The sequence below is a fragment of the Phyllostomus discolor genome, chromosome 4 (genome assembly GCF_004126475.2).
Source record: "Phyllostomus discolor isolate MPI-MPIP mPhyDis1 chromosome 4, mPhyDis1.pri.v3, whole genome shotgun sequence".
In the NCBI taxonomy this organism is placed as follows: Eukaryota; Metazoa; Chordata; class Mammalia; order Chiroptera; family Phyllostomidae; genus Phyllostomus; species Phyllostomus discolor.
The window spans coordinates 130727575-131304290 of record NC_040906.2 but is presented as its reverse complement, the minus strand read 5'-3'; the positions used below and the strand labels follow the sequence as shown (position 1 = coordinate 131304290).

The 576716-nt window shown below is 36.7% G+C and overlaps 3 protein-coding genes, 3 long non-coding RNA genes and 3 pseudogenes across 17 annotated transcripts; 3 read left to right on the top strand and 6 right to left on the bottom strand.

The window, feature by feature from the left end:
• Nucleotides 1-143916: 143916 nt before the first annotated feature.
• LOC118500231 (protein eyes shut homolog) lies at nt 143917-415767 on the top strand. Its single transcript, XM_036024309.1, has 12 exons — nt 143917-144077; nt 154826-154979; nt 207746-207854; nt 215077-215297; nt 302583-302755; nt 346961-347143; nt 362590-362756; nt 363586-363730; nt 372394-372568; nt 387895-388067; nt 408623-408784; nt 414270-415767. Exons 3-12 carry the CDS (start codon nt 207753-207755, stop codon nt 415454-415456), a joined length of 2688 nt encoding a protein of 895 aa, XP_035880202.1. The 5' UTR covers nt 143917-144077; nt 154826-154979; nt 207746-207752; the 3' UTR covers nt 415457-415767.
• Nucleotides 248163-249797, bottom strand: LOC114494483 (annotated as a pseudogene).
• On the bottom strand, nt 340705-342762 carry LOC118500234. Its single transcript, XR_004902787.1, has 2 exons — nt 342294-342762; nt 340705-340925 (listed from the first exon to the last, which is right to left on the bottom strand). It is a non-coding gene; the product is annotated as an uncharacterized LOC118500234 (long non-coding RNA).
• Nucleotides 415768-420641: 4874 nt separating the features above from the next.
• PHF3 (PHD finger protein 3) lies at nt 420642-496679 on the bottom strand. Of its 8 annotated transcripts, none has more exons than XM_036024303.1 (16): nt 496322-496679; nt 487183-487451; nt 461400-461561; nt 456187-457963; nt 450484-450793; nt 447072-447255; nt 443443-443590; nt 443204-443360; nt 441925-442041; nt 439705-439836; nt 438793-438928; nt 432209-432404; nt 431509-431656; nt 427434-427523; nt 424949-425144; nt 420642-424127 (listed from the first exon to the last, which is right to left on the bottom strand). In XM_036024303.1, the coding sequence occupies exons 2-16, from the start codon at nt 487424-487426 to the stop codon at nt 422002-422004; spliced, it is 6123 nt and encodes a 2040-aa protein (XP_035880196.1). In that variant the 5' UTR covers nt 487427-487451; nt 496322-496679; the 3' UTR covers nt 420642-422001. The 8 variants fall into 8 exon arrangements, with proteins under 8 accessions (XP_035880196.1, XP_035880195.1, XP_028364841.1 ...); XM_036024302.1 differs by lacking the exon at nt 496322-496679 and adding an exon at nt 495391-495909; XM_028509040.2 differs by lacking the exon at nt 487183-487451.
• An 18110-nt stretch (nt 496680-514789) lies between these two features.
• LOC114495011 lies at nt 514790-515499 on the top strand (annotated as a pseudogene).
• A 22406-nt stretch (nt 515500-537905) lies between these two features.
• LOC114495010 lies at nt 537906-538448 on the bottom strand (annotated as a pseudogene).
• Nucleotides 538449-543856: 5408 nt separating this feature from the next.
• Nucleotides 543857-549929, bottom strand: LOC118500229. The gene is made up of 3 exons (XR_004902786.1): nt 548940-549929; nt 545423-545431; nt 543857-543868 (listed from the first exon to the last, which is right to left on the bottom strand). It is a non-coding gene; the product is annotated as an uncharacterized LOC118500229 (long non-coding RNA).
• Nucleotides 549930-550289: 360 nt separating this feature from the next.
• On the bottom strand, nt 550290-560169 carry PTP4A1 (protein tyrosine phosphatase 4A1). 5 transcript variants are annotated; one of them, XM_028508759.2, is made up of 6 exons: nt 559748-560169; nt 555744-556291; nt 554230-554322; nt 553771-553901; nt 552553-552627; nt 550290-552242 (listed from the first exon to the last, which is right to left on the bottom strand). In XM_028508759.2, the coding sequence occupies exons 2-6, from the start codon at nt 555846-555848 to the stop codon at nt 552125-552127; spliced, it is 522 nt and encodes a 173-aa protein (XP_028364560.1). In that variant the 5' UTR covers nt 555849-556291; nt 559748-560169; the 3' UTR covers nt 550290-552124. The 5 variants fall into 5 exon arrangements, with proteins under 5 accessions (XP_028364560.1, XP_028364561.1, XP_028364562.1 ...); XM_028508760.2 differs by having other exon boundaries at nt 555744-556288; nt 559748-559997; XM_028508761.2 differs by lacking the exon at nt 559748-560169 and adding an exon at nt 558547-559236.
• On the top strand, nt 556226-572155 carry LOC118500228. The gene is made up of 3 exons (XR_004902785.1): nt 556226-556353; nt 556453-557607; nt 572145-572155. It is a non-coding gene; the product is annotated as an uncharacterized LOC118500228 (long non-coding RNA).
• The last annotated feature ends 4561 nt before the right edge of the window (nt 572156-576716 follow it).

The window sequence follows — 576716 nt, the reverse complement described above, 5'->3', positions numbered from 1 at the left end:
AGTTGGTTTTTCTCTCCATTCTTTCTTAGCTGAATGTAAGGTTGTGGTGGTTACATTCCCCTCTCTAAGACTACAGGTATTCTTTCTTTTGTACCTACATCCTTGCCCACAGTGCAGAAACTATTTAATTTGCTTTCTCATCCAGGTCCAATGCTAGTAACAGGTTCTGTTCCTTCTCTTGTTGATTCTCTTAAACTTTCTCAACTTGAAATAGTCTCTCCATTAAATTCACTTCAGTTACTTCTTCTGAATGTGCTTGTTTCCTCACAGCCCTGACTGATATATACATTATATATGAAATTAATTACAAAGTCCTTTTGAAAACTAAATGTTGAAAAACTAAACGTTAAAATAGTATTTTAGGTAGAGACCCAGATGTTGGAGGATGAACCATGATTCAACAAAAGACCACAAAGCAATTGTGCAGTTTTACAGTGAAATTGAAATAGAAAAGTTTATTACTCACAGGTCCTATAAGAAGTACAAGAGAAGCCTTGAGTGGCTGTGTGGGGAGGTCAAGGCAGGTGCAAGCTGAGAGAGAGGCATGATCTGGGGCACACGCTTATATTTGGCAAAGGCCAAATTGGTTAATTCAGACCTAAAAGAGTGGAGTTTTGGTAAACTTCCTGGAGATTCTTTTCTAAGGGACATACAGGGGAAAGGCACTGAGTGGTAGGAGAGACTGCTTACCACAAAGGCAGTTGGGGAGTCATATCAGGAACTTAAAACATTTACTTGTGACTTTGTGGACTGCTATCTAGATCATGTGCTGATGGCAGGGGCCAGCATCAATCAGTGCAAGGACCCTGCAGGCCACTCAGCAACACAAAATGAATGTTGAGCTACTAATATGACAGAGTAGTTTAGCTAAACTCTCAACACCAGATTCCTTCCAAATCTCTTCACTTCTCTACTCTCTCAATATGTTCTTACTTCTAGTCCCAATCTGGTTCTTTTTACTTCTATGATGCTTCAACTACTTCCAGCTACTTCTCCTTTTACAAACCATTCTCCACACTAAAACAAGAATGGTATTTAAAAACAGACATGATTTATTAATTTCCTGCTTGAGTCTTCAATGACTTCACATCACCTTAACATGTATCCAACGAGTCTTCCCATTAGCCCCACCCTGCCTGTATCCCAAGACTCAACTATTGGCACGCGCACGCACACACACACACACACACACACACACACAGTAGCCTCCTCCATGCCAGGCCACTTGCTGTTCCCCATGCATGTATATTGTCTTTAAACATGCAACATCCACTGATGACCTCCTGAGTGCCCTCCTGGACACCACAGACTTTTTTTGTCCTCTCTTCTTCTATAGGTATATCCTATTTTGTCCCCTGTCAGGAGTGTAAAAATGTTGATGAGTTTTAGTCAAGGTTCCAACAATATGGGTTCAAATCCACTTCCACCAATATATTTGTCTTATGACCTTGAGTAAGCTTATGAAATGTATATCTCTGTTTTCTTGTCTGTAAATCTAGGAAAATAAAAATAGTCATGTTCTTATATTCTTTAATTCTGATAATTAAATTAGTTTAGCACCCTTGAAACATTTAGAGCAGTTTTAGGTTTACAGTTAGCACTTGATGTGTTTTGCAGTTTTGCAATTGCCTTTTTTATTTTCTTAACTTCACAAGACTGAAAGCATATTAAAAGGAAGGCCTAGGTTCCACTGATCACCACATGGTTTATATTAGTGGGTTTCTGGCACATACAGAGAACTCCATAAATTCTTTTAGAATGAATGAATTAATAAATGCTTAAGTAAATTAAATAAATAAATAAATATAGTGAAGTGAGTTCTAAGTTAATTGACATGCCTTCTCTTTTGACCCACCTTTATTTATCAAATTTAGGCTGGGAATCTATAGATCTAGGTTCCATAAAATGGTTTTTTAGGTGAAATAACTATTCTGGGGTACCTTCAAAAGTGAGGGTTTTTCTCCCCTTGTAAGACCACAAGACAAATTTGCATTTGCTTTTGTCAGCCTGCATATTCTTACAGCTGGGGTTAAGTACATGACTAATCATGACACCTTGATGGTTGACTTGTTTTTCTCTAATTTGTATGCACTTTCCAATTAAGAAGTATTCACATATTTTTAATACTGACTGATATTTTATAATATTCTTTTTCCTATAAGTTTTATGTTAATTTAGAAGTATTCTAGAGTAGTATCTTTCCATAATGGAGGGAATAAATTGAATTTAACTAATATAATTAATGTTCCCATTTGACATCAGTCACTTACTAAAAATGTGCATATTTATAAATTTCTTAGTCTCCATAGCGGAAAAGTATTCAAACTTCATTGATTTCTAAATCTGAATGTAGCCATTAAGTAAAAATATGCTTTTAGTCAAAAATACTGTTTTTATAAATATGTCATATTAAATTTAATTTGCTCTAAAATAAATCTATGTAATAGTAGCATTGAAATGTGAACTTGTAGCTTTCTGTAAGGACTTGTGGTATAGAATTCAGTTTCCATAATAACCCATTACATTTTATATTTTAAAAATGATTTTTTTATTTTTATGCTGTGTCTCAGACTACATGTATGGATTTGAAAATTTATAGAATAAAAAATACAACTTTAGCAATGACTATTGTCAGAACTATATGAAGTACTGTGAACTTCATATAGTAAGTATTTAAGTAAGTAAGGATTTAAATAAGTAAATAAATGCAGTTGCTTTAAGGCTCTATGTCCTAAAAAGTGAGATAATCATAAAAACAAAGACAATTAAGTGTTCTGTGATACAGATATACAAAATAATACTGGCATATTCTAAGGACTATAAACTGTAAACACATATCTAATTCTACTACCATCTTGAATTACAGAAAATACAAAATCATAAACATGCACACATGCCACATGCATACACATATACACATTTACATGCTAAATTTATATATATCAGTGTTGAAAAACAATAAAAGATTTCTTTAACAAACATGCATTTTGAGAAATTCCTGGAAGATTTTGAAGAAAAATCATGGTGACTTTTGTTTTGGATACTGTGGCTGCTGAAAAAACATTACAGTCTAAAACAGACATAAATACATTCTAGAGCAAAAGTTTTAAATACACTAATAAAATGCCAAAATAGTGAGAGAAATTTTTACAGCCAAATAAAAAAATGGAAGAAAATAAGTAAAGAAAAATGATCTAGGAAGTTTTTTGACTACGCCTCACTTTTAGATGAGAGGCAAAAATCTTCCCCAGTTACATATAATACCATAACCACAAACTTGCCCAATATGGAGGTTTGTGGCCCAGACCCATATGTATGTCATTCACTTATTCAAAATACTTATTGAGCAGTGACTTGGTACCAGGAACTATAATATAAATGTGCCCATTCTTATTTATGTAAAAGCTTAAAGAAAAATAATATCATAATGTCCCCAGGCTGAAATTGCCTCGTGAGATGGATGAAGCAAGCACAAGTCCTCCTTGTGGGAACACCTTACACTCAGCCTCACAGTGTCCTCACAGACACAGTTCCCAAAGTTATCTTGGAAACCTTTACCATATAAAGTCTGTGGTAAAAAATGACAAAACACTTGAGGGGGATAAAAAACACCATGAAAGAGGGGTCCACAAAAAGAAGAGAGGATGACTTAGTTCTGCAAAGACCAGATCTTGTTATTGTCACATAAAAATAAGAACTTTGTGCTTATAATTTTAAGAAATAAAAGAGGGAATTTGAACTATGTATAAGAAAAAAAATATCATGAAAACTTACTAGAGTGCTTTACAACATAAGCAAATGTAACTAAAAAAGTAAAAATGTAACATTTAAATTTTTACAAATTGACAAGTTAAACAGAAATCAGACAAGGAGAATTAATCAAAAAGGTAATATAGCTGAAGAAGTTACTATGAATCAAGAGACAGACATAATGCAAAGGGAACTGAGAATATGAAGAATAAAATGAAAACTTGTTTCATGTAATATATGTTTTAACTTGAGAATACAGAGTGAATGTGAGAAAGCGAGCTTTTCTTAAATATTTTATAATCCTCACCCAAGGATGTGATTACCGATTTGAGAGAGAGGGAGAGAGAGAGATGTGAGAGAGACACAGTGGTCCATTGCCTCCCATAAGCACCCTGACCAGGGATCAAAACAGCAACCTAAGTATGTGCTCTGACCAGGGATGGAACCCGCAACCATTTGGTGTGTGGGACAATGCTCCAACCAACTGAGCTACCTGACGAGGGCTGTGACTTTTCCAGATAAATGAGAAACATAAATCCTTTAAATAGAAAACCTACCAGGAAAAAAAAATCCTAAGCTAAATGAATAAAAATGATTCTAAACTTTTAACACATCACAGTGAAAAACTACTGACCAACAAAAATAAAGGAAGCTTCTTAAAATTATCCAGAGAAAAAAAACAAGTTTCCTACAAAAGAAGGATAATTGGACTTAATGGAACAACATGAGTGAAAACATTACAAAATGCTCAGAAAGACCAAGAAATCTTATTTGCAAAGACATAAAATAGATCAATATCCATCACATAAACTAATTTCCTGTAAATTGATAAATAAAAACAAACAGCCCCAAAAGTGAGGAATGTATATATTCTAATGATTAAAAAAATAAAAATTAAATAAAAAATAAAGAAATAAATTAGATAAAATGTAAATGACAAACGATATAATAAAAAGTGTAATAGAAGAAACAGGAATGAGATTACCAATTCTCATTCATGAGACATGTAACCAATTAAATAAAGATGATATTGAATTTTGGTGAGGAACTGAGGAATTTGGTAATCAGAAACTATTTGGGAAGTTTAATTTTGTATAGGCTTTTACTACATACACATTAAAATACAAATCTAGCATATTTACTTGACCTAATAATTTCACCCCTAGATATTTATAATTCAAACATATTCATAAGATTTTCATAGGTATTCATAAACATTCATAAGGGTCATGATTAAATATACTATGGTTTATTTACACTAAGAACTTCTCTCATTAAAATTACATTCATCTTTTTTTAGTTTTCTTTTAAAAAACAATATTTATATCATTATTTTCATGGCAGAATCTGGTTGTATTCACCAAACTAGTCTCTGTGCCTTCCTAAGCACATGGCTAAATCGCTTTCCCCATGCTCTCTTTCAGCATGTCTGGCCATGTGCTGACCAAGTCCTGGCCAATGGGTTGAGATACAGTAAAATTTTCTGCGTTCCCTCTTTCCCCCCTTGTTTATCTTGCTTGGTATTTGGGAATTTGCCTATGACACTGACTATGAAGGCAACCTCAGAAACCATGTGCTGAAGATGATAATGCCTGTGTGACTAGAGTCCCTGAGCATCACTGAGTGACTACAGGGAAAATTCTTCCCTTCCACTTATGCTGCTTGAACTTTATATGAACAAGAAATATGCTTCTGTGTTGCTAAGTTATTGAGATCTCAAGGTGTATCTACTACAAGGACTAGCATTATTGTTACTATTACAACTTTACTTTTATAAAAACTGATAAATAAGGAAAACTAAATTATATGCCCATATAATCTGGATATACATTTGTACAAAAAGGAACGTAGAATAATTGCCTGTAGGAAATGGAGTGGTATTGGGTTTGGAGGAGGATATGAATAAGGACTCTCACTTTATGCACTTCTATAACATTAGAGTTATTTGGTATTATTTCTTTAGTTAGATCTATATATAATGTCGATGCTATTAATTATGTCTAAGTGAAAATCAGTCCAAAAGACTGAATATCAGGGCAAAAGAAATTTGGAGTGATAGCTTGGAAACTGTGTCATAAAGGAAGAAAGGGATATGTTAAGGTAAAAGTGCACTTCAGGGGAATCCTAGCATATGAAAGACATGGAGCATGAAATATTGAAGAAATTACAAAAGATGTGGTTGAACATATATTGGACATATATTAAGGCATTAGAGGCAGATAAACCTGAAAAATAAGATGAAACCAAGTCATAGAAGAATGTACATTTTCATTTGGAATGATTTTTGGCATGGGAATAATAAGAACAAGAGCTGGGTGAAGGATGAATTAGGAATAAAACAAGAACTGAAGTCAGAGATATTAACAAGGAAATGTGAACATAGAACTGACAAAAGGTAGAGAAGCCATTTTATTACTTTAAGGAAAAAAGAAAACTAAAATTTGAAACACAGAAGGCAAGAAAAGTAAAGAAATCCAGGGTTTCTGGTAGTTCCCAATTTGGCATAGAGACAGAAAGCATTCATCTAATTCTCATCCAGCTTTTGGCTCTGGAAGCAAGATGGGGAGATCTTGCATGTTCTGTGATCAAGAATAGCTCTCCATCTGGCTAGCATGAGAAGGGAGAATCAGAGTCTCTCTCAAAGGGAGTACCACTTTTCAAAAATATTTTTCTTTATACTGAGAAAAATGGATTGGAATTCCCTGGGGGGCTTGTCCTACCTAACACACAGTGATGCTGCAAACATCAACTATGTGAGAACACTTGTGGTTTAAGGAACCCTACCTATAAATACACAATAGCTAAAGAATTGAAGATTGTGAGAATGAAAATGTATTTATTCAATGAGAAAAACTTGGAAAATGTGAAAACAAGATCTATTGAAAATCACACTGTTATGGTAATAGTGAATTATTTTGTTGGCCAAAAATTTCATTCAGTTTTTTTCCGTAAGTTGGCTCAGCTCTAGTAGGTAGCACTACTTGTCTTTAACTTCATTCCGAACAATTTTGTTAGATTGTATTGTGATAGCTGTCATATCAGAGTACATTTAAAAAAAACTTACCAAACATAAATTTTAGAGCTAGTAGAGAATGATGTGGTAAAATTGGAACCCTCGTATTTTGCTGGTAGAAATCTAAAATGGCACAGCCTCTTTGAAAAACAGTTTGGCTGTTGCTCAAAATGTTAAGCATAGGGCCCTGGCTGATGTAGCTCACTGGATTGAGGACCAGCCTGCAAACCAATGGATCACAGGTTTGATTCCAAGTCAGGACACATGCCTGGGTTGCAGACCAGATCCCCAGTGCGGGACTTGCAAGAGATAACCACACATTGATGTTTCTCTCCCTCTCTCCTTCCCTATCCCTCTCTCTAAAAATAAATAAATAAATTTTTTTTTAAATGCTAAACATGGGGTGTATGATCTAGCAATTATTTTCTAAGTATATACCCAAAAGAATTAAAAACTTTACATCCATACAAAAACTTGGATATGAATATTTATAGTAGCATTGTTTATTATAGACAAATATAAAAATAGCTCTAACTGACCATGCACTAATGAACAGATATATAAAATGTAGTATATACATATCAATAATAAAAGGGTAAAAAGCTCTTTTACATGCAAAAACATGAATGAACCTTGAAAGCATTATGCTAAGTCACAAAAGACCACATATTGTATGATTCCTTTCATATGAAATGTCCTAAATTAACAAATCTGTAGAGATAGAAAGTAGGCTGAAAGTGGGAGGTGCAGAGTGACTGCTAATGAACACAGGTTTCTTTTTGGAATGAAAAATATAAAATTAGATTGTGGTGATGGTTGCACACTCTGGATCTACTAAAAGTTATTGAATCTTGCTCTTTAAATAGGTGTCCTCTATGTCAGTGAATTATATCTCAATATAGCTATTTAAGTGAATTTATGATCCAGATAATAGGGAAAAAACTGAAACAGCTTAAATATATTAATTTCAAACTGGTAGAATCAATGATGTATATCAAACCATATAACATTCTGCAGCCTTTAAAAGGAAAATGAAGACTACACTTACTTATAGGGCAGCCTGCTAAGAATTATTTTTATGTGAAAAAAATAGCAGAATAGCATATTCTAGTAGTGAAGATATGAAGTGGAATAGAGTATGTGTATTTGTACTATTATTTTCATTTTTATAAAAAGGTATATATGTATATATTATTTGTATATCAAGTATGTGTCTTTTGTTGCCTAGATTATAATACACTTATTTATGTGCTTTTAAATCTAATTAACAATGATTTTGGAAACTTTGCTTCCCCCTTCACTATTCATAGCCACAAATTCAAGATTCCTCTTGCTCAGTTTGTTTCTTTTTAATACTTCATCATAATTCTGAAGAAGGGCTTCCAGCATTCACACTTGCGAGTGAGCCAATTCCTCCTTCAAAGACATTGGGGCCAGACAAACGTTGGCTGACAATAGCAAAATCCCTGGGGCTGAAGCAATGTGAACTGCTTGCCTGCTACCCAGGGATTCTATAAAACCCCCTGAAGAGCGTGAGTGGCAGGAATGAGACAATGAGTGGAGTGTCCGCCTCTCTTCTTCCACCTAGAGCTCCCCAAAGGTGATTAGAAATCACTGTTATTTTAAAAATCTCTCTCTAAAGATCAGACTTGATTTTGAATAAAATTAGCATATTTTGTTCAATCATTAATTCACTCAGAAAGAGTTCTTGAGAGCCTATTACTTGTTACAACAGTGACTAGTTCATCACTATATTCTTATCCAAAGTTACCCAAGAGGCAATCAAGCAGATTGTTCACACATTGTTTTGGATTGATAGCAATTCAAGTATTTAGATTAGAAAAACAAAGAAGTTCTATTTTTGTAATATTGTTTATTTAAAAAATTTTTGAAAACTGTGAGTCTTGCTTTGTTTCTAAACATTCATACAGTCAAGATTTTAGAATTCAAAGGAATTACAGCTTTGATGCTCCTTTTACATTGCCAATGATGTTAATATGACCATCATCTTGTTGTAGTTAATAAACATCCTTATTCACTTGATATTTTAAATTTTTTATGTAAATTTCAGTTAAAATTTTAACAACCATAATTTTTTGTTTTTAAAATATATAATAAATTGAATCAGTTATATTTAATTCTAAATTCTAAAATTAGTAAACTTATGACATAATTTGTAAATATGAAAGTAAAAAATTAGAACTCAAAGGCTATAAATAATATATCAGATATAAAATTTGATCCTAATGATATAGAAAGTTTTCAAAACTGATTAATGATTTCAATATCTTGGTTGATGGCTCAATTGATAGTAATTATTTTTGTGTAATCCATTGGCAACTAAAATGTGCAACATACTGATTTTTTTTTCAGGTGAGACATAGGCTCCCTGAGCAGCTGCAGTAGGAGCAAGAAGTAGTGACATTTACTTCAGCCTAATTTATTTCTGATGAAAAGATGATTGACTGCATTTATGATGAAGTCCATGGCAAGAGTTACAGGAAAGGGTGAAATCATTCAGAAACACTAAAACTAAAAATTAAAGTAGCATATGGAATACTGTAATAAATCCCATGTAATTCATATTAGCATTGCCATTTAACTTGACAGAAGTTACCTTAAATGACAAACTTATGAATACAAATGGGGAGAACTATGCTAATCTAATAGAAGGAAATCAGAGATAGTTGATTGTAAGATTGTATCAAAAGTATTAGAATTTATATTATTTACAAAACTCTTTAGTAAATAAAGAGCTTTTGTAACTCTTTAGTAACTAAAGAGTTTACAAAACTCTTTAGTTTTGTAAATATAGCAGAGTTGTAAAATTGACCCCAAATGGAACCAATTATTTTTACTTGTTATTTTTCTTGTTAGTAGCATGTCTTGTTGCACATTTACAAAAATGATTCAAATTTATTTATAAAATGTTTGTTGGAGAGCCTCCTTGAGTTCCAGCATTGTTAGGGATAAGCTGAAGAAAAAAGCAGAGGTGATCCATCCATCCTTCATGGAAACCGCAGTCCAGAGAGAAGAGACGTGAGTGAGGCTTAAACAATTATAAAAATGAAAACATGGTTATTCCCTCTGATAAACACCATAAAGATGAATTTCATGTTGTAAAAAAATTGTGAGCAAAAAGAATGACTAGCACATTGATGCTATTTTTAGTTGATATGTTTTATAAAATCTATTTTACTTTCTTCAGTTTTTTAAAATTCCAATGAATTGGCATACGTATACATAGTAAACAAGAATAACTCACTAAAGCAGTCAGAAAATATCTTTGAACTGACATTTTTGCCAGTTTCATCTTGTTGACAGTGTTTTGTTTTGGGGGACAAAATTATGCTTGCACACTGACTTTGTTTTTCCCAATATTTTATTTAACACAGGTTCAGTGTGGGAATTATAATGATTTCACAAGCCAATAGCATACAGAATAATGTCTCCTAAGCAACCAAATGAAATAACATACTGGCAAACCTCATTTTATTCCCTTTATTGTACTTCACAGATGTTGAGTTTTTTACAAATTGAGGGCAAGACCCTCCACCAGCCAAAATATGATGACTCACTTTATCATGATACTCAGTGTATTGCGGTGGTCCAAAACTGAACCCACAACGTCTGTGACTTGTGCCTGCACTCCAAAGCAGCAACAGATTAACTATGCTATTGTTCCAGGCAAGGAGAGATAAAAAGAATAGAGTTCATATTTAGTTGAGGTATATCTTTGTGCAAGTCGGTACTCAGGAGACATGGCCTGGCCAACCAGAGCTAATGGTCACATGCCCATGCAAAAGGAAAAGTCCTTAAGTTCACATGCCCTCGCTGTTACAGCACTTTGCTGGGGAATAATAGTGATATTGACAGGCAAGGTGTTCTTTGCAGGGCCACTGCATGGTTTTCACCACTGCCAGTGAAACAGTCACCTTTGTTTACTGCAGTGGGAGCTAAAGCCTGACAGATCTTCACAGAGCTGTTCGGATCAGCAAAGCGTAGCCCTGCCCAGGACAAACACCTGGAGTAGTTTCACAGACTCTAGGTACTTGTAGTTCAAATCTACTCTTGCCATTGTTGCTTCTCCACATATTTTATTCAATAAGTCCCCACTGATGCCCCTCAGCAGCTGAGCTACTGAGTGCTCATCAGTGATAACAGACGAGATGATAACATCCTGACACAGCTTATTTTACCCTTCCATCAGAAAAACTTTACTCTTGAAAACAGCTTCATTCTTTGGTCAAAACAACTTCACCATTAAAAGCAACTTCACTTTCTTGTCTAAAAAGTAGATTCAAAATCCTATCAAATGGATACATAACAGACAACATACAAAATAAAAATATACTCAGTTAACTTTTGATTATTTGTTTGCAGGCAGATTTTTCACATTAACAAGGTAATTCTCTTCATGATTACATTAAATGGAAACTACTAATGCACTGCTTCCCAAACAGCATGTAACACTTAGGGGTACACTGAAGACATTAACGTAACAAATGTTATAAAGTGTTCACTCTGAATAAGAAATTCTGCCAAAATGAGGCATCTGTGTGTAGAAGGCGGGAGGAGAGCAATGGCCGGAGCACAGCCAAGCAGCAGCGTCAGTGCATAAAGTAATGACTGTACTACGAGCAGCTGGGAAATGTTCCATCAGTGTTACAATGACAACCTGTAGAATTTTAGAGATGACAGAAACAACAATTTCATCTTGGTGGGCCAGGAGCAACCAAGAAGTCTATGTGAAGGAATTAATATAGTTTGTGACTTGGTACTTTAGGTGAAGAGAGGAGCAATGATGCATAGAAAGTGGCATGGACAAATTTATAAATTTGATAAGCTCAGAGTCTTTTAATAGAAATCTCATTTGGTTAGAGAAAAGTTAAGGTACTTATGAGGAATCACGATAAAACAGGCTGGAAAGTAACAGAGGAATTCGATTGTCAAGAGGCTTTGAATGTAAAACTAAAGAATTTTAATTTTAATTCAAAGGGAATTGTTTTTTTGGTCATTATATATTGGGGAAGAAAAATTAGACTGGGAGTATAATTTGTGAAAAAACATGAAGGAATCATTTGTAGGCATTTCTAAAATATTTCTTGGATACCTCCTATAAATGAATGCAAGTCACTTTGAGGAATACATATTTCTAAAAATCAACCTAGAAATAATCAAGTTCAAGCAGTTTTACCACAAAAATGTAACATAGACTGACTTGTTTTTTAAACTATTGTATTATTGTTCAATAACAGTTGTCTTCATACAAGCCCCACCCCCGCACCCTCCCCATCCCCACCTCCCTCCCTTGTTTCCATCCCCCCTTGGTTTTGTCCATGTGTCCTTTACAGTTGTTCTTGTAAACCCTCCTCCCTCTTCCCCCCATTATCCCCTCCATTCCCCTCTGGTTACTGTCAGATTGTTCTTAGTTTCAATGTCTCTGGTTACATTTTGCTTGCTTGTTTGCTTTGTTGATTAGGTTCCAGTTAAAGATGAGATCATATGGTGTGGACTAACTTCTTGATCTGATGCTCATGAAGTTCAGATTAGACAAAGTAGAACTATGTTTAACCAAAATTTTAATTTCTTTACATGAAACTGACTCTTAGGCTTATGGAGGCTAATATATATTCAGGTTTCTTACTACTTTTAAGAAATTAATTTGGCTTCTCAGAACCACATAAACTGACTACAGCAACATGGTTCACCCAGGATCACATACTGTGCCTCAGACATTTTCAACATTTATAAACCCCACAATGTGGTAATCATATTTGACCTCTATTAAACCTTAGATGACTGTTTTGTTTTATTTTCCCCTCTTATTTTAAACCAAATTCCTGTTATTTCTATTTACGTGTTGGGTACTTTAACTTATATTGTGTTTTCTGACCTGTTTATAATCTAGATCCCAGGATTCTACTCTGCCAGCAGCGCCCTCCTTTGTTGCCCCTCCTGGTGGGACAGAAGGGGTGGGCCCCACATGGACGCCCCACCGCCCCGCCCCTGCAGCGCCATCCGTGTGCCAGGAGGGTGTGTGCCACAATGGAGGCACTTGCCATCCCATCTTCCTCTCAGGGGGAGTGTTCTCATTCCAGTGTGACTGTCCACTGCATTTCACTGGCCGTTTCTGTGAACAAGGTAATCAGTCTTCACTATCCCTCTACATTTCTTGTGTGTGTGTGTGTGTGATTATTACAAAATGGTTCATAGTATCATACAGAACACACCAAATTACTTTTATCTCTGGTTATATATCTTTGTCCTCATTCTATTTTTTAATTAAATTTATTGGTGTCACATTGGTTAATAGAGTCATGTGGGTTTCAAGTATACATTACTATGATACATGATCTTTGTATTGCATTGTGTGCCCACTCCCAAAGTAAAATAATCTTTTGTCACCATATATTTGCCCCCTTTACCCACTACTGCCCCCTTCCCTCTGGTGACCACTATGTTGCTGTCTGTGTCCATATGTTTCCTTTTTATATCTCACATGTGAGGGAAATACAATTCTTGGCTTTTTCTGACTGACTTATTTGCTCAGTCTCGTATATTTCTTTTTAAAAACTCTAGAGGGACGAACAGAATTGAAACCTGTTATAAACACATTGGTGGATATTAATACAAACAAGAAACATCTGTATAATTTTACTTAAAAATGAATTATGATAGAACATTTTCAACTGAATGATGTAGAAGCAAACCTAAGATTTTTAAATTAGGATGGCCATTCAAAATGTATTTTCAATTGCCACACAAATAAGAATTAAAATTCAAATGCAGTGTTATTTATATAATTTCTTCTAAAAGTGGGGTGTATCTGTCCTCTGTCACCATAGAAATAATTAGGTTCTAACAAATACTATTTTTATTGCTTAATTATTAATCAAATTACTGTTTTTATCTTTTATAAGTAGATCCCCATATTTAAATTATTTCAGTGTGTAACAAAATACATTATTTTTGATGCTTAAGAACAAAATTTCAGCTTTAATGGAGCGGTTTATGAATGAAAAGAAAAGTTTCCTTTTTTCAATGTCTAGTGGTCTCCTAAGAGTCTGTCAGTTAATTAAAGACATGCTGGGCACCTACAGCAAGAAACGCCCTAGGCAGATTACAAAGACATTAAGTTATGAGGCAGCTGACGGCATGTCCCTATACTAATAGCTGAAAAGTGTCATTGTTTCCCATGTAAAATTAATCACTGGTTTTAAACTGGGGAAGTGGAGATGAGGATTACTATTGGATAATGATTCAGATGGCAGAGAATTTCATTACTTATTCAAGATTGTGTTAAATACCTCCTTTTTTTAGTGCAGAACATGGGGCCTCCAAAATCTGATTCAAAAGTACGTGTATATGTTGTTCAACTCCTCTTCCTAAATGACCCTGTGTGACTGCCATGGATGTTTTAATGTTCAGCCAAGTAAGCAAGTAAACACAATAAGAAGCACAGAAATGAAAATACAGATTGTTTATATGTTTATTGTAAAACATTGTGTCCTTAAGTCTATTATTTAACCATAAAATACTTTTGAAGACACATCAATATTGCTTAATTTGTGAGTGAATATTTTATATGTCTGTAAATATACCATAAGGCTTTTCTTCTGCTACTGTCAGAGAACATTTATATTACATTCTGTTACTAGAGTTCTAGGGACAAAAGTTGGGTTATAAAAGTCTTTTAAATCCAGTTTACCCATTTAAAATTCTGGAAGGTCAAAAGGCAGATCCATTTTTAATTTTGTAAGTATCTCCATACTGCTTTCCACAATGGCCGCACCAATCTGCATTCCCATCAACAGCGCAAAAGGGTTCCCTTTTCTCCATATCCTCACCAGCACTTGTTTGTTGATTTATTGACGATAGCCATTCTGACAGGTGTGAGATGGTGTCTAATTGTGGTTTTAATTTTCATTTCTCTAATGATTAGTGGTGTTGAGCATCTTTTTATATGTCTATTCTGGGAATATATCTGATGGAGCCCAAAACATTAATTTGAATGAACAGAAGCACCCCTATGTTCTTTGCAGTGTTATTTACAATCACCAAGATATGGAAGCAGCCCAAGTGTCCATCAGTAGATGAGCAGATAAAACAACTATGAGATATTTACTCAATGGGATACTACTAAGCTGTAAAAAAGAAAATTTTACCCTTTGCCACAGTATGGATACACATGGAGAACATTATGCTAAGTGAAACAGGCCAGTCAGAGAAAGACAAACACCATATGATTTCACTCATATGTGAAATCTAATGAACAAACTGAACTAACAAGGAGAATGCGGACAGACTTATAGATAGAAAGCAGGATGACAGATAAGGAGTGGAGAAGGTTAATGAGTGGAGGGATGGAACAAAAAGGAAAAAGGACTCATGGACATGGACAACAGTGTGGTGATTGATTGTAGGTGGGCAGGCAGTATAAAAAAACTGAATGGTAATTAAAAAAATGCAATAAAAATTTTAAATATTAAATTCTGAGTTTTTTTCTTTCTTTAATTTCTTACTAGGTAGAGTGTTAGAAAAATATCCTCTTTACCTCACTTCAAATATATTTTGATATTTTAATGTTATTTTTAATTCAAATTTACTGACAGTGGTGAAAATGATGTTTCAAAAGGAAGAGTCTTTAGTTATTGTTTACATGTCCTACAAATAACCCTTTAGCCATAATTCTTATCTTTCCTATTAAATCCCCAGTTTTTCCTCCTAACTCTTTACTCAGTAGCTTTAATAACCAGACAGTGACCTATACTTTTCTTCAGAAAAGAAGCAATTCAAGTTTGTTTGTAGTTAAATCTAAGTATTGACTGAGGTTTAATTACTTTTGGTGTTTGGAATCACAGAATGTAGGAAATTTACCTCAGATAAAGAATCTCTGGTCTATATTCATCGTTGGATTTTATTTTTTTCAACATTATTATCCATTTTCTCTCTCTTATATTTTTAACTTTCTCCTGTTGAACATACAATATTTTTAAAAAGAATAAATTGGATCATAGCGTGTTGCTAAAATTAGGTAATCCAGTACAAATTATTTCTTTCTTTGTGAAAAGTAATCAGAAACTGTGAGTACATAATTATCACCAAGAGGAGAATTGTTTTCTTTTTTATTGTTATTCAAGTACAGTTGTCCCTATTTTCACCCCACCATGCCACCCCATCCCACCCATCCCTGCCTCCCACCCTCAAATCTACCCTCTTTGTGTTTGCCCATGTGTCCTTTATACATGCTCCTTGATGGGCCTACCCCTTTTATTCCCTATTATCACTCTCCCCTCTGGTTACTGGCAGTTTGTTCTTTATTTCAATGTTTCTGGTTGTATTTTGCTTGTTTGTTTGTTTTGTTGATTAAAAATTTTGTTTTTCTTTAAAAAACTTTGCCAAGTGACATCTAAGATGTATGATGCACTAAATGAAATGTATGCAGTAAGACTCACTGATTATCAGCCATGATAGTATTACCTGTAACTTTGTTGTTCTTGTCTCCTTTGGGTGGAAATATTTCAATATAATATTTAGAATGTGATGTGATATGCATTTTTAGAATTGAAAATATTATTTCTAAATTTAAAAATCTTCAATATTTACTTTTAACCATTTACTTCCTAAATTAGAATTAACTGCCTTTCTTCTTTCAGTTATAAAGAAAGCTGATAACTAGTTTAGATTCTCAATCTGATGCTCTAAATATAATTCATACTGGTATGCACCTTAGAATCCAGATTGACAGATAATGACTACTGCCTAAGGCCATGATTCAGGAATCAGCCACCATAATGAGACTTTTTATAGCATTATCCAGGTTGGTCAGATGCCACAATTTCTAAGAGTAGATTTTAATAAACAGTATTGTATGCCAGTTCCAACATGTTTCAACTACCCAGTAAAAATCTCTCAGTGAAAAAAATCTTGCAGTGAGTAAATAGTCCCTAAATCAATCAAAATTCCTCTCTTTCTCTCTCTCTGTCTTTCTCTGTCTCTCTCCCCTCCCTCTCTCCCTCCCTCTTTTTCTCTCTCTCTTTCTCTCTCAATGTTCTCAGCATTAAATTGCTTAGAATTTACTGATAGATTGCTATGAAAATTATTTCTTACCTGAGTCCGTATTGAGTACATTTAACATCTAAATTATATGAACTTGTGCTTCAGGAATGAAATTTGCATAATATCACTGTGAAGAGTTCTGATTTACCAGACACTGAACTGAGTGCTTCATGAATCTTATTTCAGTTAACCCTCAGAATAACCCAGCTGAAGTAAGCACTCTAAATTATCCCTTTTACAAATGAGAAATCTGAGGCACAGAGTTGTTAATGTACTCGTTCAAGGTCACACAGCTTGAACACGGTAGAGATGGGATTAAAAGCAACCTTGCTTGACTTCACACTTCACGTATAACATCCACGTTCTGTTGCTGCACTAGACAAACAAATTTAACAGGGTGATATGACATGGAATTTTAAATGTTCTTCCCCTTTCATCTGCTTATAAAAGGTATCTTTACTGAAGAAAGAAAAGAGCATTTAAAAAAACTGAAGTTTTCAAAATCAGAAAACCAAAGAAGTTAATGTTGATCTAATAAATTTTTTGTGAAGAAGGCATTATTATGATCCACCAGAAATCAAACTGAAAAGCTTATTAGGTGCCTTTAAGAGAACCCTATCTCAGTGGATAGTTTAGTAAAACTAAAATAGAGGAAGTAGATTAAGATTTGAATTTCAGAAAAATGTAGACATAGATGAAAGAACCTGACTCTCTAAAAATACATAGATGGATACATCTAAATGTAAAGACATGGTGAAAATTGATTTTTCTTCTTTATAGCCTTGCTCCTTTTATATTTAAAGTTAATTTTCTCAAGCTTGAAAGACTGTTAAAATATTTTATTTTACAACTTTGATTTTTTTCACAGTGAAATGGGAGTATAAATTAAGTATAAGTCTTAACTGAAATAGCACTACATTCAGTAACAGAGAGAAAGGGTTGCCCGGGTAATGGGAGTAAGTAATGGGTCATCCTTACACATATTTCCTGTCAACTTAGCATTACATCATGTGCTCTACTTTATCAAATCATCCATATCCAATCACCTAATAACACTGACTTATAGAATCAGTTTGATTTAATATGCTCTGTTTTTTTCTCAACACATGTTATCTTAATTCATATGAGCTAAACCTTGTTACCTACTTTGTCATAATGATCCTGCATCTCACCAGGGGAAACTTAAGAGCATATATAGCCTTGCTTTGTTTTGGAGGGCTGCATGCAGGCAGATGGCTGTCTCCTACTGTAAAGTTCAGAGCGACAGATTTAGAATATCAGTGCCTGTGCTGGGGGAAGTGTATGCCTCTGACTATTAATTATAGGATTAACATTTTTTAAACAGCCCCATACTTTTTAGTGTTCTATAAAACAGTTTTATAAATAATATCATAAAGGAGTATTTAAATGCCATGCATTACAACCAAGAAATCTTTTGTTTTATTTGAAAACCTGTCTGTATATATTCCATATATGCTTAAAAGTCAATTGTACTGGGTAAACTGCAAACCTAGAAGTACAAATGAGAGGTTTTACTAGGTGTTTTGTCCTGTTATATGTATATTTTTAACAGACTACCTTAATAGATGCCTTTGATTTTACCATAACTAGAATATATTTTAAAGGCATGTTAAAGCAATTTGAATTTATTTATTAACTTTAGATCAGATGGCTAAATGTCAGACATTCTAGAGCCCGGAAGGCAGAGAAACTGAGCATTCATCAACTTATTACAATGATTTATCCCCTCCCCAGAGAACTGATAGTCTACATCCTCAGAAAAGGACCAAAGAATAGGAGTCAGCCTTTCTAAACACAGTACCAAGTCTGAAAATCTGTCTTTCAAGCCAGAGGGCAATGCGGCATATTTACCAGTTAATGACAACTGCTGTAATATTAAGATGCTAAGTTGCAAATAAATGGGGATTGAAGTCAAGGAAAAGGGCTGAAGGCAGACAAGAATACCTATCTATCAACAAAGACAGAGGATTTCTTTTTTGAAGGCAGGCATGGCTGACGTTTTCAAACTTCTGAGCTCTTCTCTGCTGTCAGTTGCTGCATTCTCCAGCAGGGAGCACTGTCTTCGGTTAATAGGAAAAGAGCTCCCTCCCCATCCTCATGCTTGTAACTATGTAAAAACTAGATATACATCAATCTCTCTATTTACATTGGTAATAATCCAGAAATTTCCATGTGGGAAGAGGAGGGAATCTATATATTCCTCCATCTATCAAAAAAAGGATGACATGTATTTTGTCTTCTTTATTGCCTTTATTAACATTGATTTATCTCCCTATAATTCAACACATCCATTAAATAAATATTAGTTGAATGCCTGGCATGTAAAACACATGGAATTAGTCATTGGCAGTGGTATAAAAATGAGCTTTGCCTTTAAGTTTGCAAGTAGTTGTTAACATAGGGTGTGCAGTGGGGAATGCAAGGAGAGGAAGACAAGTATGACTCAAAGGTCAGATAGCATTCCTAACAGTGTCTGACTTAGGACCTATGTGAGCTTCTATTGCTTCCATAATTAGTCGTCACACTACTTAGCGACTTCAGCAACACACGGTTTTATCTTAAAGATCTGTAATGAAAAGTCTGACACAGTTCTCAGTGGGTTAAAATCAAGGTTTTGGCAGGGCTGTGTTTTTGTTTTAGTTTTTGTTGTTGTTTTGTTGTCTCCTGGAGGTTCTAGGGGAGAATCAATTTCCTTGACTTTTCTGGCTTTTAGAGACCTTCTGCTCATGGCCCCCATTATTCATCTTCTAACCAAATAACGGCGATTCTAACCTTTTTCATGTCATGGCATTCGATCTTCGTTTTCACCTCCCTTTTCTCCATTTAAGGACCATTGTGATTACATGGAGCTCACTGGAATAAATCAGGATAATCTTAATAACTCAGTATCAGCTGATCAGCTACTTTAATTTCAGCTGCAACTGTAATGCTCCTTTGTCACGTAAAGTTACAAATGCATAGATCCTAGGTATTAGGACTTCTTTGGAGAGCCATTATTCTGTCTACCTCAGACCTGTAATTGTTCCTCAGGGGATTTACATGATAATAGAATAGAAAAGGAAGTTTATTAGATGGATATCTGATGTTCATAGAACTGAGGGAAAGTAGTGGAAGCAGCTTGGAAAACGCAACTGAAAGACACTCTGGAAGGCCAGTCAACACGAAGCAGAGTGAGGCTCATCCAAAAACAGTCTGAACCCCCACAGAACAGGGGCTTATGCTGTCACTTGCTCAAGATTCAGAGTGCCAAGATATATTCTGAAATTGTCTAATTGGAAAACCTCAATGATATGCTAACCCAATGCCTTAGCAGGAGAAGAAAATGAGGGACAAAGTCAATCTTTTACCTTGTGCTTCTAACATAGTAACTTGACTGTGCAATCCACCAAGATCCAAAGCAATGGGCCTCTTCTTCATTTCCATCCAAAAATATAGTCATTCACACAAGGCTTTTTTAACTTTGTTTTTATTGTTTATACTATTACAGATATCCCTATCTCCCCTCTTTTCCCACCTCCACCTAGCCCTCATCCTGGCTTCCCCCTGACCATCACCACATTGTTGTCTGTGTTTATGGGTTATGCATGTATGTTCTTTTGCTAATCCCTCTCCCTCCTGCTATTTGTCTGTTCCATATATCCATGCCTCTGTTTCTATTTTATCAGCTTATTTTGTTCATTAGATTCTACATATAATATCATATGGTGTTTATCTTTTACTGACTGGCTTATTTCAATTAGCATAACATTCTCTATTGCACACATGTGCATGCAGGCACACACACACACACACATGCACACACCCATTAAAATTGAACATCAGTGCTTCTCCTTAAAGTTCTTCAGATAGTTTCCTTCTCTCTTCCATCACTCTCCTATTTTGTTTTCTCCTTGAATTCATGACTTTCTTATTAACTTATATTGCAAAATATTTTAGCAAAAATTTTCATTGCCCTTCCTCCTGCATACACACCATAAACAGTATATCTGAAATAATACTTGGATGACTTGAGGGACTGGATGAGTGAATTACATGAAGGGGGAGAAAGTTGCGTAGGTCATGTTGAGAACAGATCATGTGTGGGATCAGCAGAGAAATAAAGCTGGAAATTCAGATGGGACTCATGTTGTAGAGAACCCTAAATGACAAAATAAAAATATTAAATTCATTAGCAATAGCCTTCAATGGGAAAAAGTTATAATGATCAGAGCTGGCTGCAGAGTGATAAAACTGAGAGTAGAATTTAGGAAGGATTACAGTGGGTAGGAGAATAAGGTACAAAGAAAAATTGGAACATAAATTTAACAAGCTAGGAAATAGGATGAAAAGTCTTTTAACCCTGATGTTTGCTAATAATTTGAGAGTATAAGAGATCTCTGTGTTCTCTATACAGAATGTAGTTTAGATTTTTTTATCAAAAAATTATAAACCTGAATAAGTCTTGTAATACTTTTAATATATTACTGTGTGCAAAAGAAAAAGTGCTTTATAAAATTTGATTACATCCTGGCTAGTGTGGCTCAGTGGACTGAGGGCCACAAAGAGTCATCAGTTCAACTCCCAGTCAGGGCATATGCCTGGGTTGCAGGCCAGGTCCCCAGCAGAGGTCACTCAAGGGGCAACCACACACTGATGTTTCTCTCCTTCTTTTTCTCCCTTCCCTTCTCTCTAAAAATAAATAAAATTTTAAAGAGAAAGAGAAATGTGATTTTAAATGACAAGTCACACCAAAGGTCCCTCTTCTTTCCTCCCTTGTACCATCTCCTGTCCCACCTTTCCACAGCATGCTGAATTACATGCAGTAAAACTTTATCATGGCACAACATTATAGATAATAAAGCAGATGATCTGGGCTTATTCAGCAAGGGGTTGATGACCAGTTAGCTAAACATTTACAACTACATGTACATGAGCACACTGGGAAGTATGATGTATCTTACCTTTCTCACTTCAATGCTAAATTCCTCAAGAACCCTGGCTTTATTATATGCAACATATTTGTAATATGAAAGACTATTAAAACATATGTTTCAGATCTTTGGGGGGCTATCAAAATAATTTATTATTGGAAAACACCTCAAAACGATAGTTGAAACTAACATTTTATAAGTGTGGAAACAAAGTCAAAGAGAAGTAACTCAAGGAGACTACTAGTTAAGAAAAAGTCCAGGACTAGAACTCAATGTCCATATTCAAAACCTAATATTTTAACTGCCACAACAAGTGTCCTCCTGAGTTTTTCAGTGATAGATTCCAAGTTGAATATCAAAAATATATTAAATTGTATATATTTGAGATAAACAATTGCATAAACTTACATAAAAACAGTAATGATCTTAATTGTACACACTTATAGCTCTTTCTGTATATGATAGATACAGGTATATTTGATTCTGGACATGTCAACATAACATTTGATGAATTTACTAATGGCATTTTTAAAAGTATTTTTCCTAATGTAAATTTATTTATAAAAATAAGGAGCAGAAAAAGTTAATTAAAATTCTTTTGACTACTACCTTTGAAATTAAGGTGATAATCTTTAATAATTATTAAAAAGTTATTTTACAGTGATCACAAAATACTTTATTTTTAATAGTTCTATGCAAGCACAGTCTAATAATAATATATGCAAGACACATATGAGATTTTAAAACTTTTTGTTGCCACATTAAAAATGAAAAAGAGAGAGAAGTTCATTTTAACAATATATTTTATTTAGCCTGGTATATCCTAGTATACTATCATCTTAACACCATAAAAATATTAATGGGCTATTTTAAATGAGTTTTCATGCTAAGTCTTTGCAATCTGGTGTGCACTTTATACTTAATTTGAACTAGCTATATATCGAGTGCTCAATAATTGTATGTGGCTGGTGGCCATTATATTGGACTACACAATTCCTAAGACCAAAGGAAAATAGCTTAACAGCTTAACAGCTGTGATGATGTTGTGTACATAAAAGTGTTGAGATGGAGAGAAGATGAAGAGACTTTTCTACCTCAAGCTTTAATCACAGTAAAATGTGAGAAGATGGAAGCAACTGAAGTCCTATAGTCTCTATCCAGAGCCTGAATTACACTGTTAACAGTACACAGAGAGTCATTTATCTAATTTTGATCCCTCCTCTCTTCACTATCTATACTTCTATTCTCTGTCTGCTACTAGATGAGGTGATCCAACAGAATCCTGAAGGCTTAAATGCCATCTATACATTTACAGTTCCCAGATTTATATATTCAGCCCTGACCTTTCACTATATGACAGACCTGCATATTACACTTAGATATTAAACAAGGTCTCTCACACAAAAATGGGCCATGAATTTGCTACAGAAATTCTTTCTCATTCTTACACTAATATATAAATTTACTTATCCATTAAGTTAGATGAACTCATTCATCCACATTTCTGCCGCAAGTTCTTTGCATATGTACTATGCACTAAGCACTGCCTCAAACACTGGCCATTCACTGATGAATAAGATGCTCTCCAGTTCTGTCCATATAATTGAACAACAATAAAATAATTTTAAAAAAGAAAAGAATCAGGGTTTTCCCTGGAAATAAAATAAAATAAAGAAATAAGATATATGCCATTAAAAAAATTATGCACCTACTCCCTGCCCTGCGTCATTTATAAGTATAAGCCAGTAAAGAAGTAAATACTCAAATATATAATCTAAACTGGTATATAAACTCTGAAACAGAATGCTATTAATAAAGAAGACCAAGCTTGGGCTGTGGTGGGAATAGAAAAAGACCAACTTAAAAATATTCTAACAGGAAATACCATTTAGTTCAAAACTAAAAAATGAGGTTCTGTTTGTTGAAAAGCAGAGAGAAGAATGTTCTAGACATAGAGAAAATTATCTTGTCATTAAAATGAATAAGTAAGAAAGACTTTTTTACCAGTTCCTTTTTAAAACTGTGAGTTTCAGTAATTTTCTTAAACTAAAGATGTGGTTACAGCAAAGAGAAAAATACTTCCATTAATTTTATTTAGCTGTTTATTCAAATTTGTAATGGGCCCATTGTTCCTGTTCACAAGAAATTTAGTAAAGTTTTATGGTCAAATACTAAATGTTATGGTTACTTTTCTCAGTTCCTTCAGTCCCTAGTCTTTTATTTTTCCCCCCAATGGCTCCATCTCTTTTATTTATCATTTTTAAGCTTTTATTTTTATTGTATTTTTTCCATTACCATTTCATCCCGTCATACTCCCTTCCCACCCACAACCACCACACTATTGTCCGTGTCCATTTTTCCTTTTTGCTCAGTCCCTCCACCTTGTAACCCATTAACCCTTTATCAGATGTATCGGCAAATATGTTCTCCCATTCTGTGGGTTGTCTTTTTATTTTGGTGATGTTTTTCTTTGCTGTGAAAAAACTTTTTAGTTTCGTGTAGTCACATTTGACCAAAAGAAGAAATAAAAAGCCATCCAATGGGAAAGTAAGAAGTAACTTTATTTGCAGATGACATGATACTATACATAGAGAACCACAAAGATTCCACCAAGAAACTACTAAAACTGATAAATGAATTCAGCAAAATAGAAAGATATAAAATTCATATCCATAAATCATATGCATTTTTATATACCAATAATGAACTAACACAAAATGGAAAATTAAGAAAGCAATCACATTCATAATTGCTTCAAAAAGAACAAAATACTAGGAATAAACCTAACTAAGGATGTAAAAGCTCTGCATTTGGAAGATTATAAGACACTGAAGAAAGAAACTGAAGAAGATACAAATAAGCAGAAGTACGTACTGTGTTCATGGATAGGAAGAATTAACATCATTAAAATGTTCATACTACCCAAAGCAATCTATAGATTCAATGCAGTTCCTATCAAGATTCCAATGACATATTTCACAGAAGTAGAACAAATATTTCAAAAATTTATATGGAATCACAAAAGGCCACACATAGCAACAGAGATCCTGAAAAAGAGGAAAGTTGAAGGAATCATGCTACCTAATATCAAACTATACTGTAAGGCCATGGTAATAAAACAGCATGGTACTGGCATAAAAATAGAAGCATAGATCAATAGAACAGAATAGAGAGCCCAGAAATAAACCACCATCTTCATAGTCAATAATATTTGACAGAGGAAGCAAGCACATACAATGAACCAATGATAGTTTATCCAATAAATGGTGTTGGGGAAATTGGACAAATATGTGCAGAAAAATGAACACCACACACAATAATAAATTCAAAATGGATTAGACTTAAATGTTAGACTTGAAACCATAAAAATCCTAGAAGAAAACATAGGCAGCAAAATATCAGACATTGCTCATAGCTATATTTTAAGGAATATATCTCCCCAGGCAAAGGAAACAAAAGTTCAGTCTTTTAAAGAAAACATTAAGCTTTCCCACATGACAATATATTATCATATAATTATATTAAATAGTATTAGCTGAATTCTATCTTGTCATTTTAACATTTTAAATGATAATAAGAAAACTACATGAATAATTTTGTGTTATACTGTTTACAGTGAAATAGTATTTGAAAGAAAATTCTGTTTACAAATTAACTAGAAAATGTCATTGCAAAGAATTAAAGAATATAAACTGGAATGATATAAGAATAGATTAACAGTAAAAACAAGACTAATGTTAACCTGCCCTAAAATATTATGATTCAGATGGGATATAAATAGGTGTATAATTATAGTACAAATAACTAATACAATAATGAATAAATAGCAATACAAGAATAAACTCTGTGTTTCACATACTCACAACTGCAAATCTACTTTTTCCCGCCCTCTAAAATGACAATTCAAAAGGACTATGATAACTAGAGCTAATTAAGAATAAATTATGGGAAATTGATTTTCAGCAAGTATTTTCTTTAACATGTGATGTGCCTTTGGCAGGAAAAAATTAATAGAACTGTTATTTAAGAGGCAACATTATGTCCTTACTCATAAATATAATTTCACTAATAAAATAAGAGTACCACCTAAGCAAAAGAATTTATTCTTTAAACTGTCCATCCTTGAAATACTCATATTTCAATTGATTTAATCAACTTTGTCAAGATGTCTCTGTGGATATCTTTTTATTCTCTGTCCTAGAATCATATATATGAATGTGAATAAATATAAACAGATAGGAAAGGGATGGAAATTGAAACCAGTGCTCACATATATGTATATAACCTTTGCCTGTGGTTTTCTTTGCCGTTTGTGGATTAAAAATGATGATCGGATGTTTTGTGTAAGCTTATTGTTTCTGTACATTAACATCAGGTATAGTAAGTAGGAAATGAGAAATCAACAGCTAATAATTACCACTCTATACATCTTACCATCTTAAGCTCTTTTTTCTATCAGTCACCACACCAACCATGTGAGTCAGTAATACTTTATTAATAAAGTTATTTTCATTTCCAAGTTATAGAAATCAATTCAATAAATAATAGCTAACATTTATTGGATGCTAAATATGCGTTAGGCATTGCTCTTAATCTTAGCCTGTAGTGACTCATTTATTTCTCATGAATGAGTATTATTTTGAGGTAAATGCTATTCTACCCTCATAATTCAGAGGGAAAAAATGTACACAGAGTTTTAAGTAACTTGCCCATGTAAATTTTGGGATTGAGATTTGAATCCAGGTTATTAAAACTATCTTTCTTATCTGATCCAGTTAATATAACCAAAGACAAAACATTTTTTTCTTTTTTAAAATCTATTTTATTGATTATGCTATTACAGTTGTCTCATTCCCCCCCTTTATTCCCCTCTGCCCTACATACCCCCTCCCACATACATTCCCCAGCCCACACCCCTTTAGTTCATGTCCATGGGTCATACATATAAGTTCTTTGACTTCTATTTTTTCCTATACTATTCTTAGCCTCCCCCTGCCTGTTTTCTATTTACCATTATGCTACTTATTCTCTGCACCTTTTCCTCCTTTCTCCCCCTCCAACTCCCTTGTTGATAACCCTCCATGTGATCTCCATTTCTGTGGTTCTATTCCTGTTCTAGTTGTTTGTTTGGTTTGGTTTTGTTTTTGTTTTAGGTGTGGTAGTTAATAACTGTGAGTTTACTGTCATTTTATTGTTCATATGTTTTATCTTCTTTATCTTAGATAAGGCAGCAGTGACAGAAAATTTTCTATAAATTATAAAGACAGCATCTCACAGAACCACAGAACAGGAATTAAAAGATACTCAACTAGGAACAAAAGCACTCTGGATACTTTCTCTGTTAGAGTCATGTTTTACTCTTCTCACCATTCCTAGCTGACAATGGCTTCTGATGCACCACTGTAGAGTTCTTTCCCATAAAGAGGCTGAATTCTTCTTGGATTGACCCTGGGAAAGAGATGTGTGGCTAAGGTGACCACCTGTAACCCCATCAGTCCAGTCAAAAGTATTTTGAAGGAGATCAGAGAGCAGCTACCTGAGAAGGAATAATTATGGTTGGCTGGGAATATACCACAAAATGTATAAACTTTGTTACTATAACCATCCTACTAATGAAGAATGAGGAACTGAGAAAGTAATTTGCCTAGGTTACGCAGATGATTGGCAAAGTCAGAACTCAAGCTGCTTGATGCCAAAAATTGTTCTTTTAACTACTATACATTTCTACAATACTTTCAAATCTCCCTTAAAATATAGGGTATAGTCACTGAGACAATGCCATCTATATTGGCATAGTAATGAATTCAGCTTATTAAAGGACTTGACTTACACTCAAGAACATATTTTAATTTCTCCCATCACTAACTTAAGGTATTTTTACCAGATTTCTCTTCACCTTATTTTGAGACAACCTGGATGTATTTCATAGCTTTTAGGTCATCTGCAGGTATGAAATAGTCTAACTCAATTTAATGAACTAATGCAGTTTTATTGCACACCTAATTTGAAGTTGCCCACACCCTCCTAGGTCTTCCATTGCTATACCTCCTCTCTAAATTTTGAGCCTCCAGGGTCATATCAGGGGTAGAAGGAATCAGAAAAGGTGTCAAAGTCTTACTCCTTATCACAAGGTAATTGTAATTTGTGTAGGTAGAAAATACATTCTGTCATTATAGGTACATCAGTGGTCTATTGCTGATTCCTTATAACATATTTCTCTGCCGTGGGTTGGGTACACTCAGATCTCTTGAAAATTTCCTTTAGTAGCAACCTAGGAAGTACACTGTTACTCTTTTTTAGCTGGTGCCCCTGATGCAGTAGACATTGTGAAACAGGTCATCTCTACATGACTTGAACCTAGTTACCTAACACTTTCCTTACTGTCAACTGGATCTGAGAAAATTGCCAACTGTCCTGCCAACTGATAGAAGTGCAAGTAATGCTATAGATGAACCATTCTCCTCACTACTTGCAGGCTGTTCTAGCCTGCTGACTGCTTTCTGGATTCTCCCAGAAAAAAGCATGGCCCAGTCTCCATTCCTTGCCTCCTAACTCTAGGAACCACGTCAAGTTTTCCCAAGAGCTCTCTGCATGGATAATAGAGGGGGTCTTACAAAATGCCTTAGTCTGTTAGCATGCATCCATCTCTCTGCAGTTTCCAAGCAATACATTTTTGGACTTTGTCATTGGTTAGGAGTGGAGACAAGATATGTCACAATGCTCACACCTGTTTTTAATCCTTCTGAGGAATCTGTATGTAATAAATCTCTAGCTTTCTCTCATGTAGATTTTGGGGTAATGGAAGCTGGACCTATTGGCCTCCTCTCAGCATGTAGTACTTGGATATGGTTAATAATTATCTCTAGAAATGGAGGTAACTATCACCATTTGTTTGTATTGTCTGTACTTTTGTAGACTGTAATAAGAATTTTGAGGAAACAAAAAAAGTCCTTTTATAGGCACTGTTATATTAACATAAACCTAGAATGCATTTTAATGAAAATGGAAAAGAATCCAATATCTTGGAATAATAGTATATTTTCCTGCCACTCTTTTTAAACATTTACACAAATTTACCCCTAGTAACAGAGGAGATTCAACTGTATCCAACAGATCTTGAGAATCTCTTGTTTCTTTATCTTAAAAGTCACATGCTCCTTATGTTATACAACATATGCACTGTGATATAAAGAACAAATGAAATCATTCTCCAGGAACTTTTATGTTTTTCCTGTGGCTGCAGTCAGGTCTACAAGCTGATGCAAATCCCTGGGAACACCTCTATTTGAGAAGCATAGATTTACTGAAAAAGGCAGTAGACTAGGAGGGAAGATGTGGAATTCACCTTAGCCTTTAAGTAGCTCTGTAGATTGGGGAAATCATGACTCTTTTGACCTTCATTTTGTCTATCTTCAAACTGGCAGAATTAGAATCAATTTGAGAGGCTGTGTTAGCTCTACAATGTGTTGCCCCCAGATAGATATCTAACATGAATCTCTTGGATTTTATTTAGCAATTGCTCTGGACTTTGGACTGAAGGCAGCCTATGAAACTCTGCTTCAACATCAGGGATGACTCTTCACCTTGCCAGGAGAGCTTGCGAGTCAGGCTGTTTTCTTACTTTGCTACCCCATTGTTAAAGGATGAGTTCTCTGAGAAGCAGAATCTTAGAGATTATAAAGCAGGAATTTTATTAAGGGAGTGCTTTTAAGATGAACACATGAAAAGAGGCAGCAGGATTTGACAGCAAGTGCCTCACAGCATGTGCCACACAATATATCTCCCTTTATGTCCTTTTAGATTCAATAATGGAATATCCTGGTCTTTTCTAGCCTGGGAATACTAAATTTGTCTTCTCTTATGTGCTTCCCCTGACATTACTCACAAACAGAACAGCTTCTGAAAAACAAAGGGTTTTGGGAGAAAGGAAGTTGTTTGAAGTTGTAAAGAATATCTTGAAGTTCATATTCTCACTTAAGTTTTCATTTTTAATACAGAGATTTATTTTTCCCTCACTGAGTGTTTCACTTATCTGGATCCATTGGAGATTTATTTTCCAAAAGATCTGTGCTTTATTCTCTTTCCAAATACTTTTTTTTAACCTGGCACCTTCATGATCTGACTGATGCCTGTTTTCTGGTCTGGCTTTGTTTTCCTCCAACATTCTGTCATCCAGACCATAATCGCATTATACCAAGGGACTTAAAATTCCCCACATTCCATGTGCTCTTGTGTGTCAGGTCTCATGCCCTCCAGTATCCCTCTGTGTACAATACTCTTTTTAATCTGGCTAGCTAATTTTCTTCCTTAAAGACCTAGGTGGATTATCACTTTCTCCGAGAAGCCATCTTGCTGTCATTCACATCCCAACCTGCTTTTGGCTTCCCGGTCTGCATTCCCCTAATACCTTGGACCTTTCTTTATTGTCGCAGTCACTTTGTATTTTCGTAGTACTTTTACTTCCACCTCCCTCCTAGATAAAATATCTAGGAGGAAAGTGACTAAAATATTAGGGAAAGTGACTATTTTCCTTTTATGTAGCAGAGATATAGAAGGAAATCAATTTTTTGTTAAATTTAAAGAGAACTATTTTTAATAACTAAATAACCACTTAGCTATTTAAATATATTAGCTAAATACTGTGGTGTTTAGGAAAAAGAACTATATATAAAAATTGATTTCCTCTATAACAAATTAAAGGCTCAATCCCTGACTTTTTCAACATCCAAACTAGTTGTGAATTTTAAAAGTTTTCAAATTTTATATTCATTTCAATCTGTGCTCTGACTATGCAGGCAGCCCTTCTAACTTTGGTTTGTTGAAGAACTCCTCATAACACTTACATTTTACTCTTCTCTTATAGATAAAGTCTAAAATATTTAGACTATGGTATTTACAAATGTACTTGAAATAAAACTAACAAAAATTTCCTAGGATGCTTCCCTATGGCTATCATTGGATTTAAAACATGTCAATAAGAGAGCCAGGGAAAATATTTTTGTTATATCTCTGAACCTTTGCTGGGATTTCTTGTCCTAAGTGAACTGAAAATAATCCTTAACCTTCATAAACATTTATTGCTCTCAAAAAATTTAAGCAACTCAACTAAATTTTGAGTTTTGTTAGAAAATCATGAACAACTGAGGATTATCCTCTAAATCTTTTTATAACAACATTTAGGAGAAAATGAAATGACTTGCAATCCTTTAAGGTGGAAAGGATGTCTGAAATCAACGTAAATTTTCTAAAACCTTTTGAGAAATTGTACTTATTATTTCTACCTATTGGCATAATTATCCATGTGTATCACATGAACATCAAATAGAGTCAAGGTCTTAACACTTAAACTTTGTTGCTTATACTCCTCCCTTATTCAAATACTGAACTCTTTTACATGAATGTGAATCCCATAAATATGCTATGAACACATACACCTCATTCTGCAATACTGATGACAATTATGTTTTGGTCTTTATTATTATATCAGATGACACCTTTTCATGATATTCCCTCATGTATGATTTTCTAAATTGTATCATATTTACTTAACCACATCTTTAACTTATATAAATATTAGTTTGTATTTAATGTATATATATTTAAGAATATGTAGAAGTATACAAGGTCTGTCCAGAAACAGATCAGCCCCTTAATCATTATTAAGATAAAAAGAATGCATGACATTGATATAACCTGGCAGCCAAGGAGAGTGGACTGGAATGTGCATGTGTGAACAATGACAACTTCACTGTACTAGTCAGTGGTGGTGGTAGATGCCAGTGAGTGAGCATAGGTGCTGTGTTTCCCTCACATTCAAAATGACTGAGTGAGTAGAGCAACAAATCAGCATCAAATTTTGCATGAAGCTTAAACATCCCTCCACAGAAACTATTCTGATGATTCAGAAGCCGAAGCTATGGGCAACTGGTGATTGGTAGCTTCATCATGACAACACTCCCACTCATGTATCACATCTCCTATAGTTTTTTGGCAGAACATCATATCACCCAGGTCACTCAGCCCCACTACAGCTCAGATTTGGTGGCCTGTGACTTCTGGCTTTTCCCAAAACTAAAGTCACCTTTGAAAGGGAAAGGATTTCAGACCGTCAGTGAGAACCAGAAAAATATATCAGGGCAGCTGATGGCAATTGGGAGAACTGTGTGAAGTCCCAAAGTGTCTACTTTGAAAGGGACTGAGGCATCATTGTCCTATGTACAATGTTTCTTGTATCTTCTTCAATAAATGTCTCTACTTTTCATAGTACATGGTTGGATTCCTTCTGGACAGACCTTGCATATATAATTAATCTATCTATTTATCCTTAAAATTGGATGGATTGCCACTTAATGTAGTACTAAGAGATCACTAGGAAGACATGATCCTTTGTTTTGATTCTAATTCTTCTTCAGGGAGAATATTTTTAGAACGGAAGAAGTAAAAAAAGTACTGTAAATAAAAAAATTAATTAATTTTGATTGATAATACAGCAAGAATTACTTATGAGTTTAGAACAGTTTATACTTATAAGCTTAGACAGGAAGGAAAAATTAACAGCAAAATCAACAATAACTATAATAATAATATTATAAAAGTTATTAAATAGGTATTGATATCTGCCTTCAGTTATCAAACATAGTGATACTTAACATAGTGATACTTATCAAACAAACTGAACTTGAAATGCCTATGTAGCTCTTTATGCCTAAATCACATTTCCTGGGAAGACACTGAAGGAAGAAAAATAGTTACCTAAAGAAGAATACCTGAATGCACACCTGAAACTAATATAAAAGTGTAATTTGAGTATACTTTAATTAAAAAGACAAATAACAGCATCAAGTGTAAATCCAAATTATGTCAATTTAAAAAATTTAAAGCAAAGCAGTATCTGACATATGATAAGCACTCAGTAAATGCTTTAAATATATATATGTGTATGTATATATGTTTATATATTTATGTATATGATATGTATATGATACATATGTATACAATAACTGCTATTGAGAGTAACTAAAAGAAATTGGTACAGTTGTGAAGTCAGCCTAAGATAGGTATCTGAGTTTGAGCACAGATCTAAGAATTCAGAGGCTAAGAGATCAGAGTAAGAACAAACTAGTACAGACCAAATGGGAATGGTGAAAAGAAAGGGATCCTGAATAGTTGGACAATATTTTATTTTTAAATTCATAAACTCATGTGTTGATATGTGGAGAACATCTAATAAATGTTTGTAAAAATAAACAATGAATGCTTATTTCACATTTGGGAAAGTTATTAATGAATGATTCACCCAAGTTACACATGTGGAGGAGAATCCAGGGCTTGTTCAATTACCTTAAGAACTTTTACAAGTCTGTTCAGAATTAAGTAAGGGGGAACAGAAGACAAAATAAGCATACCTTGCACCAATAGGGATGATGCATTAATTTCAGAAAGCATGTATGGGTAAGACTGATTTTCATATTTGAACAAATACCAGAAAACATTTTCAGCTAGAGGATTAGAATATAGAATTTGGAAGCCAGCATTTTCCTTAACAACTTACATTGATTGAAAGTTGTAAGGCAGATCAAGGAAAGATCATGCAAATGCCGATTCTGAATTTTAACGAAACATTTTAGGCTCATATGTAAAATTAGAGTGGATGACCTGAAGCAAGAGTTGGGAAAACATGGCTCTAGGTTAAATCCATTCCACAGCCTGCTTGTATACAGCTTCTGAGCTATGGGTGACTGTTCACATTTTCAAAAAGTTGCTTAAAAACAAAACAATGGAAAAATACGGGAAGAGACCTATGTGGCCCACTAAACCTAAAATATTTACTATCTGGCCGTTTGTAGAAAAAGTTGTCTGATCCCTGACCTAAACCATTTGTAAAGTTCCTTCCAGCTCCAATAAGCCGAGATATTAGGCAAAGTCTTCTTGAAATTATTGCGTGTGGCCAGACTTATCAAATATAATGCAGGTTATCCATGTATATGGATATTGTATTTCAAATAAACAATATATTTTTTGGAAAGCATGCCCCATGCTATATTTGGGATATACTTACCCCAAAACTTTATTCATCATTTTTCTGAAAATTACTCTTTACAAAAAATCTTATATTTTACCTGGAAACCCTGTGACTGCAAATATATGTGAATATATGAATGATCTGGTAATATTTTGTATTTAGAGTATGTTGAGCAATTTGCCCAAATGCATTTATAGAAAACTCCCCTAATTTAGGTCTAAAGGGAGTATTTATTTTTAATTGAAAAAATTCAATTATAGTTGACATTTAATATTATATTAGTTTCAGGTGTATGGTATAGTGGTTAGACATTTATATGACTTATGGAGTGATCCCCCTGGTAAGTCTAGTCCCCATCTGACAGCATGCACAGTGATTACAGTGTTATTGACTATGTTCCCTGTGCTGTACTTCCTATTCATGTGACTATTTTGTAACTATCAGTTTCTACTTCTTAATCTCTTCACCTTTTTAACCCAGCTCCCCAAACACCCTCTTCCCCTGGAAACCATCAATTTGTTCTCTGTGTCTAAGAGTTTGCTTCTGTTTTGTTGTTCATTTTTTTTTTTCAGATTCCACACATAAGTCAAATTACATGGCATTTGTCTTTCTCTGTCTGATGGAGGGAGTATTTATTGAAAGGTCATATGCCTTTGCCTTTGAACCCGTTTAATCTATTCTTATACTAAAGCAATAGATAAAGATTAGTTCATAGTTATATAAAGTACAAGAGAGGAGACATAAATGTCTAGAGCCAACAAAAGATCATTTTAAACTTCAGATGATCTAATTTAGAGTAAAAATTGATAGTAATAGATAAGAAATGATCATACACAGAAGAACTTAACAATTAATGAAGTGTATCTGGGCCTGGAGAACATCATTTTCTTCCTTATATTAAGGGTGACAAGTTATTTCCATCAGAACTGTATGAGGAGAACCACAAAAAAAAACTGGAATTCATTTACTCAAAAAATGGGTATTTATTTTTACATGTTTAAAACTTCAGTCATTTTCAAAGTACTCTCCATTTAATGCAATACACCTACAGAGACATTTTCTCCACTGCTCAAAACAGTTTCTGAACTCATCAAGTTTAATGCCTTTTAGTGCTTCTGCCGTTTTTTGTTTCATCTCTTCCACATTGGCAAAAACATCCCTTAGAGGACTTTTTTCACCTAGGGAAACAAAAACAAGTGACTCAGGGCAAGATCTAGTGAATAGGGAGGGTGGGGCACAGGGGTCAAGCTGAACACTCAGTGTTGTGTGGGCAGGTGTACTTATAAATCACCCATCATGAAATGGGCAAGTGCATTGAAAGAGTCTTCAAAAAAAATCGTCAAGGCCAAACACAGCCTCACTACACCAGGGGGTACTCTGATACAGATGGCTTCATAGAACACTCACCTACTGAGGGAAGCCTGCACTACAAGGGGCCCACCCTTCAGAAGATAATTCCAGTTTTGAGGGATCACCCCTCTTATAGAGAACTATTTTTGTGAAGTGTGTTTTGCAGAGTATGCATGCATTCGAGAGGTGTCCCTTCTAAAGTTTGAGAGAAAAAAAACAGTTTTTGGAAGGGTGAATAAGAGCAAAATTAGCTAAGTCTACTTTAAAGGTAGATGAAAATATGTTCACTAGCAGAAGTTTTGAGAAGGCCCTGAAAATATGTAATTTCAAAACAATGATATGTGAACAGTGATGTGGAACAGGATGCATTATAATATAAAATAGATCAGCATGATATGTGCAAGACCAAACAAGCATATAACACTTGTAAACTAATATAAATGATTATATTTACTGAATCTGATGAAAACTTGTGTAAGAGTGGAGAGAACAGAGTTTATAAGAGGGTCACAATTACCATGGACGTTTCTGGGTTTGAGTTAAAAATCGGAAGCATAACACTCTAATGCAGAGATTTATGAAGCGTTAATATGGGATGTTAATGCCTTCAAATGTATAAACAGTGCAACAGTAGCAGATATTTTAAAAGAGAGCATTTCAAAAGATCTAAATGTGAATTAACCTGATATATGTGGATTACCTCTTTTTTTTTAATAATACAAATGAGTTTAAAATGAAGGGAACACATTGCTCTACAATAGGAAACAATTCTTCACAGATATGCTTTGGGCTTCCAAACATATGTTCAAACATCTGAACAATGGTATGGTTGATTTCACAAACTCTAATTGTGTCCAGAGTCACACATTCATCATTTTTAGCAATTCTCAGTGTTGCCTATTTTCAAGTGATTGCACAGCAATCTTTTCAGATATTCATACATAATGACTTTTTATCACCTCTACAAAAAGTGAATTATAATTCAATTTAACATGAAAATGTGTATAGTTCTCAATTTTCTACCTAGTAAAGAAACAGAAAAATATATAAACTCAATGTGTAAGAAAGAAAACTCCCCTCGAATGTTTCTGCCTTCTTTTCTTATTGTTTTCATTCCTTGCATTTTTCAAAATGTTAACTGTGTACAGGTTCTTTCCAGAGCATATTTTGGCACTGCACATGCTAACTTGAATGGAGGAAGTAATTTTAAGTGGCTCTTTTATATTTTACACAAAGAAAATGTCAACTGTGCTGCACACAGGAATCCACAACAGAGAGGGCTTTTATATCCTCCTTAAACCAGAAATTTGGGAAAAGGCAAAAAAACATTGTTATTGAAATGCTCAAATAATAGAAAACTTCAGTAGTGTTTTGTGGTGCCGTTAAGTGCATCACATTGCAGTCAACATTTTCAGTCCTTTTTTTTTTTACATCAGTAGAAAGATAACTATGTAACTGCATGAAAGCACACATTTCATAGGAAACGAGGTCTGTCCAGAAGGTATCCAGCCATATAATATGAAAAATAGAGACATTTATTGAAGAAGATACAAGATACAAGAAACATAGTACAATGATGCCTCAGTCCCCTTCAAAGTAGGCACCTTGGGGCCTCACACAGTCTCCCAATCACCATCAGCTATCCCGACATGTTTCCCCGATTCTCATCAACAATCTGAAATCACTTCCCTTTCAAAAGTGATTTTAGTTTTTGGAAAAGCCAGAAGTCACAGGCCATCAAATCCAGGTTGTAGGGGGGCTGAGTAACCTGGGTGATATGATGTTTTGCCAAAAAACTGCAGGAAATGTGACGCATGAGTGGGAGTGTTGTCATGATGAAGCTACCAATCACCGGTAGCCCATAGCTGTGGCCTTCTGAATCATCCCAGTAGTTTCTTTGGAGGGGTGTTCAAGCTTCATGCAAAATTTGATGCAGATTCATTGTTCTACTCCTTCAGTCATTTTGAATGTGACAGTCACACAGTACACATGCTCACTCAATGGTGTCTACTGCCCCCACTGATTACTACAATGAAGTCATCATTGTTCACACATGCACATTCCAGTCCACTCTTCTTGGCTGCCCCATTATATACATGATGCTGCACAAGCCATTCTCATTATATCAACAATGGCTCAACTTCTTTCAGACAGAGCTTCATGTATTTATATTTTTATATACATATATAAATCTCACATTTTCTTTAGTTCATTTGTTAACAGACACTTGGGTTGTTTCCATTTTCTGGCTATTATGAATGAGGATGCAATAAACATTATTCCTTGCAGGAAAATGCAATAAGATAAAGATTTTATATCCTTTGGGTATACACTCAAAAGTGAGGTTGTAGGTTCATATGGTATTTAATTTTTTGAAGAACCACTATACTCTTTTCCATAGTGGCTGTGCAAGTTTACATTTGCACCAACAGTACAAAGCATTCCACATCCTCACTAATATTTATCTTGGACTTTATAATAATATTCATCCTAACAGGTATGAGGTGATACCTCATTGTGTTTTTTGACTTGTATTTCCATGATAATTAGTGATCTCAGACATCTTTTCATATACCTGCTGGCCATTTGTATGTGTTCTTTGTATAGTATGGTGACCGACATAATAATGTATTGTCAACTTGAAATTTGTTAAGAGAGTGGATTTCGAGTTTTCTTACCACCAAAAAAAAATAGTAAATGTTTAAAATTACGGATATATTAGCTTGGTTGCAGTAATCATTTCACAATGTAAATATGTCAAAGCATCATATCATATATCTTAAATACATACAATGTTTGTCAATTATACCTCAATAAAGCTCAAAAAATTTTGATTAAAGAAAAGGAGATGATTAAGTTAAAATTAGGCCAGTAATCCAGGTACTAATCCAATTTAACTAGTATCCTTCTCTGTTACAAAAAATCATATAGGAGAAATGAGATCTTGAAGAAATATGGAAGAGAGAACAGAATTGAAAATAGCATAGAAAGCCTCATGGTGGAAAATGAAACGGAGGAAGTACAGGAATGATATTTAAGACTGCATGGTCATTGATTACAAATATATAAATATCCACTAGCTGAAGAATTGAGAATTGTATATATAGTTATAATATGGGATAGTGAGTTCATCCTCAAATGTAACTATGGCAAATATTTAAACTCAACCACTTCTCAGGATAAGAGAGGAAAGATTTAGAAAGATGAAAGAGAGGGAGAGAGGAATTCAAGATGGGGGAGGAGTAAGTGGAAGCTACACTAACCTCCTCCCAGGACCAATCTGGAATTAAAACTAAATTGCAGAGAAATCATCCTGAATAACCAACTAACACTAGATGGAGAGAAGTCTTATAACCACAAACAGAAGAAACCAGTTCACCACAGGCTGGTAAGGAGTGCCAAGGCAGCATTACAGGGATGGCTGTGCTCCAATGGGAAGCAGTTGAAGTTCTGGAGGGATATTTCAGTGGCCATGGGTCCCACTGAGAAGCATAGTATATAAATCCCAAGCTGGACTCCCCAGCGGACAGCACCAGAGCCAGAAAGGAACCCAGATAACCTTCAGCTGTGAATACAAACAGGGTTTCTGTCTGCCAGGGAGAGATGGCTGGAGACTCAGATAGCCTCTTAAAGGTCCAGTGCATGAAATTTCATTTGCAGTCACCCTGGCCTCTGGAAGAGGGAGGGCAGAGTGGACTAGAGACACTTGAGGAGAGTCTAGTGTTGGTGGCTCTGGGGAGAGAACTGAAGGAACAGCCACCAAGATCCCTGCACTCATCCCCCATACTGTAGAGACCCTCTTTCTCAGGCACAGCACTCCCCTCCAAATGGCATCAGCCTGAGGGGAAGCAATAGCCCCACCCACAGGAATTACTCTGCCCCATCCTGTGGAGGTTAAGTCAGGCTGCTGATTACAGCTTGAGGCTATATTAATGATTAGTTTAACAACTAAGGTGGATTTCTGGGAGCTCTATGAGACTTTAGCTCACCTTCCCCAGGGCCCAGTGCTGATAAAACCCAGCCTTAATAATCAACATGGTTCTTTCTGCACATGAACAGGCCCAGCAGAGGGAGCCCCCTGCTGCGTATTGCTGATAGCTTCAAAAGGCCTACCTGTGGCAGTCACAAACAGCATCTGTGAAAGGCCTACACCAGAGTCTTTGCAGACCTACCTAAAATATAGAAACAAATACAAAGAGGCAGACAAAAAAGGAAGACAAAGAAAGAGACCCCAAATGAAACAACAGGGAGGAATTCTCTAGGAGAGGAACTCTCTAGAAGAGGAACTAGATGAAATGGAGGCAAGCAATTTATCAGATAGAGAGTTTAGAGTAATGATTATAAAGATACTCAAAAGAATGACAAAAGACATAGAAACCATAAAAAGGACTAATCAGAAATAAAGAATTCCCAGAAACATACAATCTTCCAAAACTAAATCAGAAAGAAACAGAGAATCAGAATACACAGATTACACCAGTGAAATTGAAACAGTAATCAAAAAAAACTTCCAACAGATGAAATCCCTGGACAGGAGGGCTTCCCTGGTGAGTTTTACCAAACATTCTGAGAACTAACACCTCTCCTCAGACTACTTCATAAAATTCAAAAGGAGGGAACACTCCCACACTCATTTTATGAGCCCAGCATTATCCTTAATCCAAAACCAAATAAACACACTACAAAGAAAGAAAATTGTAGGCCAATATCCCTGGTGAACATACATGCTAAAATCCTCAACAAAATATTAGCAAACTGAATACACCATAATCAAGTGGGATTTATCCCAGAAATGCAAGGTTGGTACAATATTCTCAAATCACTAAATGTGATTCACCACATAAACAAAATGAAGTTAAAAAATCATATCAATAGATGCAGAAAAAGCATTTGATAAAATCTAGTACCCATTTATGATAAAAACTCTCAACAAAGAGGGATTAGAGAGAACATACCTAGATTAATAAAGACCACATATGACAAACTTACTGCCAGTGTCATACTCAATGGGCAAATACTACAAGTATCTTCCTTAAGATCGGGAGGACAGGAAGGTCTGCTTTCACCTCTCTTATTCCACACAGTACTGGGAGTCCTGGCCATAGCAATCAGACAAGAAGAAATAAAAGGCATCCAAATTTGAAAGGAAGAAGTAAAGTTGTCATTATTTGCTGATGACCTGATACTGTACATATAAAACCCCAAAGATTTCACCAAGAAACTACCAGAACTGATAAATTAATTCAGGAAAGCAGCAAGGTGCAAAATTAATACCCAGAAATCATTTGCATTTTATATCCCACAAGAAACTAACAGAAAGGGAAATTAAGAAAACATTCACATTCACATTTGCTTCAAAAAGAATAAAATACCAAAAAAAAGAGAATAAAATACCAAAGAATAAACCTAACTAAAGAAGTAAAAGACTTGTACTCAGAAAATTATAGCACATTGAAGAAGATACAAATAAGTGTAAGCACAAACTGTGTTCATGGATAGGAAGAATTAATATCGTTAAAATATCCATACTACCCAAAGCAATCTATATATTCAATACAATTCCTGTCAAGATTCCAATGACATATTTCACAGAATTAGAACAAATATTCAAAAATGTATATGGAACCACAAAAGGCCCCACATAGCAGTAGTGATCCTCAGAAAGAAAAACAAAGTTGGAGGAATCACACTACCTAATATCAAACTATACTATAAGGACATAGTAATCAAAACAGCATGGTACTGGCATAAAAACAGAAACATAGATCAATGGAACAGAATAGAGAGTCCAGAAATAAACACATACCTGTACAGTCAATTAATATTTGACAGAGGAAGCAAGCACGAACAATGGGCTAAAGATAGTCATTCAATCAATGGTATTGGGAAAATTGGACAGACACATGAAAAGAAAAACTGTATCACCTTCTTACACCATACCAAGACTAAATTCAAAATGGATCAAACTTAAATGTTAGGACCCAAACCATAAAAATCCTAAAAGAAAACACAGGCAGCAAAATCAGACATTGCTAATAGCGATATTTTATGGGATATATCTCCCCAGGCAAGGAGAAAAAATAAATAAAAATAAGTAAATAAGACTACATCAAACTAAAGAGCCTTTGCACACAAAGGAAGTCATCAACAAAATAAACAGGCTTCCCACAGAATGGGAGAAAATATTTACCAATATATCTGATAAAGGGTTAGTAGCCAAAACTTATAAAAACTTACAAAACTCAACAGCAAAAAAACAAACAACCCAATTAAAATTTGACAAAGGGCCTGAATAGACACTTCTCCAAAGAGGACATACAGATGGTCAATAGACATATGAAAAGATGCTCAACATCATTAGTCATCAGAGAAATGCAAATTAAAACCACAGTGAGATATCATATCACACTTATCAGAATGGCTCTCATCAATTAATTAACAAACGTGCTGGTGATGATGTGGAGAATGGGAAACTCTTTTGCACCAGTGGTGGGAATGCAGATTGGTGCAGCCACTGTGGAAAGCAGTATGGAGATACCTCAAAAAATTAAAAATGAACATGTATAAAGGACCCATGGGCAAAGCCAAAGGGGAGTAGGATTGAGGGTGGGAGGGGTGTGGGTAGGACAGGGGAAAGTGGTGGTGGGAAAATGGAGACAATTGTATTTGAACATTAATAATAAAATAAATAAAATTTTAAAAAAATAAACAAAATTTTGAGACATAAAAAAACAAACAAAAACAAATTCAAAATGGATCTGCCTTTAGACCCAGCTATCCCATTTCTGGAAATATATCTGGAGGAACCCAAAACACTGATTTGAAAGAACAGAAGCAGCCTTATGTTCATTGTAATGTTATTTACAATCACCAAGAGATGGAAGCAGCCCAAATGCCTATCAGTAAATGAGTTGGTAGAACAACTATGGGACATTTACACAATGGAATACTACTCAGCTATTAAAAAGAAGGAAATTTTACCCTTTATCACAGTACGGATGCACCTGGAGAACATGCTAATTGAATTAAGCCAGTCAGAGAAAGACAAATACCATATGACTTCACTAATATGTGGAATCTAATGAACAAACTGAACTAACAAGGAAAATGGGGACAGACTCAGAGTGGAGAGCAGATGATAGCTAGGGTGGGGTTGGGGAGTTTAGGGGTGGAGGGATTGAGCAAAAAGGAGAAAGGACAACAGTGTAGTGATTGCTGGGTGGAGGGAATAACAGGGGACTAAATGGTAGTGGGAGAAAAACACAATAAAGATTAAAGTTTTTAAAAGAGAGGGAAAGAGAATTTCAAAAAGTGACCACTAAAATATCTCATTTTTCTTCTGCTTACAGTGTAAACCTTGTGCTATTTATATAGCATATATGTTACTAGAAAACTATGTAATTATAGATTGATAGAATTAGTCCCTAATTGCCAAATCTGTCAATTTTATTTATAACTTTAGAATTTTAAGAAATATGACCTTAAAGAGTAGCTTCTCACATGACAATTGATATGGTAATTATTAAGCAGAATTTGATTCTCTTAGTATTTGCATGATTTGTTAATTATTTTTAGATAGTAAAAACATTTCCTCAATGCTGAAATGTCAATGGAAAATAGATATAATACAATAAAGGAGCAGTAAGATAGAAGGACATGAAGTGAACTAGGCATTTCCTTGCCAATGGATTTAATGTGCATTTATCAATGTAACCACACATTCACCTATTCAAAAACATTTACTTAATGCTTAATGTGAGCAATTTCTAGTGGAATGGGCACCTAAGAAGATTAATACTCTTTTTTCTGATTGTGATGTAACTTTTACACATTTATTCCTACTTTCCTTCCCCTTCTATCTATAGTGACGGTTGCAAATATAACATCTCAATTAAATTAACAATATCATCACTTTCAAAAATTCATAAAATCATATTAAAATACCTCATTGAGAGAAATTAAATATAACTACAAATATAACCCAAAATGCTATCACACACTGATATGGCTGATTTTATATTTCTTTTACTTTATACTACTATTTCAAACCTTGTTTTCTATAATTTAGCCTTAAAATTTACCCCAGGCTATCTAAAATTCGGATCTTTATTTGAAAAGTCATTTAGTTACCATAATATGCCACCTCTTTTGCTTCACTTCTGTGCCTAATTCTCTCAAAGAATAACCAGGGAAAGTCAGACATTTTAATGAATAAGTGAAGAGATTCTAGAGAGAGTTTAATTTCACGAACTAATATTTACTACTTCTAAAGTATAATGTGCTCTTTTAGCTGTGTAATAATGTAATAAAATACATGTTTAATATTCCACAAAATGGCTTTAAGATAATCCAAAATACATAAATGGCTTTTTTAAAAGACTGCATAATATTATAACCAATAGTGGAAGAAATCAGACAGAAAAGTTCTACTATAAATGCTGATTACATAATATTCACACACAAAAATGACAGAAGATTCTTAAAGAGAGATGACTGGGTGGAACACATGAACAAAAAATGCTGATGCAAAGTTAGTGTCCTTCTATAACAGGTTTTCACCCCATAGTGCACCATTTGGAGAATGACAGAGAAATCTCAACATCTCTACATGCTTTCTTAATGTGTAAAAACAGTATTTGAAATATGGCATAAATCTGACATTTGAAAAAAAATTGATGAATTCTGCCTGTTTTCTAGACCTAGTCCATTTTCTTCCCTGTATTTTCTCACATCTCCCTAAACTTCATATAGTCTTCTTCAGATAGTCAGGTTTAAAGTGATTTAGTAGCTATTGTGTAAATTCTTCCTGGTCTAATCAGCCATTATCAGTTACATTAATTATATTTAACAGTGAAATATATCAACAGACACCTCCTTTTGTAACGATATATTATTTAAGTGGACATGATCTGGGTTTCTCACGTTCGATATAGCATATAAGACAGTTGAGATTGCCATGGTGTAAACATATTCACTAATTAACAGGATCACCCACTCATCCTTCCTTGCTGAACATTTGTCCATTATGACCAATCAAGATCACATCTTTGGGTGTTGCAGTCTTTCCCTCTGATTGTCATATAAGTTAAAGATAAGGAAATCTATTTTAAAGTGAAGTTGCAATTAGGACAAAAGTCACAGAATCCCATAAAGTCAATTATTACATTAAATATCATTGTCCAATGGCAATCTGGCAAATATCAACCACATAACAATCCATTAGAATTAGGTAATCAAAAATAAGTTTTGCCCTGGCTGGCATAGCTCAGTGGAATGAGCACGGGCTGCGAACCAAAGTATCGCAGGTTCGATTCCCAGTCAGGGCACATGCCTGGGTTGCAGGCCATGACCCCCAGCAACCGCACATTGATGTTTCTCTCTCTCTCTCTCTCTCTCTCTCTCTCTCTCTCTCTCTCTCTCTCTCTCTCTCTCTCTCTCCCCCCCTCCCTCCCTTCTCTCTCTAAAAATAAAATAAATAAAATCTTAAAAAAAATAAGTTTTATGACAGGAGATGTTCTTCAAACAAAAATTATTTGAACAGTTCTGTATTAAGAAAGGACTTTGGGGAAAAATTATGAAGTCCAAAAATATTTTTACAAAGATAAATGAAATACAATGTGAAAAATAAAGTGTCTCATGAATATTGTTATATTGTAGTATTATGCAAATTTTAAGAATTACACCAAATTTTAGTGTATGGTCATAATCTATAAATTCCATTTAAGTACAAAATTAAATTAAATTTTTAAAATAAATTTTGTTTTCTTTAAAAAAGATAAAATTTTTAATGTTTTCTTTAGTTTTTTATTAAATGTATTAGGGTGATATTGGTTAATATGATCATATAGGTTCCAAGTATACATTTTTATAATACATCACCTGTGTATTGCATTGTATGCCCAACACCCAAAGTCAAATCATCCTCCATCACCATGTATTTGGCCCTCTTTACCCTTTACTACCCACTTCCCACTGGTGACCACCATACTGTTGTCTGTGCCCATAAGCTTCAATTTGATATCTCACATTTGAGGGATATCATATGATTCTTAGGTTTTTCTGATGGACTTATTTCACTTAGCATAATATTCTCAATGTCCATCCATGTTGTCTCAAATAATAGTATTTCATCTTTTCTTGTGGTACATTAGTGTGTGTGTGTACATATATAAGTACACACAAATAATGTACATATACATAATGTGGTATACACACACACACACACCACATCTTTAAAGAAGACAATAAAATACTTTGAGTTTTTATTCTTAAAAATAAGTCTTATTGAGTGAATTTTTATTTAGTGGGGGTTAATATACCAAACAATCCTTCAAAATAATAGCCTAGGTTTATGCAGATCACACTCTGCAAGTAACAAGTCCTTCAAATACCTGTTCGTGAGGCTTTCTCTCTGAAAAGCACAGTATAACTTGAATAACCAACTGAAAGGCCATTTGTAAGTTCTTGTTGACTAATAATGAAAAGGAGAGAGAAGGAGAGAGTGGGAGAGAGAGAGAACTTTCTAAACCAGTTCCCTCTCAAAACCTGTGTTTTCTCTGAAAACACACCATCAAACGTTAGTGATAACATCAGATTGTGAGAAGTTGATCTGCAGTGTTTCAGCATCACATGGTATCTTCAAATCATTCTAGGGAATATCAGGATCTCCAGTGCCTGTATGATTTAATGACTGGGTTGACTCTAATTAGTTCATAAAATGCACTGAAAGGAACTTTATAGATATTTCTGCATTACATATCATTACGTAAAGGGGAATTAACATTTAAATCTAGATCATTATAAGTATGTTCTGGTTAGTGGAATTGCAAGAGAGAGAATGTTGACTCCCTGCAGATTTACCATTTCATCCTGGTTTCACATAAATTGCTTCCAGTGGCTTCATGAAAGGGCTCAAATTGAAATCTATCAGATCATCATCATCTGGCTAATGATTCAACTATTTAGCCAAGAAATTTTGTAATGTAGTATATATTTCTAAAATTAACTGTGATTATGAAGATCAAAACATATTGCCTAATTATAATTTAAAAACTAGAAAACACAAAGGAATAGCAAAAATATGGCCAATCTTAATAAACAAACGAAATTGAATAAAAGTTTGTAGTGAAATAGAATTATGCAAAATTTTGTTTTTATGGAAATAAAATATTTTAAATTATTTCTAAGCAGTCCTACTGTGAATGTTAATTAGAAAATGCAGTGTGAGCTTGAAAAGTGCTTTAAATTTTTTTCTACATTTTATTATGAAAATTTTCAAGCCACAGGAGAACTGAAGAATTTTAATACCTGTAGATTGTATCATTAACATTTATCATGTATGTTTTGTTACATATTTATCCATCCTCAATCAGTCCTTCAGTCTATTTTTTTATATATTTCAAATTGTACATATCAGTACCCTATACTCCTAAACACTGTAACATGCATATTATTAAAATTCAACATTTGCTTGCCCATTTTTTCTTTCTTTTAAGATAAAAAAATAAAATACTCAAATCTTAGTTGTAACATTATCTGAATTTTGACAATTGCATACTCCTGTAAAATGCAAACCACTATGAAACAGAATACTATCTCAAAAATTCTCCATGTATTCATTCACAAAGAAATCTTTCTCCCCACTGACCCTCTGGAAACAACAACTGTTGTGACTTTTTTTCAGCATAAATTAGGTTCACTTGTTCTTGAACTTTATCTACTCAGAGTCATATGGTATGTATGTACTATTAATGTTTTGTAAAGCTTTTTTCTCTCAGCATGTGTTTGAGATTAGTGTATGATTTTTAATATCTCAAGTAATTTATAATTTTTTTTATGCTAGAGTAGTATTTTATTGTATGCCCTCTCCCTACCATTGATGGACACCTGGACTGTTTCTGTTGTTTTGCTGACACAGAGAAAGATACTATGATATTTTTATAAAAGTCTTTTTAGAAACATGTATTTTTACTTCTTTGTATAAATTCCCAAGAGTCAAGTTGCTAAGTAATGGGGTAGGCTTAACTGCCAGATCTTCTACCAAAGTGTTTGCAAGTGCTTTTGTTTTTAAAATAAAATCGAATACTCAAAGAACATTGGTTTGAAGCAACCACCTTCAATATAAATAACATGAAATCTTATAAAAAATTATTAATACACTAATGCATATATTTCTATAAGAGACTAATAAATTATTTTTCGTTGTGTCTTTTGATTATATATTGTAGATTATTTAAATGTCTTAAATATTCAATGACAGATATTTTACCCTCAAATTATTTATTTTAGTGTATAGTTAAATGTTATTTAATTTTTGATTTAGAAAGAAAATAGTCTTGGAATTTACACAACATGTTGGGAATACTAATGCATTTTAAGAAAAATGGTTAGCAATAATCATGTCATCATAGCTTTAACGTGAGCTATGTGAGCTTTAATTTGTTGGATAAAGAACTGAGTATAAACTTTTCTCCCCCAAAGCACTTGTTCATCATTCACAAACTTATCCATTCAATAATAATTTATGGAGTGCTTACTGTGGTAATAAAACTATACCAACAACTACTATAAATAGGTTTGCCCTGAGATCTATAACAAGGCAAATATATTTATAGTAGTTATTGGTATAGTTTTTTAATTGTTTCATCTTATTACTCAGTATTTTCTAGAGTACACTGTTTTTGCTGCCCCTCCACTGCTTTTTCAGCTTCCATTAACTGTAATTATAATGTTTTCAACCTGAAGACTTTCAGATAAACTTGGTAAATTTGCAGTAGTCATGTATGCATGAGCTATCAATACATTGCTTTCCAATGAGTAAAATGGATGCGGGGCTTCAGAGGCCCTGAATCATTCTAAACATAAGGCTGCCCCGTGACTCAGCGGTTCGGCACTTTCATAATAGAAGTTCTAGCACTCTAGCACTCACATTCTAGCACTCACTTCTGGCTTTATCAACATTCTTTCAAATTACCTGGGATTATTGGACATATTACTCTTTCAGATTTCAGGGGTGCCTAAACCTAAAGCACATTCTAGGGGTGCCCCTCATGTCTTTCAGGTCTTTGACTTCAATAGTATACAAGTACTAGGGCAGTCGTAACAAATTACAACAGGGTGGCTTAAAAAACAATAGAAATATATTCTCTCATGGTTTTGGAGGCCAGAAATCTAAAACTAATGCATGGGCAGGACCACCGTCCCTCTGAAGACTGTATGGGAAGAGCATGGCCAGCTTCTGGTGGCTTCAGGTGTTCCTTGACTTAGGGCTAAATAACTCCAGTCTTTGCCTTCATCTTCTCATTGCTGACCCCTTTTCTTCTCCTACAAGGAAGTTTACTATTGGATTTAAGGCTGACTCTCATCAGGATGATCTCCTCTCAAGATTCTACCTTGATTACATCTGCTGAGGCTCTTTTTCAAAATATTACATTTTCAAGTTACAGGTAGATATATCTTCTGGTGGGCCAGAATTCAACTCACTGCAAGCTCTGTCAGTAATCTGTTATTATGTCTGCTGCTTCCTACAAGCCTAATGCATTTTCACATTTGAATATTGCCAAGTTGTGGATACTAATTTTTAAAACAAGTTTTAGTTGTTCTTGAAATAGGAAATTGTTGTTTCTTACTTTATTTGTTTGTTTCCTAATAAATAATGTATTTCATGTGACATTCTATACTCCCTTCACCTTCCAAGAGCATGTTTTAAAGAGACCCTTCTCAGAAACCAGTCCAGGCATGGAATTTTGAAAGCCACCTTCAGTTCTAGGACTGAACTGAGCACTTCACCCTGTGGAAGAAACACAGCAAAGGAAAGCACCCAAAGGGGATCCAGTCCTTACACTGACAGTGGCCTGCAAGGACTTTTGAGGTTATATGGAACTTGAATGAATAAGTAGAGAATCCAAAACCATTGGATCTTCTTGATACACCCTGATATTTACTTGCAGAAGTTTATCTCTCCCAGGACTTTTCAACCTTGGCACTGTTGACATTCCTTGTTGGGGCTCTCCTGTTCATTGTGGGATGTTTAACATCTTGTACTTACTGGATACCACTAGCTTTGCCCCCTAGTTTTGACCACCAAAAATGTATCCAGACATTACTGAATGTCCCCTAGGGGCACTCCCAGTTGAGAACCACTGGTCTAGCTGAACACTATTCATATTAACTAGCAAAATGAGATCCTTAAAATGACATGTCTACTACTTTAAAGTTCCTGTGTGCTGTCCTTAAAGATTCAGATGTTTTTGAATTAAAAATAGTTTAAAAACATTTTAGATTCTATGTAACTTGGCACTTTTTTCTGTCCCATTAAGTGTACCTTTTTTAGATAAGTGCAACATCTACTTCACTCTTTTTGAGAGTTGATAGAATTTTTTTCAGCATTTTAATAGGGCTATTTAAGCCTCTTCTATTCCAGGTCATTAATTTTAATGGTTAAGACATTGTTATATGGCACTCTCAGGAAGTGAAGGTGCATACTGATAATTCCATTCCTGTGCAGGAAAATATTATTTTCCTTGGTAAAGACAAACCATTCCTTGAATTTAGAAACATTTAGTTTCTAAGGCTATGTTACCATTTTATTTAAAGCCCCATTAGCCCCAGCATATTGACTAATAGCTCACCATTTGCCCCACGTATGATTCATTTAGAGAAGCAGAGAAGCTCATAAAAATATCTGACTGGTATTTATAGACCTTCTGTTTCTCTCAAATACTAGAGTAAGTGCTTCTAATTACTCTCTCATGGAATGAAAGGGAAACAAGCAAACAAAAGGTGGTATGAGACAACCGCTTATCTTTTGTTTCAGATAATATTCTGTCCTGGCTGGAATGTATAGTACTGCAAAGTTACCTGTTAATATGTCAGCTCTCTGTCATGTGGCAAAAGCTATACTAACATGTTGTGAATTATTATTCAAGAAGCTCATGATCTGCTTTAATCAGAATCATATTGGCTTTCATCTTTCAGATCCCAGGGAATTCCAGAATTTGGTGAATTCCTAGGGAGATAGATCAATCTGAACAGTTTCCACCTGGCAGAACATTAAAAAATATGATTAGCAGACAAAAAAAAAGACCCATATGAACCAAGTGTAAATTAAGTGTTTCCTGCGCCTCCTTACTTTTCTTATCTAAGGCCAGGATATTTATTTATTACTTTCTTTTATCTGTCCTTTCTAGGATTTCTGGGGACTAAAGCTTAGATAATTTCGAGAGAAGGGATGCCTTAAAAAATAATAGAAAATTATAAATTCTGATTTAGGAGCACAATAATGAAAGAGGCACTTACAAATGAGGAGCCTTGAAGTTTCATTTTCCGGGCCACAAAGGTCTATTCCCCAGCAACATGACCCACCATTCAGAGTGCCTACACAATGCAGCACCACCATAAATTCTGAACTGTGATTAACTCAAAGTCTGACACTCATCTCAACCCATCTCAGGAAAAGATAGGACAGGATTGCACACTATCCCCTCTTTCTTTTTGGTGTTTTTTTCCTTTAGTTGCCATAGACTAGTATATATTACATATATTTTTTATTTTCTCTGGGCCATTTTTACTTTTATTAGGTGAAGAGTGCAGAGTTCCCATATACACCCTAACTCCCATACACAGTTTCTGTTTTTATTAGCACCTTGCATTATCACAGTACACTTATTTTATTGATGAGCCAATGTTGATATGCTATTATTAACTAGCATAGATAGTATACATTGGTGTTCACTCTGTGTTGCACAGTTCTGCATTTTGCCAAATTCATGATGTCATGTATCCACCATTAAAGTATCATATAGAATAAATTTACCATTCTAAAATTCTGCTGTGCTAAACCTATTTATATCTCCACCCATCTCCATAAACTCATAGCAACCAGTTTTTTTTTACTTTCTATACAATTTTTTTTCTTTTTCATGTCACATAGTGTGAATCATATAGCATGTACCTTTTCAGACTGACTTCTCTCAGTTAGCAATATGCATTTAGGGTCCTTTTATATCTTGTTGCTTAATGGCTCATTTTTTAAAATTGTTGAATAACTTCCCATTGTATGGGTATACATAGTTTGTTTAGCCACTCAACTATTAAGAGACATTCTTGGTTGTTTGGAGCAGTTATACAAAAAAAAACCCTGCAATAACCATTCATGTAGAGGATTTTGCATGGACATAAATTTCTAACTCACATGGGTAAATACTTAGAAGCACAATTGCTGAATTATATGATAAGACTGTTTTGCTTTGTAAAAATCTACAGAATTGTTTCCCAATGTGACAATACCATTTCTTATTCCTACCAGCAATGAATTAGAGTTCCACACCCATACCAGCATTTGAAATTATGAAGGCTTTTGGGGGGTATAGACAGGTATGTGTGGTATCTCGTTTTAATTTGCAAATCCCTAATGGCAAATGATGTTGAGTTTCTTTTCATATGCCTATTCGTCACTTATATATATTCTGTGGTGAGCTGTCTATTTGGATCTTTTGCCCATTTTATAATTGGGTCGTTTGTTTTCTTATTGTTAAGTTTTAAGAATCTTTTGCTTATTGTGGATATGAGTCCTTTATCACATATGTGTTGTACAAATATTTTCTTCAAATATGCGGCTTGTCTTTTCTTCTTTTAATGGTATATTTACAGAACAGTTTCTAGTTTTAATGTAGTTCAACTTATCAACTTTTTATTTCACGGACTATGCTTTTTTGATGTATCTAAAGACTTACAACCAAATTCAAGGTCACCTGAATTTTTCATGTCATCTTCTAGAAGTTCTAAAGTTTTGTGTTTACATTTATGTTTATAAGCCATTTTGAGTTAACTTCCATGCAATTCTCAGGTCTGTGTATTAGTCCACTTGGAGTGCCATAACAAAATACCATAGACTGGATGGTCTAAACAACAGAAATTTGTTTATTTTCTTATGGTTTTGGGGGGTGGAAAGTCCTAACCCTAACCCTAATTTAGAAGAGGTAAGGTGATCTTCAGGCAGTGATAATCCACATGCTGGCCATAGAATTAGAGTGGAAAACGATAAATTAAAAATGGTTTTAATAAAACAAAGAATGGGAGAAGAGGGTAGAATTAGACTGGGAAACTATAAATTACAAATGCTTTTAATAAAACAAAGAATGGGAGAAGAGGGTGGGAAGTGAAAGTATTTTAGCAGTTTCATTTTATGGGTTTAAGATATGCAAGCATTTGAAAGCAGTATTTTTATTAGAGGGGATGAAATTTTTGTTAGGAAGAGAGCAAAATAGAAATGTGTGCTTGATTTAAAAACTCATGGGAAGTGAAAAAAACTGAAATGTAAACTTAAAACAGAATTTACAAATTATCAAGGGAAAAATGTAAATGCCTAGCAACCTAATAAAATTAGCAAAAAAGTGAGATTATTAGTAAAGAAATATTATAAAATAAACAATGGAGCACAATAAAGGAAATGAAATTAAACATTTTAATTCAGTAGGGTAAATGTATATGAACTTAATCCTCTCATGAGGAGTCAAAGCCCAGCTATAAAACTTTTTTGATATTTATAAGAAAGTAAAAGTTAAAGTATTAAAGTAGGGGCAAAGAAATATATGGCTGATGTGGAAAATTGAAAGTTGAAAGGGTAAAATCAATACTAAACAAGGTGGAATTTAAAGTTAAAACCCCTAAGTAAATTAAAGAGTGATTCTATGTCATGATAAGTGATGCAGTGTATATTTTTAATGTGACCATCATAAACCTTTAGGCACTAATATATAAAAAGTAAAACAGCTAGCTATACACATGTATATCACTAGATATTAAAGGAAGTGTCAATTCTGATGATATGATAAACTAAACTACTAACAATGGAGAAAACTATAGAAAAATCATTTCTTATTATTTTGATGAATAAAAAATACACTGAAACCAGAAGCTAAATTAACTTGAAAATCCAGAGAGGTAAACAACTAAAATGCCTTTCACCTTGCAAAATTTACTCAACTAATAAACTTGAGTTTCTCAAACTGGCAGGAAGTACACATGGAAACAGGAAACAAAGCTCAGGACATATTTTCAGTGTAGAATCAAATAGCAGATTGCTCCACCTACAAATAAAGCTGGAATCCTAAGGGTACACCCTCAGCCTAAGGGTGAACTAGAAATCCCAGCTCACACGAAAACACACAAAAATATGTGTGTGATAACAAGGAAAATTGTCTCTTTCAAAACTTAGCACTGGGTGGATGGGAAAACAAAACATTTCATCAAAATTTGTAACTATCTGCAGTCTTGAGACAGACTTTCTCTCCTCCAGGAAACCTCAGTGTTGTTCTAAAGTCTTTCAATTGGTGTGATGAGACCCACCCACATTATGGAAGTTGATTTTCTTTAAAGTCAATTGATTCTAGATGCTAACCTGATCTACAAAATGCCTAGATTAATGTTCGGTTAAATAACTGAATACCTAGCAAAGTGAACACATGAAACTAACCATCACATAATGCTACAACAGCCACAAACAATGTGTCAACCAATGGATGTGTACACATTGCTGTGTTCCAATAAAACTTTATTTAGTTTGGATTTCATATATTTTTTACATCTCACAAATTAAAATTCTTCTTTAGATTTTTTCCCCTCAAACACTTCAAAAGGTAAAAATTATTGTTTGCTCATGGGTGGGCCATACAAAACCAGGTTGTAGGACAAATTTGGTTTTCTGAACCCCTTCCCTAGTACCATGCTTTTCATGTGTTATCTGTATTCATTATAATATATTCAATGTATTTAAATATATACTTTATGTAACTTCCATAAACATGCACAAAGCATGTTAAAACTGGTGTTAAGATAGCTACTCTCAAAACAGAACACAAATGTACCATATTTTTTGGACTATAGGACACACTTCCCCCCAGATTTGGGAGGAAAATGGGGTTGCATCTTATAGTCTGAATGTAGCTTCACATTTACATTGGTGAAATATTATGTTAATTATGTTATTAAATACTTTACCACATTTTTTGGCTTCAAAATTTTTTTTCCTATTTTCCTCCTCTAAAACCTAGATGCATCTTATGGCCCAAAAAATACAGTCACTCAAGTTATTTTAGTCCTGAAAGTGAGAAAACACTAAGGAAAATTAAAATTTAATTACTGGAATCTTTGACATTGTTGAAGATTATTGTCATCCCAATACTGTTCATGTGTAATATTCTCTACAGAAAGAAGAATGAACAAGAATATCTACTAAGGTCTTTATAGGTCTCTAATTATGCAAAATAATGCTCAAATGATGATTAAATATCTAGATAAAAGGGAATGGAATATAAGTTTTCCCTGTTGTATTAATTTCCCCTTTTTATACTAACTAATCCTCCATTACAGTCCCCAAACATAGGTGTACACACACACACACACACACACACACTATTCTGCATTTCACACCTACTAATGTACATAAAATATATCAGGCTCTTCATCAGATACAGTATACAAAGAATTGATCTAATTGAAGTCATGTTTCTTCTTTATGTCTTTTTTTAAAGATTTTATTTATTTATTTTTAGAGAGGGAAGGGAGGGAGCTAGAGAAAGAGAAACATTAATGTGAGGTTGTTGGGGGTCATGGCCTGCAACCCAGGCATGTACCCTGACTGGGAATTGAACCTGCGACACTGTGGTTCGCAGCCTGCACTCAATCCACTGAGCTACGCCAGCCAGGGCCTGAAGTCATGTTTCTTTAATAGTTCACAGGATTAGGAATGAAAAAGTATTAAGTATTTATCATTTGTCAGCCATTTTAGATAAGTCATCTGATTTGACTCCCAAAACAGCTCCATCTAGGAGTGCTCAGAATTCAGGCAGAGCCAATTAAACTTGGATTTCTCATGAAAAGCTAATCATTTTTTAGCAAAATATGCTCCTGCAATGTTTGGGACATACTTATACTAAAAACTGATTGGGACACATTTAGGCTAAAAATTATTTGAAATTCACACTGACTTATATTTTTATTTGCTAAATTTTGTAACTCTAACCCATTGAGATAGAGGAATGATTGCATCCAGTTTATATCAAAGTACAATGATGCTCAGGAAAATTAATTTGGCCCTGGCTTGTGTGCCTCAGTGGATTGAGCACTGGCCTGTAAACCAAAGGGTATCTGATTCAATTCCCATTCAAGGCACACACCTAGGTTACGGGCCAGGTCCCCAGTAGAGGGTGTGCAAGAGGCAACCACACATTGATGTTTCTCTCCCTCATTCCCTCCCTTCACCTCTGTCTATAAATAAATAAATTATTTTTAAACATGAAATTAACTTAGTTGTTCAAGTTCATACTGCTGAAATTCTCTGTAAATTTTCTTCAAGCTAAAACCAAATATGGAGACAAATTATAAAGAAATGGATGTAACCTGTAGGTTATTGAGGAGGCAAAAAAGGTGACATTAATTTTATTTGTATAGCTTCATATGGTCAGATATTTGGGTGAAGCCTTAAAAACAGGTAAAATGTAAATAAAAATCAATCAATCAAAAGAAATATGAGCTATTTAAGTAGAAAATAATGTCCATTGTTCTAAGATTCTCTTTGCACTTAATATTACCATCTTAATTCATTACTCTGTATGTTATAGGAACATTTCCAATATTACATTGTTTTGTTTTTCAAAATTAGCAAGTATTTAAGATTCTAATTCCAGTTATTATCAGTATAAGAAAGTCAAAAAGTTCAAATATTCTATATTATTTATGAAGAAATAAATTCTATTTTAAACACAAAGATTAAGTGAAATTTAAGAAAACAATTTGTCTAGTTACTTTGCCTTATAAGAGTTCATAGTAAATCAAAGGAAGAAAGCCAGATGTCTGTACTAAGGAGCAAAAAGGCTATTTCCCACATGGGATTGTTGATGAAACAAGAATATCCATTGAACCATTTACTAAATGTTTAAATACAAACCAAGTCTGTTTGTATTTCAAATGTTTTCCAACAAACAGACATGAAATCTTACCAGTACTACAAAGATTTCTCTAGAGTAGTTTCAATACAGTTTAATTTTAGCACAGTAGCTTAAGAATTAAGTTGTTTTATTTTTTTTATTGCTTTAGACACCATTAGCAGATTTTAGAAGGATAAGATTTGAGAAAAGTGGTTCCTCACTGTGGGATTCCTAGATACCACAGATGAGTCAGAAACAAAGTACAAAGTAATAATTTTAGAGATAGTAATGGAGAGAAATGCACCACCTACAAATGCACACGTTGATCCAATGAAGTGGAAGAGGAAGCTCACAATAGATGGGGAAAATTATCTCCATATTTAGACAAACTGTGGTCACTTGGTTCATCCCCAGACCAGATTTCTTTTAATGGTCACAGAAAGTTTTCTGGGGCATTTCAGAGGAATGCCAGGAGTGCTTTCTGCGGCCTGATTGGTAAGTCCTTCCCCAACATGCCCTTGCAGGAAGTGTGCCTGCTACCTAAGAGGGTCGGGGGCGATAGCCCGGCCCTCAGAGGGAAAACAGTCACTTCTCCAGAGGAATCCACCTTCTTCAGAAAATTTACCCAATTTACTATTCAAGTTTTCAAATATATCCTACTTTCCAAGTGCTCGTATTTTTTAAATATTCAAAGCTGAGCTAAGAAAGTCTCTTTTTGCTCCTTTCCTGTCTCCCTCTGAGAGAAGCAGGCCTGCCAAGACAGAGGGGAGGCTGCCCTACTCCTGTCTGTGGGCTTTCTTCTCTGGTCGCTTGTGTGCTGGACAGGAGAGTGTCAAATCTGTTCCTCTGTACAGGTGTCACAGAACAAACAAAGGGGGGCCTGGGACGATAATCTATTACTGAAAGAAGCCCCCAGGTCCGTTATGTCTGCTGCCAGAGGAAAGAAGTCTCTCAATGCCAGACATTCATGAAAAGGAAAGGAAATATTTATTTAATGCTATACAAACTTCAAGTAGTGACCTAATGTCTTCATCAAAAATCCTAAAGTCCCTTAAAACACCCACAAACACATACAGTCCTTCCTTCCCCCTTTGCCCAGTCCAGAGTACCATATCTCAGGAAAGAAAATAGAAGTCCATGGCTCAGGCTATCCTATGGTTATTCCCGGTCAGTACTTCGTCTTGACTGGGAGGCCTCCCTGGGTTCCTGGCACCCTCAGCTGTGTCGCCGGGATCTCTGCTAAAACCGGGTGGTGGTTCCCCCTTCTAAAGCTGCAGGGGTCTCCACTCTGGCAAAGGCACATGGTCCTCTCTCCACCATTCCAGCTGTGTGGTTCTCTCTTCTCAATGGCTGCAGTCCTCCCTGCACTGCCACAGCCCCATGGTTCTCTCTCACAGGGCCTCGGGAGTCTCCACTCTGCCAAAGCCGCGTGGTTCTCCCTCCAATGGCTACCACGTCTGGGTTTAAATCCCCGTGCCAATCTTCCTCTGCAGCCCCATTTCCGACTCCTCCCACACTCAGCCTCACATGCCAGAACTCATATCCTTCCAGCTTTACTGGACTGCCATCATGAGTCTGGGCAGGTGTGGCCCCATGTCATGGAGCCAATCATCTCCAAGCTCCCACACAGGTGCTGTAACTCAGGGGGGATCTGCCCCCCAGTTATGTCTTGATGGGGAAGTTCCTTTCCTCCTGGCCCAGAGCTTGGCCACAGCTATTTAACATATCTATACAACCAGTCAAACGTTCTAGATATGTTAAATGACCATGCCAGAGGTTAGCTGCAAGGCCATTGTTATGCAAAACAGCTCTCAATGGCCCTGCACCATTTTTCCCTTCCCCCAAACCACAAGGGTGGGGTGTGGACATCCTAAAATCTCCTGGACACCTTGAGTTCTGGACCCCATTTCAAATGCCCATTTGGGGTCCCCCCTCTTGGCTGCACCTTGTAACACAGGCTCCCAGTGATTATCTAGTTAGTTCTTTGTTCTCTGGTGGTGTTCTTTTAAGGGTTCCACAAAATACAAACCAAAGAGAAGGAAAGCTACCTGGAAACACTCTTCCAAAATTACAAGTTAGGTGGTAGAAGCTGAGTTATTCCTACTCTACACAAAAGTTTTCAGCATCTGCTCTGGTAACCAGTTCGTATATATGTATTCAGATTTACTCAGAATTTTTTAAGCACAGAGGTTGCAAGTACCTCTGGATATTGCATTTGGCCCCCACAATATTGTGTTAAACATGTATTAATTAGATTGTCTTCAGAAACCAGGAGATTGTGCATTTGTGTGCTTGCAAACAGGAATGTCCAGGTTTCCAGCCTCTTATGAAAGGTCAGAAAATCTGTACATTTGGTTACATATTCCCACATAGCAGCTCTTGGGAGCTGAATAGCTTCTGCTTCTGTACCAGGGACTTGTGTGCTGTGCTTCACCATAATCTCACACTCACCTTGCCTCAGTCATCTAAGTGACCTGCCTAGGCCCAGGAAGCATGTGAATTTGCTACTCCTGATGGACACTGTGGATACTACCTAAAAACACAATAGTGCTTATTAGACTGGTGTAATGAGAAGACCATGAAGTGAGTCTAGGTCTTGCCAACTCTACAAATTTTTTACCCTTGTCACCAAAACAAGGATACTCTATTGACTTTTCAGATAAAATAGGGATTAGATGAAATGTGTCATTACATGAATAACACATCTGCCACATAGTAGGTTTACAACAGGTAGTTGTTAGGACAAAGCTGATGCCAATGATTATTGTGATGGTGAGGATGCAATGCTGACAACAACATTGCTCAAGCTATGAACCGTAGTTTTCCCCATGAAGAGCATTTGAACTTGATCACTTTAGCGCTTAATGCCTCTAACATGGGCTATTAAACTCTGATCCTCCTGATTTTAGATTCCTATAAAGTAAACCTCCCTGTCTCTGCATTTTTTAAAAAAGCGTATTCATAAGGAGACAGTGGCTTTTTAGTGCCAATGATAAAGCTCAGCTAAAATTAAATGTAATCAATTTGTCATTCTCTGGTTGTGAAATAGAAAGACAAATTAAGAGTCTGCTGTGAAATCCTGAGATTTTTCAGGAGTTTGGCTTGTGACTTGGAGGAGAATTATATGTTTAAATAAAAAACAGGATGGGAAACTAATATGATTAAGTGGATAAGGTATTTTTTTTTCCAGGTAGAGCTTACATTGGTTGGATAATAATGACAGTCAACATGTAGCTGACTTTGTTGTTAGATGTGGAATTATTTTCAGACCATTAAACAATGCCTTAATGTGTTGGTGAGCGATGATTTCAAACTATATTTTGGAGTTACAGACATTTACAAATAGCCTGAACGTGAATGAAGGCTTGCTGGGTGGAAATAAAAGTGTTGTAGATTTTTAAAATGGAATTAATCTTTTCAATCCTGGAATTGTTAAATCTGTATAAGGAGAAAGAGGCATATTTTCTATTTTCTAGGTATTTTCAGTGTCTTTTGATAGTTTAGCTACTTCTCTTGAAGTGGTTGCAAAAGCAGCCTCCCCCACACACCCCAAAGAAGTATAAGATGCCAGTAGTTCAAAGGCCTTTTTTATGCATAATAGGCACTTTATATTGAAATAGAGTTCAAAGAAGCAGTAGTGCTAAGTGGCTTTCTGAAAGAGTTAGGATTTTTTTTTACCACTTAGAGAAGTGAAGTGGGAAGTAATGTGCTAGCTTTCTGCCAAACCCAATGGAAGTATGTTCACTTTCTTTTTCATATATTTTATCCTATTTGAAAACAACAGTTTCCCCACAAAGTGAGAAAGAGTTTTACATTTGAATTTTATGACTAAATAGCCTCAGCCAGTTTGGCTCAGTTAGTAGCTGGGCCTCCTCCCAGGAACCTAAAGGTTGCTATTGTGATTCTTGGTCAGGGCGTATGCCTGGGCTGCAGGCATGGTCCCCAGGGGCATGTATGGAAGGCTATGGATCGCTGTTTCTCTCTCACGTCGATGTTTCTTGACCTCTCTTTCTCCCTCCTTTTCCCTTTCTCTAAAATAAAAAATAAATAAAATATTTTTAAATTATATCAATAAAGGAAATCTTCCATAAAAAAGAAACTTTTAGGAAATCAGACCTTTGTTTTGAAGCCTGTGAAATTTTGTTACAAACACTGACGACCTGTCATTATTTCAGTCAACTCGGGTTATGACCCAATTTTATAAAATGAGGTATAAATGGAACATTGTATTTCCATCTAGTTAAGAAGGAAATTTTTATAGTAGAATTTTACATTTTAACAAAGAGAATGTTAGAAATTATTCTGGCCTGTAAAATCTAAGAATCTGTAAGTCATGCTTCACAACCAAATTGCTATATTTTTATTGCAAACTCTTCATTTAGATGGATAGACCGCTGATATTATCGAGCAGTACTGTGTGTCCTCAATTCTTTCTTCATTTATTCATTCAAATGCAAATATTTCTGAACTGACTACCCAGGGTCATGCCCTGTGTTGTGTGCCACAGATATAGCAGTAACAAAACAGGAAAAATCAGGCTCATGCAGAATGCTTGATTTACTTGGAACGTGTTCTGATGCAGAAGTGTACACCCCCTGAACAGGGCACGACCTAGCCACAGTATCAGGTCCCTGCCGAAATGAGGTTCAAGCCAAAGCTGGAGGATGCCTGAGAGAGATGGTCAGGCAGTGGGGAAGAGGACGCTGATGTGCAGAGTGGAAGGCCATACAGGGAAGTGGCCTGGTGGGTGGTACAAATGGTAGGAAACCTTGGGAGCAGAGAATGTGGAAACAAGCCAATTCACAATGCAGGAACTTAGAATGGGAGAGCTAAAGCTGGAGAGATCAGTAAGGATAAGAGGAAGCTGCTGAGGCATTAAGGGAGGCACGGGTGGGATCACTGGTGGTGGGCACTGGTAGTAGGCACTGGTAGTGGGCAGAGGAAAGAGAAGGGGTTTTTCTTCTTTTGTTTATTTTAAGATGAACACAGTAACAGCATGTTTGTATGCTGGTGCGAATGGTACATACATCAGAAATAGAAAAATATTTTAAAAATGGAGAATGGTGGAGTGATATTAATGAATGTGCTGATGCGATGGACTCTAATGGCCTCGCAGGGTGTTGGCCTTAGGGAGGAATGCAGGTCTTCATCCACAGCAGCTCGTGGCTGACTGGCTCATGGGAATTCTCTTCATAGCTACTGTCTCTCAATGAAAGAGCAGATAGTCTAATTTTGAGGAAAGACAAGGCATGAACAAGTCCTCTGGGATAGTGGATGTGAAAGGACTAGGAAAACATAGTGTGAATACAAGATTTATTCCATTCAATTTCACATAGAAATAAAAATTTTAAAAGTAGTTTCCACAAAATCAGAAAAAGGCTACATACCTAAAGTATAACAGATACAATTAGAACCATTTTCAAGACAATCAAATTTATTACTTTATACTGTACTTCTTCCTGATTTTCCATATTAAAATTAAATTAATATACCTATAAGAACAAATATTTAATATTCAAGGAGACCTTGAGTCTTTTTTCAATCAGTTACAGAAAGAATGGATGAATGGCACCTATAAATGAATTATTGGGTTTGCCAAAAAGTTTGTTTGTTTTCCATATCATGACTCTAGTAGCACCTAGTTGTCTTTAACTCCATTAAAAACAATGTTGTGAGATTGTATAGTGACATCTGTCATATCAGAGTGCATTTAAAAAATCAAAATTGGTGAATTTTGTGTCACCATTTTAATATCAAAGATGGAAGAAAATACATAACATTTTTGTCATATTGTTCTTTATTGTTTCCAGAAAGTTAAAGACACAACCAAAAAGCAAAAAAAGATTTGTGCAGCATATGGAGAAGGTGTTGTGACTGATCTAACATTTCAAAAGTGGTTGGTGAAGTTTTGTGCTGAAGGTTCTCACTGAATGGTGCTCCATGGTTGGGTAGACCAGTTGAAGATGATAGCAATCAAGAGGAGACATTAGTTAAGAACAATCAATGTCCCAGCACATAGGAGATAGCCGACATACTCAAAATACCCTAATCAAAAAAGTTATTGGTGAAAATGAAAAATGTGTCTTTTATTTTATGGAAAAAAGTAAAGAGACTTTTTGGCCCACCAAATAGAACTAATCAGACAAAAATTAAATTCTGACATATCAGAGTTAACATCATAGAAGTTTGACTTTTTGAACTAATGGAGAATATTGCTAACAAAAACGAATTGTTTGCAAAAGCTGTGACCTATTTAGAAGCTAATTTTCTAATCCTTGAAAAAATCTGTCATTTAAAGTAAGTTGAATATTATAAATTTTGCAAAAGTGACAAGTAATTGCTTTTTTTTTACCCCATCTATGGCATTTTAGAGATAAAAGACATCTTTTTTAGTAGGTCTGAAATGCTACCATTTATTCTGTTGGTGGTAATTTTCTGATAATTAAGTAATCTAGGGAAATGTTATGTGTCTCCTCGGGCTCTGAAAATGCAACATGGATCCTGTTTTCAAAGGTGATTCATTTTCACTTCTCCACCAGAAATATACCAAAAGTAAGCAAAGTTAATAAATATTTATTCTGTTTACACATAAAAATTGAGATTGTTGTAGTTTCCAAACACAAAATAAGAATAAATTTTTATCTTTATTTTCTTATAGGAAATTTATTTTGGTTTTAGGGAATACCTCCAGGCTAAAACCTTTTGAGAAATGAATCATTGCATAGTGCATCATTTGCTTTTATAATATATTAAACAGTAGATTGGGAGAACCTTTACTGAAGGGATTCTTTATTGCAACCTAATGGTTTAACAATAAAATTTATACAACCAGACCAGTGCTTTTAACCTAAAATCTTTAATATACAATGAAGGATGTGGTGTGTCCCATAGACCATACTCACTGACTGTAGTCAATGCAGTATTTTATAATGCATTATTCTGTCTTTTAGCAGCATTTTCTTTTTTCCTCTCTACTTACTTCTACCTCTGTCTTTCAAAAGATTACATGTTCCATCAGGGCCAGTATCAATCTTGCCATTATTTATGATATTTGCAATACTCATCTCAATGATACACTTCCAGTAAATTCTTGTTGAGATCTGTTATTATTAACAAGAGGTTTAAAATTCAGTTTATTGAATCCTTTTCCTTGGTAATATAATGCTTGATATTAGAAAATTTGAAGAAAAAACAATTTTTATTCTTAGATAATTTTAGTACATAGGAGGATTAAGCATGTAAGAAATGTAAGCATTCTTGACAAATTGCCCACAAAGTATAAAATTCTCTGTTATGCCCTGGCTGGCATAGCTCAGTGGATTGAGCGCGGGCTGGAAACCAAAGTGTCCCAGGTTCGATTCCCAGCCAGGGTACATTCCTGGGTTGCAGGCCATAACCCCCAGCAACCACACATTGATGTTTCTCTCTCTCTATATATATATATCTTCCTCCCTTCCCTCTCTAAAAATAAATAAATAAATAAAAAATTCTCTGTTATGTTGTCATAAAAAGGGGGGGAGAATCCTTTAATGTGCTAATTTGAAAGTGTTGAAAAGATATTAATCCAGTTATTTTTCAAGCTTATTTTATGCTATTTTAATAAAGCAAGAGTGATATAATAGCAAAGTCTTTAACCAATTTAGATCTATCCAAGCCCATGGAATTCCTCCCCAGTACTTTATTACCTTTATAGATCCAAGATTTTGCCTCATTCATTTTGTTTTATCTCAAACTCCAGATTTGTAATGTCTTCCTAATACATTGAGTCACCTAAACACAATTTGGAAAATGTTTTCATTATGCCCACTTCCTACTTGATTCATATGTTTATCAGCTATATAATGAGCCTGCTTTGTACATGCTCAGTTCATTGTCTGAAATTGGCTAAGTGGGCAAAAATTCCTTCTTTCACAGAGCCTTCATTCACCTAATCTGTCCCAGGTATTTCATAAACCAGATTACAACCTCCAGTGTGCAATTTTGCACAAAACATGGGCCCAAGTGTAGGTCAAGGAAAGCAATGAAGGACAGTTTATATGTAAGGATCAGTGTCCTTGAAGCATATGATTCCAAATTTTATAATTATATTTTGCACCAAGAAGACTTTGTGAACTCTGAAATATGCCTTTCCTTTCATTCATATAATCAATAAATGAACATTTTTAAAACACCTACTAAGTCCCAGGCCCTTTACTGGCAGACATGACATGTGTCATATACTGGAGTTGTGTAAATGACAATCTAAGGTATCATGAAAAATAACAAATTCATGGTTTTATATCATAAGTTTCATCACAGTTGATATTTTGGTTATTTCTAAAACTCCAGTATTATTTTGCTGATTTATACTATGATTTAGAATTGGCATTTTAGGTCTTTTAAAAATGTAATTTTTTGAGTTTCATGCTCTGACAGTTTTAGTGTGGAATTAGCCCGAGGTAGTTTTATAGTAATAAGGGATGTCTTATTGAAGAAGCCTGCTAGTACTTTACCTTTTATTCTTTTATTTCCTACTCCAAAACAATTGAAAAACTAAAAACTATACCCAAGGGAACTAATTCTCAAGTATGATCCGAAACTATTGGAACATAAATTCTTTAGTTTTTAAGTAAAATAATATTCATTCCATTCTCTCACTGAAATTATTGGGTTGGTTTTAAAATGAACCAATATATACCTGAGGCTTTGGGTTGATATTTAATGCCAAGGAAATGTCTAGTAATTCTAAAAGCTGACTATAACAAGGTTATTGCCACACTATGAGTATAATTTTAAATTACAAGGCAAGCAGAAAAGTAAGGGGAAAAAGCCAACATTCTTGCCTAGGAAGGCAAATGTGAACTTGCTTGGAGGCCAAACTTGGTTTATAAATTTAGGTCTCCTGATAATAATGATTTAATATTATTGTAGGAGCATGAGCAAAGAACTACTGTGTCAGGAATAAAGGGTTATATATTATTTATTTGACTTTTTTATTATTGGTGCTTTTCTTCCATGGCGTGTAAAGTACTTTTTAAATATCCTCCTGGCAGTGCTGAAAATTCCTTTGTTATGTCAGTTCCTTCCTTCAGATGGGGAAAGTGAATGAACAGAGTATCATTCGTCAAAGGTCATGTTTCTCTGATTCTTACTAAGTGTAAGGGTATGACGCTGAGGCAAAATGCAGCAGTATATCATCCCAGCTCAGTTTCAACTACAGAGTCAACACTTGAACTCTAGCCTTGATGTGTGTACACCCATAACGTGATTAACTATATCAGGAAGGGTTGCAAGAATTTAAGGACCCTAAACAAATTCCAACCACACAGAAAATTACTGAGTCAGGAGTATTTAGATAAGTAACTTGCTATCTTATGTAACTAAACCAATTAAAAATCCTGGTTTTAGAAGACTAGAACCAGAGCTGGAAACACCATTTAAAAATGCCTTTTTATGGAACATCTCCAATTCTGTTGTTATCTGCTGGTCAATTCCTTTAGCTGGGTAGAGAACAGTGCAACCAGCAAATTAAATAAGATGCCTTCTTAGTTAAAATGTATGGCATCCACGTTCACTTCAAAATAACAAATGCTAAGTGAAATAAGCCAGGTGGCAAAAGACAAATATCATATGATCTCACCTATAAGTGGAACCTAATCAACAAAACAAACAAGCAAGCAAAATATAACCAGAGACATTGAAATTAAGAACAAATTGACAGTAACCAGAGGTGAGGTGGGAGGGGACAATGGAGAGAAAAGAGGGAAAGGTTTTCGGGAGCATGTGTAAAGGACACATGGACAAAAACAAAGAGGGATGGGGACCTATGGTGGGAGGTAGGAATGGCTGGGTAGGGGGGAGCCCTGGGGGGGAAATGGAGACAATTGTATTTGAACAACAATAAAAAAAAAGATTAAAAAAGTAGCAAATTCAGAAACACTTACTGGCTGGAAAATTGGTAGCGTTTAACTCTTCTTTCATAGCATTGTTTCTGGGTTTTTTTCCAACAAAGGGAAAACAAAACTAGAGCATAATGTTGATTAGCCAAGTTTGGGTGACATGCTCACCCCATTGGCCATTAAATCTCCTGCTAAAATAAACAGGTTGAAAATAATATGGATTTGAGAGTTGTAGTAGCGGGAGTATGATAGCAGAGGGGCCAAGCAGTACCCTAAGCTTAGGGGAGTTTGCATCCCAAAGGAAAAGAAAGTTTTCTAAAAAAATAAATCATAGATAACCACTCAAACTATGAAGTGAAACTTCTGACTGGTAAAAGCCCTTTCACTGAAACTAAAGTATCTGGTTATGGACAAAGACATTATAGTGTGGAAAATTAAATAGACTTAGAAAGTGTGAGTCATAGTAGATGAAGGCATGGAAAGTTCTTACAGCACCTGTCACAGCACTGTTTCATAAATACCAGCCTCAATAGACATTATTTGATGAGGATAACCAAAAATTATCCAGGTGATTAGCAGTGCAATCAGCAAACTAAATTAGATGGACTTCCTAGAAAAATACATCATGCATATTCATATAAAAATAATTAATTCAAGGGATTAATGACATTTCAAAAGAGATAACTAATTAGAAGGATAGTTTAAAATATAATCTCATTAATGTTGATTAGTTTACAATTATTTAAAGAACAGGAGTAGAGAAAGGAAATGAGAAATAGTAAGTAAAAGCTATGGGAAAATCAGCTAACAAAATACAGAAAAATATAGTATGTGACATTTTCTCATTTCAAAATATCAGCCTTTTCTGCAAGAAACTAGAAATGTTAAAAATGCAGAAAAAGAATAGGAATAAAAATTTTACGTTTCAAGGATGTCAGTAATGTGTGTTCAGTTGTTAAAAAAATTACCTCAGTAATTATGAACAAAGTATAATTTTTTGTTTTCCTCTCAAATAGGTGAAATTACCATAATGCAAATTGTGGATGATTTAAACTATTAAAAATATTAATCATTTATAACTATGTTTTCAATAAGATGCCATCAGTGATTTGTGCAGCAACAATAAAAAGGGACATTTTTCAAAATCTACATTATGTTCTATTTTATATCAGATTACAAATAATTTACATTTTTAACTCACTTTTGTCTTCAAACTAAATGGAAAACACACCACAAACCTCAGTTTACTTCTTGAGTTTCCTTAATAATGGTCCTTGATGCTAAAATATCTTTCAATGGGAATATGCACAAAAGACTCAAACTGAATTTCAAAGAAATTTAAACAACCAATTAGTTATCAGAAACAAATTGTTTTTCATTGAGAGATTTTTTAAAGAAAAATTAACATCATATTTAAAATATCCACATTCTCTGAGAATTCAATCATTTATTTTCCATGGTAACATCCATATTTGAAAATTTGATTAATTTCTTTCATGTTTATCAATAATCAAATCACATTCCAAATTTCAAAACAAAATAAAACTCACATATTTATGATGATGTGGTATGTTAATTTATTCCTCCTCTATACAAATAGTATTTAAATATCAAAAAGTTCATCATCAGTTGTTTTCATTTTAACAAACCATGCAATTCTATAAAGTTAGTTGGAATGCTCCAAGTAAGTGCCTATTGTCTAGTACTGCTGCTTCCACTTCTTACTCCTATTGCCTGTTCTCCACACAGAAGACAAAAGCTAAAATACACAATTCATATAATGCTTTTTGGGTCAAAGCCTTATTAGGGTTCTCCTTTTCACTGAAATCTTCGCAATGTCTTCTAAGATCCCTCCTGATCTGCTTTACATCTTGGACTTTACCCCTCCTCCTCCTGATCTGTCACACCCCTCCTGGCACACTAGCTTCCATAATTCTCTAATATCCAGGCACTGCATGTTGGCTGCCTTTACTCAGATGTCACCTTCTAATGAGGCCAGCCCTTGTCATCATATTTAAAATTGAAATCTACCTGCCCAAAATTCCTTACTACTCCTTTACCTGCACAAATTTTTCCATGACACTTATCTTTTAACATTCAATATCTGTCCAGAAAAAGTTCAGCCATTGTTAATATAACAGTTTGCACGACATCAACGTAACCTGGCAGCCTAGGAGAGTGGACTGGAATGTGCAGGCCTGAACAATGACAACTTCACTGTACTAGTCAGTGGGAAAGTAGATGCCATTGACTGAACATGTGTACTGTGTGGCCATCACATTCAAAATGACTGAGTGAGTAGAGCAATGAATCTGCACCAAATTTTGCATTAAGCTTGAAGATTCCTCCACAGAAACTATTCAGATGATTTAGAATGCGAGAGCTATGGGCAACTGGTGACTGGCAGCTTCATCATGACAAGGCACCAGCTCATGCATCATGTCTCGTGCAGAGCATTTTGGTGGGACATCAAATCACCCAAGTGATTCAGCCCTCCTACAACCCAGACTTGGTGCCCTGTCACTTCTGGCTTTTCCTAAAAGTGAAATCACCTTTGAAATGGAATAGATATCAGGCTGTCGATGAGATTCAGGAAAATACGTTAGGGCAGCTGATGGCAATTGGGAGAACTGTGAGAAGCCCCAAGGTACTTACTTTGAAGGTGACTGAGGCTTCATTGTCCTATGTACAATGTTTCTGGTATCTTGTATCTTCTTCAATAAATGTCTCTATTTTTCATAGTATATGGCTGGATACCTTCTTGACAGACCTTGTACAATAGGTTATTTAATTATTACATTTTTATTGCTTATTCCTGCATGTCAGAATATAACATACAAGAGAGCAACATTTTCTGTTTTATTCTTGCTATATCACCAGTTTCTTGAGTACATAGTATATATATCACAATATGGTACACAACTCTTTAATATGTGTACCATATTAAATCCTCTTAGTTTTAGATCCTCTGGGAATCTAGTCTTGGGGCTTGGTCCTTATTCTATCCACAGTTTCCACTACAGTGACCAGGTTTGCATGGCAGATTTGTAGGGCACAGCCTGACGACTTCTTGCTTCATGCCCATCCTGTGCCCCCTCATCTCCTGTTGAAACCAAACCATGACATGCCTCAGCACCCTTCATGCCCATGCATGTGCAACCCAGGAATGTGAGGGAAATGGACAACCTCACCACAAAGAGACAGAAGCCAGAGAACACATTTTCCCTTATTTAGACTGCCTGGAGAAGTAATCATTTATATGGCCTCTCAGATAGTCATGTGAAATTAAGCAATACCTTGTCTGTGACACTGAGAAGTGGCTGGGTTGGTTGTGCACTTCTGCACGGGTTTGCTCTGCTGTCCAGCCTCCCTACTCCTCTCACTTCTGCTCCCTGAGATCGCACTGTCTGAAGAAACAGCAGCATGCTAGCTTTTGTCTCAGTCTCTGCTTTCTGAAAAACCCAGGTGGGGACAGTTTATTGACTAAATGAGTATAAATTTATAATGTCAAATAGAGGCATAGAAATATTGAGTGAATTATATTTATGCTAGCATATCCAAAAAATCAGATGTATTGTCAAGCCTAAAGAATGGGAAAATACTTACTCATGAGTCAACCTATACAAGATATCTGATATAAGTGTGCTATAGCTTCTGCATTTGTTGCTTCAATGTGAAATCAAAGCAAGAAATCTTTAATATTCATTGTAAGACATCTGGAAACCCTCAGTATACCATAAGCAATATTTTTACTTTGAGCTTCTAGCAACCTTGCATATACAACCATCTTTAGTCCACTAGTTTCAGAAAAAGACTTTTAAAACTCAACAGGATTTTGGTTATACGACTTACCTATTCACTAGATATGTTTTCTCTTTCTTAAGTGGTTTTATTTTCCTCAAAAAATACATACAGTCAAAACCAGCTTTGAGACTTTAGAATAAATTATTGCAAGTATTCTAAAGAGATATCTTTATATTAACGATAAATATCTCTCACACTAAATAATTGATATTTGTTAAATATATGTCCTATGAGAAAAAAAATAAGTTCATTGTCTTCAATATTTTGTACTCTTCACAATAACCTAAATTGTTGCACAGAATAAGTGCCCTTGTCATAAATGTAGTTATAATATTTATGTCTAGGGTAAGGCTTTATACATGAATGAAATGATTTTCCTGCCAATGTAATTAAATTTTTTATTTTAAGGCTTTGGATTAAAAATGCTTAATAAAGATCTTTAGTAATGCTAAAATTATAATATTACTACATTTTGCAAATTGAGTCACCATAATAAGTTAGATTTCCCAAAGTAATGCAACTTTGACATTTAAAAAATACATATTCAACAAAGCCATACATAAATGGGAAGAAATATATTCCTCTAAATTATATTTTCCTTCTATCATAAGCTTAGGAATTTAGCAAAAATGGAGAGAAGAAATGCATCTGCATCTTTAAGAAATTATGGATTATCAGGGAGAAAAAACTTTTCATTTCAGTTGGAGGAATGAGAGTCTTGCCTTCATTGGCCAGAGATTTTATCTAAGATGCACACAATTGTTTTAAAATGTAAGTAAAAATGGATATGTTTGATTCTTTTAGGTACTCCATATAGGTGGAATCATAAAATGTATGTTCTTCTATGACTGACTTACCTCATTGAGCCCAAGATCCTCCAGGGTCGTCCATGTTGTTGCATGTGACAGAATTTCCGTTTCTAAGGCTGAATAACACACTACATTTTCTTTATCCACCCATCCCTCAAAGGACATTTAAGTTGTCTCCATGTATGGGATATTGTGAATAATACTGTAATGAACATGGGAATGCAGATCTCTCTTTGAGATCCTAATTTTAATTTTCAGAATATATACCCCAAAGTGAGATTGCTGAATCATTTTTAATTGCCTGAGACAATGAATTCCTGCTCTTTTTTTAGTTTTTTGAGGCACATCAATACTTCCTTTTATAGTTGCTGTATCAGTTTACATTTCCACCAGCAGTGTTTGTTCTACTTACATGAGGTATCTAAAATAGTCACACTCATAGAAACAAAGAGTTGATGAGTGGTTACTGGACCCTGGAGGGTAGGGGAGATGAGGAGTTGTTGGTGAATGAGTATAAAGTTTCAATTAAGATGAATAGATTCTAGAGTTCTGCTGAACAATATTGTGCCTGCCTTTAACAATACCGTGTTGTGCACTTATATTTTTATTAAGAGGGTAGATCTAAAGTTAGGTGTTCTTACCATAATGATGAAAAACAAAAATAGGTGAAAAGAAAACATGGTATAGAAATTTGGTCATGTGCATTTTTCTGGGGAGATATTCACACCAAAAAGAGATCAAGAAACACTACTGAAAAGGAAGGTGAATGTTTATTGTGGACATTATTGATTTTTCTGCCATCTTCTTTCTTAAGACTTATTCTAATTTATACTCAAGTTTCAACCTCTCACCAATGATTGGGGTAGGTTCTGGTTCACCTAAAGCAATCAGCACGTTTTATTCCCCTGTCAGAAGGAATAGCTCACAGTGAGCATGTGAGCACCCTGACCCTAATCAGCGTGAGCCTCAGACGCATTGGTGAGAGCTGGGGAAAGGTGGTATCCTGGCCCTCTGGACCCACAGGATGAAGTGTGTAGGCAGGAGTGGTCACAGCCTTCATACATCAAGCAGGTAAGCCAGCCCGAGGGAAAAGGCAATTCACAGAGAAGAAAGTGCTCAAAAATCATCAAGAAATAAACCCAAGAACCTGGTGAAATCTATCTGAAACTTTTTCTGTCTATGAAGATTTTTAGCTACAGGAGACAATAAATTCCTATTATAACTATGGCCAGTTTGAGTTAGGAATACTGTTATTTGCAGTGAAGAACCCTGACTGATACCAGTGATCATTAATCAAAATTCTATATTCAGAGGACTTCTTTGCTTTTGAAACCTTGCTACATTTACTTACTTCTTGAAGGTACTTCAAAAGTAAATGCCTTCTAGTTTTAAGTCAGTAAAAGGCTTGATTGTTTAGGGATAAAACATAGATATAACTATAAATTGAAATGCATCAATACAGTCATTTCACAAACACTTTTAGAGTACACAGGTAGCCTAAAGAATCTGAACACCATGCCATAAATGACATTACTAAATACAACGTTACATGTTGACTGCCCCCGGCATTGTTCAAAACTGAAAACGTTTTAAGAGGCTACAGATCCATACAATATTTAAGATATTTACTGTTATCACATTTTATTTACTTACTTACCATATGTATAACTAATATAAATTCAGAGGAGTGATCAAGAGTATGAATTGATATTATTAAGATGATTATTTGAATGATTTTAACCAACTCAATAACTAAACTAGTAGTATCATAAAATGTTTATTTTTAAACCAGTAATTAAAACTGGAATTTCTTTCATGTCACAGAGTAGCTAATATGTTATTCAGTCACTTTAAACCATGAAGGAATAACTTTAGTCAGAGGCTACATATTAAACAGAAGAGATAGGTTCAAGGCCGATGGCATTAGAGGGTCAAATGACAACGAGAGCATAGAAAGCACACTGTGTTTATGCCCATCCATGTTTTAGTATGTCATGCCTGCCCTGCCTGCCTTTCAGTATAGAGATTTGAAAAACATGAGACAAAGTTAATATAGATAAAGGATCTAGTGAGTGTGAAATTAGTATATTATTGCCCTTAATTAAGTCCTAATTCCTGGTTCCTGTGGCTCCGATCTTCCTTAGAAATAGTCTGCAGGTATAACCATGTGAAGATGAAGCGTGCTCCATCAGGGGGGGTTCTGAATCCAATAACCTGTACCTTCCTTACAACAAGAGTGAGGTTTGGGTACGGGTAGACACATGGAGAGGGAAGGCAGCCACATGAAGATGTGGCAGAACTTGGAGTAATGTGGTTCCAACCCAGTGAACCCCAAGGATTGCTAGCAACCACTAGAAGCTAAGAAGCAGAGAGGAAAGATTCTTCCCTGGAGCCTTCAGAGGGAGCATGGCCTCGCCAATGACTTGATTTTTAAATTTCTAGCCCCCAGAACTGTAAGAGAATAAATTTCTGTTGTTTTAAGCCACCCATTTGTGGTAATTTTTAACAGAAGCCCTAAGAAATGAATACATTAATCCTAAAAGAAGCTGATTGCCTAGGAGACACATCATGCCTTAAGCCCCAGCTTCCTGTTTACCCTAAACCTCCTAAATCAAGATCTATTATTTTCTCTTAGTGCCTATTTATTGTCCCTCGGGGGGGGGGGGGGGGGGGGGGGGGGGGGGGCGGAGTAAATGGCTGTGCTTCTTTAGAGAGCGGCATAATTTAGAAATGCAAACTCAGTGAGGTTCAGTGCAGTCAAGATCAACACCTGCTTCCTTTTCACCCCTCCTATTTCCCGTGGTAACTAGTTGCTTATGTGAAAGCTCAGTGCCGCCACACTGCAAGCACACCCAGAACTAAGGCAGGCATTTAGATAGCCAGTGTTCATCCTCAGCTTCTGCATTATACCTCAATTCCTTCTTCCTTCCAGTCAAACCCAGACTCCAGTGGAACAAGGCTTGCTGGTTATCTTCCGTTTGCATCCAACATCCACTTTCCACCTCTCTCCTCCATGTTTCTATAGAAGATTGAGTTACATGAACACTTCAGCAGACTCTCCCGGTCACCCCAGACCTTAGTTTGGGTTGGACAATGAAGAGAATGAGATCAGGGTGTTTGTTTTCTTGGCTTTCTCCATGAGACATCATTGCCCCCTAAGACCTTGACCAGAAGTTACAGGACCTTTAAAGGTAGCCTTCTCTGTACAACTCTCTCCTTCTGCTGCTCTATCCTTCCAATTCTTTTATATCTCCCGCATGGTTTTCAATAATCCTTTTGTTAAAAATCCTACTTAAATTGTCCTAGTATGCCATCTGTTTACAATTAGAATTGTTTGCTATCCCCAACCTCTCCCAGTTTAGCCTTCCCCATCCTTACGTGTCTCCATGTACAGAATGGGTCCTCTGCAGCCCCCTGCTTTATTCTTATCAGTGTCCATACACCTGGTTGTAAACCACAGCTGGGAGGATGGAAAGCTTCTCTTCCAGAGGTGGACCACCCAGATAAGGATCATGTCATTCATTCAGATAACAAATATTCGTTGAGTTCTAAGTTCCAGGAATAAAGTAATGAGCAAGAAAGTCAAGATTTCTATTCTTATAGAGCGTGAAATTTAAGGAGAGTAACAACTGATATAAGACATCAACATGTACTTTAGATAAAATTTTGTAGATTCATAATCTTTTAGAATTTTCTTCCAGGAATTCTCTAAATTTTGAATTTTTATATGCTCTCAAATGAATGTTCTCCTGCTCATTTTAATTTGAAACTCTAGTGCTAATGAGTATCTAAAAGTATAATTTACTTTTCAAGAGCATCATTTAGGTTTGACATACCATAAATTTCACTCATTTTAAGTAAATTTACAAAGTTGTGCAACCACCACCACAACCTAATTTTAGAACATTTCCATCACCCCAGAAAGTTTTTTGTACCTATTTGCATTAATTCTGCATTCTCACTCTCTAGTTCCAGTCCCACCTCTCCTTTATCCTTTCATCTATCAGAGAACATTTAGGTTGCTCTCATGCCTTGGCTATTACATATATACTGCAATGACCATAGCAGTACATATGTCTTTTCAAGTTGGTTGTTTTATTTTCTTTGGATAAATACCACAATGTGAAATTGCTGGGTCATACAGTACTTCTATTTTTAATTTGTTGATGAATCTCCATACTCTTTTCTATAGTAGCTGCACTAATTTACATTCCTGCCAACAGTATAGGAGGGTTTCTTTTCCTCCACATCCTCACCAGCACTTGCTGTATTTTGTCTTTTTGAAAATAGCCATTTGGACCAGTGCCTTGACTACACGCACCTGAGGGCTTCAGCAATGCCGCTAGAGAGGAACCTGTCTGTGTGTGCTCTCCAGCTTTAGGCTGGAGGTGGGAGAGCACCAAGGTGAGGGACAACGCTGTGGTCATCCCCACTTGCCTGTCCCATCCAAGGAGCCAGGCAGTGTTGCAGCTCCTGAGCTCTCTTGCTTCAGCAAGGCAGTGGGATACTGCTGTGACTGCTCATCCCCTCCTGCTTAGCTGGGGGTGGGGCTACCACTTGCTTTAGAAGTTAAGTAGGAAGCTCAGTAATGTATTCTGCCAGCTCCATTTCTGTGGAGTTTTTCAACTGGCCCTCACCCTTCCAGTCAACCATTTTAGGTTAGAAAGTGAATCTGCTTCCCAGATAGTCTGGTCACTTTTCAAACTATTGGGATTTTTTTTAACTGAGTCTCAGGACAAGTATGATCACATGAGAGCCCTTTAAGAGGAAGTCTCAGTTTCCCATAGCACTTGGGGTCCCTTAGTTAGACATCAGCCCCATTGGTTTTTTAAGACAGACATTTTGGGAGTCCTCCTTGGTGCAGCTCCCAGGGTTGGGGTGTCATGTGTGGGGCGCCAACTTCTTAGTCCCCACCAGAGAAGTGCCTGTCTGGATACCCCCGCTGCTACCATAGAACAACCCAGCATCACCCTCATAGTCCTCATTGCCCGGCATTATGACTGCCCAAGATACAAAAATCCCATCATTCTTCACATTGCTGTATAATTTAATTTTGTAACACAAGTACCATTTTACATTCTAGAAGCAACTAAATAAATATATGGGAATCATTCCTCATGCTATGATTTTCTTATTTAGAATCATCACTTGCTACAAGATTTACATAACTATTAACTGGAAGTACAGGAAGATTTAGATGATCTAAATGAAATCTTCCTCCCTTTTCCTATAAAAGTATTTTGGATCAGCCAGCAGAACTTTTGCTACTACTCATATAGTTTTGGAAAATTATGAAATAACCTATTTTGTGCACATGGTAAGGGATCTAAATGACACTCTCTGTTATTTTATAAACTGATTCTACAAGTTTAGCACAAAATTTAGAACATTGTGAGTTAAAAAGGAATAGTGCATTGTTGTATCCAAGAAATATGTCACTAAACTAAAGTGTAACATTGTACTACTATGAGATGTTAAGGTACATTACTATTAACAGGGTACCTGTACAGAGAAACAGGTAAATTGCAGCCAGTTAGTACAACCACAATCCTCTGTTACTGGATTAATTTTTGGAATTCACCTCAAACTTGAATGAAAATGTAGAGATATTTTCCTGGCTTCGGTGCTATTGACAATGTCTTCCTAGAATGCTTTATTAGCACCATCTCTGCCCTGGCCCCACACACCCTGCTCTGGGGAGAGCCCTCTTGGATAAAATCAGCAGCGTAAGCCCTTCAGTACGGTAGTGTAGTCTAGACCCGAGCAATTCCCAGATACACGCCTCTTGTATTTCTCCTACTTCTCTCCAGATGATTTTGCTAGAGCCTATAAAACACCCTTTTGATTGAAGTCTGAAGGTTGTAAATGTTATTGATGAGCTGTATTTGATTAAACATGTGACTGCTGCAGGGGATGGAGATGTTTCTTCCAGTTAGTGGAAACCCTGTGAGAATCACTTAAACCTAACCCTGCAGGCTGGGAACTCCTCTTTTCAAAAGTTAAGTCAAAATTGCAAGCTTATAGGAATACAATATGATGAGTTAAGTCAACATGAACAGCAGTCATATCATAAAAAGTGTTTTTCAGGCGCATAACTACTATTTGATCATTATTATTACATATCAACTATTGATCTGATCAATAGTTAATATATATTTATCACTTAATCAAATCTGTGCCATTTAGCACTTTAACAACTTGAATATTTCAAGGGCAAAGTTTTTCTGATAAAAAAGCAAGTAGCTTTTTAGCTACTATTATATATATTAGATCACCTTGAGTTACACTTTAAATATATTAAAATCTCATTTATCAATTATTTGTCACCTAGGTGAAGCTGAAACAGAAATGAAAAAAAATCTGTCATCCAAATTGCTATGGGCTGAAATATGTTCCCCTGAAATTTGTGGGTTGAAGCCCTAACTCCCAATGTGACTGTAGTCAGAGACAGGGCTTTTAGGAAGTAATTGAACTTAAATGAAGTCTTAAGGGCGGGGTCCTAATCAGATAGGATTGGTGGCCTTATAAGAAGGTGAAGAGAGAGAGATCCCTTTCTCTCCCTGTGCACACTAACCAGAAGCCATGGTTAGGCCACAGAGAGAGGGCACCATCTGCAAGTCAGCAAGAGTCCTTCCCAGAGCCTGACCTTGCTGGAGTCCTGATCTCAGATGTGCAACCTACAGAATTATGAAAAACATTTTCTATTTCTTAAGCCACTCAAAATAAAACCAAAAAAGAAGCAACAAAAATTGTTTTTCAACACTAATAGTCTATGAAAGATTAATCATGAGTATCCACGATAGGAAAAACAACTCAAGCCCTGGCTGATATGGTTCAGTATATCGAGCACAGGCCTGGGAACCAAAGGGTCACCAATTCAATTCCTAGTCAGGCCATAGGCTTGGGTTGCAAGCCTGGTCCCCAGTAGGGGGTGACTAAGAAGCAACCACACATTGATGTTTTCCTCTCTTTCTTCCTCCCTTCCTCTCTCTCTGAAAGTAAATGAAAAAAAATAATAATGCACTCAAATAATGTTGGTATTAGTACCTAATAAACCTACTGACTGAACACACAGGTATGAAGGAGAAAACAGCATCCTGTTTGATAGAAGTTCTGTGAACTATGGTGGTTTAACATTCGTGAGCCACTATCTTTTCATACTTTCAGAAATGTCAGTGTAGTTAGAAACTATGAGAACAATTGGAAAAATATTAGTAAGTTCTTACTTAAGAGAAATTTAGTGGACATCACCGTTTCCACAACTTTGTTATGACGGCATTTTAATTTTTTTATCTTTTTTCTCCAACCTCCTAAAATTCATGTATTTCAAGTAATCCAATATAATGATAGTACTTAAAATGTCTGAGTTGAGGTCCTGCAAAAGCCTTAAGAGAAGTTTACATTTCTTAGTCTGATGGAGCCATACTCGTGAGGAATCATTTTTAAAGCATTGAACATCCTGTAAATTTTGCAGAGCTCAAGTCCTCTGTTGATAAACTTCACAACCCTGTCACCTACTTAAAAACCAAGGTGCCAAGGCTTCCCTGATGAGCAGTGTCAGATGTGGGTCTGCTTATACAGGATTTTAGTTCAGTGCAGAAAAAAGATAGTAACAACATAACACAAGCAGATATAAAGTGACAAGTGTAATATAAGCATATTTAAGTCAGGCATACATTAGCAATTGTTCTCAATTACATAGTAAGATTCTTTTTCAACAAATACTATCTTAATGTCCAGATGGATGCCAAGAGCCAAACTCCAAATACAACAAATTGCTCAATATTTTTTTTACAATACTCATGTTCAGGTAAAGAGATTCTGAGCTATCTATCAAAACTAGTAAAGCATGTATTTTATTCTTATATTCTCATCTTTAAACCAACTCAAAGAACCAACTATCTGCTGGGTGAAACAGAGTTAAATGTTGCCCATTAGCAATCAATGGGTATAGAGGAGGAGGCAGTGGTCATTTTCTAGGATGACAGGAAAAGATTATTCTAATTATACCTGAGAGTTTACCTGCCAATTTACCATTTAAGAGCTGACTTTTCACATTTTCTGATGCTTAGGAAGATGGTCAGAGAATGAACACCCAGGAAGAACATGGTTTTCCAAAAAGCCTCCTTTAATATTTTGGAAAAAAAATCTTTGTTTTCCTGATGGGACTGGCATTTTATGAACTTGTTCAAGATTTTTTCTTTGGAATAGTTCTTCCACATCTGCTTTTCTCCCCTAGCTTCTCAGACTCTGACAAGGTGTTCTGCTTTTCCCTAAACTTCAAATGTATTCCAAGGTATGAATTTATGTTAATTGAGACTTCTGAAACCTTGCTTATGACTCTTCTTGAAGTGCCAGATTTAATAAGAAAATGTTTTGCCTTAAAGAAAAGTTGAGCTTAAGTCATTCAGTGGGAAAAAAATGATGATTTTACTGTAGCAAATAATATTCATTCCCATATCCATTTTTCATTCTTCATGAAATCGTTGAACAGCTATGGCTCCTTTGTTTTTCCTCTAGAAACCTCTTAGTGAAAATCAAAACAATAAATAGTATGAGAGTTAAAAGTGTATATGATTAGAAAGTTATGCATCATATTAAAACTAAGAAATGGGCATTTCCAAGGCAATAAATAAATAAGTAAATAACTTAATGTGTAGATTAGAGTTATTTTGTATCTTTTGGGTGTGAGAAAATAGCAGGACATTGGAAAAATCACTAATTTCTTATTTTAGCTTAACTTTTTTCTGAAAATTTTTTTAAAAAAGGATGAATGTACTTTTTAAAAAATTAGAGAGCAAAGAAGCCAATCTGAATGAAATGATTAAAAATAAGAGTGGATAATTTTTATAACTCAAGAACATAAAATAAAAACAATGCTAATGGAGTTTTATGCAATACTCTACTAATTTTTGTTTGGCTGTAGGCTTTTTTTTTCTTCTCTGCTAGAAAACTTTTTATAGGCCAGTTGCCTTTTTTTTTCTGTTAACACTTTTTTCTCCCCTATCTAAACCCCTTTCTTGGTGACTCCTACTTACTGCTACAGGTATCATACTCACAAAACAATATGACTTTGGGCATAATTAGACCTCTTTAGCTGGCAAGCTCCATAAACATAGGAACAATATATCTTTTTCACTTTATATCTATCTCCAGGAGCAAGCTGAGTGCTTAGCCCAGGACAGCATTCAGTAAACATTTTCTGAATGAATGAGGATGAGTTCCCATTATTTGTCAGCTGTAAACTATGAAGACTGAACATACCAAAGGTTGAAGCAATGATGGATATTATCGGCAATTAATTTATACTTAATGATTTAATAGCATAATTAATCATTATTGTGATGCATACTAATCAATCAAATGGTGAAGTGTTGACATAAATTAGCATGCTACTGTTACTCTGGCATAGCCTTGCCAAAACTTTTTTGGATTAAATGGGAGAAAGTAAAGGACCAGGAAGAATGAAGAGTAAAGTGAATTTTGAAGCCTCTGTTACTTTCCTCCCTTTGAGTTGTGTCGAGAGGAATATGAGTTCTGGTTCCTAATCCCAAACTGGCACGCACCTGCAAACAAAGAATATACCTTTCCCAATATCACTTTAGGAAAAGGGCAATGCCAACAATTGCCCTAGACTCCCTCTTTCTAAGGGACAAAGGATATTGCACCTAAGAGTTCCTAGGACTCCCCAGTGCCCAGTGACTGCAGAGAGAGGGACACAGATCCCTGGGCTCTCCTGAATTACAAAATCACTTACTCCCCTCTGACCAAGCTGAAGGTATATGGAAACACAGCAAACAAGAACAGACATGGTCATGTGTTCATAGAAACTTCATAATGAGGATGTAGAAATTAATTAACCATAGAGAAAAAGGTACGGTGGCAATGGTGATACATTTTGCAAATGAGAGTATCCTGTGCCCTGATTATAAGGCAACATGACATCCACAGATCTCCAGTGGATCATGCAGAAATACTCTCTCCTGGTTTGTTCCCCATGCATCCCTTGATATGGTTGTAGGGGACTAAGGCTAACAAAAAAACACATTTATTTCTCCTTTTCTTAGGGCTGGAGTTTCTGTGCTGGTAGAGCAAAAGAGGATAAGGTTTAAGGGAAATCCTCTCTATAAAGCTGCTCTATCAATGCTTTTTGGAGATTACCACAGATCGAAATATATTTGACTTCTTCAAAAAAGCAAGAGTTTAAAAAAGCAAAAATAAAAGAGAAAAGGTAATGCATGCATGAACATAGATTATAAACTGTATTCCTGAGACTGGCTCTTGAAATTCCAGTAAGTATAGGAACCATTGAATAATGTCAACACTTAAGCAACTACCAGCCCTTCACCTATTTTTAAGGATCATCTGAGTCTTTTCTTATGTTATAAAGAACACACTTCCACATAGGTCTTCTTGTAGTTTCACTATTAAATTATTTTATAATAAAAGCTCTCAGAATAATTGTCCTTCTATATTTAACAAAATACCATGAAAAAATATTCTCTTTTAGAAGCTCACATTATCCCCAGTGTTAGCTCGTATTTGAAATCACAGATGCTTTGTACTCTCTTCCAAAGTGAGCATAAAATATGCTTTATCATATCACTCCATCGTAGAAACCGTTCCCCAAGAAAAATTGCCATGTGTTAAAAATGACCTTGCATTAATGCAATTACTAAGACATTGCCCCCAAGATATACCACTTGTATTTTGTTTTGTAGGAAATCTTAATTAGTTTATTATCCACAGGACAGCAGCAGCCTACTGATGGGAAACAAATATTTGCTTCCCTTTGGGGTTGGCAAACCCAAAATCCTCAAAGTTCTCAATTATCAGCAGAGTTTCTTGATTAGATGCAGCCAATCAAATCCTGGGACAACTATTATTTGTGTATCTTTTTTTTATTTTAATTGTTGTTGAAGTACAATTTTCTATCTTATTTGGGTATCTTTATACATGGTCTCTCATGTTACCCAGCAGTACATGGTTCCCCTACAGCAACATGTTGATTCTTTATATCTTCTGAGAACTTTTTAAAATACTTGTACTCCATTTTTAGCAGTCTTCTGAAGTGGTGTTGATCTGAAATTGGTATTTGACTCACATGTTTTATGCTAGTTAATTAAAGCAACAGTACATTTAGTGATGGGTCTCTCGTCTATGAATTTTCTAAATGAAATGAATGAAATCATTTATAATGATGTTCTCTAAGGCCTGCATAGCTCTGTTTATTTATTCCCCAGGATACCGAGGGCTGTAAATTCACATGTACCCATCTTGGCAATGTAACAGTAGTCCTGGCATCATTCACAAGAGCATGTTGGTGTGGCTCCCAAAGAAGTCAATTACTAAAGGCTGGGAGTAGTCCCCAGGAGGGAACACATTCCAGAGAAGCCTTTCATCAACCAGTATATAGGTTGGATATCCAGCAGGTACACACACTCCCTTGTCAAAAATGCATTCTATCAAACAGATGCACACATTCCGTCCATTCTGAAATGTCCCGTGGCCTAAAAGGCAGAAACACATTAAAGCAGAAAATGCCTGCATTGAAAAGATTAAAAACTATGTTTAAATTTAAATTAGTCCAATGCATTCAGCAGAGACCCCCAAATTCAAGCAGTTAGTGTAACTGTGTTTTTAAAAGTTTGTTTCAACTATATCTTGAGTAAACAGTCAGAAGCTGGATTCATATACAGAGAATAAATAACAAATGCATTTATCCTCCACATCCCCAGGAATGCTATAACTTCTTAAATATTAAAATCAATTTGATGTTCAATAGGGAGCCAATATAGTTTCTTTAGAAAAATGACACACTCAGTTCATGGTAATGAATAGCTAACTTAGACATTTCATGCTTTTGAATCCAGTGGTCCAACTTTTCAGGAAAATAATAGCGTATGTTTTACAGTAATCCAATAAATGTACTTATGAATTTGTTAGGTTCTATTCAATTTGAAATTATTGTTCCCACTTCCCAAAAGTCATTAGAAAATATGAATATAGATCTGTTATTTAAATAGCTTCATTCATTAGAAGTTGCAAATATTGAGTGGACAATGATTGGTAAACCTCCTTAACAACATGTGTTGGGTTGGAAACCTGATTCTACTATGTTAACAGCTCTGGGAACATTAGCAAGTAAGCTGCCTCAGTTTGCACTTGTTTTATAATTTTTAAATCAAGTAATAATATCTACATCATGTTAATTTTTTAGTTGGGATTAAATTATTTAGTACCAAAATTATGTTATTATTCTGGACAAATAGAAAATGATTCCCAACATCTAGCATTAAGGATTCTTTTAGTACTACCAACCTTTAACCAGGCACATCTCTAAGGGGCTTTTATTTCCTGCTATACCACCTTTTCCAAGAATTATGGATGTTCTCCAATCCAAGCTAAAGAGCCACAGGATAAAAGGGAGTTCTTCAGCCCTGGCTGCTGTGGCTCAGTGGATTCAGTGCCAACCTGCGAACCAAAGAGTCCCTGGTTTGATGCCCAGTCAGGGCATATTCCTGGGTTACAGGCCAGGTCCCAGGTAAAGAGTGTATGAGAGGCAAATACACACTAATGTTTCTTTTCCTCTCTTTCTCCCTCCTTTCCCCTCTCTCTAAAAATAAATAAAATCTTTTTTTTAAAAAAAAGGGAATTCCTCAAATTGGAGGAAAAAAGAATTGGTTGATAGTTAAAATAAATATTACTGCATTTTATCATAACTATAATTTTAAATTCATCTACACAAGGACACAAAGGTCAATTTTTGCTTGTTATTTGTCCAAACACCCAACACTGTTTGCTTATAGCAGATGTTCACAAAGTGGCACTTGAGTAAATAGAATGAAGTACTGAATTTTTAGTGAATTTACCCTGTGTTCATGTAGTTCCTTCTTCAAGTACTACAGTGCCAAGACACAGAAAGCAGGGTGATTTTGTATGTGGCTAGCAAGGAAGTATTAAGGTTCTCCAAAAGACTATAATTATTGCTGTTTACTAGATGACCTACATATGTAAATGAGTAAATTTTTTTTAAAAGGTAAAGGGGTAAGTCCTTAGGTAGAGATTATTAATTGGGGACTGTACTGATTGTTCAGGTGTAAGAGAATGAAGGTTGAGACTTGAGTTAGTGACAGAAAAGTACACAGGAAAAGAGAGATGCTCTTTATGTGCTTATTTAATTCAGGGAGGGGTCAGCTCCCCAGGCCAGTGCAGGTACAGCTGAGAACCCTCCGTCCAAATCTGGCTTCAAGTCAGCTGCCTAAATAACTGTTTGTGAACAACTTTTTTTTCTTCTTAGCATTATATATCAGTTTGCTTAATCAACATATATCATCTACATGGAAAAAGTGAGAAATTTAAAGTCCCATCATTAATCTGTTCCTTAATTCAAAATAAAAATTATTGACCACCAGTGCCTACCACTCTAATTAGTTTTGGCAAAAACTAGTGAACAAATATACTTGCGTTCATGGAATATACATACTAGTGGGAAGAAGACATGTAAGTTAAATACAATGTTAAAAACTGAGGTGTACTGTGTAGAAACATAAAGCAGAGTAATAACAACCAGGATTGTTCAAGCAGGGAGAGAGGGAGGTTACAGCAATTTTAATAGGGCAGTCAGGGTAGAACACACTTACAAGGAAACACTTGAGAAACAGCTCAACAGATAGAGCCACAACAATATCTGGGTAAAACTGTTTTGTTATGTGGAGAATTTATATATCAGGCATCTATACTGAGATAACTGTTCTCACCATCAGCTTTAAATGTTTATTAAAATATGTTATCTGTAAGTGGAACCAAATCAACAAAACAAACAAATGAGCAAAACAGAACCAGAGACTTGGAAATAAAGAACAATCTGACAGTGACCAGAGGGGAGGGAGGCAGAAGATGCAGGGAAAGAAGGAGGAGGGGCAAAGAACATGAGTAGAGGACTCCTGGGCATGAACAATGGGGTGGGGATTGACTATGTGGGGGACACAAGGCAGGGGCAAGCAGCAGGGGAAAAGGTGGGACAACTGTAACTGAACAATAAAAAAAAGAAAAAATGTGTTATCGGGAAGGAATAAGCATGCAACCTTATTTACTCCATTTTTACTTTTAATGACTACTGTCACAAACATTTACCATAATCAATCATATTGTAGGGTACTTGCTAGATTCTTTACATATAATTTGTAAACACAGATTGTGAAGTAGGATTATCATCATTTAATAGGTGCGAAAAGTAGGAGTCAAGAAGGTTAGGTAAAGGTCACAAAAACTGTAAAGAAATCAATGAAACCAACTTTTTAATAAACTAATAAATCACCTTGAGATGCAGAATGAGTACAACCTGGAAAGGCGTATATATATACACTTGAGCCTGTGCCATCATCCACAGCTGTAGGTACAGGATTTTTCTGAGTCCCACATCTGTTTCTGCTGTCACTTTGCTTTATCCTGATGGCACTAGGATGTGGCAGGTGAGGCATCACCTCACAGAAAATTTAAGAGACACCAAAAAACTGAATAATCCAGTAAATAATATTTTAATGCTGTATAATATTTGTAAATCAAAACTAATTTTAAAAATCCATTATGAATAAAATATCAAATTTTGAATGAAAAGGATCAGACCCTGTGCTTACACAACTCACTTGCCTCATCCTAATCACAGACCAGTCTGACATTTCAATTATTCCTTTCTCCACACAGCAAGGAGATAGATGATAAAGTCTAAAGGATCCCCTTCCATGGGGTATTTTAGTAAGTGACAAAAGGAATCTCTCTAATTGCATGTTGTCAGACCAACACTTTGGAGTCAGCCTTTGTATTGACCCCTTAAATTGCCCCAGGAGTAAGGCCTCCTCACTCTTTCTGAAAGCTGAGCTGGGTTCACAGAGCCTGTGCTGAGAACATGGACTTACAAGTATTTTACAGATTCACCCATGGCTGCACAGGATCCTCGCTCTCTTCAATCAGTCACACCAGAAAGTTTTATAAAAAAGGTCTGTGCTCGTTGGAAATGCTCAAATCCTTTTAGATACTAATGATAAATTATGTCTTGGTCAATGTTTCTGATAACAAGCTATTGCTTCCGTTTGCATATCAGAGATAGCAAAACAATAAATCTGGTGTTTTAATCTGTTATCTTCTCCAGGGTGAGCCCTAGACAAAACTGTAAAGCAGGTTAAGTTTACCTATGACAGACTGAGTCTCTCTCCATAATGTATTCACATGCCCATTCTCCTCGCCAAGTCCTCTAAGGCCCTCCTGATGGCCCACCGGCCCCTGTCAGTCCTCCAGGGAACACACCAAGCTTCTGCCTATTTCCCATGATGGAATATGCCTGTTGGTATTACAGTGCCACAAGACTTCAAATTAGGTAGTGGTGCTCACACCATATTTTATATGTGGTATACTAGCAGCTAAAATTAACTATAAGAAAATAAACTGAATATTAAATGTGCTTAAGAAGTTATGCTTAAGTAATGGGGTGAGTGAGGTATCATTTCTATTTTTTTCATTTTCTTAAGAGTACATATTTATTGTAAAATACTTTATTTATATAGACAAAGCATAGAGGATAATATATTAAGGAGCCAACCACCAGCTTTAACAAATTTCCAGATTTTTCTATCTTTACTTTAAAACGTATGTTAACTAGAACATAAAAAACAGAACTGAAACCTCCAATAAGGCCTCTTTGAATCACCCTTCCTAAATGTAACCATTATCATTCATTTAGTGTTTACTATTACTTTATAAATTACAATACCATTTAAATATATGCCCCTAAAGGATAATTTGGAAATTTTCAAACATTATACAAATCCTATCACCTTATATATATTTGTTGACAACCTGGTTTTTTAGGTCAACTAATTTTAATTGATCTATTTTGATTCATGTAACACTTATTTATTCGTCTTAACTCATTTACGTTTCCCATTTTTTTCCATACAACCAATACTGCAAAGATTTTTTTAATTTTGCAAATGTGTCCACATGCACATGTGTGATTTCTCTCAAGGCATTAACTAAAAGTAAAATTTCTGAGTCAGATTATATAAGCATCTGTGACTGCATTAGGTAATTTCAATTTTCTCTCTCCACAGTGGTTTTTATTCTAACCTGTGAAGGATGACAGTTATTGTAGCTCTACTTCATCACCAGCAGTTGATATTGCCAGACTTTTTAATTTTTGCCAATTTAAAGGATGTGAAAATATGCTTCATAATTGTTTTAGTTGGCATTTCACTGATAGCTTCTGAAGTTAAAAAATCTATTTTTAATTACCTATTCTTCTGTTAATTACATGTTTATATCACATTCTATATTTTGTAATGACAAAAATATTTTACTCCAATAAAAATATCTAACAACATCTCTTCAGATAATGTGGAACTTAGTAAGAAAGATCCTATTGGCTTCCCAATATCCTTTAAATATATCTTGGGCTGCTTTCCTTGCCTGTGTCAAAGACTAATTCTGATTATCTCAACTGTTATGCATTGTGGCCTATAAATTATGACTAGGTATATAAACATAAACACTAACATCCCTAAGTCCAAATCCTCATTTATTTCCTTTTATATGTGACTTTGGGTAAGAACCCTAAAATCTCAGTGTGTCTCAGTTTCCTTATCTTAAAATGGTATAATAATAAATCCATGCCCCACATTCTAGGTGCAACCGGATTGTTGAAAATATACACTGTAGCTTATGATTGATGTAAAATTAGACTGGTGCCTGGAAACTAGTGGTTATCATTATTTTCATTATTACTATGCAGTAAACATTTATAACATATTATAAATCACACGACATCTTAAGCACATTAAAATGTGAGAAAGGGCTTCAGTAATTTGGGCTTATGTATTTTGTATCTTTCTCCATGACATGTAAATTGTGTTTTATACCATTATGTTTTCCTCATCTCCATAGGATTTTATTGTCTGTCTTTGTCCTACTAAGCTATTTTCATCTTCTATTTCAGAGGCATTTCTGTCTACTTACATATATGCCCCTGTAAACCTTAATTAAGACCATGAAAATGCTTTGACACTTTTCAGTGAAAGATATTTTGAAAATGTCACTGGTTTTTATTTTCAGATGACTCAAAAATGTGATCTCTACATACGAAACCATATTCTTTTCAAAATCTGAGCAAGAAATGATCATCTTACAATATGACTATAACTGGATTGCAAAGCAACGAAATAATATCCTTGACCCCAGCACTAAAAGCTGGGTTAAAAGCTTCAAAACCAGAGGCATCCTTTATAATTGACTGTGAAGCCCCCTAAGGTACTAAAAATTGAGGGATCAGGATAGAAAATTATAGGAGCAGCACAGCATAGCTGATGCCTGAGAGCACTAAAACCTAATCACAAAACCAAAACAAGGTAGAGGCGACCACGTTTTAAAAATAGTCCCTACCATTTCTTCCATATGACTTATTCATACTCATGTGTCTCTCTTTGTTATCTATCAAGAAGAGCTATGACAGTGTTTAAGAGGATGGACTTGTAAATTTGTCGTCACTTTTTTTCTTCTTTATGCAGCCCGTGCTCTTCTCAGTTATAGTCCCTCACTCTGTTTCATTTGGGTCTTAATGAGCTAAGCCTCATGCCATTTCTTATTCAAAATTTTCCTTGAATTTGTTGTAAACAATAATTTTAGAGTTGAAATAGAGCACGCTGTCTCATAATACCCAGCATGGTGATCTTGTGATGACACTGCTGTTACCAGTGAGGAGAGTTCGCAGTCCGGATGCAGGCGAGGCAGCACTCAAAACAAGGAAGCAGAGGTCCAGAAATGTCACAAAACAACCACCTTTATGGAAATGATAAAGATACAGGAAGAGAAGTATTTTAATCTGTAGTTTTACATTATAAGCCTTCTACTTACGTGCTATAAGAAATTCAAATAATATAATAATTATGATGTTAAAACTGACAGTTTCTCATCCCTTTCCAGAGCCACCTCCATATAACACCAATTCAGCAGTTTTGCTTTTGTATTTAAAGTTTGTTTTAATACATAAGAAAGTATATAATCATAAATATTTTAAATGGATAGTATGCATACATACAGGGTAGGCAAAAGTAGGTTTATAGTTGTTTGGAAATAATGTAATAATTAATAAATAACAATACAAGAATAAACTCTGTTTCATGCACTCACAACTGTAACTGTACTTGTGCTGTACCCTGCATATAAATATGTACAAAGGTGTGCATATAAATATCCTCAGTGACTTATATTGACTTATATATCACAGGTATTTGTCACATAAATACTCCATATAAACTGCAGTTTTGTCTGTAAATACAGCAGATTATTCTGATATATTATTGAACCATAATGCATTTATCCATCCCCTTACTGATAGACACTTGAATTTGCTCTACTTTTTTCATATCACAAAGCATGAATAACATTACACAAAAATATTTGTATATTTAAACAAAGATAAATATATACATAATGTAAAAATATTTACTTGAAGTGGAATTTCTTGCTTATGTGATATAATCATTTTAAATGTTCATAGATGCTACCAAGGAAACTTCCAAATATATTATACCAACTTTTACTTCCATCAACAGTGCGTGAGAATGACTAGTCCCTCATAAAACTGTCAACATTTGAAGTAATCAAGCCTTTCTAAGATAGTGCCAGTATAATAGAGTAAAACGAAAAGTGCCACAATGAACTTTGAATTTGCATTTTCTCAACATCAAATGAGGTCAATAATTTTTGTATGTTTTAATGTTTATATATTTTATATATTATGATATACCCTCTATATATTTTATGTGTATAGATGTGGCTTTTATTTATGGTATATTTATCCTATAGAAGTTCTCATCTTTATGTATTGAAATATTCAAATAATTTGGGGGATTACATCATTATTAGTAAGAACTTTATCATAGACATCCCATTCTTCTAAAGATATTTCATAGAGTTACTCTCTTTCATTAACATGTTGTTGTTTTGTTATTGTTTGCTGTGACAAATGGATAAGAATCCATTCTATTATTACTTTAAAATGTATGTTATATAGAAAATAAAAATTGAAACTGCTCCAGTAAGGCCTCTTTGAATTGCCCTTCCTGAATGTAACCATTATCATTCATTTAGAACTTCACCATAGACATCCCATTCTCCTAAAGATATTTTGTAGAGTTGCTTACTCTCTTTCATTAACATACTGCTTTGTTGTTTTTGTTTTTTCTTGCTTGCTGTGACAAATGGAGCTGGAATCAGTAATTTAATGCTCTCCCCCAAGTTAGTCTTTGGATTCATATTCACATAAGACACTTTCAATGACTATAAATCCTACCTGTTCAAGTGTATGTAATATGATAGTTTATAAAACGGTAAGCCTTTTCCTTCATACCATCATTTAAAATATATCTTGGACTTTCTTAAAATCTTTTACCCATAAATCTGATTCCATTTCTATCCAAACACTAAAGCCTTTCCATTGTGCCTCACTGGTGTCTTCGCTCATTAACCCTGCAGTTTTGGAATTAACTTGAAAACTTCTGTAGGTCTCAGACTATTCTAGTGAAAACAATTTATGGACTTTTATTTATCATTAAGATCATAACTTCTCTGTGATTTTATTTATCTGATAAATGCTTTCCTACTAAATACATTTTACTACATTGTTGGAAGGAATATTTAAATATGTTAGAAAACTCAAGTTTTAGTCCAGACGAGTCTAATGGTTGTGTGATTTGTTGAGATTCTTTAACAACCCTAGACAGTGCCTCCCCTTAAATTCTAATTAGACAGTACACATTTTAGACTATTTTTGCTTCATGCTGTTTTTTCTTCTCCTGAGTAATCTATTATCAGGGCCAGTAGTATTTCAACAAGATGGCATTTAAGCTTATTTATTAGCTTCCAGTATTGTTGATTCATGTTTTGTATTATATTTTGGTTAAAAACCCTGTCTCTTTACTCAGTTTGTCTTTAGAGTTTTGTAGCTAGTTTTTCAGCTAAAATTTCTTTAAGGAAACAATTTTAAAATTAATAATTGCCACCACTTTCTTTTCCTTTTTCCCATTATTTCTTTTCCATGGTCAGATTTCAACAAGTCCATTGTCAAAATTTACTGTTTTCTTTATCCTATGCATATTTCTCTCATTTAACTTCCTTTTTTCCCTTATAAAGAAAATTATCACTGTCTTCACTCCTTTGTTAGAATCTTTAAAATGTCCTACAGTGTTTCTTATATCTGTCCAAAGATGTCAGATCAACTGTCTGTTTTTTATTGCAGCTCCATTTAGATTTTGAAAGCCTGACGTTTGCAACCCGTATCAACTCCCAACATCTGCCAGATCCCTCTGAAGTGTGGAGGATACCATTTCTTTTCTAGTAAAAAAAAACTAATACCATAAACAAAATAAAACATACAAGTACACCAGCAAAAATAATAAAGAAGAGGCTTATTACTTGGAAATCATATGAATAAAACATATGTCTGTTGCTACAATTTATTAACATGCCAGAGCTGCAAATTTTGTAAAGAAGTTTGTCGAGCAAGTCCATACTTATGACTTTTGGTACAATTTGGGCTACTTAGAAACTGCCTGGAAAGGATTGAAATACTTGGATCTTATGTTCTAATCCATTCATGTAGGGACATCCCACTGATCTGGATGATCCTGGAGTTGATTCAACAATTTATAAGCATTCCAGTCTGCCACCTACATTGGAACCCAAAATCTCTAAAACTTCTAAATAGGTGAATACCCTTAATCTAGCCTGTGTTTTCAGGACTGACCTAAACAAGTGCTACACAAACCTAATATAACTAAGAATCTGGAAATTTTGTGAAATTGCAGATTCTAATTCAATAGGTATGTGGTGATGCCTAAGATTCTGTATTTCTAAAAAAAAAAATCCAGAAGATGCTGAAACTGCAGGTCTGTGGACCACACTTTGAATCCTAGGCCTTCATCTCATTACTTACATGAGAGAGATTGCAGGATGGTTCCAATTATGAAAACAATCACTATGACCAATGGTGCCGACTATAAAGTAGTTCACATTTATATGGCATTTCAAGTTGACAGAACACTTTGACATTTGTTAACTCCTTCTGATATCCACATCAACCCCTGATGAAGACAGGGCATTAATTATTCAGAGGAGAAATTGAAGGAATGTTCAATGTCACACAGCTAATAACTGGCAAGGTTAACTCAGATATATGAGAAGACAATATAAAAAATAAGTCAATATAACAAAATGGCTAAGAGCACAGACTCAGAAATTGTCTATCTTTAAATATTGTCTCCTTCACGTCTTAATTGTGTGACATTGTACAGGTTACCTAAGCATTTTAGTTTCCTCATTTATAATCTGGACATGCCTATTTCATACACTTGTTAGGCTTAATAACCTCTAAAGTTTCAGCTAAGAGTGACTATCATGTGGTAATCACTAAACAAATGGTAACTGCTGCTGCTGTTCTGTTGCTGTCCTTATTATCCCAGAACACTGCTAAATTTCTGCAGGTGCCCCATGTCCTAACAAAATCTTAGGGCCCACCTGTAAGGAATATCTAAGTTCCCTGAAACATTTGACCATCACGGACGCCACATGAAAAAAAATGTGACAGGATTAGACACTTACAGTCAGCCTTTTTTTCACTGTGTCTTTACTTACCAGATCTGTGAGGAGGACTTGGGATCTAGCTGCCTACTGATGTGTTGCTATGTACATAAAGAATCTTTGCCTGGAGAGTTTCTACTAGGGCTCCTTTCACAAGCCTACAAATTCATGCACGTTTTCTTGAAAGTGAAAATAGAAGTCATTTTTTTTGTTGGTGGGGTGCTGGTGAACCATTGTACCTGGCTAAGCTTCAGATGATTTCACCGTTTATATTTTCTGCAAAAGTAACTGAGTAGTGCTCCTAGAAAAAGCTGAAAAATGACACCTATATCAGTGACAGATAAATGAGAAAAAAGCAAAACAAAAGAAAAGGCTGTACTATATTGATAGGTCTGGGGTATGACTGATGAAATAATCATTAAATATGTGTTTTATCTTTTATGTATGCCAACATCTAGGCTAGGACAGTACAACCCATTTAATGTCTTAAATTGCAGTATTTATTTTTCTCTTGGGTTAATTTTTTCATCAAATGGAAAAAAAGGTGTAATCAATGTAATCTTTTTTGCTATTTAAAATTTATAGTAACTTTTTTATTCTGACACATGTCAGTTCTGTGGTAGCAAAGTTCAGAGTTCTAAGCATTTTTACTTCTAATCATTTCTCATCTACCCTGATCATTATAACATGAGTTTTAGTACTATAACATTTTTCAGAGATCTGAGATATGCAAGAAAAATAAAAGCCTAGAACAAAGGTATATATCAAATATAAATTTGGGGGTAAGGAATATGAGATTATGTTTTTATAGGACCGTCAGTAAGACAAGCAATTGCTCAGCTCAGTCAACCATTCATCTATTATTTTAATTGAATATCTGATTATTTATTTTTTTTATAAAGTTGTGAGCAACTGAACTATTGGTGTATGAGATAGAATTTAGGGACAAAATCAGTTTTCACATGGTGCTAGGCTCCTGGATCAGGTTAATAGATAGAATATTTATTATCTTTTTACTATAAAAGTTAATAAAGAATATGCACTAGGTAACAGGAAAAAGAAAGCTAGGTAGTGAGACAAAGGTTTGGAATTATTTGTACCCTTCAATCAACCAAATTGCAGTAGAAAATAAGTTTACAAAGAACATCTAATGATACTGAACAAAACTTAGCAATGATATTTAATGGAAAAAGCAGTAATTTTACTGTTGTATTACCTGCAGTAATATTTCAACAATATAAAAATATATATGTATGCATATATAGAAAACGAGACTTGTAGTTTATGCACCAAAATTTAATTGTGTTGGGACCATTAGATGATTTTTATTTCTTTTGAGTACATTTCATGAAATGTTTACATAGTTCATGAAATGCTTTTATAGACAAATATATGATAAACATTTTAAAAATAAAATAACCTAGAAGCAGAAGATAATATTTTGCACTTAAATGAACATGTATGTCCTTTCAAGTCACAGTGGCTTGCATCCAGACGTTATCTTGCTATTCAGCCTGTCAGTTTAGACAATGGTATTGTATAATATCGAGCAGTTCCAATAGTCTCTTTGGTCTAACAAAATAAAAGTTTATATCTCACACATGCAAAGGTCACTATTGCTCTAAGGAAGCTGTACTCAATAGGGTGACTCAGGCTTCCAGACCAATTTGCTCTGTGGTTCTTTTGCCTAAACACATGCTTCCACAATCCGCATGTCTTGGGAAAAGAGGGATGGCAAATTCAGCATCAGCAATTAATTGTAACGGTTTAGAAGTGGTGTCTATCATTTCAGCTCATGTTTCATTGCCAGAATCAGTCACATGACTTTGAAAGTACAGTCCCTCTTGTTCTGGAAGTAGAGAAGAAAGAAAAAATCCTGGTAAATCTTAGTATTGTCTGACATAACCAGCAGCCTTTTGGATGCCACTATGCCATGGATTGCTCTCAGACTGATTTAATCATGTAAGAGCCTTATTTGACTATTTAAATTACAAAACATGTGTAAAGTCACTACTATAGTGTCTGGCATGGAGGTAAATGGTAAATGTTCATTGTGCTCCATTTTACCTTTAGCTGGAGCCAAATATATAAAACTTTATTGTAAGTCGTCTATACTAGAGAAGTAGTATTCCTCATGCCTTTGAACTATATGAGATGACATGGATAACTACACTCTCCTTGGCTGAGTTTAACAACAGAGTTATTTATATTGTGTTATATCTTCTAATCCAAGATGTCTAATGGGTCTATATGGATCAATGATTTGTTTACAAAGCTAAATGGTTTTCTATAAGCTAAGAATGAGTAACAATTCATGCCCCACCCCCTGCACAGCAGGCTCTGGAAAAAGAATAGCCCAACATTAAACCATTATGTTAGCTTCCCAGCAATTCTCTTTCACTGAACACTGCCAAGTGTATGACTCAGTGACCTATATGTCCTTTCTTCCCAAGGAGCCATATGATGTAATGGAAAATGAAATGATTTTTGGAATCAGACAAGTAAGAGCACATTGAGATCTTTTTTCTATCACCTATATGCTGTGCAATCTTAGGAAACTGAACTAGTCTCACTGAACTTCAATTTCCTTATCAAAAAAAATGGAGAATAATAGTACCTGTTACAGATGCCTTTTTTCTTCCCTATCACATCTGTTATGCCCACCTCTAATTCAGTCTCAATTTGGTGAACAACTGGGTACAGTCACCCTGTTCACCCATGGGTGCATCTCTCTGCTTTAGGAACTTCTCCCGTGGTGCCTGCTCAGCTCACAAGGAGCTCAGTTGGAGTTGAAGGGGAGTTAACACCCCTTAGGGGGCAGAAATCCTAGATAATAAATGCCCCAGCCCTTTATCCTTCAGACTTGTGGTTTTACACATCTCAAAGTTCTCAAAGTTCGACTATAATTGTGCCTGTAATATCCACAGCAGAATTCACAATAACCTATGGGCTTTTCTCCCCTACTGTCTCAGACCTGGGGATGTGGCTGCTGTCTCAAATAAATTGCTTTTTTATTATATTTTATTATGCTATTTTATTATGTTATTACAGTGGCCCAAATTTTCCCCCTTTGTCCCCTCCACCCAGCACTCCCCACACTATCAGGCAAACCCCAAAATATTGTTCATGTCCATGGGTCATGCATATAAGTTCTTTGGCTACTCCATTTCCTATGCTGTACTTTATATCCCCATGGTTATTCTGTAACTACCTATTTGTACTTCTTTTTTTATTATTGTTCAGTTACAGTTGTCTTCATTTTCTGCCCATTACTCTCCCTCTGCCCTAACCACCCCTACCTCCCACATTCAATCCTGCTCCCACTGTTGCCTCTGTCCATGGGTCCTTTATACATACTCCTCGATGACCCTTCCCATTCTTTCCTTCATTTCCCTCCTCCCCTACCCTTTTTACTGTCAGTTTGTTCTTTATTTCCATGTCTCTTGTTCTATGTTGCTCACTTGTTTGTTCTTAATCCCCTCACCTCTTCATCCATTCCTTGATAGCTCCTCCCATCTGGCAACCATCAAAACACTTTTCATATCCATGATACTGTCTCCATTCTTCTTGTTTTCTTGGTTTGTTTATTAGATTCACTTGTTGATAGATCTGTATTTTTTGCCATTTTATTGTTCATAGTTTTCATCTTCTGCTTTTTCTTAAATAAGTCCCTGTAACATTTCATTTAATAATGGTTTGGTGATGATGAACTCCTTTAGTTTTTTCTTGTCTGGCAAACTCTACTCTTTGATTCTAAATGATAACTTTGCTGGATAGAGTAATCTAGGTTGTAGGTCCTTTCTTGTCATCACTTTGAATACTTCTTGCCAGTTCCTTGTAGACTACAAGGTTTCTTTTGAGAAATCAGCTGACAGTCTTATGGGCACTCCTTTGTAGGTAACTATCTGTTTTTCTCTTCCTGCTTTTAAGATTCTCTCTTTATCTTTAACCTTTACTATTTTAATTATGATGTCCCTCCGTGTGCTCCTCTTTGTATCCATCTTGTTTGGGACACTCTGTCTTTCCTAGTCCTGTATGTCTATTTCCTTCACCAAATTATGGAAGTTTTCTTTCATTATTTTTTCAGATAGATTTCCAATTTCTTCCTCTATCTCTTCTCTTTCTGGAACTCATATGATGTGAATGTTGGAATGCTTGAAGTTGTCCTAGAGCCTCCTTACCCTATCTTCATTTGGGGGGATTCAATTTTCTTTTTGTTGTTCTGATTAGTTGTTTTTTGCTTCCTTATGTTCCAAATCATTGATTTCATTCTTGTCTCCATCCACTCTACTGTTGTTTACTTGTAAATTGTTCGTTATTTCAATTAGTGAATACTTTGTTTTGAACTGTATCTTTTTTATGCTATTGAGATCCTCACTAAGTTCCTTCAGCATCCTTATAATCAGTGTTTTTTTCTTACCAGGCATATGTCTGACTGAAAATTGAACCAGTGACCCTTTGGTTCACAAGCCTATGCTCAATCCACTGAGCTACACCAAACTGGGTATCGGTGTTTTGAACTCTACATCTGATAGATTGCTTATCTCCATTTTGTTTAGTTTTTTTTTTCCTGGAGTTTTTATCTGTTTTTTCATTTGGGCCATGTTTCTTTGCTCCTTTTGACAGCCTCTCTGTGTTTATTTCTATGTTTTAGATAGAGCTGCTATGACTCCTTGTTTTGGTAGTGTGGCCTAATGTAGTAGGTGTCCTGTAGGGTCCAGTGGCACAGCCTCCCTTATCACCCAAGTTGGGTACTTGAGGTGTGCCCTCCATGTGGGCTGAGTATACCCTCCTCTTATCTTTGAGTCTTGATTGCTACTGGCAGGTCAATAGGAGGAATTTATCCTCTCCTGTCAGCTACAAGGACTGGCTATGATCACTGACTACCAACATCTGACCTCTGTGGAGGATCAGCTGTTCAGGAGCAGGATGGTGGTGCCTCAGTGTGATCTCTAATTCTCCACTGGGTGTGCAGGCTCTGCAGTTTCTTGGGTGCAGTTTTAGGCCAAGGTTAGCCCCCACCTGTGTTTTTCCCAGGGCTACCCTGCCTGGGCTATAAAACAATCTGAGATGGCTGCTACTTGTGCTGGACTTGGAGATTCCCAGGTGAATCTAAGCTGTGAATCTAGGCTGTGTGTTGCTAGTGCCTGGCCTGAGGCCACTTGGCAAGAGATATGGGGGCTGAAAGCTCATTGAGGCCAGATGTTGCTTGTTTGAGAGGGTTGAGGAAGTTGTAAAGCATGAGCCAAGACAAGCAGCTTTTCATATGGAAAAGTCTCTGTTAACAGCTTGAAAGACCTGTAAGTAAGTTGGGTAGGGCAGAATCTCAGGTGATCTCAAGGGTATGGCAGACAGTGTTGGCAAGTTTGATGGAGTCTCAGATTTGGCACCCATCTGCAGTGGTTTCTGTGTCTTTGTGGGGAGAGGGTTTTGAAAAGGATCAATGACCTCTGCCTACTTTTCTGTGTAGGAGAAAGCTGTCCCCAGCTCTCACCTTGATGACAAACACTCAGTTCCTTCCTGTATACCACTGGTGCCTTTCAAGCTACTACTACAGTGCTGGAGCTCAGAAGAAGTGAGTCTGAGGAAGTGAGTCTGTATGTGGGTTCTTTAAGAGAAACTGCTTGGGACTCCTGAAGATTCTTCCACTGACATAATTCCCACTGGTTTTTGTAGGCAGAAGTTTTGGAACCTTATCTTCTTGTCACTAGAACCTTGTGCTGGGGGTTCTGGTGTGAGGCTAGGACTCCTAGCTCCCAAGATATCCCTCCTGAGTCCCTTTATCCACCACACATGGAAGAGGGACCAGCTCGTTCCATGTCTCCACCCTCCACCAGTCTGGATAGATGTGGTTTCTTCAATTCTGAGTTGTCAGACTTCTACTCCACTCAGTTTCTGATGGTTCTGAGTGATGGTTTTTTCTAAAATTTAGTTGTAATTTTGATGTGGTTGTACAAGGAGGCAAGCTGTGTTTACTTATGCCTCCATTTTGACAGGAAGTCCCCCAAATAAACTATTTTCACACAATTCTTTGCTTCACCTTCTACCTTGAGACAATACAAACTTAGACAATAGCAAGCTTGGGAAAATGTCTATGTTGTTTTATATTTGATAAAATTCACACATTTTAAATTGTCTAGTGTGTTGATTAATCTTGAATAGATTTACACAATTCTTGTGATTCATTCATAGTTTATATGACCATGAGACTTGTAACTCATTGTGAAGATGCCAAATGGGTCAGCACAGGCAGGCAGGACTACTCTTGAAATCCATTCTTACACTAGGACAGCTGAATTTTACTGAAGAGTAAGCTAATTTTACATACACATGATTCTCATAAATGTGAATGATTTATAATTATGTGAATCTCATAAATATCTCATAAAACCCAAACTAAATGTATTTTCAACTCATTCACCTTTAACTCAGTCCCCAAAATGCCCTTGGCCACTCCAAAATTATGCAACCCAAAGAGAAATATGATGATAAAGATTTCAGAATGGAAAAAGTGAATGGTATAGCTCAACTTGAAGTTATACTGTCTTACTCTAGAACACTTAACAAAAACATAAGGTATGTGAACACATTGCTAGGATTCTTCTCAGCTTCTTAGATGGAATCAGTGCAAGTGAGGGACCCTGAAGCTTGAAGCTGATACATCCACCTCAGGTCATGGCTCTTCATAAATTACTATCAGATAACAGAAGGACTAGGAGAGAAAGAGAAGTAAAAAAAAAAAAAACATATCTTCTTATGATACCATTTTGCATTTCACGTGGAAAATACAGGCTGGAGTCATATAGTAAGCCTTCATTTTTCCCTCAATTATTAAAATCTTAATTTAAAAATGCATGAAGAACTTTCTTTTAAGGGTAAAGGAAAAGATAAGATTTTAAAATTTAAGCATGTACTTATTCTGGGGAATGAATTGGAAATGAGCAAGAGGAAGTGTAAAACTCTATTCATTTCGCACTTGTAATTTTTCACATATGATTGTGAGACTAAAGAAAGAATTTGACAAAGGATTTCAAGAAAAAAATAACATAACTTAAAGTGACAAGTATTTTTCAAACACCTTACATATAATTGACATGCTAATTACATTTATACTCTCTCTAAGTGCTATGTTCCATGCACTCTAGTAATGCTATGTTGTCTCATTAAAGTATTGTTTTTGTTCAAAGAAACGAAATGTCATTTCCTTCAAAACATTGTGTGTGTATGCATTTTAGGTTGGTCTTTCCTCTAATTATCTTGAATTAATAAGATTTTATTGAATGTTTCTCACTCTGTGGTTAGACCGATGATACAGTTGCTCAACAATGTACAATACTAAAACTAAGCATAGGGAAACAAAGCAAAAAATTATTATTTCTAGGCTATAGGTAGTAAATAACATTATCCATTGTAAAATAATCACATTTTAATCAATAGAAGCTGTCAAATTTTTACCCTTACTATTTATCACCCTTGTAGCTACAGACCAATTTTTTGTGAGGCAGTTTTCCATACAAAATTATACAAAATTGATGTATCCAGTTACTAGAATAAAAAGTGAGACAAACTTTTTAGCAGTGAGGTTTTCTCTCAATGAAATAGTTAGCTAGCTTTATATGTACAAGAGGACCGGTTATTGAGAAACTGCCTGGTGTCCGTTTCTCAATATTGTAGAAAGCTTGAAATAAAGAGTGGTTCCTCCCCATATCACCAACAGGTGGCCAGCCTCTATTGTTCTGAGCCTGGGGTTTGGGGGCAGGATGGGGTTCAGCAAGTGGCAGAAACAAGTGTTGATTTCCATGCTTCAGAGGAGATAAGGGTAGCCTATGGGTATGAGGACCTGAGAGACAAATGCTGTGTCTTAAAGAGCTATAATAGCAAGAGATCCTGGAGCCCTGTTTTGATGTGGCAGGGATGGAGCACCTGCATCCAGGCACCCTCTGGGCTTCACCTGCTTCGTAGCAAATTGAACTACAGTGAAGAAAGTAAATCCAGTGCTTATACAGAAAGATTACTGATGCTTTTATCCTTTCAAGATAGTTTTCCCTTTTATTTTCTAATCTATCAAATAGACACAGGTTAAATACTTCTAGAACATGGCATTGTGAAACTAAGCTAGTCCTTGCTCCCAATGAGTAATGCAGTGTAGAATGAGGCATGAACAAAATAATAAGAAGAAGAAACAATAATTTATGTATCATAATATACACTTTTTGACTTACTATGACACAATTCCAGACATATGACACTTTTTGGTGTAGGGAAAAGATGTATGTACCAGTCTGACAGATTCAGTCAAAACTGAGAACATAGCAGACCCTTGCCTTTAACTCAATGAGTTGTCACATGTGCCTGTTAATTGCATTTCCCAAGCTAAAACGACCTCTGAAATCCTTAACTGAGTTTAATATGCTACTAAAATTCCTTTTTTCTTGCCTTTAATATTTCATTAGTTAATGCAATTTTACAGTATCCCAAGCAAAATATATTTCAAAAAGTTAATCTGCTTCAAAACTAGACCCAAACCTACAACCATACTACTTTACTCAGCAAGACTTTTAAAATTAAAGGGGATACAAAGAGCTTCCCAGAAAAGTAAAAACTAAAGGTCTTCATTACCAACAAACTAGTTTTACAAGAAATGTTAAGGCCCTGCTTGAAGAAAGAGAAGGAGAAGGCAAAGGAAACAAGCAAACAAACTAGCAAAGAAAAATCAGGGGAACAGAGTTGAAAGAATAAATTGACAATAAGTACATACCTATCAGTAGTCACTTGCAATGTAAATGGCTTAAATATGCCAATCAAAAGACACAGTGTAGCTGAAAGGATAAGAAAGAAAGACCCACATGTATGCAGTTTACAACAGACGCACTTCAGAACAAAAGATACACACAGACTAAAAGTAAATGGATGGAAAAAGATATTTAATGCAAATGCAAATGAAAAAGAGCTGGGATAACAGAGCAATATTCCTATCAAACAAAACAGACTGTAATATAAAACTATAAGCCCTGGCTGGCGTAGCTCAGTGGATTGAGCACAGGCTGCGAACCAAGTTGTCACAGGTTCAATTCCCAGTAAGGGCACACGCCTGGGTTGCAGGCCATGGCCCCCAGCAACCACACATTGATGTTTCTCTCTCTCTCTCTTTCTCCCTCCCTTCCCTATCTAAAAATAAATAAATAAAATCTTTAAAATAAAACTATAGTAAGAGACAAATAAGGACACTACATAATGATAAAAGGAGCAATACAATGAGGATATAACTCTGGTAAACATTTATGCACCCAACATAGGAGCACCTAAATATGTAAAGCAAATCTTGATTGACATGAAGGGAGAGAGTGACAGTAATACAGTCATGGTGGGGGATTTTAACACCCCATTTATATCAATGGATTGTTCTTCCAGGCAGAAATTCACCAAGGAAATGGTGGCCTTAAATGACACACTAGATCAGATGGATTTAATTGATATCTTCAGAGTATTTCATCCCTAGCAGCAGAATATACATACTTTTCAAGTGAACATAGAACACTTTTAGTATAGACCACATGTTAGGACACAAAGAAAGCCTCAATAAATTTAAGATTAAAATCATATCAACCATCTTCTCTGACCATAATGACATGAAACCAGAAATTGACCACTGGAAAAAAAAACTGAAAAACACACACAGTCTTGAAGGCTAAATAACATGTTACTAAATAATGAATAGGTTAACAATAAGATCAAGGAAGAAATCAAAGGTTGCCTTGAAACAAATGAAAATGAGAACACAAGCCAAAATCTGTAAGACACAGTGAAAACAGTTTTAAGAGGAAAACTCATAACATGACAGGCTTACCTCAGAAAACAAAAATCTCAAGTAAACAATCTAACTATACACTTAAGAGAAGTGGGGAAAAAAAACAGCACACAGTGCCCAAAGTGAATAGAAGGGAGGATATAATAAAGAGCAGAGCAGAAATAAATGAAATAGAACCCACAAAAGCAATACAAAAGATCAATGAAACCAAGAGCTGCTTCTTTGAAAAGGTAAACAAGATTGACAAACCTTTAACCAGACTCATCAAGAAAAAAAAAAGAGAGAGAGATTTCCAGTCTAGATGGAGGTGTAGGTAAAAGAGTGCAATTGGTTTTATCAAAACTAGTTTAAAATTGTGATATCTGTTCAGATTTTCTGTTTCAGACTTGAAAGATTGTATGTTTCTAGGAGTTTATCCACCTCCTCTAGATTGTCCAATTTATTGTTCATAGTATTTCCTTATACTCTTGTGTTTCTGTGGTGTCAGTTGTCACTTCTCTTTCACTTATGATTGTGTTTATTTAGGTCCTTTCTTTTTCTTTTCTTGATGAGTCTGGATAAAAGTGTATTAATTTTGTTTTTGTTTTTGTTTTTGTTTTTCAAATAACCACCTCTTGGTTTTATTGTTTTTTCTATTTTTAAAACTCTATTTTGTTTATTTACATTCTGATCTTTATCATTTTCTTTCTTCTACTCCCTTTGAGCTGTGTTTGTTTTTCATTTTCTAGTTCCTAATTTAGGGTTAAGATTAGATTGTTTACTTGAGAGACATTGTTAACCCATTTTCTTTAGTAATGTGTTATTTAGCCTCAAGGTTTTTGTATGTTTTTAAGTTTTCTTCTTATGATTGATTTTTAGTTTTATACCATTGTGATCAGAGAAGATGCTTGATATGATTCGAATCTTTTTAAATTTATTGAGACTTGTTTTGTGGCCTAACGTGATGTATCCTGGAACATGTCCCATGTGCACTTGAAAAGAATGTGCTGTATATCTGTTGCTTTTGAGTGAAATGTTCTAAAGATATCAATTAAGTTTATTCAGTATAATGTGTTATTTATGGCCATTTCTTTATTGGTGTTCTGTCTGGATGATCTATCCATTGATGTCAATGGGGTGTTAGAGTCCCCTACTATGATTGTATTACTGTTGATCTGTCCCTTCATGTCTATCAAGATTTGCTTTACATATTTAGTTGCTCCTGTGTTGGGTACATAGATTTTATGAATTACTTTCTCTTGCTGAATTGATCCCTTTATCATTATGAAATGTCCTTCTTTGTCTCTTTTTACAGCCTTTGTTTTATAGGCTATTTTGTCTGATTATATATTACTGCTCCATCTTTTTTTATTATTTCCATTTGCATAAAAGATATTTTTTCACTTCTTTATGTGTAGCCTGTGTATATCTATTGATCTGCAGTGGGCAGTACATGTACAAATCTTGTTTTTTGTATCCATTTAGCCACCCTATGTCTTTTGATTGAAGCATATAGTTCACTTGCATTTAAGTTTATTGCAAGTGATAAACTTAAATGCAAACTTAACTTAAATGTAAACTTAAATTTGATAGGTATGTGGTTATTATTTCATTAATTGTTTGCTAATTGTTTTGCATTTCTTCCCTGTTCCTTTCACATTTTCTTATGCTCTTCTCTTGTATCTTGATGACTTTCTATGGTATTGTGTTTGGATTCTTTTTATTTCTTGTATATCTCATAGTATTTTGGTTTGTGGTTACTATGTTCTTTGTATATACAAGCTATATCTATAGCAGTCATTTTATATAATCTGAAGAGAAACCAGAGTATATATAGCAGTCATTTTAAATTGGTGGTTGCTTAAGATTGGGCACATTCTAAAATAACTACAATTTTTACTTTTTCTTTCCATGTTTATGTATTGTTCATTATTTTTTACTTCTTTTTTCTGTGTTTGTGTATATACCTATTCCTTGATTTATTATTGTAATTAAACATGATCTTTCTACTTTTGCCTTTTAATCTTTGTACTACTTTATAGTTGGTTGACCCATTGCTTTACAATGTGTTCACCTCTAGAATGCTAAAGAATTAGCATTCTTTTCTTTCCTATATATTCTTACTCATATTTTTTATCTTTTCTATTTAAAGATGTTACTCTAACATTTCTTATAATTCTGGTTTAGTGGCAATGAACTTCTTTAGTTTTTTCTTTTCTGGGAAACTCTTCATCTCTCCTTTGAACTATGATGTGTCTTTGTGTGGGCCTCTTCAGTTTCATCTTGTTTGGGACTCTGCACTTTCTGTACTTAAATGTCTATTTTCTTCATTAGGTTAGGGAAATTTTCAGTCATTTCTTCAAATAGGTTTTCAATCTCCTTCTGGTGTGAATGATAGTACACTTGATGTTATCCAAGAGATCCCTCAAAATATCCACATTATACTTTTTCAGGAAGAAAAAATTTCTTCATATTGTTCTTTCATTCTCAACAATGACAAAGATACAGCTCCATATACAAAAAATAAAATTAAAATATATTTCTTTCTAAGGTTAATTGATGATCATTTTTAAGAAAAATATTCATTGTAATTTTATTCACTATAATTACTGTGTGTTTGTAAGCATATACACCAGCATATTTCATTTTTTTCTTTTTTTAGTTGTTGCTCAATTACAGTTGTCCCCATTTTCTCCAATTATTCTTCCTCCCCTACCCACCTCCCGAATTCAATACATCTCCCCATTGTCTTTGTCCATGGGTCCTTTATACATGTTTCTTGATGACACTTGCCCTTCTTTTCCCTGTTTACCCTGCCCCCCTCCCCTCTGGTTACTATCAGTTTGTTCTTTATTTCCATGTCTCTGTATTTTGCTCACTTGTTTCTTTTGTTGTCTAGGTTCTGCTTACAGGTGAGATTCATAGGGTATTTGTCTTTCACCACCTGGCTGATTCAACTTAGCATAATGCTCTCCAATTCTATCCATGCATCATGAAGGGTAGGAGCTCCTTCTTTCCTTCTGCTGTGCAGTATTCCATTGTGTAAATGTACCACAGTTTTTTGATCCATTCATTTACTGATGGGCATTGAGTAAGGCTGTTTCCAGCACTTGGCTTTTAAATTGTGCTGCTATGAACATTGTGGTGCATAGGTTCTTTTGAATTGGTATTTCAGGATTCTTAGAGTATAATCCCAGCAGTTCTACTGCTGGGTCAAAAGGCAGTTCCGTTTTTAGTTTTCTGAGGAAATTCCATACTGTTTTCCACAGTGCCTGAACCAGTCCGAATTCCCATGAATAGTGTACTTTGGTTCCCTTTTCTCCACAGCCTCATCAGCACTTGTTGTTTGTTGATTTGTTTGTGATGGCCACTCTGACAAGTGTGAAGTGGTATCTCATTGTGGTTTTGATTTGTATCTCTCTGATGGCTAGTGGTGCCAAGCCACCTTTCACATGTCTCTGAGCCCTCTATATCTCCTCCTTGGAGAAATGTTCATTCAGGTCCTTTGCTCATTTTGGAGGATTACTTCTGGGCTCTCTATTCTGTTCCATTGATCTGAGTGTTTGTTCTTATGCCAGTACCAGGATGTTTTCATTGCGGTAACCTTGTAATACAGTTTGATATCAGATATTGCCATCCCTCCTACTTTGTACTTCTTTTGCAAAATTGCTGTGGCTATTCAGGGTCATTTATGGTTCCGTATAAATTTTTGAAATTTTTGTTCTATACCTGTATGTCATTGATATTTTAATAGGGATTGCATTGAATCTATAAATTCCTTTGGGTAATATGGATATTTTGATGATGTTGATTCTTCCAATCCATGAGTATGGTGTATGCTTTCATTTATTTGTGTCTTCCTTAATTTCTTTCTTCAGTGTTGTGTAGTTTTCTGAGTACAGGTCTTTTACCTCCTTCGTTGGATTTATTCCTAGGTACTTTATTTGTCTCGTTGCTATAGCAACTGGGATTTTTTTCCCTAATTTCTGTTTCTGATATTTCATTGTTGGTGTACAAAATTCCTTCACTTCTAAATATGGATTTTTGTATCCCACAGTTTTGCCAAATTCACTTATTTGATCAAGTAGTTTTTTGGTGGAGTCTATAGGGTTTTCTATGCACACTATACATGTCATCTGCAAACAGTGACAGTTTTACTTTCTTCTTTCCAATTTGGATGCCTTTTATTTCTTTTTGTTTTCTGATTTGTGTCTAGAACTTCCAATACTATGTTGAATAGAAATGGTGAAAGCAGATATCCCTGTCTTGTTCCTGATCTCAATGGGAAAGCTTTTAGTTTTTGCCCATTGAGTATAATGTTGGCTGTAGGTTTCTCATATATGACCTTTATTATGTTGATGTATGTTCCCACTTTGCCAAGTGTTTTTATCATAAATGGGTGCTGAAAAAGCAAATGCTTTTTCCACATCTATTGATGTGGGTTTTGTCATTCCTTTTTTTTATGTGGTGTATTACATTTATTGATCTGTGAGTATTGTAGTGTCCTTGCACCCCTGGGATGAATCCCACATGATCATGGTGTATGATCTTTTTAATGTATTGCTAGATATGGTTTGCCAATATTTTGTTGAGAATTTCAGTGTCTATGTTCATCAGTGATACTGACCTGTAGTCTTCTTTCTTTATTGTGCCTTTATCTGGTTTGGGGATTAGGATGATGCTGGCCTCATAAAAAGAGTTTAAGAGTCTTCCCTCTTCTTAGACTTTTTTGTAATACTCTGAGAAGGATAGAGGTTAGCTCTTCCTTAAATTCTCCTGTGAAACAATCCAGTCCAGGGCTTTTGTGTGCTGGGAGTTTTCTGATTACTGCATCAATTTCACTAGCTGTTATCAGTTTGTTTGGGCTTTCTACTTCTTGATTCAGTTTGGAAGATTATGGTTTTCTAGAAATTTGTCCATTTCACTCAGGTTTTCAAATGTCTTGGCGTATAGTTGTTTGTAGTAATTTCTTACAATCCTTTGTATTTCTGTAGTATCAATTGTAATCTCTCTTCTTTAATTTCTGATTTTCTTCATTTGGATCCTCTCTCTTTTTTTCTTGCTGAATCTGATTAAAGGCTTGTTGATTTCGTTCATCTTTGCAAAGAACCAGCTCCTGTCTTTATTAATCGTTTGACTTGTTCTTTTGGTCTCTATGTCATTTAATTCTGCTCTGATATTAGTTATTTCCTCCCTTCTACTCACTTTGGGCTTTGTTTGTTGTTGTTCCCCCAATTCTTGTAAATGTAGGGTTAGGTTATTTATCTGAAATGGTTCTCTCTTTTTTTAGGTGACATGTATTGCTATGAACTTTCCTCTCAGGACTACCTTTGCTGTGTCGAGTAGCTTTTGGACTGCTGTTTGTTCATTTTCACTCACTTCCAAAAACTTTTTGATCTCTTCTTTGATTGCATTATTAACCCATTCATTGTTTAGTAGCACACTATTCAATCTCCATGAATTTGAGTGACTTTGAGTTTTTTCCTTGAGGTTGTTTTCTAGTTTCAGACAATTGTGGTTTGAGAAAATACCTGATATGATTTCAGTTTTCTTGAATTTGTTGAGGCTTGTTTTGTTTTGGTCTATCTTTGAAAATATTCCATGTGCATTTAAAAAGAATGTGTATTTTGCTTCTTTTGGATGACAGATTCTGTACATGTCAGTTAAGTCCCTTTGATCTAGGGCATTATTCATTGCCTCAATATCCTTTTTGATATTTTGTTTGGAAGATCTATCCATTGTTCACAGTGGGGTGTTAAAATCTCCTAGTATAATTGTGTTGCTGTCTATACTTTCTTGAATAAGTCCACCAAGATTTTCCTTATATATTTGGGTGCTCCTATGTTGGTTGCATAAATGTTACCATGTATATGTCTTCTTGATAGATCATTCCCTTGAGTATTATGAAGTGTCCTTCTGTGTTTCTTTTTATGGCCTTTGTTTTGAAGTCTATTTTGTCTGAAATAAGTATTGCTACCTCACCTTTTATTCCTGTCCATTTGCTTGAAATGTTTTTTTCCCACCCTCACTTTCAGTCTGTGTCATTTCATCCATTTACATATTATTGACAGGTACTTATTCATTGTTCTCTTTTGTGCCTCTGTTCCCCTCTGTCTTTCTCTCTCACTCTTTTTTCTTCATCTTCACAAAGCAGTCCTTTGAGCATATCTTGCAATACTGGTTTGGTGGAGGTGTATTCTTTTAGCCTTCTTTTATGTGGGAAACTTCTTATTTCACCTTCCATTTTAATTGAAAGCTTGCTAAGTAAAATAGTCTTGGTTGAAGGCCTTTGCTTTTCATTATTTGCAATGTTTCTTGCCATTTCTTCCAGCTTGTAGTGTTTCTGTTGAGAAATCAGCTGCTAGCCTTATCAGAGCTCCCTTGTATGCTACTTCCTACCTCACCCTTGCTGCCTTGAAGATTCTCTCTTTGTCTTTGAAATTTGGCATTTTAACTATGATTTGTTTTGGAATAGGCCTCTTTGAGTGCATCTTGATTGTGACCCTCTGTGCTTCCCAAACTTGTATGGGAAGTTTTCTGTCATTATTTTTTCTAACAGGTTTTCTATCCCTTGCTCCTTTTCTTCTCCTTCTGGTTTTTCTTGATTTCAATATTGTTGCCTTACATGTTTTCCTGCAGTCCTCTTAATCTATCTTCATATTTTTAGTCTTTTTTTCTTCTGCTCACTTACTGGGTATTTCTTTCTACTTTGTCTTCTAGCTCACTAATTTAGTCCTCTGCTTCATCCAGCCTGCTTGTAATTCCTTCAAGTCTATTTTTTTAACTTCAGAAATAGTATTCTTCATTTCTTCCTGGTTCTTGTTTATAGTTTCTATTTCCTTTTCCATGTTGTTGTAGTTGCCACTCAGTTCCTTGTAGTTGTCACTGAATTCCTTGAGCATCCTTATCACCATTCATTCTTTTGAATTCTATGTCCAATAGTTGGCTTGCCCCCATTCATTTAACTCATTTACTGGGGATTCTTTCCTTCCTTCCTATTGCAGGTTCTAAGAGGGGAGCCCTTTTAGGTGACTCTTTTTGTCTGTTTCTGTGATTCCAGGTACTCTGCTTTGTCATCAGTCTTTGTGGGGTGAACTTCTGTGGTAGGGGTTCTGTGGAACTCAATGGTGCAGGCTCTTTGATCTCCCTACCTGGATTATTTAGGGTTGCCCTTTCTTCTGTTTGTGTGGGCTCTCACTGTAGTTGAACTTTACCTGTTGGTGACTTCTTTGTTGTTGGGTTCTCTCCTCCAATGGGCTTACTGGAAGTCAAAACTCCCACCTTTTCTCATATGCTGTTGTACAGATGTTGGTTAACAAAACAATATCACCATACAAACAAACCTACACCAGCAAAAAGAACCCCCTGCCACATCAGCAATCTCAACCACATTGCACTAAGATTAATAAACATAGAAAGAGATTGTGGGTATTATAAGATATGTCAAAGAAAATATGAATTGACTAACAGAGGGGAAAATGTTATTGCATGATAAGAGGGAGGAGAATTGATAAGAGTTGGGATAAAATCAAGGCAAAGAAAGGGAGAGAACAAAATTTAAAATGAGTAAAACACAAAAGGGCAATGGGAACATTGGTGTATGAAAAGGGAAGAATATACTATGAAACTTGAAGTAAAATTGAAAAGGTACTGGACCAATGGGAGCAAAATTGCAGAAAAACCGTAGTAGGGTTGATAGCAACTGCAGCTGGATGAAGTTTAATAAAGGTAGAATGGGAATAAGAATATTGAAGAAAAGTGAAAAGTGAATATGAGATGTCTACAATAAAAAAAATGATTTTGAGAATATGGGGAAAGCAAACTAATACAAACAAGTAGTAGAGCCCAGGATGAGAGAGGGGAAAAAAAGAGGGGATAAAGAAATTAAATAAATGAAACAATGAAATAAAATTTCTCACCCAATTGATCAGGGGCAGGGGAAAGGTGAAATTGAATAAGACAGCAAGAGAATATTCTGTGGAATTTAAAGTACAAACAAATTGTGAACAAATAGGAGTTCCTTTGGAGAAGTACAGCAATAACTGTGGTATTTCACCCAACTAGCCACTGTTTGTAAAAGGTGGAGAAGAAATAAGAGCCTTATTAGAGGAGGAAAAGAATCTGAGCTGACTTAAGAAAGAAGATCATTTATGCGAGGTTAGATAGTGGAGAAATAGTGAAAGTAAGTGATCGGAACATGGAGTAATGTGAGAGAAAATAAAGTTTATACAACAGTAATAAAGGTCAGGAAGATGGCAAAATGGTTTAAGCCCAAGGAAGGGTGCTGTGTGGGAATTGGAATAACAATAGTATGATAAATATATAATCTGAATAAAAAGTTGAAGACCAAGAGTAGTGAGTTATTTGTAATATGAGCAAAGTGAAAGAAGAAAAATTAAAATGCAATATGAATGGGAAAATAATTTTAAAAAACAATAAAAACAAACAAAAAACTAAATAAAGGGAAAAAAGAAAGAGAAATTTAAGAAAATATACAAGTTCTGGTGAAGAGCAAAATTGTGGTGTTCGCCTTCTGACTTCTTTGTGGATCTGTCTCTGATTTTCTCTCAGCTACTAATCTTACTGTCTTATTCCTGAGAAAAATACAAAAATAAAAAACCTGCCCACCCAGTTTTGCAGATCTATCCAGTACCTGCAGGCAAAAGGCAGCTGGGATCCACTTCGACTCTGTCTGGGCTACAATAATTACAGGTGCCCAGTTCCCAGTCCATACCCTCAGATCACTGTGCAGACCACACTCCCCACTCTTCACATCTGCACCAGGCTGGCGCCAAAAAGCTGCCTCGCTTTGCACCCCTTCAATAAGTTCATGAGGTGCACTGAGTGGGAGCAAATCACACTCCCCACTCCTCCCTCCTTGTTGGCTGGCCGCTGTGCATGTGAGGTTCATGCACTGAGCACCTCAGCTCTACTTTTGAAAAATGTCTCTGTTCACTGCTGCCACTCCAAGCCTCCGCCTGGTTTCCACACAGTCAAACCCTCTGGCAAGTCCAGAGTCTATCTGGGTCATGGCCAGTCCCAGCCCTCCTCCTCTCCCAGCTCTAAATGTCACCAGGATCCCCCAAATTTCCCCTCATTATTTTATTTTTTAAAAGATTTTATTTATTTATTTTTAGAGAGGGGAAAGGAAGGAGAAAGAGTGGTTGAGAAACATCAGTGTGTGGTTGCCTCATGCACACCCCCTACTGGGGACCTGGCCTGCAACCTAGGCATGTGCCCTGACTGGGAATCGAACCTGCGATCCTTTGGTTCGCATCCCGTGATCAATCCACTGAGCTACACCAGCCAGGGCTTCCCCTCAGTATTTTAAATCATCATCTTTATTTTTGCTGTTCTGATTGGATGTTTTTGCCACATTATCTTCCAAATTGCTTACTTGATCCTCTGCTTTACTCTATCTACTGTTGATTCCTTCTAATGTATTCTTTAATTCAGTTATTTTACTCTTCATTTCTGACTTTTTTCTTTACAGTCTCTGCCTCTGTTGAGGTTCTCACTGAGTTCATCTATTCTTCCCCTAACTTCATTGTGAACATCTGTATAACCAGTGTTTTGAACTCCATGTCTTGTAGATTGTTTGTATCCATTTTATTTTGTTGTTTTTCTGGACTTTTTGTATTGCATAGATTTGTACATTTCCTAGTCTCAGCAGAGTGGCTTAATGTTATAGGTATCCTATGAGACCCAGTGGCATAGTCTCCCTGTTCACCTGAACCAGGTGTTTTAGGCATGGCCTGTGTGTGAGTTGTGTGTGCATTCCAGTAGAAGATGTGCCTTGTGGTGTTGACACATCAGTGAGTAGGAAATGACCCTCAGACTGACTGGCTGTGAGAGCTGGCCATAACTACAGTGGACAAGCTATTGTGGCTGGAGTGGGAGTTGCTTCAGCAGGGCTCTGGTTCAGCTAAGTCTGCCCTTTAGATGTGTCATTTGTGGAGCTGGTTGAATAATGCAGCCTGAAGCTGGTAGTGTTTTCAGTGTGTTAGTTCTAGAGCCTCTTAGGAAAGGCTTCAGTGCAGGTCAAGGTCAGGTACACCTTGTGCCCAGCTTAGGGTTTCCCAGTGGTAGCTAAAAAGTGATATTCTGTTGGTTGCCATTACGCTGGGCTTGGAGGTGCCTGGGAGAGGCTATGCTACAAATGAAGACTAGCTGCCACTACTGTCAGGCTTAAAACACTTGGCTGGGCATCACAATGTGCAGTGAGGGCAGCCACCAATCCTGCTGGGCTGTGACCATTTAGTTGAAGCTACCTACCAAGCCAACACTGACTTCAACTTATACCAGATGGGGACCACTTATTGTTACAATGAAGCTGAGATTGGCCATTACTTGTGGTGGGCCTGGGTGTGCTTAGCAAGAGGTACAGGGCACACAGAAGCTAGTCACTCTTTATACAGGGTTTGTGGGCCTCTGAGAAAGTTTGATTAAGTCTGCAGCATGAGCCAAGGCAGGTTGCTTGTGCGGAAAAACTGCTGGAAGTGGTTGGGTCCAGTTGTGTGAGTCAGATCAGGTGAGGACTCAGGAATTCATAAGGACAGGGTGAACAGTGAAAACCAGGTTAATAAAGAGCAGAGATTTGGCACCTGCCTGCACCTACCGGCCAGGTAAGAAGAAGGCTCATCAAAGGAAAAATGGAACCTGCCAATACTTTCATCCCAAGAGAGAACTACTCTGGCCCCTGTCCTACAATCTTTTGGCATGATGCCAGTCGATTCAGTTCCTTCCCATATGTCCCTGACACATTTTGCACTCCTTCCCCAGCATTGGAGCTCAGAGTGAGTGTGTTTGTGAGTGAGCAAGTCCATACATGAACTGTTCAAGAGGAATGCCTGGGACTCAGAAGCCCTTCATCTCAACAGGACATAAATCTCACTGATTTTCACAGCCAGTTGTTTTGGGGACCTTGCTTCCCAGCACTGATGATTTGGTTTGGGTGCCTGGTATGCAGCTGGGACCCCTTGCTCCTCAGGGCAGACCTATCCATCTGAGATACCCTCCAGACTATCAATTACCACACCATAAATCTGGGATTTGTCCATTTCACATATCTATCCTTCCTACCATTCTCCTTGTAGCTTTTTCTCCATATTCTTAGTTATAGGAATTATGGTCAGCTGGTCTCCAGGTGGATTTCAATGATGGTTGGTCTACAGCACAGATGGCAAACACAAGGTCCTCCCCCTTTTTTTATCCAGCCAGCACCTTGTTTCTACCCAGTGGCAGTGCTGAGTTCTCACTTAATTGTTAAGAAGTAGTTACATTTATACAGCCCTAAAATTACATGCTGCCCTTTGAAGGCAACCATGAGGCTGACGTGGCCCCAGGTGAAAATGAGTTTGCCACCCTGATCTACAGTTTAGTTGTAATGTTGATGTGTGGTAGGAGGAAGCAAGCACAGCATGGGCCTACACTGCCATTTTGACCAGAAGTCATACTGAAATTCTTGAAAAAGAAAAGACACTCTTGATTTTTTCCATTTATGCTCTCTAATCTAATGATTGTTCCACCATTCCCATTACCTTTTTAGACCTTATTATTATCACTAATATTTGACTTTATTTATATTGTTGAAGATAGTTATTTCCTAAATGAAAGAATTGTAACTGTTCTTACTTTACCAGGATAACTAATAACTCATTATATTTAATTATTGTTTATTCTAACTCAGGACATTCTGACAAGTTGTCTATATTTAAGAAAAATATATATATTATCAATTATTCCTTACTTCTAATTCTATAAAAATGATTTCTTTGCAAAAGCAAATCACCTAGTTGCAAAAACAAAAATTATAATTTTATATGATAATGTATTCTCTGGTTAATGTTTTCAGATAATTTACAGAAAAATGTAACTATGTTTAATTAATTATAAAATTAATACATTATTTATTGTAAAATTAATATGAAATGTTTTACTATAAAAATAGAGTATATTATTATAGCTGACATTTTTTGGTAGACTGAAAAAAATTAAATGAAGACTCAGAAAGAACTAACAGTCTTCTATCATACTTAAGTCATATGCATGTTATCTTTCTTAAAAAACAAACTTATAAGGTTACCTAAATACAATCGTCCTGATTTGTCTGTGGCACCATTTCTGGTTTTTGAAATGTCCGATCTCATTATTCAAAGTGTCTGTACATAACCATAGTCTCTGGGCTGAAACATCTCTGACGTGCTTTTCAGTCCACCCACTGGTTCACTATTTCTCATCACTGAATGTGGCTGATTATTTCTTCTCCCTCTAAGACATTCCTATAAGTCATTCACCATTTTTCATTTAGTGTTCAGTTCCATAGCCAAGACCACTACTTTATTACACCTTTGCTATTTCCACAGTCTCCTAAGATACTCATTGCTCTAGTTCTTTTCTGTATACACACACATACACACACACACACACGCACGCATATGTGCACCACTCAATACAGTCCAGACATCACAGCAAGTGAGGCTGTACAGACAGTGGTTAAAAGCATAGATTCAGGATTAAAATGTTTAGATTTACTCCTGCCCCTCCATTTACAAGTATTTCATGTTGAGCAAGCCACACATTTTTTTTGGAAAAGGGGAAAATAATAGTACTTACTTCATAAAATATGGCAGTTACATCATTGAATATATATAAATGACTTACAACATGCACATGGTTAACTCTCTCTCCCATAAGAATTAGCTGTAAAATATCTGAAAAATAAATCAAATCATATCACTCCCCTTTCAAAATCCTCCACCAGCATTCTGTAGTTAGACATTAGAAATCCAAACTGCTCTCCACAGCCTCCAAGGCACAGGAGAACTTGGCTCCACCATTCCTTCCCACTTTACCTCTTGCTGCCTGCCTTTCTTCCAATTCTTTTAATATGCCATGAACTTGTTTTTCCATTTCTGTGTCTTCATCCCTATGATTTTATCTCTGTGAAAACTTCTTCTCCATTCTTTGAATGGGTGGCACCTTTTACCAGGGTTCAGAAAATTTCATTTGTGTAGGGCCAGATAGTAATGATTTTCAAATGAAGAGCCCATACTGTCTCTGCTACAACCCCTCAACCCTGCTGGTGTAGTGCAAAAGCAACCACAAACAGTACCTAAATGGGTGTGGCTATGTTCCAATAAAACTTTATTTACAAAATCAGGGGATGATGCAGACACTGGCCCACAGTGTCCGAGTCATTATGGATAAAATGAGACATTCACACAGACTACTGAGTCCAGTGGAGGAAAAGGAACAGCATGGCTTTTCTCTCAAGGGGAGCAAAATCCATGGCCTCCACCATGACAGGCCTTTATTGGGTCTTCCCACCCATGACATGATGGTCCTCATTTACTATGCACAGGTTCGCTTTAGGTGGTTACCTTTTACAGAAAACAAAGGAGCCAATGCTGCTAATCACATCACAGGAGAGGGATATTTGCAAATGAAAAGGCAAAAGTGGTTGAACTGGTTACACTCATCCTTGGAAGGTTTAGCATGGATTTTAGGAAGTTACTTTGCAGTAAATGTTTGCTACAAATCAGGGTGAGAGAGTTTTTAGCAAAAAGCAAGACTCAAAGCAGCCTAGGCACATTGCAGGCCTGATTCCCCATGGGAGAACCTATCCGTGGGCGTGGGTCCTGTGCATCTCCCAGTGGGAATGATCTCCTACAAGGCAATGGAAAATATTTGGCTAGAGAGCTATACTTTACCTAACCACTATAATTAATTATTTACTACTTAATTTAAATGCTATCCCTTAGAAAGAGTTTTAATGATTCCACTATTATTTTGCATCTCAGTTTGTTGATTGTTTTTATAGCACATATCATAATGTATTTGATTTATTACCTGTTTACTATTCTTTGTCAGACCCTCCGCATACACTCAGCTATAAGCATTTATCATAGTGCTTATTGCTGAGAAGGTGCTCAATAAATACTTTTGAATGGATAAATAAATACCATCTTACTTGGTTTTAAGAGTACAGACAAAAAAAATAGTAGAACATTGCAGAAAGAGCTTTATAGATTACCAATGCTGGAATGCATCCTTTCTAAAGAATTTTTGAAGTAAACTTTATTGAAGAATGTAACAAATCTCCCTGTTGCAGTTGCAAACCCACAGGATCCTGGAATGTTGATAGCCCATATGTTCCCACTGCCTTGGGATTGCCTAGGGATTAGAAATAGGCATGACCTCATTTTGTTGAATATGCATGTTATGAGAATTAGAACCGAACTGGCCATCTGGGGGATAGAGTTTTCCTCCAGCATTGTTCATTTCATAGTATATACATGGGGGATATTCATTTCATGGAGAAAATTAAGAAGTCACAGCAATCAAAGCATGCTCTATTTTAAAAAGTTCATGGTATGCTTTAGGGCTAAATATTCACAGCATGCATTTTAAAGATGCAATTAGGAGCAATGATGCACAAAATTGCATTTGCAAAGAAAATATTATTTTTAGAAATGCAATTGAAACATCCAAAGGGGCTAAAAATAAAAGATTGTACTGCTCAGGTGTTAACCTGTAGCAATGCAATAAGCTGTTTATACAGCGGAAGTTACTATTACATCAGAGTAGGCTGCTTTCAGTGAAGCTCTTCAGATGTCCTAAATTCAGTAGCCTTTGACCTAGATAAATAGCATATCCAAGAGAGTCAAGACTTTGTATAATATTATTAAATAATGCTTAACACCAATTTCCATAATTGTACACATCTGTTCAATCTCTGACATGTTATAGTTCATAACCCTTTCTGAAATTATGTCAAAATGTCAAGATCCTTTTTTTTGAGACAGGATTCTTTGGTGGGTCTGAACTTTCTAATTACTTTTCCTCACCATACATAAACCACAGTGATCTCCATGCTTTCATGGTGGTCAAGGTTTTTTGAAACTGCTGCAGCATTGCTTTTCCCTCAGTGTATTTCCTTTGGGTGTGTTGCCCCAGGTACATCTGTTTCATCCTATTGGTTTTCTACGAAGTGTTTTTCTGTGTATTGAGCCATCAATATAGCTTACATCATTTTCAAAAGTTAGAGTTTAGATTTTCAATAAAAACAATTACTTTATGTGAACTATAAAGAAAAGTAAATATAAAAATTTTTATGTTTATTTTCTCTAAATAAGTAGAAGTATAGAGAAATGGTTTTGAAAACAAGATAATCTATGGAGAATAGAAATTACCTAACTTGGATATTTAAAAAAAGGAACAAAGAAGAGAAAATCTAGCCCAGTAACAAAAGTAAAGCAGAGTCTTTCAGTTGAAAGTATCTTCAGTGAAAAGTAATTTTCACAACTTACCTTCTCATAACTTTTTACATGATTGTAAGTAATTGTAGTTATTATATTACAGTTACTACTATTTGAAAACTTACTTAGTCTAAACATTTTATACATAAAATACTGCTTAGGTAAATTAGTGGATTATTTGCCTCCCATATAACTGATGTTGAATCTCTTAGATACAAACAAGACAAACAATATATGATTCAGGTTCTTTTTTAAGTACATTTTATTAATTATGCTATTATAGTTGTCCCATTTTTTTTCTCTTCTTTCTCCCCCTCTGCCCTTTACCCACCTCTTCCACCAGCATTCTACCCCCTTAGTTCATGTCCATGGATGATACATATAAGTTCTTTGGCCCTCCATTTCCTATATTATTCTTAACTCCACCTACTATTTATGCTTCTTATTCACTGTACCTTTTGCCCCATTCCTTCCACCCTTCTCTCCACTGATAACCCTGCATGTCATCTCCATTTCTGTGATTCTGTTCTACTCTAGTTTGCTTAGTTTGTTTTTTGTTTTTGTTTTTTAGGTTCAGTTGTTGATGGTTGTGAGTTTGTTGTCATTTTGTTGTTTATAGTTTGATCTTCTTTTTTTTATGTAAGTCCCTTTAAATGTCACATAATAAGGGCTTAGTGATGATGAACTCCTTCAACTTTGCCTTATCTGGGAAGCACTTTATCTGCCCTTCCTTTCTAAATGAAAGGTTTGCTGGATAGAGCAATCTTGGATGTAGGTCCTTGCCTTTCATGACTTTGAATACTTCTTTCCAGCCCCTTCTGACCCGCAAGAATTCTTTTGAGAAATCAGTTGATAGTCTTATGGGAACTCCTTTGTAGGTGACTGTCTCCTTTTCTCTTGCTGCTTTTAAGATTCTCTCCTTATCTTTAATCTTGGGTGATTTAATTATGATGTGCCTTTGTGTGTTCCTCCTTGAGTCCAATTTCTTTGGGACTCTCTGAGCTTCCTGGACTTCCTGGAAGACTATTTCCTTTGCCAGACTGCGGAAGTTCTTCTTCATTATTTTTTCAAATAAGTTTTCAATTTCTTGTTTTTCCTGTTCTCCTTCTGGCACCTCTATGATTCAGATGTTGAAATGTTTAAAGTTGTCCCACAGTTCCTAAGCCTGTCCTCATTATTTTGAATTCTTGTTTCTTCATTCTGTTCCAGCTGAATGTTTCCTTCTGTTCAAAATCATTGATCTGAGTCCCAGTTTCCTTCCCTAAACCGTTGGTTCCCTGTATATTTTTCTTTATTTCACTTTGCATAGCCTTCACTTCTTCCTCTATTTTGCTTCCATACTCAATCATTTCTGTGAGCATCCTGATTGGCAATGTTTTGAACTCTGTGTCTAATATATTGGCCATCTCCTCATTGCTTAGTTCTTTTTTGGAGTTTTGATCTGTTCTTTCATTTGGGCCATATTTCTTTGTGTTGGCACAGCTGTTATATTGTAAGGGGCAGAGACTTATGTATTCACCAGGGTGGGGCAATCCATCTCACTTCCTTGTGGTGCTCTAAGTGGGGGAGGGTTCTGAGAGGGAACAATTCTTGCCCTGCTTTCAGTCACTTCCCCTGCTACCCTCAAGCAAATTGGCCCTTCCTGGTGCTGATTCCAAGGTGAGTGGGCTTGTATACATTCTAGGATCCTGTGGGTTCTCTCCAGCAAACTCTTCTGTGAGGCTGGTAGTTTCTCCCACCTCTACAACCCCCCACAGGCTTTTTCAGTCAGGGGTTTGAGCCTTTATTTCCCCACACTGGAACCCTGGGTTGTGATGTCTGTCTCACTCCCCAGTTGTCCCTCCCAGCCTATCTGCATGCAAATATGGGACCACCTAGTCTGCCACCTCTCCCAGCCAAGTCTGTCCCCTTGCTACAGGTCCTCTGCCCCAACTGCCCATCTCCGCCCCTCCTACCCACCTGGATGAATTTTTCTTTAACTCCTTGGTTGTCAGACTTCCATGCAGTTTGATTTTATGGCAGTTCTGGTTGTTTTTGTTTTTTAAATTGGTTGTTGTCCTTCTTTTGGTTGTGTGAGGAAGCAAAGTGTATCTACCTATGCCTCCATCTTAGCCAGAAGTCTTTATTATTCAAGTTCTATAGCAGTAAACTACATAGCATTTAAAAGTAGAAAATTTTAATTTGTATGTTCATAAAGAAAGATAGCTTAAATATTTTGAATAAATATTTGTCACTCAAAATTAAACTCGAAAATATCAAATTTAAGAAGACGTCCATAAGGTTGTACTTGTATTATGAAAAGTTGTTTGTACATATCCCAGTTAAAATATCTATAATTCAGAATTCTTATCTTATTCAGAGCTCCTAAAACAGCATCTGGCATACAGCCGATGCTCAACACATATTTGTATATATCAGTGATTTTCAACCTTTTTGTATTCTCATGGCACAAAAAAAAACTAATTACTAAAATTCTAGAGTACACCAAAAAATATATTTTCCAATCTTACACAAAAAATGTATAATTTTTATTCATTGTTGTATTGGTTGTTACCATTTTTTATTTGACAATCTAAAAGAAAAGTGGTCAGTTTCCCTGACTATATAGTCAGGTATTGCATGTTTTAAATTTTTTTTGTGGCAGACCGGTTGAAAATCACCAGTATAAATTTTTTTTGTGGCAGACAGGTTGAAAATCACCGGTATAAACATTTTTAAACAAATTATTAAATAATTATTACCATCATTTGTTTCTGGGATTTAGAAATAAAATTACATGTAGAAATTGACAAGGGACATAAAGATTACAGGAAGGATACTTAAACCTCTTTTTGAAAGAATAGTTAGGGAAGGACAAATGAAGGAGCCGGTAGAGATGGGACAATGAGGAGAGGGCTGAACCAGCAGAGAAAGTTAGACTTTAAAGGTACTGGAGTATAAAACATGGTATTTGGTGGCAGCACCTTAAAATAACCATAAATAATTGATATCCCTGGGAAAATATGCTAGAGTGATGAGCAGCACTCAAAAAGACTTAAGAAATAATCTGACATAGAAGGACACAAACATGCACACACCAATTGGCAATTTATACCGAGTATTGTAATAAAGGGTCTGACTTCATTTTCTGATGTTTGCTGACAACTTATAAACCTCACCCCTCTATCTTCCCTTCCGCATCCTATCTGGGCATTCTGATAAGAATGCTTGGGTGCTTCCTTCTTTTGAAGTGGTGGGAAATTCAAACCACAAACCCAGACCCACATACAGGAACCTTCTACCCTCCCCAGCCACTAACCACCGTAGCCAAGCCAGTCTTCTTGCCCTGCTCTCTCAACACATTTTATACTGACTTAGGAACCCCAGAGACCTTGGTATGTGAGTAGTAAACTCTTCATTACCCTTTGGTATGTGTGCTATCATGAGTCTCTACATAGGAACCAAATTTTGGGTCAGAGTCCATCCTGCTTATACAGAGTGACAACAAAAAATATATTTGTATTTAAACCAGAATTTTTGTCTTTGTTCAATATGAGACAATATTAACCACTTTCTGGAAACAGTAATTTTTATGCAGGACTGCCTCATCTTCTCATTGCCCAAAGTTGTTTTCATCCACCAGGACACAAACCCAAATACCTGCACTTGTGAGGGTAAATCAGACTTGGCAAATTCTACCTCGCTCTCACTGCTTATGACCTCATTCCTTTCATCCCCTTTTGTGATGGTGTCATGAAAGCTTGAATTTCTAACTAAATTTGAATGTTTAAAGTTATTTATTTATTTTTTATTTTTATTGTTTTTCTATTACAGTTGTCCCAATTTTTCTCCATTGCTCTCCCCTGCCAGGCTGACTCCATCCCCCCTCCCACAGCCAATAAACATGATAAAATGAGCTCTTTCTAACACTTGCTGTCATTAATACTCATCGATACAGCTTCTAGAAACACCTTTACGTAAGAAAATAGGTAGCCATACTGTTTAAATAATTCATAAGTCATGGTCTAAGAGGAGCCCGGAATAGTTTTGAAATTATATAGCCGTGAACATTTGTTTTCCAATGAACTACAGTTACTCCAACATTAAATGTTGTGATAAAATGCAAGCCTGTCGGAAATGATGATGCAGTCAACAAATATTTGATTCACACCCCACAGAAGCCAAATATACACAAAGTCCTGGTTACCTGAAGCAATATATTTAACACTTGTCAGGGAGAACTTTCTTTTCATTTGTTTCTAGCCAGCTTTCAGGACTTTCCCTTCAGGAGAAAATAAAATAAATGAGAGTAGGAGGATTCAAGTGTGAGGAAAAGGACAGAATGTAGTGTTGAGGGAGTCGTAAGGACTTCATGTTATCAATGTGTTTCTTAGACTTATTTTGAGTAAAGTAAAAACTAGATATATTTCCAACCTGCCAGAACAAAGTGAATCTTTCCTCCTGGTTACAGCTTTCAAATGAGAGTATGACACTATGAGATTCCTTGCTTTAAACATCTGTACCCTTTCCCCTGACTTTTCTTTATATTGTTCCATGCAGCTTGCTATTTTATACATCACTTTTACTTTCTTTAAGCCAGCAAAATCCTAGATTGGATGTTTTGCCTTCCAGTGATGCAGCGGCCTTATGATTTTATCTAATAATTGTAAAATTAAAAAACTCTGACAAATCCCTTATGGCCTTGCTAGCCTAAGGAAAGAATTTTCAGTGGATTCTGGAAATCAGAACTCTGCAAAGAAATTTTGCTGTGGGTACACTTTTAAACCAAAGGCACTGTCTTCAAATGGGGATCCTGAGACTGAAATCACTCTCTAACTTAATTGTATCAATTCTAATTTTGTATTTGTATTTTGTGGTTTGTTTTTGCCAGCCCCTAGAGGAGACACTCATGGCTGCCATCTCACTTAGCTTCCCAGTGTATCTCCCAGAACAGAACTCCATAGGATTTATGACTCAATTTTTGCCTTTTGATTTAATCTGAAAATATCCAGCTCACACCAAGCACAGAGTTGGCAGTTAGGAACAATAAAGCTGTCTCTCTCCTAACCTGAGGTTGCTAAAAGGATCAGATCCAGTTTGTATCTCACTTCCTGGGCCACAGCCTTTCTTCCCATGTACAGATGGATTTGAGTTCTGTTGCTGTTTAACTACACTTGTCCTTGAGGGAAATTTAAATACCATGATAAGATCCTCAAAATTTTTCTACTAAAACAGAAAGCAATTCAAGAAATTTGCTCTCAACTGAAAGTTGAACCTTGTATGGGAAAATTTATAGTATAAAATAATAAGAAATAACATAGGAATTTTAATATACATTGACAATAGTATGACACCTCATTTCCTCTCTTCCTAAAAAAATGCTGGGACACCAAGCTTGTAAACATCTCTATTATCTCTTCTTGACAATTATTAATAAAACATTTACATTACTTTTTATAGGATAAATGGAAGGCTTTTAAATGGATATCTTTAAAGATCCCTAAACTAGAACTACATCTATAGTCTAGAAAGAATATTTAAAATATTCAGAATATGATACTAATTTATTTGTTAGCTTATATAGTGATTACAAAGTACAAGTTCCTAAATTCTTTAAATACTAATTCCTCTCATTTTCCTAACATATCTGTGAGATAGATGCTATTATTTTTTTCTTTTTAGAAAAAGAAAAAGCCAGGACACAGAGAGGTCAAGTGTGGTGCCTAAAGTCACACAACCACTAACTGAAGGCAATGAGATGAACACTTGGCCATTCCGCTCTAGGCTCCCCAGTGCTCTTCCCTGATACCACAAATGTTTATTTATATTAGGTATATTTATTCATATAAGCTCACATACACTCGGAAAGTCTATATGGGTCCTCAGAAATCTAGAGCTGTATAGTAGGTATAAGGTGTTACTTTACTAATGTATATCCATGAGCAATTTTTTTTTATTCTAATTGTTCAGGTATAGTTTTCTGCCTTTTACTTCCAGGAAAAAAAAAAGCTTATGCTATGATGCTATGGAAGTGAGTCAAATATATTTAATACTAATTGAATACTTAAATATATTTTCTAATCTTAGATTGTTGGCAATATTTCTATAATTCATTTTATTTACTAATTGTTTACTACTGGATTGTACTTCTTTAATTAAAAGGATTTGAAATATTACCTCAGGCAGGGTAAGAGTTATGAATGTTTATAGCACTTGGAAAGCAGCTAATATATTTACTAAATGAGTTACAAAGAATGTTTACCAAAAAAAGGAGGGGGGTGGGAATCATACATTATCATTACTAAACATGCCAGTGGGAATGAAGTAAAACAGATGGATATCAGACATATTTCAACTTAAGAAATGAAACAATTAGCCCTGGATGCCCAAACAAAAACAGGCATCAGCTGAGATTTGTTCATGGTAGGAACTGGAACATTAGTCTTCGATTTATCCACAGCGTAGGAAAGTAGAAAAAGGTACAAAGATGGCAATATGGACAAGAAAAATAGGGATGCTCATAATAGAATTTGCAAGTATAGGAGGGGATGTTCTTTTTTAAAAATATATTTTATTGATTATGCTATAACAGTTGCCCTGATTGTTTCCCCTTTGCCCCTTTCCACCCAGCAGCCCCCACTCCTTCAGGCAATCACCACACCATTGCTCAAGTTCATGGGTCATGCGTATAAGTTCTCAGCTACTCCATTTCCCATACTGCACTTTACATCCCCATGGCTATTCTGTAACTACCTATTTGTACATCTTAATCCCCTCAACACCTCACCTATTCCACCAAAACCCCTTCCCATCTGGCAACCAGCAAAACCCTTCCATATCCATGGTTCTGTTTCTGTTCTTGTTTGCTTAGTTTTTTTTTTTTAGATTCAATTGTTGATAGATTTGTATTTTTTGCCATTTTATTGTTCATGGTTTTGATTTTCTGCTTTTTCTTAAATAAGTCTTCTTAACATTTTATATAATAATGGTTTGGTGATGATGAACTCTAGTTTTTTCTTGTCTGGTAAACTCTTATCTGCTCTTTGATTCTAAATGATAGCTTTGCTGGGTAGAGCAATCTTGGCTGTAGGTCCCTGCTTCTTATAACTTTGAGTATTTCTTGCCAATCTGTCCTAGCCTGCCAAGTTTCTTTTAAGAAAATAGCTGACAGTTATTGTAACTTCCCTGTAGATAACTAACTTCATTTTCTTTCTTCTTTTAAGATTCCTCATCTTTAACTTTTGTCATTTTTATGAGTATGTGTCTTGGTGTGGTCCTCTTTGTGCCCATTTTGTTTGGGGCTCTGTGTGCTTCCTGGATTTAATATATCTATTACCTTCACCGAATTAGGGAAGTTTCCTTCATTATTTTTTCAAGTAGATTTCCAATTTCTTGCCCTATCTCTTCTCTTTCTGGAACTCATATGATGGGAAATTTTGGACCTCTTGAAGTTGTCCCAGAGGCTGCTTATACTATCCTCATTTTTTAGATTCTTTTTTTCCCTTCTTGTTCTGATTGGTTGCTTTTTGCTTCCTTGTGTTCCGTATCATTGATTTTATTCTTGGCCTTGTCCACTCTACTGATGTTTCCCCCCTAAATTTTTGTTTATTTCAATTAGTGAATTTTATGACTGGATTATTTTTATGTTGTTGAGGTCCTCACTAAGTTTGTTGAGCATCCTTATAATCAGTGTTTTGAACTCTACATCTGATAGATTGCTTACCGCCATTTCGTTAGTTCTATTTCTGGAATTTTGATCTGTTCTCTCATTTGGGCCTTGTTTCTTTGTTTCCTTGTTTTGGCACCCTCCCTGTGTTTCGATGTATTAGGTAGAGTTGCTTTGACTCCGTGTCTTGGTAGCGTGGCCTAATGTAGTAGGTGTCCTATGGAGTCCAGTGGCACAGCCTCCCCTATCATCCAAGCTGGGTTCTCGAGGTACACTCTCCTCTTGTCATTGAGCCTTGGTTGCTAATGGTAGGTCAATGCGAATGATTTACCTTGGCCTGTTAACTGCAAGAATTGGCTGCATCCACTGACCACCAACCTCTGCCCTCCATGGAGGATCAGGGGCAGGGTGGTGGTGCTCGACATTGTCTGTAACTGTCCACTGCATGTGCTGGCCCTGGGTTTACCTGGGTGTCTCAGGCCCAGGTCAGCCACCACCTGAGTTTACCCAAGGGCTACCCTGCCTGAACTAAAAAACAATATGCGATGGTTGCTACTTATGCTGGAGTTGGAGATTCCCAGGTGAAGCCAAGTTGTAAACCTAGGCTGGCTGTTGCTAGTGCCAGGCCTGGGGCTTACTAAGACCACCTGTTGCTTTTTTGATAGGATTTATGATGTTGTGAAGCATGAGCCATGACTAGCCATTCATATGGAAAAGTAGCCAGGGTAGGCCTGTAAGCTTGAGGACAGAGTCTCTGAGGACCTCCAAGGTGGATCAAACAGTGTTAGCCAGGTTGACGGAGTCTCAGATATGGCATCAGCTTACAAATTCTGTATGGTGAGGATTAGCAAAGGGACAAAAGTCTCTGCTCACCTTGATGCCAGACACTTCAGTTTCTCCCTGTATATCATTGGTGCTTTTCAAGCTGCTACTCCAGTGCTTATGAGTCAGAGGGAGTGAGTCTGAGTAGGTGAGTTCATGTTTGGGTTCTTTAAGAGGAGTTGCTTGGGACTCCAGAAGTTTCTTCCACCAACTCTATCCCCACTGATTTTTGTAGCCAGAAGTTATACACGCAGACTTATCTTCCTGGCATTATAACCCTGGACTGGGGGGCCTGGTGTGGGGCTGGAACTTCTCACTTCTGAGATATCCCTCACAAATTTTTATCCACCACATATGGATGAGAGACATTCTATGTCTTTTCCCCTCCTACCAGTCTTGATGGATGTGGTTTCTTTAATTCTGTAGTTGTCAGACTTCCATTTCAGCACAATTTCTGATGGTACTGAGTGATAGTTGTTCTATATTTGAGTTGTAATTTTGATGTGGTTGTGCAATGAGGCGAGCCATGTCTGCCTACACTGCCATCTTGACCAAAAGTCCTTGGGGTTAGTTCTTGAAATTAGTTTTGGGTGAGCTGACTTTGAACTGGGTCATAAAATAATAAAATTATTGAAGATGCTAGGAGATAGGGAATTATAGCTTAAGCAAGCCTTCAGGATTAGAGATATAAACTTGGAAGTCTTCTGTACAGACTTGATAATTGAAACTAAAAAGTGGAATAACTATAATAAGGAAAATTAGATTACTGCACCTAAAGAAGATGGGAAACATAATGTCTCTGAGCCCTGTCTTTTAAATTACATGGCCTGCCACATGTTAGCACTATGAATTTAAGCAAATCACTAAATCTAAGTCCTAATTCCCTCATTTGTAAAATTGAAATAATATGTACATCACCGTGGTAGGCAAAATTCTAATATGGTCCCAGAGATGCCTGCCTCTGATGTTCCTGCCCTATGTAATCCTCTCCCCTCAAGTGTGGATGGAACCTGTAAATATAAGATAGTCCTTCCTTGATTGGATTATGTTATAATGCCAAAGGTTATGGCTTTGTCACTCCAATGACTAAGCTTTTTTGGGCTGGGATGTAATTGACTAGAGGGAAGCTGGAGAGATGCCCAGGCCTGGAGGAAAGCAAATACCCATGCTGTGATCTGCTTCTGATGGTCACTGACAAGGAGCTGTGGGTCACCCCTAGGAATGGAGAACAATCCCTCACTGATAGCCAGCAAGAAAAGGATCACACTATTACATGTGAGAGGAGATGAATTTGTTACTAACCAGTGAGCTTGGAAGAGGATCCTGAACTTCAGATGAGATGACAGCCCCTGCTAACACTTTGATTTCTTTCCAGTGAAGCCCCAAGCAGAAGACCCAGCTAATGGGAATGTGAAAGAATAAATTTGTCTTGTTTTAGGTCACTAGGTTTGTGGTGGTACAACAACAGAAAACTAATATGCTCACAGACTTAGAGGGCTAATATAATAATAATTATAAAATGACTGATAATACCATCTACATAGTAATAGCCATAATTGCTACCTTGGTCTCATTGTTATGTATCCTCCTGAATATTATTTCTATTTCTGTATTTGAAAATAGATACCAATTTATATACAAAGGTTTAGAAACCCATCAGAGAGTATTGTTTAATAACAGTTGGGTAGCATTTCTAAAGAATTTTGATGTTATCCTTTTCTTCTCTACTTTTTAATTTGATTTCATTAAAATTTAACTAGATGAAGATCTCAAAAAATAGTTTGATAGGCTATTAGTAAAATTTTGATTGTTGTTGTTTGGGTTGTTATTTGCTTATTGTTTAAGAAGGCATGAGTTTTTGAAAATGACTGAACATACTAATAATGGTAGATTTGCTCAGGTTAAATCACTAATGAAGTTTTTATTTTTAAATGTTTTGTGGAAAACAAGTCCATACTAAATTTAGGCATAAAGAACTAATCACGAAAAAAGGTTAATTTTGTAATGGTCCAAAATGAAAAGCTGTGAAGCTACAAAATAGAAAAATAATACACTTTTACCTATGAGATGGTTTACGTGCAGAACTGCAAAGTCAGTTACCATGTTTTTCTATGTATCATTCACACTTTTTGCCCAAAATTTTTAGGGAAAAACAAGGGTGTGAATTATACATGGGTGATACTAATTCCGTATCTATATAAATATTTGTGCTTATGCATTAAAAGTACAACTCTAGAAAGCAATAATTATATCCACATGCAAAAAAACATGGAATATGACAGTTTTGTTTCTAAATATTCATTTATTAATTACTAATTAATATTTAATTAATTGATTGATTAAAATGAAAGATTTTTTCCTGAAAGTCTGAGCCAAAAATGTGGATGTGCATTATACATGGCAAAATACTATCTATTGCATTTCCACATACCTTTGTTGCTTTTCTTATGCTGTGACCTCTACCTGGAACACCCTTTATAATCAACTTCATTACCTTTGGAAATAAAAAGATGAATAACACAATATCACTGTGTCTACATCCTTTGCTACACAAGCATACCTCAGATATATTATGGGTTATTATGTTCCAGACAACCAAAATAAAGTGAGCATTGTGATAAAACAGGCCTGGTGGAGGGCCTTACCTTATTTGTAATAAATAAATAAGTAAATAATGCATTTGTGTAGTGCAGTAAAGCAAAGCACAATGAAACAAGGAATGCCTGGATTCTGAGTTTTGACATATCAACAGTTTCTCCAGATAAAAGATGTTTTTGCATTTTCAGTTACTGGCATGGGTTTGAACTCAATACATGCTTATTAATTTAATTAATAAAACTAGTTAACATGCTTAAGTATTTGTTTGACAAAGTTAGATTACAAGTTAATTTATTGTATTAGCTTCATATTCTTCTATTAATATAAGAGAGTTTGACTTAGCAAGTTGACAATCTTGGTAGCATTTTCATGGGTGACTTTCAGTGACTCTACCTATGCAATATCAAAATGGATGCAGAAAATTTAATAAGTCAAGTATTGTGTCTATCATAAGTCAAAGTTATTCTACTTTTGTTCAACAAGTTTTATGTTGCACTGTTTTCATATTATATAAACATACTCTATAAAATAATTACTTCAAGAGAAACAGTCTTTAAATAAGGTTTTGACATATGGATTAAAAAGCCCAAATCACTATTGTTTTCACATTTCTTACCAATGTGGCAATATAACTTGAATGATTAAGGAAAATTCATTTAGTAACATAAAAATAATTTCTATAAGTCATATTTAAAATTAAAATTCAATCTATTGAATACATGACAGTATGATAATTATTTAAAACATCTTATGTCTCAATTGGGATAATTCTGTCACAGTGACATGTGCATGTTAAACATTTATTAAACAAGTGATTCTTATTCTATTAACTATTTTTTATTATGTAATATCTTTTTATGACAAATATATAAAAGTTTTCATGTTTAGAAGGAACACTGTATTTTATAGGGGAAAAGTTATTATTTAAATAAGGTGGTATGTTTTTAAACTTAGAAAAGCATTATGGAGAATGAAACTAATAAAAGCAACAATAAACATTAGAAACATTTGTACCTTTTAAAAAAAGGTATAATAGGAGATGTTAAAAACAGTAGAATAGGGAAAGTTTCGATAATAATAGTTCTTTTAGTAATGTCTAGAATTTTACCAATTATATCAATATTTTTCAAATCTAGCTCTTGGTTTCACCTAGAGATATTTCTGAAGTATTTATGCCTCCTCTCTTCACAGCCTGACTGGTGTTAGTCAAGTAGAACAGAAGTTGGAAAACCTTCTATATAAAAGGCCAGATTGTAAATATTTTAGGCTTTGCAGGACATATAGATGACATCACAAGTCTTCAACTCTGCCCTTGTAGCAGGAAAGAGCCAAAGATGCTGTGTAAGATAATGGACACCAGGCAACAATAAAACTTTCCTTACCCAAACAAGGAAGCATGCTGATTTAACCTGCTGACAACTCCTCATGTAGATTAAGGTTGGCATTTTTATAGTTATTCTTAAAAGACTATAAGAAACTATCTTCACAGTTAGTAGTTCATACAAAAAACATAGCCATTATAATCATTATAACACTTTACAAAATAAATTACAAAATACCAAAATTCTACCTGATGCATCTATAGATGCTTACCATGGTGAAATTGATCATGGCAACAAACTTCACCCAGAGAAAAAGAAAAGGTTTCATGTGTTTCCTCCATGTTTTCTTATTCTAGGAACTAAAATTATCTCCCATTCACTGAGTGAATACTACAAAATAGAGATTGTCCTTTACAGCATATAAATATTATACAGTTATTTTCTTCTCATTCCCAAATGAGGCACATAGTATATTGCCCATTTTACATATGAGTAAACTGTAGCTAAAAAACCCTCTCTAACTACCACAACTTTTATGTAACAAATATGAAATTCAAACCCTAAAATAGCTTTTCAAAGGCTATGCTTTAAAAGCCAAGTGAATATGGAACATTGTTAAATATAAATTTTAATTTAGTCCCAACTGGAAAAAAGTGAGATTTACTTTCATAAATGTTTATATTTATCATAACACTATAATTCAACTTAAAGATTAGGAAATATTTTCAGACATACTTGGATATCATATTACAGTTTTAATGTTGACTATGAGCAAATGCTTTTTTTTTCTCTCTCAGCCAATAGCTAAGAAGAGAGTTTGCAGTTTCCAATCAACATAGCCTTAAGGAAAAAGCAGAATCAAAATTTGCTTTATAATTACAGAACTCAAAATCTGTTTAATTTGCATTGTCATTATCATGGTGTCAATGCAACATTTATCTCCTGACTAAGACCTTAGGGGACAGCAGATGAGATGAATATAACATTCTCCCTGGGACCTCATTCAAAGTAACAGTTGTATCAAAAAGAATTGCTAAAATGTGTAGAATTAATTTGCCTGAAGATACAATATTCTTATCCTGTGTTCATTAATAGAAATTAAAATTTACTTGCTAGGTAGAAAACCATTGAATTTGAGAAGAATTTGATTCATGTAAGGGAAGGAGAAATAGTATGTGAAGAGTCATCAATCCCAGGTTGGTTGTCAGAAAACTCAATTCTAATCCTGAACTTTTAACCATCTAGTTGATGACTGGAAACATCCCTTACCCTCCTTGAGCATCAGCTTGCTCAGCTGTGCAAGCATTTGGGTGGGGTATAGAGAGGATAACTATAAAATTCCTTGATTTTATTACTGAGAAAAGGATTACTAAGCTCCACATACCTAAGCATTGGAGTTAACTTTCCTTATAGCATACTATAGGGTCATGTAATTAGCCCTGTCCTGTTCAAAACTTTTTATTTAATTTTTATTTTTAATTACCTTTTACTTTTAATATTATTTTTATTGGTTCAGGCATGCAGCATAGTGATTAGACAATCATATATTTTACATAGTGTTCCTCATGATATTTCCATAAACCAACTGGCACCATACATAGCTGTTGCAGTATTATTGACTATATTCCCTATCTGCTCTCGGGGGACCCAGCCCCCAAACCACTGACTGGTACCAGTCTGGGCCTCTTAAGAACCTGGCCCACACCAAAGCTTACCTAAAATCTGCCTCCTGTCTTTGCCCCAGCTCCTCCCCATTCACAGTGGGCAAGCAAGTGAAGCTCAGGTGAGCTCTGCCTCCTGACCCCACCCTGCCCCACCCTCCCCCACAGAACCTGTGGGTGGTGCTTAAAAGGTTGGGATGGCTGCTCTACATTACATCACTGTCATATTTTGCAACTACCAATTTGTACTTCTTAATCCCTTTGCCTCTGTCACATAGACCTCCAACCCCCTCCCTCTGAACCACCAGTCTATTCTGTGTCTACGAGTCTGTTTCAGTTTGGTTTTCTTTGTTTATTTTGTTCTTTAGATTCCACATATAAGTGAAATCATATGATATTTGTCTTCCTCTGACTGACTTACTTCACTTAGTGTAATACCCCTTATGTCCGTCGATGCTGTAACAAATTGTAAGATTTCATTCCTTTTTATAGCCAAGTAATATTCTGTTGTAATATGTACCATCATGTTTTACCCACTTACTTATTTATGGGCACTTGGGTTGCTTCCATATTTTGGCTATTGTGAATAATGCCACAGTGAACACAAGGGTGCATAAATTCTTTCAAATCAGTGTTTAGTTTACTTTGGATAAATCCCCAGAAGTGGAATTGTTGGATCATAAGGCAGTTACTTGGATGGGAATGTAGTCTTTTTATCAAATTTCCAGGTGAAACAATGCCTGAGAGAAACATGAATATGAGGAATGACAGAATTAAAGCCAAAAAAAAAAAACTTTGGCAGTCTGAAATAATAGGCCAATTCAAATCATATGGAATATATAATTGAGATAAATATCTGTCCTTATGTGCAGATACTAATGGCTCAAGTATACTCCAGGTTTCATACAGTAATATTAGCCATTGGCAGTATGGCTATGAGAAATTATTTGGGACTTAATAGATCTATATAGATATCTTTCTAATATTTTTAACATCCCATTCTTCTCTACCATTATGAAAGACTTTGGTATAGAAATCAAAGTTTGGAATAAGCCTGGATATCTCTCTTCATGTCATCACCCATCATCACTATTATTCTTCATAAATCATCTAATTGGAAGCATTAGCACCGCCATAAATCCATGGCCATCAACCTATGTTGAATTTTCTACATAGTTCAATATTATTTCTGTTTTTCAGCTTTTTTCCCCAGCTGCCACAATGACTATTTTAAATCTCACCTACATTCTCAAACTTTAGACCTTCACTATCCCCTCAGTCTCAGAGGATGAATTTATGTCCTACTTTTCTAAGAAAAATTATTGCCCTCAAAAGACATCTCTTAAAACTGACTTCTAGATTATCACCCATTTGTTGTTGTTTTTTCATTTCTCCATTACCATAAAGGAAATTTCTAAACTACAGACCAGGCCAATTCTTCCATTCATGTTTTGGCTCTTATAGTAGATATTTCTCCTACAGTGGTATCCATCATTTTTGGTTACTCTTTCTGTATTTTATAAAACCCCTTGTTATGAGACTTTCCTCTATAACATTACACATCACTCAAATTTCCACCTACCTTGTAACTAGGACACAAACATGGCAGAGGCCCTCCCAGTCAGGTGCAATTTTCTTCTACTTAAACCAGTGAGAGTGAATTTTGCTTTTTGCAACTAAGAACTCTAAGAACTGAAGATGGTACTCCCTCTCTCCTTTACAGAAACTGTGACATGTTCACTCTCCCATATCTACAATTTCTTCTGTCCTACTAGACCCTCTCAATAGCATTTAAACTACTGTCCTGCCCATTTCATGAAATCTCCTACAAGGATCTCAATGCATTCATTTATTGCATTGATTAGTACTTCTAATTCCTTACTTCCTAGTTCTGCCATAAAAGACACTCTATAGCAGCTTTTTACAAAATTGAGGGTTCTCTCTTACTAAAACATAATGCTACTCCTCTAATGTCAAACGTCCTTGTGATGCCTGCTGTCCCTTTTCAGTCTCCTTTGCTATTTACTCTCCCTCCTCATAATTCCTTAAGTCTTGATTTTAAACTTTATTTTCTTCTTAATCTACTCATTCCCCCTAAAAAAACCTTTTACCCTCATTTCTCAGCTTCAACAAGCAATATGTTTATAATTCTAAAATTTATATTTTTAGAATAGACCATACCTCTGAACTTTAGGTCCATATAGTCAATAAATATCATATAGACATCTCCACTGTGTCTCCTTTGGTAGCACAATCAAATGTTCAAATCTAAATTCCTGGTCTAAATGCACACAAAGAGAGAGAGTGAGCGGGGGTGGGGAAAGTCAGTCATCCACAATACTTGATGTTTTTTTTTAGTAACATTCCATTATGTATGCATAACACATCGCCAATAGTTTGTATACACAGTACACCTATTCACCCAGTGCCAGATACAGGAAATGTGACAACCACCAAAGATAAGTGTGGAGTAACCTCAGAGAATGTCTATGGTTTATACATATTTAATATTCTACTTCATTCTTTACTGCCAATTTCTATATTACTGATGTGAAGTGAAGTATAGAAAGATGGGAAAGAGAAAGGCTTTATATTTCTTCCATGCTTACAATTTTAAAAAGATTCTTTAGATTCTATGTGCACAAAATACCATTAATCACCAGGCTCATACTGTGTAGCACTTTACGATGTATTTTTATCCTTAATCCAGCAGAAGTCTATATTCAGCTATAGAAAGAAGACAAAGTGAGCCTACCAGCTAAACGGTGTGTTTGCAATCTCTGGCTGTGATTTCAAAGAGGCTTCTTTGGAAACAGTTTTCTATCCCACTAGTTTTTAAGAAGAGAGGGAAAATTGGTTTACAATATGAACTTTTAAACTTCACTTATTTTCATACCAATTGCTTGCCCCACACTTGAACCCAACAATTTCCCTATATTCAAGTACTTTTGTACTTACAGTTCTTAGCCAGAATCAAAGCAGTTTAGCTGAATGAGACTGTGCTGTCATATGGACCACAGATAAAAAGACCACGCACATAAGTGGTGGCAATTCAGGGACTTTCTAATGTTTTTCCCCCCACTTTTGAGCTTATTAAACTAAACTACTGAACCTTTTCCAGTTTATCTCTAGATTTTGACCTTTATTTGTCCAAGTTCTTACTGCTTTGAGGCATTTCAAGTAGTAAGGTTGTATGCTCATATAGTTGTAGTCATAATTTCCTACTGTTTGTAGTAATCCCTGAACTTTTTCAGAATTTGTGATTATTTTTCATGCTTGAGGTAACTTTCTAATCATATCATTGATATTGCAATAGTGATCTCAAATGACTATAGTAGACTAAAAATTATTTTTCTGTTGTGTAGATGTCTAATTCTTGAAAATGCACTTGCAAGTTATTGAAGAAATGAAAGGAATAATAGGTTGAACCAATGCACGGACAAATGATCAAATAAAAGACTAAAAGAAGGTTGAAAAGTGAGAAATTTGGAATAGTACTTAGGGCCAGGCAGGTAGTATTAGGATCAGAAGAAAACAATACTGTATGTGCCCGTGATATATTTTTACTAATGTACCATGTACTTAAAGTTGAAGAGGAAAGGTGTAATAATGCTAAGCTGATAGGCAATGTTTACATAAGTAGCCACTTCATATTCAAACCTAGAAATTACAAAAACAGTTTATTACCCATGTACATAAAGAAGCCATTGTAAAGGCTTTGCTGTATGCAGTGGCAATAAATATATTATGTATGTTTTAGAAATTAAGAAAAGGGTCTCTGATGTTACATGTTCTGGGCTGACATTCCCTAGCTATGTGACCTTACACAAGTTACTTAACTTTTCCAAGCCGTTGATTCCTCATTTTTAAAAGTGGATAATTATAGGGTTTGTATTGAATATTAAATACATTACTCATGTGAAAATAATTCTTAGCACATTTTTCACACCAAATGAGAGCTCAAAACATGATATCACTGGTCAGAGTAGTATGAAAGGAATGTCACAGGGACTATGGTGTTCAAAGAAATAGGGTCTTCAAGGCTGTAGAGTTAGTAAGGAGGAGAAATCAGCTGGAACACGGGGAACATGGCCATCAGGGTTAGACCTCTGTGTTGCAATCAGTCTTCCATAACCATTTGAGAATCAAGTTGTGTATTTAAGAGCCTCGGTTTTAAAATTCGTAAGTAGCAGAGTCAGTCCTCAAAGGCAGATATTTCTAACTGTGCAGCATTCAGAAAATTGTTTTCCTTTTAAAGAGGCTTAAAGGTCTTGGCTGTCATCTCTTATTTTAAAAAAATGATAATAATAGCCCTTTTGAAAGCATTGCCTGGAACATAATAGTACTCAATAAAAGCCAGCCAGTATTAGAGGAGGATTCTGACTCTTCATATTCTCCTCCTCTTCCATCCTCTCTCTATTCCACCTCCCCCTTTCCCTCTTCCTCTCCCTACCCCATTCTGTCCTTCTCTCCCCTCCTTCTTAGCCCCCAACACTGTCTGTTTCAGATCTCAGATACATCAAATTATCTATATTGGTGAGCTGAAGGTGGATATTTATCATATTTTTTATCTAAGCCTGAAACACACAAGTGATAGGCAATGTATACAGCTTATGCATGTAATTGACTTAAAATTAAACTGTAGATGGTGATGGCTACCCAAACAAATTGCTGTGACAATGTTAAGACTAAATGGGACTAGTGGAAATGTTGTAGACTAGCAACAGTTTGAAAACCACTGTATTTTTTTAAAAAATAAATTAAATTAATGGAAGAGGACTGAGATTTACACAGAACATCTGCACATTTTTGGAGACATATCACCATTTTTGAAAAGAAAGAAGAAAGAAAGAAAAAAAGAAAGAAAAAAGAAAGAAAAAAGAAAGAAAGAAAAAGAAAAGAAAGAAAGAAAAAGAAAGGAAAGGAAAAGAAAAGAAGAAAAGAAAGGAAGGAAGAAAGAAAGGAAGGAAGGAAAGAAAGGAAGAACAAGAAAGGAAGGAAGGAAGAAAAGTAGGTGACTGGCTAATAAGCTTTTGTCAAACCAGAGGCTTTGAATGCTTACTGTAGTAAGACATCCCAAAGAAGGGAATCCCTTTTTAAAGTGGATAAATCTAACCACCATGCTATACACCTGAAACCAATACAAAATAACATTGAATGAAAAATGTAATAGAAAAATAAATTTAAATTAAAAAGAGAGAGGAACAAACTTTAAAAGAGAAAAGGCAAAAAAACTGATTTGGGTATGTTGAGTTTAGGTTATCTAAATTCCTTCCAAGTGGATGTGTCTAGTAGACAGCTGGACATACAGGGTCAGAAGCTATCTGTGCTAAAGATAGACAATTGAGAGTTTTCAGAAGCTAGGAAGTAGCTTAAGTTATGGAAATGAAATACCCAGCCAAAATTTCTGAACTAAAAAAAGAAGGGATAGAAATAAATAGAGATTGGTAGCTATTATGATAACACATCCAGACAATGTGACATATTGATAATTCTTTATCTTTCTTGTCCTAATTTTATTTTTACTGAATGGAAGATATTTTTGATGTGCCAAACAATGTTTTACTTAGTTTTATTTTGTAGAGGACAAAGTGGAGTTATAGCTCTAAAGCCTCAGATTTTTGAGAGGGTCAAGGACTCAACAGGATGATCTACCACTCTTTGACGGAGAAACCAAAGGATGAAAAACAGCATTGCTAGAGTGGCTGTGACAATGAAGAATGAGAAAGGATTTTGTTTTGTTTTAACACACATTGTTTCCTGGTGCATAGCTTTGGTCAGATGCAGAGAAACTCTCTCCATGCTTTAAATGGAGAAATGTTAGTTCTGCCCTAATTTTTTCAGGAGTTTTTTTTATTGGGGAGAAAATTAGATGCCTCAAAAATAGCAGCAGAACTAGCAGCAGCAACAGAGTTGTTGATAATTTTATCAGGTACCTAACAAATTGATTAATACTTATGGATTAATATAATGAGAATATCTAATACATGGAAATTATCCCCATAAAGGTAATAATTTAGCCCATAAGTCATGGGCCATCTGAATCTAAAATAATTGTTTTAATTCTAAAATAAGCAAAAAATGTATGATGTGGTAAGAATGTTTAGTATCATTTATAAAATACTAAACTATAGTACTATACATTGTATTGTATGTATAAATACTACATGTACCATATACAGGGTGAGCTAAATTAGGTTTATAGTTGTGAATACATGAAAGTTTATTCTTATATTGTTATTTATTATTTTATTATTTATTTGTATTGTTTATCTCATTAATATTAGTTATTATTTTACATCCTTATCATTTACCTTTTAGGTAATGCTGGTGTTAATTTAACCTACTTTTGCCCACCCCTGTATATACAAATCTTTCAGACATCAGAGTTCCTCATAGTTAATATGTATAATATTAATTTCATAGGTCTTAGAACTTCATTTTACAATTTTGGAATAATATACATGATTGTAGCTTTTTATCTCTGAATACTATTGGTTAGATTTATTATTTTTCAATGATCCTTCAGGAAGAGGGATACAATAATTTATTAACTAATGACATTCATGTCCATCACAAGACTTAATAAAATTAGCATTATGAAATGAGCAATGAAATTTTTTAAGTAAAAACAAAATATTAATAATTACATTGCATCAGTCTTATCTACTTTTTATGAACTTGGTGAGAATTCATATGATGTTCTTTCTGGGAAAAGCAAGAATAGATTCAACAAAAACAATTCAATGTTATTAATTTGTCATTTCTAGTTAGTAAGTTAAGTATATCTTCATTATAAAAAAGGACTAGCAAACAATATTGTTTCTTCTAGTACCAAGAATTGCAATAACATTGTATATGGATAATTTGTGACTTATCACATTTGTAGCTTTATTTGCATGTCAGTATGTCAGTTTGGGGGTTAGATCCTAGGGAACCTTTATACTAGGCTGAGGAAATTATAATTCATAATGTAGACAAAGGAGTCCATTTCTATTCAGAATGAATAAAATGTACACTGTTCAGTTGTATTGTAGTCAGGATAGAGGTCCTAATCTCATCTGTTTCTGTTATCATAAAATATTCCATGGTGCTCTCCTGAATTAAATTTCAGTAAGTTGTTGTTATTAATTGACTGTAGTCCTAAAGCATTTTGGGTGAAAAATTATACTCACCCATATTTCTAACAAAAAGTGCTTCAAACTCAAGTACTATGGTTTATTTCATACCTTCCCTTGACAATTTAAGAGTTTGGAGGTTTGTTAATATAACATAATTTAAGGATTCAAAAGATTCTCCTTCTGGGTTAATCTACTGGCTTTTTCCATGACTCAGAACTGATTTTAAATTTTGTTAACCATATAAAAGTTAATATAATTAGTTAGATCAGACTATATAACCCTTTAAGATAGTTAAATATTATGTATGTCTAAGTTGTAATTAGAAGCTGCTAATTAACTACTATATAACATATTTTGTAAGGTTTTTAATACATATTTTCATATAAAAACCCTGGAGGTTTTTTCCCATTTATAATTGGAAGAGAAACAAATTTGGAATGTGTTCAAATAGCATTGCCTGAAGAGGCTTTTGGAAGCAGCGGGAAACACTTCGCCTAACCCCAATTAGTCTTGTTTTCCACATTCAGGGCAGTTCTGTTTTCAACATATTCACTAAACATGATGATAATGAAAATTAATGTGGTTAGAAAGCAATTCAATAGCAAATGTTTATTGTTCATAATTGTTGTTCCCTGCCATAATTTTCATAAAACCTGTCAGCTCTGAAAACAAGGTTCAAGGAGCGTGTGAGTTAGGAAGTAGGCAGGTGCGCATGAATTATACAATAGATGTGCTCTTGTGAAATAACATGGAAGTCATTTTTAAGCAAATTGAATTATATTTCTACTGCTCTTGATGATTTCACTACTTCTCAGAATAAGTAAAACCTGATTATGAATCCAAATTTGATTCATATATGAACCCTCATATTAAGAGTGTTCTCTTACAGAAGTTTTCCTTTGGATTTATTAATAATGTAAAAAGCTTAACCACAGGAAAAAATGCCAGAACCCAATCTCTATAGTCTTTCTTCATCTCATTTTAATTATAAGAATATTTTTTCTGTCTTTTTTTTCAAAATGACCACAAATGACTGTTTTAGCTGTAGTTGTATATAAGAATGTATTTGCCTACAATATACAAAATTGTTTGTGCCATAAGAAAATGTAAAGATGAACCAGTCACAGATCTTTCTACCAGAGAACAAATAGCGTGGAAAGGTAGATGGAATAGGTTTTGTTATACTCGTCCTTTTATCTAGTCTTACACCTCATATTAGGCTTAATGACCCTTAGTGAGAAGAAATGTAAGGAATAATAGCAATATGAGCAAATAATAACAATATAAGCAAATAGGGTGGCATATATTCCCAGGAGCCAGGAAAAATTCTACCACATCAGGAGAATAAATTTTACTGACTTCTAACCTGGAATTTTCTTCCATAAAGATAGAATTTAAGCTCATGAGGGTGAAGTATTTATCTGTTTTGCTCACCATCTATCCCTTGACCAGTTCTAGCATGGACTAGCACTCAATAAATATTTGCTGAATGAATGAAACATGAGTGACTCCAGCAGGATAAATAGAAGTAGTAGAAAGAAACAGTTGCTAAAACCATAGTATGGTAAAATCTCAAATATGCAACATTTAAATAGTTGCCCAGTTATATTATAAAGATTCTACTAATTTAAACCCAAGTCCATCTCTTTGTAATCTTATCCATTTTCCTCTGCCATAGCCACATCTAAATTTGTCATTCAAACTTTCCTTCTCCAGTGTAGAGCTTGCCTACCTTGCATTTTAACTTGATGGCCTACGTTTTTTCTCCTTATATATTAAAAAGTGGTACATGTGCAGTTCCGAATCTGTTAATATTCTATTCTGTCTGGTCCAAAACTAATGATGTTGCAGCCTTTTGTGGTCACAAGAAAGCACATTCATCCTCTCACTCATACTTCCCTTGACGTCTTCTAAGAATTCATTTATTTAGAATATTCTATTTCACTAACCAAAGTTAATTTACCTCCTTATCCAATGTAACAGATTCAGATTTATTATTTTATCAGCTCTATCCAAATTTCTTATATCTGTAATATATGTGGAAAAACATGCACCCACTAAAAGTTGTAGCTATTAATATAATATGATAAGGAGTTCAAATCTGGGGGAATATTAAAGGTGAGCCTCGAATGAAAGGAAGTCTTATGTATCTGGGATTACGGGAAGGGCATTCCAGACAATGAGAACAGTGTGAACACAAGTGAAACCACAGAAGAAACTGTGGTTCAGCCTTGCTGGTAGATATGTGTGTGTGGAAACACAAAAAAGAAGACCATGGAGAGCCTGGTTTACTCCATAAGCCTATGAATTATTCCGTAGTACTGAAGATCTGAGATGATTACAAATGAATGATGCTGACGTGACAGCAATGACAGCTATCAGACGCTACAGAAAGGGAGGCCAGTTAGAAAGAAGCTGTTCCCAATACTTAAGTTGAAATGTAATGAGAACTTAAATAAGGGCAGAGGTAACACAAGGGAAGTTTCAAGATTCTATCTAAGAAAGAGATGACAGGAATCAGCAACTAGTTTGAGAAGAGATGGGTGGATACTGATGCGGAGTTTCTAAGCCTGGGAGAATATGTGCTTGGAGGAAGAAAATGTAGGATCAGATTTAGAAAAGACATAGATGAATTATGTCCCAGGACGGAGCTTTAAAAACAGCACACTATGGAATAATTGAAAGAACAATCTGAAAAAGTGCTATTGGGAAGGTAAGGAAGACAATCAAATTGTAGTATAGTGTTGTGAGGGACAAGAAAAGAGAAAATTTTAATAAAGTAAGTATTAAGTATTACAGAAATTTTCTAGGCATATTAGCACTGATGAAAGGTTTCCGACTAAGCCTAAAAACTTTGGGAAAAAAAGATCCAGTAAAATAGCCAGTTAGGTAAATTTCTAGGAGTTTAAAGACTGTGTGTAGGACAAAATTTTTTTAATATTATTTTACCATATAAATTAAATCAAGCAGTTTGCTAATAGATAAATTATATTATTTGTATCTGATGATACAAAATTACAGCTACAAACAAGATGTTAGACATAAATCTTCCTTTTACAACCAGGATATAATGTCATAAACAAAATGAGGTGCCATAATCTAAAAGCAGGTTTTAACTGGGAAACACTTGATAAAAAAGGGGCAGCATTTGAAAAGGAGAGGAGTTTTAGAGATAATGCTTTTGAGGACAACAGTTTTGTAGAAAGCTATCAGCCAGCCTCACTCTTTACACTCTCTCACTCACCGTGTGACGTGTTTGGTGGTAGCCTGTAACTAGATCACCTGGGAAAGAACACTGTGGACCAACAGTCACACATTCATACCTGAGAAAGCCAAAGCAGCCTGTGTGTGTGTGTGTGCATGTGTGTTATGGAGCAAGAGAGAAGAGACTGAAAATTAACTATACTCCCACAGACGGTAGAGCAGGGAATGCAGGAGTGTTTACCATGAACTAGATAGAGACCCTCAGAAAAGAGATTTGACCCAGAGTCATTTTTTGTTCTGCCCAACTGGTTTTACTAGTTAGGTGACTGGGACCACCTTACATTCACTTCAGGGTGCTTGAACGCTAGCCAGGCTTCTTCCTGACTCTAGGCCTTTGACCTCACTCTTCTTAGTGCATTTACTTTAGAAAACTTTCAGTTATAAATTCTCTCTTTGGCCCCTTGAGATGTAAATCTTTTTGAAAGTGTTTTGGCAGTTTGCAACCCAGGAATGTCTTTCTCCAGAACCTCTTTCAATTGTAATCAATAAAGATCATGGTCCTATCTCCATCTCTATGGAATGGCAGCAACCTAACTTCAATGGGTGCCTTGCTCCAAGCTGTAAATTACGTCTTGCAATGAAGACATGAGAAAGCTTACATTTTGCGGGGTAAGGCCAACTAGCAAAACAGGTAGCTGATGATCCCTTCATCTCAGCTCTTAAAAAGTCCATCACTTTTTGTTTCAGAAAGTGGAGCAAAGACCGAATTCTGGCCTCTCTTCACTATTGCATTAGCCTTCAAAATGTGCAACTTTGTCTTTGACACAGGGAAGTGGTTATCAACAGCAGGGGTCCTGAATATAATGTGAAAAATCAGAGTGGGACCAAGTTAAAAGTGACAAACCCAAGACAGGCACAAGTCCTACGACTTGCAGTTGGCAGAGGGTTGCTAAAGACTGCACAAATCCTCATGAGTCATAGGGTTGCCAAATTTAACACTAAATATAGTGGACATTCAGTTCAATTTGAATTTCAATAAAGAGCAAATAGTTTTTTTAGTCTAAGTATGTCCCAACACTGCATGAGATATACTAAAAAAAAATATTTGCTGTTTATTTGAAGTTAAAATTTAACTGAGGCATCCTCTATTTTATCTGACATTCCTACCATGAATGAAACAGATCATTTTAAACAACTATTCCTACAGAGCAGGAGGCCTGCTCACAATATTAATCACCAGCTTTAACAGCTCTCCTTTCTTTATGTTCTCTCTCCTTTAAACTGTGCCTTCACACCTTGCCCTCTCCCATTTGAAACTAGAAGGTCCAAAACACAGCTGGCCTGAAGGGAAGGTTGTAAGAAGGAAAAAAAGAACAGAAACCAGGTTCTTTCTGCCCTTCAAGACAGACCAGTACCAGGCACCCTATAGGCCTTGACTGGTAAAGGGGGTGGGGGAAGTCATATCTTTGAGGAAGAGTAAGTGTTGATGAATTTCTTAGACCGAATGTGAGTTTTCTAATTATTGTATAATTAGAAAGAAGGATGAATCACAGGGATTGCCAAGTTTTCACCCAGAGGCAGAGAAACTTCCCATTGTGAGTGAGACAAAAAATAAAGCTGCATTTTCAATATCTTATATAATATATTTGCTAAGTGTGCCAAGTCTATAGATTTAATCATATATATGACAGCAAAAATAATACTTTTAAAATTATGTGCCTCAAGATTTTATGAGATTAATCAATTAAAATATAAGAATTCTAAAAGAGGAAGCCCTAAAAATTATTAATAGCCTTACATATTCTAGTAATGCTCCTTATAAAATATTTTACATATTAGTGAAAATCACTAAGTATTATTGAATAATAATAAAGGAATGTGAACATTTTCTAATCTTTTATGTCACAGATTTTAGGATATAATTACATCAAATAAAGTTCATCATTTTAAGGCTATAATTTGATGTCCAGCCATTTGTACTGCAGAATACTTTAAGAATCTAATGAAAACTATTATTTCACAAATTATTTTCATATACTTTCAGGGTTTTTATTCACCCTTAAAGCTCATCCATGAACAAAAAATTAGATTCTTGCTTCAAGTCTTTTCCTCTAGACTGGTGGTTAATTATATGAGACAATGACTTTAAAAATGTATTGTACTTATATATCTAAGTTTCTTAAAGTTGGGCCTAAATAATATTTATAAATATCAGTTTTATCTTTTTAAGATGAATGACAACTATTAACATTATATTCTTATCTGCTTGATTAGCAATATAATATATCAGAATATAGTAACATGATTTTTTTTTAGATGCAGGTTTGTTTTTTTCCATCTTTCAATGGGAATTCCTATTTAGAACTGCCTTTTTTTACAACCCTAAATGGATTGAAGTTTCTGCTGGAGAAGGAACAAAACAGAATTGTTACCATCTATTGACTGTAAAGACAAGTGCTTTGAATGGAACCATTCTCTACAGTGAGTATTAAATGCCCTCCTATATGTTGTTTCTTTCTCAAATGATAACCCATTAAGTCAATGAATTTTTCATATAAATATCATGGGGAAACTTTACTAGCTAATGCATGAAGCATTACAAAAAATTTGTTTCTTTCTAGTTTTTGTTAGAAATTTCTTTATTTATGAGTCATTCAATGGAACGTGACTTACAAACAGGATCTAAACCAGCAAGGGAAAATACAGCAAGCATATGAATTTGACAGCATACTGTATAGCTATAGCAGTAAAACACAAATGCTGCAAATGTTTCAGAGCATATTTTTATAATATTAATCACTAAATATAAATTGAATGCAATACTTGTTAACTTGGAAAAAGGCATTCCAAAGCTGGGATTCATTTGACAATTGGGGAAATTCTTATCACTCCTTTAGTGTCAGTATTATCTTAAAATTATGTTTTTTTAAAAAGTGTTATTCAAAATATTTGTTTAAGGAAATCCCTCTATATCCAGGGTTTTCTATATCATGCAATATGCTCACAAGGATCTCTGTAACCAGAATTTATGGGTCTCTTGTTTCTATGGCCAAACAGCACTAAGTGTATTACTTCTAATATCCAAATGTGACAATTGTTTATTTCTTTTGGAATGAATGCTCAGTAGTTTTAACAATTCTCTATATTGGAGGTGTAATGTTTTCTTGGATAGATTATCTACTGCAGGGCAACTCATTATTCCCTAGATCATTTTCTCTTCTCTTTTAAAGTATTTGCGAAATTGATTCATTACTCTATTCTTTCTTTCTAAACAAAATTAAAACCTCTTTATTGTTTGACTTTGAATAAAATGCCTAAAAGGAAGCATTTTTTTTTGGAAACTGGGTACAATCAGAAGTTTTGAACATTACGTTAAAACTGAGAATTTATGTTATATTTCAGAAAGAAACTAACTTGTCAGAACTAGGCCAGCATTATTTATTTCTAAGGAATGTAAGCACCCATGTTTAAATGATGGCTTTAGAATGTCTGGCTTATTTATGTTAAAAGACAAAAAAGAAGTTTAAAAGAGGGAAATTTGTGTTTATATTCAAAACTTAAATGGTTGTAGACGACCATGAAATTTAGAGTTAATGGTGCATTGCAGGGGAACAAACAAAACCACACAGAACAAAAAACACAAACATAATTTAAAGCCACAAAACAAGATTATTTTCTAGCTCTGCAATCTTTTAAGTCATATAGAATTGGAAAGGTGTTTCCTTGTGGAAAGTGTGTTTTTACTAAGTAAAAACAGCTCTTGACCAAAGAAGCAGCCGACTTCTGGGAATCCTCCTCCTCTGGGTCCTTGCTTCTGGCTCACGGCCATAGCACCACTCAGTGTGCTCTCTTTCTGAAGGCTATGGAAATACATGCCCAGCTTAGATACATATCTCCTGCTTGCATTGGTTCTTTCATATAAACCAATAAAAACCCAAGATGATGTTAGTGTCATAGGATTATTTTTGCCTTTCATATTCACTGATCTACCAAAAACATTAAACTAGAAATTATCGGTAAGAAAGCAGTGCCATTGTATGATTCCCTAACTCTGTCCTTGTCTTATATAATTATTGTTATCACAGCACTGGATACATCAAGCCTGTTTAGTCATTGGAATTTCATAGCCTCTGAATGGAGAAAATATTTTTGTCTGTAAAGCATTCTTTTTGTTCATTTGTAAAATGGTTATTCAGTCCTACTGAGGGAATACATCAGTTGCCTGTTTCATGAGGTTGCTGCTTTTTTAGATTTTGTCAAACTCATAGAAGCCTCACTACAGATGAACACAAAGGTTTTTGTGATTCAGTTAGACACCCATATTTTATAAAAGGTATCCCTTAACTTGACTTAAGGGCTAATTTCTTTCCTGTTTTGTGTAGGAGCAATTAAAAGTAGTAAGGAAATTAAAACAGATGTTTCACTTTAGAGTCTAGAGGTTGATTTTATCTGGGTTTTTTTTGGTCTGTTTTATTTGTTTTATAGTTTTGACATTTTTTTTCTATTTGGAACATTTCAATAAAAACTCAATTCCATTCTACAAACACTTATTGAACATTGGTATTTTGTATCATCAATATTAAAGGGAAAAGGATAGAGAATACCAGGTTGCAAGCCAATGTCAGGTCTGAATTATATTCCTAGTTCAAAACCGTAGATTTATCTTTTCTCAGTTTGCCTCACCAACTAATTGATGTTGAAAAGGAACAAAAGGAACATAAAACTTGAATCCTTATGGGTTATAATAAAAATCCTTAGAAAGGATAGTTTAAAAAAGAACACTCTGTGGGAGAGAGAGAGCTCTGAGAACAGCAGTCAGGATGAAAAGCAAGCTTTTTGAATTTGCAACTGAACCAATATGGAATTCTGGAACTCAGTCAAAGGAGCTACTAATAGGTCACAGGAGAAGGGATGAGACCACACAAAACTCTTTAGGTGCACTTTCAGAAAATGAGCTCTCTTCAACAAGCAGTATCAATCAGGAGGTTTCGTCATGGGATATATTACTATGCAGTTGAATCCATTCTATGCTGCTTCTTTGAAAAGAAATAAGCATGCCTTTGGAAGTATGTGATCTTTGAGAATTAGGAGCAAACATCTGACCAAGTTACAGGAGGCAAATTACATGAGCAACTCCAGTGGGAGAATGGGATTCAGAAGCAGTCTTTATATTATTTAATGTTTGTATTTAAGAAACAGGTAAAAGAAGGACTAGTTTTAGGTATTTATTCCAGGTAGGAATAGACAGAACAAATAGGATTAATGGGCCCTCCCTTTTTGTGCATTTAGTTAGAGCTAAAAGGAGAGATTTCTGATATTGCTGAAGAAAACAAATTAAATCTAAAAAATCAAACATCTGCTTGTCTCTGTAAAATGATTCTCAGCAGAATACACAATATCTTCGTTAGCTACTTATGCCAAGGTCAATGAAATCTCATGGTATTTCCTGATGTCATATCAAAAAGCATCTTTTCTTATAGAAAAATGTTTGCTGTCACAAATAGTAAGGGTATTAATGTTAAGTGAAATAAGTCAGAGAAAGGCAAATACCACATATTGCCACTGATATGTGGAATCTAAAAAACAAGATAAACAAACAAAATTGAAACAGACTCATATATACAGAGAACAGACTGATGGTTTACAGAGGGGAGGAGCCTTGTGGGCTTGGTGGAAAAGGTGAAGGGATTGAGAATTACTAATTGGTAGTTATAGAATAGTCAAGAGGATGTAAAGTATGGCATAGAGAATATAGCCAATAATATTGTAATAACTATGAATGGTGCCAGCTGGGTACTAGAGTTATTGGGGGATCACTTAGTAAAGTATATGATTGTCTAACCACACTGTCTAAACTATAGTGCCCACCTAAAACTAATACAAAATCATATTGCATATAAACTTTAATTGAACAATGAAATTTTTTAAAAGTTTGCTCAGTTGCTTAATCAATTTTGCAATGCACACCACAAAATTGGAGGGTATCTTTGTCCCTTCTTACTAGCACCCAAGGGAGCGTGAACCAGGTGAATATGGAAGGAAGTGGGATTGAAAACATGGATGATGAATTCATACATTGCCATTCATTAGGCATGTAGAGATTGCTTTTTGTCTTATCTTTTTTTATGACGGCAAAAGTCTAATTCAACAAAATTTAACTGAGTGCCTAGAAAGTACACCACACTCCACTAGGCACAGTGGGTGATACAAGATGAATAAGAAATGGTATATATCCTGTTTTCTCACCATTTAGCAGAGAGATACTATGAACATCCTTCTATGCAAAAGCTGATCATGATAAGTCTTAAAATAAGAGTACCAGTTAAGAACTGGGCTGAGAAGAGATTCCTTACACTAGGAATCTGTTCTTATATGTCTTCACTAAATAGAGGTCACCTCATAACCTAGACCTGTGTTTCACATCTGTACTCCACCAACCTCCTCAATACCCCACTCTTGCCTTGCATAAAGTAAGCACTTGAATAGTTCTTGAAGTTCTGTTTATGAGGTACTCAGTTTTGATGGTTGTGATGAAAAATTGGTAGGTACTGAGATTTTATTTTAGGAAATGATTCTGTTAAACATTGTTACACTTTCTTCCTCTGATAAGTTGGAAAAAGGGGTAAGATTTCAAGAGTCGAGTCAAAATGTAGTGTATATCAAAGATAATTTTTCCTTGGGTCTACTTGATCAGGAGCAGAACAGGGTGTTGGCAAATTTTTTTCTGTAATGGCCAGAGAGTCAATAATTTTGCAGCCCTGGCTGGCGTAGCTCAGTGGATTGAGCGTGGGCTGCGAACCAAAGTGTCACAGGTTCGATTCCCAGCCAGAGTACATGCCTGGGTTGCAGGCCATAACCCCCAGCAACCGCACATTGATGTCTCTCTCTCTCTATTTCCCTCCCTTCCCTCTCTAAAAATAAATAAATAAAATCTTAAAAAATAATAATAATAATTTTGCAGGTCATACAGTCTCTGCCACAATGGTTCAACTCTGCCAAATACAGCATGAGAAGAGCCATAGACAAAAGTAAATAAATTAAATATGACTGTGTTTCAAAAAACTTTACTTACAAAACCAGACAATAGCAGAATTTGGCCTATAGGCCATGATTTGCCAACCCTTGACTTAGAATGCTAATTCATTAAACTTCTCTTGAACTAGAACAGTCATGTTAAGAATAATTAGACACCATTGCTATGACTGACATTTATGAAGAAAAAAGTCAGTGGGAGACACAACTCTGTTTCTGAGCTTCTGATGTCACTACAACAGAGAATGACCTAATGAGGAACAAACTTGCTTCTAGTGGGCAGAGGTAGGTATAAAAACAAATGAACTCAGTCAAGGATTGAGATTTCTGCCATGACCATCTCAAGAAGAGTATAATCCAGTGATTAAGAAAACTACCCAAGCTAGACTACCCAACTCCGCCTTTTGGACAAGTTACTTAGTGTCTCTGTGCCTCAGTTTCTGCAAAGTGGAATAATATTAATAATGATGATACCAAAGATATCAGAGTTGTTATATGACTGAGACAGTTAACACATTCAATGTGCTTAAAACAGTGTTTGTCACATGGCAACATGAAGTAAATACTAAAAATCTTATTCAGATAATGCCTTAATCTCTCCTCCCTTATAACTTGCCTGGTAGGGACATCTGGGAATTAAAGGCTTTGGATGGTATATATTTGCTAAAATGTGTCATTAGTGTTACCCATTTGATAGACATATCCATTTAGGGAAAAAATAATTAGACTATAAAAAACGCTGGATTCATGAATGTGACAGTAGTATGATAGTACAATTTTTTTTTATTTTCATTTTATCTATTTCATCCAAATGAAGAGGATTAATTGCCTCTAAGAGTCTTGTATTACAGATTTTTTAAAACTAGCTAAACAAAATTAACAACCTAGAAAAAAATTAAAATATGCTGTCTATCAATTTTAGAAACTGGCCCAGAAGACATTGTGCAGCAGCATGATCGTGGGTAGACTGTTGCCAGGATCCTTCAGGTCTCCTTAGAGCCCCTCTGCTTGCCATCTTTCCCCAGACTGACTAGCTCACCTTAACCACCTCACTGTTACTCTAAGGTGTCTTTTAACCACATGCAGCTGCTGCTAAGGTTGCTACTGGGGTTACTGCTTCTCTTTACGAACACTACCCTTTAAGGAGAGCCTGGAGAGAGGAGTTCTAAAGCTGCAGCAAAAGCATGTGTGTTCAGTAGGGAACTCAGTGCAGGCTCAGAGAGCAGTCTTTACCATTTACCACAAAGGTGACACCAGGAACGAAGAGATCATCCATCTGCTGCCATAGGCACCTCGAAATGTCAGTAGGTGACCCAGGGTAGACTTGAACCTAAGTCAATGTGAGCTAACTGTACAACATGAGTAAATCAATTAACCTTTCTATGCTTTAGTTTGACTATAAATATTGCAAATGTAATTTTTATTACTCAGTTCACAAGATTTGAAAAAATATATATAAAAGTATTTTGAAAAATACAAAGTGCCATAAAAATATATGGTATTATTTCTTTTATGAAAGGTGGTAGAGGTCCATGTTACTTTATAGAAATTTACAAATTTGGCCATCTACATGCATGATTTAATAAATATATTATTTGTATTAATCACTATCCATATTATAAGGAATGATATTGAACTTCATTTTAACTCAAACGGATGACCAACTGACGAATCTCTTCTGAATGTTTATTTATACATGATCGCAAATCAAATTGTCATTAATGTTTGGGAGCAATCATTGTAATAATTCAAATGGAGAAAACACCCATTTCTAATGGACATAGTAAACCATATAGCCATATCAATCATAAACACTCTATCTTCAATGAAGTGAGAAGTATGTATGCTTACAAAATGTCTGACATACAACCCAATGCAATACCCAAGTGAACCAAAATTTTTAAAAAGTTGACTAGGATATCATTCTTGCCCTCTTATCTGGATTATTTTATTATTATTTCTTTCTTGTGAGACTAATAATTTATATTATATACAGGATGGGGCAAAAGTAGGTTTACAGTTGTTCATATAGAAAATAATACAATGATTAATAAATAATAAAAGAAAAAACTCTGTGTTTCACATACTCACAACTATAAACCTACTTTTATCCCAGCCTGTATAAATATACTATATATAAATTTCAGACTCAAAATTATGATATTTTCTTCCTAAAAAGCTATGATATTTAGAAACTAGAGTACACTGTTTTGCAAGTAATTATTACTGATTATTATTCTAAGCAGCATTTTTAAAGTTAATAAATTTTAAATCAAGAGATACAATCAATGATTTTATTAGGATAAATAAAACTTGAGAAGTATAAATTTTACAGTTTCAAAATATTTTCTGTATAAATATTCAGAAAACTCACAACATACTGATTTATTGAAAAAAAATTATAAGATAGACAAGGAAATGCCTAGAATTGTATAGGAAATGGAGAAGCTAAAGAACTTATATGCACAACCCATGGGCATGAACTAAGGCTGGTGGGAAGGAGGTACCAGGCAGAGGCGGGCAAACGGGGGAAAACTGGGACAACTGTAACGGCATAATCAATAAAATATATTTTTTAAAAATAAAAGATTACTACACAGCCTAAAAACATGAAGAATTATCTCAAAAAAGAATAAGATCACACTTCTTGACTAATGCATCATCAAGTATCTTTTCAGTGAAGCAACAGAATGACTTTCTTCAATGGTTTAATAATGAGCTCTTCTAAAGCTTTCAAGTCCTGTCCAAAGGTAGTACAAATTGCAATATTATAAGGAAAAAGACACTGCTTCTTGCTCACATTTGTGTGCATGTATGTGTGTATACATATATACATACATACACATATATGTGTATATGTGTGTGCATACATATAATCTTATACATTTGAAAATATATAGGGTGGGGCAAAAGTAGGTCTACAGTTGTGAGTAAACCTACTTTTGCCCCACTCTGTATATGTTAGAGAGAGAGATATCAACATTTGTTTGATGTCTTTGGGTTGAACTAAAGTTAATGTGGCATATGGAACCTATAGAGCTTAATATAAAAATATACATCCTTCTAACAGTAGTCATTGCTTGTAATATTCTTCAGTACTTCTATTTTGGAAATTTTATATTCTTTTTATTTTAATATTGCACTAATTTTTCAATTCTAAAATCAAATAATTTTACCATAATTATGTTTGAAAATATATGGCCTTTAGTACTATTTGTGAAAAACAAAGAATTCCTCCTGAATGTTTATTCATAACTTCCCTCCTATTACATAATCTAAGTTTTGTAATACAAAGTCAATTGATTAAAAAGTGAAAAAGTCAATCAAACAATTCTGACCTATATTCCCTGAAGTGAATTGTTTACTATTAAATCATGTAAGTACATCAGTAGCCACAGGTCTTCTATCTCCATGCCTACTGCCACATGTTATCAGCAAAATACTTTGCATTCCTTTACAAAACAAAAAATAACTTATTAATATAATAAATACTGTGATGAGTCAAAACCTGTTACTACAGAGCAGACTACAGAGAGAACTAAGCTTAGTTGTTTTTCATTCTCGGTTCCATTACCTTTATCAAAGCAGCCTTATCAAGTACTATATTGCAGGGTAGCCATGGTTGATAATAGGAAGAATATTCATCCCTATCATTGATTTTAGTGGTTAATCTTCCTTTAAAAATAATTCATTCCTGAATGGTAGTGTATACACCTTGTTTAATGTGTATAATCAATTTTTCAAACTCAGTTCTTGAAGCTTTAGAAAACAAATCTTGTACATATGGCATAATAGCTTGCACTAAATATTCAGCTCTGTTCTACTCTACCTTGTGTATTGTATTTCTAAGTCTTCTATTAAAAATATGAGTCTGAAATGGTAACATAAAGAAATTATTAAAATATTAAGTATTAGGAACTTTTGAATAAAAATAGTGGGTTGGAGCAGGATAACAGACTGTCCCATTAGTGCATAACAAAATGAACCACTCTTTTGTCTCCCAAGAGGATAAGGATGGAGAACTAGACAATAATTCAAGAATGAAAAACAAGTCTGTGCCCTTTTAGGATAGAACCTTTATTGTATCCCAGGAGAGAAAACAGAAGATGCTGGTACAAAGTTTTGTGTTTCTTAATGTGCTCCCGTTGCCCTCAATGCCCTCTCCCAGTTTTAAAAAAAAAGTCAAAAATAGTAATAAGAGTTCTTAATTAAAATCTCAAATTCAGAGAAAAACAGCCTGGATAGGAAGTCATGGGAGAAGTAAAGGGAAACACTAAAGAGTAGATGTCAAAAAAAAAAAAAAAAACTGCTAATGGATCTCAGGAGAGGCACATGGGGTGAAGCCGCATTTCCTGCTGCCAGGCATTGTGCTAATTGGGCTATTGTACAGCTGACGTCCTCAGAAGTGTGATAAAGCCCTGGGTGGGTTAAATGGGCTCTAGCAAAGGACATTTAGGAGATCTCGGAAGAGTGGTTTTCAATCATTTTTATGGTGTTCTTTGCTACTCATATTTTACCATTAAATCTTTAATACAGTTTTATCCAATGGATGACATAAAAAGTACTCAATTTATCACAAAGAAAACAACTGATAAATTGACCTACACTAAAATTAACAATGTATGTTCATCAAAACTGACCCTGATGAGATTGACAAGACAGTCCCCAGAATTGGAGAAGGTATTTTCTATGCATATGGTTTACAAAGAGCATGTATCCTATAGGCATACATATAGATATAAATATGACATATACATTGATGTCTGTATAATCAACAACAGAAAAAATAACCAAATAGGAATATGAACAAGAAATACAAACTGACACTTCACAAAAGAGGATGTCAAAATAGCCACTAAACATGAAATTATGTTCAACTTCCCTAATATGAAGAAAACAAAAGCTACAAAATAAACAGAATAGTTAAATCTACAATTTGACCGTGTCAAGTGATGGTAAAAAATATGGATCAGCTGTAACTCTTACATATACTGCCGGTAAGATATTAAGTTGAAGTTTCATTTTGGAAAACTGGCAATAGCTGCTAAATTAATCATAAACTCACAGAGCAATTGATCTCCTAGTTATACACATAACAGAAGCACATGCACTTCAACACATGAGACACATATGAGATTGTCATAGCAGCCTTATTCATAGTAGCCAAAAACTGGGAGGGGAATGTCTATTTATAGAAAAAGGGAATAACTGTTATTTAATAGAATATTAAAGCAATGGAAATTAATAAACTCTAGCATGAATGTGATCTCTCAAACATAATGTGCAAAAGCACATAGACACAAAAGAGTATATACAGTATGATCCACTAATACGAAGACTACAATCAAGCAAAAGTAGTCCTAGCTGCTAAACATCAGGACTGTGGTTACTTTTGGTGGAGGAAAGAAACAAGTAGTGATTGATAGGATTTCTGATAATGTAATAATATTCTTTTTTCTTAAATTGATAGTGTTTGCATGACCAGATTCACTTTCTGATAATTCACTGAGCTAAATGCTTAAATTATGTGATATTTCTGTATGAGTTAAATTCTAATTAAGAGTGTTTTTAAAAGAAATCTACATACTTACATGGGAAGATGTCTAAAATGTATTGTTAAATAAAAAGAGAAAGGTGAATAAAACTATTTCTTACATTATTTTTAAAAATAAAATCATACTATAAAAATATTTTTATGTGGATAAATACACAATAGAAGAGAATGCATCAAAGTGAGATGAAGAATGGGCTGGAGGAAGGGAGAATGTTTCTCTTTTTTCTTTATAATTTATCATTTATTTTTATGAAAGATATTAAAATTAAAATATTAATAATAAGTCACACTATATGTCAATATTCAGTATATACCAGGTACTTTTCATTTATTATTTTATTTAATTATCACAGTAGTTCTAAAAATTAGTTGTTCTGATTATCCCATTATAATATATAAGAAAATGGTACTCAAAATAGTTATGGTCATCTCTCTATTAGTAAACAGAGTGAGACGTTAATCTCATATCAAATTAATGCTGTTAACATCATGCTGTTTTCAGCCTGTGGAAATTATTGTGCCTTTCTAACATAGGACGGTTACATATTCCTTGAGGGCAAAAATTGTGTGTTAAATGAAAGATTGTTATTGAATACAGCACATCTAAGTTTCTCTCTAATGTTCTGTAATTTTCTTCTTAAAGGTAGTGAGAAGAATTTTGGACAGCAGTTTCTTCATTTATTTCTTGTGGAAGGAAGGCCCACTCTTAAATATGGATGTGGAAGTTCCCAAAATAGCTTGACTCTTTCTGCCGATTATACCATTAACACAAATGCATTCATCCCTGTCACCATACGGTAAGTGCCCCACAGTATTTCTTTGAACTCTAGTGCTCAGCCTTATTTTTTAAATGTTATTTATGTATATAACAGTCACCCAAATACAGAAAGACAAAAAGGTTCATCTGAAAATTATTTTGCTAATCTTATTTTTTTCAGTTTTGTAGAGAACTAGTGGACATTTTGTCCTGTCCAAAATATCCACAAAGATATTTGGTCCATTCCAAAATGTCCTTGAAAGTTGATTCTATCCAGGACATGCACAGTTAATATAACTCCCATTCTCTGCAAGATTCTAACCCCAACCCATCTGTCTGAACCATGTGCCATTACCAGCGAGGCTGCTGAGGCAAGGAGGGTTATTATTGGCAGTACGGCAACAGCAAAATTATTGGGCCAATAAAACATGATAGTATTTTGTATGTGTTACTCCTGTAAACCACAAGTATACATAAATGTTTGGGGCTATTTGAACTAAGGACCATTTGGCCCAGACCATATGTCTCATTTCAGTACATGTTTTAGACAAGCCAAATGTTCTGCAAGGTAGTGGAGCAAACTACAAATTAAATTAAGATGTAATTTGATATAATCAAATTGTACACAAAAGGAATCAATTTCTTTGAAAATACCATGGAGCAAATAAAGTCAGGTTGTTCAACTGAAGTTAAAATGGAGTTCAATTGTTTAACAAAATATCTTTTGAGTGAAAAGGGTACAGCTGTTAGGAATTGGTAGGGAGTTGGGGGCATGACTCTGCACAGAAAAAGGAAATCCAATAGAAAAAAATTAATATTAAATGGAAATATCTTTCTGGAACATACAAACTTTTGGAAGGCAGTCTTAAAATTAATTCATGCTTCAAAATAAGGAAATTGCAGAAGAGAGAAATGGCTACATGCAGCGGTCACACCCCAAGGGCATTACTGAATGAAATTTTCACAGAGCGGCCAAGAATTGAAACTTCTTCATCAGTATAGCAATCTAGTGATAATGGTCTCTAAAGTCACTCTATCTCAGTTAAAAATAATATTTTGGGTCTGAGCTTATATGTTATATGACAATTAGAGAAGTGAGTCTGATCAGCAGGAGTCTTGGCTAACCTATGAATGTTATAGAAATCAAATAAAATTTTCCAGGGTCCGCATCAGTCTAAAAATGAAATCGAAGAAATTGACACCAATCAGAAAGTAGAAGTGCCTTATATGCCTTATAAAGGCAAGGACAGTATCTTACTCATTTTTAATGCACTGAGCCAGGATGTCAGAGGGGAAGCTGCTCCTTCAGTAAATGTCTGCAAACAAGGGATGAAGGTATCTAGGCTGAGTAATTCAGTTGATTATGACAAGAAGGCAATGAAATTACCCTAAGGTAGAAAATTATAATTCATAAATTAGACACACCATTTTGGAACACTAAGATCTATATGGACAAAGCAAAATTTCAGATTATCTCTCTTACAAGGTTAGCAGTTGATCCCCCCTGCTGCCCCCACCACCCTACCAAAAAGAGGCAAATGAGAAGTTGAATAACATGGACACCAATTTAAAAGCTATTTCTGCTGATAATACCATAATTCTAAATAATATAATCATTTCATATGAGCAATGGCACATCTGATTGAATACAACATCATTTTTATTTTTGGACAAACTTTCTTTAAATGATTTTATTTTTTGCCTTTAAGTAATAATAACCAAATGGGACAGTCCTCAAATAAACCACTCAGATCCTTAGGTAGCCTGAAGTTGAAATCATCTTGTAAAAAAAATAAATACTTTTAGTAAAACTGAAAACCAAAGACATTCCAAGTCTTTCAGTTAATTTTATCTAAAATTTAGAAAGTAAAAATACAGGTATCTCTACTGATGCAAAAATGAAAATCTGCCTTACCTTCGAGGCAATATCCTGTAAGACCTCAAAGTGACAATAGGTTGTATTAAAGGCTGACCCTACACCTATATTACACATGGTATATTACTGTTATATACAGCACTTAAACTCATATAATAAATATAAATTATTTAAATTTATGTAGTAAATTTTTGATGATTTTTTTCTTAATCCCTTCACCTATTTCACCCAGCCCCCAACCCCTCTCCCTCTGACAGCTGTCAGTCTGTTCTCTGTATCTATGAGTCTGTTCCTATTTTGTTTATATTGTTCATTAGCTTCCACATAGAAGTGAATTTGTGTAGTATTTGTCTTTGTCTATATATTTCGCTTAGCATAATACCCTTTAAGTTCATCCACACTCTCACAAAAGGTAAGATTTCCTTCATTTTACAGCTAAATAGTATTCCATTGTGTAAATGTACCACAGCTTTTTTACCCACTCATCTACTGATGGACACTTGGGCTGCTTCCAGATCTTGGCTGTTGTAAGTATCACTGCAGTGAATGTAGGGGCATGTATTCTTTTGAATCAGTGTTTTGACTTTCTCTGGATATATTCCCAGAAGTAGTATCACTGAGTCATAAGGTGGTTTCATTTTTAATTTTTTGAGGAAAATCCATACTGTTTTCTACAGTGGCCGCACCAGTCTGCATTCCCACCAACAGTATACTAGGACAAGTACTCCTTTTCTCCACAAACTTTCCGACACTGGTCATTTGAAGATTTATTGATGATAGTCATTCTGACTTGTGTGAGATGATAATCTCATTGTGGTTTTAATATATATTTCTCTGATGATTAGTTACACTGAGCATCTTTTCATATGTCTATTAGTCATATGTATGTCTCCCTTGGAGAAGTGTCTATTCAGATCCTTTGCTCATTTTTTAATTAAATAGTTTGGTTTTTGGTGTTGAGTTGTTTGAGTTCTTTACCAATTTTGAGTGTTAACTCCTTATCAAATGTATCATTGGCAAATACGTTCTTTCATTCAGTGGGTTGTGCCTTTATTTATTGATACTTTCCCTTACTATGCAAAAACTATTTAGTTTGATGTAATCCCATTTGTTTACTCTTTCTTTTGTTTCCCTTGCCTAAGGAGATATATCAGAAAAAAATACAACAGTATATTGATTACCAGAGGAAAGGGAGGATGGAAGAAGGTAGAAGAGAGTAAAGGGAGGATAAATCAATGTCATCACAATAAATTCAATTAAAGAAAAGAAAAAATATTGCTACGAGAAATGCTCAAGATTTTACAGCCTATGTTTTCTTACAGGATTTTGATGATTTCTAGTTTTACATTTAAGATTTCCTTCACCAGGCATAATTTAACATAAAAAGGGTGGGTCTTGTATTACAGCTCATCCTAGCATTCTAATTCTCATGAACAAGGTTTTTTCTATGCAAATCCATAATAAATTTCTCCCTGAAAAGCATGTGAATTTGGTTATTTTTAATTATATGAATATTGATGGAGTTTTTCTTATATTTAAGTGTTCTTAATAAAATACCATAGACAGATTGGTAAGGACTTATTTTCAAAAATCAGTGGAATGACTTCTAAGGTAAACATGTAGAAGATGGCTTTGAATTTTATTTTGTTATTAGCCCCAGAGAATAAACATGTCAGTATGTCCTCATACTAAATCTGCTTTATATCTGTAGGGTAGATAACAGAAGTAGAACAAACTTGAATAAACCACTTGTAGTAATTGAGGTCAATTCAGTATCAAGGTAGAAGTTCTTCTTAAATGAAATGGAGCAGAGATCACAGTTCTATAGATACATTGTAATTCATACTCATGCACAGTTTGTCTTTCATTTAAAAAAAATTTGAAAGGGATCACAGAGAGAGAGCCTTGGTTTTCACCAAGGTTATTCTCCTTCAGCAAAGTTCAGAAAAATTGTCACACAATATATATAGTTTTTAAAGTTTCTGAAGTTTAAATTTTTCTGGCACCTTTTGTGTCTTTCCTATACAAAAACTGTCTCTTTATCTATTATTTTGTTCTCTAAAGAAGTCCTATACTCTTTTCCCTAGGTTATTTACTGTGTTGTCTGCATGTTTAAAAGCCACATAGCCTATTCTGCCTTCACTGTATTCCACCATCCCAAACACCTAACAACATTTCCTCAAAGATTCATCTTGAGATATAAAGTTACCCATGTATGAATCTAAGGTACACTCTAATATCTAGTCATTAATTTTGGTTAATAAGCTCTTAGGGTAGCCAAAGCCAAGTGGATGTTGGCCAAGAATTGCATGCCAGAATACATCCCTATCAGCCACATTTTGGTAGCAGGTCAGTGTCAAGAAATGCACACTGGGTTTAATACCAATTGGACAAAAGCTAGAAAAGTTTCTAAGTAGCTGGGCCACAAGAAGCCTAGCCCTATTCAAACATCAAGTAAAACCATTGCAATTATTTTTGTCACATTATGTTCTTAGATATCTGGCCAAGAAAAGAAAATAAACTAATAAAAACTGCTGCTGAGTTTTGTAAATGAACTCATTGTTACCTCCTGTTTGATCTTATTATTATTCCCTACAGTTGTTTGATGAAGGAAGTAGATTAAAAATTTATTATAATGCAAAACCAACATTAAACTCAGAAAATGGGAAATGAAAAGGATTCTTAGTAGGATTGATTTTGACTATATCAAATGAAGAGATTTACTAGTAAATTATAAAAAATAAAAAAGAAAGAAAATATAGCTTCTTATAATATTCATATTTAATTTGTCAAATGCCTTTCAGAAAACTCTGCTCAAAATCAGATTCTAGTGCTCTGCCATTTTCCCCCATAAATGCTTTGTTATTACAACTTGCTGCCCAGCTGGTATTGACTTATAACTCTATATAGAGAATGAACAGGAGACTTATTCAGGTTTATGTAAAAAGAAAGAGTATCCATAATATATTATCAACTGTAATTTTGAGAACTGAGAATGTTCATGTTTCTGATATTCTAAAATCTATAAAAGTTACTCTCACAGTCCTGATAGTTAATGTATATACACTATGGATTGTCTGCATTTAGTCTTAGAGCCAAGAAACTGTGTCATAGTGAGAACCTTCACTTCTTGAAACAGATGGTGACTTTTGAACTGTGCTAAATCTAAAAGATATTAGATTTATTCATAAAATGCTGCCATGTCAATATGGAAAGTTTGGCAAGCTTTTCATCTTAAAAAGGTCAAACTATCACTTCAATGTTAATTTCTGTATAGTTTCCATCACCTCTTCCATCTGGTATTTCTTAGAGGAAATACAGGAAAACTAGGATTCAAATGGGAAATGCAGTATAATACTTTGTTATTAAATTGAGATGCATGTAAATACATAAATCTAAACATTTCTCTTGCTCCTTAATCCATACATAAGACAGTATTCACACATAGCATGTCCATATATAATATACATCAATACTAACTTGGAAGCAAGTTGTAGTATAGTTTATTTGCATTCAGTTGTGAATACCCACTATAAAATGAAAATTTCTTACAGTAAATATTAAACTTAAGAAAAATTTTAAAGAATTTCTGTGAATATAGAAGTTGATGATTTTAGTGTTGTTTAGGATGATTGGATTGAGTCTTCTGCTAACATATATAGTTGTATTTCAAATTTGCATATATCTTAAGGAACAAAGAAGTTAAGTATCAGTTTGGTGCTTACTAATGCAGAAATATATGAAACTTTCTGAGCAAAGGCATCATAATCTGAATGTAAGCCAGAAACCACACAGTATATTCACAGAATCATATGTTAGTGGCTTCAACTAGCCAGTTTGATATTTTTAAAAATTTTCAGGTGATTATTTACCTATGCAATCACATGTGTGTTCCTCTCACCTGCAATTCAGATCAATTTTTCCAAATCTAATGACTTAGCAAAGTTACAAAAGTGAAGACTCAGGTCCACAATTTGCCATCTTCTGGTGTGTTGAGATGCTGAGACACACCAGGGAACTGGTTAACCCTCAAATCCTGAGAGCAACCACAAAGACTCTAGTCTTTGAGAAGACTCTTTCTTTGAGAAGAAAGAAAGATAACAGTTGTCAAGTACAGCTATAACACGGGGTGGAAAGTGAACTGGAGTTTGAAAAAAGATTAAGAATTTATCAAGGGGACAACAGATATAAAAGGATCAGCAAAAGTCAGCATGATACAGAATAACACCATGGCTCACATAGGAAATTGTATGGAAATTGGGTCTGATGAGAACATGAAGTTCAAGGGTTAGTTCTTTAGCAAACCATCATGAAACACAATTTCTAATGCAGAGCATCATAATAAATTAAAATAAAGCTGAGAAATTATTTCAAAAATTAGTCACATATGCTGCAGAAGGCTTCACATTCTTTCATGCTTCATTATTAGGGATGGATTTCTACAATTGTCAGAAAGGAATATTGAGGAAGTTTATATTATTCTTATGTAGTGGCAGAAAATATGGCAACATGAACTTTAATCCCTAACAGCCTTATCTCTTTGTAATTCTAAAATGTGTGTACTCTATCATCTTTAAGACAAAATTATGTAAAAAAGTAACAGGAAGCTAATGAAGGCTTAGGGGTAAACTGACTATATAGGAATTTAAGCCAAAAAACAATAATTGGTAGAGCCAAAGAACACTTTGCTGCACAGGGAATTTAAATAAAAGGATTAAACATGTTGAAAAATAAGATTTATGAGAAAATGTCAAGGCCTTATTTGTTTATTAAATGAAGTAGTAGTGATTTAATGGTGTAGATTTATGTTCTACATATTTTCCAACCTGCTTCTGTAGGCCCCTTACTACTCCCTGACTAGGATCTATCATCATGGTTAAAGAATATTTGGTTACTGCCTTAAAACTACTACCAGGAAAGATATTTTACTGTAAAAATTCTTTAAATCCCATTTTTAGTGGTAGGCCTCATTCCTTGTCAACATATTTATCTTGATTAACCTATTTAGAACAATTCTCGCAGGGTGGAGTCAAAATATAGACAATCTTTTTTATTTTAAAAAATAGCCAGCCATCTAACTTTCTAAAAGAAACTATGCCAGCTTCATCATCAACAAACTGTGATATCATCAATACACTGAATAAAAAGATGTATATTGAGATGAATTGTTTCACAGTTTGACATCTGTGAACTCTGTTTTACCTAACACATATTCATTTAAGAATAGTTTAAGACTTTTCAAAGGATTTACTAAATTTTTTAATTGAAAGCTGGCTTCATAGATAGAAACTGGTATTGAGCCAAAGTGCTTGAATTCAATAAATATAAAATAAAGACTTATAATACTTCTTCAGATAATATTCTAATGGCATCATGAGACAGTAAATTTCTGCTTTATGGTGTATACTGAATTCTATCCTTGGTCCCTCCTACTTTTAACTTTGTAATAGCTTAATTAATTCTAATTACCAGTAACATCTGAACTCCAGACAAAATATTAACAAAAACAAAAAGGAGGAGATTGCAGGATAGTCTGTATCAAATACCATAAATGTTTACATAGAAGCTTATTAGACACTTCGGTAAAGCTCTCACCATTTGGAGGACAGGAATTTTCAATATGTGATGGCCTGGTATGAACTCCACAATGCCCTGAAATTTCTTTCAATCTCCCAAATGAATGAAAAGCAAAGGAGCAGCCCTGGCTGGCATAGCTCAGTGGATTGAGCGCGGGCTGGGAACCAAAGTGTCCCAATTTCGATTCCCAGCCAGGGTACATTCCTGGGTTGCAGGCCATAAACCCCAGCAACCGCACATTGATGTTTCTCTCCCTCTCTCTCTCTCTCTCTCTCTCTCTCTCTCCCCCCACCCACTGCCCTCCCTAAAAATAAATAAATAAAATCTTTAAAAAAAAATTTAAAAGCAAAGGAGCATTCTCCTGCTCGTATTGTATCAGCAGTGACCCTCATTCTTGCCAATAAGCCAAAGTGGCAAAGACAGTGCTAAAGAAGAATTTCAACTCCTCTAGTATACAGACCTCAGAAAAAAAAGTTATGGAAATACAGTTCAAGCTTAGCATAGCCTCTGTGGAGAATTCTTAGAAGAAGAAGAAGGAATGTCTGAGATTGGCGACGCACAGAAACCATCTATGAGCAAAGTCAGATACTTGTACCCAAGAAGCCCTAAGGATTCCTAAAGATATTTAAGGAAAGAAATTCTATAATTGCAATTCCTGCAGTTAAGGAAATTGGTTCTCATCCACTGAGGCTTAATAACTGGTGTCTTAGGTCAGGTTCCTTGAAAGTAGACAGTAAAGAGTTGCATCTAGGAAGTTTACTAGGGAGTGCTCTTGGGAACAACATCTGGAAGGCAGTGAGAAAAGCAACTCTTGAGTAGAGGTAGAAGGTGAATTGGAAAGCAGTTGCAACAGAGGCTTCAGCTGCCCTTACAGGGAGCTCTGGAATAGATATGCTCATAGTCTCTCGAATTGAGTCAAGGGGACCTGGCCTTCATACACCCCCCCAAACCCCAGGGAAGTCAGGCAGCACACCACAGCATTCACTACAACTGGTGAGGCTCACAACTACATCAGCACTTAGTAGCCAATGAAGGCCAAGATGCTTGGACTTGACTTACAGGTAAGCAAGCTAATATTGTTAGATAAACTAGACACATAATGCTACACCCATGATAACCTCCACCATTCAACAAAAGGCTGAATTCCCCATGTTAATGACATAGTTCTACTCTCTCTGGTCAGTAGTAACCTAAAGAAATAGTGAAACTTAGGAAGAATAGGTAAATACTAATCACATCAAAACCCAGAATGCCAGTTTTATAGGTGAGCATCAGCATGGGCATGGAGAACCACAAATAATGTCATTCAATGATGTGTCATTAGAACATAGAGCACTGCCCATTGGTAACAGGTTAGATCTTTATGTCCATTATGACTCAAACTGAAGGCACAGGACCAAAAAAGCAGAACACTGTGAATGGGGTAGTAAGGGAACATAGCACTCTCTGTATAACTCCAAAAAAGTATTTTACCTGTCTGTGCCTTCCTTTGAAACATGCAGATAATATAACATCCATTTTCTCTTATACAAGCTTCTGTGAATATTATATATATATTCCTGTAGTTATATATATATATCTTATATATATTTATATATGTTATGTATATTATATATATAACTTATATATTTCCATATATATATAAGTTCTTTGAAAAGCATCAAAGGTATAGTATTATTGTTCTGGTTTATCACCCATAAAAGTCTATTTCTTCTATTGCTGCCCTGGGACTAGAAAAATAGCTCACCACTTTTTATTTTATAACATCTTATTAAAAACACTTCATAAAAACTTTAATGAGGTTTTCTGCAGATATTTCTCCTTCCAATTAAATAAACTTATTTTCTCATGGTTTTGTTCCCTAAGCATTTAATTATTCAGGCCCCATCTTCTGCATCTCCTCCAAAGTTTTCAACAGCTCTATCAGTTGAATTTAATGTGATTTAATCAATTAATGGACAGGAAGATCAAAGACATCATGTATATTTCTCCAGATATAATTTTTGTATAGATTATTAGTAACATATCTTCTAATCTATAGGGAGATCTCAAAAATCATATACCATACCAGTTTATATTTATTAAATGACCATCAAGAGTGTTTAAGGAATATGTTTGAGGGAGATACAATATGTTTGATAAAAGTAACAACTTTCTTTCATGTAGTCCATTTCCATCTCTCTTCGGAAATTTCTCCTTCACATACACAGTGTAGATACTCACTTTGTCTGTTTCTCAGAAAGATGCCAAAGGCTGTCGACAGAGCTGTATGATCACATAACATATATTCCAATGTGACTTACAAAATCTGCTAAAATAAATTTGGGTATAACTAATATATATTTTGTGTGAAGTGGATGTTCCCAGTGGCTTATTCTGAAAGCCACTGCCCTGGCCATACTGATTGAGCAGTATAGGGATCAACCCACTACCGTCTGGTGGGAATGTTTTTGAGGAAGTCCCTTCCTTATTAGGCTTGCTTCCTTTTATAGTTTCGCAGATGGAAAAGTGGTAGTCCTAGAGATATCAGAGGAAGGCTCTGGTTTATAGTATAAAAAGCATATGAGTTCAGATCATGAAGTGGGCACAAAAAGATCTGTACTGCCCAAAACATGTTTGTTTCCATGAGAGCAGGGGAGAAGACTGTCCAAATGATCATGAAATGGACATATCTAGCAAGTTTTGGGTAGATCCAACAAACAGTATTTTATTTACAAAGACCTGCTAGAAACTTCACCTGCATATTAATACTCTCAATTAAGCATTTTTTCATGCCCATTAATAGCTATATGATAATAGCATTTATTTCACACTTATGTAACAGACACTATGATAAACACAATCTCTTTAGTGTTCACAGTATCTTTAAGGGGTAGTTACTTTTATGATACCATTTAAGAGATGAGGAAACTGGGTTTAAAGAGATTAAGTAACTTATCTAAGGTCAGGAAACCAGTACCTGAATTGGAGGTTTTACCTAGACCTTTTAACTCTAGATCCCTTATGTTTAACTGTCGTGCTACCCAGCTCATTGCTGTGCAGATTTTTCTTCCCAAAATATTTCTAACATGCAATAATCTCAAATCAAAGCATCTATAAGAAGTCCCTTTTCTCATCATGTATTGTTTCAAGGACAAAGGTCCTTTATCAGCTTCTTATTTATGCATCCTTATCCTCCTCTATTTCCCAACGTGGACTGTCCCATTCCATCAAAGCCATGATTCTTACCATCCTGAAGTCTTACCTTTTGCCATATTCATCTTAGTTAATGCTATAATTCCCCCCATGAAATGCCCTTTCTGTTCTTATCCCCTCCATTGGACACTACCCTTCGTGCAAGCCCACCTTCCCTGGGGAGCCAGCCTGGACAGGTCCCAACTGAAACATCACTTCAGCTCCCAGCATACTGATGTCTAATGACTGTTTGGATAGACAGTTATCTCATCTCCAAAAACGAGCAATAAATGGTACAAAGATCTCTTCCTTCTGTCACATTTAAACTACTGTAAAAATGCTAGAAATACAATAAATGTTTAATAACGGTACATGACCTCCAAAACCACATGTGAAACTGAATTAACTGAGTATCAGCAAGAATGTCAGTGTGAATATGTGACAAGTAGAAGGAAAACAATTAAACTTCATTATGGAAATCTTACTGCAGATCAGTTAATTAGATGAAGGCCAAGATAAGGTACTTTCTTAGAGAATACTTAGGCAGTCAGTTTGGCATATGCAAATATGTAAATAACAAAATGTTCATATAAGAAATTAGAAAATTGGCTTCAGCCCAGTGAGAACTCCAAAAGTTGCATTGCAGGAAAAAAAATGGTATTAGTAGAGAGGCTTCAAGATTGAATGGAGAAGTTATTGATTCTAATTTATTTCTATAAAAATGTTTAAGTGATGATGTTAATAAAATAGCTACCACTGGTTAAGATTTTAGTACTTTACAAGCACACATTTATGCTCTTTACCTGGATTTAACTATTTATCCTTAATATTCACCCACTGTGATATTGTTATATTTGTTCTAAGGAGGAGGACACTGAGGCACAGAGCCCAAGGACACTGGTGGATTGCACAACAGCCTCCCAAGTCGGGAAGTCTGAACCCAGAGTCCACCTCTATTTACGACCCAGCATACGTGTGCATAGTATAGGCAATAAATGTAGGCAAATGTTTTGTACTGCGCACATTTCATGAAATTATTAATATACATTAAAAATTCTCTAACTTTTTTATGCCAAAATATGCTTTATAAAATTAGTAAACATAAGAGTTTTTCAAAACGCAACTATTATAAAAGTAAAAATAATGCAAAATCTAAGACTTTTTCTCTGTTTCTACCTTTACACAATTACCATTTCCTCTCTTAAGGAATTTCACAAAATAATATTTAGTGAAAATTATGTTCTCATTGTGATGCTATTTTGAAAAAAAACAGAATCAGTATATCATCTGTCAGTTCTGGAATTAGCAAAAGGGATAGATAGACTAATTTTTACTTGGCCTTCAAAATATGTAGGTGTGGTAAACTTATATTTATGAATTATCATATGCTGCTATACTTATAGAAAATCAAAATTTTAATATATTTGCTATTATGGGAAAGTCATGCTATTCTGTTACTTAAGATTTATTAGGCTTTAATTGCTAGGTACTATACATAAAGCTTTTAGAAAAGATATGTTCATCCTTTAAAATAACATAGGCCAATTATATTCTATCATGGACACATGTTTTTAAAAGCCCATAAAAGCCAGAAAGTTTAAGCCAGTCTCCTCCTATTTAATAAGAGGAGGGATGCTATATGAAAAGGAGTATTTTTAATTAAATGATTGACAGACTGATAATATATTATTTCTCAGATTTTTCTCAAGCAAGAATATAATGTCCCTATTGCCTCTGAAATCAGCAATTTTGTTGAAATGGATTTAAGACATTCACAGAACAGGAGAGAGGTATATGAACAGCAATAATATTTATTATTTGAGAGAACACTTGTTTTAAAATATTAGATGTGAGTTGTTCAAAAATATGTCTAAGTGCTTGTTCAAAGAGTTTTCACTATTGGACTTACTGCCACATTCAGGAATCAGAAGAGTGGTATTTTTATTGTATGTGATAATTCTCATTGATCCACTGAGAAGATGAAAATTTTATTTCTAAAATGTTACCTTAATGGTCCAAAATACTTAACCAAGCATCCTTACAAAGTATATGTAATGCTGACTAAAACATTTAAATGTAAGACTCAAAAGTTGCATTAAAGATAAAGTAGCCCAACCCCTCATTTTTTCGCTGGCATTTTTTCCATGCCAAAGAGGAAAATGCACTTGCTTGGAGGCACACAACTCAAGGAAAAATAGGAAAGTTAAAGCTACAGTCCACTTTGTTAATCTTTCCCCTGCAACCGTCTCTATTTCTACTTTTATAGGTTTCATGCTGCTACCTTTATCTTTCCACTTTATGTGACTTACATTCCATATAGAGAAAATAGCTATCAGTTGTTTATTCACTATGCCAAGCCCACAGAACTGTTTACCCTTTCCTTTGTAAAAGGTTCAAGAAATCCAAATCAAATGACTCCTTTTTTCCCAAACCTGATCCTATGCACTTCTTTTTATGAAAATTATTATGCTTATTTCCCTGGCCATCGTAAGTGAACATTGTGACCTTGACTAACAAGGAATCACAGAATACACGGGCAACTCTCTACTCCTGTCCACAGTGCATATGCAGTCTCATCTGCAACCTCCTTGAACTGTGATAGTATTAACTAAATAGCAACAATAATGGAAACTGCTATACCAAAAAGCATCTCAAAGGAAAAGCATAAGTCTATATTTTTCTACTCAGCAGTCCTCTACTATTTCCTTAACATGGAAGCTAAGCTCTATGTGAACAGGACTATTTTTTTTAATAACTAATTTCCCCAGCACCTAACTTAGTACCAGCATTCAATATGTGTTCAATAGGTATTCTTCATCCATTTCAAATGAATGAAGCAAGTTTACTTATCTTCCCTAAGTCCTTCTGTTGTCAACTACATATTTCCAGCTCCTAATGTCTTCCTCAACTGGCATGATTTGGGAGACCCTCATCATCCTGATTATTGTCAACATTCTTCAAGATATCAGCCAGCACATAATCTGTCATAGAAAATGGAAGTCATTTTGTAATGTAATGTGTAATGTAAAACTGCATAACAAAAGTGAGATTAGAATGCACTAGAAGAATGAGTTAGTTTTTTCCATTTTCAGACCATTCAGATTTGGTTTTTTAGTAAACTTAATCCCTAGGTCTTTTTCACATAAACTGCCTAAAATTATTTAAGCTTCCTAGTCACACTGCCAGTTTACCATCCTCATAATGTGTAGGCATCCTCTGGAGGTTTACCACATTAAGTGAGGTTCTCAATCACTCACAGCTTGTGGTCAATTTCTTCCTTCAGATTCAGGGGTTTCCTTCTAACCCCTGGCTGAGACAAGCATGCTAAAGGAATGAGAGTTTTCAGAGATGGGGTAGATGATTTTGTAAATGGGGGCAGTGTCTAGAAAGTCAATTCTGGTTGCAGCCCCCAGTCCAAGGGCCAGGAGAGAAAAAAAAAGTGTTAGGAAATGGAGAAGGAGGAGGGCTAGGTAGGAGTCAAACACAGCAAGGGCAATTGAAATAATACTGGAACAAATTTTTTCCCTATTCATGTATTTTCAATGTATACAATTTAGCACATTTTAATTAGGTGTCTACTATAGATCAGGTACTCTAATAACCTCTAATTATGCAAGAGAAGGGTTCTGCCATCAAAAAGTTTTAGCCTACTAAAGTGAAAACATTAGATGTAAGTTAACAAGTATTAATATATAGTTAGTAACTGTGATGTATTTTGGGTGAAATAGAATGTGGAGATCGAGCATAATAGGGAGAGTGGGCATTCCTTTTAAAGGAAGGGGTCAGAAGAGGACTCTTCAAAGAGAGGATAACCAGAGATACAGGCCTGAGAAGGAGCCTGTCATTGAAGAATGAAGGAATGTATGTGGATATAAATATACATATAGATGTGGATGTAGATACAGATATGAATAAACTATATCAATAAAAGGAAGATTTTGGGATAAATAATGGCTACTCTAATAACAAATCCAAGGAGCACCGTACCTTTCTCCTCCTAAGATTTCAGAAACTACACAAGTTTAGAGCAGCCTTCTTCCAGATCCATCTGCCTGAGCCCAGATGGTCTGTTTGGAGTGGGTACTGTCCTGCAAAGGAGTTGAACTTCCACCCAACAGGGTGCAGTGAAATAGATGGTCACAGGCTACTACAAACAAACCCTATCTTTGCTTTTTCAACTATTTTATCACCTATTTCAATGTATACCTTTAGGTATACATTGTGTCTACTACTACTAGTAGTAGTAGTAGTACTACTACTAGGTATACTAGTGTCTCTGCCTTGCTTTTTAAGCACACAGTATAACAGGACACATGTTAGTACTTCAGTCACTCAGGTGGCAGCCTGTCTGCCTCCTGAAACTTTGCCTGATCATCATTCCCCTAGAATATATTTGACAGATCACAAACTGGGCTAGTACAAGCTACAGATAGGTAAGTTTCTTCCACAAATCCATAAAACACACCTACCTCTCTATGTCTCTGCTCTTCCAGAAACCATTTATTTGGGCTTCCACACCTTCAGTTTGTAATGGTTTCAAAATGCTGTCTAATTTAACCCAATGGGAATAAAGTAATGTTCTATGATGCGGTCACTACTCTACAGGGTGCTATGGAGTATAGAAATTTAATCACAAAAAAATGCCTGCTTAATCCCTGCACCTTCTTTCATTCAGGCCCCCAGTCTCTTCTCAGACTGTGCAAGAAAGTCAAGTGTCACAAAATTTCCTGGGGCCATTCCTCCCTTTCCCAAGACAAGGGATTCTACCACCTGAGCTTTTCCCCAGGGCCTGCTCAGCAGAGGTCACAGTGGAGCTGACTGTGGCACGACACAGTCAGTGTCCTTCATTGCATGCCAGCCTCTCACCAAGCAGAGAACAATGCAGGTCAAAGTCACAGTGAAAACAGAATGTACTGGAAAAGTATGGGGTAGCTCAAGAATTAAAAGCCCAACAACCAGGCCCAGAAAGCACAGAAACCAGGGTTTGTCCCAGGGATCCAGGTCACTCTCTCAGAACACAGTGTTCAAATTCCGACAGTTCTCATTACTATTTAAAATTCAAAATCAGCCCTGGTTGGTGTGGCTCAGTGGGTTGAGAACCAGCCTGTGAACTGAAAGGTCACTGGTTCAATTCCCAGTCAGGGTATATGCCTGGGTTGTAGGTCAGGTCCCTGGTTGGGGGCAATAGATGTTTCTCTTTCCCTTTCTCCCTCCCTTCCTGTATCTCCAAAAAAAATAAATAAAATCTTTTAACAAAATAAAATTCCACCCTGGCTGGCATAGCTCAGTGGATTGAGCGTGGGCTGCAAACCAAAGTGTCGCAGGTTCAATTCCCAGCCAGGGTACATGCCTAGGTTGCAGGCCATAACCCCCAGCAACCGCACATTGATGTTTCTCTCTCTCTCTCTCTCTCCCTTCCCTCTCTAAAAAAATAAATAAATAAAATATTTTAAAAAATAAAATTCAGAATCAAGGAAGAGCACATCTGAGGAGACCATCTTCTGTTGCAGCCCAACCATTGGCCAGAGAAGGGTAGTCACCTACTAAAACTCTCCAGTGGGAACATACAGTTTTTCCAAGGAAATGATATAACCTTTGGAGACACACATGAAAAGGGAATAATAGCACTATCTACCTCATAGGTTTGTGCAAGGACCAACTGAGATAAAAACAATAAAAGGGAACATATATAACATTTACAATATTATAGTATACTATAATGTTTATTGCACTATGCTAAAGATTTCACAAATGTAAGTAATCCAATCCTCATAATGACTCTTTGATTTATGTAACTAAACTTTGCATCTCATATGTTAAAATTTATCTCAAATCGACAAGAAACACGCTTTGTTTTGTCAGGCATTTTCCTGTCTGGGTTCTGAATGCTCATCAAGTGTATCTTTTGAAAAGCATTCACTTCAAAATCTGAGCCTCATCTTTTCAGTTGTCATTTTTATAAAGATTCTCTCTCATTTACCCTTTTCCCTACTGCATATTGGTATGATTCGTTTTTGTGTTTGTTTTGTTTTGTTATATTGGTGTTCCTCTCTCTCTGTCTGAAGACCATCCTTCCTTAATAAACTGTGATCCCGTAGTGGAATGATTGCATAGTTGCCCTTTCCCCCGAATAGTTTATACTATCAGCACCACAATTTTATATTGGTTTTTAAGATAATAACCTACTTTGAAATTAGAGATGGCAATTGGAAAACATCTTTACCAGCAGAAAGACGTGCTTCATTTTAATGCTTGGTTAATTTTAAATATAGAATAATGAGATGGAAAAAAGCCATTAGGTAAAATGCCCTCAGTGTTGAGATCAAGGCATCTGAGGCAGGCACCTCGTGTTATCATTAACACCCAGCATGGCTTGCTGTGAGGAAAAGGAAATTTGCAGGGACTAGCAAGCTAAGGCTGATCTCTGCCCTACGCCCTTCAAAGAGAATCGAAAATGTAAAGCGCCACTGAAATCATGAGCTCCTGACAAACTGTACCTCATTCCTGGGTGAGGATCTGGAGGTTGTAAATTCGGACACCATTTTTCAGGCAACAAAAATTGTGATGGGGAAAGAAAACATACACCAAATCAAATGCAAATGTCAATGTGTGACATGCTGACTTTCTTTTATAGTTTGAGTTGTAAGGAGAAAAGGCAGGGCTCACAATTCAGTTGTTCTTTGTCTTTAAAGAAGTGTAAGCAGCTTTTTGAATATACTACTCTCTTAAGAAGGAGCATCTTTTCTTCAGTGAAAGGAAAGGAAATAAACTCTGCTGTTTTTCTGTTTGCAGAAAAAGAGAATACTGTTTAAGCTCAAATAGTATTCTGAGCTCCCTTTCAACCCAAAGCCATACTTCAGAATTAAATTTAGATGTAGAGGAGAGTAGGCACCAGACAGCGTGTGTACTCTCACCTCGCAGCAAGATGCTTATGGAGATGACCACATTCCCCCTCTAGTGAATCCAAATGGATGGGTGGATTTAGATGATTGATGGATGGCAGGTAGATAGGTGATAGATGATAGGTAGTTGATAGATATGGTTGGTAGATGATAGGTAGATGATAGATGATAATTATTCTTAAAAGTTAAGATATCAAACCACATTTTACGAATCTTTCCCTTAGATTCCTGTTATGTTCAGCTCTGAAATCTAGTTCTTCAAACTGTCATTGTTTACTACTAGGCAGGCATGGAAGATTCAAGGTCTCATCTCCAACCTCAAAGAACTAATGGTATCAATTATATTTAAAATCTCTAAAACATATAGGTATATTAAAATATATACTATTTAACTGTTGTTAATACCTCATTTTGCTCAAACATAAAAAGTTTAGGTATTCTGAGGAAAAAATAAGAGATTTTAAAAACTCTATCAACAATACTAAGATATTTATATTCACCTTTTTAAGATTCTCCTGAAAAATGTTTTGCATTTGTTCAAAAGTAAAAATTAGGTAAAGTTTTCATTATCAAATGGAGTCTGGAATACTATAACATGGCTTTGGCACTTTTTAGTCTATTTTAAAAATAGTTTCAAGTACCTGTGGGCAAAGGATGCTCACATAATGATAAAGATGACTTCACTCTGCTGTCAGCTGGGATAAAAATAGTACTTGTTCCTATGAGTGTCCTATGTACTCCCAGAGGGAGGCGGCTGAGGAAGGGAACTCCTCTTCCACTGGATTGATTACAATGAAGCATGAGTTTTCTGCCAATGATTATCACAATGTTCTACACACAGATGATTCCTATAGGGTTTAAAAAGTCTAAATTTAGTCTCAACCACCTTATTTCACACTTTCAGGAGATATATTTGTCACTTGACTTGTAATATATCCTATCTAGTCTAAATCGTTTACTTTTCCCTTTTATATTTTTGCTCATCTGAAATCTAAATCAACAAAACAGTGTGGCACAGTAAATCATATGTTCTCACCATAAAGTTCTATCATATTTTTCAAAGTAGAAATCATTCAAAAAATTCTATATCAACAGTAAAAAAAAAAGAAAAATAAACTTTGTTTCTAAAAGGAACAAAAAGAATAGTAAGTACTCTAAGTGATGTATGGTGAATGTCAAGGACCAAAGGGCCAATATGTTTTCATAGCTACATTAAGTAACAAATGGAGCTTCACAGAATTATTCAGCCAAAATTTGAGCTGAGTTGAACCATGCCAGGGTATAGTCACTCACCTTTAAATGAGTTTTTTACCTTGTAAGTGAATTTACATTCCCCCTGAAGAGTTTCTCATCTCTCTGCCATTTTGATAGTAGCTCTCTTGGCATTTTTAAGCAGAAAGCTTTTGCTTTGAATTGTCTTGAGGTAATACTGATGGGCAGAAAGCTTTTTCTTTGGATTGTCTTGAGGTAATACTGATGGGCAGAAAGCCAATAATAAAAGAACTTTGGCATATCCAAATGTGAATAAAAGCAGGCCCAACAAAACCATTTAACCAATAACCATAATTCTCTATTAATTAATGAACATGTAAATGGTGATGGAAGGAGATTTGACACAGGGTGGTGAACACACAATCAAATATACAGATGATGTATTATAATATTGTACACCCGAAACCTATATAATTTTATTAACCAATGTCACCCCAATGCATCCAACAAAAAAGTTTAAAAGGGGGGATATTGTGAAGCATACTTCCCATTCATTATGGGAGTTATAAGGACAGCATGGAAGGAAAATACAAAAGATGTGATTTTTTCCAGTTGTTGTAAGAAGTAATTTTTTGGCTGAGAAAGACATCTGAAAGTACTTGGAATATTTTTAATGTGGAAATATGACATTTTCAGAGAAGTTTTTATAAACAAGACTAATCGAACCCATACCTCATTAGTACAACTGATGCAACTACCCCCCAGGTCCAGGGGCTGCAAGGCCGGGTGTATGCCTGGAGTATAAAATTAACAAGGAACAGTAAGTTTCCTTTGCATGTTCTCCCCTTATATTATAAAGAGATAATACTGATAAGATACTAAAGCAATATGTTTTTATTTTTCTCTCAATTCTCTTTCAGTCATCCACTCCGATCCTGAGGCTTCTTGCCCAGTGAAAAGGAGGCCAGGTGCCGCCCAAAACAAAAGCAGTTAAACAGCTTTTGCCTCCAAATGACTTTCTTGACTCTGTGGCAAAATGGTTTTGGAAGAGAGAAACGGATATTCTAAACTCCTGTAAATCCCATAAACATATCAAGAGTCAGGCCTATCAAAGTAGATCTTAGATTTTTACTTCATGCCTAAAGCAGAGAGATTTTTACTGTGAGTCTAAAGCAGAGACAATTCAAGATGTGGCAGGAAGAAAAAGCCCATGACTTCGATACTGGTATAAAGTTAACCTAACAAAATGGTTTGGAATGGATTGGTGAAGTGATTGCCAGGGTCCTCTGCTTCCTACACCATAGCTTCAGGAAGGAATGTGCTACTATAAGTTATTGAAAAACAGTAAGGAACTAGAGGATAATGGGCATATTTATGGCAGAACCTTTAAGCACCCAGGAGAACCCCAACTTTGAGCTAGGTATCAGACCCAACCTCTGTAGGTGAGGTGTCACAGAGGTAATGGTGGGAGGTGGCTGACAAGGTGAACGGCAGGCAGCAACCCTGGTTCCTCATTACCTATGTGTAACATGTAAGCAATTTAGATGTTTCTGTGCTCCTCAGGAAGTCATGCAATGAGTATACTGTATACCTGTGGTCATTCTTAAATGCTGCATACCTACACAACAAATACTAAGCCTCATTGTGGTGCACTTTATATTGTACATGAAGGCTGAACCAATTATACTCTTGCTAGCAAGTGTCAATTTCCCCACAGCCTCACCAGTACTAGATGTTTTCAGTCTTTTTAATTTGCTAAGTTATTAAGTAGAAATATTTCCTATCATTATTTATAAAGATTTTTATTCAGCACCTATGTCATAGGACTGTCGTAGGCCAACTTAAATTTAAAATAAAATGACAAAACAAAAAAAGACTTTGTCACTAAGGGGACCCAAATAGCTACACAAGAGGCTCCTGAGCTCACCCCCTCCCATGGACACACTGAGTACACATGGAGTGACTCCTTCTGAGAGAAATCAGACTAGCCCAACAACTCCCACATGTCAGGGGAATTAGAAAGTACCCACATCAAAAGGGGTAGGAAAGGCTGATGTATACCCTTACCATAAAATCCACCCCCACCATAGCACAAAAAAAGTAGAAGGAAGGGAACCCAACTCCCAGCTTCTCATTGAGAAATGAAAGCTTTGCACCATATATCTAGAACCTCAGCTTTTATGTTTCCCACCCAAGGGATGGACCCCAAAAACTTCTAGCTCTGAATCCAGTAGGGCTTGCATCCATAAGACTCACAGGACAATAGAAAACAAAGATGCAGATATTTTTTAATTGAGGTATAATTGACATACAATATTATATTAGTTTCTGGTATACAGCATAGTGACTCAACATTCCTATGCATTATGAAATGATCACCACAATGAGTCTAGTTACCATGTGTCACCATACAAGTTGATGAAATATTATTCTCTATATTCCCTGTGCTCTACATCTCCATGACTTGTTTATCTTACAATCAGTTTAGACTTCTTGATCCTCTTCATGCATTTCTTTTCTTTAAATTTTAGACTATAGAATATTTATTTTTAAAGCTGTGACAAATGTGATATGAGAGAATTTTAGAAAAAATGTACAGTAAATGTTATACAAATAAATTGTTTACCAAGAAAATGCTGAAGCATACATTTTAGAAAAACTAAAGAGAAAATAACTGTTCTATGCAGCATTCTTATACTGGTAAAAAAATATGAGTTTGGGAGGATTTTTAAGGTTTCTAATGAAAGAAAGCAATCTGTGAACATTTCACTGAACAATAATGTGACAGCTGTCCTTTTCTTTCTTTGAAAGATCTTTCTCTAGTATTCTAGGCTCTCATTGTCTTACTTAGATGGGGTTTGATATAGTTTTTGCACATCAGCCACTGTGTATTCAGTCAATGCGAACTGTACTAGAATTTAATCTTTGTATCTGGCCTGCATTTGCTTCTCACCAACAATGTCTAGCAATGTGTCTATTTGCTTTCCATGTCTTGGCTATTGTGAATGATGCTGCAAATCCTTCACTCATTACAACCCCTCTCTTTCATGGCAGCCATGGGTCTGTTCTGTGTGTCTGTGGGCCTGGTTTTGTTGGGGGGAGTGTTTTTTAGATTCCATAGATTAGTAAAATTATACAGTATTTGTCTTATTGTTTCTGACCTGTTTTACTTAGCATAATACTATCAAGGTCCATCCATGTTATGGAAAATGGCAAGATTTTATTCCTTTTCATGGCTGAATCATATTCCATTATGTGTGTATATGTCTGTGTACCATATCATTATCCATTTAGCTATTGATAAGCACTTAGGTTGCTTCCATATCTTACAAACAATTCTTTAATGAAAATAGGGATGCATATATTCTTTTAACTTTTAAAAAAATTTATTGATTGATTTTAGAGGGAGAGGAAGGAAGAGAGATAGAGAGAGAGAAGAGAGATTTGTTTTTCTACTCCTTCTTCATTCATTGGTTGATTCTTATGTGTGATCTGACCAAGGATCCAAACCACAACCTTGGCATACCACAATGATGCTCTAACCAAATGAGCTACCCAGCCAGGCACATATATATTTTCAAATTAGCATTTTTGCTTTTTACATATACACCCCAAAGTAGAATTCCTATATCATTTAACAATAGTTTTACTTTTAATTTTTTTGAGGAGTCTCTATACTGTTGTCCATAGAGACTGCACAACACCAATTTATACTCCCACAACAATGTAGAAGAGTTCCCGTTTCTCCACATTCTCACCAATGCTTGTTGTTTCTTGGGGGGTGGGGGGGCTGTTTGTTTGTTTTTGTTTTTGTTTTTTACTACTAGGCATTCTAACCAGCGTGAGGTGATATCTCATTGTGATTTTTATTTTCATTTCCCTGATAAGTAGTGATGTTGAGCATCTTTTCATGCACCTCTTGGCCATCTGTATGTCTTTTTTGGAAAAATAGCTATCTATTCATGTCCTCTGCTGATTTTTTAATTAGATTGTTTTGTTTTGTTTTCAATAGTTTTGATTATATTTTCAGGTATATGAGTTCTTTATGTGTTTTGGGATATCGGCCTTTTATAGGATATATGATTTGCAAATATCTTCTCCCATTGAGTAGGGTGCCTTATCATTTTGTTTCCTTCACTGTGCAGAAGCCTTTTAGTTTCTTGTCATAACTTTTATTTTTGCTGTTGTTGCCCTTGCTTGTGGAGTCAGATCCAAAAAAAAATATTGGTAAGACTAATGTCAAGGAGCTTACCACCTGTTTTCTTCTAGGACTTTATAGTCTCAGGTCTTACATTCAAGTATTTAATCTATTTTGAGTTAATTTTTATATGGTATAATATAATGGTCCAGTTTTATTATTTTTCATGTAGCTGTTCAGTTTTCTCAAATTGAAAAGACTATCTTTACCCCCTTATATATTTTCCCTTCTTTGTCATCTTTGGGGAAATGTTTACTCAGACCCTGTACTCATTTTTTAATCAAATTTAATTTTTGCTGTTGAGTTTTATGAGTACTTTATATGTTTTGGCTATTAACTCCTTATAGATATTTGATTTGCAGACATTTTCTCTCACTCAGCAGGTTGCCTTTTCATTTTGCTGATGGTTTCCTTTCCTATACATAAGCTTTTTTAGTTTGAAATAGTCCCGCTTGTTTATTTTTCTTTTGTTTCCTTTGGTTTGATGTCAAATCCAAAAATCACTGCCAAGGCTGATGCCAAAGAGCTTAATACATTTTCTCCTAGGAATTTTGTAGTTTCAGGTCCTAAATTCAAGTCTTTAATCAATTTTGAGCTAATTTTTGTAATTGCTGTAACACAGTGATTCATTTTCATTCTTCTGCGTGTGGCTGTCCAGTTTTCCCACAATTTGTTCAAGAGGCTATCATTTCCCCATTTTATATACTTGGTTCTTTTGTCTCAGTTTAACTGACTATTCATGGGTTTATTCTAGGCTCTCTAGTCTGTTCCATTGATCTATGTGTTTATTTTTATACCAATACAATTTTAATTATTATACTTCAATAATATGGTTTGAAATCAGAGGGCATGATGCTTCCAGCTTTGTTCTTTCTCAAGATTGCCTTAGTTTTTTAGGACCTCTTGTGGTTACTCAGATTGCTTTCAGTAAAACAAACATTTTTACAAAATTAATTCTTCTGATCCACGAGCATGGAATATTTTTGCATTTGTTTCTTCCTAAATTTCTTTTATCAATGCCTATTTTTTTTCATGTTTATTCCTCACTTGAGGATATGTTTATTGATTTTAGAAAGAGAGGAAGGAAGAGAGAGAGAAACATTGATGTGAGAAACATCAATGGGTTGCCTTCCATATGTGCCCTGATAGGGGATTGAACTCACAATGTCTTGGTGTATGGGACTATAGTCCAACCAACCGAGCCACCTGGCCAGAGCAATGCCTTATAGTTTTTAGAAATTTATCTCCTTGGTAAAATTTATTCCTAGGTATTTTATTCTTGTTGATGTTATTGTGAATTGGATTGTTTCCTCATTTTCTCTTTCTGATAGTTCATTGCTAGTGTATCAAAAAACAGATTTCTGATATTGAATTTGTATCCAGCAAATTTATTGAATTTATCTATTCTAAGAGTTTTTTGGTGGAATGTAACAGTTTTTTATACATAATATCAGGTCATCTGCAAATCTTGACAGTTTTACTTCTTACTTTCCAATTTGATTGCCTTTTATTTATCTTTTTGCATGTGTGCCTAATTGCTGTGTCTAGGGTTTCCAATACTATGTTGAATAGTATTGGAAGACAAGCATACTTGTATTTTTCCTAATTTTAAAGGGAAAACTTTTTAGCCATCTAGTATGGTATTAATTGTGGATTTGTCATATATAGACTTACTGTGTGGAGTTGTGTCTCCTCTGTATGGAATTTGTTGAGAGTTTTTATCATAAGTGGATGTTGAATTTTGTCAAATGCTGTTAATGAATCTGTTGAGTTGATTATATGATTTTTATCTTTCATTTTTATTGTGTGTATTATGTTGATTGATTTATATATATTGAATCATTTTTCTAATCTTGAATTCTACTTGATCATGGCATATGATTTTTTTAATGTATTGTTGAATTCAGTTTGTTAATACCTTATTGAGAATTTTTGCATCCATGTTCTTCATGGATATTGGTCTATAATGTCTATGAGTGCCTGTGTATGAGTGTGTGGTGTCTTTAGTTATGGTATGAGGGTAATGCTGACCCTTTGAAATAAGTTTGGAAATGTTTTTTTGGAAGTGTTTGAGAAGAATAGGTAATAAATCTTTTTTGAATGCTTAGTAGAAATCACCCATGAAGCCATCTTGTATTGTAGTTTTATTTTGGGGGAGTTTTGATTGCTGATTCAACCTCCTTACTAGTAACTGGTCTATTCAGATTTTCTATTTCTATTTCAGTCTAGGAAATCTGTGTGTTTCTAGGAATTTATTCATTCCTTCTAGGTTGTCCAATTTGTTGTTGTTCAGCTTCACATGATACTTTGTGTTTCTTTGGTGGCCGTTATAACTTCTTTTTTACTTCCATTTTATTTTTTTACTCATATTTCTTTTTTACTCACATTTTATGTGAGCCCTTTCTTTTTTCTTCTTGATGAGTCTGACTAAAGGTTTGTCAATTTTATTTATGTTTTCAAAGAACCAGCTCTTAGTTTCACTGATCTTTGCTGTTGTTTTTTCAGCCTGTTTTATTTACTGCTGCTCTGATCTTTATTTCCTCCCTTCTACTAACTTTGGCTTTATTTATTCTTCTTTTTTTAGTTCCTTTAGGAACTAAAGTTAGATATTTGGAGGTTTCCCAAAGAAGCAATTCTTAACAGGTGCATGAGAATTTGTCACAGCTACCCCCTAAAGCTCAGCACAGAGGGCACAGGTGAAAATGCCCATTTACCAGTCTTCCCTGAAAGGGATTTGATTGCCTATTTTAGAAGGTACTGTGGCACAGTCAGTCTTGTAATTTTCATGCATCTAGGGACTGTATGCAATCCTTTAAACAGCCCAGTAGAACTGGAGGACATTTCTGACACCTTTTCCCTCCAACACACTGACAATAAAACCACATTGCCAGTATCTCTCTTTAAATAGCTGGTATTCATATATGGCACCCCAGCTTTTACAGTTGCCAATGAGATATGGTCCCCCTGAATTAACTTACTCTGATAGCCAACAGGCTAGCATTCATGAGTCCCACAGGACTATTGCATACAAAGAAGTCATTTTTAAATGGGTACAAGAGCACCACCACCCCATGGCTATACATCCATGCTTACTTAGCACAAGGAGTAGGCAAAATACTTATCTCCCAGTTTCTTGCTGGAAGGGGGTTAACTGTTGCCAGAGGGTTCAGCTTCTAATCAGCCTGACTTAGGTGCTTACTATGATTCTTCTCTTTGGGATATTGCTGGGTCTTGGCACATCATCAGCCACTGGAGATCACTAAGAACAAAAATATACCTTGTACAATCACATAATTTTTGAAGAAACCAGGAGCTCAAGCCAGGCTAATTAACGAGGTTCATTTCCTAAACAAGGCCTCTCTGTCGACACTGTGTGAGGTGGCCTTTTTATCTAACATGCAGAAACCAACACAGAGAATCAAGGTACTATATTTTTCAGACCATAAGATGCACCTAGGTTTTAGAGGAGGAAAAAAATTCTTGAAGCAAAAAATGTGGTAAAATATCTAATAACATAAATAATATTTCACCAATATAAATGTAAACAGAACTCAACAGCAACATTAACAATCATTATTTCTCCCAAATTTGGGGGGGGCGGGGGGGAGCAGGAAATGTGCGTCTTATAGTCAGAAAACACAGTAAATGAAAAACTAAGGAATGTGTTCCAAACAAAAGGCCAAGATGAGTCTCCAGAAACCAATCTTAATGAAACACAGATAAGTGATTTGCTCAATAAAGAGTTCAAAATAATGGTCATAAAGATGCTCCCTAAGGTCAGGAGAGCAACATGAGCATTTCAACAAAAAGATAGGATATATAAACAGTACCTAAAAGAAATCACAAAACTAAAGAATATAATAACTGAACTTTTAAGAGAAATGAAGCTTAACAGCAGGCTGTATTGACAAGAATGTGGAGGAAAAGGAACACTTGTTCACTGTGGATAGTGACATAAAAAGCTGGTAGAGTCACAAAACAGAACTACCATATGATTTAGCAATCCCACTTCTGGGTACTTATCCCAAGGACAAGAAATCACTATTGTGAAGAGATATCTGTACTCCCATGTTCATTGCAGCATTATTCACAGTAGCCAAGCAGTGGAAACAATGTAAATGTATGACAGATGAATGAGTCAAGAAAATGTGATATATGAATGTATGTATATGAATATTATTCAGCCTTAAAAAAGGGAAATCCTGCCATTTGATACAACATGGGTGAACCTGGAGGATATTATACTAAGTGAAATGAGGCATAAAGAGAAAGACAATACTATATAGTATCACTTATATGTAGAATTATTGAAAGAAAAAAATTGAACTCATAGAGACAGAGTAGAATGGTAGTTGTAAAGGGCATAGAAGGTAGGAGAAATAAAGAGAGGTTGGTTAAAAGGTACAAACTTTCCATTTTAAGATGAATATTGTACAAGGATCTAATATATAACATGGCAACTATAGTAGATAACACTTTTTTTGTATATTTGAAATTTGCTGAGAGTAGAACATGTATCCTCACCAAAAAAAAAGAAAAAAAAGTTGAATATGTAAGGTGATAGATGTGTTAATTAACTCAGTGGTGGGAATCCTTTCACAATGTATACATCCATCAAATTGGTATGTCATACATGTAAAATATATTACAATATTTAGTTCAGGCTGTCTGGAAAAAGTCCAGCCACTATTAATATAACAAGAATGATTTGCTTGATATCGATGTAATCTGGCAGCCAAGGAGAGTGGACTGGAATGCACATGTGTGAACAATGATGACTTCACTGTACTAGCCAGTAGGGTGGTAGATGCCATTGAGTGAGCATGTGTACTTGTGTGGCCATCACATTCAAATGGCTGAGGGAGTACAGCAACTAATATGCATCAAATTTTGCATTAAGCTTGAACACTCCTCCATGGAAACTATTTGGATGATTCAGAAGGTTGCAGCTATGGGCAACTGGTGATTGGCAGCTTCATCATAACAACTCACACATTCATGCATCATGGATTGTACTGAGGTTTTTGGAAAAACATCAAATCATCCAGGTGACTCAGCCCCCCTACAGCCTATATTCAGCACCCTGTGACTTCTGGATTTTCCCAAAATTAAAATCACCTTTGAAAGGGAAGAGATTTTAGATAATTGATAAGATTCAGGAAAATACGATGGGGTAGCTGATGGTGATTGGGAGACTGTGTAATGTCCCAAGGTGCCTACTTTGAAGGGGACTGAGGCATTATTGTCCCATGTATGTTTCTTGTATCTTGTATCTTCTTCAATAAATGTCTCTATTTTTCATATTACATGGCTGGATACCTTCTAGACAGACCTGGTATGTGTCTAGCACTACCCCAAATTTTTATCTCATTTAATCATAACAATCATGTGAGAAAAGGTGCTTAATCATCCCCATTTAAAGAAGAAGAAATTGAGCATAGAAATGTTAAATCACTTGCCCAAGGTTGCTCAGTTAACTAGGATTCAAGTCCAGGCAATCTGGCTCTAGATATGGTCCTCTATTTTATTTTGGAAGCTATTTTACAAGAAAATTATACAACATGAGGAAAGTCAGGTGGAGGTACTTAAAAATGATTGATGCTGATTATAGTGCTGTGTGGGGCAGCCCGAAGGAGGTGTTGATTAGCTGGAGGCAAGTCAGTTGAGAAAAGCTTGAAAGAAAAGCTCAGGAAAAATAAACTGGTAGGTGTCCAATGACAAAAAATATATATATATTAAGGACAAATTTGTTAAAGAAGCCCAGGGAGAAATGAAGAGAAGCCTATAAGGCCACTTCAAGTGGTGCACGGACTGTGGTTTCTATTCAGTCACAAGGAACACATCTGGAGAGGTAAAGAGGGAACTGCATGGGGGGATACTCTGTGTGGACAGAATGGACGAGGACCTCCTTCCTGGGTCCTGCCTGGCTGTTCATAGAAGGCTTGTGGTCGTCAGTTTTCTGAACACTGCAGAGAAGGATGCATCTCGTGTTTATATGAGTATCTAATGGAGATCGTCCTGACTCTACCATAAAAATTAGCCCTGAAATTCAATGCTTTTGGAATAGAGCAGAATATCCTTGTTGCTTATTTTTCAGCCATGAGCTAATTTCCTGAAGTTGTACACCAAACAGATAAAATCTGTTACTAAAGGAAAAACAAGTCAGTACTTCAGGAACATTTATGTAAAGGTCTACATGAATCTTTTACAGTCATGCAACTACTGTTATTTCCTGATTCTTACCAAGTATCCACATTAAACTTACAAATGACCCCAAGTCCAGCCCATCAGTAACCAAGAAAATGACCTGCTACCTTATAATTCTTACTTTTATATTTACAAGGAAATTTCTGCTCTGTCATCATTAATATGTTAAATTCTATGTTGATGAACTTTCCAAAAGACAGATTTTTGTAATACCTTTTTACATTTTCTCACTTATGCTGGAATTTTAGACACTAAAAGAAAATCATTCAGAGGAGAGTTGGTGAGTTTCAAATGCATGAAAAGAAAAGACAGGTAACACATGAAAAGAGTGAAAGGAAGCTACAATTCTTTGAACATTGCAAAAAGAAATAATTATGTGTACTTTGGATTCCAGCAGAGATACAGACCCATGTTTTTTTTCTTTCTGCTTTAGATATCAACTTATAGTTAGAACTATTAAGATCTCCAATTAACATATGGACTGCAGAGATTTCAATGTAAGGAAAGCAAAAGAGAGGCAAAAACATTTTTCTTTCTAGTCAGTATTTTCTCTCACAGTTTCTTCAATTTCCATCCCATGGAGGGAAATTGATATGTACTGAAGATTGCTATTGCTTTCTGAACATGTAAGACCTGTGACACAAAAGGAACTTTGGAGCTTTATGATTTATTGCTTTATCATTTTTAGTGCCATCTCTGTTCATCCTCACAGCCAGGGCAGGCTACGGGACATATTAAAAGAGCAATATTTTTGTATTCCCTCTTCAAAGGGCAAAGCACTTACCATTTTTTACATACAAAGCACTTATCTTTTAGCTCACTGATGAACCACATTGAAGCCTGCTTTTTAGGCCCTCAGTACAGCAGAATCTATTTTCCCCATTCACAGCCCACTTTTGAATTTGTGTTCAACATGATTCTTATTTTCCTGACAACTGCAGCTATTTTAGCCAACATTCTCCTTTTAAGAAAAATGTGTTTTTTCATACACACACAAAATCACACACACACACAGATCCATGCTGGAACTAGCTTCAAATTTTTCAGGTTCATATGACCCTGTCAGCATCATCAGAGCCTCTATCTAGTATCTGAAAGGGAAGAAGAAAACTAGTCACCACCCCAACTGCAAGGGACCAGAAAGCTTAAAGGCATTTGTCATTTTGAATTACAAATATAATACCTATGTACTTAGTAAATGACAATGATTGAACTTAAAATGTAGATCAAGACCTGCTCGTGGGTATGTTCTAAATATTTCCTATGTTCCTTTCCATGGACCAAAATCTGATCCCAAATTTTGATATGAATATTTTTATTTAAACCCCAGTTTTGTTTGTTTGTTGCCCCCCATCCACCCAGCCTGGTGCTCTTAACCATTTGTTTTGTTATAGACCATAGGAAAGTTCAATTCCTGCTTTGCCCAAGCTCTAGGACAGGAGTTGACAAGGGCCAGATAGTAAATACTTCAGACTTTTTTGGTCATTACAGTCTATGTCACAGCTACTCAACTCTGCTGTTGTAGCTCTAAAGCCACCACAGACAATACAGAAGTAAATGGATAGGGTTGTGTCTCACTGAACTTTTATGCAAGACAGATTTGTCTGTCAGTCCTTAGGTTTCAAATCCCTGTCCTGCGGTATAAATTAATATCTTTTACACTAGTTATGTACCACATTAAAATTTGTAAAACATCTGGGGATTTATCTGAAGAACCCCAAAACACTAATTCAAAAAAATATATGCACCCCTGTGTTCATTGCAGCGTTATTTACAATAGCCACAATATGGAAATAAACCAAGTGTCCATCAATAGATGAGTGGATAAAAAAGCTGTGGTACATTTACACACAAAAAAAATTACTCAGCTATAAAAAAAGAATGATATTCTGCCTTTGCAACAGCATGAATGGACCTACAGGGTATTATGCTCAGAAATAAGTTAGCAGAGAGAGACAAATACCATATGACTTCACTTATACGTGGAATCTAAAGAACAAAATAAACAAACAAAATTTAAAAAGGCTGGTAGACACAGAGTAGGCTGGTAGTTGCCAGAGGGGAGGGTGGTTGTGAGACTGAATGAAAGGTGAAGGGATTAAGAACTACAAATTGGCAGTTACAAACAGTCATGGTGATGCAAATTAGTAAAGCACAGGAAATATGGTCAATAATATTGCAATAACTATGTACAATTCCAGTTGGGTACTGGAAATATTGAGGGGATAACTTTGTGAAGTATATGATTGTCTAAACACTGAGCTATACACCTGAAACCAATACAAAATGAAATTTTTAAAAAATAGGATAAAATAAAATTTGTGAAACAAATTTAAAATCTTAGAAAATACATTGAATTAACATAAGAAAAAAGACAACGTGCCAAATACTATAAATTTTAAATTTTTTCTAAAGGCTTGCTTAAAACAATTTTTTGAAGTTCATTAATTTTCACAAAATTGACTGTTTTAAAAAGCAATGAGTTACCAAATGCACATTCACCATTAAATTCAAGAGCACTCCAATAACAATTTTAAATCACATGGCAGGTAAGTAATTTTGTCCCTCAATCCTCCCCTCTCCCATGGCAATGCAAGTAATTCTGAGGCATCTTCATATATCACCACGTTAAAACAAGCACAGAGAATAGAAACAACACAGACTTTAGTGCAAATACCCAAATTTTTACTGGATTTAAATATAGCAGGTCTGAACTCCCAATTTGCAAACTATGGCAAATTGCAAAGGTAAATCAGTTATTGAAAAAGAATACCTTCCCCAAATATCATTAGTTTACTAAAATTGTTTTCTAATTCTAATTTAAAATATCTGATTTTTAAAAACTGCCAATTAAGAAAAATTAACTTTGCAAGTTTCATCACACCATATGTCTACATTATCTCTTTGTTTTGTTTCAGTTTCCATAATAATACTTGTTATCCAAAAATCTTCAAATAGGAAACATTTGCAACCTCACTGTAAACTTCATAAAATCATTTTTTAATAGAAGTGATTCTTTTCCAGCCTTTCTTCTTTAGAAGTATGCTATCAAGACAAAAATCTTAAATAACAAGAGAAAAAAAGAAAAGAAAAATGTTTTCCCTGGAGAACTTACAGATAACCACAATGCTGGACATAGTGCCATTTGAGGATGTCTTCTTTCCACCTCTTAGGCCCAGTGCAATGAAGTTATCTAAGACCAAAGTCAAGCATGAAGTGGGGAAATCAGGAATTTAGAAACAGACGTTATTTTAGCATTAACTTCTAATTCTGCACATCTGAATTTTTCACATTGCGGATAGCCCCAAAATAAAAACATTTATAGCTTCTTAACTTACAATGTGCTATGCTAGGACATTATGAAAGATATGAGGTCACTGGGTGATAGGAATTTTTCAGCTCCATTTTATCCTTATGGGACCATTGTCATACAAGGGGGGACCCAAAAAATAAATGGAATGATCTTCTACAGGGTGAGCCCCTTGTAGTACTTCCCAGATAGGTGAGTACATTGTGTCAGTGTACTACTGGTGTTATTGTGAGAGGCTGTATTTGGCTTCATTGAATTTTGTTTGAAGACAATTTCAATGCATTTGCCCATTTCATGATGAGTGATTTACGAGCACACCTGCCCACACTGCACCTAGTGTTCAGCAGTTTTTGACCAAAAACAGCATGACCCCAGTGCCTCACACTCTCTATTCACCAGATCTTGTTCTCAAAGACGTTTTTTGTCTTCCCGAATGAAAAAAGTCCCCAAAGGGAAATATTTTGCCAATATGGAAGAAGTAAAACAAAAACGGCAGAAGCACTAAAAGGCATCAAAATTGATGAGATCAAAAACTGTTTTGAGCAGTGGGGGAAAAAATGCCTCGATGGGTGTATTGCATCAAATGGAGAGTATTTTGAAGGTGACTGAAGTTTGAACATGTAAGAATACATATTTTTTTATAAATACATTCTAGGTTTTTTAGGGTCCCTTCTTGTACATGCAGTCTATCATTCACCAAAATGTCATTATGTGTTACATGACTGGATTCTAATTTGTTTCACAACCAATTGTGACTTTGACCAGAAATACCTTTACAGACTTTATGATTACTATTCACCTAACAGAGAACAGTTTGCTATATTCCAAAACTCTCATTGCTCCAGAAATGATAGCAGCAGACACTTGACTCTCTTCTCAGCACCTGACACAGGTTAGATTCCTATCCGAAAGAGTTAAGCTTTCTTCTTTAGTAACTATCACAATAATACTTAAATAAAGTAAGTGATACTTAAAATAAGAATTCAATACAGATGAATAAATGAATGATTTATTAAAAATTTTAGTTTTGTGTCACAGGTTTGATTCCCAGCCAGGGTACATGCCTGGGTTGCAGGCTGTGACCCCCAGCAACCTCACATTGATGTTTCTCTCTCTCTTTCTTTCTCCCTCCCTCCCTCTCTAAAAATAAGTAAATAAAATCTTTAAAAAAAAATTAGTTTTGTATATAGTACCCAGCTGATTCATTTATTTTTTTCATTTGTTCATCAGGTATTTGAAAATAAGGTAGAATAAAGTAAATAAACCAAATCATTAAAAATGTTTACTTTATTAAAATAGCTATATGAATAAGGAATAATCCCATATCACTTAATAAAAAGGAAGAAAAAGGAAATTGCCTTTGATTAATCTTGCATGAGGGGATTTTAAACCATCACTAATCAGAAAAAGTCAGTTGGATGTAAAATGAATTTTAGTTCTTTTTGGATGTTTATTCAGCTAAAATGAAACTTTACTAGAGCCTAAATTATAATTTAAATATATATGTGATTAATGGTCCCACACAGTTTTAGAAAATGAAGTGCCACTTTTCAACTCGTCTGAACTAATGAAATATCATTCAATAAATTAAACCCTGATGTGTTTTGAATCAAGCACACAATTTACAGTGACTATGTGTACCGTTAATAACTTAAGGACAAGGTAAAAAATCAAAAATAATGACACGGGAATTCTTAGCAAATCCATAGCAACCTACATTCTCATTCGGATGTGTGCATTTATTGTTTTACAGTTTACTAATGATTCATATTCATTGAGTATGATCTTGTTAAGATGCTGCCAAAGGGAGTACTTTATTCAAAATCTAATTTGTTCATTAAGGAATCTATCACATTTCTTATAATCTGAGCCTATCATTTTTCCATGAATGTTTTACATTTTACATTTTTTAAAGTGACTAAAGCAATCTATCTTCTTTGGAAATAGCAATTCTACAAAAGAATGAATTGTACATTTTGTGATACAAACTCAAATATATTGCATTTGTCTGGTTTTCCATTAATATTCATGAAATTTTTTGCACTATCTGTTTTCTAGATTGTAGTTAATTCAGTTCCCACTTTTCTAGTAAATGTGGTTGAACAAAAGCCCAAATTGCTATTTTGTGAAGTATGCTGAAGTGTTAATATGTAATATGGTTAAAAATGACTAATAACAAACATAATAAGGCCTTTTTCACAACCTTCTTCCCAATATATTCTGGAACTTGCTTGCATTATCACTGGTCTTTTAAGATTTGGGCCTAATATATAAATATTTGTCATTGGCATCACTGTAAAATCCAATAAGCTATAATATAATATGAGAATGTAGTGTACAGTCAAATTTAAAAATTCCACGTTGGCTGGTGTAGCTCAGTGGACTGAGCTCAGGCTGTGAACCAAAGGGTCACCAGTGTGATTGCCAGTCAGGGCACATGCCTGGGTTGTGGGCCAGGTTCCCAGTGAGGGCCATGTGAGAGGCAACCACACACTGATGTTTCTCTCCCTCTCTTTCCCCTCCCTTCCCCTCTCTCTAAAAAAATAAATAAATAAAATATTTTTTAAAATTCTAATCATTCAGTTGCCTATTATGTGATCTAGCTATGTATCCCATGCATAGCGATCCTAGGCTCCACATTTCCAAAACATAATGCTTTATCTTAACTAACACCACAAATATTCTCTTCCTCCTCTATTTTGCCTACTGGCTATGGAGAACAGTTGTAAGCATGTGCTTTGAAGTTAGATGATTGTAGGTCCAAATTCTAGCTTTGCCAATATAATAAGTTTTATACCATAGGTTAAAAGAGATAAGATAGGTAAAGCTTTTAAAAGAATCCTAAATCAGTAATCTAAGAGTCTTAGTCTCTTTCATTACTTCCTCTTTTACAGCCAGTCCAGACTCAAGTTTTGTTACTCCTTGAATATCTAAATTTTTTTTGCTGTGTATAATACACACTTTTTTATTGTTGTTCAAATACAGTTTTCTGCCTTTCCCCCCAACCCCAGACCAACACCCCAGCCCTGCCCACCTCCCTCCCCTATTTCCACTCCTCTCTTGTTATTGTCCACATGTCCTTCATAATTGTTCCTGAAAACCCTTCACCCTTTTCCTGTGAAATTCCCTCCCCTCCCCCGCTCTAGTCACTGTCAGCCTGTTCTCAATTTCAGTGTCTTTGGTTATATTTTGTTTGCTTGTTCATTTTGTTGATTAGGTTCCTGTTAAAGGTGAGATCATATGGTATTTGTCTTTTACCACCTGGCTTATTTCACTTAGCATAATGCTTTTCAGTTCCATCCATGCTGGTGCAAAGGGTAGGAGCTCCTTCTTTCTTTCTGCTGCATAGAATTCCATTGTGTAAATGTACCATAGTTTTCTGATCCATTCATTTGCTGATGGGCACTTAGGTTGCTTCCAGCACTTGGCTATTGTAAATTGTGGTGCTATGAACATTGAGGTGCATAGGTTCTTTTGGATTGGTGTTTCAGTGTCCTTAGGATTTAATCCTAGCAGTGGAATTGCTGGATCAAAAGGCAGTTCCATTTTTAGTTTTTTGAGGAAATTCCATAGTGTTTTCCATAGTGATTGTACCAGTCTGCAATCCCACCAACAGTGCACTAGGGTTCCCTTTTCTCTACAACCTCTCTAACATTTGGTGCTTGTTGATTTGTTTATGATGGCCATTCTGACAAGTGTGAGGTGGTATCTCATTGTGATTTTAATTTGCATCTCTCTAATGACTAGTGATGCTGAGCATCCTTTCATATGTCTCTGGGCCCTCTGTATGTCCTCCTTGGAGAAGTGTCTGATAAAGTCCTTTGCCCATTTTTTAATTGGGTGTGAGTTCTTTATATATTTTGGAGATTAAACCCTTGTCTGAGGTATCATTGGCAAATATGTTTTCCCATACAGTTGGTTCTCTTTTCTATCTAAATATTTCTTAATGTGCCCCTTCCTCTTTACCCATACTGTAACAGCCTTAGTTTATACACCCTTATTGCTTTTCTGCATTATTTCTGTTTCCTCCTCAATGGTCTCCCTGTCTCAACTCTAGGATCCTCCACTCCATCGTTCATAAGACATCCAGAATAATGTCTCTAAATGTCTGGGATAATATCACTATGACACAAATCTCATTATTTTACTCTTTCAAATTAAGCTTTAAACAGCCTACACCCAAATTCTGTTGTATGATTTTTAAAGACCTCAGTGAACTGAGATGCAATTCCTCCTCACCTGGTCAGCATTATCTCTCACTATTCTTCATCCTCCACCCCACCTCCATCACACTTAACAAATGTATAATCTCTATGTGCTTTAGCATCATAATCTCTATGTGATTTTTCCTAATCTGGAATAGTAGAAAAGCAACAAACATACCCCTCCAGATAGATTTGAGTTGTCACTTTACATTAGTATCTTAAACAGCAGACTTTTTTATGTAAGATCTCTTAAATAAGATTACTTGTTTGATTATTACAAAAAAGAATTATAAATCAGAATTCTAGTTCAAAATCTTTTCAGACATGTAGCACTGTTCTTTATTGCTAATACAAACTGAAGCCTTCAACAAGATCAGAAATAGTGCTTTTCAAACCAGGACTTCACAGGTTAGCCTAGAATCCAGTTCAAATAGGACATACTAGAGTGAATTTCTGAGAATTTGTAATCAGATTTCCTAATAATCACCTTCTTATATAATGTTAAATCTAATAGAATTTAAAGAGGTGAAAGTTAAACATTTATTTAAAAGCAATACAGTGAAATATTTTTTAAAGTAAAAAACATTTAAGATACCATGAAAAGGCAAATAGCACACAGTAAGAAAAAAATTAAAAGCATTGATTTTAGGATTATTCTCTTACTAGTATTACTTTGAGTAATATGTCAGATTTCCCTGGCACATTTTCAATGATCCCATTGTCTCTCTTACATGATTGTTTACCTTGATTTCATAGAAGACATATTACTACTTCATAGCAGGTGAAAATAAACATATCCCAGGCACCAAAGAACCATCAACTGAATACCTGCAATGCCTGGCTCTGGTTTTCTCACTCAGTGATCTGAGTATGTTTGATATGTCACAATTCAGTTTTTATCACGTCCCTGCCTAGTTCCCTTCTCCTCCCTGTGAATCACAGATTTTTAAGGCTATAACTGCCCCTAACCTCATAGCTAGAAATCTTCATCAAATCATCTTTATTGGTTTTCTCTATAACACACAGCTTATGGGAACTCAGAGGCTATTTAAATTACTCCAACACTATTATGTGGATCTATCACACTGATTGAGCAAACATAAATTAACAGCAACCCTAGATGAAGGAAAATTAAATATATTTCATCTTTTTATTGTTCTTACAATTAAGCAAAATAGCCAATAGTAAAGAGTTCCTCAAACCGGAAACTTTTGACAGTTTGGAACAGATAAGCATTTCCTGTGTATTGTAGGATATTTAATATCATCTCTGGCTTCTACAGGCTAGATGTCAGTAATGCTACCCACCCCCACCCCAAATGACAACTAAAAATATCTTCAGACATTGACAGACATTCCCTGCGAAAGAACCAAATCAGCCCTGATTGAGAAGCATGTTTTTTTTTTGAAGTGCAATCTTTAGATCAGGGGTCAGCAACCCACAACCATGCGTCAATCTGACCACATATATCCCATTAGCATATATCATAGCCTGTTTTCATACATCCCATGAGTGTTAGAATTTTTTTTACATTTTTAAAAGATTTCAAGGAAGGAGAAGAATATGTAATAGAGACAGGAGGTAGCCTGCAAAGCTTCAAATATTTGCCTCATGGCACTCTGCAGAACAAATTTGTCAGTCCTTGACATGAATAAACTGGGACTCCAGAAAGTTAAATAACTTGTCTAATTTCACACATTCTGACATCACATCTAGTTTTTTCATTATTCTCAGCTTTTTACACTTCTACACTGTGTTTTTCACAGGACAATTAGAGTTCGAAACAAGGCTGCCCAAGTAGGAACAGGACAAATAAAAGGGATTATCTTACATACTCACATGTTTCAGCTTGCAGTTGATGCTTTCTTTTGGATGTCCTGTGTGGTCTGCAGAGTAGGAATCCATCAAACATGTTCTCTTGTTTCATTTGCATAACCTGATTTGGGGGGGGAGAGGTGGGAACACAGTAAAACATCAACACTTTCTGTATTCTAAAGTATTAGGAGCAGGATTTTTACCTACTTAATTTTAGGAAATATCAGATAAATGGATAAACAAACTGACCAAGAAGTACAATGGAATGTTATTCAGCCTTAGGAAAGAATGAAGTTGCATATTGCAACATGGATGAACCTTGAAAACTTTATGCTAAAGTGAAATAAGTTAGACACAAAAGGGCCACGATTATATGATTCCATGTACATGAAATATATAACTGGATTAGGAAAATTAATTATTTGGTTGTCAGGGGTTGTGAATAGGACAGAACTGGGAATTATTGCTTAATAAGTGTAGAGTTTCAGTTTGGAGTAACAAAAAATTTTGGAAATAAATAATGGTTACAATTGAATGACATTGTAAATATTATTAATGCCACTAAATTTACACTTAAAAATAGTTAAAATGACAAATTTTATGTTATATATATTTTATCACAATTAAAAACAGGTTTGTCCTAGCAGGGTAGTTCTGTTGGTTAGAGTGTTGTCCCAATACACCAAGGTTGCAGGTTCAATCCCTAGTCAGGGCATATATAAGAACCAACTAATGAATGAATGCATAAATAAGTAGAGCAACAAATCCATCTCTCTCTTTCTCACACACTCTCTCTCTCCCTCTCTCATCTCTATCTCTATCTCTATATGTTTCTCTCTCAAATGAATAAAAAAATTTAATGGTTTTCATCTTCATGCAGGCAAATTCTGGATACCTGAGTGCTGAGAATGTGACCAACCATTTATTTAGCTGGCGAACATCCACCCCACTTTTACATTAAATCAGGTTTTCTCAAGATAGGTGTTATTGATAATTCAGAGGCAGAATTCTTCTTTGTTGTCAGGAGTTGCCCTGTGCATTATAGGATGTTTAGCAACATTGCTGACCTCTATGTATTGAATGTTAGCAACATCCCCCTCCTTTTGTTCAGCAAAGATGTCTCCAGACATTGCAAAACATTCCCTGGGGTGGTGGAGGGTGGTGGGCAAAAATCCCCAGCTGAGAAGCACTTCCTTGAAATAATGCATATGATGTTGAATTGCTTAAGAAAATCTTTAATAAAGGGTTATTGCCACACACACATACACACACAAACCCCTTTTGTACAGATGATAGCAGAGCTATTAAAACATAAAGAAATGGCCTCATGACATAATGAACTCTCTTTCAGTGCAATGTTTAAACAGAGACTGAAGGTCATTCTTTAAAAAGTGTCATCCATTCAGCAGGAGAATGGACTATGCATCTCAAATAATTCCAGCTATTAAGTTATTCTGGTTCTAAGTACAGTTTACTCTGTCCCATGTAGGCATTTACAGGTATGTGAATGTTAACTGACTGAGAAATTCTTCTTTATAAAGTTTGTTCAATACTTCTATTCTGCTGACAAGGAGTACATGGAACTGCATCGTATTATGTTTTGCATAAGACCTTGAAGAGAGAAGGGGGTACTGTTTTTTACCTAAGTGATAGAAAGAAAAATAATTTGATTGATCATTATAACCTACTTAGGTATTCATTTGGAATTAATCATTTAATCATGTGTGTATTTCAATATTACTATTACAACTAGTGCTTTTTTTCTTTGAAAACTATTATTTCAAGGTATTTTAGGGTCTGGCTGAAGTATAGTCAAATTGAGAACACTTTCTGAATTCAGAAAATGCTTTTGGGTAGAGAGGATGCTTAAGGAGCCTTTAGCAAGGGTGATAACATTTCTGGACTTACAGACACTTCCCTGTTCTTCTCTCTATGTTTTCACACTGTAATGTAAATGCGATTCTGTGGTCAATAATGCTTGGAGTCCTGAAATATTTAAAGACAAAAATGGGCTTTCTCCATCTGTCTACAATACCAACATCAAGACCTTTCTTTTAGCATAAAGAACTTATTATTTTAACATTTGTGTTATTCTCCTCAATATTAGTACACTAGGTGGTCATCAGATTCAAGGTTAAAGTAACCCACCATGGAAATGTTTGCTACATTGATTGATTGTCTACCAATAAACATCTACAATTGATAAAAATCTTTGAATAACAATGTTTCTTTTATCATACACAGTAAGTCTAGTCCCTCCCTGAAAAGTTAATGAGATGCAAATACAAGGGGGATTTTTTAGCCTTCAAAATATCAAATGGTAAAGGATGAAAAATTGCTAAATAATTTTTTACCATTTCTTTTCCAGTCACTACTATAACTGTATTCACCCCAAGAAGCCTTAGTGTTTGGTGAAATAGCAAACATAATCCTCTTTACACTTTACAAACAGAGGTCTGTTGAAATGTTTTTTATGACTCTATTTGAATTGCAATAAATGCAGATACTAGATTTAGGTGTTTACAATAGATTTATGTTGATTATATCAGTGTTTCCTGTCAAATTAGACTGCACTTTGAAAATGTTAAAAGGAAATACAATATTGCTTCCTGATCTCGTAGCTACTCCTCAGCTAAGATATTAGTTAAACCCAAATCATTTAGATTATCTGTGTATCTTAATAGGGTGGCCAGTTACAATTCAATATATACACATTCTAATCTCATTCATGTCTGAATTCCATCTTAACTATTGAACACTGCTACTATTCAACCCTCTGGGTCTTATTTTTAACAGTGCTCCATTTAACAAAGAAAAACTTTCATTCTGAACTTGTTTATTGTATCTGCTGCAGCAAATTGCCATAAACTTGGTGGAGTAATACAATAGAAATTTATTCTCTCACAGTTCTAGAGACCAGAAGTATGAAATCAAGATATCAACAGAACCCTCCTCCCTCCAGAGGCTTTAGAAAAAAATCCATTCCTTGCAACTTCTGACTTTGGGTTACTGCCTGGCATTCTTTGGTGTGTCTTGATTTCACTCCAATCTCTGCCTCCATCTTCACATCAAAACCCAGCTTTGTCACCTATGGTCCATGTGACCTTGAATAATTTATTTAACCCCTTGGGTCCTCAATTTCCTCATCTTTAATGGGAAAAACATTTCTACTTAATTCATGCAGTGAATGTTCTTCAATGTTTTTAAATACTTGGAATAATTCTTGGTTTATAATAATTGCTATATAAATGCTTATTAAAGCAAATAATTCCATTGAATTCCAATATAAGAATCCACTGCTAATAACAACATATACCAGAGAAGGACTCTATCACTTTAAAATTATCTATTCCAGTCTCTCCTGTTTGGTTAAGTGTCACTTACAATAGATAGGGGATAGGGCAGATCAGCATGAAGGCACCAGCTGCTGTACTGGGACTCACTAAGGAAGAGCGAAAAAAATCTAAAGATGGGGGTAAAGATATTTCTTTTTTGCGATTTGTTTGTTTCCTATAAGCAGCAAAGCTAGGCACTCTTCAAATTCCCTGCTTTCATTTTTGCCTCATAGGCCTGGCAATCAAGTGGTCCCACTGTGTGTTCTCTAAATAAAATCTTTCTGACATTGCTTGCTAACTCAGGTTGAATGATCCTTAAAGATGTAGTACAAATTTGTCAGCTCTCATTAACACTAACCTCCACTGCCAAGGTTTGGCCCTGATTCCTCCAGTTTCAGTGAAAACTGTCCTCTCAGAGAATGAGGTACATTTCCTCCTTACCTATGTGGAAGCCTTCAGAAGACAACTGCTTTATCCACCACCACCTTCTCACCAAGAATATTCCAAATATTCATTTATAATAGATATTTATTTGTCTATTGGAGGAATAGATCCATTTTAAGTTGTGTTTAAGATCATTTGACTGAACACTCTTTTATTATTTATTTTTCTATACAAATTTTCCTTCTTTCTTCCATTCCTCACTATTTTACTTATATTAAAAATTACCTTAAATCACTTTTGAATTAAGACTTTGTCTTAATTAACACAGATTATGTACTTTAGAGGTTATTATATTTCTCTGTCACCTTGGGCCTATAAGCCTTGTAATAATTTAGTTTTATATTTGTATCAAGTAATACAAAGCCTTCAAACCATCTCCACCAGTGAATTGCCTCTCCTGGTGAGACAGTGTGGGTTTTGGTTCCACTTACAGTATTTTCACATAGCATCTTCTGAAAAATTTTCAAAACATTTACTGTAATTGTGTTTCTTATTGAAACAACTTCAGAATGTGTTGTCTCTATTGTAAGGATGAAAACAAAGCATTCTTTCCATCATCATGACCACTGACTCCATTACATTCCCCTCAGTCTTTAATTTGGAAGTGCTTTCATGGAAGCCCTTAATAAGAAATAGACTCAAAATTAAGGAGAGGTTAGTAATTCTTCTTTTCATCATTAAGCCTCAATTACAAATTCATCAATTCTCTTTATTTCATTGGTTGAATTTTTAAATTTTTATTTGTCTGGTTATCTTCATATTGAAAGTTTTGTGGGGTAAGAATTTGGCCCAGAAAGATTGGGCCCTTCACCTTTCTTCTTCCCCATCAGAAATTTTAAAGATGGAGAAGCCATGTTTGGCAAAGGACATGAGAAGCACAATCAGAGGGGGGCAGTGGCATACATAAAACAACAAAAATCGTGAAGACTTATTTATATATACGAACAAGAAGTGGGTATACTTGCTCAGAGGAAATAAGCTGAGGCAAAGGACAATTAGATTGCCTGCTAGTGGCAAAGAAATATGAAACCCAAAGAGCTGTTGATCTGAGGCACGGCTTGCTGAATCTCACTGCAGCTTTTTACACATGGAGTGATGAGAATATTTACAGTTTTGGCTCAGAGAGTGCTTCTGAAATTTAAATCCTTTGCATCTGTTAGTCTACTCTTTCTTCATATGGTTTAATAAGAGTAAGAATTGTTAGCGACTTCACTGTATTAAACATAATACCGTATAACTATTTGAACATTAAAATATTTTATGGTATAGATAGGTAGATATATAGAGATATAGAGATAGCTATATCTCAGTTAAAATGCACTGCCAAAAAAATCACATGCTACAAACAATATAAACCATGTGGAAACTGTAGCATTTAGAAGAGAAGAAAACTACCCAGGTATTGTTAATATAAGACAATTTAAAAGAAAGAATGAGCCAATACTCACTGTAACACATCAAAAAAATGACAAGGACACATATGGTCTTTTCCTGAAGAAAATTTGTCTTTAGCTTCTCTCAATCTAGTGGAAATGAATGTCCACATACCCATATCAGAAATGTTTTTTATTCAAATGTGCTAAAACAATCTATTTCTCCACCAAATTGAGTATTTCCATATGCTATTTTAACTTGGGAAACTTTAGTCTCTCAGATATGTTTGTTTGAGAGTTTAGATGTTCGAGAGGAAAAGATCAGGAATCAGTATTTTTAACTCCTGAATTTGGATTGATTATTCAGCAGATTGGATACAAGTATATCCCAAAATCGCTCAAAAACAAATCAACAGAGCCAATAATAAGTATTGGAAATGAAGGGTAAAACTAAATGCTACCTGGTATTTGTAAACTAAATATGTATATGTTTTAGCAACAATGTTCTCAAACCCACATTCATCATCAGAGTAAATTGATCCAATCTAGAGCTGGGAGCTAATAGATTATAAATAAAGCTGATTTTCTACTAAAATTCCGAAGGAAATGCTAACAATGAAGTTGATTTTTGTAACTTTCTTAATGTCCTTCTTCTAAGTGAATGCTTAAACCCCACCGAGAAATATTTACAAAATTCAGTGGTATGTGTTTAACAACCAGCTCTCAGGGAAAAGGGTGGGATAAGGGACTGATTTGGTTTATTTCATCTGCCCATTTCCCAGGCATAAATGCTGCCACCATGGCCCAGTTCCAAGCTACCAGCATGAATTCACTGGTGTGGCATTGGGAAAGGATGCACAGAATCAGCTCTTGTGAGCCAGTGCTAGCCTGCTCCAGCTCACCACTGAAACTTCCATCCATCGTGTTCAGGGATGTTAAAGCCAGATGTCAAGTCAAAAACCAACAACATTTCTGAGTGCTAATTTCAGTTTGTGTAATTGTAATGATCATTATGAGAATGTTACTGGGTAAAGCAAACTAGGGAATTCTAGCCATCTATACTTTTTGAAGGAGCTAGCAGGAGTCTTTGAAGTCTGTAGAATATGCCATGGATCCCATTCAACATGAATCAGACAGTGCAGTCAGAAGTAAAATCCCATTTCTTGGAATAGCCCTGATTTCTCATGGCCGCTGGGTGGACGTTCCCTTGACGACTGCCCTGGTTCATCAAGGGTGTAAATGAAGCTCCTGCTCCAGTAGGGCTCAATGTCATCACAGCTCCTTTCTTTCATATCAGTGCTTCACAGGATAATAGGTTGGTTTTCTCTGTAATTTATTATCAGTTGCAGTTGGGCTGTCTGTCAGTCAGAGGAAAGGCTAAATGAAATAATCAAAAACCAATGACCATTTCATAACCATCATCCAGAGACAGGAAGTCCTCGAGACAATTACCTGTTAGGAGTCATGCAGCGTTCCTTGTGCAAGCTGTTTGTAGGACCAGTTGATCACCTCCTTGATGCTGTAAACAAAAAGTGATGCTTTCGGTGTGTTTATGTTGTTTTATTTGGTAAAGGGGCTAACACTCTGGTTTTTGTGCCTGATCTTTTTTATACTGTTTTAACTTATAAATTGTGCTGAGTCGCACTGACAACCTCAAGACACATGGCTGTGTTGATAAGGCTATATAAAACCATTACATCATACTCTAAAAAGCATCTTCTTAAATTTGCTCACACAGCCATGCCAATTGCATTAGGTACATGAACTGGTAAGGAAAGCTGTACGCCTCTGGACAGTTTCATCCATACTGCCTGATGTATAATCTTTTAAATATATTTTCCCATGTTTTCCTGTTGCAAACAGGGAACTAAAACAATCACACTATCAATTAGATTCTATCTCTGTGGGGACCAGGTGCCTTTCAGTCCCTTCATCTCTGCCATGTACTTTTACTGCCATCTGCTGATAGGAGTCTCTCATCTCAGGTCTTCTTGTGCTGAGCTATCACAATTCAACTAAAACTTCAGGCTGAACATGATCACAGCTGCTAACAATTGAAGTTAACACTTCTGTCTTACGTCTAGCCCGAGATTATTCTTTTACTGAAATTTTCAAGCTGGAGTTTGATGTGTACGCTATCCATTCACTTCTGAGCAACACTTACATGTGGTAAACATTAGGCTGGTTATTATTGGTCAGAGTAGTTATTAATATGGAGACTCATTTAACTTCTATCTATACTGTATGTTATCCATATAGAGAATTTGTTTTGGCATTCATTTTTAAAGTCTAGTTCAAGTAAATAAAGAAACTTATTGGCAAATTCATTCCTGTCCAAAATTTAAAGTAGAGGGGCTAGCATCATTGCTGGAAAATAGCCAAACAAGAGAAAGAACATGTATATTTTGCACCTGGAAAAGCATTCAGTGTTGTCATCAGTTTTTCAATATTCCCTAGAAGCAGTTGGTGCTGTTCAGTTTCATTACTGTCATATCATGGTTTCAGAACTCTACGGCTACAGCAATTATGCATGAGCCATGCTTTGGGAGCCTTCAGCACAGCACTGCAATAGTCCTTTAAAGTATTTCATTTCACTATGGTTTAATGACAGTGACTCATAAAACTCCCAGATTTGACAAATCAAACACAGGTACCTTGGAGAAGAAAAAAAAAATCCATACTTCTTATTTCTCTCTAGAAGGCAAACAAACCACTTAGGTGCTTTTGAAATACACCACTGAAAAATAGTGTGAGGCAGATGTATTGAAATGCCTTTAGTACAAAATAAACCTGGGGTGTAAAAGGCTAAAAAATTTGTCCTTCCAAATTTAAAGCCTGTAAAGTCATAAAGGCACCTCCAAATGGCTTGTTTAATTTTTCTTCACTCTGCCTCTACAAATTAACCATAACTTTCTATTTGCACTGCCCTTCAAAGGCAAGGAGTCAGTTTGTTCTTTATTATTGACTTTTCTTATTATGAAAGAAAAAAAGGTGGGAATTCTAGACAAGATTACTCTACAACTTCCCAGTTTGGCATACCTTCTTAGTGTCAAACACATGGCAACAGTAGAGACAATTTTTAAAAACAGATAAATGAAAATATAAAACAAGAAAAATCTCTTCCAAAATGAGAAAGAGAAAAAAATGCAAAGCAGCAAAAGAGGTAATACTACAGGCCTACCATGATGTACATCTGGAAACAGAGAAGCTCAGCTTCTATAGGGCAAAAGGAATTAAAACTACTCAGGAATATTTGTGAAAGATTTTACACACACACACTAGCATCTGGGATTCTGACTTTTAAGCAAGCTGTCAGCCCAGAGAAAACTGAATACAGACAAGGTGTCATGAGCAGAAACACACAAAGCAGTCATTTGTAGCTCTGTGAATGAACCTGTGAGTATTTTTAATATCACCATAAGACAGAACTACCAAATAACCGTTATCCAAGATTCCAGTTTAGGCGCTGATCAAAGTGAGATCAGAGGAGCAGGTAGGGTCCTCATGAGGCAAGCACACTGAGTGCAGCAGATCACAGGAGGAGGCTCCCGAGAATGGGGGAGAAGAGAGAAAAACAAAAACACTTCCCTCTCAAAATGATGCTGCACAGTACAATATCAGGACACATGGCAAGACTGAGAAATGAACCACACAAGTCATCAAAGGAAAAATGAATCACTCTAATAAAATCATTTTTATGGAAAAGTCTGACAAAAACTAAAATAAGTATTTGCAGGGTGCTAAGAAGCATAAATGAAAGAACAATATTTATTCTAAAAGAGAAATTATAAAAGCAAATTAAATTAATACCAAAAATATACAAAGGATTCAGAATATTGGGGATAAAAAACACATGCATTAAAATTTAAAATGCTCTAAATAAAATAGATGGTCCTGGAGACTGCTAAGTAGGGGAAATGGTCCTTTGGGAAAATACAGGATAAAGAAATGAAGAGAATTTTTTTAAATGAAAACAAGGTTAAGAAGTTTAGAGAACAACTTAAAAGGATTCCTAAAAATGTCTAATATAAGTTCCAGAAAAACTATAAAAAAAGAGATTTTAGAGATTGTCAAAAAGCAATATTTGAAGTGATTCAGGTGAGAATTTTCCAAAATTAAAGGAATATATAACTATTGAGATAAAAAGTGTACTCAGAGTATTAATTAAAAAGAATGAATAATGATTGATCCATGCCTAGACTTATCATCACAGATAAAAAGATGATCTTAAAGCTGTAGAAGGAAAAATTAAAAGAACAAAAGAATAGCCTTTAAATAGAACAGATGACTTCATACCAGCAACAGATTGCAGAAAACAATCATGTACTGTGTTTAAAGTTCTAAAAGAAAAAAATGTAAAATTTATACATAGTTGAACTATTGTCCGGGGATGATATGACTGTGAGTTTGCTATTTCTCATCACAAGAACCTATCCAGATGGGTTTTGCAAGGAGGCTGATGGAGAGATGTGCCTGGAAGGAAAGCAGGGACCTCAGGAAAATGTTATTGAATTCTTTAACCCTTGATTTGATTTTCATAAAAATTATTTGTTGTTTTAAAAGGTGAGATTTAAAATATACTTCAACCTCAAAATTTAGAAAATGCAAATAATCAAAACTTTCAAATTAAAAATCTCATTCATATGAAAACATAGCCAGTGGTAATATTAGTTAAAGTAGTTCTGGGATAATTTCTATGTATATTTTTATAAAAATGATACATCATCTGAAGTGTCTTTATCTTTTTTATAGTTTATAAGAATCTCTTTTCATTCCATTAAGTATTATTCTGCAATCCCAATTTAAAAGCTGGGTAACCTTCCATTATATAAAAGTACTTGATTTAGTGCACCAACTCACTCTCCACTGCTTACATTTTTACAACTCCACCCTTGCTTTCAGATATCCTAAACCTCCAGTTCAAGCAGGAGGTTTAGGATATCTGAAAATTTTATATAAATTATCTCTTCTGAATGTGAATGTTTCCACCACATTGCTTAGCATATCTAAAGACTATAAACCTAATGAACAAGAATGTTAAGAATGATGAAAAATATATTTCATCAAATTTTAATTTTTTAAATAATAAAACCTGAGTATTTAATTTTGAGTTCCATTACAAGCAATGTTAGTAGAAGTAGATGAATACTTCAACTTGACTGTATAATTATTTTCATAAAAATCTCTTCAGAGATCCCTGTCTAGTCAGCAAATAATTGCTTTAACTTTGGATTTTAATATTAGCACTGAATGATTTATGTGCATTAAATAATGTGATTCTCACCAACCATTTATGAGCTAAGAATGATTATCTCCCTTCTGTGGATAATCACACTTCAGGGAAGAAAGGTTAAGTGGTTTGTCTACGATCATTCAGCCAGTCAATGGATTATCTCAAAATATGATACTTGAGTCTTTAAATCATTAGATTCAGCTGGCCTCAGCAATACTTGAAAGACATAAGGGATATGCACTCGGATTTTTCCTCAAATGATTTATGTGGCATAATGTCTAATTTGTGTATAGAGCATTTTTGTTTCTTATGGCATAATTTGCTCATAAGTAAATATGAGACATAAAAATGAACGTGATAAGAATATACATGTGGGGAAAAGTCTCTGGTGGGTTGGAGTACCAATTTCTAAAATAGACTAAGCAGACAATAGAAACAACCATTTGGTGGAAAAATCAGAGGAAAAAGGCAGAAAGTGGCAGCAAGCAAATAAGAGTAATGGGGCTTCCTTTTGTAGATCTGCATTCAGGGTTAGATTTTTAATAGGCTCTGAATGAAACAAAGAGATCTTATTTCTGAATGAGGACTTGTGCATTACCTCAGAACTATTCCCTCCATGTCCAGTGTAAAGCATCATACAGGTTCACCTGTCCATATATCTGTAACTGTGCTTCATATATCCTTACCATATATACAGTTCACACAAATGGGATACTCTAGAAGTTATTTCTAGAATTTTTAACAGCAATCCGATCAGAATTAGAAGTGACTTTGGTAAACTACAGTGGAGCAGCCAAAAAAGTAGCGGAATGATGTATTGCAGGGCCATATTGTTGCGTGGGTCACCGGCCAGCAGTGATCACGGAATGCTGTGGATGGCTCGACGAAAAACACGCGAGAAAAAACATGCACAGAGACAAACTAGTTTCTGTGGGGAAGTAGGGACGAAATGGCCACCCCCCGTAGTGGGGAGCGAGCCGATTTACCGTCCATACCTGCTTTTATTGGGCTCATTTTGCATAATAATTCAGGTAAAGTACAGTACTCATTAGGGGGAAGTAAGGAACTATAGAAAACAAGGAACTCTGCCGGTCCATTTTGAGTCAGGGTCAAAGAGCTGTAAGACTTTGAGGAACAAACTAACTTCCTCCTTGGACTCCTCTCATTCAACTGAGAGCATTCTAAACAAAGAAGGTTTCACAGTAATTTACATATTCTTTCTTAGGCCTGATCACCCAGGGAATCCACCCTTTTCAGCACAGAGCTGCACAACCCTGTCATTGTTTCAGGCTTAGGTGGAGCAAGGGAACTAAGGCAATAAGGAGATTTTTCTCCCAGATGGTGAGAACTCAGGCTATGTCAAAGCCGAGGAGTGAGGGTCCATCACCCCTTTTTGCTGCAGCCCCCCAAGTCCTTCTTTTGGGGGGCCTCCCAAAGTGATCGTGCCTGTCTTAGGTTGTTCCCCCCTTGGGGAATCTTACCCGTCCTTGGCTAACCGACCAAGCTTTTGGGGTTTCAGTTATGAATAAAGCAGCAGAAGCAGCATTCCTACCAGGGAGATAAGCTTTTGTCTCCTTGCTGGCTTATGGTTCCACGGCGTTCCCTTAGCCTTAGCCTAGGCGGGGATTTCAGCTTCTGATACCAGTCAGGGCGGTTCCCAACACCATATCAGATTTGTGTATCAGATTTGTATTTCTAGGCAAGAAGGAAGAAAATCTACAGACAGTTGTCTCTTTGTGGGGAGATGGGGGAGGGTAAGAAGTGTGTTCCATTTTGTTTTTCCATTCCACTTACTCTCCAACATTAATTTTAAGAAAAAAGATTGGTAAATGATTTAACCAGTGAGTGTTCAATACAAGTGACTTTTATTTGAAAAGTAGAAAACAGCATTAAAATTAAAAGAGAACCAACTATATGGGAAAATATATTTGCCAATGATACCTCAGGCAAGGGTATGATCTCCAAAATATATAAAGAACTCACATGACTCCACTCCAGGAAGACAAACAACCCAATTAAAAAAATAGGCAAAAGACTTGAAGAGACCCTCCTCCATGGAAGACATATAGAGGGCCCAGAGACATATGAAAGGAAGCTCAGCATCACTAGCCATTAGAGGGATGCAGATTAAAACCACAATGAGATAGCACCTCACACCAGTCAGAATAGCCCTCATAAACAAATCAACAAACATGTGTTGGAGAGGATGCAGAGAAAAGGGAACCCTAGTGCACTGTTGGTGAGAATGCAGACTGGTGCAGACACTGTGGAAAACAGTAGGAATTTCCTCAGAAAACTAAAAGTGGAACTGCCTTTTGACCCAGCAATTCCACTGCTGGGATTATACCCTAAGAGCCCTGAAACACCAATCCAAAAAAACCTATGCATCCCAATGTTCATAGCAGCACAATTTACAATAGCCAAGTGCTGGAAGCAACCTAAGTGCCCATCAGCAAATGAGTGGATCAGAAAACTACAGTACATTTACACAATGGAATTCTGTGCAGCAGAAAGAAGGAGCTCCTACCCTTTACAACAGCATGGATGGAACTGAAAAGCATTATGCTAAGTGAAATAAGCCAGGTGGTAAAAGACAAATACCATATGATCTCACCTTTAACTGGAACCTAATCCACAAAAGAAAAAAGCAGACAAAATATAACCAGAGACATTGAAATTAAGAACTATCTAACAATAGCCAGAGGTGAGGGGGGAGTGGACAGTTGGGAGAAGGGTTTTCAGGAACTACTATAAAGGACACATGGACAAAACCAAGGGGGAGGGTGGAAGCAAGGGAGGGAGGTGAATTTGGCTGGGGTGGGGGGGGTGGAAATTGGAGGGAGAAAATGCAGACAACTGTAATTGAACACAATAAAATAATTTTTTAAAAAAAGAGAAGTAGAATTAACAAATGATCTTGTTTGCCTGGAACTTCCCTGGTTTAAGCATAAAATATCCCATGTCCTAGGAACTCTCACTATCTTGGACAAATTTAGAGTAGCTGGTTAAAATTAAAAATTAAAAATTAAAAATAGGTGTGTTTGTAGTAAAAAATTTAGAAAATACAAATAAGCATAAGTGAGCATTAAAACCATTCACATGTTCAGTGTGCAGAGATTGCCACTGTTAGTATTAGTAAATGTATTTCCTAATATCTCTATGAAGTAGACTTCATAACAGTGCAAGTTACTATTACTACATATGTCAAGTGACAGGATAATATCATTTGAATTATCTTCTAAAATTCTATTTAAAAAATATGCCAAGTACTTTAATATGTGTACCTTTTCATCTTATTGCATCACTCTGTAACTCTGATAAATTTTCAATTATGTATTGACCATTTCTGCTATTCATTCTACAAATTCCCTTAACCTTATACTTTTCTTTATCTCTGAAATGCAGTACTACCAGCCAGTACATTAGCATCATGCTTTCTGAGTTCTGATAACTGTATCACAGTGTAATCTCACTGCCCTGGGGTATGCAGCCTTTCATTTCTTATTCCATTTCTATTTCCCCTGTAGGCCAGGGAGGGGAAATTTCTACCTAGGGAGTTCAGCATCATTTAGCATTGATGTTACTTGTCCAACAATCTCCTACATGAGTGAGACCATATGTCAACCACAGTTAGCACTTAAAATTTATCAATACCTACTTAAACACATAAAGTTCCTTTTGTTTTGTGGGAGTTTAACTTTCTGAAAGCATTTCAAGTCCTGATTTAAAGACAGGAGGAGACAAGGAGAATAAAATGCAGTGTCCAAAAGAAATATATCTTTTATCTATACTAAAATGTTCACACTTGGTTGCAGCCATATTTCAGGATTATTGTGATCCAGAAAGCACCTTTCTCATTGAAGCTGTACTTACCACCCATGTGTGAAGCTACCCTGTTCTTGGCAATAACACATACATTAATGGCCTCTTCTTTTTTATTTCTAGCTTCACAATGCCTGCTGACAGTCCTGGGGTTGCTTGTATGATAGAAATGACTGCAGATGGAAAACCTCCAATACAGAAGAAAGACTTGAAAATATCCCAGGCCTCTCAGGTAGGTATACATATCTCCAGTTTCAAACATTACTAAATGTGCCCTCAATATTTAAAATTAAGTATTTAAAATTAAATTAAAATATTCAAAATTGAGTATTTATTTTTAATTTATTGTATTAATCATAGTATTTATTGAACAAATCCCTTGTAAAATCTCCCAACAAAACACCAGAATATTCATCTCTGATATTTTAGGTATAATTAAATATATTTAATGTTGCCTGTCAGTTTAAAAGTTTTATTAAATTTAGCATGAAATTTACTTTCTTCTCAAACTTGCTATGTGATATATTATGCTTGATTTAAGAAAAAGCTCAGGAACAGGGAAAATTAGCAAGATACAAAACAGTTCTTCAAAAAGTTACATTTTTTATTAAATCATTTGTTATTGTGATTCCATTACAGTTGTCCCAGTTTTTCCCCTTTGCCCTGTCCCACCCATCCCACACCCCCACTCCCACAGTCCATCCCCACACTGTTGTCCATATCTGTGGGTCATTCATACCAGAAAAACTTACACTTTTATAGGACATGGTAGTGCTTCTGCTATGCTGTTAATTGAAATTTCTCGTAGAAACTTCAATGAAGCTAAATTGAAAGAAGAGAGAATGTCTGTCCCACTAGAGAATAGACAACTTGCTGAATTCTTTTCATTGTACTGATGTGGTTGATTACATGCTTCTAAGTATGACTGTATAGCAATATATTTAAGATGAAGAATTCCTGGTTCATTTGATCATCATGGAGAGTTAATCGGCATAATTAGAGCTCCAAAGTGCTAATTTTGGTACACATTAATGCCTGCAGTGTGTACTGCCCTAATGAATTGGAAATTTTATTTTATTTCCATTTTTCTACCTAGTCTCTTGTTCAGTTTAGATGCAGGCATCTAAAAGAGGCACATAAGAACATCTAATGTTTTATAAGCACAGTACCTTTCCCAAATTATGGTCATATATTATCTCATCTGATACTCACAAGAACCCCACAAAGTAATAATTATCCCTTACACAAATCTGAGGAAACTGAGTAGCAGTTGCCCAAAATTTCATAGTGAGAAAGACAGAAACTTGATCCCAGGTTTTTTGAATCCCAACACTTTTGTGATCCTTTATAATACATTTAATTAACTCTTCTACATTTGCTACTGCCACAGATTCAAAACTGTCAGGTAGATTGTTAAATAGGAATAAAATTGATTTTCATGTTTTAAAAGTCATGCTACAACCCAAGATGGTCACATTTTTAGATTCATGACATAAAATATTCAAATAGTGGATAATACGTAAAACACTGATCGTTGCGTATAAAAAAATCTAATGTGAAGTATTCAGTGTGATTTTAGTTATCCATTTTTATATTAAAAGCTCATATTTTATTATAAATAACACACAATATACTAGTATCATAGTTATCGTTGGACCATATATTTAATCCACAGAATTCAACAAATGTTCAATAAATACCCTTTTGTTGTCAAAAATGATAAATATGTTGTATCTGTAGCCCTTGTGACAAATCAGTCCCCTTATACTTTAGGTTGACTGAATGAGATACTGATCAGAATGTCCCAGGTAATATGCAAGTACACACAAAGACCAACACATGGGAATAGAACTTGTGATTTAAATTGAAAAGAATTTGGGTAGTTTTAAGGTGCTAAAGAGACAATGTGCTTAGGTTCTGTAAAGTTTTTTTTACAACACTCTGCCTTCTTGTGTTCATCCCAACTCAAGTGCTCTGAAGTCTCAGCAAATCACTGATGGCTTCTAAAGTGAGTTAACTCCAAAGCTCCTTTTAATCCCCCTCATGAAGGCTGTCTGTCACGAAATCTGGCAGACTAGACCCCTGTCCTGGAGTTATGGTTTATCATAGCCCCCTGGAGCCAGCCTCCATTTGTTTGTTGTGAATATACCTTTTGCTACTCCCTTTTCCTCTTTTGTTACAATGAGAGGCTGGTGGAAATTTGTGGAATAAAGATTTAAGCACTGAGGATTTTGTGAGCTGAACCCACCTAATTTTAAGTCATGAACTTTAACAAACTGTTAAAAAAAATGTCTACCTCTGACTCTGCTCATTATAATAGAGATTTTTAAATAGATTATAATGTGTCTTGGTATAGACCTCTTTATATTTATTCTTGTTTTAGTGCTTTGGGTCTTGAATCTGAATGTCCATTTTCTCTCACAGATATGGAAAGTTTTGGGCCATTATATCATCAAATAAGATTTATTGCCCTTTATCCCTCTCTCTTATACTTCTGGACTATCATAATGCATATATTTGTCCATTTGATGATGTATCACAAATCACTTAGGTTATGGTTACTCCTTTTTTAATCTTTTTTTTCCTTTTGCTTCTTTAACTGGATCATTTAAAATTACCTGTCTTTGAGTTTGGTGCTTCCTTTTACTGCTTGATCAAGTCTTCTTCTGAACTCTTCTGGTGATTTTTTTTAATTCAGTTTTCTATCTTGTGCTCCAAAATTTCTGCTTCGTTTCTACATTTTCTATATCTCTGTTTATGTTCTCATTTTCTTCATGATTCATTTTCCTGAGCCCATTGAGCTGCTTTATGACAGTTATTTTCAATTTGTTGTCAGGTCATTCATATATATATACCTCCATTTCTTTGGGGCTGGTTTCTGGAGATTTATTTTGTTCCTTTGATTGGGCTATGTTTTCCTGATCTCCCTGTGCCTTGTCACTTTGTGGTAGGATTCACACATTTGAAAAAACAGGCATCTCTCCCACTCTTTATGGAATGGCTTTGTATAGGAAAGAACCCACATTAATCACCTTAGCCAGATTCTGATACCCTTTCAAACCTTTCTTTCTTTTTTTTAAATGTCTCATACTCTTAAACCTTTTCTATTGATGTGTATTCTCTGACTTGTGTGTGAAAACTCTGTTATATGAATTTGCCAGTGTCTCTTTGGAGTGCTTGTGGTCTTTGCTTCCTCTACTGTCTGTCTGCAGTACAGCAGGTTCTCTAGAGGTGCCACAAACTGCCTAGTTTTCTTTTGTTCTCAGCAGCCCCTGGATGTATAGACAATGCTGGGTCTCATTGGAGCTCCAAGACAGGCAAAATAAGAACCAGTCTCTCAGAAACCTGCTGAAAATCCAAAATGTTAAAAGCATGCCCTGCTCTCCTCTGCCCACCCCCACCCCGGCCCCAGGAAGAAGCCACCAAACTGAATCAGTTTCTGTGTTTTGCATCACGGGGCCTCTGGAGCAGCAGGACATCATCTAGTTCTCCTTTGTTATCAGCAATCTAGTGTATGTCAGGTCTTGTCACTACTCCAAGACAGAGGAGACAGAAACTCATTCTTCAGGCTGCCCCCTGAAAAGCTGTAATTTTGGATACATGTCCCAACTGTTTCCATCCCCAGGGAGAAGTCAGAAGTTGGGGAGGGGGGTTACCTACTCTCTCCCACTGAGGTGGGGGGAGAAACTATCCTGAGTGAATGAATACACGCTAATCTGAACCTTCACCCCTCTCACTGGCCCCAACCTGGCACTCTTTCTCGTCAACACTGAGATTCAGATAAGACAGCACCTAGTCCCTGGAAAGTCTACACAAAAATGTATGTTTCAGTTTTCTATTTCCCCCAGAGATAACCTGGAAGCTGGGAGTCTTCTCTCAATCATGCCCCACTGAACCTAGAGGAGGGCTATGGTGAGTGAGTAACGCGCATTTCCTGTTGGCCTCAATACAGCTGGTTTCACAGTGGCCTAAGGTGCAAGTGCCTCTCAATGGAATCTACACATTTCTCACAAAGAGTCTCTGTCTCTGTATTGCTGAATCAGTGTCTACATGAGAAAAGGGAGGAATATCTGGGGCTTCCTATTCTGCTATCTTGCTAACCAGAAAGCTGCTATTTTCTGACTTTAATTTCTTTATGATTTATTTCTCCAGGTTACATTTAACTTTCTTATAGACAAGAATAATTTCACATCCTTCTTTTGTATCTCCACTTCTACATATCCATGTGCTCACAGGGTAACAACTAAATTTATTGATTACTTCACTAAAGTTCAGTTCTTTCTTTTACAGGTGAGAAGATATTATTTGAGAACATTCTTTAGCCTAGGAAGCCTTAAGGAACAAAGGTTTAACTGTGAAGTATGGGACCAATTAGGATTTCACTGATATTTATCAAATTAAAAAAATAACTCTTTGTGTAACATACTTGATATTAATCTCATATGTAACTCAAAAAACTTCCATATAAGCACCACCCTATAACCTGTGCTATATATGTGTAGAGAGATATGTTAGAATTAAAAGCATGTTAATACTCCTTCCTGGATAGTATTCAGTAGGGACTTCCCATATGCTGAATCTGTCAAACTAGCAAGTTTCTAAGGCAGCATAATGTAGGAGAAGAGGCCTAAAAGCCAAGTAAGAGACTGAAGAAAAGCAGGATTAGGTTTCATAAATCAGGTCATACACAAATTTGTGTCAAACCTCCTATTTGCAAGTTGCTGCTATAGACTCAGAAAACCCCAAGATGACAAAGGGTGGAGGCCCAGCTTTAAAGGGGGACATAAATTAACATAAAAGAAACTATATGCTCATGATTATCATGTTATGGAGGAGGGGAGAGATACTAACAGCAAAGGAATAAATTCTCTTTCTGCCTTTTAATTCCCTTTCATTTAATGTCTCTAAACAGTCTTAAAGAATTTAAGACTTAAATCACATGTGAAAAGTTATCTAAATACATCCTCTTCCTAAACACTTTACCCAAAATCTCTTATTCATCTTTATTCCAAGACTCATGTCTCTGGTTTTAAATTTATCTGCATATAATTCAAGTAATATTTTAAAAATCTGCACTCACACTAAATAAAACTCAGTTCATTTCAACTTTGTCATTGTATACTTGGATAAAGACAAGTATACTCTGATAGTTAATCTTAACCAAAAAAATACATTTGCAGTTAACTTCCTATAATTTTATTAACACAAAAAAGTTATTTAACTTTAGACCGATTCAAGAATATAAAACAAAAGTAAACATTTAATTGAGACATTATAACAGAAGTGCATGTAGTACCCTGCTATCTAAATTTAAGACAAGGCAGAAAAGAGATTAAAGCTGCTTCTTATCCATCTTTCCCTCACTCCTCAGTTTTAAAAAATTTATTCCCTTTTGCTTATTTCCCTATTTTATTCCCACACATTACAAAGGAGCACTATATTCTTCCTTTAAAAATAAACTCGGAGAGGAAAGGGAATGTTTGTTCATTCTTGTCAATGTGGAGTCCTTTCGCCTCAGTCACTGTTCACATTTGTCATTATCTTGATGATTCCTCCTTGATTGTCCATGTCTGTTCTCTGTGGTTTTATCTTATAAGATCATATCTTGATGTCAGACTCTATTCTCCATAGTCTGATTCACAAGGAGTTATTAGAAAAGACTTCCTTTTAAGGCTTGTCTTCTTAGGAATGATTATACACACAAAAGGCAGCTCTTGGATAATTGAGAGTCTGGGGAGAGAGGAAGTCAGCCATTTTAATAGTTATCTATGTGCAGTCAACGACAGCTGCTTTTTTAGACATTTTCAGGGCTCCACTAAGTTGGGGCCTCAGATCAGAAGAAATACAAGAGCTATTTATTTCCATTGTTTGGGTGGTTTTTAATGGTCTAATAAATCATAGATTGCTCTACAGACTTTCCCTCAGATCTGCCTACTGCTAACAGAAGAGGAGGATATTCTTTCATCCACTATCAGTTTTGTGCTAAGACAGCACACTTGTCAAAGCAGTGAGAGGTTTGCTGTTCCAGGTGTGTGATCAATACACGAAGATGTCAGAGATCCTCAGTGAGAGGAAGGTCATAGCCTTGGATTCGCTGAGCATGCAGGTTCATGATAGATCCCAGATTGCCTTAGCAGTGAGTCACTTATCTTAGCTGATAAAGAGCCCTGCTAATGATTAGTTAGAGTAATTGATACAAATGGACCTAGTATATGAAAAAGGATGTGAAAACAAACAGGTGTACTCCTACGCCACATGAACACTCTGTTAATACACCTCGAAACTTCCACTCCACTATACCCAAAGGTAGCCATCCTCTGAGTGACTCTCTGAGTCCTATATGAGGTACTCAGAAAAAAAAAAAAAAAAAAAGAATTCCCTTAAGAGCAAAGACCGGGTCACTAAAAAAAGATCTCAAGTAACAGAATTAGTTTGATCATGGAGACTTTGATGTCCTAAAATTGCACATGCTTCTATTCTCTAGAAGTAAATGTGCAGTACACCAAAAAAAACAGTAGTATAAATATTGTGACATCACTGGGCATCTCCCATCCCCTCCTCCCACCAGAGTCACAACTTCATTATTTGGCTCTAGTTTTTTTAATTCTTGCAATGACAGTTTCCCATTTTATTATGTCTGTAATATCGGTTTAAATACTTTTCAACATCAGCTTGGACTGAGTGAGTTGTAGGTTTGAGCACAGCAGAAACATAAACTGCCTGTATGCTGCTGCCATCTCCCTGTCATGTGCCCAACAGCCCTGAAGGTGACGGCCTCGTTACCAGTCCACCCAGACCTCAACTGTAGCTCATAGGTTCCTCTTGAGGAAAGCTGCATTTAATGTACATCTAAATGATAAAAGTTTAATTTATATATGTTGCTGAGGGGTTAGAAAGGAGAGATTTAGTAGCAATTTACATCATGCAAGTGATCATATCATCATTCTGGTCAATGAGTACAAGTTCTAGTTCCAAATAAGGTCACATTATGAGGTACTGGAGATTAAGACTTCAACATATGAATGAATAGTTGGGCGGTACATTCAATATCTAACAATAATTAAACAAGAAGTTTTCATTTTGTTTATCATTTATTATTTATTTCATAATGTTCACATTGAAATGCAAACACTTGAGTTCAGAAACACATTTCAAAGTAATCAATCAGCAAGTTTTATCAAATGCCCCCTTTTTTGTACTAAAATGTATTAGCTATTGTGAGAGATACAAAAGAAATATAAAATAAGAGCCCTTTTAGTACAAAGGGATTTTGTTACTTTCTAAAGTAACTTATCTTACCACCTAGTAGGTTTGACAAATCTAGCCAACAATTGAAACTTGTTTAACACAGAACACATTAAAACATGCAATTGCAGAACAAAATATCCTATGCCTTTCTCCTCTAATTTAACAACACCTTATAAGAAGATTTTTAATGTTATTTTTTTCTACAGGTACATTTTGAGTCAATGTTCCTTGGCCATGTTCCTGAAAATGTTAAGACCCATAAGAAGGCTGGCCCTATTTATGGGCTCAAAGGCTGCATTGGAGAGCTTCAGGTAAACCACAAAGAATACTTCATCAGTGAGGAAGCACTGCATGGAAAGAACATTGAGAACTGTCATGCCCCTTGGTGTGCTCATCATCAATGTCACAACAATGGCACCTGCATTAGGTGAGTGTTAGCCTCCTGATCTCCAACCTGTATTGCATGACTCCAAATTCTTCAAACAACAAAACCAGCAGCACTCTCATCTGGGTGATAGAAAGGTAGGTTTGGAACATCCAAGTGTTTGCATGCATTATCTAGTTGATGCACACATGTGGTAGACACTTGTTTGCTCATGGAAATGTAAATATTGTGCTTCAATGGCAAGGAATTCCTGACCTCTGAACATAACTAGGTAAGTGAACCTAATTTTGACAATTTTAAATGGATCCAAGTAAAAGTTTACCAAACTGTTCTGCTTTTAAGAATTATGAATGAGAGATTATTATTCATTGATAATGCTTTTGATGTATTAATTTTATTGTTTGTTTTTGCTTCATCTTAAAAATATCTGCTTATATCTCTAAAATTACAGGTAGAGAAAAAGTACCTATATCTATTTATTCTTTTTATTTACAATCCTATGTACATTTTTTCTCCTGAAAGAAAAGATTTATTGTGCTTATAAGCTTAAGCTCTTAATTAAAATTATTCTCTGCTCCACTCAAATGTCTTAAGTGACTTGACCCTGAAGGTGTCTCATTTGGACAGGGTAGAACATATTCCCAGATTTCTTCAGTCCTCTGAGAAATCTTTTTTCAGGTCTACAGTAGTGACAGAGTGGAAGCAGAAACTTGTACAGATTATAATAATTCAAGTCAAGGAAAATTGACCAAATCTCACAGGAAATATCTTAATTAATTCACTTCAGTGATTCTAAGAAGAAAGCTATCAAGTCATTAATGACTTCATAAAAGTAAATACCTATATGCATAGTGTGTGAAACAGAAAAATTCTATTTAAAAAAGTAGGGTACAAAATGGAAGGCAGAGATGGGCACTGAAAGTAATCACTGGAATAGAAAATGATAAGAGAGAGAGAGAACCAAATGGCAAAGACAAGGAACAGAGGAACTGACAAGCATGATAAAGCCAAGGGGATATATTTATCAGATAGTCACAGGCTGACTATAATAAATTTGAATAAAAAGCATGGTTTAGTGAAAAAGAAAGAGAGCAACTCTTAGGGCATCTAAAACCTTTGCTCCTGATTAACTGTGTCTGAGTCTGTGACTTGATTTACACATTTGTAAAACAACAACAGCATTATAGACCTACCTTATATAGAGAAAGTATAACAGATATAGTTTTAAAGGACTTTAAAAGAGAGTAGATTTTGAGGCTAAGAGTGAAGGTAACTTCCTTGGCCACAGTCACTTTTCTGAAGGAAACAAAATCAGGGCTTTACTTAATGAGCATTCCGCTTTATAATGAACCCATTGATAGCAATTATTTTTAAAATAATAATGCAGAAGTTATCCAGCAAGACAACCTTCAAAACCCTGTAGAAAAACTTGCATCTTTGCCTAGTAAGTGAATAAACAGGGAAAAAAACTTCTGACTTTCTAATGCCTGAAATATTTGACATTTAACCTTAATAAATATTGTCAATGAGGCTTTACCATTGATGGAATTACAGAAGTGACAAGAATTGTGTTTCCTTCCCTCCTATATATGGTCAACAGATTCTATCATAACCCCCATCATCTCCTCTCCTGCCATTCAAGCCTTGTATGTTCCCCTCTAACTTCAGTGTAGATGGGACCAGTAGTTTACTTTTAGCCAACAAAATAATGAAGAGATTGGGGTGATGGGGTGTCACTTACTTCCATGATTAGGTTACATAGGATTGTGAGCTGCAGCTTGGAAGGACACTCTGTCACGCTGATTTCGATAAACCATGTAGCAATTCTGGGAAGGTCCATATGACAAAGCATTGAGGGTAGCCTCCAGCCAACAAGCAGCGAGGAGCTAAAGATAGCCACTTGCCAGCTACATACCCTACAAATAAAATGCTTCTTCATATTCTATGAACAACATGATTTCTATCTTCATCACCAGAACTTAAGTCCCATGAATTACCCCTTGCATTATTGTACATAGGACATGCTGGTACCTGGCAACTATGACTTCCATTCCAGCATGTCTCTGGGCATGCCAAAACCACAGTACATTGCAGTTAGCCAGTGCCAGTACAACAACAACAAAAACAGACATTCCAGAGGGATCATAGGGACAGGACTGAAAAATTTATCAAAAGCAGGAAATCAAGGGAAGATGCAAAGAATGATTGTTGGGTTTTGAATCTGGTAACAAGAATGCTTGAATAATTGCAGGAAGAAGAGGGAAGAGTATGAGTTCAGTCTGGGCCTTCTGTCTTCAAAAGTCAGATAACCATCCAAATAGGTATACCCACATGTTAACAATGGTCGGGGCAAACACACAGATCTGAGGTCAACTATGCAGACCTTAAGGCTCAACTATATAATTACTGAAAGGAAGAGAAAAAAAAGAAAAGAAAAGAAAAGAAAAGGAAAGGAAAGGAAAGAAAAGAAAAGAAAAGAAAAGAAAAGAAAAGAAAAGAAAAAGCAGGGCAAGGAAACATTTTTAGAAAAACTGCATTCGTATTTTGTAGGAAGGGAGCAGAATGAGTAGCAGAGTGATTAAAAAGAAATAAAAAGTAAGGAGAAGGAAGCCATCCAAGGTAGGTGCTCTGGACTGAATATTTACATCCCCCACAATTCATATGTTGAAACCCTAATCTCCAATGTGATGATTTTTAGTGGTGAGGCTTCTGGGAGGCAATATCAGGTCATGAGGGTGGAGCCATCATGAATGGGACCAAAAGTTCAGTACAAGAGCTCAGATAGCCAAGGGGCCACAGAGAAGATCACCAGGATGAAAATGTTATCTGTCACTTCTTCCCAGTCTGTGTAAAATACCAATACCCAACCATATGTAGAACACTCCACCACTCTATGCTGTAACCCAAAAAGAGAACCAGATATGTACTGCCAGGGAACTCCCACTGAGGCCATTAGCAGCCTCAGACCAAAGGAGGTGTTCAAGAAGAATGCAGAGCAAAGAAGTAGATCACGAAGAACCACCATCATGACCAACTCCTGGCCCCCAGCAGACACATACTGATACTTAAACTACAGTGAGTGGTATAAAGTGTTCTAACCAAGGAACCTAGATATCCTTTGTGCTACTGAGCCCCATCCTGACTTTGACAAAGAATCTGAACTGACTTAATGCATTTGATAACTCACTTGCCACGTGTATTATTGTCTAAAGTCAAAGGCTGCTTTTCCTCTTTATGCTGCCACATCACAAAAGGGATCTCTCCAAAATCTTCCAAGCTCTCTTCCAACCCTTCTCAATCTTTGCATCTTGTGATGCCATCTGACTTGATCTCACTCCTGAGCCAAGCCAGGCAGACTTCTAAACTCCCATCCTCTCTTTTCCTGTTTTCCCCAAATGGGATATTGGATGCAAGACAGCTTTCAAAAGAGTACAGCAATTTAAATGAGATATATTAATATTCAGTTTTTCTGAATTCAAAGGCAATGGCCAAAGTGACCTGTTGGAATTCTTTTTAGGTTTACAGTTTTATTATTTTATTTTCAAAATAATAGGCCATCTTTGTTGAGAATAAAAAAATCATTATTACAAAGATAAGAAGAAAGCTCTTTTCCCTCTCTGATTTCCTATCTCAAGATAAAGTGACACTAATGTTTTAATACCATAGTAGGCATGCATGATGCTTTTATTTAAAATGCAAAGCTAATTTCTCATAACAGCTTAATCATTTTAGTCTACAGACTTTCATCTACAAGTTAGGGAATGCCTCCTAATGAGGTATACAAGGGGGGACCCCCCAAAAAACAGAATTGTCTTCTGAAGGGCAGGCTCCTTGTAACATAGGCTTCCCCTGCTAGGTGAATGTTCTGGAAACCCATCTGTATCGGTGTACCAGTTGGCATTGTTGTGAAAGGCTTCATTTGTCTTCAGTGAACTTTTTTTGAAGAATCTTTCAACATGTTTGCCTATTTCATGACAGGTGATTTATAAGCACATCTGCCCACACCGCAGAGTGTTCAGCAGTTTTTGACCAAAAAACAATATGACCTCCACTCGCCTTCCTATTCACCCAATCTCACCCCAAGCAACTTTTTTTTTGTTTCCCTGGATGAAAAGTCCTCAGAGGGAAATGTTTTGCCAATGTGGAAGAGGTAAAATAAAAAATGGCAGAAGCCTAAAAGGCATCAAAATTGATGAGTTCAAAACTGTTCTGAGTAATGGAAAAAATGTCTCCATAGGTGTATTGTAGCAAATGGAGAGTACTTTGAAGGGGACTGAATTTTAAACATGTAAGAATAAATAGCCAATTTTTTAATAAATAAAATAAATTCTGGTTGTTTGGGGCACCCTCCCATATAAGAACCTTAAGAGAAGCAAAATTTTTCAATCCACACATGCACTTGAACATTCTAATTCATATCCCCTGTGAACTCATGCCCACTCTCCCCAACTATAAAGAATAACATGTAAAGAATAATAGTGGTTTAAGAGAAAACCCTTAAAAAGTCATCCTCTAAACAAGAGTAAGATGGTAAGTTAACAGGGGGTCAATGCACAAAGCTACACTTTATGGTTCACAAAGTGAAATACAGTTACCTAGCTATTTATAAACAAAATCATTACTAATTTTAGTAGCTTGGTTGATATAATTCACTGTTATTAAGTGCTGTCCCTACATTGTCAATGAAGGTAATCTGCTTACAAGAAGTCAAATTTCATGGAAAGCTATTGAGGGAAAGTATTACTGTAGCAGCTTTACTGAGCAAATGTCATTCTGCTTTGAGTACCATCTCACATTTCTGGGCAGTATCCAATCTTTTTCATTTCGTTATAAATCTGTGCTAGAATTTTCAAACCCCTGTGGTTGCTTATTTCAGAGAAATCCAAATTGCATGTAGTGAAATTCAGTTTAGAAAGTGATACAGAAGGGTTATTCTGAGTATCTTAATCTCTGTGGACTTTGAACAAGCTGTTTCCAAAAGGGCATAGGAAGGTTAGCAAATTAAACAGATATTATTTTAAATCACTTTCTCCTTTCTGTGCCAGATGTTTTAAAATATGTTAAACAATAATTAAAAAGGGGCATCAGGTTTGGGAATATACCCTATATAACCACTGCCCTGAAAACTAATGTCACTGACATTGTAGTCATTGATTATTGAGACATGAATTTCAGATTTCGTCTGAATTTTACCAGGAGCTAAGTGTACATTAATGTATTTTGTCATGCATTAAAAGTCAGTAATACCACATGTGAGTGAATGTGCTTTCTGTGCCTCTAATTGTTCTCATAGCTTTGATTCATCACCAGCCATTGCAATCCTCCATGTACCTGGACATGGGTTAGCAAACTTTCTTGTAAAGGGTCAGGTAGCAAACATTTTAGACTTGGTATCTCAACTATTCAACTCTGCTCTTGGAACACCAAAGTAGACCTTAAAGATATGTGACTGTGTTCCAACTTTCTTTACAAAAACAGGTGACTGTCAGGGTTTGGCTTAAGGACCACAGTTTGCAGACTACTGAACTGGGGCAATGGAAGGATAAAATAGTTCTATTTGGTCAATTGACCAAGAAAATCTGATTCAATTTAAATTTTCCATATTAAGCAATGTAGCTAGCTGGCTAGATGACTATATAGATAGACAGACACACAGACAGATAGATAGATACAGATATTATAAAGTATTGGCTCACACAATTATGGAGAATAGGAAGTCCCACCACCTGCCACCTACAAGCTGGAGACCCAGGAAAGACTGGTGGAGATTTCAATCTCAATCTGAAGGCCTGAGAACCAGGAGCATTAATAGCAAGAGAAGACTGACACCACAGCTCAACAGTCAGGCAGAGAGCAAATTCAACCTAGCTCTACTTTTTCTTCTATTCAGACCCTTGAGGGATTGGAAGATGCTCACCCACATCAGGATGGGCCATCTGCTTTACTCAGTCGACCAATTCAAATACTAATTTCTTCTGGAAATACCCACAGATACACCCAGAAATAATGTTTAAACAGCTATCTGGGCATCCCATAGCCTAGTCAAGTTGACACATAAAATTAACTGTAACTAGCAATTTCAAAACAAAGTATATATGTCTTAACATCAGGAAACTTTCATTATTCTCAGTGTCTGAATAGAAGTAAAAGGTAGTTTCTTTCATTCTTTTCTTTCAATCCATTTTCCCTATTATCTAATTCTATAGACATATTTTTGACATTAACAAAAGGTCATTTTTCATGACTTCCGAAATTAGTTTTCAAATCATTTAGCAATTTGAAATGAGGTAGGAACCATAAATTGAATTCAAAACTGCAATGGCAACAATTATTACAGAGTACAAAAAATTAGGGCATTGTGTCTTAGCTTTTCCATCTGCTCTGCCATGAGTGGCAATCCTCTACAAAATATTCACTTGTCTTCATTGTCATTTCACAGTGGCATGTACTTAGTCACCACCTACTGAGATCTTTTAGTTCTTTTTCTGTATCTAGGTCAGATTACCCATAATCTAGCTCAGCAGGTGAGTGTAGTCTTCTAAATACCTAGGGAAAAAGGAACCTATTCCAGATCAATTTCTCACCACCATATTTAGACTAATAACATCTTCAAATGTTTAACCTTTATCATGGTTGCTACACTTTCTGTCTCCAGTCAACATCCTTGAAATTTTACTGGGATTTAAGTGTCTCCTGTATTACAGGGCTCCTTTGTATTTAGTTAGATTATTCTCAGCTGTGAAAGTTTGCCATCGGGCATTCAAACATCTCAACTGTAGGCGGCCCCTCCAGTAGAAATGAGGAAGGAAGGGAAAATATCTAACTAGGTTTCAAGTAAAAACTTAGAAGTATATGTGGTTTTTCACATTTCTCTCACATTAATTAACTAGGCATTTAAGGCATTTATCAATGGATTCCATTCATTAAAAGTTTAAACTTTATGGGGTGCAAATATAAAAGGTTTTCTGTTTCTTCTGTCATTGGTACCAAACATGCTTTGTTGGATCACTCTTTACTTTCCCTTAATGGAATATCATGCAGGTTCCACAGGCTTCTCTTTGTGTTCACAGAGTAAAAGCATCTAGTTCAACCTACTCCAGTTAAAGCTTCTATCTCATACCCAGTTTAGCAATCAGCAATCCTTTACTGTGTTGGGTAGATGTCCAGTTCAAGAACTTGACAAGTAAAGTCATGTGTTCTTCCTGATGCCTTTCTACCCCTCTTCTGCTTCTAGTTTCTCCAGATTTAGGGCTCTCTTGGGGCAGGAGGGATTTGGTCGAAAGAGATCCAAAGGCTTTCTTATTAACAGGTATCATATTGGTTCTATATGCTCTCTCTGCAACACAAACTCAGTGCTGGATCTCTTGGCTCATGAATGAGTCTTCACCATGCCCCACACAAAGGGTTATTATTACAGGACCCAGTTGTCTGAGGGGGGAAATGTTCTCTGGTGTCTTTCTCCTGGCCCTTTACTTCACAACTCCTTATCTGCTAGTGTCCCCTCACCCAGAAGCAGAGCTGGTTTACTCTGAAGCTAATGAAACTTAAGAGACCCCAACCTTTGTTTTTCTGAAAACTGGAGCTTGCTAGGCATTGCAGTGGATTGTTAAAATTCTCTTTCAAAAGGGAAACCAGGTTGCAGTCAGTAAGCATTTTCTTGTAAGCATTTCCTATGAAGAGCCTAAAGAGATTTCAGAGAAACACACCAAATATCCAAGTTTCCTTGTAATTCATTTATTTCTTTGTGTTCTAAATTAATATTCATTTGTATATATATTTTGTATATGTACTTTCAAATCATTTTTGTTATAAAGGGACCAAGAATTATATAAGTTTTAGGCCACCAAAATCTATACTTACCTCTGGACAAAAGACTATCTTCTTAGGGTCCTGGCAAGATAACTCAAGCAAAGTATCTTAGGTTAATTTTCAACAAATTATAAACCTGACTTTTATACAGGTGTATAATGAACACATACCAAAGATTTATCTCATTAATAAAGGAACCAGCATGATGGTAAAGCTGGTTCAATGAGAATTCAAGAGACTGGGCATATATAGTCACTGAATGAATGTTGAAATAAGATTGCTAGGTTAGAGACAAAATTGGTTAGTATCCTACAAAAGAATAAAATGTAATGGTGCGGGGGGTGGGGTCTTTTCTACCAATAGGTACTCATCTTCATAAGACAAAAATCTGCAATTTATCCATAACTTCACAGAGATGGGCCTATTCAATGGTAAATAGTGAGTCAAATAAAAATCCTTTCTTCTAGAAAATTTCATAATGCTTAAGCAGGCCCACTGGACAATACTCTAGTAGAATATTAAAAGAACATGAAGTAATCCTTCTTTTTTATTTCTTAGTTTTGAACTTTTTCTGAACATCGGCCACCTTCTGCATTACCAAGAGATGGGAGTCCAGCTGCTTCAGTGCTACCCTCTGCTTTCTTTAATGTGTAGCAGATGGGAGGTAATCATAAGTGAAAGAGTACCTTGAAACCCAGACCCATTTAAGTCTTCCACAATATGGGAAGCAAACATGCCAATGTGATTATTAGGGAACTAGGAAAAGTACAGGCATGTTTTAGCTCCTCATTACTTAAACAAAATATAATGTAACACATTACAAGAAAATATTTGGGTAACTTCTGGATTTTTCTACAATATTCATGTTTGGAAATTACTTTAAGCCAAGTCCATTTAATTGAAATGGGATTTGTGTGTCTTTAAGACCATCCACCCATCTTTTCTTTCACACTGTGAGCATTTGCAGAGTACCCCTTTTGTGTTAAGCAGAATGATAAGTGTGGGATTTACAAAGATGGACAAGGCATATGATACTTTTCTCCAAACTCCTTTGCCTATGATAATCTCAGGTTAGTAAAGCAGTAAGGAATGCCAAATAAAATGTGTTTTTTCATTTATAAATATAAAGCAGTCTTATGTTAAAACAGCCTAGCAGTTGCGGACTTTTTTTACCTTTTTTTTTTCCTTTTTACATTGAATACATTTTAATTCTGAAAAAACCTGATATCCAAATGTAAATAGAAAACATTTAAAATTATTTACTATTGTTTATTCTCAGCGTATGATAAGCAAATATATAATCATATTATATACATGTATATATATAAAACAATGGTACATTTCTATGCTAAAAGACCATCTATAATTTTTAAAGTAATTACACATTCAAATGGTAGATTTTGAAACACACAAACTATGAGAGCGAACAGTAAAACTATAAATACAACAATACAACACACCCAGTTTTTCAATGGGCAATCCTTCATAGACTTTGAAATGTCACTGAATTGATAGGCTTTATTTATTTCTTTATTTTTTAACTTTTTAAAAATGTATTTAAATTATTTTTATTTTATAATTACAGTTGGCATACATTGTTATATTAGTTTCAGGTGTACACTCCGGTGATTAGATATTACATAACTTCCTAAATGATCATCCTGATAAATCTCATACCCATCTGACACCACAGGTAGTTCTTAGAATATTATTGGCTATATTCCTTTACATCCCCATGATTATTCTCTAACAACCAATCTGTACTTTTTAATTCCACACCTTTTTCACTCACTCCTTCAACTCTCCTCCCATCTAGCAGTCATCAAAATGTTCTCTGTATTTATAAGCCTGTTTCTGTTCTGTTCATTCACTTATTGGTTTTTAGATTCAATTGTTAATAGATATGTATTTATTGCCATTTTATTGTTCATACATATTTTTTATCCTTTTTCTTCTTTGTAAAGAAGACCCTTTAACATTTCACATAATACCCTTTTGGTGATGATGAACTCCTTTAACTATTTCTTCTCTGGAAAGCTCTTTAGCTATCCTTCTATTCTAAAGGACAACTTTCCTGGGTAATCTTCATTGTATGGCCTTACATTTCATCACTTAGAATATTTCCTAATAATCCCTTCTGGCCTACAAAGTTTCCACTGAAAAATCAACTAATAGCCTTATGGGAACTCCCTTGCAGGCAACTATTTGTCTCATGCTGCTTTTAAGATTCTCTCTTTGTCTTTAAACTTTTGCACTTTAATTATGATGTGTCTTGGTGTGGGCCTCTTTGGGTTCATCTTGTTTGGAACTCTGTGCTTCCTGAACCTGAGTGTCTATTTCCTTCACCAGGTTACAGAAGTCTGCTGTCATTATTTTTTCAAATAAGTTTTCAATTTTTTTCTCTCTTTTTTCTGTTTCCAGCACTCCCCATGCTATGGATGTTGGTACATTTGAAGTTGTCCCCAAGCTCCTTACGCTATCCTCATTTTTTAGATTCTTTTTTCTTTTTGCTGTTCTGATTGGCTGGTTTTTACTTCCTTATATTCCAAATCACTGTTTTGATTCTTGGCTTCATTTACTCTGCTGTTGATTTTCTGTAAACTATTCTTTATTTCAATTAGTATATCCTTCATTTCTGAAATTTTTTATGGTTTCTATGTCCTTTTTTATGCTGTTGGAGTTATTACTGAATTCATTGAGCATCCTTATAACCACTGTTTTGAACTCTGCATCTACTAGATTTCTTGTCTCCATTTTGTTTCATTCTCTTTGTGAAGTTTTGTTCTTTCAATTGAGTCATGTTTCTTTGACTCCTCCTTTTGACAGCCTCCCAGTGTTTGTTTCTATGTATTAGATAGAGCTACTATGTTTCTCAGGTTTGATAGAGTGGCCTTATATAGTGTCCTATAGGGTTCCCCCATCATCTAAGCTAGACACTCCAGCTGCATCCCCTTTCCCATGTGAACTGTGTATACCCTCCTCTTGTTTTGATCATTGATTGCTGTTGACATGTCAATGGGATAGATTTACCCCCAGGCTGACCAGCTAGAAGAACTTGCTGTGACCACTAACCACCAAGGATGATCAGCTGTGAAGGGGTGATCATCCCCCACCCCACAGAGCAGGACGTACTTCAGCAGAACTCTGTTGCCTAATGAGTCTTTCCCTGGAGTGTGAAGCTTGTGGAGGTATTTGGGTTGTCCTTTTATGTGCTCTGAAGCTGTCTACCAGGTGCATTGGCTCTGGGGCCACCCAAGAAATGCAAGCCAATATCAGGCCAAAGGCCACCTGGTATGAGCTACAAAGTGATCTGCAGATGGCTGCTTCTTGTGCTGGGCTTGGAGATTCCAGGCAAGTCCAAGCTGTGAACTAGGGCCAGTTGCTTCTAGTGCAGGGCCTGGGGCCACTTAGCAAGAGGTATGGGGATGCTGCTTCTTTGAGAGATCTTAGGAAGGTCTGGTGAATAAGCCAAGACCTGCAATTCATATGGAAGAGGCACTGGAAACATATTGGGTTGGCCTGAATTTTGAATGGGGCAGGGTCTCAGGGAATCACCAGGGTGGGACTCACAATGTCAGCCAAGTTAATGGACATTCAGATATGGCACCCCCCGTGTTGCCAGATAAATCAGTCCCTTCCTGTATGTATGTCTCTGGTGCTTTTCAAGCTTCTGCCTAACACTGGAGCTCAGAGGGAGTGAGTCTAAGTAAGTCCATGCATGGTCCTTTTAAAAGAAATTCCCTGGGACTCCTGAAGCCCTTTCACTCAGCCTCAATCCCCACTGGTTTTTACAGCCACAAGTTATGGGGACTTCTCTTTCTGGCACTGGAACTGTGGGCTGAGGGGCCTGGTGTGGGGCTGGGACCACTCACTCCTCAGAGGGGATCTCCACAACAAGATGGCCCTCCCAATTTTTATCTGCTACATGTGGGTGAGGGACTAGCCCATTCCACATTCCACATTACCACCCCACCCTCCTAGTCTCATGTGGCTTCTTTAAATCTCTAGTTGTAGGACTTCCACTCAGCTAAATTTCAGATAATTCTGAATGATGGCTGTTCAGTGGTTTAGCTATAATTTTCATGTGGTTGTGCAAGGATGTGAGTACCACATTTACCTATGCCATCATCGTGACCAGAGCCCTTATTGTTTATCTTTTGGGTCTCATTTCTTTCCCCTATTCTGCAAGTGCCAGGTATTGTGCAAATAGATTAATGTGAAGTCATTTATTCTTGCTTGGAGAGTGACTGAAGCTGCAGGGTTTTTAGTTGCTTATAAAAGGATATCACATATTTGGAAAGCATAACTCTTACTGATGTAAGTGTCACAGGGTTTTTTGGTAAAGTACAAATGCAGTTTAAATTGATTTTCTAACCACTTTTTTTCCTACCATCCTTGAGAGCAGCAACAAGGGTTGGGCATTTGTTTTTATAGGGCAGAAGGCATTTAGTTCTCTGCACATCAGTTTCATTAAAGTTTTGATTGCGAATACAATTATATTTAAGTGAGAACAATTAAAGTAAACATGGAAGAAATTGTGTCATTTACTCCAAATTTAAAAAATCTCAGAGTTAAATATTTCAAGGTCTGACTAATGGAAAAGACCTCTATCAAATTTCACACATATTTTTTACATCATATTTATGCATCAAGGTCAAACAAGTGAGTGGGGAGGGAATCTCATCTTCAATTTTCTCTACCCTCAGGTAATAATACATGGAGAACTCATTTACCCTGATTGATCTGCCTGGGCATAAGAGACCTCTCTGGCTTAAATCCCATCTGAAAACTTTCTTTCCTCTCTTTTTCTTATAGAATGTTAAGGGCTTTTTTTTCCCCTCTACTTCAAAGAACAAGCAAGCAAAATATAAGCTGTTAATATGTTTTCCTTGACTGCTTTTCTTCTCTTCAGAAACTATTTATTAATGGGTTTATTTTAGCAGGGAATTATGTGCTAAACCTATTTGTTTTATAACCAGAAGCATTTTTCCTTGTTTTAAGCCTACATGACTTAACACTTACAGATTGAACTTGTATAACAACAACAAAAATGATTTGGTAAATTGTGTTAATCATGATGATTTTTATACATAATTAGACATGCCACTGTTAAAAGTGTGTGAAAAGCTTGACAAACAAAATAAAAACAGAGCAAAGTTAAAGCTGGAATAAAATATGAAATATCCAGAATCCCTTTGCTTAGGTTTGTAAAATGCTTAAAACAAGAAGTTTAAATAATTAATTTAGGAAGGAAACAAATCAGTCCTTTTGGTTCAGCAGTAGACAAAGTTCCCAATACATTCTGTTCCTTGCCCATTTACTAGAATATTATGTAACTTAGGACCATTGCTTAACCTTTCATTCTAGGAAAACTAAGTAAAAATTGGTGCCACCCACCTACCTAAACCTCAAGTGATTTGGAGCCAAAAGTTCAAATATGCTAAAGAATTAAGAATATAAAAGCTAGATGGAAAAACACTGGGAAATAACGTTGGTTATTGTTGATTGACATTAAAATGCAACAGTGGCTTCAAGCAAGCACTGTCCAGGTATTCACACTGCTGATTGTCATTGACCTAACAATTACCAAGTGCTGTCTTTAGTATGGAAAATGATGTAGTGGCATTGTCCTGATGTGACTTTATCTTCAAGTGATGATAATACTTCAAATATTATAGGAACATAGATTTAGATCTTTCATAAATGGGAAAATGAGTGAGTTAAGAGATTTGTTCAAGTTGACACTGAAAATAAAGACAGGATAAATCACAATCTTCTAGATCAATGTACTCACTTAGCATAAAGTTTTCTAGATCCATCCATATTGTTGCAAAGAGTAAAATTTTCTTCTTTTTATGGCCAAATGGTATTCCATTGTGTAAATGTCCCATAGTTGTTTTATCCACTCATCTACTGATGAACACTTGGGCTGCTTCCATACCTTGCTGATTGTAAATAAAGCTGCAATAAACAAGGGGGGTACTTATGTTCTTTCAAATTAGTGTTTTGGGATCCTTCTGATATATTCCCAGAAGTGGGATCACTGGGTCAAAAGGCAGATCCATTTTTAATTTTTGAGATATCTCCATACTGCTTTCCACAGTGGTTGCACTGGTCTGCATTCCTACCACATACTAAGATTTATTGATGATAGCCATTCTGACAGGTGGGGAATGATATTTCATTTTGGTTTTCATTTGCACTTATCTGATGATTAGTGATGTTAAACATCTTTTCATGTGTCTGTTGGCTATCTGTATGTCCTCCTTGGAAACATGTCTATTCAGGTCCTTTGCACATTTTTTAATTTATTTATTTTTTTTTTGGAGAGAGGGGAAGTGAGGGAGAAAGAGTGGGAGAGAAACATCAATGTGAGAGAGAAACACAGATCAGTTGCTTCTCATATGTGCCCTGACCAAGACCAAACCTTCAACTCATGCATGTACCCTGATCAGAATTGGACCAGTGACCTTTCACTTTACAGGACAAGACCCAACCCACTGTGCAACACTCATATTTTTTCTATTTTTATAAGGCTTTCAAAGTAGAAGATTGTCCATCAACCATTGGGAATATACTTTGAGTTTAGTATGCTACAATACTAAGGATACTATCTTTACACCTGAGTTAACTCGCACAGGCTCTCAGACGTCCAGTTTTCTCTTTTCAGTACTAGATTAATAGGACTTATAACAAATATAGTTTGCATGTAAATTCAGTGTCACTGGCAGAAAATCATGCCTAAATATTGGAGTTTAGTGTTTAGGTAAGAAATTATCTGAACATAGGAACTCTGTGGGAAGATTATACCTTAAAAATCACCTGACTTGTTTCCATCCCCTTTGATCTCTCACAAATGTTCTAGGACTATTTTATTTTTTTCCCCAATCTACCTACCCACACAGAAACAGAAATTACAGCCTCAATGCTGTTCTAGTCCTAATAGGAGCCATAAATATTTACATCCATGATTGCAGAATGACACTTTCTGCTCCGAAGGAGAGAGAATTGGGGTAGGGAATGGATGGTGGAAAGAAAAGGAGTTATAGAACAGGAATTCTCTGAAGTAGAAAGAAAATCCTTTGTCTCAGGACCAGAGCAGAGTAAAGAGGACTTGGTGCCTGGCTGACCTTGAATGCAGGCCAACCATTGTCACATTTGGTAGTCCTAGATGCCTTAAATTTCCTTTGGACAGATGTGCACCATCCCCAGACATGTAGGCATGAGTGGACACTTGATCTCCAAGTGAGGTGGGACTGCTCAATGGTAGACTCCTAGGCTCAAGTCTCATACCTGCTCCTCTAGGTGTTGTGGGCACATATTCTCCCTGAATTTTTGTCTCATTTGACTGAACATTGTCCAGACCTTTCTAATTCTAAATACCTAAAAATCTAAATTCCTTCCAATGCTATTATTTATAGGATAAAAGTATATCACCTAATTTAAGTATTAAGAGAAATCAAAATGCATGCTGATTTGAATATGTTTAGAAATATTTTCCAGAGTATAGGGTTTATGACCTATTTATTGTATTATTTTTATGTCTTGCAAAAGGCTAGTATATAGTAGGTATTCTTTATTGATGTGAGCTGACATGAAGATGAATGTTTCCTTGTCAAAAAATAACTTCATAATATGAAATCTATAAGATGAAAACATCAATGAAAACCCTAAAAAAATAAATTTAAGGTATTTCTAACCTACCTTTTATGAGTTTGGGTTTAAATAAGAGCATGGGGATTGCTTTTCTTTATTTTACTGTTAGTGTGTAAGTTGTGGGCAGAAAAATATTCTAATGGATTTCTGTCTTAAATAATAGAGTGAATATTTAATAATATGCATAATTCTGTATATTCTATGTGCTCATTATGTCATTAAATAATCTCATGTAGTGTTTTAGGGATTTATTTTGTTCTCTGAGTGTATATCATTATGATAAAAGTAAAACAAAGATTTGAAGCTAAACAAAAATGTGAGGATCAATGATAAATGGAAAAATCCATCCTTTGCTCCTTTATTGGCTCAGTCTATTGACAGTGGTCACTTATGTACCTGGGGATTGGACACCAACCAGTGTAAGTGTGATTTTGAGAATCCAGCTCCTCACCCCCACAGGGCCAGCTACATGATTCATGGGGCCTAGTTCAAGATGACAATGTAGAGTCCCTACTTCATAAAGTAGGGAAAAAAAAACTTTACTTTTTTTTGGTAGTCTCTCTTTCTCAATATTACTGTGTTTTTTATTTGATATCTAAAGCCACATTTCCTCGAGCATAAGGATGCTCACGGGGTAAGTACAGACCTGCACAGGCACCTGTGTTTAGCACAAGGAGTGCATTTTGCAGCTAGCCCTGACTTTCTCAGTTCCCACACCTGGGCCCCTGCAAGGGGTGAAGATGGCAGTGGTCACTTGGGAGGGCAGGGAAGCAGGTGACTGAGAACTTTTTCTGGAAACATGGGAAGGTGACGAAACCGCAGGACTTCAGGACACTGGCACAGCTCCATTGTCTCACCTTATTTTACTTACTTTACTTCACCAAAATCAAAGATAACACAGTAATAATTTCAAGGCAGCAGCGTCAGAGCACTAAACTTCTAGTGCAGGCCCTTTTGAGCATAATTCCATGTGCAACTACAATGGCCTTACACCCACAAGGCTGGCCATGCATGGGCCCTGACCGACAGTGTATGGGCTGATGGAGCACATCTCTCTGTTGGAGAAGCGATTCCTCTGTCCCCGGTCCTGAGGCAAGAGGGTTGACATTGCCTTTCTCCTTCTCCATCGTGAACTTTTCCTCACTTGTTCTTGATTTTGATCTAGTTTCTTTATATAAAAATAATGAGGGAAAGCAAAGTGGACAAGCAATTCTGATGAAGTATAATTTATACCAGTAAAATTACAATTCTCATGCAAATATAATATGAATTCATGTCAAGGTTTTATTTACCTCAGTAATTAATGAGGAAATTGGTATAGCATCAAAACTAATTTAAAGAATATTGGAGAAGCACTATTAAGATGGCTTGATTAAATATAAAACTGGTAATGTCCAATAGGACAATAAACTATAACATTGAGGGTACTTTTCCAATGGAAAGAAATTATCCTCATCTCTATCTGATAAAAATCTACAAGTTAACCTGGGCCCTACTACATTGTAAAATTGACCAGACAACAGAAAGTCAAGCCCAGCCCTGGAGAACTGCACTCCAAGAACATTCCAGTGACCTAACCTGCCTGTTCCAGATTGAGGATGATTTATCTGTCAATCTGATTGGCCTCATCTGAGTATTCTCTGGATTTTCACTTCATCTGACCATGGTATTGTGCACAAAAATAGATGTTTAATATACACAAGGTAGAGTAAAATAAGAATATATAACAATCAGGATACCTCAATATAATATATACATTATGGTATCCAGATCTATACATATTGATGTTCTGCTAAAAAATATATATCCCTATGGACTATAACCATATGCAGAAATAAGTAGAAGTGGAATATATTAACTTTGTTCTGTATACCTTCACAAAAGCTCAGTTTTGATATATTGTACATTCATTAAATATTATATATTGCTTATGTACAACCAAACGTATAGTTAGCATAATATAGACCTAGTTTTTACATATTTCTACCAAGAAATGTGTTCTCTTCATATTCAATTTGTATTACCAGCTAAAACATCTAAAAATGCCAAGTCAGGAGAAAATCCAGCAAAATTTCCCAGCTGCCTAACATGGCTGACTAGAGACCTAATAGTGGTGAACATCATCCTTTCTGAGCTCATCTTGGGAAGCTTTCTATGGGAAGGAAAACTGAAGCTTATCAAGGGTCATCTGGCAGGAGAGATTTTTATTAGTGTTTTGAGAATCCTCTGAGATATTCTGCCTTCACCTTTCCAGCCTTGTGAAATAGGTGACTGCAGATATCATAGCTAATATTCAAACTGAAATCGAACCACATAGACATGAAAAATCAACTTGACATCAAAGGTTATCCATCTTCCCACACTCACTTTTCTGGCTCCAATCTCAATTCCATAAGTGTTTTTATGTTTTACTTCACTTTTTAGAATAAGAAAAAAATGTTTCCACACATACCTCTGCATTTTCCCCTCTTCAATGCATCTGCAAATCCAGCTGTGATTCTTTGTTGTTTCTCAGCTATAGACTAAAAACCCATAAGCAAGACTTACAAAAAGAGAGAATTTTATTTGCCATGGAAAATATTCTAGTGTGAGCTACCACATCTTTATTTTAAACTAAGACTTTCTTCTAATCTTTGCATCCATAATATTTTTCTGATACTTTGTGAGTCTTTTTCAGAAACTCTCCATGAAAAAGCAGAGAAATGTTGACCTGCAATAGCCCCAAATAGCAAATACAAATATAAGAGCTAAGTATAGAAGGCACACACATCTCCATTTTAGAAAGGTCCCCTTTTATTAAATTAATGAAAGCAGGATTTTAAAAATATCCACACTGTGACAGTAATTCCAATGGCACTTGTGACAGTACAGTTTTATGTACCTAAAATGAAGCTGCAAAGTCAACTTTATCAAATGTTGCTGAGTAATTTTTTAACTCACTCTGCAGCTTAACAGCTATGTAATTTAGGGCAAGTCACCACATTACCTCCTTGGTTTCTTGCCCATGAGAGGTAAAAGATACCACTACTGACTGGGCCAACTCCCCAGAGCTGTAAGAGGGGGTGAAATAAAGCTACACACGGAAATGCTTTAAACTGCAAAGCACCATCCACATGCAAGAACATTTTATCATATAGGTGCAGGATGTTGAAAAGGAGAGAATGTGAAGGCTCTTTTTGATTTGAACAAGCAGCTTCTGGACTGCCCATGGGGATTAATTATAGATTTCCCACACTTCAAAAATATTCGCAGATTTATTTAAGTAGTGAGATGAAGAACCCACTGAAACATGGTGAGTTGATCAAAAGTCCAAAAAATTCTCCAGCCTTGCTTAACTCCCATTTGTGTCAGACTCACATCCATGCTTTTGATGCAAATATTTACAGTGAGGTAAATTCCTGTGATCACTGGGTAGCATTGGCTATGCATTAAGTCACTGGTTCTCTCTTTCCCCTCCAGGGAAATCCTAGTGTGAGGCTGTACCAGAGTTTCTAAAATATATTTTATTGTCCTTCAGCACCACATGGGCTACCTCATACTCCTTCTAGATAACCACCTGGGAGAGGGGAGGTAATGATAAAAATATATAACATCATTAACACTTAAACTGTCCCAATTACTTGATATGCAGTATCTCAATTATCCCTCACAGGAATTCTGTACAGTTCATGCTACAGTTATCTCCATTATATAAGTGACAAAATTAAGACACAGAGAGGTTAAACGATCTACCCTGGGTCACACCACTGGTGGGGGTGTTTTTAAATCTCCACTCTTCACCCACACCCTCTACTGCATCCCTATGGAATATTCTACTGAAATCACTCACAGCTGTTGCTGTTGTTTAAGGAACTTCTTAAGTGCTTTTCCATGTGTTGTGAATGGAGCTTTACCTTATTTGTTGATACATATGTTTAAAGTAGGCATTAAAACCCCTACTTTACAAAATAAGGGAACTGAAGTTCAAAAGGTTAATAAACAGCTTGCCCAGTTCACAGAATAAGTGACCTAAGTCACTTTGGATTTTAATCCAAATCTGTTTGAATCCTATGTCATATGTTCTTTCAATAATGTTGTGCTAAATCCCTGATTCTTTTCACACGGTATCTTCTGTTACAGGCTCTGTCTTCTGGGCCTAACTTACTCCTTCTTGTAAGGGGAAGATTCCAGCTGTACTCCCAGATCTTGCAAATACCAAGGCAGGTCCAAAAGCTAATTTAGGAAGCTATTCATGTTTTACTGAGGTCAGGTCAGTCAGTCCAACTGACAGAGCCACCACTCTCGTATCCCAAAAGAAAAGGATTGATGTAGTAGAGTAGAATGGATAGAGATCCTCACTTATAAACAAGCTGTTACACACGGCCCTGCAGATCCATTATATGACCAGTCGACTCTTAATGAAAGAAGGAGGACTGCTTAGTACCTGAGTACTTGTTAAAGGGTTAAGCCTTCCATGCTCATCAAAAATAAAATGCATTTTGATTTTTTCTGAAAGGCGCACAAATGTCACTACCTATTAGACTGGGAGAGCTGGGGCAGAAAATCCTACCTTTTAACACATGGGCGTTTTAAACCTCGAGTGGTCTAGTGAGCCTCTGTCCCTGTCTTCTGCCAGCCGCTACAACAAAGATTGGGAAATGACTGAATCCCTGCCTTTCTGACTCTTGTGGAGGAACAAAGCTTATTGATAGTAAGCGGTTTTGTACAAAGTAAAAATTCTACCCTATACATAGGAAAAATGTGAATAGAAAGGCTCTTGTAAGCCAAAAGCATTCTGCTGGTGTGGGCAAGAAGATGTTAAGTATATATATTCCACACATTTAAAAAAATCCAACTTAATCTCTGTAGTCTCCGTTAAATTTTTTTAGAGTTATCTAAAATCAGATAACAGAAGTACAAGCAGTTTTACTCCAATAGGAAGGCTCCATGGAGCTAAGCTAAGCAAAAGTGTAAAGTATTCATCAAGGTGGAAAAAATGCTTTCATTTTAGAAAGCTGGCAGTCTCTGTTGGCATAGTATGACAGCCACCATCTCACCTTATCAGCTGTTTTTTTTTTCCTGTGGCTTGGTCTACTGTAGCCTAAAATTGTCACTTTACTTGGCTAACCGCTAAATCATGAGCAGTAAAGGAGCTGCTTGTTGTTTTAATTGTACTAACAAGAGAAGAACTATGAGGGGAAAAATTCATGTTTCACTCTATTTGCCAGACCATTTGTGGATCTGGTGCTCTGATTTATAGGGTGACTTACACTGCTTCAGGACTCAGAGCTAAATTATAAAGTCGGTTTTCAGCTTCAGCAAATCCTCGCTGGGTCCTGCTGTGTTTCTCTTCATGGCAAGGGCTGGTGGATGACATCTGTAAGGATGCATGTTTTGCATATGAACTACCACAGAGCAGGAGACAAAGCCAAAAAAAAAACCCCAGCAATCCAACAATTCTTTTCTTTTTTGTGTGTGTATGTTGTATGTGTGTGGGGGACGTTGTTTGTTTCTTTTAAACCCTGAGCATGGAAATCATGCTCAGTAAGTGATTTAAAAAGAAATCCTTTTATTGTGGAATTGCAAGAATAATTATTTGATATTCTGTATGCATATACTTGAAAGCAAAATCCCACTGCTTAACATAAATACAACAGCAGGCTTTAAAATCTGAGCTAATCTTGCTTAGACACATCACCTTAAGAAACAGTGGGTTTCTTGAGCTGCTGGTTTAAATACAAAACCCTTTCCTCTCTTGTTCTAAGTTTGTTTAGCAAACTTGGTATAAACATAAGTTCATCTAGCTAGTGAGAATACATAAGTATTTCAATGTTACCTCAAATTAAAATGGGGGAAGAAATCAAACTTCCATTAAAAAAAAACAAAACCTGAGAATTATTGTCTTTTTATTGGGCCAAAGGTAGAACAATATTCTCTTTATACAATATTCTGTTTTTCTAAACTGGATTTAATTCCCCTTCCACTGGTAAGAGTAACATAAACAGTAATAACTTACTGCCACCTACAGATGGGAGATAAGTCTTTGAAAATGCCTGCTGGTAGCAAGAAAGATGAACCTGGAGTTCACACTAAAGACCCCAGGTCACAGAATTTAGATTTCACAGGTATCAAATGTGAGAATGACTGTTTCCCTACCATTGGTTATTAGATTGTGCTTGCAGTTTATTAGATTTAAATGAAATTAGAGCTACTAAAAAGATGCAAATTCTCCAATAGTATATTCAAGCCATTTCTTCTCAAAAAAGTTTCTTTCTAATGGCAGTGAGTTGTCAGTTCCTGCAACCTAAGTTTCAAGGAGAGGAAGAAACCCCACAGTCTGTGACAAGCCTTATTTGCAGCCAGTGTTTGCAATTAGCTGTCGCCTCACCCAAAATCAGAAATGCCACCTCTCAGCCCTGTGAACAGGTTATACTGGCAGCATAAAGTAAGGCCATTTTTGTGTTATTTCTTGAAACCACATCCCAGTAACTTTTCCTGAGTCACATTTGAAGTGTCTAGGCTTCCTTTCCCACTGTTCTCAGTGTGCAATTAATTGGATATTCCTTCTCTCCTTGTATATAGTAGTATTCTTGCACTTAATTTTCAATCCACTTAATCTGTTACTGTCTATCATAAAAAAAAAGTCCATATGGCTTTGCTGTATCACTTGGTGTTCTTGCTTTTTTGAACAAATATGTATTACATTTTTTTCAAGTCTAAATGTTACATGGAAAAAATTAACAGACTATACATGGAGATATTTGTGAAAAGACATTGGAGATCATCTAAGAAGTAAAAGGTGTGTCTAAGAACAGAACCATACACACCTAGCTGAATGACTTCGGACAAAATTATTTAATTTCCTGGTTATAGCTTTGTCTCTTGTAAAATGGGAGTGGTAACATTACCCATTGTGCCTCATGGGGTGGCCGCCTGGATTAAATAAGTTATATTTAAACTGCTCAGCATTCAACAAATCAAAGTTGCAGTTTTCATTAATAGCTAATCCAAACCAACAAAAGTGATGCTGAGATGGAATCCCTTGCTTTCTCATCCTCATGATATTACTCTATATAAACTTGATAAAGAACATCTTAGTAGCAAAGTTTTTAGTTAAAATGTTTTAATTTCATTGTTTCTCTCTTAAGTCATTGTAACACTATTTATATGCACCTACAATTTAAAATTAGGACATAGTATGTACTAAACACAGTAAGAGATCTATCTTCATTGCATGTACTTCTTACAACAATCCTGCAAGTGCAATCTGGAGCTGAATAGATTAAAAAAGCTTGAACATCTTGCTCTTGACCAGTAAGTTCCAGCCTTGGGACCTAAGCCCAGATTTACAGGACTCTAACATACAGGATTCTTCTGCTAGAACATATTGCATCTAACTAGGTCATAGTAGAGATAAGACTAGAGCCCAGTCTCTGGCTCCGCAAGCAATTACTTGAATCAGAAACACCTTTGTCTTTATATCATGCTGCTTGTTATGTCTTTGTTTATATCTTTGTTTTCCATGACTATGTGAGGTCCTTCTCTCTTAAACGGTGAAGTTCCTCTGACCTTCTCCTAGGTCTTCTTTCATTATGTCCTACTTTACAAAGATGACACCATCCATTTCTATAACTTCAAAAACCACCTAACTGCTTGTAATACTGATTTTGTTCACCCTTACTATATACGCCAACTGCCAATTTAAGATGGATGTCTCAAAGTCTGATATAAAATCTTTTCTCTTCCATAAATAGAAGCACCATCTTCCCAGCTAACCTAGCCAGAAGTCTAAGAGTAATCCTCTATCTCTTGTCTTTCTCTCACCCACACTGCAACCCAGCTGTAAGTCCATTTCATTCAATTCATGATATACCGAAAGTTCCCATATTCTCTCCACCTCCACTGCTGCAAACCAAGTCAACATTACCATCTTCTCTTACCTCAACCACTGCAACAGCTCCTAACTGGTCTCCCTGACTCCTAACCTGCACTGTACCTGAATTCTTCATGCAGCAGCCTAAGTAGGCTCCTTAAACTGAAATTCAGATAGCAATCCTTTTTCTTTTTAACACTCTTCAGTGGCTTCCAAATATACTTGGAACTAACTACAAACTTATCCTGTCCTGCAAGGTTCTACATGGTCTACCAATGGCCAAATTTCCAGTAGTGCTTTGTGTCAAATCTTCCTGCTCACTATGGGTATTTGACAGTTCCTGAAACAAGGCAAGGTCATGGCAACCTCAGAACCATATTACTTGCTTTTCCCTATGTCTGCAATAGGCTTCACAGTTTTCCACATAGGAGGATACTTTTCTTTGTCAAATTTGAGTTCAAAACTCCCTTTCTTAATGAAACTCTTAAACAGCCCATCTAACATCTGTCCCCACACAACTACAACCATCCTTCTCTTCTTTCACTGTATATATTTCCTCAGTGGTACCCTTCACAAACTGCATTACCATTATCTCTCTTTTTCATGTGAAATATGTACCACTTCTTATAGACTACTCGCTTCATGGGGATGGAACCTTTCTTGTTTTATTCAGAATTTATTCTTAGCACTTAATGTAGGCCTGGAATGTTTTCAATGAATATCTATCAGCACTCAATGAATATTTGTTGACTAAGTAAATGAATTAATTATGTTAGTTGGTGGTTGTGATAGATTTGATTTCCCACATTGGCACATTACCTTGGCAATTAACCAGAGTTCCAGACCACATCACTAGATGTACAACCATTTAAAATAAAAACATTTCTCAAGGTTTGTCCTTGACATGAATCGAAACAAGCAAGAGAATAAGTGTAGGTCAATTCAAAGTCTTTGCTAATTGAAAATCAACCTAAAGTTTATGTGTCTCAGTGGGTTGCACTGACTTCTGTGTAAAGGTTAGCGTTATCATACATTAAAAAAAAATCATGTCTCCATTAGTCATAATTAGATTTTATGGTAAATGTAAGTTGAATATGATGACTTTTAACTGACTTTGGTTTTTTCCTTTATTAATAGTAAGACTTTCAGATAATTTTCATGACAGTGGTACTCCAGAGTTGCTAGGTGTTTTTTTATGAGATCATCACTACTTATAGATATTCCCTATTGTTTTACATGAAAAGAAAATCCTTTATATCACAGAGAAGGAGGATTAACTGTTTAGACTATGCCTTGAGAAAGCATGCAGTATCATGAGAACATAATATTAAAGTATGCACACAAGATTTTTCTTTAAATTTTAGACTTTTGGCATAAAATGGTCCAATATATAGCTTCTAATAAGTAATTTTAATTCATTGAACCTTGAGAAATAGCTTTGCACATAGCATGCACTTTTAATTTTGTCAGCAAACATTTATTGAATTCCTATTATTTTGTAAAAGAAAAATAGTGTTGATCCTCATTATTCATGGATTCTATATTTGCAAATTCATCAACTCAATAAAATTTACTTGTAACCCCAAAATCAATATGGTGGCATTTTTTTAGTCATTCTCCCACATGCGCAGAGTAGTGAGAAATATATCACCTGAAACGCACACTCAGCTGAAAGCCAGACAAGATGACACTCTGCCTTTTTACTCAGCTCTCATAATATAAACAAGTGGAATTTTTTGTGGTCTATGTAATATTATATTTTTTTTACATTTTTTTGCTTTTTGTTCATAATTTTACTGTTTAACATGGCCCACAAACATAATGCTGACTTGCTGTCTAGTATTCCTAAGTGCAGGAAAATCATGTATTAGATAAGTTTTGCTCAAACATGAATTATAGTGCTTTTGGCCTTGAATTCAGTGTTAATGGAACAACAATATGATACATCCTTAAAACCGAAGGGGAAATTCACCAATCTGTACATGAGGCTTCTCCAGGAAGTGCTAAAGTAACATCTATAGTATGTAATGCTAAAAAAAAAGTCACAAAATTGACTAAATTTGTAGATTCATGAGATGATAGCCAATAAAAAGAAGTACAGTGAAGAACACTGTTATACGGATGAAAGCCAAAAACATTAGTCACATTATCTAGGGTCAGGATAGTGCTGGCTGATTTGCATGACTCAAAAGGTGACGTGCATGAAAAATATTAAACATGCCAGCAAGATAGGTTTTGCAAAAGGCTGTGAAACAATTTTTTAAACATCCACTAAGATCACACAAATAAAAGTTTATGGAAGAACTTTTTTCTTCCATAAAGAATAAAAACAGGTTTTTCAACACTGATGAGACTGGTTCATTTTATAAGGACATTGATAAGCAATCTATACAATGCAAATGGCGTTTTGGCTGATGAAAATGTTGTGAGCAGAGGCTCATGAGAACCTAACCTGTATTTTCCCCAGGAGCAAGAGTTCATTACTTGCTAATTTAGTGTTCTTAGAAACTTTATAGGACATAAGTACCAGAAATAACAAAAATCAACTATATGCCTCTTACCTACAAGATGTCACGGTCTAGTGGAGGAGAGGTGTATCAGCAGACAATTAGATAAATGGCATATGTTAAGCCCACTATATATATAAAATGAGTAAATAAAAAGGTGATGAAAGAAATGTATATAAGATATGAGCAATAGGAGACACTAACCAAGTCTGAGAACTGAATGAAGGATATCTTCCTAAAGGAAGGGCCACTGAACTGAATATTTAGAGATAAAAAAAAGGTTACCTGAAAACAACAGTTGCACAAAAGTATGGGAGGAAGATAATCTAGAAACTTTGAAGAATTCCAAAGCAATCAGTGTGGTTAGAACATAGGATACTTGTAGGAGAATGATAAGATTTTAGATGAGCAAGGAACCATGGGCCTGACTAATGACTTTAAATTGTATGCTAATGATAATGGGGGAGTAATGAAATATCTAAAACCAAGACATTTTCCTGCTCTTATTTTTATTCTTAACAGAACCATGTCTGGTTTTAAAAGTTCATATTAATGAGTCCTTTATTTTCTTTTTTTTTAAAGATTTTATTTATTTATTTTCAGAGGGAAGGAAGGGAGAGAAAGAAGGAGAGGAAATATTGATATGTGAAAGAGAAACATCAATTGGTTGCCTCTTGCACAGCCCCAGGGACCAGGGACCAGGCATGTGCCCTGACTAGAAATTGAACCATCTCAGTTCCCAGTTTACTGGTGCTCAATACACTGAGCCACACCAGCCAAGGCGAGTCCTTTATTTTCTCTGTCAATTAGACATGTTTGTATGCTATCTATACTACGAATATAATTTAAAATACTTTATTTTAATATATTTTTGAAAATTCCAAGTTACTGTAGGTAGTACATTGTTCTCATTGGATAATTCTGAAAACACAGAACTAATGAGAGTGCAGGGGTGATAGATATGCCACACAAAGTGGAATATCAAAAGTGGGAGAACAAAAAATATGCATATATGTGTGAATATGTATGTATGTATATACATAAAGAATTATGGAACACGCATATGTGTATAAATATGTGTCTATGTATATATGTGTATATATATATGAAGAATTACAGAAGGCTACTTAAATGTCCAAGTACGGAAAAAGTGCCTCTTTAGAACTTAAATCTAGTCCCTTGAATATTATACACTGTTGTCTCTATTTGAAACAAAGTTAGTGAGCACTCTTGATTAAAGCTGGATTCAAATTAGTCTTTTAAATGTAATTCAGGAGACAAGGAAAAGGGACAGATGGAAGAAGAAAAGGAGGGAAGGAGGGACAATGGAAGAGAGAAAGAGAGAGAGAGAGAGACAAAAAGAGACAGACAGACAGAGATGAGCACCTTGTGGGGGGCTAGCTACTTGTCATTGGTGTCACTGCATGCTACCAAAAGCAAGTGTCAGTTAGCTGATATTGTAAAGAGCTACCAGATGGAGGGAAAGGCACTTGTCATACATTTCCAAGAGACAAAGAAATGGAGAAGCATGTCCTCCGCCAGTGCACAAAATGCAAAGATAAGTGCACATGCTATGAGGAAGCTATTGAGATTGAGAATTCATCTTTTGGGAGAAGAGGGAAGAAAAAGGCATATCCATCTTCACACAATGGCAGCAACTACAAAGAAATGACAGAGCACAAGTGTTCTATGCAGCCAAGTATGATTAATAATGAAAGGAGAAGCCTGGAAGCTCTAAACCAATATAAAAGCAAGACCTTTTGCATTTTCTTTTCATCTTTGGCCTGTGCATAAGTATTTAACATTGTTTTAATCAAATGCTTGATGTATTTTTTGCATCATTTAATTCAATGCATTTTCACTCATAAGTCATTAGTACTGTATTTAATACTTCAATTTAATAAAACCTCAGGAGAATGCAATGTGAGCAAAGAAAGCACTTTCAAGTGAACGTTCTACATAAGACTCATTACTGAAAACCTTGCTACATTGGCCTAAATAACCAACAACATATGTCACGACCTTCAGTATGAAACAGCTCTGTTTTCTCTACAATAATTTAATACAAAAGAACCATTTAATCAATCTCACAAAACAGAAGAGCTTAACACAAAACACACTCAAGGATAGCTTTCTGTCAAAGGGCATTTTTCCTGATTAATTGCTTATTATGCTATTATGACAATACTGCTGCTTGCTATATTAACTTTTAACATCTTTACCACTGACTCTGCTAGCATTCAGGAAAGAGTTGATTGCAATAATAAAAAAAGGCAAGAGATTAGAGCTTTGAGCCACATCAGGCAAACTGTAAAAAGCATTATCCAGAATTCACTGACTGATCGAAAATGTATATGTACAACCCTACTAGTAAGTAAATTACAGATCCTTTATTTCAACCTATAAAAATTATTTGGTCTATAAGATTATCACTTCACCTTCAAACAATTCAACAGAAATAAAACAATATATAACTTAATAGTAGTAATTATTTGCCACCTTTAAAGAGTAATATATAGTAATTTTCTATTTTTTATAAAAATAGCTAACATCTATTGAGCATTTTTAGTGCTTTTTAAGCCCTGGCTGGTGTGACTGAGTGGATTGAGTGTGGGCTTAAGAACCAAAGGGTCGCCGGTTAAATTCCTAGTCAGTGTACATGACTGGGTTGCAGGCCAAGTCCCCAGTAGGGGGCATGCAAAAGGCAACCACACGCTGACATTTCTCTCCCTCCCTTCCCCTCTCTCTAAAAATAAATTTTAAGAAAAACTATTTATTATCTCCATTATTAGATAAAAACCTCAAATGCAAAAAGCTTAAATTTTTTTGCCAAGATCATATGAGGTAAAAAATTTGGGAATTGAGATTTAAACCCATTTAACTCTATCAGCAAGGTCTCAGCTGCTACAATAGATTAATTTTTTCTATCATGATATTTTGTTCAGACTCAACATACTTTCTTTAAAAATTATGCTGCAGAGCACCATATCCTCACTGTACAAAATAAGAATTTCCTTGTATTTCCTAAAATAAATATAAATCATGAGTTTATTTTTTCTCTTTTTTTAATTGTTGTTCAAGTACAGTTGTCTCCATTATGCTTAATGATTTTAATAAAATATTATCATTAGGGCACACTTGGTATTTCATCACAAACATTTTTGTCTAGAATTCTTGAAGATCTGTTGTTTTACAGTTTTTAAACAGATATTTCATTGTGGTGGAAAATAGAAAATTTCCTTCTAACTCTCTCATGAAGCCAAAAAGAATGGTAATGATAAAACTAGACTACATTGAGGATTTTACTCAAAACTCTTTATTCCATTTAATCTATTTTACTATATTTTCTGTTACTGAGGTGCTGTTACTTGTATAAAGCAGTTCATGTTACTTGATTTTCCCATTCAAAATATTAGCTCAGAAAAATACGGTAGGTATTTTGATGGAATTGAACTAATATTCAATTCAGGCAAAAGAGTCAAACCATTGTGGTGCATAGACACAGCCTGAGATCCAAGCATTTCTTACTATGGATATCTAATTTTGTCTAAATTTTTTCATGCAATTTAACTTTTCTTAGTTTACTGACTAGAAATTTTTGCTTAACCCAGTAAATATATTTATTTGTAATGTACAATAATTAATGTATTTGCATATGTTTGGGTGTATAGGTAATGAGAAGATAGGGGTGGCTTATTACTCTGGATCTTTTGACATTAACCTCCCTAAACTTTTAATCTTTACCTAAAACTTCCTAGCTACATGGCCAGATCATACTGTGTCATTAAGTAATTCTATCAAAAGAATGATTTGCTTTCATGTAACCAAAAATATGAGTCATTAACAATATATTTTTTACTAAGGTGATCACACTTTTCACATGTAAATGTTGCTCTTTTCACATCTTTATAAATTAACTAGCAAACTAAAACATGTCATTCACTAACACAGTTTATAAAATGTACTAAAAGTCTCTGTGTTCAGTACACATTGAAGCAAGAATTCTTATTTTTATCTCTCGCTGTGGATGTAAGAACACATAGAAAGCCCATTTTTGCCATGTTTGGGTAAGAACAAGATGCATTGTCTTACAATTTGCTGTAAATTATACTTTTCGAATTAGGCAGAATTATTTTGGCTGTGAGGGACAGAAACCCAGTACAAACAAACCTAAAGCAGAAAAGGAGTCATTGTGCTTGAGAGTCCACTTATCTGAGCAGAGTTAAGTCCTGGCTCTGTCTTTTACTCTGCTTTTCTCTCTGGCTTTATTCTGCAGCTTTTTATGCAGGCAGGTGGAAAAGAAGGCTGTTGGCATTCTACCTAGATGGTCTTCACAACATATGGTCTGGAGCAAAGAAGAAGCCTCTCTTCCTGTATCTATATATCAAATGTTAGGAAAACTTCCTATTGAAATATTGTAAGGGCCAGGTAGATCTGACTGGCTAGCTTGGGTTGATACCCACATAAGGAACGAGAACTAGACAGGTGAAACAACATATGTGGTTTATTCATAAAGAAGAGTGATTTGGGCCCTGGCTGGCGTAGCTCAGTGGATTGAGCGCCGGCTGGGAACCAAAGTGTCCCAGGTTCGATTCCCAGCCAGGGTACATTCCTGGGTTGCAGGCCATAGCCCCCAGCAACTGCACATTGATGTTTATCTCTCTCTCTCTCTCTCTCTCTCTCTCTCTCTCTCTCTCTCTCTCTCTCTCTCTCTCCCCCTCTCCCCCTCCCTTCCCTCCCTAAAAATAAATAAATAAAATCTTAAAAAAAAAAAAAAAAAGAAGAGTGATTTGGTTGGGCTAGTATCTGGAGACAATGAATGTTGCAGAGAAATAAGAATAATACCCCCTGAGAATTAGCAGGGAGGAGCACCCTTCCAAAATAAGAATAGTACAAGCTTGAACCATTTATCAAAAAAAGCAACTTTCTTTAATTCACATTTATAATGTACAGGTTCATAGATGCATGTGAATATATATCTTCACAGATCTCTCCGTATTTCCACACAGAATCAAGTTGGACAAGATATCCTCTGATTCTAACCCATTCATGTAAATTACTCATTTGTCGTTTTTGTCCATGATAAATATCAAACCAATCAGAACTATGATTGAATGATTAAGTCTCAATGGGATGTACAGGCAAGACCATTAGTAGTTTACCTAGAGAAATTAATTCTGAGTTTGATTTCATTACCCTAGAAACTATTTTTATTTGGAGATCATTTTTATACTCATTGTCACTAGTTATGGGAAATTATGATGTTATTTTCAAAAACAATACTTGTAAAACTAGTCCCCTTAAAAACTTCATTTTTAAAACTCTTAAACCTAGGAAAAATTAATGTAGTCTTATGCTTCCTTTTGCCAAAACTGAATGGTGAAATATTTTCCCAGCCTTTCTAATATTGTCATCTTTTCCAAAGGGTATTTTTTGTCTTGCCTAAACCACTAAAAAAATTAATGGGGGGTGGTCAGGATTTTTGTTTGTCTTTATCATGCCTATGAAAATTTGATCTTACAAATTTGATATTCCTCTTAACCTCAGTACTTTACTTCCCTTAAAGTGTCATACGGAAGGAATAATTCTAGAGATGTTGACTTTGAAAGGGACTTTGAAATATTTTATTTCTGAGCCGAGTCAAAAATAGGCATGTTTGTTAAAAAAAAATCCCTTCACAAAGAAGCTTGTCTGGGAAAAGCATTCTTCAAAACTGTAGACATTTCTATCAGAAAGCCTCTGTTCCAATTCATGGAGCTTATTGTTCTGGTCTCAGAGCTCAGTCCCCACAGCTTGAATTTCTTTTCAAATATGTTTAATGACTTTTAAGAATGTGTTTCTTGCTAAGTCTTGTGAGCTTCTGGTGTCAATGTTTGCCTTTTGATTTCTGTTATTTAGTTCACTTTTATACTCCCGACCCTTGATAAAACAAGGGCCAAAACTGTCTAGCTCTTTGTAAAATGTGTGCTTGTCCACCGGAGGACTCCTGGGCACATGTGTGAGCCTTAGACATTGGGCTTTTCCTTAATGACTTTGCTTGCTGAGTTTGTCAAATATTTTTATATATCCAACTCATCTGCTCTGACATTTGGACAATACAAATGTGTTAATTCACATGGGGTATAGGTTAGACCAAATAAATCATAGCTGGCACCTTGAAGAGAAATTAAGGTAAATAAAGTCAGTAATTTATGTTGTAATCACCTATAGATCACTTACATTTTCTCTTTCAACCAAGAAAATTAAACCACATTTGAACATCTCTATCACATTTAAGCTATCTTGGAATATGCATTTAGAGAAAATATAATTGTATAGAAAATCACGTGGGTTTACCCACAGAGAGTGCAATGGCCTGAATGGTTGACCAAGTTGACCAATGTTGTCTTCAAATGTTAAAACATTTTGGCCCAATCTGTAATTTAATGAAAACTCTCCAATACCCCTGTTTTCTTAATACTGGAAGACATTTCAGTTTTAGTGTAGTACTAACAATTCTAAAACCCTATAAAGACCAGTTATTTTAACTGTCTTTCATGGACAGTGACAGACTCCATTCCCAGACTTGCAATTACACTGTGGTTGGGTCCACATCGCCACTACTAGACAAGTAGTTCTCAGTGTGTGGACTTATTGTGCGAATCAGTTAGGCTGCTTCATTTTTCTAGTTTCCTGGTTCTTTTCTGCTTCAAGGGCTCATCTTCAGCCTTGCCTAAGACAATCAATTGATTGAGAAATCTAAAAGAATATAATTGATTTATAAAACAAATTGCCTCATTATGCTGTAGTGAGAAATATAGCTCCAATTAGATATTAATTTTATCAGATGGCCAATACAGAGACACAATGGAAACCTCTTTACAGAAGGTAGTGTGCTGAATATGGGAACTTTTTTTTATTCCACATATACAATGTTACCTATTCAATTTATTAAAAATTATAATAAACATAATAATCAAACTAGTGCTCCAAACTTATGCTGTTCACAGGGAAGACACTACAAGAGAAGACAATAGAGACTGGCTTGCAATAAGAAGTACAAATTCCTTCTATAGAGATGGAGAAATAAAAGGACAAATCTAGTTGTCTAAAAGACAATTCACTGTACACATTTTATTTACAGTTTTGTACACTGTCTTAATGTGAATGGGATTGCTTTTCTATTTAAGCCACTTTTTAACCAAAGCAAAATAACCTAAGTAATACAAAGTGTTAAAATACAGCAAAGAGATACAAAAACAGATGTACTAATTCTAATTAGGAATGTAATTATGATGTTACATTTTTATAATCCACAATTATGTTTAGGAAATCACACAAACATAGATCACTGATTTGAATGAAATGCATAAATTTGTAGCAAAGCTTTGTAGCTATAAAAAACCAAAAAATTACCAAAGAATGCCCAAAATTAATGTTTATTCCACCTTTGTGTCATATTCCTGGATCCTTTACCAATGTTACATGAGGAAAAAAAACAAAGCAAACAAATGAAAAAGTGAAATCAGAATCACTAATGTTATCAAGTAGGGAACCAAATAAATTAAAATCTAGCAGCCATCAGCAAGAGTACAGCAAAGACAATGCTGCAAAAAAAAAAAGACAAAAAAAAAGAAAGAAACAAAATTGCTAGAAAACTGTATGCATCATACTCTTTCAAACCAGCAAAATATGCTCCTGCATACAATGGAACATAAACAAAATTCTTTTCCTGTAAGGTATAGAGAAATGTTAAGGTCTTTTTGAACTTTGTGGATGGGTAAAGTGTTTGTAATGATAATTTTCCTAAGCTATTACACAGTAGGCCAGAAATACATTTTTGGATTCTGGGGACAATGTGTACTGTTAATTCTTTGATTGGGTAAGTGAATATTCTAGCCAAAGTTAAAAAAAATGAACTCAGAAGTACAAGACAAAGGCAAATGAGACTTCTCATATCTTTGCAATGTTTAGATGGAAATCAAATTTTAATGCAGTCCACGCTGCTTTTGAAGAGGCTTTGGTTCAACTCCCAAATCTCGATTGCTTGATGCAGTCTCCTATGAGAATACTCAGAAGGTGTCTTCTTAAACAACAAACCTATTTTTAGTGGTGGAGCCGCTCTTAGTAGCTGTGTCTGCATGAGACTGATAACGAATCATCATCTTTGGAGAAAGTCCTAACCTTTCCTTGTATACCCTCCCTATATATGTAACAGCATCTCTGTTTTCACATTCAGTAGTCCATATTGTTATCTTATCACCTTTAGCTCTAACATTAACAACAGCTCCACATACATCATCACTGTAGTCATCAAAAGATTCTCCAATAAGGCACAGCAGTGTCTCTTGCTGAAAGCAATTGAGGTCACTTCGTCTCTGCTGTTTGCTTAACGTAATTAGCCATCATCCTCCTCATTTGTTTTTTCATCTTCCCACATAGGCTTAATACCATCCTTAAAAAGTGAGTAGTCACAGCCAGGCATTAAATTACTAGACAACTGGATATGGTTGTACAGAGCCTAAAAGTCTTCAACAGTATCAAACTCAGAGATCAGCGGAAGGTTTGCTTGCCAAGCTTTGCTTTTATCATTTTTAAAAAACCAGAGTGCCCATCTGTTCTGTAAAGGATGTTTAATATAGTGTTCTGGATTAGCAACCTCCTGGTTAGATTCTGTTTTCTCTTCTTCTGTAGGCGGGGGATTAGGAGTAGGGTGGTTGCCGGTTCCCCAGTCGCCATCTTAGATCGATCTCTGAATATGGGAACTTTTAAAAAGGAAATAAAATGGCATTGAGGTTATACAATCCAAACTGAGAACTTGTCTTATTCCCTCTGCTTCCAACTTGTTCTGAAAACTGATGCCATTTACAGCCCCCTGTTTAAGGGCTTTAGTTCCCACATGACCTCCAAAAGAGCCAGAACACTGATAATTCTTGCTCCACGAGATAAGGAATTAAGCTGCAGTCCCAAGCACATAAAATAGTGGCATTGCCAGTTTTCAGGCCTATGAACAGTAGTCTCTCAGGCTCTAGGCTCCCAGTAGCTCCCTCACACAGCATCAGGAATAAAGCCTAAGAATCTGCACAGTGCTTGAGTCCCAGGATTGCGTATCTTTCTAGACAATCCGGCCCATGTTGTCTAGTCATCAGGTTCAGGGTTCTACCTCTATCCTTCCCCTTTTTAGTCCTTTTGATTGGTTCCTGAATCAAGTGAGAGTTTCAAGGAGAAAAAGAATGCACTCTCATATTGTGATAATTCAGTGAAGATGTAATAAGGGAGCTATTTACAAAGATATAACCAAGGTGAAGGGAAGCCATAAAGAATGTGCAGAATCCAGAGATAGTAAGAACACATATGTTACTACCCTAAGTCCAAAGGGTGGCAGGGGTGATGTAATTGGATTCAGAAGAGCTGAAAGTGAAAAGAGGTAAGCTTCCATTGAGGGATATATAGCCAATTTAACATAATCCAGCAAGAAAGGAGCCAGGAAACAATCCTCTAACTTCATTTCTCCCTTCATTTTGATTTCTATGTGGGATCCCAGGAGCAAGAAAGCCTGATTGATTATTTCAGATACTCTCTACCTATCATGATGGAGAAAGATGGATTGGAATAGGGGAGGAAAATATAAAATATCCAGCATAGTTCTCCAATCACCCATCAAAATATACTGGTCTCTATTTCTATTTGTTTTGTTGCCTACCCTAAGGCAGAAATCTGGGAATTATACCAAGTATTTTGTTTTATGAAGAAAGGAGGATAAGAAATTTCAGTCCTGACAGTACTTGATGCACTTCAGATAATAGCACCCTTGACATTGCTAAGTGCTACACTGGCCCCATTCCTGTCCCCTGGAGGGTTAGGATTTAACGTGTTTGTTTTCTCCCTTCTTGAGGACAGGAACTATTTCTGATGCACCTTTGTACTCCTTACAGTTGTCTGGCACATAGTCGTTTCTCAAAAATGTTTGCTAAACCTAAGTATTCTATTAAAATGCCACCCTTTACTAACACACTAGCATTGGCTGTATTTTCTCTCTCATGGGAAGTGCCTGGAGTAGCACAAATCTGATCCATTTCAAGTGTTCCTTTTTCAGTATTTCTTCCAGATCCTCAGAAGTTTTAGTTGTCCATTATCATTATATTATCGTTTTCCTCCATTTAACATATTCTCATGACATGTTACAGTATCCCAGTTTGCAGCTTATTTTCCACTGATTTCATTTTAGATTGCTTCCTGGTGACATGTAGGAAGACCCCTAAATCTCATCAGCAACATGTCTTCAAATTACATTTTAGTGCAGGTTACCTTGGGGAATGTTTCTTATAGGTTCCTAATAGCATCAAAATCTTGTTGGGTGGGTGGGTTGTGGGGTGCAGTTAGTATCAAATTAAAGAAACTGAGCCCAAGGGTACTACATGGCATTATGCCTGGAATATAAAAAGTTCTTAGTCCAATGGATAAATGAAAGAACAAAAGAATGCAAAGGTGAATGAATGAACAGATTATTGACAATGATCTAAGGATTATCTATCACAGGTTATGCCTAGATATTGACTGCTTAACAGAACTAATGGTAAACTTGATGTTTTAGGAAAGACTCAGCTTCCATTTCTGGGGAAAACCACATTCAAAAGGGTAGAACACTATATATAAAGGCTAGAGGGAAATACCGGCAATGATGATGCAGAGATGTAATCAGTATCAGGCTAGCAGGAATTCCTGTGCATCTGACAGAAAATAGCAACATGGAATTCTGAGACAAGTGAGTTTATAATTACATGTCAACTGCTCTGTGTTTATGCCAGGGATACCTATCAACCAGTAGTCAGGGCCAGGTATGTGAACAGACTCCTGTCCCAGAAGGGGTTTGGGTTTAATGTCAAAGGGCTGTAATGAATAATGCAGAACTCTAGTCTTGGAGGGCTAGCCAGATTCCTAGCAAGCACTTACACAAGGTTGGAGACGAAAATAAGACAGAAGAACAATTATTAGAATGCACATTCAGATCCAAATTAAAGGACATTTCCTCTGGCTTTATAGACTGTTAGAGTTTGACAGTCAGAAAAGAGGGGCAAGTTGGTCCAGTTGGAGGGAAGAACATGAATAGAGTTGCCCACAGTCCAAATCCTGGTTGCATTGCCATAAAGAAGGTAATTAATGTCTCAATTAACTCTTTCATTTTTCATCTGTATAATAGGAATCATAAAAAAATATTTGCATCTCAGGATTTTCATTAGCATTACATGTAAAAAGTTTAACAAAGTATCTGGCAAGAGCAAGTGTATTATTTTATAAGGGATGCCATAACAAAATACCATATATTGGGTGGTTTAAACAGGTAACAATTTTTTTCCTCCATTTTAACTTAGTTACCTTTTCAAAATCCCTACTTCCCAATACAATCATGTTCTGAGGTAGTAGGTGTTAAGGTTTCAACATATAAATTTGGGGGGAACATAATTCAGTCCATAACAATAGGCACCCGATAAATGTGAATGCTCTCTACAAAGTCATGGAGGCCAGAAAACACAAGGTGAGGACAGTGCTATCCATTCATTAATTGATTCATTTGTTCTGCAAATGTTGAGAACTGGCTATATTCTAGGCTCTACCCTAAACACAGGAAGTACAGCAATGCACAGGCAGTAAGTTTCTGCTTTAGGTAGCTCCCATTCCAGGTGAGGAGTTAGGAGGTAAAGTCACACAAACTACTGAAAAATTATTTCTGTTGCACATGTAGTAGAATATGAAGTATAAATATGAAAATAACACTAGTTTTAGAGCTTGGATTTTATTAATCAGATGATAGAGGAAATATATTTTTTCAGTAAAGATGGGGTGTGAAGCTATGCTCCTGGAAGAGCCCAGGAAAAAGCAAATAGATGGTTACTGAAATGATTAAGATACCATTTCAGGATGGTATATCATATGAAGTGATGGTATGCCATGTCTCTCAAGCATTCATATAGAATATTCCATCTTTATTCTAGAATTATCTGAGAATCAGAACTAAGAAAGCAAAGCAGCAGGGGGCACAGAGAAGAACATCAAGTACTATGAGATAAAAAGAACAAGATTAAAAAATCCACTGAAGGCAGGGAGCCTAGAGAAGATGTAGAGAATGATTATTGGGTTTTGAGCCTAGTAAGCAGAATGCTAGAATAATTCCAGAAAGAAGAGGGAGGAAGAAGAGTTCAATTTGGGCCTTTTGTCCTGAAGAGTCAGGTGACCATCCAAATGGAGCTATTCCAAATAGTTGCAAATGTTAACAATGGAGAGGGCAAACGTATAGATTTGAGATCAACTATGTAGAGCTTAAGGTTGAACCGTGTCATTACTGAAAGGAAGCAAGGAAAGAGAAGAAAGCAAAATGAGAAGAAATTTTTAGAAAAACTACATTGGCCACTGTAGGAAGGGATCAAGTCAAGTTGTAGAGTGATTAAAAAGAAATAGAAAAGGAAAAGAGGCCTTCTGAGGTAGGTGCTCTCAACTGAATGTCTCTCCCCCAAAAAACTTCAAATGTTGAAACCCTGGTCCCCAGTATGATGGTTTCTTTCAAGTGGGGCCTTTGGGAGGTGAGTAGGCCATGAGGGCGGAATTATCATGAATGAGATTAGTGATCTCATAAGAACAGACACTAGAGAGATGATCTGTGTCTTCCCTGAATAAAGATATAGAAAGAAGGTGGCCACCTGAAAACCAGGCAGTGAGTCTCCACCAGACACAATCTGCAAGCACCTTGATCTTGACTCTGCCATGCCCTAAAATTGGGAAAATAAATTTCTGTTGTTTGTGTCACCCAGCTTACGGTATTTTGTTAGGGAGCTTGAACTGACTAAGACAGTAAGAGACCTAAAAGAGCAAGCGTCAGAACCCAAGGGGAAGGAACATAAGGGAGAAACTGCAGGCAGCAATGATGAATGCCACAGAGAAGTCAAAAAAGATGAGAAATGGAAAAAGTTTGGATCTTTATAAGAATTCATTTGTGACTATCAAGAAAATGCAGTTGGTGGTACAGTGATGAGAAGTCAGGAAGGCAGCTGGGGAAGCAGATTTCTCTTTAAACAAGGGCGAGGGTAAAGGGTAGCAGTTTCACATGGCAGTGATTCCTGCTTAAGAAGGCTACTCTGGGTGACCCAGTTATGCCCGTTGCCTCAGGTGAATGACTAGAGCATGCCCTTTCACTCATCAAAATAGTATTCTATACTCAGTTAGAATAGTCTTGGTAATTCCTGGAAAGCCAAAGGAGGAACATGCTTTCTCTAAGACAGCAGAGAGAGGAAGAAATCATATAGGAAGACACAAGGAAGTGTTGCTATGATAACCACAGGTGTTTAGGGGCTCAAGCAAATAGTACTTAGTGTTCCAATAAAGTATAGTAAAGGATAGTAGAGTGGGTTGCAGGGTTTGGGAAAGTAGTCTCTTTAACTTTGCCTGTAGTAATTGAGAACACCCACAACACCCCTGCTGAGCCCTGAAGCAGTATTGGAGTGGCCGATCTGATTCATCAGTCAGTCTACTATTTTAACAGATAAAAAATCAAATTGAGGACTTCTAGCCAAGATGGAGGCATAGGTAGATGCACTGTGCCTCCTCACACAACCAAAAGAAGGACAATAACAAATTTAAAAGCAAAAAACTACCAGAACTGACAGAAAATCAAACTGTGTGGAAGTCTGAGAACCAAGGAGCTAAAGAAGAAATATTCATCCAGACCTGTAGGAGGGGCAGAGATGGGCAGCTGGGAAGAGGGATTCACAACAAGGCAGCATCTGGAGGACCCAGCAAGGTGGGGGATTGCAGACTGGGTGGTCCCACATTCGCATGCAGATAAACAGGGAGGAAAAACTAAGGAGCAAGACAGACCTGGAAACCCAGGACTCCAGTGAGGGGAAATAAAGCTTTAAACCTCTGATTGAAAACACCAATGAGGGTTGAGGCAGCAGCGGGAGAAGCTCCCAGCCTCACAGGAGAGTTCGTTGGAGAGACCCACAGGGTCCTAAAACATACACAAACCCATCCACATGGGAATCAGCACCAGAGAGCCTGATTTGATTGTGGGTAGCAGAGGAAGTGACTGAAAGCCCACAGAGAGTGGAGCAAGCGGCTTCATTCCCTCTTGGACCCCTCCCCCACATACAGCTTCACAACACAGCTACATGGGTTGCCCTGCCCTGGTGAACACCTAAGTCTCTGCCCCTCACTATGTAACAGGCACACTGAGACAAAAAAAAAAAAAAGGCCCAAATGAAAGAACAGATCAAAGCTCCAGAAAAAAATACAACTAAGTGATGAAGAGATAGCCAACATATCAGATGCACAGTTCAGAACACTGGTAAGCAGGATGCTCACAGAATTGGTTAAATTTTGTCACAAATTAGATGAAAAAATGAAGGCCACACTAAGTGAAATAAAGGAAAATGTTCAGGGAACTAACAGTGACAGAAAGGAAATCAGGAATCAAATCAATGATGTGGACCAGAAGGAAGAAAGAAATATTCAACCAGAACAGAATGAAGAAATAAGAATTCAAAAAAAATGAGGGGAGGCTTAGGAACCTCTAGGACATCTTTAAACATTCCAACATCCAAATCATAGGGGTGCCAGAAGGAGAAGAGGAAGGTCAAGAAACTGAAAACTTATTTAAACAAATAATGAAGGAGAACTTCCCCAAACTGTCAAAGAAAATAGACTTCTGGGAAGTTCAGGAAGCTCAGACAATCCCAAAGAAGTTGGACCCAAGGAGGAACACACCAAGGCACATCATAATTAAATCACCCAAAATTAAAGAGAAGGAGAGAATCTCAAAAGGAGCAAGAGAAAAGGAGACAGTTACCTACAAAGAAGTTCCCATCAGACTATCAGCTGATTTCTCAAAAGAAACTTTGCAGGCAATAAGGGGCTGGGAAGAAATGTTCCAAGTCACGAAAAGCAAGGACCTACATCCAAGATGACTCTATCCAGCAAGGCTATCAGTTAGAATGAAAGAGCAGATAAAGTGCTCCCCATATCAGGTCAAGTTAAAGGAGTTCATCATCACCAAGCCTTTATTACATGAAATGTTAAAGGGACTTATTTAAGAAAAAGAAGAAAAAAAACATGAACAGTAAAATGACAACAAACTCACAGTTATTAACAACCACACCTAAAACAAACCAAAAAAAAACACAAACTAAGCAAACAACTAGAACAGGAACAGAATCAGAGAAATGAAGATCATACGGAGGGTTGTCAGTGGAAGAGTGGGAGGAGGAGAAATGGGGAAAAGGTACAGAGAATAAGTAGCATAAATGGTAGGTAGAAAATAGACAGGGGAAAGTTAAGAATAGTATAGGAAATGTAGAAGCCAAAGAATTTACATGTATGACCCATGGACATGAACTAAAGTGGGGAAATGTGGGTGGGAGGGGGTGTTCAAGGTGGAGGGGAATAAAGGGGGGAAATAGGACAACCATAATAACATAATCAATAAAATATTTTTTAATGAAAAAAATCAAATTGAGAAATTATACATGTTAAGACTTTTTATTCACTTTCATGGAGTGGAATTTTTGTTATTTTTTCAATTCTTTACTTTCCTTCTTTGCATTTTTTATGTCTAAAATGATGATTGCTTTGATAATTGATAAAAATCAATTATTTAGGAAGCAAGCTCTTTGTTGTTTTGGGTCATGAAGACCACTTTGATATGTTAACTTGAACAGAGATTATAACGGTGAGCCTTCATAGAAAGAACTGTAATCCTTGCATGCTGCTAATTTATGCAGCCAACACACTTATTTTTTTAATTTATTTTTATTGTTTACACTATTATAGATGTCCCCATTTTCCCCCACTTTGCCCACCTCCCCCCGCCCCACCCTTGCCCCCTTCCCTCTGACCACCAGTATGCTGTTGTATATGTCTATGGCTTATGCACATATGTTCTTCGGTCAGTCCCTTCTCCTTCCTTCATCCAGTTCTCCCTCCTTCCTCCTCTCTGACAGCTGTCAGTCTGTTCCATCTGTCCGTACCTCTGTTTCTATTTTGTTCATCAGTCTACTTTGTTCATTAGATTCCAGATAAAAGTGAGATCATACAGTATTTGTCTTTCATTGACTGGCTTATTACACTTAGCATAATAATCCATCCATGCTGTTGCAAAGCTAGGAGTCCCTTCTTTTTTATGTAGTATTCCATTATATAAATGGATCACAACTTTTTTATTCACTCATCTCCTGATGGGCACCTGGGCTGTTCCCAAATCTTGGGCAACACATTAAAATATAATGATGTAGCAAGTGTTTATTGACTTTCAATTTTTAGAAATTGCCTATCAGTAAAACATATAAAACTGAAAAATGGGCACAAAACAGAATGCAAATGTGATCGGCCTCAACACTTTTAAAGGCTGAACTGACGGGAGACAGAAGCTGGCAATAAGAGTGGAGGAGAAAATGGGTCAGGGCACTAATATTTTAATCTAACAAGCAAGCAGGCAAGGAATATTGAGTGTATTAGTGTATAAAGAAACATAGTTTTAGGTGTGCAACATATCATACAAAGATAACTAATAAGTCAAACATGAGGCACAAGTACTGGGAGATAATAGTATATATTAACTACACTCTTTCTTAGCAGAGAAGTAATAGATTATAGCTGAATTTGATTAACCAAGAGAAAGCATTATAATCATACAATGGGAGAAAAAGATCAGAAGAACTAAAAACAGCAGAAAATGCTGCTGTCTCTGGGAAATGAACACAAAGTAGGAAAGTGTGGGTGAGAAACTGCTATCTTTCATTATGAGTCCTTACATTCTACTGAATTTTTTACCCTATGAACGTGTTACTTTGATGAAATATTAAACAGAGAAAAAAATAATAGTAATATTAGATGACAGAATTCTCTTCCTTTCCAGGCAGTTGAAAGACATACTGGTACAGTCTGTGATTTCAGAATTCCAAGTCATGCTAAAATCATCCTGAATTTATTTGTAGGAAATTCTGGGTTCAGTAACCTGAAGAAACAAATGATTCTAAGAGATTAAAGGGATACTCATACCTTTCGATGACAAGTCCAGTCTTGAGATATTTTACTTTCTACCCTAAGGTGAGAAAAAGCTCCAACAGCTGCTTTTGCTCCTGGGGACAGAACGGCTCTCTGAGTCTCGGGGCAAGTGAGAATGGAGAGCCCCCACGAAATTAGCAGCGGGCACAGGCCTGCAGCCTGCAGTTTTCCTACAGTCTACTGATCACTACTTATTTGTTTTTTGTTAGATTCCGTGGGCTTTAGATTAGTAGAGAAGGGTTTAGCTTGATGCAGTGAAATCAGATTAGAAACAGTTCACTTCATCTGACTTCGTTTTCATTAAAATTCCTTAAATAGCAGATCAGTAAATATTATTGATGACATACTTATGGATCCCATCTGACCCACACTGCTTACCTAGATAAATCTTGGTAATATCCTTCCAGGACTCAATAGAAATTGGACATTCAATGTTTCAGCCAGCCTCAAATTACCACTGATGTGCTTGTGGGTTTGTATAAATCATAAAGCCACCCCCTGCTCCTCTGACTGGCTTTAACTCTGAGGTAAGAAACTGTTCATTTAAAGAATGATTGTATCATCTGTGCTCCCCCTTGAATCCCATTAGTGAGTCTTTGAATGCACTGGCCTCCTAGGTAGGTTTTGGTAATTGTGTATCTCTATAAGACTTTCAGGGCTTGGTAGGGTATCATTAAGCTAAGTACATTAATGTGTTGATCCAAGAGCAACAAGAACTAGTGGGATTTGAATTGTGACTTGAATTGGAATGCCAGTATCCTTAAGCAGTTGCTACATGACCCAAAATCTGAAACCAGAAGGTGAAATGTTTAGCAGTTAAGGTAAGAGTAAGGTAATATGTAAGGAAATATTCTTACTGCCCAGATCTTCCCAGTTCCCCTACACACACAACACACACACACACACACACACACACAGTGTGTGTGGAAAGGTGAGCAGCAGTAGATGCCTATGCCTCCCTGCTTTAAATCATTCAGTCATTTGACAAATGGGCACTGGGCACAGGTTGTATACCCCATACTGACATAAGCACTTTGGGCACACACATGACCCAAACATGCAAAAAAGCCTGCCCTCATGAAGCTTGCTTTCTAATGTGGAGAGTGAAGTCAGAAGGTATCATATCTTTTTTTCTAGATGGACATAAAACTCCTACTATAGCCAGTTGGCACTATGGGAGAGGCATGGAGCATCCTCAATTTAAAAAGTCAGTGTAAACCTCCTCTTTCAGCTAGTAAAAAAATTATTTTATGAGCCCATATTGTCTGGTACTTTAAGTTTTTAAAGTACTTCATACACATCAACACAATTGAACTTCTCACCAACTGCATTCTTATTATCCCCATTACACAGTTGAGAAAAAGACACAAAAAAGTGACCTGCCTAAGTTACACAACTTATCAGAGATGTGTGCTTTTTCCATTATGCCACACTGTTTTCCAAATGAGTGGAAAATGCATGAAACTTCAATCTAGAGTAGAGAAATCAGCCTGAGCATCTAAAGAATAAAAGTCTGGGCAGTTTATTGTAACTGTCACAATTTTGTGTATTTTCACTTAAATTCATGCATGGAGATGACCTGAACAGCTGTGACTAGAAAAAAATGCAGCTCTACCACTACCTCCACACTTCCTGACACAGCCACCCTAAGCCCAGTCAGTAATTTGACGTGTCCCCTACCTGGCATCTAACCCAGAAGCTTGGCATCTGCTTCCAACTTCTGCTTAACAATCTCCTTTGCCACTGACTCTGCAGCAACTGGTTCCCATTTAGACACATTGATAATCTGTCAGAATTAAAGTTAAGAAGCAACTGGGTATTTCCAGCCACAGAAGGAATATAGAATATTGAATGAAGTGATATCTGAGAAATGCCATCTCAGAAAACTCAGTTCGACCACACTTAGCCCACAGGGGGAAAGAAGTAAAAGAGAAAATCCATCTCAATTCAAGTGACATTGCTTCCAGATCAGCAGAATTGCTAATTGTTTTATGATCATGACTTTTTAAGCTTCCATAAGGCAAAGTAATAACACATCTTCAAAGCCTGTCAGGTGCTTTGGGCATAGCTCCTGAGACAATAACGAGTAGATTATCACCTTAAGTCCGAATTAGTGCAAAGAGCATATGACCCCCAAGTCAGGAGACCTGAGCTCCGATCTCATTTCTGTCTCTTAAATGCAGGCCCCTCAGCGATAATGTTAAGCTAGATGTATTAGGTGCATAATCACATTTACTCCTAAGAATAACTCTTTGTTTGATGTTAATATCCCTACTTTTCAGTTGGGAAAACTGAGGCTCAGGGAGTTCTAGTAATTTTTGCAACGTCATACAACTAGTAAAAGCGGGACTGGACCAAAAGCCCACATTACTTGACTCCAAAGCCCATACCCACTTCATTAGTCCTTACCTGTTTCACAGCAAAATCACCATAATAACACCCACCCAGTCTTCCTCACAGAGTTGTTGTGACATGAAGTGAGCTAACATTGATTTCCAAAGCTTTTTGAACAAATGTTTATTGAAATCTTATTTTTGTTGAGTACTGAGCTAAGTATTAATATAAATAGTGGGATTAGAAAGTAGGTCATTATTATCATTGTCAATTTGTACATAATGAGAATGTCATGAATAAGTAATTTCATTAAGTTTTAAGTATTCAGTGCTTCCAGAAGCATTACAAGCAGAAGAACCATTAAGCACTCAACTGTATCCATGAAGTTACTACTTTCATAGACATCAATACTGATGCAAAAAGCTGTGATTTAACTTCTGGGCTCACTGTCGAAATAAGACCCATTGTTCTCAGTCTAGTTTCTGTACTGATAGCCATTTTTAAGCCACTTGCCCTCTCCATTTCTTCACCTTTGTCTTTTGTGTAACAGGGAAAGAGTAACCCATCATTATGTGCGTTGTTGAGATACTGCAGCTCTCAGACACTCAGCATAAGATGTGCTGAGCCCATTAACTGCATTGTAAAAGTCCCAGGTGGCATTAATATTTAACTTCTATGCACAGTGTGCTATAAGATGAACTGCACAGAAAATAAAAATGCTAAAGGCCTTTCCTACTAGATCATTATAGTCTACAAAGAAAAGGCCAGTTGTTCCCTTTGTATAGCTTGTCATAGCATGTGGTAAGGTTTCTTTCGTTTGGTGACTTTTTTCTAGAGTCATTGAAAGTTAAGGATATGATTGACTGGTTTCCAGTTCCCATAGTTTAAATGGACATCTTAAAAGGCGACAATTAAAGAAAACTTTGAAGAAATTATTTACCTGTTGACAAGCCCATACTGATAGGATGATTTGTGCAGATAAAGAGATACCAAAAATATGTGAAAGTAATTGAATACCAAATGAAAGTACTACAATGACTATTTTGTACAGGCCAATAAAATGAGTATAATTTGTTCATGTAACAATTTTTTGAATTGTCTACTGCCCGGGATGGGTAAAATGTACTTAATTTCTTCAATGTGACATTACATTTTCCTTCTTTTTTTGTTGTTTTTCTTGCTAATGAACAGGACTGGTGACATTTAGACCTAGAGAACATGAATAAATTACAGGGCTGCCATTTTGTCTAAAAAAGTTATTTTTCAGAAGTATTGGACCACATTGCCCAGAAATTCCCCCCTTAACACACAGGACACATTATGAACCTCTGCCTCCTTGGGGCTGCTTTTTTAAGTCACTGATACCTTCATTTCACAAATATAAGCCCAAGGATATTAGTTGCCAGAAATATCCAACACTAAATTTGTATGCCCTGAGCATGTACTTCTGTTGTCAATGCAAAACACACATATGGACTATCTCAGTTTGTGCCCTTCGGCCCTTTGTTGCTGGGTGGTGGTGGGTGACAGGAGAACATCTCACCTCTCCATTCTGCAGGTGGTCAGTGATAACATTAACCAAGGAGTATAGAGTTGACCCCAAACCTCTCCACATATATCTTTTATTTCTCATGTTTACATCCTGTTATGGGCTAAAGAGGAACCCAGGCAAAACTAAGAAAATAAACTCTAATTCAAAAGATCCAGTTTATTCATTCTAGCTGGGCTTTAGCTGAACAAATGCTCTAAATCTTAGTAAGTCACCATGGACACTCCCAGATCACCTGACCTTGCCTTATAGTTCGAAGATCAGAGCGCTGCTCCCCAGTAGAGATGAAATGATTGCCCCCAAGGTTACAAGGCTGCTAAGGGCTGCTTATACTGACGGTAGCCAGAAGAGTTCTCTCGATGCCAGTCTCTTTCTCAGTGGCAGCTTCCCAGCTATTAAGGAATGGTTAGTGCACTCTGCATTTACCACTAGGTAGTTCACAAATAGTGCCATCATGTTCTCCAAACCACAGATTTCATCTAAAACACCATGTAGAAATTATCACTGCACAGAACACCATCGTTGGTGATTTACCTGCATGAACAACTCCAAAACGGTATTCTAGAAAAGGCTTTCCTTTCTCCACGCAGTATATTTCAGCAGCAGCTCTACGAGATTCACTTGGCATAAAGACAATAGTACTGGACCAAGTTTTGACTTGGTATAAGCCTAAATAGGAAAATCATTGCATCATTTCATCTTTTAGAATCAAGATTATAAGATGCAATTGATTTGAAAGGAGAAAGAATAAATACTATTTTTAAAAGAAGTGACATGTAAAATTATATGCAATAAGGTACATTTCCCATCACTGAGCTCAAAATAGTATGCATTTAAATGTTTTTAATTAATCATATTGTATCCCTGAAAGGTTTTGGGAAAAAAAAAAGGTCTATGAATAACACAATTTGACTATCTACTTTATAATGCTTACTGATCAATCAGCTCCCAGAAATTAAGAGGAATGATTCAATATTTGATTTCTTATATGAGTCTATAAGAAGGAAGGAAGATGAGGCTTAAACAGCTGCCCATTTTAGTATTATTTCAGTGGCTTAAATAGACAGTGTTATTTGCTGTTTTCTTTCCTAATTAGCATCTTTTAAAAAGGAATGTAACCTCTAATTTAAGTAACATTTACCATCCAAAAAAATATGGTTCATTTATCACAGGAAAATACCATTTTCTAACCCATAACATGTTTGCTTACTCTTTGCTTCCACCTAGTGTGCTCTTTCTAGAATAGCAAGTTTAAAAAATCATCTGCATAAAATGAGAGGGAATTTTTGTTTATATAACATATGGATTTGTTCCCTTTTTTGTCTTCTTATTGAAAAGTCACAGTATTTTCTTTTCTGTTTGGGAGTAATAAAAATAACACACTTAAAAATTAAAGAGTATAGAGAACATATTTGCCTATCATTAGATTTATAAGCACTATTTTAGCAGCATTCTCTAACTGCTTATATAGTATCTTTCAGACTAATAAATTAAAGCAAACTTACAACACATTGGCAAACACATTTATAAAATGTAATAACTCAAAGGGATTCCAGACACCATTCAGGTACTGCTTTTTTTTTTTTTTTAAGATGAGGACACTGAGGGATGAAAGGACTTGTTCAAAGTCAGAGAGCCAGCTAGCTATATTTGTCAAGACAGAACTAGAAACGAGGTCAGCCAGCTGCCGAGCTAGGGTGCCTTCCACCATACATCCTGCTTCTCTGATTAGATACCAAAGTTAGTGTTTTTAAATGACCTGGGCCAAACTAGTAGGAAAAAAATAATTTTTAGTTTGCTTTATAAAATCACCATCTCAAAATTTTACTCATTCACAAAATTTAACAGATTTTTCCACAATGAGTACAATAAATGATGGTTCTTATAAGGGACAATTAATAGTGAGATATGAGAAGTTAGCATTTTAATTTGAACCTACTAAAACATAACCCTTTATGTTTTAGGTTATGCCTAATTCTCTCCCCTCCCCAGATAAGAAGAATAATCTATGACACTCAGTGTATGAGTCAGTTGAGGCTGCCATAACAAAACACAATGGAGTAGACTAACCAGACTGGCAGTCAAAGGTCAGGGTGCCAGCACGGTGGATTCCTGGTGAGAGCCCTCTGCTCAGCGTCTAGACAACCACCTTCTTGCTCTGTGCTCACAGGGTCTTACCTCCATGCGTGCACGTGCGTAATCTCTCACATCTGATCAGAGCCCCACTCTTATGACTTCATTTAACTGGAATTACCTGTCCAGGTAATCTCTGTATACACTTACATTGGGGGTTAGAGCTTTAATATGTGGATTTGTGGGGTATACAAATCAACGAATTGATTCTAAACACACCTATGTCGTATATGATTTTGAGGAGAGGTTTGCCCACATTTGATAACTTATGAATTTAATGAATCATATGAACTCCCTTGAGAAGACAATTACTGGTAGGAAGGCACTGATCCTCAGATTCTGCTTTAACATCTTTGATTTATACTTAGTATTTTTTTCCTGGTCTTTACCAAGACTTACCTCTTCTGAGTAGTGCCAGTGTAAGATGTGTGTTAATGCTATTATTTGCTTTTGGTGAAACTGTCTGTAAGATGTGGGACACAAGTCTTTCTTCATTTGGCTTGTAGCCTCTATAGATTCAGATTCTTAAAAACAAAGAATTTTAATGTTTGAATGGACCTCTAAGTACCATCCAGTCCCAACACAATATTTCATGTTTTATAGAAAAGAAAAATGAAACCCACAGAAGTTCAGAATGATATTTTTCCTATTGATTTCAAACTGCTCCCATGATTTTTTTATGGCTTCACATTACCCTGTGATGAAAGCTTGGTGGATATTATTATGATTTCTTCCATATGGGAATGAAATTCACCAGGGGCCATGCAGCGTACTCCAGGCCCCAGAGTCCCTAGAGTCAAGTCATAAATACGTAAGCAGTGCATGAACCAACAGAAATGTCTACCAGATACGCCAAAACCCAGTCATCCAAGTACAAAACCACACTACTGGGATATTCATAAATAAGTCAACAAAAACAGGAATCTAAACATTAACAAGTAACATATGAAAACACAAGATCACAAAGACCAGCTGGTAGAAGAGGGACTATGAGAGAGTGAGGATCAACAGCATGGCCTGGGAGCAGCTACAACCATGTCACGTTTCATGCCTTAATGTCCCATAGGGCACCTCCTGGGCTCTCCACCATCACTCAGGGAGATGCCCACAGGCAGCAGGGAGTTGGCCCCCAGGTGCAGGTGAGAAGACACCCCACAGGACTCTTGAGAGGCTGGTCCAAGGTTATAAAGTTCCTCACTCCCTTCTCCAATGCTCATCACACCGAGTCCCACAGTCTGTCCCAGCCATCACCAAGGGCAAAATCAGACATCCCCTATGGTTAAATGCATGACAAATTACTCTTTCCTGAAAACTCAGAAAGTATGTTTTTGGAAAATCGCTCCCTTATACCTCTGTTTCCTGTCAGAGCCCTGGCAGGAAATGGAATCCAACTCAGCTGCTTCAAGAGACTTGAACGAATTTTATTTTCGGAGCTGTTCAAGCACTAAGGGAACCTAGAAGTGATGTGGAGGCACCTGGGGATCGTGAAGCAGGGAGGCTGTTGTGGCCTGTGGTCAAGGGGAAGGAGGTAGTGTTGCAGGTGCCTGTGAGAACCTGAGCTGTGAAGGAGACACTGCGGGATGGTGCCACGCCCAGTAAGCGTTCCCCAGAGCAGGAAGGAGGAAATACCCTGGTTTCTCTTTCCTCCCACCCTTCCGTCTCTTGCTGGTGCTTCCCATACACCACAGGTGGCAAGCACAAGGCCCGTGGGCCTCCACCTTATTTTATCCAGCCCCACACCTTGTTTCTACCTGGCAGCAGCGCCAAGCTCTCGCTTAACAGTTAAGGAGTAGTTACATTTATACAGTCCTAAAATTACATTCGACCCTTTGAAGGCAACTGTGAGGCTAATGTGGCCTCCAGTTAAAATGAGTTTGACACCTCCTGCCATACATTAAACCCAATGGGAAGCCACCCAGCAGGGAATTCTGGGGTAGAGCGGGCAGAGGCCAGCCTCCTGGACACAGAGCAGCCAGAGAAGGGAAAGAACAGGCCTGGGAAGGACAATGAACTGTACATTCCTTCTCTTGAGCATCTAAAAGCACTTTCTATGAAAAATGGAGTGCTGTGGAGTGTTACTAATCAAATCTTTAGTGATTCCATATTTTACTAAAACTAGAAGCAATTTTATACACACCCAAAATATATACATACACACATAGATAGGTAAGTAGGTAAATATAGGTATGATACAGATCTTTATACTTTTCTTCAGGTCACCAGTGACAAAGAATAAAATAGGTGCAGGTTTGCCAGAGGATTCAGCAAACAAGCAACAACAAATTGATTCACGCAATTTAGTTGATGCCAAGCATCCATATATTTAGAAGCATGTGGGTAATTGACTGCATACTTCATCTAAATGTGGCAGTCCAGCCATGCTGCAGAGGCTTGCTAAATAAAGATGGCACACTGCCGCCACTCACAGGAAACCATGGGGCACTTACGGCTGGATCCGGAAGCTCCTAGGCTGAGTATGGAGCAGACAGAGGACACATGTGTGGCATGCAGATGATGAGTGCCAGAGGTCGCTGTGTCTTTGCTGTGTTTCATTTCACCTCAGGAACTCATCTCAGGATGCAGAGCCCGCAATGCGCCAAAATGTGGACGGTCACACCTTCCACTGGTTTTCCCACTGCTCCCCACTTCCCTGTCCCCTGGAGAGCTGGCCTAGGAGACTAGACTAAGTATATGTCACATTTAATAACATTTTATGCCTACTTCCCAAACTCCTTTGAATTTTGACATAGCATGATAGGAAATAAAATCACAATTTCAATTAGATACAAATGGGACTAGAAATTATACCTGTATCCAATTGAATAAGGATCAGTGGACTTTTGTTTTCTTTCTTTTTTTCCAGTAAATTCTGGAACATAGTATTTCAATTCTATGGACTCAGACTAAAGCAACCTCCCAGACTGCACAAAAACGTCTCTACTCCCTCTCCCCTTCTATTTCCTCCCCACCTCTGAGCCCCTAAACATGCCTCTGCACCACTTTCGTTCACCATTCTTCCAATGGTCTCCCCGTCTGGCCTCTCCCTCTCCCTCCATCCCCACCAACATCCCTGCCACCTCGCCCTGCAGCTGAGGTTGCTGCACTGCATCGCCCAGCCTTGGCCTGCTCTGCTCCTTTCTCTCTCCTATGCACTCCCTCCCTCACCCTAGTCCTCTTGGACTAGAAAAATGGTCTCTGCACACAGCTTTGAAAAAGTAGCCACCTAAAGTGAAGTGTAATTATAGCCCTACATACCCAATAGCCCTGGATGTAAGCCCAATGCAAGGTTCACAGGCAGTACTTTATACATTTAAATGAAACAGAGTGGACTAGATGGGGGCAACCACTTCTGAAAGCATTTATAGGACTTAAAAAAGAGAATAAGAACTATTTGATTGGCTATTTTCTTCCTACTGTATTGTTTAGATTAAAATAACATACAGGATTTATAATAAAAGCAATGAGTTCTCTGGCCTTCAACACCCTAATTCCAACATGAGTCTTTAAGATTGGGCTCCACATCCTCTCCTTGAAGCCTTCGCTGATGCTGCGGGGCTGGACTCCTGCACAGGTCTGTAAGTGAGCTTCCCACTGGTCCGCCCACCCACAAGGGTCACCACTAAACTCTTTCCAGGATACGTTCATTTCATGTCTTAGCAATTAACATAGTGTCTGTGTTCCATGGTAGAGAGACAATTTTCACCTCTTCACTAGTGATCAGAGCAAGAGGAATTGCCATATAAAATAAGTACATCACACAATATTCAAATTTACAATCAATGAATTCATATTAATAAATCATGCCAACTTTAGGATACCATTTTCCTTTTATTTAGCAATCAACTATAAAATATTTCAGTAATGCTGCTAGTTCACATAAATCACAAAATCTCATGGCTTTATAGAGCACCAGATTGCTAGGGATTGCATGGAGCCTGAAAATGTCATCTGTTAATTCTCATCATCAGTATTATTTACACCACAATATTTTCTCTGCTTTATACTTAGTTGCCAAAATCATCTGCATTACAGGTTGCCTTGGGGTAGTTCTCAAACCCAAAGGGCCTAGGATAAAGACACTCAAGTACAGATAATAGCTGTTGATATACTAACAGGAAATCCTAAACAATATGAACAAAGAAGACTGTGTGCAGAGTTTTAAATCTTTTTTGTGTGTGTGCCAAGTGTCTCATCTAAATAGTACCCCAAACTATGCATGGCATGTGCTTTTTTAAGGGCTTTGGAGCTAGCAATAGGAAAGAAGAGCTGGAGAATCTAATTTCCCTTGCTCCCCACTAACAAGGCTCATTAAAGTAAACAGAAGAGAAGCACGCACTCCAATGGGAGACTAGATGCCCAGAGATCTGTGTACTGTAAAAATTGGACTCATCATAAAAGCTGTCTCAGCCTTGTGTGAAATCAACCTGATTGATTTTACCTTTACTGCCTTTTTCGTGTCTGTTTTAATTTCAATTCCTGCCATTTGACATTTGGTACAAGCGGTAATTTTAAGAACATTTTACCTATAATTTTGCCCAGTGTTTTTGATAAATTATGCATTTATCTGAACAGACTTTAAAATTAAAAAAACCAGAGGTAAGAGATGGGGTTGCTCAAGTGTAAAAGCTAAAGTTGAAACTGTTGTTCCTTCTCCTGTTGCTATTTCTCTTTGATGTGAACAGAGGGAAACTGCAACGCCTTCAAAAGACTTGAGCACAGTGTATTACTCTTGAGTATAGAGGCTGCTTGCAGCTGGTGTTGGTCTAAGCATGAAGGACTTAACCACCATGCAAGCTGTGATGTAGCTTTGCCCCTATATGACTTTTCCATTCTGTCAACCAGCAACTTCTATCAGCCAGCGCTTCTGTGCTCTGCCAGATCAGTAACTGACCTTCAAAAAGATGACCTGAGATAGGCTTCAAGATCCTCAAGTGTGCGCCCTAAACACACACACGTGTGTGCACACACACACACAGCCTAACATGACACTTGGCCCTGCATCCAAACATTTTATCACATTCAAAGTATTTTAAAAATTACATCTGTGAACAGTAAACAAGAATGATTCTTTTTCCCCATTGCTGTTAAATAATACTTCTTGACTTCTTGGTTTCTAAATTTTTCCCTCTAAAACCTTCTCTGGTCTCTCACCATCAGCATCTGATATTCATGGCTCTTGCAGGGTGAACCCACAACACTGTGAACCCTGCCCTTCTTGCTTTACTGCCATTGATTACTTAATTTCTCTTCTCTGCCACCTCCAGGTGAACACAGGCAATGCCTGGTTTTGTTCATGCACAAAATGTGGAAAATATAATGTGTGCTACAACGCCAACAGCAGAAATAACAAGAGGGAAAATAAATGGTTTCATCAAAATTAAAAATCTTTGTGTTTCAAAGGATACCATCAAGAAAATGAAAAGATAATCTATAGAGTAGGAGAAAATATATACAAATTATATATCTGAGAAAGAATTTGTATGCAGAAGATATAAAGAACTCTTTACAACTCAAAAATAGAAAAACAGATAACCTAGTTAAAATGGGCAAAAAAGAATGAATAGACATGTCTTCAAAGAAGATACAGAAATGGCCAATTAACACATGAAAATGTTCAACATCATCAGCTTGAAGGAAATGCAGATTAAAACCATGAGATACTCCTTCACACCACTAGGATGACTCTACTCAACAAGATAGAAAATAACAACTGATGGCAAGTATGTGGAGAACATGTAACCCTCACACATTGCTGGTGAGGATGTAAAATGGAACAATCACTTTCTACTACTAGGTGTATATGCAATAAAAGTGAAAACATATGTCCATACTTGTGCATGAATATTCATAGCAATATTATTCATAACAGCTAAAAATTGAAAACAATCCAAAGGTCTATCAATGGATGAATGGGTAAACCAAATGTGATAGATGCATACAATGGAATATTATTCAGCCATAAAAAGGAATGAGGTGCCAATACATGTTCCACCATGGATGGACCTTGAAAATATAACATTAAATGAAAGAGGCCAGTCACTGATGACTACATAATGCATGATTCTATTTCCATGAAATGTCCTGATTGAGCATATCTGTAGAGACTGAAAACAGATTAATAGTTGCCTGGGACTGGGGGATTGGGAGAAAATAGTGAGTGTTAATATGGGTGGAGTTTCTTTGTGGCATAATAAAGTGTTCCAAATCAGTTGCACAGCTCTGTGAATATACAAAAAAACATTGAATGTTATTATATTAAATTACATCTCAGTAAAGCTGTTTATATATATATATATATATATATATATATATATATATATATATATATATGAAATGAATGATTCACATGTCAGCTTTCTTCCTTCACTTACACCCAAGTCCCTAGAGCAAGCTCACAGTTTGGAAAAGAAATATAAAAACTCCCTAGTGCTTGCAAGAACTTAGAGCTAAAACAACTGAGCTGTCTATGACTCCCTGAGTTGCTTTCTGGATCCCCTGAGGGGATATAAAAAATGGCTTTACTCATAGACACAAGCAATTACAAGAGAGAAAGGTGGGTAGGGAGGTAGTAGAGGGTAAAGGGAAGATCAATTGTGGTCGAAGGAGACTTGACTTGGGGTGGTGAGCACACAATACAATATACAGGTGATGTATTATAGAACTGTACGCCTGAAACCTATATCATTTTATTAATCATTGCAACCCCAATAAATTCAATAAAAAAAAAAAAACTTTAAAAAATAGTTTTGCCTGGCTCAGCCTGGGAAAAAAAAAAAAGCTGTCTGATAAATTGTCAAAATTCTTATATACACAGAGAACTAGTTAGATAAGGAGGATCCTGAAAGAGTTAAATGTCCAACAGGGGTATCCAACCTTTTGGCATCTCTGGGCCACACTGGAAGAAGAGTTGTCTTAGGCCACACATTAAATGCACAAACACTAACAAAAACTGATGAGCAAAAAATAGATTTTAAGTAAATTTACGATTTTGTGTTGTACCACATTCATAGCCACCCTGAGCCACGTGTGGCCCATGGGCCATGGATTGGACACCCCTCGGACTACGCTGGCCAATGCCATATCCACCAGCCTCATGCAGCCACTGAGCACTTGACATGTGGCTAGTCTGAACTGAGCTGTGGTGTAAGTGTAGAACACACAGTGGATTTTTTTTAAGGTAAAATATCTCAAACAAATATTTTATATTGATTATATTTTGAAGTGATAATGTTTCAGATATATCAGGTAAAATAGATTACTAACATTAAGTTCACCTGTTTCTTATACTGTTGCTTCTAGAAATTTTTAAATTTATATGTGGCATGGATTATGTTTATGTTGGAAAGCCCTGGCCTTGAACCTTGAATATGAAACAGTACCATGAGACTAGCCAATCAAAAATCCTAGCAATGTAGAGAGACTTAGGACAAATATAATGCTCACTAATGAAGCACTGAAATAGAGGTATAACAAGATAAGAAACAAGAAGTGCAAGGCTGTTGCTGGTGGTCTTTTAAAAATTTTTTAAGTATGTTTATTGATTTTAGAGAGAGGAAGGGAGAGCGAGAGAGAAACATCGATTTGTTTCCTCCCATATGCTCCCTAACCAGGCATCAAACCCACAGCCTAGGTATGTGTCCCACCCGGGAATCAAACCCCCAACATTTTGCTGTATGGGACAACGCTCCAACCCACTGAACCACTCCAGCCAGGGCTGTTGCTGGTACTCTCACTCCTTCTCTCTCTCTTCCTTTCTCTCTCTCCCTTCATTTTTAAAACTTCAAATCCCAAGAAACAAACCTTATTCTAGGGCTCTTGAACCTGCATTAATAGTACTGGCAAAAAGAAACAGATAAACTTTGGGCCTTATGAACATAGTTATGATTGGGTTGATCGTAATTATTCGTTTACATGGATGTTCTCTGTTAAACTCTTAGCTCCTTATGGACAGTATACATTTTATTTAACTTTGCACACACCTCACACATAGTAAATGCTCATTAAATACCTATTAAATTTGAAATAAGCAGGAAAGACCATGTTGACCAAGGGCACACTTTTTGGTTTGGGGTTTGGCTCAGCAGCTACAAAGCAACTTATTTCCAGTTAAGTAACTGGAGTAGTTCAACCCCAAGGTATCTTCAATTAGAATAATAAATGATGAAAATTTTTCAAAGGCAAAATGATATTTTTATTTACATAAAAAAGTTGAATATATGCCAGACTGTATCTTAACATGCAGAAAGGAAAATGTCATGATTGTAATAACTAGCAAGAAATGACTCAGGGTCCTATTGTCCAGGGTTTTGATCATTTTTAGTCTTACTGTTCAAGATTTATCAGTTATGACATAAAAGACCAAATAAACAAATAAATGAATGGAAAATTACATGAATTAAAGTCAAGCCAGATCTGACGTCAATGGGTATTTTGAATGAGTCTCTTCTTGGCAGTTCGCCTGTGTCAGGCTGTTCACTTATTAATTTGTTTGTACTCAATTTACTATTTTTAAAAGCAACTTTTAATGAGCATAAGGACAGATGTGTATCCTGGAGAATAAGTTATAAGTAGTATTAGAAACAGCAGACACATATACCTCTGGGACATTGTGACACAGAATATGTCATTTCTGACACTTAAAAGACTGAGCAGCAGGATGTCAGCTTCAGATATTTATCAGCTTCAACTGCTAATGGAGCTGATAAAGCTGATTTGTGGGGGAAGTGACTGCAACTGGAATGTGTGCAGATGCATTTACATTGGGACTTTTTTTAACCAATGACTTCAATTTAGGTCTCACAGTTTTTTGCTTTGCTGAACAATATCATAATCTGTGAACAGTCAAGTTTAAAACAAATATGTTTGTATTCCTCTCTCACTTATATAGAATATTATTTTGGGAAACCAGAATCAAGTACTCTGCCATAAGTAGAAATCATGCTGAGGAATATCTTTGATATATTTTTTCACTTCAGTTAATGCTGAGTAATGAACAACTGCAATCTAAAATAATTTGCCATCACTTTAAACCAGTAAATCAAGCAAACATATACATTTATAAAGAGTCAGAGTATGCAATCCTAAAGGTTTAAGTAATTATTCTTTTCCCATTATTTTTAACAAGATTATTGTGTACATAAGATTCTGTGATAAATTAATTAGAATCTCATGTATCTGATTGGATAGTCAATGAATTTTAGGTTCCCTCTAATCTAAAGGTTCTTTATCAATCCCATTCTCCCCTTCAGTGAGGAATGCTTTCAACAATAGCGCTGACATTAGTCATTTAGCTTCCAGGTTTCCACCGAAAATAACCGACTCTACCTGAGAAAGTCTTAGCAGTTAGAAAGTTTTTATGAGGAGTAAAATACCCTGCTATTGTCTAATTCTACCTTATGGAGCTGGACTCTCTAATTCACTGAATGCTATAACACTCTGTTCTTCTGTTTCTCCCATTTTTCAGCCTTTATAAGATCTCCCTCCTCTTGGATCCACACCTTAAACAGTGGTATTCCCTGGGGTTCTTTATGGGGATATTTTGATAGTTTTGGTGCCCAGATGGCACCCTCTATCAGTTGAATTGAAATTTCTGGAGATGGTGCCCAGACACCAGATTTTTTTACATCCTCCCAGATAATTCTGATGTGCACTAAAGTTTGAGAATTGGCAGTGATGGGCTGTTAAACATTTAAAACCCAGCCTTCTATGAATAGAGGACTCATGGGCATGGACAATGGGGTGGGGATTGTGGGAGGGGAGTGGGGCAGGGGAGAGCAAAGAGGAAAAAAAGTGGGACAACAATAACTAGACAACAATAATAAAAAATAAATAAACAAAATAAATAAAACCCCACTTTCTGCAAGGATGGGGGGAGGAGGACACAGTCTGATTCATATCATTTGCTGACTTCATTGGTTTAATACTCTAGCTATGAATTAAAGTTTTATAAATTAAAGTTTCACATCATAGATAGATAGATGATAGTTAGATGATGATGATAGATAGATAGATAGATAGATGATAGATAGACAGATAGAAAATAGGTAAATAGACAGACACAAGCTGAGCTACTCTGACAAAATGAACTAGAGTCTCCTCTCTCTACTCAGCTGCTCTTCCTGGCCCCCTGTTGCATAATCTAGAGGACTTCCAGGAAAGCCAGAAGGCTGCATAGAGGCATTTTAAGAACCACTGATCTATAGATAAAACCCATATTCCTCATCTCCATATATTAATTCTCTTACTGGCTTGATCACAAGGACATTTTCAGCTTTATTTCCTCCATACCCTCTAATTTTATACTGTAAACACAGTCAATAACCAATGTTTATATTATATATTCTCTGTCCTCTTCCAAAAAACATGACCTTCAAACATCCCACCAGTCCCCTAGCACAGTCTCTTGTTTACTAGAAAATTTTCTTTCCTTCCAAAAATATTCTTTCTGCTCCCTTTTCTGCCTTTAGTTGAGGAGTGAGGTCAACATTGATCTACTGCCATTTAGGTTCAAAATTATAGTTTTAAAAATGGAATGTTTAGTTACAAATATATCTAGGTTACTTTGGAGGAGATACTTAGAGATATTTGGAACATTATAAAGAGGAATGCAGGGAAAGAGCAGTACATGTGGGTTCTTAAAATTCATATTACTAAAATCAGAAGTTGACTTAGCAGATCTTGAGTGAAAAAGATGAAAATCAGACAAAAGTTGAATACCTCAAGGCTTTAGGAATCCTTGGTCCTATAGATCCAAAGTGGTTTGGATGATGGGCCCTAGAAACAGTCCCCCCACACCTCAGTCCTGTTTTTACACTTTTCTCTACCCATAACCTTGGTCAGTCTAGAGGGGTGTGTGCCCCACTGGGGACAAGGGAGAGATATCAGTCTCACACACAGCAGACGGAAAGGAGGAAACTGTAAATAACTTCATTAAGTTTGGGGACCAAGCATTCTGTTAATTTATGAACCAGTCTTGAAACAAAAGGTATCAAGGAAGCTTTTTTTCTTTTGCAAGAGCCCCAGTCTAAGTCAACACAGCTAGAGGAGCACAGACGTGAAAAGACAACACCAGGGTCCAGGCCAGGTCTGCTATGTATGTGCTATGCAACCCTGGTTGTCCTATCAGATGGACTAGTGAATATCAACACACTGTTAACATTTACAGCACTCAGCCATGGTTCCCCAGTCCATTGTTTTCATTGTTGTCCCCTTAACATGCTTTTTAGACATTTTTTCTAATTGCCCCACCCATGAAATTTCAATACCATGTATATAATGTACATCTGTTTATGTAATGTGTATATCTCTGTTTTATGCACAAAGAGAATAAGATTTTTTGCAACCCCTGAGAAACAACTCTCACCTCCTGGGAATGATCTAGCCCTGCTAAGAATGTATGTGCTTGACAGTTGAAGGTTGGTTTTATTATCACGAAGGCTGATTTTATTACTCAAGCAAGAAAGGAGATTTTCAAAGCTAAGTACATGTAAAATGCTATAAAATTAAATGTTAAAATGTAATATTAGAACTAAAAACTTCTCAAAAGCAATGAGTATGCTTCAAATAGAGAACACTAAATGAGGCCACAATTTGTAGCCAAGGTCTAAAAGATATATATTTAGACTTTCGGTTTGAATAAACATGAGTATTATACTAATCTCTCACTGAGAAAGGACATAGTTGTGGGCAGACATAACAAGCAAAGTGTGAAAACAATAAAGCCAAGTGCTAATAGGCTGTCCTTTATAAATGCAGACTTCTTTTGCAGGCATTATTTGCATGGTAAGCACAGTAACTCCTGTATGGCACCTCAGATAAAATGTAAAACGTCTTACAACCTTTGCATTTTACAATAAACTAAAAGTAGAGTCAACAAAATAAATAAATTACCAAAAACTGCATGATATTTTATAGCTTTGTAAAGTAATTATGCTTCATAATGGAAAAAAATGTAATGGGGGGAAGGGGGGAGGGTTGGGTGGAGGGGCTGGAACGGGAGTAGGGGGGAGAAAACTGTACTTGAACAATGATTGAAATAAAAAAAAATGGGACAACTGTAATAGCATAGTCAATAAAATATATTTTTTAAAAAGAAAAAAAATCCAAAAAAAAAAAAAAAGAAAAAAGAAAAAAATGGATATAATTTTGTTTATGTAGTCTCTCTTACTCAAAATGTCTCCCAACATTTTATAGCAAATTAGAGATTGACAAGAGTGATAACATTAGTGAACCTGGCAGTGATTTTTCACCTGTGGGTAGCATGCATAGCTTTTTTAGTTGAATTGATTGGGGTGACATTAGTTAATAAAATTATATAGGTTTCAGGTCTGCAATCAATAATACATCAACTGTATATTGTATTTTATTCACCACCCCAAGTCAGCTCTCCTTCCAACACCATACATCCCCCCATACTCTCTTCTATCTCGCCCCACCCCCTCCCCCTCTGATAATGTCTATACTGTTGTCTGTATCTATAAGGGTTTTTCTGCTTAATCCCTTTACCTTTTTCACTCAGCCCTATGCTCCCAAGAGGTAGCATAGGAGAGATAGGTAGTGCCCAAACCTACCTCTCCTATGACTCTAAATCAAGAGAATACATGCACTCCTATGCTCATTGCGGTGCTATTTATAATCACCAAGATTTGGAAGCAACCCAAGGGTCCATCAGTAGAGTGGATAAAAAAAGCTGTGGTACATTTCTATAATGGAATACTACTTGGCTGTTAAAAAAAAAAAAGAAGGAAGTCCTACCTCTTGCAACAGGGTGGGTGGACCTGGAGAACATTATGCTAACTGAGATAAGCCAGTCAAAGAAAGACAGAAGCATATGATCTCACATATATGTGGAATCTAATGAATAAAATAAACTAACAAACAAAATAGAAGCACACTCATAGAAACAGACTGACATACATAGCTTTCAAAATAGGAAAGCAGATATTCAAATAAGCTTCAGAAATTTAGCAGAGAACAGATTATTTTTAAATGTTCTCACCAAAATCAGAGGAAAATAGGTCTTTTCCTTTGAAACTGTAGTGGGTAACCTGGATGCTGACCCACATGAAACGGGACATAAATTGGCATCAAACAAATCGAGTGGGGTGGGACAGGCAGCCTCAGAATCATTTCTGAGAAGACTGGAGATGAATCAAGAAAGGCTGAGGAGAGAATCAAGATCCTTTGACTGAAATCAGTGTGAAGGTCAGAAAAGGCAGGTGAATTCTAGTTCCTGGGTTAGAGAATTAAATGCCAGTACAGTAACATGAAAATTTCTGCCCAAAGTATTTTAGTCATTATGTCAAATTTTACTCTTGGAATTCTCTTATTTGATTAGCTACAACCTCTCTAAAAGTATCTTTTATTTAAAGGCCCTTTCTACATGAAAAGAAATTTCATACATGCTACAATCTTGAAATCATTGTGCTAAGTAAAAGAAGTCAGACACCAAAGGCCACATACTGTACGATTCCATTTTTATGAGCTACCATAGAAATAGAAGGTAGATTTGCGATTAAGGGCAGGAGACAATGGGGAATGAGGAGTGACTGCTCAATGGGTATGGTGTTTGGAGTGATAAAAATTTTCTAGTTTCAAATTATGGTGATGGTTGCACAACATTGTGAATGTACTAAATGCCACTGTACACTTTAAATGGTTAAAATGATAAAATTTTATGCCACCACATTTGCAGGAGTCCTTTCCAATTTGCCTGGTTTGACACATATGAAATCATGCTTCTTTCCAGTAATAGGCCTAAGTTTTCTTTCCAGGGGTGGATCTAGGTTTTGTTAAGACTCTGGGGCTTTTGTAATTTGAGGAGGCTTCTAAAAAAGTTAATTCAGAATCACAAACACAAAACACCTGTAGCTTCTGTGGGAAGGGCTTCTGCCACTGTGGGGCCCTGAGGCTTAAACTTCAATAGCCTCACGCAGACTATTTCTCAGTTCCTTTTATGAGAATTGCAAGAGGGAAAATCACGTTTTCTGGCCTGACTATGAGTTTCCTAATTTAGTCCATATTTGCCTGCATTCCAGAGGGTGATTTAGAAGGTCACCCTCTTCCATCCATTGAATCAATTTTGAAAGACTTCTTTTTTTCTAAGATGAAAAGTTCAAGGTCTGACACTCTTTTCCTAGACTGAGCGTGCATGCTTCAAGCAATATGGAACCACATGTTAAAACTGCTGGTGTTAGAAATTAGTTGACATGGATCTTATTGCCGGATAGGCAGTTGCTAAGTCAGTAACCAGAGTCAGCAAAGTGTGAAGGTAGAAAAAATGTTGGGTAAGGCCAAATGAGAATCTATTAGAATTATTGTGATGAATATGGGAAATAAATATATCAGGTTGAGTAACTGGAAACAATACAGATCAAGAAATCATTCAGAGAAAATGGAAAAGGTTAGGAAGAGGAGACACACTGTTTATACCCCCAAAACCATGAAGTGAGGACAACTAAGACAAGCAAATCTCTAACCCTTGTGGGCCCCCTGCTGGCTATTGTAATCATAACTAGGGCTCTTTCATATATTAAAGACAGTCATGGAAAAAAGCCACAGAAAAATAAACAGTCTATAAGAGTGGAGCAATACTTGTCTAGTTATCTTCACTTTGGCGTAAACTTGGGGTGGGGGTGTTATATAGATTTAAAAAGAGATGAGATTTGGTGTTAGAAATAAAAATGTTTGTATAATCCTATCTTTCCAGAATATCTTAGGTCCTGTAATCTTTTATGGATCCTTATCACATGGTCAGTGAGCGAGATCACATTAGAGGCATTGTCCACGTACACCCCCTAACCTATCCCAGCTGGTGGCTACTGCTGCAGCAGAGAACACCACCTTCATGCATTCTGTCAATATTTACTGCGGATGGCTGGGGCCCAGGGTCCTGCTCTAGGTGCCGAACAAACCAGGCAAACATCCTTCCTTACTGGAGCTTACATTCTAGTGGGAAAGAGTCAATAAACATACAAAATATATAGATAATTGAGAATGTAGAAGGGTATTAAAAAAAAGAAAAACAAGAAGCAGCAGCAGGGTAAACGGGATGAGAGATGCCTTCAAAGGGCAGGGTAGCAGGGCAAAGTTTTCCATTTTATAGTTAACTTCTGTTTAATCTTCACCTGAGTATATATCTATTGATTTGAGAGAGAGAGAAAAGCAAGCAGGGGAAGGATAGAGAGAGAGTGTGTGAGTAATATCGATCAGTTGCTCCTGTACACATCCTGGCTGGGGATCGAACCTGCAACCTCTTAGTGTACAAGACAACACTCCAACCAACCAAACCACCCAGCCAGGGCAAGTTTTCAAATTTAAATAGGGTCAGGATAGGCTTGAGAGGATGGCACTTGCACAAGACTTAAAGGAGTTGAGAGAGGGAACCATCTAGATGTCAGGGAGACTCATGACCCATGTGGTGTGTGTGAGGAACACTTGAGAGAACAGTAGGCTGAAGCTGATGAGGCACAGTGGTGATTCTGCAGCACCTCAAGCCAGTAAGGCTTCCATTTTCTTCTGAAGGATCTGTGTGCAAGCTGGAGAAGCTATTAAACTTTTAGATCACTTTCAACTCCTCCCCTGCTCTTAAAAATCCCACCAGGTTCCCCCACATCTCTTCTACACCCTTGTACAGGTCCTGTCAGCCAAGGAAAGGTGGATTACCTGGGGCCTCTCTGATCTCCACTGTACATGTACACATCTTCAACACTTAGGATCTGTTTGAGATCTGAACATATGAGAAAGTTGTGTGTTGTACAGAGAGTGGGGTTTTCTTGTTTGCTATTAAGAGAAATTATCAGTAATTTGATTTCTCATGGGCCACCTCCCATTATACTTATTTTCTAGTAGATAACAAAGCTCATTACAAAGCCAGAGCATTTCATAGCACTATTTAATGTTATTCTGTGCTAAGAAAAAATAAATAAAAAGAAAAAAGAAACCTTTTTTATGGATGACCCCTGCAGGCTATTCAGTGTCATTAAAAAACATTATGACTTTTAAAAAAATAGCCATACTAAAAGGGAGTAACAGATAGAAAAAAATCTAAAAAAGTTAGATTTCATAGGAAGGTGCAAAGCAAACTACATAGCTGCATCTGATTATTTTTCTAATTATTACACTAAGAAAAAGGAAAGGCTGATATCAACAGAAAATAAAAATAGTGCTCTGTTTTTGAAAAACATTCTTATGACACTCTGCCATAAAATTTAGGTTTCAGACAAAGAACAGAAAGACTACCCCTCTAGCCTCGTGTCATTAAACATTCTCTCTTTATCCCTAAGAAAACCATTTATTTATTCAACAGGAATTTACTGAGCACCCAATATGGGCCAAACACTCTGCAACAAACTGGATATTCAGTGTGTATGAATCATCCTCTGTGCCCTAAAAAGCTGTACAGTCAAGCGGGGTGGGGGGGCGGGGGGAATGAGTAAAGCTAAAATGTGAGTGTACTGTTCAATCCACCTAGAGAGCTCAGGGAATTCTTCCCAGAAGAGATGACATGAGTGAATCCTGAAGTATAAACAGAATTAGCCTAGCATTTAAAGAGACATGGTGTCCTGGGTATAGACAAAAGCATGGGGTATTTTGGGGGAACTTCAAGTAGTTTACTAGCTGAAGCATATGATTTTGAAAGAGTGGAGAGAGAGAGAGAGCAAGAGAAGGCAAGACCGTATCATAAAGTTCTTGTGTCCTAAGCTGAGTGTTTGGCATCATTCCCATGTGCCTGAGAACCCCTGCTGGATGTTAGAGAAGACAGTGAGTGACCTCTGGGGCCCCAGTGCTGTGGAGATCCAGTCGTGGATATCTTCTCCACTAACTCAACACTTTATGAAGATACTTAGAAATAAAACTAGCCACTGGTTTTGCTGATCCTTAGAAAGCAGGAGAAAGAGTAGTACATTAGTAGGCAGTCTGAGTCTGGTAAGACTCTTAAATGATCTTCGTGTTTAGAAGTTAAAGATGCATGTTTCAAATTTAATTACCAATTAATCATTCCAGAATTGTCTATTCCCTAAAGTGTCAGCGTCAGTCAATAAATGTGATAATCTGTGCTTTCTTTTTTTTCATTTGAGCTGTTTTCAGCTTAACCTTTAGACAGGTTATAGCTGCTTTTACTTGACATTTATTAACCTTTTATAAAGCTATCATTACTAGTACAGAGCAATCTTGTAGTGGCTTCATGTTTATTTGCTTTATTTGAACAGAATTGCATTTATTCTTCAAAAAGATGCATTAAAAATTCATTGCTTTTCAATCTAACTAGTTTATTTGATTACTAGCAAAGTGATTTCATCAATGCATAGTTAGAATTCCATTTATTTAATCTTATATTTTTCACTGGGATTTTTAACGCTTGAAAAGGTAGTTATGTGCATTCACAATAACATTACTCAAACCTCAAAATGACATTTGAGGTCATCTAAAGTTAAATTATTATATTAGTAATCTTTACTTCATGGAAGTTGTATATGGTATAAATTTCTGTGTTGATTCATTTTTCATGGATTCACATGTCAAAAACACTATCAAGAATGTGGGAAAAGATTGTTTAAAATCACATTTTTAAAAGAATATTATCTCTGATAAAAATGTTTCAAAATAATACTCATCATTTTTCAGAACTGCTATGACTTAGGTAGGGAAAGCCCAAAAATCTAAGCATAAATCATTATTAGGGACAAGATGTGTTACCCAGGAATGCTAGCCTAACTTGATATGATATGATTTTAAATATTTTCAATTCCATTTCAGAAAAGTTTCTTCAATTCAAATATCTCTTCCTTGGTTTTGCTGCCACTGTCACAGTTCAACCCTTATATGAGGGAAAATCTCACTTGTGTTCTTAATTCTAGATCTTCCTCAGAAACAAAGGTGATGGTGTCACTCTCCTTTGAAACCTCTGCTGGCTTCTCATTGGTCACTGGGAAATGAATACACCTTACCCTGGCACAAAGCCTTTCTTGCTACAGCCAACCTATTGTACAGACCCTATCCCTAAACTTTAAGGTCAAAGCCAGTGTCCTAATCTGTCTTTTTACCTGTACCACATGACCCAGTACAGGAACCCATTAGGACCTTGCATTCATTTCATAGAGCTCCTGTAACAAATTACCACAAACTTGGTGATTTAAAACAATAAAAACTTATTTTTTCAAAGACTGGAAGGTAGAAGTTCAAAATCATTATCACTGGGCTGAAATCAAGGATAGTTCACAAAAATGTTCCTTTGGAAACTGTAAGAGGGACTCTGTCCCTTGCCTCTCTAGATTCTGGTGGCTACAGTATTACTTGGCTTTTGGTCGCATCACTCCAATCTCTGCCTACACAGGCACATTGCCTTCTCCTCTTCTGTCTGAGTAATCACTCTCTTATAAAGATGCCTGTAATGATATTTGGGGCCCACCTTGATAATCCAAGATATAATCTCACCATCTCAAGTTTCTTTTTTTAATTATATTTTATTGATTATGCTGTTACACTTGTCCTGATTGTTTCCCTATGCCCCACTTCACCCAGCAACCCCCATCCCTCAGGAAATCCCCCCACCATTGTTTATGTCCATGGGTCTTGTATAAATTCTTTGGCTGCTCCATTTCCTGTGCTGTACATTACATCCCCATGGCTATTCTGTACCTACCTATTTGTATTTCTTAATCCTCACCTCTTCACTCATTCTCCCCCAACACCCTCCCATCTGGCAACCATCAGAACATTCTCTGTATCCATGACTCTCTCTGTTCTTGTTTACTTAGTTTGTTTTATAGATTCAATTGTTGACAGATATGTATTTTGTGCCATTTTATCATTCGTAGTTTTGATCTTCTTTTTCAATATAAATCCCTTTAATGTTTCATATAATAATGGTTTGTTGATGATGAACTCCTTTAGCTTTTTCCTGTCTGGAAAGCTCTTTATCTGCTCTTCATTCTAAATATCTTTGCTGGGTAGAGCAATCTTGGTTCTACCAAAGTAGGTCCCTGCTTTTCATCACTTCGAATATTTCTTGCCAATCCTTTCTAGCCAGCAAAGTTTCTTTTGAGAAATCAACAGACAGTCTAATGGGAACTCTGCTGGAGATAACTAACTTCATTTCTCTTGCTGCTTTTAAGATTCTTTATATTTAACCTTTGGCATTTTAATTATGATGTGTCTTGGCTTGGATCTCTTGGAATCCATCTTGTTTGGGACTCTCTGTGTTTCCTGGACTTGCATGTCTATTTCCTTCACCAAATTAGGCAGGTTTTCTTTCATTATTTTTTCAAATAGATTTCCAATTCTTGCTCTTTCTCTTCTCCTTCTGGTACCTTATGATGTAAATTTTGGACCTCTTAAAGTCGTCCCAGAGGCTGCTTACAACTATACTGTTTTTTTGGATTCTTTTTTCTTCTTATTGTTCTGATTGGTTGTTTTTTGCTTCCTTATGTTCCAAATTGTTGATTTGATTCTTGGCTTCATGCAGTCTACAGTTGTTTCCCTGTAAATTGTTCTTAATTTCAATTAGTGTATTCTTCATTTCTGACAGCATCTTTTTTATGCTGTTGAAGTGCTCATTAAGTTCCTTGAGCATGCTTATATCCAGTGTTTTGAACTCTGCATCTGATAAATTGCTTATCTGCATTTCATTTAGCTCTTTTTCTGGAGTTTGACCTGTTCTTTCTTTTGGGCCAAGCTTCTTTGTCTCCTCATTTTGGCAACCTCCCTGTGTTTGTATCTATGTATTAGGTAGAGCTGTTTTAATCTGTGTCTTGGTAGTGTGGCCTAATGTAATAGGTGTCCTGTAGGGTCCAGTGGCACAGGCTCCCCAATCACCCAAGCTGGGTACTCAAGGTGCACCTTTCATGTGGGCTGAGTACACCCTCCTCTTGCAGTTGAGCCCTGGTTTCTATTGACAGATCAATGCGAGGGATTTCAAGAGTCTTAATTACAGTTTCAAGGACACTTTTTCTACATAAGGTAACATTGATAGATTCCGTAAGTTAGGGGCTGATATCTCTGTTGGCCATTATTTAGCCTACTAGAGGACTCAACAAATGTTTTTAACTTAATTAACTAACAGCTTGACCCTTAAACTGGTTCATTTATTCAATAAACTTGTCATAAGAGGTGACTGGAAGGATATGCACCAAACTGTTAACAGAAATCATCTGTGCTGAATAGAACACAAGTGAGGGGAAAGAGAAAAGACTCAATATCAATACTGACTACTCTATACACTTCCATATATTGTAATAGTTTTTAACATATTTTTGCATTACGAAAATAACTAAGCAATAGCAGCTTTATTCATAATTGGCCAACCAAGATGCACTTCCATAGTAAATGGATAAATAAACAATGGAATATTACTCAATATTAAACAGAAATAAGCTATGAAACCATAAAATTTATGGAGGAAACTTAAATGCATATTATTAAGTGAAAGAAGCCAATCTGACAATGATACCTACTGTATGGTTCTGAGTATATATATGACATTCTAGGGAAAGGCAGAAATTAAGAAGGAGGGAGAGGTGAATTGGTGGAGCACATAGGATTTTTAGGTGAAACTAGTCTATATGATACTCTAATGGTGTGTACATGTCATTATACATTAGTCAAGACCCATAAAATATGTAACACCAACAATGAAATCTAAAGGAAGCTATGGACTTTGGGTAATAATGCGTCAATATTCTAACAAATGTACTACTCTGGTGTGGGATGTTGATAACAGGAGAGGCTATATGGGTGTGGGAACAGAGAGTACATGGGAACTCTGTACTTTCTGCTCAATTTTTCAATGAACTTTAAATTTCCCTAAAATAAACTAAGCAAATAGATGCATACATTTAATGCATAAGAATCATGTATACAAAATTATCTGGATGCAATATTTGACACTGAGATGCCTGACCTATGAACAAATTATTCAATGTACTGTGATACATGTAATAAGAGAAGTACTGTTTAGAAGGAAGGTAATAAAACCTTGGTACTCACAAAAAAAAAAGACCTAAAGTGAACATATAGATTTGGGATTCATAATCAAGCAAGAAAAATGCTTGGCATAATGAAAAATATGAAAACTATTTAAGGAATTATGAAGGACAACTATTTCAGTTCAGTGTACCTGGCCTTCCAAGTAACTAATATAGTTGGACCAACAGACACATATTCCAGTATTATGCTAGATACTAATATAAAAATATGCACAAAGTGCTTTGAGGTAATGAGAGAAACACTTAGCCCAAGTTCATGGCAGATATAGAGCAGAATACCATGCACAGAGCATCAATCCCAGGAAGCAGAACATGGTACACCAAGTATCCATTCCAAGGGAGGATGCCAGATACTTTGACCTACTACATTTCAGTATTAAAGTTACCAAGGAAAACACAAGTCAAGCACTGAATGGAACACTTCACTTACTTTTTCTTTACTCTTCTGTATGGAAGGGAAAGAGCAAGATCAGCTCCAATAGTGTGCATTCATTTCTTAAGGCCAGCAAGTCCCTTTCCCCCAACCTCAGTAGCTCACACAAACCTTTCTTTGCTGCAGTAGAAGAACCCCAACTCCTCCCCACAGAGTACAAAACACTGAAACTTGCAGCGTAACCAAGGACCCTTGACATACATACTTAGACAGAACAGAAGGGCACTCGTTGAACATGAAAGAGGGTGAGATATTCCCATACATAGTGATACACCAATCACAGACTGTGTGGGGCTTTTTATCTCTTGGGAAGGAAGTGTTCTAGGACCAAGGCCTGTTCTTATGCAGCCAAGTGGGAACAGAAAGACTGAAGGCAAGAGGCTAACTCTCCCAATGAAAGACCAATCAAGTTTGTGGAAACCTTTCTGGGGAAAAAAAATGGCAACTGATATCATTCCTGAAGTTTAAATAAGAATTATTCATGTGAAGAAGAGGAAGATTTTGGGGAAGGGTATGCTAAGCAAAATGAAAAACTCAGCAAAAAAGGGCACAAAAATGTGCCCTGGCTGGCGTAGCTCAGTGGATTGAGCGTGGACTGGGAACCAAAGTGTCCCAGGTTCGGTTCCCAGCCAGGGTACATTCCTGGGTTGCAGGCCAGAACCCCCAGCAACTGCACATTGATGTTTCTCTCTCTCTCTCTCTCTCTCTCTCTATCTATCTCCCTCCCTCCCCTCTCTAAAAATAAATAAATTAAAAAATAAATAAATAAAAAATAAAATCTTAAAAAAAATTCTCTCCTTCAGAGATTTAAAAAAAAAATGTGGATGGATAGTAGGAACTGCACATGGTTCAATATGTCAATGAAGAAAAAATTAGGGTAAGTATTTGACTTAGGTTAGCAGAATATGGGGCTGAAAAGTGTGTAAGGGCACCTAGAGACTACTAGACTTAACCTTGTCAGTGATGAGTCAGTGATGCACCTTACTGAAAGATGCCAGGTAGACTGAGAACAGAATAGGTTTAAGATCAAAGTAGATAAAACCCAATAGTAGCCTTAAGGTCATCCAGAAAGTATGCAGATTTATAGGATGACTGGGACAGATTAACTAGCTGTGGCCTGAAGGTATTGCTTTTATCCATAGGGGATTTAGTTTTTGGTTCCAGTTCTGCTTCTAACTAGCTGTGATAACTTTATAGTTCTCAATTCCTTCATCTCTAAAATAAAAAAAGGCGTTAAATGCTTTTGTGTGTCTCCTAAAATCCAAACTTCTTATTTAATAATTATGCCTTTGTTTTCTCTCATATTATGCAATAATGAATACTATAATATGATTCATATTATGACAGCTTGATACAATTTTAGTTGATTTGATTAATAATTAAAGCAAAATAAAATTATTAAATTGTGGGAAAAGATGTTATCAAAATTTTAAATAAGGTAGATTTATAAATATTTATGCTCAACACCTCTGTTATTTTATAAAAGCCAACAAAAATACCTTTTACTTCCATTTTAGTTAAAGTTCTTTAAGTCTGAGTCTCTTAGGAGTCAGGATATATTCTTATTTTACTCAAATCTCAACATAAATAAAACTATATTAACATTTCTTTAGAACAAGGTAGTGTATTTACATATTTGAAGCTTAGATTAATACCTAATTGGGTCCTTATGCCTGCAGATGCTGTCTCACTGGTGGGCCCCTATTCCATCAATTTCTTTCTAGGTCAACAGTTTGCATTTTAATGTAATAAATGAGCCAGACGATGTCCTGACCTACCTGCCCTCCCAATGTCTGGTGTGAAGGAGAATAGAAGCAATTAAGTGCTTGATTATATCCATTAGCAAAAAAGTAAGAAAACAACCTTTTATGTCAAATATTAAAGTTTCTTCACCATCTATGCTTAGATTTAATTTTCTCAGGTACAATTTTTTTTCATGGTAATATTCAACACTGTGAAACTCTTGCTATTGCACTTTTACACCTTTGGAAAATGTCAACACTCAGTTTTATAGCATTTGATTTAACTCTTTTGGGGGCACTTTCAACTTTTCATAATTTATAGTCATCTCCCAAAAATCTGTGATAGGCATAATTAAGGTAGCAGTCAGAATAAAAGGTCAGTATATGGATTGAAGTGTTATAAAGCATCTATAAAAAAGGGACTAAAAAAAATCAGAGCAGAAACTAACTTCTTTAATATCTCATCATCTTCTTATCACCTTATTACCAAATTCCTAGAGAGTTTATCATTTTGAAAATATGCTTTGTTACAGCTTATACAACATCATGTACTTCTGGAATCACCCAAATATTTCTGGAATCACTCAAATATTTCACACAATGATCCAAAGTAATAACTTCACATTGTTTTCTGTGTGCAACCATTTATATGCAATTTTTTTCTCTTTTTGCTTAGTCTGTACAGACTATTACATTTCCAATGGTGAAAATGGAGACAAGGTCTTGTTTTATAGATAAGGTATCTTAAAAATACAAATTTAAAATATGTCAGGTTTTAATCCTGTGAAATGTACCCAAAAGAAATCTCAATGTTCCTTGAAATCAAATAAGTTTCAGATGATCCATGTATGACCCATGTCAGTAAAGAGATATCTTGTTTTACTCAATAAAAAAAGTGTACAGATTATTTAGACACTATTAAATCAAGGCATGACAAGAAGCACTGAGCATTAAATTTTTATCCTAGATATCAGGAATCTCAGATACCAAATTTAATTTGGTATCTTCAATTTGGTACCTTTATTTGTCTTGAAGCCATGCCCCATGAGAGAGGCTTCCTCTGAAGACAGCTCAGCTTGAACAGTCATTCACTTATTATTTAACAAATATTTGATATTAACTATATGCCATTCATACTGGCATAAGAATACTCCCCCCCAAAAAGGGCTACTGTAACCAATGTTTATATCTAAAAAATTGGACAGTTTCCATTAATATAGAGATTATCTTATTACTCTCAAGGTCAGACTCTTGCCATGGCAATGTTGTGGAAGGATAAAAACCAGGTCACCAGAAATATGTATTATAATCATCTAGGAACTTTTTGAAAATATATATTCCCAATTCCCATGCCCACAAGAGGTTCTAGAGGCTACTCTTGGAATGGTGGGCTCTGTGGATCTGTATTTTTGGCAAATTCCCATACAATAATGATGCAAAACTAATTTTAAAATCTACTAGTCTAAACTAAAATCTTGAAATTTTAGTTTATAAGACATGACTAAGATAGAGTCATGTCTTATATGTCTTTCTGTCCTGAAGGCAACACTGGGCCTGACACATGTCAAGAACTTTATAAATATTTAATTGCATGTCTGAATGGATAAGTGGCATCAATGTGTCAAAGATGAGAGGAATTACTTCTGGCCATGGATGTCATTGAGAAGGCAACACTGAAGTGTTTCTTTAAGTATGAGAAGAATGTTTAGTTCTCTACTTGAAAAAAAAATAAGCACTGAGAATAGATTTTCCTGGAGCAGCTACAGGAAAGTGGGCAGCTTTTTTTTGGATTGGAGAATACCCAGCCTCTCAATCCATACCACAAAGAAGCAGCCTGTGTGGCCAGCACTCAAAGCCCATGCTAATGCTAGTGAATCACTCACTACTCCTGGTTCTCTCAGTGCCTCATGGAGTATGTGCATCACCACAACATCACAAAAAAAAGTTTAATTATTGTTTATAAAACTTATAATTTGTGATTAAGATATTGGAGTATGTTAGATTTCCATGTAAACACTACTCCTAAATTTGTGCTAATTTAGCCATGTAATTTAGCATGAGACTCAAATGGGAAAAACAGGCAAATACAAATTTAATAAAAATGGAAGTGCTCCTATAGTTAATAAAGCATTTCTTCACAAGGCCAACACTAAAGATTTCAAATACATCATTTTCATAACAGTTAATAAAGTAAATTAATATTCAATCTCCATAAGCAAAAGTTATATTTTCAAAAATAAAATATCTTTATGAAAGAAAGACTCCTCCTTTCAAGGAAATTCTGCAGCTTAAATTATCCTCAGTATGTTTAATAAAGTGAATTTTATGACTTAAATGTAAAAACGTATCCCAAGAATTCTTTATTGACCCACCTAGAATTTTAAAAATCAGGATTTGATGGACTATCTGAAAAATAAATTGACATGAAAGAAGCCTTTAGATTCTTAATACTTGCAAAACTGGTTTATATTTTTGTTCACCAAGAACTAAACCAGGTTTAGTTCTCAAGACTTTTTAAATATATCTTACGTATAGTAGAGCACATGACTCTCAACTATAACTCCCAGTAAATCTTTACATACGTATACACCCATGTAACCACAACCCAGACCACGATGTGGTCCTCCTAACGTTTCCTGCTCTTGAGTTGCTCCCTGAACCTTCCCAGTCTATATGCTTTCTCACAAAAGTAATCACTATCCAGCCAGGAGATTTTAGTAAAACTAAAAATATGTGAAAAGTTGTCAGTAAAAGAAAGTTCTATTTAAAATTTAATATACTATTGTCTTCTTTTTAAATACTTGATAGAAACTTTACATATACTTTGTTAGTATTAAGAATGCTTTAAGAGATTGTTTCAGGAATATGTTTTTAAAAGAAAAATATTACATTCTGTATTTTGTTATCGCACCTCAAAAATGCATAGGATTTTGTTTGTTAATTCCTTGAACACACATTCACTAGATAACCATTACATGCCAGCCATTGTTCTAGGCTCTGAGAACAATACTCTGTAATATGGTAAGGATTCTGCTCTTATGGAGTTTATATTCTAGATAGCAGACAGTAAATCAGAAATCAAACAAATTAGAGGATACAAACAGTCCCTAACTTACAACGGTTCAACTTACAAGGTATCGACTTCATGATGGTGTGAAAAACATGCACACTGAGTAGGAACCTACTTCAAATGTGAATTCTTATCTGTTCCTGGGTTAGCCATACGCAATGCAATATTCTCTCATAACATGGGCAGTGGCAGCAAGCACACGATCATGAGCGTAGCAATTGATACTCTACAGTGTACTACATTGCCAGTGTTTTTTGGATATTGTGTCATGTGCTTTCACACCCCATCATGGCTTCTGGTAAAAGAAGAGGAAGGAAATCATTATTGAGGGGATACTCAAGGGAACTGCCCAACTGTAAGCTACGTAAGTGTCCATGAGCATATTTTAGATGGACTACACTAAGTAAGCTATGATGTTCGGTAAGTTAGGTGCATTAAATTCACTTTTGACTTACAAAATTTCCAACTTACAATGGGTTTACCTGGATATAACCCCATCACAAGTCAAGGAGCATCTATTGAAAAGATTTCAAAAGTCATCAGTTGTTGTAAATGTATTAAGGGTAACATAATGAACAGAGATGATCAGTCTGGGGACAACATTAGGTTAAGCATAGGCTCCTCTCAGGAAATAACATTGTAGCTGAAACATTGATGAGAAGGTACTAGCCACACAAAGATCATACAAAAGGGGAAGAGGGGCCCAGAGAGAACACAAAGCACCTAAATGGGGGGAAAACACAGAATGCTTGCAAAACAGAAAGATCAGGACCATAACTTGGGTTCTCCCCAGAAGCAGAGGTTAAGTCACAGGCTTAGGTACAAAAAACTTGTTGGAGGTAAACCCAAGAAGGAAGTAGAGGACTGGAGACAGGAAGAGAGAGCAGTAGAAAAGGTAGCAGAAGGAGAAGTTGCTGAATCACTGCTCTGGGTGATGGGGGTGCAATTCTACTGCGATCTCTAGAGATTCTCACAGTGACCAAACAAAGGCTGAAAGGTGGAAGCTTTTTTTCACTCATTCTTAACCACCATTAGGTAAGGAAGAACTATATGAGGTCCCTTTGAAGGGGACTGAGGCACTATTGTCCTATGTACAATGTTTCTTGTATCTTGTATCTTCTTCAATAAATTTCTCTATTTTTCATATTAAATGGTTGTATACTTTCTGGACAGGCCTCGTCATGTAGTAGGAATTTTTTACAAAGTGCCCTATATTGCTTTGATCAACTGATGCGAACCCTGGCTCATGGGGTCCTCATCATTATGGATGAAATGAGACATTCACATGGACTACTGAATCTAGTGGACAAAAGCCTTGTTTCTCTCAAGGGAAACAAAAGCCTCAGCCCTTCCTCCAGTGAGCTTTCATTGTCTTACTGGGCACATTACAAGAAGGTCCTCATTGATTATGCACAGGCTCACTTTAGATGGTTACCTTTTTCAGAAAACAAAGGAGCCAGTGCTGCTAATGACATCACATAAGAGGGATATTTGCAAATGTAAAGGCAAAAGTGGTTGAACCGGTTATGCTCATCCTTGGAAGGTTTAGCATGGTTCTCAGGAAGTTGCTTTGCAGTAAGTGTCCACAGTTCAGGGTGAGGGAGTTTTAACAAAAAGCAAGACTCATAGCAGCCTAGGTACACTGCAGGCCTGATTCCCCACGGGAGAACCTATCCATGGGCGTGGGTCCTGTGCATCTCCAAGTGGGAGCTGGGCCCACACCATGCAGAGCAGTCTACTACAATCAACTGATGGGGGAAAAAACACGTTATGTTCAAGTTAAATGTTGGAATATTTTGATATAAAATCAAAGACATTCTTGCATGACCTAGCCTCCCCGTTTCTGAACTCTAGGCAAAAATGGCTGCTTTCACATTCCAGAATATGTCAGGCTTTCTCTCATGTCTTCGTACATGTTGTTCCCTGTTTGCGATACTCCCCACTAATTACCTAGGCTAATTTCTAATTTTCTGTATTTCAGTTTAATTGTTAATTCCACTGAAATTTCCCCCTCTGACTTTAGATGCCCTGGTTGTCCTCTCCCACAGCACAATGTGATATTCTTTCCTAGCTCAACCGTTTGTAAATTTATACTCAACCGTTTAATTCCTATCTCCCTATTCAGATTATACATTCACCATGAAATGGGACAATATCTATTTTGTTCACCACAGTGTTACAGTGCCTAGCAGTACCTGGCACAGAGAAGTCCAGAAAACACTGGTTGAGAGAGGGACAAATTAATGACTTGAGACAAAGCAAACTAACTCTGTTGAGGCATAGCAGAGTGAGTGGAAGGTCTGCCCCTTGCCCCCATGGAAACTATGGACCACCTTCCAGAAAGTTTAGTGCAAAATCAAACACATTGTGACAGCCTTGCTTTTGGCAAGTGATGTATCACTGAAAGATATTTGTATGCACGTATTTATTGGCGACTTGAGTGACACTTTTTGTAATAAAACCAAGTATCCCTTAAATAGTCTGTTATGATACTCCTTCATACCTAGAGATTTCCTGAAGGAATTGGGGTTGTCCCTAACAATTCTTTTGTAATAAATGACTACTGAACAACTTCCGGATTACCTAGTTTCTTTTCTTCTTGTTTTAGAAAGTGAGAACTTGATTTGAGATATCAGAGGTTGAAAATGGCTGCAGGATTTTTCAATTAGAAGTTCTAGTGTGTCCCTTCTTTTTGATGTGAAAGGCTAAATCAGTTTCTGGAAAATGCTGACATAGTATTAAGATAAATTATGTCCTGTCTCTAAAAGTCCTGTAGAGTAATTAACCTCTCTGGGGCCTAATGATGGCAATACTTCCAAGTGTGATTCAACGAGCCAGCAACTCTCTCTCTCAACCTGTACTTTTTGTTATCTATTTTACTTCAGATTTAAAACAACTACAATAAATATTTTATAACCTATTTTACACTTCAGTGTAGATTAAAAAATCTATGCAAAATTCAACTCTATTATATGACAGATAGGAGTGACCTCTCCATGCTGAAGACTCGTATGTTGTATCTATATGACATAGAGGGTGGGGGAGGTGTGGAGGGAGAGGGAATACCTTGAAATGAATTCCAAAATGAATTCAATTTCAGATTTAATAAATTCTGAGGAAAGGGAGTTTAAGTATGTGTCTATTTAAATACAATTTTAAGCCACAGAGAAAATTTTAGTTCAGTGTGAAGTGGATTGAAGAGTTTGTAGCAATAACTTACACATATAGGTTAGTTACCAGGAAATATGACTTTTTTTTTTTTTACCAAGAAATAGTTCAAACCAGTGAAGCAAAACTTCAAATGATTCTCGAAAAAATAAGTTACCTCTGGTAGTCAGAGATCTACTCTGTGACATAACCTGTCTCAGAAGACAGCGCCTGAGCCCAATAGGTAATCCCTTTCCAAACCAGGTCTCTCTCTGTGCTGCAGTGAGCCTAGCAGTTTCAGATTTGTTGAGTAAAGCAATTTTGGAATTGCTTCCTGCAGATGGAGATGCATTTTATAGTGAATCATTGAAGCTGTAAAAATAACAAACTGCTGGAAAAGAGGCTTAAAATGTTTCCCCCAAATAGTGAAATCTTATCTAGCCCATCTGATGGAGCAATTGAAGGGAAAGAAACTAATTGAAACTATTGAAACAGCAGGGAAAGTTGACTATTTCTTTTTTTATCCATTTAACATAAAAGAAAATTGTCACATCTAATAGAGTGTCCAAAAAATGTGTTAACTAAGGTATGAATGCCTTTTAAAATTGTCCTTTACCATCCATAAGGTCACTGAACCGAGAAGCTTGCCTCCAGCAGAAAACACCTTCTGACAAAGGCTGGCTATTGTAAGTGGCTTTCAAAGAAAGAGCATGGTCCACTTTAATGTCATGTCAACTGATTCTAAGATGAGATCTAGTCTTTCCCAGTGCAAAGAATCTGAAAACTTAAACTTTTAATTGAAAACGCCAGAAGCCACTTTCAACCTTTTGTATTTAAAACACAAATGATTCCTTTCAAGATTAAAAAAAAAAAGAAAGAAAAGAAACAGAATACTTTTATCAAAGGTAACAAAGCAGTGATGTGTTATCAGCAGTTCTTTCAAGAAAGTTGTTTTCTGTTCTCTGAGCTTTGTATCTAGTTTTATCAACTTAATACAAAATATTACTCTAAGATCATGACCTAAGTATATGTAAATTTGAACCCTAATAGAATGAGTTTACAGTTAATGTAGCAGTTAAAATAAAATCACAGCCCTTATACTTCAGAATTATTAAGCTAACCCTTATGTATAGTAGGCTCAGGGGAAAATATTATAACTCCAAACAAAGAGCAACCATACGTAACACCAGTTTGCTCTAGATAGTTTCTGTTCATTCCTGCTGCCCTGCCATCCTATTCTGCTTAGCACTCATCCCAGATGTTTAATTCTATGATGAATTAGCATCATCGCCATAGTCATTGTCATTGTCAGCAGTTGTATGAATGGAGTTGGGATGCTTTCTGTTCAGTTAGTTCTCCCTCATGGTCATAGCTTTTATATTCACAACTATTCCCAAGAAGCTAACCAAACAGTCCTCAGGAAGAACAGTTATTTCATGTACATAGTAGTATTTTTAAAAGAGGAGTGGGCCCTGGCTGGTGTGGCTCAGTGGACTGAGTGACAGCCTGAGAACCAGAAGGTCACTGGTTCAGTTCCCAGTAAGGACCCATTCCTGGGTTGCAGGCCAGGTCCCTGGTTGGGGACATGTGAGAAGCAATTGTTTCTCTCTCACACAATGTTTCTCTCCCTCTCTGTCTCCTTCCCTCTCTCTAAAAGTAAATAAATAAAATATTTTTAAAAATAAAAATAATAAAAGAAGAATAGGAGGTGGAAGGGAGTAAACAGGGTCAAATATATAGTAATGGAAGGAGACTGGACTTTGGATGATGAGCACACAAAACAATATAGATAATGTATTATAGAATTGTACACTTAAAACTTATATCATCTTATTAATCAATGTAACCCCAATAAATTTAAAAAGATATACAGGACAAAATATAATATTTGAAAGATCTTAAAATAAGAGTATGCATTCATTTGAGCTTAAAAAGAACTTTCAATACTGTGATCCCACACTCATGGATATTTTAGACAATGAAGTGATAACAAAATCATGATGGAGAAATACTTCAGTGCAACCTTCATTCATATAGTAAGTACTTTAAATTCTTTAAGTATTTGAGTCAAAGTTTATTTTTCTTCAGTTGCCTTTCCCCCAACACCAACTAGTGTTAAAATCCATAATTTCTTGTGTCTTTGTTCATAAATGTGTATTTTTCTAAAGAGTTATTATTTACTGTTCCTTATGTTTGTGAGGAATAAATTTCCCCACACCAATTTTGTAAACAGTCCTTAGTATCATTAAAGAACAACAAGAACAACCACCAGTACTTGTGCCATGCTTCCAGGTTCCTGACAACAGTTGAATTGATCAGCTGCTCATTATACCATGGGAACAGCTGAGTAGAAATTGTATGTATGTGAACATTAGTGAGGTCAAGGGGATGGGTGAACCAGCATTTTGTTGGCTTAAATATTTTAAGATAATTTTTTCTTTTTAGTAGGAGTTAAAATAGCATTTTAAAAGCTTATACTAACTCTTCCAGTCTTAAATAGCCTTCAGGTAGGCACATTATCTGAGAACTCCAAAGCTTCAGAAGCACGGCATTTACTGATTCTGTTAGATTAGATTCTTCCCAAATTGCCCTTACAGTGCAGGTGACTAGAGACTGACTGATTTTGCAATGAACACAGAGTAAGAAAGTCTATTATGAAATTGTTGCTTAGGCACAAAATCTAATCTTAAAGACCTGAGATATTTTTTTTAATTGGGGAGAGGTGGTGTAGACAATGAAATGATACATTTATTCAACAATTATTCTTTCATCATTATATTTTCCTACCCATCAGCACCCTCCACTTCTTCCTTCTTTCCCAGCCCACTTCTAGTTATACCAGATTCCATTCTGTTCTTATCCCACAATTAACTGATACAGACTTCACTAACTGTATGTTCCACCTATGCCGACCTCCTTTCCCTAACACATAATGAGCAGCTGATCGATGCCAAGTACTGTGCTCATGCATCCCTCATTTAATTTATTTAGATTATGGCCACTTTTATCATGTTAGCTCCCTCTTTTGGGTTTGATGTTTTTTGAGACTCCTTCCTTGTAAGCAAAGATTTAACTCCATGAGGACTACTGGCTCACTAGGAAAAAAAAAAAGTAAAAGACATCCCATTGCTGGGAAGAAAATTTCTGACTGGGGGGGGGGCTCCACCCACAGGGCCCCCCTGGCCACCACAGATGAGAAAAAGTCTACAAAGACATGATCTGCATGGGGAGAAAAGGTGGCTGATCTCTCAAAGGAGAAGGGCCCAGAGCCTTTTCCTCAATTGGCTTTTACTGGGTTCAGTTTGCACAGGAATACAGGTAAAGTTCATTAATCATTGTTAGGCAGTAAGGATCAAACAATAGATAGCATACAAAGAACTACATGGGTTTATTTTGAGTCAGGATCAGTTAGCTAAAGGGCTACCAAACTTGGGGAAACAAACTCATTTCCTGCTCGGACTTCTATCATTTAATTAAGAACATTCTTAGCAAAGCAGGTTTCATAGGATCTTATGTATTGTTTCTTAGGCTTGATCACCCGGGGAACCCACCCTTTTCAGCACAGGGCCCTCTGTCATTGTTTCAGGCTTAAGTCAGGCAGGGGAAGTAAGGCAGCCAAGAGATTAGGAGGCTTCTCACAGACAGAATGAGAACTCAAGCTATGTCAAAGCCGAGGGGCGAGGGTCCCTCACCTCCTTTTGCAATAGCCCCCCAAGTCCTTCCCTGAGGCCCCCCGTAATCATGCCTGTCTTAGGTCATCCCTCCCTTGAGGAATCTTACCCATCATTGGCTAACCGATCAAGCATTGGGGGCCAGGCAGGGTGAAGTAAAAGGGGCAGAGGTGGTGCCCCTTCCAGGGAGATAAGCTTTGTCTCCTTAGTGGCTTATGGTCCCAAGGTCACTCACTCAGCCTTAGCCATGGGGGCATTTCAGCTTCTGAAACCAGGCAGGGTAGTTCCCAACATCTGATCATCTTTCTTTACCAAGAAAGGTATTCTTTTTTTCTGGTAAAACAAACTATGGTTTTAAGAGGAAAAAGGAGGGAGACTGAAGAGAGAGAGATTATAACATAAACCAATTTTTCTTTATAAAATAGCCATATAATTAAATTGGACAGATCCTAAAACAAGAAGAAACAGAAATATTTTATATTGTTTTCAAGTTATTCCTGTTTTATATATTATTTCTTTAGATGTGATTCTATGATTGTTATTATTGCTCTCACTCTTTTTCATCTTCTTTGTGTCTGCCTTAGCAAAATCTTTTTATAAAGAAAAAAAAGCTTCTGAAGCAGGACATTCTCCCTAAGCTCTCCCTAAGCTGTTCATGGGTTTATTATATGGACCATATTCTCCACGTTCACTTTCTAAGCCACCCAAGATAATTTTGATTTTGCATCTTTTTTTTCTATTATTTTCACATTGGCTATTTTTAAAAAGAAAAAAATGAAATATTCAACTCATTTGAAAGGAATTCAACATTTTAAGGAGGCTTGAAGGGAGGCAGGTATATATACCCTTGTAGCCAGCAGACTCTTACAGGAGTATAAAATTCATGAAAACAGAATGAAAGTTCCCCGTGAACCACAGCTACTGGGGATCTCATTTGCATTCTTTCTTATGCCTGTGCTGTTGTTCTATATATAGAACAGCCTATACATAAAGATGGGGTATATCTGCCAATAGTAATTTTATTTTTTAGAAGTATCTAGAGACATTATTCTTAAGGATTCATTCTGCTCACTTTCTTGCTGAGAAGCTGCCTCTCGACACTGTGGGTGGCCAACTTTGAAATCTGCTAATAATCTGTTAGGCACAATAAGTTCAGGAAGAGTTATTTATTTTTTTAAGTTAATATATGCAGAAGTCCTTTTACTTCTAGAAGGTTTTGAGGCATCTGGCTGTGTTATGTAAATAGGAGGCATCCTTTTCAAACTAACATCTTTGATTTTTTTGAACAGTTAAATTTTCTAAAGATAATTTTTAATACCCATAGAAACTTAATGACAGTCATTTCATATGCTAACCATACTGTGACCTGCAATCAAATATGCTGTAGCAGTTACAATGCCAGATTATATAGATGTTGGCATACACTTAGGTGGTATGTTTTTAACTAAGCTTTTAAATGAGTGAATTTTTTCCTATTTCATGTTGCTGTCAAGTATAATGCACATGCAATAGGCCATAAATGGCACTAGTAAATAAAAATTCTCTAATCTTTGTATTGTGTTTTCAGATACATGTTAGTCAAAAGTCAAAATGCAGCCCAAAAAAGAAAATTACAATGCCCTCGCATCCTCTAAGGACACAATAGTAACTAATATCCATCAAGTTTTTACTCCAGTGAGAAAATTTGTCTCAAGGGAGCTGGCTTAAGCCCAAAATAGACTATGCAAAAGCATCACTGATGACAATTTTAAAATGCAGAACCTTGGGCCTGACTCCAGATCACCTAAATTAAAATCTCTGAGGGCAGAGGGAGCACAGGAACCTCCATTGGAAAGCCACAGGGAAGATCCTCTCAGGCACCAGTCCAGAGACCAGTTTTAAGAAGGTCTTAAAGTCCTCACCACTGTTTAAATATGTATGTAAATTCACATTACACATGTTATGTCTTACAGGTATTAGTTCACGAACCTATATTGTCTCTCCTACTGAGAGCAGAGACGAGTCTTCTTTTCCATGGCACATGGCTATGTCTGTGATGTGGGTGCACAGCAAATATTGGTTGGCAGCCATTGGCAATAAATGTGCAAGTTAAAAACTTCACCAACCTCTGGGGTCTTTCCCAGACCTACTTTTAATTCAGAAAAGTGCCCTGACTTACCTAGAGGAAGATTTGCAATACAGTTTTCTGTATGGTACATAGGTCTGAGAAGGATAAGCTTGTTAAACTTTCTCAAATGAAAAGGTATTTATTTCATGTGACTATATTCTCCCATAACTGAATGAAGAGCAGCCATCAAATTCACAGCAGTGTAACAACATTTAAAGGAAACCGGGTGGCCCTGACTAGTATGGCTCAGTGGGCTGAGTGCCAACCAGTGAAGGAAAGGTTGGCCGGTTTGATTCCCAGTCAGGGCATATGCATGGGTTGTGGGCCAAGTCCCCAGTAGGGGGCATGTGAGAAAACCACACATTGATGTTTCTCTCCCTCTTTCTCCCTCCTTTCCTTTCTCTAAAAACAAATAAATGAAATCTTTTTTAAAAAGAAAGAAACCAGGCAAAGGAAGGTGAAACAGTTAATCACTGCTTCCAAAGTGAACTGTTGCATAAGGTTCTTCAACCTCAGGGCACCACTTCCTTGATGGGCATGGCCAGTTGCTTCAGAGTGTGGCAAAACACCAAAGTGACTTAAGTGACGATAAAAACAACTGACTTGCTAGCTTTTGAAGAAATTTGGATTCAGTAATGGGATCTTTGGTAAAATCTGAGTTAGAGAAAACTTTAGGTCCAGGTGTTATACAGTGGGTGGCAAAATTTTATAGTTTAAATAAAATAGATTTTATTTAAACTATTGGCAAAATATCTGGCACTCCAGGAAATTTTTTGGACTTGAAGGTAAAACTTGAAGTGAAGTATACAGAGACCGACCACCATCTGGCAAAACCTCAATTGGTTAAATCTGATTCCTTCTAATGAAACACTATGGAATACTAAGATGGGCCAGAGGGCTTTGAACACTTACCCTTGGTAGGCCAGATAAGGTGATTTTCCCCTTTCTTGGAATGTTCTCTACAGAATTCCTGTTTTTCTCTGCCCTAGCCGCCTGCCGACGCACACAGATGCATGCAGTTAGTCATATCCGCGTGATTTTATACAACCAACGTCTCCCAACACCTGATGAAAGCAAAAAGGAAATGAAGCCTGATTTATCAATAGGACATGATTAAAATTAGTGTTTTCCTTGGTTTTTGACATAAAAGCATCTTTCCTGCATTTCAAATATGGCTAGGTCTATATGATTAAAGCACTTCAGTCAGTCAACATTTAGATCCATTTGACTTTCATACATGTGGCATTCTCCTTTACTATAAAAAGAATAATTTGGTCCTTCCAGAATGCAGCTTTCAAGACTTGCACTTTTAGACTTTATCCCAGAACACAGATGTTTAATACTGAGCTTTCAACTCCAAGTTAGGTAAGTGGAAGTGATGTTACATTAGTTTTATTCATGGCCCTAAAACATGAGGTTCCTAACACTTTAAGTCCCACCAGAAGATACCTGCCAGGTGGTCTGGTTATACTTTTACCACAATTCTCAGGCAAAAAGGAATAGCATTGGCTCAACTGTCCTCACAGCTTTGTTTTGTAGCCCAGAAACAGAAGAGTTTGTCTAGGGAGCTTTATAACCATCTTAGTGCTATTGACCTTTATTTATTCCCAACTCTGAAAACCTGTAAGATTCTACATCTGTACACTATGTGCAAAGCCCTGTGCACGTTGCCATCAATAAAATGAGGAAATTCCTAATCACATATGGAATCTCCTCATGTGTCAGCAGAATCTGAGGATCTCAAAGCCTCACACCCCTCCAAAGCTCTCTTAACCTGCTATCTGATATCCCAAGGTTCTCCACAGTGCTGCATCCCATTAACACAGAAAGTTAATATAAAAGTATGGGCCTTTTTGGAAAAGGAAACCTCTTCAGATTTTGAAGTCAGGTATTCGTTAGTATGAAAGAATCTGAGACTTTCCCGAAAGCAAATTTATTTTGGACTAAGGGATTAAAATATGTAAGGAAGGCATCAAAATACCAGAATGATGAGAAAGACAAGAGAAAAATCTCATGGTATGGGCGAGACCCTGAGTCATAAAGATAAAATATACTAGCTTTCTAATTCTTGGGATGGTCCTGGCACCTACATTTAAAAGCTAACAGTCATATTTACAAGATAGGATGTAAGCAGGAAAAAATAAAACCCTAAAGATCCATATATGGCAAGGTTGGGTGGATTTAAGATCATGAGAAGAACAAAAAAAAATGGGAAGAAAAGGACATTAATACTAAATAGAATTCATTTAACAGCAAGTGACAAAATCCCAACTCAAACTCACTCAAAAACTAAGAAGGGGGTTAAACTAAATTGGCTCATATAATTGCAGAGTGATAGTTGGATCAGGTGCCTAAATAATAGCATTAGCAATCGATCTCCCCTGGTCTCTTATATTTGCATTGCTTGGTATGAGCTTTTTTACTCTCAGCCAGGCTCTCATCTCTGGGTAAGCAGATGCCACCAGCAGCTATCAGTTTAGGCAACCCCAGTAAAAAAAAAAAAAAAAAAAGCCAGTTGCCCTGGCTTGGCCTGCACTAATCACTGAGCTTGACACCAGGAGTCAGGATCTGCCCCTCCTATAAATGTGGGCTGAGAGCAATGGAGGGGTGGGTATATGAGGAAAACTGAGGCTAGGGCTACTTAAAAAAGGGGAATAGACACAGAAAGGCAGAACAGATTCAAGTCACTTTCCCCTGTGGAGAAACCCCCCCAGCAGGAGAGGGAGCATTTTTCCTGAGCGCAGCTGCACAGGCACTCTCACGCTGGGCCTCCAAGCCATATTTTAAGCCAGAGAGTTGCAAAGTCATTTTGGTCCCCACTGTGATTTTCTTTTCAAGTACCACAGGGGCACTTTTGGAAGACAGTGTCCTCAGTGGAGGAAGCTTGTCACCAGGCTTGAAATTATCTGAGTTTTAAGCCGAAGACAATTTTTTTCTAATAAATATCTGAAGCACTTTACTAAGGCAATGCCACACATATTTAATGAAGCCCTGAAAAGGCACCTAGTGTGAAATAGAGGATGAGATAAATCAAAACTGAACAGATGGCTTAAAATAGAATTCATGGCTTGAGACAATCTATAAAGCTGTTAATCTGCTTTTGATGCAAAGTACACAGCTACAAACAGTTAAAAGTTAAATAACACAGAAAGAGAAATGGAGAAGAAAAAATTCCACTTAAAAGAAAGAAAAATTCTACTTATTAGACAAGATGTAATTGTGATTTTATTTACATGTGTGTATACGTGTCTAATAGAACAATTATTCTCTGGTTGGATTAAGAATTCCTTTTGTCTTCTCAGTGACGGTGAAGACTGGTTTTGTGAGTGTCCAAGGCTGTACTCGGGTAAGCTGTGCCAGTTTGCAACTTGTGAAAACGACCCATGCAGAAACGGTGCCACCTGCGTTCCTAAATCCAGGCCAGATTTTGTCTGCCTCTGCCCGTATGGGAGGTCTGGACTGCTCTGCACTGACGGTAGGAACATTGGATTACTGAGCAAGGGGCCCAGGCAGCAGGAGGTGAAGAGGGCAGAGTTAGTCAGGGCAATCAAGGACAACACCCAACCAATCAAATATGTCCAATCATTTTCTTGGGTCTTTTCAAGTCAGTCAAGACAAGGCATATTACCTAGAGAGTATTAAGCTAAGTGAAATAAGTCAAAGAAAGACAAATACCATATGACTTCATTTATATGTGGAGTCTAAAGACCAAAATAAACAAACAAAATTGAAACAGACTCACAGATCCAGAGAACAGACTGATGGTTGCCAGAGGGGAGCAGGTTCATAGGTCTGGGTGAAAGAGGTGGAGGGATGAAGTACAAAATGGTAGTTACAAAATAGTCATGGAGATTCAAGTACAGCATAGGGAATAGAGTCAATGATATTGTGGTAACTATGTATGGTGCCAGGCGGGCAATTGTAATAACGGGGAGCACTTTGCGGGGTATATGGTTGTCTGACCACTACACTAAGCTGTGCACCAGGAACTGGTACAGAATAATAATGAATGTAAACTGTAATTGAAAAAAATAAAAAATAAAAAGACAAGATCCATTAATGGGAGTGAACCCTGAGGAGGTATTTCTCATATCAATCAAGTAATTATGAAGAGGATAATAAGTTTACCCTGAGGTTAAATGACAGAAAGTCTCTGTATTGTAAAATCTGAGAGTCATTCTGATGCTCCAAGTATAACAAGGAAAATCAGGTGCAAGATAGAAAATCATTTTGGCAAACTGGGATATAATTAACAAGTGTGTATATTATAGACCAGTTATTATTTTAAGTTAAAAAACCTATGATAATTATTATATACCGAGAACCTAAATCACAAGTAATAGCCATGTGTATCTCCTCAGGAAAACCCAGTGTGCAGAAACCCTGAATTATAAAAAGGTGCAAGATGCTGTAATATAAGATTTTGCTTTAAAAAGCAAATTGCCTAAGAGTGCAGTGTCGGCTTTGATATACAGAAAGGAATATGTCTAAATATTTTCAGAAATAATAAAAAGTAATTGGTATTAACACTTTATCAACACAGGACTGGACTTGTTTCACTTTTATTTTTACCATAAATATAAAAAACAAAGTTTACCACCTAGGCATTAGTGTTATTTTGGCACTTGCAGTATTCATTACCAAATTTTAAAAGAAGGCTATCAAAGTGGACACAGGGCCCTTGGCCCCCAGTGCACCAGCAAAGAGATCCAGCCTTTGCTGACTCAGAAAGCTGGGGACCACACCCTGATGTAACAGGCATGAAAACTGAAACTAGAATAAAGAAGTATCTGGGACTAAAAGGCATCAAAGTTTTTGATGTGTATATCTTTGAAGGGAATTGAAACAATGGATTTATGTGTAACCAGAAGAAGGGAAGTTAAGAATTACTAGGAATTTTGTTCTCTGTGTAGCAGAGTTATAGTAGAAGTTGGCCAAGTAATATTTATAAGAAAAAAACATCCTAGACTGGATTAATATGAATTCTTTCTTTTCTATAAAAACCTCATGTTTCTCAGACGTAATTATCCTATTTAGATAAAACTATTGAAAATGCAAGTAATCACAATAAATTTGATTGCTAAGGAATGAATCATTAGTTTTGCTTCCTACTTAATAAATAATACTACCATAGAAAATAAGAAATAAGGAAGTTTTCACATATTTACAAAAAAGTTATTGTTGACTATCATCTCTTGACCTCATTAGGGTTCCCAAGATACAGAGATTTATGGGTTATTAACATAGAAAATACTCGACAATGTTAATCGGGCTCTTTGCCTCAGTGTAGCGAAGAAGAAATTCCCACATGTACCCATCCAGAGGAATTTTTCAAAATAATTAGCCTATTAATTGACATATTTCACAAATGTGCCAGATCCATTAGAGATTCCTACCCTCATAGACTTGCCTTCTAATTGGAGAGATAAAAAGAAAATACAAATGGCTCAAGACACAATATATATTTATGAAAAGATTTATGAGGGAAATAAACAAGAAGCAATAGAGTAACCAGGGTAGGGGCACTATTCTAGTCAGGTGCTCACTATATGAATGACTGCAGAGTAGGAGATATTTGCACCAAGGCCTAAGGAGGAGGAACACCATACTAAGAAGTATGCCATGTGAAAAGCACAAAAAACAAATATTCAGGCAGAAGGTTCTGAAAGTGGAAGACCCTGAAGAAAGATAGAGCCTAGGCTCTTGGAAGAATAAAAATGTGTTACAATAGCTGGAGCCTAAGGGAACAAGGGAGAAATTACATATGACATAAACAGACCTAGGTCATACAGGGCCTTGGGAGCATGGGAAGGTTCTAGACTATTTCTAGGTCCCTTAAAAAGTCATTGGAATGTTTCAAAGAGGCAAGTAGTGCATATGTGTTTGTTTAAACTATTTTTAATGCAGTGTAGAAACTGATGTTAGAAGGCTTTTGTTCACGATCCTGACAAAAGATACTTTTCTTAAGACAAGGGTGATGGCAGTGGAGGTAGAAATAAGTGAATGAGCTTGAAGTCTGATCTGGAGATGGACATAGCATTGATAGAACTTGCTGGGAAATGTGTGAAAAGGCCTGAACCAAGAACATCCAGATTTCTTTATTTGCTTTGATTGAACTATTGGTAGAAGGTGGTGGTGCCATAAGAAAGATTAGAGGCATAAGAGGATTTTTACAGGGCATTACTGGGAAGTAAATAAGAATTTTATTTTGTACAGATGATGGAAAAGATGACTGTTAGATATCCAAATAAAGATGATATGTAGGCAATTAAATAAATAATGCTGGCATTCAAGGAAGAGGTCAGGACTGAAGATACAATTAGGGGAGTCATCAAAATAGAGGTGGTGGGTACTGGTCTAAGATTGTAGATAAAGACAAGAAGAGGACTAAGGATTAAGTCCTCCAGGATTCCAATAATTTGGGATCTGGTAGAGGAAAAAAAAAAAAACATGTTAAATAGCAATACTAGCCTTGCACAAACACCATCTATTACCTTGCAGCCCATAAATATTGCACCTTTCATGATGGGGCATTGTCTTATGCTGGGTTCCCCACAAAAGTGGAACCTGAATATGGATAAAGAATTGCATTCAAGTGGCTTCTTTGTTTTGTGTGTGTGTGTGTGTGTGTGTGTTTGGGGGAGATGATCCTAGGAAACAGGAGTGGAGTGAAGAATAGAGAGAATGAAGCAGGAGAGGAGAAAGTCAGCAGAGGGGCCTGTTCTCAAGAACATCACCATGGGCAACTGTGCTTGATTCTACTGGGATCTTATGAAGAGCTATCTAAAATGAGTTTCAGGATTTTCTGGTCTTATGAGGAAATGTATAGAATGGGTCTGAGAATTGTCTTCTGCCGAAGAGACAAAAGAGAGAAGCATTTAACCATCAACTCATGGCTCCCTTAGGATTAGAGTTGCCCCACAGGACATTCATTTTCCCATACTCCAGATTGCCAGACAAGACTGGCACAAGTGCAAGTTCTTGCAAGTATCTCGGGCAAGAGCTTCAGAGAAGCTGGAGGTCAACGAAGGAGAGCTTACCACGTCAGTATGCCCTAACAATCACACAGTACCCACACAAGTGCTCCCTCCAGGAGCCATCTTTGCATCAAGCAGATGTCAATGCTTCCTTTGCTGCAACAATTAGTATGAAGTGGTGCCCATATCATTTCTTAGACTGTTCACTCTTACCAACCTAACCACCAGGAGATTGTCCAGAACAGGCTGAATATATGTTTATTCAAGAAAGAAAAACATAGAGCAACTAAGAACCATAGTTGTTTGTCTACTTACAGCTATACTCTAGAACGGGCACAGAATAATTTCTGAGAATCCCTTCTTTATCTCTGCATTTTTGTTAATACCAGAAGAGGAAAAATTAGCTTGTTTTATTTCATCAGCACTTATGTTTGTTACATAGCAGTTCTCTTTTTAAATTATAGCCATATCTGCCATACTAATGTATTCTCTGGGGGATTATAAAAAATATAATTATGACATTTCCTACCATGTTGGTATTTTCACGGGGGAATTCATTCTGGGAAGATCTTGGTAGCATTGGCTAGAGCTGAGACAAACACTGCAAACAGAAAACTTCCAGCTGCCTTCCTTTGTAAAGTGCTTTACTTTCTACATTCGTGCTCCTTATTCACACTTCCTGTTGCTCTGTTTTGTGCATCCATAATCTCTTCTTGTTTTCTTAACCACAACATTCTAAAAACAAGGGGGTGGGGGCGGAGTATGCTTTCTCTTATCTCTTGTTCTCCCTGTCCCTTCTATAAATATTTCTTAATTAATTTGCATCACCCTCCCAACCTAGGTGTCTCAGTGGAACTCAGCCTTTGAAGAAAGCAGTGTAACCCACTGATGGAGAACATAGGCCCTGGAAATAGTCTGGCTGGGTTAAAATCTCCATTTGGCTGCTGACTTTCCAGGGAATCATCTTGGGCAACTCACTCAGTCTCCCTGTATTTAAACTTCAACGAGTCTAATAGTACAACCTACCTTACAGATTTCACGAGAATTAAATGAGATAATTCATGAAGCATGGTTAACATGTTACTGGCCGCACAGACAATACTTTTGCTTTTTAAGGGCTGTCAAGCCAGGATTCATACATTCACAGGGAACTAACTGCCATACCTGGTCCTGTGGGAAAGAAGTCTGGCTTTCCATCCAGCTTTACAAAAAAAAAAAAAAAAAAAAAAAAAAAAAAGCACCTCTCTAGAATGTCAAAGGAAATCAAAATTAATTTCCTTCTAAGATTTTTTTTTTCTCAAACTGGTGACACTCTGCAGTGATTAGGGACAGCAGGCGTATTAGAAAATCAGGCAGAAAATAGCGCTCCAGGGACACAGATAATCACCAGGCTATTTAAGGACATGATACCTCTATAAAGCAGCTTAATGTCAGGCTGGCATTTTGTAAAGGCATATTTCAAGTACATGTAATTTTCCATCATGTAAGCTTGTAACTCTTTTGATAGCATCCACTCTGATATGATCCAGCTTTTTCTTTCCAACTCAACAGCTGTTTGATTACTCTGCTGTTCAGCCTGTCTCAATGGTCCTCGTTTCCCACCATGTTTAAATCCTGTATTTTCTAGTGTCTAGTTGCAAAGAAATGTTAAAAGATCAAGCCCAATCACAAAGGGAGGCAAGAAGACAGAGGTGATGGTGGTCACACAAGAAAGCACTCAGAAAAGTGATTCCTCTTGCTCTGAGTCGAAGACAACCTTTTGAGTGGTCTGCATTTTTCCTCTCTTAAGAACTGAGGGAATTGCCTTAAATTTTGCTCAGCAGGAAAGTGTGTACCTCCTGCCTTCCTTTTTTTTCTTTATTTCAACATCTGTAAAAAGGAAAAAGTTAGATTGGCACATATTTAAAAAGTAGGACTTAAATACATACTTCTAATGTGCACTACAGTGGCCTTGGAAAATAGTTTTGATGGACTCCTATAATCCAGTCCATTGACATATTGAATTAGCACATTTCTTCTATTTATTCAAGTGGCTATCCCAGCAGAGTAAGGTTATAGTTATTATTCCAATAATTACTATGGATTTTGTGTTTATAAGCAAATGAGTCTTTAAAATACATATATCTGGGAAATATTTTCTGGTCAAAGAACTTCAGTTAGGTTTAAAAATTGCTCATATGTCTATAGTTGACAATATAATGATTCTAAAAACATTATGCTTTCTACCAATGATTAGTATTGGATTTAGTTATTTATTTATACATACTTACATGCATTCACATGCATACACACCTGTTAAAAATAGCAAGAAAATAAGCTATTTGACTTGGGGAATGATCAGTTCTGACAGACCTTACTAGTCATTTAGTAGCCTTTACCAATGCAGTCTGTCCTTTTGTGTTAATACACACCTGACTGGGGGGAAGGATGGGGAGGCAGTAATATACACAGCTAAGATGTCTCAACCTTACTCAAAGCAGGATGAAGTCATGGGACTAAATCATGGATTATCAGATATAAGCAGACAGGTTCAATACGAGTATTGTACTGACCTTAGGAAAACTCCATAAGAGTAACATGACCCCAAACCTTTCTTCTTTCTGAAGCCTAGAATGCAGAAGAGATTACTTAAACTCCAGAAAACATCTTCAGGACACCTCGGGATGGAGGAGCAAACATATGAAAAAAGTTAAATCCCTGATAAGTAACCATAACAGTCAGGGATTGCCTGCCATCAAACTTATTGTTAATGAGACAGAAGTAATCCATTTTGCTTAAACTGTTATTTTGTCACATATTAAGTCATATGGGGCTAAACCTAATCCTTACTGATATCATCAGTGACATGAGTTTCCTGAACTTTATATCTTAATATGTTTTCTCAAATATTTCTGATTTTATTCATGGGCCTTAGACTCCTTCTCAAAGAGAAGGTACAGAATTTCTTGTGTTATTTTATTTATCTTATTTCAGTCACAAGATTTAATAAATTATAAGTTTATAAAATATATTTTACAACTTGATAAAACTGTGGTGTGACTATTATTCTAATATTGTAAAAGAAATATCAAAATAGGCAACACAACAAAAAACTGCATCTTTCCAAATTAGAAAAATAATTTAAAAAGCAAACCTCAGACCTTACTTATGAAACATTACCTCATCTTAAAACTACCCCCATGAGGCAATTTCTAATAATCACACTAAATGAAAAATCAAATTGGTTTGGAGATTTTCACATCTCTGTTCCTAGGGAGCCACACAGCTGGCACTGCCTGCCTTTAAACAAAGAGTTAACACATTCACTCTCAGAGTCGTCCTATTTGCCTCTGGAACACTGTCAGTAGAACAATAAACTCAAAAGGCCAAATAATTTTTTTGTTCATTCCAGCACTTTGTCCTTGTTTAGCAACCTCACGGAATTCTCCCTCTCAACACAAGCATTTCCTGCTTATTATAAATGTCTTTAAAATGGATAGACTATGCACCAGGGCAGAATCATCTCTCCTGAATGGCAAATTGATTTTGTAGACCATGTGTGGAAATGTAAACCTCTGCAGTTTACCCCAGAGCTCACCGGAGAATTTACCTTTGCAGGTCTGTCAGCCCGGGCTGTCAGATCCCACCACACCCATCAGGTTATGCTTGGTCAGTTTAAGAGCTATGAAAATGTGGTGCACCTGCCAGTAACCAAGCAATGAGAGCACAAACACATTCATTGTACATAAAAAATTCTTCACAGAAATGGAAAATTGATTAGAGTCTGAGTACATTTATGCTACATGAAAAACTGCGCCGTCAACATTTTACGAAGGGGCAATGGAATTTATTGATTGTCAGGAATGAAATAAACAGGGATGGAGAGCCCTGTGTGTGATGTAAATTGTGTCCCATTCCAGTTCCATGAAATGATAGCAGCTCCTCACTTAAAGAGTTTTTGTTTATACAGTGATGTGCTCACATTGTGCCTCTTCTCGTAATTTTTCCATGATTTGGAGTTTGCAAATGGCTTTCTGCTTTCCTTAGGATGAGCTAAAAACTGCTTAAAATGATGTGCCAACCTGACATGGGAAGACCCCAGTTTATCCACCTTCTACCAGAACACCGTCTACAACATTTTGTCTTTATCTTTTAAATGGCCACTATGTAAAAGATAAATACAAAAAATAGATGTAGCCCCAAACTGTAGCTCTGTGAACACAGATATCATGTCTGCCTTGGAGTAGCACAAGGTGCCTGGCACATAGTAGGCTCTAAAATTTTTGCCAAATTCAACATGGTTTGAAAGTCCTTCAGAATAATCACCTAAGCTGTTGCCCTGAACCTACTATTATGCCTATTACTTAGGAGACAGTCAAGTCAATAATGTTTTGTCAAATTTAAAACAGTAAAATAATCCATGAACAAATTATCTAATCTAGAACATTTCCAAAAAGTATGTTCCACAGAAAACTAGTGCAATAAGGCGGCCCATAAAAAAGTGTGTGTTGAAATGAGCTTGCATTTCAATGAGCGCTAACTATCTGCTAGGCCCTCAGCTAAGGGCTTTATACTCATCTTCCTGTGTGATCCACACAATAACCCCATGAGGTACATCATTATTTTTATATTGTTCAGATATGGAAACTGAGGCTCAGAAAAAGCAAGTAACTAATCAAAAGTGAGATAGCTCAGAAGTGGTGGGTAAATCTGGAATCTAGATCTCTCTGACTTCAGCCTTTCTGTCAGGAGCTCACAGTGTAGAACAGGTAGGAAAGGCTCTGAGAAGTACTGTGGTAACAGAATTAAAGCAGGGAACAATTCTTCCAAGCCTTCCACACTAGTGGTGTATGTATAGTCCATCTTATCATTTCCATTTTTGTGTTTTATGATATCCATATCATTGCATATTCATATGTGAATATAATTTTCAATAAATAATATATATGGACCATGATCCAAAAAGTTTGGACAACCACTGATTTAGACAATCCCATTTCAAACATGGCCTGAGATTTTTTTTTATTCCACCACTGGTTTCATAGAACTAATTTAGAGAAGCTGATTTCAACTTATAATTGAAATACTTGGGATATATAATATATAAATTTTATTATCTAATTCCAATTGGTTGATATAGTCACAGGAAACAATGGAGTGGTTATATTCACAAAGTTCTTGTTGTTGTTCTTAAAATTACTTTAAAACCACACATTTACCCCAATTCAATTACGTTTACTTAAATTTGCATTCCCTAAACTGATGCCAACTGAACTGTGGAAAAGAGTGCAGGAGCCCTGTGGGTGCAGGAGGAGAGTGAGTACAACCTCAGCTAACACCACAGCAATCTCACTGCAGAAAATCAAGTATTAAATGTGCGTATGCCCCATGGCCACTGTGTGGAAATGTGTCCCCTTGTGGTAGGCATTCCCAGACATGAAGAACCACTTTAGTGAGGCCTCAGCTAAGCAGAATAAGTTTAAGTGGAAGCTATTTCTACTTCCTTCTCTGCATCGCAATTTAATAAAAATTAAAAGTGCTCAAAATTACTTTATGCATTTATCACTTAGAGAGTTTTTTCTGTTTTGATTTTTCTCAATGTACAATATCAAATGACTTGATTTTTGCTTTCTTCTTTGTCCTTTTACCAAATGATAATGCTCCAATATTTTAAGTGTCTGGAAAAGTACTCAGCTTTACTAAGAAACCACAGGAGCACTTAATATGATTTTTCACTCATAAAATTGGGTAAATGCAAGTTATATTTCATACATTTGATAAGAACAATTAAACATGAAAGGATTGATGCTTTCAGAGGCGTCATTTTGCCAACTCAGACAAATAAACAGTTTCTTAGAGGAAAGCATTAATTTAGCAAGGGAGTATTTTTAGAAAGTATACCAATTACTGTAGAATTGATTTTGTCAAAGTAATTAAACTGGTAACTCAAATATTTAAATGACTATGATTAAATGACTTGGCCAACGAGGTCTGGAATTTTTATCACTGCACATTTGTAAGACAATGATTAAATTTGGAAATAATGAGGAAGAAACAGAGGGAGAGAGAGAGACAGCATGCTTCTAAAAATTAACTATAGTTTGTAACCAAATCCTAACTTCATACATATCTACATTGCATTAAGAGCATCCGATGTATCTAACATCAGCAAGCTCCTCTGGGAATTGAGTGTTCGGTATGCCTTATCCCTATTCTTGAGAGACAAAGGATAATTTCAAAGCTAAGCGTAAATAGTCTTAGATTATCTGGTCATGATCCCAATGTGACTGTAACCAGTATTGACGCGGCCACCGACCGGCAGTGACTGTGGAATGCTGCAGATGGCTCGTCGAAACACGAGAAAAACATACACAGAGACAACCAGGTCCTGTGGGGAAATAGGGACAGAACGGCTACTCTCTCTAGTGGAGAGCACCATGGCCACCCTCCCTAGGGGAGAGTGCCCCTAAGGGAGAGCACCCCGTTCCCCTGCCCAAGCAGGCTTTTATTGGGTTCGTTTGCATAAGAATTCAGGTAAAGCTCATTACTCATTGCCAGGAAGTAAGGATCGAACAATAGGTAACAAGGGAGGTAACAAAAGGGAGTTGTAAACAACCAATATCAGAACTATGGCCCAATCTCAAAACAAGAATTATTCATACGTGACTCCTGGTGGGCTATTTGAGTCCTTATTTTCCTAAGGAGAGCGTGTTATAGGGATTACTAAAAATTGGGTTCGTATTTATTTCTGAAATCTAAAAATATGAAGAGCAAACAAGAATAACTCGCAAACATTCACCAATTAATATACTCTAAAATAAGTATTTTTCCTAAGGACTAAACAATAAACAAATACAGGTTTATTTTTAATTCCCTTTTTCTACTCATAGCACATTGGTCCTGAGTAGGATCTTGCTAGAAGTAAATTAATCCTTTTTCTGCCTCTGCTGTTGATTAGTCACTTTAGAGCAAAACTGGTGTGTTAGAAGTTTGTGAGGTGAATACAGCTCTTTAAAAGTCAGCATTTCACTGCCCATTTGATTTGCATCCATGACTTAACACCTGGCAGAGAACATCCAACCTTTTCCAGAGGGCAAATCTAAATATTGCACCTAATGATTCAGTCTCAAAAAAAACGGCATTTTATAATTCTCTTTGCCATTCTAAAGGGGCCAAGGGTATTTTCAAATCTCATCTTTTTTTGTTCTTGTGTATTAAATCAACTTGAAATTGTTAGAGTGAGACTCTTTCTGCCCCAAGTCTTTAAGCTCTAGAGAAAGAAAAGCTGTCATCAGGGTGAGTGGCTGATAATTCTGCCTGTTGGAGTGTATCCCTGTCAGTCTCCCAGGTAGCAAGCTTAACACATTCCTCACTGACAGCAAACACCACAGGGGGCTTTCCTGAAGGGATAGCGCTGTGGCTGCTCTGCCCAGAGCTCCCCCAGGTACTTGTCAGGGCTGCTATTAAACCATGGTGGAGGTGATTTTTTCTGTTAGCTGTATCCATTGCATTTTGAGTTTGACAGCCCTAGTAAGCTTTAAAAATAAAATATTTAAGAAATATATATTTCGGAAGTCTCTTGTTTGTAGATTGTGAAACCCACTTCTTAACTTCACTATAACTTTGTTCTCCATGACTTGTTATAATGACCACTTTTAAGAAAATTGCATATTTAGGGTCCTGGATTTTGAGCTACTGAATTTTACTCTAAATCTGTGTAGCAAAATGAAATGGAAAATCTCAAAAGCCATTTCTCCCACATGTCATAATTATTAGGGAATTATACAGTTTTCATCTTGCAAATCAAAGTCCTTAAGGTGCCTCTCTGCCTCTAAGTTGTTTTGGCTGTTCAACACTTGCCCTGCTGGAATAGGAGACTGCCAGCACACCTGTGCAAAACACAAAGGGCTGCAAGTTTACGGGTGTGTTAAATGAAGTCTAATTATAACTTGATTTTTAAATCCCCTTGACAATAGGCTATTTCCAGAGAAGCACTATTTTTAAGAACAAACTTTAAAATGATTATATACCAAATGCGCTAGTTGGTAAAATTGCAAAGAAATGCTGCTGAAAACATTTTTGGATGCAGAAGCAGAGAAACACCTCTTTTTTTTTCATCCACCATTTTCTAGAGTAGAGTAGGTGCTGCTCCTTAGTCCACTCCCTATTCCTTCAGCATCTGCATGCTGTTCATTAATGAACTCAAACAGATATTGTCTTGTTAACGAACAAATACTAACAACTTTGTATCTGATTGAATTGAAGTTGCCGGTGTTAAACTATTACTTCCATGTGATAGGAAAGCCCAACACTTGGGGAACAAAGCCAAATCGAGGTCCCAGATGGGAAACAACCAGCTGTGTGGCCTCCAGCAAGTCACTTTGCCTCCCTGAGCCTCACTGTCTTCATCAGCTAATGAAAGAGCTGGGATATATGGTCCTTCTCTTCTCCACTTTTTTTATCCCTTAAATGGACAATAGGGGAACTATATATGTCCTACTGCTAATTCAAATGCAGTTTTGTTTTGTATCTCCTTCATTATAGTTCATTATGAAGTGGCTAATAAGAGTTAGCCAGATTGAATGCTTGCAATCTAGACACGGTTCTAAGTGCACTCTATAGATTATCTTATTTTTATCTTCAAAAGAGCAAAAACAGCAGCTATTATTATTATCCCTTTTATAGATGAGAACACTAAAATTTTATAAAAATAAATAAACAGTATGAAAAATGGCTAGTTGGTGGTAGAGCTATAATCAGAATCATTAAAATCTGACTATAGAGCCAGTGCTCTTAACTTTTATGTTATTCTGAATGCTATGAATATGTCTCAAATACACAGATTCACTTACACTGTATTTAAAGGAAAATCTAATCATAAAAGTGATTACTGGTATTTTAATAGAAACAGAAATAATAACTGTCTTCTTAAGAATAATAGCTCAGACTTCCAGTCAAGACGGCAGCATAGGTAAACACAGCTCACCTCTTCCACAACCACATCAAAATCACAACTAAAATATAAAACAATTGTCACTCAGAACCATCAGAAAACAAGTAGATGGAAGTCTGACAACTACGGAAACAAAGAAACCACATCCATCCAGACTGGTAGGAGGGGGGCCAAAATGGAACAGCCTGGTCCCACATCCACATGTGATGAATAAAAATTTGGGAGGGATATATCAGGAGTAAAAAGTCCCAGCCCCACACTAGGCCCCATAGCCCAGTGTTCCAGTGTCAGGAAGATAAGTCCCCATAATTTCTGACTGCAAAAACAAGAACAGATTAAGTTGGTGAAAGAAATTTCTGGGAGTCCCAAGCAGTTCCTCTTAAAGATCCCACACATAGATTTACTCAGACTCACTCCCTCTGAGCTCCAGCACCAGAATAGCAGCTTAAAATGTCACCAGTGGCATAAAGGAAGGAAATGAAGTGTCTGGCATTAAGGGAGAAGGTAGGGGACAGTTTTCTCACAGATAGAAAGGCAGGGAGAGGCCATTGTCCCTTTTCTGAGCCCTCCCTCACACCCCCAGAGTCACAGAGCTACCAGGAGGGTTCCAGATCTGAGACTCCATCAACCTGGCTAACACTGTTTGCCCCACCCTGGAGATCCCCTAAGACTCTGTCCCACCCAGTTTATGAGATGACACAAACTATTAACTGTGACTTTTTCATATAAATGGCTGGTCTTCACTCATGCTTCAAAACTTCCTAAATCCTATCAAACAAGCAACAACTGGCATCAGGGACCTCCCAGACCCCATGCTTCTTATTAAGTGGCCTCAGGCCCAGAACTAGCAGCAGTCAGCCTAGATTCACAGCATGGCTTTGGCTTGGAATCTCCAAACCCAGCACAAACTAGCAGCCTTCTCAGATTGCTTTATAGCTTATGCAGGGTGACCCCAGACAGCAGACAAGTGGAGGTTGACCTTGGCCTGCACCAGCCAGGAAACCCCAGTGGGCAGCTACAGACCACATTAGAGGTCTACCACCCTGACCCTGCACAGCTGATCCTCCACAGAGAGCAGATGTTGGTGGTCAGTGGTCACAGCCAGTCCTTGCAGCTGACTGGCCTGGGTAAACCCCTCCCATTGACCTACCAACAGCAACAAAGGCTCAACTACAAGAGGAGGTTGTACTCAGCCCACACAAAGGGCACACCTCGAGTACCCACTTGGGTGATAGGGGAGGCTGTGCCACTGTACCCTACAGGACACCAACTACAAGACCATGCTACCAAGACAGGGAGTCAAAGCAGCTCTATCTAACATTTAGAAACAAACACAAGGAGGCAGGTAAAATAAGAAGACAAAGAATCATGGCCCAAATGAAAGAACAGATCAAAACTCCAGAAAAGGAGCTAAATGAAATGCAGATAAGCAATCTATTAAATGCAAAGTTCAAAACACTGATTATAAGGATGCTCCAAGGATTTAGTGAGCATGAAATGATCCAGTCAGAAACAAAGGCTACATTAACTGAAATAAAGAACAACATATAGGGAAATAACAGTAGAGTGGAGAGCCAAATCAATGATTTGGGACATAAAGAAGCAAAACACAATCAGAATGACAAGAAAAAAAAAGGAATAAAAAATGAGGATATTCTAAGCAGCTTCTGGGACAACTTCAAGCATTTCAAAATTTTCATCATAGCAGTGCCAAATGGAGAAAAGAAAGAACAAGAAATTGGAAATATATTTGAAAAAGTAATGAAAGAAAGCTTCCCTAATTTGGTGAAGGAAATAGACATGCAAGCCCATGAAGCACAGAGAATCCCAAATGAGATGATGCAAAGAGGCCCACTCCAAGACACATAACAATTAAAATGCCAAAGGTTAAAGATAAAAAGATGATCTTAAAAGCAGCTAAAGAAAAGCTGTTAGTTATTTACAGCAGAGTTCCTGTAAGACTGTCAGCTGATTTCTCAAAAGAAACTTTTCAGGCTAGAAGGGATTAGCAAGAATTATTCAAATTCATGAAAACAGAGGCCTACAGCCAAGATTGCTGTAGCCAGCAAAGCTATCATGTAAAATCAAAGGGCATTTAAAAAGCTTCCCGTATAAGAAAAAACTAAAAGAGTTCATCATTACCAAACCATTATTATATTGAAATGTTAAAGAGACTTATTTAAGAAAAAGAAGAGAATAAAAACTACAAACAATAAGGTAGCAATAAATACATATCTATCAACAATTGAATCTGAAAAACAAACTAAGCAAACAAGAAGAACAGAGATCAAGTTATGGATAGAGAGTGTTTTGATGGCTGCCAAATGGGAAGGGTGTATGGGAGAATGTATGAAGAGGTGAGGGGATTAAGAAGTACACATACGTAGTTACAGAATATCCATAGGGATGTAAAGTACAGTATAGGAAATGGAGCAGCCAAAGAACTTACATGCATGACCCACGGACATTAACAATGGGGTAGGGATTGTCTGAGGGAGTGGGGGGTGCTGGGTGGAGCGGGGAAAGGGGAAAAATTGGGACAACTGTAATTGATAATCAATAAAATATAATTAAAAGAAAAAAGAATAATAGCACAAGTATAAAATTATTAATCATTGATTAAATCTTTTCTTCCAATGAAAATGTTATCTAAAAAAGCTAGGTAGTTGGGGAGATGTGTTAATTATTGATTATGATTTGTCTCATTGACACAGAAATTTATTAGATTAGACATCACTATGCTTTACTTAGTATTACAAATTATCTGAAAACTTATGAGATAATAAATATGGTTTAATTATGCCATTTTAATTGTAAGGAAACTCACCCTATAATTTATTCACTTCACTCCTACTAATTAAAGACCTATTATGTGTCAGAGCTGTCCTGGATGATTAGTTAAGCATAGCAAATGGAACGCACACATCTTCTTTCCTCAGTGAGACTTAACGTGTACAAAGGAGACAGGCAAAAATTAATTTTAAAATTCCAAATTTTGATTGGTGCTATGGAGAATATAAACAGATGACATGATGAGAAATAACAGCATAGGACTTATCCAGACAGGTAGTCAGGGAGAGGCTCTATGAAGGCCAATAACAAAGTGTAAAGGACAAGGCAAGGGTTCCATGAATGACTTTAGAGAAATAAGCTGAGGCCAAATAATTCGGGTCTTTGTAGGTCATGGTAATGAGTTTGGATTTGTTTCAGTGTCCGTGGGTTTAAAGAGAAGAGTGTTTTGGGTTTATAAAATATTACTTGTGTTTCTATATTGGAGAGGGAGTAATGGAAGAAGGGATACAAAGGAAGCTAATGCAGTGATCCATGTAAGAAAAGATGTCATCTGAGCAGAGTGGGAAAGAATAGGCCAGATTCAAGTTTTATTTGAAAGTAGATTGTACAAGACTTACTGGTGAATTGTGTTGGGGATGAGGAGAAAGAGGAAACCAAAATGACTCCCAGATTTTTAGATCAAACAACTTAGATAATTGAGTACTTTACTGAAATGTGAAAAAATAAGCTTGGGGTGGAAACAGAAATTTAGTCCTGCTTCTGGTGCCTGTAGAATGTGTAAGCAGAGATGTCAAAGAGGTAATTGGATGTTTTATTTTGCCTTAAAATGAGAGGCTTGGCCTAGAGATAAAAACTTGGGAGTTTTCGGCATAAAATTTTTAAACCAATGAGAATATATAAAATCACTTATGAAAGGAATGTATAGAGAGCTAGATTCTAGAAGCTACAGCATTGAGAATTTAGATAAAGAAGAGGAACAAAACCAGGGAGACTGAGAAGATGTGGTCAGAGATGGGATAGAAAACCCTGGAGAGCAAGGTGTCTCATGAGCCAAGAGAGTTCATTTCCAAGGGAACGGTCTTTACCAGAGCCTCATTTCACTTGAGACATGCCAGGCTTCCCTCTTCAGGCCTCTAGCCTCGATCCCCCATCTTACTTAAGGAAGAAAAGAAAAAAGAAAGAAGGGAAGGGGAGGGGAGGGGAGGGGAGGGGAGGGGAGGGGAGGGGAGGGGAGGGGAGGGGAGGGGAGGGGAAAAGAAACATTTGTGAAAGTCATACCAAGAGCAGAGCCTCCTACTAAAAGACTCAAAATTAATCATAAAGTTATGAAAGGTACCTCCACTCCACACCTTCCTACCACATATACAGGGTTCCAATATAAAAACGGGAATTAGATCTGAAAGAGTTACATGATGTACTCTTCCTGGGGAGAAGTACTTAGGGAACCTCAGTCAACAGAGAAGGCAAACACATAGACTCTACAGAAAAGTGAAGTTTCAGCATTCACAGCTTCGGCAAACAGTAAATAAAACCCAACTCCTAGCCAGGTTAACAAAAGCTTCACACTAGAAGCCTTTTACCTTAATTCTTGTTACATGAGGTATTATGTCCTGCTTGCAACAAAAAATTAAAAGATGTGCTAAAGAACAAAAAAAAGAAAAAAAAGAAACACAAAATCTAATACAGATATGACACAGCTATTTGGATTATCAATCAGATTTTTTTAATCAATAAGGCCACTTCAAATCATACAGAGATTAAGAGATGATGACCACTTAACCACTTAATGTCCATAAACATGAAAAATTATATAAACTGCATAAAATCTCAGTAAAACACAATTAATTAAATCTGGTATAAGAAGAAATAACCAACATGAATAATCCTGTAATTAAATTATTATTTAAATATCTTCCCACTATGAAAATTCAGAATTCATGTGCCTTCCCTGATAAACTCTTCTGATTATTTAAGGAAGAAAAGCACCAGTCTTAGATAAACTTCTCAAATGAATAAAAAAGAGGAAAAGCTTCCACCTCTTCCATGAGGTGAACACAATTGAACTTGGAATGAAAAGTAAATGTCGAGCCAGTCATGAATATTGGCACCAAATCCAAAACAAAATAATAACATAATCCAGCAGCTCATACCTTGGAAGATGATTACACAGAAACACGTCCACCTTGTGAGCTGTACACATTGGATTTATAAACGGTTCTATGTTATACTTCAATAGAAAGTTGCATACAAGAAAGGTTAGTTATCTAGATTTTCAACCTTAATTTCATCCCTTTACGTAATCAGGAGGTTAGAGTGCCATTTGGTTACATTGTAGTCACTTGGAATTTTTGTATATTTTCCCCATTTCTTGCTTCTGGTTCACAACACAGTCTGGACACATATTTGCCACCTCAACCTCACTGACTGCCAACTAAAAGAGACATCAGCAGAAATAACCTGCCTTATTTTAGAGGAATGACTGAAATTTTGTTTTTGAATCAAGGAGAAAAATCAGCAACAAAATTCTCCACTCAGAAGGAAGAACTCCCCTTCAATTTGCAAACTGGTTTTAATTTAACCAGGATGCTTAAGATTAGTCTATGTGTAGATAAGTAGAAAAACAAAGACATGACTGTTCACTATGAAGTTATGATAGTTCTACAGCATGTTCAAATGTGGTATTCTTTTTTATAAAATACTTTATTATTTTGAGTTCAAATTATTGTCAGTATATTTGTCAACAGATACTGATTGAGTGCCACCTGTGAAGTGATGGAGAGCCGTAGTACCAAATGCTGAGGGGAACACAAAACAAATACAGTCCTTGCCCTCAACTGTGTCATTTCGAAATATGGGGTGGGGTGAAGTGGGGAAACAATTCCTCTCAATAAAAAAAAAAATCAGAGAATGATACAAGGCCAAGTTATAGCAAAGGACTGGGTCTTATCCATCTTTTTGTTACTGTTATTAGGTGCTGTGACTCTCATATACTGTGCTAGTAGACTAATAAACGTGCTGAATAAATTACATTAAATGTGTTTTGCTTTTGCTGACTGAGGGATGTGTTATCATTCCCCTAAGCAATAGGAATCCTAATGAATCCACTCCTTCTGTTACCATTTTGAAAGTCTTCACTCTATAATAATTGCTTCTCAGTTCCTTTCCCATACAGTAATTGTAGATACGATTTTTTACATAGGTAAATGGACTTGATATTTTTGTTCTGCTTTTTAGAACAATGACTATTGCCATTGTTTAGCATTAATTTCTGATAGGCCATGTTTATTTCATTATTGTTCACTTTTTCCTTCTTATTCCTACATTTTAAAAAATCTACCATTTCATAAAAATTCTATGAAAACTCCTAATTGTAGCCTATGTTATTGCTGAAAATTTTATGTGAACCTATTATATTTGATTTTTCATTTCACTAGGGGTTTCATCTTCTATTTGTAAAAGACAAAATGTTTACATCTTATGTTCCTCCAAGAGCATACAGAATTTCTATTTCCCCAGAAAGTCATTAGATAAGGAAATTTTCTATCAGTGGAACTACTGGGTCAAGAAATATGCTCCTGTTTAATTTTGAAAGATTTTACAAAACTGCCCTTCAAACAATTTATTCTCTCACCAAAATATGAGAGGAACTTTCCTCAAAACTTTTTAATTGCATAGGGTTTTTAAAAAAGGATATTGTGGTTTTAATTTGCATTTCTTTATTTCTAAGTGTAGTTGACCAATGTATCTATTGGCCATTTGCATTTCCTAGAAAATCTCCCATTTATATTTCATGTCCATTTATTTTCACTTGACTGCAATGTACATTGCAGTTGATGTTAACAATAATTTGAAATCAACTATGTTAGGAACATTTAAACATGAAAACCAACTAAAGCTGCAAATAAGGGCAAGGGGGCTTGCCAATCACCACCCGCCTCTGGAGAGATGTTTGTTAAGCACTTGCCAGCACAGCAGTGCTTAGATTGTTTATTCTGGCCTTCCGTTTCTGAATGAGTTTTTTGTAATTAGAAAAAAAATACACTTGACGTGCATATATGTTGTGATTAAAAGGATTTTCCCTCTTCTTCTTTTGTCTTTTTTTAATAACAGCTTTGTTGAATAAGCTGGAAAAAATTAATGACAGCTTTATTGAGATACAACTTACTTACCATAAAATGTACCATTTTAATGTACAATTGAGTGCAACACTCACCACCATCAGAACATCTCAGACCATTTTCATCACCCAAGGAAGAAAGCTATACCCATTAGCTTTCACTCCCAAAAACTCCCTTGCCCCAGCTTGGTAACCAGTAATCTACTTTCTGTTTCTATGGATTTGCCTATTTTGCCTTCTGTGGCAGTTTTTTTTTTTTTTCCCACTAGTATAATTCTCTTGAAGTTTATCTATGTTGTATCATGTATCAGTACTTCATACATTGGTGGTGGAATTTTAAAATGGTACAGCCAGTTTGGAAAAAAGTTTGGAAATTCTTCAAAATATTAATCAGAGTTACCAAAAGACCCAGCAATTCTACTTTTAGTGTATAACCAAGAGAAATAAAAACATTTGTCCCTATAAAAATCTGTATAGGAATATGCAGAGCAGCGTTATGTATAATAGCCAAAAAAATGGAAACAACCCAAATATATATCAACAGAAGAATGAGTAGTCAAAATATAGTATATCCGTAAAATGAAATTTGTTTGTCTTTGACCTTGTTTTCCCACATTTTTGGTTTAAAGAAACATTTTTAATTAAAGTGGCCTTGTAGTACAGTTTGATATCAGGTATTGTGACCCCTCCAACTTTGTTCTTCTTTCTCAAGATTGCTGAGACTATTTGGGGTCTTTTGGGGTTACATATAACAGACGTGTAAATCAATGGAACAGAACAGAGAGCCCAGAAGTAAGGCCATGTCTTTATGGTCAATTAATATTTGACAAAGAAGGCAAGAGCATACAATGGAGTAAAGATCATCTCTTTAATAAATGGTGTTAGAAAAAGTGGACTGGTTGGTACATACAAAAGAATTAAACTAGACCACCAACTTACACCATACCTCAGAATAAACTCAAAATGGATAAAGACTTAAATATAAGTCATGATACCATAAAAATCCTAGAGGAAAACATAGGCAGTAAAATTTCAGATATCTTATGTAGCAATATTTTTGCCAATATATCCACTAGGGCTAGGGAGACAAAGGGAAGAATAAACAAATGGGACTACATCAAATTAAAAACCTTCTGCACAGCTAAAGAAACCATCATCAAAATGAAAAGGCTATAGGGGAGAACATATTTGCCAATGATACATTGACCAAAGATTTAATCTCCAAAATATATAAAGAACTCACATGACTCCACACCAGGAAGGCAAACAATCCAATTAAAAAATGGGCAAAGGACCTGAATAGACACTTCTCCAAGGAGAACATACAGAGGGCCCATGGACATATGGAAAAAAAATGTTCCACATCACTAATCACCAGAGAGATGCAAATTAAAACCACAATGAGATACCACTTCACACCAGTCAGAATGGCCATCACTAATAAATCAACAAATAAATGCTGGCAAGGATGCAGAGAAAAGGGTATCCTCATGCACTGTTGGTGGGAATGCCAACTAAGGCAGCCACTGTGGAAAACAGTATGGAATTTCTTCAAAAAACTAAAGATCAAACTGCCTTTTGACCCACTGATCCCACTTCTGGAAATATATCCTAAAAATCCCAAAACACCACTTCAAAAGAATATATGCATCCCTATGTTCATGGCAGAGTTTTTTACAATAGCCATGATTTGGAAACAACCTAAGTGTCCATCAGTAGATGAAAGCATAAAAAAGCTGTGGTACAATTACACAATGGAATACTACACAGCCCTAAAAAAGAAAGGATTTTTACTGTTTGCAACAGCATGGATGAAACTGGAGACTATTATGCTAAGTGAAATAAACCAGTCAGTGAAAGACAGATACCATATGATCTCACTCATAAGTGAAAGCTAATGAATAAAGTAAACTAATGAACAAAATAAAATCAGAGGCATGGATACATGAAATAGAGTGACAGCTGTAATAGGGAAGGGTTGATTGAAAGACAGGGAAAGGATCAAAGAACATGTATGAATGATGCATTGACATGGACAATGGTATGGGGATTGCCTGTGGGAGTGGGAGAGGTGGTGGGTGGAGTGAGGCAAAGTGGGAAAAATTGGGACAACTGTAATGGCATAAACAATAAAGTATTAAAAAGAAAGAAAGAAGCATTTTAAGTTTTAATTAACCAAATTTATCATATTTTCTTTCTGCTTCCATTTATTATATTTAATTCAGAAAGATTATAAATATATTCATCCATGCTTTTTATTTCTAAGTCTGTCACAGTTTCATTTTTTAATTTAATTTTTTATGCAACTGGAATTTATTTGGGGATATGGGTTAAGTTAAAGAATCCTCCTTTATTCTAATGATTCATTTAGCATTAATATTTGCTGACTTATCCTCTTTTTTCTCCTTCATTTAAAAAGCCATTGATCATAAAGATCTTCCAGGTATATTGTGTCTTATTCTAGACCCTTAATCCATATCTGCATATATTTCAATTAAAATTGCATTGGATTGACTAATATAATTTAGCAGGGATTGACCTATTTAATGTATTAAAACTTCCTATTGAAGAACATCGTAAGTATTCCTCTCTTTTTTTTTTATAATGTAAGTTTTCACATTTTTTTAAGATTTTATTTATTTATTTTTGGAGAGGGAAGGGAGGGAGAGAGAGAGAGAGAGAGAGAGAGAGAGAGACATCAATGTGCAGTTGCCAGGGGTTATGGCTTGCAACCCAGGCATGTACCCTGGCTGGGAATCAAACCTGGGACACTTTGGTTCGCAGGCCGCGCTCAATCCACTGAGCTACACCAGCCAGGAGTATTTCTCTCTACTAGAGACTTTTATGTCACTCAGCAATTTTAAAGTTTTCTTTTTTTAGAACTGGCCTATTATGTATTATACATACATTGTAAATGGAAGTGAGAAGGGATTTGGAAAAGATATCTTCATTTCCAGCTCCAGTCCGTCACATGGTGCTTGTGTCTCCTATGGTGAGTAGGAAGACTGGTGGAAGTAGAGCCCTGGTTCTAAGGAAATGCCAGGAAGGTAAATTTAAGTATCCACTGTGATTTCTTGTGCATCAGGTAAGAGCCTGGAGGTCCACATTTGAGAACTCTGAGATAAGATTGTAATAAAGTGGATCCAGAAGAAAAATTAAATGTAAGAATTGAATGCTGATATTAAGAAACTAGGGATAAGGGAAGAACAATAATGAAAAAAAAGTAACTTGGAGAAAGAGAATAATTAAAGAGAGCTGAAAGAAATAAAATAGAACAAAAGATGAAATATTTAAATTAGCAAATAAGTGCTCAGCTTAAGATATAAAATACTGAAATAAGCAAAAATAAATCTTAAAAAAGGAATTGATGAAATGGAAATAAATAAAATTAAACAAAGTGTGAAATACCTTTGTTTTTTGTAAAGCCAAAAATACTAAATTCTTCAAGAGTTTGATTAAAGTAAACAGATTAAAAATATGATTTGGAATGAGACTGTGGCATGATCATAACTAAAGAAGAAATGGTTTTAAAAACAGAAATAATAAAAATAAAAATTTAAAAAGTTTTTAAAATATGCATATCTCTTGCCAACGACCTTTAAAACTTGGAGAAAATGCATGTTTTTCTAGAAAAGTATAATTCTCCAAATTGACCCAATGAGAGAAAAATATTTTTAATTACTATATTAACATCTGGAAGGTAATTAACAATCTATTTTAAAAGTCACCACAATGATACATGCTTGCAGGTATACTGTTTTATATATTAAGAAAAAATTATTTCAGTTTTTATTTTAAACCATAGAAAAAGGTAGATGCTTATCAATTCATTTTAAGTCAGCATGACATTAGTATATAAAAAAAAAAAGAATACTATAGGCCAGTGATTTTCAACCTTTTTCATCTCATAGCACACATAAGCTAATTACTAAAATTCTTCAGCACACCAAAAATATATTTTATGCAGATCTGACCAAAAAATAGATAATTTTGATTCATTCACATTAGAGGCTATTGTTGTGTTGGCTGTTGTCTTTTTTAATTTGATAATCTAAGGGAAAAGATGTCAGTGCCCCTCACTAAATAGTCCAGTATTGCATGTTTTAAAAATCTTGCAGCACATCAGTTGAAAATCAGTCCTACTGATGAAGATCACTAAATGACTTTAAAGAGGAAAACAACTAAATATTAGTAAATATAATCCAACAATGTACCAAAATATTATGTGCATAATTATATGTATACTTATATATGTATACAATATACATAATATATGTATATTATGACTGAGTTCAATTTCAAGTCATGAAAGGCAAGGAACTACATCCCAGATTACTCTATTGAGCAAAGCTATCAGTTAGAATGGAAGGGCAGATAAAGCGCTTCCCAGATAAGGTCAAATTAAAGGGCTTCATCATCACCAAGCCCTTATTATATGAAAAGCCTTGATTAAGAGACTTATCTAAGAAAAAGAAGACCAAAACTATGAACAGTAAAATGAAAGCAAACTCATAACTATCAACAGCTGAACCTAAAAACGAAAACAAACTAAGCAAACTAGTAGAACAGGAACAGAATCACAGAAATGGAGATCATATGGAGGGTTATCAGTGGAGAGAGGGAGAAGGGAGAATAGGGGAAAAGGTACAGGGAATGAGAAACATAATTGTTAAATACAAAATAGACAGGGGGAGGTTAAGAGTAGTATAGGAAATGTAGAAGCCAAAGAACTTATATATATGACCCATGGACATGAACTAAAGTAGGGGAACAATGGTGGGAGGGGTTGATGCAGGGAGGAGGGGAGTAAAGGGAAGAAAAAAATGGGACAGTTAAATAAACATACTTAAAAAGTCAATAAAATATACTTAAAAAATAAAGGCATAACCCCAAAAAATAAAAAAGCAACAAATTTATCAGATGGGCTTTATTGTTTATAAGTAAATTATAAAATGGAAATAAAGACTAAAAATGTAATAAAATACTAAAATTTAATAAAGCCAAGCTTAAAACCAAAAGCATGTATTATTCCTAATTAGGAAAAATTAAAACCTCTTCAATTAATATAGGAACTTGACAAGGATGTGTAGTGTTTCAATTATTATTTATCATTGTCTTGGGAAGTTCCAAACAAATACAATGAGAAAAAATTAAATAATAAATGTTATTAGAAAATAAGATACAACTCTATTTCTTGTTGATATCATGTAAGTGATAAAATTTGATGCTGTAGCTAGTTACAAGACAAAAAATAAAAAACCAACAGCTCTTCTTCATTATAGCATCATCAAATGTAAATGTAAAGCTACTTTACTTTGCCATTCTCCTTTTAAATTTGTTGAATGATGTTAGTTTTTCCTTTTTCCCTCAAATGAAATTTTAGACCAGGTCATTTCTGAGTCACAAAATATTGGTTCCGCTTAGTAATTAGGTCAGCGATTTCTATGTGATTGGTAAATCCTCTGTCTGCTTTAAACTTCATGCTTTTTTCTTTTCTGTATGGGGTCGTATCAGACAGAAAAGTTGAAAGTCAGAGAAAAGGGAAACTTAAATTCTTCTTCCCTCTTGCACGAATGGAGGTTCCTGGCTGTTCAGAGTGGAGCTCAGGGAGAAGAAAGGAGACAGAAAACTTCTTTCTTAATGTATATGGTCAAGTTGATTTAGTTTGCTGCTGTCTGGATTTGGCAGGTGTTTAAAGCTGCCCTGTGTCATGGGACCAGTTCATGGGTTCCTTGGAGACCCCATAGCTGGCAATCTCTCACCTGCAATTTTTTTTTGCAGGGAAAAGGCATCTCTACCAGCAATCTAGTGACACCTCCAGCTTCCCTGATGAGGCCTCTTCACCTTTCAAGATGGTTCTTTGAGAACTTTAGAAAAACAACTCTGTGTCCTTGTCCCACACATCACCCATATCAGATCCAAGGGACACAGGTGCACATCCTTTCTGTGACAAAGCCTGGGAGTGCAGACCAATCCCAGCCCAAAACCAAACTCTCATTTACTTCCTCCCTCAGTGAGGCCCACCCCACCGTGCTCACCTTCGGCACTCTCCCAGCAGTGGTCAGTCCACCCAGCCCCTCACCGCAGATTTCAGGGACACACATGAAACCCTCCAAGTTGTGTTCCTAAAACCCCTCTCTTGGTTGGAGGTGAAAGGGTGAAGTAAAAGATCTCTATAAGTTCTTTATACCATCAATCACGTGAGGAATTCCAGCCACCTGCTTTGTAAATCCTGCTCACCTCCTTTGATGTGATGTTTCTATTTTCTTAGTGTTTCAACTGGAATTTCTATTTTAATATCTTCTTACACTAGGAAAACACACTTAAAAGAGAAATAAAATGATTTGCACTCACAATTGTGACCCCAAAAGTTGCGAAACTTAGAATAATTTTGATGAGAAAGGTTCAGGATTTCTGTGTAGAAAATTATAAACCTTTAATGATAATAAAATAATATATGCATGGCTAGAAAAAAATACCATATCCCTGGATGAGAAGAAAGTACTATAAAATATTAATTTTCTCAAATACAGTATATAAATAATGTAATTTCATTAAACTTCAAAGCTTTGAGCATAATATAGAATAGTATGTACTATAGTAATTCATTAATATCTTGTAAAAATTTTTTTTTTAAAGAAATGTGAGCCCTGGCTGGCGTAGCTCAGTGGATTGAGCACGGGCTGCGAACCAGTGTCGCAGGTTCGATTCCCAGCCAGGGTACATGCCTGGGTTGCAGGCCATGACCCCCAGCAACCGCACATTGATGTTTCTCTCTCTCTCTGTCTCCCTCCCTTCCCTCTCTAAAAATAAATAAATAAAATATTAAAAAAAAAAAGAAATGTGAGAGGAAACTTGCCAGATATCAGAACTCACATTAAACTACTATCACTATTTTCAAATTATACTAGCATAGTAAGCTATAAATAGATCAGTAGGACAAAGAGAAAATCCTCCAAAAGATTCTAATATATATGAGAATGCAGTAAGTAACAACATTCCTGTTTTATTGGATTGTGAGAGTATTTTTTATGTGTTAAATAGAGCTGGAACAACTTATTCTCCAACTGAGAGAAAAGAAAGTTGGGCCTCTCTTACATTATGTATTAAAATAAAATCCAGGAAAATTGAAAACTATAATATAAAATATAAATCAGCAAACATCCTAGAAGCAAATGTTGGAAATTATGTACATAATCTAGGTACAAGAGAAATGTTCATAATCAAGACAGAAAATTCTGGAACTATAAAACAAAATACTTGGATAACAAATAAATAAATAAATAAACTTTGAGTTGCAAAAGATACCACATCTAAAGTCATTAGAAAAATTATTGATTTGGAGAAATTATTTGGAATATTACAGACAAAGAATTAATGTAATATTCAAAGAGCCTTTAAGAATTATCAAAATAATGATGATGGCAATGGAAAAATGAATGAAGGATATTAACATATGTTTCACTGAACAATATCTAGATAACCAATGAACAAAAGTTATTCAAACTCACTAGTAATCAGAGAGATGTAATTAAAGTAACATCTAGACAAATTACTCTCATCAGACTGTCAAAAACTAGAGAGAGCAATGACACCAATTACAGAAAGGAATGTGAGAAAACTACTGCACATATTTTTAACAGAAGAAATATGAATTGTTAGAGGATTTTAGAATGAAATCTGGCAGCATGCGGAAATGGCTGTAGTAGAACAATCTGAGGTCATGCAGGTCCTCAATACTGACTTTCACTAAGAGGATTGACTTCACATGTGCCACTCCCAAATCCTCCTTTCCCAGTGACTACAGACTACCCTGACCCCTGATGCACTCTCGGAGCTCAAGGCTGACTCCCCAGCAGGTGAATTGCATCATAGTAATGACAAGAATCTGTCCTATTGTCTTGATGACTTGCTCTACTAATGTTTCTTCTATGAACTTCTATTGATGAGCTCAGTAAACCATCATGATCTCCTGAACAGTATTACTTCTAGTCAGCAGACTCAGTTTACAGAGAAGGTAATAGGCAATACCAGATAGCAGTCTTATTCTGAAACCCATCATCCAAAAGCTGTTGACCTTGTAGAATAGCAAAAGAGTCTGTGACCCCACCACCTGTGCTACCTGTGAGGGTCGGAATGTTATCCTGCAAGATGCCATGTATGCTTTGAAGCTGTAACTGATTTACAGTGCTATATCTTTCACAGCCATATTACACAGATGCAGAAACCAAGGGGCAGGAGAGTGGCCTCTCTCACAGTTACCCCTAAAATAACCCCCATGCCTTTCCCCTCTCCATGGCTGAGCTCCACTTCAGAGGCTTTTGATGCCCAAAAGAGAAAAGCTCTTACAGGAGACCCAGCAATGGTCCCATTGAATTGAAACTATGACAGCCACTTTGCATTTCAGACTTCTCATGTGACTAGACAACAGATATAAAAGGAGTTGAAAGTATTGCCCAGAGTGACCAATGACAACAGATGCAGGAAGGAGGTTCATGCCCTTGTTCAATAAATATGTACAGAGAGCCTGCTGTGGGCCAGACGCTGTTCCTAGTGCTTGGGGCGAAATGACAAAACCTGCTTTCACAACCCTTCATTCCGGTGTGGGCTGAGGCATTCTAGGGAATTGTTAGAAGATAATGAGTGTTATGGGAAAACAAAACAATCAAGTAGAGAAGAGAAAAGAGCAGAAATATGGGGTGGGGGAATCAGGGTGGTTTATAAGATTTATAGACTTTTTTTGATGGGGGGACAACACACTTAAATAGATGAAAAGAGAACTTTTGGTTACTTACAGCTCCAAATCAAAGAACGTTGCTACCCAGCATCACACATGAGGTTGTACCAGGGGCAGGGTACCAGCAAGCCAGGGGCTGTAAAGAGCTGACTGCTTATATGTGGCAAGGGCGGTGGCATTAGATAAGTTTCCAGGACTCCCTGTGGGTGGGTTAATTTGAATAGTTTCATGGGCTCCAGAGCAGAGCAGCTGTCCCTGCTGCCTGGTACCTGGCCTCACATAATTAGGGTCATGTGTAGTGGTCCAGAACCCAACAGGGGATGTACCTGGGGGTATGAACATAGCTGCTCAGGAAAGGAACTGACCATCCTCTAACCAGGGCCTCAAAACTGGGTGAAGACAGCATTTTTAAAATTATATCATGCAGCAGAGAAATGCAGTTAAATATGGTGGACAAGGCAGGCCTCCGTGAGAAGGGTGGTTAGAGCAAACACTGAAGGTGGGAAAATTAGCCAGAAGGTGAGGAACTGTTCTGGCAGAACTCAGATAATTCTCTAGGTCAAAGCAAGTGTGAATGTGAATGAAAACTAAATAATTACAGAGTTTTACCACTTCTAACAGAAGTTTAACAACTTCTTAATTATTAATGCCATCAACAAACCACAGTAGTATTGGCAGTACCTGTGACTTTGTCACCGAGAGAAATCAGATCCACTTATGCACATTATAATTACTGTACTCTACTTTAAAATATTTTTGTGTTCCTCTCTATTTGAAATTGCTCTACCTATTATACCTGCTGCTAAGAGTCATTGTTTAAGTGCCTTATGAAAGAAGCATAATTTTACTTAATTACAAATTTGTTATATTTTATTAGCTGTATTTCCAAAGAGTTGGTTTATTTTATAATCCTATGTATTTTAACTTAATTAATTGGGAAACATTATTCTGAAGAGATTCCCACTGACTTCACTAAACTGCTAAATGGGCTCATGATGCAGACACACTCACACATCCACTTGCACACATAACCATGAAATTCGGGAAGTCTCCTCTGGGGTGCTGCCTCCCACGTCTAGTGCTAAGACTTAATGATGGTCTCATGAAGCCCTAGCCAGCAGGCCCACCATGGCCAGGACTCCCAGGAACGAGGCTCACATCACCACAGCAAGTATAGAATCTCATCAGACACAGGGTGAGCTGAAAATAAGAACAGGGAAGGAAGAATTTAAATTTGCTTTCCCCACATGAAAGGGGAGAGCATTCAAGGAGGAAGGTTACAGTATCAGAAGTGGCCCTCTGGCATGTTCTCAAAATAAGGACTGTAGCCTCAGGTTTGCTTTTATTACAATGTTTGCCAGTCATTTGCCTTTTTGCTCTGAGACCCATCTCTCAAATATGCAAACTGCATTCCCTCCTGCCACCAACAGGCCTTGTCCGGAGACTGGAGGGTAGGAGGAAGAGGGAGGACAGGGTGTTTCTGGTGCCATGTCTATCAGTGGCCGTATCTACCACTGGCTCCAGGCCTCCCACCCGTGGCCCCATATCTTGATGAACAGCCCTCGTCATGGGTCCAGTTTCCTCCAGTGAGCTGGCTCTTGGGCTTTTACAACACCATGTCTTCCCTTTGTCCTTCCAGCCTTAGCAGTTGGTGACTGCTTTCGGCTGTTCAACCACTGCTGGTCTCTGGGGAGCCTCACTGCCCCCTGTTTGTCTTCCCGCTTTATAATTAGCTCCTCGTATCAAGTTCCTTCCTCTGGCCCACCTCCCATGAACTGTGATGGGAAGCAAACTGCAATAATATTAGCAGTACCTTTGATTTTTGTCACCAAGGGAAATCACACATATTTCCATATTGTTACAGTTGTCATATGCAGCCTGGCCTCTGTGTAAAGTACTTGGGTTTAGTAAATGTTGAGACTCAGTCCATACAGGACAGAATCACAACATAAAATAAGAACAAATGACCCCTATGCAGAGCTCTTGGACTTGAAACACAGTGCAATTAAAGACATTAAGAAAACTGCATTTGGGAAAGAAGTGTGGCTTTTTAAAATTATGTGTAGATTTTTGCATTATATTAGAAGAAAGTTTTTATTTCATTTTGCTTTTTGTTATTATTGAGGTATAATTGACATATTAATTTAGGTATATACAGCATAGTGGTTCCATATTTTTATATATTATAAAATGATTACCACAATAAGTTTAGTTAACATCACACAGAATTACAGTATTTTTCTTGCGACAAGAACTTTTAAGATCTACTTTCTTAGCGAACTTCAAATATGCAACACAGTGTATTAACTGTAGTCACCACCTGTACACAACATCCCAGGACTAATTTGTGTCCTTTGACCCTCTTCACTCATTCATTTTGCCCAGCCCACACCTCCCCTCCTCTAGCAACTATAGATCAGGTCTCTGTGTTTCACATTCCACAGATAAATGAAATCAAGTGATATTTGTCTCCACCAGACTGATTTCACTTAGCATAATGCCTTTGAAGTTTATCTATGTCATCACAAACGGCAAGATTTCCTTTTTGATTGCTTAACATATTTCAGTGTGTGTGTGTGTGTGTGTGTGTGTGTTACATTTCTTTTATCCATTCATCCATGGACATATGAGTTGTCTCCATACCTTGGCTTTTGTGAATAATGATCATTGAATATGGGAATGTAAATACCTTTTTGAATTAGTGTTGTTGGTTAAATACCCCAAAGTGGAATTTCTGGATCATATGGTAGTTCTATTTTTATTTTTTTGAGGAACCTCCACAAAATATAGTGGCTGCACCAGTTTACATTCCCACCAACAGTGAACAAAGGTTCCCTTTTCTCAATCTCATCAACACCCATTATTTCTTGCATTTGTGATAATAGCCATTCTAACAGGTGTCAGATGATATTTCCTTGTGGTTTTGATTTGAATTTCCCAGATGATTGATGATGTTGAGCATTTTTCATGTACCTTCTGGCCATCTACTTCCTCTTTAGAGAAAAATCTACTCCTATCCTCATCCCCTTTTTAAAGTGATTGTTTGCTGTTTTTGCTATTGAGATGCAGGATTTCTCTATTTATTTCGAATAACAACCCTTTATCAGATAATATGATTTGCTAATATTTTTTCCAGTTTGCTAGGTTGCCTATTCATGTTGTTGATGTTCTTTGTTGTGCAGAGCTTTTAGTTTAATGTATTCCCACTTGTTTATTTTTGCTTTTGTTCCCTTTGCTTTTGGTGTCAATTCTAAAAATCACCCCCAAGACCAGTGTCAAGGAGCTTACTGCCTATGTATTCTTCTAAGACTTTTATGGTTTTATTCCTATGTTCAGTCTTATGTTTAATCCCTTTTTAGTTGATTTTTGTTTATGTGTGTTGTAAGATAGTGGTCCAGTTTCATTCTTTTGCACATGGCTGTCCAGTTTTCCCACCATTTATCAAAGAAACTGTCCTCTCCCCAATGTATATCCTTGGCTCCTTTGTCAAAGAAGGAAGTTTTGATTTGAAAATACACATACTATAAAAATAGTGCATATTGACACTGGGCAACCAAAGGTCTGGGAGAAACATTATTGGGTATTGGGTTTTGTCTTTGTTTTTTGGCACACAGCACTGTTCTATTTATATGCACATCCATGACCTAGGATAGGTCAGTGAAATACTCTCCCTAGGAATTAAATGCTAAGGAACTTATCCAAACACTAAGTGATGTTTAGAAATTATTTTTAACTGAGGTGGCCACATGGATGTCCCAGTTTTAGAAATGCCAGTGACTGCATCCTAACAGTGTTCACACAATAAGAACATGGCTATGTTTGAACTGCCCGCATTGTTTTATTTCTGCCTATTCCCCCACTGGATCTCCAGTCATCGCACTGGCTCTATGAGCTAGTCTATCACCAGCCCATAAATCCCTTTCCTACGTGACACAGCCCAAGTTGGTTCCTGTTGCCTGAAACCAAGAAACTTAACATCACAGCTTTATTCAAGGTATTTCATACTACAGCAAATAAAATATTTTATTTCATTACACTTCCTGACCATTGTTTGCAAACTGTATCTCTAACTCTTAATCTTCCAGCCATTTTTTGCGGTTTTGTTTATATCATCATTTGAATTAGGCACCTGTTCACTGTTAGTTGATGAAGTCTTGGGGCTATTATATATAACAACATCTGTTGCATTCAAAAATAATAATACAATATGAATTTTAAACCTCTAAAATTATGGCTGGTGGTTTTTCTTTGTTTTATTAATGATATGACTTAGAATAATTTCATATGCCATATTTATTAACATAAAATTTTCCCTTTATTATATGCATTTTAAACATCATTGTTGTGACCTGAGAAACAACCTAGTTTTTCTCAATATGCTTTTCCAGCACATCAACAACTAAACAGCAGATGTCTTAAAAATATAGTTTTCCCCCAGTAGCTCTAGTAAAGATTTCTTTCTTTTCTCCCTCTCACAAAGTACATGTTGCTCTTTGATAAATCAGCTTTGTTATTTTGGATCCTTGCTAGTTTTTCCCTTTTCCTAACCTGTTTCCACACCATACCAAAACCAAAAATGAAAATTACAGATAATTACCCCAAATATATATATGCATGTGTGTGTGTGTGTTTCCAAATAGCCAAACACTTAGAAACCCTTAAAGATGTACTAATCTTTCTAACAACTATTGTTCATTCATATTTTCCACATAATTGGAAAATAATTAAGCTCTAATTAAAACTTATCTGTTGGTAAATTCACTGGTATGTATTGAATACCTATTAATTACTTAGCACTGTTAGGCAATTAATAAGTTTACTTTTCTATTAAATATAAAGGAGGGAATATGGCAGAAGGAGTATGAGTCCTACCAATTTTCACAAATCCATCTCCCAGGATGAGGTGTAGGATAGAATTAAATTCATGAAAGTAATTTGTGAGGGGTACAAACTTGAATAATATAAAGCATCTGACTTGTGTCAATGCCATGAATAGCCCAGCCATCATTAGAAGGAATGCAGGTTTTGGAGTCAAATGAGTCTGGATTTAAATCCTGACTCTGCCATTTCTTGGCTCTGTGACTGAACCTCTCTGAGCTTAAGTTTCTTCATCTATAAGATAGGAATATAAGAATAGGAATGTCCCTTTGAGGTGATGTAAAAAATAAAATAACTCTGGCTGGTGTGGCTCAGTGGATTGCCAGCCTCCAAACCAAAGGGTCACTGGTCTGGTTCCCAGTCAGGGCACAAGCCTGGGCTGCAGGCCGGGTCGCATGAGAGGCAACCACACATTGGTGTGTCTCTCCTTCTCTTCTCCTTCCCTTCCCCTTTTTCTAAAAATAAATAAATAAAATCTTTATAAATAAATTATTTTTAAAAATAAATAAAATAATTCAGATGTTGTACCTAGTGACAGGAACATAGTAGGTATTATAATTTTTATTACTTTGGAGTATATAAAAGTACATTTACAAATCCATGGCTTGCAAAATAATAAATTAAAAAGCTAAAAAATATTTCTACTGACCTTGAATGATAACCCACTCTAACCTTGATGTTTCATAATTTCTTAACTAGAAATTTAGTGGCATGAAGTGGCTCATGAGTTAGGACTGAAAGAAGTGTTCCAAATACATCTGTTCTGGAATATTCCATGTGTGTAATATCTGGGGATTTTATCACAATAAACTACAAAGCATATTTAATCTATTATAAAGTACACAGTTTATGTAATGTGAATGATAGAGATACATAGCACAGGACACCATTTCTAATTTCACAATGTGACTCATTTGTTTTAGGGACTTTTTCTCTCTTTTTTTTTTTTTTTTTTTTTTTTTACATTTCATGGTACTGTAAAAACCCTACCAGCATCTGGTTTAGATATAAAGCAGTACTTAGAGAAGCCAGAAGATGGCACTAATTTCTAAGAATTATGCATCTAAAAAAGAATGTCCTACTTCAAATTCTGATCATTTATTACTGCTTTTGCCTGTGGGAATAATGATGCTCTACATTTTCATATCTTAATGTAAAATTCTGTTTGTTCTTAACTTTTCTGACAGATGGAGAGGAGAGAATGGTAGAAATTATATGTCTACATAGAATGTTTGAATGATTTAGTATCAGCAGGAATTGGCAATCAACCAATGATATTTATTTCATGTTTTCACCTGTGGCTGAAATAAATATTATATATCCATTTGAATAGAGAACTTGATTTCATTCATGTATTGCCTGTTATCCTAGTTCAAAATGAATAGGTAAGTGTATGTTTTCTGTGCAAGGCGCCATTACCTATTACTATTAGTAACATCTCAGGAGAGACTTATTTCTATTTCCTTAAATGAAAGTCACACTGATAAATTACCACTTTTTTGTTTGTAAATGATAATGATGAACAGTGTGGAAACATACCCCATAAGAAGCTTGTTTAGCAACAGAAATAGAAACAACAATGATCATGTATATGATTTTATAATCTAATTGCATTTGTGCAGGATATTGAGCTAAATCTATGCTATTTTACAAGAAGTTAAGAACTAAGAGAGAGGAAAGTTATTTATACTCAAATCTACAGAAGAAAACTGAAGAGTCAAGTAGTGGTCTTGTGTTTTTGCAAACTTATCCATCTGCCTAAGGGTAAAGTCATTTTCCTGACAAAGTTAAATGTATATTTTGAGGTACTATATGCTGCTGAACACCATGTTTGCAAAACTGGCATACCAGAGTCTTCAAAATCAGCAGTTTCCGGAGGGAAAACCATCTACCATCTGCCTGCTTCATTAAAGTACATAATAGAGGAGGAAGAACTGAATTGCATTTTCACCAGTTCAGCACTCCCTGGTGTCCACTCTGTGGAGGTTATATACAGCAACCCACACAGAGAATAGAATCCAAGTATTGGTATAAAAATAAAGCTGTGGGCTTAAAAAAAAAAGATTTGGACAAGACAATTTATCCTGAAAGCACCATACATTTTTAAGGATTCATGAATGAATTCAGGAACTTTTTTTAAGTCCATATTTTAAAATTTTAAACAAGATTGTAAGGAATCATACAGATATTTTGTCAAGTAAAAGCCAAAAATTTCTGTTAAAAGCTATTACTGGTAATTGCCCCAAGAAACATACTTAGTGCTTTTAGCTTACATATTATAGAGATATTATTATAAAATATTAAAGAGAAAACAATGTTTATAAGATAAAATTGATGACATTTTAGTTATAGTTACACAATTTAATCATGAAGAACTAACTTGTCAAGCTGGGGGTCTCTGCCTTGATTTTCAGTATCAGTATGTAATATTTTGTCCAAATTTTGTCCATACTAGAAGATTTGAGATTCTAATATCCTTGCAAAATCCAAAAACATTTTACTATTTAGAAACCAATGACTAGAAAAATGAAAAAAAAATCAAGCAAGCAGTGATTAGGATTGGTAATGGTGTACAAATTCTATTTCCCAACTTCTGTTCAATAGTTTTAATTATTCCTAGTCACATAAGAACAGAACAGTTAAGATACTAGAAAAACAATAGCAGCAGATAAATAACAAATATATATAATATCACTGTCTTTTCAACACTATGTTAAGCCCTTTATGTAATCCGCTCAACAACTACTTGATGGTATGGACCCCATATCCACTGAGCCCAGCACTGTGGCTCATCCTGGAGTTCATGAAGGACAGGCAAGCTCTCTGCCTGACAGGATCTACAATCTAATTAGGGAGAGAGACAATAAATAACACATAATGTAATTAGGCTGCAGTAAGCAAAGCAGATTAAGGAACTAGAAAGGGATGGAGGTGAAAGGAGAATAGGTGGTCAAAGGAAAAACACAATGGCCAGGGAAGACCCCTGTGAAGAGGGGTCACGAGCAGACAGTGAAGGAAGTGAGGGGACAGATAGTATACCTTTTGGGAAGAATATGTTTCAGGCATTAGAAACTAAAGGAACAGAAGCCCTGAACTGGCAGTATGTTTGGTTTGTTTGAGAAACACAAACAAGTTCCAAAGAAGTTAGCATCTTTGGAACAGAATGAGCGAGAAGAAATGGGTATAAAATAAACTTGGACAGTTAGGGGCTTCAGGCTAGGTGAAAGAGGTTTTTTATTACTGTTTCAAAATTCAAGGGAAACCACTAGAATACTTCTAACATGCAAATAATATTTAAAAGACTGCATTGTTGCAATGTGGAAAAGAGACTACAAGGAAGAAACATGGCAAAGATGACCAATTAGGAAGCAAATATAGTAGTCCAAGCTAGAGAAAATAGTGCACTAACCTTTGGTCGCATTAATGGAGGTGGTAACAAGCTACTGGGATTAAGCATGTATTTTGAAGATGAGATTAGCAGGATTTGTCAGTCCACTGGTTGAAGTGGCAGAGATAGAACGTTTAAGATAGTTTAAGGACGATGACTAGTTAAGGATAAAAAAGACAGGAAAGACAGGGGATGAGGTATGGTTGGGAAAGAAGGGTAGGGACTAGGTTAGAAAGGAAGTTCATAAAGATATGAGAATAAAGAGTTCTGTCGTGTGTATGCACAGTTGCAGACTCCTACTGGGCATATGAATATATGTCAGGTACCTAGTAAGTAGGTGGGTGTATGAATCTAGAGCTCTGGGGGTCTGGAAAGAAGTCTGGATAAAGACTATTGAGGAGCCTCCTTCCTATAGAGATGGTCCATTCATATAATAAACTGGAGAGCGATGGTAGATGGTGACGACTTGAAGTAAAGTGAAATTCGGAGGAGCTGTTTAAAGCAGGAAGAATACTAGCAGAGCGCAGTACCATGGAAACCAAGTGAAGAAAGCATTTCAAGAGAAAAGAAATGATCAACCCTGTCCACTGCTTCTGAGACATTGAAGAAGATGAAAACAGAATTGACACTGAATTTAGAATGATGATGGTCACTGGTGATTTTAACATAAGAAATTTCAAAGGAAAGATAGAGAAGAGGACCTGGATGAAATGAAGTCAAGAATGAAAGAGGGGTAACAAACTGAAAGAGTCACTACAGATACTCCTTTAGAAGAGCTGCTATAAGGATGAAAAGAGGAGTGAGGAACAGCTAGAGAGGAATGTGGAGCTGAGGAAAGCAGGTTTTTTCAGAAGGCGATATTCTAACATAGTTGATGTTAAATGGAATGATTCAGTAGAGAAGAATCTAGTGCCGTTCAGGAAATAGGAAAGAATGGCTGAAGCGATGCCCGTGAATAAGTGAGGGTTGGATCCCATCCCCAGGCAGAGGCAGCCTTGAAACCAAAGGGAAGGCAGAACATAAGATCAAAATGAAAGATTTGAGGAGTGTTGGGACGATTTGATGGTGGAAGAATGGGGTAGTCCTCTGTTCTCAGAGTTTATTTTTCTCAGTGACATAAGAAGCAAGATCATTGTTTGAGAGAGAAGATGGATGTGAGACGTTACAGGAGATGTTGCCCTAGAAACTGTGAAATGACTTGACTGGGAAGATGTAGAGGGACTGCAGGGCTGATGCCGGAGGCTTCCCTGCTTGAGATTTGGGGTTAGCTCAGGTGTGGGTTCTTCAGCCACATACTTTTCTCGTCCTTCACAGAGTTAGGTACTCTTGCTGTCCTCATTGCACAGATGAAGAAGTTAAAAAAAACAAGTTAAGTTTTGCTGGGTGGCTCCAGTGCGCCCCCCTACCCCCACCGCCGACCTCCCACCCCGCCATTGCTGCCTTCTACAGATCCAGGGAGCATCTCTGTGGTGGGATTGCAGGGAAGATGGTGTGCTATCTGAGCTCTTTCTATGTCTTCTTCCTATATCCCAGTAGCTCTTTTTGGTCACTTCTGTCCATAAAACTTCAGTAATTCAAATTAAGAAGACTAACTACAGAGTATCTTTAAACAAAAAAAATATATAGTTACGTTTAAAACAACAATGCTTCACTCTGGCTGGTGTGGCTCAGTTGATTGGGCAGCATCCCACAAGTAAAGGTCGCTGGTTCAATTCCCAGTTAGGGCACATACCTGAGTTGTGAGCCAGGTCTCTGCTTGAGGGTGTGCCAGAGGTGGCCAATTGATATTTCTCTTCCTCTCTTTCTCCCTCTCTCTCCTCTCTCTAAAAAATAAATAAACTATTTTTAAAAATAAAAAATAAATAAAGCAATGCCTCATTTCTCTGCACTTATTTAGAATGAAAAAATGCATTAATACATTTTCTAGTAGCTAGAAGTTTACCCTCTTTTGTGGTAATTTTTGCTACAGTTTGTTCTATGGGCATAACATAACATTTGTGCAAAGATTCCACATTGAGCCTACAGCATTGCACTATGTCATGGAAAAGAACATGACACTCTCCCTTCACTGAAGGTTTGTAGAATTTGTAGTGACTTCAGATGATGTTGAGACACAAAGCCTTTTGACTACCTAAAATGTTCACAGACTGTTATTAGTGATCTTGCTCACTTCTTCCACACATTAAATAATTAATTTTTAGTTCAAATCCCACCATGTTCTAATTCCCTTTCCTTCTTTATGATCCCAATCCCTTGCTATAACTTTAAAAGCACTTAAGAAAAAAATGCATACATTCACAAATGGAAGCCATGAGACAACTAGAGATGACAAAGCAGGAAAAGAATTTAATGGCCCTAAAATATTTCCATTAAAATCTGTTCAGTCTCCTGATTTGATGACTACTGATGTTCCCAGAAGTCTTATCTGGAAGTTTATGTAACAGGGTAATCAAATTAACCAAATGTGACCTGGTTGAAGATCATAAAAAGATTACTTTAAAGAATTGGAAAGAATCATTTGCAAGGTTGAACTTCCTCATTCTCCCAAACTGGGGCCCTCCATGTTCTCCTGCCAGATCTAGCATGATGGAGACAGTGTGGTTAAGGACCCAGAGTCTCTTAGAAATGGCCTAGATGTTCATTTTGCAGGTTCAAAGATACTAAAAGGCTAAGCCCCTTGAGGTAAGTCAAAACTAAGGTTTAGAAAAAAACTTACCTGACAGTTGACATGGTTCTCTCTGCAGTGCTATTCAGTAAAAATGGAATGTGAACTATTTATGTAATTTTGTTTTCTAGCAGCCCCATTTGTTAAAGTAAACAAAAAAGTGAAATTTAGTTTAATAATATTTTTTATTTAACCCAATATTTAATGCATATAAAATATTATTAATAAGATGTTTCACATTCTTTTCCTCATACTAAAAACAATTCAGTCAGGCCTAGCCACAGTTCAAGTTGCAATGTTATTGAACAGCGAAGCTTCAGACTGAGACATGCTAAGCAAATGACAGGTCCATTCCTGTGGGCATTGTTATTCTCAAATTTCAAAATACATTATTCTTCTTTCTACTTGTATAAAATTGTGTCATGGACTTAATTCTGATTGGATGTTAGCACTGAAAACTGTTTAATTATTCAGACAAATATCACACCATTACCCTTTTTAACGAGTTACCCTTAAATTTTCTTACATTCACAGTTCAGTATAACCTTAACTCCTTATTCTATTTCTTGATATCATCAAAGTCCTCATTTTCATGTTGACCAAAGGTTAGCCCTCCAGCTCTCTCTGTCTAATCTGAACTTCACATTTCATCACCAGATATTTCTAAAAGGCAACTTCGACCATTGCCCAACCACTCAAAGATGATGTAGAAAAGATAAAGCCCTTTAGATTTTGACCTCGTCTGACTATCTTGCTTCATTTGCTGTACTCTTCCTTTTAATATTTCACTCTACAATGTGCAAACTCCATGAGTTCTCTGAGTATATGACATGCTGTTTTGGCCTCCCCACCTTAGAATGTGCTGTTCTTTGTGCTGAAATGGTTTTTCCTTTCATCTTTCAGCCAAGGCTCAGTTTTCAGTCCAGTTCTGTTGAGTGAATTTATTGACCACACACTAGTTCCTTAGGGACAGGGATCATGCTTAGTTATCTTTGTGTCACCAGCACCTAGCACAGGGTCTGATGATGAAATGCGTATGACATACTTGTTGACATAACCTAAATGTACTAAACTTTGAACAGACTCAGTTGTAAATTATTAACAGGAAGGAATGTTTTAAGTCATTCCTCTATGTTAGTATTAAACTTAATTGATTCTTAGGGTATAATCCCAGCACTGGAATTGCCGGGTCAAAAGGCAGTTCCATCTTTAGTTTTCTGATGAAATTCCATACTGTTTTCCACCACTAATTCAAAAGAACCTACGCACTCCAATGTTCATAGCAGCACAATTTATAATAGCCAAGTTCTGGAAGCAACCTAGGTGCCCATCAGTAAATGAGTGGATCAAAAAACTGTGGTACATTTACACGATGGAATACTACACAGCAGAAAGAAAGAAGGAGCTCCTGCCCTTTGGAACAGCATGGATGGAGCTGGAAAGCATTATGCTAAGTGAAGTAAGCCAGGTGGTGAACAACAAACACCATATGATCTCACCTATAAGTGGAACCTAACCAATAAAACCAAAAAACAAGCAAAATATAACCAGAGACATTGAAATAAAGAACAAACTGACAGTAACCAGAGAGGAGGGAGGAGACAGATAATGGGGGGAAATAGGGGAAGGGCCATCAAGGAACCTGAATAAAGGACACATGGACAAAGTCAAAAAGGGTGGGATCCAGGGTGGGAAGTGGGGGTGGGTAAGGCAGGGGAGTTGTGGAGGGGGAAAAATGGAGACAACTGTACTTGAACAACAATAAAAAAAATAATCGAATAAAATAAAACCCACAAAAAATTTTAAAAAGTAAATGTAATTGAGTTCTGTTTTCACTGTTTTTAATGCCAACATTAAAACACTGTCAGTATTTTTATTTTGTTTCAACTGCAATACATTTCATTTCCCTGAACAACTAAAAGTGGAGTACTTGATGGAAAGGGTCATCTTATCTCTGGCAACAAACCATAATTTACTTCATTAGATAAAAAATAAATACAGAAGGGAAAGGGTCGAATCAAGGAACATGTGTATAAAGGAACCGTGGACACAGACAATGGTGGGGAGGACTGAATGTGGCAGGTGGGCAGGGCAGGGGAGAGAAATGGGGGCAGGGAGATGGCGACAACTGTAACTGAACAACAATAAAAACTAAATATAAAAGGTGATAGGTCTCAACATCCCACTTCAGATTTTGGTGAGATACGAGAAAAAAATTATCTTAGGCGACATATCCCAAAGAATAAACTGATATGATTTTAATTAAATATTAAAATGAAGGATTAACTAATTCTAAACAATTACCCTACTTGAATAGTTATATGAAACAAACAGAAAAAGAGCTTCTGATAACTAGAATCATTTTTCCCAGGAGAGCACAATTATTTGCTATATAAACAATTGTAGCCAGACAAGAAGCTCTTTTGTTTCAAGTGTTAGGTACCACAATGGGGGTATTTCTTAAGGTTTGTAAAAATTCTAGTTTTACAACTTCCAAAGAGAGACAATATCTCTTAAGAAAGGAGCAATAAAGGTTATCGAGACAAGCTCTTCTTTCCTCTGGCAAACTGTCTTGAACCAATAAAAATAGACCCTAGAAATATCCTTTAATCTCGGAATACCATTCATAACAGACAGGAATGGGGATCAAAATCCCCTTCCTGTTTCCTGTGGTCCTTTTGGCATGGGGAAATACAAGCCATTCGGAGCTATTTATGAAGGAACAACAATGAAAAGAGAAAATCTGGATACATGATTAGATAGAGGCTTGCCCTGGCTAGGCAGTTCAGTTGATCTCAGCATTGTCTGGATACACCAAGTTGTGAGTTCAATCCCCAGTCAGGGCACATACAAGAATCAACCAATGAATGCATAAATAAGTGAAACAAAACATCAATTTGAGAGAGAGAGAGATATCAAATATCCACACTGGTCCCTGAGCTTCATTTTTTACCACTTTCTGTTACTAAGAAAGCTCCTTAGGGTTTTAAGCTTATTGAAACCAGTGCTTCATGATCTAACAAATATCTCAACAGAGATGAATATTTCTTTTATTTTTTCTTTTTTAATTATATTTTATTGATTATGCTATTACAGTTGTTCTGATTTTTCCCCCTGTGCCCACCTCCACACAGCACCCCCCACCCCCTCAGGCAATCCCCACACCATTGTTCATGTCCATGGGTCATGGGTATAAGTTCTTTGGCTACTCTGTTTGCTATCCTGTACTTTATATCCCCATGGCTATTCTGTAACTACCTACTTGTACTTCTTAATCCCCTCACCTCTTCACCCATTCCCTCATCACCACCCCGCCCCCGCTTTTGCATCTGGCAACCATCAAAACATTCTCTGTATCCATGATTCTGTCTCTGTTCTTGTTTGTATAGTTTGTTTTTTAGATTCAGTTCTTAATAGATATGTATTTTTTGCCATTTTATTGTTCATAGTTTTGATCTTTTCTTTTTTAAGCTCTGTATCCATTTTCTTTCATATTTTTTATTGTTGTTCAAGTACAGTTGTCTCCATTTTACCCCCACCCCACCCACCCCCACCTTGCTGTTGTCATGTCAATGGGAGAGATTTACCCAGGCCAGTCAGCTGCAAGGACTGCCTGTGACCACTGACCACTGACAACTGACAACCAACCACCACCAGGGAGTATCAGTTGTGCAATGGCAGGGTGGTGGTGCTCCAATGTGGTCTGTTGCTGTCCACTTTGTGCACTGACCCTGGAGTTTCCCAGGTGGTGCAGGCCAAGGTCAGTGCCCACCTGTGTTTTTCTCAAGGCTACCTTGCCTGAGCTATGAAGTAATCTGAAATAGCTGCTGCTTGTGCTGGGCTTAGAGATTTCCAAGCAAAGCCAGGGTGTGAATCTAGGCTGGCTGCTGCTAATACCAGGCCTGGGGCTCCCTGAGGACAGCTGTTGCTTATTTGATAAGATTTAGGAAGTTGTGAAGCAGAGCCAAGACCAGCCATTCATATGGCAGAGCTGCTTGAGTAGGCCCAAGTCTCTGGGAATCTCCAAGGTGGGTCTGTTAAGTTGATAGAATCTCTGATAAGGCACCAGCTTGCCGGATCTTTGACTCTGTTGGGGGAGGGTTCATAGAAGGGACAATGGTCTCTGCTCACCTTGATGCCAGATATTTCAATTTATCCCTGTATGCCACTGTTCCCTTTTAAGGTGCTACCCTGGTGCTGGAGCTCAGAGGTAGTGAGGCTGAGTAGGTGAGTCTGTGTGTGGGTTCTTTAAGAGGAAATGCTTGGGGCTCCAAAAGTTTCTTCCACCAACTCAATCCCTACTAGTTTTTGCAGAAGTTTTGGGGACTTATCTTCCTGGCAATGGGACCCTGGGCTGGTGTGCAGCTAGGACTTCTCACTCCCAATATATCCCTCCCGAATTTTTATCCACCACACGTGGGTACTGGACCAGCCTGTTCTGTGTCTATGCCCCTCCTACTAGTCTGGATGGATGTGGTTTCTTTAATTCCATAGTTGTCAGACTTCCATTAAACTCAATTTCTGATGGTTCTGAATGATGATTATTCTATAATTTAGTTGTAATTTTGATGTGGTTGTGTGAAGAAGTGAGCCATGTCTGCCTATGCCACCATCTTGAGCAGAAGTATAAACTTTTCTTTTAGACAATGGTTTTTTACTTCAAGAAAAGGTCCGGTCATTCACCATAGAGTAATGGAAACTGATCAAACTCCCTTTTTATTTCTTAGCTTTCCTACCGCTGACCAATGGCTTCAGCTACTAAAAAGGGGCAGGATTAGAAACACAGTTTGTTCCAAGCTGTGAATTCTTTTCTAAGTCATAGCTAGTGTTTGGATGCCAAATTGTGTTTACAAAGCACCTGGGTAAATACTTTTGTCTGCCAGTAACCTTTTCTACTTCTAAAATTAATCTTCAGAATATAAGGTTTTGCTTTTTAAGTAAATTCTCTATTATGCAGAAAGGATATGTGAATGAAAGGGTATATACACAGGATCTCAAAACACTGTACTTCCTTGGTTCTGGTTTTGAAATCCCTGTTGAGTCACTTAATTGCTGAATGCTGAGGACACTTAAATATAATTAATGTGATAGTAAACAGACTATCAGGCCAGATGCACCAGCAAACTATAACCCTCCTTTTAACAAGAACATGTACAGGTTTATTTTAACATTTGGGTTTCGGTTTTTCCACAGCTATTGATATTACTCAGCCCAGGTTCAGTGGCATGGATGCCTTTGGACACACTTCATTCCTGGCTTATTCACGGATCCCAGACATCGGCTTCGATTATGAATTCCACTTAAATTTTCAACTAGCAAACAATCACTCAGCGCTGCAAAATAACTTGATACTTTTCACTGGACAGAAGGGCCATGGTAAGATTAATTGGACCCTCTAGCACTTGCTTTGCTCCTTCAAGAGTGATTTGGAGATTCTTCATGTACACTCTCCCTGACTGTGGATAAAGGAGACATTTGCTTAGAGGCAAATGCCTCTTTCTATTTTCTGCCTCGAGCATGTTCCTTGTAGTCCCAGGTGTTCAGCAGTTCCCTGACCCTTTCTGTAACCTTGTTCACATCAGGGCTACCTCTTCTAATCAAAGGCAAAAATTCCTGTCTGCAAACATGAGGTCAGAGACAGTAACCAAGTCACCTGAGAAGTGAGCTGATTGACATCCTTTTCTCTGTTTCTTTCTGTTTCATATGTAAGGAGAGAAGGGAAATTCTCATAGGAATGGCATTTTACCATATGTTGTGAAATAGGAATGGCTGCCATCAAAGAAAACAACACCAAATGAAAGAAGTAAGAAATGAAGAGAGTATTTGGCCTGTATGCAAGTACTCCAGTGCCCTCAAACTGGTGGGAAATCACCTAATAAGTTAAAGTTGTCTGTCTTAAGGACAAATCACTTATGCATGTGTGGGATCAAGGAAAAGCACATGCATTTTACTCCCCAGTGGACAACTAACTAGTTAGGCAATTAATCACTTACCTTCTCTGAGCTCAGTGTCCTCACCTGTGAAATTAACCATAGTACACTGGAAAAAGACCTTTTTCTCAACCATCAGCAGACCCGTGGTGCTGGCGGAAATAACAGTCTGTTCTTTTCAACTCCCTCAGTGATCTCCTAATACTGTACATTGGTTTCTACGTCAACACATGTCTGAAAGTAGCCCACGCCCCCAGTGAAGTAGAATGTGCCAGCCCCCCACCACCTCTGTGGGGATGGGGACACTTGATCGTGGGAGGTGCTATTCATTGTACCTCCAAGACCTGTTCGGATGCCTTCCCCATCTCTATTGCAGAAACCCTGTGACCTCCTCCTAGCTGGTCTTCTTACTGCCTTTCCTGCCTGCAACTCATTCTCCAAGTTGGAGCAAGACTCACATCTTTAAAAGGCATTTCATCATATTTGAACCTTGCTTAAATCCCACCCGACTTCCCACTGGACTCAGAATGAAATCCAAACCTCCTTACCATGTTTTCACAGGGCCTCTGCCTTATCTCTGACCTCGTCCAGGCCACTCCCACCATCTCCATGCCCCTGTCCTACCCCATCTGCTTCCAGGGCCTCAGGTACCCGGAGCTTTCCTGTCTCCGAGGCTTTGCTCACACTCTGCCCTCTGCCTGGACAGGTCATGGCCATCAGAGCAGTCACTGGAGCAGGCTCTGGGGCCTGGCAGTGTAGACTTAAATACAGTTTCCACAACTCACAAAGTATCTGTTAAGTTACTTTATGTCCCTGAACTTCAGTTTCCTTTCCTGTCAAGTGGGCATAATAATGGTGCATTCCCTAGTAGGGTTGTGAGGAATAACGTAGTACATGGACAGCCCTTGAACTCAGTGAACACAGCAGCTTGTGTCTGCTCCAGGAGACCTTCCCAGCCCCCTTCACAGAAGTAGGTCTTATCCCACCCCATCCAAGTTATTCCCCACCTCAACTTATTTCCCCCAAGCCCTTACCTCAGTTTATAACTCCTTGATCTGTTTTAGATTGCTGTTTCCTACCTGCCTTCACTAGGAGACTGGGAGATCTGTGTGGACACAGACCAGTTGTCCCCATTAGACCTTATCTGCCCACACTGAGCCGCTGCCAGATATGCAATCAGTGTTGATTGAATGAAGAACCAAAATAAGAGCAGATAATTGAAAAAAAATTATTTTAAAGAACAGATCACTGTAAGACGTAAATCGGCAACACAGTTGCATGAAGGTACTTAAAAAGTAGCCATTATCAGGGGTTCCAGTTCAATGCCATCTCCACTTGGATCTCCCCGGTCGCTACCCTGCCCCCACCCCTTTGGTCAATCTCTCCCTCTTCGGAGTCTTGGTGGCCTGCCCTGCACTTAGGGCATGGACCCTTTATGCCAGGCTTTGACTGGCTAGATGTCTCTCCCCTTTATGGAAACAGTGTCCCAGTTATCAGTACATCACACACAAAGCTCCTCCCGAGTGGTTTTCATAAACAATCTGTTGAATGACTACCAGAAGTTATGGAGGGAAGAAGGGAAGAAAGGAGGCATTCCCAGCCCCTCACTCTCTAATTCTCACACACTGCATCATATGCTTATCAATTACACCCTTTCCATTAGCAAAAAAGAAAAAAAAAAACAGAATGAAATTCAAATGAGCATTACACACCCTGAGTCCTTCTTGTTTTAAAATATGTCTTCTAAATCCTGAGCGATTCACAGAGAGAGAACCCAAGCAAAGCATAAACACTTGGTCCATGAAAATGCTGCTACCAAATAGCTTTTCAGTACTCTTCTACTAAATACTGCTTCAAAATTCTCAATACATGAAGAAGAAGGAGGGGGAGGGGGAGGAGATGAAGAGGACTAAATTGTAGAATTTTACATGTGACGTTTTTTGTTTTCTATAGTCGTTTTATTTGTATGTATAGATATGAATGCTAATTCTGCACTTGGCATTTGTAGGTTGATGTGGTTAAATGAAGGTTAGATAAACAGGTAAATAAATTGTGGAGCTCTATTTTCTAATCAGTGAAACGGGAAAATCTGAAAGGTGCGATTACACACTGTACCACCTGGGGGAGCAAGAACACCAGCTAAAAAATGCAAGTAGCACAATTGCTTTTTAAAGCAATGCTTCTCCAAGTAAGACCTCTTCACGTTGTATCAGAATCACATGAGGGTGTTTGTCAACATGCTAATGCCCAGGCCCTCTTGATTCAAGTAACAGAACTTTATCAAGCATCTTAGGTGCTGTTTATGCAACAAATATTTGAAAGCAACCTCTCAAAATCTTTAGGGAACAGCTAAATTAGACCATATACAGGGATGAACTAAGATAGGTAATTATTGCCCATAATGTAATATGTAGGAATGATTCATCAATTTGTGTAGCATAAAGTTATTAATTAAAGAAACATACTCCTTTAAAATCTATACTGATTAATATTAACTACACAATTTGAAATTATCTATTCTACATGAGAAACTATGGTCCAAGTCAGGTTATCTTTAACAATGGTCATAGCTCCACAGTTAGGCACTGTTCTTGTTGCTTTGTAGCATCAATCTCTGACCTACGTACTGGTTGTCATTACTAAAGTTACCATTCCATATGCTGCCTGTATCTTTCTTAGGTTAAAAGATGCACAAAGTAGCCCTGGCTGGTGTAGCTCAGTGGATTGAGTGCAGGCTGTGAACCAAAGTTTTGCAGGTTCAATTCCCAGTCAGGGTACATGCCTGGGTTGCAGGCCATGACCCCCAGCAACCGCACATAGATGTTTCTCTCTCTCTCTCTATCTCCCTCCCTTCCCTCTCTAAAAATAAATAAATAAAATCTTTTTAAAAAAAAGATGCACAAAGCCACAGAGTTTATACAATAACTTGAAGTGTAAGCCAACCTCTAATTTCTGACACATCCAAGGTAAAAAGGCAAGGGACCTTCATTCCCAAGCACTGATTATACTCTTCTTCCCTGAGTCTCCCTAAGCTGATTACTGGTTCTTCCAGACTATTCTCATTGAACTCATCAGACAAATTACCCTTTCAAATACTTCAGCTGGAAAATGTCTCTCTTGACTTGTGATTTTAACCTGAACTACTCATCTTCCTGTGCTTCTGCAGTCATGTTTGGTATTTCCTTCATTATCTCTTCTTCCTTTCCTACCCCCACATCCTTATAATGTATGTCTTATGGTTTATTCTTCTAAGAATCACCTGTATGTCCAGCAGTTCACAGATGAACACATTATCATCCACTCCTGTATCCCTCTTTGGGACTGACATAAACGTTCCGCCTCAGGCAGAAACCCAGGAGTTACCTGAATATTTATGTCCTTTTTATTCGTTTGACAAATATTTACTGGGAACCTATCTGAGACATTCTTCAAGGTGGTAGAGAGACAGTTCTGAACAAGATAGACAACATCTTTGTCTTCTCTCCATCTTACCCCTCACATTCTACCAAATGCCAACATCTGTCCAGTTTACCTTCCCTTTACTGTTTGTATTTTCTCCTTCCACCTCCTTCCTTCTCCTGATTGCCCCCAGCTTGTCTGCAATAGCCTCTGCTCCAGTCCCCCTATGTGGTCATGTCCCTCTTCCCCTCTATTCTCCATTTTGCTACAGGGGGCTAACATATAAGTCCAAACATTTCTTGCCTAATCAACATGTTTAATCATAACATACCATGTAAGATCCTTTACACAGATACATGGATGTGTACCCATCTCATTTGCATAGTCTCTTTTCCTTCAGTCCACTCTATGCTCAGCAGGATCCGTGCACGTGCATTCTGGGTCATGTCTCCATGTCCTCTACTCTGTGCCTTTGCACAGACTGTTCCATCCTTCTGAGCTGGTCACACTTCACTTTGTGCCTTCAAAACACTTCTGTCCTTTAAGCTTCAGCTGAAAGGATTATTCTCACACCCTGACTAGTGTGGCTCTATTGGAGTATCATCCTGTATACCAAAGGGTTGAGGGTTCTATTCCCAGTCAGGGCACATACCTAGTTTACAGCTTTGATCCTGGTCGGGGAGCACGTGGGAAGCAACAGATCCATGTTTCTCTGCCACATTGATTCTTCTCTCTCTCTCTTTTCTCCTCTCTCTCTAAAATCAATAAACATATTAAAATATTTACTTTAAAAAGACTTTGAAGTCTTTAACACTCCAAGAAAATTTAAAAATTAAACTCACTGAGGTTTGCTGGTAATAATTACCATATTTCACTATAACTATTTGTCTAGATCTCTTTGAGAACCATATCATGGCTTTTCTTTTTATATGAACAGTGGTTATCATATGTAGATACTCACTACAGTTTTTGAAAGAATTAATGCAAAAAAAAAATATATGGTCCCATTATACCAAAGCATACAATAGATTTAGGGAGGCATAATGTATGTACTTAAAATTTTATTAATTGGCAATGCTAAACCAGAGGTCAGAAACTATGTCGGGTACATGCAGCATCTATCATGTCATCCAATACAAGAGCATAGGCATCACTGAATGAAAAAAAGTACAAAAGTGAGAGAAAAGGTAGGATTCAGGAAACAGAAATCTCAGCCAGCTAGAACTGTCAGGGAATTTGTTCTCTTTCGTGTGTTTCTCATCCTTTCCTTCCATTACAACCAATCCTCTGCTGTCGGTGCTACAGCAGCCCGCTGGCATTCCCAGTTCTATTCTCTCCCAGCCTGGGCCCCTTGAATCTCCAGCCCGACAGTTAGCAAGCAATCAGTTTACTCCACCCGAGAGCCATCAGCCCCATTCACTCCTCCTTCACAGCCTCCTCCTGCCTGGAATGCTGGTTTCCCTTCTGTTCACTCCTTCCAAGCTACCCAGCATGCAACATTCTCCAACAAATTCATGTCTCCTTATAGCCTATCTACACAAAGCCTACACAGACCTTGTTATTTACATCCCATAATTTGGTATTTAATTGGATACTGTTTTGTCATTCACAGTCACTACTTTGAATCATATGAAGTTACCGTTTTCATAAATCAAAAGCATTAGAATAAACAATTTCATCATTTTAGATTTGTCCCTCCCTCAGCAAGATTAGTCTTGAATTCTTTACGGACAAACCATGACTTTAGCCTTGTTTTGTACCCCCAGCTGCAACATTCACATGATGGGTACTGGGTGAGAAATCAATAATCACCTGTTTATTGAGTCTTTCACTAACAGAAAGAGTCTCTGGAGACAGAGGCTATCCTGGTAGTTAATAATACTGTGTAACGTAGATTAATCTGGATTGCAGTGAAGAGGTTAGGACCTAAATAAAGGAGGGGTGAGGAGACGTGTATCACTGTTCACATCACTGAAATGTACAAGTTAAAATCTCAACATTGGCCTGTATCAAAAAGGTATAATGCTGTAATGGATTTTTTCAGAGAAAAATATATAACTTTCTGGATTTAATCTATGTGCCTAAGCACTTCATATGCATAGCTTTCTGTCAGTCACCAGCATGTGGGTCTTCTCTGCTGTGGTAATTAGGGAAGATTACCTCATATTTCATGCCAAATAATTTCTTGTTTACTTGAAGCCCTTATTTATTAACTATAACAGAAAATAAGAGTGCATAAATATAGCTTGATGTTTTTCTGTGAAAAAAAAGGAAATGAATGTCATCTACAGTACAGAAAAAGAAAAATGAAGAGAGGAGTGTCACAAAAACCAATCAGCTCAGCCTGTTTTTATAGAGCTTTGGTACAGATCAGGGAGAAGGAAGATCCCTGATGAATGAGAGAGCAGACTGCAGCCAATCCCTTAATATAACACATCTCCCAATTCCACGGTGCTGTGGCATTTTATAAACATAACTGGCAAGTGTATGCTCATAATTCAATTTTTTACAACAGAAAATGTTCATTATTTTCTTCTATAATTGTATCAGAGTGGCTAGAAATTGTGAAAATTTCTTCCTGACAACCTCAAACTATCAAATCTTAGTGTTCATAAAATTAAATATCTTAGACTTTTATATAAATGCCATCTAAGCTATTAAATAAATTGAGTTCTTAAGATTGTTCAAAAAGTTAAGCTAATTCACTTTACTGACTGAGAAATGTATGGAAATTGTCATATTTGACCAGAGCTCAAACAGCATTAAAAATGACAAAAAAACATGCGGATCCTCACACATCCATCCCATCCCCCATTATCTTAAATATAATATAAAGAGGTAATATTCACTTATGCATAGTTCAATGGGGATAGCCTTGATGTCACAGAAGAAAACACAGAGGACAAAAAAAAGAGGAGAAGACAAGTGCACAAGCCCACGTTTTCACTCTTTTTTTTTTCTACACTTCCAGTAAGCACATGTGGTTCCATCTTACGGAAATTCAAGTTTGCCCTTAAACTGGTGCTTATAGTCGTTGTTTTCACAATCTTATCTCCCATACAGACAGCAAGAGAAAGCTAGGGTTTCCACCTTTTCTAGTCTCAGATCCTTTTGTTCAAGAGATTTAAAAAATGTGGGCTCTATGTAGCCCCAGAAAATGCATTTTTTCCCCATTTCCATGTGCTCTGAGCATACATTGAGTTTGATGTTACTATCACCCTTACCCCCTGGTTTGTTTACTGGCACGGCTGGGAGTCAGGGTGCCATCTTGATTCGGTCACATTTTAATAATTTAACCCCCTGATGTAGACACTATAATGTCTCTAGTGTACACAATGATGAATGAAGAAACACCATGGACATGACATGTATGGCTCTGATGCCTTCAAAGCTCTGGAGTACCCATAATTTAATGGTCCCATCGACAGAACAGGAAGATATAAGTTTGCCACCGTGATTAGAAGCTGTAAAGATCTTAGAATCAACAGAAGCTGTATGCTCCTTAAGACTTCATTCATAGTCTCCAGTTGTCTTAGTTTTAGTTTAATACCCACTGAAGCAGAGACAGTCACTGAATGTGGGCCATCTCTAGGAATCCTGTACCACTCAATGGGTTCTGTACTGGTGGCTGAGATTCCATTCTTCTGGGTTTTATTTCTCACACATCAACCTAGAAATATTTTTTCTTTGCATCACTTTAGCTTTAATTCTAACTCCATAAACTTCTTCCATTATTTTTCTAAAATCATTCTTATTTATCTAACTCTTCATATTAATGTAGCTTTCTTTCTAAAAGATGAATATACCCTCTCATAGCCATGAACATTCAACTAAAGGTCAGGAAAGTTTATCTTCATGTCTTTGTGTCAAAATCATTGTACTACAATGTCAAGAATATTTGATAAAATGGTGGTTTCTGTCCTTCAGAAATCTAACCGCTTTATAGACCCTAGAACTACACTCGAATATTCCCATGAAGTGTGTCTGCACAACAGGAACGGTTCTTTCAGAAGGGAAATCCCTCCCGTAATCAGGAGTCATTCAGCAAGCAGGTTGGTTGGCTGGAAGGTCTCAGCATCATCCCCATGGGGCCTCTCATGGCTTCTCTTTCACTCAGGACAAGAAAGGAGGAGGGGAGAGGAAAAAGCCATTTGCCACTTAGAATTACTGAACCCATTTGAAAAGATATTTTAAAACACTGACTTACTGCTAGAGACAATCCCATGAAGTGTTATTGTTTTCAAAAGAAAGAAACAAGAGGAAGTGAGTGGCTAGAAATTACATTAGCACAAAGGCCCAGATTAAATGCTCAAGTTCCTTCTAGGACCTGAGACTCCACTTACCTTGGTTGCAAGTCCATTATCATTTCTAGAGGGATGAGTCAGGTGTAACACATGATACTATTTTACTATATTGGAAGAATAGTTTGAAAAAATAATAAGTCGTGTTCACTATTTCTTTGCTAATAAATTGAAATTTTAATCTAAATAAATACTTTATAACGTTTAAATTTTTTTCTGTTGGAGTTAAAAGACTGTTAGATCAGCTGAATGAGAACTATCGCGTCTCTGGTGCTGCAAGTCACAATATTACCCTTTAACTGGCAAGTCCTGCTGACATACACATGGACTTCACAGCTCTGTCTATGTATGTTTTTTATTTATTTTTTATTTTTTATTTTTAATTTATCATTTACATTTAATATTTCTTTGTATTAGTTTCAGATGTACGGCAAAGTCAGAAAATTATGTACTTTACAGAGTTATATAAATATCTTAGATTCTCAAAATGCTCCCTCAGGACAATCCAAGGAATAGTCTGAACCAAATGGTTCTGAACCTATACCTGGGCCCCAGAGAGCAATCTTCTGTCTCTTGACACCCCTGAAGTCCTGATTTCTGAGGTGTCCTTCCAAGCGGACTGAGTATGGCTCGTGCACGTGCAGCTCCATGGTCTAGAGCATACAGGGACTGACCACAGTCAGTGGACGGGTGTGCCCAGAAATTCTCTCCAAAGTACAGCTTGAGTTAATTCTTAAGTTATACATGAGTCTTATTCTTCCTTTGTGATCTTCATTAGGACTCCATGGCTCAAAGCACTAGCTACTCTTCTTCAGGCTTTCCTTCAAGGTAAAGCTGATTAGACCACCTCTAATCACTTATACTTGATTTGTGTTTTGTTTTTTATTTTTTGTAAGAACTCCATTCCAATTACCCTAAGATGGCAAGGGTAACAATTCTGCCTACCTTTTGTCTTTGTTTTGTTTCTCTCTTTTTCCCCTCAGTCGAAATGGCCTGTATTATTTTTCCTGAGCTTACTGTCTGAAGCCTTTGATACCCTTCCTCACTCCTATATAACAGACTTCCCTTGCTTGTCCATATTTGTCTATTAAATCAGAGACAAGGTCTTCTGATTTAATACTTGTCTATTAACTACAGACGAGGTCCAGCCAGGTTGCAGAACCACTGATATACATAGTAATACCTTTAGGTTTAAAAACTAACCACAAACAAACAAAAAATCCAATAAACACTTCTAAGTAATTTAGAGAACAAAATGGCATAAACTTAACTATGATTACCTGTTGATGATGCAAGCATTTTATTTTATTTTTCCTCCAAAGGTTTTATGTATTTAGGGTATATTACCATCACCAGCCTTCACCCCTCCCGTACCACACAACTCAAAGAACCATCTGAGACAGTGTAGAATGGCCTGGCAACCTTTGTCTAAGCCTCTTTTGTCTTTCCTTCCAGAATATCTATGGCAGCATCCTTCACCTTGCCTATCTCCATTTCAGTCCTCATTACCATTGCCTCAATCCCTCTCCTCACCTAGTCTAAATTCTTGCCTTTGTTGCTAAGTACTGTTCTCTGTTTGTTATGAGGATGGGTGCTGTTCTGACCACTGTGCCCCATCTTCTTCCACCACAAGATCTCTTCTCACCAACCTTGTGAGCTCTTAAAATGCAATGCATGGCTCGTCACAACATGCCCACTTAAAAGCTCCCTGCCCAGCAGTATTTGTAGAGGTATGGCTTTTCTTTCTAGCCAAAGGGAGGGCAAGTTTGTTTGTTTTTCTGTACATTCTGAAAGGATTTTTATTCACTTCCTAGATCTCATTACTCTTAACTGCTATTCATCTACAGACATTTCCTATTGTTTCCTTCCTCCCCTTTTACCACTTGCACAACATAATATCTCTAAGCCCTTCCTTCTTAGCATCAGTTGCTAAGTACTATCCAACAAGCATCCTTTGCTTTGTCTAAAAATATTCTTCTTAAACCTGGTTTCATTGGGAGTCACTGTGGGTTTGTGCCCTGCATGCCAAATGAGTTTAGTTCCACTTCTCTGCATTAAAAACAAAAAGAAAAAATGACGTCCCTGAGTCAGTCATTAAAAATCCCTTTATATAAAAGCTGAACATCATCTGTTGCTTTGGGAATTAGCAAATGTAAAAATACAAATTGCCCATGTATTTCTCAAATTACTCAAAGACTAATATTCTAACAGAACACTGAATTTGAGAATGAAATCAGTCCATAACATTGGTGTTTGTTTGAAGTGTGGCATTGCTTATATTATTATGTGTTAAGCCAAAAAAACTGCCATTAAGTAAATTACTGGATAGTGACATGTCTAAATGGATGGTAACAAATTATAACTTCAAGTCACTACTTGACCTCCATGGTTGACCCTCCAAAAAATGTTTAGTTTGATCAGAGTAATGCACTGAAACAAACAGGGCTATAGCTTTAAGAAAAAAGAAAAGAAAAAGAAAAATTCTACGCCAAAAGGTACCTGGGAGCAGATGTGTATGCTAGCTTAGGGCCCAGGCTTTGTGTTAATAAGACAGGGGAAGAACGTGGGATTCACAAAGCCACAGTCAGGCCATAGTGGAGAAGAAAAGGAAGAAAGCATACATTTATTAAGTACCTAATGTGTGCTAGGTTGGCACTGTGCTGATATTCAACATTAAATATCACAGAACCCTTAGAAAATTCTTACGAAGTATTATCCCCATTCTTCCTCAAAGGGGAGCATTCAGGAGAGACCCCATGGTAGAAGGCAATTCAGCTACAGCAGACATTTGCTTCTCTTCCTCTGCTGTACAGACAGTGGGGAAATGGGGAAGAGCCCAGGCTCTGCAGTCAAGCTGTCTGGCTGTCTCAGAGGCAGCCTCAGTCACCTAGCAGCCATGTGACCTTTCGAGGTCTGTGCGTGCAGCAGCATCACCCCACAAACCCTGCAGCAGATTTCCTGCCCCCACAAGTTGACGTCTCATCTACCTTGAAAGCCCCCCAACAGCCTCAGATGCACAGGTCAATCTAGTTTTCATCTTGCTCTTCTTTCCTGGTTTGCTTTATGAAGGCAACAAAGATCCCCCCTCAAAGGCAGGTGTATAATTTGTGAGACCTATTGCAAATGCAAATGCAGAGTCCTTGTTCAGAAAGCAGAGAAACAATGCCATTAAAGGTACTAAAACCATTTAGCTTTTCTTCTGTGGTCTCTCAACTTTCTATGGTGCCTTGTATTATTTATGTGAGAATACATTAAGAAAAAATTAAAATATTAAATTATTAGCATGAATTTTACCATTCTTTTTTTAATCCTCACCTGAGGATACATTTTTTATTGATTTTTAAAGAGACAGGAAGGGAAACAGAGAGAGAGAGAGAGAAACATTGATGTAAGAGAGAAATATCAATGACCGGTTACCTCCCAGAATCGAACTGTTGACCTTTTGGTACATGGGACACACAAACAAACCAAGCCACACCAGCCAGGGTACCATTCCTTTTTATATCAGTCAAGCCAGTTTTAAATGCAAATATAAGAGCTTTTAACATATGCAAAATCACAGAAATTACACAGTTGGCATTTCATAGCTTTTACAGGCACACATTCTGCTTTCTTATCAGAACAATGGAATGGTAAACAGAATTGTCAACTGTACCTATTTCACACCACCCCCCCTCTTATATGAACATTCTGTCAACACAACCTTCAGCTCACTAATGGGTAAAAAAGGACAGAAAGGAAAGGAAAGATAAGATTCCTTGGTCATTCACATATATTAGACCACTATTGCTTTTCTGTGCTTAAAGACAATTCTGGTTCAACTGGAAAGCATGGTCTCCCAGAACTGTCAGCAACCCCACCTCCTCAGTTGCTAGATGAACATACTTTTCTCATACTCATTTCGAGTCTCAGTGAATTCCCAGGATTGTGGGAATTCTCTTCTCCTGGGATATCACAGATACTGCATGTGAATGACATAGCAAGAAAAAACAAACATTGTATGTCTGTATCACCTCTTTCCCACTCATGATCCATTGTCCCATGGACTTCACTTTCAGAATGCAGTTCAAAGAATTTCAAGAAGTCACAGCAGAGCATTAAACCACAGAAGGGGTCCTTCTGAACAAAGCATGTGCTTTGGCCATGCTAGAATTATTAACATCAGTCAAGCTTCATGTAAAAATAGATAGGGAGCCTATTAATAAAATATTTCCAGGACCTAGCCTCAAAGAGTCTCGTGTAAATTCTAGAATCTATATATTTGATAAGATCTGTGAGTGATGGGGATGGACTTCCAGGTTTGCAAAACACCGCCCTATTGCAGGTCCAAGTCCCTGAAATATGACCTCCTTCCAGGCATCAGCCCTGGCAGTCAACTGCTTTTCTTTCTCTTATCTACTCCATCACACACAACCAGGGTTGACACTAAGGGAAAGTCTAGAATGGAAGGAGTGACAAAGGGAAGGAAAACAACTCTGAAACACCTGTGGGCTGTAAATAAGATGTTATCATCTGGTTGGTAGTCCTATTGGCTCCCTGGCTCTCCTTGGAGCCACTCCTCCTGTGCTCTCTAAGCAGGGGTATCTGTACACTGAAGTCGGCCCTTTTGCCCAGCTGCTCCCTTCCTCAGCTCCTAACCACATGATTGGCCCTGCCTTTTGACCTGGCTCTTTGAACCAGCTTCTTCAGAACCACCTTCCCCTTCTTCTTCCTCAACTCTTCACTCCAAATTGATCTGTTCTTTCAAATCATCCTTCCAGATCACAGGCAAATGCCTCCTCTTTTCTCTGTCATCTCTGTCACTGCCTTGATTTATTTAGAGCTTATTATTGTTTCCTCTCCTGAGTCACTTGAATGACCTTCCACTGAGACTCCTTACTTGCCTCCCTGTCTGCCCTCAACACTACAAAGAGATTCTTCTAAAATCCAGATCTAATATAATTGTCTTATTCAAATCCTTTCATGGCTCCTGAAAGTCCTGAACAAAATATTTAAATCCTTTATTGTCATATGTTAGGCCCTTAAAGACATGACTTTTTCTAACACAGACACTAAGTGCCAGCAGGCACAGTGCTGGGCAGCTCTGTAGGCATATCTGTTCTCTGTTCCTGCTGGGTTTCTGCAATGTTGATAGTTCCCTCTGCTTTGAATGGCCCTCTTCAGCCCTTCCTCTTTCCTTGCATACCTACCAAATTCTTGTTTGTCATTTTATGGGTTAGCTAAGAAACCAACTGAAAAAATCACCTCCTTTTCAATTTCCTAACACTTCTGCTCACCCCATCTAAATGACTGCCCCCCACAATTTGAGATAAACCTTCTGCGTCCTCCCAACCAGGCTGTGAGGACCTTCAGGTTCCTGCATGAAATAAGCTGTCAATCACTGGAGGAAGAAGGAATGGCAACAAGATAGATGGGAAACAAGGGATGGCTCAAACAAACCTGCTCTCCCAACACCTCACAGTTCAGTTGGCAGAACACTGTCTCCATTCCCACCATCCTAGACGATTAGAAAAAGAATTTTGATGCCCACTAGAATTTCTCAAAAAGATTGCCATTCACAACCCACAGAAAAATCTTTTATAATTCTCCTCCCCAGTGCTCTCTTCCTAGGACTTCCATGCCTCAACAGCTGCCTGAGAGAATGTCTCCAATCTCTCATGATGGTTTTTCTCTTTTCCACCTAACTACCTTCCTGAATCTGTGTTTTCTCTTGGGAGTTCTTTACATTCTAAATATACAACCCAGCTTACCTGCTGCAACATTGCAGGTAGGAAGAAATCACCAGAGAGAAAGAGATAGAGATTTGCTATTAGTTCCTAACATGTTTAGCCATTAGTATGGCATTTAACACAGTGGCTCTCAACCCTGGCTCTATAATAGACTCACCAAAGGAGCATCCAAAAATAACCCAGCTCAGGGCCATGGCAGAGCCACCAGAAAAACAAAGGCAGATTTCAAGCATCTCTGAATGATATTTCTGTTGTATGTTTTCCAGTGCCTTAGAAAGCCCCCCTCCCTACTGTACCTGGAAGCCCCATCCCTGCAGATCTTTTTCTCGTTGACCTTGATCAGCCTGAACAGCAGAAACCAAGGGAGCAGACAAGGCATCACCCTCAAAAGTGCAGGAAGGGGAGGCTGTATGTACTGATAACAAACTTTGTCTGTACCCAGAAACTCACTCCTGCTTTTTGCCCTGTGATTAAGCCTTTTACTTCTATGGGGTCCTTAAACTCTTCTTCCAAGCAGAAGTCCTTACATCAATTCCATACCTGGAAGTCTCAGTATAAAGATCCATAAACACACCTTTCAGAACCTGGGTGACGTTTTGGGATCCCTCCTCCCTGACAAAAGAAAGACCTTTTGTCTCCACCTAGTTCTACAATCTCAGCCTTGACCTAGGTGCTATCTGCCCACCTGCAGGGTCTTATATCATTAACCATCTCAGAGCTTCTTAATACCCACAAAACTACTGCCAGGACCTTCCCCGGGTGCCTGAGGCTAGATTTCTCCCAACCTTCTTCCTGTTTCGTATGGATCTCTATTAACTATATCCCGAGTCCTCTGGGCACTGCAATTCACTGCACTGTGCGGTGGCCCTGGACCAGCACAGGGAGAGACAGAAAAAGGTACACCGAAACAACCCACCTTTCACTAGTCACTGTGGCATGGTCACGAGTTTTGCAATAGAACAAACATACATACTCTGAGCAACTATAGAAAGAGATGTTCTTTATACTCCTGTCAAACCACGGAGAACACTCTAAAGCTGATGCTACATTATCTCAATCGTTCGAATCTCCTTAAGTACCAGATCAGTTTTACTCCATTGTAAAGGCCTACTTATTGTAAAGTACACACTGAATTTCACTTACTAAAAAAAAAAAAAAAAAAAAAAAAAAAAAAAAACAAGAGCTTTTAATTCCAATTTTTTAGGTATTAATTTTTTCCCCTGTGTTGACCAGGACCCTCATGGCTTTAAAAAAAAATAAAATAGAACACTTCTTAGTGCTCAGTTTCTGTGGTTGTAAACAATAGTGCCCAGTCACACACATACTTGAGTGTTGATGAGCAGCTAGAAGTGTGTTATAACTTTCTGTACTGCTCTAGAACTCAGAGGCAGACGTAGAATGCAGTTGACAAGACCCCTGGAACTCCTCCCTGTGAGCATGCGCCATGCATCTTCTCATTCCAGGGACGGATGGCGACGACTTCCTGGCTGTAGGCCTGCGCAATGGCAGCGTCGTGTACAATTACAACCTGGGATCCGGCGTAGCAAGCATCAGCAGCGATCCTCTTGATCTCAGCCTTGGGATTCACACTGTCCATCTGGGGAGGTTCTTGCAAAGGGGCTGGCTGAAGGTAAAAAGTCATTCGTTCATCCGTCCCACAGTCTAACTCAGTGCTACTTCACTGTCGGATCTGTGCGGCAGTACAGAGGCGATGGGCCATGCTGCCTGCCACCACGAAGTCACAGACCAGTGCACAATGTGGAGGACAAGAAGGATGATTGCAATTAACTGGTGCGGGAATAAATAAGGGGGATGACCGACATAAATAGGGTGAGGGAAAGCATTCAGGAACTGCTTCCCCAAACAGGTGATGCATAAGTATAACTTCAAATAAATAGCCATTCAGAAAAAAGAACAGTGGCTGGTGTGGGCTTAAGGAATGCAAGTAGTTGGGTTTGGCTTTCAGGTGAGGAGAAGCAAAAGACGTGGGTAGAGGTAGACAGGGAGGGTCTATGCCATCAAAGGACTTGGATGTCACACTAAGAAATTTAGAATTTTACCTAGGGAGCTATAGAGAACAACTGAGAAATGTAAGAAGGGAGGGTGGATACCATGGTCATTTCCATTTCCTGACAAAAGACTCAGGTTGTTGCATAAAGAATAGATGGAAGAGGAAAGCAAGGCTAGGTGGAGGAGGACCAGCAGGGTGCTAGCTCCCAAGTCCTTGAAGAACTTTGATTGAAATGCAAAACCATGACTGCTATATTAATATATCTGTCATAACAGACACCAGCAGAGAAGCAAGAAATTGAGTGGTAAAGTGTTTTTTATTTCTTAAAAAATTCAGGTCTTTATAAATTTTTCATGCCAAGTTAATGGGAAATAAGAGTATCTTACCAGTTCACCCTAGGGAATTAATTCCTTTTTTAATAGATTCTGATTTTTTTTTCCTTTTGAAGGTGGATGATCATAAAAATAAATCCATCATCTCCCCAGGAAAATTAGTTGGTCTCAATGTCTTCAGTCAGTTTTACGTGGGTGGCTACAGTGAATACACTCCAGATCTCTTGCCACATGGAGCAGATTTTAAAAATGGCTTTCAAGGTAAGACATGGATGATTTTTACATTATACCTACTTGTTTCAAAATTTGAGAAAAGAAAGTACCTTTAAAAAGTATACTTGTAGTTCCTAAACCAGCTATATGGATTGCTGTTTAATTGAACTTTATCAAAGTTTGATTTTAATGGAAAGCATTCATTCTTATTAATCCCTTACTATCTATGAGGTAGGTGCTTAGGATGTTTCAGTGAAAAAAAAAAGGTTCTAACTTTCATGAGTTTACATTCTACTTGGTCAAAGGAAGGAACATATAATAAACACTAAATATAATAGGATGATAAATTCTGTGGGGCAAGATAAAGGAAAAGTAGAGAGTGATTTTTTTCTATACAGAGAACTTTTTAATATAGCTTAAGTAGTTAGACCTCATGGAGTCACATTAAAATTGAAATTCCATCCAACTTTGCAATGTACTTGGTATAAAAGATGAATGACAGACTGCAGCCAACCAATCCATACCACGGAGGTGTAGTCCTGTTACCAGGAAGACCTGAGTTAGGGAACTTCCCCTCCTCAGTTCTTGCCTTGCTCACACGAGAATTCAGGCAAGAGACAGCACGTACTAGTGGAAATGAGATAAGTTTATTTATGAAATACACTTGTGCACAGAACTATTAGGCAAGCACCGAGCTAGTCTGAATGCCCCACATGTAGAGAAAACAAAGTTGTTAGTAAGTTTGTTCTATATGCTTGAGCCCAAAATGCAAGTGGGCACCCAGCTAATTCGAGTGCCCTATCAACTATCAGACTCCAGGAGTTATATACTTTAGTCAGGTTCTAGGTACCCGCTCCTTCTCTCCCTTTCAGACCTTGGGATTAATATGCTGTTACAAAGGTTTTCTTTTCCAGCTACGTAGTTGAAAGGTTATACACAGAATTTCAAGGGCTCCCCTCCTCCTGCACTATCATAGTTTTGCTTGTGATGTTCGGAAATCCCGGCAATCTTATTGAACCAGGCTCAGGGCTGCTGAATCAATGGGTGAGACATGTCTCCCTTTTGTTTCCAGCCTCTTGTTTTAAGTTCTTGATTAGACTGCACCGGGCAGGGCCCCTGCTTTATTTCCCCTCCAGCCACTCATTCCTGGCTGCCACCTAACAGTCCCATGGAGGACAAGAGGTTTAAGACCCCACATCATGCTTGGGCAAGCAATCAGATCACCATAGTCTGTCTCCCTGTGTTCAAAAAGGAACACAAATTCAGTCTTCCTTATAAAGGTGATTCATAGTAGAGTTATAAAATAAACACATGCTTTGAATTGTCATAATAATGCATTTATTGAAAATAAGCTCTTCAGAGGATCCTTAGTCTCAGAATATTTGGTCAAGGGGCTACTCATTACACTGTCCTGAGCTGCTCACACATGACCAGCCTAGCCTTTATCATAAATCAAGGAAGGGTGACCAGGATGGGATACACATCCCTGCGAGATATCAAAAGACATTTCAGGCACTTGAGTTCCCTGCCTGCCTGGCATCAACCTTCTCCCCACCCTCAGTGACTTCTGCCCAGTGATGCAGAAGGCCATGTACTTGAAACATATGAAAGCAATATAGCTAATCCAATATAATACAAGGTCAGGTCTCAATAAAATTAGTTCATTGTGCCAAGGCTCTCAAAGAAACTTTTTCTTTGAATGTGTAATCAGTGCTGATCCTTGGTTTGAAGAACATTAAGGCACTATGGTAAAAAAGTCAAGCGCTCAACAGTTCTTTCACAGTGGGAGACAATCTGAAAAGGATTGTAAGGGCATAACAAATCAATGAAATTTTAAAAACATTAAATTCAAGGAAAAGAATGGGTAAACTTAAGAATGTGTAAGCAGCACATCTTCCACTCAATGAAACAGACTCCTTGGGGAGTCACCACAACCTGCTGACATTTGATCACAGACATGATTCTTACACAAATACTCTGGATGTAGCATCAAGGACAAGATCATGAACTCTGGAACCCAACTGCCTGGATCTGCACCTCAGCTCTGCCACCAACCAGCTTCATGGCCCTGGCTAGGAACCGTGCTGTGCCTTGCTGTGCCTCATCTGTAAAATGGAACAATAACAGCACTTGTCTGGCTTGTAGTTCTGAAACTGAGTTATGGAAAGAGAACACAGATTACTAACTGGCTTAGAGTGCTCCTTGTGTTCTCGAGGATAGTGGCACTGCTGGAGGGAGGTGACCCACCTCTGGTCAGACAGTGGGTGAGAGCACAGGCCCTCCAGGGAGGCTGTCTCCAGACTTGGGCCCTGCAGCCTAGCAGCCACGTCACTCTGAGCCTTTTCCCGAAACTCTCTGAGCCACCATTTTCTGTCAAATAAAAACACCTACCCCAGGGGGTTCTTGTGAGTTACTCAAGTAACTACAGTAATGTTAAGTGCTCAACCCAGAAAGCAGCAGTACATGATAAACACTCAATAAATATGAGCTAATATCAGGGCTCCATCCTGTTTCCATTGGACTTGACAGTTTCAAATTTACTAAAGTCCAGTGCTTCCTGGTTTCCTGGTGTTTTTTCGCCCTTATGTTAGGAACTTTTCTTCACATCTTGACAAGGAGAACAAAGGGAGGCTTTCTGCAAAAACTGTCATCTCCTCCTTAAGTGTGTTAATGAGACTCAGTTCAGCACACTGACAGCTGGTCCTTCCTGTGAGAGAAATGCTAGGATCGCCCCCCATCTGGAGAGAGGCATGTCACTGCCACAGTCCTGAGTCAGGGTGGAAATCTTGGGTGGGTCTTCTTGGGAAGTGCCACTTAATCCACAACCTTATGGAAGCTCCGGGACCTGAGAAGCCCCCAATTTTATCATTTGTCTTAAATTCTCACTTCATGTCTGCCTCTCCTTCATTAGAAACTAGCATTTACTATATACTACAAATCATGGACAATTATTACCAACCTACCATAAAGAGCAGATCACAACTATACTATCAACCTACGAGTCCCCAAAACTCACCTCTATTGGCTCTAGAGAATGATATAGGGTGACTGCTTTAAAACACCAGTTTCTGAACTCTACCCCAGAACTACTTAATTGAAATTTCTAGGAAGGCATCTAAAAATTTGCATTATAGAAAGCCTTTCCAGATTTGGAATTCACTACATTAATTAATCATGTCAAAGCAAATAGACTTATGAAGAATTTAATAACTAATCTTGTCTTAGCCTAACATTAAATTCTGACATCACTAAAACATATAAATAAGGCCTCATTATTGTTCTTTAGAATGAGGGTTAAATCATACACAGTATCTGATTCAGGCCTTCACGTTTCTGTAAACACTCCTGATAACTGACTCTAATGCAGAAGTTCTCAATCTAAACTACAAACCTCCAAGTCGCATCTATTACCAAGGTGCAGGGTTCTCAGGTAAAGGGTCAGGGATGGGCTCTAGTGGTCTCCTGGGCCTCCTGACATCAACTGTGTGTGCCTGTGCACATTTTTCTAGAAGGTCCATAGCTGTCATCAGTGTTCTAGATCCTTTACTTCCTCTAACAGACCTACTAGCCCAGATATCGAATTAAAAATTACGTTTGACTAATGTGAACATGGGGGAATCTATTACCCCATGTACCTACTATTCTAGTGTTCCCTCAACTAGTGTCCATTGATAGAGGAATTATTAAATACTTAGTAATCAGCTGAATGCAGTGAACATAACCTAGACTCAGATTCACCAACACCACGGTGAAAATGTGTTATTCCCTCCTGTAGTGCCCTACCTTATCACTACAATCAGTTTCTTGCTAGTTCAACATTCTCTCTTTTTTTAATTGTATGAGACTTTTCAAAAGAGTCCATAAGAAGAAAAATGATTTTATTGCAATAATTTAAATATTCTTTCACTGTAAAAAAAAAAAAGCCATTGCTTATTTGGAACTTAGCCAGTCTGAATGGCTCTGAAATTCTTTATCGTAACTACTGTATCACATGCAAGATACATGTATTGAATACCTGTTGCATCGTGCTATACTAAGAAGTTACATTTTATCTTATCTGCTATATTAATAGGAGTGAAATTACACAATCTACATTCTACAAATGGCTTCTACTATAACTGCCTTTAAATTGGTGATATGTTGACTGGGAGGAAGCATTTCTCTAAAATAAACACATTTAACTATTTGTATTTGCTAGATACTTCTCAAATATAGCATTGCTATGTTTTTAGTCAGAAACATATTTCAGCATTTCCTCATAACAAAAGTATTGCTTATCCATATAAAAGAGAAGAGGTTTAAAATGAACAGTTTCAGACATTAATACATTTAGCAAAGTTTTTTGGTGCACAATTATAAAAACTACAAAACCTAGTATTAGCATCCTACAATGTTTTGTTAAAAAGAATTTTTTTTATAAAGGGAATAAAGGATTTCTACCCTGACCAGTGTAGCTCAGTGGGTTGTATGTTGTCCCGCAAAGCAAAGTGTCACCAGTTCGATTCCCAGGCAAGGCACACGACTGGGTTATGGGTTTGGTCTCAGTGGGTGCGTGTGCAAGAGGCAACAAATTGATGTTTCTCTCTCACATGGACATTGCTCTCCCTTTCTTGCTCCTTCCCTTCCCCTCTCTCTAAAACTAAAATAAAGAAAATCTTCTAAACAAAGGATTTCTGGGACAGTGTGGTAGAGGGTGGGGTTGGTGGGCAAAATAAGATCCACCTGCCAGGCATTACTACTGGCCGGTTTACCCATGTTACCTTGTTCCTCTTAACCTGCGGGGTGTTTTTGTCACTGTTTCAAAGGTGAAAAGATCATCACTCAGTTCGATTTGGTTCATCTGGCCACTGTGTGGGAGAGATTATAATTGAACTCGGACCCACCTGACTTCAATCCGCTTTTGCTCTGTGCTGAGTGCCTTTCACTCTGCAGAAGCCGTGGAAAGCCCTGCTGTGTCAGTCTAGCAGGTTATTCAGTTTAAAGCAGCTCGCATTCATTCATTCATTTCCTCACTCAGTACACCATATTAGTGCTTTTTTATGTAACATCAGATGGCTTGGGGGAAGAACAAAGATTAAATCTAAGGAAGAAAATTACAGCACTCTCGTAATGAGACAATACTGGTGCATGCTTTAAGAATTGTGCTTGTTAGTGAGAATTAGGTTAAAAAATAAACTCTTGACCTTTCAAAACTTAACCCATTTTTCTTCATCAACAGGAATTACTCCATACTTTTAGCTTCAAAAACTGTTTCCAAGTAAAATCCAATCTAGTCTGTCTTCTATTATTTTCAAGACCCTATTTATGGTTAATGTCCATATTGATTTGACACTACATCATAAACAAACTCTGAGTAAGTGCTAAAGGAAATGAATAAAATTATATTTCAGTATCCTAAACAATTCCATAAATTATTCATTGAACTGCCCTTTTGTTTATATTTATTTAATGTTGGGGTGGAAAAGATCCTTTTTCCAAATGTATTGAGGTCTAGTTGACAAATAAAAATGATGTATATTTAATGTGTACAACGTGATGATTTGGTATACATATACCTTATGAAAAGAGTACCACCATCAAATTAATTAGCACATTCATCACCTAACAGTCAGTTTTCTGTGTGTGTCTCCAGTGAGCACATTTCAGATCTACTTTCTCAGCAGACTTCAGGTGTGGTTAACTGCACTCACGTGCTGCACATCAGCTCCCCAGGACCTGCTCATCTTTGAACTGGAGGTCTGTGCCCTCTGACCAGCACCTCCCCTTTTCTTCCAGTGCCAGCACCTGGCACCCACCGTTCCACACTGCCTCTATGGGGTCAACTGTTTAAGATTCCAGATATAAGTGAGGTCATACATTATGTGTCTGTAAAAGACCTTTCTAAGGGCAAATGCAAAATCCATGGAGGAAAAATAAGATAAATGTGGCAACATATTATAAACTTCTCCACGTAAAAATAAAAACTTCACCATAAGCAAAATTAAATAGCAAATATTAAACTGGAAAAAGCACTTACAATATACAACAAACAGCTAATATGCTTATTAGAGAAAAACAATATATAATAAGCAATCAAAAAATTACAAATGGCTGATGAATTTTAAAAGATGTTAAACCCCAATTAAAAATAGTGAAAGAGTATGCATTGTATAGTTTATTTCATTTAAAGATGATTCAGCCCTCTTCAGCTGCTTCAGTTGGTTGGAGAATCACCCGGTACACTAAAAGGCTGAGGTTCCTTTCTGGTCAGGATGCACACCTAGGTAGCAGGTCTGTTCTCCAGTGGGGACATGGGTGGAAGGTGACCGGCTGATGTTTCTCTTTCACATAGACGTTTCTCTCTCTGTGTCTCTGCCTCCCCACCTTCCTCTCTCTAAAATCAATAAACATATCCTCAGATGAGGTTTTATTTTATTTTATTTTATTTTATTTTGAAATGTGGATATTTGGTGGTTTTATTCTTTTTTTTTTTTTCATTGTTGTTCAAGTACAATTGTCTGCCTTTTCCCACTGGTGGTTTCATTCTAAGCAATGGAAAGCCACTAAAAAACTTTAGGCTGGAGGATGATTTCATCAAATTTTATTTTATTATTCATTTTTGTTTTTTTAAATATATTTTATTGATTATGCTATTAGAATTTTCCATTTCTTTCTCCCCTTTATGCACTTCTGCTCTGTACTCCCTGTCCCACTGGCATCCCCGCCTCCCATAGTCCATGTCCGTGGTTCATACATATACATTCTTTGGCTTCTACATTTTCTATACTATTCTTAACTTTCCCCTGTCTATTTTGTACCTACCACTTATGCTTCTTATTTCCTGGACCATTTCCCCCATTCTCCCCCCTCTCCCCCACCACTGATAACTCCACTTCTGTGATTCTGTTCCTGTTCTAGTTATTTGCTTAGTTTGTTTTGGGGTTTTTTTTTTTAAGTTCAGTTGTTGATAGTGGTGAGTTTGCTGTCATTTTTCCGTTTGTAGTTTTGATCTTCTTTTTCTTAAATAAGTCCCTTTAACATTCATGTAATAAGAACTTGATGATGACAAACTCCTTGAACTTGACCTTATCTGGGAAGCACTTTATCTGCCCTTCCATTCTAAATGATAGCTTTTCTGGATAGAGTAATTAATCTTGGATGTAGGTCCTTGCCTTTCACGGCTTTGAATATTTCTTTCCAGCCTTTTCTTGTGTGTAAGGTTTCTTTTGAGAAATCAGCTGATAGCCTTATGGGAACTCCTTTGTAAGTAACTGTCTCCTTTTCTCTTGCTGCTTTTAAGATTCTCTCCTTATCTTTAATATTGGGTAACTTAGTTATGATGTATCCTGGTGTGTTCCTCCTTGGGTCCCATTTCTTTGGGATTCTCTGAGCTCCCTGGACTTGTATGTATATTTCCTTTGCCAGAAAGGGGAAGTTTTCTTTCATTATTTTTTCAAATAAGTTTTCAATTTCTTGCTCTCCTTCTTCTCCTTCTCGAACACCTGTGATTCAAATGTTGGAATGTTTAAAGTTGTCCCAGAGATTGCTAAGCCTCTCCTCACTTTTTTGAATTCCTGTTTTTTCATTCTGTTCTGGTTGGATGTTTATTTCTTCCTTCTGTTCTAAGTCATTGATTTGAGTCCCAGTTTCCTTCCCTTCGCTGTTGGTTCCCTGTATATTTTTCTTTATTTCACTTTGTATAGCCTTCACTTATTCCTCTATATTGTGACCAAACTCAATCAATTCTATGAGCATCTTGATTACTAGTGTTTTGAATTCTGCATCTGATAGGTTGGCTATCTCCTGCTCATTTGGTTCTATTTTTGGAGTTTTGATCTGTTCCTTCATTTGGCCCATATTTCTTTGACTCAGTGTACCTGTTATGTTATAAGGGACAGAGGCTTAGGTATTCACCAAGGCAGGGCAACCCCCTTCACTGAGTTGTGGTGCTGTATGAGGGCAAGGGGTCAGAGAGAGAACAGTGCTGCTTGCTTGGCTCTTGCCCTGCTTTCAGTCACTTCCTCCACTACCCACAAGTAAATTTGGCCCTTCTGGTGGTGATTCCTGGGTGGGTGGGTTTGTGCACATTCTAGGACCCCGTGTGTCTCTCAAATGAGGATTTTTAAAAAATGAAACAGATAATAATGTTGCAGGTGCCTGTAAAGTGGGTATCCCAATACAGTGTCGGGAAGATATAATTGTGCAAAATATCTATGACACCTGGACACACTTCAGAGCATTCATATCTTTCTCCCTAGTAGTTTTACTTCTAGAAATTTATACCAAGAAAATAATTAGCAAATGCACAAAGATATATATACAATAATATTTATTATAACATTTCTAATAATGAAAAGATAAAAATGTGTCAATTTCTCAATAATTGAAGGTTAATTAAATACTTTATGATATAAGAGAACATTACACCATCACTTAAAAATAGTTAATGTGATAAGAGTTAATGGTATTTATGCCATACAAATCTTTGGTGTACTGCTATATATCATATAACTTAATGAGGATTCTACCTTGTCTAAAAAAAAATACAACTAAGCATAAAAACATATTTTTTATTTTTATGTATCTTTACTCTTACATACTTCTTTCTTTTCTTAAAGTTGACATGATTACTTTGTGTGTTTAAAATGTTACTTTAAAAATAAGAAAATAATTGTCTTCCTGTTTTATTATTTCTTCCATTTTTTACATGAAGTATTTTTCCCTTTTCCAAGGTTGTATTTTCTCTATTCAAGTTCGCACTAGGAAGGATGGCCATTTCAGAAGGCTGGGAAACCCTGAGGGCCACCCAAGTGCTGGCCGCAGCGTTGGCCAGTGTGACACTTCTCCTTGCAGTTTAATGAACTGTGGCAATGGTGGAACATGCAGAGATAGTGGATCCACTGTCTAGTAAGTATGACACCAGGAGTGAAGGTAGCAGGTTATTTGCATTGTAACTGGTACTTTACTCGCACAAACTAGGAATGCAAACTAACCCTCATGTTTTAAATGTTTTCAAGTAGACTCACTAGACAACCAGGGACACAAAAAAGCAACTAGAGAAAGATCAGCACAACAGTGATGCCATTTTCTCAGTTCTTTTAAACAGTGGAAATGAATCACTACATCTCATTCCAGGCACCATGGAAAATATACCTCAAACAGTCTTCAGAGTGTTACCAGAAGTGTTCGTCATACATGTTGCTATTTCTTAGTGCTATTTCCTTTCATGCTCAGGTTAGAGCTCCTTTGAAAAGGGTCATTCTGTCTAGGTGGAGCCAAGCAAAGCAGTGCAATTTAACTTCTGAACTGCTTTAGTATGAAATGCAAATGTGAACGTGTTAAGTGGGGAGAAAAGAGCAAAGGAAAGGTTGTCTTATAAATAACTACTTTTGTTGAGCATCTCCTCTGTGCATAAATAATATTTGAAGAGCTTTAAGCATTAGCTTTACCATTATGATTCTATCTTCACTGTTTTACAATTTTTTAATGTATTTTAATAGCAAATTTACAGAAACAGCACAGAAGACAGACAAGATTAAAAACATGTACTTGCACAATGACCTGTGTACCTTAGTTGGTTGGGCATTGCCCTGCAGAGCAAAAGGGCATGGGTTCAACTCCCAGTCAGGGCATATGCCTGGATTGTGGGTTCAGTCCCTGTCAGAGTGCATAGGAGGGGCACCTGATCAATGTTCATTGATGCTTGCCTCGTCTCTTTCTTTCTCCTTCCCTTCTCTCTAAAAATAAATAAAACCTTTTTAAGACGACATATACTTGCATGTAGAACAACTCAGTTATAAAAGTAGAGGGAATGGATGGAATCTATCTTCGCACATAAACTAGGGGAAAATGGGCAGCGACACAGACCACACAACCCAGGGCCCCAGTGCCAGGAAACAAAGCCTAAAAGCACTGATTGAAAACACCTGTTGGGGTTGAGACCGGGAGACTCTCTCAGCCTCACAGGAGAGCTCCTTGGGGAGACCCACAGAGTCCGAGAAAGTATACAAGCCCGCCCACCCACCCGGGAGCCAGCACCAGAAGGGCCCAATCTGCTTGTGGGAAGTTGCAGAGGGGACTGAAGTCCTAAAGAGAATGGAGCAGGCGACACTGTTCCCTCTCGGACCCCACCCCCACATACAACATCACAACCCAGCCACTGAGGTGCCCCACCCTGGTGAACACCTAAGGCTCCGCCCCTCATACACAACAGGCATGACCAGACCAAAGGGGGGAGGGGAGAAAAAAAAAAGATGGCTCAAACAGAATTAAAAGCCCCTCGGCCAGTACTTTTAAGCAAACAAGAGATTGCCAACCTATCAGATGCACAGTTCAAAGCACTGGTGATCAGGATGCTCACAGAATTGGTTGATTTTGGTTGCAAATTAGATGAACAAATGCAGGCTACAATAAGAGAAATGAAGAAAAATGCACACAGAACCAATAGTGATGGAAAGAAAACTGGGTTTCAAATCAATGGAATGGACCAGAAGGAAGACAGGAACAACCAAACAGAAAAGAATGAAGAAACAAGAATTCAAAAAAATGAAGAGAGGCTTAGGAACCTCCAGGACATCTTTAAACGTTCCAACATCCAAATTATAAGGGTACCAGAAGGGGAAGAGGAAAAACAACAAATGGAAAAGTTATTCGAACAAATAATAAAGGAGAACTTCCCCAATCTAGCAAGGAAAATAGACTTCTAGGAAATTCAGGAAGCTCAGAGAGTCCCAAAGAGGTTGGACCCAAGGAGGAACACGCCAAGGAACATCATAATTGCATTAGCCAAGGTAAAAATGAAGGAGAGAATTCTAGAAGCAGCAAGAGATAAGGAGACAGTTACCTACAAAGGAGTTCCCATCAGAATGTCAGCTGATTTCTCAAAAGAGACCTTGCAGGCAAGAAGGGACTGGAAAGAAGTATTCCAAGTCATGAAAGGCAAGGACCTACATCCAAGATTGCTCTATCCAGCAAAGCTCTCATTTAGAATGGAAGGGCAGATAAAGTGCTTCTCAGATAAGGCCAAGCCCTTATTATATGAAATGTTAAAGGGACTTATCTAAGAAAAATAAGATAAAAAATATGAACAGCAAAAAAAGACATCAAACTCACAGTAACGACCATGCCTAAAACAAAAGCAAACTAAGCAAACAAATAGAACAGGAACAGAACCACAGAAATGGATATCATATGGAGGGTTAGCAACAGGGGAGTGGAAGGAGGAGAGAGGGGGAAAAGATATAGAGAATAAGTAGCATAGACAATAGATAGAAAATAGACGGGGGGGGGGGGCAAGAATAGTATGGGAAAGGTAAAAACTAAAGAACTTATGACACATGGATATGAACTAAAGGGGAGAATGTGGGTGAGAGGGGGTGGAGGGGAGTGAAGGGGGAAAATGGGACAACTGTAATAGCATAATCAATAAAATATATTAAAAAATTTAAAAAATAAAAGATTTTAAAAAAGGCCAACCAGACAGACCTCACTTGCCTCCTGCAAAGCATCAAAAGCTGTGCCCTTTAAACACAGATCTGTTTTGAAGTCCTGAGCAATAACTCACACCAGATTCTGGAAGGGAAGTTTGAGGATCAGAACAGCAGTTCAGTGGATTTCTGATAATGTCTAATTTCCCAGAGACTGGAAGTACCAGGACTGTAATGCTGAGGTTTCTTCACTTGTCCAGTGGAGGGCACACTCACAGTGGAGGCTTTTGTAGCCAGTTGCTTTCTCTACACTGCATGGCTGGTTGTTGGTAGGGAGTCTGCTTTGTACCTGCAATAATGTGGAGTTACTCCCTTTTCTGGATGCAGCTCCCCAGCTAGAGATGGTGCTGATGTTAGAGAGCAATGGCGGCATGGCGGCAGCTGCAAACACCCTACAATGTTTTTTAATCCTCACCCGAGGTTATTTTTTCATTTCTTTTAAAGAAAGAGAGAGAGGGAAAGAGAAGAGGGAGGGAGAGAGAGAGAAAACACCAATGTGAGAGAGAAACATGGATTGGCTGCCTTCTCTTACCGCCCTGACTGGAGTGGGAACCCGCAACCTTTAAGTCCAGGGGAGGAGGCTCCAACCGACTAAGCCACACTGCCAGGGTCACACTGCAATTTTTAATAAAACCTTTCACTTGTTTTATAAATTATACATTATCATTTGCTCTCCAACTAAGTTTAATTATATTTGGAGGTACAAATTTACCTCACCTTATCTAAAAAAATGTGGCCATTCTTCAGGTGACTTATTAGGTGTGTTTGTTTTGTTTGTTTGTTTTAACTGAGATAATGAATAAACTTATAATAATAAAGAATGTGATCGTAGGCCCTGGCTGGCGTAGCTCAGTGGATTGAGCACGGGCTGGGAACCAAAGTGTCCCAGGTTCGATTCCCAGCCAGGGTACATTCCTGGGTTGCAGCCATAACCCCCAGCAACCACACATTGATGTTTCTCTCTCTCTCTCTTTCTCCCTCCCTTCCCTCTCTAAAAAAAATAAATGAATAAAATCTTTAAAAAAAAATTATCTGTTTAAAAAAAAAAAAGAATGTGATCGTAAAGAATGGGAAGTGCCAGTAAAAAAGTTAAGGTGAAGATGCAGGAAGGAAACTCATCCTAATTCCTTATTCTCCCATTTGGAATGAAGGGCCTCTTCCAGCACAAGAGCCTTGTGTGTTCGTCTTGGAATACATGGGAATTCATAGTGCCATGTAGAGACAGACACAACTATTTGAAGATTATTTTGATCACCATAGAAAGTGTTCTTGACTTGTGATAATAAAAGTAATATCTTACAGCACTTTGTAGCCAAAAAAGCTTTTTTTATATACATTATTTTCATTGCCCCTATTTAAAACTTTCTAAATTAGTCAGGGACTATCCTAGCCCCAATTTAATGCATGGGAAACTAAGCCCAAGAGATTATGATTCAACAAAAGGACGTACCAGCATTTTGTAAGTGGTACCACAGGACCCCAAACTGGATCTCCCAGTTGCTGGATCAAGATTCCCACAGGACCTAAATATTAAGAAATGAATTTAAAAGCAGTTAGCAATTTAGATGATGGTGTTAAGTACTCCTTATCTGCTGAGTGTAATCTATTCATTTATTCTCAATTTTTTTTTAAATGTTGACATGCCCTGGATGGTGTGGCTCAGTGGGCTGAGCACTGGCCTGCCAACAGAAAGGTTGCCAGTTTGATTCCCTCTCAGAGAACCTGCCTGGGTTGTGAGCTGGTTGGGGTGTGCAAATAAATAATCTTTTTTTTAAACTTGATGTTATCTTCAATTGGCATTCATATTTTCTCCAGATAGGAAATACATTGCCTCATAACACATGCCTTGGGATTTCATAAATTCCCGTGTGGGTGGAAAGCTGTATCTCACAGGCCAGCAGGAGAACCTCGATTTGAATAACAAATAAGCCTGAGTAAAGGGACAGATACCTCTGACAAATTTTTTACAGTATTCTAAAATCTTTCTTATCAAATGGTGACCAGTGTTTGGGATTCTCTTACTGACACAACAACAAAATATTTACTGTATCACTAGCATGTGAAACAGTACAGCAGAATGAGAGGTAGCTCTTGTGGCTCATACAACATTGAACATACAGCTCCCTGAACTTAAGAGGTAGATTTTATAGTATGTAAATTGTACCTCAATAATGTTGTTTCAAAACATTCAGGTTCCCACTCATGGCCATCCAACTTCAGTAGCAGCATAAGTTTAAGGAGAATTATACTTTCCAAGAGTGTTTAAGTTTTCTTCTACCCTCGTCCCAGGCTCTGAATATAGTTCCACATTTTTATTTTGCACCTGAATCAGAAAGTAATATTAAACTGAATTTCCTGGTAACATAATTGACAGCTCAAAGCTAGAGTTCAATCTTGCCTTGAAATATAGCATATAATAAAACTTTTTAAATGCTCAAGAAGCAAGTCCCAACCCAGAATCATAAGTGTCATGGTGATCAGAATCAATTTTAAAAACAAATCTCAAAGCCACTCAAAGTGTCTTAACAGCTTAATGCTATTTAAAAAAAATTATAAACTGCAAATGCTCACTTTACTTCCACTCCTCCCAGCTGGAGGTGGAAGGCATTGCTTGGGTACATAAGAATAAGTCTTGTGCCAAGTAAGGAGGGAAGGGGGGCTTGATAAGGCTTGGACCCCATGCCAGGCTCCCGGAAACTGCTAAAAGCCCTGCCTTCCTGCTCCAGGAACGTCAGTGAGCAAACACAGATGCAGCTGCACTCTAATGCAATTTCTCAAATGAGATGGTAATAAGGCAGAGTTCATGTCAGGCCTTTTTGCTCCTGGGATGAGCTCTGATGCAACAAACAGTAAACTATTTCTGTTGCTAGTAGCCTAGGTTAAAAAAAATGTTTGTTTAGTTCTAACTTAGGTCTGTATGTACATTTGTTTGGTACAAAGTGTTTTTAAGCAACTTTGACTTTATTTTAGTTGATCTTTGTTTGACTTCCTGACTGTGACTGAGAGTGACGGGCAACATATTCTTTTAAAAAAGCGCAGTGTAGGAAAACCAAGTTACAAAACCAGGTGTAGAAATGAGCAGCACAGACAGTAAGTCCAGAAGAAGCTCAGAGAATGTGACTGTAAAATAGGAAATGCATCGGAGAATTATACTAAGTTCATAAATGAGGCTTATTTACAATATAAATCTATCAGTTAGCAAAAAATCTCCCTGATCCAGAGTTTCCCAAATTTTTTTTGGCTCACAGATACCTTTGAGGATCAAGTGAAAGGTCAAAGACCTTTCCAAGATTAATGCAGATGCCAGAAGAAAAGTGTATGTTCCCAGAGCCTTCTCTGTACCTCGTATGCCTAAAAGTGACGATTTCTTTGACTTTTGCTAAATGAGCAAAGTCACTCACGCTTTAAGACAAATCAGACTGTTCACACTGGTGCAGGGGAGGAGATGCATGCAAACAACAGAAAGGTTTGCTGCTTTCCCCCGTGGAAAGGTTTACTGTAGGGCGGCCATCCCAGCACCACAGTGAATACATAGCCACTCCTCCCCGTCTCTGTATTCTTCTCCCTGCTTCATTTTGCTTCAACCAACCCTTTCGATTAGAACAAACCTAATTTCTCTCCTGTGCTCATGCAAAAGCAGTTCAGTTACTATGTCCTCTTTTCATAGTCCAGGTTCATGCTCACCATCTACTACAAGCAACTGAGCTAAATAATTTCCCTCAACGTCTCCCCCTCTACGAGGAACTGAGTCCAACCTTTAGCATAACAGTGTTTTGCCCCCTAACCTGGAGAGCAGAACCATCAGGGCGGAGGCCCGCAGACGAGTGCCAGCACTTTTTTATCAGGAGGAATTTCATCTCCTACTTCCGACACTCTCCCAGATATCAACAGCGAAAGGAAGGTCACGGGAAAACATGTGCAAGGGGATGATTATGGCAACCCTTCCTTGAAAACGTGTCGAGTCTCGACGAGCCATCACATTCTGGTGTGATGTGAGGTTCACCTGTTCCAGCACTTGTCTGTGTATTTTGCAAAGGCTCAACTTTTGAGCGTGTCATTTGACATCCAGTAAATTTTGGCAGGTAAAATGATATCCACCCCCATCACACTTACCTCCTTCTCCCAACTTGTGACTCAAACAGAAATAAATCATAAAGAAAAGCAATTTGACGTGCATGCGGCCATCCAACACAGCAGCAGTTTTAGGAAGAGATTCAGCAGTGTTTCCCTTTTCCCACAAACGGGAGAGAAGTAAGTTATTATACATGCAGAAGTGGAGTCCTTTAGGCAACGTGATCATCTCTTATTAAGTAACACATAGCTATTCCATTATTCATATGACTTTTTTATCAAAGCACATAGATTTCATTTTAAGTATTATATCTGTGCTTTTGCTTATGCACAGAAAACCCACAAATCTGTTACCAAAACTTTCTTACAGATCCAGCTCAGTAAGTTTTCTGCAAGAACTTTCTCTTTCTGCTCTCATCTCACAGTGAGGATTTCAGTACTTTACCCTCGTTAGCCTCTAGACATAGAAAAGAATCTCTCTGATTTAAAACAATGAGAACATTTATTTGATAGCTAAACTGAACAGGCAGATTAAGCAGAGATTATATCTCTCTAAACCATGGCTTTTTCACTTGCACACTGAAGACTAATAATTGTACAGTTATCAAGAGGATTAAATAAGTCACTACACACAAAGCACTTAAAGTCTGGCACTAAGGTGAAGTCCTAATAAATGCTGAATATCATACAAATACATTGTTATAAAAAATTACCTCAAAGTCCCTGGGGACAGAACTGTTTTCTGTTTTGTATTCACCCTGGCAACAAAAGGGAGAGGCTCACCATTACTCCTCTTCTGGTGAATATTAAGTAAGCAAAAGAATGATGTTCAAGTGATATTCAAAGAATATTAAATTTTCCACCACCTCATTTTCAGTTAATTTTTATATATCCATATTTTTCCTAATCTCTAGAAGTCTTCAAATTGGTGAATTAAAAGCAAATCAAATTCTTCATGTTGAATATCTGTTGTAATGAGAAAAATTAATCCATAGATGTTTCTGAGCTATAAAATTGACAATAAAAAGCACACAATTTATTTGCAATTTAGGAATTAACCATACTTTGCTGGGCACAATGATACACACCTGCGTTTTTGTGAGTATCACATGTGGGGTCATGTGGTCATTACACCCATGGATAATGCAAGTCCTTATTTTCCCTTCAAAAATGTTGGCAGAAAAGTACACATTATACATGGCAAAATACAGTAAATCTATTTCATTCTAAGTGCACAGATGTAAAATAACTAACTATATTAGTAAAGACATACTCCAATACTCAACTCCTGATCGCCGTTACAACCAGATGTTACTCAGAATGTCTCACATTTTCTTCTGTGTTATCGCTCTATGTTTAGAGGCAGAAGAACACATAAATTATTCATTATATATTAACAACTTAGGATAGCTAACATTTTTTAATGGGCATGAAGTGAGAAAACAGTTCTATGAGTACTGCCAATGATTACTCAGTATCTTTTGAATATTCTTAGCTATTGTAGAGTAAATGCTTCAGCCACTTGCCTGCTATGCTACTTTGTCCACCGAGAAAAGGCCCTTTACGCACTTGCTCTCACGTCTGGCTCAGGGCTCCTCTCTGAATACCCCTTTCTCACTAATGGCACCATAGTCTTTCAGCCATTTAATCCTGAAACCCCCAAAGACTTCCATGAGGTTGAGAAACATAGAACAGCAGTTAATATGTGCACTCCCTCCCCTATTACTAGTCACATAATTTGCTCCTCTGTCCCTCATGCTCCTCTGGAAAATGAGGATTCTAATCATACCCTCCTCGCAGAATCATAAGGAGGATTCAATGAGTAAATATATTTAAAGTGCTTAGAAGAGTGCCTGGTACACGTTAAGTCTCAGTAAATGCTTACCGTTACTACCATCTTTCATCTTCCACAGCGACACACTCACCAGATGCCTCTCACATCGACGTCAGCCTTCCCATCCTCAAAGTCATTTCTTGATCCAGGCCTCTTTGAATTCATCCACTTCCTTATCCTAGTCATGACTCACTCATTTACTTACTTATTTATTCCCCAGATATTCAGTGAGAAATTACAATACTCCAGGAAATGTTTTAGGCCTGGGACTACGGCAGAGAGTAAAACAGACCTAATCTCTGCTACCATGGAATTAATTAATTAATTAGTCCCATGAATTAATGATCCAGTGCAGGGGTCAGCCAACTATGCCCTGTGGGTGAAATCTGGCCCACCACCTGCGGTTGCGAATACAGTTCTATTGGGTTGCAGCCACACCCATTTGTTTGTGGATTGTCTGGGGCTGCTTTCAATCATGGCAGGGTTGAGGTATCGCAAAAAGTCTTTATGGCCCATAAAGCATACTTTAAACTGCCAAAGTTTGCCAAGCTCTGCTCTAGTGGTAAAGATACAGTAAGACCCCACCAAAACTAAATTTACATCACCAGAGAGTTTATTGTTACATCATGGAGTCATCCCATACATACAAAATTAATGTTCTTAAAATATGCCTCATCCTTTACATCATTCCCCATACGCCTGCCACTTAAAAGCCACCCTATCTTGACCTGTTACTCCTGGTTTCCTCCACAGCGCTATCTTCTACTGCTCCTCACCCTCAAAGCACTCACTCATGTAGGCAAGTCTCATTGCCAGAGCCTTCCCCAACTCACTAAAATTGCTCCAGTACCCTTTCCATGAGCTTCCATGCTGCTCATTTGCATTTGTCACATTGTATTAACATTGTCTGCTTACTAATCAGATATCCCAAAAAACTTCATGAGGCCAAAAATAAAGCCTTATGTGTTGTGAAATCCTTAGTGCCATGTACAGTGGCAGACAGCCTGTAAAAATATGCGGGGGGCAAAGTAGGTTTACAGTTGCTCCTATGGAAAATAATACAATACTTAATAAATAATGACACAAGAATAAACTCTGTGTTTCATGTACTCGCAACTGTAAACCTATTTCTGCCTCACTCTGTATATAAATATATTGTTTGCATGAATGCATATCTACCTCTCTTTTTTTCCTACTTTTTCCACTTTATGGACACCCCACTTCACACATATGCTTCTCCAAAACCTACTCTTTCTCAGCGCAGAAGAGTGCTTTTGTGGTTAAAGGAAGAAATGCTAATGAAGTAATTTCAAGTGTTAAAAAAAATTTGTTACACAAAGTGGAAAATAACCAAAAATCTGTATGAGATGTTTTATTATCTACATTCTGTAGGGTTCTAAAGAAGCCAGGGAGGAAAGAAAAAGAAAAATAATTCTAATAAAAATCTCCCTTAAAATATAATGTAAGGAAGTAGTATATGGTATTTGGAAGTGATTTTAGGTGATTTTTTAAATCTTTGTACAAATAGCTAATTGATTCAGACCTAAAAAATTCTAGGAAGAATTATATGAGGATTTATTTAAGATGCTATTTTTCAAATAAGTTATGGAATCTTCATTATATATTATGCTTAATGTGATTTAAGCTATACTGAACATAAAAATAAATGTTTTACCATTGCCAAATCTGTCTATATGCAATGAGATTCCTTCTTCCCTTTTTTCAAGTGACAAAAACAAACCACTAGATGGCGCAATGATCATAAAAAGTAATCACATTACAATTTTTATATTAAAATTCTGTAATATGAATTATTATGGTTTATTTTATGAAATTGGTAGGACAGCCTATTTTGTATAAAATGTCTTTACATATTTTATGCTTTGTGACCGTCAAACAATAATCAAAATCATGTAATTTTGTAGCAGGTTAATTTTATATTTTGTTTTTCTCCATTTGGAAAACCTTAACAACTTTTCACACTTTTATTTTGCACAACTATTAGCTTAGATACAATTAGCATAAAAATTTCCTTTCATCCTGACCCACATAAACACCCTACTTAATGATATGACAAGATCCTCAGAGGTTTTTGTTTGCTGTTACCATTTCATGTATGTGCCTATGCCTCTATCTGTAAATTCCAGACAGGTGAGAAATTTTGTTTCAAAGTCCTGCTAAAACCAGCGTCTAGCAGTGCATTGGTGAATACGTGGCATGATAATAATTACGTTCTTATCCTCGGAGTAATTCCCCACGCTGGCTGCTGGGGTCTGGCCGCACTTCGTGCTGCTCCCTGGGCCCCTCCGCATGTGCAGCCCGGCAGTGCAGTATCCAGCACAGCCATCTCAGTCGGCCCAGAGCTCACGTGTTGCACATCTTCTAACCATCCTGATGACCTAAGATAGTGCTATGCACATAGCAAACACTAAAACAACAACAATAATAGGTTTTGATGAAGTATAAATTTGATTAGACTGCCCAATACCAGAGGAAAATGTGGGAATTTGAAATCAATATGTTCTTTTTTTTTTAATCCTCACCCAAGGATATGTTTACTGACCCTAGAGAGATGGGAAGAGAGAAAGAGAGACAGAGAGGGAGAAACATGAATGGGAAGAAGAAACATCAATTGGTTGCTTCCCATATGTGCCCCAACAGGGGATCGAACTTATAACCTAGGTATGTGCCCTGACCAGGGGTCAAACCCACAACCTTTTGGTGTAAGAGACAATGCACCAACCAACTGAGCAACCTGGCCAGGGCTAAAATCAATATGTTCTTGATAAATGTGTGTAGGCAGACACTAAATCATTTTTATTTTAATAAACAAGGATTGGGTTAATAAAAAGCAAGAAGTCTATAAAAATGTTCCATATTTTCAATTACATATACATCTCTTTTTTCAGGAGCATTCTCATTCACTGGTGATAGGAATGTAAACTGGTACAATTATTATGGAGGGCAGATTGGAATATGTTTCCAAAGCCTAGAAGTCATGATAATATTTGATAATAAAAATACATCCACTCATGTAAATATAAATTTTAAAAATCCCATTTCACTTGAGGAGAAAGCAGGAAATTTGCCTATGTTGACCCTGGAATTAGTTGACAGAAAAAGATGCGAAAGAGCAAAAGGCTAAGAATAGTCAAGACACTTCTGGACAGAAGAAAGGATTGCAGAATTTGCCATCGTGGATATCAACACCTGTTATTAAGTCAGAGAAATTAAGACAGTGTGGTACTGGCACAAGGTTAGACCAACAGGCTAATGGCCAGGGCACAGGGTGCAGGATCACACATAAACGGACATGGTTCCTCAGTGGAAAACAATGAACAATTGAATAAAGATTGCTAGGGTTATTGGCCACCCAGATAGAAAACTGTAATACAATCTCTACCCCTATCAGTCACAAAAAGTAATTTCTGGTGTACGAAGACTTAAATGTAAAAGGAAAAATTGATAATAGTTATAGGAAACACCATGTTAATAAAATATCTTTCCAACATTGGAATAGGGAAATATTTCTTAAATAATATGCAAAATAATATGGTTTGCAAAAAATGCAAACCATAAAAGAAAATACTGAAATTTCAACTACATAAAAAACAAGAATTCTTCTCACACTGACAAATAATGCAACAGGCACATGTATCAACATGGGTGAATCCCAAAAAGGTAATCCTGAGGGAAAGGCAGTAATTGAAGAATATATGCAGTATCATTACATTTATATGAAATTTAAGAATAAGCAAAACTGAACACTCTTTTCTTCTAGGCGTTTTGTGGTTTCAGGTCCTCAATTTTGTGTTTTCAGGTCTTTAATCCACTTCCAGATAATGTTTGTGAATGGTAATAAGTGTCTAATTGCATTCTTTTACATGTGAATATCCAATTTTCCCAACATTTTTATGTTTTTATTTATTAATTTTTTTATCCTCACCTGAGGAAAATTTTTTTTCATTGCTTTTGGAGAGAGAAAAAAGGGGAGAGGAAGGGAGAGAGAGAAACACTGGTGAGAGAGAGAAGCATCAACTGGTTGCCTTCCATATACACCCCAACCAGGGACCGAACCCATAACCTTAGCATGTGCCCTGACTGAGAATCAATCTTGCAAACCTTCATATTAGGGGACGACACTCCAACCAACTGAGCCACACCAGCCAGAGCAATTTTTCCCAGCAATTTTAATGTTAATTGGCTTAGAGAAAGTAGTGGAAAGATACATGTTAAGTGCTAAAAAAGTCAGTCTTGCCATGGTATTTTTGTTTAATCTCCATTTTATGAAATCCTTACCTATTGTTTCTATAAAATGATCAAGGATGTTAATGACGGTTACAGAGTGTTCATTGTCCTTACCTCCTCTGCTACATGGCTTATAAAGGGTCATACAGATTGACCTACCTAGAGGACACTGTATGAGCTGCCTTTAATCTCCAGAATCTATGAGGATTCTTTCGGCCTAAAGGGAAAAAAAAAAAAACAAAAAACAAGATTAAAGAGACTTCCATTTGCTACTTGCCTTATCTTGACTTGCTTACATTAGAAATTGTACTGTTGGTGATGCCTTAACTACCCAGCTGTGCTGTTAATGTCATCAGTGTCTTCAGTTTACCAGTAAGCAAGGACCATCGTAACGAACTGAGAGCAAGTGACTGTGACCCAGGAGTCATGGACGTGTGTATTCATAAAGTAATTCACTTACATCTCTCACCCTCGTTTTACACCTGCTTAGGAAGAGTCGTCCTTTGCTTGGTCCTGGATTAAAACATGGGGAAGTCAGTTGAATTTTCTGCTTTGACTCCATTAATAGACACTTTAATTTACAAATACACTCTCAGTTCATTCATTCAAAGGGCCTACTTCAAAATGTTAACACTCTACCCTTCAAGACTAAATCCAGCCAGGGCTTAACAGCACAAGTAGGAAGTCTCTGAAGGAGGTGCAAGCGGCCTGAGCTGCTGCCGCACCCCCTCCAGTTGAGTGGCTCCTGACTCGCGCCTCACACCACGCTGGAATGGGCTTCCCTGACTCATGCTGTTGTCCGATAGTTTAGTGCTCTCTGGACCTGGTGAGGATTTAAATCTAACGCTTCCTCCTATGTTCCCTGGTGTAGGGTAGACAGATTTGGGGGGGGGGGGGGGAAAACAGGACACTTAAGATAAATCTGAGTTCCAGATAAATAAATAATTTTTAGTGTATGCCAAACATTGCTTATTTGAAAGTCAAATATTGCACAGGATATACTTATACTAAAAATGTATTCATTGTTTACCTGACATTTAAATTTCATTATGTCTCGTGCATTTTATCTGGCAATTCTACCTTTAGTGGGTCCATCAGAGACTCCCTGCTGGGCTGCTCTCAGGATCACTGTCTCAACCCAGACAAGGTCTCCCTTCAAACTGGGCACTCCCCTTTACCTCTCAGATTCTGCCCCAGTAATTAATTGACTACCTTCACTGCCAAGCTCTCCTCAGCTACCAAGATACCCTCTGGCCAAGATCCCTTTTGTATGTTCCCAAATTAACCCCAACTCAGAGGGCCACAATTCATCCCTGGGGTTTGCTGCCATGGGCTACATCTCTGGAGGGGTTCACAGCTTCCTCTGCAGCCCAGGACCCAATGGCACAGAATGTACATACATCAAGACTTAAGGTTAGGAATCAGCAGTTCCACTCACAGCCTTCCTGTTGGGAACCGCCCTGACTGGTATCAGAAGCTGAAACCCCCACCTAGGTTAAGGCTAAGGGAACGCCCTTGGAACCGTAAACCAGCAAGGAGACAAAAGCTTATCTCCCTGGCAGGAATGCTGCTTCTGCTGCTTTATTCATAACTGAACCCCCAAAAGCTTGGTCGGTTAGCCAAAGATGGGTAAGATTCCCCAAGGGGGGAACGACCTAAGCCAGGCACAATCACTTTGGGAGGCCCCCCAAAAGAAGGATTTGGGGGGCTGCAGCAAAAGGGGGTGATGGACCCTCTCCCCTCGGCTTTGACATAGCCTGAGTTCTCATCATCTGGGAGAAAATCTCCTTATTGCCTTAGTTCCTGTGCTAAGCCTGAAACAATGACAGAGTTGTGCAGCTCTGTGCTGAAAAGGGTGGATTCCCCAGGTGATCAGGCCTAAGAAAGAACATGTAAATTCCTGTGAAACCTTCTTTGTTTAGAACGCTCTCAGTTGAATGAGAGGGGTCCAAGGAGGAAGTTAGTTTGTTCCTCAAAGTCTTACAGCTCTTTGACCCCGACTCAATAGACCAGCAGAGTTCCTTGTTTTCTATGGTTCCTTACTTCCCCCTAATGAGTACTGTACTTTACCTGAATTATTATGCAAAATGAGCCCAATAAAAGCAGGTGTGGATGGTAAATCGGCATGCTCCCCACTAGGGGGGTGGCCATTTCATCCCTACTTCCCCACAGAAACTAGTTTGTCTCTGTGCATGTGTTTGTTTCTCACGTGTTTTTCGGCAAGCCATCCACAGCGTTCCGTGGTCACTGCTGGCCGGTGACCCGCGCAACACCTTCCTCCTTGGTGGTACTATGGGGTGAGGAAAAGGACTTACAATGCTATTTTGTCCTAAGAAATCATTCTTGCAAACTTCTCTTTCAATTTCGACATCCTGAACCTTTTAAAATCCTTGATGTAGATGGAGTCCAGTAATCTCATAACCAGTGACAATCTTTGACAATTTGGATCTTGGTAGTTTGAATTACAATTCACTTTAATAATTTTGGAACCTCAGTCAAAATTGCCATGGTAACATCAGGGCAATTGATACACCAGTGTATATCTGTCTCTACTCAAGTGCTCAAATCATGTGGTCTTGTTTCTCAACTTACAGCTGTGACTGCCCCACTGGGTGGAAAGGAGCCTTCTGCACAGAGACAGTTTCCACCTGTGACCCTGAACATGACCCTCCACACCAGTGCAGCAAAGGAGCAACTTGTGTTTCACTGCCTCATGGATATACCTGTTTCTGTCCTCTAGGAGCCACTGGAGCCTACTGTGAACAAGGTGAGGCAGAACTTCAACTCATGCTGTCCACAAATTTAAGTCAGTTTCCCCTTTGGAAAGTAAAGTGAAATATGAGGTCTGTCCAGAAGGTGTCCAGCCACATAATATAAAAAATAGAGACATTTATTGAAGAAAATGAAAGAAACATTTTATATAGGACATTGAAGCCTCAGTCTCCTTCAAAGTAGGTACCCTGGAACCTTACACAGTTCTCCCAAACACCATTAGCTGCCCTGTTATATTTTCCTGAATCTGGTTGACAGTCTCTTCATTTTCAAAAGCAATTTTAGTTTTGGGGAAAAAACAGAAGTCACAGGGTGCCAATTTGAGCTGTAGGGAGCAGACTGAGACACCTGGGTGATCTGATGTTTTGCAAAAAAAAACTCTGCACGAGATGTGATGAATGAACAGGTGTGTTGTCGTGATGAAGCTGCCAATCACCAGATGCCCATAGCTGCAGCCTTCTGAATCATCCCAGTAGTTCCCACGGAGGAATGTTCAAGCTTAACACAAAATCTGATGCAGAATTGTTGCTCTATTCCCTCAGTCATTTTTAATGTGATGGTCACACAGTGCACATTCTCACTCAACTGCTTCTATAGCCCCCACTGACTAGTACAGTGAAGTCATCATTGTTCACACATGTGCATTCCAGTCCATTCTCCTTGGCTGCCAGGTTACAGCAATACCATGCAAACCATTCTCATTATGTTAACAATGGCTGGACTTTTTTCAGGACAGACCTCATATATATCATAACAAAAGACTCCTCTTTTTCCTCCCTAGTATATATGACATTATATTTCATAGATAAGATAGTCCTCACAGTCCATAGAAACAGACAGTCCTCACTGTCTGTTTAACCTAGATGTTCTAGATGTTTTATGCTAAATGCAGTCCAATTGAGTGCACTTGTGTTCATAACTCAATTCCAGAAGAAGGCTCAGTCTCTGAGCTTCTCCCTTTTGTACCTTCCACTTTACTCAAAACTCTCAGGAGTAGCAAGAGGCACATACATTAGCTCCCGTGCAAAGAAAGAGAAATTTCATGGATGAAACTGCCCAAGTCCAGTGGAAACAACAGGAAATTCAATTTTCTAGATCTCATCTGCTTTGCTGTTTTTCCCTGTGCCTTTAATTGACAATATTCTTACCACTGGGGCAAACTATCTCTGTGCCTCTGGGGGATCCCTGCAGTCTCCTGAGTCTCTTCCCCAAGTGGGATGTGGCAAGTGCTAAGGCCACGTCTAGATCACAGCTGTCCCCCTTTTAATTTGTAGCTTGCATAAGACCTTCTGTTTTTCCTCCACATCATAAACACACAATAGAGTGGGGCTGGGGGGGGGGGGGTAAGTGGAGCAAGGTGGTTTTGTTTCTTCCTGAAGAGAGATGAACCAAAGTCGCTCCCCCACTGCCCTCCTTGCAGCTGAACAGCTGAGACTTGTCCTCATGGACTTCGTCTCAGTCAACTGGCAGGCGGGGAAATGGGTTATCCTCGGTCCATCAACCCCAAAGTGCAAGCAGGAACTCCGCTGCACTTCATCTCCTCTGGCACTCTCCTGACCCCTGCCCCAGCCTCCACACACAGCTAACACTTATTATCCTTCAGACTGTAGTTCAGACCTGACTGCTGTAGGGAAGCCTTCCCTGACGCTCCTACACAGAACAGGGACCATGCCATTTGTGTTCATCGCTCTTGGATCTCTATTACTCATCCTACAGTGTGGAATGAAAAATACCCATTATACACTTCAATGTGATAATTCTAAAATAATAAAAATGGATTATGACAGTTTTCAAGAAATAATTCTTGATTTTAGTGAACAACAAAGTACTCAAAACTTTAGCAAAATGGTGCACCTCTATAACTTCCGAAGGAATACCTAATAGAACCTGAAAGAAATACTGTATCTTGCTGTGTATAATAAGCACCCATGTTTCTAGCCCAAACTTTCAGGAAAAGAATCTTCATTTAATTTTTTTAATTCAATTATTGATTGATTGATTGATATTTAGATACTTGGGGGGGGTTGTAATATAAAGGAATTTTAGCACTTATTTTTTAACATATGCTACAAGAAATTTTATGTAACAAATAATCACAAAACACAAGAACAGATACAAGGTATTTCAGGTACTACCCATGTATAATGCACATCCTTATTTTTCCCTCAAAAATTTGGGCAAAAAAGTGTGCATTATACACAGCAAAACTCAGTAATAGAACAAGTTAGCATAAGGGTTAGTGATAGCAACCATAGGGCAGGCCAGATTTTTGAAGCTTAAAGGCACAGTGGGTGATAAACATATTCAGTAACACTCTATTCCTAGATCTTAGCAGTCCCTCATAATAGCCATTCCTTAAGTAAATATAGCATAGAAACTAATGATGTAAAGGTAACATTTTATCAACAACTATCATACTCCAACTGTCTAAGAAAGCATAATCATTAAAAAACAAGTATCTCCAAAACTAAAATTTGACTTTCAATAAATTTGCAAAGGTTAGGGTTGAAAAGAGCCTTAAAATTCACTTAATCCCAATTCTTTTTACCTTGAAAGAGGTTAAAATCAAAATTACAAATGAGCAGGACTGAGGATTTAAGTCTTCACTCTGCCAACCCAGTAAGTTCCCCATGACACTATATCAGTTATATTTCATAATCAAAATATAGAAACTAGCAGCCACAGGAAATAAGTGGAAACTTGTGCAGTCTATGGTGTGCAAAATCAGTCAATAAAATCTCCTTATCCCTGTGCTTTAAATTGTCTTAGGTATTTGAAGTATGTGTATATATCTGAGAAGGAGGTTGGGGAAAATTTTTCATACCAGCATTCCAGTTTAAGTAGTGAAATCTTACTTCATCTACGCCTTATTCCTGGAATGACTCACTAATGGAAAAAATGTGATCTTTCAAGGCCCTTAAAATATCCACCTACAGCTGACAGAAGGAAAATCCATTTAAAGATAAGAAAAGGACAATTCCTGATTGGCATATATTCTTTTCATTATTGCCTCATCCCAAACTTCTTTGGAATTCCAGGGAGGTCTGGTGCTGTGCTAATAAAATATGAATAGACCAACCACTTGAATCTAATGGCTTTAAGAGTCTCAGCCACCAAAAGTGATTCAAAATATCTGAGCCCAGTCCCAGAAGTATATGAATCCACAATGTTCACACTGTCTGGCCCAGGAATGAGCTCAGATATGTGTTTTTTAAACACCCAAGAGCCTAAACCAGGTTTTAAAATGAAACTAAAGATAAAGAAGGCTGTCTGCAAACAACAGCATCTGGGCTGGACTGCTAATCTTAAAGAAATCAGAATAGCCCTGTCTGGGTGGCTCAGTTGACAGGAGCACTGTCACATACACCCAAAATGTTGCATGTTTGCTACCCGGTCAGCAATAGATCAACATTTTTCTCTCACATCTATGTTTCTCTTTCTCCCTCTCTCTCTCTCTGTCTCTCTCTCCCTCTTTCTCTCCCTCTCTCTCTCTCTTACTTTCCCTCCTTCCCTCCCTCCTTCCACCTCTCTAAAAATTAGTAAACATATCCTCAGATGAGGACTTTTTAAAAATGAAGAAAGAAATCATAATAGGTTAAACTAGGGTAGAATATTTTGCAATCCATCTTAGTCATTAAAATATTCTATTTAGACAGAATTCTGGTTTACAATTATTTTTGCAACAGAAAATACATCCAGTTTCTTTTCTCATAGACTCAAATCTTGTTCATTTGCTCTTTTCGTGTATGTTATTGCTCTTTCCTGTTAGAATTTATGATTTACAACAACACATATAACATTTCCTGAATCATACAATCTCTCCTCTCAATTTATTTTTTTGCACATTATTGTAAATTGCTTTTTTTCTTGGAACAGTTTTATACTACTAAATTCTAGCTATTGTGTATCATTGACACTTAGCCAAATGAGATTTCATGATATGTGTGTTTTTAACTTTTAGCCTAGCAAATATTGAAAATGTTTCTGTTTTTCTTACATTCTTTCCATCCATAGTGTAATTTTCCTTCCACACATTTCTCATTCCCTGAGGTAAAGAAAGCCACGCACATGCCGGCATTTTGAATGCAACAGGCATATGGTTAAGCTTCTTAGACAGTCCTTGATTCCGAAAGTACTTTATGGTTCACTTAGCCCTAGTTTTCATTGCAATTAATTTAAGCTAATGAAAAACTTTAATTCTTCAAGCCTTTCTCACACATCGTGCTCCCCTCCAACTCTTTGGTTTTCCTAGTAATGGAGAAATGGGTCCATAGCACTATAGAGGGCAATTTCAGAAATCACCACTGTGTGCTGTTTTCAGATGCTCATGTTCAGGTGCATTTAGCCATGTGGGAACACGGCAGGTGATGCACAAGCTTTCTTCATAGGAAGAAAAGATAAACTTTAGTCTTTACTTCCTCACTTTTGATCCCATCATGATGATTAATAAGAATGTGGTTACATGTATACTAGGTCCCCTATCTCTACAATTTTATAATACTTTTTAAAAGTAAAAAATAAATGTGCTAGATATAATTCCTAGGAACACACATTTTAATTGTTTAGTCTTCTTTCTCTGTTCTCAATACAACCTACTAAATCGTAAGTGAAATTCAGTGAGAAAGTGAATAATATATAACAATGCTAAGGTTTATACAAACATTAAGCTTCTTGAATATCAAAAGGCATTGCTGGTGAGTCTTAGTAGAAAAGAAATAGCCACAAGTGCCATTTCCTAACCTTTGATTTGGACAAGAAAACTTCACTTTCCTGAATATCAAACTTCTCATATGTGAAAAGAGTGTATGTGAAAATCTCTGCTGTAGGGGAAATTTTGGCCAAAGTCCAGGGATAGTCCATTCTCCTTGCCAAGTACTAAATTAATGATTACTACTTTTTATAAAGTTGTGAGAGGAAGGTTAAAAACTAAGAGACAGGCATCTATGAGATGTTTTCTTTCCTTCAACAAAGTTCTTTTTATGTCCTATTCAAGATAACATTAGTAAACAGGAAACACTCACAGTGGATTTGCAGCTCACTACTGTTCTACATGTTGAGGTATAAATACCCGGTTTCCCATCTGAGGAAGGCAGCTCTGCCCACCTTCTTTAAATGTGAGATGATTAACAGTGATGAGATCCAACCATGAACTTTACTTTCTAATGTGGAAAACTGGGAGATATGCTCCCTCTAGTTTCTAATAGAAATATTAGAAAGTGCCAAGAGAATTAATGTTCTTATGACCTTAGTGGAAGATATAAAGATTCAAAATATCTCATTATTTCATGACCTTCTTTTGTTAAAATCTATATAATTTATCTAAGAAAAATAGAAAAGCAAACCTTACTATACTGTGCTCTTCTAGAAAACAAAGAATCTCACAGGCAGTGGTCATGAAATCCTTATAGTCTGAGAGGCAGAATTCTCTTCATCTCCTAGGACAGCCTCATAATGGTTATAATGAGGTGTCAGTGCAAAAGAGGCCAGCCCAGGACCTAGCCAAAAACAAGTACTCCTAAATATTAGCTCCTTCCTACAAGGACAGAAAAAAAAACTGTTAGCTTGCACTCAAATTAAATGTACATCATGTTGACATTTATATTCTGATCACTTTCATTTTTAAAACATGAATTAGTTTTAAACAGATTCTTAAGTTAAAATATTTAAACCTCCTATTTTTAAAAGATGATTTTTATTAAATAAAGATATAAAAAAAAGTTCAAACTTATGATGAATGGAGTAGATACTCACCTCTCAAAATGACTAAATAAATTGCTTTTTAAAAAGAAAAGCAAGCCCTGGCTGTTGTAGCTCAGTGGATTGAGTGCAGGCCTGCAAACCAAAGGGTTGCTGGTTCAGTTCCCAGCCAGGGCACATGCCTGGGTTCTAGGCCAGATCCCCAGTGGGGGCCACATGGGAGGCAACCACACATTGATGTTTCTCTCCCTCTTTAAAAAAAAGGAAAAAGAAAAACAATACTTATTCTCTACAGAAATATAGCAGATTATTAAAAATTTTTAAGTATTTATTGAGAAACCACTCAGGCAATATGGGGAAATCCAAAGCATTATAAGATAGGTTTCCTTCTTTCAAAGAGCTAACAGTTTAGGTGCAGACTGGACAAAAGTCTATGAGAACTAAATAAAAGTATATAATTTAGATAACAGTTCAGGGGGGGAAAGGAAGAAATATTTCAGGGCATTGAACACTTTAATTGTTAGACAAATGGTCAGACAAATTGTTAGATAAAGTAATGCATGTTACACTTACATTACTTCTGGCTAGTGGACCTGAGTAATTAAAAAGCAATGACATTAAGTTAGGTACCAAAAAATGGATAAAATTTGGATAGATTTATATGGGATGGTGAGGTAGCTTTTCTAAGACCACTTCAGCAAAACCTGAGGAAGAATGCAAGGGTGCACTAGCAAATGTGAGCAAACCTCTTCATCATGAAAGGAAATTTATGCCACGTAAGGTCTAAGTTATTAATATGCCTCTGAGAAAAGAAGATAAGAGAGCAATGCCAGGCACCTTGGATTTAAAAATCATCAAGACTTGCTTACTGAGCTGGAGGGGGTGTTCAGTTTACACTTGTGAAGTGGAAGATATAATTATTCAAGGCTTAAAACCAGAATAACACATGTGCACAATCACCGTAGTCTCCCAGAGTTCTGTAAATAAGCCTTGAGACTCCTGAAACAGCCATAAATATTCCAACTCAAGTTATCTGACTTTATTATTTAAGACACTTCCAAACAGCATCAGAGACTGCTCACAGTAAAAGATACTTATGTTTGAAAAGTGGCCAGAAAGATTAAATATACCCTCCTCTCAAGAAGAGAAGAGAAGAAAAAAAAGTAAGAGAAGAGAAGAGAAGAGGGAAGAGAAGAGAAGAGGGAAGAGAAGAGAAAGGGAAGAGAAGAGAAAGGGAAAAGAAGGAAATGAATGGGAAATGACAGAAGGGAAGGACAAGCAAGACCAAACAGACTAGTCCAAAATATGGCATGCAACTGAGTGTAAAATTAGCTTTGGGTTTCCCAGAAGTTGAAGTAAAATGTAAAATTCAGCAGGTTGCTACTCAATTATTGCTTAACTTTTAAAAAAGCATACCAGCCACTACATTAAGGTATAGCTCAGTTGTTTGGGCATTGTCCCGCAAAATGAAAGGTTGCAGGTTCATTTCCTGGTCAGGGCATGGGCCTGTGTTGTGGGGCCTGGTCTCTGGTTGGGGCGTGTGCAAGAGGAAACCGATTGATGTTTCTCTCACATGCAATCAATGTTTCTCCCACACATCGATGTTTTTCCCCCTCTTTTCCTCTGTCCTTTCCCTCCTCTAAAAATAAATAATAAATAAAATCTTTTAAAAGAAGAGCAGGTAACTGTGTCCTGGTCCTAAACTCTAATAAAAAAATACCGAGAAAGCTCCAATTTTAAAAATAAAATGAAATTAAACAGTATAATATATACTATGTTTGATGACAATTTTCCAGAAAGGAAGAGATGTTATGTATGTAGTAATTTCTCATGCTGACACACCACAAAGGCCAGAGGCACAAGGCTAAATCATGGTTCTATAAAGATCATTATACCAGAGTTAAATGAATAAAGTAGTTTCCAATGATCTGGCATGTTACGGTGATAATATTTGTTTTGGGAAATAATTATTTAACATTTTCATTAGATTGTTACTCTTGGATATTAATTGTCATCAGCCAAGATTTTGATAGCCAAAATATAGCAAAAATTTAAAAAGTAAAAATTATCATTGTAGCTCTGGCTAGTGTAGCTCAGTAGATTGAGTACCATTCTGCAAACCTAAGGGTCGCCGGTTCAATTCCCAGTCCAATTCCCAATCAGGGCACATGCCTGGGTTGTGGGCCAGGTCCCCAGGTAGGGGTGTGCGAGAGGCAACCAATCAATGTATCTCTCGCACGAGAATGTTTCTCTTCCTCTCTTTCTCCCTCCTTTCCTCTCTCTAAAAATAAATAAAATTTGAAAACAATTTTAACAAAATGAGAAAGAAATTGTCACTATAGAAGTCCAGGTATCCTGGTTATAGATTGAAATAATCATTGCATGCTTTATTTTTCAGATTTACAGTAACAAAATTGATGTTTTATTATGCAAATTAAGTAGTTTAACTTGGCATTTGTTTGAACAATCCAAAGTCTGCTTCAAAAACATGGAGTAGAACACTTCTTAGATTTCGAAAGCAGGAATCACCAGATGTCTTTAACTGTTATAAAACAATCAAATGAGTTTACAGACTACTTAATTTTTAAGCAACACTCCATCTTGATGGGTCCCCAAAGATCATTTAGAACAAAATAGCCACCCAAATAACTAAATGAGTTAAACAATTAAACTGAGTGGTTCAGCATTATCCATCTGGGTGCTAAAGAAGGTATGCCTACAGGGATGAGTTTTATTTTTTTCAGTAATTGATACTTAGCCATTCCTTCTGTTAGCAATTAGCCAACAGGTTCAATTGCTTGTTCACACCACTCCCAGTAAACTCCGATAATAATCCAGCAAAGAGAAAGAATGTTTACCTTCCATTTTTGCTCCAGTATGTACTTAGCTAATCTAAAATTTGTCAAACTGCTTAACTTGAAATGGAGAGGGAAAGTCTTAAGACTTCACATAGTTAAGGATGGAGAAAGAAGTTATTTTCAATCCATTGAATTTTTCCTGTGATAAACCTTTAAAGAAGCTTTTACAAGCCAGGAAGCTACAGTGAAATTGTATGCACTTATCCATAGACCAAATGGCAAATAATAGGTTAATAAGTGCTTCAAAAAGTCTTCACTTTTTTCTTTTTTCTTTTCCTTTACTAACTGAACAGAACATAGCTATAACATTAAACATAATGAAATAGAGACCATAAAATGGAGAGCCCTAAACCTATGATTTTCTGAGAACAAAGCATATGTGCATCAGTGAGGATTACCAATGTAGCCTCATGGGCTTACAGTATGTAAAGATTGAAAGCTATTTATTTATTGAATAGACTGCAGTTTGAGTTCATCGTGAGAAACAATGCTCTGGGAATTGAAGTAATCTATTGTAGAAATCTTGAGGTCTACCACTCACAACAGGAACAAACATTTGGTAGCAAATGACCTTCACTGGGACTTGTTCAATATGAAGTGATTAAAGAGGTGTACTGAAATAAGCAGACATCCAAAGTAAGGAGGTGATGAAAATTTTAATGCATCGGGACAATCTTGCAGAGCTTTAGTGTTAAGAAAATGTGTGCTGTAAAAACAAAGATGTGGGTCAGCAAGGAGCTACAGACTCTCCTTCACCTGCAGAGACACTAAGTTAACAACAGCATATGGACCATCATACCTTTGTGAGAACTACTTGTGCAGGGACCAATAGAGCTGAAATATTATTACTTTACATCTAAATAAAGATTGGTGCAGACTAGACTCACCAACAGATATTAAATCTAGGAGGTAGTTTTGATGAATAGTAGATATTCATGGTCTTATAGTATCCCCTCACATGTTTCATACTAATTACAAGGAGGAAAAAGCCATAATTATACAATGGAAAAAATCAGTCAACACCTTGACAAAGGTAATCAAAATTAACTTCACCAATGAGGGACAAATAGATAATCATGTACCTCCATATGAGATTCCCTGAAAAGCACACATCTTATGAAGTATTTCAGCCAAGGATGTATAACCTGAATCTAATTATGAGGAAATATCAGTCAAACTCCAAATGATGAACATTCTTTTCAGGAAACAGTGAAATCTCCTTCAAAAATGTCAACGTCATGAAAGACAATGAAGGGCTGCAGAAATGTTCTAGGTTGAAAGACAACAAAAAGACACGACAACAAAATGCAACATCTCAGTTTAGATGAGATACTTATCCTGGGGGAAAATATTATAAAGGACATTATTGGATCAATTGAAAAATTGGATTATTAACATTAGATTAGATAAGAATATAGTATTAATGTTAAATGTATTAAAGATAATAACTGTACTGTGGTTATGTAAGAGAATATCTCTCATTGTTAGGTACAAAGAGCCATGATGGAACTTACTCTCAAATGATTGAGAAAAATATCAGACAGACAGATAGCGGTAAAGGGTAGAATACTAACAAAGGTGAATCTGGGTACAATATTCTTTATACTATTTTTATTTTATCATTTTTTGTAAATTTAAAATTATTCCTATATAAATGGGTAAGAATAATTTAAAAGAATGCATGCAATAATTTATTAAACTGCTAATTGTATTCTCCTAGATTGGTTTAATACCTTGTCAATAAACACATTTATGTCCCCAGATTCTCTGTGAATAATCTTTAAGGAATTTTAGAATCCTTTTTCCCAGGGGAAGAGAAAAATGTACAAAATTGAAGATTCTTCATTATAACTGATGCTACCATATATTTCATAGGCTTCTTGTTTTTAATATTCTCACCCATTCATAGTAAACAAGAATATGGCACTTTATCTTCAGAATGTTGACACTAAATGCATTAGTCACTTTCTTGTTGCTCTGTTTTAGTTTAGCAAAGATGATTTCATTTTGTTATAACATCAGAGTTGGTCCTCTTAAATATGAAATGTTTCTTGTTAAGCCTGCTTTTTATCTGCTGATCTTTGTAAACTCCCTGTACTAATCATGTTAGGCTAGACTGTGATGCAGTGAGAAACACTCCCAAAATCTCAGTGGCTTAGCAAACAAAAATGTATTCCTCGTTCACACCATGTTTCACAAAGGAAGCTTTGCACAGAGATTCAGGTGGATGGGGCTTTTTTTTTTTTTTAACTGATGCTTCTACAATCACTGAGTCTAAGAAAGACGATGCAAATCATACCATGGTTCTGGCCCAGAGGTGACACATGTCATATCTGCTCACATTTCATAGACCAGAACAAATCATAAAGTCAACCTCAAAAGGGACAGGAAAGTGCAATCCTGTCATGTGCTGAAATGGAGAGAAAAATTGAAATGTTAGGTGAACAGCCTTCATGATTTCCACACCCCCATGTCCCAATAACATAGACCTGGAGAATTTCAGAAAAGAACATCTTACAATGGAAATAACTAAGAGGTCTTTTTAACCCTTTAAGTTACATTTTAAACTTTTAACATGGATGGTTAAAAAATATGTAAAAATCAACATTATATATCCTAAAATGTTTCACGATCTCTTTCTGGAGACAATGTCTTTTGAATTTTCCAGTTCCAGTTATAAGATCCTAACACAAGCCTTAGTGGATCCTGACGATTACAGAGAGTTATTCTGGGAGGATCTGATGCCCAACCACACAGAAGCACATCACTTAAAGAGACTCTGGAAACAAAGTAAATTGGAACAGGGTGCGCAGCCCCTTAGGACCACACACTAAATTACAGTCAACTAGTGGATTTGTCCTGTATTAGATTTCCATTCAAGTGCGGTCCCAAATTTTGAGATTCAGCAACATAAATTTTTAAAAGATTAAAGTGACCATATCCTGCAAACTTTAAGTTGACTAAAGATACTCTTCCATGTAGCTTCCTCTTGGATTTATATAAAAATTATAGCATCCAGATTTCACTATTACAATTTTAAATAAAGACAAAAATGTCTTCTCAACAGCCTTACTTGCAGCAATTGTTTGAGGGGACTGTTTGAATTAGAACAGAGTCAGAAGAGCTGCCACAATGTCCCTGGCTCTCAACTCTGAAGATGCAGTTACTCCATGTTTCTCTTAACTATACTTTTACTTCCAGACAGGAAACAAATCTTTCCACATAATCTCCTGCCCTGTCCTACTGAGCATATTTTCAGAAAAAAAAAATTAGAGAAGGTGCTTCCCTTCAGGTCAGTATGAAAGCATGTCAGCACGTGGGCACAGGTGAGGAGCGCAGCCTCCAACATGCAGGGCTGTGGAGGGTCAGAGGCCCAGGGCAGCTTGGTTTAGTGTTGGGTGGCTGGGAGGCAAGGGGAGAAACTGAGTTATGGAGGTGATAGTAATTAACATTTTACAGCCAACTAAGTTTACAGAGCCCTGTGCAATCTTGTTCAATCCTAAGAACACTGAGGTAGAATTTATTATTATCTCTATTTCATGAGTGGGAAAAAATGGAGAATCAGACATGTTAAGTAACTTGTCCTGTATCACTTTCAGTAGCTAGCAGAGTAAGGACAGGTGTCCGACAGACAGTAATACCCAGCCAAACAAAACCAGTGGCATAAGCAAGCAACATGCTAAGTGCTTTAGGAATCTCCATTAAAGATGCAGCATGTGAGCTGTAACTTAAAGGAAAGTAAAATTGTAAAGAGGTAAAAAAAATCTTTATAAAAAAGAACAAACTCAACAAAGGTACAGAAATGAGAAAGAATATTTATCAGTTGTCCAGTTTGTCAGATGTGTGTGCATGTGGATAAAGAACTAAGAATCTAAAACTGGTAAAGTTGATTAGGATCAGAGTTTGGAAATATTTGAATGTCCAGCTAGGGTTTGGATTATGGATTTAACTTTGGTGGGTGTTAGTACTGAGAATCCCAATGTTTCCCTCCTTACACTTGGAAGAAGATTATTAAATCAAATTGTGACAAGTTTGTAAGTCTGGGCAACTTTTACCTGTTGGTTGGTTTCTTCTGACTCCATCAGATATTCATCAAACCAACTATTTCAGTGGTCTCTGTGCCATTGAAAGAAAATCCAAGTTTTTGCTAATTCAGAATTCCCAGTATGATCTCTTCCTACCAGCATGTCACATAGCTTACTTGCTGCCTTCTTCCAGGTGCAGTGCCATCCCCTTCGGGTCCATGATGACAATATAGGTATCTGTTCACTCTGGTCTTCTTTAATGTTTCTCAATGAAATTTTATAACTTTCTCCCAAAAGGTCTTACATAAACTTTGTGAGATTTAGATATTTTTAATTAAATTTTCTCACAAAGACAATTATTGTGTTAAATATCAAGTTTACATGCTGTAATCCAGTAAAATCTTATTAATTTTGATATGCAGAGACTCTTTTTGTTCTATAAACAACTATTTAAGCCCTGGCTGGATGTCCCAGCTGGTAAGAGTATTGTCCCCCACACCAAAAAGTTTATGGGTTCAATTCCCAGTCAGGGCACTTACCTAGACTAGGGGGTTGATCCCTGCTCGGGGTGTATAATGGAAAGCAACCAATCAGTGTTTCTCCCTCACATGAGTGTTTCTCTCTCTCTCTCTCCCTCCCTCCCTCTCTCTCTAAAATCAATAAATGTGTCCTTTGGTAAGGAGTAAAAAATAATAATAAAATAAATAGATAGATAATTATTTAACATAAAATAATGACAACTTTGTTTCTTCCTGTCTAGTTCTTATACATCTTTTTTTCCTTTCTTTCTGTCTTCTTCTTCTTTTTTTTTTTTTTTTTTGCTTCATAGCAATGACTAAGGTCCTATGTAATACTAAATGTGATAATTGTAGGCATACAGCTTGTTCTTGGTCTTTAATGTTTTTAACATTTGAGTATGAATTATGATAATTACTATATGTGTTTGGTAAGCTTGCTTTATTAAGAAACACGATCCTAGTCCTAATTTGCTGAGTTTTAATCATTCATGGATCCTGAATTTTATCAATACTCCTTCATTGATTGAGATGATCATATGATTTTTCTCCATATGATTTTTCTCCTTTAATATGGTAAATTATGTTGCTGATTTCCTAATGATAAACTAAACTTACAAACTTGAGACAAACTCAAGTTGCTTATGATGTCTTTTTTACACATGGAATTGGATTCTGTTTAAAATTTTAACATGGGTACAAGTGAGACTGCACTGTAATTTTTTTTCATAATTTCCTTCACTGGATTTTGTATTAAGCTTATTCTATACTCAAAATATGAACTGGGGTATATTATCTCTTTCTACATATATGGAAGAGTTTATGTAAAATGAGAATCATTCTTTAAATAATTGGTAGAACTTGCTGATATAATCATCTTGGCCTAGTGTGTTCTTGTGGGAAATTTTTGATAACTGATTTATTGCTCTAATTTTTATAGGCATATTCATATTTTTTCTTAATTTCTTCTTTTTTATTATTATTTTTATTCTCTCTCAAGGACATGCTTATTGATTTTTGAGAAAAGGGAAGAGAGAAAGAGAAGGAGCAAAACATTGAGTGGTTGCCTCTCACATGCTCCCCAAGTGAGGCATGTGCCCTGACTGGGAATTGAACTCACAACCTTTTGGTTTATGGGACAATGCTCCAACCAACTAAGCTACACTAGCCCAAGCTCTAATTTCTTTTTAACTCAGTTTTGATAAGCTGTATTTCTTTTGGAATTCACCAATTCCTCGTCTTCAAAATTATTATTATAAATAAAGTTGTTCATTCATACTTCTGATTAACTTTTTAAGATCTGCAAGATGTGTAGTTTACTCCCTGTTTAATTTAAAATATACTTTATTTGTTCCTTGAAGAGCTGAACACTGGAGCTTAGGGTTAGTAGGTTTGTCAAATACCCTCAAGGCAAAGCCTGTCTTTATCATTCTATCAATACTTATTTATTTAACTTCTATTTCCTTTTTTCCCCACCTTTTTTATTTTGCCTCTGAATATTCATTCTTTCTTGTCAGATCAGAAATTTATTTTAAAAGATGTTTTTAAATAATGTATCCAATATTTCTAGCTGATTTCATGGTAGGGATTGGGCTAACCATGTTATCCAGTTTATTATACTACTGGAAACTAAAGTCAACTATTAGATTTATTTTATTTTTTTTTATTTTTTTTTTAAGATTTTTTTTATTTATTTATTTTTAGGGAGGGAAGGGGGGGAGAGAGCGAGAGAGAGAGGGGGGGGTGGGGGAGAAACATCAATGTGCGGTTGCTGGGGGTTATGGCCTGCAACCCAGGAATGTACCCTGGCTGGGAATCGAACCTGGGACACTTTGGTTCCCAGCCCGCGCTCAATCCACTGAGCTACGCCAGCCAGGGCTAGATTTATTTTAAAGGAACCCTTCTGCCAGGTATGAGCATAAAGCATTGAATGCTATAGCAGAGAATTAAGAGTTCTGTGATACAGCACTGCAAATGGGAACGTCATCACTTGAACTCCCAGATTTGAGAAGTCACCCCCGCTGGAGCCTAATCTGTGCTTGAGGTGGGGTAGGAACACGGGAAAGGACGAGGCCCTTCCCTTGTAGTACATTGAGTATGCCAGCCTGTAACCCATTCACGCCTCACTCCCACTAGAACAGCAACCGAAGGGAGAAACGATGGTCCTTTTCCCCTTTTAAAACTGCACTTGCTATAAAAAAAATAATAATAATGTATGCCCAGTACAATGGTAACTCCAAGGCAGCTCAACTGATGAATTAAAAATTAAAGCATGTGCTTGAACCTAAACAAGTTGTAGAGTATGCATATAAGAAACAAATACTATGGTGAAAAACAAAAGATAAGCTGCTGAAATACATTTGTAATCCAGGTATTTTTATATTTCACTCTTTGGTGTAGGCTACTTGAGAGAGCACTGTACCACTTTCAAAACCTAAAATGCAAAAATGGTGATGTGGTCACAAAGGATGCTGCCTCCTAAGCCTAGAAATCCGTTCACGGCACATACACTCCTGCCGCCTCAAACGCCAGCTGAGTGGTTTCCACTACGGCCAGGCAACCCACTGGCCGCTCAGGGCCTCACCCGCCACTGCGACAGACAGACGTCGTGGTGCTGGAGTTCGACTGCGGAGTTTTTACAGGAGTGTGGGGATGTTGTCCCTTCCTTTTTACATTGTGCTTGGCTTCAAGAGTATTTAGTCAGTGTACTTCTTTAAAGTTCAATGTCTTTCAGAATCTTGAGTAAAAATGACTCTTCTAACATTTTCAATTGCAGCCTCCTCTGCTTTCCTGTGGCGAGTTTGGCCATATACAGGGATAAAACTAACTACCAATCCACTTGTCAAACACCACACAGCCCACAAGTCTGTCCTGCTCTTTCATCGGACAATTAGAGGCTTGGTTACTAAGCAAACTTGTCTGCCTGACTTTTTCTTTGAGATAAAGCACCTAGGAAGTTTCTTGGCCGCTTATACTGATAGATTTCTGGAGATACACCCAACCAGATATTTTACCAGGTACACCCAACAGATAGGAAACCCATCAGAAAATAAATCTTAGGTTCAAGCGAATACTCTTGCTAAACTATATTTGAGTACCAACTAATATCCTAATTGCTTCCTGGAAAAAATCTTAGCCTATATTAAGTCAAGGGTTCTGTGAATCACTGTGTAATGAGGTATTATATTTGACCTTTCCTGTACTCTATTAGTTTCTGCTGAGGTCCTGAAGCTGAGAACAACAGCTGTCCTGTAGACCCACAAGTCTAAAAGAGTTTATGGATGATGAGGAATCACTATACACCTACTGGGGAAAAAACTAAAATAAAAAAAAATACTGACATTACCAAATGCTGTAGGAAACTAAATCTCTCACACATTGCTGGTGAGAATGTAAAATGGTCAATCACTCTAGAAAATAATTTTGGCAGTTTCTTATAAAACTAAACATATAACAACCATACAATCCAACAACAATTACATCCCTAGATATTTACATCAAAGAAATGAAAACTTATGTCTACACAAAAATATGTACATGAATGTTCATAGTAACTTTATTGTAATAGCCCCAAACTGGAAACAACCCCAATGTCCTTCAATGGATGAATGGTCAAACACACTGATACATCCATGGAATAGTACACAGACATAAAAAGGGACAAACTACTGACCCAGACAACTAAGAAAGATCACAGGGTGTTAAGCTGACTGAAAAGAGGAGATAGACAATCCATATTGAATCTGTGTAAATGTGACACTCCTGGCACAGCATTCATTCTCAACCTACCAGAGAGACAGGGCTGGCTCAGGGAAAGGAACTTTTATGAAGAGGAATGTTGGCTGTAGGAAGGACCCATGGGATATCCCCAAAAAGCAAGTGAGAAAGGCATCAAAAAGTACTCAGAAGATAGGGGCCCTTGTTGAAGGGAAAACTAACATTTCTCTCCCTGAGTTGTCTGATTTTGCTGAGCTGACATCAACTGTGGAAACAGAGAGGAGAATGGAAGTAAAAAAAGAACTCAGGAAAACTAGATCCATAACCCTGGGAGTGAAGGAAGACTTAAAACCAGTGCCTGAGCCCCACTCCACGTAGCCTGAAGACAGAAGGCTGGCCAGAGCTTTCTCTAATGGCAGGACTAGAGGCAGGATAGCTGGGGGGTAGAGCGGTGGTGGGAGGTGCCCTTCCAATGAGGACAAGGCAAGAAGCATGTGGCACAACTAAGGAGAGCAAGCATGTGTCACTTCGAAGGAACCTTACCCAACAAGGTGAGTTGTCTCAAGCAGAAAGAGGCTGAAAGCATCTCATAGGAGTAAAACCTGAGTGGAATCCACATAAGTCTGCCAAAGTGCATCAACTTTGCCAGGAATTGTGGGACAGAGATACCAGTGGAGAGTTAAAGGACACTGAAAGATCTGAAAGACTGTCTCTCACCACAGAGGACAATAGACGGCTGAGAGACGACAGATAGTAGCAGACTGGAAACTCGCTCCCTTGATCTTCTTATCACTGACCCCCAAAGTCATTCTGGAAAAGCCAAAAGGAGCAAAACAAAAAGCAAGATAAAGGAGGACAGCAAGGATTAGCACAAATAACAAAAATACACTTCTCCTCCTAAGTGTGTCTAGGCTCGGGTGAGATCTGAGCCATGGAGAAAGAATAGAAGCTTGGAATTAGGCAAGAGATTGGGGTTTTGATTGAAATTGAATGGGATTTCTTAATACCCAAAAATGACACCATTTCACTGAGTTCTGAAGATGATCAAAGAGCTAAGGAGGTTGCCCAAGATATCATCAGGAAGGAGAAGGAAAGATCTCACAGAACATGTCTAAATGGCCTTCACAGGGGAAAAATCAAACTACATCCTGAGTGCCTTTTGCCATGTCCAGTCGTTTCAATAAACCACCACAAGTCCTCACAGCTTTCCTGTGATCTTTGACAATATGCCAACCTGTGCTCTTACTGATGCAACCTTTGCTCAAGCTAAAAATGTCTTCTGCTGTCCCATATCACCTAAGCTTAAGCGTTTTGAAGACATATACAGGGTGGACAAAAGTAGGCTTTCAGTTGTTCATATAGAAAAGAATACAATAATAAATAATAGTACAAGAATAGACTGTGCTTCAGAGACTTGCAACTGTAAACTTACTTTTGTTCCACCTCTGTATTTACTCAGAACACTGTGGTTTTAGAAATCTGTGGATCCCTGAAATCGGATGGTGGATCATTGTAATCCAAGTGTTTCCACCTCACAAATCAGCCAGTCTGCTTTCTTCTTCATCAGATTGTGCTGACCCAGTTTCAGTCAATGCCACCATTGTGAAACAGTGGTAAATATAAGTACTTTCTCTGGGGTCCTATTTATAATCAATAAGGTCCAAAAAGTGAGGTCATGAGGGAAGATTATATAATTTGGAAGCCATGCGAATTATTATCTGTAATTCCTGTGAGAAAATGATCCTTTTTGGAACTGCCTCTCACACTGACCAGCCCTGAGGCTGCTGGCCAGAACCTAGTAGATCAGTTGTCCAAGAAAAGAGGTGTAGGTATTTTCTTAATTAACCTACATTGATTAGCAACGTCTCCTAAAGATGATTCATGATCAGAATGACTTTGTGACTCACTGGAAAACCTGGACTTTTCCCCAAATTCTGTCTCAAAGTGAACAATAGCAGAAGTGTTCTGCAGCTGGTTTAGTGATGATAGAGATGACTTACTGAATCAGAGTTCTTTCAGGTCCTCTGTGTAGCTTCTCCCTGTCTCCACAAGTGGACTCACTCACATCTAAAAGGCACCAGAATTATCACTATCTGTCTTAAGTTGTAACACTTTAATGCACAAAATCATCATAATTCAGCAATAAAATTACCAAATATCTATACATTGAAACAATAGGCAAAATATACTAACATCAAAGTTTCATGAAGATAAATCATTGAGCAAAAGGAGTATACCATGCATACTTTATACATAATATGGTTTTATTTATGTGAATAAATCATATATGACTAGATATACACACACAGTAATTGTATGTATATTGAAAACCCAAGTCTGGCTATACGTTCAATGATAACTGTTAACAGTGGGTCCTGGGAATTGAGAGAAGAAAGAACAATGAAATTTCATCTTTTTAGGGGGATGGGTGGAGGTGAAAGAGGGTATAAGGAGGATAAATGGTAATGGAAAAGATACAACAAAAATAAATTATTTAAAAATTTAATATTTTGTCTTTACACTCTTCTATATTGTTTAAATGTCTTACAGTGAATATGTATTACTTTACTAATTCTTATAAGAACAGTTTCAAAAGGATGACTACTTTTTAAACCATCTCTGTATTCTTAAAATAAACTTTAATTCAGTGTTAGGAACATGTGGTCTAAGTAACACTCATGTCAGAAACACTTGGGTGTTTATGAAAAACATACTTCCTGTACCGCATCTCAGCTTTAATAAATCAAGCCCTCCAGGAGTAAGGGACAGGACTTTGCGTTCTTGGCAACTGCACCACGTGATCCTAATCTCTACCACTCTAAATTGCAGTAATCAGACTAATGATGTAGTTGCTTAAAAGTCAGCAAATGCCAGCATCTCTTAGATAAACACCCACAAGTTGCCTATCAATCTAAAAGTGAAAGACAACGGTTGGTGCCGGCTGGTCCGAAGAGAGGAAAGGCCAAGCAAATGGATTAGTGGCTCAAAGCATGGGGTGAACCAGGGCACACTGTAAGAAGCAGTCACACGACAAAATGACAAAAACTGCCAGAAGTTCAGAACTTCCCTTATCCCTCTCAGAATTCCCATCTGGTCTGTTGTACACAGAAGCAACAACTAATATGTGATGGACTATAAATCTGTATAATGACTTGACTTCAATTCATATTGAAATTAATCTTCTCATGCTTACCATGAAGTAAAACCCAACAGTTAGCACTCTCTGAAGAGTTATAGACCTAAATTACTGTCAAGTAAACTAACATTTCCACTTATAGAATCACTACAATGCATCTTGATTGCACTCTATATTTTAATCAGAAATATAGAAACTGAAGAATAATTCATATAGTGATGCCTTCTATGTTCCACTATTTGAATCATCTTTTTAAAAGCATTATTAATGAGAGACATTCCAAGAAGCTCACATTCTTAAGAATAAGACATTCTCAGAACAGATGCATCGAATGCCTGCCTATAATCCAATCTAGAGCGGAGGCTCTGTGTCACAGAGCACCAGTGATAGGAACACAGTTACCAGAAGTAATGGAAGGTTTTTCAGGTACTGGCCCCATCACAAAAAGCCTCCTGTTAGTGGGATTAGAAAAGTTACCAAGGTTCAATGTACATGCAGCTAGGAGCAACCCTTGGAAGATAAGGTAAGTGGCAAAATCTTGCATTTACTGCATTTATGAGTACTATTGTTTTTGAAACTCGGGTTTTTGTTTTTCTTTTTAGCTCTATCTATAAGTGATCCATCTTTCAGAAGCCATGAATTATCCTGGATGTCTTTTGCTTCCTTTCATATTCGAAAAAAGACACATATTCAATTGCAGTTCCGGCCTTTTTCTACAGATGGCATCCTATTTTATGTTGCACAACACTTACAAGCACAATCAGGTAAAGATGGCAGGATTTTTGTGTGCAGTAAAAAAAAATCCTAATGAAATCCCAAAAGTCTATTAAGTGATAGGTGATTAAATATTTTATTTTTTTAAATCACCTAGCCTATAAATATATAAACAGTTGATACTTTCATGTTCTATTGTTACTGCATTATGTTTATGAATTGACTCCCTAAATATAAATGTTAATAAAATAGCAATAGCTTTATTAGAATTAACATTAGTAAAATCCAAATATAGTTATGCTCAGCTTTATAATAATCCTGTCAAAAAAGGTTGAAGCCATGCCTGATAGTCTATGTCAAAAGGAACAAAATATACATATAAAAGACTTCAAAAAGGAAGACATGGCTGTTATATTTCCAGGAAATCCATCTGCATTAACAGCTCCTAAAATTTTTCTTTAAGTAGCTCTGTCTTCTAAATGGTAAAAGTCTAGGATCCACATCCCAAAATAAGTTTCTAAAAATTATTGGAACCATAAAATTGCATAATTATTGTAAAACAATTTGGAATAAAAATATCCAAGTACTATGTTGTACTCAAAATTGACATTTGAGATTTTATTACTTTGTCCTTTATTTCCATTTTCATATCTTTCTCTAAAACTTTGACAGAGGTATTTGCATAGTCACATTTTTACTGCAAAATATTTTTAAAAGTTTACATTGAGGTTTTTCTTTTGTTTCTCAGAAAACAGAATTTTGATATTGAGAAATAATTAACTTGGTTTGTTTCTCATAGTCAACAAATATTGTCCCCTTATTTTCACAATCTAACCTAAGTAATTTTTTTAAAGGTGTCTTAATATGTTGTTAGATGATAATATCAGAGAATTAGACAAAAGTGGTTTTATCTCAGTGCACTGGTGAAATGCCTTCAAAATAAATTCAAGGAGAAAAGATGGTGATTTCAAAGAAGGAAGATAGCATAATTAAGCCATAAAATATTTTGGAAGAGAATTGTTCTCCTGAGATTTGACACTTGGTTTTAAATTCATGATTAATTTAAAGCTCCCTATGAAAATACTAAATGGAAGAATCATGCACAAATAGAAAATTTCTGGTTATAAATCTAGTCATTAAGATGTCATCAGCTTTAGTTATACACATAGCTCATAAAAAAAAACCCTCAAAGTTAACTTTTGTATGGTAAGGGTAGAAAATCAAGACATATTCAAGACTCTGACTGGCCAAGGAAGTTGTACTGTAATTTAACAATCAGTGCAGTGGATATGTATCCGTGTTCATGTATATAAAATTAAAAGCTCATACACATTAATTCTTATAGGAGGCAAGAACACATTTTTCTTACATATCATTAAATAGCACTGTATTTCAGTTCATGAAAGTCAAGGTTTTTTCTTTTACCAGCCATTAGACACTATTTACAAAGAGAACTGAAAGTAGATTTATTAGTTCCATGTCATGACTGGTGCTGTGTTTGACACTTATGTAAGGAAATCATAAAAACTTTAAAACATTGAAAAATCTAAGCTGTACATTTGCAGGTTTATATTAACTTAAAGGTAATTAACAGATGGAAGGTTTATACTTATTTATTATTTATTAATTAGGTATAACCAGAGAAGTATATTTACTTAAGGTTGCATAAAATAGAAGTGACTGTCTCATACTTTGTACCTTCTCCTAAAACTATGTCTGATGTAAACATTAACCAAGCCTTCTACCTCATCCTCTGCTAAGAGGAGCTATTAATAAAAACTTCCCAAACATTTAATATACAATGTCAAAAACCACAAATTTAGATTTTCAGTGGCCAGTTAGATTTTCATATGTGCCAAACCAAATTCTCAATGAAAAGGTTTCTGTGTCTCTTCAAAGGTAAATAATTTGAATAATTTAAATAGTGCAAAATTTGAAACAAAAGGATAATTTGAAAATTATCCTAGTTGATTTTAGATCTGATTTTGGAAAGAGATGAAACTTTGGCACCTGTTTATCTGTTTCTCCTAAATATTTGATATCACAACATGTTTGACATAAGAATTATCAATATTATGTTAAGCATAAATTAACCACAGAATTGGATTCATCTTGTTAATAAAATGTTTAAAATTCATTTTTGTTGAGAGAGATACATTGATTTGTTGTTCCACTTATCTGTGCCTTCATTGGTTGATTCTTGCGTGTGTCCTGACCGGGAATAACCAAAATGCTCATATACGGGAACAATGCTCTAACCAGCTGAGCTACCCGGCTGGGCCTGAGTTCATCTTTATATAGTTACAGCCCTCTCAGACAAACACGTATTTAAGAAGCCTAGTCAACTACAATGTAAAGTTAAAGCATATTCAAACAACTGACAATAAAAGATAAACTGTTATATTACCTTTGCTTTTCTTTTTAGAGAAAATATATACAAAATTCCCTTAATAAATTCTCTGTAGTCTCATCACAAACGTTAGGTTCTACCAGGTTCATTTGATCTGTGTTGCTTGGTGGGGACAATGGCAGCTCAGAGGAGGGAGGGAGGGAGGAAGGGAGGGAGGGTGGGGCTTCGGCCTGGTTAAACAGGTAAATAGCCAAAGTGCTTTTGTGTATGATCTTCATTCCACTTACAGGCTCACTTTCTTGTAAGGACCACCCACTAACGGTGAACTTTTAACACTTACTCACCCTAATGTCAATCTGTGTCTACAGCACTATTTTCTAGTCAACTAAAATCAAAGGTCTGCATGACAAAAAACTATAAATAAGCTAAGAGCAATTTTAGCTTCTGGGGACACAGAGGAAGAGAAATGGCACCCCCGCCTTTTTTGTCAAACATTTTTTAAAGATTTTAATTATTTATTTTTAGAGAAAGGGGAAGGGAGGGGGAAAGAAAGGGAAAGCAACATCGATTGATTGCCTGCACATGCCTTGACTGGAACTAAACCCAGAACCTAGGCAAGTGCACTGACTGGGAATCCAGTGACCTTTTGCTTTGCAGGAAGATGCCCAACCAACTGAGCCACACAGGTCAGAGCTTGTCAGTTCTTCTTAAGAGGAGAATGCACCAGCAAAGCCACGTTAAAATAAGCAGTTCTCCTTGCTCTTTCTTCTGGTTGGCAACTGGAGCAGTGATACAGATTTACAGCCTCAGCTTTCCTAATCATTTGCTAGATCATTTTTATTCCAGTGCTACACTTCACTGTAAGATTGTTTGCCATAGGACACAATTAACAAAAGAAAGTTCTTCCATTATGCTGTGAAAAAGAATTGTTTTGTGTCTACTTGCAAGCCACAAAGCATATTCAAAGTGCTATAAATTTTTTAAAACTTAGTATCAATTATGTTTCATTGTTCTAGTTTCTTATGGTATAAAAAAGTTTAGTGATTAAATCTGTATTTAATATTTTCTTATGTAAGCTATTTGTAATGCTGCTTCTCTTTCCTTAGCTTAAAACAACGTTGTTCATGTTAGAAAATATGGAATTGGATTTCTTCCTCATTGGAGGAATTTTTAAAAACCAATTTACATATTATAGGGTTAATGCCATAAAACTAGTTATTTGAAGACCACTAAGTACACCCCACAACTATACAAAAGTATTTCTTAATGCAATGATTATTCATTGAGTGTCTCATCATGTGCCAGGCACTGTGCCTAGTGCTAGGGATGAACTGTTGGGCCAAATCAGCTACAGCCACGGTTCTCATGAAGCTCACAAAGCAGCAAAGGCAGCTATTAATCAAGTAACAGATGTAATGATGTAGATTATATTTATGAGAAATATAAATTCTCTAGAAATTACGAGAAAATTAAAGCAAGAGAACCATATTTTGCATGGTCTTATCCTTTCCCCAGGTGGAAATGATAGGTCTGACCATACAGCAACTATGCCTCCCATACATCCTAGAGTGGCCTGGTGTGGGCCACAAGGGGGTGTAGAAGAAAGAACATTATTTGCAGTTGGGCGATGACGCTGGCTGGCACTTCGAAAGCGGGGAGAGAAAAGAGTAGTAGCATGTGCCAGGAAATCTCCCTGGATAGAAAAGGAACAAACTTTTTATTGTTTGTGAAATGTTAGGGGTAAGGGAAAATGCTCTTTTGAGGAAGATTCCTTCGGAGTTTGTTATGTAAACCACTTTGCTACCTTCTTGAAACAATCTTACACTGAAGGGCTACATTCTTTTTCCAGGCCTGTAGAATTAAACACATTGACTTTCCCTCTGAATGCCTCACTGCAACTTCATGCGCACGCTAGACCACTGGTTCAGATTTTTTCACACATGCCTATATAATTATGAGATAAATATTGTGAGAGAAACTTCATGCTATTAAAACATTAGGGGGAAAAAACTGACCAAAAAAGACTTCTCTGAGGAAGTGGCATTTGATCGGAGACCTCAAAGACAGGTAGGAGTTACCTAGATGAGGTGGAATGGAGTGGAGTGTTCCAATAAAAGAGAACAACATGCACAAGTTTCTGAAACAAGAGGATGAAATCTTAGCAAGGTCAGTGTTGCTGGAACAGAGTGCAGGAACCAGGAGAGAACATATTCCAGGCGAAGCTGGAGAGAGGGCCCAGGAACCTGCAGAAACTTTGTCAATATGTTGAAGATTTTAAGTTCCTGGCCTGACAACAGTTAATACCATTAAGGGTAGTATAATAATGAGAATGTTTTTTGATGTAATTACTTTAGCTTCAATGCAGACCAGAAAATCAGTTTGAAAGAAGAGTGATAGATCATATACTAGAGATGATAGTAAATTTAAAGTGGCAGAAGTGGACAGAATCAAGTTGTTTACAATGAACCCAAATGCTAATAAATGTTTGATTAGAGATTATGTTTGACAAGTTATGTGTGGATCAAAGAAAGAATACTATCCAAGGGTCACACTTAAAGTTTGGATTTAAAGAACTGGATGGAGGGACTGACTCACTGAGTTTGGGAAGACTGGAAGAGGTCAGGTATATGAGAGGAAATTCACAAACTGAGGTATGAACTTTGCAATTTGAGGCACCTTTAATAAAACACCCAAGCAGAGCTCTCAACTAAGGGTCTGTGTACTTGTAGATAGAACTTGCCGCCAAGGGCATGGCTGAAAAACACACACAATACAATAAAAGGTTTTCACAGCACCACTATTAACTGTTTATTTCTTTTGCCTACCTCCCCAATCTGTCAAAACAGTGGGTTGGGGTAAGTGTTACTTTTTACACATTCACCCTTAACTGATATTATTAAAGGAAAACCTCACTTTAACTTAGTACCACAATGCATTCACTTAGTGGGAAATAATTACAACTAGAGGAAACTTATGTGGCCAAATCCACAGCAAAATAATACAGAATGTGAATGAATGAATATACATATACTCCAATCTGTAAATGGGAAGAAAATTCTCTACCCTAATTATGCCCAAGGCCATTACCTTTTTCCCAAAATGAAAATTTAGTCATGTGGCCAGAAAAGCAAGTTTTTAATGGACTAACCTTTCACTGTTACTAAATTGGTTTTTTTTCTCAACAGGTGATTTTTTATGTATCTCTTTAGTAAATGGTTCTGTTCAACTTCGCTATAACCTTGGTGACAGAACTATCATTCTAGAAACTCTCCAAAAAGTAAATATTAATGGAAGCACTTGGCATGTGATAAAAGCAGGAAGAGTTGGTGCAGAAGGCTACCTGGATCTGGATGGGATAAACGTAACAGAAAAAGCCAACATTAAAATGCGCTACCTGGACACCAACACTGACTTCTATATTGGAGGCGTGTCACCCTTAAGTCTTGTAAATCCCATGGCAACAGCAAATGAAGCTGTAGGTTTTCAAGGGTGTGTCCGAGAAGTTATTATAAATAACCAAGAATTACAATTAACTGAATTAGGAGCAAAAGGTGGCTCCAATGTAGGCGATTGTGATGGGACAGCCTGTGGGTACGACGTGTGCAGAAATAGGGGTGAATGTGTAGTAAATGGCACCACTTTCTTTTGCAGATGTTTGCCACATTGGACTGGGAACACATGTGATCTGTCTGTCCACTGCGTGAATAATCTTTGTCTCCACCAATCTCTATGTATACCTGACCAGTCATTCTCTTACAGTTGTTTGTGTGCTTTGGGTTGGGTGGGAAGGTACTGTGAAAACAAAACTTCATTTTCAACTGCAAAATTTATGGGTAATTCTTACATTAAGTACATTGATCCACACTATAGAATAAGAAACCTTCAGTTCACTATTGTATCCTTCAACTTCAGTACTACTGAAAGAGAAGGCTTAATCGTATGGATAGGAAAGGCTCAAAATGAAAATGATTTTCTTGCAATTGGTCTTCACAATCAGACCTTGAAAATAGCAGTTAACTTAGGAGAAAGTATTTCTGTACCTATGATTTATAGCCATGGTACATTCTGTTGTAACTTATGGCACCATATCACTATAATTCAAAATCAGACTCTTATTAAGGCCTACCTAGATGGCAATCTCATCCTCTCTGAGGATATTGATCCACAAAAAAAATTTGTTTCTCTAAACTATGATGGTATTATTTATCTAGGGGGCTTTGAATATGGTCGTAAGGTAAACATTGTCACTCAAGAGATTTTTAAAAGAAATTTTGTTGGTAAAATTAAAGATGTGTTTTTTCAGGATTCAAACAAAATTGAGCTAATTGAATCAGAAGGGTACAATGTTTATACTGGAGATGGAGAAAATTAGGTTTCACAAATTAATAGTGGCTATTATACTATACAAAATATATATGAAAATGTAGTTCTTTTGTAGTTATTTCTTTGGCACATTGCTTACTGAAAATCAACTCCACTATTACCTGAAATAGTCTAAATATGAACACACTTTTTTATAAGCTTATAAATATAGCTAAAGAGTATAGTTGTTTTCCTACATAAAATTTATTTGTATGTTGGTTACTACGTTTTCACTATTAGTTTATTTAGTGTTTCTTCATCTGTGAATTGTTTTGAAATGGAATGTAGATGGAAATGAACTAATGATACAAGGTAAAAAAAGCTAATCGTATTACAAGGAAAATAAAAATTATGTAAGGAAATATTCTATACATGACTCAGCTATGAATATTCACAATTGGCACTGTAAAATTTGAATGCTGACTTAAACCAAAATTTGTGGGAAGGTGGAAGGTGGGGGAAACAAGTTACCTGATGAGAGTTAAATCCTTGTCTTCCACTTATCAGTAAATATTAGTTTTTGTAATTATTTTTTAAATAGCATATACACGTCACTTACAAATACGAAGGCAAATATCTTAATAAATGTATAATTATTTACCCTCTAGAGAGTAGTGCAGATACTGTCAGTTTTTGCTTATTAAACCACATAGGATTACTTTTCAAACCATATACTTACTATATAAAACTATACAATTTTAAAATTAAATTTCATTTATTAAACTTCATTTATGTTTAACTTTTAAAGTCTACAGGTCTCAACACTGGGCAGCAAACAGGTTCTAAACACTGCCATGTTAAATTATTTTCCTGATCATTTGTATTGTTAAAAGCGTAACTTGAGAAAATCCTTTTTGCCCAATACCAATGACTGATACAACAGTCAATAGCATTTTCACCCCTCACCCCCCATTCCACCATTGCAAATTGGGAGGTAGTTGTTACTTAGCATTTTCATTTTGATATTTCTAATAATTTTGCCACCAAGAAAGCAACTGACAACACATGACTGGTACAAAGCACTGGCTGGACTACAGAGGGAAAATAAAACTTAGTAATAAGCATGTAAAATTTAAAAGGAAAAATATATTATTTATTACACCAAGACCCCAAAAAGAGGGCTGGTGGAAGCTCTTATTGCAAACTCTGCCTCTGCAGGCTCTAGTCTATACAAACTAGATAAGCCATTTGTCATTTGAAGAACTTTACCAAAAAAACCAGCCTTATTGTTGCCTCTCCGTTGCAGTCAGAAAGCAACAGGCTTTCTTGGAAGGCCCTAGAACTGAAGTTGAGAATTTTGGCATCATTGCTAGCAGACATACTATTCCTATTAGCACTGAAAGTGTGTGAACAAAATATAGCGTGGAATTCCAGAATGTCTATAAACTGACCAAAAGAATTTTTTGTCCAACAGAAATCACAAGTCCACACGACAGCTCTGTCCAGTATTTTCTGAAAAGGTTTGACCTAAATTTGTTTTCGTCCATACCACTTCCCTTAATTTTATACATATTGAGATCATGAGGATAACTGCTCTAAAAAACTCCTTGATAATCAAATCTAACTTTTAAAGATATATTTTGTGTACAAAGGCAAGAAAGTTGTTCTGTGGAAGGTTACAAAAGCTTCCAGGAAACTTTGCCTAAGTGGCACTCCTGTCGTATGTCCTCTCATGATAGTGTGCCTCTCGCCTTTCTTTAGAGCAAGGCTTCCCGAGCTGTAGTCCAAGGGTCTTTAGAGGGGATGTAGAGTGCTTCTTTTCCCAACAAATGCATGGAAAGCCAGATTTTCTTCATATACTTCAAAGTGGCATATTAGAAAACACGGAATGTAGAAGCAAAGGAGAGCCCAGTTATCTTAATTCACACTTAGATGTGCAAAAATAACGACACTCTTACTAAACCAATTTAGTTATTTTCCATTAAAAATTCTATTAACATAATTATCTTTAAACAAATGAACAAGTATTTTTTTAATCTGTAGCATTTCTATTTCTCATATTCTAAATGATATAATCCATAACAAAAGCTCTTTTGAGTTCTCTATTAGAGTATAAAGTAGTGCTGAAACCAAAGTTTTGAGAAGTGTTGCTTAAAAGCTGCTTCTCACAGCTGCACAACCACAGAGTGTGAGCATTTGTCTTCTACACCACAATGCAAGCTCCAAAAGTTGGAGGCTAATGGCATTGTTCACCACTGAATTCCAAGAACCCAGCACATGCCTGCCAAATAGGCCCAAAATAAGGTACTGAACACTGCCACCTTGATAGTCTCCTGTAAGTCAAAATGACTGGCAAATCTTCTTTCACTCTAAAACCCAAAATTCCACCTGATAAATTATCAATACTTGTTTCTGCTACCCTAGCAATGGTGTTGAAGACTTAATGTGAGATGCTTTTCCAGCACGAAATAACAATAAAAACTTGTAAGATATTACTATAAATGTTACGATGTTTCTGAAAGTGTTAAATGTGTACACGAGAACACTTTAAATTGAGTTGAAGTATCTACACCAGTGGGTGGCAATATTTACCCTCTAAAGACTCCTTTTAAAGATTAAGTTCCTGGAAAAAAAAAATAAAGGTATTTGGGGATATTGGGAGTTATACTGGATTCACTGCCTTTTTTTTAAGTGTGTATCCTGGGGTTTCCTCCAGTGATTTAGTTCTGCATCTATAAACAGTGGGCTCACGTTTTCAAAACAGGTCTAGCTATTGGCCTAATGTTTTTCAGCTCATCTAGTCACTTACCCTCTTGCTCTACACATGAGTTAAGTGAAATTCTTTATGAAACAGGAATCCAAGAATCAGGGTATTTGGCACCTTTTTAAAAGCAGTAACCAATTTTATTTCTGATTTGCTTTGGGAGACAAAAGTCAAGAGTTGACTATATACCTATATTGCCCTTTGTAGTCACTAGTAAGTAGTAACCTGACCACTGTTTTAGAAGGATCTCAGATGGGAATAATGTTTCAAGTGTGAAAATTATGTCAACTTTTTGCTTTAACAATCTGATTTATTAGGAAGTTTTTATACTACTATTAAACTTGATTAGTATCCTTCTTTAAAAACATAACTACATTAAAAACTAAGAGCATGTGAGTATAAACTTAGTTAAGTTTTACATGTTAACACATGAACACGTTAATATTCATGTGGCTTAACTTGCCACTCCATTCTCTTTTCTATTGTTAGTATTAACTTTTAAGCATGTTTACTATGACCTTAGACATTTGAGCACTCCAAAATTTTAAGATTAGCCTACACACAACTAAGCTACATTTAGTGAGTCAAGGGCTGTGGTAAGTAGAATGCCACCCCCAAGCTGTCCACATCCTAATCCCTGAAACCTGTGATGTTAGGTTATATGGCAAAAGAGAATTAAAGTCACAGATGAAATTTAGGTGCTAATCAAGGGACCTTAAAAAAGAGCCAAAATATCTTGGATTATGTGGGTGAGCCCCAGTAACCACGAGGATCCTTAAAAGTAGGAGAGGCCCACAAGGGAGAGTCAGGAACGGCGACATGAGACCCAGGCACATGTTACTGGTTTTGAAGATGGAAGAAGGGACCATAAGGCAAAGTAGGTGGGTGGCCCCTCGAAGCTCGAAAAGGCCAGGAAATTGATTCTCTCCTCTAAAGCCTCCAGAAAATGCACCCTCCTGACACACCTTAATCTCAGGATGCGTCCACTGAATCCACATCAGACTTCTGATTTACTGGTTTTAAGATAACAAATCTGTGGTTTTAAGCCACTGAATTTTTAATGTAATAACAGCAATAGAAAATTAGGCCTGGATAATTAGGATTTGAGATGAACATGAACTTTACAAATCTGTAGGAGAACCCACAGGTCTTTGGTTGTATCATGCTGCTCACTTGGACTTGGTTGTGGAGAAAAGGGGCTGTGAAAGGTATACATAATAATCAGGCTTCTGTCCCTATCTCCTGCTCTCAATTCTCAAAATACAACTGCCACACATACTGACTTTGGAGAAAAATAGAACTCAGCTAGAATCCCAGTTCTTATCATAGCAGTCTAACCTGGGTCAGGTTTCTTAACTTTTCTAAGTACCAGTTCCCTCAGCTCTAAGGCTTTATGCCTTTCAGGCTGACCAAGGATCGTATCATTGGAAGTGTTCAGCATGTTTGCAATACAGAGGGTTCGTGGAAGCTTGTTGCCACAAGGATTACAAACGGTGGACGTAACAGGTATTAAAACACCCTAGTGCATTTTACTTAACAGAGGTATATATAAAAGTCTTGAGATGGTTCTAAATTTTAAAAAGCATCAAACTTTTTAAAGGGCAAGTTTTCCTGAAAACAGAAGAAACAAAGATGAATTTCATATAACTTGCTAGTTTGGAGAATGCTGGCTGTGAGACATAGGACCAAGAATGGTTTTGGATCTGCTATTCACTGAAAACTTTTCTCATTTTCCCTTACACTTGTCAGACATTAAAACCTCGGGAGATATGCCCATACTCTGCCTACTTGCCAGTTTCAGTCAACCAGGGATTGAGACCTAGTTCTAATACTTAGTAGCCCTAAACTCCTAGGAGATGGTCATCTCCTACATATGTAGGATGTGTCAAGATCCAATGAAATGCGAATAATTTTGAAGTATGCATCAAACAATATGTATAAGAAATTACTGGCTAAGAGGCAATCAAAAACTGACTTTAGGGTTTTCTTCCACTGGTTAATTCATTCTTTACTTGTATTTTGCAAAAGAAATCTGGTGTCTGACCAACCCTCCCAATCAGATAAATTAGATTTGCTGACAATATGTGTATTTGAAACCAAAAAGCTAATTTTGGAGGATTTGAGTGGGTTTTATTGAAGCAGGGGGTAGGAGGGTAGAGGGGATCCTGGTAACAATTTCTTTATAATGGTGTAAAAGATGACGTAATGACCTTAAGTTTATTTGCTTGCAGACTTTTTTCTAACAAGTTCTTTCCCCAACAAAAAAGTAGACCAAAATTAAACAAATTTTATTTAAATACAAGTCCTCTGTCTCAGAACTTTTATGATAAAAAACATCAGAGGATGACAAAAAAGATGCAATTTGTTAAAATTAGACAAAATGTATGGTTTTAAATTTCCATTCCTTCTCTCTCCAGTGAGAGTAACAAAGCTGATTCCATTTCAGAATGTATTTTTAACTCTACTCCTTAGACTTTTGAGGAAATCAAACATTATTACCTCTTAATTTTGTGAAGCCATTTTTCGTTTTTCTTTATTAATATAGATAAGGGAAATTACCGGCTTCTTTCTCTTTTTGGCCTCAAGTGTTAGTATCATTTAGTTGCCACTGCATTAAATTATATCAATACAATATAGTTTGGATTGGAAATAAATTTAGATTTGGATTAACAATAGACTCCATGTGCTTTGTATCTGAAGCAAATCCAGCCTATGAAACTGCAGTTACCCCCAAAACAAATTAGGGTTAATTACACATTTACAGATTCACAGCACGTTTCTTGTAAATAAAAGTTCTGTGGTCTTACAATGGTTAGTCAGTGTACCCAATTTTGATAGTATCAAGTCTTTAGAAACATGTATAAAGTGGGCAAAGCTGCAGTTTTTCATTGGTAGTTCTAAATTCTAGCCTCTTCAGAACTAAATGATTTTTATCAACAGCCTATACTTTAACACAAAGATATCATTTTTCCCCTTATCTAATGCCTGACACAAAGATAGCTATGCCTGTTATGTATGTTCTCAGCTGAGTAAAAAAACAATGTCTGAAGGTTATTAAAGCTTTAAAGAAGAAATTCTTTTACTACTGAATTTCAAGTCACACACACAAAATAGGTGAGAAATTCTTTTATCGTATTTAGAATCAAAATATCCCTTAAAATATTTACATTTTACAGTAAAAAGGATAGCAAAACACAAGATCATGTACAAGCTTAAGTATTCAAGTTTCTGAAGAGCCAGAAAAGAAAAGGAAAAGAATGGCCTACCACAAAGCTGTAGTATATATGGTAGTAAATGACTTCAATGAGTGCAGATTAAAGCAGTAAATGTACTCCTTGGGATTCTGATTCTTGGTCAAAAACTGCTCAAGAAACTGATTAATATAATCTGATTATGAAGTCGCTTGCCTTTTTGTTGCTTCTCTACAGTTTCTTTAAAAACAGTGCAATTTAAAACAAACTTACAGAGAACACATTACTCTCAAATTAGTCATATAAAGAACATTCACTAGAGGCAGTAAATATATTCCATAGTTAACCATATTTACCAATTAAGGAATAAAACTAAAATTTCTAAGCCTTTATTGTATATTAATAAAACAAATCTTTGAATATACAGCAATGTAAAACTTTTAAAAATATTAAATTCCTATTACTAGAGACAGTTGGTACGAAGGAGGGATGATTAGCACTGGTACAGAGCACTCTGTACCAACACACGGAGTTTATGGTTCTGCAAACCACCACCATTAAAAATCTGAAAGATGGCACAATCCTAGCAGGCAATCATAAAGTTCTAATGATACAACATTTAACATTTACTTAATGTAATCTTGAAGCAGCCCACAAATTTTACCTTTTGCTTTTAGCTCTGTCAGTGTGGTCCCTATCTTTGTGGTACCTATCTCTGTCCTTTTCTCCTTCTCTATGTTTACCCTTCTCTCGTTCTTTGTCCTTTTCATGGTCTTCATTTTTAGGTTTATCAGGTTTCTTGTCTACATTCCTACTATCTCTGCTTGCTTTTCCATCTGATCCTCGATCACCATGTGATAACCGTGCCCTCTCTTTATCTTTGTGCCCTTCCTCCCTGTTTTTTCTGTCTCTGTCTTTGTCCTGGGTTCTGTCTCTGCGTCTATGCCTTTCAGATTCTTGCTCCCATTCCTTTTCATGTCGGTCTCTTTTCAAGTGGTGTGAATCACTATAAAACCTCTGGCGATCCCCTTTTCCCCTATTAAATGGCCTATCCAGCTGCTGCTGGTCTTGTCTACCCCAAGGGTCACTATGGCGCCTTTCTGGCCTTCGAATGTCTTTAACCTGGTAAAAATTTTGTGGGCCTATATACCTTGATGTTTGTGAAAGGGGACCCATCATACGTTGAGGCTGGCCTGTCAGGTGAACAACAGGTGGCCAGGGAACCATGGGATTTTGAGCAAAACCAAAGCCTGGAGGGGGAAGTAATGGGGGAGGCAAATGTGGTGGAAATCCAAACATGCTTTGTGGGGGAAAATTAGGAGGCCCTGGAAATGGAAATCCAGGGGGATTAGACTTGAGGTGCTGAAGGTTGGGTTGCTGTGGCCGCATGGGTGGAAAGTTTGCACTTGTTCTGGGACTGGTACTTCTAGAAGTAAAGTTGACGCTTTTAGAAGGAAATTCTGACTGACTTGTGTTTCCCACTTCAAAATGAGATGTTGCTGCTGATCCTCTTCGAAATGGGTGCACAGTTTCAATATTTTGCATTAAAATATTGTCCTCTAAGGGTTTTGCTTGTTCTGTTTGAGAAGTGTGTACATCTTCTACTGATGCTGAGCTTTGTGCAACTCCTGAATCATCACTCTGCTGAGCACTTGAGTTTTTCTCTACAGGAGACAACTTTTCCTCTACACTGACTTGTTCTGTTAAGTGCTCCTTTTGTGACAGACCAGGCAAGGTGTGCTTTTCTCCATTCCCGCAACTATCTCCATCTTTGCTTTCTGAAGCCGCTACTTGCTGACTTCGTCCTGCTGCTTGCCTAGGATCCCTTTTCAGATTGATGAACTGTGGGGACCTTGCCGTATTAGCAACAAGGTTTTCACTGCAACTCACATTACCATCTGTGTTTCCTTTTCCTACATTCGACCTGCATGGAGAACTAGTATTTGAAGTTTGATTATCTTCCAAATTATTCTCTTGATCTTGCAGCAGCTGTCTTTTTAATGTTCTCTCTTTACTCTCCACAGTTTCCTCTTGTTTTGACTGAATTGATAAATTTGTTAGGAATGCTTCTGTAGAAACATCTGGTGGTTTACCTCTGAGACTAAGACTGGTCAAAGTTCCAGGAGAAACGGAGGAGGGCCCAATTACTGAGGTCTCTTCTCCTACGGGTCCTGAATTACCTGTAGATTCTGCAATAAGATCATCTCCTTTAACCTTTAACTCTTTAGCTTCATCATCAGTTGCTTCTACTTTATCTATTTTCTCTGCTTTGGGGTTGGCTTGCTCATTTATAAATGGAATTTCTTTAAGAGTGTTTTGTTCTTGCACTGACTGAGGCTGTTCATATACTTGATCAGTAGTGCCCAAAAGGCTCTGAAGTATATCGTCCACAGGAAGAGGTTTATTTGCTAATTCCATAGTGGAAGGCTGATTTTCCCAGCCAATTAATACCCCAGGAAGAAATCTTAAAGGTTTTGGTGGCTCCTGTTTGGTGACTTCTACTAAAGGTTCCATTACTGTTGGAATGTCTTCCTGAAGAGCTGGCTGAGGCTTATTTCTCTGCTTGTGTAATACAGTTGTAAAAGAATTAAAAAAGTCATTTTCTTCCTCTGGGGCTTCCTCTGTGGAAACTTCTATTTTACTTTTTTTATCAGGTGGCAATGCTATCGGTACACTTTCAGAGGTCTCAGCAGTATGACTGGCACTGGTACTAGCACTGTGTTGCCGCTTCAGTTTCTGACGAATAATTAAGCCCAACAACAGATTAGGTCTGTGCAGTTCAAGCCCTGTATAAAATCAAAACCATAAATTAAGTCACTTTCAATCATTAAAGTAAAGGGTAAATTTTTGCACCCTGGCTAGATGCCTCAGTTAGTTGGATCGTCACCCCACACACCAAAAGGTTGTGGGTTCAATTCCTGTTCAGGGCACATACCTAGGTTGCAGGTTCAATCCCCAGTTGGGCATACACGGGAGACAACCAACAGATGTTTCTCTCTCCCTTCCTCTCTCTCTAAAATCAATAAACATATCCTTGGGTCCTGGCTGGTGTGGCTCAGTGGGTTGAGTGCCAGGCTGTGAACTGACAGGTCACCAGTTCAATCCCTGGTCGGGGCACACGCCTGTGTTGCAGGCCAGGTCTCCAGTTGAGGGTGTTCAAGAAGCAATGGAGCAATGTTTCTCTTGCACATCAATGTTTCTCCCCCTTTCCTTCTCCCCCCTTCCCCTCTCCTTAAAAAAAAAAAAAACATTAAAAATCTCAACAAAGAATTGTTTTTAAAGCAGCAGGGCAAAGGAGAGAAAAGGGCAAAGGGGAGAAAAAACTGGGACAACTGTAATAGCACAATCAATAAAATATACTTTGAAAACTTTTTAAAAACATATCTTTGGGTGAGGATTTAAAAACCAAAACACATACACATGTAAAAAGGGGGTGGAGGAGTAAATTTCCATATCTAGCTTAATGGGTGCCTTTCCGTTAGGTCAGCTCTAGAGTCCTGGACACCCCCCCCCCCCGCCCCCCCGCCAAAAGCACAGTCTTTTCACTGTGCTCCCACCTCCCACTTTGTTTTATTCACACGGTTATGTTACTAAAACGTGTACCTACCAGGACCATCAAAAGGCACAAGAGGGTGTGGTATTTTGTCCATGGCACCCAAAGGAATAAGGTACATATCTTTAACCTGCTTCATGTTGTTAGCCGCTACTCCATAGCGCTTTCTGCTACTGAAGTACGCAAACAGCAAAGTGTAAGAAATTTGATCTTCTTCAGTTACAGGTGTGAAGCGAACCACACAAATTTCCTATTCAAAAAAATAAATCAGTGTTCAAAATAGTAACTTATACAATAACTTGGTTTTAAATACCATTCCTCAACTAGTAATATTCTATTGAATTTTATAATAATGGTTATCAAGTAACATGTTTTACCAACTTAAATGCAGATACTACTAAAAAGAAACAACTCTTTGGAAAAGATCTTTGCTGACCCATTAAGGGATTTACCTGAAGGTGTCTCGTAAGAAACAGTCCCAAGGTAATTAATGTGTTCAAGGTGACATACTTTTCAGCAGCAGAGAATATATTTAAACACAAGTTTTTTGACATCTGTATTATACCTTTATTTCCAACATTACAACCTCCAGAGAAGGTTGCCTGTGTTCTCATCATACTGCAACTTAATAACATCTACCACAACCACCCTTTCCACGCATCTACTGAAAACCCAATCTTCAGGGACTGAATTTAGGAATATAGGAGCTGGGTGAAAAGACCTCAAATATAGATAGGCCATATATTCTGTAGCCATTTGGCTCACTCAGGAACTAATTTGCTTGCTTCTGTGTTCTTGGCTTTGTTTCAGAGAAATAAGAGAGTCCCAATTTGGTATTCATTTGGTAGTGTTAAAAAAAAAGGATGTTATCTCATGAATGTATCCTTGTCAAAATGGGGAGAGGCAGATCTGCTGCAAAGCTTAAACTGATGCAAGATCCTATAGAAAACATGTGAATGAGCTCAACTATATATGGCTCTACTTCTTATTAAAGGTCTATCATCTAGAGTCTAGACTGTCCTCTTTCAGAAGTAACGACTATTACAATGTTTCAGTCAGTGCAAGATGAAAGCATAATATAAAGTGTTTGGCCGTTAAATATGGATAGATCAAGAGTCATTCCTAAAATGTCTAAGAGTAATAATACCACCCAATACTTGCCCATGACTTCTGCTATCATGAAAAAGTGACAGAAAAAAGATGTAGTTAACTTTTTTAGTGATTCAGAGTTCACATGTATTCTATCAGTTTAAATTCTAAAATCTACATTGGAAAAAATATTCTTTTCAGCTTAAAATTATCCATTTTGGATTACTTCTAATCTTACTATAGGATTCTTATTTTAAGAAAGATAAAAAAATTAATGTTTGCTTATTCAAGATTTATTAAATGTGTATAACATGCTCGGAGTTATCCTTGAAGGGAGAAATAATTTCTTCTAATAATTACTTTTTCCTGTGTAGTAGTGTTCTAGGACTTAAAGAAATAATAGAAAATAGAAAAGAAGGAATATTGTTGTCATACAGGTTAGCAATTATCTCCCAGGGTCCATTCCCCTCTCTCTCTCCTATTACAAAGAGAAGTCCTTAATTTTAGCTGGGCACACAGTGATCCAATACATTATATTTTCAGATTACATTTCCCAGCCTTCTTAGCAACTATATATGGCTATGTGACTAAATCTTACAAATGGAAGATAGAGGAATTGAAAATAACAACTGCAATTTCTAGCCCTGGCTGCTGTGGCTCAGTAGGTAGGAACACCGCTCCATAGGTATATGGAGGTTCAATATACCTGGTAAAGGTTGGAGATTGAATTCTCGGTCAGGGCACATACCTAGGTTGTGGTTCAATCCCAGGTCAGGGCACATATAGGAGGCAACAAATCAATGTTTCTCTTTCTCTCAAATCAATAAACATATTTTTAAAAAATAACTGCAATTGCTAGGTCTTGCTTTTAAAATAACTGGACAGGCATTCTTCATTTTTTTCCACTTGATGCTGGTAAGTCAGCTCTGACTATGTTTGACTGAAAAAAACAACACTCTTAAAACCAATAAAATAACAAGACAAACGAGGCTGGTCCCTGTATGATTTGTAGAACCAGAGCTGCTGAACCACTGAATGAATGAATGATTTCCCTAACATAATAAAAAATAAAACATCATATTTTTTGAGCCATTGCATTTTAGGGCTTCCCTGTTACAGCAGCTTAGTCTATATCCTAATTTAAACAAATGTCCATAATCAAAGCAAGACAAAAATTCCACGATGAGTCTCAATATTTACTCTAAAACATTTCTTTCAAAACACTGAAGAAGTCACTGAGAAGGCATACCAGGAGGAAAAAAGAAATCCGCAAAAGGAACAATAGGCTGTTTTGAGCTCTAGCAAATGGCTTCAGTTCAGTTTTGCCAGATATATTAGTTAGATACAGAATTTATTTGGTTCCCTCCTCAGAAGACCTTGCATAAGAATTCTTAGTGTTTTATATTTCAAATATTCTGTCAAACTGGTATAATTAAAAAGTTTTCCTTACCTTGGTTCCTGATGCTTTAATTTTTTCCACATAATCCCAAACAGTCTGAGGTGATATCCTACCACCTACTTGAATACTATCTGGTAAATCCTGTGGTAAAAAAAAAAATGAAGGTGATCAATGTATACAAATCATTATAGGGTCTTCTGACCAAGAGGGAGGCGTAGGTAGATATACTCTGCCTCCTTGCACAACCAAAAGAAGGACAACAATTTTGAAAACAAAAAATAACCAGAACTGCCAGAAAATCAAATTGTATAGAAGAGTCCAACAACAAAGGAGATAAAGAAGAAACATTCATCCCGCCTGGTTGAAGGGGCGTAGAGGAATTAGGGAGAGGCCGCGGCTGGAGGACCAGGGCAGGTAAGGTGGTAGGTGGTGCGTGGTGGGTGGCAGACCAAGCAGTCCCATATTTGCATGCAGATAAACCCAGAGGAACAACTGGGGCATGAGACAGACTGTGCAACCCAGGGTTCCACCACAGGAAAATAAAGCCTCAAAATCCCTGCCTGTAAAAACATGTGGGGGTTGCAGCAACAGGAGAAACTCCTGGTCTCACAGGAGTTCATTGGAGAGATCCACAGGGTCCTAAAACCTACACAAAACCACCCACCCGGAATCAGCACCAGAAGTGCCCAATTTGCTTGTGGGTAGCAGAAGTAAATGAAAGCCTGCCAAGAGCCAATCAAGAGCACTGTTTCTTCTCTGACCCCTTCCCCACAGATGACGCCACAAAACAGCGATGTGGGTTGCCCACCCCTGGCAAATACCAAAGGCTCCACCCCTGACTACGTAACAGGCACACGGAGACAAAACAGTATGGCCCAAGTGAAAGAACTGACCAAAGTTCCAAAAACAGAACTAAGCGATGAGGAGAGAACCAACCTATTAGATGCAGAGTTCAAAACAGTGCCAATCAGGATGCTTACAGAAATGTCTAAGTATGGTTGCAAAATAGAGGAATAAGTAAAGGCTATACAAAGTGAAATAAAGGAAAATATACAGGGAGCCAACAGTGATGGGAAGGAAACTGGGACCCAAATCAACAATTTGGAGAAGGAAGAAATAAGCTTAACCAGAACAGAATGAAGAAACAAGAATTCAAAAAAATGAGAAGAGGCCTAGAAATCTCCAGGACAGCTTTAAACATTCCAACATCCAAATCACAGAGGTGCCAGAGGAAGAAAAGCAAGAAATTGAAAACTTATTAGAAAACATAATGAAGGAGAACTTCCCTAGTCTGGCAAAGGAAATAGACTTCTGGGAAGTCCAAGAAGCTCAGAGAGTCCCAAAGAAGTTGGACCCAAGGAGGAACACACCAAGGCACATCATAATTCCATCACCCAAGATTAAAGATAAGGGGAGAATCTTAAAAGCAGCAAGACAAAAGGAGACAGTTACCTACAAAGGAGTTCCCAAAAGGCTATCAGCTGATTTCTCAAAAGAAACCTTACAGGCAGAAAAGGCTGGAAAAAAGTATTCCAAGACATGAAAGGCAAGGACCTACATCCAAGATTAATTACTCTATCCAGCAAAGCTAATATTTAGAATGAAAGGATAGATAAAGTGCTTCCCAGATAAGGTCAAGTTAAAGGAGTTCATCATCACCAAGCCCTCATTATATGAAATGTTACAGGGACTTATCTAAGAAAAAGATGATCAAAAATATGAACAGTAAAATGAAAACAAACTCACAACTTTCAACTGAACCTAAAACACAAAAACGAAAACAAACTAAGTAAACAACTAGAACAGGAACAGAATGGAAATCACATGGAGGGTTATCAATGGGGAGGGGGCAGAATGGGGGAAAGGGTTCAGGGAATAACAAACATAAATGGTAGGTACAAAATAGACGGGGGAAGTTAAGAATAATAAGGAAAATGGAGAAGCCAAAGAACATATATATGACCCATGGACATAAACTACAGTGGGAGAATGCTGGTGGGAAGGAGGGGTGAAGGGCAGAGGAAAATAAAGGGGAGAAAAAATGGGACAACTGTAATACATAATCAATAAAATATATTTCTAAAAAAGATCATTATAGCCCTGGCTGGTGTGACTCAGTGGATTGAGGTCTAGCCTGCAAACCAAAGGGTTGCTGGTTCAATTCCCAGTCAGGGCACACGCCTGGGTTGCAGGCCAGGTCCCCCAGTGGGGAGCATGCAAGAGGCAACCACACACTGATGTTTCTCTCCCTCTCTCTCTCTCCCTTCCCTGCAGTCTAAAAATAAATAAATAATCTTAAAAAAAAATCATTATAATACATTTCATACAAATTTGGGTCTATGATTAATATGAAATGTTACTGAAAAGTAAAATAAAAGATTATGAAATGCATCATCAGAAACCGTAAGAATGCAGAGACAGCAATTAGGCTTTACTTCAAATGTCAATTCCAAATGACTATGTGGATGCCCCAAAACAGTTAAGAAACAAAATCAGGTCATGTTCATTATCAGCAGGAAAGACAGGCACAGGTAAGAGAAGTAGTTGCAGGCATACCACATTGACAATCCAGGAAAAATGCTGCAGATTTCAGAATATCAGAGGAGACCATTTTTCCCCTCCCACAACCATGGTTGGTGGTGGACAGGAGTATGCCTTACATGATTAATAGCTGTTTTGGAAGTTAAGTTGGACTATAGGGTACATTTTGCACAGAAAAGATTATTGTGGTAATATAAGGTTCATTTTTTTTAAGGTACAATTTCTCTGAAAAATGATTACAAATAAAATCAAGTGCAATTAAGGATATTTAAAACTTAAATCACTATAATTCTGTCTTCCATTTTATCTCAGTTATTCATTTCTTTACATAGTTTATTTGAGGTTGTGGTCCCAACCAAAAAAATATATATAGAAAGCAGAAGTAGCGATCTGGAAAGCAATCACACAGAAACGGGTTTAGAAAGAATAGTTTTGTTTAAAATCAAAGAGGTCCCATAGTTTAGGACTTAATCTGCTATTTAAAAGAAGAGTGATGTTCACCATGGACTAACCAAAAACCAAGTTTCTAAATATATTTATTTAAAACGAAGAGCATCATGAGTCTATTTAATTCTTCTCTTATAAAACTGACATTTCTAAAATGTTATCTGTCAAGCAAACAATTTGTAAAAGTAGTAATTAGATTGTTTATTAATAAAAAAAAAACAACTGCTAAAACAAACTGGTCAATATCAGATAAGCAACTTTATACTTAAACTAATTTCAGTCTAACACCAGGAAAAGTAAAATTTATGTTAGTCTTAAAAAAACAACTATACACACAATTTATTATGATTTAGGCTTTCTAAAATACTGAAAATCTTTTTTTAAACTTTCGCCTTTATCATCAGTGGACTGAGAATAAAAGCAAAAGGTTAATGTTAGATAGGAACACAATCTCAACATAAATACAGCACACAAGTACTGACATATTTTCCTTTTGCATAAACAGTGAAAAATGCAACCTTTCAGCGTTCAGACAACATCATACTTTCTCATCTATAGTTCAAAAAGTGTCATACTTTCTCACTTACCATAATACTACAATACTACAGCTGTTTATTTTCCATAAACAGTTCCTGCCTATTACCTCAGACATAAAACCAACCAAGGACACTACTACAACAACTATGGTCACTGGTCTCATGAAAGTGTCAACTAGTGTAAAATTTCAACTATAGTCTGAATCTTGTTCACAGAAATAGGCAGGTAAGGATTGTAGTCATGAAGCTAAGAAAACAAGCAGAAGGGAAATTAGAAGACTTGTTAAAAATAAAAAATCTTCCTGAAAGTTGTAATATTTAAACAAAAACTGTATTTAAACAAAAACTTAGATATATCTAATGTGGTTTTAACACTTTCAGAGCAGTTTTCTGTAGTTCTAAAATCCTATTCGGGAACTCGTAATTCCGCAAATTGAATGGTTTAAGTATCCTTGTCAATAAATATTTTTATTTTAAATTAAAATAAAATATCATTGTGACTATTTAATATTTTTATTATTTTATTATCTTGTTTCCTTACCTACTGCTTTCAAAAATGTGTATGTCAAGAAAGGCAGAAAAGGGCGAAAAAGTTCAGTTACCTCCGTCAGGTACTCGGCGGAACCAGAGACTGGGTAGGCTTTGGTAACAAATTTTGCCACAGAAGGCATGTTGATAAAACCTTTCCAGATGAAATTCAATCGAGCTAGGAACGTAGACTCAACTTCAACAGTTCCAGGCATCTCTGGACTAAAAAATGACATTAAGAAGTTTTCAGCCTAAAGATATGCTCATGAATAAATGCATTTTCTAGCTAGTCATCAATTACTTCTATCTTACCATGGTCAAGAAGGCCAAAATATGTAAAGGCTATTGATTAAAGAGTTTATATTTTCACTTTATAAAAATATACCAGTATTTATATAGTCGTGCTTTACATGACTATAAAAGGCATGTAATTCAAAGGATGCCTCTGAATGGCATCCTTCATGGTTGGCTTAGTTCGACTCATGTCCAGAAGTGAAAATGATTTTTCTTTAATGACCCTTCTCCTGACTTTTGGGATGAACATAATTAAAGGGAGTTTTATAGTCAAGTTCCCACACATTCAAATTTCTAAATTAACTCTCCCAGTCTTGTTCTTTTATCTCAATTAGTTTACAGCACAGGGATGTAAAATTACTTTCTCAAAAGAAAGATACCCATAGAAATGTCACTTTTCTGTTTTTGAAAACCTCAAAGTATAAGCTGGCAAATATTTATAATGACTACTACAGAAATTATGACCAAGAGAAAAATTACCGTGGAGCAGGAGAGAATGTTGACTTTGGAGACTCTTGTTTTTCTTCCTCAAAAAATTCAGAAGCCAAAATATTTGAGGTTGAAGACAATGCATCTGCTATACTTTCTGCTTCATTGTCTGAATGTTTACGAGATACTCCAACAACAACTTTCACCTTTTTTGGAGAAAGATCATCTACAGGTGGTGCCATTCGCCCTGAAGCCAGAACACACTAAAATAAGCTATATGGGTAAAATGAAATTTCTGTAACTTTGTTCACTTTCACTTCTAAAGTTATTCAACTTCCCTGATTGAAATGTTGTATAACCAACCGTACATTTCCTGGAGTAATGTTTAAGCATCATCATTTCTCATACCAACTTACATTATACCTCTCTGATTGATGTGAAAAATTAGGAAAACAGGATGTTAAGCTGCCCAGACAAGCCAAAATGGAAATACAATAAAAACCTAAAACAGGTTTCTTGATTCCCTAGCAAATTTTTAAAAACTAACCCTAATTCCAACAGTCATAAGAACTTAAAGAACTGTGTTAAAAAACTGTATCCTACTTGGTGTTACATATAGCAGTTCATGACATATAGGCATACTGCAATGCTACTTAGTTACTAAACATTAAAAAACCCAGTAAAGTTTAGAAAGTGACATTGATTTTATGCAATTGCATCAAGAAAGCTCACTAAAACATTCTGAAGAGTCAAGCCTGATAGAATTTAACCAATATTTGTGTGTGTTACCATTAAATTTACCAAACTATTTCCATGAAAATGATTAAAACTAATAGAAATAAATAAGAGTAATTTTTAAGACTTTTCTCAAATAAAACTAAATGGGTATACTTAAAAATACTATTACACCATGGATAGCTTTCTTTTGGGATAACAATGTCTGCCCTTTAAGTCCTTACCACTGTACCAACTGCAAAATATGTGAATACACTTAAATTTTGAGATATGATTTTTATTATAGAAAAATTACATAACTTTTAATGTATTTCATCTAATCTCTAGTACAATGATGAAGAGCGGCATATCAACTACTGCATACTACAACTACTGCATATAAAAGCTGAGGGCCACATCTCTAGTTTTAAAAATCTTATAATCCTCTACCTTTACTAGTTAACTGAATATAAATGTAAACTCTTCCTTAACACATCACCATTTCTTAGGCCCTAACTCCAGTCAGCCTCCAACATCTGTCATTACTAACTTAATTATCTCAAAGCTTCTACTTATTTCTACTTCCAATGCTACCACTCTAATTAAAATCTCTTCTCCCACTAGACTATGTAAACACCTATCCTCCCTCTCTTCTCTACTGACTTCTTCCACTGTAATCTCTACACAAATTCAGCAGTATCTTCATAAAATTCTAATCTTATTAAGTCAATGACCTGCTAAAAATCCTTCAGTCACTATCCACTGCTGTTGAACAAAAAGACCAAAATCTGGAGATCCAAGATGGCAGAGGAGTAAGTGGAAGCTACACTAATCTGGAATTACAACTAAATTGTGTAGAGAAATCATCTGTAAAAACTAATGGAACAATAGCTGGAGAGAAGCCTTATAATTGCAGACAGATGGAAGAAACCTCTTCACCACAATGTGACTGGTAGGGAGTGTGAAGGAGATGCAAGAGGACTGGCTGGGCTGCCACAGGCAGCAGCTGAAGTGCCAGAGGGAAATTCAGTGGCCGGAGTAAGGTCCCCCTGAGAAGTATGGGGGTCTAAACCCAAAGCCAGGCTCTCTAGCCTACAGCACCAGAGCCAGGAAAGGAACCCAGAAAACATCCAGCTGTGAAAAGCAGCAAGGCTTCTCTCTGCCAACAAGAGATAGCTGGAGTCACAAAGAGCCTTTTAAAGGCCAATGAAGATAATTTAGTTTGCAGCCACTTACCCTGGGCTCCAGCAAACTGGGAGCAGAGTGGAGTAGAGACAATAGAGGAAGGTCTGGGGAGAGAACTGGGGGAGCAGCCATCAGGATCCCAGTGCTGAGTCATCCCCCATACTACAAGAGCCATCTTACTCAGGCAGGCCACACCCTACGAGTGGCATCAGCCTGAGGGGAAGCAATAGCCCTGCCCCTAGGAGTTATTCTGCCCCAATCTGTGGTGCTTAAGCCTGGACTGCTAAGTGCAGAGTGACCAGATAACAATGGAAGGAGACAGCCACAGACTGTGGGTCACTGGTAGTCCCAAACAGGCTGCCTAGGACCAGACTAGGACACCATCTGACAAAACCAGGGGCAGATCTAGAAATAGAAACTGGTGAGATGAAGTCCACCATGTTCTTCTTCATAATTTATGTTATTTTCTCCCCTGCATAGTTTTTAAACATTGATTTCTTATCTTTCAAGTTTGTGCATATTAAGTCACTAGTTTTTACATTATAGTTTATTTCAAATTTTATATTTTGCTCCTTCATTCTCTTACTCCATTTTTCCTTTCCTCTTTTTATTTTCATTTTAAATTTTATTTTCTCTTGCTACAAATTGTTTCCATTCTATACTCTACTATTTCTGCCCCCTCCAGCCTCTCAAAACCATTTTTCTTGTCATTAGTCACCTCATATTCTTTTTCTCATTCTTAAAATACTCTTATTCTCTCTACAACTTTACCAATTTTTGCTCATTTGTTGCATTTTTTCAATTTTATTTCTGTATCTTCACTATTTTTGTACTTCAAACCTCAAATGTTACCATTCTCCTCTATTCCATTTTGCCTTCCTCCTGCCCTTTCTTTTTTTCGTTTTAAATTTTCCCTCTTAGCCTGGTTTTCATTTCTCACTTTTAGTATTCCTTCTCTTTCTATCATCTCAAAATCACTTCTCTTTCCTCTAGACATCTCTTGAGATTGATTTCTTTCTTTTTTCCCCTCTTATTCCCCTCCCATCTATATTACTCTTTGCTAATTGTTGTTGATGTTGCTCTGGATCTTTTTCTCCATTTGGTTCCTATTTCTTTTTTCTTCTCTACCATTTTGCAAAAAATTTTTTTAAATTTCTGTTTAAAATGAGTATTATATGCTTCCCTTCTCTTACTCCATTCCACCTTCTTCCCTCCCTTTTTCATTTACAAGATAAATTTTCATTCTCTCTTTCTCATGTCCTTATTCCCTACTCTTATTACTCCTCCCTCTACTCTCTCAAAAATAATTTTTCTTTCAGTTAGTCCTCTCATATTCCTTTTTCCTTTCTTGTAATAGTTTAATCTCTTAATACCTTCATCACTGTATTTTACCATGTATAATGCACACTTTTTGGCCCAAATTATAGGGGAAAAATAAGAATGCACATTATACATGAGTAGTCCTAATTCTGTATCTATATAAATGTTTTTAGTTCTTTTATTTCTACTTATGCATTAAAAGTATAACTCTAGAAAGCAATAATGATATCCCTATGCAAAGTAATACCCAGGAAAATGATAATCAGTTTTGTTTCTAAATATAAATAAATACATAATTGAATTGAAAAACTAAAATGAAAGAATTTTTCCCTGAAAGTTTAGAACCAAAATATGGGTGCACATTATATGCACAGCAAAATATGGTAATACTGGCTCATTTGCTGTTAATATTGTGATGGCTTGTGGGGGTTAATTTTGCAAGTGTGGGTTTGTTTCCTGGGCTGTTTGGTTTTGTTCTAGCAGCACCTATACAACAGCATACAAGATGTAGTGGGCGGAGTGATTCTCAGTCAGCCAGCCAGAGGGAAGGACCCACCAAAGAACAACCTAAAACCAAAACCCAATTACAACCAGAGAGCCCACATAAATGACATAAAAGGCAGCCCAAGAGCATCAAGGAGACTGCATCACTGAATGCCACAGATTTCCTATCACAGAAATCACACCATGAAGACAGGGAGTCAAAGCAGATCAGAAGCGGAAATAAACAAAAAGACTCACCTTAAATGGGGAGACAAAGAAATATCCCCTAATTGGAAAGAAAGGAGGACATCTCTAGAAAGAGTGATAAGTGAAACTGGGGCACACAAACCATCAGACATTGAGTTCAAAATAATGCTTATAAGGATGCTCAATGAACTTGGTGAGAACTACAAAGAACTCCAGGGAAGCTATAAGAAACGTACTGCAAAACTACACCAGCATGAAAAAGGACACAAAAACTATCAATAAGGGTCACAAAGAAACGAAGAATACAGTATCTAAAATAAAGAACACAGTAGAAGGAATTAAAAGCAGGCTAGATTAAGTAAGCTAAAGATATTTTATTCAATAAATGGTGTTGGGAAAACTGGACAGACGCATGCAGAAAAATAAAACTAGACCACCTTCATACACCACCCACAAGAATAAGTTCAAAATGGATTAAAGACTTAAATGTCACACCCAAAACCATAATAGTTCTAGAAGAAAACGTAAGCATAAAAATCTGAGACATTGCTTGTAGATATATTTTCCAGGCAACAAAAATAAAAGAAAAAAAATAAATAAATGGAACTACATTGAACTAAAAGTTTTGCACAGCAAAGGAAAACATCATTAAAAAAAAAAAGACAACCCATAGAATGGAAGAATTTATTTGCCAATACATATGGTAAGGTGTTAATACCCAAAATTTATAAAGAACTTACGAAACTCAACATAAAAAAAAACAAATAATCCAATTAAAAATGGGCAAAGGACCTGAATAGAACTTTTCCAGAAAGAACATACAGATGACCAATGCATGTATGAAAAGATGCTCAATGTTACTAATCATCAGAGAAATGTATATTAAAACCACAATGAGCTGGTTTGGCTCAGTAGATTGAATGCTGCCCTTCAAGTCAAAGAGTCACTGGATCAATTCCCAGTCAGGGTATATGCCTGGGTTGTGGGCCAGGTCCCCGGATGGGTTGTGTGTGAGGCAACTGATCCATATATCTCTTGCACATTGATTTTTTTCACTCCTTCTCTTTCTCCTCCTCTCCCCTCTAAAAGTAAATAAATAAAATCTTAAAGAAAAAAAGAATTGAAAAAAAATAACCACAATGAGATACCATCTTACAAGTGTCAGAATGGCTATCATCGATAAATCAACAAACAAGTGCTGGTGAGGATGTGGAGAAAGAGAAACCCTTTTTTGCACTGTTGGTGGTAAAGCAGACTGGTGTAGCCACTGTGGAAAGCACTATGGAGATACCTCAAAAAATTAAAAATGGAACTGCCTTATGACCCAGCGATTCCACTTCTGGAAATTTATCTGAAGGGACCCCCCAAGACACTTATTCAAAAGAATATAAGCACCCCTATGTTCAATGCAGCGTCATTAAAATCGCCAAGATTTGGAAATAGCCCAAGTATCCATCAGATAAGTAGATGAAACAACTACAGTCCATATACACAACAGACTACTACTCAGCCATAAAAAAGTAGAAAATTTTACCTTTTGCAACATCATGGATGGACCCGGAGAACATTATGCTAAGTGAAATAAGCCAGTCAAATAAAGTCAAATGTTGTATGATTTCACTAGTATGTGGAATCTAATGAACTGAACTAATAAGCAAAACAGAGACAAACTCATAGATAAAGAGCATGCTGACAGCTCTGCTTGGCGCCAGGGTGGAAGAACCAAGCAAAAAACAAAAAAGGACTCATGGACACTGACAACAGCGTGGTGATGGGGGTGGTGGATGGGAGGGAAGGTTGGCAGTGGAAGAGGTTATAAAAGGGATAAATGGTTAACAGAAAAATGCAATTTAAACAGTTACACCTCAAAAAAAATTAAATATTTTTAATTAAAAGTAAAATTAATAAACTTAAAAAATTTAAGAGAAAGAAAAGCAATGGCTATAAGATACCATGAAATCTGATTTCTGAGTATCTCTTCAAATCTGATCTCTGAGTGCCTTTCTCCTCCTTGAATTCAATCAAGCTCACTGCCATTCCCAGTACCTAGAATGGTCTTTCTCTCTCTGCATAGTTCTCAACCTTTGTGTCTCACCTTAAATGTAAATTCCTCAGACAAAACCCCCTAACCCTGCAGTCTAGGCTAGGTCTTTCTGCTATCTAAATACATTTATAACAACTGTAATTTTGTAACTCAAATCATCACCTGCCTGTCTTTCCCATTATACATTTTCTCTTAAAGCCCGGGTAACATCTGACTTTTTCATCATGATAGTCCCTACACCAGCAAAGTACCTGGCAAGGAGTGAGAACTCAGTATTTATTAAATGAATGATCCAAGATAAAAATACTAGAGAAAAGATAATTTCTGATTTGTCATTTGTTACATATAATAATACGAGTATTATTTCACTCCTCTACTTAGTAAATGACAGTACCATTAATCACTGCCCACAATTTCTGATGTCTAACAGTTTAATTTTAGTCATTTGACCCTGTTCTTACATAATAGATTTGATTCTAGATAGTAAGTATACTATAGTATCAAATTACACATCACCCCTGAAGAACAGTCACAAAAAAAAAAACGTGCTACGCTTCAAAGGGGATAGGTGGATCCTTCACACCACCAATAGTGGAAAAACAAAAACCTACTTAAATTACAAATAAAAATAACCCCCTTTCCAAATGAAAGCAACATTATAGATGGAAAAATTTCCACTTACCTATGCAAATTTTGCAGTTTAGATCAAATAGATGTTGTCTGTGTTGACTGGTGGTATCTTTAGACATGGAGTCAACCTCTTCTTTTTGTTTTTCAGATCCTTCGGTCTTTTCCAATGACTTATTACCTGCGTGTTCCTAACAGAATTTGGAGTAAAAGTTAGTTTCAGCTGATAAAATTTGATCTCAATGATTAAAACCAACTTATATTTCATACTGACATTTTTCCAAAATGAAACTGTTCCATTTATAGACTGTTTCTCACTATTCCTTTAAACAAATAGCCCTGGCTGGTGTGGCTGCTCAGTGAATTGAGTGCCGGCCTGCAAACCAAAAAGTCACCAGTTCGATTCCCACTCAGGACACATGCCTGGGTTGCGGGCCAGATCCCCAGTGTGGGGTGCATGGGAGGCAACCACACATTGATGTTTCTCTCCCTCTTTTTCTCCCCCCTTTCCCTCTCTAAAAATAAATAAAAATCTTTTGTAAAAATGAATGTTTAGATAGTGACTTAAAAATAGAGCAAAACTTAAACATTCTTCTTTCTTCGATGCACCTAACAAGATTTCATATATTTCTTCACTGACATTTAAAAATAAGCTGCACCAGCTCTCAAACTACAGTTAGCCTAAGAAGCACTCCAAGATTCCAAGAATTCACTAAATCATTGAGGCCACAGGAATCCACATTTTAAGAAGTGCTTCACAGATGCCCATGATGTAGATAGTCTGTACACTACATACAGAGAAATGATACTTTAAACACTCCCAGAAAACCGCTCAACTAAAAAAACAGACTGCTTTAAAATATATAAATTTTTAAAAATCCTTCTATTTTAAGAACACTAAGCAAATAAACCTTTTCTGAATCTGCATGCTTTGAGCACTATAAAAACTACATTTTTATTATCTTACCTGAATCTCCATGGCTGCATCCTGTTCTTTCATTGGAGCATCACTCTCAATTTCTATTTCACCTTTATGAGTTATTTTTGTGATTGGTCGTCTTTCCACTTCTCTCTGCTCTTTCTCAATCATCTCTATGGTCTAACAGGAAACATTTTTAAAAAATTACTTCACAATTAAAAATACCTATTTTTTCCCTGGCTGGTGTAGCTTAGTGGATTGAGCACAGGCTGCAAACCAAAGGGTCACTGGTTCAATTCCCAGTCATGGCACATGCCTGGGTTTCAGGCCAGGTCCCCAGGTGGGGGCACATGAGAGGCAACCACACATTGATGTTTCTCTCCCTCTCTGTTTCCTTCCCTTTCCCTCTCTCTAAAAATATATAAAGTCTTTAAAAAAAAAATAAAAACATCATCATGGCTGATTTTTAATCTTTAGGTAGTATCTCAAACAAACATCTGAGTACCTACATATGCCAGAGACGATTTTCAATGCTGGGGATAGAAGAAGCAGAACCTATGCCTTAGCCTTGAGAAGCTCATATGTACATTAACTTGAGGCAATTGAAGTACACTATAATTTGTAAAGTAATGAAACACGATATTTATATTTAAAATCTGCCTTCTGATTTAGTATTTTAGTAACTGCCACAGGGAAATGAAAACGAACTTCCACTTAGATTCCTAACTTGAAGTTCGTTAACATCCTCCAAAACAGTATGGACTTGACTCAAATACCAAAAATTATCAGATAACTCACAGATGAAAAAGCTCAACAATTAATTAAGTGTAGCAAAGACTAGTAAAAGCTAACTGAGAACGGACTGGCTTAAAGAAGGTAAACATGGGTCTGGTCATTTATCTCTCCTTTGTTAAGTACAAATCATTCTTTAAAGAAAAAAAGTCAGGTGTATGATCTAAAGATAAAACAAGCTGGTGTCCAATGCAGATGATACTTGCAGGCACTGTTTCAAAGAAGATAGGCGTGTGCATATTTGGAATATGAAGAAGAAAGAAGAAGACAAAGAAGAAAAAAGAAGGAGGAAGAAGAAGGAAGAAGGAAGAAGAAAAAAGAAGAAGAAAGAAGGAGGAGGAGGAGGAAGAGGAGACAATATTTTCAAAAGAAAGTACAGGAGAAATTACAGAGTGAAAATGAAGAAATATGTGAATAAGTATAATATATCAAATCAAAGCCTCTGGTGCTTCAAACTAGATTTGACAGAAGAACTACCTGGAGGATTAATACCTAAGATGAAGGTAAGTATATTGGAGAAAAGAATCAGGTAACTCATGTAGAGTTAATATGAACTATAAGTAACCAGTACTTTCTAGAATACAGGGCTAATATTCTGAGGCCATTGTAATAAAAATAATGAATGATGTAGTTATCTCATTGTCAAATAACTCTTATGGCACATATTCACTTAAATCTTCAAAGGTATTTCAAGATCACAACCTTCAACAGAAACTCTTGGCATCAGTGACTTTCAGAATTTTTTAGTTTCAAAAATGTAATATGGTGCACATATTATATGTGTTATGTGACATTCCAGTTATGTTTAAGACAGCACCACTTAAATACAAAACATTTCTGTGAATGTAAACATTAGACACGACAATTCAGGTCAGATTTTATCAATAAATGTATTACAAAAATAAAGCATTTTTCAGAGCTTTTGGTATTTGAAACTTTGAACTGGGGAACATAAACCTGTAAAATTTTCATTCTGACTTAATATGGCTCTGAAAATTACCAATATTCGTATCTTCAAACTGGGTTTCTGAAAAATGCAGATGTGATTAAGATATGCCTATTTCCCTGGCTGGTGTGGCTCAGTGGATTGAGTGCCAGCCTGCAAACCAAAGGGTCACCAGTTGGATTCCCAGTCAGAATACATTCCTGGGTTGCGAGCCAGGTCCCCAGTAGGGGTTATGCAAGAGGAAACCACACACTGATATTTCTCTCCCTCTTTTTCTCCTTCCCTTCCCCTCTCTAAAAAATAAATAAAATCTTTTTTTTTTAAAAACACATGCCTATTTTTCCGTCCTTCTGATTTACAAATTATATAATGAAACACAAAGCATTTATGTAACCTGGTAACTTGAGAAAATGAAAACATGCAGCAGAGATCAGGAAAAACAAGAAGAATTTAAGACAAAGTTAAGGGAGGTAAGTAACTGGGAATATAGGTTTTAACAGAGTCAAACACATATTCATAAATAATCTTACATGTCTGTTTTCTCTTCGTCTCCAAGCAGCTAACTCTTTAGAAGCTAGTTCTTCTGGACTCATTCTTATAAGATGATCTGGGGTTACTTCTCCTTTCAGCACTTTTTTAAATAATATCTGGAAGTATTTTAAAATGGGAAAGGGAAAAAACATTTTCAAAATAAAGAAAAGCTGCAATACAGAAATTTATGATAAAGAAAGATGCAATTTTGAAACCTAATTTACAAATGTTTTATGATCTACATATTACCTACTACAAGAAGAATGACAGCTTTACAGCCTAGGAACTTAATACCTAAGGCAACAAAATACACACTTCATATAAAAATCAATACATTATGGGGAATTATGTACACTAGAACCATTACAACATCTATCTCAAAGCTGTATTAACTCTTCCCAAGGACACACTGTCATAACAGAAAAGGTACTGCTGCATAAGTGAACTTTACTTAATGTCATATCTTTCATATTTTTAAGATTTCATATGTTTAAATCCTAACAGGCTTGGAAGGAACTCCAGAGTGAAGAACCAACTGCAAAAAAGACACCTAAAGGAAATATTCACTTATTGAGGAAACTGATTTCGTGGACCATAATGGCAGATTATACACTGCAGAATCCTCTTAAGTAGCTATTAGAATACTTCAACAAAATATCTAAATCACATGCTATAGCAAATATAATTATACAAACTGACAGACTGGTAATACTTAAAACTTGTAAAACTTCGATAAATATGCAAGGAGTTTGCATCTACATAAACACAGACAGCTTTCTAGATTCCCTCCAAGTCACAAACAAGAAATCCCAGGAAAGATAAAGATTTTACTCCATTGCTAAAGGATATTTAAGACTAAAGTCACGTTTAGTTAATAAAAATGTCTTAAAATAGTTTTGTTTTTTATCTAAAGGCAATTTATTTTAAGGAATGTGGCTATTTTCAGATTTAAATCAGAAGTATTAATACAGTATTATCACTTTTACCTTAATAGTTTTAAAGAATACATGTGAATTTTTAAACAAACTGGATTAAACAAGGGGCATAAAGAAAACACACATAAATCAGGTTAAGGACAGATTTAGTACTTATATGTTAATAGACTTCTTCTATATTATTATCCACCCCTAAGCAGAACTCAATTCAGTAGCAAAAGATTACTAAAATTCTAAGCTCTCACTCCAAGAAATTACAGATTTCTTGTATTACAATCTTAAATCCCTATATATTCAGGAAAATTGGAAGCATAAATATCTATGAACAGAACAAAACACTTACATTGTTTTTAGGATCTTTCAGATTGAACATCAAACTTCTATATTTGTTCTTATACTTAGCATCTGTGTCCCGAAAAAAAGAGAAAAGCTCTTTTTCAATTTTTGTGGCAACTTTTGCTGCCTTTTCCTCTGGTACCTTCAAATTTGAGTCTGTAAGTCTTAAAATTAGAATAATTCAATTATTTTTCAAATACGTAAAGCATATATTATTCAATATTCTACAACAATAATATGTGTTACCTTTTCATAAGAATGTCTTTGAGAGAATGTCTGACACTTTGTCTGATCTGATCTGTAGAAGGCTTGGCAGTAGCAGCAGCAGGAGGATGCACATTAGTCATTCCTTTTTCAGTTTTCTTCTTCTTTATCTCTTGCTTCTCTTGAGTTCCTAATTTAAATAAATATCAGAACACATAATATTTCTAAAAAATTTTCTTTTTAATACATAAGTTTATAAACAAAATTGATTAAAAATCACTACTTAGAAATTTCTACCTGCTCCACATGGAAATATTCTTGACATTTTAAATCTATATATGGAGACAGATGTTAACTACACTTACTGGAATGATCATTTCACAGTACATAGGGCTATCAAATCATTATGCTATACACCTAAAACTTACATATTATTTACACCTCAATTTTGAAAAACAAGAAACAAATTTAAACAAATTTTAATTAGAAACTGAGTGACTAAAACATGGCCCTCAAGTCAAAAACTATATATCCCTTTTTCCATTTTAGATAATGGTTTTTAAAGCTAGTTACTTTTCACATATATACATTAATTCACTTCTGAAAAACTATTTAATGGGTGAGTGGAGGTGGAAGAAGGTATAAGGGGGATAAATGGTAAAGGAAAAAAGATAAAAATAAACTATTAAAAAATTAAAGAAATAAAAGTATTTACAAAACTACCATGTTTTGCTGTGCCTGATATGCACTTTCTGCCCAAATTTTTGAGGGAAAATAAGGATGCACATTACACATGCATAGTACTACCATAATATGTTAAAAAATAAATGCTAAAATTCCTTTATAATACAAAAACATGAAGTATCTAAACATAAGTACGTACGAAACTTGAAATTAGTAAATTAAAATGAAAGGTTTTTTTCCTGAAAGTTTGGCCCAAAAAAGTGGGTGCACATTATACACAACAAAATATGGCATTTAAGAAATTTGGCCTGAACTTATTAAGTGAGCAAATAATTTAATGATTTTACTACTGCCACAAAAACTGATGAATCTCCTCTGGTTTTGAAACTATTGTACTTGATTAATATTGTGATTTGAATGTTAAGCTTTTCTCAAATGATTTTTCAATCCATCATTACTAATTCATTTGCACCTTCGAAATCTCAATGTCAAACATTCCACTAACTGACCTCCTCTCATACTAGCTCATTTAATTATTCTAGAATCTCCTCAATCCTAAAACTCTTAAATCGATCACTCTACCATTCATGCTCTCGTTTTCCATTATAACCAACTCTGATCAAACAGTCCAACACTATTACCACTCCCTAACACCTTATTCTCTGTCTTTATCTGCACTGGCAAAACACAACCCCAGTGAAGAAAACCAATCCTCCACCCACTAGCCTACAAACAGCTGAAGGTAATGAGAAAATTATGCACTGGCGCAGACAGTTTCAATTTACATTTATAAACCACAAATCTCAAGTACATATTCAATCTGCTGCCCCAATTCAATTAAAATTTCCTGGTAAATTTGCTCTCCCACTTTCCAAAACATCTATTTTACACATTTTGTCCCCTCTTCTCAAACCAACACCACCTCCTTCCCCAATTTGAACCTCATTTAATTTTCTCACTTCATATTTTTACTGAGAAAACAGAAAAATGTTAGCTATCACATCTTCCCATCACTAAATCAACCTGCATGTTTCCTTCCTACCACATACAATCTTCCATTTTATGACCTAACCCTTCTAATGTGGATCCTACCCTCTCATCTCATGTGCGGATTTTTGAACCTCAACTATCACATAATCTCTTCTATTATCACCAAATTCTCTCTACTGAATCATTTTTCAAAAATGTTATAACTCTTTTTAAAAAAAGTCCTAGACCCCATATCCACCTACAGCTACCACACCACTTCCTTTCCTTTAACAGCAAAATTCCTTGAAAGAGTTACCAGTAATCAATATTTTCAGTCCCTTGCTCTCCATTCTTTTGGGTACCACTATAGTTGGCTTTTGTTCCCACTGCTTCACCAAAATCATTCTAATAAAGGTCACCAATAATCTCACTAAACCACCTGTTTAACAACCTGTGTTCATGTTATTAGATGTCAAGACCAGGCAGCATCTAACACAGTCAATCATTTCTTCCTTTAAGAAACTTCATCTGGCTTCCAGACCACCATAGTCTCTTACTTCTCTCACCTCAGGCCATCTCTCCTGCTCTTCCCAACTTCTAAATGCTGATGCACCCCAACGGCTCTGCTTTGGTCTTTTCATTACTGTAGCTGTTTATGTCTAAGTTCATGATTTTAAATTACTAACAAACTGATAAATCCCAAATTTATATACCATCCCCCAAAGCCTTCTCTAAGCTCCATGCTCATCAGCCAAAGGTTTATTCAAACATTCTGCACCAGGATACCTAATAGGCATCTCAAGTTAAAATGCCCAAATCATAATTTTTCAATATCCCTCCCCAAATCTTATCTTTCTCATCTAAGTAAACAGCACCAACATTTACCTAATCATCTGTTAAGACACTCTCTCCTTCACCTATGTATGTCTAATCCATCAGCAAGTTCTGCCTACTCTACTGTAAAATATATATGACTCTGACCACTTCTTACTACCTCCACTGTACCTGTTCCAAGCTACCATCATTTCTCTCCTTGGATACTGCTACAGATTCCTAAATGATCTACCCTCCTCCTCTTACAGTCCAGTCCCAATAGAGAAACCATAGTGATTCATCATTCCCTTGTACAAAACACTCTATAAAGCTTGCCCATGATATTCAGAATAAAATATTGAACTGGCCAGGTGGCTCAGTTGTTTGGAGCATTGTTCAGTACATCAAAAGGTTGCAGGTTCGATCCCTGATGAGGACACATACCTAGGTTGCAGGTTTGATCCCTGGTTATGGCACACACCTAGGTTACAGGTTCCATCCCCAGTCAGGGAGCACGCAGTAGGGAACAGATGGATTTTTCTCTCTCAACAATGTTTTCTTTCTCTCTCCTCCCACCCCACCCGCCAAAATCAAGAAACATATCCTCTGTGAAAATTTTAAAAAGTATATTACACACACACACAAACTCCATCATGGTGTCAAAGTGCCTACATAATTTTCATCTTCTAACACTGAATTCATCTTCTAACACTGTTCAAGTCCTTGTACATTACCTTCCAATCACTCTACAGTTGCTTTCTTGCTCCTCAAATACAAGAATGTTTCTACCTCAAAGCCTTCAGACTGGTTGTGCCACCTACCCAGTCTTACCTCCAAACAACTTCACATCCTTTCAAATCTCATCTACATTCCAAAGCAAACTCCTACCACTCTCTCCTCAACTGTGGCTCTATCCCATTACTCTGCTTTTTCTTCATAGTGTCTAAATTCTGTAAAACAGCATACCATTTCCTCGTCTACATTTCTTTCTTCTCCCATTAGTATTTAAGTGCCATAAGGGCAAGGTGCTGATTAAGTTCTTTAGTATTTAGAGGCAGTTTTTAATTTCAAGTATGATTAGTCACCAAAACTATTTTTATTAACATTACAATGTTAAATTTTTTAAATTTCCCTAAATATACTAATCATATATGAAACAAAATATAAATATATTGGTATATAATAACTTCTATTAATCTCACTACCTAGTTTTGAAGCTCTTTCTCCTGTACAAATAACAGTTGTAGAATCTTTTGGTACTTTTTCACTTTTTTCTTCTGAGGATCTCCGAGGTAATGCTGATTGTCCCATTTTTCGAAGGGGAGCTAGCTGCCATTTTTTCATTTCACTATCTCTACCATCTGATGAGTTTTTGCCTTCACCAGATTCCTGGAAAAAATAATATTTAGTTCATTAGAATTAAAACTACTACACTACCTTTAAACATAAAGCAAGCCTCAAGAGATCTAGATAAAAAGATTAAAACTAATTAGTATTACACTCTATTACAATACCAAACATACTCAATTCTTTAGCCCAATAACTGTTCAAGTGTTTTTTTAAAGATGTACAAAAATAATTCTTAATTATTACCAAAAGAAAAATCACTCTTTCATTCAAAATCCATTTGTTAAACATTTGTTTTCTACAAAACACGTAATAGCCTATTTGGCTCTCCTATATAAAGGAAAACTAAAAAACCGAGTTCGTGTTCTCAACAACAATATTAGAAAAAAACTTAGATGTAAGAGTTCTCTTAGTTGGCTATGGGTGTGGGAAAAGGAGGGAGAAATTGTGGAGAAATAAGTTATCTACATTTTCACTATTTTTTAAAGCAAATGAAATTCCATTCACTTATAATTAAGGATATCAGTTTAAGTTCTCAGTGTACAAATTGGCAATTTTAATTCCCATGACATAGAACAAACCGTCATGGTACCTAGGACACCTGCTAGTCTTGTCCTAATATAATCCACAAAGTACTGGTGGTGAAACTGGCATTCTGAGACCCTTGGGAGAAATGACTCATATCACACTAGTGTTTTAAAGATAGGGAAGGACAATGTGTATAGACATATAATCATAGGTTTTAAGACAGAATACATATAAAAATTGATTTTCTCCAAACTAGAAATCTTTTAAATTTTTTTAACTTATTTTCTACCTCTCCAACTAGATTCACTTGACAGCAGGTGCTTATTTCAATCAGTACTATATATCCAAGTCTGGTGCCAGGCTTGGCATACAGTAGGAACTCAATAAATAATTCAACATAAAATCTAGGGATAATAAGTGATATTTAAAAAGCAGATTTCATAAACTAAAATTAAACAAGTCTAAATAAGATTCAATAGTGCATCAAAAAGAAAGCAGTAATGACTTGGATAGCACATGAATTTACAAAACCAGACTAAACAATTCTTTTTCTGAATGGGGGGTGGTTTCTCAAAACATTTACAATGTTAGTGATTTTTTTAATGTCCTTTTTAGACAAGATGGAGACAATTAAACTAAATGATAAAACAATGAGCCATATTTCTGAATGACCAAGAAACTGTACCCAAGAAGTGACAATAATAATAAATAGAAGCTTTCCAAAGGTGTTTTACAAATTCTTCTCAACGGAGCTTTCAGTTCTGTATTATCAACTACTTCAGTTTTAATCAAATCAATGGACAAAGCAACAGCATATGTCAGGAGGACATAATCTGATTCTCAGAAAGTCTTGGCAGACAGAAAACAGTGGATACCATAAGGATTTGGCACACTGGAACCTAATCCAGATTTGGCATGTAAGGAGAGTCTGAAAAAAACTGAGTTTCTAAGTAATAGAGATTTCGGAGAAAACATGTTTATGCTCTTAAACCTGAATTGTTGGACTAAAAGATTTTCAAGGTTCCTTCCAACTCTACAACTCATAGTCACTGTCTTGGATCATTATACCTAACCACATACATTTGCTGGCACTATGTTTCCCTCTCAGCACTGTCTGTAAGAATAATAAATCAATTAGAAAAATCAACAGTAATAAAAAGGTAGACAATGAAAATAAAGAAAATTTAATCAGCTAAAGTGCTGTGTCCTCTATACATTGCTTCTATAATTTACTAAATATTTTACAATTTCCATTTAGAAAGTACTTTTAGAAGGTAGCTAAACATATAAGAATGAAGGAAAACTGACAATTTGTCACATTTTAAAAGAAAAATTATGAGGTGAGGGTTCCAAGCAAATACTGGGACAAAGATAAAACAAATTAAGATTACTTTTCCTGCCCTGGTGGGTGTGGCTCAGTGGATTGTGTGCTGGCCTACAAAACAAGAAGTCACCAGTTTGATTCCCAGTCAGGGCACATGCCAGAGTTGCGGGCTGGGTCCCCAGTTAGGAGCGCATGAGAGGCAACCACACATCGGTGTTTCTCCCCCTCTCTGACTCTCTCCCTTCTCCTCTCTCTAAAAATAAATTAATTTTTTTTAAAAAAAGATTACTCCTCCTTACAGAGAAAATAACTCTTCCACTTAAAAATAATGCCAAATGTGCCCTGGCTAGTGTAGCTCAGTGGATTGAGTGCCGGCCTGCAAACTAAGGGGTTCCGCCCTTGCTGGCGTAGCTCAGTGGACTGAGCGCGGGCTGGGAACCAAAGTGTCCCAGGTTCGATTCCCAGCCAGGGTACATTCCTGGGTTGCAGGCCATAACCCCCAGCAACCGCACATTGATGTTTCTCTCTCTCTCTATCTCCCTCCCTTCCCTCTCTAAAAATAAATAAATAAAATATTAAAAAAAAAAAAAAAAAAACAAAAAACTAAGGGGTTCCTGGTTTGATTTCCAGTCAGGGCACATGCCTGGGTTGCTGGCTTGGGTCCCTGGTGGGGGGGCACACAAGAGGCAAATGCACATTGATATTTCTCTCCCTCTTTCTCCCGCCCTTCCCCTCTCTCTAAATATAAATAAATCTTTAAAAAAAATGTCAAATGTAGTTTAAAGATTAGAAGACATTTTTATCAGTATAAGTGAAGTAAGCCAGTCAGATAAATACAAATACCGTGTGATTTCATTATGTGGAATCTAGTGAACAACATGAACTAAGAAGAAAAACAGAGATAGACCCATATGGAGCAGGATGACAGTTATTGGTGAGGGATGGGAGGTTAAGGGGTGGCAGGATCAAGGAAAAAGGACTCATGGACAGAGACAACAGTGTAGGGATTCGGGGAGGAGGTGGGTGGAGGCAGAAGAAGGTATGGGGATAATAAATGGTAATGGAAAAAAATTACACAAAAAGAACTATCAGAGAATAAATTTTATCAGTACACACAATTTACACTTCACACCACAAGATTACATACACCTCCTCTACCACAGAAAATCCAAGTACCAAACAAGGGACTAGAAATAGCAGAAAGACCTTAATAAATAAGATCTGTATATTCTTAAAGATGTCACTACCCGGTTTCACCAAAATAGCCAAATATTTTAAATATTTAAAAATCTATCCATTTTTATAGAAAAATTTTAAAATGTACACTAGAACAATAAAACCTAAGGAGAAATTTCAAATTCTAATAATCAGTTTACAAAAACTTCTTAAACAAAAGAATACATTAGCGAGCAGCTCACCCGTTTTAAAATTTTGACCTTGTGCTTCACTGTATCATCTATATACTTGGTTTTCTCACTTGTTGATGTATGCTTTAATAATCCAAACTTTTCACATTCCATTGTTTTATCTTCACTATGGACTTCAACTTTAGCTTGGTTTTCCAAAATATCTGAATCTGCTATTTCAGTCTTTTTATCTTCTTCAGCACAACATTTCACACACACATATTCTTTGTCTTCCTCTCCCATTTGCTGTGCTTGAGAAAGACTTAACCCAACACAATCACCATGAAACCAGTCATCGCATCTTCCACAGCCAACCATAAACCTAGAAGAAAAAAAACTTTAATTTGACATTTTCTTAAAAACCAATGTCAAAAGTCTAAATTATATTCTCAATATTTGATAATTTGCACGTTTTCTGACTTTAACCATTCTGTCAGTTCAACACAGAGCAAGTTTTCAGAAAGAATATTCAATGAAAATGAAACTTTTAATAAGCCACCTATTTCCCCTCTAGTATTGAGAAAATATTGAAAAATAAAAACCCATAGGGGTGAAAATAAAGAGCAACTGACCTTTGTTAGTATACTCTATACTCTATTCCATAGAGTACTCTATGGAATAACAATATATCTCCAGTGAGAAGGGTAAAGTCTGTGATAATTTGATCATAATCCATCAAAATCACATTTATCACAGACCTAAAATCACACATAAAATTGAAGAGTAGTTTATCCAATCATTTTTAATTCAAGAAAAACCAGATTAACGAAAATACAATTCAAAAATCAACATAATGAAGTCTCTCAGGCTGTTTCTTATTCACCATCTTAACTATGTAACTATTCTTTGAGCTCAAAATATTGTTTCAGAGTGTGGCATTATTTAGCTAAATCTTACGTACTTTTGAGTGCGCACTTCTTTAATACTGATTTCAGCTGATGAACTTTTTCCAAAGTAAATACCATTGTATCTTAATGTAAAATATTAATATTCAGTATTAATATTTCTAAGTCATGTCCTTATAACTTTTCCCTTTACTGCATTGTATCTAAGAAATAATTTCACTAACTAATGAAAACCTCCAGGGACATGAGATTTATGACTCATGGCAAATCTGATACATACACAGGAATGTGAGGGAGATTATCTTTTTTTACATACTTTACAAACCACTGTTAGCAAAACTACAAAGCTCACTTAATCATGTTTAACAGTTTCCTTTCTTCTTCAGGTTTGTAACTCATGCTATGCTTGGAAAATTAAGGATTCAGGTATATTCTTTCAGGTCAAGACTGTGCTGATTTTGATGGTAAGGATAGTGGCACCAACCATGTGTCAACCCCTACTTTAAAACCTATGGTACAATAGGAAGATGTTAAAGGTAATACACGAGTTATATGGCCAACTCTCCCTAAATACCCCACAGATCCTGTTTAAATATTGGAACTATAAAAACTACGAACTTCAGTCTTCACAGTTTATCATGAGAAAAGTTATGTCAAATACCCTGTTCCTCTCTAGCAGCACTCTTCTTGTATGCCCTATGGTATATGAAGCTTCTGCTGTGTGTTAAGGACTAGATAGATCTCAAGTCTGTAATTCGCCATTCCTTACCCTAACTGGTAATGTCTGTGCTAGCTTTACCAGATAAGCCATCATTTCACCAATGACTCATTTGCTTTAGGGGGAAAAAAGAAAAAAATCTCATCCCTATGTAAAAACTAACAAAACCGCCAGAATCTTTTAACCCTAGCATGTAAACTTTTAAACAATGTGATATTAGTTTTCAAAATAGAAGTGGTTTCTCTAGGTCTGGGGAGATTATTGATGGGTGGTACAATGATATACAGATCTTAGAACCAACAGAAAAATAAAGTTTGAAAAATACAGGTGCTTTAAAGTTTTATTTCACATTTCAATGTCATTAAGAAATGCTACTTCTTGAAAGCAATGTCTTTGAAATATTAAAGGAAAGCTAAGTGATTTCCCTTTATTTCCATTATCAGAAGTGTATTATGGTTTCTTCACATCTGAAGCTTTTCAATAAGACACTATACACAATAAAACCCATACACTGACCACAATTATGCTTTTCCTCTAAATCCAAATTTAAGTTATCAATTTACATACCACATCTTAACAAATTCCAAAGTTTACTTTAAAGGGGAAGAATAGTTTTATAATCATGAAATTTTTCATCATGCCTCAATTCTGAGTTTGTCTCCTCAAACTTCAGAGGCTGTGAAAAGCAACTATCTAGTGTCATCGATGATATCTTCTTTTAGATAGTTTATGTAATAATGCAGTTAAAATTGAGTAATCAAGAAAAATAACATTAATAATTTCCACATATCCTCAGGCAAAAGTTAACTTGAAAATGAAATTCAAAACCCAGAATGTAAATATGGATCAATATTTAAAACTTAGAAGTACTATAAACTTTATGAACCATATTATATTTTTAAAAGATGGCCTATCACAAAGAGATTATTTTATTCCCTTTCCATGTTATTTTTCATGGGGGGAGGACAGTATGGATAACACAACAGGATCCCTCTCCCATTTTCTGGTATCCCTGAATTTCTGATTACCAAGAGGCAAAATCACTTAATAGACTACAAGCTGGATGTTAAAATCTTTCATCACTTAAAAAAAATAGTGTGGAATTTAGCTTTAAATTTAGCGGCTTGTCAGCATAAATCAGTTAAAAAGAAGTTTGACAATGTCTGTTTTCCCATATTATATGTTCATACATAAAATTTAAAGTAAAAAATAAAAACTAATCAACTGTAAAATTATTAAAAACTTGAAATTCTGTTTTGGCATAAAGCCAAAATTTTCAAGTTTTTTTTCCTGAAGTAAATGGCAAACCAATATTGTAGATTCCTATTAGCAAATTCCTCACTAATTCATTAACAATGTAACTGTTACAAGATGGGCCTTCAGTTGTTTCCTTTAAATGACAAATGCAGGCCACGTGTGTGTGTGTGTGTGTGTGTGTGTGTGTCAATGTATATACACAACACTTAAGATGAAAGGGTTCAATTCCACATAAACATTAAATCAGTATTTTTGTCACTAACTACCTAATATGCAGAGAAAAATACTTATCAAACTCTTAAAAGTCCTGAGGAAAAGCCAGAAAACATTTACTCTAGGTAGAAATCTCCTTCTCGAAATAAAATTTTTAATTATGAAGCTTTGAATACATGCTAAGATGTGTTTGTTTTTAAATTTCATCCAGTAACTAGCCTATAATCAAGCAAGAAATTATAGCACAAACATACAAACATCTGTGGGAGAGCTAGCAACAAAAAACTAACTTGAACCTTCCAAAATACTAACTTGCTTATAATTTTAAAAAGTTCAAAGGTAACATTAACTTTTTAAAATCAATATTAAACACTCTGGTTTTTAAAACAGTATGTATATGTTTTAAGGCTGAATCAGGAAAGTAAACAAAATCAGGGGAAAAAACAAAATATGCCCAGCATGATGTATATGAATTATTAGTCAATACTTATTGTCTTTAGGGCATGTATACAAATTGCTTATGGTCAAGTATTACATTTGGCCATACCATGAACAAATCTATTAAAAAATATAATTTCCACTGGAAGCACATACAAAAAGTTAATCTCCGATGCAATACATGGAAAATGCTGAAGATTTAATAGTCTTTACCAAAGCAAGGCTGTCACAAGTACTAGAAAATGTCATATTAATAGCTTTCAATGGACTAGTGCATGACATAAAAAAGATGGATGAAAATTATTTCCAATATGCCCTTCCTAACAAATTCAATCGTATGCATGAAATTAACAAAAATATCATGCTGCACAACAGGGACATCTTTTGAGTAACCTCAATATATGCAAGCACAATGTATCAAAATAATGAAGGCTAATTAATATGTAAAGAAAAAAACCAATCAATTATTCAGGGTTCTTTATTCAGAAAATTGAAATAATATGTAATGGTGCTTCCAAAATTACCCATTTCCAATGTTATTATATATTATTCATGTAAATTACATAGGATGAACTTCCCATATATCTAATACTCTTATTTTCCAAACTGAAGCAAAGAAACTCAAGGTTTTACAGAGTAGATCCATAAGATGGTATTAGATAAAAAACAGTAGGACTTAACATTTAATCTTCACTTTAGGAAAATAACTTGATTTTGATAAAATGAGTCATTTAAAAGCCTGGGCAAACTCCTGAGGACCAGCCATCAAAAGTTTATCTTTTAAAAACCTACATAATAACATCCTTAATATGGATTCCAACTCTAGACCAAAATTTCATTTTAGAAACTTTAAGGCTCCTACTCTATTCCTCTGACCACATGGCACCATAATAATTTTTAGAAGATTCTAGCAGAAAGAAAAGGGCTGGCATAAAAGAGGACTTAAATGCACATTCCAAATGTCTAATTCTCGTAGGCCTGAAAATTTATAGCGGGCCCACTTTACGATATTTGAATAGGTATTTTAAATTTAAAAAAAGCATAAAGAACATGTAAGTGAGGGCAATGTAGACCTATATTCAAACAAGTCATAATTTTTAGAAACTGGGATGTATAAAATAATCACTGAACTGATACTAAAAATAGGCCACAGGCTGAGACAAAAATGAAGAAACCCTTTGACATAAACTTATTTTTTAGAGAATAGCCACAAGTCTTCTCACACTCTCCCCAATCACCCCTCCACACACTAAAATAATGAATGACCACACACTTTACTAAGTTGTCCCTCCCTAGTTTCATTTTTATGCAATCTGATAGTGCTGGGAAAATCACTACAACATTTACTTTCAGGAGTAAGGACATTATAATGTTCAAGTTACAATGTTCTTTCATCATGTCAACGTTGATAGAAGTTCCAACAGCAATCTGAACACTTGAACAGGAAAATCTTGTTACTGCAAACTCCACTTCATTTCTTGTTTTCCTTTCTTAAAAAGCTAGCAAACAAAATACATGATGCGGGGACGGAGGGAATGCCATAAAACTATAAACTGAATCCTAAGGAAAGAATGCTGAAGGACAGTGCTAAAATCATTTCTTAAAAGATCAGAGTTCACAAAAAATCCTCCAAATCATTAAAACATTCAAAAAGAACTTGTTTTCACTTCATTACAGGTTATATACAAAATTCACCTGGTAATTTAACAGCTATTTTAGCTATCAAATTTCACTCCAAGGTCAGTTTTATAGTATGAAGTAGTAGTATTAAGTTATAGTGTGCTTCATTTTACCTTCCTCCCCCAAAAAAATCTTCTAAAGAAAAATAAAATCTCCATTATGACCTTCACACTTTATTACTAGTTTTTCTCAAACCAAATAAAATAATATATACAAACCCAAGGCAGTATAACAATTTTCTAATTAGCAGAAAGGTTTTTATTCCCCCTAGATGTAATGACTGAATCACACTAACTGGTTACAAGGACAAAACATTTCCATATATCCAAATGTTGGTTAGATTATACTTTTTTAAATGTTCTAAGATGACATATTTGTAAATTCAGTGACTCCATCTTCCTATCATTTATCCAGGAATGATGAGGGGTTTTGTTGTTGCTGGTGTTTCTGCAAAAGTCTTTGTATATTAAATAATTTCTCTGTATAAAAACGTTCACACTAATCCCACCCTAAAAAAGCAATTTCTCTTCAATGTACACATCACACATACACACGCACACACACCTGTTGCCATGTGGTTTTTTGCAAAACCCACACTGCTTGCTGGGGGTCCACATATATTTGCTTTCAAATGAAGAGCTATGATCTAAGCCTTCTCTTTTTATGGTAGCTATGTTATCTGGAATGAACAATGGTGGCTCATCCAAAGAAAAACTTCTGCTGCTTCTTCTTTGGCGGGGCTGTAGGTTCTTCTCAGGTTTTTTTAGTTTCAGTTTATCCTCCTCCTTAAAATGCTCTGCACCACCAACATGTTCAAGCTCTTCCTTCACGTGACTATTGGTTTTCAAAGTGGGAGCCAGCTGCTGGGACTTATGGCACTGTTTCTGGCAAGGATGTAATAAATGTCCAGTTTGTGCAGGATGATGAGGTTCTTTAGAGCAACCAGGATGACCATGAGGCTTATCACTCAATGAATGAGTCACAGGTTTGGAAGTCTGTACTAAATTTTGGTCTTGCATTTTTTTCGATATAGAATGAGCTGGATTCTTCACAGACTTAACCCCAGAATTGCAAGTCTGAATCTTTAAATCCTTATCAATTTGTTTTTTTCTCACTTTGACTGGCCTATGAAAATTTTGTTGAGATTCTCGTTCATCAGCATTTCTTTTCACACTTTTGACACTAGCTTTAGTTTTGTTATGCATTAATTCATGCTTTGCTGCAACAATTTTTTTCAGAGTATTTGTGGTCGTGTTTTGCTTAGAATGAACTACAAGTTTTGTGTGTTTAGATTTTATGTTTTTTGACTCTAGGCAAGAAACATTACTTGATGGGCTGTTTCTGTCATCCTGAAGGTTTACTGTTTCATTAGACTCCATTTTAATACTTTCAACAATATTCAACTGTTTTGAATTTTGGTCAGGCATATCACAAACAGCATTTTCTACAATATTACTTTCTGGTTCTAAAGCACTAGTATCAATCATCTCAAAGTTTGACTTGTTAAATTCAGTGCTCTCCAACTGCTTATGATTAGACTCTATGTCTTTACAATAACCCAATGGTTCTACTTCATTTCTATGAAGGGAGTTCTTAGCTTTATCAGATTCCATGGTATTCAATTCCAAATGACATTCTTTTACTTCATCCACAGAACTAGACAAACCTACAAGGTTCTTTTCAGTCTTATTTGTACAAGCAGCATCACCAGATAGAGCAGAAGATGCAGGTTCCTCAACAATTCGGTCACCTTCATGGGATAATTTTACTGTTTCCTTTAATTCTTGTTCAACTTTTCCCTTCGCCCTCATTTCTTCACCAATAGTCTCATCCATTTTATCAGAAATAGAATCATTCTGTTCATGTTCTTTATCTGAAAATGTAAACAATGTGCTAGTAACAGTCTTAGTCTTGATTCTACATTCAATCAGATCTTCATTTTTCTTTTCCTCAATATTATCACAAGTCTCTGAAAGGAGTGGACAATTTAATTCATGTGATGGCACATTTGCTTTCCCCTGATTATTACACTTCTGCTTAGAATCTAATCCAGCTTCATCCTTCATTTCAAGACAAGATGACACAGAAGAATGACTTGAAGACACTGATACTGCTGGTACCACTTCAATTTGTTCAATATGCCGACTGCTCCTTCTGCTCTCTTTATGGTGCTCAGGCTTTGGCGATGTACAAGCTTCTTCTTTAATCTGACTCCTCTCTGGTTGCTTTCCCCCTGCTTTAGGGGCAGATACAGTCTTCACAGGTGGTTTTTTTGTGCTATTTAAAGGTGCTGCATTTGAACGCTTGGCAATAGTGCTTTGTCGCAAACTTCTTACTTGTTCTATCACAAGGGAAAAAAATAAATAAAAATAACTTAGCTATTTTGCCATGTGTTTTAATTTCAATACAATTTAGAATATACATACATTTCTTTATTCTGAGCTACAAAATGTATCATTTCAATTAAAATGTACTGAACAGTTACTCATGATGGTAAATTTAGAGAGAGCGAGATATATTTTATATTTATGAAAATTCTGTAAATTCTAGCTGGGGAAAACCTCTATAAAATTTAGACTATTCTACCTTACTATATGACAGAAATGTTTTCATCAAGCCTCTCTTCTATAAGAAATAAGCTGAGAGTAAAATAAGTTAAATGAGCTTCCTTTATATCAACACTCATCCTAATGCAAGACTGTCATACAGTTTTAAATATTAAATGCTTTTAAAGATATAAAACCAAAGTCAGGTGGCAATAAAATCTGAACTGAAGCACCTATTATAAACAAGATCTGTGAGTTTCAAAGCACAGCCTCAAAAGAACTCTTAATTCCTTTCTGAATGTGCTTTATTCATATCCCATCATTTTAGCATTCAAGCTATTCCTAAGGGGGAAAAAGTATATGCTAGAATATCAGACAATCAACAAAAGAAAAATTACAATTAAAAACGTTTAAACCAAGAAAGTGTATCATAAAAAGTATGAAAACAATTTAATAAGCATCCCACCTTTAATAATGCCTCTAACAAAGAATCTATTAATTTGTGTTTTCCTCCTTTCCGTATCTGGATATATCCTCTAGGGAAAGGAGAAACACGAAGTGGGGGGAAAAATGAGAAGAAAGAGAGCTGAGTAATTCACTAAGTAGAAAATCAACCCACAAACTAAAATATAAAATAAAAAGCTGTCTCCAATCCTATGCATATCAAATACTCTGAATCAATTCTGTATAAAAACTGAACATTATCAACTTAAAAAAAAAATTTCCTACCTTTCAAGTGTAAAACCCTACTATGCACCAATATTTAGAACACTTCCCACTGTACTTGAACAATAAAAAAGTGAAAAAAAAATTAAAAGTTTAAAAAAATAAAGAATACTTCCCTAATTTGTCATGTATCACTAACTGTGAGATTCTTAAATGTATGTCCCCATTTATCTGTAACAGTCCTAGGTGATAGCATACCCTTTCACACTTAATTGTCCCAGTTTGGACAAGAAATTATATGGTCATCCTAGTCTTAGAGACATTTCCTAACTCCTTCAGCACTTGGTAAAATATCTAATCGTTAGGTTAAACTTTTTAAAATTTCTTAGTGGATTATGAACTGTTTATCATATGTTCAACTATATAAGTAACATTTTTAAATAACTCAAATTCCAATGGTTGGTTATCAGTATTTAGATAAATTTTACAGCTCTGAAGACAGCTTGTAATAATTTGCAGCTCTATTTTATTCACCTGCTCTGACATAAAATAAAGAACATTTAACATCCATTACCTAAGTGGTTGCTAAAAATGATAAACAGCACATTCAATTGTGAAGGTATACAGATAAAAAATTATTTTGCAATAGTAACTGATTTACTGAGCAAAGGGTAAAGTCATTTTTTCTTCTCTAATATCAACTACCTTAGTTTCAAACCTGGATGTATAGGCCAAACATTTGTCTATAATGTGCATTCTATATTTTTCATTCTTCAAAGTCACAAGTATATACCAAATAACTAATTAAAAATATAAAATGAGAAAAAGATGATAAAGTAAATACATGCATCTAAGTCAACTCACTTCTCAAAACCCCACTAAAGCTATAGAAAAAGCATGCATCTAAAGGAAAGAAAGAACAGGAGAAAACACTGATAATTTTGGAAGCGGAACAAGAGATCAAGAAGCAACTGATATAAGGGATTCAAGAAAAGACAAGCACCAAAAGCTGGCAATGCTGGCAAGAATTCAAATGCTGGTCATTAACGCCTCAAAAGGCTTAGAAATTGGTGACCTCAGATGATTCTAAAGTGGGGATGAAGGTGGGTAGTTAAAATGAGCTGAAGGTATTTAAGAAGCAGTTAGATCTCTAGGCTCCTTCTCTCCCCAACTCCATCTGTTTAGACAATTCCCATTCCCTGGTCCTAATCCAAGACTGGAAGGCTTATTTTCTGGAGAGTGTACAACAGTGTTTCTAGGCTGTACATCAGTCACAGATAAAAACTGAAGGATAAAGCACACTGAAATTTGTGAGATTAAGGTAATGTATATACACTGAAAACAGAGACATCCCAATCAACTTCCCTTAAGGACTCCCATAATTATGCTAGCAATCTAAATTCTGACATTAAGATTCCTCCCCAAAAATATCACAGCCAGTTCACCACCCCAGTGATGCTCGTAATTAACAACAGCCAATCCACACATTAAAAGGTTCCATACAGTTTTTTTAGTTTCCTAAACATGAGCAAACAATCAAGGATCAGACGTTTAGGAAAGTCTCTAACGTTGAAAAGACTGCCCCCCTACCCCCCCCAAAAAAACAACATGGAAAAAAATTAAACTCTATGAAAGGGAAAAACCTTTTAAAACACTGTTAAGTACCCTGTGATGAAAAACAGAAGTATAGCGTACATGAAACAACACTAGAATGCTACAAAAAATACTATTTCCAAAACAAAAAAAGAAGATTCACAAATTATAAAGGCAAAATTTGATGGAAAAGTTAGAGGATAAATATGAGAAAATTTCAGCAAGTAAAGGAAAAAGACAAAGAGGTGAAAAGTAGGCAAGATAAAGAAAATGAAGGCCTATCCCTGCTATCTAATGCTTGAATAACAGGAGTTCCAGAAAGCAAGAGCAGAGAAAATAAAGAAGGTAATTTACTGATACGACATTTCAAGAAATGTTCCAGAAATGAATAATAGTTTCAGACTAAAAAGACCTACTGAATACCCAGCTCAATATAGAGAACACACCTACACCAAAATATATTATCAGAAATATCAAAGCACTAGAGCTGATATTAGAAAAATGGAACAGTTTCAAATTTCTGAAGGAAAATGATTTCCAACCCTGAATTTCTGTATGAAGAATACTAAAGCTTAATAATGCACAGTGGGAAATCAATAAATACCTACATCAGAAAAATCAAAAAGTAGCCACATATAAATATTGGGATGTCTAAGTATATACATACATATATTACTTAGAGACATGGAAATAAATGTCAAAAAATTAATAAAACCAGCTAAAGGAATTAATAGTGGTTTCCCCTCTGGGAAAATGAAAATAGGTAGTGGGATAGCAAGTATTAGATATTTACACAAATAGTCAATTCCTTAAATTATATGAATATGCAATTTCAATTAAAATTTTTTAAAATCACACCAACAAATTGGTATAAACTCAAAACTGATTAATATCAAAATGTTCAGCAAACTGACAATTTATCACATCTGTCCCTACATCTTTGATTTTCTAGGTAATCTTTGGAAGGATTACCTTGTGCCATTAAACGAGGTGATTTTCTTGGTGATCTCACTGAATTTTCTTCTACTTTGTCCCTCAAATTCCTGTTAGGTAAAATCAGTTCTTCTTCATCAATGGTATCATTGCCACTTTCTTTAACAACTCCTTCGTCCATAATATCGTCAAGACCAACAACTAGAAAAAAACAAAAACAACAAAAAAATTACTCCTATAAAATATTGGGGATGCTTAATTACTTAACAGCAGTACAGAAAACATTGTGAGAATGTAATGCAATACTACTTAGTCTTGAAAATCTATGTTTATTCCTACTTTGTGATAATTCCACTACCAAACTCCCAATTCGGTAATACAAACTTCTACCTTATGAGGTAACTAGTCAAAGAGAAGATTAGCTATAATCTTTCTCGGTTTGACGTACACTACCACTCTCACTTATCATTCACTGTACCTTTGTGAACATAAGAAAACTACCCTAAGTACTTACTCAATTGCCCAATTTTGGTTAAAACAGTAAGAAGAGTTTAATATCCTAAAAAGCTTGTGTTTCTGGGTTCATGCTCGAACCAAGATTCTGGTTCCAATTTTATATGCTATATGTGTGAAAGTATTGTAGACATACTTTTCAGTGGTCAGACACACACAAATATACCATTTAAGTTTCCCTTCCCCCAAATGCCAGAGAAAATGGTAGGTTTTTAATATAGCGATGTAATTAAATTCCTTTCTCCTAGTCAAAAAATAGACAAAAATCACTCATTTAATGAGATGGGGAGATATGGGAAAGGACTGTAAAATACTGAAGAAAATATATACACTGAAACACTATACTTATGTTGTCATTGGGTTTATTTCTCTCTCTATATAAAACAAATGTACCTTAACTGGCTGACATATAGCAATTCTAAATGTGCAGGTGTATGAAATCTTGTAAAAAGAATGTTAATATTTAGATCAGAAGGCCCAAATTCAAATCCCTGCTGAAATACTTAAAATTTGACCAACTCACTTAACCTATCATATCAGTTTCTTTATCTCTAAAATTAGAGTAACAATACCTGTCCTACCTACCTCACCAGGGCTGTTGTAAGGATGAAGTGAGGTGATGTATGAGAAAAACTTTAAAGCACTAAACAAATGTTAGTTATTATCTTCATCCTAGGGGTTAGAAGGAACCTCAAGAAGTTATCTAGTCCTCATCTTTGTAGCCAAGTAGAATTTCATTTAAAAGAGCTCACAACAAGATAGTAGTCTACCCTAAAATTTAAAGAGAACAAAATACCTTATAAATACACTGTGAAATGGTACAATCTTTTTGAAGAGCAATCTGACAACAGAGTCACGAAACTGTTAGTATACTTTGACCAAAAAATTATAAACAGAAGAATGGATTATGAAAAAAATACTGGCTAGAAAACATATTTTGATCCGTGTTAGTAACAAAAAAGTGAAATGTGTGTGTATGTACATTTAGACAAACAAAAATTAACAGGACATAGACGAAAATTTTAATAGTAGTTACCCTATAAAAGACAAAAATATATTTTCCTATTTTCCACACTTCCTGTCATATGTATTACTCTGAAAAAATAGAGTTATAAATATGCCTGACACTAAAATTTTAAAGCATATACTTAGGAAAATTCATTAGGACTTATTTAAAATATGATTAAGGGAGAAACAGATGGGGAGGTCAATTGAAAGCTACCCCATCATGCTGAAATATTTCTGTTGCCACACATTTACATTGTTTTCAAAGAATTTTTATTATCATACTTATAGTCCTATCATGTTCATTTAAAAGCAAAATTTGAGACTTTTACTAATTTTATATGAGTATATACAATATATACATTACAATATGGATAGAAGTGGATAAAGAAAAAATATCTCTAGTGGTTAAGGCTGATAAGGAATTCTGTGGTGGTGTTTTTTTTTTTCAAATTAGTCTTATTTCTCTCTGTTCTCTACAATGAGCATGTAGAGAAAGGAAGGAACCATAAAAAAAAAGGAAAATAATCCAGGAGAAAAGTGATTAAAGCCCCTACCAACAACAGTGTTTGTTGGTAGGGAGAGAAAAAGCATGTTATGAATTTTAGAGCTATACTGTAAAGCAGAATCAACAGAATTTAGCAAGCCACAACCAAAAGTCAATTATTAGGTTTTATCACATTCCACTTCCTAGCAGCATCTGACACAGCTGACTGACCCTATTGCCCCCTTCTTGAATCCCTTTCTCCTCACTTAGCTCCCAGGCATCACATCCTCCCTATCTCATTAGTCATATCTTAAAATTCTTTAATACAGCTTCCTCTTGCAGATCTCTACATGCTGGAGGACTTTAAGGGTTTCAGTCCTCCCATTTCTCTTATCTACACTCACTCGTCCCTAAGTGATCTCATCCAGAACCATCTATATATACATTTAGATAACTCCCAGTTATTTTTTTTTCAGCCACAACTCACAGATGACCTCTGGAAGAGTAATTTGACATTCCCACTAGATAGCTCAAGTTTAACAATAAACACTGAAAACACTGACTCCACCTATTCTACGCCCCCTCATGAAACTGTCCCTCCTAGGGTATTCCTAGTAATGGAACTTCCATTAATTCACCCCATTGTTCAAGCCTGAAACTAGAACTATCCTTAGCTGCTCTCTCCTATCCAACATCCAAGCGATAAGCATATCCTGCTAGCTCAATCTACAGAATTCTATCACTCATTTGAACATTTATCACCTTCACAGCTACGACTCTATTCCAAACCATCATCTCTCATCAAGACTGTAAGTCTCCTAGTGTCCCAGCTTCCTTCCTCTACTGCCATCCCACCATACTCACACAGCTTATTCTCCCCACAATCATCACTGTGATCCTTCTCAAGTATTTATTTCCTTCATCTCAAAAATATTCATCATTACATAAACCAAGCTCTACACACACTGTCTCCACATTTCCAGGTCCATTATGCTGACTAAGGCCCCCCAACAAAAAAAGCACCCACTTAACCTCAGTGTCTCAAATTCTTCAATAAAATAGAGATACTAGTGGTCACAGGGTTGCTGTGATGATCAAACTAGTATGTGTAAAGGGCTTAAAACAGTAACTGGCATACAGAAAGCCCTATATTAACTGGTAAAGGTTTTATTTCAGAGTATCCCTACTCATGTACCTCACAATCAAAAATTATGTATCCTTTCTCCCTTCTTTTCCTCAACTTCTCCCAGAATAACTTAACCATTAAAAAAGTGAGCTTTCTTTCTTCTAATCCACTCATCTGATTAAAGTAATACACAGTAAAGAATGGATAATCTCAGGCAAATCCTTCAAGTTAGGTACTTTTACTTTAAAAAGTTTAGTCCAATTGCTTTTGCTAAGAAAACGAATAGAAGTCAAAGGAGAATCTGGGTTCTTTTCAGAGCAATGCCTATTCTCAGGGACTTCCCACATCTCTGCCTCCCAGGACCATAAGGCAAGCTAAGATTCAGTATTTGATATTCAACTGTTAAATGGACAGTCCTATTCAATACATCCACTAAAATGGGAACTTTGAGTTAACACCTGCAAAATGCAATGTGCTGAACTGTTTAGAAGGCAAGTATACAGTCACCCATACCATGCAGAAAAAACAATTATGCTTTTCCCTCCCTTCCACATTCCAGAATCAGGTGTCATCATCATTTGAAAATTTTGGCATAAAACCTAGAACCATACTCAGAAACCCCCTTGAGCTTGAATTTCAATTACATTAAAATCCCTCCCATCCCTATCCCCAAATGGCCTAATTAAATGTCCTGAGCTCTGATGATAGGAAGACTTCACATAGATTTGACTAACACTAATACTGCATTATTTCAAGACTAGTTAATTTTCATCGTTTTTTGTATGAGGGGATACATGAGATAAAAAGAAAATAGAAATATTTTGGAATTATATTTATTAAACTTCTCAGCAACTAGGATTAGTTTAAATTACTTTAACATCACACAAAAAAGAAAACCATCTGACATCCTTTAATTCATATTGGCAGTACAAAAGCCAAACTACTCAACTACTTCTAGGACAATTATTTCCCCTATAATAAAAGTTCACATCAAGTATCAGATTTGCGGGGGGGAAAAAACCCAAAGGACATGATATCTTTGCAGACTCACAACAACAAACGTTAGATACCTAGTTAATATGTCTTGTGTTTTGAAACAGCGTAAGAAAATACATGGATACATCCTCTTACTCAAGCCCCACAGCTTTCTCATGTAACACTGCAGAAGACCATCCAGCCTCTAGTAGGCCTCCCTTCAGTTCTAGTTCTTTCCTTCATGGATAATCCATACATTGATTCCAAAAAGAGGCTGTAGCAAGATATACCACTAGTTGTATGTTATGTATAAATTAACCATTTGGTGGTGAATTTATCGTTTTAGATATTAGCACATTCCTAATTTGAAAAATGCAAAAACAGCTACTATATCCACATACTATCTTCCTTTTCAATTCCTTCTTTACAATAAATTTTAAAGCATAGGTTTGCTGAGTCAAAAAAGGCAAATATACTCTTTTCACTATTTTATCTCATCATATGACTTTCCATGAAGATTACATACAATTTACAGTGCAAAGATCTTCATATTAAGCCTTAAGAAGAATTCACTGGCACTGAGTTTTGTTTTTTCAAAGAAACATGTCACTAAAAAAGCCTTCAGTTGTGTCAACTACTGCCTTTTTGTATTTCTTTACCTTTGCCTACCCTCTTCCTACTCAGGTCTTCGTGTCTTTTGTTTTCAATAATTAATGTGAATTCTTTATATAATGTTACCTATTTATTGCAATATTTCCCCTTGTTTACCTTACTTTAGTATTATTTTGTGTCAACCAAAGTTAATTTGTCTTCAGAATGCTGTCTTCAAGTTACTCCAACACTACTAAAAGTATCCAACCTTTCTGCTCTAATTTACATTTACTTTAGCACATTCTAAACTCTTATATTTAAATGTATGCAACTATTTGAACTTTTGCAAACTCAACTTCATACCTTGGGAAAATTGTTATCTCACGAAAAGGATTTTCTGTTGTTGTTTAACCAAACAACTCTGAAAGAATGACACTGGGTTAAACAAAGTTAAAACAATTTCTTCACTGCAGATCTTCAATGTTTTCAATATACTAAAGGGCATGACATGAGGAAAAGAACTGCCTGTGATATAGTATAACTGTTTTTAAGCTCTATATTCCCTCTTTCCCCTCTACCCCTTCTCTTGCTCTCTCTCTCTCTCACACTCACTCACTAACCAAAATGGTATTTTTTCAGAGATTTTTTCCTTCTTACATTTTCTAATCCATCTCATCTTAAAATATTTTCTTAAAAAATTTCTCCCCCTAGTGTCGCAGGTTCAATTCCCAGTCAGGGTACATGCCTGGGTTGCAGGCCATGACGGCCGGCGACCACACATTGATGTTTCTCTCTCTCTCTCTCTAATGATTGAAATCAACTAATGTAGCTTCTAACATAGTGCTTTTTATGCAAACAATAGTATCTTACATAAGAGGTAGCCATTATTAGTATATCCTGGCAGATCTTTTCAAGTAACTTTTTGTAACCCTAAAGCACCCTTCATCTGACCCTTTCCCAACTGTCTAATTTCCCTTAATTGCTAAGATTATACTATCAAGCTAATATATAAGTGAGGTGGTAATTATTCCCTAAAATTTTAGCATTTTAATTCTATCTTAAAATATTATAAATTATTTACCTTTATTGAGTGGATACTGTGTGTCACATGTATCTAGATTATTCCAGATACCAACGATACAAAATTATCAAGACAAATGACCTAATTCTTCAACAAATAATTATCAAGAAATGATGGGGGAAGAAGGTGGGGAAAATTAATATAAACTAGAATAAACTTATATATCAACCAATTAAATACACTGACTTATTTCAATCATGGTTCAAACTGTAAAACAAAATACTACTCAGGAAACTGGTTAAAGCTGAAAGGTGGACTACATATTTGAAAATATTCTTTAAGTGTTTTAGGCAGGATAATATTATTGTGGTTATTTTTTAAAACTAAAGAATTATTATCAGCCTTTGCTGGTGTAGCTCAGTAGATTGAGCACCAGACTGAGAACCAGGGGGTTGCCAGTTTGATTCCCAGTCAGGGCACATGCCCAGGTTGTAGGCCAGGCCCCGGGGGGGGGGGGGGGGGGGGGGGGGGGGTTGCATGAGAGGCAATCACACATTGTTTCTCTCCCTTTCTCCCTCCCTTCCCCTCTAAAATTAGGTAAATCTTAAAAAAAAATTATCATTTAGAGTTACATGCTGAAATATTTACAAATGATATTACAGTAAATCCACACTTAACATCACTGATAGGTGCAAAGTGACACATAACAAAACTAGTTTTACCACAGACATACATAAACAAGTTAGGTTCCTATGGCCTCTCATCAATGTTATATAACAAAATGACATTGAAAAAAATGAAATTATTCAAGGACATGCTATATGTGATTTCTGGGCTGTGCTTCAAAATAATCTCAGGGGGAAGAGAGTAAGCAGATGTGAATGATGTATAATGAAACAAGACTATTAACTGTTTAAGCTAAGGAACAGGTACATGAGGGTTCCTTTACTATTCTCACTACTTTGTTTGATATTTTCCATAAAACACATTAAAAACAAAAACAAAAACGGGCTCTGACAGATGTGGCTCATCGGGTTGGGCATCCGAAATGTCACTGGTTAAATTCCCTGGTAGGGTCACATGCCTAGGTTGCAGGCCAGGTTCCCAGTTGAGGGCTTGCAAGAAGCAATCAATCACTCTTTCTCTCCCACACAGATGTTTTTCTCCCTCTCTCCCTCCCTCCCTTCCCCTTCTCTAAAATTAGATCAAGAAAATCTTTAAAAATTTGAATAAAATTTTTAAAAATTAGAAAATACGTGTTTTAATAAAGCTTTAGTTTAATGAGACAAATAAATATGTAGCATGTTAGATTAAGTCATATAAATAAAAGTAAAAAGTAATAAAAAGTACAGAGAAGGGAACAAAGAACAGTTTGTAATTTGAATTAGAATGGTCGGGGAAAGCCAGGGATATTTGTACTGGTTTATTGCACAAGAGCTTCCAGCCCAGAATAAAAGTGAAGGCCCCTGTCAGCTCTTCAAGCTGTGCACAAGAGAAAAGGTGCCTTCTCTTAATTCCCAAAAAGGCACTGTACGTGCTAGAAGGATCTTGGAAATGACACTGCTGAGGTACTTTTTCAGCCAAAGACTCAACAAGGGAACCGTTTTCTCATTAGAAGGCACATCAGGTACCTACACCCTGAGGCAGAAGCAGGATGTTAAAAGGCATAGACTAAGGGCCAGTCTATATGGCTAAATTAGCAAAAGGGAGAGAGAGAACAGCAGATAAAATTAGAGAGGTAGCAGGGTAAACTGAAGAGTGACTTACAGGCCAGAAGGAACTTGAGTTTTTTTTTTCCTTTGTGCAAAATGGAAAGTTCCCAGAGCACTATGAACACAAGGGTGGTATGACCCAACATTTTAAAGGCTCACTCATGATGCCTGTTTGAGAATACACTGAGAAATCCCAAAAGGCAGAAACAGGGAAACCACTTACAGGCTCAAACAATGATCCAGGTAAGAGATGGAAATGACTAAGACTATAGTGGCAGTGAAGAAAGTGAGTTCAAGTAGCCAAGTTCTGGATATATTCTAAAATATAAAGCCAACAGATTTGCTGACCAACTGAATATCCAATGTGAAAAAAAAAAAAGATACATAAAGAGTGACTGCAAAGTAAGAAACTCAAAAGAAGTTGCCACCTACAGAGATAGGGAAGACTGTAGGAAGAAATGGTATCAGGGAACCTGGCTGCGGGGGCAGAAAAGTAGTAGGTATCAAGAGTTCAGTTTTAGACATTAAGCTTAAGATGCCAAACAGACATCCAAAGAAGTCTGAAGAACTTAAATAAACTCCAGGTGTCTGGAGTTTAGGCAAGAAGTTTAGGCTGAGACAAATACATGTGCAGGTGTGTTTGTGTACATGTATTTGGGTGTTAATTATAGCTTAAGTAAGAAAATTAAACAAATCACCACAGAAGTGAGTAGCAATAGAGATTTCTATTATAAAATGATGCCTAGCCCTAGCTGGTGTGGCTCAATCGTGGCTCAGTGGATTGAGCATCAGACTGTGAACCAAGGGGTAGCCGGTTCAATTCCCAGGGCATATGCCTAGGTTGCGGGCCAGGGCTCCCAGTGGGAGGTGCTCAAGGGGCAACCACACGTTGATGTTTCTTTCTCCCTCCCTTCCCCTGTCTCTGAAGGTGAATAAATAAAATCTTAAAAAAAAAATGCCTAAAATCTGAACCCTGAGATACTCCAGCATTCATCAATCATAAAAGATGAAGAGGAACATTAAAACAAACAAAGAAAAAGAAGACAGGAAAGTGAAAGAGTAACAAAGAGAGTTGTAAACCAAAGTCAAGTGGATAGATCGTTTCAAAAGGCATGTCAACTGAATTAAATGCCATTGACAGGTAAAACAAAAGTGAAATGGCCTTTGGATCTGGTAGTGACTGGTGAGAATGAAATCTGAATTTGAAGGAGAGAGATCAAGGATAGAGACCACAGAAATTATTTCCAGGAGTTTTATTGTACACAGAGCAGAAGAACAGGGCAACAGAAATATACTGATGAATAAATATAAAAGATGTGGTAACACTGAAATCCAATTGTAAGAATGACAAAGTATATACGTTGTTCTTTTCAACAGATGAAGCACAAGCAAAACAAAGTTCAAAACAAGAAAATCTAATTTCATAAATATATAAATATGTACCTAAGATATAAAGGCTAAAAAATGTACTAAAGGTTTTTGCTTTTTTTTTTTTTTTAACTACCATGCAACACAGATTATGATTTTAAGGACAACACTGAAATATACATACCAAATTTTCCATTGGATTAGCTCTGCTCTAATGTTTCTAAAAATAAGCAAACAGGAAAGGCACTTGGCCACCCACTGGCCACTTCTGGTAAACCTACAGTGACCAGGTTAATAATACTCTTAATACAAGTTTGTGTGTTTGGGGTGTATCAGGGAGTACCTAGTTGCTTAAGGACTTACTACTTGATTGTTTAAATTTTACTTTTATTCCTTCTGTTTTTCTTTTTTGGTAGGAAAACGCATGGGGAAATCATTATCTCACAGTTCATTTACATAAAACATCAATTAGACTCACTTAGGTGAAAAACTAAATATGAATGTAATCATGTAAACATAACCCAAGAGGATATTAGAACTATTTATTAACAATGGAATACTTTAATCTGACAAAAGAACTAATCACCACTTAAGTATATTTCATTTAAAATGAAGAATATTTTTATTGACCCAGGATCTTCAAAGGTTGGCCAAAACACACCTCTAAGGATGCTGATACTTTTAATGTCACCTATGCAGAGAGGCCTACCCTAGTTGGCCCAAATCAAATAAACAATGGCTTCCACTGCGAATCAAACAATCAGACACTGTCTATCACCTTACACTTTTCTTGTAAGCTCCATGAGGGGGGGTACTTTGTCTCAAACACCACCCTATCCTCCAGCAAGGGAAAGAGTATGGAACATGATAGGGATCCAATACATATTTGTTAAATGAACAAATAACACCAACTACTTTTATGCCAAAGCAAATCATTACACCTCACAATTGTGGAACCACAAAGTGGTGCTATTTAATAAAAATGTTACCATGAAAACAAACCAGTTTAAAAAAAAATGCAATACAACTCTCTTATAATATGCATCTTACCATTATTTATTGGTGTCACATATCAAAGAATAAGATCTCAACTGGGCACTTAGTTTTATAACATTGTTCGCTTTCACTCAAATATAAGAGAAAAACAAGAGACAATCAAGGTTCAAGAAAAAGTTCTTAAGAGCATTAGTTATTTTTTCTGTAGGTTAGACAAACAGTTAACATCCCTAATTTGTAGCAGCCCAGGAAAAGACTTTTAATGGTCTACACAGCATTAAACGAAATATAAAACTCCATGAGAATAAGAATTTGTCATTTGACTTTCTGAGATATCCCCAATTTCTAAAACAGCAGCTGAAATATACAGTGCTTGGTGTTAGTAACAGCCTGAATTAAAACAAAAATACATGAATATATAGAAGAATTTGATGTTTCTCAAGTTCTATCTCAAGAGATTAGAACATCCACATTAAACTACACTCCAAGTAAGACGTTACCCTTAATCAGCAAAAGAAATAGAATAAAACACCTCTACTCCATAGTACTGTTGATTGACTTCTTACAGAACTCAAGTGTAAGATTGCTAACAGTTCCAGAAAACAGATTAGAAGAAAGAATCCCAACATGGAGCAAACAATAAAAAAGCTACTCAGGAAGATAAATTTTTCAGGGTATGTGAATAGCAAACCAAAGGCTACACTTGATAAAGTCTCTGTCTAGAAGAAACTTTCATCAAGTGTATTAAACAAAAGTGAAAGACATAACCTCCCATTTACAATTGTACCAAAAAGAATAAAATACCAAGGAGGTTACAGATAGTTACACTAAAAACTCTAAGACACTGATGAAAGAAACTGAAAACACACATACAAAAAAAAAAGGAAGAATATTCCATGCTCATGGACTGGAAGAATTATATTGTTAAAATGATCGTACTACCCAAAGCAATCTACATATTCAATGCAATCCGTATCAAAATTCCAATGCATTTCTCACGGAAATAAAAATCTTAAAATTTATATGGAATTACAAAAGACCCCCCCCAAAGCAAAGCAATCTCGAGAAAGAAGAGCAAAGCTAGAGGCAGCTCCTGATTTCCAACTATATTATAAAGCTATAATAATCAAAACAGTGTAGTACTGGCATAAAAATAGACATATAGATCAATGAAACAGAATAGAGTCCAGAAATTAAACCAATTTATGACAAAAGAGCCAAGAATATACAACAAAGAAATGACAGCCTCTTCAACAAATGATCCTGGAAAAACTGGAAAGCCATGTGCAAAAGACTGAAATTGGACCCCTTAACATACACCTTACAAAAAAAAAAAGTCAACTCAAAACATAAGGCTTGAACATATAGCACAAAAACTATAAAACTCCTAGAAGAAAACACAGGGGGTAGGCTTCTTACCATCATTCTTCAGCAATCATTTTTTGGATTTGACCTCAAAAGCAAAGCCAATAAGAGCAAAAATAAACAAATGTGACTACACCAAACCAAAAAGCTTCTGCACAGCAAAAGGAAACATCAATAAATCATATACCTGATAAAGGATTAATATACAAAATGTATAAAAACTCCTACAAGAACAAAAAATAAAATTTAAAAATGAGCAGATGAGCAGAATACACATTTCTCCAAAGAAGATATACATATGACAAAGAGGTACAAAAGATGCTCTACATCACTAATTACTAGGGAAATGCAAATTAAAACAATGAGGCAGCCCCTCACACCTGTTAGAACGGCTGTTACCAAAAATGGAAAGAATTAGTAAGTGTTAGGATGTGGAGAAAAATAAACCCTTGTGCTATTGGTAATAATGCAGATTGGTGCAGCCACTGTTGAAAACAGTATGAAAGTCCCTCAAACAGTATGAAAGTTCCATTAAAAAATGGAACTGCCACAGATCTAGCTATAATCCCACATCTGGGTATATAAACCCAAAGTAAATGCAAAGAGGATACTGGAGAGATATCTACATTGCCATGTTCACTGCAGTATTGTTCACAATAGCAAAGATATGTCAACAACTCAAGTGTCCATCAACAGATGAAGGGATACACATACACACACAATGAAATATTATTCAGCCATGAGGAAAAAGTAAAGCCTGACATTTAGGAAAATAGGGATAGACCTTGAGGGCATTATGCTACTAAGTAAGATAAGACAAACAGAAAAGATAAGCACTGCCTGGTATCACTTTTATGTGCAATCTAAAAAAAGAAAAAGTCAAACTTAAAGAAACAAAGGATAAAAAAAGTGATTGCCAGGGATGGGGTGGGGGGCACAGGGTGAAAGAAAATAAGAGTGAGGGTAAGGCTGATAAAAGGGTACAAACTTTCGGTATATGATAAATAAGGTCTGAGAATATAATATAAAGCATGCTGACTAATGTAAATACCACAATAATGTACAACTGAGAAAGCTAGAATAGAACTTAAAATGTTCTCACACATATAAAAAAATATAAGTATGTGAGGTGATGAGTATATTAACTAAATAGATGGGGGAATCCTTTTATAATGCATATGTAATCAAATAACTATAATATATACTTTATCTTAACAATCTTATATGCCAATTATCCCTCAATAAAGGTGAAATTTTAAAAAAAGATATAACCTTGATAGAAAAAAAAAGTGTCAACTCAGGAATAAATTTAGACCGTAAGAATTATTAGAACTTGGAACACAAGAGAATTCTGATAAACCTAAATATAACTGATAAACTTAAATATACCTAGGTAAGGTTCCTAATTGAATGAGTAAGAAGTGAATTAATACTCTATGTATTTAGTTTTGAAGCAACTGTGTATATATATAGTAAATATATATACTTATATTTACTATATATAATTACTATATATATTTATTAAAAATATATTTACTATATATAGTAATATATGTATTTTACTAAATATAGTAAATATATCTTGTTTCATTCCATTATTCAGGTTTAGAAGTCAGTAAATACTTTTTTATCTTCAATGTAAGTCTCTGTGGGCTCTTATGAGCATTTTGGACTGGGTAATCCCTCACCAGGTTCATTTAAGACTCTAATTCTAGAGCCCTTCCTAAGGAAAATGAACAGCAGCCCTCAGAGAAAAACTAGTAAGACTTATTTTCTGTTCATGTATTACATTAACACACCTTCATAAGCATCCACCCCCTCACTTTTATTTCATGCATTTCGAATAATCTCAATTTCCTGGCCTATCAATTAGATGGATGGAATATACTAGGTGTTTAAGAAAGATACACTAGTAAGTCCAAAGACATTTTACAGCAGGTCTTTGAAGACAAAGTTCAATGGCACTTTGTTATAAAACACTTACAAACTTAACTCTTGTATCCATCAGCCTGTGGTAAAACTGATTTCCTTACACATCATTTATTTCTCTTAAAGTCTCAGAACCTATCAGTGACATTAAGTGAGGACTCAGTGTATTTTAAAATCCATGAACCCATTATGGCAACCTAAAAAGAAAGAGCCAAAAAACATAATTTGCCACCTCTAGGCACTGAATGTGATCACTTCACCAACTCCTTACTTTGAAAATTGGTTAACAAAATGTCAGTCCTTTCTCTCTAATCTTACTCTTCAGTAGGCACTATACCCCAGAGTAACCAGGTAATGAGGGAAAAATGTTTCTTTACCAGAAGAATGCCAACAATTAAACATAAGAGAAAAGACAGAAAATCATCACTTTGCTACAACTGATTCCACCAGTATTATCAATGAATGTATAAAACCACTGTAGTAAAGAATAAAGAGGAACTATATTTTCATGTTGCCAAAAGCATATGCCCCTCCAGACCAGGTGATATTTCAAGTATTTAGGAAGAAGAGCTTTGGCTGTTGCCACCTTAACCCTGTAATAGAATTTAACATCAAAACCAAACACTGTAAGACTTCTAATGTGATATAATATTAACTGTACAGCATCACTGATGAAGATTTCTGGCAAATATATGTTTAACCTGAATCTAATCAAGTTTTTAAACCTAGTTCCCAATGTGTAGGAAACAAATGGAATATAAAAGTAGAAGCCAAATGACATCACAAAGAAACAATACTAAAAATCCAAAACTTGGGCCCTGACCAGTGTGGTTCAGTTGGTTGGGCATCATCCAGCAAAAGGTCGTCAGTTCAATTCATGGTGAGGGCACATGCCTGGGTTGTGGGTTTGGTCCCTGGGTCAGGTCACGTGTACAAGAGACAACCAATCAATATCTCTCTCACATCAATGTTTCTTTCTCTCCCCTTCTCCCTCCCTTACCCTCTCTCTAAAAAATAAAAATAAATTTAAAAAAAATTTAAAAACCCCAAAACATGAGAGATTCCTAAGGGATACTTGATCTTACCACTTCAAAACATCAGTAACACTGCAAAAGAGTGTGGGCATCTTCAGGAATATAATTAAATACTAGGTTCTTCATTGTATCTTGAACAAACCAAATAAAAATAGTATTCTGGGAACAAATGGCAAATTTGAATATGAACATAATATTAAGTTTTAGAGGATTATTTATTTTTTAGGTGTGGTTATGATTTCATATGTAGAAATCCTTTTTTGAGATGCATGATGAAATGTAATTAGATGGAAGAATTGGATGAAAAAATTGGATGAATAAACTGGCAAATTGAAAAATGGATGCAGCAAATACAGCAAAACATTAATAGCTGAATCTTGGTAATAGATAAATGTGTGTATATTATACTATTTTTTCAGTATGTTTTAAATTTTCAAAATATAAAATTAAATTTTTAGGAAAAAAGCCCTGGCCAGTGTGGCTCAGTTGGTTGGAGCATCATCCCCACACAAAAGGTTTGTGGGTTCAATGGGATCCCGGCCAGGACACATACCTACACTGAAGGTTCAATCCCCAGTTGGAGCACATATGGGTGGCAACTGATCAGTTTTTCTCTCTCACATAGATGTTTCCCTCTCTCTCTCCCTTTTTATCTCCAAACTCAATAAACATATTTTTTAAAGCTTAGGAAAAAAGAAATGGTCAAGGTAAAATATAACCTTAATCAGGTATCTAAATAGCATGTAACTTACAATCTACTTTGTTCGAAAACACATTTAAAATGACCTTTAAAATGATACACAAGGTAATAATTCAACAAGAAAAAGCAAAGGAAAAATATGAGTAAGAACTAATAAGATGAAGTCAAAGATGATGTTAGCACAAACAATGAGTTACAAACATTCACATTTATTAGGAGTTCCAATTTTAAAAAGCTTTAAAAGTCAAAATTTGTGTATTTAGCAAAACTCATCAAGGAAAAATATGAAAATATAGTCAGTATATGTTTGAAAAGGCACTACCTCTAAATAAAATACCATTTCAACAGATATTCTTATATAGCATCTTTCATTAGACTTTAAGTATTAACTAAGCACGAGGTCCTCCTAAAGAGGTGTACATAACTAAAGGAATGCACACATCAATCTGTGTCCAGGAAGAAAGCATTATTTTGTATATTAACTATTATGTGAACAAAAAAAAACAAAAAAATTTAACTTTACCCATATGAAATCAAGAGTGACATTAGTATCCTTGTTGGATACTCCTTTAGATAAAATTCCAGTCACAATTTATCATGAATCAATGTTGAGAAGACTGAGAATTCCATAGGAAGAAGGAGTCAACACCTTTATTACTTTTGTTTGCCTTCAATATTTTGCACTGTTACAGGATGTCGTCATAGAGTTCTTTTTATATTAAAAAGAAAGCTTTACAAAGAGTAGAGGTTTACAGTCATTTTAATGAAATGGGAAATAACTATGAAAACCTTTACACCACAGAGAGGTTCTCTATTAATTCACAGAAAAGATCTTAATTGTTATACTTAAGGGTGAGTTATACATTTTTTAAATAACACAAAGAGTTTTATGAATGAAGCGCTGTCCTTATAAACAGCTATGATATGTTACAATGAAAAATAAGCACCCTGCCCTGGCTGGCGTAGCTCAGTGGATTGAGCGCGGGCTGCGAGCCGGGGTGTCGCAGGTTCGATTCCCAATCAGGGCACATGCCTGGGTTGCAGGCCATGACCCCCAGAAACCGCATATTGATGTTTCTCTCTCTCTCTCTCTCTCTCTCTCTCTCTTTCTCCCTCCCTTCCCTCTCTAAAAATGGGTAAATAAAATCTTTAAAAAAAATAAATAAGCACCCTAATCTGTCCCTTCCACATAAAGGTGACATTTTAGTAATGAGTAAGAAAATAACTGCTTTTCTAAAATAAATTTGGGCTAAGAAAACTGATGTTTGGAAATGTTTCTATCATTCTGTGATTTGTGACTAAAAATGAAATGTGACACCTATAGAAAACTCTTACTGGACACTCTAAAAATTTTCCAAATATAAAGATTCAGTGAGTTTTGAGCTCAAATGGTAAATATTTTCAAATGTAACAACTTCCTATTAGTTTAAAAGAACAACAGACACAATGAAGGAGGCAGATATGTGCCAATTTATCTGTAAACAACAGGCTATTACGTACCTGACAGGAACAAAAAAACTAGGATCGTAACTTGTTAGTAAAGCCTACAGTGAATTTCTTCCATTTGAATGCCATGTATCTTTCTTGGGTTATCTTTATCATACACAACAGTCATTAAAATCAAGTATCAAATTCAACTTAGAACCAGATATATAAAAGATTGTATCAGAATGACAAGAAGAAATTTTCAAAAGTAAGTATGTTCAATAATACTGCACTCCAAAAAAGTTCTTGTACAACTGATAATTTTAATAATTTTTAAAGTATAAATGTCACTTATGTTTTCTACAGATCATTTAAAAATACCTACTATGTTACAATAGACATTAACATTAGCAAAGTTAATACAAGTATTTAGAAAAACTTACAAGTACTGATAAGGATTCAAAAAGGTCTTACTGATAAACATGTATAATCAAAAAAGTTTGAATACCATGACCTTAATGAAATGAAGTCTCAGATACACATACAGTAATTCTGACACCTACCCCTTCACGGTAATACAAGAATCTCATCTCCCTCTAAAATTTTTGATGTAAGTAGATGATCACAACTGATAGAGATCTGAATATACAAGATGAGACCCAAGCCAAGTTCCATTAGTTAGGGGTAAAAAAAAAACATACAGTGTAGAAAAGTCTTTGACAAATGAAACAGAATCAGCACTGAAAACAAACCAACTATTCAAACCACAGGGTGACCTGTGAGCTGGGGTCAACTTACAAGTAAAAGGTCCTGATCTTACCTTCCTCAGGGTAAACTACAGAAGCTATGCTTGAGATTGCTGTTAGCTGTTGCCCGATACCCATTCTGCCATCCTTCCTCATTCACTGAATTCCTGTTTCTCAACTGGGCACATGATCATCCATCCAAAATAAAGACTGTACTTTTCAATTTACCTTACTGCTAGATGTAGAATATCTGATAACAACTTAATATCCAAAATGTATAAAGAACTTTTAAAACTCAACGTCAAAAAAAACCCAATTAAAAAATGGGCAAAGAACCTGAATAGACACTTCTCCAAAGAAGACATAAAGATAGCCAACAGACATATGAAGAGATGCTCAACGTCCCTAATCAAGAGAAACGCAAGTTAAAACCTCACACCTGTCAGAATGGCTATCATCAATAAATCAACAAACAACAAATGCTAGCAAGGATGTGGAAAAAGGGGAACCCTTTTACAGTGTCGATGGAAATGCAAATTGGTGCAGCCACTGTGGAAAGCTGTATGGAGATACCTCAAAAATTAAAAATGGATCTTCCTTCTAACTCAGCAATCCCACTTCTGAGACTATATCCAAAGGAACCCAAAACATTAATCCGAAAGAACATAAGCACTCCCTATGTTCAGTGCAGCTTTATTTCCAATCGCCAAGATATGGAAGCAGCCCAAGTGTCCATCAGTAGACAACTCAGTAAAACAATTACAAGACACTTACAAAATGGAAATCTACTTGGACAAAAAAAAGAAAGAAAGAAAAAAGAAAATTTCACTCTTTGTGACAGTATGGATGGACCTGGAGAACCTTATGCTAGGTGAAATAAGCCAGTCAGAGAAAGACAAACATCTTATGGTTTCACTCTCATGTGGAATCTAATGAAATTGAACTAACAAGGAAAATGGAAACACTCACAGAGAGCTGGATGACAGCTAAGAAGTAGGGAAGGTTTGTGGGTAGAGGGATGGAACAAAATGGAAAAAGGACTCATGGACATGGACAACAGTGTGGTGATTGCTGGGGGGAGGGGTATATAAGGAGACTAAATAAATGGTAATGGAAAAAAAGTACCATAAAGATTAAATTTTTTAAAAAATGCACTTAAAGACATAAAGTCTAGAATAAAAGGAGATCATAATTAGGAAAAGGTGACACTTTAGGGACAAACAGACAGCAGAGTGCAATACCAACACCAGTAGCTCCAGTTCAGAAATCTTCTCAGAACATTCTCCAACTAAGACAATTACGGAATAAAGAAAAAGCACAAGAGGTAGAAGTAGAAAGTCCAGACCTAAACAGTTTCAAAGGAATCCAGGCAATGATTATGGTGAAAGTGGAAACAAGAGATGGTACAATCCCGCCACGGCTGGAAGAAAACAGCCAAGAATAATCAACTGGAACTAGAGACTAAAATCTATGAATTTTACTGAACAAGCTGCCACTTTAAATGTGGTCTATAAAACAAAAGTTATCTATATCAAAATTATCTTCCTTTATGTATGTGATTATGAGGCTTCTCCTGTCCACTTAGAGGAGAAAGGGGGCTCTACAATTGTCTTCCTACGAAAATCTGGCTCTGTCCTTCTCTCAGGATAGGCAGAATAGCCTCCTAGTCAAACAAATGCCCCAATCATAACCTTTAAATCTACATAACCCTATTTATTTATAAAGTTTATATCCATGCACTTAGCTGAATGGTTGGGGGGGTGGTCATTGCATTCCCAGCAATTCTCAGTGTTACATAACTCTCACTTACATCAATACATTTAAAAATCTGGTATAAGAAATGGTATCCAAGAAAGTTGTTTGAAAGATAAGTTAAAATCTAACCTGTCATTGGGCCAAACCATTATATTAGTCCCTATAATACCCTGTGTACTGCAATACATACTGAGGGATATTATAAGAAAAAGCCCTATGTCCACTGAAAGCATGTTAAGGATTTTCCTTTATTATATCACATATCATGGTAAAACTATATATGAAATTTCTCTCTAGTTTCAGTGTCAGAAATAGTTTTCCTTTTCCTGGACACTGAGTTCGTTTTTACTTCAAGGACACTAATTTTTCACCATGGAATGTTGTTCTCTTACACAATGGCTGCTAGAAATCTTGAAAGCCAAAACTGTTCCCCAACTGCAGCAAGTTATTTACTATCTTAACTTCTGGTCTCACTACTTGGCCCCACTTTTTTCCTTTGTGTTTTTCCTCTAGTTAAAATTTAGTGAACACCTACTATGTGCCAGACTAAAAACTATTCTAGTAAACAACATACAAAGCAACCCCTGCCTTCATAGAGTTAGTTTAAAATATTCTTTATCTTTAATAATTAAAGTGCTTTGGTAAATAAAATGCCCATTAATCATTTCTGAACTTTAACACACTCCTGTCAAGAAATGTGATGGGTAGGATTTTACCCTACTTGCCAACTAGCCTATTATCAATTCATAGTGTAGACAGAAGACATGAGACTATGAGATTAGAGACAAAGAATTCTGTCATCATGGTACAGCAAGCAGCATGATCATATTATGTTCAGTACCCTTTGCCTCCCCACCCCTGAGCTGCACAGGGGGGCAAGGTGGGTGGACCTAGACAGATGCCTACACCCATGGTGAGTTGAAATACAGGAGAGAAACAGTGTGGGGAACTTATTGCTTTATGAGTAAGCAAGACTGCTCTTTCTCTGGTGTAAGAGGTAGAGGGGAAGGAGCAAATGTTAGCTCCTTATTCAAGGCTGCTTCCTGCAAACATGACCCTAAAAAATAGCCCAGTTAAGGAGTGGCCAGGCCCTTGCATTCTTGGCATACCAAACAGGAAAGTTTGGGGACACAGGAGGCCCAAGGCATACTAACTGTCCTGATAAGTGTATATTAAATAACTAGACTTATTGGCATCCTCACAGAAAAAAATCAAAAAGAAAATTATTTTCTACCTTGGGATTTTCTATATTTAGAAAGTAGTATTTTAGTGTTTATGTTAAAGTGCTTATGTATCTCAGTTCACTGCTGTTATTCTGGCATAAAGGATGACTTGCAGCAATGATTAATGAATAATAACCTGTTTGAATAATCTATTAAAAATGTCTGAATTGAACATAGAGAAAGCATAAGAAATAATATGACAAGAAACAGTGAATTAAGAGCAATAAAAGCTGCTTACTTCACTTCATCATGTGCTTTCAGTTGTACTTCAAACAATTTAAAGAAGCAATGGAATATACCAAACCTGCAAACAGGATTTAAGATTAAAGTAAACATAGTCTAATTTTTAATAAAGTGTAAATAGCAGAAACACTTTTGTTAGAACAGATCATAAAAGGTCATTCAGTAGAAACAACTACAGGCACGCCCCAGAGATACAGCAGGGTTTAATTCCGACCACTGTAATAAAAGTATTGCAATAAAGCGAGTTGTAATCTATTTGCTTGGTGGAGGGTTTTGCCTTACGTTAAAAAAAAAAAAAAGCCACACAACACCTGTGCATCACAATAAAATGAGGTATGCATATCTGATACCTAAATCCCCAAGGAAACAACCCAGCTAAGGGATCATATCCAGCAAAAAGAAAACCCCATATTCCCAAGGAACCTATTATTCTATTTTGAGGAGACCCAAGTTCCTTTTAGGCAACCAAACTTTGTCTCTTTCTCATTGCTACATACTGAATCTAACTTGATTTGAGTTTTTCAATGGACAAAAACTCAAATCTTTTATCAATGTGACAAACTTTCAAGCAACTCTGGTTGCTATCACCGTATTTGTTGGACCATAAGACTCACCTAGCTTTTAGAGGAAACTAGGGGGAAAAAATTTGAAGCAAAAAAATGATAAAATATTTAATAACATAAATAATGTATTTCACCAATGTAAATGTAAACAGAACTCAACAGCAGCATTAATGACCATTATTTCTCCCATATTTCGGGAAAGTGCATCTTACAGTTCAAAAACTACACTGTCTACCCTTTCTACTTTCTAGCATCTTCTTGTCTCTGAATGTTACATCTCTAAATCTACAAGGCATTTGCCTTTCTTCTGTTTACTTCCTTCTAAACATATCCCACTTTCAGAAAAATAAATCCCTTCAAGTATAACTCAATAATTATTTAATATTCATAATCAACCTTATAGAAATGAAGTTTTATTCTGAAAGGCTATGCATGTTTTTCAAAGGCTAATCAGTTACTCTTCTCTAGCATTCAATTAAGAGTATAAACTTTGTCTTAACCAATATATTTTCATCCATTTGCATGACTATTTTATATGTATTAAATTTGTATTTCCTTGTTCAAATGCAATTCTCAAAAATATAGTGACACAAGGTTCACTGAAGCACAGCAGTTAAAAAGAAAATGACAAATACTGTCACTCAGAATAATAAACATAGTGAAAAAATACTGCAATGCACATATGGAATGCATTTACACGTACAGTTGGATCCACATGTGTAATTAATGTGCACAGAGTTTGCTTCCCCCACAAATAAAGTACAAATAAGAATAATTATTAGTATCTGAAAACATGAATTTTATTGGGCCAGAGGTCCTCTGTGGTTAGGTCAATGTACTATCTGACTGGAAATGTCCAAAAGAAGCATGAAGCCATAAAAACTTATAAATACCTTTTAAACAAATCTTGGTGACATACTAGGACACTAATCATTTCTCCAGAACAAGTACAATATAATTTTTCCAATATTAGATATGAAATCTGCCTCTAATGATGAAGCCCCAAACTACAGCGCTATGATTAAACATTAAAAACTTGTGTGCCAATGAAGCAACCAAATCACACTATTACTGAGAAGCTTGTAACATGTTATTACAATACTTTGCATAAAAGGAAGCAGCACAAGCTAAAATCCTTATTACCATATTTGTGCTGTGTACAATGTACACTTTCTTGCCCATATTTTCAAGGGAATAATGATGTGCATTATACATGGGTAGTATCTGAAATATCTTGTATCTGTTCTTATGTTCTGTAATTATGTTACATAAAATTTCTTGTACCATAATATGTTCAAAAATAAATGCTAAAATTCCTTTATAATACAAAAAAAGTATCTAAATAACTGGATTAAAAAATTAAAACAAGATTTTTTCCTGAAAATTTGGGCCCAAAATGTGGATGCGCATTACACATGGGAGCACATTATACACAGCAAAATACAGTAAATAACACTACCTGATGCCACGTATTATCAACATCATTCATGATAGGAAAGTAACTGTTACATAAGCATGCTGGCAGTTTTTCTCTACAGTTGAAAAAACACAAGTACACAGTACAAGTTAATATTCAGCAAATATACAAGATACTAGTAAGAATTCAATGACTTTTTGATGTGTTTAATCTCCAAAAACCATGCTGCAGGAGGGCTTTTGTTTTTTAAGTGAGTGATGATTTTTGTATGCCATGACATAGCCTGAAAAGGACATCTTGTTTTTACTGAGAGATGTAATACCTAAAAGTGCTTTTGAACGAAAAGCTGCTCTGAATACCCTTGTATCTACAGTGTGTTTTTCTTCCTGGTCTTAGAGAAATAAATCAAATTATAGCCATTGGACATTTCTTTTCAATACACCATAAAAGGAAAAAGGATCACAAATGTTAAAGCTTGTTTTACATTTATGAACCATAGCTGTCTACGTAAAAAGGAAAGACATTTGTTTGTAAAATGAGAGATAAACATTTCTTCATGACACTGTAATACCAGTTTCTCAAACACCATTTCAATGACTTTGAATACATTCTGCAAGTGGTATATATAAACAATATATTTGGTATTTGGAACCTAATACTTGGGAAAATATAATTTTCATTTTAAGGATAACAACAGGATTTTTGAAGCGCACCAATAGTTGATTTAATCATCAAAAGCAAACATTTCTCCCACACATAATAATTTCCCTCACTTGCTGGAGTTTAAAAAATTGTATTACTGGGCAAATCTAAAAACCATATGCAAACACTGCAGTCAAAGAAACACTTCACAGAATTGAGAAGGAATTCAAAAAGAGGATGAGAAATCAACTGTTTATCTCTCAAAATGAAATAACTGGTATCCCAACTTTTGTGCATCTGACAAGTACTAGAAGTAATCTCCCATTTTTCTTTCCTATTTTTAACTTTAAACTTCTTTCTATGATTTTTGGAGACAACTGAAGTATAATGCAAGCCACTCAACTATGTCAACCAAAACATTGGTCTTTAACAGCAAACCAACCTGGTTTAGCATAGCAGAACAAGACACAGTAGTTTTGTGTGCTAATTTTAGCACTATCAAAACCAATGTTACAAAATATCCATAATCTTTAGCTTTCATTGGCCTGAGGAATACTGATAAGTTCATTTCCCTGATAAGCTTCAGTCAAGACAATCAATAAAAACCTATAGAGCAGGTACAAGTATCTGGGTAAGAACTATGTCATCTTTATAGCAAAAACTGAAGTAGTTTCTGACTATCTGAAAGTTTAAAAGTTGCCCACATACGGTTTTCAGTAAATACTTTATAATGAAATTTCTTTACAACTCTCTTAATCCTAAAATTATTTCAAAACAAAATTTAAAAGAAAAAAATTTTAATGATTTTCACTTTGCTATCATAAGAAAAAAAATATATAGGCCTTTTATCCCAAAGAGCAATAGAAATTTTGAAGCAATAAAGACAAATCCCCTGACTGATGGCACAATGAAATCTAAACAATCCTAGACAGAAGAGCTTTATTATTTTAAGTTCCTCCCATATTCCCTTACATATCTTAAAAACATGTATTATACATATACCAATACAAATAGTTCTGCTTCAGAACTAAGATAAATAACTGTAGCAAACAAATTTAAGATTAAAAAACATAATTCTACTTAAAATCTTAAATAAAAGTTAAAGTTTATAATAAAATCATAAACAGATATTAAGTATACCTCTAAAAAGGTTTACAAATCTCAATAAAGATATTCAAAACCTTCTGTTAGCCAAAGAAAATGGTCACCAAAACTAAAGAAACTTTTTTCATATCAATGAAACTTAATTAAAAAAATAAAAGGATGAAAGAAGAGGAATTGAATATAGGAATGCCAGTATTACTACTAAAGAGCTGGAATTTTGTAAGTAAAGAAGTCTTAACAGGATGATACATTTGTCAATTCCAGGCCCAGTATAAAATCCTTGAGGGTAACTGTATTCACAGTAACAAGCATGTAAGTATTCAATAAATGTTTTTACTGAATTTGGACTGCAAAATTTTGTGCATACAACAAAACATCGTCAAAAGTGCTTGACAATAAAGATAATCAGATACACTGTATTGACACAGGAACCAAAGTAAAAAACTTAAACAATGCATACATAAAACAAAAATTTTACAGCTTTACAACATTTAGAATACAACAAAAACAACATAAGCCTATGCAATAACACAACACAATGTATATAATTCAGAGATACACCATTAGCAAGCAATTCAAAAGATTTGGTATTAAGGAGTTATAATGAAAAGATTCCTAGTTAGCCCAAGTGTTCTGGTTTTCAGGCAGAGCTATCTTACAAATTTATGGATGAAAGCAGGCCACCTAATCCAAACTAAGTATTCTTATACTAAAATATTAAGTAAAAAATACTAAAAAAAAATTTAAAAAATACACTGGTGACTGAAATGCAGAAGTCCAGTCACTGAAAAACGGACCAACACAACCTAAATCTGTGAAACACTCTAGGGAACAATGAGGGAAAGCCTCATTTTTCCAAGGAAAGCTGATTTTCCTTTATGTAATTCTAGCTTACAGGATAGGTTAATTGCACTAATTTGTTGTAATATTGCCTTTGCACTATAAAATAAAATCTACATATTTTGAACATACTAATATATCTCTGAAATAATTTCTGACTAAGAATTAGTTTAGACCTACAGAAAGTTACTTTCCTCAATCTTTCATTGACTTCAACTACATGCAGATCCTAGAGCAGTGCTAGCCAATAGAAATATAATACAAGCCCCATACATGTGGAATAATTTTAAATTTGTAAGAAGCCACTTTAAAAACAAAAATAAATAGACGTAAAATTAACATTATATTTAACCAAAAATATCCAAAATACCACCTCAACATGCAATCAACATTACCAAAATTTCTGATGAAATATTTTACATTCTTTTTTTCCAATCTCTTTAAACTCTGATGTACATTTAACAGCACACCTCAATTAGAAGCAGACTCATTTCAAATAATTTAAGTTATATGTGGCTAGCAGTTACTCTGTTGGCTACCACAAGTCTAGAGTTCTTTCTCTGGTTTTGAGGTACCTGTAAAAACACAAAGATCTGAAATAGGAGCACATAATAATTAGACTTGAAGAGCTGGAAGGGGCAACAAGAATGGTCAATTCAGCTGTTCCCCTTGACTCCAGAGGCCTAGAGTGATGTCCCAATTTGTTAAGCAATCCCTATTTGCTAGGCCGAGTCCCAATTACAACTGTTGTCATGATGTAATTTTCACAGCACCCCCTGTATTTCTCAAAAAGTGTCCCACTTAGGATGATAAATTAATTATATGGTTGTCCTATCTATATTCATCATACTATCTTCGAAAATAATTCCACACTCCCTGGAAGGAAATTCTGTTTAAATTCTAATTGATGCCTAGAATATCTAAATTCAAAGGAAAGAACCCTAAATTCACTACCCTCATCAAAAAGAAAAAAAAAAGCTGCTAAAAAGTCTTTTTATTTTAAATTGCAGACTAAAAAAAAAAAAAAAAAAGTAAGAATTACCTGTTGAACAAGGCATCTGGAAATTGGGATCATTGCTATCCAAAACAGGCAAACAGAACTGGTTACTTGCAGATCCTAGCATAGGATCCTTATCGCTGAGCATGTTCTTCAGCGAGTCCTCTAAGACATTTTGACTTGTACTAAAATCCTCACAGACTTCATTCTCCAGGTTGGATCCTAGAAATAGGGCATCATCTAAGTGTTCAGTAGGAATTAAATGATTAAATGTATCAACTATATCCATGAAGACTTCTGTGTGTCTTTCAACCCTATAGAAAGACAAAAAAAATACCATAAGAAATAAAGCTACTAACTGATAATCACCTAAAACCAAATTATTTTAATAGTTTTGAGTCTAAGAACACACTTAGGTATTTCTGAGTTGTTAAAAAAAAGAGTCCTCACTGTTTTCCAATATACATTTGGACATGTAGAATGAATTGTTACTAAATAATGTTTCTTCATCATGCATGTAGAATATCATTTTACCAGAAATCCTATTAAATGTTTACTCATTATTTTTCAGGGGGAAGAGAATACTATGTATATACTCCATTAATTTGACACATTTGAAAGAACTACAAGGCTTAAACCATAAAAATCATATATTTTTAACCATAATCTTCCCATAAATTAAAAATCAGACATTGGTTTTACAATAAGTCCATATAAAAGAGCCAAAATCAAATAATTTATAGTCCCATACATATTAAAAATGCAAAATAGTCTTGTTATATTTACAAAGCATTTAAAGAAAGGTAATATAGAGAGTTTTTTGTGGGGGTAGTAGGGGGAAAAAAGTGGAAAGAAAGTATTAACTAAACCCAGTAAATCAAAACTCCACACGCGCAAGCACAGATGTGCACATACACACATGGGGGGGAGCCCCTTTAAGATAAAATGAGATAAATGACAAGACAACAACATATCAGAGACATAAATTTATTTTAGTGAATTATATGGGGCCCATACAGATTTCAAGTTAATCTCATATTCGAATCCACCAAAATACATACAAGGTATCACTCAGCCAAAGTCATCTTGTACTTTAGAGGAGCCTCAATTACAGAAAGTTGAATTATTTTCAATATTGAGAAAACTGAAGGGATGTATTGGGGGGGGCAAGGGAGTCAACAAAAAATTTAGTAATATTCAGTTAGCTAGACAATTCTGCTAATTAAGCAAAATTCCAAGTTTTTTTTGGTTAGCCCCAAATGTACCAAAATTTCCTCAAACTGTCCTTGACTTCTTTTCCCTATAGAATGAGGTAAGAGAAAGTTCAAAGATACTCTACAATTTACTGGGTACATATTATATGCTGTTAAACATTTTACCTACATTTAACTAATTCAGTCCCAATTAGACTAGTAAACTATTGTTTTAAGAACAAAACTCATTTAAATAATTTAAATATCTTCCCAAAAGTCACAAAACAGAGCCAAGATTCAAACACAGGTTTCTAGGTTCCACAGCCCATGGCCACAACATTTACACACTGACTTAAAGAGCTAGAAATTGACTACATCTGACTCATTAAAGGCTCTTCTTTAAAAACAATTTTTGATAATTGTCCATCAAATCAGTGTTTGCCTGGGGCCTTGAATAAGAGAGGGATGGACTGCAAAGGAACAGAAAGATACTTTGAAACTTAAAATGAAACTATCCTAAATCTTGTGGTAGTAGTTTCATAAGTGTACACACCCACCAATATTCACCAATCTGTTCATTTTAAATCGATGCAGTTTATTGTAACTGAATTTTACCTTTTTTAAAAAGGAAAATTACCTCACTCCTACAAAAATTAATCCTCTTCTAAATAGAAGGATGTATTTCTTCTCAAATTCTACTATATATATATATGTAGAAAGAAAGCACTGACATAACAAAATGTTAACTCTTTGATGACTTGCTGCTTATTTTACATGCATTCTCAAATTATAACAGTAACAGAAAATTACAGCTTACAATGCTGATGAAAAGTCAGGAAAAGTTTTAATTCCCTAAAACTGTATGCATCACCAACACTCCTGGTGTTTTCAGGTTCCAAGAAAATTTTAGTATAATAAATTTTTGGTAGTTAAAAATAACTACAAAAAGTTTACTGAATCTTTACAAATGACATAAATACAACCACCAATAAATTTGTACAGCTGAATGTGCTTGAATCCAAAGTATACATAACAGGCTAAAACTACCTCCTCTTCAGATCTGCAACCAATTAGGAATCTTTTTTCTCATAAGAATCAAAAAGGCAATTCCAACTCTAGGGAGGAAAAAAAGGGTTACACTCATCTAAAAATGGTATGCTCAACTCCTGAAAATGCACTCATTACCATAACATCGTGTTTCTGGTAAATTCTACAAACTTCACCTGAGGTTAGCCTTTCTGTTGCCCCAACTATGGTGTGTGTGTGCTTTCAAGTGGTAGGGACATTCAGAACATTCAGAAATAACATACAGCTTGAAATCACAAAGCTGTAAGGAACACCAACCCATTCAAAATAGCTATATAGATGAGCAATTTTTTTTTCACTAATACTGCTATTAGTGAGCAATCCCGAAACTATTTTACTAAAAAGTAACTTCAGAGCCTATGGCATATTTTTAAATCCTAACAATAGACAATATTTAGTCTTTAAAGATCAATTAAGAAAAACAGTAAAGCATACTGTAAGCAAGATGGGTGAACCGAACTTTCCGATATTTTTTTGCCAAGACTAGTATAACTTATAAAGTGTGCTTTCCTGGATTAAGCATATCAGAAAAAAAGGCTTCCAGAGTCACACATTGAGAAAGACTGATACAATCAGGTTACATCCCTTTATTTTGTAAAAAATTTTTAAAGATTTTATTTATTTATTTTTAGAGAAGAGAAGGGAGGGAGAAAGAGAGGGAGATAAATATCCATGTGTGGTTGCCTCTCACGCACCACCTACTGGGCATCTGGCCTGCAACCCAGGCACAAGCCCTGACTGGGAACCGAACCAGCAACCCTTTGGGTTTGCATGTCAGCACTCAATCCACTGACCCACATCAGCCAGGACTGAGGTTATAAATTTAAAAATTAAAACATAACTAGTCTATCTAGGGTGTATTTTTTATTGATTTAGAGAGAGGAAACAAGAGAAAGAAACATCAATTTGTTGTTCCACTTATTAATGCATTCATTGGTTGATTCTTGAATGTGCCCTGAGTAGGAATCGAACCTGCAATCTTGGTGTTAATAGGACAACACTCTTAACCAACTTAGCTACCTACCCAGCCAGGGCTATGTAGGGTATATTTTAAGTGATTAGTAATATGTGTATGCACCCAATCAAATCAACACATATATGCTAAAATCCAAAATCACTTCTGGGTTCACAGTCACACCTCATGTTTACAGACAGTAAAATATATCCATCTAAGTCAGAAAACTGGACAATCTGCTTAATTCGAAATTATTCATTCAAGTATTTATTAAGCATCATAGGTACAAAACCTAGTCTCAAACTCAAGGAACTGATGATCCAAAACAGAGAATAGACACAAAAACAAAACACGTAAAACATCACAACAACATATGAAAATGTTGTGTGGGACTGCAGATACAGTATCACAGAGGAAGGTGAAAATCATGAGACCAGGAAAAACTAATAAGCAAGTGATGTGTGAGCTGGCTCCTAAAGGTCCAAAAGACACTCAGGCAAAGGGAACAGCATGTGCTAATTACAAATGGCTAAGTTTGATCCTAATGGACCATTTAGAAAAACTCAAGTATCAGTACTAATATCGGAATAAAATTTAATCTGAGTCCAGAGATCGTTCCCACTTTAAAGTGGTTGTTTCATCTGAACCCTCAGAGAATTATACTTGAGCCAAATTTAGTTTACACTCATGAAACCAGCATACAATGTTTTCTAAGTGTTTCATGTATGAATAGAATGTAAAAAGATTTTAAAAGCACCAACAAAAACACTTCTACAAAGATCCCCTTTAAGAGTAAATTAAAACTCAGCAGCTCAACTTTTCAGAAACATATCCAAAGTACAGCTATGTACTTTATCTCTTAAAAAAAAAAAGTACCTATAAACCTAAAGTTAAATCACTAAAGCAATCAAAGGCCCTAACAGGTTATTCTTTTAGGAAGCTGTCTCATGTATTCTACAGTTGTGTGAGTATGGTGGTAGACAAACATGTATCAGGAGATTATAAAATCTAGGGGAATAAACTAAAGAGATTAATAGTGATGGGGGTGATAAGGAGGGCATTCTGTCTATGAAGGTTAATGAAGTACCTGCTAATAGGGAAACATGTGAGCCAAAACCTAAAATAAAGGGATCAATGCTTAAGAGAACCATAATCCAGGCAAAAACTGAAATGCAAAGGCCCTGGTGCTTCCAGCACCTACACCACAGTTTAAGTTAAGCCATCAATTCATTAGACATGCTTATAATGAACAAATTTCTAACAGGCAGCAGTAGCAGCAGCAGAAGAAAAATAAAAACAAAAGCACTACTATCCTAACTAATGATAACATAAAATGTAATGTGTTTTTAACTTCATGCCAGGAGCTGTTCCACATGCTTTACATTAGTTTTTAATCAGAGGTGATTGTGCGCCTCCAAAGAACATTTGGCCATATATGGAGACATTTTTGGTCATTACAACTAGAAAGGAAATGCTGACATCTATTAAGTATACTACAATGCTAATGCCCCACAACAAAGAATTAACCAGCCAAAAAAGATAGTGCCTAGATTAAGAAACTTTGCTCTACATTATAGGTAATCCTCACACCAATGCTATATTATAATTGCAATTACACACACATACACACACACACACAAAACTGGGATTAGAGAGATTATTTTGATAGTTAAGTGGTAGAGATGAAATCTGAACCCAGAATTTCATTCAAGAATCAATGCATTTAACATTACCCTAAGTTACCTCTTTATAAAGTCAAATTCATTGAATGTTTATTATGTGCTAGGCACTGCGCTAAACTTTTAAATCTTCATAACTACACAGTTAGGCGGGTACTATTACACTCTCAATTTATAAGAAAGCAGCCAAAGCTTAGCAAATAGCTTTAGCTACACCCAATATTACAGAGTAAATAAGTGACAGAGCTGGGACTCAAATCCACTCTGACACAAAGGTCATTTTAATGTTATGAGAGGAATTATAGGTTACCCTTCCAGTGTAAAGGCAAGAAAAATCACTAAATAATTAAGTCATGTGATATGACAGAATTCTACAAAGTCATACAAGGTGTCTGCCTTACTAATACCAAATCAGATCTAAGAACCTTAAAAAAAAAAAAAAAAACTATCAAGTACAAGTTGAAATTCCCCAAAGCAGAATTACACTAACCAACAGTACTAGAAGAGTTAACTTCCAAGTTTACAGCCATATCCCACTGACATTATAGGAAGCATTAGCAGTTTGGATTAAGCATGAAAACAGTGGAAGTAGCACATCACTTAAACTATGGCCTAGGTAATAACAGTTTAAACTAGGATGTATGTGTAGCATGTACTATGTGCCAGGCCTTAGGCATTATCTCTTTAGTTCCTCACAACAATCCTGTGAGGTAATTATTATTTCTATTTTATAGATGAACAAGCTGATATCCAACAATTACATAATTTGCCTAATGTCATATACCCAGTATATCTAAATCAGAAACCAGGCAATATGATTCACAAGTCTATACTTTTAAACTACGGCTATTTTATGCACTCTATTTGCATAACACATATTTTTATGTTAATACAGCATTAATAAAATCTTTAAAAATACTGGAAACAAAGTGATATATCCTTCTTCCAAAATAAATTAGGATGTATTTAGCCCCTCCCTACACATAAAAAAATAAAATGGCTAGCTAGCCTCAATGAGTATGAATATTTTACAAATTATCAACTACTAACTTTGCAACTTATTTTCACAGTCTACAATTTTAGAAATGTTTCCATGGGGCCAACTCACACAATCATGAATGAATTAAAACTCTATAAAGTTTAGCCTTTCTGTACAATCTATTATGCTTGTAAAACTGTCTAATAAAGTTAGGCTGTGCTAAGAGATTTAAATTTCTGCAAAATATTTTGAAGTTTTTACTTTACTATTTCTCTTCATCCCCTCTTTATTATACAAATAATCATAAAAATTTAAATCCCCTGACCATTAAAAGATGACCTAAATTAAATATACAATACATGGAATTGTCCAATCTATACATTTGGCAATTCCTCATTCAATAGCTTTTAGCTCTTAACATAACTTAACACCTCATTTGTTTAACTCTTGTCTCTCAGTCTAGAGTATGTTCCTTGAGTACAAACAGCACCTGGGTCTCAAACATTTTGAATCAAATCAATACTCCCAATACCTTTCCCTGTGTAATCAAAGGGCAAAAATTTAAAAAAGAATATTTTTTTACTGTTCTCAATGCAACAGTTTCATAAATGTGTAACAGTATGCCAAATCAATTTCGTAGTTAAAAAAATAAAACATCTATGCTTTTGAAAAGATTATCCAGGAATATGCGGGGGCTCCAAGAAGAAATAAGAAATAAATAAAGCCCAAGAAAAGAAATCCAGCAGCCAACTGTCAGAATTCTTGAAATGTGGATCAATGAAAGTATTTAGAAAACAACATTCCAAAACCCTGAACTCTGGGACACTGTGTGGTGAAGTAGTTGTGGGGTAATCCATAAATTTGAGATGCTAATCAATAAGACTCATTATCCCTCCAAAATAGAAAAGATCTTCATACAGAAATTACATAAAAATAATTTCACAAGAAATCTTCCTGAAGACAAAACAGTGCACTTGAGAAAGCAAAATGTACCAAAAGGCAAACACCATATAACCATGTTAGGGTAACCATTACCTATACTTTAGTACCCCCAAAACAGAAGTGTATACATAATTTACATTCACCAGTTTTTCCAAGTATAATCCATATTATGTAAAACCTAAATTCAAAGGTTATTTTACATTCATCTAAATTGTCATTTGCTGCCTTCCAACTTTAATCAATAACCGTTTTACTAATAAGATGCTACATAAGCAAAGATTATTAACCTTTCCTGATTCCAATGTTAAGTACAATTTTAATTTTAATAATATGGTTTTAAATAATGTAAAGACAATTTCCTTTCAATTTTTCTATCCTGAAATTTACACTTTAACTAAAGCTATTTTTGAACTACATTTACAGATTTGAGGTATCCGAATACCTCAGAGGAGTGTATCACTGGATTAGTAGTTAACTGAGGTCTATCCAAACAGCATGGAATGCATAATTAATCCAGTGTGATAAATAAGGAAGTTCACTTCCTCCCAATGGGTGCAAAAGCAGTATAAAAAATTACATTTTCATGCTCCTCAACAAATGGACCCATAAAGCATGCAAATGGGAAAACTGGCCCTATCACTAATTCATTATCTTTTGACAAATCACCAGTATAGCTATGAAATAAAGCTCAACATCTAAGGTTGTAATTCCGCATGCTTATTAAGTGGTCCACTTTGTGCTGCTAAGGAATCGACTTTACTGTGTGTGGCTTTAACAGAGCAATAACAGCTTCTAAAAAGTTCGCCCATAAATTCTGTTACTATCATGGGGAAATGGAGTATGTAGTTAAAAGAGTAATAGTGATGACAATGATGGTGAAGGGAAATTAACGTATGGCCAGTAACCAAAACAACTGGGAAGAAAAAATAATTAACGTCTAAGTAGTAGTAAATGTTAAAAATTATTATTCCAAATAACAATCTTTACACATGCCTTTCCTGCTCTTTAATAAAGATACAAATTCAAAAATAAAAGAATGCTACAAAGATTTCCTGGTTCCTTGACTCAGGTCTCTTTCATACCACAAACATTTTCACAATACCAAACACTTCATTCAAGAATCAAAAAAGGATAGGAAATGAATGAGTAACAGAGGGGTAATTCTAGAAGATCTCAAACAACCAGTTTGGAAAAAAGGAAGACAAGTTCAACCCCCCCCCCAAATAGTAACCAAATAGAACAATATGCTACTTAAGTACTTCCTAAGTAGTTTACTGTATAATTTTTTAGCTTAAAATAAGATGGTAATGTTATCTGGGGAACGCTCAATTACCTGTGTTTAATTGTAAATTAAGCATCTCTACACGTAATGAAGATTAATTAGGGCTAGATAGAAATTAAAGCGTTGTTGCCACTTACATTAATCACTATCCATGATCATATTCTGCGAATGATTCTTGAATAGCACCCAAAATCACACTTCAATTACCTCGAATCATAAGTCTAGGAAATGGCATTTCCTACCCGAAGATAGGAAAAGATCACCGGACCAGGCAGAACGCTGCAGGGGGAGAGTCGGGGACCGGACTGTGCGCGGTTCCAGCATTCCCTTCCCATCTCCCTAGTACCCGCCCCCCCCCCAGTGTCAGGTGATAAGTTATTTAGCACTATCAAACACGCACGCATCAACGAGTGGTTCAGTAAATTACACGTATTATCAGAAAGCCAGGTTCTAGGCTTCTCCTTTCAACCTAAGCAAAAGGCGTCGACAGTTTGGGTCCTGGGCACAAAAGCGCGCGGCAAGAGGATGGATGGAGCACCAACTCCCCATCTCCAGATGTAAGAACCGGACTCAGCCTCACCGCTAAGGCCAGTCCCGGCTACCTGGATCCAGGGCCCAAAGATCGATGCCGGGGCTCTCTGGGAGAAAAGAGGGCCGAAGGGCCGGGTCGGGGGCCTGCAGGCCGGGCCTTCCCAGTAGCACCCGCCGTGACTCCGGGCCTGCGCGCCCGCGCGGCGGCGGTGGGCGGTGGGGCACACTCACCCCCGAGGGCCCGGGAGCAGGAGTGGACAAAACACCTCGGTCCCGACCCTCCGCCTGGCGACCTCGCCGCCGCGACTCCCTCCCCAGCCCGCGGTCCAAACGGCCCCGGGCGGCAGAGGCGCGGCCCGGGTAGGCCGAGGACGTTGCGCAAGAGGCCAGAAAGATTTCCCCGCCGCGCGGGAGAAAGGCACGGAGTGTCCGCCGCGGGAGGGGCGGGGAGAGCAGCCGAGGCGTCGCGCGTGTAGAAAGGGATGGGGGAGGGGAGGATTGCCCGTCTCCCTGGCCGCGGCCAGAGCCGCAACTCACCCAGCTCCGCCAGACGAGCGCTACCACTGGCAGCAAGAGGAAGATGATGGCCGCTACTGCTGCCGCCGCCGCCGCCGCCGCCGAATTGGAGGAGGAGGAGGAGGGGGCCCGGTGGGTGCCGCGGAGAGGGGGTACGCGCAGGACGTCGGCGTCGCTGCCACAGCCTCTTTTCCTCACCGGGTCGAGCGGCTGCTGCTGACAACACCTTCCTGGCTTCTGCGCCTCCCTCCTTGCCCTCGTTGCAGCCGCCGCCGCCCAGAGCCCGAAGACCGCCCGCCTCGTGGGGACTTTGCGGCGGTGCGAGACCCCACAGCCATCGGCGTGCAGCGGCGGCGCGGGGGTAAAAGCGGAGCCTGCGTCACGTGACCCCACTGTTTACCGTTCCGGGCCGCCGCCGCGCCTGCGCGCTGTGAGCCCAGCCCAGCCGCGCCGCGCCTCCGCGGGACACGGGGCGGCCGCGCTTCCCCGCGCTTCCGCGCCATTCCAAGGCTTCTAAAGGACTGGGCACCGCCCGCGGGATTCTAGCTTTCACCTCGCGGGCGGACGGTAGGCGCGAGGCAAATAGATGGTCTCTTTTTCTTGGTTGTATTAAGCACTAAGGTTTCATAGTTAATATAATACTGATAGGCAAATCCGTTCCCCCAGGTACTTTTTAATCACTTCGCTATATGTTGAGGAATGGTGGAGAAGGTTGGAGTAGTTAAGCTCCTTGCCTCAGAATCTGCTAGCTCTGCATAAAAGTCCCCTTATTAACCATCTCGATAGCTAACCTACTTCAGGAGTTAAGTTACCTACTCCAAGAAACATTCCAGATCTAAGTTAGCAATTCTCAAAAAGTGTGGCCAGAGGATCCCCTGAGAGGACACCAAGACCTTTCAGAGAATCTTCTATTCTTTTGCAATTGCATATGTATATAAGGACAAATTGTCTTCATCTGCTTAAACCAAAACAGTATGTAGAAACCGATTAAATGCAGAAGCAAGGATGAGAATACAGCCGTCTTCTAAACCACACATTGAAGAAATTTGCAAAAATTTAAAACAGTACCACTATTAAATTTTGGGAAAATGTATTTTTCATAATAAATATATTGTGTGTGGTGACAGTGAGTTTTGTTATTTTTAAGTGTTTTTTTTCTCTTAGGTTTAATTCCTAAGAGGGTAAATACCAATAAATATAACTAACCCATATAAACAAAAGCTCTTCAATGTCTCTCAGTAATTTTTAAGAGTCTGGGTCCAGTGTATGCGCTTCCTGCAGCAGCCTGGGCTGAACTGACCCCTGTCTCTCAGCCCTTAATAAGCACTATGAGGTATTGCTAGTCATCACCCTGAACAAAATGAGCCCCTTACAGGCAGGAATTGTGTCTGCTATCTGCAGGGACCATTACAGTACCCACTAAAAACTGATAGCCAACACCTGCGTGCTCTTCTAAAACCTTTATTTGCTGATTTAAGCCTCACACCAAGCACAGGCCACATTTTAAGATTTGTGCAGAATTGAATAATAGCTTGCAGGCATGTGGTGAAAATCTCTTCTGTACTCTCTCCAGTCTTCTGGTATTGCTGGCACTCCCAATTCCAAATGCTCTTCCACAAATGAAATTTTAGATTGCCCTAATTCTACTAGAATTCTAGAATTCCAGCCCCTGCCTTAGCTCATCAATCCCTCAAAACTTTGTTTTACTATCTTTTATAACTTTTTTTGAGAAGGAAAAATAGAATAAGTAATTTAAAAAAATTTTTTTAGCCCTGACTGCCGTTGGGCTTTGTCCTGCAAAGTGAAAGGTCATCAGTTAGGCTCCATGCCAGAGTTGCAGTTCCTCCCTGGTCAGGGTCTGCAAGAAAGACAACCAATCCATGTTTCTCTCACATTGATGTTTTCTCTCCCTTTCCTTCTAAAAATAAATAAACAAATTGTTTTTAAATGTTTTTTACTTGGAATGTCTGGGATGAATTGCAAAAATAAATCTAATTTTATCTTTATTCTTTTTCTGGACCTCAATGTGAAGTTTGAAAAAGCCTTTAGGAAAGAATAAGATAATTGTTATAAATAAAATCCAACCCTAAGGAATTCAATAGGTAGATCTTGAATGAAGAGTCATTAGATGGAAAATCCCTGTGGATGAGCTGGGGAAAACCTACGCATCTTAGAGAAATTTTAGTGAATGTATGAAAAAAAACACAAAATGGAGGTAAAAAGAAAAATGTAGGAAACATAAGCCCGTCACAGTTACAAAACAAAGTTTTCTAATCCTCAAAAGCCAACAAGCTTGACACATCATGTTTTGATTCTGTTATTTTGAACCAGCCAAGAGCCCAGATTCACATTTATCTATTAATGATCTTTGCTTTTTGCTTCAAGATATAAACACAAAGTATCTGTCTTTTACCCAATCCATGCAAAGGTTGCTAAGAGACAGAACCAGCATAATAACACTGGGATGGTTCTTACTGCATGCACGACCCTTTTAGCTAAAAGACCTATTAGAAAATCAGGTTGTATTGGTAACATTGAAAACTCCAAATTAATGCAAGAAAATTAAATTTCATAGAAACAAGACAACTAACATGGCTAATATATTTGTAATGTATAATATATTACTGACAATATATTTGTAATTGACTTGAACATTATGAAAAAAACCTGACAAAATTTGGATCTTATAAACTTAACGAGGAAAATCGAGCCTGGAAGACAGTGAGGCCATGGAAGAAGTCTCACAATACAGATACGAAAATTAATTTTGGTATGAAATATGTGTGCCATCACTGGAACATTGGTGTCTACAGCATCAGTTCAAAAGATGGAAGGGGGCTCAGGAGTAGGAATGGAAGCATTAACTTTAGTGAACAGAAAGTCAATAAAATTATTTAATGAGTTTTTCTCTCGGAAGTGCTTTCTTTATACACCAATACACTTTTGTGTTAATTTAGATAGATGTAAATGTTTTTTCTTCTTAAACATGGGATCAAAACAGTGGGGTGAAAATATCCTGAACTCATTTTACTAAGATCATCATGAAATTTAGAGGCTTAACCCAGAATACATTGTTCCTCAAGTCAGGTTTGCTCCCTTCCCACACATTTCTTTACCTGCTTTCTCCAGCAACGTGGCTCCTAAATATTCAGGCTTTCAGCAGAAGATAATAGGTGAAAAGGAAATGCATGCACCATCCCTGGGTAAATAATTTGCATAGCATACTGAAATTCAGGGAATCCTAGAGAGGCTGGACCAAACAATAAAATAAAGCTTATCTATGCACCAGGACTATGCAAGGCACAAAAGCACCTTTGCCGACCTCAGCAACTCTTGAGGTACAGGGAAGGAGCAAGCCTATTTCTCTCAACCCTTCTACATTATTCTCCCTGCCAACGAACAGCTATTTATTTGTTTGTTTATTTATTCATTCCATTAAAGATCCCAATAGGGTCCAGCAATAAAGGTATTGTTCCTGGTCTCAAGGAACTCAGAAGATTGAGAAAAATGGAGCAGTGGACAATTACAAGGCAACCGGTATATGCTTTGACAACCGTTGGCATGGTAGACATGTATTCATGCTTTACTTGTCCTGGAGTGGGAAGAGGGCATTTCTTTTTTTTTCCCCCCTCTTTTAAAAAATTTTCTTTTTTTGTTTTCCTCACTGAGGACATTTTTTCATTGCTTTAGAGAGAGAGAAAGGGAGAGAGAGAAACGTTGATGTTATACAGAAACACCAATGGATTGGTTGACCCTGGCACAGGCCCCAACCGGTCCTGCAACCCAGGCATGTGCCCTGACCAGGAATCAAACCAGTGACCTTTTGCTTTGCAGAACAATACTCAACCAATGGAGCCATGTTGGTCAGGGCTTGTAACTACCAGTTTGTACTTTTTTAATTCACCTTTTTCACCCAGTCCTGCAAACCCAACCCTACCCTGCAAACCATCAGTCTGTTTTCTGTATCTATGAGTCTGTTTCTGTTTTGTTTCTTCATTGATATTGTTCTTTAGATTCCATATATAAATGAAAATTATATGATTTTTATCTCTCTGAGTCACACACTTCACTTAGCATAATACTTTCCAAGGCTATCCATGCTGTCACAAATGGTAAGGTTTGCAAAACCTTTGAATCACTGAGTTGTAAGGCAGTTTCATTTTTAATTTTTTGAGGAAAGTCCATGCTATTTTCCACAGTGGCTGCACCAATCTGCATTCCCACCAACAGTGCACTAGGATTCCCTTTTCTCCACATCCTCACCATTTGTTATTTATTGATTTATTGATGATAGCCATTTTGACAAGTGTGAGGTGACATCTCATTGTGGTTTTTATTTACATTTCTTTGATGATTAGTGACATTGAGCATCTTTTTATACGCTTATTGGCCATCCGTGTGTCTTATTTGGAGAAGCATCTATTCGGGACCTAGAAAGATGGCATTTCTGTACCCTTTGGTACAAGGGCAAGAATGTACCAAAGAATCTCATGTGTTTCAGGAACCCATATACATGAGAGAGCGCTTACATACCTGATAGGTTCAGACACAGAAAATTAAAATAAGGTATATATGGCATTCTAAACAACTAATGAGGTAAGGTACCTTGGGGCTTCAGAGGGGAGGCAGGTCATTAAATAAGGACAATAAGAAGAGTAAACCTTCAGGAATTAAAAGTTTGTCCTGCCCTGTAAGTCATAAGCATTATTTCTGTTGATAATTGTTCTGTTGATAATTGTTAAATTTGGTTAGGCCCCAAATTTAAATGCTTTAAGGGGAAGGCAAAAATTCTCATGAGCCCTTATAGTCTCATTGTCTTCAATGCAAAATAATTCACATTCCAAAGTGGGACATCTTGGAGAGGCCTGTTCTGAACCCCTTCACTAAAAAGAAAAAAAGTTGCATTTTATGTATTCAGGAAATGAAAAACCATACTTAAAAGAAATCTTGACACAAAATAGCCAAAGCAATCTTGAAAAAGAAAAAGAAAGTTGGAGGGCACACACATCTGAATGTTAAAACTTACTACAGAGCAACAGCAATTAATATAGTAAGATTCCTACATAAAAACAGACATAGGAGACAATGAAATTGAATTGAGAGTCCACAAATAAACCCATGTGTCATAGTCAACTGATTTTAAACAAAGATCTCAGTATCATTAAATGGTGGGGGGAGAGTCTTTTTAGCCCTGGCCAGGTGGCCCAGTTGGTTGGAGCACGGTACCGTACACCAAAAGGTTGCAGGTTTGACCTCAAGTCAGGGCACATGTGGGAAGCAACTGTTCCGTGTTTCTTGCTCACATCTCTCCCCCCACCCTTTCCTCTCTTTCTCTAAAATCAATAAACATATCCTTAGGTGAGGATTAAAAAAAAAGTCTTTCAACAAATGGTACTGGAACAACTGGATAGACACATGCAGAAGAATAAAATTGGACCCTTAGTTCAAACCACATAAAAAATGAACACAAAATGGATTGAAGACCTAAATGTAAGAGCTAAAATTATAAAACTCTTAGGAGAAACCGTGAGAATAAATCTTCATGATCTCAGATTCAGCAGAGGATTCCTAGGTATGACAACAAAGCACAAGCTCAAAAGAAAAAATGCATAGAAATAGATAAATAAATCACCTAATCCAATTTACAGTAGGCAAAAGATTCTATATATTCATTTTTCCCAAAGAGACACAAAAACATATGAAAATGTGCTCAACATTAGCCATTAGGGAAATCAGATCAAGACCACAATGAGGAGCCCTGGCTGGCGTAGCTCAGTGGATTGAGCGCAGGCCGGGAACCAAAGTGTCCCAGGTTCGATTCCCAGCCAGGGTACATTCCTGGGTTGCAGGCCATGACCCCCAGCAACCGCACATTGATGTTTCTCTCTCTCTCTCTCCCTCTCTCTCTCTCTCTCTCTCTCTCCCCCTCTCCCTCCCTCCCTCCCTTCCCTCTCTAAAAATAAATAAATAAAACCTTAAAAAAAGATTTAAATCATAGATGTGTATTTGTGACCATTTTATAGTTCACTGTTTTGATTATCTTTTTCTTAAATAAGTCCCTTTAACATTTCACACAATAATGGTTTGGTGATGATTAACTGCATTAGTTTTTTCTCGTATGGGAAGCTCTTTATCTGACCTTTGATTCTGTTAGATCTAAGCAGGCCTAGAAGGAATGAAAATCACCAGGTGAGAAAATGGCACCATGGGAAGCTGCTTGCAGACCCTACCTAGGAAGATCAGGGTCTGGGGTTGGCTTATCCAGCATAACAGGATGCAGCTTTCACCCAGCAACCAGCTCTAGCCAATCAGACTCTAATACCCCAGCCGCGGGTTTTTGCATTTAAAAACCCTGATCTAAGAACAACTGAGCAAGTCCCAACCTCCCTTGGTTGGCTGCACTTGCCCCCACAAGTCTTGACCTCCCTCGGTTGGCTCCACTTTCCCTCTTATTCCCCATTAATAAACCCTGCTCTCCTTAGCTCGCTGTGTCTGTCCGGTTTCTTGAGCAACTCCAACCTAACATCTACATGATAGCTTTGCTGAGTAGAGCCATCTTGGATATAGGTCCCTGCTTTTCATGACTTTGAATATTTCTTGCCAATCCCTTCTAGCATGCAAAGTTTCTTTTGACAAACCAGCTGACCGTCTTATGGGAACTCCTTTGTAGTAACTCTTGCTGCTTTTAAGATTCTCTCTTTGTCTTTAACCTTTGGCACTTTAATTATGACGTGTCCTGGAGTGGCCTGTGCATCCATCTTGTCTGGGACTCTGTGCATCCTGGACTTGTATGCCTATTTCCTTCACCAAATTAGGGAAGTTTTCTTTCATTATTTTTTCAAACAGAATTCCAAATTCTTGCTCTTCCTCTTCTCCTTCTGGCACCCCATGATCCAAATGTTGGAATGCTTGAAGTTGGCCCAGAGGTTGCTTACACTATCCCAGCTTTTTTGGATTCTTTTTCCTTCTTGATGTTCTGATTGGTTGTTTTTTGCTTCCTTATGTTCCATACCATTGATCTGATTCTCAGCTTCACCCACTCCACTGTTGTTTCCCTATAAATTGTTATTTACTTCAGTTAGTGTATCCTTCGTTTCTGACTGCATCTTCTTTATGCTGTTGAGGTCCTCACTAAGTTCCTTGAGCACCCTTATAACCAGTGCTTCGAACTCTGCATCTGATAGATTGTTTATCTCCATTTTGTTTAGTTCTTTTTCTGGAGTTTTGGTCTGTCTTTTCATTTGGGCCACATTTCTTTGACTCCCCATTTTTGTAGCTCCCCTGTGTTTGTTTCTATGTATTAAGTAGAGCTGCTATGACTACCTGTCTTGGTATCATGGCCTAATGTAGTAGGTGTCCTGTAGAGTCCAGTGGCACAGCCTCCCCTAGCACCCAAGCTGGGTACTCGAGGTGCACCCCTCGAGTGTGGGCTGAGTACAACCTCCTCTTCTAGTTGAGACTTGACTGCTGTTGGCAGGTTAATGGGAAGGATTTACCCAGGCCAGCCAGCTGCGAGGGTTGACTGTGACCACTGACCACCAAACTTTGCCCTCCGTGGAGGAACAACTGAGCAATGGCAGGGTGGTGGTGCTCCAATGTGGTCTGTAGCTGTCTAGTGGATATGCAGGCTCTGGGGTTTCCCATGTGGTACAGGCCAAGGCCAGCCCCAACCTGTGTCTTCTCTGGGGCCACCCTGCCTGAGCTATAGAGCAATCTGAGATGGCTGCTACTTGTGCTGGTTTGGAGATTCCCAGGGGAAGCAAATCTGTGAATCTAGGCTGGCTGGGCCACTTAGCAAGAGATAATGGGGGCTAGGAACTCACTAAGGCCAGCTATTGCTTGTTTGAAAGGATTTAAGAAGTTGCAAAGCTGAGCCAAGACCAGCCATTCATATGGAAAAGCTACCATTAACAGCTATATAATGGGTGGGACAGAGCCTCAGAGTGTTTCCTAGGGCACATAGTGTTAGCCAGTTTGGTGGAATCTCTCTCAGACATGGCACCTCCCTGCTTGCTCTGTGACTCTTCCCACCTTTCTGTCTGGAAAAAGGCTGTCCCCCAGCTCTCATCTTGATGCCGGCCACTTCAGTTCCTCCCTGTATGCCACTGGTGCCTTGCAAGCTGCTACCCTAGTGCTAGAACTCAGAGGGAGTGACTCTGAGTAAGTCTGTATGTGGATTCCTTAAGGAAAAAATAGCAGTTTCTTCCACTGACAAGAGGTATAGAGGTTGGAGGCTCACAACCAAGTTTCCTAGTGGTTCCAGGCATGGCAGTAGTAGCAGCCAGCCTAGATTCACAGATTTGCTTCCCCTGGGAATCTCCAAACCAGCACAAGTAGCAGCCATCTCAGATTGCTCTATAGCTCAGGCAGGGTGGCCCCAGAGAAGACACAGGTTGGGGCTGGCCTTGGCCTGTACCACATGGGAAACCCCAGAGCCTGCATATCCACTAGACAGCTACAGACCACATTGGAGCACCACCACCCTGCCATTGCTCAGTTGTTCCTCCACGGAGGGCAAAGTTTGGTGGTCAGTGGTCACAGTCAACCCTCGCAGCTGGCTGGCCTGGGTAAATCCTTCCCATTAACCTGCCAACAGCAGTCAAGTCTCAACTAGAAGAGGAGGTTGTACTCAGCCCACACTCGAGGGGTGCACCTCGAGTACCCAGCTTGGGTGCTAGGGGAGGCTGTGCCACTGGACTCTACAGGACACCTACTACATTAGGCCATGATACCAAGACAGGTAGTCATAGCAGCTCTACTTAATACATAGAAACAAACACAGGGGAGCTACAAAAATGGAGAGTCAAAGAAATGTGGCCCAAATGAAAAGACAGACCAAAACTCCAGAAAAAGAACTAAACAAAATGGAGATAAACAATCTATCAGATGCAGAGTTCGAAGCACTGGTTATAAGGGTGCTCAAGGAACTTAGTGAGGACCTCAACAGCATAAAGAAGATGCAGTCAGAAACGAAGGATACACTAACTGAAGTAAATAACAATTTATAGGGAAACAACAGTGGAGTGGGTGAAGCTGAGAATCAGATCAATGGTATGGAACATAAGGAAGCAAAAAACAACCAATCAGAACATCAAGAAGGAAAAAGAATCCAAAAAAGCTGGGATAGTGTAAGCAACCTCTGGGCCAACTTCAAGCATTCCAACATTTGGATCATGGGGTGCCAGAAGGAGAAGAGGAAGAGCAAGAATTTGGAATTCTGTTTGAAAAAATAATGAAAGAAAACTTCCCTAATTTGGTGAAGGAAATAGGCATACAAGTCCAGGATGCACAGAGTCCCAGACAAGATGGATGCACAGGCCACTCCAGGACACGTCATAATTAAAGTGCCAAAGGTTAAAGACAAAGAGAGAATCTTAAAAGCAGCAAGAGTTACTACAAAGGAGTTCCCATAAGACGGTCAGCTGGTTTGTCAAAAGAAACTTTGCATGCTAGAAGGGATTGGCAAGAAATATTCAAAGTCATGAAAAGCAGGGACCTATATCCAAGATGGCTCTACTCAGCAAAGCTATCATGTAGATGTTAGGTTGGAGTTGCTCAAGAAACCGGACAGACACAGCGAGCTAAGGAGAGCAGGGTTTATTAATGGGGAATAAGAGGGAAAGTGGAGCCAACCGAGGGAGGTCAAGACTTGTGGGGGCAAGTGCAGCCAACCAAGGGAGGTTGGGACTTGCTCAGTTGTTCTTAGATCAGGGTTTTTAAATGCAAAAACCCGCGGCTGGGGTATTAGAGTCTGATTGGCTAGAGCTGGTTGCTGGGTGAAAGCTGCATCCTGTTATGCTGGATAAGCCAACCCCAGACCCTGATCTTCCTAGGTAGGGTCTGCAAGCAGCTTCCCATGGTGCCATTTTCTCACCTGGTGATTTTCATTCCTTCTAGGCCTGCTTAGATCTAACAGAATCAAAGGTCAGATAAAGAGCTTCCCATACGAGAAAAAACTAATGCAGTTAATCATCACCAAACCATTATTGTGTGAAATGTTAAAGGGACTTATTTAAGAAAAAGATAATCAAAACAGTGAACTATAAAATGGTCACAAATACACATCTATGATTTAAATCTTTTTTTAAGGTTTTATTTATTTATTTTTAGAGAGGGAAGGGAGGGAGGGAGGGAGAGGGGGAGAGAGAGAGAGAGAGAGAGAGAGGGAGAGAGAGAGAGAGAAACATCAATGTGCGGTTGCTGGGGGTCATGGCCTGCAACCCAGGAATGTACCCTGGCTGGGAATCGAACCTGGGACACTTTGGTTCCCGGCCCGCGCTCAATCCACTGAGCTACGCCAGCCAGAGCTTATGATTTAAATCTAAAAAACGAACTAATCAAAGAAGAAGAGCAGAGTCAGAATCATGGATATGGAGAGCATTTTGATGGTTGCCAGATGGGAGGGGTGTCTAGGGAAATGGAGGAAGAGGTGAGGGGATTAAGAAGAACAAATAGGTAGTTACGGAAAAGCCATGGGGGTGTAAAGTACAGTACAGGGAATGGAGTAGCCAAAGAACTTATACACGTGACCCACGGATACAAACAATGTTGTGTGGGTTGCCGGAGTGACTGGGGGGGTGCTTGAAGGAGCGCGGCAAAGGGGGAAACATTGGGGCAGTTGTAATAGCATAATCAATAAAATATAATAAAAAATAAAAGCAAACATTAAATAAATAAAAAATGTAGGGAATACTATGAAGTTTGATATTAAAAGACAGGTTGATTCGCAGAAAACACACCCTCCATGGAAACAGAAGTAGCAGCGGGTAATGATTACTAAGAAGTGGGTGCAGAGAGAGCATGTATCCAGCTATTTTGAGTAGTGTTGTTTTTAAGGGGAGGAACAAAGCAATGGAACAATGTCTGAAGGTAACAGAGGTATGCTCAAAAGAGAGTTGTATGTGTATGAGAGTTTGATCAGTTTGTTGGTTTGAGTGCTAATAATAAACTTGTAGAGGTTGGCCTTGCTTAGGTATAAAAACATTCTCACTATTTTAACAGGGGTTGGGGGAGAGTAGGTTTAGCTGCAGTTAAAACTTGATTTGTTGTTGTGAAATGATGAGAGAGATCTCTACTAATGACTGAAAGTAAGCCAAGGAAGTGTTTGGAATATTTGAGGAGAAAGCAGAATCAGTGAAGTTGATGTTTATAAGAGTGGAAAAGCAAGGTTACTCAGGGAAATAGAGAAGACATTTTGGGTAGTGTTAGTGCCTATTTAAGGTTTGTGTTGATGAAATGAAGCCTGTTAGCCTGGTTGCATGATTTCCCCCAGCAACAGTCTGATTTGCAGGCAGTCATTAAGAATGTGGATAATTGGATTCAATTAGAGTTGAGATTTTGCCAGACAAGCATACTGGAAGAAGAGAGAACCAATGAATTGAAGATAATTTGGGGGTAGTAATAGCAGTGATGAAGCTTGTTACTGTTCAGAAACAGTAAAGAGAGACAGAAGGGAGATCGTAGACTATGAGAAAGTGGGTTCAATAGGTTGGCATCTGAACCAGGTAGGAAAATTACTATACTATACTACTATAGTATACTATACTACTATAATATTACTATACTACACTATACTATACTATTACTATTCTATGGATAGTACGGCAAGTCTGGTGGAAGGCCAAGCTGGTGACTAGATTATATGATTTCTGAAATCAAGACTATTGGAAATAGTATCATTTTAGATGATGGCAAGTTCTCAGGTGTGCCTATGGGAGTGACTAACGTGAAGTGGAAGTGAGTTCCAGAATCTGAATGACCAGTGTATTAAATGGGTTATTTACATAAACATTGCCATCACTGAGCATGATGGTAGGGAAAGGAATGCAGAAGAATGCTGAGCTAGAGGCTGAAGTTATCATGGAAGAAGTGGAGGGACGAGGAAGAGGTAGATGATGGCAGTGAGTTGGGGGATAGAGTAATGCATCTGAGGAGCAAGAATTTCAAAGGAGCAGTGTTTAACTTTTTTTTCCCCCAGAAAAGAGAGAGAGGCCTAAGTGGTCTAGAAGAAGACTGATGGAGGAATGAAAAGCTTGGCCAAAGGTAAGAGGGATGTAAAAAATATGTAGCTTTCACTTAAGAGGGTTGGAGAGCAAATAAGTTCCTCAGGCAACAGATTTCAGTTAAGTCAAGAAGGTAAAGGACAAACGCTGAGAGGCAGTAATGTGTAACTTTTGACTGGTTAAAGACTCATCTCCTCTTGAGAAAGCAGTTATTTGTACTCTGAGCACATTAAGAACCAGATTTATCAGATATGATTAAGGTAAAAGTAAGTTTTATGCTGCCTGCACTTGGCCCTGCACAGTGGGAACTCAAAAGGGTAGGTCCCTAGCACAAGAGCACAGGAAGGGTTACAGCTTTCTCCCTACCCCAGGCAAAAAAACAAGCAAGGAGGTAGCTGTCCTTCCTGCAACTTGGAGTTTCCCAAGACTCAGGGTGACACTGAGTGTATGTCACCCAGTCCACAGGTGGGAAAGCAACTTCAACAGGAAGCTACCAAAGCCAAATACAAGTCCATTAACTGCCTTGGAGCAGGGGTCAAGGGACTTCTTTTTTAGGGCTTTTCTCAAAGGGATCAGTCCTAGCATTCCTCAGTCAGACATCAAATTTGTGATTCTTTTATTTTATGTATTTACTTTTTATTGTTGTTCAAGTATAGTTGTCTCCATTTCCCCACCATCACTCCCATCCCCACCTCCTACCCTTGTTCCTACACTGCTTTGGCTTTGTCCATGAATTCATGATTCTTTTAAATTGTATCACTCATAAGCTAATAACTTGTTTGTATTTGTGTTTGAATTCAAACTGTTGGGGAAAAATATATATAAAATCTTGTGTTCAACTTATCTACAGAAAGAGCCTCAAGAAAATGTAGCATTTGCTAGGAGGGTTCAGGCCCTAGAGAAAAGTTCTCCCAGGTAGTCCTGTTACTGAGCAACAAACAAGGGGGGCCTGGGACGATATATTATTACTGAAAAGAACCCCCAGGTCTGTTATGTCTGCCACCTATAGGAAAGATGTCTCCCAATGCCAGAGATTCATGAAAAGGAAAGGGAATGTTTATTTCATGCTATACAAACTTAAAATAGTGACCTAATGTCTTCATCAAAATCCTAAAGTCCCTTAAAACATCCACAAACAGACACAGTCCTTCCTTCCCCATTTCCCCAGTTTGGGGTACTCTATCTCAGGAAAAGAAATAGAAGTCTGTGGCTCAGGCAGCCCCCAGTTCTTCCCAGTGATCCGTCTTGACTGGGAGACCTCCCTGGGTTCCTGGCACCCTCAGCTATGTCACCAGGATCTCTGCTAAAGCTGGGTGGTGGTTCCCCCGACTAATGCTGTGGGGGTCCCCACTCTGGCAAAGCCATGTGGTCCTCTCTCCACCACTCCAGCCATGTGGTCCTCTCTCTCCCAGGGCCACAGGAGTCCCCACTCAGCCAAAACTGCATGCTTCTCCTCCTGTGCAATGGCTGCAAGGAGAGGGGGGTCGCCACTCTACCAAAGCCGAGTGGCGATTCTCTGCTAAAACCACGTGGTAATCCTCTCTCACAGGACTACAGGAGTCCCCACGCTGCTAAAGCCGTGTGGTTCTCTCCCCACTGCCCAAGCCTCACGATTCTCCTGGCAATGGCTGCTGAGTCTGGGCTTAAATCCCCCCCCCACCCCCCACCCCCGCCAATCCTCCACTGCAGCCCCATTTCTGACTCCTTCCACACTTGGCCTCACTTGCCAAAACTCATATCCTTCCAGCTTTACTGGGCTTCCAGCTTTACTGGGCTGCCATCATGAGTTTGGGCAGGTGTGGCCCCGTGTTATGGAGCCAATCATCTCCAAGCTCCCACGCAGGTGCTGTAACTAAGGGGACCTGCCCCCCAGTTACGTCCTGGGGGGGGTCTCCTCTTCCATCCCCCTGGCCCAGAGCATGGCCATAGCTATTTATCATATCCAAGTGACCAGCCAAAGGCTATAGGTATATTAAATGACCATGCCATGGACTAGCTGCAAAGCTGCCCTGCATGTTCTTGCTCTGTGTGCCCCTTCCCTCAACCCACATCTGTGAGGGAAGAGGTGAAGACATCTTAAAATCTCCTGGACACCTTGAGTTCTAGACCTTATTTCAAATGCCCATTTGGGGTCCCCCCCTCTTGGCTGTACCCTGTAACAGCCCCATCAATAAAATATGTAGGAAGATTTGCTGATCACAGTGAGGAAGTCAGAGCACAAACTGGAATGGTTGGAAGAGAAGACCAAGGAAGAGGATTTCATCAGACTAGAAGAGGGACTGGGAAATGAGGGGACAACACTGTGTTATTACTCACTAATTACCAAGGAGCTCATAGAGGAAGAGGACTCCAAGGAATGAAGCTAATTCCAAGACTCGATGGTGGTAACAAATTTGGCATGTTCTGGAAAAAGAAAAAGCTCGTGTGACTGAATCATAGGGTGCAAGACAGAAAGCTGAGAGATTGGCAAGAACCTGGTAAGCGAAAGCAAAGAATTTAAAATCTGTTGCAAACAAAATTGGAAGCCACTGGGGGATTTTTAAGCAAGGAGTGACATCATCTGATTTTTTGAGGGGGGGGTGACAACTTTGTTGAGACATTAATTTACATAAAAAATTCATCCATTTGAATTGTATAATTCAATGATTTTTAGTCCATTCACAAAGTCGCACACCAATACTACAATTAACTTTAGATTTTAGTGGATGAAAAAAGGGCCACATACTAAGGGAAGTCCTGTGTGGTAGCCTTACAAACTCAGAGACCTGAAGTAACCACACAGGATAATCTGAAATTAAAACCTTCTAGTTAAAAGGGAGTCGTGTCCTAGGCCAGTATCTTCCTTGACCAAGGTCAGTCTTTACCTTAACTGAGCCTATTAACATTTTGAATCTAACTTTTTGAATTAACAGATCTTCAGAATGTCAGGGTAATTTCCTTTTTCCAGACCCCTGGGGCACAACCTCTCACACTGAGCAGAAAACACAAAACCTCTCATTGTTATTGTTATTTGTTAACTATCCTACACCCACTTATGTAAAAGAAGTACAGTCATTCATTTTACTTTTTATCCAGTCCCAGAGATGTCCCCCTACTTTGCTTTCTCTCATCACCTTAAATCTATCACCAATGGATTTTATGTAACCCTTTTATGCCTCTTCCTTTGATTGTAATGTATGAAAGAAGGTGCAAAACTGCCATTTTCTGGAGCATTTTCTCAGTCTGTTGACATTTTATTTCCTGGCAATTGTCGTCAGTCTGGCTCAAATCAACTCATAAAATTCTTCCAGGTTTGGATGTTTCTTATGTTGACATTTTCATCATTCCAAAAAGAAATCTCTAACCTTTCAGCCATCACCACCATATCCCCATCCTCCCACCAGTCCTAAGCAAGCAATAATTTCTTTTCACTAATCTACTTTTCATATCTATAGATTTTCCTATTCTGAACCTTTCGTATTAATAGAATCATAAAACCACCTAATCCTTTGGTTTCAGTTCAAACATCATTTCTTTCTAGATACCTTCTCTAATTCCCTACACCACAGGTCCTCCATTATGTTCTCTTGGACACCCCTCAACTTATTCTTGACTCTTTCCACTTATAATTATTTAATTAAACATGTGTAAATTAATTGTTTGATGGTCCTCCTTTCTCCTATATTGTACTCTTCAAAAAAGCAGAGGTTGTATACTGCTCAAACATTTCCCCAGCACAATATTTGTCTCATAGTAGAAATTTAATAAACATTCCTTGGCTTAATGATTTAAATATATCAAAAGTGATTTTTGCATGAGGATTTTAAGTTCTAAGAAAGGATTTTTGTCCCTGACTGGTGTGGCTCAGTTGATTGGGCTTCAGTCGTCCCACAAACTGAAAGGTCACCAGTTCAATTCCTAGTCAGAGTAAAACCGGAAAAGACACTGGAGTTCAGACTGCCGGTCACTACCAAACCCAATTAAGCACAGACAGGGATTGAATCTTTATGGGCACTTTATTCAGATGGCCTGTGATCTGAGAAGATGGCAGGTACATACCCTACCAGATCAGCTTGTCTTTTCTTTCCAGACCAAGGTTTTTATAGCGGGGAATAAAGGGAATAAACAAGGTGTGGTGAGGGGGGCTGAAATTCAGGGAGGAGTTAATTGGATTAAAAAAAAAAAAACAACTCCAGCATTCCTGCCCTGGGTGGCGGTATTAAACTGTATCCTGAGTGGTGGTCGGTCATCTCGCCCTGGAGTACAATGGCTCAGATGTCATCTTGAATTACTTGCAGCCCTCCTGAGGGACAAATGTGGAACTGCTTATGGTCTTCTGGAGTCAGGGTGGGTCACACCTTCAGTTCCTGGAACAAAGCTTTAACTTGCATTGATTACTAAGCTTATTAGCTATTACTTAAAATTTTCCAACTCTTAAGTTCCCTTTTAAGAGCACATGCTGGCCAGGACACAAACAAGAGGCAGCCAACTGATGTTTCTCTCCATCTCTTTCTCTGTCCCTTCTGCCCTCTCTAAGAAAAAATAAAGTTAAAAAAAAAGGAAGGATTTTTGTTATATCTTGTCATCATTTTTTACTCTGTCATTACCCAACCACCCCATTCCAGCACTCCCAAGGCCAGAGGTCAAAGAGAGTAGAGAATGAACAACATTGGATATTGGTTCATGAGCCAGGTCCAGTATAATTTTATCCTAATGCTTCTGCAGACAGAACCCAAACAAATTGTTTTCAGTTGAAGGAGTTCATGAAATATGAAAATACAATGCACTGCTCCTCTGGTATTCAGAAGACCAAGTGTGGTGTAGCAGGGGAGGGGCATGTCCTCCATTTCTGAGCAGAACATAGATAGCTGTGATACCTACCGTACTTCAGGGACTGTGGTGCTTTGTTAGCACATTAAGGGTTCACTGTTTTGATAACTCCGAGAGATGTGACCTTCAGCCTATCACCATTGTCACAGTGCCTGCCCTTCCCCAAACACAATAGTAGTGATCTAGTAATCAATGAACAAGAGGGAAACTGGGGCAGGATAATAAGAGAACACTGTGAACTCATATGAAACCTACTGATCTTCAGATTAAGGCTAATATGTATAAACCAAAAACTTAGTTGTTGATATTCCTTATAGGATCACTAGATTTATGTCCCCCATACCCACCCCCACCCCCAGTGAAGGTGGCAAGAGGGAAGCACTACATGCTGAGATCAAATTTCTGTACTCTACAAATGAACTGGAAAACTCCAGCTCCAGCAGGGGTAGGAGGAGGTGAGCATCCTTTGCACATTACAATGAAATGAAATGCGTATTTAGTCATGCAAAGATTAACATTTTAAGCAAATAACAAATGGTTGAACAATAGTGAATATTCAGCAAAAACTGATGCCAGACCAAATGGCACCTTAAAAAGAATAAACTTCTAGAAAACAATAACAAATCTTAAAACTTTAAAAAAGTTATTATATATTTATTATAAAAATTATTACTAGTTTAATTTTAACAGTTTGATCTTACAATGCAGGAAAAATAATTGTTTAACACGCAATTTCCTTATGGTACTAAGTATGCAATTGGAGTTTTGGGTTTTTTTTTTTTTCCTCACCTGAGAACATACTTGTTAATTGTAGAGAGAAGGGAAGGGAGGGAGATAGAGAGAAACAGTTATGTGAGAGGGAAACATCTGGTTGCTTCTCATAAGTGCCACAACTGTGCCTGACTGTCCCCCAACTGGGGATCAAACCTGAAACCTGACCAGGAATCCAACCCATAAACCTTTGGTTTTCTGAATGATAATCCAACCAACTGAGCCACACCGGCCAGGGCCAAAGTGGACTTTTTGTGAAAATTTACTTTCAACTGAGATCCTTATAGGAGCTGCACACTTTATGGCTAGATCTGTCAGGGTAGGTACTGGTGATGGTGTTGCTGCTACAAAGGGATTAAACTTTTCCTCCTCTCCAGTTGTAGTTGACTGAAGATTTGTTTTTGCTTTTGCACTTGGAGATTTGGTTGATGGTTTTGAGATAAATATATATTTTAAAGACAATCCTGTGATACAAAGTTTTGTGTACTACCTCAAAAAGATATTCCTAAGATTTCTCATTCCAAGGAGAAATTTGTTTATTTTTTCTTTTTATTACAGTTATATGAGATGATAAATGTTAACTATACCTAATGTGGTAGTTATTTCACAGTATATGTAAATCAAACCACATTAAACTTATTCAGTATTCAGCAACATATGTCAATTACTTCTTAATATAACTGGAGGGAGCTGGGTATTCCTGATTATTTTCAGAAGCAATCTTTAGATTGTTGTTCCCAACACTACAAAGATACAATTGGACAATCCAAAATGTGGAAAATTCTACTAAGCAAATTACTCAATTTCTTCAACAAATTAACAACATTAAGAAAAAGAATTGGCTGGCTGGCAAGGATGCGGCACCGCTTGGCCATGGAAGACGCTGAGCCCTGCCCAGATAGCCCCAAGCACGTGATGATATGCGAGCTCAGAGTGTATCTTCCTGGGGACACCGGGGTTGGGAAGTTAAGCATTGTGTGTTGATTTGTCCAGGACCACTTTGACAATAACATCATTCTGACCGTCGGAGAGTCTTTTATGACCAAAACTGTGCTTTGCGGAAATGAACTTCATAAGCTCCTCATCTGGGATACTGCTGGTCAGGACCAGTTTCATTCCTTGGCTCTCAGGTGCTACCCTGGATCTGGCGCAGCTGCCGTAGTGTATGATATTATAGGATTCATTCCATGCCTTGGAGAAATGGCTGAAAGAACTGAAAGAACACGGTCCAGAAAGCACTGTAATGGCTATTGCTGGAAACAAATGTAATCTCTCAGGTATTAGGGAGCTTCCCCTGAAGGATGCGAAGGGATATGCTGAATCTATTAGGTGCCTGTCATAGCTGAAGCAAGTGCAAAAATGCTATTAATGTTGAAGAGCTCTTTCAAGGAATCAATCACCAGATCCCACACTTGGACCCTTACGGAAATGGAGCAATCAAACTTGGGAAGCAAACTACTCTAGCCAGTGGGCAGTGCTGCTGACTAGGGCCCATGGCCCATTGTTCTTGAAGAAGCCAGAGCCACCTCCCAGTGCACTGCTGAAGGACTCCCCTTCTCGGTGGCCTGGCACCTCACTTAGAGAGAAGTGAGTACACTGGCTTGGCATCCTGGGAGACCTGCAGGGAATGGGGCAGAAAATGTCCTTGGAAAAGGATTTCAGAAAACTGGAAAAATCCACAACCTAGCCTTTGTGCATAAAATGCACACAGGAGAGAAGAGATGTTAGATAATAAGTATAGTTGAGTTTTTGTTAAAAACCTTAAAATATTCTGAATTTGTACAAAAATCTCACTGGCTTGTTACGTGTGTGAAATTCTAAAAATGGTGCTCCACTCTGATTTCCTGTGTTCCCTAGCCAAATTCCATAGCTCCTTCACTGCATTGTCATCGTTACCTTGCCAGCCTTCACTGAAAGGTTGGCTTATTTTTCTGTAATTTACCTTTCAGTGAAGTATAATTGGTTCATCACTCAAGCTGTAGGCTTGAGTTGTTATAAAAGTGGAGAAAGATGTATTAGAAACTGTTGTCTACATCTCTGACTTTTACTTGAGGAATATTTTTTTAAGTCTTGGTCATATATATAAACAAACAAATCAAATCGGAAAAAAGAAAAATAAATTTAAAAGGAGGAAAAATATTATTGATTAAAAGAAACTTAAAAGATACATGAAACAAATACAATATTTTGGATATTATTTGAATTCTGATTTGAACAACCTAATGAACAATTGAACAAACTAATTACTAAACCTTAAAAAACTTTTAAAGCCATTGGTGAAAATTAAAAATGAACTTGATATTTAAGATGTTTAAAAAAAACTTTGTGTGATAATGGTATTATTTTTTAAAAAGATTCTATTTATGTATTTTTAGACAGAGGAGAAGAGTGGGAGAAAAAGAGGGAAAGAAACATCAATGTGTGATTGTCTGTCATGTGCCCCCTACTGGGCACCTGGCCTGCAGCACAGGCATGTGCCCTGACTGGGAATTGAAATGGCAACCCTTTGGGTCACAGGCCAGCACTCAATCCACTGAGCCACACCAGTCAGGGTGAAAACGGTATTTTTAAACAATCCTTATCTTCTAGAGATATATGTGAAAATTCACAAAATTCACATGGGTATAAGCATAGGATATAGGATATCTTTTCTTTAAAAGACTCCAGAAATAAAAATCAATTTTAAATTAATGAATGAAAAGAAAAATGACAAAATATTGGTAATTGTAGATGTGAGGTGACAGCTATAAGATGATTTATCGTACTCTTCTCTCTTGTGTATATTTGAAAAGTTTCACAATGAGAAGTGAATTAAAAATTTGCGCTTTTATGTATATAATTTTAATATATTTTCATGAACTAATTTCTTTTTTTAAGATTTTATTTATTTATTTTTAGAGGGAAGGGAGGGAAAAAGAGAGAGAGAGAGAAACATCAATGTGTGGTTGCTGGGGGCCGTGGCCTGCAACCCAGGCATGTGCCCTGACTGGGAATCAAACCTGTGATGCTTTGGTTCACAGCCCGAGCTCAATCCACTGAGCTATGCCAGCCAGGGCTAATTTCTTTATATAAACATCTTTGTTCTTAAGCTTTAGATCTAAAAATGTGCAAGTGGAACATGGATTTGGCTTTTAAGAAATAAAATTACCATTGAATTTCCATCTCATTCTCCATATTCATTACAGTGAATACCAATTATAGATCTTCTGTGCAGTTAAATGATGGGAGGATTGTTACACTACTTATTGTATGAGAAATGCTTGCCTTCTCCAGGCACATCTGTTTATTTCTTTAGTAGCAAATAAACTTCTTTCACAGGCAACTATTGATTATTAGTAAATCCTGCTATGACAGTATTATAATCTGTAAATTAGGTAAAAAGTCTTTCCTTTGTTCCAGCATCCTTCTGTATATGTAATAGCAGATATTTAATCTTGCCTAAACAATTTATGAAAAAGCAACTCTATGCCCTGGCTGGCATAGCTCAGTGGATTGAGCGCGGACTGGGAACCAAAGTGTCCCAGGTTCGATTCCCAGCCAGGGTACATTCCTGGGTTGCAGGCCAGAACCCCCAGCAACCGCACACTGATGTTTCTCTCTCTCTCTCTCTCTCCCCCTCCCTTCCCTCTTTAAAAATAAATAAATAAAATCTTAAAAAAAAAAAGAAAAAGCAACTCTAAAATCTGCACTGAAAAAATTAATATCTTTTGTTAAGTTTCTCCTCAGAGAGGTAAAAAATTTCTAGAAGGGAGTTTTTTCTTCAAAGACCTTATAATATAAATAAAATTAAATAGCTAAAAGTATAACATAATTCTTGGAGATTACCATTTGATTATATGAATTCTAGTACATTAAATGGTTTTATAAAAGTTCTACACAGATTATAACTATAATGACAAAATCTAATCTTTATTATCTTTTACTATTATTTAAATTTTTACAAACATGTGTTGGCTCAAATGAACATAAATTTTTTTAGCATTTTAAAAATTTATTGATATTAGAGAGAGAAGGGGGGAGAGAGAGAGAGAATATTGACTTGTTGTTCCACTTGGTTATGCATTTATTGGTTGATTCTTGTGTGTGCCCTCATTGGCAATCAAACCTGAAATCTTGCATATCTGGATGATTCTCTAACCAAATGAGCTACCCAGCCAGGGCTTATAACATTCTTCTTAAAGATATCTAGCAAATATTTTTTCATAACATCGATATTAAGTATAAATCTATTGCCTATTTGTTTAACAATTTGAATGTTCTTAGGACTTCTGGTCAAGATGGAGGCATGATAGATACATTTTGCCTCCTCATACAAACAAAAGAAAGACAACAACAAATTTAAAAACAAAAAATAACCAGAATTGCCAGAGAATTGCACTGTGTGGAAGCCTGACAACCAAGGAGTTAAAGAAGAAACATTCATCCTGACTGGTAGGAGGGGGAAGACAGGCAGCCAGGGCAGAGAGGACGCAAGGCAAGGCAGCTGGAGGACTGGGGAGGTGAAACAGCAGATGGCGGTCCCACATTTGCGTGCAGATAAACTTGGAGGAACAACTGGAGAGTGAGACAGACTGCATGACCCAGGGTTCTAGCACAGGAAAAGAAAGCCTCAAAACCCATGGGTAAAACTGTATGGGGGTTGCAGCAGCAGGACAAACTCCCAGCCTCACAGGAGAGTTCATTGGAGAGACCCGCAGGTTCCTAGAACATACACGAAGCCACCCGCCCACTCGAGGAATCAGTACCAGAAGGACCCAATTTGCTTGTGGGTAGCAGGAGAAGTGGCTGAAAGCCAGGGAAGAGCCCAGCAAGTGACATTGTTCCCTCTCTGACCCCTCCCCCACATACAGCACCACAATTCAGTGACAGTGGGTTGTCCTGCCATGGTGTGTACCTAAGACTCTGCCCCTTACAACACAACAGGTATACCAAGACAAAGAAATATGGCCCAAATGAAAGAACAGATCAAAGCTCCAGAAAAAATACAACTAAGTGGTGAAGAAATAGTGAAACTATCAGGTGCAGAGTTCAAAACACTGGTAATCAGTATGCTCACAGAAATGCTTGCGTATGGTTCAAAATAAAGGAAGAAGTGAAGGCTATGCAAAGTGAAAGAAAATGTACAGGGAACCAACAGTGACAGGAAAGGAACAGGGATTCAGATCAATGGTTTTGACCAGAAGGAATAAATAAACATTCAACCAGAACAGAATGAAGAACCAAGAAAAATGAGGAGAGGCTTAGGAACATCTGGACAACTTTAAATGTTCCAACATCTGAATCATAGGGGTGCCAAAAGAAGAGGAAGAGCAAGAAATTGAAAACTTATTGGAAAATATAATGAAGAACTTCCCTAATCTGGCAAAAGAAATAGACTTCCAGGAAGTCCAGAGAGTCCCAAAGAAGTTGGACCCGAGGAAGCAAACACCAAGGCACATCATCATTACATTAACCAAGATTAAAGAGAAGGAGAGAATATTAAAGGCAGCAAGAGAAAAGCAAAGCATTACCTACAAAGGGGTTCCCATAAGACTAGCGGCTGATTTCTCAAAAGAAACCTTATAGGCGAGAAGGGACTGGAAAGAAGTATTCAAAGTCATGAAAGGCAAGGACCTACATCCAAGAGTACTCTATCCAGCAAAGGTAACATTTAGAATGGAAGGGTAGTTAAAGTGCTTCCCAGATAAGGTCAAGTTAAAGTAGTTCATCATCACCAAGCTCTTACTATATGAAATATTAAAGGGACTTATCTAAGAAAAATAAAATAAAAAATATGAACAGTAAAATGACAACAAACTCATAAGTATCAACAACTGAACCTGAAAAACACCTGAAAACTAAAACAAAAATGAACTAAGCAAACAACTAGAACAGGAACAGATTAAGAGAAATGGACATCACATAGAGGGTTATCAGCAGGGAGGGGAAGAAGGGAGAATGGGGGAAAAGGTTCAGGGAATAAGAAGCATAAATGGTAGGTACAAAATAGACAGGGGGAGTTTAAGAATAGTATGGGAAATGGAGAAGCCAAGGAACTTATATGTACGACCCATGGACATGAACTAAGGTGGGGGAATGATGGTGGTGGGTGGGGTACAGGGTGGAGGGCAATAAAAGGGAGAAAAAATGGGACAACTGTAATAGCATAATCAATAAAATATATTAAAATTAATTTTAAAAAGGCACCCCACAGAATGGGAGAACATATTTGCTGATACATCTGATAAGGAGTTAATATCCAAAATTTACAAAGAATTTACAAAACTCAACACCAAAGAAACAAACAATCCAATTACAAAATGGGCAAAGGACCTGAATAGATATTTTTCCAAAGAGGACATACAGATGGCCATTAAACATATGAATAGGTGCTGAACACCACTAATTATAAGAGAAATGCAAATTTAAACCACAATGAGATTTCATACCTGTCAGGATGGCTATCATCTCACACCTGTCAGAATGGCTATCATCAATAAATCAACAAACAACATGTGCTGGTGGGGAGAAAGGGAAACCCTTTTGCATTGTCTGTGGGAATGCAGGTTGTTGCAGCCACTGTGGAAAGCAGTCTGGAGATACCTCAAAAAATTAAAAATGGACCTGTCTTTTAACCTATTGATTCCACTTCTGGGATATATCCAAAGGAACACAAAACATCAATTCTAAAGAACATAAGCACCCCTATGTTCATTGCAGTGTTATTTACAGTTGCCAAGATTTGGGAGCAGCCCAGGTGTCCATCAATAGATGAGTATGGGACATTTACACAATGGAATACTACTTGGCCACAAAAAGAAGAAATTATTACCCTTCATGACAGGATGGATGGACCTAGAGAAAAATGAAAAATGCTAGTCAGAGGAAGATAAATATCCTATGATTTCACTGATATGTGGAATCTAATGGACAAACTGAACTAATAAGGATAATAGAGACAGACTTATAGCAGAGAGCAGGATAACAGCAAAGGCGGGGTGGGGAGAGGGAAGTTAGGGGGTGGAAGGATTTAGCAAAAAAGAAAAAGGACTCATGGACATGGACAACAGTGTCATGATTGTAGAGAAGGAGGGGTGTATAAGGGAACTAAATAGTAATGGAAAAAATACCTTAAAATTGAAAAATATAAAGAATAACTATAATAAATAAAGCTAATGACTTGAGTACACTTATTTACCTCTCCTTCCTCCTTAAATATCATTGAAATTACAGTAAAACAATAAAATGGGACTAAAACCATTGCAGTAAATAAAATAGGAAAGCAATTGGTTAGTTAATCAGAGTTTTTAATTAATTTCTGGAAGAAGGAAAATGGATGGTACTTTGTTGACAAATAAAATAAATCAGAAACTTTGGCTTAAAATACAAGCATGAGAAAGCTATAGTGAGGTAGCATCTGAACTTTCCAGTGGAATGAACCTATAGAAGCTTTAGTTGTGAAACTGGCATATTCTAAACTGGGTAGTTAGTAACCATTTAGTTTGTTCTTCCGGTGTCCCTCTCCCTGAAAGAACAGCATGACTTCAAGCCTTAATTTATCAGTAGGGCTAAGAGTGGAGGCTATTTTCCAAAGAAATTTACTAAAACTTTCTTAAGGAGGCCTAATGCTTTTGATATGAGAGTTATATACCACAGCAGTCTCTCTCTACCCCAATTCTGATTTTTTGGTGGTTCTCCAAACTTTTCTATTTCTACCTGGAAAGCCTATATAAGTTGGTCACCTAGTACTCTCTGTCATATACATATATGTTGCTACTAGTTGTGTGAGGTCTATTGGAGGAACAACACATAGCAGTGGAAACCCATGTCAGCTTCTATACTAACTAACCTGGTCTTTTATTTTGTAAATATAAAGGGACAAATATGTATCCCCAGAACTACAAAGAAAATTAACATTGAGAATGTAAAAGGCCATGATGAACAAACAACCAAAAAATTTGGTGGAAACAGAGCCAATGTGGGATGAGAAGAGAACTTATAATACTAGTAAAACTCTGATTACTATCCTCTGAAAAGTTCAAAATCATGTTTTATTTATGAAAGCATGCAAGATACAATGCCAGAAACTATAAAAAGCAATGAGAAGGCATAAATAGTTTTTTGGAAACAAAACAAAAAATTATTGTTAAAAAAGAACAATAGAAGGACTATAAGGAAGCCCGCTGGAATAAAGAGGAAAAAAAGAGAAGGAAAGATGGTTTATAGAAGATCAATCCAGGAACTCCAACATTTGACTAATATGTATTTCAGAAACAGAGAAGAGAATTGAAGAAATAGAGGACATAAAATTATAAAAGAAATAAATTTGGCAGGACTAAAAATAAAGCTTTAAACTGAAAATATCTATAAAAAATCAGGTAAGCTATATAAAAATAAAATAAAATATTATGTATATATTTTTACATATTTTTCTCATTATATTTTAATTACCAAGAATAAAGATAAAATTCTAAAAGCTTCCTAAAGAAAATCCAGGTTCATGTACAGAGTAATCCAAATGGCATTTGAGTTGTTGCCTTTTTTTTTTTCCTCAAATGATTTGGTTTAATTTCAGGCAGTACAGAATTTGGGTAGAACAAAGACTGAAGAACAGAACACACTTTGACAGGATTTTGTGCTGGGTTTATTCGGAACCTCATAGGTAAGGTAGAAATGATGAGTGGGAAGAACTAAAGAGGAGATGGACTCCTGTCTGATTATTATTTTTTACAAAAGCTTATTATTTTTAATTAAAAATATATTTATTGATTTTAGAGGAAGGGAAAGGAAGAGAGAAACATTTATGTGAAAGAGAAATATCAATTGGTTGGCTTTCATATGCACCCCAACTGGGGATTGAACCCACAACTAGGTATGTGCCCTGACCAGGGATTGAACCCACAGCCTTTTGGTGTATGAGACAATGGTCCAACTAACTGAATCACACTGGCCAGGACAATAATTTATTCTTAAATGTACAAAATGCTCCAAGGAAACATTACATTCTAGCTACAGGTGGTAACAGATGGATGGCAGGAAATTCAAATGTTAAAACAGGAATAAAATGAAGAATCATCATTGCCCCATGCACAAGGGACACTTCACTTTTTGCCAGATTTTGTAATTCCACCTGTGGCTATCAAGCCCTTCTCCAAAGGCTTCACTTTTAACTGCTAGGAATTTCTTCTCTTTTTGCTTCTGCTTGAATTCCTTATCTTCCTTGTTCATCTCCTGGGCTTGCTTCTTGGGCTGATTTGGGGACTTCTTCTTATTTCTTTTATCAGAAAAGCAAAAGAAAAGAATTATAACTATCAGCAAAAATAAAAGCTTTATAAGAAACAGTAGTTTAAATATAGTAAACTAAAATATGGAATAAAGTCTTCTGGCCAAGCGTGTAGGTAGACATGCTTCTCCTCCTCACACAACCATAAGAAGTTCACAACTAACCCTAAGACAAAATACAACCAGAAGTGCCAGAAAATCAAAATGTATGGAAGCCCAACAACCAAGGATTTAAGGAAGAAATATTCATCCAGATGGGCAGGAGGGGTGGAGATGGGAACCCAGGGCAGAAAGGACTCAGTGTGGCGGCAGCAGTGAGGAAGTGGTGGTGGTGGCCGGTGCAACAGGCAGTTCCACATTCATGTGTGGTGGATAAAAACTGGGAGGGATACCTGGGGAGGGAGCTATCCCAACCTCAGGCCAGACCATATAGCCCAGGGTTCCAGAGCCAGGTAAATAAAGCCTCATAACTTCTAGCTGTAAAAACCAGTGGGGAGTTACTGCCAGACTCTCAGGAGAGTCCTTTAAAAGGACCTGCAAAGCCCCAGAATGTACTCAAACCCACCCATTGTGGAATGCAGCACCATAGCAGCAGCTAGAAGGGTAACAGACTCATACAGGAAGTGGAGCAAGTGACTGGAAATGGGACAAGAGCTGATCAAGTGGCATTGTTCCCTCTCCGAAACCTCCTCCACATACAGCACCACAAAGTGTTGAAGCAGGTTGCCCTACTCTGGCAAATACCTAAGGCTCTGTCTCTTACAATATATTAGGTGTGTCAAAACAGTGTCAAGCAGTTCTACCTAATACACAGAAACAAACACAGGGAGGCTGCCAAATTGAGGAGAAAAAGAAATACGGCCCAAATGAAAGATCAGATAAAATTCCAGAAAAAGAGCTAAGCAAAATGGAGATAGCCAAGTTATCAGATGCAGAGTTCAAAACACTAGTGATAAGGATGCTTAGAAATCTCATTGAGTATGGAAAATGCATAAGGGAAGAAATGAAGGCTACACTAAGTGAAATAAAGAAAAATACACAGGGAACCAACAGTGAAGGGAAGGAAGCCAGGGTTCAAATCAATGGTTTGGAATATAAGAAAGAAATAAACAGTCAGCCAGCATAGAATGAAGAAACAAGAATTCAAAAAAAAACAAGGAGAGAATAAGAAGTCTCTGGGACATTTCCAAATGTACCAACATCTAAATCACAGGGATGCCAGAAAGAGGAGAGGAAGCACAAGAAATTGAAAACTTGTTTGAAAAAAATAATGAAAGAAAACTTCCCTAATTTGGTGAAGGAAGTAGACATACAAGTCCAGGAAGTACAGAGTCTCAAACAAGTTGGACCCGAAGAGGACCACACCAAGACACATCATGATCATAATGCCAAAGGTTAAGGATAAAGAGAGAATCTTAAAAGCAGCAAGAGAAAAGCAAAGAGTTACCTACAAAGGAGTTCCCATAAGACTGTCAGCTGATTTTTTAAAAAGATACGTTGCAGGTAAGAAGGAGCTGGAAAGAAGTATTCAAAGTCATGAAAAGCAAGGTCTTACAACCAGGATTACTCTATCCAGGAAAGCTATCATTTAGAGTGGAAGGGCAGATAAAGTGATTCCCAGACAAGGTAAAGCTAAAGTAGTTCATCATCACCAGGCTCTTATTGTATGGAATGTTAAAGGGACTAATTTGAGAAAAAGAAGATCAAAACTATGAACAGTTAAATGACAACAAACTCACAATTATCAACAACTGAGCCTAAAAAACAAAACAAAACAAAATTCTAAGCAAACAACTAGAACAGGAACAGAATCATAAAAATGGAGATCATATAGAGGGTGATCAGTGGGGAGGGGGAGGGAAGAGAATGGGGGAAAAGTACAGGGATTAAGAAGCATAATTTGTAGGTACAAAATAGGTAGGGGAATATTAAGAATAGTATAGGAAATGGAGAAGCCAAAGAAGTTGCATGACCCACGGACATGAACTAAAGGGGGTATTGCTGGAGTGAAGGTGGGTACTGGGTAGAGGGGGACAAAGGGGGAAAAACTGGGACAACTGTAATAGCATAATCAATAAAATATACTTAAAAAATAAAGCTCTGGCTGGTGTGGCTCAGTGGATTGAGTGCCAGCCTGCAAACCAAAGGGTTGCTAGTTCAATTGCCAGCTGGGGCTCATGCCTTGGCTGAGGACTGGATTTCGGGTGCAAGGTATGCAAGAGGCAACCACACATTGATGTTTCTCTTCCTCTCTTTCTCCCTCTCTTCCCCTCTGTGTAAAAATAAATAAAGTCTTAAAAAAAGAAATTGTTACCCAAAGAATATTCTGAGGTTAAATCAAGCAGCTGCTGACAGAACAGAAAGTAGGCCTTGAAAGGATGAAAAGAGGTGCTGTGGTATGAAGGCCAAAAAGCATGTCTAGTTAGGCAGCTACACAGAGTTAAAATTGATTAGTCGAGTAGCTAAATGGACTTTAAGGTTAAACATAGCACCTTCAGTCAATTACTCATTGTACTTACTCCTCTCTCTAAAGTTCAGCTTGACTCGTTGAAGGTAGTTAAAAATAATAAGCAAATTCAATAATTATAGATACATTTGCTTTTGTATTCTCAACTGTTGCCATTTATCTGTTTCTTACAGAAAGATCTCTACATTCCCTAGTAAGGACTCAGGTTATCTCATGGTTTTATAAGATAAATAATAATCACAATAGTGATTATTTTACTTTATTATTTTACTTTATTTACTAAAACTACTTACTTTGTTATTTTATTTTATTTATTTATTTTTTTAAATATTTTATTTATTTTTAGAGAGGAAAGGGGGAGAGAGAGAATGAGAGAGAGAGAGAGAGAGAGAGAGAGAAACATCAATGAGCGGTTGCTGGGGGTTATGGCCTGCAACCCAGGAATGTACCCTGGCTGGGAATCGAACCTAGGACACTTTGGTTCCCAGCCCGCGCTCAATCCACTGAGCTACACCAGCCAGGGCTGTTATTTTATTTTAAAGTAAATAGTTTTACTTTAATCGACAAACTATTATCCTTTTAATATTCATTTTTACTTTAAAATAAAATTACAACAAAGCAATGTAATAACTATGCTAATTATATTTTTATGGGCATATTTTCCTTTACTCATTAGTTTATTTATTAACACTGACAATATTAAGCATTATACTCTACAATCTAAGAGTTGTCACTCGGCCCTGAGCATCTCTATACATTCTTGCTGGATATGCCAAAAATACAAGGCTCTTATCTTACTGCTCCTTACCTGGGACATTTCTCAGGGCTGTGTTTGAAGTGAGCAACTTTGAGGAATGAGGTAATACCTCTCCCAGACAAAGAGTACGTTTATTTACTGCTCATTATAAGTGGTGAATTCCCACAGCTCAATATTCCTCAGCCTCAATGCAAACTCAACGCATGCATAACATCCACCTGAACCTCATGTTGCTTACTGTGCTCTGAGTGATAAAGTCCTTTGTCTCTGACCCATCAGTCTTGTGTCTGTGGCCAATATTTATAAAACAGTAACATACTAATTTATTAATTATAAAAAGGATTATAATCTCTATTTTGCCAATCACTTTCCAGGTCTTTAAGCCACAGACATCATTGCTGTAATATACCTTAAAGAAAAGACCACAGCCCTGGCTGGCGTAGCTCAGTGGATTGAGTGCGGGCTGTGAACCAGGCATCGCAGGTTCGATTCCCAGTCCAGGCACATGCCTGGGTTGCAGGCCATAACCCCCAGCAACCGCACATTGATGTTTCTCTCTCTCTCTCTCTTTCTCCCTCTCTCCCTCTCTCCCACTTCCCACTCTAAAAATAAATAAATAAAGTCTTTAAAAAGAAAGAAAAGAAAAGACCACAACACTGTAATGATTTATTCAGTGACTTCTATGTTTCAGGTAGTGGTAAACATATAAGCAGTTAGTATTATCTCTATCTTACAGATGAGAAAACTAAGACTCACATAGATTAGCCACCTTTCAGGTCAAACAGCTTGTTAGTGATGAAGCAAGTTTCCAAATGTAAGTCTTCATGACTCTAAAATTCAGGTGCATGACATATTTAGAAAATCTTCAAAAGATATTGCAAATTAACTACATCAGTGTCCTATCTTGAGTTTTTTTTTTTAAGATTGTTTTTATTTATTTACTTTAAGAGAGAGGGAAAGGAGGGTGAAAGAGAGGGAGAGAAGTATTAGTTGCTTCTCACACACCCCCTACTGGGGACACAGCCCACAACCCAGGCATGTGCCCTGACCATGGAATCAAACCAGCAACCTTTTGGTCCCCAGGCCTGCACCCAATCCTCTGAGCCACACCAGTCAGGGCCTATTTGACATTTGATAAGTTACACCAAAAGAGTGAACAGTTAAAGAATCTTCTATAGTAAAAAATAACAACAACTTGTTTTTGTTGTCTCAAAACACACTTACATATTCATTACACTAAAATCTAGTATCTGTTTCACTGGACAGGAGAGATTTTAGAAAGTGTGTGTATAATTGGAAAATATTGAGTGGAACCTAAATGTTCAAAAGTATTACATCTTAGAAATTGAGAACATAGCTGAGGCTTATCAATGTGCTCTCCCCCACTCATTCAGAAAAAAGATTCTGAATCTGGCATTAGATGTTAAGGGCACTGTCCAAAACTTTCTCTGGAGGGCAAGCTTCAAATCTATGTTTACCATGGCAGTGAAATGATGCATTCATCACTTTTTTTGTGAAGATTTAGCTATTTAACTCTCTCAGTAGACACTGAATTCCAATAGCATTAAATTCAGGTCTTACTCATTTTTATAATATTATTACTTTTTCCTATACCATCTTTTTTTTCTATCTTTACTCTTTTCTCCTCTTGTTCCCGCTTTCTTTTTATAAAGAATTGTAATAATATGCACCCCAAATGCTAACAAGTACAATGGGAATAATTCCTTAATTAAATACAAGTCTTCATTCTGTATCCATTACATCATTGTTTTCATTTTCTGTGATGCCAATTGAACTTTAAGTAGAAAGCTATAAGACAAAAATTTTATAAATTAGTGTAGGGTGGCTAATAAATGATATAATGTAGCATAACAGCTAATACTTGCCCAAATTCCAACAGGGGGATTTTTTTTTAAAACCTAATTCCCCTTACATTTATCACTCTGAAATTTCAGTTTTAGCATTAGCACAGAAAAATATTTACAATTTTAATAGTAATAAATTACATGTGCAATGAGACAAAACATTTACTAAGTCAAAGTCATTTTATATTAGGCAGTTATCAATATTTTAGAAAAATAATTTTTATGAGTTCAAAGTAAATAAGCATTCTTACCAGCTGCAGAAAATCATATTTGAAACCCCTGGCCAGGTAGCTCAATTGGTTAGAGTGTCGTCCCAATACACCGAGGTTTCAGGTTCAATCCTTGATCAGGGTAAATACAAGAATCAACAAATGAATGCCAGCAGAGCCTGAGACCCTTGGCAATGTGGGCATGAGCACATTTCTCAAGCTTTGGGTAAACAATGTAGGTAAGCTGATTAAGCTTGTGGGTGCCACTCTTTGGAATCTTGAGCTTGACCTCCTTGGGCTTTATCGGGGCCTTCATAGCCTTGGCATGTGCTCTCATGGCCTTGGTATTGTTGGTCTGCATCTTCTTCAGGCCCTTCTTGTTGTTCATGTTCCTCAGAAACTTGGGATCTGCCCTCTTAAGAGATTTGTATCTTTGTGATTAGGGTTTCTTGATGCCATTTCTGCCATTATCGAGACTAGTTGTGCATGGTGTGGTTCTTGGACTTGGCCATATTTGCACCTGGAGGATGAGAGCAGAGCTCAGAACTGTGGACTTGCTGGGCTGGGCCTACCTCTATTTTCCTGAAGCCTGTGGCTGCTAAAGCACATGGGACTGGAAGAGTGACAAGTCTTTCTCGGATCCATTCTTCCTCCTGAACATACAGCTAGACTACCTTTGCCAGCTTCCCTTGTAGTTGGATTTAAAGTGATACACTTCTTAAAGTATGGTGATTGGGAAAGGGAAAGGGGAGGGGTAGGAAGAGGTAGAAGAGGGTAAAGGGGGGGGATAAATGACGCAAAAAAAACTTGACTTTGGGTGGTGAATATGTAACAGGGTACAGCTGGGGGGGGGGGGCAAATAGGGATTTGTAATGGGGTCCAGAACTCAGGGTGTCCAGGCAATATTGGAAACAAAATGTGTAGGTTGTCCTCACCCCCTCAAGTTTGAGCTGAGTAGGGGATGGGATGCAACCAGCAAGGCCATTGAGAGTTGTTTTGAATAGCAACAGGTTTGTAGATAGCCTCTAGAACGGTCATTTAACATATCTATAGCCTTTAACTGGTTTCATAGATATGTTAAACAGCTGTGGCCATGCTTTAAGCCAGGGGGATGGGAGTGACTGCAACCCATGATATAACTGGGAGGCAACTCCTCCTGGTTACAGAGCCTGCCTAAAAGCTTGGAGATGATTAGCTTCACACCACAGGGCCACACCTGCCCAGACTTTACTATTTATTATGGCAGCCCAGTAAAGCTGGAAATGTATGGGAATGCTGGCAGCTGTGGCCAATGTTGGAGGAGTCAGAAATGGTGTAGAGGAGGATTGGCGCCGGGATTTAAAGCTAGGTGCGGCAGCCATGTGGCATTTTTTGGGACGGTGCAGCTTGGGTAGAGAACCACAGACTTCTATTTCTTTTTCTGAGATATGGTACCCGGACTGGGCAAAGGGGGGGAAGGAAAGATTGTGCATTTGTGGTTATCTAAAGGACTTTGGGAGCTCAGTGAAGACACTAAGTCATTATTCTTAAGTTTGTGTAACTCTTTAAATAAATAATCTCTTTCCTTTTCACCAATCTCTGGCATTGAGAGACATCTTCCCCTAATGGTAGGCAAAACGAACCTACTGGCAGGGGGGATTCCCAGAGCACAAGGGTGGGTCCATTTGGTAATAGTTTATCATTCGCTGCCCCCCACGGGGTCTGTTCTGTAACAAACACAAAATACAATATGCAGATAATATATTATATACATTTTATTAGCACATGTCATCCCAATAAATTCAATAAAAATATTTTTAAAAAGTGATGTACTTGTCCACATACTTTTTCTTTTCTGGATGGAAATGCACAGGGAAACTTGGAAACCACATGTTAAAAATGACAGAACCCCTGACAGCATGGTTACCCAAATAGTTGTGTGGAGCACAGTCCCCCTTGCTCAATCCACTCTGCAACTTGTAAGTAATTATAATGGCCTGAGCACATGCTGTTTTAGGCTTAAGGTGAATGAGAAGTAAGCTGCTATTGAACTAAACAGGGTATTTTGAGGTCTGCCTATTTATTATTGTAGCCTAACCAATACTAAAGATGCATTTGGTAATATGTAATTTCTACATATGTTAATTGCTAGCAGTTCTGTTTCTAGGTATATTTATTCCCTAAGGAAACACAGATATGTCAGGGATACCTGATGAAGAGAACCAAAATTTTCCACCCTGAAGCTGCTTAATGGGATATTGATTTTAAGCTGTTTATTAAGAAACAAACAAACAAACAAAAAACTCAGAAAGAACCACAGTTTATTCATTTCTGTATGAGAGTAGTTAATTGCCTCCCACCTTTTTTTGCTAATTAGCATCAGTTCTGCAGTAAACATACTTGAATAGTGTGGACTAAAAAAATGAATACTGTTACTAAGACTAAAGGGTTCTGTTTGCCTGAGCACATCAAAGCCCAATTGACACAAACAGGAGTTTGCAGCCAAGAGTGTAAGGAACTACCTGGAGTCACAGGTAGTTCATGCTCAAAGACCTGGCTCCCCAATGACTTCCAGGAGATGGATTATATAAGGAGGAAGTCATTAATCATGATGACTAGTAGAATTATGGTCATGGTCTCTACTGATCAGTTGGTGCTAGGGTGGGGGGTAATTGATCATTTCATCTGATCCTGATGTCAGCCATGGGGTTGTCCTGTCCAGTTTTGCAAGGATTTGTTCTGTGGGATTGATCTACTTTCCTGGGTCCGGAGCTAAAACAGAACTGAGGCCAAGATACTAGGTTTAGTTTGATTGAAAACTCTATCTCAATAGTGAGTAGACGCAGGACCTTGTTTCTAAGACTACTGGATACTTAACAGAAACTCATTGTCCTGAGGGCTTAATGATTAAGTATAGAGAGGAAGCTGGGTGAGTCAAACTGCTAGGTGAGGCCAGTTTGAATAAAAGGAAAACAAAACAAAACAAAATAAAAGGCCACGTTAAACTAAGTAAGGTTTCTGAGCAGTCCCATCTTCTAAATTCTTCTAAACTGATTAATAATCAAATTAACAGAGGCAGATTAACAGGAGAAAATCAAGTTTTTGATATAGATGCATGGGGAGTTCATATCCATGAAATTCCAAAGATGGGGAGGCAACATTGGGTATATAAGACACTTTTAGACAAAAAAAACAGGGGTGTGATTAGGTATTAGATTTCAGAAGTGAGAATGGGTGATTTACAGGTAGTTGAGGAAGAGGGGAACATACATGACAGGAAAATACTTGCTAGGCAACTCAGAAGCAACAGGAGACAAGGGGATTCATAACATGGCATACTATAGAGTAATAAAAATTATTTGGACATACTTATTAACATGGATAAAGTAAGTTAAAAAAGGAAATTGCAAAATAATTACAATAGCATCTACATAAAAATTTAAAAATCAGCATATGAAGAATATTTATATATAATCCTCCTTCATAGTGAATGTATAAAAATGAGAATTATAATGAAAATCACTAATTTCAGTACAGTAATACTGGAGTTGCCATGCATGACTGTATTCTGTATTGCACAAATTTCTGAAGCACCATTCATATAAACTACAATATTTATGACCCACAGTCTTATATGGCAGAGCTAGAGTGAAGGCAGAAATATGGGGATGATCTTTTGTATTGTATCTGTAGTTCAGAGAGAGAGAATGGGAGGAAGAAGGGAGCTGATGTGGTTAGGTGTTAACTTTTGTTCAATCTTGAGGTTCATTAATAGATGCCTATTTATTTTCATACATTTTGATATGTATGAAGTGTTTTAGAATTTAAAATAAGGAAATAAAAAGGTTATAACTAAAGAAGTTCCCAAGAGTTATTCTCTTTATTATTTCACTATAAAATACTTCTGAAAATATATAAATATTCATAAGCCAAAAAAAAATCCTAGTAAAAATGTAGTATATCAGTGAAGATTTTATGCTTGTTTGTTAACTATGAACTTCTATGCATATTATTGTGGTTTATCTACAGCATATGTGCCATAAAGTAGGAATATCAGATACACAGGCTACAAGATGATTAAGTTGCCAGTGGAAGTGGGTTGTTTCATGGGATCATGAGAAAAGCATTTCATAAACCCATGCATGGAAGATTTTATTGTAGTGAGATTTATTTGGATTAAAATAGGCTGTCCCTGTGTCTTATCTCTGTTCACCTTACCATGGAAAAGGTAAAACCATATCTTCAGCATGGCCAAAACACAGGTCAGTGTACAGAGTTTCTGTTCCATATTAAAGCTTAGTCTTTTGGAGCCCACGGGTGATGATAAGCATGTTCAGTCCCTATCCAGGTAGTTTAGCACTGTTCCTGGCTGTACTGATCTACCAAGGCTCGTGCCTGGAGCCTGCATTTGGAGTCTACATGACTCACAACTACTCGCTTCATGGCTGCTAAACCCACATAGTTACTGAGAGAATACGTGAAGGAAAGGGGTGTTAGCATGGGTGACAGAGAGAGAGAGAAGGAGAGAGGGAGAGGGGGAGAGAGAGAGAGATTGATTTACTTTGTTGAGCTGGGTTATATTATGTTGGGCTCTGGACAGACCAGGCACATTTTCAAAATAACCAATGAACTTCCCAAGCTTTTGCGGGCTTCTAATGGGCCCACCTCCTAGACAAACGATCCCTTTCCCAAGTTAGACTGACAGGCCTCTATGGCAAAGCACCTCCCCCTGAACCATTTTAACTTCTATTTTGCACGTGCATATTCCCCCCCGCCCCCCTAGTCTGGGCAAGTGAACAGGGGAGATTGAAAACATGATCCTTCCTCCCTTGATGGGGTAGGGGAGAGAGGGTTGTTAATCCACTTTGTGAGGCAATGCTGCAATCCCCTGGGGGTATGTGTGAAACAAACTCTGCTCCCCAGTTGATTATGCTAAATAATGTCAAATTCCCTTTGCTTCCTCCCTTTATTAATATCTAGCTGCCTATGCTATCTTTTGCTGTGGTTTGTAGGGATCTCTACTCTGTCCAAATAGAACTCATTACTTTCAGCTGTTTTCAAACAGCAATAAAAGTGGGTGAAGGGAACCAAGTTTTGCCACCCTGAGGCTGCCTTTTTGGGACATTCAGTTTAAGTTGTTTATTATGAAACAAGACTCAGAAAGAACATTTGACCCTCCCTCCATTTCTACTCAAGAGATTCAGATAGAAAAACCTCCCTCAGGAAGGACATCTTAGGATGTTAGCCTTAGCCTAATTTGAATTAAATATGGTAAACAGGAAGGCCTCAGGCAGGGGCCTGTCAACTAGATAACCACTGTGTCCCCTTGCATCTGAGTTGCCTGGCAAGGATATTCCTGCCATGTATGTTTCTTTCTTCCTCAGCTATCTGTATATCGCTCATTCTAACTTCTGAAGTCTAACACTCCATCTCCTCGCTTTCTCTTTTGTCCCCAAATGTCTTATATGCCCAATGTCACCTCACTGTCTTTGGAATTTCATGTTTATGTGAATTCCCTGTATGCATGTATTAAAATTGGATTTTCTCCTGTTAACCTGTCTCCATTAATTTGATTGTTAGCCCAGCTAGAAGGACTTAGATGGTGGGAGGAAAAGTATTAATTTTTTAGCCCTCACAGGGGATTGGTGGGAGTTCACAGATGCTTTACCATGGGCATGGATATTGCTGGTGGAATGTGGTACCCAAGACAAAACATGGAGTGTCTTTCCTTGCCTTATTACTTGCCCATCAATATTTATACTAGTGAAAATGAAATCATGTTTAAATAGTATTATGGTCAATTCAGAAGCTCAAAAAACAAAGTGCACATTTGTTGGAAACTGCCCTGCCTGGTTTCAGAAACTGTAACCCCTCATGGCTAAGACTGAGTAAAAAGACCTTGGGACCACAAGCCATTAAGGAGACAAAGCTTATCTTCCTTGCATAGGCACCGCCTCTGCCCCCTTTTGCTTCACCTTGCTTGGTCCCTGGGCAGATGACTGGTTAGCCAACGACAGGTAAGATTCCTCAAGGGAGGGATGACCTAAGACAGGCAGGGTCATGAAGGGGTCCTCTGGGAAGGGCTTGGGGGCCTATAGAAAAAGGGGGCGATGGACCCTTGACCCTTGGCTTTAACATAGCCTGAGCCCTCATTCTGTGTGCAAGAAGTCTCCTAATTGCTTGGCTGCCTAACTCTCCTTGCCCGAGTTAAGCCTGAAACAATGCCAGAGGTGGGTGCGGCCCTGGGCTGGAAAGGATGGGTTCCCTGGAGCGGTCAGGCCTAAGAAAGAATGCATAAAATCCTATGAATCCTACTTTGCTAGTACCCTCAATTTAAATGATAAGATTCCAAACGTGAAATGAGTTTGTTCCCCAAAGTTTTATGGCCCTTTAGCTATCTGACCCTGAATCGAAATAAGCCTTCAGAGTTCTTTGAATGTGATCTATTGTTTGATCATTACTACCTGACAATGATTGATGAGCTTTGTGTATACACCCTGTATTCCTATGCAAATTAAACCCAATAAAAACCCATTGAGGAACAGGTTTCTGGTCCTTCTCCTTTGAGAGATCGGCCACTTTTCCTCCCCAAGCAGATCATGTCTTGGTAGACTTATTCTCATGCATGTCTTATTCTGGGGTGGCTGTGTGGGTGGAGTCCCCCTACACACATTAAGGGATTGGCTCAATGTGGTAGGTTATATATTCCAAAGATGGAAACCACAGTATCTCTTATCCCACCTGCTCTTCTTTCTTTCTTTTTTTTAATATTTTATTTATTTATTTTAGAGAGGGAAGGGAGGGAGAGAGAGAGAGAGAGAGAGGGAGAGAGACATCAATGTGCGGTTGCTGGGGGTCATGGCCTGCAACCCAGGCATGTACCCTGACTGGGAATCGAACCTGCGACACTTTGGTTCACAGCCCACGCTCAATCCACTGAGCTACGCCAGCCAAGGCTCTTCTTTCAATACGACTTTTTCTCTCCTCCCATTGAGAAATGGGGTCTAGGCTCTGACTTGTCTCTTCCAGTCTAGAGAGGGGAGAGGACCTTGTGATTGTCTTGACTGAGTGGATGGCAGAGGGACACTGTGTGACTTCCAAGGATAGGTCATAAATATACCTCACGTGTTCATGTTGATCGCTTGGTATGCTCATGCTGGGGAATACCACCATATAGGCAATCCAATCATGATGAGCCTGCCGTGCTGTCAGGAGGCCCAAATTAACCCACACTGAAAGGCATGGAGAAACCCAAAACAATTAGCTCAGTTGGTTAGAGCATCATCCTGATGCACCAAGGTTGCAGGTTTGATTCCTGGTCAGGGCACATATAAGAAATAGCCATGATTGCACCCTGGCTGGTTTAGCTCAGTGGATTGAGCTCCAGCTTGCTAACCAGAGGGTCACCGATTTGATTCCCAGTCAGGATGAAACAGGAGATAGGAAGGAGGAAACTCCAGAGGTGCTGCAGGGCTAAGATAAAGGACATCCATACATGACAAAGACCCCCTAAGACCGGTTGTTCCTGCTTTCTGAAAAAACACTTAATCATGGTGACTCAAGAATGCATGCGCAGAAGATGCTACGCTACCCCTGATTCATTATAATAGCGTTATAATGAATTAACATTGTGGGACTTCCTTCTCCAGTAGCCAATCAAGAAAATCATGGGAGACCACACATGCACAGTAGCTTTGAAATGCAACTACCTGTACATGTGCAGTAGAAGCCTGCCAAAAACTAGCCAGGAAGCTTCCGCCCTATAAGGATAGAATCCCTCCAGCCCATGGGATCAGTCTCTGTTCAGAGTTGGCCCGCTCCCATGTTTGGTGTAGTGTACTATCACTTAATAAATCTTCTCTTTTTCTTTATGCTATAAACTGTGTGTTCAGTTCAATTCTTTGTCCTCCATTACCAAGAACCTGGTTACCTGTGCCCACCAGCGACAAGGACACATGCCTGGGTTGCAGGCCAGGTTCCTGGTAGGGGCCTCAAAAGAGGCAATCACACACTGATGTTTCTCTCCCTCTCTTTTTCCTTCTCTTCCTCTCTCTCTAAAAATAAATAACTAAAATCTTTAAAGAAAAGAAATAGCCATGAATGCATAGATAAATGGAACAGCAAAGTGATGTTTATCTCTTAAATCAATAAAAATAAAATAAAAAGACACAGACTGAGACAATGTGGAGAGGGAAATGTCTGATCCACCCCCAGCTGATCCAGCCCTTCATTCTTCTAGCCACTCTCTTACTTCAATTGCATTAGAGACCTGAGCAAGAACCACCTAACCGAGTCCTTCTTGAATTCCTGATCCACAGAAACCATACTTCAAGGTATTAAGTTTGGGGGTAAACTTTTTACACCACAATAAATAAATGAAACATGTAGAAGAGAGGGTAGGACCAGTTGTCAACCCCTGAATTCTCAGAATTTATTATTAGTGCCAGGTAAAAGTTTCCACCTCTTTCTACTTGCACAGTCCACTGGCCTGGTCTCTGGCAGGGCTTTGTCTGTCAGTAAGGGACAATAAATGTTTGTTGAATAAATGAATAGTCTGAAACAGCTGAGTTTTCTCATGCCACCATCAAAACAGCATTTAGGGAAAACGAACCAATACTGCATTCTAGTCATTGTTCTTCCCACAAACGGGAAACACACCTATTTTGTAAAGTGGTCCAGAAAACTCACCCCACTAGAATTTTGCTTCAAAGTTTAACTAATTTTGGTTTTTGAGTCATGGTGTTTTCTTTTTGGAGTAAACATTTATGTACTGTCTTGAAAGTGCTAGGCTATTTATCTGAATTTTGTAGTCACTGTATACTTGAAGAACAAATGTGTTTAGTTTTGAGACATTGCATATCTTTTGGTCCTGGAATCTTTACTACATGTTCTTTGTCACCCTTCAAATTGTGGAATAATAATGCTCAAAGGGAGGGTAGGAAGCAGTATTCCGAAGGAAGGATTAAAAGTTAACTTTAAAATGGCTAAATCAAACAAGTTTAAAAACTAAAATACTAGTTTAACTAAGATTAAGAGTAATTAACTATGATGTACAGTTGATATTTTTTGTCTGAGTGAAAGATATTTATTTATTCTTTTGCCAAACACAACAATTGATATCCATCTACAATTATTTTTTTTAGTTTTTTTAAAAATTTTATTTATTTATTTTTAGAGAGGGAAGGGAGGGAGAAAGAGAGAGAGAGAGAGAAACATCAATGTGCGGTTGCTGGGGGCGGTGGCCTGCAACCCAGGCATGTGCCCTGACTGGGAATCGAACCTGCAACACTTTGATTTGCAGCCCACGCTCAATCCACTGAGCTACGCCACCAGGGCTTACAATTATTTTTTAAGATAAGAAATAGTAGGCCAACTGAAATAACAGCACTGGCCATGAGCTATAGGCCACTGTTACACTGACACTTGGTGGAGAAGCACAGAGCCCCATGTGCTAGCTGGTTTGTAGTGAGGATGAGGACAGATAGCTATGGGGCCTTCTCCAAGAAGGCTCTGCTGCTCTTCATACATTGCTGGTACAGTGTCTAAAAGCTGGACTCCTTCCCTTGATAGGGATCTTTGATAATACATTGTTTTTGTGGATCATAGCTGCCAGGCAGTTTGATTTCAGCTTTGCTGTTTTAATTCAATCACTTTTTCTAGTCAAATCTCTCAGATTGCTTTCATCCATACCTAGTTTGTAATTGAATGTGGCTAAGTCTTCTTTAGTAACCTGCTGGGCAACGTGATTTAGGGGAACACCATGCTTCTTTTTTGCAATTCTGCCCTGCATAATCAGGAGGGTTTCCTATTTCACATGTGGATGTTGCTGCACTGTCTGTCCTCCATTATCTGAAATGTTCTGATTAGTTACAAGTTTTCTAACAATGGGCTCTGCAATGGGTGACTGACAGATGTTACCCAGACACATGAACAGCACTGACTCAGGCACCTGCTGGACCATCTTCCTGTGCTAGCACCTACAATTGACTCTTTGTGTATGTATGTATGTATGTGAAAGATACTTGCTTTAAAATTTTTTTAAATAAAAATTTTTATTTGTTAACAACAAATCAGTGTTTCTCTCAGTCTCTTTGCCTCTCTCTAAAATCAATAAACAAAGTCTTTAAGAAAAAAGTGATTATTGATTACAGAAGCTCTGCTTTAGGTACTGGTAGACTAGATCATTTAGGCTTATCCTTCCCACTAAAAAAAAATTTAAATCACTTTCAAGGCACTGGAGAACAATTGAGTACCTGTGAATTTGTAGACCAAAATTCAGGAGAGGAGGGAAGCCAACAGAGGTGACCCTGTCATTTGAAATTGCTTTCCACTTTAAGGTGGTTGTCAATTTCAGAGCAGAAGCTGAAAACCTGAAAAGTGTTTAGATTATTTTTGAGTAGGTAATATATTCATAAGGTACAACATTTCAAAGTTGATACAGAGAATAGGAAAGTTTCCTTCTCATTCCTGTTCTCCAGATACTATTTCCCTTTCTAGGAGGCAACCAATGTTATCACTTTCTTGTACATTCTTGTGTGTATGAAAATGAGACTATCCTCACAGTGCAAAGTAAGATGCGCTTGATATATTTCCAGGAGCAGCATGGCAGATTCATCACAGCCTGTGTGAAGCTAGTTTACCACTGAAAGCAATTGCTTAGTTTACCGTCTTTCAATAAATATTTTAACACATTTGTTAAAATATATTGAGGAGGAACTAATTTTTAAAGAAATATTGTATGTAAACACCAGCGCACTTATTTACTTCCATTTGCTAGTCAATGTTCCAAAAATTGGTAAAATGTTTTCTTTAAGTTTAGCTGTTTTCTTCCCTCCATTTTTCTTCTATGAGTGTTTCAACCCAGACAAGCTTCTGAGAGCCATGAGAGACTGCATCTAGGTTTTGCAAACTCCATGGAGATATGTTGGCATAATGAGGACTTAAAACCTCCAGTAGATTTGTTGTCTACATTGGTTACAGTGGGTCAATTTAACTTTTTGTCGGTGTCTGTTGCCTCTGGAAACCTGAATTAATTATAATTTATTCCAATGATGACTAATTCTTGCTCAGATTACCCTCTCAGTGTTTTAACGAATACCCTCATCCAAATTTATGCTGTTTTTTACTCCTCTTTTATATTCTTCAACTTTACCATTTAGCTGTAAAACAATAGAAGCCTTCTGTTTTTATTTTCTATGTCATTCTATTTGTCCTATCTAGTGATTATCTGTAATTTCTATCATTTTGCTTTTAATATCAATTTGCTTTTTGCAATTTTAACTTATTCCATTAAAAATTCCTTTTAGCCTTTGAATTGCTGTCCTTAATCCATTATTGTTTATAGTCTGTGCTTATTATTGATTTATCTGTATGGGAAAGAAGTACCAGAATTCAATTTATAAAGGGTGTTTACCTACAAGTTTAAGGAAATTGGTTTTCATTTATAATAATAGGGAAAGGTAAGGTTAGTGAGGGATAGTTAACTGGTATCATTTCCAAAGTTGTCTTTCTTACTGATTTTAATCCCCAAATTTAGACTTTCCAGAAAGATTGCACCTTTTTTTTTTCCTGTTTCTTGACTAAGGTTGGAAACCACATTTCCCAGAATCCCTTTTCCCTATGGCTCAGGTTAGAATTGGATAAAGGAAGAATTTGTATGAAATTTGGAAAGCACATGAAATTGAAGCCATTTTACTTAGAAGGTCATTGCTCTCTCTCAGATTGGGTGACAGTAGAGGGGGAGATGCCTGGTGAGTCCCACCTTGTCCTTCCTCATCTCTATTCTGTGTCTTGCCTCTCTCGCCACCTGCTGGTCCTGCTGAATAATAGCAGCCACTGACCTAAATGACTGGACAACAGCTCCAGACCCAGAAATGACAGCTCCACAAAAGCAACTGTTTCCCCATAAGTGACAATCTGAAGAGCCTTCTCCTTGAGTACTCCCTTTGCAGTCCCTCTTTGGGAAGCAGTTGAGATTGGCTTCTTGATTTCTCTGCCAGCTCCTGTTTGCCCACCCACACTAGTGCTTCAGGTGGAATGTTTGGTTCCTATTTCTCCCATCCTCTGACTTTCTTATCAGGCTTTCACTTTCTCATATTTGTGAAAGGTCGAATATCCATAAAACAAATCCATAATTCTCATTATGTTCACAGTGGCTCTGTTGTCCTACTGATAACACTTGGAATCCTTCAATCTTTCTGCTCTGCCATCTTTATTATTTCAGCAATGTCTTTCCTCCTGGCTGCAAAATGATCCCTATAACCAAACATTATGCCCTCATTTGACATTATTCCAAGCAAGAAGCAGGAGTGTTGGCACTAAAAACTCCTTCTTTTTACATTTTTTTCTATTTCAGGGAGGAAATTTTTCACCAGAAGACCCTAGTAGAGTTCTTTTTAAGTCTCATCAGTCAGAACAGGGTCATGTACCTTCCTCTGTACACTAACAAAGAGGCTGGAGTGCCATGATTGGCTTAGACCTACAGCCCTGCCTCCTGGCTGCATTGCAAGATAACCTAGGATGCTTTTGTTTCTATTTTTAGTTTTTTAAAATATATTATTTATTTGTTTTTAGAGAAAGGGAGGGAGAAAAAGAAGGAGAGAAACATCAGTGTATGGTTGCCTCTCATGTGTCCCCTACTGGAGACCTGGCCTGTAACCCAGTCTGGTGCCCTGACTGGAAATTGAACTGGTGACCCTTTGCTTCCCAGGCTGGTGCTCAATCCACTCAGCCACACTAGCCAGGGCCCTAGGATGCTTTTAAAACATATATTTACCTGCACCCAACTTGCAGAGATTCTGATTTAATTGCTCTGGGCTTATGTCCTAGCATCAATATTTATAAAATTCTCTCAAAGGGATTTCATGTGTAGTCATGGTGGAGACCACGGCTTGGATCAAACATGACTCGTTCTTTGGAGCTGTTGCACAGCAACAACAACATAAATCAGAGCGCTCTACAAGGAAGAAGGTGGAAGTGGCTGTGGGATAGGCAATCAAGAGTGTCTTAGGATATATATTTTTTAAATTTTATTTTCTTAAAGGTTTTATTTATTTAATTTTAGAGAGAGGGTAAGGGCGGGGGAGGAAGAGAGGGAGAGAAATATCAATGTGTGGTTGTCTTTTGTGAAGCACCCCGCACTGGGAACCTGACCTGTAACCCAGGCATGTGCCCTGACTGGGAATGGAACGGGCTACCTTTGGTTCATAGGGTGGTGCTCAGTCCACTGAGCCACACCAGCTGGGGCTATATTTTTAATCCTCACCCAAGGATATGCTTATCGATTTTAGAAAGAGAGGAAGGAAGGGAGGGAAAGAGAGAAAAAGAGACAGACAGAGAGAAAGAACCATACAGAGAGAGAGAAACATTGATGTAAGAGAGAAACATCAATTGGTTGCCTCCTCTATGTGCCCTGACCGGGGATGGAACCTGCAACCTTTTGGTGTATGTGATAGCGCTCCAACCAACTGAAGCATCTGGATATTTATCTATCTAGATTATCTCGCATGAGGATGATCTGTACAATAGATGGAAATATGACTAAAATTCCCACCTAGTTTGCATCATATTGTATAACATCACTAAACACTACTCCTTTTAATATGTTATTTGATGCATATATTTCATTTCAGTTAACTTTAGGAATAACAAGAGAACAACAGTTCTCCCATTCCTTAGTCACATGAGGTAAAGCCTTCTTAAATGTGCTACCAAACCACATTGCATAGGGCTCAAGAATTAAATATTCCTTGGTGGGGCACATAAAATGTTAAGAATTTAAATAAATGTAATCTCCTTATTAGGAGAAATCCTAAGTCATTTGATATAAGATGTTCCAGTTAAGGTCTGGCTGGTAGCTCAGTTACTTAGAGTGTAGTCCTGATATGCCAAGGTTGTGGGTTTCATCCCCATTTAGGGCACATAGAAGAGTCAACCAGTGAACACATGAGTAGGTGGAACAACAAATCAGTCTTTCTATCTCAAATCAGATTTTTTTAAAAAGATGTTCCATTTAAATAAACCACAGTATGCCAACTGAGTTTTGAGGTTGAATTATTCAAATCCAGCATGTGTCTATGCAAAACATGTTTTTGCTAAAAGCTGCAGAAAGGGGAAAAATACAATTTTGAAAGTAAGAACTTGTGTGTTCCAATATTCAGGTTACTTGAAAAAAAAAAAGGAACACACCAAGGTCCTTAGTTTTAGGATCAAATGGCCTATTAAGAATATTAGTCATGGGGCCTCACATTTCAGAAACCCACCAAATCTAAAGTATTGCCTTAAATATTCTGGGACCCTAGCATCATAGCTTTTGATATACCTGTTATCCAAAGATTGACAAACAAAGTTCACCTTTTTAAAAGGAAATTATGGTTCATCCGTGTCTGAAAATTGGAGAAGTTGCAAGCTACACCTTACATGAGCAACGAGTTTGGTTTTATCTTACAGAAAGAATATTGGTTTTAAAATATTACGTTTATTTAGAATAGTCAGTATATTCATACGATTCAAAATTTAAAAGGAACTTGCCCTGGCTAGAGTGGCTTAATGGATTGAGTGCTGGCATGAGGAATCAAAGGGTCGCTCATTCAATTCCCAGTCAGAGCACATGCCTGGATCCCCCACTAGGGGGCGCGTGAGAGGCCAGGTCCTCAGTAGGGGGCGCAGGAAAGGCAATCACACATCAATGTTTCTCTCCCTCTCTTTCTCCTCCCCTTCCCCTCTTTCTAAAAATAAAAATAAATAAAGTCTTTTTAAAAATTTTAAAAGGAACACCTATGATGTTATCTTAGCTCCCCCCAAAAATGAAACCTTAATCTGAATAAGTCTCTGTCACTAACTACCAATTTACAGAAAATAAATAATGGATTTATATTAAAATAAATAATACAATTTCTTCAACAAATGAATTACAAAGGAAAAAAGTAATTGAGAGAGAATCTATAAATGAAAATAAATGTGCCAACCAATTGCAATATATGGAATTTATGTGAATCCTAAACTTAACATTTTTAAAAACAAATTCATGAGGCAACTACAGGAATCTGAACAGTGATTTGATACATTGAGTACTTATTGATATTATTATTCATTTTTAGGTGTGATAATGATATTGCAATATGTTTAGAAAAGATAAATTATCTTTGAGAAATGTATACCAAAATATATTCAGGCGACATATTATATTTGGCATTTATTTCAAATAACCCAGTAAGGTGGGGTATTGTGTTAAGTTTTCATTGCTGCATAATAAACTATCCCAAAATTTAAGAACTTAAAACAACAGATATTTATTTCACAGTCTCTGTGGATCAGGAATCCAGAAGTAGCTTAGCTGGGTGACTCTGGTCTCTCCAGTCATCTGCAGGTTGGAGGATCTGCTTACAAGTTTACTCAGTGGTTGCTGTCTGACCTTGATCCCTCTGGCTACAGCTAGACACTTCACTTTCTTTCCTTTCTATAGACTGCCTGTATGTCCTCAAACTGTGGCATCTAACTTCCTACAGAGCAGAGCCCAAGATGGAAACTGCAATGTTTTATAACCTAATCTCAGAGGTGACATACTATCACTTCTGCCATATTCTATTGGTCATGCAGATCAATGCTGGCACAATATAGAAAGGGACCACTGATAAGTATAAATACTGAGAGGTGAGATGAGGATCATTCGGGCCATCTTAGAAACTGGCTTTCACACTGACCCATTGTTTTATGGGCTTAGGCCAAGCTTCTATTTGTCCTCCGACTCCCATAAACCCAAACTTGGACTGGTGGATGATTGTGGTATTTCTGATCTCTGGTTTTAACAAAAGTTCAGAGTCATTGTCTAATACAATTCCCAGAAATTGTGGGTACTTCCCTTTCCTCAGTGCAGAGTCAAGCATTAAAAAGACTTTTAGGGTGAACTGAAGGAAAATTCACCATAAAACTGGTAGAAGAGTTCCAGGGTCCTTTAGATCAGCCCCTCTGCTTTAGACTCTGAATTAGCTTAGATTTGGGAATTGGAAAAGATCATGAATTCCTACAGGGACTTGAATTATATTTTCTGACCAGAAGACCTATAATTCTCCACCTATATATGTCAGTGGCACCTTAGTAAGCTGCCCACCTATTTCATTCCTCGGTACCCCATGATGAATTAGCCGTCCCCACAGACTACAGGAAGGAAACACTCTAATTACCATTTCATCCCCATGGCTTATTGCAGTCATTTCATCTGTCTTATCTCTGACAGTCCAGCAGTGTCACCTGACCTTTAACACTCCAAGATCTCATTATTATCCTGGATGTGGACAGCCCAATTCCTTTGTGATATCCTATAATCTTATTTCTTGTATTAGGAAACACCTACTGCCAGGATCATCATGGATGTTGGTGTCACTATCCCCAACCTATTTCTTAATGCCTTGGTAGATAGATGGCAAGTACTCTGGGTCACTGAAGAGGCAATGGTTATTTGTCACATAATAGATGCGTATCATCATTCCTATTTCCTTTAGCATTCAAACATCTTTTTCTGAAACAGTGGTTCTGAAAGGGTTTCCCTAGCACCAGCAGCAGCACCTGAGAACTTGCTAAAAATTAAAATTCTCAGGCCTCACTCCAAACTTACTGGATCTGAAATTCTGGGGGTAGTTGTCCAGCAATCTGTCTTTTAACAAGCTCTCCAGTGATTTTTTTTTTCTTATCTTCACTTGAGGATGTGCTCATTGATTTTAGGGAGAGGGGGAGGGAAAGAGAGAGGGAGATAAACATTGACCGGTTGTCTCTTGCATGTGCTTGACAGGGCACTGAACCTGCAACACTGGGAGTTGAACCCTTTACCTTTCAGTTTGCAGAACGACACTCCAAACAACGGAGCCACTTGGGCCAGGCCATGCCAAGCCACCAGTGATTTTGTTGCAGGTTTAAATTTGACAATCAATGCCTCAGGGTAAAGTAGAATAACAATTTGACAACTCTAGTCTCAACATGTCTTAAAAATTTTCATATTATTGTTTACTTTAAAAAACTAAAATAGTTCTAGTAATGTGGCTCAGTGGATTGTGTGCTGGCCTGTGAACTGAAAGGTCACTGGTTCAATATTTGGGCAGGGCACATGCCTGAGCTGTGGGCCAGGTCCCCAGTTGGGGGCAGGTGAGTCAACCTATCAATGTAGCTCTTGTACATCAGTGCTTTTCCCCTCCCTTCCCCTCTTTCTTAAAAAAGATAAAATAAGTGATAACTAAAAAGGAATCACACTTATTCAACTCATAACCTAAAAACATTAAAAAATTGTGGAAAGAGGTAAAAGAAATTAGATATTTAAGGGCTAGAAAATAAATTATTGGGTTGGCTAAAAAGTTCATTTGTGTTTTTCCGTAAGAAGCTCTAGTCGCACTTAGTTGTTTTTGACTTCATTTAAAACAATTTTGTTAGATTGTATTGTGACAACTGTAATATCAGTGTGCATTTTAAAAAATACTTATAATTGGTGAATTTCTATGTAGCCATTTTAATAATGAAAGTGGAAGAAAATCAGCAACATTTTTGATATATTATGCTTTATTATTTCAGAAAGGTAAAAACACAACTGAAACACAAAAAAAGATTGTGCAGTGTATGGAGAAGGTGCTGTGACTGATTGAACATGTCAAAAGTGGTTTGTGAAGTTTTGTGCTGGAAGTTTCTTGCTGGATGATGTTCCATGGTTGGTTAGATCAGTTGAACTTGATAGCAATCGAATTGAGACATAGAGAACAATCAACATTATACCACGAGGGAGAGCTGACATATTCAAAATATCCAAATCAATAGTTATTGGTGAAAATGAAAAGTGTCTTTTTATGGAAAAAACGAAACAGGCCTTGGCTGGTGTGGCTCAGTGGACTGAGTGCTAGCCTGCAAACCAAAAGGTCTCTGGTTGGATTCCGGGGGAGGGCACATGCAGGCCAGATCCCCAGTTGTGCGTGTGTGAGAGGCAGCCAATTGATGTAATTCTTGCTCATCGATGTTTCTCTCCTGTTCTTTCTCCCTCTCTTCCCCTCTAAATAAAGATAAATAAATAAAATTGTGAGAAAAAAGTTAACGGACTTCTTGACCAACAGAAAAAATACCTGATAAAGTGAAATCAGTTAAAAATAGAAAAAGGAAAAATGTATATGAATGCTATAGAATGAACTTCAAGACAAAATGATCTGAATAACTGGTTAATGTCTTTGGAATGTTTTTTGTAAAAATGACCAACTCTGTGATCATAGTGTGTAAGTAAAAGTGAAATGGACATTATGTTGTTCATCTTATCATTGTTGGTAAAACTATACTCCATTGTCCCCAAATCAACACTTAAATTGAAATTGAATGAGCAGTTTCTTGTTAGTGTAGATTCTTCTATTGTTGTCTTTTAGAAAAATGTCTTTATGTATGTCTATCTTTATAAATGGATGTCAAATTTTCCCAAAGTGTGCTCTGCCGTGCACTACAGTCCCAGTCATCTGAGGGAAAAGAAGGGAATAACAGTTGTACAGGACATTGTCTCTCTCTCTCTCTCTTTCTCGTCTCCCTTCTGTTCATTTTCCAAAGGGCTGATCTGTACATACTACAGGTTCCTTTGTCCCGTGCCTGCCTCTTGAGTTTGGCTAAAGAGGGGAGTGGAGAGGGGAAGAGACCTCTAAAGGGGATGGGTTATCGGGTAGGTATTTATTTCTTGGTTTCTTACCTTCCTCTTGCTGGACTGCTACTAGTGCACTGGCTGTCTTTCTACTGAGGTCACAGCTTCAGTGAGTTGGTTCTCTGTTTAACTGTTCTCTACAGTTCTGTTAACTGCTCCCTCTCCCTTGCATCTTTAGATTTAGAGGGTAGCAATATTGCATTCTCCTTTGTTGGTTTTCTTCCATTAAATATTTCTCAATTATCCACTGTGAGTGTACCATTGTTTCCATCCAGGATGCTGATTTATACAATGGTTAAATATATTATCTCCTTCGAAAGATTACAAATTCAAATAAGCATATTAAAGGTTCTAATATAGCAGTAAATAATATGTAAGTTTAGCCTAATGCTTGGCAAACTTAATTATTCTTGGCACCATTCTTCTAATATCTAAAAACATCCCTTGAACATATAACATTCCTTGCCTTAAAACAAAGCCAAATATAATGGTTTGTAGTGTTTATGACTAAGGATAATTTGCTATTAGCTGTCATTATGTGCTGTGTAGTACATCGATGACCTGTGGTATCTTAGATATTGAGGTATCTTGGATACTGAGGTATCTAAGCTGAAGGCTGTTAATCCATAGCATTGACATGTCCCAAATGGCTGTGCCTCTTGAATTTAGTTTTATAATCTCTCTCAGTATAAGGCTGGCAAGTACAGTACATCTTACCCATTTGCTTCTCTCCCCTGTGCTCTGCATTTTAACTGCCCCCTCTAGTCTGGCAGGAAATCAAATTACCAGCGCTAGCTTAAGTTATATTGGAAATAAGATTAAATATACTTAAACACAAACTTATGAATCCCTAGTAAGTACACTTTAGTGCCTACACTTCATGACATCTATTGTGGTTGCATAGGAACTTTGCCCCTCTATGCTTGATATTTTAGTTTACAAGGGATGTTGCTGTGGATATCTTCTTTTAAAAATAAATCCACTTTTAAAACTCTGATGTGGTAAGTTACTAATGCAGTGTATTTCTGGCTTATCAGAACATGATAGGACTGCATTCCCTAGGCTGGGTGGTTTTGAGACCCGTTCTGTCCAATGACTTGAATAGAAATGTTATTAGTCAAGAACTTAAATGTGAGAAACTCCACCCCTACCACCTTGAGGTTTCTTTTTTGGTCATAATTAACACTGTTTCAGAGTAGATGTTCCATCAGCATGGGTCCTTATAATGGACATGAAGCTTAAGTGAGAAATAAATGTAACTTTCAGGTGGGTGTTTTCTTGTAGTCTATGTTGGCCTATCCTGATTTACTTCAAAAAAGGTTTCTCTGAAAAAATACAAGGTTCACTCTAAATGAATTTATAAAATCATATGGTATTTATGAAGTATTGAGAAAAAATGAGCATGAATTACGAGCAGAACTCATATAAAAGCTTTGATTACATAAAAGCTGATCACACACATATAGTCATACTTGTGGATAGTCACAGGTTTAAATCCCTGAACTCTATCACTTACCAGCTTGTCATCTAACTGGAGGTGCAAATCCCTTATGTATAAAACTGGGATAATAAAGGATTACCATCAATTTATATGGGAGTACATATTAATCAACTGTTTAGTCTGGCAATATATATCAAATTACAGAATTACTGTTAATTCTTCTACTAAAATTTAATGCATACAACTGACTTAATTCACGAAGGCAAATACTCCCCTTAGCTTTCCTTGCAAGATTCTGCTTAGGCTATTTACCCCAAACGTAACACAGAAAGATTGTGTTGGACATTTCAAAATCAGCCTTTTTCATTTGGATATGAGGAGGCATATTCAAGGGATCAGGGGATGTGTAGTATAAATATGTACAGCAACTAACTTCATTGTTTACAATGTAAAGAATTTTTGCTGTTCTTCCAACTCATTTTGAAACCACACTGCTTGAAACGAGTAGAAAGCATTCTCTTACTTATGGAAAGGGCGCTGGGGTACTGCTCATTGGTGACCAAAATCTTTTATATTTTCTGCCACAGAACTGCATCTAAATTGCATTTAAAATAGACCCCAGAGATGGAGATTCTGAACCCAAGATGGGGAACCACAATATCCTTTTTTAGTGCTCCGGCTGGAGGGGGTGGAGACCAGATGTGAATTGCATGCTTGGGCTAGGCTGCTTCTAGACATGGAGCTGTGTGTGTGAATAAAAAAGCACTGTCCTAGGCTAATGGGGTGTTAGGAATAATGAAGGCTGTAGTGTACTGCAAAGTGGCCAGTGGCACTTTTCTTTAAACTAAAAGATTGCATTTTTGTTTTGCTTTAGTAATCATGTAACTTACACATTATGGTTCCTATAGACAAACCTTGTCATCTAGTCACTATTTACATCATCCTATTGAGGGAAATTGTCCAAAACCCAGTAACCAAATTTTAGAACACCATTTGGTAACTTCCTATGAACAAGTTCGACTCTTATTTCTGCTTTCTTATATATAAGGAATCTCCCAGAGTGAGTATTCCTAAGATTAATCACATTTACAAAAGAAAGTATCTGGATAGAAAGCAAATCTCATCACTGTACAGATGAGGTTTATAAATTTTTAACATGATATAGACAATACAAAACTGCAAAATGTTTTCAACTCAGTATGTTTCATTAAGTAATGACATCTCTCAATAAATACAAACGCTGTTTTTATGGGCTATGTGATAATCATCATTTAGTAATCTACACAAAATTATCTTCTCAGGAGTAGGGTGTATTATCCCTGGCTGGTGTGTGGCTCAGTGGATTGAACACTGGCCTGCGAACCAAAGGGTCGCTTGTTCAAGTCCTAGTCAGGGCACATGCCTGGGTTGTAGTAGGTCAGGTCCCCAGTTGGGGGTGCATGATAGGCAACCACACATTGATGTTTCTCCTTGCCCTTTTAGTCAGGGCACATGCCTGGGTTGTAGTAGGTCAGGTCCCCAGTTGGGGGTGCATGAGAGGCAACCACACATTGATGTTTCTCTTTGCCCTTTTACTCTCTCCTAAAATAAAGAGTAGGGTGTATTTAAAAAAAAAAAACACAGGAAAAAATTAGTCAGGTTAAATAATTTAGGTCCAACATATCTATGGATACCTGCTCCCCTTATCTTTTTGCCCTGTGCTAAGTTTCAAGAATGGAGTATATTAAGTGTTAAACTGCCATGAACAGATGGAAGTAAAATATTGAAAACACAAGGTACTGTTTTCTACTCAAATTTTGAGTCTTTTATTCGGTTGTAACTGCTATTTTAAAAAAGAATCAGACAAGGATATCTGATTTCAGTCCCTTTCAGATTAACATGAGCTATGTATGCAAAAAGACAAATGTTTCAGATTTTGAAAGAAGCTTTAACATATTAAACCCTCTTGTGCCAAATACTTATGTTGAAAATAATTTTAAAAACCTATAGTTATGTAATTATTAATTTGTAAATGAAAAAGCCAAGGCTCAGAAGTTGCCCCCAACCAGTTACTAATTGGTGGAATTGGCAAAAATCAAATACTTCCCCTACTATATACTGTTTCTCATCAGTACAGTGTAGTACACAATAGTTCAAAGTTATCTAAACCTTTAAAAAGCAAAGTTTATAACAGAAAGCACTTTACAGTTCTCATGACCCTAACAAACGGCATCTATAAGCTTATTAGAATGCAAACTTCATTTAATCTTTGTTAAAAAAAGACAAACTTTTACTTCAAATGGTACTAAGCGATATGCAATTCAGTCTTACCGTTTTCTAAAGTTAACTTTAAGCAAAACAATGTCAGTGATGATAAATGCATTTCATTATTTATTTAGATGTTTAAGCTCTCGCACTAGACTTTTTACAAGCTGGTGAACACTGACTGACAAATTATTTCTCCCACAGAACTATAACCACACATTCCCAGACAGTATAAATATATGGTTGAACTAACATTAATACACATCACCATTTTATCAATTACATAATAAAACAAATTATCAAGTATCCAAATATTAAGTTACACAGCTCAAAAGGCATATAAAATATTAGATGTCTGCTCAATTCATTAGCAGAAACCCACTTTTTTTTGCAAGAGAGGGTGGGAAGGAAAAAAAAAATCACATGTCAAACAAAAGCTGGTAAACAGAATGTATGAAAACAAATATAATTTCAGAATTTTTATGATTAAGAATTGTTTCAGCTACAACAAAGCATCTCTACCTTTACCTTTAAAAAAATATTTACTAAAGAGCATTATTCTACATGTTCCACACAAGACAAAGGCAACATTTTACTAAAAATACTTAATAGCCCCCCCCATTCTTTTCTCAGGCCCTCTCTGTAAGTTGCACCCCAAGTGCAAACATTAAATTAACTGTAAGGCTTTTGTCTGGAGACATTAAAGACATGTGCTTCTGTACAATGCAGATTTTCAAGATGGAGGCTTTCCATAACAGCACAAAATATTTATAGAATGACATAAAATAATCACTAAGACTTGGTATAAAAATCAAGAAGTTGAGCAAACCTGATGTATACTTGTATGAATGTGGGAGATGTAAACATAAAGTGAGCAGGCAGATAACCATATAGGTCCTACTTTCTTTGTTTGAAATGACTGAAGGGATTAAACACATAAGGTCCAGAATGTTCATAGTTCCTGGGATTTTAGTTCTGTACGATACTAAAAATATACAAGTACTGTGCTGGACATTTTGGCACCTAATCTTTCTAAATCTCTCATATATTGATATGATTCTGGCATGGGAATAGATTTAAAGGTATAACAATACTGCATGATTTCAGAAAAAGTCAAATGGTACAAATGATAAGCACATTTTAAAGCTGAAGAGTAAGAATCTTTCATTAAGCGTAACAATAGGTTGATCGAAACCCAAACATAGAGGTGGTAATTCTGTCAAACTTGTGGCCTGGTAGAACTGCTTTTCAGTACTCCTATGGAAGCTTCATTAGATTTATTTACCAAGCCAATATGTTGGCTAATATGTATGACAAATTAGGTCCTATCTCAAGTTCCACTTCCAAAGCAATGGCATCAGGCACCCATTTTACTGAATGCAACAGTTGTTTCTATGACCATTGGAGTCTTTGAAGCGCAGCCGCATTTTAGGACGATACTTCTCCAAATACAAAAGTTGCTTGCTGTTAAAAGCTCCACGCCGCTTTCTGGAAGGAAAAAACAAAAGATGTAAGTAAATTAAGGCATAATCCCTCCATAATAATGTTCACTGTGCTATAGGCAATTATAACCTCTCTAGTGGCAATTTATCTTTTGATTATTACACTCTGTCTTAATGCAGAAATATGGACAGACATACATGTGTAAATGGAATGCAAAAAGGAGGAAAGCCCCCCCTCATTTTAATAACATCTTAAAAATGAATGGTCAGATTGGTTATTAAAAAAAAATTGCTTTCATAGTAATATAATTAAACTCACTGACATTCAATGAAGAAAAAAGTCATGAAATGCTTACTGTCTTATGAATTGTACTGCGTCTTCATATTTCATTCCACCTTCAATTAATGCTAAGGCAACAAGCACCGGAGCTCTGGTAAGGTAAGAATTTTGATAAAGCATTAAAAAAAAAAAAAAAAAACCAAACAAAAAACAAACCCTGGAAAATTCAGTATTCTAAATATTTCTCAATACATATTCTTCACACTTCCTGTAAGTAGCATGTATAGTAAATGGTGACTTTAAAGTACTAGTATTTTCATATTGAACCCAGGTTTTATCTGGAACCAAAAATGAACTATGCTCTTAACAATCAGGAAGTTTACAAGTTAAAACTTGTATTACTGGAAGGGAATCTTGAAAATCTTTAGGGGAGATGGTACATTTTGATAATTACAGACAATTTTTACCTGAAATCCTAAGCACTGAAAACTATTTTCTACTTCAAAAAAATGTTGTTTTTAATTGTCATGAACTCCTTTTCTGAAGATCCTCTGGAAATTTGTTTTTTCTTCATTATTATCAATGAAACCGTGACACAATTGCACTACAAATTGCCAGGGCCATTTTGATTTTACTCTTCACCAGGAGACCAGGACTTTTGGGGGGGGGGGGGGGGGCAGTGAAGGAATAGCATGGTGGTAAGTGATTTATAAATCTGGATATGCACATTTTGGCACTACTGGGTAATGAGGTCCTATCAAATTAGAATCTCTAGGATCACGGACCCTATCAAAAAATACACCATATGCAAACTACCTTAGAGACAATCCCTTTTCCCCAATAAAGCTTCGACAATGACTCCAATACCATGGATATAACCTAACACACACGACAGTACAAGTAATTTTGCCCACAAAGCCAAGTATAAACTCTAACGATAGCATTTGTTAGTCCCAGCTATATTGGAAATACATTATTCTGTTATAATTACCTACTTTTAAATATAATTCAGTAAGTAACCTAACAAAGCAAATTGATTCATGAAGTGATATCTGAGTTAGTATCAAGTTTCTACTAAAATAAAGACCAGTACCATCAACTGGATTTAAGAAATTCTCTCACTGCCCTGGCCAAGTAGCTCAGTTGGTTAGAGTGTTGACCCAATGCACCAAGGTTGAGGGTTCAATTCCCAAGCAGAGCACATACAAAAATCAACCAATACATACAAAGAAAAACAAATTGATGTCTCTCTCCCTCCCCACCATCCTAAAACCAATTTAAAAAATTCCCTTACCTCCCAAGGCCTGCAACACAATGAACAGCAATACAACAGCCAGGTTCTTCACGAAACTTAATTTTTACGAGACCTAACCAGTCATCAACAATCTGGCTGGATGGTGGTGCCCCATCATCAAAAGGCCAATCCTAAAAGAATATTTAAACGTTTTAGATTTTTAATATAAATACACTAATAAGTCTAAAATTTCTAACACTCAAATGTTTTCAAATGCACCAACATAAACATGTGTTTTACAATACCCAACTGTCAATGAAATACAAATAAATGCTTGGTCTTTATAAAAAATGTTACTTAAATCCATGGTTAGCTTTTACTTTTATTTTGAAATTCAGATATTGAAATTTTAACAAAACTTAAAAAAATTAAGCTTTTTGAAGTTGATGGTTTATGTGAATACTTTTGTAGTACATGTAGTGCAGTGTTATAAGCACATAGGAATTATTAAATACTTACAAGAACATGGATGCCTTCTTTCTCCACAAGAGTAGTGTCATAAGTTGCTTCACATACTCTAACTATTGTGGTAACGCCATACTTCTTAAGTTCCTGGATAAAACATACATTACGAAGTATTCAGTAAAGTCTTCATACCATGTCACTATTGTCACCATTTATCATTTTGATCATCTCTCCCACAGGTATTGACAGTTAAAAAAATCATTAACTATTTTAACAGGGAAATGAAATCTTGTTTTAAAGTGACAACCAGAACAGCATAAAAGGAAAAAGGAATATTATAAAATTCCCATAGCCTTCATTTCATAGTCTTAAGTCATTTATATTCATGGCAACACATTGGATAGTTGGGGAACTAACAAAACAGGATTAGAAGCAACTCAGAGATAAAGGTAAACAGAACCAAAGGAATCACTCATGACTTCAGTGTTTAAGCTTTGCTCCTTTTCAGTGCATTATGTAATTTAGAGCCTTAAAAAGTACACTAAAACCCCACATTAAGACTATAGGCTTTAATATTCATAATGTATTATTACTAAAATCTTAACTCTTCTTTTAAAAAATATATAGATACCTAATTGTTGTTTCTGAGCATCTATGCACATATATAAACTGAAGTACGTATGCATCCAAATTAATTTTTCAGCATTACATTCCTTCCTTATAGTCAAAACAGGTAGGCAGCGAGACAGTTTTGGCTCTAGCAACCACCAGGGAGAAGTGGAATTAGTAACTGAAAATTGGATTGTAGGCATCAAATGGGGTCCAAGACATCAACTGTGGCTTATGATATTATTCAATTTGGTAAGCTGATATGTGAACAATCCAAGTAAGTGGTAGCCTTAGGCCTATAAATTTCACATAAGCAAGAACCATGCTGTTACACTGTCCTTATACAAATTTTTGTCCAAGCAAACTTTTGAGACAAGAACAAGATGTTAACTTAAAACGTAAACTAAGTCAAGTACATGTCCTTGTTGAAATGTGTAAAATAATTTACCTTTAAAACCTAAGGAAGACACTGACATTACATTTTTGGAAATTATAACTGTAGGCGTACAACTCATAATTTTCCAAAATATTTTGTTACACAAAAACCCCACTATTAAACTGCAATCAGGTTTTTTTTAATTTTTAAAGATTTATTTATTTTTAGAGAGTGAAGGGAGGGAGGGAGGGAGGGAGGGAGGGGGGGAGAGGGAGGGAGGGAGAGAGAGAGAGAGAGAGAGAGAGAGAGAGAGGGAGGGAGGGAGGGAGGGAGGGAGGGAGGGAGGGAGGGAGGGAGGGGGGATGGAGGGAGAGAGAGAGAGAGAGAGAGAGGGAGGGAGGGAGGGAGAGAGAAACATCAATGTGCGGTTGCTGGGGTCATGGCCGGCAACCCTGACATGTGCCCTGGCTGGGAATCGAACCTGCGACACTTTGGTTTGCAGCCCGCGCTCAATCCACTGAGCTACGCCAGCCAGGGCTTAAAATGCAATCACTTTAAGAAATTAAAAAGTATGAAAACTTACCTCTATAAATTTGTTTAAGGTCGCATTGGTTGGATTGTGTGTAATAAGAAATCTCATGTTCTTGTACGTGACTTCCACAGGAGCTGGGCGATTCATTCGAGCCATGTTAATTTAGTTAAAAAACACTCAATGGAGTTATGAAAGAATTTAAAAATTGAATACAGAAATGGTGCAAAGAAACTGAGTCTACTTCAATATACTCCACTTGAAATTCTCAGTGCTTTTGAGTATGAAGTTGGAAATAATGGGAAATGAAATGAACCTCCTAACAAGAAGCAGCGATTCTTCAATCCAGTAATACTGAGGCAATAGAAAGGAAGTGCACTGAGGTTTACCCCATCCAGGTCAGAAATCTTGTAAAATGCTCTGCAGATTTCAATTCAACGCTTCTGTGTCCAGGTTAACCACTCTTATGGGGGCTTCTTGGCGGAGTAGTAATGAATTTCTACAGTTCACTTGTCTGCATAGAGGTCGTGCTGTGCCTGGCAGTAATCTCCACTGCCCTTCAGAAACTCCATAAATGTGTGACCAAGAACACCACAGAACTGCTGTTTAAAAGAAAGAGAAAAGGTTGTTTTCCAATTCAAAAGGAACAGGTTATGCTATTTAAGTATTAAGTATACAACTATCTTTTCCAAATTTGGGTCCAAGCTACCTTTTCCACTTTTACCAGAACTACAAAATACAAGGATAATTTCAATTTAATTAGTAGGCATAAAATAAGCATTCACAAATAAATTACTTCAAATTGAAATTACTGATCTAATGATCTAATACAGAGAACCCTTAAAGAATAATATGTGAACTGTCACATATGGTCAATATCCCTTACCCATATCCTTCAATTAGCTATGTCTTTTAATGGTTGGTTTTACATTATAAAATATACATACAATTTCCTATATTGATTTTCCCAAATATCATCCCATATTACAAACTTTATGGAAACTTTGAAGCTGTTAGTCTTCCCATAATGTATTAACTTTTCTCAAGGCTTAACCAATATTCTATTATCCTTTGAGAAAAAACAAAATAGGTTTTCAAGATAATTCCATATACACTATCTTATTTGATCCTTAAAAGTTAATGAATTTGTAAAGTATTTTATGTTTATAAATTAAAACGAAACATTTCCCACTTATAACCACAAATGATATTCATGGTTTCAGTAATATTCTTTATTTTAAAACCAAAATCTCACTGGTCCAGCCTAGAACCAAATCTAATCCAAAGGGTATAATAAGGAGGAAGTGATGGGTGGTAAAAATTACTTTGCATTTCTTTCATAGGTCTCAAAAGTAGGGTAACTACTACCATCAATAAATTCATTTATATTGTACCCACGTTTCCCTTAAAGAACCTAAGTCAGTTTTATGTCAATATAAAACATTAAGTGAATATTCACATGTTAATTTCAGAATTTGCACTCAAAAACCATCGATGTCAATGTAAGTTTTCTTCCAAGCAGTTTATCAAAATTTTGTGTACTCAGGAATAAAGAAAGGATTATTAATAGTAGGTTAACAAGAGCACCAAGTGCCAGCCACTGTCCCAGTTTATATACATTCTTATGGGTAAACTATCAAATAAAATAAAATTTTGCAACATGTTTCCATTGATTTTCTATACTTAAATGCAAGCATTTAAAAGACTTACAATTAAATTCAAAAGATCTGCTACTACTTTCACTTTACACCTTAAAATAGATCCCCATGTTATAGTTTCTAGAACAAGTTTCCTAAATTTTAAGAATAACCCACGTGAAAATCTAGCAGATCAAAGATGGATCAAGTCAGACCCAGTTCATTTGTCTGTCAAACAGAACAAAAGGTCCTTCTGAAAGATGTTTTATTATTCCAAATTTGTTCAAATTTGTTACTTCACCTACTTGCTAGATGGGTTAAAAAACTAGTGACTAAATTAGCATTAAGAATTTTGCTCTTACAGAGAATAGACTGCAGTAACCTGGAAATATTTTCAAGTATAATCTCACCTCAAATCCTAAATATTACCTCCTCTGAATATAAATGCCTTCTTGCACCATTCTGATGACATACCCTAAATTCAAATATTTGTAAAGCTGTTAAGCGCAATGACTATTCTCAGTATTCCGATTTCCAAGTACTATCTTTTTGCAACTGTAAGCTAATTTATGAGTGAGACAGTATTTCATACCACTGTATCCATAAGTAACAGCTAAAATTTCTGTTACAGCTGAGCAACCCCTCGTGTAAGCAGTTTAATCAGAAAGAGAAAGCAATGTAAAAATAATTCACTTAGTGAGCTGGTTATTTCTACTGAGTGGAGCCACCCAGCGGCTGGGAGGGACTTCCACCAAAGCAACAGTGACTATTGATACCTATCGTCTCTCTTCCCAGTCTATTAAAACAGGCAGTTTGGAAATACCAGGGAATTTCTCCCTCTCATTTAGGAGTAGCATATAATCACAAAAACATAAATGGCAGAAAAGAACAATTTGTTAGCTTGTCAGGTTGCAAAGAGACAATCTGTATAACCACTTTGTAAATACTTCACTGGAGACTGTCCCACATTTACTTATGTTTTAGGTAATACATCTAGAAAAATGCCATGTATGAAATAATGCCTGCACTCGAGGATGATCTAGCTTTTTGGTTTTCAGCTGACTTATTGCCATTAAACAAAATTCATATAAAAAGAATAACAGGAAGCATTGCCTCAGAATCTAGATCCCAAGCAGGCAGACCGACAGTTCTAATTACAGCGCAAATAACAACTTAATACTTTTGGAATGGAAGAGGCTTCCAGGGACAGAAAGACAAACCTTAGAATTCCGGCTCTGGTTGGCTACTGTTGCCATAAGCCAACAGGAGGCAATAACACATTACACCAAGGAGTTCAGCAACAGTCCCCGATTAAGAGGCGCCATCAGGGCCATTCCAAGATTGGCAGGGAAAGTGTGTGCTGGTGCCCGGCCAGGGACTCCTTCGCTTCCGTGGAACAGTAGCCCTGGATGTTTCCAAGGCCATTTCTCGACCGACTTGCCCCAAGAAATGGACAAGACTCAACTTGTTCCCTTTATCCAGAGCCCGAAGAGGGGTGTTAAATCTGGAAGAGCTCGAATTACCAGGTGGCCACTGAGGAAGCAGGGCGGGGCAGGGAGTCGGCGTTCTCACCTAACAGTTTTGCTCCAGCCCCCGCAGGGCTGCAGCTCTTGGACAGCCCCCTGATAGTCGCCGCTCGGCTCTCACCGCGCACACGGGGCCCGCCCGTGGCGCCCCCTCTCCACGCCGCAATCACGGGTTCGCACCGCGCCTTCAGTCAGGCGCGGATGCCGAGGCCATTTTGTTTGAGGCGCGGGTCCCGACCGCGGAGCACAAAGGTGGCTTCACACGGCTCCTGTACCGCGCTAGCCCCCCAAGAGCTCCCGGCTGAGACTGTTAGCAGCCCCGCCTACCCCACGCCGGCCGGCTCTGGTGGCGACCACGCCGCCGCCGCGCCCAGCCAGTATCCGACTCCGCAGTGACACGCGCAGCCCTCGCCCCACCCCGGGCCACGTCTCCAGCTCCCCGGGCGGGCCGCTCTCTTTCCGCCAAACAAAGGGGGCCCCGGGATGCCGTGGAGCCCGCCGGGCTCGGACCAGACGCGCCAAGGGTGGAGACGGCAGTCACAAAGCTGCTTTTGTGCCGCCCCGCCCGTCCCTCTGCGGCGGCATTTACCACCCCCGCCGCCTCGCTGGCCCGGCCCCACCAACCCCACCGCTCCGGGCTCGACAGGGGCGAGGTCGCCGGTGCCTCCGCAGTCAACCGCCAGCCCGTAGTCCCCAGTGTCCGCTTCCCGGCAGTTAGCCGCCACCGGCCGGAACAGTACGGTAGTCTGGGTCCCTCCCGCCAGGGGTCCACCGAAACTGCGGGCCGGCGCGGCGTTGAGCGGACGCCAGGCACTGAACAAAGGCGACGGCGGGGATGGGAGGGGGGTGGTCTTGGAGTCCCGGCCCGCGAGGCGGCGGTACGACGGATACTCACAGGAATATGTTTACTCATTGAAGATTGTGGCCTAATCATACAGCCGGTCCCGAGGCGGCGGCGACACAGATGGCAGAGGTGGCAGCGGCTGCAGGGCAGGGGGCGGCGGTGGTCGTGGTTGCGCGGCGAAGTCTTTGCAGACAGCGACGGCGGTACCAGACTCTACCATGCAGTGAACGGCTCCGTGAAGACAGCGTAGCCAAGCCGGGCCGCAGTCGACGGAACCAATACGCGCGCCGAGGCGCCTTTGCGTCACACACCCTGCATTTTATAGCCGGCGCAACGTGCGAAACCCAGGCCACCAATCACGGCCCCGGGTCTCCGCCAAGCGGTGATGAGCGGGGGCGGAAGTCCGCCTCCGGCGGACGTCACAGCGCGGCGGCTGCTGCCGGTGTGAACCGGTTGATGAATGGCGGGGCGCTCCTGTGCGGGGGAGGGGGAGAAAAGCCTAAGGAGTTGCGGGTCGACTCAGGCTAGGGTGGAAAAGGGATGGCGCCTCAAGCCCTGTTTCTTATTAAAACTACTAAGAAGTGCACACATCATATGGGAGGCTGGAAGTTTGCCTCAAACTTAAAATGCAATTCTTTTAGGGCTGGAACCGTGTCTCAGCCTTCACCCTGCTTGCTTCTACCCTAAGTCATAACCACGGTTGTCTTTTCCAGCCGTTTACCTTGGCAATGTGCCCCCTGCGATCTCCGTCATCAAATTACCTTTATGTCGCATGATCATTGTACCCGATGACTCAACAGCTTTAAAGCCCCCGCCCGAGGCTCCGACAGAGTAAATACTTGTCGCCGGGGGCACTGTCAAGCAGGAACTTAACAAAGTTATCCTATATTTGACAGCGAGAGTATTTTGTGATGCGGTTAAAACCCTCCGTTCGCTATAGTCTTTTTTGGTCACGTCTCCAGTACTACGGACGCTGGCAACTGCAGTTGGCTCAACTGTGGCATTTCGAAACCACATGTATCCTTTATACTGTTCACTTAATGTGTTGTCACAGATAATGAAAGCCTGCTAAAAGGAAGGTTTTATAAAGAATCTTACATTTTGTCAAGGCCTGATGTAATTCTCTTGCGTCAAAGCTAAAGCTTTTCTTTTTGTTCAATTTCAGTCCTGTTGCCCCACTGTCCTCATAATTTAGGCCCTTAAGAAGTAGAGCCTTATCAAAATTGCCCTGTGCTACACAAGGGCAACTCTGTCATTTGCAATCTGAAAACCCTTTCTCCTCTGCTTTCTGGAAGGAGTAAACAGGACTTTTACCTGCTTTGAAGAGCTCGGTTTTCTACTGAACACTGAGGCTTTTTGTTTGCTGTTTTCACTGAGCAGATTAGAGAGGGCCTTAGGGAGAAAATTGTGTTCTTCAGTGTACTGCAGCGTGTTAGGATTTATTAGAACTTCTATTTAGAGAGTGTGGTTGCATAGTTATTCAGCTTTCTTATAAACATATACTCTGTAAACAAAGTAAGTGCTTTCAAAAAGAGTTGGCTCAGGTTTTTACAGGAACAAAAGTCTAGTCATCTTAAAGAAATTGCTTTCGGAGGAAACTTTTGAACCCATCTAAATCACGAAAAACTAAAGAGCTTCTTGAGAAAAATATATGTTGCTTCACAGTGAAACTATATAAGGAGTAAGGATTTTAAAATCTTAAGTCCTAAAAAGTATAGGAGGATTAAAAAGAAATCTTGGGGTAGGAGGGGCCTTCCTAAGTAGGTCAGGGAACTCAAGTTAAAAAAGGACAGATTTCATTATATAAAATTTAAAAGGTCTGCACAGCAAAAAACTTTTGACAAAGTTAAAATATTAATGTCACATAGAAAATATTGGTGCTGTATCATGAGCAGAATTAACACATAATGACAAAGCTTGACCAACATAACAGTATAGTTAGAAAACACATTCAGTCAGCCACTCACTACAAAAGTTGGTCAGCACAGTGGTGCTAATTGGAATATGAAAACTTTCATGTAACAACTTTTCAAAAAATGAATTTGGTGGGACAAGATATAAATTCAGCAAATGGTAAGCAGAGCCAAAATCAGTATTAAGGCAGTTTCTTTGTAGAACTTGTGATACAAGTTGCCAGCCTTGTGATCCACAGATCCTATAATTACCGCGAGCCGTGCTGACATGAAGTGTCCAGCCAGTTATGCTCATCAAGTTCTAAAAGCTGCCTTCAAACTCACAAGTGGACTAGTCAGCCTCTAGGGGTCTTAACCTCTCAGATGAGGTACCACCTTCTTTTACTTTAAAAAGGACGTAGTTCAAAGGTGAAAAACTAGAGAACACTTTTGCTATTGAGAGAAAGGATACACTTTAAACAAGGATTAAGTGTGGTCTTTCTGACCCGCTCACTAAATTCTGGCATGGGCCTGCCAGTATGGCGGCTGCCATATTTATGTGTTCTGTGCCATTATGATTCACTGTTCTGCTGAGGGTGCCAGCTCTACACATCCCAGTAAGTTTTAAGCTGCTGATTCTTAAAAACAGTAGTGCATCCCAACAATTGTCAGGAGACTCTTGTCTGAGGACTTAAAGCTCTATAGATATGCACTTGGAGCATCTGCACCCATGTTAATTAACAGAGGATCTCCAGACTAAGCCAGCAGACTTGCATATAGTGGTTCAGACATCCAAGAGTAAGAAAACATCACTTTTCAGCCAATGCTCCAGACGAAACCCTAAGATGGAAGACTTCTCCCGCTAAACAAGATGCTCAGCTGTAAGTTACTTCTCAGCAAAACATTGTGCTTGAGCTCACATGGAAAGCAGGACTTTTTAAAAAACAGTTTTTTTGATTGTGCTATTACAGTTGTCCAGTTTTCCCCCCTTTATTCCCCTCTGCCCTGCACACCCTCTCCCACCCACATTTCTCCCCTTCAGTTCATGTCCATGGGTCGTACATGTAAGTTCTTTGGCTTCTACATTTCCCATACTATTCTTACCCTCCCCCTGTCTATTTTCTACCTACCATCTATGCTACTTATTCTCTGTACCTTTCCTCCCTTTCTCCCCTTCCCCCACTGATAACCTTCCAGGTGATCTCCATTTCTGTGATTCTGTTCTTGTTTTAGTTGTTTGCTTAGTTTGTTTTTGTTTGTTTTTTTTTAGGTTCAGTTATTAATAGCTGTGAGTTTGTTGTCTTTTTACTGTCCATACTTTTTTATCTTTTTTCTTAGATAAGTCCCTTTAACATACCATAAGGGCTGGGTGATGATAAACTTCTTTAACTTGACCTTATCTGGGAAGCACTTTATCTGCCCTTCCATTCTAAATGATAGCTGTGCTGCATAGAGTAATCTTGGGTGTAGGTCCTTGTCTTTCATGACTTGGAATACTTCTTTCCAGCCCATTCTTGCCTGTAAGGTTTCTTTTGAAAAATCAGTTTATAGGCTTATGGGAACTCCTTTGTAGGTAACTCTTTGCTTTTCTCTGGCTGCTTTTAAGAATCTCTCTTTATCTTTAATCTTCGCTAATGTAATTATGATATGCCTTGGTGTGTTCCTCCTTGGGTCCAACTTCTTTGGGACTCTTTGAGCTTCCTGGACTTCCTGGAAGTCTATTTTCTTTGCCAGATTGGGGAAGTTCTCCTTCATTATTTGTTCAAATAAGTTTTCAATTTCATGGTCTTCCTCTTCTCCTTCTGGCATTGCTATGATTCAGATGTTGGAACATTTAAAGATGTCCCAGAGGTTCCTAAGCCTCTTCTCATTTTTTTTTGAATTCTTGTTTCTTCATTTTGTTCTGGTTGAATTTTCTTTCTTCTTTCTGCTCCAAACCGTTGATTTGAGTCTTGGTTTCATTCTCGTCACTGTTGGTTCCCTGTAGATTTTTCTTTATTTCACATAATGCTACTTTCATTGCTGCCTGGGTCTTTTTTATGCTGTTACAGTACGCAGTTAGTCCCTAACAGGGAGCATCCTGATAACCAGTGTTTTGAACTGTGTATCTGATAGGTTGGCTATCTTTTCGCCGCTTAGTTATATTTTTCTGGAGCTTTGATCTGTTCTTTCATTTGGGCCTTTTTTTTTTTTTTGTCTTGGCATTCCTGTTACTTAGTAAGGGGCAGAGCCTTAGGTGTTCACCAGGGTGGGGCAACCCTCATGGTTGTGTTGTCTGGGAGGGGACTGAGAGGGAACAGTGCCCCTTGCTCCACTCTCTGCCAACTTTCAGTCACTTCCGCCACTACCCACAAGCACATTGGGCCCTTCTGGTGCAGATTCCTGGGTGGGTGGGCTTGTATACATTCCGGGACCTTGTGGGTCTCTCTAACTTTCCTGTGAGGTTGGGAGTTTCTTCTGGTGCTGCCTCAACCCCCACAGGTGTTTCCAGTCAGAGGCTTTGAGGCTTTATATCTCCAAGCTGGAACTCTGGGTTGCACAGTCTGTCTTGCTCCCCAGTTCTTCTTCCCAGTTATCTCCATGCAAATGTGGGACTTGGTCCGCCAGCTTCTGCCTCGCCCGTGAAGGGCAGGACTTTTCATCAGCATGTTCAAAATGTAAAAGCAAACAGTAAGAGGTATGGAAGACTGTTGAAAGCATTATGAAGAAGGTCTCTATAGAAGATGAAACACTGTGGAAGACAACAAATTAACAAACCCTGGTGATGAAGGAAAATCCTTACAAAGACAACAGATCTAGTAAACATTGAATGATTCCAGTTATACCACACATATCAAAGGAATGGAGGATTTTATTCCTTTCATTCTGCTCATATTATTTAGGCTCTAATCTTTAGGCTATGAATAGTCAGTGAGGGTTATGAGGAAGTGTGATAAAAAACATTAATATAGCAATAGTATTACTATAGCAATGAAGAGAAAGATCAAACGTGACAATACCAACCCAGGAAACCATGCCCCCCACTCCCCCACCAGATTGCAAGGTATAAATGTGTCAAGTGTACTTAGTACAGGCAAATACCACAGTGGGTTTCTGGATACTAGTGCAAGGGTGATCTTAGGTATATTCCCTTTAAAAATTCAGGGATACAACCATGGTTCATATGAACATTATGAAAATTTACTATCCTTTTGGTATTACAGAACAGCCTTGTTTATGTTATATTAAAAATTACTCTTGTGTGATTGTGAAAAAATGTTTTAGAAATATAGTGTATACTTACTGTGAAGATATAATTTTTAGTGTGTAAATTTAAAACTAAAGTATGCTCTATGTTAAAATGTGACTTAGTTTTCTTCCATTAAGACATTGATTTAGCCCTGGCCGGGTAGCTCAGTTGGTTAGAGTGCCCCCCGATTCCCCAAGATTATGCGTTTGATCCCTGGTGAGGGATCAACCAATGTATGCATAAATAAGTGGAACAACACATCAATGTTCTTCTTTCTCTATTTCCCCTTTCCTTTCTCTCACTCAATTAAAAAAAACTTCAAAAAATATTTTATAGTTTTTTTCATATCTATATATTTTTGTGTAATTATTTTTAAATTGAGGAATAATTGACATATAACACAGTTTCAGGTGTCCAACATTATGATTTGATATTTGAATATATAGAGAAATAAATCATCACAGTAAATCAAGCTAACATCTGTCCCTTTACATGGTTACAACTTTTTTCTTATGATGAGGATATTGTCTTTTGATTAAGTTTGATAAATAATAAAAAACAAACAGCAAGGCTGCACCATCATTTCTGTACCTATTTTAGAGAGAAATCTCTGATGAGCTATTAGGCTTGTCACAACAAACCTTTCAAGAACAAAGTCCATAGGCCAATAGCTGCACTTGGGCTATTGTTTTGTACGTGTCAGACATAGAAACACCGTCAGTCATCCACCAAGGTAGATGCTGAAAATGTAAATATCTTTAGATAAGTGAATCCTGCTGGATCTGAAATAAACATATTATTAAGTCATCAAACTCAATCAGTAGGCATAATGTTTTCTCTGTAAAATTAATTAAGGCAATGTTCAAAAACCTTAACAAATGTCTAAATAAAAATTCTTTTTAATCTCTATTATGACTGTTTTCTTCCTTTTACATTTTATGTCTAATTTTGATCAACTTAAATGCAAACTTGAGAATTGCTTTGGTAAGTCTTCACATTAGATGAAAAAGTATTTTCACATTAGAATTCCTGATACTTAAATTGGGTTGGTCAAAAATTTTGTGTGCTTTTTTTCTGTAAAGTAAAGACACATTTTCCTGTTTTACCAGTAACTTTATTGACTTGGATATTTTTAGTTTGTCGGCTATCTCATGCTTGGTATAGCATTCATTGTTCTCAGGTAATGTCTCAATTTGATTGCTATCAACTTCAACTGGTCACCCCAACCGTGGAGCATCATCCAGTGAACAATCTCTAGCACAAAACTTTGGAAACCACTTTTGACAAGTTCAATCACTCACTTACCTTCTCCATATCCTGTAAAAATCTTTGTGTTTCAGTTGTGTTTTTATCTTTCTTGAAATAATAAAGAATACTATGCCAAAAATGTCATTTATTTTCTTTCACCTTCAATATTAAAATTGCTACACAAACATTCAGTAGTTCTGATGAGTTTTTTTTTAATGCATGCTGATATGACAGCTGTCACAATACAATCTAACAAAATTGTTTTGAGTGAAGTTAAAGACAACTAAGTGCTCCTAGAGACATCTTATGGAAAAAACCAAGTGATCTTTTTGGCCAACTCAATATTTACATCTGTGGAGGTTGAGTGTGTGTGTTAAGATGTGATATAGCAGGCAAAATATTTCCATTTTAATTCTGGAAGAAACTCTTTCCTTGGGATACTTAATAAAGAGCTTATTATAAACCTATGATAATTCATAACATTTTCATAGCATGCCATATGACTGATTTACCTACTGGTACCCGGAGGAATCTAGTTTGAGAAAACTCTTCTTATTTTCAGTCAACTTGAAAAAATTTTCTTTGCTATTCTGAATAAAAATCATTTGGGTATTGGAAATCAGGAGGGCCACTGTCTCTGTGTAATTGTTTAGAACATGTTGAATTATGTCCTAGTCTGAAGCAAGGAAAAATACCTTAGGAAAGGAGAATTTAATCTGATCAGAGAAAGGGAATGGAGTATAAATAAATTTAAGGGTTGGTTATACATGCTATGGCAAAGCTGTCACTTGACAGGTTTAATTTACAGGGTTGGCAGATAATCCAGACAGACACTGACCTAAGCAGCTTTACTGGGATAAGCCTTACAAGAGGAGAACTTTTCTTGAATGGTTACTGTCAAACATAATGTTAACAAAAAAATGTTATTTTTCCCCTTATTTTCCTTACATGTTTTTTCCCTACTTTCACGTAATTATTTGTGTTACTTCAATCTTCAGACACATACATATTTTCAATTTTAAATTATTTTGGGTCATGCATATCTCTTTGGCTACTCTATTCCCCACTCTGTATTTTACATCCTCATGACTATTCTATAACTACCAGTTCGTATTTCTGAATTTCTCCACCTTTTTCAGCCATCCCCCTGCTCCCCCTTCCCATCTGGCAACCATTGAAACATTCTCTGTATCTATGATTCTGTTTCTGTTTGTCTCATTTATTTTGTTTTTTAGAATCAAATGTTGATATGTATTTATTGCCATTTTATTTCGATAATGTTTTTAATCTTTTAAAACTTTTTAAAATTTATTTTCAGAGAGACAGGAAGGGAGGGAGAGAGAGAAAGAAAAAGGGAAACATCCATGTGAGAGAGAAACATTAGTTGGTTACCTCTCGCATGTCCCCAACCAGGGACCTGGCCTGCAATCCAGGTGTGTGCCCTGACCAGGAATTGAACTGGCAACTTGTCGGTTCACAGGCCAGTGGTCAATCCACTAAACCACACCAGCCAGGGCAATTGATCGTCTTCTTAAAGAAGACCTTTAGTTTTCTCTTGTCTGGAAAGTTCTGTATCCATCCTTTGATTCAAATGATAGTTTTGCTCGGCAGAATAATCTTGGTTCTTATTTTTCAACATTTTGAATGTTTCTTGCCAATCCCTTCTAGCCTGCAAAGTTTCTTTTGAGAAATCAGTTGACAGTCTTATGGGAGCTCCTTTGTAGGTACCTGTTTTTCTCTTGCTTTTAAGATTTTCTGTCTTTAACCTTTGGCATTTTAGTTATGATGTGTCTTGGTGGGCCTCTATGGGTTCATTTTGTTTGGAACTCTCTCTGTTTCCTGGACTTGTATGTCTATTTTATTCACCAAGTTAGGGAAGTTTCCTGTTACTATTTTTTCAAATAAGTTTCCAGTTTCTCGCCCTGTCTCTTCTTCTGGAACTCCAATGATGTGAACATTGGTATGGTTGAAATTGTCTCAAAGACTCCTTACACTATCCTCATTTTGGGGATTCTTTCTTCTTGCTGTACTGATTGTTTTTTGCTTCCTTATATTCCAAATCACTGATTTGATTCTTGGCTTCATCCACTCTACTGTCCATCCCTGTAAATTGTTCTTTATTTCAATTTGTGTACCCTTCATTTCTGACTGGATTTTTTTTTATGCTATTGAGGTCCTCGCTAAGTTCCTTGAGCATCCTTGTAACCAGTGTTTTGAATTCTGCATCTGATACACTGATTATCTCCATTTTGTTTAGCTCTCTTTCTGGAGTTTTGATCTGTTCTTTCATTTGGGCCATGTTTTCCTTGTCTCCTCATTTTGGCTGCCTCCCTGTTTGTTTCTATGTATTAGGTAGAGCTGCTACATCTGGAATCCTCTGACATATTAATACACATTGTAGATACTCAACCAGTATTTGTTTGGATATGATTAGGTTACTTTGTCACCTAAAATCCTTCTGGGGCATTCCATTCCAGTTCTCCTGTTTATTTCCAGGCTCCTTTTAATCTCTCAATCCCTTGAATAATGGTGTTCACTGGAGTTTGGTCTGAGAGCCTTCTGACTCCACTCTGCCTATTCCCTGGGGTTTTACTTGCCCCGTAGGTTTGGCCGTGGACCTTTCTTCCCTATTCAAGACTGATTTGTTAAATACGTAGTGTAACCTAGGCACTTTACTATTTTATGATGAACAACATAAACTCTTTCTGCCTCCTATGGAATTTATACACAGGTGAGGAAAGACAAAATTACAAGTAATTGAGAAAAGGATATAAGATGTTACATGTGCTGTGAAGGAAGTAAACAGAATAGTTGGGGTGACTTACTTTAGACAGGGAATTTAGGGGCAGTGTCTCCCAGGAGATCCAAACCTAAATGACAAGAATAAATCATGGGAACGGAGAGGAAGAAAGAGATATTCTTGGTGGAGGAAATGACAGAACGAATGCCCAAGGTGGAAAGAGTTTGATGGTGCTCAAGGAGATGAAAGACCTGAGGGGGTAGGGGAGGAAGAGGCAGGAGTCATCCTGGAGATCAGGGAGGGACTAGATCATATAGGGCCTTGTTGGTCATGATACGAGTTTGGATTTTATTTTATTTTATTTTATTTTATTAAAGGTTTATTTATTTATTTATTTTTAGGGAGGGAAGGCAGGGAGAAAGACAGACAGACAGACAGACAGACACATCAATGTGCGGTTGCTGGGGGTTATGGCCTGCAACCCAGGAATGTACCCTGGCTGGGAATCGAACCTGGGACACTTTGGTTCCCAGCCCGCGCTCAATCCACTGAGCTACGCCAGCCAGGGCGTGGATTTTATTTTAAGAATAATGAGCCACAGGTACAAAACAAGAAATATGTTTTAAGAAAATAATTTTTACTATTCTGTGGAGACAGGGAACCCTAGAGTGGAATTGGTGTGATGGGGTGAAGACCTGACTTGAGATTTTTACTGTGTTAAATACAGGACAATGATGGTGCTGACTATGATGAGGACAGTGGGAATGGAGAAAAGTGGGTATATCAGAGATTTGGCAATAGAATTGAGAAGATTGAATCACAACATGCCCTACAGCTTCCAAATATGGTTGTCAATGTCCAAACAAATAGATAAGATCATTATCATAAGTCTACTTGATGCTGAATTGTGTAGGTACAATGACATAAAGTTCCATACTTTCACATGACCATTTTCATTATCAACTTGTTTGTTAGGAATAAACCAGAAGTGTAAAGGAAATAAAGTTAGTGAAAGTATGCATGGAGAAAGACACTATTTCTCAGGATTTTAGGAATATAGAGAAGTGAGAATGCCTAAAAATTGTATATTTAAGTTTTTTACAGAACAATCAAACTTCTGATAGATGACTATAATAAGAAAAGCTAAATTTTGTTGTGCTCTTACTGTTTTTCAAACCATACTAAACACATATTTGAGTTTTGTCTTGAACTTGTTAGAAAAATCAGACTCTGAGATATAGATTGGTTAAAAAAATCAACACGTAGTGGGTGATATTGCTTGAGATATGTACATAATAAAACATCTACAAAGTGGCATATTTTTCAGATATTAAAAGTGTCCTGAAACATAGAGAAAATACTACTTGGTAATGTTAGGTGAAAAAAATATAAAAATTACATAATGTACTTACAATCATGTAAAAATACAAGCTAAAAATGGAAAGAAAAATGTTAACAGTATTATAACTGACATTTAAGTGTGTGATGAAAACACTCATTTGTGTGTGTCATTGGTGATGAACAATTTTTTTCTTCACAAATTTCTGTATTTTAAATTTTTTTCTTAAAGTGCTACTCTTGTAATTGGGGGAGATATCAAATGAATGCTTAAAGGATTAGGATTAAATTTTCAGAAAATGAGTGTCTGCATTGTTTACATGGAAGGAATTTAAAACATTTAATTGTATGATGACTATTCAGAAATAGAAGAAGTGGTATTTGTGTGGTATTTAGAAGCTGGGAGTTAGAATTTGTCCAGGAAGAGGTTATTCTGTGTAGCCTTGTTGTAATCAGTAGAGATCCAGACAGCAGGTTATCCTAACCTGACTCCAGCTGTCAGACATCACAACCATTGTTGTTCTGAGTCCATCATGTTTCCAGAGAATTAATCCATTATAATTTGCTTTTAATATGGATTTATTTGCCATGTGGGAATGTAATGCCCAACCAGTGAGAAGCTCCCTGAGAACCTGAACTAGAAGGAAATATGATTGCCTTCAGAGATTTAAGCCAGAAACTCTGCAACAGTGAAGGTGTTTATATACCATGTCTGTGGCTATAAACTAAAAGATTGCCTGTAAATGTATGACTAACATTTAGAAACATCTAAACCTTCAGTCAAGGTGATTTGTATACAATCAGAGGGAAGTCTTACTGGGATGTGATTGTAAACTGAAACTGAATCAATTTTATTGTATCTATCCGGAGGAAGATTGTGAGAAAAGAAGGAAGTAGATGACTGAGTACATAGAAAAGTCTAAGATCTGAAGTTTGTCAGTGTTTATCCAGTACTGTCTTTGGAAGAGGCAGGGAATCTGTATACCATGATCATGCAGCTGTTGTAGAGATATCTTATTATAGGATGTATTAATAACTTTAACATTTATTGAATGCTTACTATGCTCTGGGTAGTATATTGAGCACTCTATTGATCTTTTAATAAATCTACCCAGATCGATAATTTCCCCTTATAAAAATCAGTACGTGGTACATGGAGCCTCAGAAAGTTTAAGGTCACACAAATGTTATATGATACAGCTGATATTCAAATCCCAGTGGCTTGACTGAAGGAGTCCCTGCCCCCACCATCTGGCTAAGCTGCTCTCCTTTCCTTGAAATATTCCTTAAGGTTAGTTATAGTATTGGCTTTCTTAAGCTCTGATTCTTTGCTCAAAAAACTTTTCATTGTTATTTTGGATTCCCACATATTCTAATCCTGAAAAGGAACCATTTCATTGCAAATGTATTTGCATTCTGGCTTATATGTCATACTTCTAGGAGTTTAGTAAAGGTGAGTCATAAGAAAAAATATAATAAAGATTATATATTTAAAAAAGTAAATCATAAAATATGATTTTGTAATATATTACTGAAAATCCACCCTCCCCTCTTGGTCTCTCGAGTATTTCAAGAGAAACTGTCTGTCCTCTGGGCCAGTTGCAGTCTGTGGCCAAGTGCAGTCTGTGACCTGGTGCCAACCTATGAACTGTTTGTTGCTGAACTGAGAATAGATAAGTATACAAATTGAGAGCAAGTGTTTCAAAAAGTCTATAGCAATTTGTTAGGGTGACTTTATGTCTGTTGAGTTTAATTTTAAAAATTAGCCTTGCATTTGTTTAAAAACTTGTTTTCAAGTAATTTTTTTTCCTTAAGAAACACTTCTGTAAAGAATGAAAACTATACAAAGTAGTCATATTATGAAAGCGTTACCATTAGCCTTTCATAAATGAGGCCATTCCACTGTCTTTTAAATATTATTTATTTCTAGTCTGTCCATCCAGGTTGCTGTCATCAGGAGAAAGAAACTGTTTAAATTATTTTTCAGCTTCCTTTAATAAGCTTTAAATAAGAACTATGACTGTGGTTTTACAAATATATGAACATGTTTTGTTGATGTATTGGCGTGATCCTGTCAGGACAATTTAGAGCTATGGCTGCATACTTTTACAGAGTTGAAAAGGAAACAAACTGTTATTTACATCAGATGACAGCGAGGAAAAGTATGTCTACAACTAACTTATAGACCAACTGATTTTACAGTCTTTGGGAAAGTCATTTTTTAACCCAAATTACTTTTTGCTGCTGTTTAAGCCATTTTCTTTTTATTTAGTGCTGATTGTATGAATTCTCTGTTTTATAAGTAATGATGGAAATCTGTTGAATAGCTTTACATACTATCATTTCCCAAAATAACTCCATTTAAGACCCTGCTGTTTACAAGCATCATTACAATCCTTGTAATTAATTTGGAATAGCTTTCAAAATTTATGTTACAAAGGAATATTTATAGTTACATGATATTTTTCTTCATTAGTATGTTGTTCGTAAGTATGAACTGCTTTTAATGAAATTGTACTAGTTAATTCTCCATTAATGAACATCATGAACACCAATGACTCATCTCTCCCATGTTCTTTACACTGAGAGGGAACCAAGTGAGCAAAATTATTTATCTTTCACACTGCCTTGGCTATGTCCTGTCCAAGGCTAATTAATCTACTATATTTATTTAGTACTTCCTATGTGCATGCTTCATGATAAACATTTAATGAGTATTACCCAACAACCTACTTAACAGAGGAGAAAATTCATTCCTTATCTTTATTTCTTTTTTGAAACTTTCGTGTTTTGTCTCCCTCTCTGGGATCTCCTGAGATGGCTTGTCTGCCTTTGTCATCCTGCCGTACAGTGTTAGTTTTTCTAAGGATATTTCAGAGTCATTTAGAGAACTTTCTTTGATTTTAACTTCCAAATATTCAACGGTGACTCTAAAGTATGCTTCTCCTCTGAGTTCCAAATACATAGTTCCATGGGAAAAACTCTGAGTACCTTATACTTAACATGTCTAAAACTGACTAATAATTTCCTCCCTTCCCCTGTGAGACCTGTTCAGCTAACCATTGTCATGATACAGTGAGGCACATTTGTTCTGGCAGTCATGCTAGACACCTCCTTTTTGTTTACTTCTGTCTGATTCCCCTAATTTCTGTTGAGTCTATCTACCAAATATCTCGGAAGTTGTTCACCTCCTTCCCCTTTTCACTGTCAGAGGCTTCCTTCATTTGTTCCTTGCCTTCTTCCCTCACTTCTTCCCCCTCTTCTTTTCTTCCTTAATTCCTTTAGCAACATTTCCTAAGTTGTATGAAAATAGCTTGATTCAATGACTTCTAGGCTTTCCTCCAACTAACCCATCCTGTATTTTTAAAAATTTAGTCTTTAAAAAAAGTGCAAATCTTATCTTGTCATTTATCTACTAAAAATCCTCCATGGCCCACCATTAACTTTTAGAGAAAGTCCAAACTTTTTAGCAAAACATTTAAGACCCTCCAAATTATGCCTTTGCCTTATCAGCCCACAGTTAACTCTTCTAGCCTTTGAAACCAATTGTGATTTCCAAAATATATGCCATGTATCTTACATCTTCATGGTCCATAATTTCTTTTACCTGGAAAATTCTCTTTCTACTTTCTCTAAAACCCTAAAATTAATTCTTTAATTAGTTTTCCTGACCTCCCATACAACATAAACACTTCATTACCTGTGCTTCTATGGTACCAGTGCTTACAAACCTGTATTGTAGCATTCTCTGCATGTGGATAATCATTTCTGTAAACTCCACTTATCTCCCTCATACCCCATGCAGATTTCCAAGGCAGACACCATGTCCTTTCTATTTCCTTGTGCTTAATATGGCACTTGCACATAGTAGGTATTTAATGATTGATGACTGTATTTTGTGCTATTATTGTTTCATGCTTGAATTAAGAATGTTTGGAGGATAGTGGTGGTGTTTGGTAGGCACAGAAACCTTAGAAATAAAATCTAGAAGCAGACAATGAGATTAGAAGGTGAAATCAAGAAAGTGATGATGATAACAGGCTGGCTTATCTTGAAGAGTATCACCCAAGAGGACAGATTGTTTGTTTATTTACTTATTTATGCTGTGCTTGAAAATTTCTCCTAAAAGACTTTTAATAATTCATGTTTACATTATTGTGTTAGACTAATCTTACTTTTTTTTTCTTGAATTGAACAAGACAAAAGAATGGACAAATAGTATCAGTGACTCAGGAATAAATTATTGATCTAGTACAGATTCACCCAAAGTGATAGTGACATGCTGATCTCTTTGGCAGAGTGTTTCACAGAGAATTCTAGACTTAACTTCCCTCTGCTATCATCCTCTCATTTGTACACTGTAAGGCAGATAGAAACCATGCCCTGAGAAAATACATAACATAGCAAACCTAAAGTAAATTTACTTTAATATTTTAAAATTGTTATATGTTAGTGTAAGTAGGCTTTTAGATTTGCAAAATTGTATGATTAAAGACTGGAGTTTTTTAAAATTTAAGGAAAATATTTCTTTGTCTTTATTTTGTTGGTTGTACTGAAGGAATGTTAATTAATATTAAAGTTTGAGGGGTATGACAAGTTATCTCTTAACTGGTGGGTAATCTCTAAATACACTGAAATTGCTGACCGATCAGTGATAGTCACTTAAGAACAGGTTTTACAATATTTGTAATAATTTTTATTCAATTACAGCCTTTTTGAGATGGGAAGATCCTGGCAGGTAGGTATTGTAAAATATAGGGCTTAATTCAGGATGGCACCTCTCTGTGGTAGGTGCATCCTAGTTTGAGTCTCCTGAAACCATGCACAAAGGTTTTGATATTCTGGCCCTGAAAAGTGTTAAAATTAAACAGGCTCAAAATGGAGTCACTCATGCTAAGATTCATTAAGACTTAATACCTAACCTGATTGTAGTTGCAGCCTCTCCCAGGAATGGAATTTTAAACCAATCAGTCTGGAATTTCCTGGGTAGCTCCAGTGAGGTAAGGCCTGATAAGATTCCCTGGTCTTCCTCTAATCTCTCCTGAAATTATCCACTCTTTTAACTTCCTTGTCTTACCCTTTTCTGCCTGTAAAAACTTTCCATTTTGTACATCTCCATGGAGCACTTTCTATTTACTAGATGAAATGCTGACTGATCCATGAATTGTTCAATACAGCCTATTAGATCCTCAAATTTTCTTGTTTGAACTTCTGTTCTCTGTTTTGTGTTTTAGCTGTTTTTTATTGTTGGACCCCTATCTTCTACACAGTAATCTTTCATTTTTAAGGGCTTTTATCTTTTCAAAGCACTTTAATTACATGGCTCAATATTGGTGCCTGTCACGGTCATTGTAAAAGGAAATTGTGAAGTGTTTATGCCTTCGTGCCTTTTGGACAAGCTGAGATTTAGAAGCTGTTAGAATGATGGAAGGTAAGGGGTTATAGGCTGGAGTTTTTCCAAATACAAGAAGATTAAAGGATTTTAGAGCCATGTAAAGATAAAACTGGAAGGGCCTGGAAGATCATCCAAGATCAGGAAACAGAACTCTAATCGAGAATAAGTGACTCATCAAAAGTGCTCACAGAAAGTGGCCAACTCATCTCAGAGAGAAGGGAGGATCCTAACATTCCATGTAATTTACACCCCAAATGATTTCCTTTATATTATCTGGTTGTGTCTCTTACCAACTCTACCAAGGCTTTGGGAGAATTGGCTATTCCATCATACTTAGGGAGAGGATAAAGCACATTTATTGAATGAGCCAGCCAGAATTGGAAAGTGGTCCCAGACTTATTATTCTTTTCATAAAATTGGGATCATGGGTCCATTAAATAAATGTTTAAATCTTTTCTTTAGAGGCACCTGGGATGATTCTGATTCATCAGGTGCAGGGGAGAGGATCTGTGACTGTGAAAAGCTCAGAAGTGCTGCTGCTCTAAGGTAGCTCATTATTGCTACTCAGAGTGAAAGCATGCCTTTGGCTATATAAAGTAGGTGTCACACAGGGAGACAAAATCATCCATTTCCAGCGCAGTGGGTACATGGACTTCTCTGTGGTTTCAAGAGTTATGACTGTAGCAGCAGCTACAAGCAGCAGTAGTACTATTTCTGGTAACTCAGACCCCATGACACTTATACCAAGCTATATTTGAAGAGACAGGAGAGACAGGGACACGCTTTGGCTGGCGGTAATGGCAAGGGTTTTACTTCCTGTAGGTCTAGATTTACTGTAATCAATGCGACAAAAAAACCAAATTCATAAATGCTCTGATTTCCAGGGAACTCTTCCAAGGTCCTTGCCTTTACTCTGAAAATCTGACTCAGTCCTCTCATGATGGAGATGGTTGCCATGGTGAGTCATACCTGTACCTTTACCTATTTCAGGGCAGCCTATAAGGTTTTTTTTTTTTAAGATTCTATCCATCTATTTTTAGAGAGGGAAGGGAGGAAGGGGGACAGAGAGAGAGAGAGAGAGAGACATCAATATGCGGTTGCTGGGGGTTATGGCCTGCAACCCAGGAATGTACCCTGGCTGGGAATCGAACCTGGGACACTTTGGTTTGAGGTTTTTT

Coding starts and splice junctions, on each gene's coding strand:
- LOC118500231 (XM_036024309.1), top strand. CDS start 207,753: ATGCCTGCTGACAGTCCTGGGGTTGCTTGTATGATAGAAATGACTGCA. Junction 347,144..362,589: donor CACTGGACAGAAGGGCCATG/GTAAGATTAATT, acceptor TTCTCATTCCAG/GGACGGATGGCGACGACTTC. Junction 362,757..363,585: donor TGCAAAGGGGCTGGCTGAAG/GTAAAAAGTCAT, acceptor TTCCTTTTGAAG/GTGGATGATCATAAAAATAA.
- PHF3 (XM_036024302.1), bottom strand. Junction 443,361..443,442: donor AAAGACATTCTTATGAAAAG/GTAACACATATT, acceptor TCTAATTTTAAG/ACTTACAGACTCAAATTTGA. Junction 431,657..432,208: donor ACATTCTCTCCTGCTCCACG/GTAATTTTTCTC, acceptor GTCATTTTTTAG/TCCAGAGATGCCTGGAACTG.
- PTP4A1 (XM_036024301.1), bottom strand. CDS start 555,848: ATGGCTCGAATGAATCGCCCAGCTCCTGTGGAAGTCACGTACAAGAAC. Junction 554,323..555,743: donor CCTTAAACAAATTTATAGAG/GTAAGTTTTCAT, acceptor TGTTTTATCCAG/GAACTTAAGAAGTATGGCGT. Junction 553,902..554,229: donor AAGAAGGCATCCATGTTCTT/GTAAGTATTTAA, acceptor ATATTCTTTTAG/GATTGGCCTTTTGATGATGG.